This window comes from Canis lupus, chromosome 2 (genome assembly GCF_003254725.2).
Source record: "Canis lupus dingo isolate Sandy chromosome 2, ASM325472v2, whole genome shotgun sequence".
NCBI classification, from domain to species: domain Eukaryota; kingdom Metazoa; phylum Chordata; class Mammalia; order Carnivora; family Canidae; genus Canis; species Canis lupus.
Genome location: NC_064244.1, coordinates 1,462,896 through 2,039,611, shown reverse-complemented (window position 1 = coordinate 2,039,611; position 576,716 = coordinate 1,462,896). Strand labels below are relative to the sequence as shown.

The 576,716-nt window shown below is 40.1% G+C and overlaps 6 protein-coding genes, 4 long non-coding RNA genes and 3 pseudogenes across 60 annotated transcripts in view; 6 read left to right on the top strand and 7 right to left on the bottom strand.

Moving 5' to 3' along the window:
* Nucleotides 1-88,803, bottom strand: part of CUL2 (cullin 2) — a 166,580-nt gene extending 77,777 nt beyond the window's left edge. For 2 of the 12 annotated variants that reach the window (XM_025478462.3, XM_025478471.3), the window contains exons 1-3: nt 88,663-88,803; nt 78,060-78,236; nt 4,125-4,265 (exon numbers count right to left, since the gene is read on the bottom strand). In XM_025478462.3, coding sequence (XP_025334247.1) covers nt 4,125-4,243 — 119 coding nt within the window. In that variant the 5' untranslated portion in view covers nt 4,244-4,265; nt 78,060-78,236; nt 88,663-88,803. Of the gene's footprint in view, nt 1-4,124; nt 4,266-8,149; nt 8,218-18,737; nt 18,839-21,620; nt 21,817-21,874; nt 22,091-22,470; nt 22,792-78,059; nt 78,237-83,066; nt 83,160-88,074; nt 88,614-88,662 lie in introns of those variants that run through there. The other 10 variants (XM_025478463.3, XM_035714050.2, XM_025478466.3 and 7 more) reach the window with 10 other exon arrangements.
* On the top strand, nt 22,680-36,531 carry LOC118354147 (uncharacterized). Its single transcript, XR_007405080.1, has 3 exons — nt 22,680-24,078; nt 29,518-29,683; nt 36,356-36,531. It is a non-coding gene; the product is annotated as an uncharacterized LOC118354147 (long non-coding RNA).
* LOC112678993 (protein SGT1 homolog) lies at nt 65,872-67,072 on the top strand. Its single transcript, XM_035714054.2, has one exon. It carries the CDS (start codon nt 66,502-66,504, stop codon nt 67,036-67,038), a length of 537 nt encoding a protein of 178 aa, XP_035569947.2. The 5' UTR covers nt 65,872-66,501; the 3' UTR covers nt 67,039-67,072.
* Nucleotides 67,221-77,347, top strand: LOC112678992 (axin interactor, dorsalization-associated protein-like; annotated as a pseudogene).
* Nucleotides 88,804-89,524: 721 nt separating the features above from the next.
* On the top strand, nt 89,525-165,404 carry CREM (cAMP responsive element modulator). Of its 29 annotated transcripts, none has more exons than XM_025478437.3 (10): nt 89,525-89,721; nt 102,191-102,291; nt 114,304-114,427; nt 130,519-130,665; nt 134,121-134,218; nt 134,361-134,503; nt 143,000-143,188; nt 154,793-154,828; nt 158,965-159,121; nt 164,654-165,404. In XM_025478437.3, the coding sequence occupies exons 2-10, from the start codon at nt 102,248-102,250 to the stop codon at nt 164,796-164,798; spliced, it is 1,083 nt and encodes a 360-aa protein (XP_025334222.3). In that variant the 5' UTR covers nt 89,525-89,721; nt 102,191-102,247; the 3' UTR covers nt 164,799-165,404. The 29 variants fall into 29 exon arrangements, with proteins under 29 accessions (XP_025334222.3, XP_048955457.1, XP_048955479.1 ...); XM_049099500.1 differs by having other exon boundaries at nt 164,242-165,404; XM_049099522.1 differs by lacking the exon at nt 143,000-143,188 and having other exon boundaries at nt 164,242-165,404.
* Nucleotides 156,415-158,387, bottom strand: LOC118354146 (uncharacterized). The gene is made up of 2 exons (XR_004814159.2): nt 157,985-158,387; nt 156,415-156,643 (listed from the first exon to the last, which is right to left on the bottom strand). It is a non-coding gene; the product is annotated as an uncharacterized LOC118354146 (long non-coding RNA).
* A 2,277-nt stretch (nt 165,405-167,681) lies between the features above and the next one.
* On the bottom strand, nt 167,682-178,048 carry LOC125753382 (uncharacterized). Its single transcript, XR_007405081.1, has 2 exons — nt 177,992-178,048; nt 167,682-167,775 (listed from the first exon to the last, which is right to left on the bottom strand). It is a non-coding gene; the product is annotated as an uncharacterized LOC125753382 (long non-coding RNA).
* A 21,802-nt stretch (nt 178,049-199,850) lies between these two features.
* On the top strand, nt 199,851-535,374 carry CCNY (cyclin Y). Of its 11 annotated transcripts, none has more exons than XM_035714061.2 (13): nt 199,851-199,984; nt 200,330-200,436; nt 235,803-235,836; nt 284,557-284,677; nt 445,647-445,721; nt 462,783-462,817; nt 479,363-479,463; nt 485,556-485,591; nt 489,909-489,966; nt 490,050-490,169; nt 510,117-510,283; nt 528,134-528,296; nt 531,964-535,374. In XM_035714061.2, the coding sequence occupies exons 4-13, from the start codon at nt 284,632-284,634 to the stop codon at nt 532,078-532,080; spliced, it is 918 nt and encodes a 305-aa protein (XP_035569954.1). In that variant the 5' UTR covers nt 199,851-199,984; nt 200,330-200,436; nt 235,803-235,836; nt 284,557-284,631; the 3' UTR covers nt 532,081-535,374. The 11 variants fall into 11 exon arrangements, with proteins under 11 accessions (XP_035569954.1, XP_048955359.1, XP_025334216.1 ...); XM_049099402.1 differs by lacking the exon at nt 235,803-235,836 and adding an exon at nt 234,571-234,604; XM_025478431.3 differs by lacking the exon at nt 235,803-235,836.
* On the bottom strand, nt 295,591-299,399 carry LOC112679001 (uncharacterized). 2 transcript variants are annotated; one of them, XR_007405035.1, is made up of 2 exons: nt 299,260-299,399; nt 295,591-296,511 (listed from the first exon to the last, which is right to left on the bottom strand). It is a non-coding gene; the product is annotated as an uncharacterized LOC112679001 (long non-coding RNA). The 2 variants fall into 2 exon arrangements; XR_003148064.3 differs by lacking the exon at nt 299,260-299,399 and adding an exon at nt 298,493-298,649.
* LOC118354148 (40S ribosomal protein S6-like) lies at nt 312,850-322,690 on the bottom strand. Its single transcript, XM_035714062.2, has one exon. The coding sequence runs from the start codon at nt 322,197-322,199 to the stop codon at nt 321,597-321,599; it is 603 nt and encodes a 200-aa protein (XP_035569955.1). The 5' UTR covers nt 322,200-322,690; the 3' UTR covers nt 312,850-321,596.
* Nucleotides 341,603-342,154, bottom strand: LOC112678980 (EP300-interacting inhibitor of differentiation 1-like; annotated as a pseudogene).
* Nucleotides 535,375-555,749: 20,375 nt separating the features above from the next.
* On the bottom strand, nt 555,750-558,295 carry LOC112678991 (5'(3')-deoxyribonucleotidase, cytosolic type-like; annotated as a pseudogene).
* Nucleotides 558,004-561,104, top strand: GJD4 (gap junction protein delta 4). The gene is made up of 3 exons (XM_049096613.1): nt 558,004-558,357; nt 559,814-560,379; nt 560,637-561,104. The coding sequence occupies exons 1-3, from the start codon at nt 558,294-558,296 to the stop codon at nt 561,102-561,104; spliced, it is 1,098 nt and encodes a 365-aa protein (XP_048952570.1). The 5' UTR covers nt 558,004-558,293.
* The last annotated feature ends 15,612 nt before the right edge of the window (nt 561,105-576,716 follow it).

The following is a 576,716-nucleotide window of genomic DNA, read 5'->3' as shown; positions in this document are numbered from 1 at the left end:
TTCAGAGCAAGAGTCAGAATTATGATTACTAATCAGCTGACCCCAATAGAGTAGGCTGGACTTTCCAGGTGGGCCTAATCCAAACAAATGGGCCTCTTAAAAGCAGATCCCCATCTGCTCCTGGCCCTCTGTGGCTAATTGCAGAAGAGGAAGTCTGACACAGCGCAGAAGAGACTGGCCATGCCACTGCTGGCACTGAAAATGGAACAGAGTCCTAGGCAAAAACTGAGGTGTGACAAAAACTCTCGGAGAGCAGTTCACAGCCAACAGACAGCAAGTAAATGGAGATTTCAGACCTGTGACTGCAATGAACTGAATCCTCCCAAGTAAAAGCAATGAGCTTTGAAGAACCTGAGCAGAGAACCCAGTCACACCACAGACCTCTCATCCACAGAACTGTGAGATAATAAAAGGATATTTAAGTCACTAAATCCGTGGTAATTTGTTATGCATAAAAAAACTGATGTCTTTTACTTACAGTACCTATCAACCAGAATGCCTTGCCATTGTATTTGGATGCCGAACATTTATGAAGGATGAGTGTTAAGAACCCTGCTTATCAAAACAATAAGAGAACTAGCTAAATATTAATGTTATTTATTTCATATGTACAGTATGTTCAACGACATTTAGTTGACAGTAGCTATTCAGTCACTAAATATTTGCTAAATATCGACACATAACAGATACTGGGAATATAGCAATGAACAAAATGGGTAAGAAAATCCCTGCCCTTATGGAGTTTGTATTTAATAAAAAATGTTGTGGACAAGGGTTCCAAAAATTCTGTACTTCTAGATGTTAAACATTTCAACTGAGAGACCAAGCTTCCCGAATGCCCACTACCAGAGTATAGGGAGACTCGACAATTTATTTCAGCATTCTATCCTACGATATCAGTAAGTCATCTTATCCCATCAGTAAGCCATGTCATTCTCAACTGTAAAATGGGGCTAGTAATACATATTTTACAATGTCACTGGTAACAAATTAATCACATACATGATGTTGAAAAAAATTATGACACAGAAATATATACACAGCATGATTCTACTTATATAAAGCCCCAAACACAGAACCAGTGATTGTTAGGGCTGTATACATAAGCAGTTATATGGAAACACTAGGTGCAAAGGTCACAATAGTAGTTCCTCCAATGTAAAGGAGGGGCTTGTAAACTGAGACAGACATGTCACATGGGGAGGGCTGGTGGATCCAGGCTGTGTTCTAGTTCTCCACCTGTGCAGTGATTATGCAGGTGTCTGCTTCATAATTATTTGTCCAATCTCACATGTACATCTTATGAACTTTTCCACATAAGTATCCGTTAACCCTTGAACAACACAGGAGTGAGGGGTGTCAAACCCCCAACAGAAGAAAATCCACTATAACTTTTGACTCTTCCACATCTGAACTACTAATAGCCTACTGCTGACTTTACCTTATCTGAAACATAGTTGATTAACACATATGTATTAGATACTGCATTTACAACAAAGAGAGAGAAAAGACAATCTTATTAAAATTTTCAAGATGAGAAAATACATTTATAGTATGGTATTTATTTATTTAAAAAGGGGGGGAAGCATCTGGGTGGCTATCTGGCTCTTCATTTCAGCTCAGGTCATGATCTCATGGGTCCTGAGACTGAGCCTATGTCAGGCTCCACACTTAGTGGGGAGTCTGCTGGAGATTCTCTCTACTCTCCTCTGTCTCTGTTCCTCCCCTTCCCAGCTCTCTCACTAAATCTCTAAAATAAATCATCCTCCTCCCCAAAAAAACACGTATTAAGTGAATACAAGAAGTTCAAACCTGTGCTGTTTAAGGGTCAACCACATTACATTTCACACACTCCAAAAAAATGCTTTATAAAAGATCAATTAATATCATATATGGTGATACACAATTTGGGGGAGGTTTCTCATTTCCAAAAGATTAAAGTTTTATAGCCTCTGAAATCTCCACCTAAGATATCTGAGGGTCAGAAGTCAACTTCATATTCTTGGGCAAAATAATATAGGGAAAAGGATTTTACTTCAGAACAATTAGTAACACAGTCCTTCATTTTCCAAAATAAAATTTAAAGTAAGAAATTCCATTCTTAATTTTGTTTTTACAGATATTCTCTATTTTAAAGGGAGGAGAAGAAAATTCATGAACAGGTCAAGAATAACTGGACCATCTTAGATGAAGTAAACAATAAACATCTTAGAAGTAACAGTGACTGGGGCAGCCCCAGGTGGCTCAGCGGTTTAGCGCCTCCTTCGGCCCAAGGCCTGATCCTGGAGACCCGGGATCGAGTCCCATGTCAGGCTCCCTGCGTGGAGTCTGCTTCTCCCTCTGCCTGTGTCTCTGCCTCTCTGTCTCTCTGTTTCTCATGAATAAATAAATAAAATATTTAAAAAAAAAAAAAAAAGAAGAAGTAACAGTGACTGAAGCAACACTTTCCAGGGAAGTCAGGTATTTATAAAGAACTTCACTGTCCTTGCATCAACATTCACCTTAATATAAGAATTGAATTAGGCGCTGGGAACAAGTTGAGTCAGTGTTACAAAATCCAAGCTTTTCTACAGAGCATATGCTCACACAATGAGGGCAGCGATTCTTTAGACCCAGAAGACTGCTAGAGGGCAGCACAGTGTTCGGGAAAACTGTATCTCCATACACATTTTGGTTAATACCTTCTCATCTCAATTTCCCTTTCTGGAGAAAGAATCTCTGGTTCCTACAGTATCCACCCAGTCCTCAAGGCTTCTGGCAAGGCCCTGGGGCATTGCCGTGCCATCTGCACCCAGAGACACCCAGGCCTCAACCCTACCCGCCCCCTTCCTTTACCCTGAGATAGGACATGTGTGGTGTTTCCTGTGGTAAAAGACTGAGGCAGTTCAGAAGTCGGCCAGTAAATATGTTCCAACGTACCTACATTGTCCATGCCCACCCAGCCTTAGTCCCTGGCAGACAATGGATAGAGTTGGTGAAACTGCCATCTACGGCTTTGCCCCAGGTACCTGTGGCCAGTGGTTCCTAGAGACCTCTGTAATTTCCCAAATACTAAGAACTGAAGTATTTTATTTTAGTATTTTGGTGGGTTTTTTCTTGGTGCCAGAGTTTATACCCTGAATGCTGGGGTTGCACAGTGTTTTTTACATATAAGTAATATATATATATATATATATATATAAAATATTGCTGCCATGTAGGAATGCAGGACACTGGGGTTCAGATGGTTCTAGAAAAACCACAAATTTGTATTTTCATATAAAATTGCGAATTCAAAATATAGACAACTCAGTGAAAAAACGTATTTCTAGGGACACCTGGGTGGCTCAGCAGTTGAGCATCTGCCTTTGGCCCAGGGCGTAATCCTGGGGATCGAGTCCCACACCAGACTCCCTGCGTGCAGCCTGCTTCTCTCTCTGCCTGTGTCTCTGCCTCTCTCTCTGGGTCTCTTATGAATAAATAAATAAAATCTTAAAAACAAAAACAAAACAAAACAAAAAAACATATTTCTAGCCGCCAAGTCATTAAACTTGCCATTCACTCTCTACCTAGAACATTCTTCCCCCAGATATCTGTATGACTTGCTCCCTTGCTTTGGCCCAGTCTCTGTTCAAATATCACTATCTTCCTCAGAAAGGCCTTACATGACCATCCCATCTAAAAGAGCTGCATACCTAACATACTCCAACCATTCTCCATGCCCTTACCCTGCTTTATTTTTCCCCACAGAGTTTATCACTACTTGTTAGTAGAAGCACTGGCATTAGATTTTTTTAAAAAACCTGTTTGTCTGTTTCCCTTTAGCAGAATGAAGGCAAAGTTAGTTTTATTTACAACTGTATTCCCAAAGCCTCCAGTAGTACCTGACATATACATAAGAATTTTTTACATGAAAGGTTCTCAGACTGTTGACTGACACATATAGGTGATAAACTTGGAAATGTAAACACTGTATGTGAAAGTAGTCACACTGGAATTCTCTTCTATTTATATAGATATAAACCTGTTCTCACTTTCCAACAAGTTTATCAATGTTAGAACATTTGCCAATGTTTGGTAATACAGTCATTGATACAGTATCACTTTCAATACAAGAACATTTATCAATGCCACAGAAAGGATACGAGAAGCGATCATTCCATGTTGCTCTTTCGACGTATTCCAACATGACAACAGCTTTGATTGTCGTTAAAAGTTTGTTCCATGTCTCATCAAAATCTACTACTCTTGGTTTCAAAGACATTGTGCAAGTTTAGTGTTGAAATCTGTTGATTAAAAACAATAATAATGTTAGCATGAATTCTACAAACAAGTTACTTGTTTTTAAAGCAACATATAATGCAACAGCATGACAGACAAAAGGGGTGAACAGAACCTGGCGCATAGTAAAAACACAATAAATACTGGCCACTATCTTTTCATAACTATCCAGACAAGGAATTACATATTTACATTCATTACAAACTCTAGGAAGTGGAAAGCTTTTACTACAAATTACTTATAGATCAAGAGCATTGTTCCAATGATTTAGAAGCCTCACTTAATGTGCTGAAGGAAAAATGCTGGGAACCCATTAGCCAAAAAGCCAACTCCCATCATAAGAAACATGCGAGAGACATTTAATAAAAAGGTTTGGCCTCCAAATCTGTAAATACTCCTTAAACTGGGGAATGAGGTAGTATATGGGGGAATATGAGAAGACACAAGAAAATGAAAAGGTTTATCTTCCCACATTAGTTTAGGTAAACAATTTAGAAAAAATTTACATTTCTATCAAAACAAAGGAGTTGTAGAATGCAAAATCCACATGAACTTAAAGATAATAAATTTATAGATGCCAAAGATAATCAGGGTTGCAGCAGAGAGCTTAGGCTCTCTTAGATTCTGAGTATCCAGTCCCACTTCCCTTAATGAAAGTACAGCTCTAGGATGAAACCTCTGGTTCTGGTGACCTTGACCAGCCTAGAAGAGAGCTAAAAGTTTGCCTAGCACACAAGCTATATTCTAGAAGTTCGCTGGTTTCTGAAACAAAAGGGTCCTTAGGGTAGAGAAACTTGGCTTAAGTGCTAGATTCCAAATGCTTCTCTACATCATATCAGAAAAACAGAATTAAAAGAGAACTCTTTTAAAGTTAAATTTAATTGCAGAAGGGAATACTTTTCTGACAGGTGTTTTAATATCCTCCCCAAAGTTTTCTATAATTACTGGAACTGTGAACCCCAAGCTAGCCTGTAGGCAAGGCCAAATAAGGAGGAAATTCCATCTCTTGTCTCCTACTATGTAGAAAACTGGACTGTACGAAAACAATGGGGAGAAGGCGAAGATGCATAAAGTGAAAAAGGAGACAAGAGGAGGAAAGTGGGTATACACTCTCAGCCACGAACTGGAGGTGGCCCTATGCCCTTCTAACATTTCTGTCCTGAGCAAAAAAGAACTCAGGGAGTCCAAGGAAAACTTCAAGAAAGAAAAGAAAAGGAATCAGAGAGAAGCCAAACAAAATCCAAGGGCACGTGGCACACTCAATCAACAGTCTTTCCTCAATATACTAGAGACTAACCACTGGGCCTTATTTAAACTTCCAGTATTAACTAGAATGGATGAGCAGTAATCTGTGACAGTGAGTAAGTATAAGTGTCTGTGAATGTGTCTCTGTATTTGTGTTGGGAATGTGGGCAGGGGACAAACAGGAAGGAGGGAGAACCTAAAGCTCTAGCTCTACATCACGGAATTAACCTTAACTCCTTTTCCTTATTTACCACATCCTATCCAACTGTGTTCCTGAGTATTTCTTAAGTTCATCCATTTCTATAATATTCATATAGTACTCACTATAATCCAAGCATTCTTGGATTATTCTAAGTGCTTTATATAAATTTACTTAATTCTCAGAACTATCTGATTAGGTGGATCCAACTACTCTCTCCATTTTCCATATAAGAAAACTGAGTCCTAGGATGATTAAGGAACCTGTTTAAGGTCACAGCACTGTTTAATGGTGGCATCAGAAGAATTCCAACCTGTGCTGGATTCCATGTTCTTAATTGCTATATGCAACTATACTGCCTTACTTAGTATCTTTGGTGAATATTAAACACTTGCCAGGCACCATTCTAGCCTCCGAGGATACATTAGTCAATAAATAAAATTCGTGACCTTCGAGGTTAAAATCTCACAACTGGCACTCAAAGGCAAAAATAACCTACTTAAACCAAAAAATTGACCATGTTACTCTTGTACCTCAAGCGTTTGATACTTCCCACTACAGATAGCAGGAAGTTTAAGCTCACTGACAACACGGCATACTAAGCTTCTATGATTTGACCTTATACTAATGCACCTCTCCAGCTTCCTCTTATCATGGGACTCCCATCCTTCACATCTTAATCCAGTAACTTTTTCTCTGCTCAGAGGTCATTGAATTCAACAGGGTGATTCATATACCCAGTCTTTACTCTTTTTTGTTTTCTCTATCTAAAATTCTTCTTTCTCTTCCTCCCTCTTTCTACCCATTTATCAACTCCTACTGATATTATAGCCTTAGTCTAGTATATCTGTCTTTAAAAAACTTTCCAGGGCCTACTTAAACCAGGTGAGTTGCCCTATTTTATACAGCACATGAAAATTCTATACTTACCACTATTAGAGCATTAGCCAACCTGAACTGTAATTATCTGAGTGTTTCTTGAGGATAAGGCTTATTTTATAACTATATACCAAAAAGTTGTCAATGCTTCCTTCACAATAGTATTCTGCCCTTATAAAAATGGTATTATGTCTACTGCTTGTAAATTATTTTAATGGCTACATAGATTGCCTGTTAGCTTTATTCAAGTTTTGACAGAATCACAGTGACACCGACTTCTTTGCTGAGACCGACAGGTTTAAGGTAGAGTAGGTATATGTGCAGTGATAACCCATTTTCAGATTGATAGAAAATATGGAAGGTGAGAAAAATAGCAGCCTAATGAAACATAAGAGAAATTAATGAACCAATATCTGAAAGTATGCTGATATTGTCTCCTCAATTCTCTGTTTGCATAATATAAAGCTCATATAACTAAAAAATTTAAGTTCTTTCATCTTATTTAAATTGTTTACATGGTAATTTATTCATGAGGAATTTATGTAAGAATGATACAGAACAAATAAACAGAACTACATTTCCCAAGCTGTCCAATAACTCATAAAAATAAATGAGTCTTCTTCATCCCTGTGGTTTTATTAGGGACCACATTATGGTCCTATGTCTGACATCCTGCCAAGACCTTATCTATCCTCACTTGGATTATGTCTCACTTAGTATCCTCAAAGTTACCACATTACTACCTTAGCTTTTTCTGAGTTCCCACTCAGGTAATGTTAGAGTTTTTAACACTTAGGCAGTATACAGGTACTGAGTGTTATGAACCCTAAAAACAAATCACAGGCTCTAAATACAAAAATACAGGGATGCCAGGTTGGCTCAGCAGTTAAGCATCTGCCCTCAGGGCGTGATCCTGGAGTCCTGGGATCGAGTCCCATATTGGGCTCCCTGCATGGAGCCTGCTTCTCCCTCTGCCTATGTCTCTGCCTTTCTTTTTCTTTGTGTCTCTCATGAACAAATAAATAAAATCTTTAAAATAAACAAATAAAGTTACCAAAAAAATTCATGAGTCACTACATTTCCAAATAACATTACATCAATATTAATTATAATATCTATAAAATTTTCATTACATTTGAAAACAATTTATAGACTAGATTTTTCTCAGAGGACCATTTCTAAATATGTACAATTATCAATAGTACATTAAATAATTACAAAAGTGATTTACATAGTTTTCATACAAGAAATTCCACTCCTACATATACACCCAAGATAAAACACGGCCACACAAAAACTTGAACACAAATGTTCATAGCAACATTATTCATAAAGGCCAAAAAGCAGAAATTAACTCAAACGTCTATCAACAGATAAATGGATAAATAAAATGCAGTATATATCCACACAATGAATTATTATTCTGCAATATAAGAGAATGAAGTACTGATAGACGTTACAAAATGGATAAATCTCAAAAACACACTAAGTGAATGAAGTTGCTCAAAAAAAGGTCATCTGAGTGCCTTCTATACTATACATGTTATATATTCAAGCATTACTAACCTTCAACCTGCAAGTCAGCAAAATCCAGACTGTAGAAAACTACTGGATAATCAGATTTCCTCAATAAACTATGCACGCATGTAAGAGAGAAGAGAAAAAGAGAGACGGAGAGAGAGACATACAGGGGGAATTTAAGATAGACTAAAAGCACATTAATCAGTTACAATATGACCTTGTTCGGATGCAAGATTTAAGGTCTTCTATATTAAGTTATGATAACCCTGGAACCTTGAACAATGTTGGGATTTTTGATGACCTTAAATAAGTAATTTTTATACTTTTTAAAATGATAATTACAAAATGAGTTTGTTTTTTTTTTAAATGAGAATCCTTATCTATTAGGGTCATATTCCAAAATATTTATGAATGTAATAAAATGCTGAGATATGCTTCAAAATTAATAGCTTGTTTATGAAATAGTAATTGTGTAGGATGAGTGACAAGTACATGTGGGTTTATTACACTATTCATTTTTTTGTATACATTTACAATTTTCCAAAGGAAAAGGGTAAAAATCCTTCTCTTCATCATCATTAATAGTTTCATAAACATGGGATGGCGGAAGTACATAAAAGAAATAAGAAAACTTAAAAAAGAAAAAGATATTAATCTAAGAGATCCAATATGCAAACAATATGCATCCTAAGAAAATCAGAAGAAGAGGTAATTATCAAAAAAAAAAAAAAATTGCCCTACAACTGAAGAACATGAGTTTTCCAATTAAAAAGTCTACACAATACCCAGAATATTTTATTTTAAAAATAAATAGCAGGCACCTCTTTTTGGCATATTAAAACACTGAGGATAAAGAAAAGATTCCAAAGTTTTCAGAAAAGAAGACCAGGTTACAGCAAACTCTAAGTTGGAAAGTCTTTCTTTTTATGTATATTTACACTGGAAGCTGAAAGGTAATATAAAAGCTATGCCTTCAAAATTTTCAGGGAAAATGACTAACCACCTAGAATTCTCTATCAAGAGTGATATCAACTAACTGCCCAAGCAGCCTTTTTTCACAGGAAAATAGAAGGTATATTCCATCAGGAGAGAATGAAACAAAGACTTGGGATCCCAGAAACAGAGGGATCTAACAAAACAGTAACAGGAATTTTCAGAATAGGTATGCAGGGTTTAAAAACAATCTGTCGAGATAAGACACAGAAGACAGAGCTATCCAGGGGAGTTATCCCCAAGAAAATGGGAAAGGAAGAACTAATAGACTGTTTTCAGGTGTCAACAAACTTTTCTTGTAAAGGAATAAATACTTTAGGCTTTGAGAGCCATTCTGTCTGTTACAACTAATTCAATTCTGTCACTGCAGCACAAAAGTAGCCACAGACAAGAAGTAAATGGATGAGCATGGTTGTGTTCCAATAAAACTTTATTTACAAAAAAACAAGGAGAGGGAAGGATTTGGCCTGTGGGCCATATTCTTGCCTGGACTCCCCCAGTACATGATATGTTTGGACAATGCAAGGAGTTAGCAGCTCTGGTGGAGAACTGGGGGATAATTCAGGTAGATTACATTAAAAACCAAGCAAAAGGGCAGCCCCGGTGGCTCAGCGGTTTAGCACTACCTTCAGCCCAGGGTGTGATCCTGGAGACCCGGGATCGAGTCCCAGTCCCATGTCAGACTCCCTGCATGGAGCCTGCTTCTCCCTCTGCCTGTGTCTCTGCCTCTCTCTCTCTCTCTCTCTGTGTGTGTGTCTCTCATGAATAAATAAATGAATAAAATCTTTAAGAACCAAGCAAAAGATTAAGCAAATATTTCCTAGTTATGAAACAAAAAGCCTGAATCCTATAAGAAAAAAGTGATTAAAAATTGGTCTTCATCATAGTTAACAACTTCTGGTCCTAGAACAATGCTGACAAGAAAATAATAAACATACAGTAAAGGTAGTGGATTACTGCTTATACAGCTAATTATAAAGGTTAAAAAGAAGTAGCAAAACTAACTATGATAATTAGTTAAGCAATATACAGAATAAAATAATATAAAACATGACTTCAAAAACTTAGTTTGTGGGGAGTAAAAATGTAGAACTTTAGAACACACTCAATCTTAAGTTGTTATCAACTTAAAACAGTTATAAATATAAATTGTTATATGTAAGGCTCCTGCTAACCAAAAGCAAAACAAAAGATATACAAAGATATAGAAAAAGGAATTTAAGCATACCAGTAAAGAAAGTCATCAAACCACAAAGGGAGAGAGCAAAGAAAGAAAGGAACAAAGAGGAGTACAAAACAGCGAGAGAACAATGAACAAAATGGCAGTAAATGCATCCCTATCAATTCCTTTAGACGTAAATGGACACAACTCTCCAATCAAAACACAGAGTGAGGGATCCCTGGGTGGCGCAGCGGTTTGGCACCTGCCTTTGGCCCAGGGCACGATCCTGGAGACCCGGGATCGAATCCCACGTCAGGCTCCCTGCATGGAGCCTGCTTCTTGCTCTGCCTGTGTCTGTGCCTCTCTCTCTCCCTCTCTGTGACTATCATGAATAAATAAATAAAATCTTTAAAAAAAAAAAAAAAAGACAAAACTACCAAATTATGACTTTATATTTCACTCCTGGCAAAACTTTGGCCATTCTAAAAATTACCAATAATATAACAGTGGCACTTAAATTAATTTCAGGTAAGTCAATATACCATAATTAGTTTTTTAAATGAATTTAGTGGCTTAAAACAGGTTATCTAATTAATATAACTTGAAATAAAATACTTAAGGCCCAATACAAAACATTATTAACTTTGTAGTATTTTCCATTTCCATAGGAAATGTTACTCTACTACACACTAAAAATGCTACTGTCATTTCATATGAAAATAAGCTCCAAGACTACATCTAAAAAATTTCATCTTACTGGTATTCAAATGAGTAAGCCATTAGATAAGCGAAAAGATATCTTTACTGTTTGGATGAGGCATGGGATACAATGCTTTTTGTTGCAGTAAGATTTGATGCACAGAGCTCTAAGTACTCCATAAATGTCACTTCCATCATATGTTTAAAAGAAAAAAAAAAGGACTAAGTAGAGGAAAAACAGTAAAAAGAAATACAGTATTCTCTCATTGATCTCAGCTGGCAAAATGTGTACTGCAGGAAGAAAAACCTTAAGTCTCAAAAAAAAAGGGAGGAGGATGGTGGGGAGTAAAGAATATATTTATGCTGGAATCCCTGGGTGGCTCAGCGGTTTGGCACCTGCCTTTGGCCCGGGGCGTGATCCTGGAGTCCCGGGATCAGGTCCCATGTCGGGCTCCCTGCATGGAGCCTGCTTCTCCCTCTGCCTGTGTCTCTGCCTCTCTCTCTCTGTGTCTTTCATGAATAAATAAATAAATAAAATCTTAAAAAAAAAAAAAACTGAAAAAAAAAAGAATGTATTTATGCTACAGTAAGTTATAGAAGGGAAGTGCTTCTAAAATAAACCCACCTGACCAGAATTAAAGACTTTTCTCAGATTCTCCCAAGTCTGTACAGTCCCAAGTACAGACTGTACTTTTTTTCAAGTTTTCACATCGCTCTTAACAGCATGAAGTTTAATGTCCTTTTTACTTCCTCACTTTTTTTCTTAATAATTTAGGCAAGGAATTTAAGACACCAACCAGCCTTTAAAAGAAAGAAAAGGAAAAAAAGAAAAGAAAAGAAAAGAAAAGAAAAACCATTCTCATATACCTATCTTGAATGCGTTAGAGAACCTCAATTTGTCTAACTCCCTGATAGGTAGGCAAGCTCACACTGGCATGCATACTAGACAAAGCTGTGACCAACCAGCCTTTTCACAAATAATTACAACATATTGAGCACATTTTTCCTAGGTCTGATTTTCTACCCAAACATTAAAAAGAGTTACCTGAATCATCTTGTCCTTGCACTACCCAAAGAATTGCAATATTTGCTATCCTATTCCTTTGAGAGCTAAGTTAAATCACATATATTTTAAAAATCTTGGATTTAAGGGGTGCCTTGGTGGCTCAGATGGTTAAGCGTCTGCCTGCAGCTGAGGTCAATATCCTATAGTCCTGGGATCAAGCCCCAGTCTTCCTCCTCAGTGGGGAGTTTGCTTCTCCCTTTCCTTCTGCCTCTCCCCCTGTTCATGCCCCCCACCCCCTGTTTCATATGAATAAAATCTTTTTTTTTTAAATCTTGGATTTTAATCTTTTCTTTTCTCACAAGTATAGGCTAAGATGCTAAGATTAACAGTAATCTGCTTTATCTAAATTGTTTGTTACAAGTTACATTGCCTTTATGGAGGGAATCACATACTAATCAGTTTCTACTGGTTTATTGGCTATACTAAAATTCAGAGTCCTTGCTTCATCTTTCAATTCTTATCAACTTTATTTATCACTACTTCTCAACTAGTTCTTTTTTCCAGATAAATTAATATACTTGTGAGCTCCTAGATATTAATTTCCACTCAAGTCCTGGCACAGCTATAGAAGACACAGACATGAGACACCTGGGTGGTTTAGCGGTTGAGCATTTGCCTTTGGCTCAGTTCATGATCCTGGAGTCCTGGGATCGAGTTCCACCATCGGGCTCCCCACATGGAGCCTGCTTCTCCCTCTGCCTGTGTCTCTGCCTCTCTCTCTCTCTGTCTCTCATGAATAAATAAATAAAATCTTAAAAAAAAAAAAAAAGACGACACAGGCATGGGAGAATAAGAAAAGGTGATACAGCTATGGCAGATTACACATCAACTTTGCTGACCATTTCCTGTTTAAAATTCCAAAAACAGCATGGACAACAGAATCCCATTTTTTCAGACAAGTGTCCCCTAAGGTAAAGAATAAAGACAATCCAGTGGCACGTGGGTGGCTCAGTTCAGTAGAGCATATGACTTTTTTTTAAAGATCTTATTTATTCATTCGAGACAGAGAGATACAAAGAACAGGAGCAAGGAGGGAGGCAGAGGAAGGAGAAGCAGACTCCCCACTGAGCCAGGAGCCCGATGTGGGGCTGGATCCCAGGACCTGGAGATCATGACCTGAGCAGAAAGCAGAGGTTTAACCATCTGAGCGCCCTGAGCATGTGACTCTTGATGTCAAGGTCAACTCTTGATCTCAGGTCAAGAGTTCAAGCCCCACACCAGGGAGCTAGAGTTTACTTTAAAAAAGAAAAAAAAATGAGAAAGAAAGAGGGGAAGGAAAGAAGGAAGGCAGGAAAATACTGGTCTCAAAAATGAAAAGGTATCAATCAAGAGACTAATATTCTAAATTGGCTCTGTCAAGGACAGTATGATCTTAGGCTAGTTGCTATTTCATTTTCCCCATCAGCATAACATAAAAACAGTATAAAAAAACAGTATATATAAATACATTTCAAGTTTGCTGGGCAATCCTAAATTTACGTGGTTTTATTTTCTACACTTCTCTATAATTGAAATTTTCCATCCAGGCTTTTGAATCTAATGAAGACTGACTGCTGTACCACTGCTGCAATCTTTATGCCTTTACTGTTTCTCATACTTTATTCCCATATTGTCTATCAAAAAGGCTCTCTTTCATTCTATTTTTCTCATAAGCAGTTCATTTTAATGTTCATCTGTTCCAGATAGGAAAAAAATACAATTCCTTTCATCATAATGCCACACAATTTCCTTAATCCTCAATTACCTTCTTTATAACTGCTTTTTTAGCCCTCTAAAATTTAACTTCCAAGCTAGTCAAACATAAAAGTGCCAACATAAAGCTATCTACCGATAATCCACACAAAATACATTGCCCTTACATTATATGTAAAAATTAACTCAAAATGGAAGAAAGATCTATACTTACGATCCAAACAAATAAAAATGGGAAACTGATAGAAGAAAACACAGGGGTAAAAGCTTTGTGACATCAGATTTAGCACTGATTTTTTGGATATGATACCAAAAACACAAACAAAAGAAAACATAGATGATTGGTCTTCATCAAAACTTAACTTTCATGCATCAGAGGACACTATCAAGAGTGAGAAGACAATCCACTGAATGAGAGAAAAACATTTACATTTCACATGTCTAAAGAGTGATTAATATCCAGAGTATATGGGCAGGCCCAGTGGCTTAGCGGTTTAGCACCACCTTTGGCCCAGGGCGTGATCCTGGAGACCCAGGATCAAGTCCCATGTCGGGCTCCCTGCATGGTGCCTGTTTCTCCCTCTGCCTGTGTCTCTGCCTCTCTCTGTGTGTGTCTCATGAATAAATAAATAAAATCTTTAAGAAAAAAAATCCAGAGTATATAAAAAATACCTTAACAACAACACATTTTTAAGTGGGCAAAGATCCTAAATAGACATTTCTCCAAAGATAAATAGCCAACAAGCACATGAAAAGGTGCTCAACATCACAAGTCATTAGGGAAAATGTATTTCCAAACTACAATGAGATAACAATTCACACCCAGTAAGATGTCTATTATCACAACAAGCAAACAAACATAAAATGGAAAATAGCTAATGTTGCTGAGGATGTGGAGAAACTGGAATCCTTGTGTAATGCTGGTGGGAATGTAAATGGTGCAGCCATCATGGAAAACATTTCAGCAGGTCCTCAAAAAACTAAATACAAAATTAATAGAAGAGAGCACCAATTGCTCTTCCTGGTGTATACCCAAAGGAAATGAAAAGCAGGGAATGGGAAAGATACTAGCTCCAACATTCACTACAGCATTATTCCCAGTAGCCAAAAGGTGGACAGAACTCAATGTAGTACACATAAAAGGAATATTAATAATTCATAACAATGGAGTAAATCCTGATACATGGTACAACATGGATGAACCCCCAAAACATATGTCAAATAAGATAAGCCAGACACAAAAGAACAAATACTGTATGATCCTCCTTTTATAAGGTAACAAAGGAGATAAATTCATAAAAGCAAAAAGTAGACTACAGGTTAACAGGTGCTGGCAGGAGAGGCAATGGGGAGTTATTGCTCAATGGTTGCAGTTTCTATCTGGAATAATGAAAAGTTCTGAAATAGAGATGATAGTTGTGAAGACATTTTAAGTACAATTACTGCTAGTGAACTGTACACTTAAAAATGGTTAAAATGGGAAATTCTCTTATGTGTGGTTTACCACAATTTAAAAAAAAATACAAAAAAGGTACTATTCTTCTAAGTGTTTAAAATCCAGATCGTATGGACAACAAGTTCTGATGCAAAGTAAAGTATCTGAATCTCAGTGCAGAATAATCTCTAGAGAATTTTATTTATTTTTTTTTTGTTTTTTTTTTGGTTTTTTTTTGTTTTTTTTTTTCTAGAGAATTTTAAATGTGAGACGCCTGGGTGGCTCAGCTGTTGGGCAACTGTCTTCAGGGTGTGATCCCAGGGACCCAGACTGAGTTCCGCATCAGGCTCCACAGGCAACCTGCTTCTCCTTCTGCCTATGTCTCTGTTCTCTCTCTCTGTTCTCTCTCTCTCTCTCTCTCTCATGAATAAATAAAATCTTTTTTTTTTTTTTTAATTTTATTTATTTATGATAGTCACAGAGAGAGAGAGAGGGGCAGAGATACAGGCAGAGGGAGAAGCAGGCTCCATGCACCGGGAGCCTGATGTGGGATTCGATCCCGGGTCTCCAGGATCGCGCCCTGGGCCAAAGGCAGGCGCCAAACCACTGCGCCACCCAGGGATCCCAAATCTTTTTAAAAAGTTTTTTAATGTAATTAAAACTTAAAACTATGAGACAAAATGTGATTACTTTTGGTTTATACAGACTTTTACCAAATATAAGAAATATTTTAAAAGATAGCTTAACATGTTTAAGGTTCAGGACTATTTGGGGATCTTCTTGCTATATTCATTATTCTGGTAACTTCGTCCTACTTATGTGACTATTAGGACTCTAAGAAAAGTATGCTCTATTTTTCACTGTCGGAAAATATTTAGAAATAAAGGGGGACAGCTAGCATAAACTCTACAGCGTTTGGAATCAGAGCTATCAGTATGAACTCATGGTTTTTAATACATACACATATAAATAAAAAGATGCAGAAATAAACATGGATGCTTGCATATGTGTGGATTAACGTGTATACACATGTATTTCTAGCTCTGTCTGCTGAGAAGGCCTAGGAACAATGACACCTCAGTAGCAATAAACACACATCACATCCAGATCTTGGTTTCTAAATATCATCCTCCAATAGAAGGAACCAAAACTCCTTGGACAAGTGATTGATTCCAGCGTCTCACCAGAGAAACACGAGATGAAACTGGAAAATGTTATCATGCCAGAAAAGAAGAGCTTTCCTAAAGAAAAGAGAATGGGAGCATGTTGAAAAGACAAAGAGCCAACCTGAAGACCGTACCTGGAACAATCTGAGCAGCAAAATAATGACAGCATTAGATTATAAACCATAGAATAAAACAAATATCTGTAACTCAATATTGATATAAACAAATTACTAAATAAATAAGAAAGGACAGTTATTCCTTCCAGAAAAATTCCAATTAATAAATGTAGAAGAATAAATGAGAAAAATAAAATCACTGTCAAGTGAACAACACTGTAATTGTTACAGGCAAGATCTACCAAAGAATACTGAAAACAAGTGGGCAAAGGTTTGAGAACAGGGGTGGTATCTGTACAGTTTCAAAGAATCTCCCCCAAGATATCTTATAATTACAAAGAGAAAAATAGTGACAAGTAGAGAAATTTAACAGACATGACATCCACCACATGAGAATTAACATCATCTTGAATAGGATATACTGACACCCTGTACTCAACATTAGTAATGTTGAGTCCTACACATTACACCCAATATTACTTCTGCAGTATTTCTGACAAAAACGCAGAACTTCAATAAATCAAGAAAATATCAGACAAACCCAAAAGGAGAGACATTCTACAAAATAAATGACCACACACCTGTCACAAGTGTGAAGGTCATGAAAGATGAGAAAAAACTACCACAGATCAGATAAGACTAGGAAGATGAATCCTGAAAGAGAAAAAGGATGTTACTGGAAAAACTGGAGAAATTCAAATAAGGTCTATAGTTAATAGTATTGTACCAATGTTAATTTCCTGGTTGCATAAGTTATTAACACTAGGGAAAGCTGAGTGAAAGGTACCTGGGTACCTGGGTAAAGGTTTCAAAACTTTAAAAAAAAAAATTTTTTTTAAGTATCCTATACATTCTCTCCCTTAACTGAGTTAAAAGTTGAGAAATTCAAGAGGTATTTACATAGGGTAAAGTCAATATTTCATCATTTGAAAGCAAACTTCATTGAAACAAGGCTTAAGTCATTAAGAGATACTTATTATGTATTTACAGGTGCTAGAGATGCTGCCTTCAAGAAACTTACAGCTGGTAAGAGAAACAAAAACGATGAATTGTCAAACTCCTTGATAAAAAATTCTGACACACACAATCGGGCTATAATCCAATGATTAAATAATAAGAGTAACATCATTAATGATATTAAAGGACATAAATGAAAATCATTTAGATAACTAAAATCTTCAAATAGAACATTAACACCTATATATTTACAGAATTTAAGTTAGCTTAACACACTCACTACACATATTTCATGATAGTCTTATACACAGTAGTGTCTAATGCTTCAGAAATTACTATTAATAATTTTTCATCAAAGGTATTTCTCCAACCTAAAAACTAGTTGCTTACTATCTCCAGCAAAACAGAATATCAGAGAATTAAAGATAACAAAAATGACCACAAAAATCAAACTGAACTAAACAATTCTTAAATCAAGAACAATCTCAGAAAGAAACCGGTAGATAAATTTACGTAGCAAGTCACTGGCTGAAGACAGCAAACTGAAAATCAAAATGTCAACCAATATAGAAAGCATTATAAATTCAGTAAAAAATATTCCATCTCCCCTCCTTCAAGTAGATCAATCAACCGAGTTTAATTGCACCCTAAAAAGTTGTAGCAGATGCTAACAATCTTAATACTACTCATTGTCTCAAAACTTTTAAGGATCAAAAGACTTACAGTGTCCTAGTATCTCCAATAAGCCTTCCCAAACACAAACTAGTAACATAGGATGACTCTAAGTATTCTTAAAGATAATAATACAAGGATTATGCTAACATCTGCAATACAATAGAAACATTACTGCTAAGATTCAAACCCAGGCCAAAAGCCAGATCACTCTGAATAGATATTTTGATTAACTGATTCCTGAGCAAAGATTGAATCATAAATCTCAAGTATCAATAGCTAGTCATAAAATCTCCCAACATTCCAAATTTCTGCCTGTTTTTTCTAGATTTAACAATAACCAGTCAAAAGTCTTTATAATATTAAGATTCCAGGACTGATCCTGTCATCAATTTTCTTGAATTTAATTGACAGTATATACATGAAAACACTGCTTTCAATTATAATCAGACATTTTTCCAGTGTATAAAGAGAACAGGCAGATAAGAAAGGTAGAGCACAAAAGAAACAGTGCAAACTTTTCTAAGAAGTCTCACAAAAAGTAACAGCTCTTTAAACAACTCCACATCTGTAAGTCCAAAACTCAGAGAACAGGTATCAACTTAGAAAATGTTGGGCTAAAAAAAAAAAAAAAAAGAAAAAGAAAAAGAAAAAGAAAATGTTGGGCTTACTTACTTAGTAAGAAAGCCCTTACTGCAGGGCTTTATCCACTTCTCTCTACATTCTTTCCTTGGGTGGTATCTTCCCACTTCGTAACTTAAATAGTATTTAATCCTCTAAAAAATACAAGGTGTCAAGGCAGGTGAAGTATGGTACCATTTTTGGTAAAGTCGGGAGAAGAATATGTACATATTTGATTATATGTGCATAAAATATTATCTTTGGAAAGGTATGTAGGAAAACAGGAACGCTGTTCAGCTCCACAAAAACTAGGCATAACAGGAGACAAGAAATAGGGGAGATTTTCACTCTGTACCCCATCATTTTAATTCTTGCATTGTGTGAATGTAGTGTTTATTTAAAACATAAATAAACTAACATATAAGCGCTGATGACTCCCCATCTCTCTCTCTCCTCACTAGAACTGAAGTCCCATGAAGACAGAGATTTTTTTTCCCATTTTTTCACTACTATATCTCCACTGCCAGCTCCATTGCTCGTGCTTGAAAAAAACATTTGTTGAATGAATGACTTCTTAACATCTTCACTAAACTCCAGATTTGTATATTCAGTTGCCTACTTCTCATCTCCACTTGAACATCTAACAGGTCCTACTGTTAACACGTCCGATCCAACCTTATCCCCATATAACATGCTTCCCTCACCACTAGCTCATGTCAACACATAGCATTATCATCCTCCAACAGAAGCCCAAAACCCAGGAGTCACCCCTGCCCCCAACCAACCGCACCCTCAAGCAAGACACAAGTTATACTGTTAGCTCCAAAATATACTTCAAAAATCTTTAACTTGTCTCTAACACGCAGGTCACTACTCTAATTTACCACAGCCTTCTAACTGGTCTCTTTGCTGCTTTTCTCCTCTTATCCCATCTTCCCTGCTGTCAGATTGTAAATCAGCCCAGATCACTTCCAGCTTCACAAAAATTCCAATAGCTTCTCAGTGTACTTTAAGAATAAAAGCCGGGATCCCTGGGTGGCGCAGCGGTTTGGCGCCTGCCTTTGGCCCAGGGCGCGATCCTGGAGACCCGGGATCAAATCCCACGTCGGGCTCCCGGTGCATGGAGCCTGCTTCTCCCTCTGCCTGTGTCTCTGCCTCATTCTCTCTCTCTCTGTGACTATCACAAATAAGTAAAAAAATAAAATAAAATAAAAAGAATAAAAGCCAAGCTCCTTGGACAGTAAGAGCTCACAAGATCTGGTGCCTGGCTAAGACCTAACCTCTTGTCCCCCCACCCCCTGGGGTCCACATGCACTGAACTTCCTTCGGTCTGCTGATCCAACCTTGGTACCACCTCTGGGAATTTCCATGCGCTGTCCCCTCAAACTAGGAACACTCTTCCCTCAGACTTTCAAAGGCTAAATCCTTCTGACTTTTCGCTATCAGGTCAAAGGTCACTTCAGACAGGTCTTCCTGACCACAGCATCTGAAGGAGTCTTCTCAATCACCACAACTTCTCTTTTACCATCTCCATAGCACTAAATGGTTCTCTGAAATTACTTTTATTCCTGATGTATTATGGGTCCCTCCCCCCGCTCCCACCAGAACTGAAACTCCAGGAGGCAGAAACCATTTGTCCTGGATCCCTAATGCACACAGTAATACTGGACATACAAATCAGGTACTTAATATTTAACTGACAAATAAGGCAAAACGGACTCTAACGAATGTCTACAACATTTAACGACAAACCGGTGAGAATAAAAGACGTGGATAAACCATCGTAACTTTCAGAAAACACTGAGAATCACCAGAGGATAGAGAGTGAAGTGAGATTATTTCAGATGCATCTGAACATTCAAATACAAGGAAAAGACATTTTTCACACCCTATATTCATGCACACTGTGGAAATGTTCCCCAAACTTATAAACGGCATCTGAAAAGAAAAAAAGGCAACTCCACAAATACTGTGTACCTCTGTAATTTCACCTGTGACTCTTTCAGAAGGGTCTTCCAAACACCGTATCTGGGTAAGAGGCAAAGTAGAACTACTCTGTCTCAGAAAGGAATGTGAGACCCTGAAGGGTAGGATGTAGCTTTCTGAGTGCTTTTAAATATCTATTAGGTAGTAGTCAAGAACAAAGTGATTATTTCCCATATTTTACTTTGAATACACATATAGGGAAGATTAGAGTTCAAAGATTTTCATGCTGTCAGGTCAAACCGCCTACAGTGAAAGCTAATATTTTCAGACCCTATCTATTCTAGTTATCTCCAATATTTAAACTTCTGCGGTGCCGCCCATGAAGGGTAATAGTAATCCGGGGGGGAAAGGAGGTGACTTAACAGTAACAGCGTCCACGCACGCATCCGTGGGGCTGGGGAACGGCGCGGACCCCGGGCACCACGGCTCTGCGGGGGCTACGGATCGCTTCTCCCCAGACCCCGGTGCTCAGACAAGTCTGGCGCGCCCGGAGGCTACTCCTCCCCACCGCTATCAATCCTCACTGTCTGCGGAAACAAAAGTGAAAACACTCGTTGCCACGCTGTTAAGGAACGGATGCCCCCCCCCCCCCCCCCCCCCGCCACACACACACCCCCAGCACAGAGCTATGTGCCCGTGAGAGCTCGTCAACAGGCCAGGAGTCCGCGCATCCTCACCTTCCCTCCTTCGGGAGAAAATGGGGCCAAAGGAGGGGCGGCCCAGGCCGGCGAGGGAGGCCGGGATCCAGCCCCGGGGTGGCCGCGCACGGGGTCGCGCTCCGGGGAGCCGGGGTCGCTCACGGGGCTCGGTCTTCCCTCGCCGCCCCCTTGCATCCCTTCCCCGTCCCCCCTCGCCCCCAACTCTTCTCCGCCCCGTCCCCACCACCCATTAACCGGGAAGGGAAGTTTCCCGGCGCCTGCAGCCCGGCTCCCCAGCCCTCGGCGGGGTTACCTTCTGCAGAAGCGGGCCGGGGGCAGGGGGCCAGGGGAGGGGAGGCAGCCCGGAGGACGCAAGGACGAGGCACCCAGCGAGGAAGGTGGGCGGCGGCGGCGGCGGCGGCGGCGGCGGCTGTCAGCTCGCGTTCCCCCGCTCACAGCGCTGCCATTACTGTGCGCCGAGGCCGCCTCCCCTGCCGGCCGCCGCCACCCGCCCGGAGAAGCGGGGGTGGGCAGCGCAGCCCGGGAGCCCGCGCGCCGGACGCTCACCTGCCGCCGCCGACACACGGCGAAGCTCCAGGCCGCTGCCGCTCCCGGACGGCACAGGGGCGGCGGCTAGAGGGCCCGGGAGCAGAAGGAGGGCTGGGGACGGGACCCGACAAACAAGCGCTGTCCCGGGCGCCCGGCTTCCCCCCCAACACACACCCTTCGGGCTCCTGCTTCCGCTACCACCGACTCTCCCCCCAGAAGACGGTGGTACCGTCCGCGCTACGGCAAGCGCCGAGGGCCCGCCTTAGTGCGATCGCGAAAGGCCCCGGAAAGCCGGATTCGAAGGGACTCGTCCCTGGGCCCCCGACTGCTGAGCCGACCGCGGTTTGCGGGGCGCAAGAGACTCGGTGCCCGCCAGGTTTGCGCACCACCAGTGATGATATGTCGAGAAGGGTTGTCAACACAAGTCCTTTCCCTGCGAGCTGTTTCAGACCAATGTGGATGTTCTGCGCCCCAGCAGTCTCCTTGCCACACGCTTCCGTGGGCGTTTAAAATCGTCAAAAATGTATTAGCAGAACCCCCCGCCCCCCCCCCCCCCCCGTAGTCCTGATCTCGTGCGTTTCCGTCTGTAGACAAATTCTGAGATAGGGATGTACCTCCAAGGAACTTCTCTCGAGGTCCCGGCCGCTGAGCGCCCACTCCCCAGACCCCAGCGCAGGGGCGAACAGGTGCCGCCGCCCACGGCCGCGGGGCCGCCGTCACTCCTCGCGGCCGCAGCACCTCCGCGGACAAAGCCTGGCTCCGCGCCTTCCTTCGCCGCCGCCCGTAGCCACAAGATCGTGGAGGCTTGTTCTTCAGACCTTTTCCCTTGCGCTCCCTTTCTTGAAACTTTGTGCCAATTCTTCAGGGCCCGTTGGAAATCCTGTCTGCCTCCTGGTCCACAATTGCGATTCCCTGATATTCTCGAATAAACCCATCTTTTGCTGGTAGAATAACGGGCCGTTTGATTCGTAGGGTTAACACAGCTTAGAGACTTGTGCTATTAATAAATGGGACTTTTTGATGTTGCATGATGAGATACGTCGACACATGAGAGATCTACATAACACCGTGAACCAAGATTTTCCAATGACCGACGCAGCCGTTACAGAATCCGGCACGGATTAAAGACCCACTCAAAGCGCCCATTGAACCAAGGCGTAGATGAATACATCAGTGTGTGTCTCTGTGTTGCACACACACAAAAACAAAGTACAAGAGATTCCTTGATATCATTTCAGATTATTCATTGCAAATGACCCTTAAGAAATTACCGCTTATCAAATGTTCTGTAACATCACAGAAGAATATCTACACTTAATGGCAAAGACTATTACATTCTTCTCCTAAGGCCTCCTATTTGCTTCATCTACTTGAATCATAGAGAATGCTTTTATTAAGTCAGATAGTAAAGAGAGATGCAAAAAATGTAAAGCCACGTCGTTCTTCTCACTAAATCTTTTTCTATTTTGGAAATTACAAGTATTTTTCATACAAACATGATGTATGTGAAAGTGTTTGCATTTATTACTTTTTTAAGTTAATAACTAGGTTTTTGAAATTTCTTTTTAAGTCTAACATGGAGTTTACCAAAAAAAAAAAAAAAAGATATCTGATTATTTATTGTATTAATGGAAGTTCTACGTGATGCGCTCTGAGCTACATTTTCCACTATGACCCTTCTATGAATTTATAGCACCTCCGACAGTTCCTTTCCAGCCCTCTTGCTAAACACAGATAGACCAACCAATGGCTGCTAAACAACAAGAAAGATTCCCTTTTTCTGAGACTGTTTTTGTCCAACAATTTATGACACCAGCTGGACTTCTACTACCAAGCCTCTGTAAAAATGTCTTTCTTTCCCCAGAGTAGAACACCCTCTGACACCAACGACATTTTCCTTGATCAAACTTCAGTCAAACTCTCTTCTAAACTCTCTTTTCAATAGGCCTCAACCTTTGGATTGCATGATAATCCTCAACAGTAATACAATTAACATAAAAATTAATATAGTGGGAAATGTTCATAATACTTTTGAATGGACTTGCTTTCTTTTAAGTATATTGGTGAGGAAATTAAAAAGTAATAGCAATTTCCTTTTTATTTTAGAGAACTAAAAAATTCAGAATTTGAGTGATTTGCCAAGATAATTCAACTAGAGAGAAGAGAGTAGAAGACATTACTTCTGACAGAAAAAATATTTCTCAGACCTATCACTGAGATAAGTAAATTGGAGGAATTAATAAATAGATATTACCTTAAGTTAAATTAACAATACAATATAATATTGGGTTTATTAAGTCTATTTTATAAAGTATTTGGGCTTTACATATGATTTCCTTAATTTTATACATTCAGATTCCTTTGTGTTACTGAAAGAATGAAGTTAGTAGTTATACACTGAGACATGAAAAAGAATAAACAACGAAGGGTATAAAATAAATAAATTAATTAATAAGTCTAACATGGTAATTATTGCTAGATATAAACCACATAAACATAAGCTCTTTGAGGTATTTGACCTCCTGAATAATTTTAAAGAGTATGAAGAGGACCAGAGATCAAAAAGTTGAGAACCAATGCCCTAAGTCATGAACTTGCCCTGGTCTTGCCACTTTCCCTTTAAACTTTAGCTAGAGATATGAATTAGCATGAAGGGTGCCAAAAATGAATCACTATAACACCACCTATCTCTAAATTCCAGAGACCTCTCTCATCCCTTTAATGCTTATCCAACCTATATAGTAGGGAAATACATTTTGAAAAAGCTTATAGTATCCAAGCCTTTAAATATTAAATTGAAATTAGTTCTTCCTTTCAGAAAAAAAAAAAGAGATTGTTTCTGGCCAACTCTTCAACTCACTATCTTTACCCTCAAACCTAATCTCAAACCCTAGTTCATCTCTGAATCCTTTCTGTTTTAATTTTTAGCAGAAATTACATATATGACTAAAATAGTGTGTTTGGCTTTGTAAGATATTTGTTCAATTCTTTTATTTTTTCCACAATTTCTAAAGTAATAAATATGTTTTTAAAAGAGAAAGAGAGAGAAAGCAAAAAACCCTACCAATATTGCAGAAATAGATGACCATATTTAAGTTGATAAATATTCCTCAAAATCTTTTCATGAATATAATTAAATGTTTATGCAAATCAGATCATATTATAGATATGCTATTTTGTAGCCAGCTATTTCACTTCAAAATCTTGCTGATTTTGGTCTGAGAACATTAAATAGTTCTTATTAGGCAAAGTAAATTATAAATTAGCATTTAAAGAGAAAAATTAATGAAAAATATTTTAGGTAGAATATCTTAAAATGTCATTACATAAATCAGTGAAAAATTACGTCTATTTCATTTACCACAAGTGAGTGTACATAATTTTCTCTTTCAAAATTTTCCAAGTTCATCTCCTAATCCCCCTGTAACTACCCTTTGAGGAGCCTAACCAGAATTATCTTCTGTCTTTACAAGCTTCCTTTATACACATGAAAACCAAAGAGCCTTTCTTATTCCTGGACATTTATTATTTCAAACAATTTGTCTCATTTTTACATTCTATATATTAAATCTGAATCATCTCTCATTAAATCTTTACTGGGAACTTGCATTTCCTGGTTATATCATTTATTAAACATTTTTCCACCTTTTGTTTTTGGTAAACAAGAAAAAACTGAGATATTGGAGAACAGTTTTCATGTTTGGAGTAGCTGATTAAGGAGCTTCTTTGCACTTACGGGAAGTGCAGGGCTCCATCTTGGAGAAATATCTGACTGTAGGATTGGGGCTGAAAATACATAAAATGAGCCTAGAGCATCTCGTAGACAAGAAAGTAAGGAAGTACTCAAAAATAAAAACATCCACATTGATTGGACTGTGTCAAAGGGCATAAGAGTCAAGTGAAAGAATTTTCAATCGCCAAAGTTAGAACAATTTGAGCAAGAAAATAAAGTATTAGTGGATTATAACACAAAGTACAAAATAAATATCCATGGATTCATACTAATAAAAAATGATAAAGTAATAAATAAGGGAGAAGAAGCAATTTTATTTCATGCAGGAGAATTCCAAATAAATTCCACCTCCAGGAAGAGGAGCATGACTCCCACTTTTTTGGCTGTGCACCATTAAAGTGACTTCCTTCCAAAAAAATTAAAAGAGTAACTTTACAGTAGAGAAACCTGACAAATGTCACATGGTCAGATGATTAAAGTCCAGAGACCTCTCTCATCCATACAATACATTGTACAATACTCATACAATAAGTAACATGATAACTTATTGTTAATACTATGATCAATTGATGTGATGAGAATGGCACCATATCTCTGTGATCTTCCTCCACAAAATGTACAGTTTTCATCTAATCATGAGAAAATCATCCAACAAATTTCATTAAAGGGGCATTCTGCAAGATACCTGACCAGTACTCACCAAAATGATTAAGGTTATCAAAAGCAAGTTAAGTCTGAGAAAACTGTCAGCCAGGAGTAGACATGACCCATGAATGTCATGTAGTATCCTGCATAGGATCCTCTAACAGAAAAATACGTAGGGAAAATCTAAGAAATCAGAATCATATGAATTTTAGTTAATTACAGTGTATCAGAACGGATCTATTCATTGTGATAAACATACCATACGCCATATTAAAATAAGATATTAACAGGGAACACTGGGAGGTGTGGGGAAGAGGGTATATAGGAATTCCCTATTATGTGCTCAATTTCTCTGTAAACCTAAAACTATTCTAAAAAAAAAGTCTATCAATTTTAAAAAAGCTCCTACAACTGTACAATTAAAAAAAAAGTATGGGGATCCCTGGGTGGCGCAGCGGTTTAGCGCCTGCCTTTGGCCCAGGGCACGATCCTGGAGACCCGGGATCGAATCCCACGTCGGGCTCCCTGCATGGAGCCTGCTTCTCCCTCTGCCTGTGTCTCTGCCTCTCTCTCTCTCTCTGTGACTATCATAAATAAAAAAAAAAAAAAAAAAAAAAGTATGATGTCTCTAATCAGAAAAGCTAGGATCCTGTAAGATTTTTGTTTTGTTTTGTTTTAAAGGTTTTACATATTCATTCATGAGAGACACAGAGAGAGAGGCAGAGACTCAGGCAGAGGGAGAAGCAGGCTCCATGCAGGGAGCCTGATGCGGGACTCTATCCCAGGACCCTAGGATTATGACCTGAGCCTAAGGCTGATGCTCAACCGCTGAGCCCCCCAGGTGCCCTATAAGATTTTTCCATATGGGAAGGTCAACCAGATGAACAAGTTATTTTTTTGCCTCTCTTAGACAATTTTGGTTGAAAGCTATTTAAAGAGAAAAGAATAAGTGTTCTCTTTTAATTAAAAAAAAAATGCCTGTAAATCCTTTATATTTTCTTTGCAGTCACATTCAGACAAGTAATTGAACAAGACCAAAGTTGTGTTCAAAGAGAGCTCATTTTAAAGAAATACTCATAATTTCGTGACTTGCAGTAGTACATTTAAGAAGGTGATTTCTCGGGGCACCTGGGTGGCTCAGTGATTGAGCGTCCGCCTTCGGCTCAGGTCATGATCCCGGGGTCCTGGAATTGAGTACCACATCGGGCTCCTTGCAGGGAGCCTGCTTCTCCCTCTGCCTGTGTCTGTGCCTTTCTCTATGTCTCTCATGAATCTTAAAAAAAAAAAAAAAAAAAAGGGGGGGGGTTGGTTTCTCGAGTAATGAATTGCAATAAATAATATGTGATATGTGAAAGGAGAGGTGACATTTCCCTCATCTGTTAGATCATATTAAAAATACATGTGTCACTAAAAGTGGGCAGCCGCGGTGGCGCAGCGGTTTAGCGCCGCCTGCAGGCCAGAGCCTGATCCTGGGGATCTGGAATCGAGTCCCACGTCGGGCTCCCTGCATGGAGCCTGCTTCTCCCTCTGCCTGTGTCTCTGCTCTCTCTCTGTGTCTCAATAAATAAATAAAATCTTAAAAAAAATACATGTGTCACTAAAACATGAATCCTGATCCACCCATATAAGTGTGTAAGCCATCTCATTTGAGGAGAAAGGGATAAAGAAAACAAATCAAATTAAATGTAGCAGGTCTGGAAGCAAGCTAATTTAAAGAAAATGTAGGTGGACTGGGATCCCTGGGTGGCGCAGCGGTCTGGCGCCTGCCTTTGGCCCAGGGCGCGATCCTGGAGACCCGCGATCGAATCCCACGTCGGGCTCCCGGTGCATGGAGCCTGCTTCTCCCTTTGCCTGTGTCTCTGCCTCTCTCTCTCCCTGTGTGACTATCATAAGTAAATAAAAATTTTTAAAAATGTAGATGGACTAAAAGATACAGTCTTCAGGCAACGGAAGGTGGTTGATCAGTAGTGTTAACTTGTGCCAAGTGGGTCCTAAATGCTTTTAAGCATACTCAGCATCAATGTTGGAAATAGGAACTATACAAGATTATGCAACCAGATTTCTAAAATAGAGTATTTAGGTATGGCAAGGTTAAGAGCCTTGGCTGGGTATCCATCTCTTTTCCAATAAATAGCATTCATCAATCGAGTAATCAAAAAAACAAAAATACCCTTATTAACCTATAGTTTCCTTGGCTAGATCTCTGTGGGAAGCAAATAAGACTAACAATATACTAAGAAATGCACAATAGTTTACTATTTACTAAAGCATGGTATAAAAATTATTCATGTATCATGCCAACCTAAAAAGAAGTTACCAACTTCTTGCTTCCAAAAAGATGTGCTTTGGCTAGTAAAAGAGAGAGAGAGAGAGAGAGAGAGAACAGTGAAACATTCATAACATATAGACTTGGAAACCGGCAAATGTGTAAATTTGGTAGATATTTTAACCTATACTATTTATAACAAGTTACTCACTGTATAGCCTGGATCCTCATCACATTTCCTTTATGACTGTCTAGGAAGACAGGAAAGACTAGAGGCATGGCCTCTTTGCACTGTTCAACACTTTGCTTTCTTTTCTTTCTTCTTTTCATTTTCTTTCTTTATTTCTCGTTTTTTAGAGAGAAAGAGCACGGGAGGGGCAGAGGGAGAGGGAGAGAGAGAATCTTAAGCAAGCTCCATGTGCAGCACAGAGCCAGATGTTGGTCCATCTCATGACCCTAAGATCATGACCGGAGCCAAAATCAGAGTCTGATGCTTAACTGGCTGAGCCACCCAGGTGCCCCAACACTTTAATTTCTGATTTTATTTATTTTTATCTTAAATTATCATATAGTAAAATTGACTTGGGGAGGGGTATACAGTTTTTAATAATTTTAACACCTGTAGAGATCTGTGTAGCTACCACACAATTGAAACTCAGAAGAGTTCCATTACCCCCAACAAGCTCTTTTATGCTATTTCTTTCTTTTTTTTTTTTTTTTTAAAGATTTTATTTATTTATTCATGATAGTCACACAGAGAGAGAGAGAGGCAGAGACACAGGCAGAGGGAGAAGCAGGCTCCATGCACCGGGAGCCCGACGTGGGACTCGATCCCGGGTCTCCAGGATCAGCCCCGGGCCAAAGGCAGGCGCCAACCCGCTGCACCACCCAGGGATCCCTTTTATGCTATTTCTTGATATCACTTTGTTTTCTTTCCATATCATCCTGGGTTCTCATCCAAATCCTTTCTTATTTAAGTTTTTCTCTCATCTCTGATTTCTCACCATTTGACTTTAGTAAAGAATATGGTTAAGGACGACACCTATATCTGTGGATGCATACCTGGTCGTAAGAAGAAAGAGGAAGAAGGAATAGGAGAGGAAGCCCTCTGCATAGTGGGAAAGCAGGAAACCTATTCAGAACATGGTTTACAGGCTTCCATCTGGACAGTTCTCATAACCAAGTAAGTCTCAGCTTCCTCACCTATGAAAGTAAGGAGTTGGAGAGCTTAAACTTATGTAAGAGACACAACACCTAGAAGTCAAAATGTTCCTACAGGAATACCATAAAAGAATTCTTTCATAACTTTAACAGTTAATATGTATTTTTATTCTAATTTAAATGTTGCCTTATCTAGATTCTATTTTTTTAAATAGAAAGCACAAATTGTGTAAAAATTTGGAGGAAGAAAAACAGAAAAGTCAAAGATTATGACTACTAGCCTAATGCTTTTTATTAAGACAATTTTTTTTTGCCGTTAGTGATAGAACACTCAAGTCCAGGTAGCAGAAGAATACTAGACTTAGAAGAGTCCCAAGTTAATTTTCAGATTCCACATTTTACAATTCTATGCACAGGCTTTACCTATCGATGTAGGAAAAGAATATATGAATTGTTGAATTCATGAATGAATGAGGAGCAACATTGAAGCTGGCCTGATTATCACTACTACCCCTTGCTACACTACAAAATATGAATATGCCCCTGAGATAAAAGAGTGACATCAATATTACCACATGCAAACACAAAGAGTATAACCAGGGAGCCACTAATAATTGACCAAGGTTAGCATGAGAGTTGAAATGTATTTGCCATTCTTATTTGTATCCGTTTTAGGATTCAAGTGCATGTACTTGATTGATTCCATTATAAATTCAAATCAACAATAAAGTATGAACACCATAAAGAATAAAGCACCTAACAATACATGGTTACTGTCTGGATCAATCAGACAGTTTTTCAATTGCAAATGGCAGAAACAAATATAAGCACAAAAAGAAATGTATTGGCTCATGTAACTGGGAAGGCCAGAGAGCTAGCTGGCATAGCTAGATTCTCTACAGTAGTACTTTTCAAACTTAAATGTCCAAACAAATGGCCCAGAGATCTCATTAAAATACAGGTTCTGTTTCATAAATGTGTTTCATAGAGCTGTTTCTAATAAGCTCCTCACTGATGTTGATACTATTGGACCATGATCACCCTTTGAGTAACAAGCTCCCCAAGAAAAAGGTCTGGAGGAGCACCTGAGTGGCTTCGTCGGTTATGGGTCTTCCTTTTGATTTTGGCTCAGATCGTGATTGGAAGGTCATGAGATCGAGGAGCCCTGTGTTGGGCTCCAGCCCTGTGTTGCTGAATATGGAGCCTGCTTGAAATTCTCCCTCTATCTCTGATTCTCCCCTCCCCACCCCTGGCTCATGCACTCACACATTGTCTCTCAAAAAAAAAAAAAAAAAAAGAAAGAAAAGAAAAAGAAAGAGAAAGGGGCTGGAAAGTCACTAAGAATAAATCTTAGAAGTTCTCATCACAACAAAAAAGAAAAAACATTTTTGTAACTATGTATGGTGAGGGATAATAGACTTATTGAAGTGATCATTATTGTAACATACGAATATAAAAATCATTATGTTGTGCATTATATGTCAATTATACCTCAAAAAATGCAGCAAAAAAAAAAAAAAAAGAAAGAAAAGAAAAGGTGCTGGGCAACCATTTCATATATGCCATGTATTGCCCTCAAGGAGTTTTCAACCCAGTCACTGTTATTGATGTATATGGATGCCATCTAAGTTGGTAAAATATAATAGACAGAATATACATTTTACATTTTTGTATCCACCACTTTTCAAATCTACACTGATTATAACATTCAAAGATCTCTTCATTTATTGGGTGCTATAAGGAAAATTTAAAAAGGGGTATCTAACCCAGTCTCAGAGATCACAGATACAGAGTTATTCAGCAATCACTCCAATTCTCCTCCCTTCACCTTCCTCTTGGCAGCCAGGGATGGCCATGTGACACATTTCTGGCCAATGAGGAGGTAGGCAAAAGTCCCAAGGGAAACATTATCTTTCCTGAATAAAAAAAAAAAAGACAAAGTCTCACAAGAAGCTTTTGTTCTTTGTCCTTTGTTTCTTATCATTTTCTTCCTGCCTGAACTTGGGCACAATGCCTTTGGATGCAGCAGCTGACTAGTGACTTTAAGGACAAAAGGCACACGCTAAGGATGGCAAAGCAAAAAGATAGAAGAATCCCCATCCTTGTCATTACCTTTAAGCAACTATACATCCCATCCCTGTATTTATTATTTTGTGACACAGATAAACCCATTACATCTTTAAATCACTGTTGATTTTCTTTTACTCCCAGCCAAATGTATTTCTAATCAATAAAAATCATTTTCTTATGGAAAAATATATAACCTGAAAGCCAAAAACTATTAACCAGGCAAAGGGAGAAGAACAATATGCTATTTGTGTTTAAATTCATATTCAATTTATTGAAATTGAAATCAACAGCAGAGTTTATCAAGAAGCCTTTAAGCTCAACTTACAAATCTTAGTTCATTTATAAATCAAGTATACTTTGCATTAAAAATTTTAAAATACCTGCCTTCACTTTTTCTTGTTATTAGTGCTCAGTTTATAATTTTGACAGATTAAACTTCTCTAATCTTTCCCAAACATATAAAAGCTTTAGTAAATAATTTCTCTTAAACTTTTTAAACTACCATCACAAATTCAATATATCAAAATTGTTCAAGTGTTTCACACAGGAACCAAAGCAATGCCAACTTTACAGCAGTTAACGGCAAATCTTCGTTAGGACATAAGTACTTTTACAAGCCTCTTCTAAACATACCAGTTTACTAAGTCAGATCCTTACGATTGCATTCTCTTAAATATGTCAAATTAAAACTATATTCCCTCAGTTTTATACATTTTAAAGTACAAAAATAACACAGACAAATTATACAATTACCATAAAACTCATTCCTAAACCAGGCAATATGGACTTAATTTACTTTTACTTTTTCTACATTTCTATGTTTATTTCTACCTCTTCCTGGGCTTGCAAAGTGACTTTTCTCAGCTGAGAACAGCAGTATTGTCAGACTTGCTAAGGTCACCCTGTCTGCGATTAAGAACTGCGTTACAGGTGCAGAGGGGGCTTACAGCCAGAGACCCTGGACTGGGACATGGGTTCAGAATGCTACTTCCAGGATGATTCTGCTTTATTTGCAGTAACACTATAGCCCTTCTTGCTGTCATCATCTACCTGCTTTGGTAACAAGGGATCCCACCCAAGTCCCTGACTTTTAGGTAGGATTTAGAGTAAGTTTAAATTTTGTATAACTTTTATGTGTCTTCTGAGTGTATCTTAAGTTTCAAACTTACCCATTTTCTTATTTCAGTTTGATATACAATTTCACATGACATGATTAAGATAGATTAGATTAACATTCTTATCTGAATTACAATCAGTATTTGCATTGTTGGATTTATGGTTGTTTTTTTTTTTTTAAGATTTATTTATTTATTCATTCAGAGAGAGGGAAGAGAGAGGCAGAGACACAGGCAGAGGGAGAAGCAGGCTCCATGCAGGAAGCCCGATGTGGGACTCGATCCCGGGTCTCCAGGATCACATCCCAGGCTGCAGGCGGCACTAAACCGCTGCACCACCGGGGCTGCCCTGTTGGATTTATGTTTGAAGAGACATTGTGGCTTCTTTATATGTTCCTTAAAGAGCTCATCAACCATCATTTTAAGCTATTTTATTGATACTCTCTTATTAATAAGCTACTCATTTGTTCTTCAATTTTAAGTTTGGACTTTTAAGGTAAAAATTAACATTATAATTTGTATTATTCATCTATGATAAGCACTAAGCAGCAAAACGAACACTAATATAATACTAAACAATAAAACAAGGTGAATGACAAGATTTAATGTTAATATATGCTAACACAGCCATTTTCTTTGTGTGGGAATTTACAACTATCCTTTTGGTACATTGGTTTTTTTGGGGGGGGAGGGCAAGGGTTTGAAGAGGATTTATCTACTTAAATTAATTTAATTAATTTTTCTATCTTTATTGACACTGTGAGTTTAAGGTATACAATGTAATGACTTGCTACATGGAAATATTGTAAAGTGTTTCCCACAATAAGGTTATTAACACATATTTACTTAACATAATAATTGATGTGGGAAACAAAGGCAAAAGGAAATATAAATATTAAATGTCTTTATAATCTGCAGCCCTTTGACAAATACTTGAGATAGGCAGATTATAACACTACCAGGATACTGAGTCTTCTTTAACATATGAAAGTCCTTTTGGAACTTCCTTTACCTTGACTTCTCCCAACCCCAAGGTAAATAATCAATTGCTCCTCACAACCCTGGGGCAGCAGGTGGCAGGAGGCAGCAGTGGCAGCCGCTCTTTGTGCTCACAGGTCCTGTCCCTATGCTTTAATAAAATCCACCATTTTGCACCAAAGACGTCTCAAGAATTCTTTCTCAGCCATCAGCTCTGGATCCCACCAACATCACCATTTCCAAAAACTACATTAGTTATCATTTTGTTTTTGTTGTTATTATAATGAGAACATTAAAACTCTACTCTCGTTGCAATTTCCAAGTACACAACACAGTATTTTTAACTATAGTTACCAGGCCCTACAATACATCCCCAGAACTCACTCATCTTACACCTGGAAGTTTGTCCCTTTTGACCAACATCTCCCCATTTCCCCAATACTCAACCACTGGCACCATTCTACTCTGTTTCTAGTAGTTCAGTGTTCCTAGATTTTACATATAACTAAGATCACACAATATTTGTCTTTAAGGTTATTTCACCTAGCATAATACCCTCAAGGTCCAACCATATTGCCATAATGGGAGGATTTCCTTCCTTCTTGTGGCTGAATAATATTATGTTGTATATATGTACCAAAAAATATTCATCTTTTCATCCATTGGTGCCAGGATTTTTTCTCTTCTCTGAGAATAGCCATTTTAACAGGTGTGACGTGATATTTCATGGTGGTTTTGATTTTCACTTCTCTAATGATTAGTGATATCAAGCACATTTTCATGTATTTATTAGCTATTCTGATCGTCTTCTTTGGGGAAAAAAATGCTTATTCAAGTACTCTGCCCATTTTGTAATTGGATTTTTTCTTTTTTTTTTTTTTTTGCTATTGAGTTGGAGGTTTTTTTTTTTTAAAAGATTTTATTTATTTATTCATGAGAGACACACAGAGAGAGAGGCAGAGACACAGGCAGAAGGAGAAGCAGGCTCCCTGCAGGAAGCCCGATGTGGACCCGATTCCGGGGCTCCAAGAGCCAAAAGCAGACTTTAACCACTGAGCCACCCAGGAGTCCTAAGTTATAGAGGTTCTTTATACATTTTGAATATTAACCCCTTATTATATTTTTTAACCCCTTATTATATAAGTGATCTGCAAATATTTTATCCTGTTCCATAGGATGCCTTTCACTTTGTTTATTGTCTTTTTTGTGATGCAGAAGCTTTTTAGTTTGGTGGAGTCCTATTTGTTCTGTTTTGCTTTTGTTGCTTGTGCTTTTGGTATCATCTACAAAAAAAAAAATCATTGCCAAAATTGATGTTAGGAGCTTATTCATTTATGTTTTCTTCTAGAAGTTTATGGTTTCCAGTTTCAAATTAAGTCCTTTTTTTTTCCTTCAAATTAAGTCCTTAATCCTTTTTGAATTGTTTGTGAGTGCTATAAGACAGAGGTCCACTTAAATTCTTTTGCATGTGGCTATCCAATTTTCCCAGCATCATTTATTAAAGAAACTATCCTTTCCCCACTGTATTCTTGGTTCTCTTATCAAATATTAATTGATTATGTATGCATGGGTTTATTTCTTGGCTCTTGATTCTGTTCCATTGTCTCTCTACCTGTTTCTATGCAAGGCCTATGCTATTTTGATTATTACAGTTTTGTAATGTAGTTTGGAATCAGGAAATGTGATGCCTCCAACTTTGTACTTTCTCAAGACTGCTTTAGTTATACATGGTCTTCTGTGATTCTTCATAGATTTTAGGATTATTTTTTCTATTATTGTAAAAAAAAAAAAGCTCATTGGAATTTTGACAGGTACTTTGAATTTGTAGATGGCTTTGAAAAGTATGGACATTTTATGTCCACAATAGCCAAACTAGGAAGGAAGGAGCCTCGGTGTCCATCGAAAGATGAATGGATAAAGAAGATGTGGTCTATGTATACAATGGAATATTACTCAGCCATTAGAAACGACAAATACCCACCATTTGCTTCTATGTGGATGGAACTGGAGGGTATTATGCTGAGTGAAATAAGTCAATCGGAAAAGGACAAGCATTATATGGTCTCATTCATTTGGGAAATATAAATAATAGTGAAAGGGAATATAAGGGAAGGGAGAAGAAATGTGTGGGAAATGTCAGAAAGGGAGACAGAACAGAAAGACTCCTAACTCTGGGAAACGAACTAGGGGTGGTGGAAGGAGAGGAGGGCTGGGGGTTGGGGTGACTGGGTGATGGGCACTGAGGGGGGCACTTGGCGGGACGAGCACTAGGTGTTATGCTATATGTTGGCAAATTGAACTCCAATAAAAAAAATTTAAATAAAAAAGAAAGAAAAGTATGGACATTTTAAATTAATAACATTAGCTCTTCTGATTGACGAACAGGGAACACTTTTCTGTTAATGTGTCTTCAATGTGTTTCAGGAATGTCTTATAAAGTGTATAGATCTTTCCTTCCTTGATTTATCATTCCCAAGTATTTGGTACTTTTTGATGCTATTGTAAAAGAGATGTGTTTTTTTCTTTTTCAGATAATTCATTATTAATATAAAATGCGACTGGGGCACCTGGGTGGCTCAGGAAGTTGAGCGTCTGACTCTTGGTTCCTGCTCAGGTCCTGATCTCGGGGTTGTAGGATTGGCCTGGTCCAGGTCCACATTCAGCAGGGAGTCTGCCATAGATTCTTTCCCTCTGCCTCTCTTCCTAGTCATGCTCTCTCTCATATAAATAAATCTTTAAAAAAAATGCAACTGATTTTTGCATGTTGATTTTGGTTTGTTTTTAAAGATTTTATTTATTTATTTATTTATTTATTTATTTATTTATTTATTTATGAGAGACATAGAGAGAGAGAGAGAGGCAGAGACACAGGCAGAGGGAGAAGCAGGCTCCATGCAGATAACCCGACGTGGGACTCAATCCTGGGGCTCCAGGATCAGGCCCTGGGCCGAAGTCAGCGCTAAACCGCTGAGCCACCTGGACTGCCCTGCATGTTGATTTTGTATCCTGAAACCTTACTGAGTTCATTTATTAGTTCTAGCAGTTTTTGGTGTAGTTGCTTCAGGATTTTATATACATAAACATATATACACATATATATCACATTGTCAGTTAATAGAGACAATTTTACTGCTTCCTTCCTAATTTGAATGCCTTTTTTCCTTCTTGTCTAATTGCTCTGGTCAGGACTTCTAGTACTATGTTGTAAAGGTGAGAGTGAGAGTGTCTTGTCTCTGATCCTTCAAGAGAAAGCTTCCAATCTTTCACCATTGAGTATGATACAGCTGTGGCTTTGTGATATATGGCACTAAGTTGAAGTACATTCCTTCTATTCCCAATTTGTTGAGAGTTTATCATAATGCATGTTGAATGTTGTCAATTGCTTTTTCTGCATCTACTGAGATGGTCTTGTGATTTTGTCTATTAATGTGGTGTCTCACAATTATTGATTTGTATATGTGGAACCATTTTTGCTCCTCAGAATAAATCCCGTTTGATTATGGTGTATGATCCTTTTAATGTACTATTGAATTCAGCTTGCTAGTATTTTGTTAAGGATTTTTGCCTCTATATTTATCTGGGAAGTTAGCCTGTAATTTCTTTTTCTTGCAGTGTCCTTGTCGGGCTGGCCTCATAAAATGAGATTGAAAGTGTTCCCTTCTCTTCAATTTTTTTGGAAAGAGTTTGAGAAGAACTGATACTAATTCCTCATTGAATGTTTGGTATAATTCACCCACAAGTCATCTGGTCCTGGGATTTTCTTTTTTGGGAGGATATTGATCACTGAATTAATCTTATTTGTTATTGGTCTGTTCTGATTTTCTCTTTTTTTATGATTCAGCCTTGGTAGCTGTAGGTGTCCATGGAGTGGCAAGAGCCAGTTGCAGATACAAATGTAGTTGGTAGGAGCTGAGGCAAGCCACAAGGGCTGGGGCCAACTGTGGGTGCTCTTGTAGCTGTAGGGGTGCTGGCTGTCAACATGTGCTCCCATGGCTGCCAGATCTTACCACAGATGCACGGCAAAGGAGGCCAGTGTTGGGAGTCAGGCTGGATTCATACGGGTATACAACTGGAAGGGCTGGCTAGCAGCAGGTGAGCCTCATTGTACAGGCCAGTGGCAGGAGACAGTACCCACAAGAAGCTGTGGGGGCCCTGGCTGTGGGCATGCACTCCTGTGTCTCCACAGTCTCTCCGCAGGTGTGACAGTGGCAGTGAAGGCCAGCAAAGTGAGTCCAAGTAGGAGCATGCAGGTATGCAGCAGAGGTGGGACAGCTGTAGGTGAGTCCATTAGTGCCAGCCCGTAATAGGAGATAGAATTGAATCCAGACTCACAAACAGCTGTGAGGATCTTGGCTGCCAGCATGCACTTCCTTGGCTGTAGGATCTTACCATGTGCTTGCACACATCAGTGGAGACCAGTGACAGGCATCGGGCCACTGGTGTGCAGTTTATACCTGGAGGGGCTATTCTCATGTGCACACACATTGGTGGGGGGCAGCTGTGGGGGTCTTGGCTGGATTCCTGCATTTGTCAGCTATAGAGGCCTGCACTACAGCAGGCACAGGGTAGGGGGTGGTGTGGGGGTGGGGAGAATGCTTAGGGAGCCAGGGGAAACTCAGGTATCTGGCATCTGGGAATGGGAAAATACCTGTGTGGGGGTGAGGGTGGGGGAGTGGGGATGGAAAAATCTGTAGGAGGTCTGTGGCAACCGTGCTGGTCACTGGTATCTTCAGTGGTGAACCCACTAGAATACCCTGTAGTACTGGTCACTAGGGACTAAGGTCAATCCCACCGAGAGCCTGTTTTGAGTCCTTGTTCCCAGTCATCTCTATACATCTCAGCTTCACCTGTCTCTGCTGGGGTGAAACCAAAGCAGGTCTTTCATGGGTGGTGGGATGGCGGGGTGGGGGGGTGCAGTTTTGGAAGGTTGGGGAAACTGGTTGCTCATCTACTCTCCTTTTCCTAGTGAAGGGGACTATTTCTAGCTTGGGAGTTCCCACTCGGCACTGAGTCATGCCCACTTGGAAAGTGGAATGATGCAGGAAAAATTAAGCTGTTTTTCTTCCTTTTTTGTGCAGTAATTCTCCAGTTCTCTATTCCACAGTGTTTTTAAATGGACTCCATATCTCTCCCAGAGCCATTCTTGGTCATGGATAGCTGTTTTATTGTTGATCTTTAGAGGGTGACAGACTCAAAAGTCTCCTACACTGCCATTTTGGTCTTATACTTTGTTCTTAATGCCTTTCCTTTATTTTTTAAAAAGATTTTATTTATTCATGGTAAGCAATAGTGCATGTATTTTATTTATTCATGAGAGACACAGAAAGAGAGAGGCAGAGACATAGACAGAGAGAGAAGCAGGCTCCCTGCAGGGAGCCCAATGCAGGACTTGATTTCAGGACCCGGGATCATGCCCTGAGCCGAAGGCAGACGCTCAACCGCTGAGCCAGCAAGGTGTCCCAATACTTCTCCTTTAGAGTATCTTTATGCATTCATAGCTTTTTATATATTGAAATTATTCCAATAAAGTATAATTATCATTCTTTGAATGCTCAAGTTATCAAAGTTTGGCCAGAGAGATCTTAGCTGTTCCTATGTCTGTTCATTGATACTGCAGAATTTTGATTCTGGCAATAAGATGTTCTTTGCCCATTTAAAAGTTCCCTGCATGGAGATAAGAAATCAGAAAACTTTATAAGGAATACTGGTTCCCTATAGTAGTGAATAGTATTAGGGACTAAAATTTGAGTATTAGGGATAGATTATTTTAGTCAAACACTGTGGAATACAGGATAACAGCACTGCAAAGGCAGTTCAGTGACAAAACTAGAAACAGTATTTCCCACATGAGAAATACTATGCAGCTGTTAAAAACAATAAGGTGAAAGACTCTTAATGAAGCCATATTCTTGGGAACTAATAGACCCTCCTTCCCCTGCACTTCCAACCCCAGCCTATTTTCTGCCCCCATGCCAAATAGTTCCTGGAATCAAAAGCAGCTGGGTGAGGTGTTAGTCTTTATTGGGAGTGATGACTCATGTGAGGCACTCAGAACTCCCTGGCGAATACCAATATTAGTATGCTAAAAAGAACTACTATTTCAGTAGACTTTTTATCCTGTCTCAGAGGCTAGAAGAACACAGAGGGAATGGGGAAGAGAGAAGCTTCTATCCTAGCAAGGAACTACTAGCTTGCCTGTGCACTGCCACAGGCTAAACATTTTTTCATCTTTTACCTCCTATAGCTTCTGCTCATTAATATACCTAGATAAGCAGACCTAAAGCTCAATGATAAAATATGGAAAAAGAATGGTCATACTATAGCTCCCAGAGGGGGAAAGGCCAGGCAGCATAAGGAATTTTTAATAATGATTAAACCAAAATGCTAGAAAAGACAGATAAAAATCTGAAGATAAAAAAAAATGGACAAACAATAAAAATACTTAAAAGGATTCAAGTACAACACTTAAAAATAATTTTCCAATTAAAAAGTTCAGAAGACCAGGGGTGCCTGGGTGGCTCAGTTGGTTAAAGTCAGACTCTTGATTTTGGCTCAGGTCTTGGTCTCAGGGTTGTGGGATTGAGCTCCATGCCAGGCTCCATGCTAGGTGTGGAATCTGCTTGTTTTTCTCCCTCTGTTCCTCCCCCTGCTCACATGCTCTCCCTTTCTTTCTCTCAAATACATAAATAAATAAACTTTTTATTTTTTTTAAGATTTTATTTATTTATTCATGAGAGACACAGAGAGGGAGAGAGAGGCAGAGACACAGGCAGAGGGAGAAGCAGGCTCCATGCAGGGAGCCTGACGTGGAACTCCATCCCGGGTCTCCAGGATCAGCCCTGGGCTAAAAGTGGCACTAAACCGCTGAGCTACCCAGGCAGCCCTAAATAAATTCTTTTTAAAAGTTCAGCAGACCATTTTAATAATGGTGCTGGAGCAACTGGACATCTACAGCGCCCCCCCCCAAAAAAAGAATCTCAATATAAGTCTCATATCTTATATAAAAAACACAAAAATTAATAACGGACTTAAAACTATGGAACTTTTAGAAAGACATAAAGGATATAGTCTTCAAGATCTAGTTCTAATCAAAGAAGACTTTGACCATGAAAACATGACCTATGAAAAGAAAAAATTGATAAATGGGTTTCATCAAAATTAAAAACTTATTCTGCATAAGATTCTGTGAAGAGGGGGATCCCTGGGTGGCACAGCAGTTTAGCGCCTCCCTTTGGCCCAGGGCGCGATCCTGGAGACCCGGGATCAAGTCCCACGTCGGGCTCCCGGTGCATGGAGCCTGCTTCTCCCTCTGCCTGTGTCTCTGCCTCTGTCTCTCTCTCACTGTGTGCCTATCATGAATAAATAAAATTTAAAAAAAAAATTAAAAAAAAAAAAAGATTGTGTGAAGAGGATGAAAAAAAAAGATTCTGTGAAGAGGATGAAAAGACAAGTAGGATCTTGCATACTATATATCTGACAAGGGTTTTGGTATGGTCTGAATGTTTGTGTCCTCCCAAAATTCATATGTTGAAATTCTAACCCCAAGAAGATGGTATTAGTAGTAGGTGGGGTCATTGGGAGGTGATAAAGACATGAAGTTTCCACCTTCATGACTGGGATTAGTTCCTTGTCAAAAGGCTCTATGGAGGCACCAAGCCCCTTTCACCACGGGAGGATACAATGAGAAATCTGCAACACAAAAGAGGGCCTTCATCTAGATATGCTGGCATCCTGATCTCAGACTTCCAGCCTCCAGAACTGTGAGAGATAAATTTCTCTTATTTATAAGATACCCAGTCTGTGGTACTTCCTTATTGCAGCCTGAATGAACTAAGACAGCACTCATGTCTGGAATACATAAAGAATTCTCAAAACTGAATAGTAGAAAACCAAAAATTCTCAATAGAAAGTAGGCAAAAATATGAAGAAGCATTTCATTGAAGAGGATATACAAATGAAAAATAAAACATGAAGAGTTGTTAAACCTCATTAGCTCTTAGCAAAGTGCAAATTAAAACCACAATGTGCTATCACTATACATCTTTTAGAATTACTAAAATAAAAAATAATGATAATACCAACTGCTAGTGAGAATGCAGAAAAATGATCAATTTTCAAACATCATTGGTTGGAATAAAAAGTGGAATCACTTTTATATCCAATAAATATTTTGGAGGTTTCTTTGAAAACTGAACATACAATGACTCTACAACCTAGCAGTTTCACTTTTGGGCATTTATCTTAGAGAAATAAAGAGTTGAATTCACACAAGAAACCATATATAAATGTTCAAAGAAGCTTTACCTATGGGGCTCCTGGGTGGCTCAGTCAGTTAAGCCTTCACCTTTGGCTCAGGTCATGATCTCAGGGTCCTGGGATCAGGCCCTCGGTCAGACTCCCTATTCAGTAAAGAGCCTGCTTGTCCTTCTTTCTCTGCCTCTCCCCCCAACTCATGCTCGATTGCTCTCTCTCTCTCTCTCTCTCTCTCTCACTCTATCTCAAATAAATTATTTTATTTATTTTTTTAAAGATTTTATCTTTAAAAAATCTTTTAACAAAATAAAAAGAAAAATAAGCTTTATCTGTAATAGCCAAAACCTGTAAATACCCAGATGTCCTTCAGTGGGTGACTGGATTACATGACTTGAAAAACAGAATGAAAAGAAAAATATGAGGAGCAGAGGGCAGAGGGAAGAAATGGATATGGGGGAATGAATATACTCTATGGACCTCATTTTTTGGGGGTAAAAGAGTGTCCTTGATGGGTGAAATAGTGCATATAATTGGCTAAAATAATGGATAAAATAAAGACCAAATTATACAATGATAAAAGGTACAACTTTATATATATAATATTTATATTATACATAGAGTACAAATAATAGACAAGGAGAGATAAATATAAATAACAATGCATACACAACTTCTAGATTTGGACATATCTATTGAATAAAGATAAGTAGCTGCAAAATTAAACAATTTAAAAAGGCTTATGTGATAAAATAACACTTCAGATGTATCTATACAAATAGTCAGGACAAAACTAATAAAATTGGCCTTACTTTGTGTTAAACAATAATTTTTCTTTCAAGATTATTTTGATCACAAGATGAGAGATTACAGGGAAAAATTTTGTTTCAAAGGAAAACCAGGTATTACTTATAGCACATCTTTCCTGTTTATCCCCCTTTGGGGGGGCTTCTGCTTTTCATTGTCTTTGAATATTTTATACTCTCCAATTTGTAAATAACTGAAATACACCATAGACCTGCAATTGATTTCACTTTTTCATCTCTCTTAGATCAGTAGAAAAAAAAATTTCACAAGTCTCAATAAATGCAAAAAGGTTGAAACCATATCATGCATCTTTTCCAACCACAAGAAAAAAATCTAGAAAGACCACGAACACATGGAGGTTAAATAGCATGTTACTAGATAATAAATGGGTCAACCAAGAAATCAATGAGGAAATTTAAAAAAATACATAGAGAGAAATAAAAACAAAAACATAATGGTCAAAAATCTTTGGGATGCAGCAAAAGCCATTCTAGTAGGGAAGATTATAGTTATACAGGCAAACCTCAAGTAGCAAGAAAAATCTCCAATAAACAACCTGACCCATAATGAAAGGAACTATAGAAAGAAGAACAGACAAAACCCAAAACCAGTAGAAGGAAGAAAATAAAGATTAGAGCAGAAATAAATGAACTAGAAAAAGCAATAGAACAAATCAATGAAATCAGGAGCTGGTTCTATGAAAAGATTGACAAAATTGCTAAAACTTTAGAAAGACTCATCCAAACAAAAACAAAAGAAACAAACACAATAAACAAAAGGAGGAAAGAAAAGAAAGGATTCAAATAAAAAGTGAAAGAAGAGAAATAATCACCAACACCACAGAAATACAAAGGATTATAGAGAATATCATGAAAAATTACATGGCAACAAATTGGACAACCTAGAAAAAAATGATAAATTCCTAGAAATATATAACTTTCCAAAACTGGGAAGAAATAGGAAGAGAAAATCTGAACAGACCAAGTAATAGCAATGAATTAGAATTAGTAATCTAAAATGCCCATACTACCCAAAAACAGATTTAATGCAACCCTTATAAAAACACCAATAGCATTTTTCACAGAGCTAGACAAAAGATCCCAAAATTTGTATGGAGTCACAAAACAAAACAAAACAAAACAAACCTTGAATAGCCAAAGCAAACTTGAGAAAGAACAAAGCTGGAGGCATCACAATCCCAGATTTCAAGATATACTACAAAGTTATAGTAATCAAAACAGTATGGTACTGGCACAAAAACAGACACACAGATCAATAGAACAGAGCAAAGAGCCCAGAAGTGAACCCACACTCACATGATCAATTAATCTACAACAAAGGAGGCAAGAATATACAATAGGGAAAAGAGAATCTCTTTAATGAATGGTTTTGGGAAAATCATACAGCTACCTGCAAAAAATGAAACTGGACCACATTCTTTTTTTTTTTTTTTTTTTATGATAGTCACAGAGAGAGAGAGAGAGAGAGGCAGAGACACAGGCAGAGGGAGAAGCAGGCTCCATGCCGGGAGCCCGACATGGGATTCGATCCCGGGTGTCCAGGATCAGGCCCTGGGCCAAAGGCAGGCGCCAAACCGCTGCGCCACCCAGGGATCCCACTGGACCACATTCTTATAGCAAACATAAAACAAACTCAAAATGGATTAAGAAATTAAATGTAACATCTGAAACCACTAAACCCCTAAAAGAAAATATAGGCTTCCCTGAACATCAGTATTAGCAATATGTTTTTGGTTCTGTCTCCTTAGGCAAGGGCAACAAAAGCAAAAATAAACACTTGGGGTTATAGCAAACTAAGCAGCTTTTGCACAGCAAAGTGAATCATTAAAAGATGAAATGGCAACCTACCAAATGCAAGAAGATATTTGCAAATAATATATCTGATAAGAGGTTACTATCCAAAATATATAAATAATTCATATAACTCAACACCAAAAAATTCCAAACAATTCAGTTTTAAAAAACGAGCAGATGACCTAAATAGGTATTCTGCCAAAGAAAACTTATAGATGGCCAACAGACACAGGAATAGGTGCTAAACAACATTAATCATCAGGGAAGTACAAATCACAACCACAATGAAATATCATCTCACACAAGTCAGAATGGCTAGTATCAAAAAGCCATAAAATAGTAAATGTTGGTAAGGATTTAGAGGAGGGAAATCCTCATGTACAGTTGGTGGGAATGTAAATTGGTGCCACCACTATGGAACACAGTGTGGAGATTCCTCAAAATCTCAAAAAATAGATTTATCATATGATCCAGCAATGGGATTTATGCAATGAAAACAAAAACACTTATTCTAAAAATATATGCACCCTATGTTCATTGCAACAGTATTTACAGTAACTAAGACATGGAAGCAACATAAATGTTCATCAATAGATGAATCAATAAAGAAGATGTGATATACATACATACATACACACACACACACACACACACACACACGGAATGCAATATTACTCTGCCATAAAAAAGAATGAAATCTTGCCATTTGCAACAACATGGATGTATCCAGAGTGCATTATGCTAAGTGAAATAACATAGACAAAGGAAGGCAAATATCATATTACTTCACTTGTGGAATCTAACAAACAAAACAGAAACAGTCCCATGGACAATGAACAAACTGGTTGTCAGAGAGGAGCTGGGTGGAGGGATGGGTGAAATGGGTGAGGGGGATTAACAGGTACAACCTGACGGTCATAAAAGAAATAAGTCACAGGGTTGTAAAGTACAGCATGAGGAATTTGATCAGTAATATTACAATAACTTTGTATAATGGCAAATAGTAAGTATAGTCATCATGATGATCATTTCATCATGTAAATAAATATCAAATCACTATGTTATATACCTGAAACTAATGTAGTATATGCCAACCATACTTCAATTTTAAAAAATAAACAAAATAAAAAATAAAGAAACTGAAGAACATACAAGTAAATGGAAAGATATTCTGTGTTCATGGATTGAAAGAATTAATAATTATTGGTAAATGTCCATTCTACCCAAAGCAATCTATAGATTCAACACAAGTTCCTATCAAATTCTAATGGCATTAAAGCCAAATGCCAAAGAAATCTTGAGAAAGAACAAAGTAGAAGACATCATACTTCCTGATTTCGAAGTATTTTATAAAGGTGTGGTAATCGGGGATCCCTGGGTGGCGCAGCGGTTTAGCGCCTGCCTTTGGCCCAGGGCGCGATCCTGGAGACCCAGGATCGAATCCCACGTCGGGCTCCCGGTGCATGGAGCCTGCTTCTCCCTCTGCCTATGTCTCTGCCTCTCTCTCTCTCTCTCTCTCTCTCTCTCTCTCTGTGTGACTATCATAAATAAATAAAAAATAAAATAAAAAAAAAAAAGGTGTGGTAATCAAAATAGTATGGTACTGATGTAAAAACACACAAAGATCGGTGGAACAGTATAGATAGCCCATGCATATATGGCCAATTGATCTTTGACAAGGATACCAAGAATACAAAATGAGGAAAGGATTGTCTTTTAAATAAATAGTGCTGAGAAAACTGGATATTCACATGCAAAAGTATGAAACTGGATCACAAAAATCTACTCAAAATGGATTAAAGACTTAAACTATAAAAGTTTTAGAGTAGTTGGGGGGAAAATCATTGCAATGGTCTTGACAATGATTTTTTTGGATATGACACCAAAAGCACATGCAGGAAAAGCAAAAATAAACAAGTGAGAATACATTAAACTAAAAATCTTCTGCAAATAAAGCAATCAACTAAATGAAAAAGCAGCTATAAAATGTGAGAAAATATTTGCAAACCATATATCAGATAAAGGGTTAATAACCAAAATATATACAGAACATGTACAACTCAGTAGTCAAAAAAAAAAAAAAAATCCAATTAAATGATCAGAGGAGGGACGCCTGGGTGGCTCAGCAGTTTAGCTCCTGCCTTAGGCCCAGGGCATGATCCTGGAGTCCGGGGATGGAGTCCCACATCAGGCTCCCTGCATGGAGCCTGCTTCTCCCTCTGCCTGTGTCTGCCTCTCTCTCTCTCTCTCTCTCTCTCTCTCTCTCTGTGTGTCTCTCATGAATAAATAAATAAAATCTTAAAAAAGAAAAAAAGGTCAGAGGACTTGAATAGCCATTTTTCCAAAGAAGATATACAAATGGCCAACAAGTACATGAAAAGGTCTCATCACTAATCATCAGGGAATAGAAAATTGAAACTACATTGAGATATCACCTCACACCTGTTAGGATGTGCATGACCAAAAATCAGAAAATAACAAGCATTGGTGAGGATGTGGAGGAAAGGAACTACCTGTACACCTTTGGTGGGAATGCAAATTGGAGTAGCCACTAAGGAAAACAGTATGGACACACCACCAAAAATAAACAATTGAGCTACCGCATGATATAGAAATTCCACTTCTGGATATTTATCCAAATGAATTGAAATCAGGATTTTTTTTTTTTTTTGAAATCAGGATTTTGAAGAGAAACTTGCACTCCCACATTTACTACCACATTACTCATAATAGGCAAGGTATGGAAACAATTTAAATGTTCATTAATGGATGAATGGGTAAAGAAAATGTTTTATATACATACAATGGAATATTATTCAGACTCTAAAAAGAAAGAAATCTTGCCATATGTGACAATGTGATAGATTTGGAGGACAGTATGTTAAGTGAAAGAAGTCAGAGAATGACAAGATCTCACTTCTAGTATGTGGAATCTAAAATAGTCAAACTCATAGAAACAGAGACTAGAATGGTGGTTTCCAGGGTCTGTGAGTAGGGAAAACTGGGGACATAAAGGTCAAAGGGTACACAGTTTCATTATGTTGGGCAAATAAGTTATGGAGAGCTGCTATTTAGCATAGTTCTTTAGCTAACAATACTCTATTGTGTACTTAAAATCTGCTAAAAGAATAAATAAAAAAATTTAAAAAAAATAAAAATAAAAAGGGATCCCTGGGTGGCGCAGCGGTTTGGCGCCTGCCTTTGGCCCAGGGCGCGATCCTGGAGACCCGGGATCGAATCCCACGTCGGGCTCCCGGTGCATGGAGCCTGCTTCTCCCTCTGCCTGTGTCTCTGCCTCTCTCTCTCTCTGTAACTATCATAAATAAATAAAAAAATTTAAAAAAAATAAAAATAAAAAAAATAAAAAAAAATCTGCTAAAAGAGTAGTTCTCTTATGTTAAGTGTTCTTTGAATCATCATCATCATCATTTACATCTTCATATCACAAAGGGAGAAAGAGGAAGTTTGCTGAGGCAATGGATACATCAATGACCCTGATGGTGGTGATGGTTTCATGAGTGTATACTTAAAGTCAGACTTGTATACATTAAGTTAAAAGATGTGCAGGTTTTTACATGTCGACCTCAATAAAGTGATTTAAAAGAAAATGAAGATAAATAGCAACAATTTTAAAAAGTCTTTGACATGTGGTGATCCTACATGAGAAGTACACTTTTTTTTTCTTAATCATATTTTAACATATAAAAAATAAAATAATTGAACTAAACTCAATTTAACATTTAGTTAAACATAGAACGTTTATATACACTGGATGTCCATAGACTATAAAAATTGATGTTACTTGACAAAGAAACATTTAGAATGTTTTTATTTTTTAATTTAAATTTTTTTTTAATTTTTAAAAGATTTTATTTATTTGACATAGAGAGAGAGAGAGAGCACAAGCAGGTGGAGCAGGAGAGGAAAAAGCAGGGAGCCCAATGCAGAGCTTGATCCCAGGACCCCAGGACCCCAGGACCCCGGATCATGATCTGAACTGAAGGCAGATGCCCAACCATCTGAGCCACTCAGACACCCCTAGAATGTTTTTTTGAAGTAGAATTTAAAAAAATTATAGGTCATATTTCTGATCATAATTTCCTCAAAATGATTTTCATTCTAAAAATTGTTTAAACCTATTTTCACCATAACTCCTGGAATTGTAATTCTTCCCCCAAACTATAATTATACCTACCCATTCAGTTTATCCTTGCCATCATTTTATTAATGAAAAAATTATGATTAGGCTTCTAAGTTGTTGATGGTGGTCCTAGTGCCATCTATAGAGCTAGAGGATATGAGGAACATTCATACTTTACTATCTTGGCTCTGAGTACCCAAACATGCTCAGTGTAGGTAATATACAATAGGGAAAATATAGTGTCTTCTTGTTATTATTGTTGTTTTAAGATTTATTTATTTTAGAAAGGGGGGAGGGGCAGAGGGAGAGAATCCTCAAGCAGCCTCCCCACCAAGTGTGGGTCCTGCCCTCAATCCTGAGATCATGACCTGAGCCAAAATTAAGAAGTGGAGGCTCAACCAACTGAGCCACCAAGGTGCCCCTCCATCTTTTTCTTAAAGTAGGCTCCATGCCTAGCATGGAGCCCAACACAGGGCTCAAACCCAAAACCCTGAGATCAAGACCTGAGCTGAGATCAAGACTCAGACACTCAACCAACTGAGCCACCCAGGCGCCTCTATAGTCTCTTTCCTTTATTTTTTAAGTTTTTATTAAAATTTCAGTTAGGGGGCACCTAGATGGCTCAATTGGCTAAGCAGCTGCCTTCAACTCAGGTCATAATCTCAGGGTCCTGGATTGAGTTCCATGTCGGGCTCCCTGCTCAGCAAGGAGTCTGCTTCTCCTTCTCCCTCTGCTCTTCTCCCTTTGCTTGTTCTTTCTCTCTCTCTCAAATATATTTTTGAAAAATCTTTAAATTCCAGTTAGTTAACATATAGTGTAGTATTAATTTCAGGTGTAAACTGTAGTGATTCAACACTTCCATACAGCACCCAGCGTTATCACAAGTGCACTCCTTAATCCCTATCTCCTATTTTACCCATCACCACCCACCTCTCTACAGGTAAGAGTCTATTTCTTGGAAGATAGTCTCTAACAAGTGCTAATAAAGAGAAATTCTTTGGATTTACAGATTTCTTTAGGGTATTGCTGAGCTAAATGTACACAGAACAACCTGAAGTTGACAGAGAAAAGACTTCTTTCATGCTTAGCCGTCAACTAGCCAATACTCTGACTCCACAGTTAGTAGGTACTTGAGCAGTATCTCAACAGCAATCTGTCACTTCCAGGCTTAGACTCCTTCTGGGCTTGGGAAACTTTCCTAGTTCACAATTTCCTAATAGGGAGTGTCACAAATTTTTAAAATTCTTCTATAGCTTCCTGTTTCTATTAACTCCAATCCCCACCCTTTTATACACTCTCATTCTAAATTTCTTCTTTCTTCTATTTCCCTGATAAAATTCCCAGTCACACTCTGGGAAATCAAACTCAAATCACCAGCACACACACAAAAAGGTATTTTCATTCCATTCAGAAAAATGTCCCCTTCCAACTTTATTCCAATTTCCCCCATAATGGGCTGAACAACTCCTAAAGCAGGGAAGGAAAATAAGGGGCCATGCTAATTGTTTTCAATGTTAATCTTCCACACCCTGCTACAAAGAACAAAGAAGTATGTGTTAATATATAAAGAAAAAGTATGGTTTCATGTTTTCTAGTTTTGTCATTCAACCCTAGGAGGTAGGCAGGACAAGTATTATTATACCATTTCACAAAAGAGAAAATGGACTAAAAGACTCAACTTCATCAAAGATGAGAATTTTTGGCTTTGAGAATATTAACCCAGAATTTTAAATTCTCTACCTCACTATCTTTCAAAAATCTGTTGCTGGGTCACTACTTCAGCATCAAGAAGAGCATTTGAGGGGATCCCTGGGTGGCGCAGCGGTTTAGCGCTTGCCTTTGGCTCAGGGCTCGATTCTGGAGACCCGGGATGGAATCCCATGTCGGGCTCCCAGTGCATGGAGCCTGCTTCTCCCTCTGCCTATGTCTCTGCATCTCTCTCTCTCTGTGTGTGTGACTATCATAAATAAATAAAAATTAAAAAAAAATAAAGTTCATTTAAAAAAAAAGAAGAAGAGCATTTGAGGATGACTAATTAATTGAGCATGTAATTTGACCTTTTTCTCTAGTAAAGATGAAAGGTATTAAGCCATCAACAGACATTCACCTCATCTCTCTTGGGCTTAAAATTGTAGGAAAGATAGCCTACAGCTATAGGACCATGCTTTCACCATGCAGCTAACTCGTTTATACAAAGGTCAAATTTTGATCTCATTAGTACCATGTCTAGCCATATGTGAGAAAGTGTTTTAAATATTATTTAATATTTAAATATATTAACTTAATCAAAGTCCCTGATTTGATTTTTAGGGTCAATAGTTATCCAGCCATTCTGCAAGTCAGAATGAAGAGTTAAGTGATGGAAGTGTCAACACATTAGATTCATGCCTACTAATTCCCAGTGTAGAACCTTTGAGACCAAGATCTAGACCCCCTCAGCTAAAAGCATGCAGGATCTTTGTACAGCCTGGTCATCACTACTCAGGCTAACACTCTTGTTTCCTCTGGATCAACTCCTACTTCTCCTATAATACCTCGACTCCAAACCAATCTTTGTATAACTCAGTTCTACTCCAATGACAAAAGTGTAATTGGAAGATGTGTAAGTCCAGAACTAGAGCAGCCGCTTTTGCCATTGGTAATAACACAGCTTGTGCTCCACTCATTGCTCTAATTCTGGCACCGCAGAGGGAAACGGTGTCTAATTAGAGAGAGTTTAGTAATAACAGACTACAAGAAACAGAAGATCTGTGTTGTAGCTTTAACATCACACAAGTCATTTAAATTTGTCTTGGTAATAAGAAACTCAAACTAGGTGATTTTCAGTGTTAGTTCCAGCCCAAACTGTTGAAATCCCATAAAATCTAAGTTAAATAATGCTATCTATTAAGGGAAAGAACTAGTTGTAAAATCAGTATGCTAAGCTCGCTAATATTTTTTTCATTCAGTGTCTAATCTGCTTGATCTCTATATATTTTTTTAAATTTATTTATTTATGATAGTCACAGAGAGAGAGAGAGAGAGAGGCAGAGACACAGGCAGAGGGAGAAGCAGGCTCCATGCAGGGAGCCCGATGTGGGATTCGATCCCGGGTCTCCAGGATCGCGCCCTGGGCCAAAGGCAGGCGCCAAACCGCTGCGCCACCCAGGGATCCCATAATCTGCTTGATCTCTATAAATGGTGTAAACTAGACATCAAGGAGACTTCCAGGTGTACCACCCCAATTCTACTTGCCTCAAAATTGATACATGTATCAATGCATGGTTTTCTCCAGCCTGTTTATTTTTATTTTTTTAAAGATTTTATTTTATTGTTTATTCATGAGACACAGAGAGAGAGGGAGAGAGAAAGAGAGAGAGAGAGAGAGAGGCAGAGACACAGGCAGAGGGAGAAGCAGGCTCCATGCAGGGAGCCTGATGTGGGACTCAATCCCGGGACTCCAGGATCATGCCCTGGGCCAAAGGCAGGCACTAAACTGCTGAGCCACCCAGCGATCCCCTCTCTAGCCTGTTTAGACTAATATTGTTCTCATATTCTGTCCCTTATTCATCCTTCCTAACTGTATTTAAAGTGTCACAATGAAATGAAACTTCACCAAATCCAGGACTTGAGAGCTCCTCTTTAAGATAAGAAGAATACAAAATTACAAATAATAGGGATGACTGGGTGGCTCAGAAGTTGAGCATCTGCCTTCATCCCAGGGCGTGATCCTGGAGTCCTGGGATTGAGTTCCACGTTGGGCTCCCTGCATGGAGCCTGCTTCTCTCTCTTCCTGTGTCTCTGCCTCTCTGTGTGTGTCTCTCATGAATAAATAAATAAAATCTTTTAAAAAAAATTACAAATAATAATATTAGGGCCCAGAAGGAGGGCTCTGAAAGGAATTTAAGCTTCATCAACTTTATGGCAAACCAGTTCTGTCTCTAACATTTAGATGAGCTTAAGTACAGCCCACTAGCTGTTAAGAAAACAGTACTGAGACACATACATTTACACACATACACTTCCATGGATGCACAAATCCAGAAGATAGTGCCAGATATTCCTTTACTTTTTTTTTTTTTAAAGTAAACTACACCCAATTTAGGGCTTAAACTCACAATCCCAAGATCAAGAGTCACATACTCTACCAAATAAGCCAGGCTACCACTCCTACTTATTTACTTTTTCCACTAAGTTTCACCCTTTCATTATCTGGTCTTCTTCCCAATTCTCTCCTTCATCTTCACCAACTCAGGCTTTTCTTCTCCGTTTTATTTGGCTTGTCTAAAACCTTGTGATGAGGGAGAATAGACTGCTGGCCCTCTTTTCTGGTTCTCATGTTAAAGATAGGTGAAATTTTAGAAAAGCATAGTAATGTGCAAACACTAGGCAGTTAATAAATCAATGTCAAATTAATTCAATTTATAGGTCAACATAGAATCAAGATTCTTTATATTCAGGCTCCAGAAATTGATTGAAACAAACAGCATGACATTTAGGAAAGATTAAAAGTGATGCCCTGGATTTAGGTTCAAAAAAATTAAATAATTACACACAACAAAGGGAGTATAATTAACGTTAGTCACAAGCTTTAATAAAAACCATGAACCTGGCTCCTGAAGCAGTCTCCTCTAAAAAAAAAAATCTATGAAAAGGTCAAACATCAGCAAGTACCATAAAAAACTTCACCCACAAAAAATGAGATGTTGGCACAGGACAATGTATATGTAGATAGCTATGAAAGATGACATTTATTGAAACAAAGGATTAATGGGTTAGGGAGTTGGAGGCTAAATCAAAATACGTAGATCTACTGTTATCATTAAAACTCCTTTTGGAAAAAAAAACAAAAAACGGAAGATAAATTATGTCTGCATTGCCCTTACCTGGTTTTGAAAACAGAGTGGTTTTAATCTAAAAAGGGGGTATAGACAATGTGTTTGAAAGCAGGGTGAAGGCCAAGATTTAGAGACAAGGGTGGCTTACTCAAGCACTTCTCATAATTGCCAATAAACAGATATGCATTGTCTATCTAGAAAGACACATTTAGAAACTAAGTGGGATCCCTGGGTGGTGCAGCGGTTTAGCACCTGCGTTTGGCCCAGGGCGCGATCCTGGAGACCTGGGATCGAGTACCACGTTGGGCTCCCTGCATGGAGCCTGCTTCTCCCTCTGCCTGTGTCTCTGCCTCTCTCTCTCTCTGTGTGTGACTATCATAAATAAATAAAAATTAAAAAGAAAAACTGCATAACTGTTGTCTAGAGAGAACTAGGGACACAGAAACAGGAGAGAGTCATTACTTCACCCTTTAGTGTGATCTGAATTTTGTCCCAAGGTTATATACTATATACTGAACTTTTTTTTTAATTTATTTTTTTTAATTTTTATTTATTTATGATAGTCACAGAGAGAGAGAGAGGCAGAGACACAGGCAGAGGGAGAAGCAGGCTCCATGCACTGGGAGCCTGATGTGGGATTCGATCCTGGGTCTCCAGGATCGCGCCCTGGGCCAAAGGCAGGCGCCAAACCGCTGCACCACCCAGGGATCCCTATACTGAACATTTTTAATAAAACAGGTAGAAGAATTTGTTCCTACTCTTAATAAGTTTGTTGCTCCTTTTCTGTTGACATATAGTCTCTAAGATTACCTCTTCTTTAGAATTTGTCATAGTCCATTGTAATTTACTTAGGGGAAATGAGGAATTTGTGAGATTTATGTGTTTGGAAAAGAACATGATAGCCTCAGAGTGGAGAACAGATTAAAGGGAGGCCAAAATGGCTGCAGGCTGACCAGGTAAAAGATTATTGCATTTGCCCAACTGAGAACTGACAGCAGTTTGCAACAGGATAGTGGTGGGAAAAACAGGGAGAAATGGAAGGTTTGGGAGCTATTTAGATGGCTTCAATATTGGAATCGAGGAAGAAGAAAGCTATCAAGGATGAATCCTAGTTTCCAGATTTGTGAACGTACTCGTTATCTAGTCTATTGTTGGGCAATAAATTATCCCCAAATCCAGTACTTAAAAGAATAAATATTTATTTTCCACAGATTCTGTGGGTTGGGAATTTCAGGATGGTTTAGCTAAATTGTTCTTATTCAGGGTTTCTCATGAGGTTGCAGTCATGATATTGGCCAGGACTGCAGTCATCTGAGGACTGACTGTAGCTGGAGGATCTGCTTCCAAGCTCACTTGCATTGCTGCTGGCAGAAGGTGTCAATTTCTCAGTGACATTGGGAAGAGGCCTCACTTCCGTGTGGTCTGTGAGGGCCTCTCCAAAGGACTGCCAGAGTCTCCTCATAACATGTTAGTTGTCACTTAGGTGTTCAATGTTTACTGAGCTAATGTTAAAAAAAAAAACATTTCAACCGGGCAGAATTATAAATTTATGTACCCATCCTTTCATTCATTGATTCACTGTATCATTATATCACATCTATGATGTGCCATGTAGTGTTCTAGGTATTGGGCACAGCATTCACAGAGTCTTGGACTCAATTACCTTACATTCTAGTGAGAAGGAAAACTAGGTAAACACATGAAAAGTATAATTAAATCTAGTAATCAATACTCTAAAGACAATTAAACATAATAATAGAATAAGGTGAGAAAGAGGTGATAGCTTAGCTAAGGCAATTAGTAAAGGCCTCTTTGCTGGTGACATTTTAGCTTACCTGGCAAGAAGTGGCCAGTCATACAGTGATGTGCAGAACATGATTTCCAGGCAGAGGCAGCAGCAAGTGAAAAAAAAACTTGAAGATTGGATGAGTTTGGTATGTTTGTGGAATAGAAAGATAGCCAGTATGACCAGAGCATAGTGAGCAAAGAGGAGAGTTTTACAGCATGAAATTGAAAAGTAAGACAAATACCGGATCTTCTAGAACCTTATAAACCATGGTAAAAGGTTAAATTTCATTTTAACCACTTGGGAAGTCACTGGAAGTTTTTAAGCATGGGCAATCTAATCTGGTGATCCAGTTTCCCATATTTCACAAATTCAAATTCACTGGGGTTGAGAGGGATGTTTTCTAGGGCCACCACAACAAAAATACAATAGGTTGAGTTGGCTTAAACAATAGAAATTTATTTCCCCCCAGTTCTGGAGACTGGAATTCATGATCAAGATGCCAGCAGGGTTGTTTCCTCTAAGGGCCATAAAAGAAGGATCAGTTCCAGGCTTCTCTCCTTGGCTTGCAGATAGCTTGCTGTCTCTTCAAATGATCATTCCTCTGTGCACACACATCTGGTATCTCTCCCTCTTGTTATAAGAACACCAGTTGTATTGGTTTAGGACCTCATCTTAATAGCCTGATTTTAATTTACAGAACTTATCTCCAAATACGATTACATATTTTTGGTTGGGACTTCAACATCTGAACTTGAGGGGGACACAATTCAGTCCATAATAGGGAGCAAGAATGAAAACAAAGACACTGGTTAGTATACTATTACAGTGTTTTAGCTAAAGATGCTCAGATTAGGGTTTTTAGCATAGGAAATACTATACTAAGGAATTAATTAAATAATTAGGGAATTATTTTAAAAGTAACCTAAGTGAGTTTGCTACCTCTAACTGAGAGAAAAAGATGATTCAGGAGTTATTACCAGTTGCCTGAGCAACTGAGTTGCCATTTGCTGAGATAAAGAAGACTGGGGAAAGAACAAGTCTGCAGGGAAAACAAGAATTAAGAATTCTATTTTGAACATGTTACATCTGAAATATCTATCAGGCATTTGAATAGAGATGTTAAATAGAAAGCTATACATGTGTGTCCGAACCACAGGAACTAAGGGTATGTTTTGATTCATCTGGGAATCATCAGTGTTTCAGATATCATACTGTTCTCCAAAACTTTATTTTCCAATTCACTTTAAGTGGAGTACAAACAGGTCTAGAAGTTGAGAGTATAGTAGAAGAGGATCCATTCACTCAAATGGACAACAATCTCTGTATGAAAAGGAATCCAAAGGTGTACCTGATCCTTCTACAGATTCTCAACTGAATCCTATTTTCAGCCCCCACTCTATGAAATGCCTGGTACCTACTTGTCCTGAGACTCTTTAAAGTTCTTCACAGTGAATCAAATTCTTCTCATTGGTATTTACCTCTGCAGTCTCTCTTCAGTACTTTCTTTTTAAATTTTTATTTAAATTGTAGCTAGTTACTATAGAGTGAAGCGTTGCTTTCAGGAGTAGAATTTAGTGATTCATCACTTACATATAACACCCAGTGCTGATCACAAGTCCCCTCCTTAACACTCATCACCCATCTAGCTCATCCCCTGCCCTCTTCCCTCTCTCAGCCCTCCATTTGTTTTCTATCATTAAGGGTGTCTTATGATTTTCCTCCCTCTCTTTTTTCCCCCTTCCCCTATGTTCATCTGTTTTGTTTCTTAAATTCCACATATGAGTGACATCCTATGGTATTTGTCTTTCTCTGACTGATTTATTTTGCTTTGCATAATACTCTCTAGCTCCATCCATGTTGCTGCAAATGGCAAGATTTCATTCTTTTTGATGGCTGAGTATATTCCATTGTAGATATATATCACTTCTTTTTTTCTTTGAGAGAGAGAGAGAGAGAGAGAGAGAGCATGAATTAGAGGGGAGGGCCAGAAGTAAGGATAGAGAAAATCTTTTTTTATTTTATTTTATTTATTTATTCATGATAGACATAGACAGAGAGAGAGAGAGTCAGAGACACAGGAGGAGGGAGAAGCAGGCTCCATGCTGGGAGCCCGACGCGGGACTCGATCCCGGGACTCCAGGATCACGACCTGGGCCAAAGGCAGGCGCCAAACCACTGAGCCACCCAGGGATCCCAGGATAGAGAAAATCTTAAACAGACTCTACACTCAGCAAAGAGCCCAACATGAGACTCAATCTCATAATCCTGAGATCATGACCTAAACTGAAATCAAGAGTTGGATTAACTAAGCCACCCAGGCACGCCATCCCACATCTTCTTTTTTTTTTTTTTAACATTTTATTTATTTATTCATGAGAGACACAGAGAAAGAGAAGCAGAGACATACACAGAGGGAGAAGCAGGCTCTTCACAGGGACCCCAATGCAGGACTCGATCCCAGGACCTGGGATCATGCCCTGAGCCAAAGGCAGGCACTCAACCGCTGAGCCACCCAGGTGTCCCCACATCTTCTTTATTCATTCATTAGTCTGTGGACATTTGGGCTCTCTCCATAGTTTGGGTATTGCTGATAACGCTGCTATAAACATCAGTGTGCATGTTCCCTTCAAATCTGTGTTTTTGTATCTTTTGGATAAATACCTAGTAGTATAATTGCTGGGTTCTAGGGTAGTTCTATTTTTAACCTCCACACTGCTTTCCAGTGTGGGTGCACCAGTTTGCATTCCCCTTTCTCCACATCCTTGCCAACATCTGTTTCTTGAGTTGTTAACTTTAGCTATTCTGACAGGTGTGAGGTGGTACCTCATCATGGTTTTGATTTATATTTCCCTGAGGATGAGTGATGTTGAGCATCTTTTTATGTGTCTGTTAGCCATCTGGATGTCTTCTTCTTCCTTTTTTTTTTAAGATTTTATTTATTTATTCATGAGAGACACACACAGAGAGAGAGAGAGAGAGAGAGGCAGAGACATAGGCAGAGAGAGAGGCAGGCTCCCTGCAGGGGATCTCCAGGATCACACCATGGACTGAAGGGGGGGCGCTAAACTGCCGAGCTACCCGGGCTGCCCGGGATGTCTTCTTTAGAAAAATGTCTATCTTATGCATGCCGCTGTCCAGTTTTTCCAACACCATTTGTTGAAGAGATTTTTTTTTTATGATAGTCACAGAGAGAGAGAGAGAGAGAGAGAGAGAGAGAGAGAGGCAGAGACATAGGCAGAGGGAGAAGCAGGCTCCATGCACCGGGAGCCCGACGTGGGACTCGATCCCGGGTCTCCAGGATCGCGCCCTGGGCCAAAGGCAGGCGCTAAACCGCTGCGCCACCCAGGGATCCCAAAGAGACTATTTTTTTTAAAAAGATTTTATGCATTTATTCATGAGACACACACAGAGAGAAAGAGATATAAGCAGAGGGAGAAGTAGACTCCCTCCTGGGAGCCTGATGCAGACTGGATCTCAGGACCCCTGGATCATGATCTGAGCCGAAGGCAGACGGTCAACCACTGAGCCACCCAGGTGTCCCAAGACTGTCTATTTTTCATTGGATATTCTTTCTTGCTTTGTCAAAGGTTAGTTGACCATAGAGTTGAGGGCCCATTTCTGGGTTTTCTATTCTATTCCCTTGTCTATTTCTGTGCCAGTACCACATTGCCTTGATGATCAGTTTTGTAATAGAGCTTAAAGTCCAGAATTGTGATGCCTCCAGTTTGCTTTTCTTTGTCAACATTACTTTGGCTATTCAGGGTCTTTTGTGGTTCCATACAAATTTTAGAATGGTTGTTCTAGCTCTGTGAAAAATGCTGGTGTTATTTTGATAGAGATTGCACTGAATGTGTAGATTGCTTTGGGCAGTATAGACATTTTAACAACGTTTGATCTTCCAATCCATGAGCGTGGAATGTTTTTCCATTTCTTTGTGTCCTCTTCAATTTCTTTCATAAGGGTTCTATAGTTTTCAGAGTACAGGTCTTTTACCACTTTGGTTAGGTTTATTCCTAAGTATCTTATGGTTTTTCTGTATATTGATTTTGTATCCTGAAAGTTTGCTGAATTCGTGTATCAGTTCTAGCAATTTTTTGGTGGAGTCTTTTGGGTTTTCTACATAGAGTATCATGTCATCTGCAAATAGTGAAAGTTTGACTTCCTCCTTGCCAATTTGGATGCTTTTTGTTTTTGTTTTCTGATTGCTGTGTTTAGGATTTCCAGTACTATGTTAAATGACAATGGTGAGGGTGGACATCTCTGTTCCTGACCTTAGAGGAAGTTTTTCCCCATTGAGAATGATATTAGCTGTGGGTCTTCTATATATGGCCTTTATGATGTTGAGGTACATTCCCTCTATCCTTAATTTGCTAGAGTTTTTATCAAGAATGGATGTTCTACTCAGTCAAATGCTTTTTATGCATCTAAGAGGATCAAATGGTTCTTATCCTTTCTTTTATTAATGTGATGTATCATATTGATTTGTGAATACTGAACCTGCAGCCCAAGAATAAATCCCATTTGATTGTGGTGGATAATTCTTTTAATGTATTGTTGGATTCAATTTGCTAGTATCTTGTGAGGATTTTTTGCATCCATGTTCATCAGGGATATTGGCCTGTAATTCTCCTGTTTAGTGGAGTCGTTGTCTGGTTTGGAAAACAAAGTAATAATGCTGGCCTCATAAATTGAGTTTGGAAGTTTTCCTTCCATTTCTATTTCTGGAACACTTTGAGAAAAATCGGTATTAAGTCTTCTTTAAATGTCTGGTAGAATTCTGCTGGGAAGCCATCTGGCCCTGGACTTTTGTTTGTTGAGAGATTTTTGATAACTGATTCAATTTCTTTGCTGGTTATGGGTCTGTTCAAATTTTCCATTTTTTTGTCTTTCACTTTTGGTAGTTTATATGTTTCTAGGAATTTATCCATTTCTTCCAGATTGTTCAATTTGTTAGCATATAGATTTTCATAATGTTCTCTTACAATTGTTTGTATTTTTGTGGTATTGGTTGTGACCTCTTCTCTTTTATTCATGATTTTATTAATTTGAGCCCTTTCTCTTTTCTTTCTGATAAATCTGGTTAGGGTTTTTTTTTTTTTTTAATCTTTATTTATTTACGATAGTCACACAGAGAGAGAGAGAGAGAGGCAGAGACATAGGCAGAGGGAGAAGCAGGCTCCATGCACCGGGAGCCCGACGCGGGACTCAATCCCGGGTCCCCAGGATCTCGCCCTGGGCCAAAGGCAGGCGCCAAACCGCTGCGCCACCCAGGGATCCCTGGCTAGGGTTTTATCAATTTTATTAATTCTTTCAAAGAACTACCATCTAGTTTCACTGATCTATTCTACTGGTTTTTTTTGTTGTTGGTGGTGGTGGTGGTGTTATTGCTGTTTCTATATCATTAATTTCAGCTCTGATTTTTATTATTTCCCTTCTTCTGATGGCTTTAAGCTTTATTTGCTGTTCCTTTTCTCGCACCTTTAAGGGTAAGGTTAGGTCATGTATTTGAGACTTTTCTTGCTTCTTGAGGTAGCCTGTATTCTATGTAATTCCCTCTTATGATAGCTTTTGCTGCATCCCAAAGGTTTTGGACTGTTGTGTTTTCATTTTCATTTGCTTCCATGTATTTTAAATTTTTTCTTTAAGTTTCTGTTAACCCATTCATTCTTTAGTAGGATGTTCTTTAACCCCCATGTGTTCTTTAACCCTCATGTGTTGGTCTTTCCAAATTTTTTTTTCTTGTGGTTGACTTCAAGTTTCATAGCAGTGGTATCTAAAAATATTCATGGTATGATCTCAGTCTTCTTGTACTTGTTGAGGGCTGATTTGTGACCCAGTATGTGATCTATTCTGGAGAATATTCTATGTGCTCTTGAAAGGAATGTGTATTCTGCTGCTCAAGGATGAAATGTTCTGAATATATCTGCTAAATCCATCTGGTCCACTGTGCCATTCAAAGCCATTATTTCCTTTTTGATTTTCTGCTTAGATGATCTGTCCATTGATGTAAGTGGAGTGATAAGTCCCCCACTATTTTTGTATTATTATCAATGAGTTTGTTTATGTTTGTTATTAATTGATTTATGTATTTAGGTCCTCCCAAGCTTGGGGCATAAATATTTACATCATTACATCATCTTGTTGGATAGACCCCTTCATTATGATATACTGCTCTTCTTCATCTCTTGTTATAGTGTTTGGTTTAAAATCTAGGTTGTCTGATAGAAATATGGTTACTCAGCTTTCTTTTGATGTCCATTAGCATGCTAATGCTTCTCCATCCCCTCACTTTCATTCTGCAGGTATCTTTAGGTCTAAAATGAGCCTCTCGGGGATCCCTGGGTGGCTCAGAGGTTTGGCGCCTGCCTTTGGTCCAGGGCGCGATCCTGGAGTCCCAGGATCGAGTCCTGCGTCAGGCTCCCAGCATGGAGCCTGCTTCTTCCTCCTCCTGTTTCTCTCTCTCTCTTTCTCTCTCTCTATCATAAATAAATAAACAAATCTTTAAAAAATAAAATGAGCATACAGATGGGTCTTTTTTTGTATGCAGCATACAGATGGGTCTTTTTTTTTTTTTTTTTTTTAACCATTCAGATACGCTATGTCTTTTGATTGGAGCATTTAGTCTATTTACATTCATGGTAATTATTGGTAGATATGAATTTAGAGCCATTGTATTACCTGTAAAGTTAGCGTTTTTAGAGATTTTCTCTGTTCCTTCCTAGTCTTGGTTGCTTTTGATCTTTCTTTCAAGGCCACTCCCTTTAATTTTCTTGCAGGGCTGGTTTATAAATGCATTCACAAACTCCTTTAGTTTTTATTTGTCTGGGAAACTCTATTCTTCTATTCTGAATGACAGCCTTCCTGGATAAAATATTCTTGGCTGCATATTCTTCCCATTCAGCATGTCGAGTATATCTTGTCACTCCTTTCTGGCTTGTCACTTCTCTGTAGAGGATCTGCTGGGAATCTTATTTGTCTTCCCTTGTAGGTTACGGTTTTCCTTTCCCTTGCTGCTTTCAGCATTCTTTCCTTATCCCTGTATTTTGCAAATTTTACTATATGTCTTGATGTTGGCCTGCTTTTGTTGATTTCAATAGGCATTCTCTGTGCCTCCTAGACTTGGATGCTGTTTCCTTCTCCAGATTACTGACATTTTCAGCTATAATTTGCTCAAATAAACCTTTTGCCCTTTTTCCCTCTCTTCTTGTCCTGGGACTCCTATGATTCAAGGTTATTATACTTTATGGAGTCACTGAGTTCCCTAAGTCTACATTTGTGATCCAATATTGTCTTTCTCTCTCTTTACAGCTTCATTATTTTTCATAATTTTATCTTCTATATCACTTATTCATTCTTCTGATTCTTCCAACCTTGTGGTCATTACATCCAATCAGTTTCTCATCTCTGTTATAGTTTTACAAATTTTGGCCTGACTAGTTTTTAAGTCTTTTATCTCTGTAGTAAGGGACTCCCTGGTGTCTTCTATGATTTTCTTAAGCCCAGCTATTATCCTTATGATTGTTGTCTTAAATTCTGGTTCAGGCATTGCTTATATCTGTTTTGATTAGATCCCTGGCTGTGGCCTCCTCTTGTTTTTAGTTTTGGTGTGAATTCCTCCATCTTGGCATTTTGTCTAGGTCTCTGTCTTCTATGTGTTAGGGAAGCCTGTTATGTTTCCTATGCATGAGAGTAATGGCTATATTAAGAAGAGATCATATACTGTCTAGGGCCTGGCACTTCAAGAAATGTTTCTGGTGTATGCAGTGTGCACTCTTCTGTGAGCTCTTTCCCTCAGGTCAGTACTTTGCAGTTTCTCCTTGCCTGTAGTGGTGAGGTAGTGGGTATTTGGATCTTGCCCAGTGTGTGGTGTGATTTTTTTTTCATTAAGATTTTATTTGAGAGAGAAAGACTAAGTGCATGAATAAGGGGAGGTGCAGAGGGACAAGGACTCCCTGCTGAGCAGGGCACCTCACAAGGGGTTTGATCTCAGGTCCCTGAGATCATGACCTGAGGTGAAGTCTGACCCTTAACCAACTGAGTGACCTAGGCATTTCCTGTGTGGTGAGTTTTAACTAGGTGTTTTAGTTTGCTTGTCCTATTTTCCGTAGAGCTTAAGCTTTGTAGCACTCTTTGGTCAGTAGACTTGGTGCATATGTGGGGTGAAGGGGTTGTGCTGGTCTTCTAGGGGAGGGGCCCACTGCTGCTCTCTCAGGCACACTTGCCCTAGTTCAGAAGCACCTGCAGGGCACAAGAGGGTGGGAATTGGTGTATACTGCTCAAGCTTCCACTGTGGGCTCTGTGCTGCTCACTGAAGTCTATCTGTGCTGATGGGCTTGGGGGGTGGGGTGCTGGGAAATGGTGTCAGTTTGATATCTTGTCCCTGGAGAAGAGACTGCTGTGCTGCTGCTATTTGGGAAGCCCTCCCAGAAAAGCAAATAATCTCCCCTCATTTGTTCCAGGTATCCCTCAGATCTCTGCCCTCACCGTGTCTGTATCCCAGCTGTCTGCCCACCTGGCAGTACAGTGCTACTACGCTGTATCTCAAGTGCAATGGCTCAGTTTCAAAACTCCAAATTTTAGTGACCTGGCATGGCACAGACCCATGCTGATCCTCTGGACGACGGTCTTGCCACGCTGGTGCCGTTTTCTTCCAGAAGGGCAGTCACACAAACATGCAGGGTCTTGGGAATTTATGTTAAAGCACAGCAAAAAGCTGGCTCCCAGTTAGCTGCCTTCAGCAGGTGTCTCTACTCATATGCTAATGAATGGGGCAGCTCAATGGCAGCTGCTGTCTCTTTTGACCCCAGAAAGGCAGTGCCACCTCTCCTAAATGCACTCCCAAAAGGGGAAGTGTCTCTTCCAGTGTGACCCAGGGAGCCTCGGACCAAGCTGTCTGCTCCCATACTTCTGCCCTTTCTCCACAGGAGCACATCTACACCTGCCAGACTCCACCCAGCAACAGTGCAGACTTCAAAAACATTAGTCCTTGAACTCTGGTGCCTGTAAACCTGCAATAATTAGCCCGTCTCATTTTCCCCATCAATGGTTTTGGGGAAGTATTTTTCTTATACTGTTTTTATACTGTTCTTATACTGTTTCTATACTGTTTTTTTTTTCTCTCTCTCTCTCTCTCTTTCTCTCCTCTCTCCCTCCTTTCCATAGCACTGGTGATTTTCTTCTCCCCAAAACCACATATTTGCATCTCCTACCTTTCACAATGTGGCCTCTCTTCTCTGAGTTATACAATTTGTTCTCTCAGTCTTCAGACTGATTTCTCAGGTGTTCAGAATAATTTGATATTCATCTAGCTGTGTTTGGGGGATAAGGCAAGTTTAGGGTCCTCCTACTATGCACTTTTTTTTCCCCCAATGCAACCTTTTAATTCCAAGCAGAGTCCCCCTCCCACAGCATTATCACACACACACACACACACACACACACACACACACACACAGTGGAAAGGGGTACCAGGGCCTGAGCAGGAACAAAAGCCAGACCCCGGCAAAAAATATATATATATAATTATATACACATATGTATCTGTAGAGAAGAGAAGCTGGGAGTGTGATAAGGGAGGGCAGAGAGTTAGGAGAGAAAGCAGCTTGGGGGTGCCCAAATAAATTACATTCTTTAGACAGCATGGTGGGGATGCATGGAAATGGGCAGGACCTGGTGGCCAGGACACAGCCTGGCCTCTTGATCCCATCCAAAGAGAGCCTGAAGGCCTGGGTTCTGCACAGGACCTAGGTGCTTGGAGTCTAGCTGACTTGCCTGGAGGCTGCCGGTGGGCCAGGGTTCTGCAGCATCTCCACTCTAAGCCATGGCTTCTAGGGAAGCCACAGGGCTGGAGCAAGAGGCTTTGAAGCTTAGGGGTCACCAGGAGAGGAGAGGGTGAGCTGGAGGGCAGGGTGGCTTTTTTTTTAATGTATCTAAACATATTAATGTTTATTTTATTTGCAAGAAGTACTCACTAGCAAGACCAGGAACACACACTTAAAACATGGCAACAATAACAAGCAAGATTGACTAGATCTTAACTGGTGCTTTCTAATGTGCTCCTGTCATGCTCTCCAGAAATGTTGACCTTAATCTTTGACTCAGCATGTCAGCATTTCCTGTCTTCCTTTTGACTTGACGTCAGTATATTCCTTTGAGCCAATAATATTATTATGTTGACTATTAAGGTTTAATTTTCCTCTCTACGTTATTTTGTCATCTTTGTCAAAAATCAATAGATGGTACATAAAGATAAAAAGTACAGCATAGGGAAAAGTCGATAATATAGTAATAACATTGTATGCTCTTAAAGATCTTATGGTCTAGAAGACAATTTTTTAATTTTAAGAAAATTTAAAAAACAGAAAAGCACAAAAAATAACTAAAATACAGCTCCCAAATACAACAAATTTTACACGTCATTTGATTTATTTCCAGTCTTTTTATTTCAAGAAATAAAATATTATAAAGTTAACCATCCCTTCCCAAAAGTAACCTTTTGTCATGAATTGGTATAAATCATCATAAGTTGTTCATTTGTGATATTTTCTCACATATGTGTATCTATAATAAGTAGAAATAATTTATGCATATTTTTATTCACAAAGATGGCATTATTTTGTAGTCTTCAATGTTTAACTCACCATTTTGATTCTGAACTGGCGGACCCAGAGCAGGGAGGCAGGAGATCCAACTGGGTCAGAAGCTGGACCGTTTGGAGGTATTTTAAGGACTATTTTCCAATTAGTCATCAAAAACTTGGGATTTGGATCCAAGTCACAACTATATATTTGGGTTTCACCCCCACGGAGTGCTTGTTGCTGGAGCCTTTGGAAATTTTTGTACGAATCATTCAGACTTCGAGGAGCTGTTTCCTGGCTTCACTGTGTATCTTCATGGCATAGAAATCCATAGTGCAGATCCTGATTTCACTGTCTGGATCAAAAAGTGTCAAGAGGCTCAGAATGGATCACAGCCTGAGGTGTCTGATTCTTAAAGGACTCATCAGTCAAAAATCAAGTATGACTGGTATCAAACAGAATCTCAAGTAATCATTACACTTATGATCAAGAATGTTCAGAAGAATAATGTAAATGTGGAATTTTCAGAAAAAGAGTTGTCTGCTTTGGTGAAACTTCCTTCTGGAGAGGATTACAATTTGAAACTGAGACTTCTTCATCCTATAATACCAGAACAGAGCACATTTAAAGTACTTTCGACAAAGATTGAAATTAAAATGAAAAAGACAGAGGCTGTGAGATGGGAAAAGCTAGAGGGGCAAGGAGATGTGCCTAAACCAAAACAGTTCATAGCAGATGTAAAGAACTTATATCCATCGTCATCTCATTATACAAGAAATTGGGATAAATTGGTTGGTGAGATCAAAGAAGAAGAAAAAAATGAGAAGTTGGAGGTAGATGCAGCTTTAAACAAATTATTTCAGCAGATCTATTCAGATGGTTCTGATGAAGTGAAACGTGCCATGAACAAATCATTTATGGAGTCTGGTGGTACAGTTTTGAGTACCAACTGGTCTGATGTAGGTAAAAGGAAAGTTGAAATCAACCCTCCTGATGATATGGACTGGAAAAAGTACTAAATAAATTAATTTGCTATCACTGTAAAAAAAAAAATCCATCATTTAAATCTATGCATTTTTTTTTAAAAGGGTAGAATTAATATTTTATTGTCACTTATAATCAGACGGTGGTTGGGTATACAGTCTTCATACTTGATCTTTCCTTTTTGTAAATAAAAAAAAATTACAAGTTTTCAGCAGCCATGGGCTGGTTATGTTTTCAGAAAATGTAATTAGATTAATTCATTTATGGTGGCTTCAAGTTTTTCCTTATTAGCGCCGGAAAATTCACCCACCTTTTGTCCCTCTGCTTCCTGGGCGCCGGCTCCTCCTCGCGGGCCGAGCTCGGGCGCGCCGAGCGCCGCATCCCGAGCCGCCTGGAGCCGCTGCAGCACCCGGGCCCGCTGCTCCGCCTCGCGCTCCTCGCCGCCGCCCGGAGCCGCCCCCAGGTGACGCTGCTCGCCACCTACTTTCTGGAGCTGCCGCTGCCGGAGGCCGAGGCCGCAGGACGCGAGCTGAGCCTGGCGCACCGCTTGCTGGACGGGGCGGGCTCCGGCCTCGAGCCCCCGCTTTACAGCCCCGCAGAGCTGCGCCCGCTCCAGCCGTGCACCGCCCGCGCCGCGCTCCGAGGCCCCGCGCCCGGCGCCCCCAGCCCGCGCCTCGCTGAGCCCGGAGGCCGCATCAGAAAAGACTGTTCGTGTGTGTCCGTCTCCCACTTCAATAAAAGAGTTAAAAAAAAAAAAAAAAGTTCCACCTCGGCCGGCAGCCACTGCACCGCGTCCCGGAGCTGCGAGTTCTCCTCCAGGAGGAGGAGATTTGATTTGAGCTTTTGAGCTTTTTTGAGATCCAGGAGGAGGAGATTTGATTTGAGCTTTTGAGCTTTTTTGAGATTTTTTTTTATGATAATAAAGCAGCACAGTGTTTTATTTTTACACAATCATCGTTCAGTAAATGCTGTTACGTCGTGAAATATTACACTTCAATCTCCTTTTCAATAGAGAGGTCTTCTAAGGAAATGACCTGGAGCCTTCCACATTTATCAGATGCCTTTTCATTATTCTTTTCCATTTTTGCAATTCTGGATCCAAACTGCATGGCCCGTTTTGGCAGAAGAGCACAGGCTGTTAAGCCAAGTTCCACTGCTGCAAGACGCAAAATCAGTTTTTCACCAATTCCACGGGGTAAAGTCAAGTCTGCCTTTTTCCAAACTGGTAGGGAATTTAGAAAGGAGACGACATTTTCATCCAGGAAAGGAAATCTTGCTTCTTTTCCGTGATTGCCAATAACTCTGTCATCACGACCAAGATTTCTAGACGATATTCGTCCCAGTTCCATCTCAATTTCCTCATTTAATCTATCCAATCTCATTTTTTTCTTTTTTTTTCTGTATCAACCCAAATATTTATTCATAATAAATTTTACTACTTTCACAAGTGAAAGAAGGGGGTACGACCCCTACACCACGAAGGCAAAACACAAAAGCGCAACTAAAAAGGAAATGCTAGACATTTTAATTCATTTGCAGCCTCTCAAATTTAGATTATTAGTTTTGATACTAAAAAGATGCTTTATGGCTTAACATTAGTTGCATTATAGAAATTAAAATATTCCTGCAGACTTTGATGGCATGTATAAATATTTTTTCAAATAAAGTGGTAAAGCCAAAGTAACATATGCTCTTTTATAATTTACTTTAGAACATAGGATACAACTCAGTCTCTACAGAGGAGGATAAAACAAAGTCTTCTAAAGAAAGCTGTTTTGACAAAAAAGATCACTAATGGAAAATTATTTTATCTCTACAGAATCAGGAATATATGTTCTTCCCACAACAGTATCTACTACTGAAAACTAATGAAAAATCTCTTGCAAATCAAAAGATATATTCTGATATATTTTTATATCCATCCTCCAAATTTTAATTTGTTAGGTAGGTACACTCTGGAGAGATAATCTGATGATAGGAAGGTCAAAGCTTGAATTTCTGCCTTCATTTTAGAGTCTGCCATTATTTCCATTTCTTTTCTCCAAAATGGTTGTCAAGTAACATAAGGTCTTTTTAGGACACTGTCAAGTTTCATTTGGTCCCATTTTGTCAGTGGAATTAAAGTATCTCTAGGTATATTTAACCGTTTAATATCAGAAGGGAGGAGACCAAGCCATCTGATAGCTGAAACTGTGAGATTATGAGCTTCAAAAGACATTGCCATAGATCCATACTTATAGATGCACATGATTTCTATGCATAGTTGTCGTCTTAGCTCCAACCCATATTTTGAATCTTACAAAATTTTGCAGAAATCTCATCTGCCAGTTATCTGCTTTACCCAGGATGGAGAGGCTAGAATTGTATTTAGAGGATAAATAATAAATAAATACAATTCTAAAACAAGAAAACCATACAAATATATAAAACAAAAGTTTTCAGACAATGGATAACAGGCAGTGCAGGACTATGATCCCTGAAGAAACGGAAAAAACAAACTGAACCTTACAGTTGAACTAATTTGCCAGTTTCAAGGCTATAGCACAGGGAAGGGCAACCTAGACAGAGTCTAGATCTTTGGCTGAGTTGAAGAGCTAGATACAAGAGTTCAGAGAGGCCAAAGTCCCTAGAATTTGCAGGACAAAGTAGTACAGAAGACAGAACTCTGAGAGATAGGTTGGGACCTGGAAGAGTCTTTGGCTTTGTTTTTGGCTGTGCATGCAGTAAAAGAATATAACTGGGTCCAAGGAAATGACCTATGGAGCAGATTCTAGGAAAAACAAAGTAATTCCTAGACCTTACACAGGACTGGGAATAAAGTATTTATGATTCCATAAGCCAAAGTGGAAAGATCTTATATTACACAGGGCAATCAAATAGAATTCTCAGAAAATTATTGCCTTAATTATGGGATTAAAATCATCCAAGACTAAAGGCTGTTCTTCATCTACCTTGGTAATCTTAAAATATTAAATGGATCCAGTTTCAAGTACTTACCTATCCACTGTTTAAAGAAATTCGACAGAATCCAGCAACCAAGAATGTAAAATTCACAGTATCTGTCATATGATTAAAAATCATGAAACATGCAAAGAAACAAGAGGACATGATCCACAGTAAGGAGAAAAATAGAAAACTCAATCAACAGAAACAAATCTAGAAATAATAGATATGATGAAGCTAGCAGACAAACTATTTAAAACAGACCTTATAGATATAAAATATATATTCACAAAAGTAAAGGAAAACATGGACATGATAAAGAGAGAAAGGAAAAAATATATAAAAGGTCCAAATAGAACTTCTCAAAATGAAAATATACCTGAAATTTAAAAACACACTGTATAGGATTTAAAGCAGACCAGATACTACAGAAGATAACATCAGTGAATTTGAAGAAATAGCAATAGAAACTATAACAGAAGCACAAAGAGAAAACAAAATGAATAGAGCATCAGTTACCTATGGGATAATATGAAATGGTCTACATATGTATAAGTGGAATCTAGAAACAGGCAGGCACCAAAGAAGTTTTAAAGAAAAAATGGCCAAAATATTTTCCAAATTTGATGAAAAACTAAACAGATCCAAGAAGCTCAAAGAATTACAAGCAGAACATATATAAAGAAAAACATTACAAGGCACATCATCATCAAATTGTTGAACATCAATGATAGAACATTTTTTAAAAAGATTTTATTTATTTATTCATGAGAGACATAGAGAGAGGCAGAGACACAGGCAGGGGGAGAAGCAGGCTCCATGCAGGGAGCCTGACGCGGGACTCAATCCCAGGTCTCCAGAATCACACCCTGGGCTGAAGGCAGCACTAAACCGCTGAGCCACCCAGGCTGCCCGAGAGAACATCTTAAAAGCAGACAGAGGAGTGCCTGGGTGGCACAATTTTTAAGTGCCAGAGCCTTGGCTTCAGCTCAGGACATGATCTTGGGGTTGTGGGATTGAGCTCGGAGTGAGATGGAGCCCAGAGTGGGGCTCCATGCTCAGTGAGGAGTCTGCTTAAGTTTCTCTCTCCCTCTCCCCACCACCTCTCTCTCTAAAAAAAAAAAAAAAAAAAAAAAAAAAAAAGCAGCCAGAGAAAGAGAACACATTATATAGAAAGAAAGAATCAAAACATATTTCTCATCAGAAACTATGAAACTCAGGGGGCACTTTGGTGGTTCAGTCGTTAAGCATCTGCCTTTGGCTAAGGTCATGATCCCAGAGTCCTGAAATTGAGTCCTGCATCAGGCTCCCTGCAGGAAGCCTGCTTCTCCCTCTGCCTGTGTCTCTGCCTCTCATGAATAAATAAATAAAATCTTTAAAAAAAAAAACTATGAAAGTGAGAAAAATATGAAGAAGTATCTTTAAAGCATTGGAAAAAAATTATCAATCCAAAAAAATTATGAGAATACCTCATCCATCAAAAATATCTTTCAAAGTTGAAGTCATAATAAAGACTTTTTCAGATAAACAAAAACTAAGGGAGTTTGTCACTGTCACAAACAGGACATTTTTATATAATCCATTAGGTAAAGGAGAAAACAAAAGGGAAATTAGAAAATATCTTGAACTGAATGAAAATGAAAATATATGTAATGACGTGGATGGAACTAGAGGGTTTTATGTTAAATGAAATAAGTCAGTTAGAGAAAGACAAATACATGATTTCACTCATATGTGGAATTTAAGAAACAAAAGAGATGAACATAGGGGAAGGGAAAGAAAAATAAGATAAAAACACAGAGGGAAGCAAACCATAAGAGACTCTTAACTATAGGAAACAAATTGAGGTGAGTAATGGGGTGATGGGCATTAAGGAGGTCACCTGATATAATGAGTACTGGGTGTTATATGCAACTGATGAGTTACTACATTCTACCCCTGAAACTAATAACACACTGTATGTTAACTAAATTGAATTTAAATACAAAAAATTTTAAATGAAAATGTAACGTGTAAAACTTTGTAAGATACTGCTGAAGCAGTACTTAGAGGAAAATTTATGACATTAATCCTTTTACTACAAAACAAAGTCTCAGATAAAGAGGGAAAATTACACCCAAAATAAGGAGAAGAAAACAATAACAAAAATAACAAAAATTAATGAAAACATAAAGAGAAATCAATGAATCCAAATGTCATTTCTTTGTAAAGAGCAAAAAATTGATAAAGAAAAAAGGGAGAAAAATATATATATTTTTTAAATTTACAACAGTCACACACAGAGAGAGAGGCAGAGACACAAGCAGAGGGAGAAGCAGGCTCCATGCACCGGGAGCCCGACGTGGGGATTCGATCCCGGGTCTCCAGGATCGCGCCCTGGGCCAAAGGCAGGCACCAAACCGCTGCGCCACCCAGGGATCCCAAAGAGAGAAAAATAAATATAAAAATTACCAATAGTAAGCTTGGAAGAGAAGCTATCACTATAGATCTTACAGATATTAAAGGATAATTTGGAATATCTTGAACAATTTTATGCTAATACATTTGACAAATTAAATGAAATAGAGAAATTCTTTGTAAGGTAGAAACCGCAAAAAAAAAAAAAAAAAAAAAAAAGAAACCACAAAAACTTAAGAAGTTTCTTCCTTCTTTTTTTTTTTTTTTTTTAAGATTTTTATTTATTTATTCATGAGAGACACAGAGAAAAAGGCAGAGACAGAGGCAGAAGGAGAAGCAGACTCCATGCAGGGAGCCTGATGTACTTGATCCTGGTACTCCAGAATCATGCCCTGAGCCAAAGGCAGACGCTCAACCACTGAGCCACCCAGGCATCCCAAGAAGTTTCTTCTTCTTAAGAAAACTACTTCTTTTTAAGAAAATTATCTTAAGAAGAAATAGATTACCTGGAAAGATCTATATCTAGTTTTTTTCTCTTATAGTCTTTATTTATTCCAGGTTTATTGAGATATAATTGACATATAACTTGTATATATTTGAAGTGTACAATGTGATGACTTGATATATGTATGTATTGAACAATGGTATATTATGGTAAGGTTTAACACATCTATCACTTCACATAGTTACCTTTGTGTGTGTGTAATAAGAATATTTAAGGCTGAGTGAAGTAAGTCAGTCGGAGAAGGACAAACATTATATGTTCTCATTCATTTGGGGAATATAAATAATAGTGAAAGGGAATGTAAGGGAAGGGAGAAGAAATGTGTGGCGAATATCAGAAAGGGAGACAGAACGTAAAGACTGCTAACTCTGGGAAACGAACTAGGGGTGGTAGAAGGGGAGGAGGGCGGGGGGTGGGAGTGAATGGGTGATGGGCACTGGGGGTTATTCTGTATGTTAGTAAATTGAACACCAATAAAAAATAAATTAAAAAAAAAAGAATATTTAAGGTCTACTCTTTTAGAAACGTTCACATATGCAATACAGCATTGCTAACCATAGTTACCATATTGTACATTAAATCCCCAGAACTTACTCATCTTATACCTGGAAGTTTGTACCCTTTGACCATCACACCACCCATTTCTCCTATACCCCCAGCCTCTGGCAACCACCAATCTACTGTTTCCATTCTGATGATCTTTAATTACACAATAATGTATCTGGGTGTGGCTTTTTTCCTTATCCCTTGTTTAGCACTCTTTCAATCCTTTCAATCTGAAACTATTACTTTTTATAATATAGGAATATGATTTGCGAGAATTTTAAAAACAATATATAAAGTGTTTCATATGTGTAGTACTCAGTAAATATTAAATGCTATTAAAAAAATAAATAAATAAATAAATGCTATTATTTGTCTAAGTGCCATGACTGGCCAAATAAATAAGTATTTGGTATTTCTTTCAATATTGCTAGTTCCAGTAGAGTAATGGCATTGTCTTCTTTACTATTGTGTCCCCAGTTCCTAGGAAAATATCAGTACATAATAGGTATTCAATATATATTTCTTGGATAAATATATGGATAAAAGAATTACTATATGGAGAAAATATAAAAATTGTGTACATACAGATTCAGATTGATTACAGGTGATTATATACATATCAGATTTTATTATGTATGTCAAGTAATTTCTAAGTTTTGTTTAACTGAAGATGTCAACTACATATACAATTACAGAGTAGATTTTATTATTTATAACATTGAATATTGAATAACTTATAAATAATTTTTACTGGAATTTTCTACCTCACCATTAGAAGTTGAATTCACTAGGTTTCAGTGTTAGGTTTCTTCTCCCCACATTCTCAAGGGCTGGCAAGCATATACACTGTGTATCTTCTATTGCCATCTCTATGCTAACAACTCCAAATATATATCTTCAACCAGTTTCTCTCTCTCATTCTCTCTCTCACCTCTCTATTGATTTATAAGTCAAATTGTCTACATCAACATTTGCCTATTAATAGGCATTTCAAATGAACATGTCCAAAAATGAACTATACTTACTCCCAAACACAATGCTCCTATAAATTTCCCCTACTTGATGTGACCTCAAACCCATCAAAAACCTATACATTGTCCTCAGATTTCCATCTCACTTTATTTCTCCAATCTATCAATCATAAAATTAATTTTGGTCAATTCACTTATCTGCCTTCCAATGACACCATTCAAAGACAAGTCATCATGATCTGATTCCAGATTTGTGAGACTTCCAAGTGTTTCCCACCTCCAATATGTCCCCTCCAATTCATTCTCACACACAGCACAGTGGTACTCAAAGTTAGATGAACACAAGAAGAATCATCTGAGGAGTTAGGAAATACTAATCCCTGGTTCTCACACATAAATATTGTACCTCAGTTAGTCTTGGACAAGCCCAAGCATCTGTATACTTAAAAGTTACCTAGGGTTGACTTTCAGTTCATTTGGGGATAGAGAGAGCAGGAAGGAGCATTTCTTTCATTGTTACAATAAAAAAGAGGCCAACTAACCTCAAATTTTTGAAGCTGTCAGACAGCTGAGGTCACAGAGCAACGAACTGACCCAAAATCTAAGGAAAGACCAATGTTTACAGGAAGAGAAGAGATATAAGCACTAATTTACTTGAGACAGGCACAACCAGAGACTGGTAAGATAAATATAGCTAAAATAATTGAAGAATTCCTGAAGGCTGAATGGGAGCTGTCAGCACAATATGAAAATCATAGGGCCTGTAGAAATGGACAGTGTCTATACCCTCATATGGGCTCTTTCTCCACAAACCTTACCAGCACTTACCAAAAAAATTCGAAAGAGCCCTCATAAAGTGTCTGGTTTGCAGTCTAGAAAAGGACATCTCACTCTGAGATTCTCCACTATGGAATGAAAGTCTTAATCTTTCATTACAAAGGTCACAAATACTATTGTACTTAGGGTGCTGATGAAAAGTCATTGCAGCCGGGAAGAACAGGGGTAAAGAGCCCTACTCTTGGCAGAGAGGCAGGAGAACTGAGGAGAACACACTCCCAGAAGTTTAGGGATCCATGGATCTTGTTTAAAAACTAAGGTTTAGTCAGAAAAAAAGTGTGACTAACTCCTTTCTCTCTGCCCCTCTCAGCACCTTTCCCCTTCAAGTTAACAAACTTGGAATAAAAAGTAACAGCAAAATACTGCTGGGTGAGTAACTGGAAATGTACAATAAGATACAAAGTGATCTCTGAGACACATAACAAAGTGAAGACCTAAAGTTGAGGGTTGAACAAATATTATTCTGGTAATCCAAACCTGCCTTAACACAAAATATAGCTACAGGAATTTAAAAATTAGACAGCTCAACTCCTATCTAGATTAATCCCCCACCTTTCCTCCAGCTAAAGACCTAGCAGGAAGAGAGGCACCTGTTTCCAGGCATAGAAACTATTCTACCGTCCTATACAAAAAAATTGGTTTTCAGGGGGCACCTGGCCGGCTCAGTTGGTAGGACACATGACTTTTGACCTTGTAAAAATTTGAGGTTGTAAATTTGAGTCCCACACTGGGTGTAGAGATTACTTAAAAACAAAATCTTAAAAAATAATAAAAAATAAAAAATAAAAAAATAAAATAAAATCTTAAAAGAAAAAAATGTGGCTTTCAGCCTGGCCTCACTGGGGTAGGGGTGGGAGGGGACAGGGTGGGCACAGGCAACGTCAGAGGTGACTGGGAGTCTGCTACAGCGCTGGGGTGCCAGTTTTAGGAGAGGCGCTGACTTTGACTCTTGGGGCCAGCTGGTGGAGGCGATAGACAAATATCAGATATTAGCAAGACATCTACAAAAAGAGGCCCACGCTCAACACAATAATTCTGAACTCACAATAGAACAAAACAAAAAAACCATAGGCAGAATTGCAACATGCTTGGAGTAATGAAGTGCAGCTTTACAGTCCACACAGAAGAATTTAAACTGGAGGACCTGAAGCTAGAACCAATCCTAAAGAATATTCTTACATATAATAAAGAATTCCCATTTGACGTTCAGCCTGTTCTTTTAAGAAGAATTTTAGCACCTGGTGAAGAAGAGCATTTGGAACTTGAAGAAGAGGATGGTGTTAGAGCAGAGTCTCCTGATTCCTTTCCCGCTAGAGTTCCCAGCACTTTACTACAAGCTGCAGACAGAACCAGGGATGAGGTCATTCACTATCAGAATTGAGAAAACTGGTCTGAAGGATGCAGAGCGTGCATCGATCCCTATATTACAGTTAGTGTAAATGATCTGAATTGCATAGATTTAACTCCTGTGGCTTCAAGAAAAAAAGATATATAAATTCATTTTAATGTGGACACTGAGTTCCAGAAGCATGTTGAAAAATAAACCAAAGATGTAGCTATCTTCCTTGAATTCAAACACTGCAAGCCAGGGCACCTGGGTGGCTCAGTGGTTGAGCATCTGCCTTCAGCTGGGGTCCTGATTCTGGGGTTCTGGGATAGAGTCCCACATTGGACTCTCCACAGGGAGCCTACTTCTCCCTCTGCCTGTGTCTCTGCCTCTCTCTCTCTCATGAATAAATAAATAAAATCTTAAAAAACAACACTATAAGCCTAAAAGGTTCACCAGCTCCAAGTGCTTTGCTTTCATGGAGATGGATGAAATTAAAGCTGGGCGGATTGTAATACTACTGTATAAGTAACCCACTGACTTTTTTTGTTTTTTAAGATTTTGTTTATTCATGAGAGAGAGATAGAGAGAGAGAGAGAGGCAGAGACAGACAAAGGCAGAGGGAGAAGCAGGCTCCATGCAGGGAGCCCGACGTGGGACTGGATCTCGGGTCTCCAGGATCACACCCTGGGCTGAAGGCGGCACTAAACCGTCAGCCACCCGGGCTGCCCCCCACTGACTTTAAAAGAAAGAAATTGCAGTAATTAACCCAGAAACCAGTTTATCTTCATTGACATCAGACTTTGTATAAGGAATAATCCTGACATGAGTAACCTGGAATGCCTGTGAATTCTCCAATTCAGTAGCAATCATTCTAGCTCTGTGGAGCAAACACCCGCAGGAAAGAGGTAGGCCGCTGGGGTGCCGGCAGGCCAGAGCGAGCCCGGCGAATTCACAGTCTAGCAAGCCACCGACACAAACGACTCCTTTGGATGCTGGCTTCTTGTAGTTTTGAGACATGTTTTTACTTTTTTTTTTTTTTTAATTTTTATTTATTTATGATAGTCACACAGAGAGAGACAGAGAGGCAGAGACATAGGCAGAGGGAGAAGCAGGCTCCATGCACCGGGAGCCCGATGTGGGGATTCGATCCCGGGTCTCCAGGATCGCGCCCTGGGCCAAAGGCAGGCGCCAAACCGCTGCGCCACCCAGGGATCCCTGTTTTTACTTTTATAGTATCTACGCAATTCATAGTCTCTTTTCTAACTTATCCCTATTGCTTCCCTGCTTTCTGCAACAACACTGCTTGGATAGGATGTGCTCGTCGTCTTCAATTAATACAGCAATAAAAATGTGCTAGAGTTTACACATCTGTTCACTTCTGCTCCAATTTGTTTTGGTTTTTTGAGTTAACGCCAGACTTTGAGCTGATGGGGATGGGGAAGTATGAAACTGTTCTGGGAGGAGGAATTTGACTGGAGGTCAGTCTGGAAATTTATAGGCTCTTCCTCAGAGACAGCCTAAACTCACCCTGATCTCACAGTTTTCCTGTTTAGAAATCGAGTGCCTTGTCCAGATCAGTATCCCAGATAGGAATGTTCCCAGGTTGTAGCTGTGATTTTTCCAGATGATCAGATTGTTTTTCTGTAAGAGCACATTTGTAGTCCTGTTGATTAGGATGTTGCATTATTCTCTCTGATAGTGATTCTAGGGGTAAGAACAGAATCATGTTGGAATAATTACAGACTTCTAGATTGGCTTTGTAATATCTTCTAAATTACATAACCTGAATCAGATGCTAATGAGATACTGCAGGAGTAACTGCTGTTTTTCTGACAACCGTTGGAAAACCTTAAAGACTGCATACCTCTTATGGTGGGGAGTATACAAAATCTGGAGCTCCTCGAGTTGTTTCTATATAGGTAGGTATGACTGCCATTTATTTACTATAAAGATATACTGACTTTCACCCATATGGAAATATGCAGGTCATTAGCTTATTATAATTTGCCTATTTACATTACTTTTGACATAATAGGGCATAAATAAAACTTTCAGAGGACACATGAGGTTGATGGATATTTGATACACACATTAGGATCAGGGTGGGCTCTCTGTGGGTTACATGTAGACCCAAATGTTCAACATTCACTGTGTTAAATGACCAATGCTAGTAGGAGGGCAAAGCGGCACCAGCACTTGGCCTGTTTTTAAACTAGTGTAATAACCCTAGTCCTACCGTGCAATGTGTGATTTTTAAAATAAGTAGCCACAATGAGATGTTCTGGCCCTTGCACTTCAAGAAACCTGGTCTTTACTTCTGGTTGTCTGTCTGTTCTGTTAAAGTGGATGTTAAAAACTTGGAGCCTGAAAGAATTCTCAACCAAATTTAGATTTGTGTCTTAATTAGAGAATTTCAAAAATTAATTCAGTCCGCAATAGCTAAAGGGGTGAAGAATTTGCCTTAATAAATTTCCTTGTTGTTCTCTCAACCCTTAGTCTGAGTTGTCAGCCCCCGAATGTCAGCTTCTTGTCAGCAAGAACCACATTCTCTCCAAGTCCTGTAAATGTTCTAAGGTACTTGGCAGTGCTCTGTATCCTGTTGAGTACTCAGTACTTTGATGTTGCTGATGAGACCTAAAAAATAATCCCTTAAAGTACCTACTATAAAAATGTAGTAAAACTGAAAAACAACAACAAAAAAAAAACATACTCCCAAGAGACAAAGCAATCATCAGAGGTAGATTTAAGTATGACACAGATGTTGGAGCTACCTGACAGTGAATTTAAATAACTATGATAAATAAAGTTTCTGATGGAAGGATGTCTGGGTAGCTCAGTTGGTTAAGCATCTGACACTTGATTTCAGCTCAGGTCTTGGTCTCAGGGTCATGAGTTCAAGCCCTGTGTTGGGCTCCATGCTAAGTGTGAACCCTATTTAAAAAGAAAATAAAAGAAAAATAAAGTTTCTGTTAGAAAAGGTGGAAAATATGTAATTTTAGCAAAAAAGAATAGGAAAATGGTACCAAAAAGAACATAGTAACAGACATGAAGAATGCTTCAATATGCTCATAAGTAGACTTGACATAGCTGAAGAAAGAATTAGTGACCCTGAAGATAATCAATAGAGCTTACCCAAAGTGAAACACTAAGAGAAATAAAAGTGAAATAGAACAGAAAATGAAAGAGCTGTGTGATATCAAACATCTGCATAATTGGAACACCTGAAAGAGAAGAGAGTATGACAGCAGAAGAAATATTCAAGCAAAGGATACTTAAGAATTTTCCAAATTCAATGGTAGACACCAAACTAAAGATCCATGAAACCGAGAGAACACTAATCAAGGTAAACACACACAGACATATCCTATTCAAAATGATGAAAACAAAAGACAAACATAGCATCCTGAAGGCAACCACAGGAGAGAGGAGGGAATGACACGAAGACAAAAGGTATGGATTACAGAGGACCTCTTGTTAGAAACCAGGCAAGCCAGAAGACAATGGTGTAATACCTTAAATGCTGAGGAAAAATCAGTCAACCTAGAAATCTATACCCAGCAACAATATCTTTCAAAAGTGAAGGAGAAATAAAGTCTTCTTTAGACAAACAAAAACAGAGAACTCATTGCCATCAGACCTATTCCACAAGAAATGTTAAAGGAAGTTCTTCAAGAGGATAAATAATATTGGATTGAAACTTGGATTTACACAAAGAAATGAAGAATGTTGGATAAATGCAGATAAAATTTATTTTATTTTAATTTCTCTAAAGGATAACTGTTAAAGCAAAACAGTACAAAGTCTCATATGTTTCTTTTTCTTAAAGATTTTATTTATATATTCATGAGACACACACACACTCACACACACACACGGGGGGAGGGGGGCAGAGACACAGGCAGAGGGAGAAGCAGGCTCCATGCAGGGAGCCCGACATGGGACTCCATCCCAGGCCCCCAGGATCACACCCCAGGCTGAAGGTGGCGCTAAACTGCTGGGCCACCGGGGCTGCCCTGAAACTTATTTTAAATTCTTTTCCTCTGGATCCATTAGTTTGATTTTCTCTGTTACAAGCAGTTTCTATGATTGTTTTTCTTTAGTAGTTATATTGCTCCTCAGATGTTTCAGAAGCTTCCCCCTGTGCTCATATTTACTCCTTGGGATCATCAGGATCTGATTCCAGATTTGTCAGACTTCCAAGTGTTTACTAAGTGTTTACTAAGTGTTTACTTGGCTAGAAAGGGAAAGGAAGATAAACCTAGATACTGGTTTGTGCTCCTCCAGATGAGGTTAGGACGAGGGATATGGTGCTTCTAGGGTAGTAATCTGACTCAAGCCTCAAGCATTCACCATTTTCTCCACTTCAGACATCATCTACCTTCAGGGTACCTGAAAGCCCTTCTTCTTCAATCACTGTTACTGGTGGGAGAGTAGAGGAGAAAAGGAGCTCAGGTGCAGGTCAGCCAATCCATACTATACTCATTGTGGTCTGCTCCTGTCTCACAGGACACACTTCCAAATGTCTTTGCTGGTTCTTTTCCTTTCTGTTCACCTCTTAAAAGTTGCTATTTTCTAAAGTTCCTGTACATTCTTGTTTTCTGTAACACTGGACAGACTCTCCCTCACATTTTTATTGCCTATATACAGTGCCTACACAAAGTAACATCCAATGTTTGTTAAACAATATTCTAACTGAGAAATCCAAAGGGCATTCCCAACCACATCCTTCTTCTTGGAGGACTTTAGGGTTCAGTCTCAGCTTCAGAGTACTTGTTTTTATTAGTTTTTTTTTTTTTTTAAGATTTTATTTGAGAGACAGGGTGAGTTGAAAGAGGGGAGCACACATGAGCAGGGAGGAGAGGAAGAGGGAGAAGCAGACTCTGTGCTGAGCAGGGAGCCTGATGTGGGGCTCAATCTCAGGACCCCGAGATCATGACCTGAGCCAAAGGCAGATGCCCAAATGACTGAGCCACCCAGGCACCACTGTTAGTTCAGTTTTTATCTTAAAAAGGAGTTAAACTGCTAAATAAAACTTAAATGCAGAAGAATTCTAAGGTTCCTTCCAACTCTATATTTCTGTGGGTCCCCAGCTTGTGCTCTCTTTCTTTCAAATAAACACATTTTAAAATTTTTTTAAAAAAAGAAGCTTGGAACTTTAACCCCCCCCCCCCCCCCAATCCTCTGGAGGCTGGAGATTGCCTACATGATGCAGCCTCTATAAAATCTCTATAAACTATGGGATTCTGAGAGCTTCCAGGTTGGGAACACATCCATGTGCCAGGATGGTGGCACACCCCAACTCCAAAGGACAGAAGCTCCTGTGCTTGGGATTCTTCTAGACCTAGTATCTTTTCATCTGGCTGTTCATCTGTATCCTTTATAATAGACATGTTAAAAAGAAAACTCTGACCATCTGTAGAGACAGCATGAATATTCAAGCTATTATATTCAGAAAGTCTTTTTATCATCTAAAAAATGTTTCCAAATTCTACATGCTAACAACATAGATTCAGAAATCCCAAGTGAATCTATATACAGCCAGTCTTAGAAATCAGCACTAAATTATAAGTTGTCATGCCTGTGTGTGGGTGACTGGGTTTCCCAATCATAAAAATAGTCTCTATTACTAAAATGCTACATTTCATTTTACGAAAAGACATCCACATGATGGCACTATAACCTACAAAATAAGTGGTTTTCAATTTATGAAGACTAAGAATTTGGTAAATTCTAGTTGGAGTATTTGTTATTGATGAAGCATCCTTAAAAATGAGGCATTTAGGGATCCCTAGGTGGCGCAGCGGTTTGGCGCCTGCATTTGGCCCAGGGCGTGATCCTGGAGACCCGGGATCGAATCCCACGTCGGGTCCCGGTGCATGGAGCCTGCTTCTCCCTCTGCCTGTGTCTCTGCCTCTCTCTCTCTCTCTGTGTGACTATCATAAATAAATAAAAATTAAAAAAAAAATGAGGCATTTAATACATAGACAATATTGATATCATTCCTGTCATGTTTTACAGAGACACACTGGCTAAATCCTTCATTTCAAGGGCATTTTTTCATACGACTCATTTAACAACAGCATCTTAGTTCTCATCTTACTAGGGAACAGTTATCAAACATTCCTAACACATGGCACTGAACTAGATAAGTCAAACAAAAGCAAGCAAACAGGTATTTAGAAGCCTGAGGTGAGCATTCAACTGTTTTGGAAGCTACTTAACACATTCCCCATAATGTCATATCTTCTTAAAGGTTTTTTGTTTTTTTAAGATTTTTATTTATTCATGAGACACAGAGAGAGAGGCAGAGACACAGGCAGAGGGAGAAACAGGCTCCATGCAGTGATCCTGACATGGGACTTGATCCTGGGTCCCCAGGATCACACCCTGGGCTGAAGGGGACGCTAAACCACTGGGCCACGGGGGCTGCCCTTGGCTAGGTCATTTGCCCATTTTACCATCTGAATCAATCTAATCTGGTGCTTTTTATCCAGCTCTTGCTATCTCTTAATATCTGTTTTTAGTTAGACTTACCCTGATTTCTCCTTCTTCAGACAACCACGTGCAGAGCTGAGTTTTGATAGCTGCCATTTAAATGTAGTGGAAATTCATCTTCAGAATTTTGTCCTGACCAAACATTTGTTAAACTCAGCCTCTTGGTCATGGGATAAGCTGTTGTATTTCAATCCAGTAACCTTCTAATCCTCTCATACATTGGGGCTCAATTCTATTTATTATTTATTTATTTATTATTTATTTTGCTCAATTCTTTTATTTTTTTTAAAGATTTATTTATTTATTTATGATAGACATAGAGAGAAAGAGGCAGAGACACAGGAGGAGGGAGAAGTAGGCTCCATGCCGGGAGCACTCGATCCGGGACTCCAGGATGGCGCCCTGGGCCAAAGGCAGGTGCCAAACTGCTGAGCCACCCAGGGATCCCCTGCTCAATTCTTTTAAAGAGTCTTAAATAATAGTCATTGGATTTATTTCCAGGACTAGTTATAAATTTCTTTTTAATAATTTAATTAATAAGGTACTTAGTTCATATGCTCTGAATTATCATTCATGTCTTTGACATGCTGGTGTTCCTCTGACATCTTATTTATATACTTAAAAATATAAAAATAGGGATCCCTGGGTGGCGCAACGGTTTGGCGCCTGCCTTTGGCCCAGGGCGCGATCCTGGAGACCCGGGATCGAATCCCACATCGGGCTCCCGGTGCATGGAGCCTGCTTCTCCCTCTGCCTGTGTCTCTGCCCCTCTCTCTCTCTCCCTCTCTCTCTCTCTCTCTCTGTGACTATCATAAATAAATAAAAAAAAATTAAAAAAATATAAAAATAAAAGAAACACTAACTACTATCATAATTTTATCAAAAAATATTTGGGGACACCTGGGTGGCTCAGTGGTTGAGCGTCTGCCTTCAGCTCAGGTTGTGATCCTGTAGTTCTGGGATCGAGTCCCACATCGGGCTCCCTGCATGGAGCCTGCTTCTCCCTCCGCCTGTCTCAGCCTCTCTCTGTCTCTCATTTATTCAATAAATATAATCTTAAAAAAATATATTCGAATAACAGAACCAAATTGCTACATTAATTCTATCAAATCCTGCAATTTCCAAGGTTGAACAGTGGTCAGTTAATTTAGCCAAGCTTCTTAGCTTTTCAGGCCTTATTGGTTCTGACAATAGCTACAATGTGATCCTATGTGAAAAGAATAAATCTTGGCAGGCAGCTGAATTTCTTGTGAATAAAAACATGTAGGAAACATTTGAAAGTAGGTTTTCATTATATTTTTATGATTTAAAAAATTACACATGAAAGTTTAAAGACTCCAAACAATCTCCTCATTTTAAAGAATTCAGTGGCCTGTTTGTATAAATAAATATTTTAAATATTCTTCTGAGTTCATAGCCATTAGATTTGGAGGTTTAAGTTTATAAAATTAAAAAAAAAAAAAAAAGGACATATACTCACATGCAAAAGGTATTTCTCATGTTGGAAGCTAGGACTATTAACTTTCTAGTAGAATGAAATATTTCTTCCCAAACAGCAAATTGGAGACATCATAAATCAAGTATATGTTACAATGACTTGTTTTACTTTTCTGAAATATTTAAATCGGGAAAACTACAGTTGTTAAAATCCCAAATCCTAAATCTTGAATAGAAAGGACCTGTGTAAACTACTTTCAAGTGAATCCATTTTCTCTCATCTACGGTAAACTGGTAAAGTAGTAGTCATTTAAACAATGCAAAATTCTGAGAACTTGTGGTGTAATAGATGTAGTACAGGATTAAAAGTCACAAAGCCTCGATCCTAGTCCTGATATTACTACTTATTAGCCAAAGCAAGTTTTCTAACTACTTAGTCTCCACTAAAAAAAAAAAAATCTCATTTATCTTTTTGAGAGAGACGCAGAGAAAATGCACAGAGATGGGTGTCCACCAAGTGCAGGGGAGAGAGGGATAGAGGGAGAGGGAGAGAGAATCCTCAAGCTGACTCCTCAATGCAAATGGAGCCTGATGTGGGGCTCGATCTCACCACCCTGAGATCATGACCTGAGCCAAAATCAAGAGTCAGATGCTTAACCAACTGGGCCACCCAGGCATCCCTCCACTTTCTAATTTATAAAACAAAGTGGGTCAATTTAGGTTTTTTTTTTTTTTTTTTCAATTTTTTTTTTTTTTTTTTCAATTTAGGTTTTTAAGACTCTTTCTAGAGCTTTGATTCTGCACAAGTCAATGAAGGAACTTGCCCAAGTCATTCAAAATATTAATTACAGCTAATATCTATTCAGTGCTTACTTTGGGCTAAGTGGGAGTAAAGAAGATAGTATGTAAGCTGGATCTGATAGGATGGAGAAGATTTTAATTGGCAGATACAGAGAACTGGTGAGAAAACGGGCAATTAAGGCAAAAAAGATCGGAAAATGTAAGGTAATTATATATAATAGTAAGTAGTAAGTTTTGGCTGAAGTGCTGCCAAGTAATAATCTTGCAACTCACTGGAGATCTTAAAAGAGGTAGATTTATAGGCCCTTTCTTTGAGGATTCTGACTCAGTAAGTCAACAGGTAGGGCCGATGGCCTGGGTACATCTTTTCAAGCTCTTCATGTGACTCTGATGTGCAGGATGCTTTGAGAACCAGTGTGATACAAAACACAAGAGACTAACATGGAATAGGGCTGTAAACTTAAGTTGGGCCCACATCATGAAAGGTTTTATGCAAAACTAGGATATTTGGACTTAGCCAATTAGATCTAAGTTTTTGCGTTAACTAAAATTTTATGTTTTTAGAATATGTAGTATGTACGTGTAGTAGATTCTTCAAGAGGCCACCAAAGGGAATTCAATCTCCTTTCCACCTTTGACCCCATAAGTCCCACTCCCTCAATCATTCAAGATTTTTTTTTTCATTCAGGACTTTTAATAAGAGAAATCACATCACAAGAGCCATGTATTGGGAAAACGAACCAAATAGAAATACTTAGGATGACCTATAATGGAGGCAAGTTTCTTTCTTTTCAACAGAAGTGAGAATGGTAACTAAGGAGGACAATGTAGAAGACGATCAAGGGCAGAAAACTCAGAACTATCCACATTAGGGAAGCAAAGATGAGTGAAACCAGGAGAGTCAAATGTCATGGAAACTCAGAGAGGAGACACTAAGGTAGGAAAAGAGGTCAAGCAGCATGAAGAGTGAAAAAAAAAAAGTTTCAGATTCTGTAATCAGAAAGAGGTCTTGGGGGGGGGGGGGGGAAAGAGGGCAAATATCAGACAGCCAGGAAGTTAGAAATGAGTAGTAGGTGGTGAGTAAGTGAATATAGTAAGTGTCTTCTCTATTCCTGAGTAGTCTGATAGTGAGATGATGGCAAGAGATGGAACAGGCATATGGGGAAAAATGTAATGTGAATGGGCACCCTAGAGCTGGCAACTCTGTAGCTTTTCTGGTAGGAGAAGCAGTCAACACTTTTCAAGTAGAGGCAGATAGGATACATTTGCAGGGATAGGAGATGGAGCCTAGAGAAAGAGAATAAAGGTACAAGACAGCAGATAATTGACTTAGATCTGGTATGGGAAAGAAATGACACCTATTTTATACCTGGATTTAGAAAGCAAAGGAGGGAGGTGTTCCTCCTGACCCATAATGGAAGGGATGATTTAAGATATTTTGAGGTGAAGGGAGAATATATGGGTGTGACCCACAGCCTGTATTTTCTCAGGAAAGTAGATGTTCTAGCTGTCCCTCTTCTACAGAGCAATATTGCCTAAGTGAGGAGCCCAAAAACCTGGACACTGGACCAATATAAAAATATTCCTCCCCACCACCCTGCTCCATTTCAAGTTATTTAAAATTGTAGTTAGTTAACATATATGGTAAAATTGGTTTCAGGTGTAAAATTTAGTGATTTATCACTTATGTATAACAGTGCTCATCACAAGTGTCCTCCTTAATACCCATCACCCATTTTGGCTAGTTTTTTTTATTGAGCACATACTTTATGGTAGTTACTTTATTTAATCCTTACAACAATGCTAAGAAGTAGGTATATTATTCTTCCCATTTAAAAACTTGTACCTTCCTAATCTGCTCCTTTACCCCTGATTTAAAAATTAAAAATTTAAAGATTTTCTATATCATAGGTAATGAGAAAGTGATAAATCAGTTATTGGCATTTCTAGTCAAACATTTGAAATATTTGCAAGGGATACTTCCTAGAGGCAGGTGATTTTTCTAAGAGCTCAAGCTTATTTTAGAATCCTTCACTATGGATAGGCAGAATAGCTCACTCCCCAGAGATGTCTCCATCCTAATCCCATAACTTGTGAACAGGTTATGTGGCAAAAGGAAATTGTTACAGATAGAATCAAGTTTGCTCATCAGCTAATTTTGATATGGGAAGATTATCCTGGATTATTAGGGTAGGCCCAATATTAAAACAAGGTTTTGGTAAGTAAAAGAGGGAGGTGAGAGACAAAATCATAACGATGGCAGCAAAAGACTCCACCAGCTGTTGCTGGCTTTGAAGATGGAGGAAAAGGAATCAATCAAGGAATGTGGATGGCCTCTAGAAGACGAAAAATGCAAGGAAATGGACTTTTCGCTGGAGCCAACAATCCCTTGATTTTGGCCCAGTGAGATGTGTATTGGACTTGTGGCTGATGGGACTATGAGATCCTGCTGCTCTGTCATGCCCTTTCTCTTCAGACCCCAGGTACTCTCAAGAAAGGGTTGACATTTACATTTTAGTGTATGTTGATTTACCACTTACATCTTAAGTCCTATATCTAATAGACTCTATGTATATGAAGAATGTATACTTTGTTAAATTTAGCAGCAAACAACCAGGGGGAAAGCAATGTTTTGGGGAAGGTGAATGATCACAATTTCAATCACTTGTGGCTAAAAATCTATTCATCCTGCACTGGTCAACCTTGACCATAATGAATAGTAAGATTTGAGTGTTTGATAACCCCTTTTTATTCCCTTCCCTTCTAGTGACCCCTTTTCCCCTGGGCTAAAATGAGCTGTATTACTTACCTAAAAATATTCTGTGCCAGCCTTAACTACACACACAAAAAAGGACTTGGTTGTTTTTTAAATTCAATTTTGTTAACTTGCTAATGTTCCTTATTAAGAAATCGGTACTCACAAGTGGTCGAGATGGGCATTGTCTATGATAACGCAAGGAGGGGCTTCAGAATTCTTACGTCAAAAGGGGGAAGTGAACTTACAGATTTGGGTTCTATCTGCGCCCTATGCATTACAGCTGGAAGCGGTTCAGGCTGGCCAAAATCTGGGACTGCAGAGTTGAGGATTCTCTCCCACTCTGCAGAGTCTAATATTTCACAAAGCTTCCCGTCTCTACCTGCACTACGTTGGCATGTTTTTATTTTTTCTCAGCAACTTATCAGTGGTGTCCTTGACATTGGTTTCCTGCATCTCACACCCCTGAGTACTATAAAGTCGGGCGGTAATCACTGTCTGAATTCGTGTTTTCTGAATGTAAAGCGGCTTGTCTTTAGGCTACGGAGGCTCCCTTTGGGAGGGCTTGCTCAGCCTTGCAGTTGAGGAAGTTCTGAGTATGCAGAAAGGGTTCCCGAGAGAGGGTCGGAACGCTCCCCTTACCGGAGGGCCCTCGCCTTCCACTGGATGGGAAGCAAACTCCGACTTCAGAGGCACGGGGTTTGGCCTGCCACCCAGAGCCTTCCTTCCCGGCGTCGCATCTCCCAGCGGGCCCACCGCTGATTCTGCACACCCCGACGCAGTCACCGGGGAGGCGGAGCAGGCTGGGACCAGGACAGCCAGCTCCCCGAAGTCACGTCCACAGCGCCCCGGGACGGCGGACGCTCCCCGGGTCCGCGCGGGCACGTCAGCTTCGGTGGGGGCAGGGGGCGCGCAGCCGGCAGCCTCGAGAACCAGCGACTCCGACGCGGACGCGCCAACCACTGCCGTTAACTTTGCCGCCAGCGGGACTTCCGGCGCGAGGCGGGGCGGCTGGCGGCTGGCGGCTTCCGGCTTCCAGGACCCGGTCCTCCTCCCGCCGCAGCCCGCCCCTCCTCCCGGCCCCGGTCCCGGTCCCGGCCCCGGCCCCGGTCCCGGTCCCGGTCCCGGACCCCCTCGCCACCCCGAGGCCCCGCCCCCTGCCCGGGTCCCCCTCGCCACCCCGAGGCCCCGCCCCCTGCCCGGTCCCCCTCGCCACCCCGAGGCCCCGCCCCCTGCCCGGTCCCCCTCGCCACCCCGAGGCCCCGCCCCCTGCCCGGTCCCCCTCGCCACCCCGAGGCCCCGCCTCCCGACCACTCAGGCCCCGCCCCCTGGCCCCTCCTTTCCCTCCTCCCCTCCCCCCGTTCCATCTAATTGTTGGATTGTCGGCGCTGCACTCCCGCTGGAGGCCGGCAGGGGGCAGGGTTCGAGCCTGGATTTTCTTCCGCCGGGCGTCCCCGGGGAGGCCGTCGCCGAGAGGGAGAGGGGGAGGGGGGAGGGGAGGGCGGGACGCGAGGACGCGGTTCGGTCGGCTGCTGCGCTACTTTTGGCCCCGGGTCGGCGGGGAGGCTGTGGCTGCCGCATCAGAGCTGACGTGGGGGCGACGCGGGGCCCCGGGGGCGCCGGGCTGCCGGGCTCGCCGTCCCCACCTCCTCCCGCCCGTAAGCAGTGACGACGGCCGCTACGTAAATCCCATCGCGGCGGGTAAGTGGCGCGCCGGGCGGGACCCGGCACCGCGGAGCCGCCGACGGCGCAGGAGGCGGGGGCCGGGAGCGAGGCGGGGGCCGGGAGCGAGGCGGGGGCCGGGAGCCAGGCGGGGGCCGGGGCGGGGCGAGCGGCAGCCGGGGGCGCGGAGAGGGCGGCGGCGGGGAGGGCAGGGGCAGCCCGACACCGCGGCCTCCGGACGGCGGCCCGGCCGCTGAGTCCCCCGCCCCGTCCCCCGCCCCCCGTCCCCCGCCCCCCGTCCCCCGCCGCGTCCCCCGCCCCGTCGCCCTCCGCGTCCCCGCCCGGTCTCCCGCCCGGGGCCCCCCCCGCCTCCCCATCCGCGCGCACCGCTTTCTGAGGCCCCCGCTGTCCCTCCGGGCGGCGCTCGCCCGTCCCCCCGCACTCCTACCGGGCCCGAGGCGGACAGTGTTTGGGGAAAGCCACCCGACCCGGAGGAGAGCGGACCCGGGCACCGAGGACGTCGGTCTCTACCGCCGGCGGCCCGCAGTGCCTGTGTCGGTTCTGCGCGCTCGGGTCCCGTGGGACAGCCTCCGTCCAGTCCCCCGTTCCTTCCCCAAAACCCTGCTTGGGGCCCGCATGCGGGCACCTTTAGTCTCCGGACACTGTGGGTGCGGGCTTGTCAGAGCTGCGGGGAGGGAGCAGGTCCGGGACGGCCGGGGGGCCGCGCTCCTGGGTCCCGCTGCCCCTAGACCCGGGCCTGCTGCCTGCGGGGGGGGGGGGGGGGGGCACATGGTCAGCACAGCCTGGGTCCCGCTGCCCCTAGACCCGGGCCTGCTGCCTGGGGGGGGGGGGGGGCACATGGTCAGCACAGCCTGGGTCCTGCTGCCCCTAGACCCGGGCCTGCTGCCTGGGGGGTGCGGGGGGGGCACATGGTCAGCACAGCCTGGGTCCCGCTGCCCCTAGACCCGGGCCTGCTGCCTGGGGGGGGGGGGGCACATGGTCAGCACAGCCTGGGTCCTGCTGCCCCTAGACCCGGGCCTGCTGCCTGGGGGGTGCGGGGGGGGCACATGGTCAGCACAGCCTGGGTCCCGCTGCCCCTAGACCCGGGCCTGCTGCCTGGGGGGTGCGGGGGGGGCACATGGTCAGCACAGCCCAGGGTCCTGCTGCCCCTAGACCCGAGCCTGCTGCTTGGGGGGGGGGGGGCACATGGTCAGCACAGCCTGGGTCCCGCTGCCCCTAGACCCGGGCCTGCTGCCTGGGGGGGGGGGGGCACATGGTCAGCACAGCCTGGGTCCTGCTGCCCCTAGACCCGGGCCTGCTGCCTGGGGGGTGCGGGGGGGGCACATGGTCAGCACAGCCTGGGTCCTGCTGCCCCTAGACCCGGGCCTGCTGCCTGGGGGGTGCGGGGGGGGCACATGGTCAGCACAGCCTGGGTCCCGCTGCCCCTAGACCCGGGCCTGCTGCCTGGGGGGGGGGGCACATGGTCAGCACAGCCTGGGTCCTGCTGCCCCTAGACCCGGGCCTGCTGCCTGGGGGGTGCGGGGGGGGCACATGGTCAGCACAGCCTGGGTCCCGCTGCCCCTAGACCCGGGCCTGCTGCCTGGGGGGTGCGGGGGGGGCACATGGTCAGCACAGCCCAGGGTCCTGCTGCCCCTAGACCCGAGCCTGCTGCTTGGGGGGGGGGGGGCACATGGTCAGCACAGCCTGGGTCCCGCTGCCCCTAGACCCGGGCCTGCTGCCTGGGGGGTGCGGGGGGGGGGGGCACATGGTCAGCACAGCCTGGGTCCCGCTGCCCCTAGACCCGGGCCTGCTGCCTGGCGGGGGGAGGGGGCACATGGTCAGCACAGCCCAGGGTCCCGCTGCCCCTAGACCCGGGCCTGCTGCCTGGGGGGTGCGGGCGGGGGGGGCACATGGTCAGCACAGCCTGGGTCCCGCTGCCCCTAGACCCGGGCCTGCTGCCTGGGGGGTGCGGGGGGGGGCACATGGTCAGCACAGCCCTGGGTCCCGCTGCCCCTAGACCCGGGCCTGCTGCCTGGCGGGGGGAGGGGGCACATGGTCAGCACAGCCCAGGGTCCCGCTGCCCCTAGACCCGGGCCTGCTGCCTGGGGGGTGCGGGCGGGGGGGGCACATGGTCAGCACAGCCTGGGTCCCGCTGCCCCTAGACCCGGGCCTGCTGCCTGGGGGGTGCGGGGGGGGGCACATGGTCAGCACAGCCCTGGGTCCCGCTGCCCCTAGACCCGGGCCTGCTGCCTGGGGGGTGCGGGGGGGGGGCACATGGTCAGCACAGCCCTGGGTCCCGCTGCCCCTAGACCCGGGCCTGCTGCCTGGGGGGTGCGGGGGGGGGCACATGGTCAGCACAGCCCTGGGTCCCGCTGCCCCTAGACCCGGGCCTGCTGCCTGGGGGGTGCGGGGGGGGCACATGGTCAGCACAGCCTGGGTCCCGCTGCCCCTAGACCCGAGCCCTGACTGTAAGGTCACCGAGACACCTGCACTGCTCAGGTGGGCAGCAGTCAGCTCACCGTCAGTTTCAGCAGCTCTGACTAAAACTGAGAGAGCCTCTCTTAACAGTACCTCTTATCTACTTCACTTCTTAAAATTTCTTCCTTCCAAGCCTGATTTGGGGGGCCGATGAGAATGCAGCCACTTCCTATTAAATAATATACACCTAGATGCCTGGCCATAGAGGTCTGGGATGAAAATTGTACCATACTGTATGCAAGACTCATATTCTCTCTTGATTTTTCCCTTTGGGTACCACATTTTTCTCCTAGTCTTGATCCTGTTTTTGAGTAACAAGCTACTTTGCCCTCATAGTTTTTAAATCTTTGAGTTTTTTTCTTCCAAGGAAGTTAAATTGCAAACAGTATTTTGGCCAATAAAAGCTAAGTATTAAAAAAAATGTTTAAAGAACTGCTTCCTGATCCAGATACAACTTTAGAAAGATATTTAAATGGGTTTGATCCTGAATGAGTGAACACTTAAAGCATTGTCACATTAAGTGTTGGTAATGGCGCAAACATGTTTGGTGTGAATCTCTAAGTAGATCAGGGTAAGCAGGCACTTTCCCAGTGACTCTCTGGTCAACCTGGAATCACTCTGGTGAGTGTGAAGTTGTGATTACACTGATGTTTTGTTTACATATCTTATAAGACTATATGAATAAATTTTTGTTGAATGTATAAACATGGAGGAGCTCTTCAGTCTTTGTGTTTGCTTTGTTGGAAGGCTAATGAAATTTGCTTCTACTGATGAATTCAAGAAACTCCAGACTCTATAGATCACTTCAGTTTTCTTTTTTTTTTTTTAAGATTTTATTTTTTCATTCATGAGAGACACAGAGAGAGAGAGAGAGAGAGAGGCAGAGACACACAGAGGGAGAAGCAGGCTCCATGCAGGGAGCCTGATGTGGGACTTGATCCCAGGACTCCAGGATCATGCCCTGGGCGGAAGGCAGGCGCTAAACCACTGAGCCACCCAGGGATCCTGATCACTTCAGTTTTCTTTCTTTTTTTTTTTTTTTTTTTTTAAAGATTTTATTTATTTATTCATGATAGTCACACAGAGAGAGAGAGAGGCAGAGACACAGGCAGAGGGAGAAGCAGGCTCCATGCAGGGAGCCCGATGTGGGATTCGATCCCGGGTCTCCAGGATCGCGCCCTGGGCCAAAGGCAGACGCCAAACCGCTGCGCCACCCAGGGATCCCTCACTTCAGTTTTCTACTGAGGAAAGTCATTGCATGATTAAAATATGAAATCTCTCTTAGGATTAAGGCACTTATATGAAAAGTAGGGAAGAGTTTCAGGTTAACACACATAAGGAATCCTGACTGAAACTTGACCAGTACAATACATGTATTTCTGATCTTTTTTCCCTAATTTGATATTCTCTGCAAGTTAATATTGGACCAGAAAATTGAGCCAGGTTTATTGTTGATGTAGTAGTCCATTGGAAAGCACTCAAATGTCCTGTTCCATTTAGATAGACTTTTAAAAGTAAAACTGAACAATGCAAACACTTCACAGCTGAACCACTGACATTTTGACATGCGGTCAACATTGGTCATTAAGGAAATAAGCCTGAAATGTCTTCGAATGTCTTTACTGAACTAATGCATTCCATATATAAAAGTCAACTTTGAGAATTATCATACATTAATGCAATTTCAATGTTATCCATACAAATTATAAAAATAAAAATTTCAGGGAAAATGTTTCTTATCCATTGCACATAAGTAGAAATAAATTATTTAAATCATTTCGTTAATTTCCTTTTAAAGAATACTTAGGGCGTTTAAAATCTTTTACCATGAGAACAGTATAATAAAGATCACAATTTGTCAGAGTAAATCCTTTCACTCATGAGCTTTCCTTTTCTGATGCTTTAGAATATACAGTAGAGAATAAGGGAGAATGGAAAGGAAAACTTAAGGATGATACTAGTGAGATTGTATCTTAATACTAATAAAGACAACTTGAGTCTTACTGGTATAATTCCATTACAGCAAAGTTTAAAAATACAGTATCTATGTTTTTTGAACATCTTTTGATTGGCCTTCCCAGGAGTGTCAGAGGAAACTGTTGAGGAAAACATAAGCTAGGAAGTTAAGTGGGAATTTTGCTTGGAAGAGAGGATACTTGCCTCCTAGAAAACCTTACTCGCAGCTCTTTTGTGAGGCTCTTTTGAAGTATCTCAATTCTCCCAAAGTGGGAAGCATCTTCAGGTGTATTTTCCAAACAGTGATACAGCCAGGTCCATTACATATCAAAATCATGTGAAATTCTAACAACGGAGCTGTGTGATTCTGATAATTTGAGAATTTCCCCCAAAACCAGTGTTTGCTTGCTTGCTTGCTTGCTTGCTTGCTTTCTTTCTTTCTTTCTCTTTCTTCTTTCTTTTTCTTTCTTTCTTTCTTTTTCTTTTTTCCTTCCTTTTCTTCTTTCTTTCTTTCTCTTTCTTTCTTTCTCTCTCTTTTCTTTTCTCTTCTCTTCTCTTCTCTTCTCTTCTCTTCTCTTTTCTTTTTTCTTTTCTTTTCTTTTCTTTTCTTTTCTTCTTTTCTTTTTCTTCATGAGACACACAGAGAGAGAGGAGCAGGCTCCGTGCAGGGGACTCCAGGATCACACCCTGGGCAGAAGGCAGACGCTCAACCGCTGAGCTACCCAGGTGTCCCACAAAACCAGTATTTTCAAAGTTATCTTCTTGAAGCTTTTTTTTTTTTTGTAAACACAGCAGACTTAAAATTAGACCCTAACTACAGTTTTGTTTATAATTTCAAATAGCCTCAATTTTTTTCATTGGTAGCACAAAAGTGATGTTTTTTTTTTTTTGTTAAGTAATGTTTTAAAGTGGAATTTATATTCTAGCATTGATATGATAAAAGCTAGTTCAGGTATTGGGGAAACAATCATGCAAAAGACCCATGATACTATATATGGACAGTTGAGATGCTTTCACTTTTTAAAAAATTGATGGAAGTGTTAAAATTAACCTATTGAAGCATGTTTCTGGACTTAGAAAGGTAGCAGTTTTATTAATATACACAAAATAAGACCAATCTAGCTAAGTATAATAATGTTGAAATTCATTTCTCCGAACTTTAGCTAATAAAAGTGTCTTATCTACTCTTTCCCAGATTTACTAGTTAGTAGTCACTTATTGTACTTTGTGTAGATGTGTTTTGAAATGTATAAAATGCAGTAATGAAATAACGATACTGAACAAGAAAACCCTGCAATGACTTCAGTCGAGCAAATAATTCCTACAGAAGATTTTAAATTTTGTTTCCTTCCATGAAGTGGTGGTGGTGGTGGAGAGGATAGTATTTGGAGAGGTGGAGATAGACTATGGTTATTTGAATCTTATTTTTCATTTCCTTCTTACCAGCCAGTTTTGCTATTCATTGACTGTGAAATAGCCAAAAACAGAAGCCAGGTGGGGAATGAATTGAGAAAGAGATGCTGAAATAATTAATCCTTTGGTCTTTTTATAAAGACTTAAGATTTCTTAAATAATAGGTGTCTGAAGCAATTGAATTAGAGTAGCCTTGAATCTGTATTAGAAAGCCACATGATTTTCTGTATGATTCGTGTTTAAAATATTAAAGACATTATTTACACATGTTTCAATTATTTATAAGTACTACTCCTGGCTACTTCTGTTTTTACATAGAAGTGTGAAGAATGTTATTTGAAAGTTATTCTGAGACGCCTGGGTGGCTCAGCAGTTGAATGTTTGCCTTTGGCCCAGGGCACAATCCTGGAGTTCCGGGATCGAGTCCCACATGGAGCTCCCTGCGTGGAGCCTGCTTCTCCCTCTGCCTATGTCTCTGCCTCTCTCTTTGTCTCTCATGAATAAATAAATTAAATCTAAAAAAAAAATCACTATGATTTGTTATTCAACATATCTATCATCTTTAAAAAATTTTTAAAAAAATGTTATTCTAACTTTGTTTCACAATGATTACAAAACTTTAAATGTGGTATAATTTCCTGTCACTGCTATCCCACATTGTTTCTCCTTGTACTCTCATCTCCTTCGCCTAAGATTCATGATAAGCATAGGCTCATCCCTACCAACTTCAGGTATTTGGCTCTTTGAAAATACTTCTCTTTTCTAGCCAGCCCTATCTTCTCTCTACCTTTTGATTGATGTGATTGAAAAGAACAGCTTTATATGCACTTCATATTCTTCTTCCCTTATCTTTCAAGCTTTACTTGCTATTTAAATCAGGATTAACCTATGAAGATCTCCTACTTTCCCAATGAACTACAACTTTGCTTCATCCTGGAACCAGAGAAATGGATACATTTTTCTGTGGTCTCTTTCTCTTCCTGCTTCCAAGAGGGGTGTATCGCCTTTTATTCTATGTTCTTTTCTTTTTGTTTTTACTGTACTAATTGCAGTGTGGGGTATTTTTGTGTTTTTTGTTTTGTTTTGTTTTGTTTTTTCTCCCCTTCCTACAAAAATGATCTCAACGCATAATTTACAATTTCCATTTTTGGGTTCTTAAAAGCAGAGGAAGAACTTAGGTTGTTTTGCAATTGTCTTTATAAAGGACTCCACATATTTGTCATATTTCTCCAACATTTTATAGTTTTTTCCAACTAATATCTAGTTCAAAAGCAGTTTTTAAAAAGCAGTCTGCTGTTATTGTCTTTCCAAAGCATTCAACTTAATTTTCCTAGAAGTAACTCTATCTTTTAAATCTATTTAATGATTTAACATGCTAGTTAACAGAATTCCAAAATTACAACAGTAAGCATAGTTGGCATAATCAAGTTTGGTGATAAATATGATTAACTCTTGCTAATCATCCACTATAGCTGTTAGCAACAGAAGTGCTTGGAAACACTAGAGAATGGTCTTGTAGGCATTAGTTATTCTGTGGGTTTTATAGAAAAATGAGGAGAAAGTTGTTTCCATAAGCTTTTATGTCCTAGTAAAGTTGCCCAAGAAATTTTCTTACAATAATACCTGATTTTTCCAGAAAGTTAAATTGTAGTAGTAATGTAATTAACCACAGCATGGTAGGTGTTCACATTTTGTAAGTGTAAATATAATGATATTTTTCTTTAATCAGCATATTTTAAATACCTGTAATAGAGCTCTATATCAAGGGATATTTGGTAGCAATGAAATTAATTGACTCTGTGTGCCAGAGGGTGATTGGAGCAACACATAGACGAAGAGTAAGGTGAATACCAGATACTGTTTTGGTAATCAAACCTAACATATGATAGGAAATTTTTACCAGTATGATAAATGGCTTTTCTCCAGATTTAGCACAGAAATTCACATATAGGCAAAAGAATTTTGAACTCATTTTTCTCTTGTAGTGTAAGCTCTTATTTGCCTCTAATAAACTAATCTAAGATACACCTTTCCACTCTAAAAGAGAAAGTTTCCTTAGCAGATAGGACTTAAAAAAATAGTTTTATAGAAAACTTGTAGTGTACAGAACATTACATCAGTATACTTTGTGATTTTAGGCTTAAAAATTATAACTTGAGACTGTATCATGAGATATGATGAATTCAAGGGGTATGTTTTAGGCTAAATAGAATATATATTATAATAAGCTCAGTATGAGAACATTTGACATTTAACCATTTGACCTTTGACATTTAATATTAGGACATTTGAGCTCTTAACCATTCAGGTGTTTGTGTATGTGGGAGTAGGGGATCCTTTTTTTTTTTTTTTTTTTTAAGATTTCATTTAGTCAGGATCCCTGGGTGGCTCAGCGATTTAGCGCCTGCCTTCGGACCAGGGCGTGATCCTGGAGGCCCGGGATCGAGTCCCACATCAGGCTCCCTGCGTGGAGCCTGCTTCTCCCTCTGCCTGTGTCTCTGCCTCTCTCTCTCTCTCTCTCTGTGTCTCTCATGAATAAATAAATCTTAAAAAAAAAGATTTTTTTAAATCATGAGAGACAGAGAGGGAGGTAGAGACGTAGGCAGAGGGAGAAGCAGGCTCTCCCTGGGGAGTCCAATGCAGGACTCTATCCTAGGACCCTGGGATCATGCCCTGAGCCAAAGGTAGATGCTCAACCACTGAGCCATCCAGGTGCACTAGAGTGTGAGATCCTAAGTCAATCCTTGTTTATCAAAGAGTAGTATGTTCTAGGACATTAAAACCAGATTTGGGGTGAGATCAATAGTATAAAAAGCAGCTGAATTTTTCAAAATATTCACAGTTCATACTTTAGTAAAATGGGATCTCCTGCTTTTCAAATCAATACGGGGTAATTTTGAACCTGGAAAATTAATATAATGGAAAGGATGATGTACCTTAATTTGCATGCTTCTATAACTAAGTTTTATTAAGCCTCTACCAGGTACCTCAACTTGTAATGCTCAACTATGGCTATTGGAAGATTTTGAGTAAGGAAATAAATAGCATCTTTGGATTTGCATTTTTTTTAAAAAAAAGATTTTATTTATTTATTCATGAGAAACAGAAAGAGAGAGAGGGGGAAGTAGGCTCCCTGTGGGAATCCCAATGCAGGAAGGACTCTATCCCAGGACCCTCAGATCACGACCTGACCCGAAGGTAGAAGCTCAACCACTGCCATCCAGGTGCTCCTGGGTTTGCATTTTGAATAGTGTTGTTATCTAGTGGAGTTAAGAGGGGTTGAGAGGTTTGAGTGAGGTGAAGGTATTACAGGGAGAGACGAATTTCTTTATAGGGAGGCAGTTATTGCTTTAATCATGTCAATCATTTCAGAACTAAAGCAGTGGCAGTGATGATGGGGAAAATGAAGTCAAGAAATGGGAGATGCTATTATTAAGGCTGAGTAAGGTAGTGGTCCTTGCTTATATTCGAAAGAGTTGGACATTTTGTGTTTTTTTTTTTTTTTTTTTTTTTTTATTTATTGGTGTTCAATTTACTAACATACAGAATAACCCCCAGTGCCCGTCACCCATTCACTCCCACCCCCCGCCCTCCTCCCCTTCTACCACCCCTAGTTCGTTTCCCAGAGTTAGCAGTCTTTACGTTCTGTCTCCCTTTCTGATATTTCCCACACATTTCTTCTCCCTTCCCTTATATTCCTTTTCACTATTATCTATATTCCCCAAATGAATGAGAACATATAATGTTTGTCCTTCTCTGACTGACTTACTTCACTCAGCATAATACCCTCCAGTTCCATCCACGTTGAAGCAAATGGTGGGTATTTGTCATTTCTAATAGCTGAGTAATATTCCATTGTATACATAAACCACATCTTCTTTATCCATTCATCTTTCGTTGGACACCGAGGCTCCTTCCACAGTTTGGCTATAGTGGCCATTGCTGCTAGAAACATCGGGGTGCAGGTGTCCCGGCGTTTCATTGCATTTGTATCTTTGGGGTAAATCCCCAACAGTGCAATTGCTGGGTCGTAGGGCAGGTATATTTTTAACTGTTTGAGGAACCTCCACACAGTTTTCCAGAGTGGCTGCACCAGTTCACATTCCCACCAACAGTGTAAGAGTGTTCCCTTTTCTCCGCATCCTCTCCAACATTTGTTGTTTCCTGCCTTGTTAATTTTCCCCATTCTCACTGGTGTGAGGTGGTATCTCATTGTAGTTTTGATTTGTATTTCCCTGATGGCAAGTGATGCAGAGCATTTTCTCATATGCATGTTGGCCATGTCTATGTCTTCCTCTGTGAGATTTCTGTTCATGTCTTTTGCCCATTTCATGATTGGATTGTTTGTTTCTTTGGTGTTGAGTTTAATAAGTTCTTTATAGATCTTGGAAACTAGCCCTTTATCTGATATGTCATTTGCAAATATATTCTCCCATTCTGTAGGTTGTCTTTGAGTTTTTGTTACATTTTCTCCTCACAAAACAATCTTCATTTGACAGGAAAGAATGCTTGGAAAAATTTACAGTTGTCAGGATCATATAGCCAATAAGTGATAGAACTCAGTAATGCCCAGATCAGCTCAGTAATGCCCAGTGCCAGTGTTTTTTATGCCACACACTATTGCTATCACTAGACCACGTTGCTCCTCAGGAATTGAGTAATGAAGGGAGAGGAGGACTCCCAGATGGAGTGGCTGAGTCAGTGTTGATGTCACTCACTGAGATGAGAGTACAGCAAGAGGAGAGATGCAAAGTGAGGGCATTGAGGTTATATTTGAACATTTGGGGCTTGAGGATCTGTGAGCAAATCACTAAGAGATATCTAATAGGCAGATGCATATGGGCTGGAGCTCAAGAGTGAGAAGTCCAGGCTGTAGATGAGATCTGAGACTGACCAAATGAGGATGAGCTAGGGAGCCTGTGTAGGAGGTAGATTTGGGGGATGCGAAACCTGGAAATACCAGTCTCTCAGGAGCAAGCAGAGAAGACTGAGGACGAAGGACTGGATAATTTGGAAGAAAAGCATGAACACAGTGTTCCAAAGAGTTTAATCAGGAAAAATTTGGGGAGAATAGGAAATGCTGTAGGGATATAAGGAAGATAGATTTGGCAAGCAAGCAATCAACCTGTGATGACTTAGAGAATAGTTGGGATGAAATTATTCTTTGATGAGCCTGAATCAGAATCAGTTTTATCTGATGGTCATTATTCTGGTGTGAGACTAGTTATTTTCTCTTCTGACATCTTGTGGCTGTGGTGGCTGGAAGCTGCTACTTTCTTCAATGCTGATTGCCTCTGGCTGTTCCTGGACTTTAGTGAATACCTTTTGCTACTTTTTGAATCCTGGACCATAAGAATGTATTACTCATTCAAAAATTAAAGAAAATTCCAAGAGAAATATAGAAATGAGCATTTACGCCTCTTTTTATGTGGTGTCATAATCATTATTATTCAAATAATATTATGAATATTTTTTGTTTAAATGTCTGTCTCCCTCATGAAATTGTAATCTCCTGAAGAATGGGGACATTTATCTGCCTCTGTGCCTAGCACAAAGAAAGGCCTGACATATCATGGGTGCCAGTCACTGTTTAATAAATAAATGGTCTCTGCCTTGTAGGCTATACAATTTTTATGGAAGATAAGATTCCCAATGTAAAACACCAGTGGAATATAACAGAGTAAGTTTAATCCAAAGGAATGGCACCATCCTTGCTTTTTGTTTATGTTGTAAGTAACCTGGTTCAAATGTCCTACCATCTCTTGTCCATCTGCTGAAAGATGGGGGACAGTTGGTAGCTATAACCATTGTCCTTGTGCCCATGGGCAAACCTCCTGGCTCAGTTTTACAATGACTAGGATGGTATGATACTATTTTAGAGGGGGCCACTTAGGAAAGAGCCCTGAAAACAGCATGTCTGTGGCTAAGCACCACCATTGCTGGCCAAGATGCCTAGAAGATACTCAGGGCTGTGCATATTCGTTCTTTCCACTTCTACAGTAAATTAAGGACTCTTAGTTCCTTTGTCTTTCTCTTTGCCAGTTTTACTTCATTCAGAGTGTCAACTGTATATTTAGATATTAGTAAAAAAAAATGGGGTTTAGTTGCTAGAGTGTATAAAATAGCTTTTTAAGTGGACTACAGGCTATTGGAGAAGATTTTAAAATAAGTATTAATATTTTGTTTGGAGTTAAAATTCTTTGACAAAAGCCAGTTTTGAACGTAAGGTAAATAAAAAATGGTTGGCAAGTTTGTTGCAGTGGAATGAAATTTAAGAAAATGATAAAAAGAAGAAAATGATAAATTCACTCAGTTTATTAAGTGATTATTATTTTAAAATAGAGCTGATACCTTGAGCTTTATGTAGTGTATATTATTCAGATAGCTCTGCTCTATATTCAGTAGGAAATAACCTGATATATAGCACATGATTTACATTTTTTGAATTTTTTTCCCCAGAAGATAAGAAAATCGCAAAGAAGTAAGATTGAAAAAATACAGTTTTCAGCTTTCTAGTTTGTTTTTTCAGTTTTACAGAAATTAGGATATTCTGGGGGGTATTCTTCTGGTGTAGTTTTGAGAGATTTTCTTTTTTTTTTAAAGATTTTATTTTTTTAAATAAAATTTGTGATCTCCCAATTCAATTATAATTTTACTGCAGGATAAATAAAGAAGAAAACGGTGAAGGAACAAAGCATTGATTACAGATGTCTTAATAATGAGCAAATGTAGCAGGAAAAAATATATTAAGACAAATCTAAGGTAGGTGGATATATATTTTTCTGTTCTTTTGAAAGTTCTGCTTAGAGAGTTAAAAGTTAAAATAATGGATAATTGAATGATGTATACATGTAGACATGCATCCATGAATGTATATATGTGTGTGTGTATGTATATAATGCTAATAAAGTATGATAAAATGTACCCAAAGTGTGCAGCCATTCAGTTAAAGTGTTCATTGTCTACCTATACCCTGTTAGGCAGTGGCGGGGGGGAGGGGAGTGGACATTGACATTCAGCTGGTGTCACATACTGGCCTTTTCATTTAGAAAGGAGACCATACATAAGGGTGTGAACAGAGTTTTAGTTTTCTTCCTTCCTTGCCTTTAAGCTGTACTTGTACCTAACATAAAACAGAACAGAGTCCCTACCAATTTTTTACAAAAATCCAGATAGAATTTTTCAAGTTTTCTTTCAACTGCTTTCAGAGACATTCTGGTTTATCAGTTGGATCTAGCTTTTTTTATTTATTCATGAGAGACACGGAGAGAGAGAGGCAGAGATATAGGCAGAGAGAGAAGCAGACTCCATGCAGGGAGCCCAATGTGGGACTTGATCCTGGGACTCCAGGATCATGCCCTGAGACAAAGGCAGATGCTCAACTGCTGAGCCACCCAGCCGTCCCATGGATCTAGCTTTAAAAAGAAAATAAATTTCTCTGACATTCTTTTTACAAATAAAGAATAGAAACAATTAATAATACTTTTTCCTTTTGTAGCTGAATTCTATTTTTAAAATTTTACAAGGGCAAATATCATTGCTTTGAGTGTAGTTTGTCTTTGCAAATGGGAGACAGCTAAAATTTTAGAAGTTTGGTAGTTAGAACACCTTAATTATAACTAAGAAACTGCCTTTGTCTTATTTTTCATTTAGATAGATTTGCTCTGTATTTCCCTTTTTCTTTTTCTCTTGTCTTTTAAGAACACTTTCCTAGATACCAGTGATAGCATTCCTTTAAAATGTTTTTCCTCTTCCCATTTTTCTTCTATTTTTATATGTTCTTGACACATAGGGATTCCTATAAGTTTGATCATTAATTGCCTCAGTATTTCTATAATTGTAAATGTAACTTTTATGAATATATTCCTTTGTGTTCATTTCTTGAAGATATGTAATATGTTGTCTACCTATTGTGCTGTGCTGTACAGACAGTACTATATTGTTGTACTTCAGTATTTTGGGGAATTATTGCACTATAATGTAGATGTTCTATTAAAGTTCTAGAAAATAACAGAGTAAGCAAATACAGTTCTACCCCTCTAAAAGTAGTTCAATCTAGAAGTCTTTGAAAATTATGCTAATAGATGGATCCTATTATTTTAAAACATATACCTTAACATTTTATTAAACTGAATCCTAATATATTCAGGACATTTTGGGGGTAACATTCATTTTTCTATCAAAGAAGAAAATGATTTGCTAGAGAATATAAAGATTTCAGAATATTTAACCTTCATAAGAAAAGAATATTGCTACTACTATCAACCATTTTAAATATGCCTATTTTAGCAATCTTTTTTTTAAGTATTTCTTTTAAGATTTTATTCATTTATTCGTGAGAGACACAGAGAGGGGCAGAGACATAGGCAGAAGGAGAAACAGACTCCCCCGGAGAGCCCGATGTGGGACTCGATTTCCTGTCCTGGAAATCACGCCCTGAGCCAAAGGCAGATGCTCAACCACTGAGCCACCCAGGCATCCCCATTTTAGCAAACTTTATCTGTTTTTTAGATTGTGGAAGTTAATGTTTGCCAGTATTTTGCTTGCTGTTAGTTTATAGTGCTTAATGGACTTTTTGTTTTAGTTTCTTATTGTTTCATCTTAGGTCTTTGTTTTTAAATATTTTATAACTTATGATTACTAATTGGTCTTTCTAATAAGGATTATTGTTTAAGATTAATATATTGCTCAATTAATTTATAGATTATTAACTTTAGTACAACTGTGTTTAACGTTTGATATAGAAAGTGAGATTTGGGGGAAATATTCTTGGATACATTTCTTTGGTTTTGACTATAAAGTATATAGTGAACAATGAAGGATTATAATAGAGAGATACTGTTTGAAAATGCCTACTATGTTGCTTGACCCATGTTGAACATTTAATTCTTAGTTGAATCTTTTCCCCTGAATCCTGCCCTGGCATTAGTTTTTAGTGGGTTTAGGAGACTGTACCAGAGAGCAGTTGGATTTTGATCAGTAGTAGAATAAACAGGCTTGAAAATAATAGGATATATATTTTAAATTGATAGCACTGGCTTTAGTTTTCTGTAGATGATTTTTGCCTTCAAATACATTTATTTCTTATTTTTTAAAAAATATTCTTTCTTTTAAGTCATCTTTGCACCCAATGTGGGGCTGTATCACAAGCCTGAAATCAGGAATTGCATGCTCTACCCACTGAGCCAGCCAGGCACCCCTCAAATAAATTTATTTTAGTATCAAACTTTTAGTGAATGATATATACTGGGCACTATACTAGGCAGTCTAGGAGAATACAAATTAGAGTCTCTACATCCTAGTGTGAAAGACAAAGCCTATCTGGATGAAGAATGTAACAACAATTGCAGCATGATCAAGAGCACATCTGTATTATAAAATGTTGTCTAAACTGGAAAACTCAGGACACGGGCTGTGGAGTCATAATCACAAGACCTCTTGTTCACAGTCTTCATGCTATCTATTATGTGCCCTGTAGAAAGTCATTTAATCTCTCTAAACTTTATTTTCTTTTTATCATTTTAGTGACATCTGACAGTGGCATAGTCTTCCCAAGTAGTTGATTAGTTGGATTATTTAACAATTATGGTAGATTCTGTACTATGCATTAGGAAGACATGAGTTGCTTACACTAGTGTTAGTGCTTTGTGAATGAATGTATTATATGCTAGACAAGTGCTATAATGGAAGTATTGCATAAAATGCTTTGGGACCTCAGAACAGAATAACTAATTCTGCCCAAGGCTATTAGAATAGGCTTTTGAAAGAAGGTGTCCTTCAGCCAGACCTTATAAAAACTGGTAGGAATTTGCCTGTTGGATACAGAAGGGGTGACGGGCAGTTCAGGATGAGAGAAGAACAGATATAAAAGATTAGAACTGGGAGAGTAGGATGTGTATTTCAAAGAAATGCCTAAAATGGAGGCCAGAATGCAGAATTGGAGAAGAATGGAGTGACTGGAAATGGGGACATAAAAGTAAAATGGGTTCACGTTGTGAAAGAGATTGAATGGCAGTTTGGTTTGGTAATTGAGAATACGGACTCTGGAAAAAGAACAGTTCAGAACCTGCCTATGCCACTCAGATCAGATCAGATCAGATTGGTGGCAAGATGAGGTTCATAACCTCGTTATGCCTCCTTTTCATTATCTCTAAAAGAAGAACTATCCTGATCTTATAAAGTTGTAAAGGATTAAAACCAGTAGGCTTTTACCACATGGTAATCAACAGATGATTGTTGTGGTTATGATTATTTTAAGTAGTTTGAATTTTATCCTATACTTAATAGGAAGCTACTGAAGAGTTTTAAGCAGAGAAGTGTTTTAAGCAGAAATGTATGCTTGCAAAAGAGAACTGTTGATATGGATTGAAATAGAGAGATTGAGCAGTGATTGACAAAGGGACTAACTTGTTCTTTAACAGGTGGAGTCATCATACTTGGTAAGGTCACTGTAGGAAATGAAAGAGAGAAGGTCTCAGAGATGATACCCAGGTTATCACTTGATGGATAGTGAAGCCCCATTTCCTGAGAAACTCAGAGCAGGAATATATTTGTGAAAGAAAAAGAGGAGATTAGTTCTGGACCCGTTGCTTTTGAGGTACCAAAGGGCACCTATTTGGAGATGTTAGATGGACATTTGAATATATGATTTTGGAATTCAAGAGAGACCTCTGGGCTAGAGATCTAGATTTTTTTTTTAAGATTTTATTTATTTATTCATGAGAGAGAGAGAGAGAGAGAGAGATAGGCAGAGGGAGAAGCAGGCTGTCTGCAGAAGCCTGATGTGGGACTGGATCCCAGACTCCGAGATCACACCCTGAGTCAAAGGCAGATGCTCAACCACTGAGCTACCCAGGCAGTCCTAGAGATCTAGATTTGAGGGTGATAAGCCTGAAACTGGTGTTCAAAACTAGAGAAATGGATGACAGTACACAAAGGGAGATTTGAGAGCGAGGTGAGAAGGCTAAACAGAGCCTGGAAGACATGCAATGTGAGGATTGACATAGAGTAAGAAAAGGATTAGCAAAGGGGCTTGTGGAGGAGTTGTCAGAGAATCAGGTGAAAGCAGAAAATGCAATATGATGACATCAAGAATGAAGATGTCAACAGTTTTTAATACTATTGCGGGATTTAATACTTAAATACTATTTAAGTCCAGATAGGATTTAAAATAATGTTAGATTTAGTGACAGAGATTGGTTACCTTTGCTAGAGAAGTTGAGTGAAGCAGAAACCAGTTTAGGGTTGTCCAGGAATAGGTGGGGGAGGTAAAGAAATGGAGATACTGTTGGAAATTCAGTAATGTAGTTTAGCAGGGAGAGAAAGAAGAGAAGTTCAGGACAATAGCCAGAAAAGGACTTCTAGTTCAGTGGATTTGTGTGTGTGTTTGAGATTGAAGAGATTTGAAATGGTAAGATTGCTGCCCATTTGAGGTTGAAAACCATGAATTCAGTAGTCTTAATAATACTGTTTTTTTAATTTTATTCAGTATTGTTCATCAGCCTTGGTGAAGGCATAGAGAAGATAGAATAGGCTTATCTGATACTGATATTTACTATGTAGATACAACGGAAAGAGAAGGGACGACAGAATTTAGAATATTGGGAAACCATAATTAAAATGAGAAACCATGGATTCCAAGCTGAATAGGATGGGATATGAAGAAAGTGGAAGCTGATAGAGAAAGTGGTGTGGAGATGTCAGTGTGGTGTGATGGGAATAATCGAGGGTGGGTATAAGTTGGGGGGATAAGATGTAGTCAAGAATGGCATTTCAGAATTAAATATTTCAGAGGTGGAGCAGTTTTGGGCACAGACTAGGTCCAGTATATGACCAGCTAAGCAGATGGCTAAAGTGGAGTAGAGAAAGCCTTGGACTGTGATATCAGGGCTGGGCAGGGGTCCTTTCTTTGAGTGTTGAACATAACAGAATAAAGGAGAGGAAAGCTTTTTTTTTTTTTTTTTAAAGATTTATTTATTTATTTGAGCACACATGCATGAGCAGGGGGATGGATGGGCAGGGAAGAGGAAGGGAGAGAATCTCAAGCAGACTCCCTGCTGAGGGTGGGCCAGTGCAGGGCTCACTCTCACTATCCTGAGATCCTGATGTGAACTGAAATCAAGAGTCAGCTGCTTAACTGACTGAGCCACTCAGGCGCCCTGGAGAGGAAAGCTTCTAAGTCAAGTGCCAAAGTCTTCGGTTTGCATCCCATCCTGAATATGAGTAGAAAATGATTATCAGAGATACCTGGGTGGCTCAGCAGTTGAGCATCTGCCTTTGGCTTAGGGCCTCAGAGCCTCAGGGCATAATCCTGGGGTTCTAGGATCCAGTCCTGCCTTGGGCTCTTGTGGGGAGCCTGCTTTTCCCTCTGCCTGTGTCTCTGCCTCTCTCTGTGTCTCTCATGAATAAATGAAATCTTTTAAAAAATGATTATCACGGGAATGAATATAGGATGGTATACCTGATAACTTTGGGCTCAACGGAACAGGGGTTTTTACAAAGACAGAGGAGGAACAGCTGAGAAATAGTAGTGGGGATCAAAGAGGATACCAGGTCGACATTCTGATTCTGATTAGGTATAGGAAGATAAGCTGCTGCCTATTGAGAGGTCAGGTGGTGGTGGGGAAAGAGGTTGTGATGGGAGTTACACATAGCACATTGCAAGGGCTTGGGAGGAGAATAGGAGTAGAAGTAAGCAACTGAATTATGAGGGGAAAGGAAGCACTAGTTATAAGAGGGACAATGAGGTGAGGGCGGAGCCTTCATCTCTGACAGTGACTGGGGAAACAGGAATATGAGGTGTTAATGGATGTGATTCTGGCATAGGTGAAGGGTCATCATGGTTTAGTCATGGTTTACAGGGAGGCCAAATGTGACTTGTAGTCTTCAGAATGGATGGCAGCAGTCGTGAGGAGTAGCAAGTTGGCAGCTTGGTCCAGTGTTGGGATAGGAGGTTATACTAGATAATGCCACATGTGGCTGGGAGGATGAATGGGAATGGCCTCTGACCTTCCATTTCTGCCTTTCTTTACTAGGAGGCTCAGGGCCTAATGGCATCCTGATTTGTCTGCTACTTAGCTCTGTGGATTTTTGTCACTGATCTGGTACTGACTCGCATGTAGACACATGCTTATAGCTTGTTGCTTTGGTGCTTGAGTGAGTAGTGATGCTCTTGATTAAAGGAAGGAATAGAAGGGAACGGGCAGGTATCTGAAAACTGCAGATTGAGATGCTTCATAGGAGGGGAGTGTGCACAAGTACAGAGTTGGGAATCCTCTGCGTGTAGGATTGAAGAAGCTGGAGTATGTGGATTGAAAAAAAGAAAAGGACAAAGGGTTGGACTCTGGGAAGTATCCAGAAAAAACAGGAGCAATTGAGGCGATTGCCCGACATAATGTGTGTTAAAACACTTTCATGAGTGAAATATTTTGAAATGGTTAATAACTTATGAAGCCTTTTATTATACCTCAAAAAGCGAATCCTCATTTAGGGTGACCTTTTTAAGCATTAGAGTTTGTTTTGATGAAAGTCTTTCAGGATTCTATTATGTGTATCCCTTTTTCCTTAAAGTATACTGAGTATAATTAACCTTGAATTGATGACCCAGGGTAGTTATTAAAAATATCATTATTGAATTTTAACTCATACATTTTTCAATTTCTTGAAAGTCACCTTTCAAGTCAAGTCTTTACTTGAAAAGAATGGCTGACTTTACCCTGTATGGACCTAAATTGCCACAGACTTGGAATTCTTGATCTGCTTGTTAGATTCTGTATTGTTCTTCCTCCATCCCTGCCACTGTCAGCTGTCACTTCTTATATCTAATATATTTAGAAGTGAGATAAATGAGTATTGTATTTGAAGTAAAATTGAATGCATTTAAGTATGGACCAAGAGAGATTCTCTTTGTTTTAGAAGTTTAGTATATGGGCTTTAGGACATTTATTTTGCCTATAAACAGGTAACTTTGGCTTATTGTTCAGTTGTTGACTAAATTCTATGTGGATGTCAACTAGTTGAAATGTTATACAATATAGTTTGACAAAATACACACTAAAGGACCTAGAGTAAAGGAGGCATCTGAGTGGGGTGGATTCCCCCCCCAGCTTTGTTTATTTTTAATTTTTTAAACATTTATTCATTTTAGAAAGAGAGAGAGTGCACAAGTGAGGGGAAGGACAGAGGGAGAAGGAAAGGAGACTCCACGCTCAGTAGAGAGCCTGATGTGCGGATCTATTTCAGGACCCAGAGATCATGACCAGAGCTGAAACCAGAGTCAGGTGCCCAACAGGCCGAGCCACCCAGGCACCCTCTCCCTAGAGCTTTAAAAACTATTCTTTCGTTGGTTCTATCCATTCTAGCCCTCCTTCTGTCAGTTCTGCTTTGCCCCTACTCAATCTAATAGGCTTCCCTAAGCACCTAGATTCTCTACTACAATCAACTATTCTGTTTTCCAACTATCCTTTGTACTTTCCCTCCTCTCACAGTTCTCCTTTCCTCTTCTACCTGGTGAAATTCTTCTCATTGTTCATATGTTTATATGGCCCATCCTCAGGCAGATGTAAACGTTATTTACTATGGTTCCCACAGGATTTTATGCATAACGTCCTTCACACAATTTAAGAAGTTACTTTACATGTGGTCCTTAAGGGTCCACTTGATAGATTTGCCAGTAACCTAAGTCTTTCCTAAATGTTGATATACATCAGAATCTCTTGGATATAAAAAAAAAATTAGATGCCCCAGAAAGTTTGATTCAGTAGATTTGGGGTTGAGCCTGGGAATCTGCTCCCCCACACCACCCCCAAACAAGCACGTTAGTTACTTCTGTTACAGGTTGTCCAAGGAACAATTAATGAATATTCCTTCAGGGCAAGGGCTATAATTTGCCCACCTTTATATTTTCCGGGCCTGTCTAAATAAATATTTCCAAAATGAATAGTTTAGTGGGGAAGGCCTTCTAGCATGTCATGTTTGAGTTGAGACTCAGATTCTTAGCAGAGCCTATAAGAGAACTTTAAAATGTGTAAGAAATAGCATAAGACAACATTTCTCGAGTTGTTTTCAGAACACTACTTTTAGGACATGCACCTTGTGGAAAAAGAGTTTTTGGTGGTCAGATACTCTTAGAAAATGCTGCCTGATGGATCTGCACTGTCCATGTCCTGAAGGTGCACTAGCATATTCAGGCTTCTGAGAAGTTCTGCCACAGAAAAACCTTTTAACCCAGGATATTTAGAACTTTTTCACTAAATGTTCCCCTACTCTCTCTCTTTTTTAGATAATACTTTTTCATAACCTGCAGAGCTAAATGTTCTAAGGCATTCTTTTTGGGAATTGTTCGCATAAGCAAACGTAGAGGCAGAAGAATTGGCAGTTTATGTAGGGTGATCTATACTTACCTAGGCTATGCTGGAAAATAAGAGGGAGAGATAAAGGAATTGGGGAATATTAAGGGAAAGACATTTTTGACATGGTAGACTGTAGATTTTTATCTTTTATAAAAATTGCTCTAAATTGTCATGATTAGTTTAAGTTTTGAAATGATTTTTAATAGTGGGAAATAAGTGCAATATAGGTGGGTTTCAGAATAGAAGGCTTGGATTAAGATAATGACTACTGAAATGCAAAAGAAGGTAGTAAAGTGCAAGACATAGATGAAAAATTTGTAAGATCTGGTAACTAAATCTGGAAAAAAGATTTGGACATTTTAATTCAAAGTTCTTAAGTGGCTTGCATACTTTTTGGCTATATATTTAGACTACTAAAGTGAGAAAAACACATTGTATCATTGGTAGTTGAAAAGGTGTATAATAGCAAGGACTATATAGTTTCTCTAAGTTTTTAATATTTGATTTTGTTTATTTTGTTTGTAGTTTGTATTTCTTTTAGTAGGATAACATTTATTATAATGATTTATCTTCTATATAGAAATAGAAATTGTTAACTTAAACTGAAATCATAGACAAGGGACGCTTGGATGGCTCAGTGGTTTGGCACCTGCCTGTGGCCCAGGCCGTGATCCTGGAGACCCAGGATCGAGTCCCACATTGGGCTCCTTGCATGGAGCCTGCTTCTCTTTCTGCCTATTACTTCTGTTAGAGAAGTTAGTTAGAGAGAGCCTTCTCTGTCACACACACAGAGAGGTCTCTGCCTCTCTCTGTGTGTCTCATGAATGAATAAAGTAAGTCTTAAAAAAAAAAAGAAATCATAGAATTATGACAAAAAAAAATTTTTTTTATTGGTGTTCAATTTACTAACATACAGAATAACCCCCAGTGCCCATCACCCATTCACTCCCACCCCCCGCCCTCCTCCCCTTCCAACACCCCTAGTTCGTTTCCCAGAGTTAGCAGTCTTTACGTTCTGTCTCCCTTTCTGATATTTCCCACACATTTCTTCCCCCTTCCCTTATATTCCCTTTCACTATTATTTATATTCCCCAAATGAATGAGAACATATAATGTTTGTCCTTCTCCGACTGGCTTACTTCACTCAGCATAATACCCTCCAGTTCCATCCACGTTGAAGCAAATGGTGGGTATTTGTCATTTCTAATAGCTGAGGAATATTCCATTGTATACATAAACCACATCTTCTTTATCCATTCATCTTTCGTTGGACACCGAGGCTCCTTCCACAGTTTGGCTATCGTGGCCATTGCTGCTATAAACATCGGGGTGCAGGTGTCCTGGCGTTTCACTGCATCTGTATCTTTGGGGTAAATCCCCAGCAGTGCAATTGCTGGGTCGTAGGGCAGGTCTATTTTTAACTGTTTGAGGAACCTCCACACAGTTTTCCAGAGTGGCTGCACCAGTTCACATTCCCACCAACAGTGTAAGAGGGTTCCCTTTTCTCCACATCCTCTCCAACATTTGTTGTTTCCTGCCTTGTTAATTTTCCCCATTCTCACTGGGGTGAGGTGGTATCTCATTGTGGTTTTGATTTGTATTTCCCTGATGGCAAGTGATGCAGAGCATTTTCTCATGTGCATGTTGGCCATGTCTAGGTCTTCCTCTGTGAGATTTCTCTTCATGTCTTTTGCCCATTTCATGATTGGATTGTTTGTTTCTTTGGTGTTGAGTTTAATAAGTTCTTTATAGATCTTGGAAACTAGCCCTTTATCTGATATGTCATTTGCAAATATCTTCTCCCATTCTGTAGGTTGTCTTTGAGTTTTGTTGACTGTATCCTTTGCTGTGCAAAAGCTTCTTATCTTGATGAAGTCCCAATAGTTCATTTTTGCTTTTGTTTCTTTTGCCTTCGTGGATGTATCTTGCAAGAAGTTACTGTGGCCGAGTTCAAAAAGGGTGTTGCCTGTGTTCTCCTCTAGGATTTTGATGGAATCTTGTCTCACATTTAGATCTTTCATCCATTTTGAGTTTATCTTTGTGTATGGTGCAAGAGAGTGGTCTAGTTTCATTCTTCTGCATGTGGATGTCCAATTTTCCCAGCACCATTTATTGAAGAGACTGTCTTTCTTCCAATGGATAGTCTTTCCTCCTTTATCGAATATTAGTTGCCCATAAAGTTCAGGGTCCACTTCTGGATTCTCTATTCTGTTCCACTGATCTATGTGTCTGTTTTTGTGCCAGTACCACACTGTCTTGATGACCACAGCTTTGTAGTACAACCTGAAATCTGGCATTGTGATGCCCCCAGCTATGGTTTTCTTTTTTAAAATTCCCCTGGCTATTCGGGGTCTTTTCTGATTCCACACAAATCTTAAAATAATTTGTTCTAACTCTCTGAAGAAAGTCCATGGTATTTTGATAGGGATTGCATTAAACGTGTATATTGCCCTGGGTAACATTGACATTTTCACAATATTAATTCTGCCAATCCATGAGCATGGAATATTTTTCCATCTCTTTGTGTCTTCCTCAATTTCTTTCAGAAGTGTTCTATAGTTTTGAGGGTATAGATCCTTTACCTCTTTGGTTAGGTTTATTCCTAGGTATCTTATGCTTTTTGGTGCAGTTGTAAATGGGATTGACTCCTTAATTTCTCTTTCTTCAGTCTCATTGTTAGTGTATAGAAATGCCACTGACTTCTGGGCATTGATTTTGTATCCTGCCACGCTACCGAATTGCTGTATGAGTTCGGGGGCGGCTCCGCGGAGGGGGCTGCACGGCCCCGGGAGCAGCTCGGAGGGGCTCGGGCAGAGGAAGAGGCTCCGTGCGGAGGGGGCTGCGCGGTTCCATGACAAAAATTTTTCTGGAAAAATTAGATTCTCGTCAATGAAATGGGAAATGTCTTATGTCTAAGACATATGGTCAAATCTGCATGATTCAATTTGAGAGGCCTGTTTATCAGAAACTGGTTAGAGCTGGCAAAACTAGACACATCTTTGTATTACATACATTTAACTTAGTCTACGGGGAAATTCTTTCATACTATATATTACCTAGTAGGTATTTTAGGCCTTGAGAGTCATAGAATATTTATACTTCATGTAAAGTAGAAGACCTATTTTTTTTCACTTATTTAAACTGGAGGGCTTAAAATAATTATTAAGGAGACTTTATTATAAGATTAACTAATAAATAAACTAATAAACTAATTCCCATAAAACATTTTGCAGTGCTTTCTTGGTAATGTTCATACCCAGTGAGCAGAGTTAGTTCAGAGAGTTAGGACTCTGCCACTTAACCCATTTCTGGAAAAATAAGGTAGTTTAATTGATGACAGAAATGAATATCAGAAAGCTAGGTAAAAACAGAAAAATCTTTCAGATAGGGCCTTAATACTTCTTCCTTTTTTTTGTCTTTTCAGACAAATGACCATGGACACAATGGAATCTCAGCAGGATGGAAGTGTAACAGATTCTGTGGCAGAGAACGAATCTGCACATATGCAGAACCAGACTGGTCAAAATTCAATCCCTACTTTAACTCAGGTAAATTTAATGTAGGCAATAGGCAGGCACTGATGAAAGTTAAAGTTATCTGGAAATAAGAATTATGTGCAGATTGTTTTCTTGAAGTTGATGTGAAGTTTTCCCTGTTCCCTAGTTATCAGCCATTCTTACTGATTTGATTTCAAAGAGAAGATATGTATCTTAGTTACGTTTACCTTGTAATGGACACTTTGAAATGCTCCCTCTACCACCACTGCTATGCAAAAGGAAAAACAGAAACCTGTCCACGATATGTAATCTTCAAATTATTATTTGAGAATATTGGTAATTCCAAGTTGTTATAGTCTTATATTCTTAGCTGGAAATACTGCAGAAATCTTACTTTGCCCTGTATATAATTTGTTTGATCTTTGCTTTCTTTTTAGTTAGGACTTCAAATCTGTTTCAGTTAGATACCACCAGGATGAGTTAGTGCCTGGTTTTCAGCTCCTAAGGTTTATTTCTGAGCTATCTATAAAAATATGTAATACAAGCAAGTACATTGGTCATCAAATATTTATTGAGTACCTACTGGTTCTAGGCACTATTTAGATTCGTGAGGAGATGTAGTTTCTGGCCTTAAAATATCTTATGGCTTAGTGAGGAGAACAGGTATTTGAATGATAGCTCCAATAGTATAAGAAGTGCCATAAAAGGTTAAGTACAAAATGACTAAATCTTACAGAGGAGGGAGCAGCCAGTGGCTAGAGTACTTTATGGAGGATTTTGCTTTTGAGCTAGACATGTAGAGGGTGAGTAGGAGTTTGCCGCGTGGACAAGGATAGGGAAGCATATTCTAGGCAGGCAAAGAGTGTGTGCAGAGGCACAAAGCCAGAGAGAGCACATGGCATCAGGTAACTACGGGTAGAGGAGCTAACAGGAGCCTAGTGTCTGGGCTGGGAAGTTAAGTTGGTAAATGTGAGCAGAGTTTGTATACATTTGAGGATGTATAGTGTCCTGGATTCTAAATATTCTTGAACACAATGTTCACTGTGTTTAGAACACTACTATTTGTGTGAACTGTGTGGAGGTTGGACTGATCGTCAACCAGCCAGTAGTAGAGACACCTTTTGGGTGGAGTCCTGGGAGTGGGGGATACAGTGTGGTGGTGAGATTTTCACAGCATCTTGAAGGGAAGATAGAAAGGATCCATATGGCTGACTGAAGGTCCAGGGGGAACACCAGGTACATCCTGGATTACCTCAGGCCAGACTGGTTCCTGTGAGGTCTCTTCTTTCCCAATACTGGGCCCCAAGCACCCAGCCTGCTTTTCCTTTCTCCTTCAAGCTCCTAACACCCACTCACTCCTTGGGGGTTTTCTCACAAGTAGTCTGTGGAGCTGCATCTCCCTGGCAACACCCTTCTTTGTTAACCTGGAACATAGGCATACAGACCTTTTGCTATTTAAAAGTGGAGGGCAGCCTTTTTCTTATTAAAAAAAATATATGTTTATTGTAGAAAATTAAAACATCTATTACTATAAAGAAGAAAATAAAAACTGCATAATTTAATCATCGTTAACATTTTGTTGTATATCTTTTATTTAGTCTAATGGTCTTTATGAATAGAATACAATCCCTGTACTTTGTCATAAATTTGCGATCTTCTAGAGTTTTTATCACTATGGTTCTCTAATTCTGCCCTTTGCCAAAGCGAGAATTTTGAAAGCAAATCTTCCTTTTGCCTCCACTGGCAAACAGATAACAGATAACAGATCCCGCCTCACTGACCCTCACATAGCCTCCCCTCCCTGTTCTGGGCCAGCACTGTCGAAACAATAGATCTCCATTGTCTAAAAAGGGTAATTTGCAATTCTGAGGACCTTCAGCCTAGGTGACACCCACCTCTGTGAGCGTCAGTCAGAAGTTGCTAAAGAGTTCTAGTAATGTGAAGTCTGAGAAATAACCTTGGATTTATGGGATTTTTGAATTGGAGTCCAGTGAACAGAAAGCAGGTTTTCGAAGATTAGAGAAGAAATAAGAGGGAGAGGTGGTAGATATTGGAGATAAAGATTCTTCAAGAAGTTTTTCTGTGAAATAATAGAGAAAGATGAGTCTGAGACAAAGGGTTGAGAACAGGGGTGTGGCAAAGTTGAGTGTTTTGAGGAAAATAGTAGGAGAGACACACTTTTAAGAAGGCTGAATCAGATCCAGGAAAAACCTGTGGTTTGCATTTATAATGCTTGCTTTTTTAAAAATCAACTAACCAAATATTGATATTTATTAAATGTGGATAGCAAGTTCATGGACTTGCTGTGGTATTTTATTTTCTGAATATCTTAGGGATCTGATCAAAGAATAAACTATGGTTTTTATCTTTCATATATTAGGAATGTTGAGAAACTAAGAAGTAATCTGTGGCTGATTCACTGATTACTTTGGTTAACTAAGAGTTATCCTCTGTCATGTATGGATCATGAGTTTTTGAAGAATTAGGAGACAATTCTTAGCAAAGTTTTCTTTTTTTTTTTTTATTTTATGATAGGCACACAGTGAGAGAGAGAGAGGCAGAGACACAGGCAGAGGGAGAAGCAGGCTCCATGCACCGGGAGCCTGACGTGGGATTCGATCCCGGGTCTCCAGGATCGCACCCTGGGCCAAAGGCAGGCGCCAAACCGCTGCGCCACCCAGGGATCCCTTAGCAAAGTTTTCTAAACATAATTAATCCTAAACAGCTAGATTCTTGTGATGCCTGAAGCTGTTCATTTGTGAGTACTCTTTATTATTATGTGATACTATATGATAAAAGGATTAGGAAATCAAGTTGAAATCTTTATTAAACCTATAATGTATGCTGAAAGTGGCTAACTCTTCTGAATAATTCATGATTGCTTGTATACTTGCCACTTGTTTCATTTCTTTCTCAAAGAGGTCTTTTTTTTTTTTTTTTAAGATTCTATTTATTTATTCATGAGAGACATAGAGAGAAAGAGAGGCAGAGACACAGGCAGAGAGAGAAGCAGGCTCCACGCAGGTAGCTCGATGTGGGACTCGCTCCCAGGTCTCCAGGGTCATGCCCTGGGCTGAAGGTGGCGATAAACCGCTGAGCCACCTGGGCTGCCCGAGGTCTGTTTTGTACAGAGAGGAATTTATAACACTTAATTTCCTTTTTATATGGTCAAATTATCATTAACTAGTATGGGAACAAAAGCTGTGAACAAAGGATTCAGTCAGTTTGATCCTTTGCATCTGGTCATTTGATAGTAGTACCCTGGCCTTTTTTTTTTTTTTTTTTTTTAATTTATTTATTTGTGAGAGAGACATAGGCAGAGGGAGAAGTAGGCTTCCGGTGGGGAGCCTGATGTGGGACTAGATCCCAGGACCCTGGGATCATGACCTGAGCCGAAGGCAGATGCTCAACCATTGAGCCACCCAGGGTCCCTACCCTGGCCTTTCCAAAGCTCCTGCTATCATAGTTACTCTGAAAATCATCCCATTCAGGAAGATCTGACAACTGAGCTTGGCCTCTGGGTACACCAAGTGTCTAGTTTTTCTGTTTTCTAACTTCCCAGATATAAGTGGAATCTTTCCCTACTACCTGTAGTCAAAAGTAAATAGAAGTCACAGTGGTGATAATGTCAAAGAGCTGAAAGCAGGATTTGCCGTAAACAGATCCTGGGGGTGGCAAATAATTGAGGTTAAATTTGGACTTGACTTTCTTTTTGCCTGAGATATTTTTTATGTTGATTGATTGATTGGTTGATTTTTAAGATTTTTTTTTTTTATTTGAGAGAGAGAGAGCACTAGAGAGAGAGCAAGCACAAATAGGGGTCAAAGGGAGGGGAGAAGCAGGTAGGGATTCTGAAGTGGGGCTCAATCCCAGGACCCTGGAATCAGGACCTAAGCCCAAGGCAGAAGCTTAACTGACTAAGCCTCCCAGTTGATTTATTTTTAATTGAAGCTACTTTCTTATTTGTTAAGTATATGTATTGCTATGTAAGACTAGTTTCCATCTCTTCTGACCCTGAAAAGTTCTTGGTAATAAATTGAAGAGTTTATTTTAGATAACTGAGCCAGGAGGAAACCCTGTCCAAAAGCCAAAATGGTGGAAAGCAAAAGTAATATATATATATATTATATTTTTATATATATTTTATATATAATACCTATATTACTGTATATATAAGTAATTTAAAAATTGCCACATATCCTCTGGAAATAATATAATCTTTAAATGGGTAGTGGGAAGTTAGACTTTCTTTTAAAATAGAAGATTTCAAACATATACAAGGTAGAATAATGTTTATATAGATTTTTATGTATGTATATATAAACTTGATTAATTACTAAGATTTTGTACTTTCATTTATCTTCTTTTTTTTCTTTTTGTTGAAGTATTTTAAGCAGCTCTGCAGATCTCAGACATCATGTCATTTTACTCCTACTTCTGGGTATGCAATTTGTAAAATATCATGGATTTTTTTTATGTAACCAAATGTCAGAGTCATATCTAATAAAATCAAGCATAATTCTTTGCAATGATATACACTTCTTATTCACATTATCCCAGGTATCTCACAAATGTGTAATCAACTCTGAAAGAAGAGTGAGGACACTTTGAACTTTTCTTGTTGCAGGTCTCTTGGGGATTATTAATATCACTATGACAATTTGGGTAGGCGAGGTAATCCATATGCAAGACTAACTTTCTAGAGCTTCATTCCCTATAGCTGCTAATGAGGCCTATGGGCCTGAGTTTGGCCCCTCAACTCTAAGAGCAAAATAACTCTTCTGTGTAAATGACCAGTTCTTAGAGTGTTAGCAAAGATGAAAGGAGCAGACTCACAGAAGTCATAGAGCTTGAAGGAAGCTCTGGAGATCATCAAGGTCAGCACAGTGCCTCAGGACAATTTGTTCTAGTATAAAATTTAACCTTCCTGAGGGCCTGTGTATTTTTGGAACCGAGACTAGGGAGCAGAGAAAACCACTAGGGAATGTTGTTTGAGGATGATACTCTGCTAATCTCCTTTCTTATTCCATGTGTTCTAAATGCAAACAATATGTAAAGAAGCACCTCAGAATAAAGTGGGTCTGGCAAGCAGTGAGGAATTGAAATAGGAATGATTTAACAAAGGATACATTTTAATGTATAACTTGTAAGTTTTCTTTTTCAATCTGGTGGGAAATTGGAATGACATTTCTCATTGCTTTGGCCAGCTGTGCCAAAATTCTATCTTCTTGTCCTGAATAAGACCCAGAAGGCTATGGATGGCTATCAGAAAACAAAACAAAAGCAACATTTGCTCTTGATAATGGGTCAGCAGCATATTAAAGACGGTCTGCATTGTGTTCGGTTGATTTGGTATATTTACTATCAGCTCAGTAAATCTAATTTACACTTAGTGTTCAATTGAATCTTGTTTTTCAACTTTGAAATACTAATTCCCTTACTTGAGGAACTCTTACTGAAGGAGAAAAATGTTCCTCTTAAGATTTTGAGGTAAATATTTTTATTTCGGTATTGACTTCATACTGCTCCTTATTTTTATATAATCCTTCCTCCGGTACTTTTTCATTGCCTTAATCTAATTTTTTAATATAATGTTTTACTTCACTTAGAATTCTCTCTAAAAATGAACAAAAGTTGGAGGAGAAAGTAAAACTAATTTTTTTCAGTAAATGCTAAATCTGTGTTGTATAATGTTCGTTAGTCAACTAATTGAAGAAAATATACTGTTTTGAAATGTAACTTACTCTTGAAGGTAATTCAAGGCTTGAGAGATGTAAGTTAAATGTAATTTGTGAGCTAATAGTAGTGGCCTTTTGTTCAATTTGAACAAGAATTTTTAAAATATCTGTACTCTTATTTTGTAATTTTATATATAATAGCCAGTATATTTCTTTAAAGGTTAGTTTTTGACTTTAGAATGGAGTCTATGATTTCATCCTAGTGATAATACTTTGTGTAAAATTTGATATCTCAAAGATAACTTAAAGCAATCAAATTTCAGAAAAAGATTTTGTTTTTATACTTGTGATAAAAATGCATACAAATTAGTTATAGCGGAGAGATTGTTAGATTTTCTGTCATTTATAATGATTTTTCTCTGAGGTTTGGGCACTTTTGTTTGACATTCCAGGTTCTTCGTAGTTTTAGTAAAACATGGTTTGTCACTAGCAGTAATGGAAAAATAACTGAGTGTAAACATAGTTATTCTTTTTACCCTTTTCTCTATGATTTTCTTTCTTTCTTTCTTTCTTTCTTTCTTTCTTTCTTTCTTTCTTTCTTTCTTTCTTTCTTTCTTTCTTTCAGATTTTATTTTATTCATGAGAGACAGAGAGAGAGAGAGAGAGAGGCAGAGACAACACAGGCAGAGGGTGAAGTAGGCTCCCTGTGCAGGCTCCATGCAGGGAGCCTGACGTGGGACTCGATCCCAGGTCTCCAGGATCAGGCCCTGGGCTGAAGGCAGCGCTAAACCACTGCACCACCAGGGCTGCCCAATAAAATCTTTAAAAAAAAAATCTACTTACTATGCTTAAATAGGCCTCTAGAGGTTACAGAAAAGGAAAGATAATTCATAGTTGTTTTATAAGCAACATTCTGATATGGTGCCATGAACTTATTTTAAATGGTATGTTTTATGCTCCTAAGTTTTTGTACTTTGGATTTCTTTTAGGGATTTTAAAACATTGTAAGAATTTCTTTATGCCATTTTGTTTGGCTCTGAAAATCTAAAATATGATTTATTACTAGATTTTGGATTTCATGTTAAGACCAAATTTAGCAGCTAAATATTTAATATTCATGTTAAGACCATATTTAGCAGCTAAATATTTAGGCTTGCCTGTGTATGAACTCGGACCTTTGGACTAAAACTAAAAAAACTTAAGGATTCAACTTGACCTAGCCATGTTTTGTCACTGATTCAGATTTTGACTTATTTTTATATAAATCCTTGATTCATCTTCCACCACCTGAATTTTGAGGAATACTTTAAAAAGTATTTTAATCTTTCCAAATCAAAGGACTAAAACATGTAAATTGTTTAAACTCTAAATTCTTGACTAAATTATTTAAATGCAACAATAATAAAAATAAGAAAAGTGAATATTGAATATTCAGTATATGCCAGGCACTTGCCTCTGTCCTCTGTAGAAAGGGTACTGTTTTCATTCTCCATAACAGTTGTGGGAAGTAAGGTATAGAGGGACTGAATGAGCAACTTGTCATCAGTCACACAACTAGTAAGAGGCAAGGCCAAAATTAGAACCAAGGTGATCTGGATCTGGCTTTAGATTCCATTATGCACTCTACTCTTTATTACTTGTAATATATAGGGTACTTAGTGTTGAACCAGACCATATGGAGGGCATTACCTTGGCGATTCCATAATAATTAAATATAATAGTAAATATATGTTATATATTGTTACTGTAGAGAACTGTATATGTGCATATGTGTATATTGTGTGTATATGTATCTATACACACACACATAAATAGTACTATGCAGTACATATTATATATGTACTATATACTGTTTTCTTCTTCATTATTCAGTGGCAGATTAAGATAGTTCCATATTTAAATCCCAACTCAGCTTCTGATTTGGGATATGTGAAGAGCATAGAAAATTTAAATTTTATCCATTTTGAAGCATTAGTAATTGTTTCCGTATAACCTCTGGCACCAGTAACCATTCTTATGTATAGAACCATCAGTTTGGGGCCAAGAGTATGAGAGTACCCAGAGCTTTAGAATTTTTTTTTTTCCAGAGCTTTAGAATTATGTTTTATAAGATGATGAAGAAATCAGTCCCATTACCTTTGGCAAGATCAATTTATTGAGTGTTTTCCTGGCAAGAAGCCAGTTAATTATTATATCCACCAAATATGGAACCATAGTTATTAGTATTTTGGGGGGGGTGGTAAAAAAATACATAAAATCTGCAGTCTTAACAAGTTTAAGTGTGCAGTTCAGTGGTGTTAAGGATATTCACATTGCTGTGATCAGATCTCCAGAACATTTTCATCTTGCAAATCTAAAGCTCTACATCCATTACATAAAAACATTATTTTTACCTCTGCCTTCATCCCTGGTAACTACCATTCTACCATCTGTGAACTTAATTACTTTAAGATACTTCAGATAAGTAGTTGCCATCAGCATATGTCTTTTTGTGACTGGCTTGCTTCACTTAGCATAATGTCCTCAAGGTTTATCCATGTCATAGTACGATAGCATTCTTTTCCTTTGTAAGGAAAGAAAAGGCTGAATAATATTCCATTGTATGTACGTACTGTATTTTTATTTATTATTTCTATTTTTTAAGAAGTTTATTTATTTTTAAAGTAATCTTTACATCAAGGTGAGCCTCAAATCCTTGACCCTAAGATTGAGTCACACTTTCTTCTACATGAGCCAACCCTAATATTACTATTTTTAAGGTTTTTTTGGTGGTTTGTTTGTTGATTTTCATTTTTGCCAATTCAATACTCCTTAGGACTTACCAAGTTATTGGTAATAAAGAGTAGAGTGCATAATGGAATCTAAAGAAGAAATAAAATAATTCAAGTGAATCGAAGTTTACTTCATAGACACTCTTTATAGAGGTTTTTGCTCGGAAATAAAGATTAACATGAAGCTTGGCTAGTAAGTGGTTTTAGGCATTCATTTTGTGGTTTCTCGCCTTTGGCATATACATTTCTTATTCATTATTAGAAATTAGCTGTATTATTGTTAAGAGCAGTTTTAATGTTATTGTTTGTTCTTATATCTCCTGGGTAAATACCACTTTGGGCTCAGGATCTCACTGTAGCTTCATTATTACACTTAACTACTTGCATCTGGCTAGTTACTATGACCAGTTTTAGTTTTAGTCTCACTGAAACCAAATATAGGATTGATATTTGAAAGTTTTGGAGTTAAATGAATTCTGACTTCTACAAATGTAATATTCATTTCATAGTACTTTAAAAATATAGTTATGACAAATGAAACATTTCATATTGGTTAGAATATAAAATGATGTTCCAACCGCTACAAATAGGACATTCAAAATACTATATAGATTAGATAGGAAAAACAAATGAGCTAGAGCATTGTTTTTGGTTGTTTTAGGTTTTTTATCTTTTTTTAAAGATTTTATTTATTTATTCATGAGCGAGAGAGAGAGAGAAAGAGAGAGACAGGCAGAGACACAGACAGAGGGAGAAGCAGGCTCCTTGTAGGGAGCCCTGTGGGGACTCGATCCCAGGACCCGAGGATCAGGCCCTGAGCCTAAGGCAGACTCTCAACTGCTGAGCCACCCAGGTGGTCCCCCCAGAATGGCTTTTCAAAGGATAAAGAACCCCTGATTTTAATTTGTGCTCAAAAGATCATCACTGTCTATTGGAAGTATAATCAAAACAGACTGAACGATTAAGAATGATATAATTCTGATATTTGCTTTGCTTTCAAGAGGAGAATTTTTTAAAAGATTTTATTCATTTGAAACAGAATGAGAGTGAGAGAGAGTGCATGCATGCACAATTTGGGGGAAGGATAAAGGGAGAGGAAGAGACAGACTCCCCACTGAGCAGGGAGCCAGACTGAGGCTCCATCCCAGGACCCCTGGGATCATGACCTGAGCTGAAGGCAGACGTTTTAAGGGACTGAGCCACCCAGACCCACCATTTATATTTACAATACCAGAAACAGCGATCCACTTCCCCCTTCTCATTTTATTCAGATTATAGATTTCAGACAGTATTTGTTTATGCTCTACACATACAGGAAGCATGTAAGGCAACAGCATTCCCATGTAGTTCTCTTTAGAATTTTAACATAGTAGATACAAAAATAGGAGTCTTAGCTAGCTAACTCTGTTATCCATAAATATGTTCAACTGAAATTCTCAAGGTAAAATTTAACTTCATGGAATTTTGCAGTCTGTTAGCCCCACTAAAAAAAAAAAAAAAAAAAAAACAGCGAGAAAGACACTAAAATGAGACCAACTCTACATTTTTCATTTTGTGTTGTCTTCATTTAGTGCAATTAAACACAACTTAAAAAAATATATTTTGCATCTTTATTCAAGTATTCACTTTCATTATTCTCCTGTTTTCAAACCTTAAAATATTTGAAATATTGAACACTTTTTTTTCTCACAAAAGAAACAGACTCTTAAGAATCTTAATACACAGAAATCGAGGTAGTTTTCAACTTCTTGCTTAGAGTATTAGTGGACTTTAATTGTAGCCCTTAGAATTAAAATAGGTAAGATACAGATTTTATTTCTCAGGAGCAGAAGTGATAGTGAAATCTGTATATTGTGAATTCACATTTCCCCCCATCCTTTATTAACTGTCTTGAATGCAGGCCCAGTAGCTCTGTGACATTTGCAGCTGTTCTATGACATCATAAACCCCATCTTAAGAGAACCTAGCTACGGATTGGAGGTAGTCTACTAGGTGCTAATCAAGTGCTGTTACAACATTGTGAGGTTTTCCCAGTTACGAGTGTCATTATACGGATTTTTTAATTGCAAAGCCAAGTAAGGCTGTCAATTGCATCATCTTAACTTCAGATCAACTACTGTCTATAGTGGGGTTGTTGGTGGATGTGGTGGCATCAGCATAATCTATGTTTCAGGCATCCTATAGAAGAGGATTATTCAGGGGATCTGGAAGAAAAGGTAAATATGTTTACTATGAGTTCATTCTACACACTTTTAGAGTCTCATAAAATATAAAAATTATGAAATATAAAATATACCCATTTTTATTTTTCTGTTTTTCGAACAGCTGCCTACATGACTATTGGAAGGTGATGAATATGCTGATAGATCTTCCGATGGCCTTTTCCTTCCCTTCATTTAGGCTTTTTATGCAAGCGTTCCCTCCTCTGAGAAGTTTTCCAACAAGTGTATTTTGATTAGCTTCCTTCCAAACTACCCCTGCCTTGTCACTCTCTGATCGCTTACCCTGCTTCATTTTTCTTTAAAGAATTTAATAACACCAAAAATGATGTATTTGTTTTGATCTATTTTCTGTCTCCTGATTTAGGAGAGCAGAAACTTCTCTTGTTCACTGTGATAGCCCTGCTGTTTAGACTGGTCCACACAGCAGGCTCCTGATAAATATTTGTCAAGAGACTAAAAGACTGAGTTAATTCATAAAGATGACCTGTTTCTGTGATACTTTTTTTGCATTTTAAGTCTTGGAATGAATATTTGATGTTTATAAGAAGTGTTTCTCTATTTCTGCCTACAGTATGCATATTTCAGTTCAGATGAACTGAAGTTTGTATCCCTAGTGTCTTTTAGGAAAAACTATTATCTTTTTCCAGAGCTTCTTTAGAATTCTATTTGTACATTATGAATAAAGTAATTATAGTACTCTTAAAAGATTGCTCTTTCTTAGCATTTCTCAGATCTTTGTTTTCTGGTTCTAACGCATCAGTCACATAATTCTCCTTGCTTATTAACATTTCTACCTAGTTGCCCTATCATTGCTTTCAACCTAGCCTACCTAAAACTGAATCTACCACTTTACACAAAACAAAAAAGATGCTTCTTTATTGGCTCACTTTTGGTTTTGGAGCCTCCATGCATGTTCTCGAATCATTGCCAATGTTCCTTCTATGCCATCTGTGTACAATACCCTACTTTAAGGACGCTGTAGATTCTGTTATGGCCCATGGTCAGTATAATAGTATAGTAATACTAAGATGCTTAGGGAGGGAGCCACATGAATTTTTTTTTTAATTAATAACATCAAAGTTTAGCCTGTTAACTTTACCAATACAGCTAAAGACTAGTCACCAGTTTTTGGCAAAACCAGTGAGAATAGAATGTCTGAATATAGAATGTCTCTAGATCTAAGGATTTTTGTTTTTGTTTTAAGGATACATCTGAATTCTCTCCCTAGGGTATGTCATCTGTGCAGGTTCCCAGCCTGTATTTCTGTGGTTTAACAAAAGAGTTGTCTCATGAGCTTTTGTGCTGCCCAGAGTTTGGATATAGAAAAGTTTCATTGTAGTGATAGAATTCCTATAACTTATCTCCAGAATTCTAGGAGTACAGTTTTGTTTTAGTAGCTGCAACTCCCTTTCCATAGCAGGTGTTCTTGACACTAAGCCATTTTGATATGAGTGATCATTTAATAATTTAAAATCTTGAAAATTATACTTCAAAGGTAATTAAAGCAACTTAAAGCATGATTTATATTTATCAAAACCTCACAGATCTTTCTTGAGTTGTTCAATTCTTCAGAATATCTAATGTCTTTAAAGCTGGGGTATTTCCCCACAAAAAGTGAATGTGGCATCTCAATCCACAGGTCCAGTCTATAATACTTGTACTCTTGAGTATAATCCATATTATATTTCACCCAGTCTCTGACAAGCAAACTCTCTATCAAGCTTATTGGATACCGTGGTCTGGCTGTGCTGCTGTGGTGTAGTTGAAAGCACAGCCTGCTTCAGTGCTCAGTTCACACTGTGAGCCAGGGCTACATTGGGATAGAGCAGCAGTTTTCAAAATGTTTAGAGACCCCAGGAAGGACTTTGAGGAGATTTTCAGGAGGTTTGGAAGGACCATGCTGTTTTCATAATAATGCTAAGATTTATTTGTCCTTTTTCTCTGTATTGATATTTACACTGATGGTGTAAAAACAGCAGAAGGGGGGTAAAGCTGTTGGCACCTTAGCATGAATCAAATCTGTAGCGCGCATCAAACTATACCAGTAATCATTGTATTCTTCACTATCATTCACTTGCAGGTAAAAAAATAAAGTCAGTTTCATTTACAATACCCCAGTAAGGTGGTAAATGTTACCAGTTGTAGCAAACCTTGACCCTTGAGTACATTTCAATATTCTGTGTTATGAAATTGGTGTGTTTGCTGAAAACATTTCTGCTGTGTAGCAAAGACTGATGGTGTTCTTGAAGAAAAACACATACTTGTTTGAGTGGTGAAATGGACTAGCTGGGTTTTTCCCCACAGGATATCAGTTTTTTTCAAAACAATGGCCAATAGCCAAACTATGGCTATTCAAACTTGAGTGTTTGGAAAATGTTTTCTTGAAAGCAAACGAAGTGAGCTTGTCACTTAAAGGAAAATGACTGACAGTGTTTATTGTCAATGATAAAATTCAAGCTTTTAAGCAGAAGTTTTGAATTTTGGAAATCCTGTGTCTGCCATTGTGAGCTTGATAGCTTTTCAGTATTTATAGTGTTCTGATAAGATTGCTGTTGATTTTAATGAATGAGGTTTTCTGATAAAGTATCATGAAATATGTCAGCATTTGGGAGATGTGCTTAACTCAGTGAGCCAATATTTTCCAAATAACTACTGCATGATGTTACAGAATCATGCATGGGATCCATTCAAAGTGCAGGGTTGGTCAGCGGATTTTAATATAACTGGTACTTCAGATTCCACATTGTAACTAATCTTTATGAAACAACCACATGTTGAGTTTTGGTGTAGTAACAAACAATAATATCCATGTTTTTTGGGAAGAGCTATTATAATACTCTTCCTTTTCTGATGGTTTATCTGCGTGAGGTCCAAATTTTCTTCATAGATCAACTAAAATAACATATTGCAGCACATTCAGTGTACAAGTAGGTATGAGAATTTAGCTAATTTTAACTAAACCGATGTTAAAAGAGTTTTTAAAAAAGTGAAACATTGGGACGCCTGGGTGGCTCAGCGGTTGTGTCTGCCTTTGGCTCAGGAAGTGATCCTGGAGTTCTGGGATCGAGTCCCACATCGGGCTCCCTTGCAGGGAGCCTGCCTCTGCTTGTGTCTTTGCCTGTGTGTGTCTCATGAATAAATAAATAAAATCTTTTAAAAAATAGAATAAAAAATAAAATAAAGTAAAACATTGATAGTCTGGTCACTAATTTTCTGTTTTTGGAAAATTAATTATTTTTAATAAAATTTGTTTATGTTAGTATAAATAGTGGAATTTTTTTGAGGTATAAAACTTTTTCAGTTTTAATTTCTAATATGGTAAATATTGACACATATAACCAGTGGTATACTGTCTTGTAAGAGCCAACTGCCTGCATCATTTCCCAACTTTGTGTTCAGCGTCATCTGTTGGTAAATTGAAACCTGCCAATAGTTGGAGTTTTTACATTGCAGACATCAGCAAACATTTTAAATCAAGGTTCTCCTTTCCCTAAAACTGTTAAACGTTTAGGGCACCTACTAGATATAAATCAGGTAAACAAAAACTTTGTTTTTTTTTTTAAAGATTTTATTTATTTATTCATGAGAGACACAGAGAGAGATTGAGGCAGAGACATAGGCAGAGGGAGAAGCAGGCTTCCTGCAGGGAGCCTGATGTGGGACTTGATCCCAGGACTCCAGGATCACACCCTGAGCTGAAGGCAGATGCTCAACTGCTGAGCCACCCAGGCATCCCTAAACAAAAACTTTTTGAGTCATCAGTAATTTTTAAGAATGTAAAAGTATCCTGAGAGACTAAAAAAGTTTGAGAATTATTGTGTGGCAAAAGGAGTACCTTTTGGAAGTTGGTCCACAAAGAGGTGGAAGCCTTTTTATTCATATAGGTTTATCTTCTGTGCTGCTTTGTGTGTGTGTGTGTGTGTAGTTTTTTTTTTTTTTTAACTTCTGGTTGTTAAATTTATTGGTTTTACTATGGCATAATCTTTTTCTTTCCTCTAAAATCTAAGGTAGACGATAATACTTGAGGGGCAAGTGTGCTAAAATTACCCTTTGGGCTACATGTTGGGTGTCTCCGCCGTTTTCCGTCTATTATGTAGGCCTGGCTCAAGCTGTGACTTCTACACAAAGCCTGTACTTATTGCTCAGACCCATTCTGATCTTTCTGTTCTGTACTCCCATGACTTTCATGGCCTGTACAATGGAGCAATTTGTTCTATACTTTTTGGTGTGCTTTTGTTTCTTAGGTGTTAATTTTATCAATTCTACTTTCTACCCTAGTGCATCTAGTACAATGCTCATCACATATGCTGTCTTGCATGGGTGAAAGATTTTTACTTTAGATTACCAAAGAAGTTTGCTTTCTAAGGAAATTTATAAATAAATCTTACAATTATTTGTTATAAACCCAATTTTTAATAATTGTTTTAAAGTATAAGTAGATTGGAAATCATTGGTGTTTCTTAGAGTGAGGCCCTATACAGAGGCTTCCTTCAAAGTTTGTTTTAGATCTTTTGGTTCTACTACCATTCATGATAAAAATTGGTAGCTTATTTCATTCCCTAAGTTTTTGACTCTTTTGAGCAAGTCATAATGAATAGTGAAAACAGTAAAATGAGGCAAAATTTCTAAGATTACACTGGCCTATAGGATTAAGTTGTTTACTAATTAGAAAACTTCACAGGAAAAAAAAAAAAAGAAAACTTGGTAGGTTTTGAATCCAGGGGGGTGGAGGTATTGTGTTTTGCTGGTAGGGATCTCTGTTGAAAGTCCTCAGGGGTGCTGGGAGATGGCTTTACTCTCTTTGTGCAAGCTAAGTGATGACTCTGGCCCTTTCTGTAGTTGCTGGAGCTAGTGAGGAGGAACGGTGTAAGGACATGCCAGCTCTAAGGCATGTGCGTTCTCTGGATCAGACACACTAAGGGCATGAGAAGTCCTGGAATTCCTCTGGCCTGTGCCATTTTGTGATTATGGGGACATAAAAGTAACTGTGATTTTTGTTAGTAGAGATAAAGCATTAGCTTGCATCTGGAGTAATACCAGTATATCGCATTTCAAATTTTTCATTTATTAAAAAACAATTCACCATATTTAAGTTCTTTCTCCAATTTCTCTGAGAAAGTTAGGGTAGTTTATACTCTGGCCTAAATAAGGATTCACTGTTAGTGGTCACGAGGTTGTAGTGAGGTAGTTTAACTGCTTTAGAACTTTGTGCTTAGAACATTCTTAGCCACCGAAGCATGGGAACCGAAAGTGAGGAGCATGGGTTCTTTAATATCTATCACATCAGAGAATGACTGTTCCAGGACAGTAACCACCTCCTAATGGTAAGTACCCCAGTGTGCTTGGCATTTCTCAGAAGCAGAAGGAAGGGAAAAAATGGCCACTCATAATAGTGAATGGTATTTCTTTTAAAAAGCAAAAAGAACAGAAAATGATCCAGGCATAATCCTCAATGATGATCATTTTTGCAGGTTTCTGTAGCTGGATCAGGCACCGGAAGAGGCTCCCCAGCTGTAACTCTAGTACAGTTACCTTCGGGCCAAACTGTTCATGTCCAGGGAATAATTCAGACACCACAGCCATCGGTTATTCAGTCACCACAAATACAAACTGTTCAGGTTAGCTTCCTTCCTAGATGATTTGCCTTTGACTTTCTTCAGTGTTTTTTTTTCCTTTTATTAATTCATTTATCATTTTTGTATAGCTTTTATGCTCACGTCTTTTTATTAGAAATTTGGAGGAATTTCCTTTTCCTATGTGAAGTGCATTGTGCCCTGCTAGACACATAGATTTGACTTAAGAGTTGCAGTTTGTTGTTAGCTCTTGATTTATAGGATGAGTAATTGCCAGATGAGTAATTCTTCGAGTTGTTGCACTGTGCACAAATTTAGATTTATTTAGCAAAGCTCTCCAGTGGAGCTTAAAAATATTTTGAGGATTCTCTGAAGATGTTTGATTAACAGAGTAATATAAAGATTACCGTTTTCATGAATACTCACATTAGTAGGTGGGTGGAAATTTAAGTTTATTTTTGTTTAATTCAGTATCTCTAACTTGTAGGAAACATAGGATATCTTTGTCACCTTAGTATTATGCTTCTACATCACTCACCCCTCTCAGATGAAACCTTGGTTTTTGTAGACAGGTTATTGTGACTGTGATCCAGATGTATGTTTTATTATTTATTATTATCAGAGTTGATCACAAGTCCTTAACATTTCTTGAAGCTAAATTTTTTAAGGTTTTTATTTTAATTCCACTTAGTTAACATACTAAGTGTAATATTAGCTTCAGGTGTACAATATAGTGATTCAGTACTTCCATACAGCTCCTGGTGCTCATCACAACAGGTACATTCCTTAGTCCCCATCACCTGTTTCCCCCATTCCGCCACCCACCTCCCCTCTAGTAACCATCAGTTTTTCTCTATAGTTAAGAGGCTGTTTATTGGTTTGTCTCTCTCTCCCTTTTTTCCACTTTGCTTATTTGTTTTGTTTCATAAATTCCACATGAATGAAATAATGTGGTATTTGTCTTTCTCTAACTTATTTAGCTTAGCATTATCATACTCCCTAGCGCCATCCATGTTGTTGCAAATAGCAAAGTTTCATTCCTTTTTATGGTTAAATAATATTCCATTGTACATATATACCGCATCCTCTTTATCCATTTATCACTTGATGGATACTTGGGCTGCTTCCACAATTTGGCTATTGTAAGTAATGCTCCTATAAAATCCTATACAATTTGGCTATTGTAAGTAATGCATGTATCTCTTTGAATTAGTGTTTTTGTATTCTGTGGGTAAATATCTAGTAGTATGATTGCTGGATTGTAGGGTAATCATATTTTCTAGTTTTTGAGGAGCCTCCATACTGTATCCCACAGTAGCTGCATCAGTTTGCATTCCCAGCAACAGTGCACAGGATTCCTTTTTCTCCACATCCTCACCAACATTTATTGTTTCTTCTATTGTTGATTTTAGCCATTCTGATAGGTGTAAGTATGCATTTTTTAAAGCATAGTTTTCTTGATTATTGAATTTATTTGTCCTTTTTGAGGTCAGTTATCCTTTAGATGTTGAAATTATTTGAACATAGTTGATGACACAAAGATCAGTGAGGAAAACATAGGTGTGCACACTTAATCAGTCTTGTCTCTTGCATATATGAGTAAAATTTATTGCAGAATAAGGATAAAGGCTGCAACATGATATTTGAAGTAATAAATCCACATACATTAAAAACTTACTTTGCTGCACAAGTATCTTTTCAAAAGAGTAAGAATCATTCTTAGCATTGTCTCTTTTTTTCCCATAATGACCCTTGATTCCAAGAGTTTCTGACTCTTTCTGACCCTGATTATAAAACAAGAAAGTCAAAAAAAAACAAAAAAACAAAAAACAAGAAAGTCCTTCCACTCTCCTTTTTGAATCATGACTTTTATTGGGGTGCAGATATTTCTGCTCAAGTTTGAACTTGGCTGCTATTGATTAGAAACGACAAATACCCACTATTTGCTTGAACGTGGAGGGATCTGGAGGGTATTGTGCTGAGTGAAATAAGTCAATTGGAAAAGGACAAACATTATATGGTCTCATTCGTTTGGGGAATATAAAAATTGGTGAAAGGGAATAAAGGGAAAGGAGTGAAAATATCAGTGAGGGTGACAAAACATTTCCCACCTAACTCTGGACAAGGGGTAGTGGAAGGGGAAGTGGGCAGGGGGTTGGGGTGACTGGGTGATGGGCACTGAGGGGGGCACTTGGCGGGATGAGCACTGGGTGTTAAGCTATATGTTGGCAAATTGAACTCCAATAAAAAATAATAAAAAAAAGAACTTGGCTGCTATTGAAAGTATTATATTCAGTAGGCTTTTTTTGATTTTGTTAAGTAGGTGATTTAATTATCTTTGTAGAGGTTAAGTGCCAGTGGATCTTGAGTCTTAGAGTTCCCACTTTTTGAACAATGGTCAAGTCACTTTGTGTGCATGAACTTCAACTTTCACATTTCTAAAATGGATAAAATAGTATCCTACCTCACATAAGGGGTTATGAGTATATGAGACGTGTGAAAGTGATCAATGTTTGGTGGCGATATATGATTGCTGATTGCAACATTTTTTCTAAGTTCTATTCATTGGTTCGTGTACTTATGTGTAGGGCGTCCATGACCAGAATGTATGGCCATATTGTGTAAATGAATCTGTATATCAGTGTGCCTTGAGAAATATATATTCCTGCATGCATTGTTGACATTTAAATAAATTCTTTTGATTTTGCCTGAATCAAATTCTCCTGTAATTGTAAAGTTAAGTAAAGTGAGTTTTATAAACTCAGAACCCCTAGGCCCTGAATAATAAAGGCTAAACATACTGAGAGCTCTCATGTTATTGTAGAGATTCATTACTTTCGTTTTCAGACTTTCCTTAAAATCATGTGATTTTTATGTGCTTTGAGAAATGAAATCATGCTTAAAACTCTGATCTTTCTTTTTTCCTTATTTTGACCTTCAAGACTTAACCACATCAAGCCCCCCCTTCCTTCATGTCATATAATTCCTAACTTTAATCAGGCTTATTTACTTGTTTGCTTCTTTGAACCTATCTAATGTCTAGTTTGAAAATGCAGCTCAAGTAAGCAGTGGTATTGTGAAGAGGGCAAGGAGGTCAAGATGCTTTATTCTTCCTTTGTCACTAGCTCACTCCATCCCTAATGGATTTGTAAGAGTAGGTTCAGGGTGGAGATCTTTTCTTCGGTCTTATGTAGCTTTTATGTAATCCTTTCCTGTGAAGCTTCAGTCATTCCAACCACTTTGAGTTGCATCCCTGTAGTATTTATCACCCGAGCCATACCTGCTGTACACTGAAGTGTGTGTGTGTGTGTGTGTGTGTGTGTGTGTGTGCTCCCTCTCCTAAGGCAGATGTGCAGTGTACTAGTGCAGGTTCACTGTGTTGTGGTGCTAGACACTTTCCCAGCCCCGGCTTAGTGCTGCCCAGAGGCCCATAAGCACCGTTTTTTGAATGAAGGAGATCATCTATTTTATGATGCATTTCAGAAACTCTTGTATTATAGGTAGCAACAATTGCAGAGACAGATGAGTCTGCAGAATCAGAAGGTGTAATTGATTCTCGTAAACGTAGAGAAATCCTTTCACGAAGACCCTCTTATAGGTAAGTTATTTAAACTTCCTAATATAATGACACTCCAAAAAGGGAGAATAATTATGTATCAAACCGATTTATCCATTATACTTTCCTGTTTTAAATCTCATTCAAATATCTTGATTATTTCTGTTGTTAAATTATGTTTTAGAAAAATACTGAATGAACTTTCCTCTGATGTGCCTGGTGTTCCCAAGATTGAAGAAGAAAAATCAGAGGAAGAAGGAACGCCACCTAACATCGCTACCATGGCAGTACCGACTAGCATATATCAGACTAGCACGGGGCAATACAGTATGTATGCTGCAATTCGCTATGATACAGTGCTAGCTTTAAGTCTTCTCTAGTTACATTGAAGCAACTTGGGTTTGACATTAAATTGTTCCATTTTAAAATGCATCATAATGTCTACACTGTGTATATTGTAGAATGAAACGTACATGTTAAAGAAGTGAGAGATTTGTACTGACAGCTGCCATATATTTTGAAAAGTAAAAACATTTTTACTGAATATAGAAGAAAAATTTTGGGCAAAAATAAAGGGAGGGTTTGCCTATTTATATGTTTATATTCATGTCGGGTAAAAATTTAAAACTTACTGTTTTTTGTTGTCTTTATAAGATGCATGCGAACCTAAGATATAAATGTCTGTAATTCATTCTTGTTGGCTTTTGTTACCAACAATTACATATTATGCTTACTAATCTAAAAGAGGTACATGATGTTCCCTAAATTATGTTTTAAATGTAATTATGTTTTCATTACTCTGTTAATTTGTGCTGCAGCTTTTTCTAGAAGAGAATGGAAAATGATTTATTTTTTAAAACTACAGCAATTGAACAGATCATTTTATTTGAAATTTTAAACATCAAAAGCTGTAAATAAACAGATACGTTCACATTTAGTCTTGTGCATTTTAATGGGCTGTTAATCTTGTGCTTTTTGCTCTAATTAAAGCACTGACTTTTTTTTCCCCAAATCAAGTACATTTGAAATACATAATATGCTTTAGTAAAAAACAAGAGCTAGGAAGAAAAGCAAAAAGGGGGAAGAAAAGCCAGGAAAAGGACATAAAAAAAGATTTTTTTTAAAAAAAGCTATTTAGGTAATGGAATATGTGTGGTATTAAATACTGTGTTGGTTTAAATATGATGGTAGGATTTTAGATATGTTTTGTTTTCCCTTTATTTTTTTAAAGATTTTATTTATTTATTCATGAAAGACAGAGAGAGGCAGAGACACAGGCAGAGGGAGAAGCAGGCTCCATGCAGGGAGCCTGATGTGGGACTTGATCCTGGGACTCCAGGATCATGCCCTGCACCGAAGGGAGGCACTAAACTGCTGAGCCACCCAGGGATTCCCTTGTTTTCCCTTTAAAAAACAGCAATACCTAGAAAAATCTTGAGTCTTTAAAATGTAGCTGTTAAAGCAAATGAGCTACCCTTTAATATATGGGAAGGTCTTATATAGTCATTAGTTTTTTAGAGTTTTTTATTTTGGTGGTGGTAGATTTGCAGTATTAAACTAATTATCATTTGGCAATTCTGGTTCTTCAGGTAGCTCCTACCATGATACCTAGAAGAATTGGGGTATAATTTGTCCACAGCCTCTATGGGGTGCTGAGTGGACATGTCCAATGTCAGTGTTAGGAAAAGGAAGCAACCCACTGTCTCTGTAAAGAGTTAGACCTTGAGGTTTTCACTGTAATTTTTTTTTTTAATTTTTATTTATTTATGATAGTCACACAGAGAGAGAGAGAGAGAGAGAGAGAGGCAGAGACACAGGCAGAGGGAGAAGCAGGCTCCATGCACCGGGAGCCCGACGTGGGATTCGATCCTGGGTCTCCAGGATCGCGCCCTGGGCCAAAGGCAGGCGCCAAACCGCTGCGCCACCCAGGGTTCCCTCACTGTAATTTTTTAAATTACCTCCCTGATTTATATACCTTTTTGTCCAGCCCAGTGGGAATATATGGTAGGAATTTTAGAACTGTAAATCAGAGTTTGCCAGCTGGAGTGCCCCTGCAGTACAGCACACAGGTACAGGGGTGTGAGCACCTCATGCCCTCACTCCCTGGGGTGGCTGGACAGGGCTTGAGGCTGCTGTGGAAACTCCTGGTTGTTCAGGTCTGGTCTTGAGCAGTGGCTGTACACATACTATCATTATCTATTTGTGACGTGATAGGGAAAAGGTTGGAAATTACTGATGAAATAATGCTGAGACATCTTAAAGTTTGGGGGGGTGATCTAAGATGCTGTCATCTTAAACATTTCTTTGGCATATCCCAATGCAGCTGAGGAATTTATAGAAGTGGTCATCTCTTTACAAGTGATATGGAAGGGGCTGTAGATTGTTAGTTGAAATTTGAAATTGTGAAAACATTGGATTGAGAGAATATTGAAGCTAGAGATGATGTGGGGAAGGCACCAGGCCCTGCCATTCACTAACTGGATCAGAGAGAGAAGCTTCATTTTCCCATCTCAGGGTCTTTGAAATGGGAACAATACTAAAATTGCCAAACTCTGGGGTTAGTGTGAGGATAAAAGTAAATAACAAGGAAAAATAGTAGAAAACAGACATGCTACTTTTGACACAAAACAGAAATGTAAGGCAGTGTCTCATGCGTGAACTTTCCCTCCAGGTAGCAACAAAGCCTTTATTTCATGTGCTCTGAGTGTATACACTTGCAGCGGGGGCCTGGCGGGAGACGTCACTGTGGGCGCAGGTGGTGAGAGCAGAGTCATGAGTTACAGTGGAGAACAGCAAATCGAAAGTTTAGAAGTTAAGTGTTTATCTGTTTGCCACATTAGAGGGACTGTCTCTTGTTGAGGTTTCTTAATTTAGACCCATACAGTATGATCCTGGCAGTTATTAAAAGTTGTGATTATTCTGTATGTGCTGTCTGCAGATAGAAATTGCCATTTGTATTGCTTCATGAAAAGTGATACTGCCTTTGCTAAAAATGCATCTCTTAGGCATTTAGTGATGTTTATGTTGATAACTCTTCGGAAAGGTGAATACTAACATTTAATGTGTTTAAAAGACATTTACTTTCATTGGAGGGTAAATGTATATTTACACATAGACAAGATCCATTTTCATTAATAGTATTTCTTAGTAGGAATAACTTTTTTTTTTTTTTATAAATTTTTTTTTTTTTTTATAAATTTTTTTTTTAATTTTTATTTATTTATGATAGTCACAGAGAGAGAGAGAGAGGCAGAGACACAGGCAGAGGGAGAAGCAGGCTCCATGCACCGGGAGCCTGACATGGGATTCGATCCCGGGTCTCCAGGATCGCGCCCTGGGCCAAAGGCAGGCGCTAAACCACTGCGCCACCCAGGGATCCCTTAGTAGGAATAACTTAATAGATACTAATGCTTTAACATTGTTCCTGGATATCTAGAAAATGAAATAATTGCTGGTGTCCTTTGGTTTTTAAGCCAGAGAAGTTTATTTTACTAGAATTTTTGGAGATTATTCTGGGTTATTTGTATGTACCAAATATACCAAAGAAGTTTATTTTACTAGAATTTCTGGAGATTATTCTGGTACAGTTGCATGTACTTCTCATAACCTTTTACTGTAAAATGTGTTTTTGTAGGTTTTTCTTGCTTCAACTTTTATTTATGGATGACTTTCCCCTAAAACTTCACTTTGTTTTTTTTCCAAAGATGATTATTTTAGATTATTTTTAATTTAATATAATGAGTTAGTTGGAGTTAAAAACAAAAAGAACTATGCGACTTTGTCAAAGTTGAAAAAATAAAATAAAAATGAGTGTATTCAAGCTTTCTCATATATAATCAGATAAATTTTTAATAGTTGAAAGTTAGATATTTGACAGAAGTTGACCTTATTTTTACAATTTATTTTTTTAATCCCAGAAACTAAGAAGTGAAAGTTAGAATAGGCTACTCCCTGGGAGTAGTAAAAGTAACTCTAAATAGAGATTCATTATTGCAACACCAAGTAAGTCAGCTACACTTGCAAAATCTTTACTGGAAGTACAGATCTTAGTGATAGGTTTGTTGTAGGCCAATTAAGTCATTCTGGCCAAAGAAAATCTGTTTTGTTTCAAGAGAATATTTCTGAAAGATAGCAGTTCAGATAATCTCAGATTTAGCAAAGAATGTTACTTGTTGCATAAGAGATTTTAAATCTGCATTAAATGGAAATAAATTTCATAAATATATAGTAAAAGTGACTGAAGAAATTTATATGTTTGCAGTTTCTTAATTCATGAAGTTTTCTCCAAAGACAGTCTTTTTTTTTTATTTTAGTCCCCCACTCTACTATACTTGACCTCTTTCCTTACCAGTTAAGGACTATCATCACCCAAGATTTTTTTTCTAAATGTCCCTTGTCTCTTTGCTTGTTCCTACTTTATTTTACTAGGAAACTTGTTAGAATGAGTCTCTGTTAACTCATCTTTACTGGAATTCTTATACACTAAAGGTAAGTGGATCAATCCAAAATCCACCATTATAAAAAGAGATCTATGTGAACTTTGTGGGCTAAAGAATTCAGAATTCTCAGGAGACTCATATGAATAAACACTGATTCCATTTCTTCATAAAAGGAATTTGCGTGATAGATGTATGCATTCTAAAGTAAATGCGGTCGCACTTATAATTCTTAGTAGTGATTTTGCTTACATTCTCCCAAAATAATTTTCAAAGCAAACACAGAAGGTATTTCCTTAATGTAAATCTGGCTTTTTAATCTTGGTGTTGCTATTCCTGTTACAACAAGAGGCTATTTTAGTCTCTTTTGGTTTTTAAGGCACAGGTACTCACAGGTTCTATTCCACACTCACTTTTTAAATTTATAAATCTGAGAGCTCACTAGCATAAGGTCTGCCGTTCTTTATAAAGTTAATTCAGTGAAGTTTTATTTATGAGGTTTTTTTTTTGCAATTTGGAATAAAGATGGTTTTAATTATAATTAAACATTTCCATGTTTATATGTTTGAATTAGCTCATATATACAGGTTTAGGATTACAAAGATGTTAGTATCAGAGGAAAAGAATCCAGGTGGAATCTTAATTTAAATAAATTCTACTCCTTCCTCATTTGGTCACAAACTCTTTTTTGTTTTTCTTTTTTAGTTTTCCACCCTTAATTATCTTTCTTTTCTTCCTTCTTTGGTGATCATACAAGACTTTAAAATGTTGCCTTTTTAATTAAAAATTTTTTTTACCAAAATTCTTGAATTTTTATCCCACACATAATATTTTCCTTACTGCTTTGATATTAATAGTTTTAGGAGAAAAGTGTTCAATAGCAATGAGTAGAAGTAACAAATTTCTTAAATATGGTTTTGTAAATTAGGAATTGTTAAAGAATTTATTGCCTACACTAGTTGATATGATATCATACTGGTTACTGTGATGTATGGTAAATTGGGGATGGAGAAACCATACTTTGGTTAATACTGATTAGAAACTAAATACCATGACTATATAAGGTTGTATATAGACACAATTGTGTAACCCCTAAAACCAACTTAGTAGAAAATTACTTAGTAAGTTAAGGAATTACAGTCGATCTAGACAAATTCTTAATGTAAGGTTAGTGTGTCCAACATTCACCCTGTGGGTATAGGGTAACCTACATAATTATGGGGTAGAGCTTACCTGAGACTAGAGAAAAATAAGTTAGCTAATGCCCAGAACAACTGGGACAACAGAGCCTAACCTCTACCCACCATTACTATGAGCAGTAACATACTAGCAAGCTTGAATCAATTAATAATGAACATTGAAGTAGAATTTAATTGATTATGTAATCTAGCTGTTCAATTTTCCATTTATTTTATCAAACTAATGTTACTAAGGATTACTTAAAAAAGGAAAATCAGAATGCATTAATCTAAAATAAAAACTTCTGCCTGAGTCCCAATCTGTTTTCCTAGACCAGTATGGACTCATTGTGATCAGCAGTGTGGCCATAGGTGTAAACTTTTATGCTTCAGTTGCATGTGTCAGTCTAAGAAATCATTAATAAAGCCTAAAGTAAAATTAGTAGGAAGTACAAAAGTATTTTATCTTCATTGGTTACTAGTGGCCTTCCTATGGGTCAATCATTTTATTTAAAAATTATTAGCCAGACATGATGTCTGGGATTTGTTTTGAAATATTCCAGACAAAAAAAAAAAAAAAGGTTGGGATGAGTGGGCAGGGAAAAATAGATGACACAAAATTCTTTCTACTTTTATGTTTGCTAACAAATTTTCCTAAGTTTCAAAAACATAATTAGGTAAAACAAAAAATGTGACTAAACTCATTAAGTTAAATTCATCTTAATTTTTCCTACTATTTATCTTGATGTGTTTATTGAATACACAAATTTTTCTATCCTTGAATATTTTGTAACCTGAAAAGTTTCCTCTTTAAATCTTGAATAGACACACACACACACACACACACACAAAAGACCTGATTCTTGTATCCCGAAGCATTGGTAAATCTTGTTTATTGTCAAATGAGAGGTACCATTTTGAATGGGAAGGTCTTCTGTCATTTGATAATGCCAAAATCAAAAGTGCCTTTGGTATAAAAAATAAAAGCTAAGCTAAAGTACAAGACTTATCAGCAGAAATGTTTCCTCTAGGCCTATCGTGTATGTGTGTGTGTGTGTGTGTGTGTGTGTGTGTGTGTGTTTACCTCTGTTTTCCATGTCTAATTATATAATGACCAGAAAATAAAATGATGAGAGGAACAGATTCTTTATATATCAACTTCACAATGTGAAAACAAAGAAGTTTGGTTGGAACTATGAGGAAACATTGAAAAAAATAAAGGGTGAAAAAAAGAAAATATGAAAAGAAAACAAGTAAGGGCCTTTGTTATCCACCTATTTCATATTCTTATCCTCGGCGACAATGACTCTCAACTTAAATTTTTTTTTACTAGTCCCAAAGCTTGTTAATTGTATTGGCATTGAAAATTAAGTTCTCTAATTAGAATTTGAAGCCATACTTTAACTCTTCTAGATTCACAAGTGGATTAAGTTGCTTATGATATAGTCTGCCTTGAAGAAATTCAGCATTTATTGAGTGCCTGCTGTTTGCTAGGCTTTGTGCTTCTTCCACATTGTGGTTACACAGCCTGTGTGTGTTCTTTCTAAAGCACTATTTCTGTAACACCAAACTAATTATCAACTAAACATACATTCAGATATATGATAACATGAAATACAATCATGTCCAATCATGAAGACCTGAGGAAGCAATAGCTCTTCTTTTTCATGCTTCTCTTTTAAGAAAATAGACATAGTTAGGTTTCTTCCAAACCCTTTTGTTATAAAGGTTGAATCCTGAGACCCTTGAAATCTTGTTTTTAAAACATGTACAGAATATGATGCTGTACATGAGCTAAATGAAGAAGGTGATATTACATAAATTTCTCAACCTCAGCACCATTAACATTCTGTAACTGATTCTCAGGTTTCTGTCAATCTTATCCTAATAGTGGCCTGTCAAAGAACAAAGACACAGAGAATGCATCTTGCAGAAATCTTTTTCAAAATGTTAACCCATCTTTCTGTGTTAGGCCCTAGGATCTCAGGTCAAGGAACTAAAGATTTGTTGTTGCTCTTTCTTATAGTTGAGACAGGTTTAAACAATCAGGTGTTCACCTACATGGGTCTTTGCTTGGATACTGTTGAAAAGATACTGTTTACTTACCAGCTAGGTAAACAACAGAACTCATCTGCTAATGCCAAAAATTTTAAAGCTCTTAATCCAGTTCCAAGTAGGAAATATTCAACATACACTTTGACACACTACTGTAACATTCCTGTAAGACATTCATGTTAACTTACAGGTGTTGTGTTATTCTTTTAAAAGCATACCCTTTGGTTTCACTTCATCTGTGGTACTTAAACTAAAACATAGAATGGTAATGTTTATGTTTATGTTATGTTTAAGATAACAGAACTCTTCAAATATTTTAAGCAGTGCTTATTTGTCTATTAGAGTGAAATTTAAAAACAAAACATTTGATCAGTTGTTCTTTGGAAACTTTTGGTTAATATGTTAACTTTTAAACATGACTGGCAAGTGTTCAGAGGAAGTCCACCTCATATTGTTGCCATTAGCTGCAGTTATTCAAGACACTTGGTACAGGTAAATATTGTAGCACAAATTCTTTCAATAGTTGTATTTTAAGATACTTTCCAACTTAACATTTTATATTTCAGGATTCTCCTGATATAGTCAAAATGGTAAATGTTACGGTTTGGCAAACTTAGCATTTACAATCAAAATATATAGTAATATATATTCCATTAACAGCTATTTTGTTTAAAAAAAGCTACTTTGTTTTGATGAGAAATTAGTTAGTTGAATGAAGATATAAATTAATGGTAATTCTGATGCTTGATGGGATTTTACTGACTACTTTTTAAATATTAGAAGAATGCTATTTATCTATAACTAAGGACATCTGAGAGAATGGAGAAAATCAAGAAGCTGGCTTTTCTCCCTGTCTGCATCTCCACTTTTCCTCTTAAATAATTTAGTGGGATGGATACCAGGGAGGAGGCAAAATCTATGGGTTCTATGTATTTCAAATAATTCTGAATAAAAGTTATTTTCAAGTGTTCATGAGCTTTTTCAGTGTTGTCCCATGAAGAAGGATCTCCTTATCAATTCAGCATAGAGAAATAAGGGTAAACTGATCATGAGCAGCATTGGTAATTAATAGACCCACAGTATATTCTTCCAGTATGGGATTATTAAAAATGAATCTTGAAATTCTCTAATATTTCTTTTCTTTTTCTGTTAAGTTGCTATAGCCCAAGGTGGAACAATCCAGATTTCTAACCCAGGATCTGATGGTGTTCAGGGACTACAGGCATTAACAATGACAAATTCAGGAGCTCCTCCACCAGGTGCTACAATTGTACAGTATGCAGCACAATCAGCTGATGGCACACAGCAGTTCTTTGTCCCAGGCAGCCAGGTTGTTGTTCAAGGTATATTTTATTAATCTAATACATTTAGAATACCTGTGCATCACTATATCACACCAGTTAGCGGTGATTTTGTAGTTTTCTGAAATATATAGGAGGCAGATTTGGGAGGGGGCACTTAAAAGCTTGAAGAAGGAATATTTTAGTACATTTGATAACACATTGAATTTTATGGTTTTCGCTTTTCTAGCAAGTTTTATTGGCTCTAAAGAAAAGTTCAATTCAGAGTAGCACGATGGGAAAAAAAGACCTGGATACATGAATGAATTTGTACTAATTCATATTTTTATTACCCGGTCTATGAAGATTTAAATATCCAGTGCATGGTGCACTGAATTGGGGGTTTTCCCCAGATATGACACTCAAGTCTCATTTCTAGACATTTCATGTCAAAACAAATGCTGATTTTTTTTTTCTCTAGACCGTTCTAGTATATTTAAAGTTCAGGTACCCATTCTACTTCATATGGAAGTAGTAAGATAAAACATTTGGGGGTGTAGCCCTAAGCTTTTAGAGTAACCTAAGATTTCCATTAAATTCGAATATATATGATTATTATTTGAATATATATTATTTTAATTTCATTCAGTTTTGCTCATAATAACTATAATATATTTAATACAACTTGCAAAAATCCTATGTTTTCATTTAACTGTATTCTTGGCATTTACTTAGGACGTTTGATGTAGCACTAATTTTAAAGGGAATAATATTCATTCTTTTGGTTTGAAAGTTTTGCAAGTATGGAAAAAAGATTCTGATTAATGAATCTCTTGATAATTAGCTTTACTCTTAGGTATTTGGGGGGTTAATATGGACTGTAATAAAAGTGTATCAGGTACTGAGTGGTACTTCCACTCCATTTATGGAGTAAAAAAAAAATTCATAGTACTTTTCTAATACTTTGTTTTCTTTTAATTGTAAAATGAAAGCCACCTGTTTTATTTCCCCCGATTCTCATGAACCCTCTATGTCTAAATAAATAACGATAAAGACTCATCATTTTTTCTAATTTATCTTTTTTATATGGAAAATCTGTAAACCCGATACTTTAATAAGAAGAGCTTAAAAATGTTTTATGTTTTGTGTAGATAATATACTAATGAGTTTTATACTTATGGGGTTTTAAGAACTCATTTTCTTCTATTAGTCACAAGAATATTTTTCTACAATAACTATATTAGCTAGTTTTACCTAAGATTTTATTTATTTATTCATGAGAGACACACAGAGACAGAGACAGAGACAGAGAGGCAGAGACAGAGGCAGAGGGCAAAGCAGTCTCCATGCAGGGAGCCCGATGTGGGACTCGATCCCAGGTCTCCAGGATCACACCCTGGGCTGAAGGCAGGCACTAAACCACTGAGCCACCCGGGCTGCCCAGTACTCTATTCTGTACTGTTGGTCTCCTTTTCTTTTCTTTTTTTAAAAGATTAATTAATTTATTTTAGAGAGAGAGCAGGAGGGAGGGACAGGAGGGAGGGAAAGACAGTTTTAAGTGGACTCCATGCTGAGCATAGACCCCCAGACAGAGCTTGATCTCATGACCCTGAGGTCACGACCTGAGCTAAACCAAGAGTTGGAACCTTAACTGCCTGTGCCACCCAGGCACCCCTTCTTGGTCTCCTTTTCTTTTTTTTTTTTTTTTTTTTTTTTAATTTTTTATTTATTTATGATAGTCACAGAGAGAGAGAGAGAGAGAGGCAGAGACACAGGCAGAGGGAGAAGCAGGCTCCATGCACTGGGAGCCCGATGTGGGATTCGATCCCGGGTCTCCAGGATCGCGCCCTGGGCCAAAGGCAGGCGCCAAACCGCTGCGCCACCCAGGGATCCTGGTCTCCTTTTCTATATGCCAGTACCATACTGGTTTGTTATCTCACAGGACAAGGTTCCCATTTTTATCTTAAAAAAAAATTATTTTAGTGGTGATTAGGTTATGTGAACCATTATTCTTCAATATGCATTTAGAATAAATTTGAGTTTCTAAATAATAACAATATAATAATAAAACTCATAATAAGGTTGTATTTAATGTATAGAGTAATTTAAGGGAAACTGAAGCCTTTTTAAAAATTGAGATATAATTGACAGATGATAATTATATTAGTTTCAAGTGTACAATGTAATGATGTGACATTTAAGATGCAGTAAGTGATCACCACAATAAGTCAATAATCTAGATAACATTCACTGCACAGTTAAAAATTGCTTTTTTGTGATGAGAACTTTCAAGATTTACTCTTGCAACTTTCAAACAGACAATACATATTATTCACTATAGCCACCATACTGTACATCACATCCCCTAAACTTGTTTATTTCGTAACTGGAAGTTTGTACCTTTTGATCACTACCCATTTTGCATACTCCCTCCATACCAACCCCTTCATGCCCATCTCAGGCAGCCACCAATCTGTCCTCTGTATCTCTGAGTCCTGGGGGTTTTGTTGTTTTGAAGATTCCACTTGTAGGTATGATCATATGGTATTTGTCTTTTCTCTGACTCACTTCACTTAGCATAATGCCCTCAAGTTCCATCCATGTTGTCATAAATGGCAAGATTTCCTTCTTTTTTATGGTATAATAGTAATTCATTGTGTGTTTGTGTGTGCGTGTATACACACTATATTTTCTTTATCCACTTATCATTCATCACTCAGGCTGCTTCCATATCTTGGCTATTGTACATAATGCTGCAATGAACATGGGGATACGTATATCTTTTCCAATTCCTGTTGCTGGTTTTTTGATAAATACACAGTAGTGTGATTGCTGAATCATTGGGTAGTTCTATTTTTAATTTATTGAGGAACCTCCATACTGTTTGCTATAGTGGCCACACCAATTTACATTCCTATGAAGAGTGTACCAGGCAGAGGAAGATCTGATGTTTTCATAATGTTAAATTGACCTGTTCCAAAGCATAAAGTGTCTCATTTTTTAGATCTTATTTTAACTTTTTTTTAACAGTTTAAAATCTTTTCTCCCTGGAAGTCTTTTATATTGTTAAGTTAGTTCCTAAATGCCTGATGGTTTTTGTTGCTATTATCAATGATACATTTTCTAGTCGTTGCTGCTGTGAAGAAATATTACCGACTGTTTAAAAAGGTTTTTATTTATGAATCTTGCCAAACTGAAATTATTTCTAATAATGTGCCCACTCTTTGTGAATCTATCTGTGATGGTACATGAATGTTTATATCAACCACAAGTTAGGTGTTTGTTTCTTCCCTTCCAATCTTGATTCCTTGTGTTTTCTTTTAATCTTTTCCTTTCCTTTTTTCTCTTTTCCTTAAAATAATGATAGTAGGGGTCCCAATTCTCTGTTACTCACTTTCTATCACCTTCCATCCTGTCATTTTATTTCATTCAAAGATCACAGCGATTCTTTGCAAGTTCTCTGTCCTTATCTCGATTGATCCCTCAGCAGTATTTAACACTGTGAACCTCTGCTTCCTTCACTTCCCATAGTGATACTCTATTCTCATTGGATTTTTCTTCTCTCTCCTATATCTCTTCCAGTCTCCTTGATTGGTCTAATCCTCTCTGATCATGTCTTCAGTGTTAGCTGGTGTTCGTCAATATTGGGTCCTGGGCCTTCTTCCATCTGACTGAGCACTTTCTCCCGGATGACCTCATTCCTGCCCATGGCATCAGTGCACTGTCACCATGCCCCTGACTCCAGCTGGCTACTTACAGGTCCCATGCTCATGGCTCTTTTTTTTTCTGTTTTCTTTTTTTTTTTTTAAGATTTCATTTATTTATTCATGAAAGACACAGAGAGAGAAAGGCAGAGGTATAGGCAGAGGGAGAAGCAGGCTCCAGGCAGGGAGCCTGATGTGGGACTCGATCCTGAGACCACGGATCACGCCCTGAGCCAGGGGCAGGTGCTCAACCACTGAGCCACCCAGGCATCCCTCATGCCCACCTCACTTCTCCTTTTTACCCTATTTCAGTAATGGAGTCCTGTCCAACCTGTTGCTTCAGGCTAGAAACCTGTGTGTCATCCCTTCCTCCACTCAGATAAACCACTCATCCTTCCATTCCTCTCCACTTCTCTTGTCCCAGCCCTTCTTCCAGCTTCCATCTCCTCTACCCTGAAGCTGGTAGTTGTGGAGAAGTTTCCTGATCTTCCTAATCATGCCAGAGGTGGTAGATCCCTTCTTGGTCCAGTTTTTTGAGAATGGTACCTGAAAAGTTCAGGCTCCCTTTCTTCATCCCTCCCAGTGATTCTGGGAGCTACTAATATTTCTTAAAAACAAATGTCTCTGCCTCCAACGTTTTCTTTTTTCCAGTATACTCTCAATTCTGCAGTTCAGAGTGGTATTTCTAAAATTAAAATCTAATCATGTCAGCCTCCTGTTGAATTATTCAGTGAATTCCTGTTATTTGTTACACAAAGTCCAAAATCTTTAACGTGGCCCAAATCTCTGCTTAATCTAGGCCTTGCCTCCTTTACTAGACTTCTCCCTCTCAACTTCTCTCTCTTTTGTGATGCAGCTCTGTGCTGGATTTCTTCATTTCCTGTGATATGCCATGCCCTCTCTTCCTTTCTAGGGCCTCACACTTAGCCATTTGCTTGACAGGAACAGTTATGCCAGTCATTTGTAATATTCATGCTTCCTCTTACATAGTACTTCCTCTAAGAAGCCTTCTCTGATCCTGCAGATCTGGTTTGGATAGCCTACTGTATGTATCTCCTGAGCGCATGTGTAACATGCATAGGCAATAACTTCCGTTTGGATTGGGGATCCTTAGTATCTAGCACAGTCCCTGGCATATGACAAATGTTTAATAAAGCCATTTCTTAAATGAAAGTGAAATGTTCTTCTTCTATGAAAATGTCATTAGTTCTGTGTGCTGGTTGACTGAGTTTATCTGGTCTTTGGAATATATTAAAACTTTTACTAATAGCAGTAGTCGAACAAATAACCAACTTCCCTCTTTCCTTTCCTTTCTCTACCCTTTTTTCACACTAATATTTATTGAACACCTAAGTGCCGATTTAAAACCAATTTGAACTTTCTGAAATTGGTAATAAAATGGACTAGTACTCCTGGACCCAAACCCTTGGGTGTGGCTGGAAGAGGAGTCTGTCATGGAGCCTCTGTTGGGGATTGATGTGTTCGGTTCATCTCCAAATATTCTTACTTGGCCCATTGTCTTCATGTGTTCTGGAGAAGCACATCGACATTATCCACGTAGGGTTAGGGTGACGAAAATGGGCTTTATCAGCCCACTGGTCAAGATAAAAGGCTTCCGTGCCATGTCACTTAATGTTGTGCACTAGATAAGCAAATCATTTCTTTTCCCAGACTGTTATCCTGTTGAACGTGAGCTCATTTATTTTTTTAATCTAACCTTGCCACTGTTAAATTTCCTATACTGATCTAGCTCTTCATGCACTCAACCATCATTAAGTGACCCAGATAACATTTGACATTTAAAAAATTTACGAGTAGTAATTGTGACTTATTTATTAATCTTTTGAAAAATCCCCAAATTCTTTTCAAAGGATTTTAATTTAGTAAAATAATGCATTAGACTGAGACTCATGAAATTGCTGTTTTTGTGGGCCAAAGAGGTCAAATAGCAAATTCCCGTGGTTCAAACTAATATTTATGGAAGAATGCTATGTTCTTGCTACCTTTGGCACAGTGAATTTTTTAAATGTCAGTTTTTATTTCTTCCAAGTGAAATTAGCAAATTCTATGTCACCTTGGGAACAGCTGGATTTTATGGTGCTGCAGCAAATAGTTCAGCAAATAAAACTGTGTTAAGTGAACAAAGGTGGCTGGGTGTTTCTTTCTTGATGAATTTAGAAGTGTCTAAGAAATACATTTCTGTGTATTTCACAATGTTTTTCTGGGCTAACTGTCAGGGTTTTTTTGTTGTTTTAGTCCCCATGTATTTTTTTTCCTCTGATGAGTTATAAAAAATAGTTTATGCCCCCTTTGTTTTTCTAGAAACCTTGGACAAAATAATAATAAAGAAATCAGTTGCTCCATAAAAAACAATTTTAGAACTTAATGCTAAGAAGACATTTATGCCAGAGCCCATCTCAACAAATTCTAGGTAAAATGAGAAACAAGAACATTAATGTGGTTTATTACAGGAAGGGTTTTTATAGGGCTTCGGTTTCATTGAGCTCCTCTGTGACAAAGCAAATTGATGGCCGTGATAGGCTAGTGATGTCATTGTGATGTCAGTTACTCCTACTTATCCTGCACATGCTGGCTAGTTTGGAACACTGTATGTCAACCTGTGATAGGAAAGACAGGACAGTTCTGTATGCAGAAACCCATCATGGCTGTAACCGGAGATGAAACAGGTAAGAATTTTAAAGAGAGATTTACATTAATTCTGAAAATTTTATTTTTTAGTTTAGAAACATTTAGGGACCTCGGAGTGTTTCAAAAAGTATTAATTTTCTAGTAGCTGAGGAGTAAGAAGTTTCTTTTGAAATCTATCTGTACGTCTTCAGCACACTCCAGGAGGGCATCTTAGTGTAGGTGCTTTTCTGCTCGGTGGCCTATCGCTCATTGCTTATCCTGTCTCTCTCAGCTCTGCTTCACTAAACTAAGCGGTCACTGCATCTGCAACTTGTTGCAAGTCCCAAGCAGCTACAGGTTGAACATAACACCCTGTTCAACTTGTAGAAAATTAAGCTTCCGATTGCATGTTGTGTACGAAGGCGCTCGGCTCGGAGACCCGAGAGGCCGGCCCAGCGTGTCGGGGCGCTGGCGTGCCTCCTGTTCTCTTTCCTCCCGTACTCACATGGTCGGTAGCTCAGCTAACCGAGTTCAAAGGGCTGACGTCACCTCATTTCCTGGAACCGCGTTCGGCAGGGAAGTGGGAAAGTTAAACTCCAGGCGAGCTGCACATTGACGTCAGCTCCGAGTCCTGCTGTGATTTAGTCAGTTCCTTATGCTCCGCCGAGGGCGCTGACAGAGTTGGTCGTTAACTAGCTCGCCGCCGCCCCCGTCTGCACGCCTGCTGGCCCCGGGCAGCCCGCGGTTCTCCTAAGCCTTCCGGGAACGTTTCTCCGCAGGTAAGTGCGGGCTGGCTAGCGGGAGCGCTCGGCACACCTGTAACGCCTGGGTGTGCGGGACCCCGCGGCCCTGGCGCGCCTGCGCCTGCGCCTGCGTCTGCGCCTGCGCCTGCGCGGGCAGGTGGGCAGGTGCGCAGGTACGCAGGTGGAGCCCAGCCCCAGCCCCCGCCCCCGCCCCCGTCCCCGTCCCCGTCCCCGTCCCCGTCCCCGTCCCCCGCCTCGCCGCCGCCGCTCGCGCCCCGGGACCCCTGGGCTCTGCGGTGCGCACCCTGGTCGCGCTCGGGGTGCCCTCTGGCGCCCGGCCGGGGAAGTGCTGGCCTCAGAGCTGTCACCCCCCACCCCCACCCCACCCCACCCCACCCCCACCTCCACACCTCCACACCTCCACACCTCCACGTCCCAGGCTCAATTCTTGACCTCTGTCATCAGTGCCCCTTCAGTGCTTTGGTTTTCTTAATTAGGTAACGATTCTGACCTAGTTGCCAACGGCCTGTAGACGGTTGCCTTGTTTTTTTCTGTGGTGTCTAATTTCTAACCAGTTCTGGAGTTGCAGATTGTAAACAGCTTCACCACAGTTTAACTTCTCAGTTAGTTGGGCTAAACCGTTGTCCTACGTGGGAACATTCCACTGATTTGAGCAACTAAAACCAGCATTAAAGCTTTTTGAAAATTATCTCAAACCAGTTTCAGTGAAATTTTAGAGAAACTATAGATTGCAAAAACTCTTAAATGACACGTTTATTGTAAGATACGGATGAACTTAATCTCAAATACTGCATGTCATATAATTGTAGAAGCAAGAGGTATTTGGTGCATGTGTTTCTTTGCTAAAAATTATTAGTTGACTTGTATCTTTATTTACCCACTCTTTAATTCCAAATCTCGCGTCTAATCATAAGAGAAAATTATAACAGAAGATAAAAGATTTGAAAATACACGCTATATTTAAAGATGAAAGCTTAAGGTAAAACTTTGCGTATATTTTTAACCATTGCTTGTAAATGAACATTTTTATACATTCATGTGTACAGAACAAACCTATGCCATCCTTGAAGAGTTGTTTTTTTTTACAGTTTTACCCATAATGCTAATACATGAGTTTCTTCCAAATTAAAATTTTACAAATACTAAAACTAAAAAAAATCTCAAACATTTTCACAAGATCTTATTGTGCTTTGGAAATCATTATTTTTAGAAATCGAATCAGTTTTCACAGAGCCAATTCTGTTTTGAAATGCTGTTTAAAAATGAAAAACACATTTTTTTTTTGAGGAACCCAAAGAGAAAAAAAAGGGGGGGACTTTTTTTTTTAAGGAATAGTAGAGCAGCTTTAGGGACCCACCTTTAGGTTCTCATTTCTGGGCTGCCTGTGTAGATTGGTGAACCAAGTAGACTGCTCTAGACCTAAATCTTTGGCTTACACATTTGATCATGGCCCACATTTTACGTAATGATGCAGTAGACTCTGTGTGTGTGTGTGTGTGTGTGTGTGTGTGTGTACAAAAAACAATTTTAAAAATAATGTTTATCTTGAGGCGCCTGGGTGGCTCAGTCAGTTAAGCATCTGACTCTTGATCTCAGCTCAGGTCTTGATCTGAGGGTCATGAGTTCAAGCCCCGTGATGTTTTGTTTGTTTGTTTGTTTTTTAAGTGCTTATCTTTACATATAGTAGAGATGTAATGTACTTTTCTATTTTTTCTATGACTCATGAAATTGATTTTATGACCCACTAATGGTCAAATGGTCAAACTTAGAGTTTGAAAAACTTGTCTAGACCAAAATCAGGCTCCTAATAATGATTGGTGTGGGAAAAGTTTTTAGGAGTATTTATTTATAGGATCATGGAATAAAATGTAAAAAGTGAATACCTATAGTTTATAGAATTGTATTATGAGACTTTAGAGTATAGTTAAATTTTTGTTAGAAATAATTTTGGACTTTATTCATAAGCTGATTAAGAGCCTCACTCCATATCTTTTAGTCTCTGAGTCTAAAAAACTCTAATATGTTGTATTCAGCCTGGATTTCTGAACTATTAAACATTACAACTTATTCAAATTTGGAAAATAGTATCTTAGTTAATGTTTGATACACGACAGTAAGGATACATTTCACCTTGTGAAAAGAGGGCACTTGAAAAGATTATTGTTGGAGAATTTTCACATAAAAGAAAAGTTTGGATCAGGTGTAACAGCTTCTTAACATTGCTAGAAAAGCAAAGTATAATCATGTTGGAAGTGAAAGTCATTTACCTTAAGTTTTAATAAAACTCCAAATCTGTATGGAAGGTTTACTGAAATTTCCGTTGTGCTATGTTCCCACTATTTTTGAAAAAAATTTCAGTGAAATATTTTTTGGTTCTATTTGTCTATGAATATATTGCCCAATAAAATAATTATGATACTTTGTATTTATGTAAGCTTTAGAATAAAAAAATCGCAGGGTTACAATATAAATACAAATACAAATGTGGTCAGTGGTATCAAAAAAGGATCAAATGGTGAGAGAAGTACATGAAGCAGGTGATAGAGGTTAAAGTTCCAGGTGGGCCTTTCTGAGGAAACTGTATTTAAATACCCAAGGGGAGGGATCCCTGGGTGGCGCAGCGGTTTGGCGCCTGCCTTTGGCCCAGGGCGCGATCCTGGAGACCCAGGATCGAATCCCACATCAGGCTCCCGGTGCATGGAGCCTGCTTCTCCCTCTGCCTGTGTCTCTGCCTCTCTCTCTCTCTCTCTCTGTGACTATCATAAATAAGTAAAAATTAAAAAAAAAAAAAAATTTAAAAAAAAAAAAATAAATAAATAAATACCCAAGGGGAGAAGCACTTTCCAACTATTTTTTCTGATGCACTTAAAGCAAATAATATTATATTCGTCTTTCATATAACAGCGTGGGTCAGAGTGGTAAATAACTCTTCCAAGCTTACAAAGCTAATGAGTGGTGAACCAGTTTGGATCTTCAGACTTCAAGAAAAGACCTTGTCTGATTCTGTTCACACACCATATCACATTGCTCCTCAAAATTCACCTGGTAAATTCATGCTAATGTTAGATGAGTTACCACAGCATACTACATGCTACTTAGAAAACATAGAAAATAAAGTTAGCATCATTTCAAGTAGTCAAAATGGATTTTTTCCCAGAGTGTTTATTATTACTTTCATGGAACAAGAGTATATATTTGCTATTATCTAGAACTTTGAATTTCAATATTTATAATTTCTCATCTTTTATGCCAACTTTCTTTTGACTCTTAAGATTTTCACTTAAACAACTCAGGAAGTTCCCTTAGATGTAACTTAAAAATATGTAACGACTTCGTTTTTTGTGGTCTGTGTGTTATTGTAACAAATTCAGAAATGTTCGGTGCTTTATAGTCATGCTTATGTAGGGTTTCTTTTTCCTGGAAAAAGTAGAGCGTAGAAAAGGGAAAGGTTTTGACAGTGTGAGACACCAAGCAAGCACAAAGCTGATTTTGGGCATAAGGTGCCCCAGTAGCAGTGGAAGGGTGGGAGAGAACCAAAAAAGAAAAGTAATGATGTCAGTAGCTTCTTGGAGCTAGGGAAAAGAAACCCCTGCTTACCAGTACAACTTCAAAGTTAGCTCTGTTGCTTGTACTTAGGTATATTCGTGGTAAGGGACACCTAGTGAAATGACATCTGAAGGTAGGAGCTCCATATATAAAAATGTTTTTATTTGGTTACATGCTCAGTACTATAGAGATCTCAATTAGTAGATAAATAAACAACAAAACACCCACTATTTGAGATGTGGATAAGTTGTTCCACTTCGAAAGCTACTAAGATAGGCATTTGGCTGAGTTTCTTATTTCTTTTTTTTTTTTTAATTTTTAAAATTTATTTATGATAGTCACAGAGAGAGAGAGAGAGGCAGAGACACAGGCAGAGGGAGAAGCAGGCTCCATGCACCGGGAGCCCGACGTGGGACTCGATCCCGGGTCTCCAGGATCTCGCCCTGGGCCAAAGGCAGGCACCAAACCGCTGTGCCACCCAGGGATCCCCTCTTATTTCTTTTTTCATTAGGAAGAAACAAACCTCTTTGATTTGTGAGGCTTTTCAGTGAGTTCTCTCATTACCAGTCTGATGAGACTGTATCGTTTGGTTGCTGGTGATTCTCCACCTTTGAGGTTCTATCCTAAATTATTATAAACCCTGAAAATTCAGGACATTTTATGTTATCTTTTAATAATTTATTCTCTAATGGAATATAATATACTATAAATTTTAAAAGTTTTTATAGCATATTTTTAACAAAATAAACAATAAGAGCCATACATTTCAATCATTCTATTACCCATGTTTGTTAGAAGGGAAAGTCCAGGGGAATATATATTTGTGGATGTTACGTGCCTTTTAACTAATATACAGTATAAGCATAATTTGGAACATTGTCTTTCAGAACTTAAGGAAGGGAAGAGGAAGGGAACTAACATTTGCTGAATGCCTACCATGTGCCAGGCACTGTGCTAGACACTTTGACATACATTACAGGGTTTATTGTGAGTATTAAATGAGATAATGTATCCCCATTTTACAGATGAGGAAACTGAACTTGCCCCAAGTCACATGGCTGGTAAGTGGCAGAGCTGGACTAGAATCCAGACTCCAAATCCCATGCTTTTTCTACTGTACTGTGTTTAAAACTTGTGAAGAGAGGTATGAAGTTTAATGACCAGAATTGAGAGTTCTAGGAATTTTCTTTTTCCATGAAATATTTGATGCTAAACCTAAAAAAAATTTTCATGTCAGGAGGTAGATGATGGGAAATACACTATAATTAGAACTCATCTGCTTCTCAAATGCCAGGCGAGATGACTAGTATCTAAGGGAAGATTAGTAAATAACACCAGTTTGAATAAATACATAGCATCTTGTAAGGGCTTCCCATGTCTTGGTGTTAGAGATTTAAAGACTTAGCTATAATAATAGCTAATAATAGTCTTATAATAATAATAATTCTGCTTATTTTAAACATTCAAATGACAGTGGGCTTGGGCAAAATCCTGGGAAGTTCAAAATTTTCTTCATGGTGTACCTGTAAACCCACCGAGCACTCATCTTATGCCAAATACTGTGCTAGGTTATAGGGGTACCAAGCTAAAAAAAGACACCCTTGACTTGTCTTTAAAGTTTTTGGTGCCTTAGAACAAAATTAGTATCTACGTATCTTTTTCTTATTATCTTTCTTCAGTCACAAGATTGCAGCCCCACTGGAGGCTCATTTATTTTTAGAAATAACATATACAGTGAAATTCTAGAATAAATAATGTGGACACACATTTAGTAGTTAGATGGAACAGGAACTGGCCTTTATAGGCGTACAGGATAAGAATATGTCATCAAAGACTATAAGGTGGTTCTTTGAACTATGATCCTAGGTATCAAGTCTGCTTTAAATTGCCCCTGAATTCACAATATTTGAAACTGAAGCTAACTAAGATAAAAACTTTCTTATCACTTCTTTCAACAACAAAACTTTTTGATGCTTGGATTTTCTCAAAACAAGAGATTCTCTTTGCCCGTATCTTTTTAGTGTATTTACTAATAAGATCATACTTGAATATATGAAATTTATCCATTGACATTTACTCTGTGACCACTAAAGGTGTACATTCACACAGATTCCTTAGGAGATTACAGAAATGTATGTTAGTTCCTACTAATTAGTACTAATTCATATTTCTGTCTTGAACTAATGACCTGCAATCCAATTTTTGTTGAAGGAGATAAATACATAGTATGTCTGAAATATTACAATAAAACCCAATTTATTACCTAACACCCCAGAACTGATATATATCCAAATATTTCAGCCCCTTCCACGATAGCCTTTTAAAATGATATCTTTTTCCTGAGCTATTGCTCAGAATGTTTTAAGAATACTTGTTCTGAATTGCTTTTATTCTTCATGTTGCCAAATTTGGTCCTGTGAGGGTGGTTTCAGCTGAAACCTTTTGGAAACCGGCAAAAGTTTAGAACCATTTCTGGTTGTAAGTCCAATGGATGAACTTTAGTTTTCATCTGTGAAGTTTGCCTGCCCCCCTTTTCTCCTTTTTTAAAAAAGAGTGGATACTCTTAAACTAACTTCTACATGTCCTCTGAGCATTCAGCTCTAACTATAGTACAGAACATAGCCGATGTGCACAAAAGGAGAGAGTATAATGAACTCCTCTATTAGTTTTATTGCACTTTTCTGTGACCAGCATTTGCAAAAGAACAACCCTAGACCAAGGTATGCATCCATGCTGCCTGCAAATGTCCACACAGTGACACATAAACTTCTTATAAACTTCTCATTCGTCACTGGCTATTGTTCCAGTTTTAGAAAGCCTGTGTCGCCTCCAGCTGTCCCATTGTTTCAACCTTTATGATCCCGTAACCTTCTTCCCTGGATGTGGGTAAAGAGAGAAGAGAGAACTATGTTATTCTGTGCTCCATTCTATCTCCTCTGACAATACGATTAAAATATAAAAAATCTTTAGTGGGTTAACAGTTTAAAACTTTTAAAAGTTTTATTCTTAAATATTTCAAAGCCGTAAGATTTCCTATGACATATAATGAATAACTATGTATACAGTATTTTAAATGGTCACAAAAACAAATTTAGGGTTTTTCCCAAGTTCATTATTGATAGAGATTTTGCTGGTGATCATTATATTTATCACAGTTACTATTAATCACCATTGTTTGAAAAATCATATATATATAAAGGAAGGAGCAGTGCAACTTTATAAGTGGTATTTTTGTTAATCTTATGAAGACTTTTCAGGTGCTCTTCCCCCAAAGCCATATTTTAAAAATTTAAAACATTTTTTTCACCTAATTCTTAAGCTCTAAGGGGGAAAAAACCCTGGCATTTACCCAAAAAGGAGCACATAGATCAGTTTTTTATTAACCTTTTAAACTGGTTGGCTATTTTCAGTTGTAATATTTTATGTAAGTGAAAAAAAGTCTTTGTGTCCCCTTTGGGTAAAATTTCAGCTCTTAATGGTTATAATGCATTTTAATGAAATATGGAAGTGATGTGTTTTATATTTTGATTGGCATTGGTTCAGACCAATTTTTGTAGGGTTTGATAACTTTAAAAAAATTTTTTTTTTTAAATTCATAAAAGACACACAGAGAGAGGCAGAGACACAGGCAGAGGGAGAAGCAGGCTCCATGAAGGGAGCCTGATGTGGGACTTGATCCCAGGACCCTGTGATCACGCCCTGGGCCAAAGGCAGATGCTTGAACACTGAGCCACCCTGGCACCCTGGATTTGATAACTTTTGTAAAACCTATTTCTTGCATATAACTTTGAGATAGCATGAATTTTGTAATATCTTGGGGTGTCGGATTAACTCTGGACCATACATTCTCAAAGTTGAAACAGTGATGGTAGAAGCATATTTCATCACTTAAATCCATCTGTCTTTTCTAGGAAGCTATGTTTATTGCAGTAGAAAGGCAAATGTTGAGTATAAATTATGAAATGGGGGACTTTTAGTATTCAGTCTAAATACTAAGTAAATATTAAGTCTGTCGTTTAACTATGAATATACTTTAATTAGAAAAGTTTTTTAATTGAATACTTAGAATGTATTATTATCTCAAGAAACCTACAAGAGGCAGAAATTATCATCCCCCAGATAAACTAGACTTAAGTAGAGCTTTGCTTCTTTGTTTTTTTATTTTGTTTTGGTTTTTAAACTGAAAATACAGCGAGGTAGTATTTCCCTTCCAATACCTCAGTCATCTTCTGGTAGAAGGACTTGTATTTAACGACATCCAGCAACTGTCTCAGGCATGATAATAGGGTACAGGAAAATCTCTTCATCTGGAATATTCAGAGAATGGAAATGTTCTGCTTTTTTTTTTTTAAGATTATATTTATTTATTCATGAGAGATACAGAGAGAGAGGCAGAGACACAGGCAGAGGGAGAATCAGGCTCCATTCAGGGAGCCTGATGTAGAACTTGATCCCGGGACTCCAGGATCATGTCCTGGGTCAAAGGCAGGCGCTCAACCTCTGAGCCACCCGGGCATCCTGGAAATGTTCTGCTTAATTAAAATTTTTGCAGTAGTATGTTAGAGCCAGCTCCCACTGACATGCTAGAGTGATTATTAAATTTTCAGGGTTTTTGTGAGCTGATTGTAAAAAAGAGCCATTATTAAAAATTAAGTATATATAAAGAAATACATATATATTTAACAAGTTATGTTAAAACCAATAAATACTCAAAACTCATCACTTCTCATAATTTTATCTATGCTCTTGAGGTTATTTACCTCTCTTTTATCTGTATGGTGTACTACTTACCATGTATGTCTCCCCATCTCCATATTCTGTGAGGTCACACTGGTAGCTTGAAATTGGCCATGGTGAAAGTATTTACATCATGTGAATTCACAAACAGATCAGGGCTTTTTTCCCCCAGAGAGCAGTTGAAAAGCCTCCCTAATTTAGCCTTTGATAAAAACCTTTCTAAAATGCATTGGGGCATTTTTCTACCTTAACAGTAATAGAGCATGCTGAATATTATTGTTCAAAATGCTGAAGATCTTAGATACCTAAAACTTAAATGCTCAGAATAATCACCTTACACATCAGCAAGGTCACTTCTTATGACATGTAAAAAGAAGTGTGTTATTTCCACATCAATTTTATATAAAAGATCAAGTTGTGAATTGTTTATATAAACTTGTCGCATTTTGTTTCATTGCAGCCGCCACTGGTGACATGCCAACTTACCAGATCCGAGCTCCTACTACTGCATTGCCACAGGGAGTAGTGATGGCTGCCTCGCCAGGAAGTTTGCACAGTCCCCAGCAACTAGCTGAAGAAGCAACACGCAAACGAGAGCTGAGGCTAATGAAAAACAGGTAGGATGTTTCACTGGAAACCAGTAACCGCTTATTGGACACATAACTTATTGCTGTGGGGCTTTTTTAAAAAATCGCTTTTCCCAAGCCATTTCTCCCAAGTTACATGTTCTGTGGCATTTTGGGGTTTGTGCTCTGCATGTAATGGTAATTAGATTGTCTTGTCATCAGACTCCCTATCCCTGAAACCATTTCATCAGAGGAGGCGCTTCCCTATGTGTTGTAAGGGTAATGTCTAAAAGATATTAATTTTTTTAATGATTATGGAAGAGCTTTATTACAAATAAAGATTTATTTTTTACTTGGTATTTACTTTGTGAAGTAAGTGATAAGTTTAATTTTTTAGTGTCTTTATAAGCAAAATGAATTTAACTGTGAGTTAAGAATTTCTAAGTCTTGTAGGGGCACCTGGCTGGCTTAGTCAGTAAAGCATGCAACTCTTGATCTTGGATTCAATGGGGTAGAGTTTACTTAAGTTTAAATAAGTAAGAATTTTCTAAGCCTGTTGTATGTAGTTTGTTTTTATCTATTTTGTGACTTTTTCTATATTATACTGAAATACATACATATTAATTCTGATAAATTTTAGTCAAGTGCAAATACAAAGCAACAGAAAGAAATAAAATTACTTAGAGCCCCATAACTTAGAGATACCTAATACTATAGCATATGTACTTTCAGTTCATACTCTGTCATTTTCTAACTTATTCTTGTGCCATGTTTCTGTCATTTTATTTTTTAAACAGGAATATGTAATAAAAATGGCATTTTCCAAAATTATTTAGTTTGATATGTAATACTATTTTTTGGTTTAGTTTTTATGATGGAAAATGGTGCAAATTAATCTGATTTTCAAAATGAGTAGAATAGCCTAAGAATTTTCCCAATTGTCTGGTCACCTTATTTTTAAATGTTAAATCATGCCCTCATTGTAAGAAAACAAAACATTTCATTTTTTAAAAAATATTTTATTTATTTATTCATGATAGACAGAGAGAGAGAGAAAGAGGCAGAGACACAGGCAGAGGGAGAAGCAGGCTCCATGCCGGGAGCCCGACGTGGGACTCGATCCTGGAACCCAGGATCGCGCCCTGGGCCAAAGGCAGGCGCTAAAACGCTGAGCCGCTGAGCCACCCAGGGATCCCCGAAAACAAAACATTTCAGATGGGATCATGTGCTCATCTCTGACCAGAACCACATGATGGTGGTTTGTTTAGCATTAGCAGGCTACTTAATCTAGAAATTGTGGCCTCTGAGCTACTACAATTCAGAGATAAGTGCTGACATCATAATTGTCCTTTGTAATTGAATGTGAACCAGGAGCAGCTATATTCACTTTACTAATAGTCCTTCAATTGTCACAGTTTGATATATTATTATAGGACTCTTTAAGTTGGCTTCAGTTCCCAAGCATTGTAGTTATCACAGATCACTAGATAGAGTTTTGTGCCCTGGAAAATGCAACAGATGACCAGAAATAGGATCATTGAGATATACGCATCTCTATCGGTGGTGGTTCTCCATTAACTAAGTCATGCTGGGTTCATCTTTTTCATTGTCAGCATTTTACTCAGAAATCCTGAAGGGGTTGGTGCCTCAGTGGCTCAGTTGGTTGGACGACTGCCTCCAGCTCAGTCATAATCTCGGGGTCCTGGGATCAAGTCACATGTTGGGCTCCCTGCTCAGTGGAGAGTCTGCTTCACTCTCTGCCCCTCCTCCAGCTTGTATTCTCTCTCTCATTCAAATAAATAAATAAAATCTTAAATAAATAAAAAAAAATTCTGAAGGGTCTGAATGGGTGGAGCTCACATAGTATCATACGTTATTATATGAAAGTCTTGCTATCAAAGATCTCTAACTTAGATCTGATGGAGGAATATGGAAATTTAAAAACTGTCCTTTTCAGAGATTTCAGGAAACTTTGAAAATAATTCCTTCTATGGTCCCGGAATGTACGTTATGAAGTTCAGTTTAGAAATATAAAGTGTGGCAATAATGCAAACTGTAAAAGTGTTCATTGATGTCTTATTTTCCTAAAGAAAATAAAAAAGAAAGACCTAGAAAGTAGTGTTCTTATTTCCCTTTTGTCTTTATTCTTTACCTTTATTTTTAGATTAAAAAATATTGTCAGTAGACTTACAAAATGAAATAGATGAAATATTAGGCAATGGGTTCCCCTAAACATGCCCTACAACTACCTGCACATACATAAAAAATTTCCCTGATGAAAACAATCATGAAATTTTAGGTTAAAAAAATTAACTAATAACAGCTATTGGATAACATCTGCGTTTGGGCTGTAAATAATCCAGGGAAATAGAGCCTTCACCTTGTAGACATTATTTTGATCTTATGTGGCTGGTCCAGGGTATGTGCAGCCAGAACAAAGGCTCAGCAGTGTCATCAGGGATCCAGGCTCTCCTCCCTGCTCTGTCACCTTCAACATGTGACATTTGTTCTAAGGATTACCACATGGCTGCCACATCTCTAGGCGGAAAGAAAGGAGGAGGGCCAGAGCCAAAACTGAGCCCAGCTGAGTCTAGCCCTTCTGGAAACTTCTCTTGGAAGACCCTCGAAGCATCTTTTAACCCACATTTCCTTGGCTAGAAATAGCTAATAGAATCCCTAGTTGCAAGGGATTCTGAGGGATTTTACCTTTCCCGACCTCAATTTCAGAGCAAGATGAGGGAAGAGCAGATGATAAATAGCTAATAAGTGGCTCAGTTGAGCAAGTACCATATGCAGGTTTTAAGTGCTTTGTTTCTACTGTTTCTTTAACTCTTCCCATTACATTCGCATGAGATGAGGTCTGGATATTCTCCTTACTTTCCAGATGAGGGACTGAAGTTCCAAGAGGTTAAATAATAAGTTGGTTAAGATCACGCAGCCCACACTGGACAGAACCTGGATGTACAATCAGGTGGTCTTTCTTCCAGAGCCTGCCCACTGTGCTACATCAGAGTCACTCAAATAGACCCCAGAGTAAGCTTCAGATTGAATTTCATGGAAAGTATATAGGTTATACTTATTAACACAAAAGACCTCTCATACATTCCCTTTTTATTCTCTGGCTGGCATTTATGATAGATCTGATAGATATTTCTCCCAGTCCAGCAACAGTTTATATTTCTTTATAGTTTCTTTATAGCCTTGTCAACATTTCCTCTCTATCGTGTGTTTCCTCTCCATGCTGAGGATATATCCAGACACATGCAAGGCCTGAAAACTGAGCTATTAATAGAAGAAACAGGTGTTTTCCATAGCTGGGAAGTACTTAAGAATGTACCATCTACTGGTGTGATCATTTAAAGTTTTGGCTTGGAACTTTGGTAACGTGCCCATTCCCACATGGGATGTGAGTTATGATATTTACAATAAATAGTACACCTTGGTATAGAAAATAAAAAGATAAATATCCCACAGCACTGCTATCAGATATGTAAAATTTCATTTGATAGTAACTTGTTTTGTAAAATTATTATCTTTCTTCCAGATCTAGAATTTAGTAAGATTCAATCTTGAAAACCTTGGTATTCAATCATGAAAACCTAGGTATTTTAGCTAATAACTAAATGTATTTTAGTTCCTTTGTAGAAGATTGGCAAATTTATGAGCGTGCTTGGATTTATTCTCAACATTTCCCTATGCATAATTTAGATTAAATCAACCTGTATTTATCAGATTCTGTTCACTTTTTACATCTTTTAATTTTTTTGTTAACTAGTTGAGAAGTCTGAGAACTTTGTGAGTTCACAGGGCGAGTGCATTGTTCTTGGCTAGGAAGTAGGGGTTGATCTTTTCCTGCAGTTCACTGGGATTTCTAGGTCTTTTTTTCTGCTGACACTTGGTCCCATGTAGAAAAAAAACAGATAACCAGTTGTTAGTCAACTATCCTAAAAATAAAACAGAATTGGCCAAGTCTGTTGTGCACATCACTCTTGGTTCATAATTGCAGCAGTGCAAGCTGGCATTATAGTTACTGGCATTTAGACGTCCAACATGACTCTTGTTAATATATGTTTATCTCTTTCAATGTAGGCTTTTTTGATATGAAGCATACCCCAAAGGCAGTTATTTTCAACTGACTCCTCCAAAAGAACACTGTTATCAGAGGGTATATTCTATAGAGGAGTTAAATGATGTAGTTGCTCCCCCTCCCATCCTGAAAAAAAAAGGAGAAAGAGAAAAATGTTGGCTGTATTTATCATTTTTTGGTGGGGTTATGCGTAAAATGACTGACTCATCTCATCTGTGTATTTGTGTTTGTTGCTTCAGCCACTCTGTTCCTTCCTCTGGGCACATCTACAGTGCTTTAAAGATCCATATAGTGGGTAGTAAATGCACGTGATTGGAAAAGTCTTGAAATATACTGTTGAGTTATGTAGTAGCTTCCTTGCCAAAGTTTTAATTGTGGTGTTCTCACTTCATGTGTTTAAATTATCCAAATAATATCGGGTGTTGTGTTCTGTACCCTCCCTTCTTCCTTTCCTTAATTTTCAGAATCAGAGTCCATTTCATTTTGGTTTTTGAAAATGTGTGTGTGACTTGCTGACTGTTGTCTTTATCCAGGTTGTTTTCTAGCCAATAAGCTGCTCCTTGCAGTTGTAGTTGAGTTTATTTGTTTTACTGAGATTCAGTCTTGAAGAAACAAAATCTCCAATATGGACATTTCAAGTTTCTGAGGATTGATTTTTCTAACATTTTTGACCAAATAAAGTTAACTCATTGTGATGGAATATGTGGCCTTTTGTGGACAAAGATAAGTAAGAGAATTGAAAGGATCTGTAAATGTTTTTGTAGAAATTCCACTTGGGGATGTGGTCCTATTGTTTTAGGTGACTAAAAACCATTCTGGTCACTGTTACCATGGAATGTGTGCCCTAAGAAAACACCCATTTACAACGAAGGATGGACACATTGATCATGCTCTCAAGTCTTTCCTGTTGTTCTAAACTAATTTTACAAAAGGCATGTGCTTGCTTACGTTTGTTGTGTGGCTTTGTACAAACCTTCCCTGGCATTGATTGGCTGTTGAGTTTGGGGGGCAGAAGTTCATTTGAGCCAGTCTGGGCTGTGCTGAGAGGGTGTTCCTATAGTCATTTGCCTTGTATTGGTTCCAGGGAAGCTGCCCGGGAGTGTCGCAGGAAGAAGAAAGAATATGTCAAATGTCTTGAAAATCGTGTGGCTGTGCTTGAAAACCAAAACAAGACTCTCATTGAGGAACTCAAAGCCCTCAAAGATCTTTATTGCCATAAAGCAGAGTAACTGTCTTTGACTTGGACCTTGTTTACTGTGAACTCTAATCAAGGCAGGAGATGCAGCAATTCTACTAATTGCCATGTGGACTTGTGGAAGGGACACTTGTGACCCTTGAGAATCCAGTGTGGCTTAGTGTTTGACATTGAATTGGGTATGCTGTTCCAAGATTTGGAATGCAGCCATGATCAGATTTACCAAGCTTACTTCAGTCTGCTTGTCAATAGCACGCAAAAAAAATGTTTTGTTTGCCCTCTTGCTTCTACTTTTTTTCAGGGAAGCTGCTAAAGAATGTCGACGTCGAAAGAAAGAATATGTAAAATGTCTGGAGAGTCGAGTTGCAGTGCTGGAAGTTCAGAACAAGAAGCTCATAGAGGAACTCGAAACTTTGAAAGACATTTGCTCTCCTAAAACAGATTAGTAGAAATATTTAACTATGAACTGATTACAACATGTACAGTTGCTTCTGAAGGCAATACAATATTATAGCCAGCAAGAATTATGGCTTTTTTCCTTTGTATCATTCACCGTATTCTCTAACCTCTGACATTCCTAAAATGCCTCACTGTAGTTAACTCTTAGCTATAACTTCGATTTTTTTAAAAGAGACAAGCTGTAAAAAAAAAAAAAAAAAAAAGTATGTAACAAATTCTTAAAATGCAATATTTGTAAGACTTGTTCCAGTGCCACATATTTGCAGTACCCAACCTCTGTGTCATGAATAGTGTCCTATGCAATAAAATTTTTTGCGGGTCTTTAAAAATCATTTTAGGAAAGGATGATCAAAGATAATGCACCCAGCAGTACAATAAAAGCAAACCACAAAAAAATACCTCGGGAAAGAATTGAAAGAAAGAATTGAAAGAATCTAGTGACATGCCTATATGAAAATAAGAGCCTATAAATGAATTTATGGCATTTGCAGATTTTTATATTAGTTGCTTTGTAAAAAAAAAATATTGTATTGCTGTCCTTGAATGCCATAGTTGAAGAGAGTTTTTAATAGAACCATGCTGGTTACACTTTATAGTGTTTGGTGCTCATTTAACTATCTGAACATTTACTACGGTTTTTACTGTATTGTGTAATATAAAAGATCTTACAGAAGTTCTTAGTGTTGGTCTGAATGAATGAACCTAATGAAAGTTACAAGAAATTTTTAATATCTGGAATGTGTTAAAAGTTAAAATTGTTTAAAAAAAAAAAAGTTAAAATTGTAATCGCATACCTTCAAGGGTATATGAGCCAATTTCTACACTGGGTTATGCTCTCTGTGAATGCTCCTTCCACCATCCCATCAGAGGGATGGCCCCAGAGCTGTTACATAGAAGAGCAGCTACCAGAGATTCAGGTCATGTGATGCTGGAGTAGGCCTTTCTGCAGATGGCCCCCTATTTTGCGTTTCAGCTAATGGCTGCCGTAGGAGTTTTAAAGTAACAACCCAAGATTTTATTTTCCGTTTGAAGACAGCTTGAAGTCTACATGAGATCAAAGATTTTTATGTCAGCACATTCAGATGAAGTCCATTACATTGAGCCAGCAATGTTCTTACTGGCATTTACTTTTTGTTCTGTTTGCATAATAAAAAGCTCTAAAAGTATAAGCCCAAAGCCCTAATCATAAGATGCTCCTGTCATCCTCATTCACTCCAGAGACATTTGTTAAATGCCTGCTGTGTGCTGCACCCCGCCGGGTCCTCTAACTTCTGATTTGTTAAGGGTGCGCCCCAGCTCCTGCTTTGGTCCGTAGAAGCCAGTCAGTGCGTTAAGGAGGTCACCAGTGTGCTGCCTCACTGCAGTGCCTCCCCGTCGTCATTCTTTCCCTAAACTGTAACCCCCAGAAGGCAGGCCAGGCCATTTTGGGCTTCCTTCAGAAAGACTTACCTTCCTTCAGAGTCTGGGCTCTGAATTTCTTTTATCTCAATTATTGCCTTTTCTCCTACAGAGAAGTAAGATGAAGAAAGAGGACAAGAAAAAAAGGAAAATCCCATGTTTCAGGTGAAGGAAGACAATGCTTTCTGCTCAGTGTAAATCAGGCGTGTTCTCGGCGTGGTAGACGCGGAGAGGGGGGACACAAGGATGAGTGGACAAGATGTGTGGCAGAGACAGGAGATGCCATATGTTAGAGCCAGGGACAGATGTAGGCAGGGATGAAATAAGATACTGTTGTTGGAGGGGGCAGATCTAGAACAGGGCCCCAAAGTGACCCAGTACTGGGGAGGAGGGTATTCCCACCGGGAGGAGACAGACTGCTCTCTGCTCGAGGAGCTTGAATTTAGGAGATGAATTTAGGAGAATGTTAGGACTGACTCGAGCCTTTAGTCTGGAGAGTGAGTGGGTGTGCCACGTTAGTGTGTGTGCGTGATTTCAGAGGAAGGGGGCTGCATCCGACGACTTGGGGCTTCAAAAAGCAGAGGTCTCCCCACTCCCCAGTGGTTTAAACAGTAAGGAGGTTTCATTCCCTCACAAAACCAGAAGCTGGGAGGTAGGAAAAACCAGGGTTGCTTCATTCAGCCACGGAACGAGGGCATCAGGACCAGATTCGGCCTAGGCGGGTGCCCCAGCCCCGACGGCGCAGCGGTGCGGGCCCCAGGCGGGAGCAGCCGGCTGCGGGGAAGGCCTGCACGCAGGCCCGGCAGCAGCTACATGATCACCGCCAGGAGAGAGGAACTGCAGCTCTGGATTGCTCGCGAAGATTCCCCTCCCCCCGCCCCTCCCCTGCCCCGGGCGGGGAGGGTCTCGGGCTCCTGTGCACCATCAGGCATCAGTGTGCGGTGTGGGAGGCTGGCGTGTGGGCGCTGATGGTGTGTGCAGGGAGGGCGCCGACCCGCAACTCGGGGAGCTGGTGGGATGGGGGCTTGAGCTCTCCCAGGGGTGTGGGAGCTTTTCATTCTCGCTCCTCTAATTTGTCCCTGACACCAAAACTAGCTACTAAAGATAGCACGGTTTGCTAGCTGTCCCTTCAGCCTTAGAGGCTGCCTGCACCCCGCTGCCAGCCCGCAGCCCCGCCCCCCCCTCCCGGGCACTGCACCACTGGATCTGCAGGTGTCCTGCAGGACGACGAGCTGTCATTGCATTCGCGGCTTTTCTTTTCTCCTAAAATTTTCAGAATCTGGACTTTGGGATGTAGAAATTACTGATCCTGAATCGTGGGATTATGCCACCTTGTCAGATCTAACTAGGTAGTTCACGCTGTTAAAACATTTGGAATGGGAGAATAAAGGAAATGAACTTCTGCCATGTATTTAAATGTGTTTGAGAGCCAGGCTTGCCCAAAACAGGACCTTTCTCATCAGCAGCCACACTTCTCAGTTTTCTCCAGAGATTCTTTTTTTTTTTTTTCTCCAGAGATTCTTAATGTCCACTACAGTGGACAGTTTGCTGAGTGCCTAAAGTACACTGTAGAAAAAAAAAAAAAGACTCGTGAAACCAACACACTGTTGTTTTAGTCTGGAACCAATAATAATAAGTAGTTTGGACCTGTATGGGACAAGAAAAGCTGCTGCCAGTTGGCTAGCCATGATGCACTGACTTTCTTCTATCGTGTGTCCCAAGGTCTTCAGGAACTTAGATGTGGCTCATCTTTTCTAGGGTCATCCTAAAGGCACAGGCCTGATTCTGAACTACTCGAGCATGGTATATTTCAATATTTATGCTTTGTGTATAGCTTATTTCTATATATGTCCATCTTACCATAGCTACATTTCATATTTATACATTTTAGAATTACAATGTATTTTTAGGGCAAAGTTTTTTTTTTTAATTTTTATTTATTTATGATAGAGAGAGAGAGAGAGAGAGGCAGAGACACACAGGCAGAGGGAGAAGCAGGCTCCATGCCCCGGGAGCCCAACGTGGGATTCGATCCCGGGTCTCCAGGATCGCGCCCTGGGCCAAAGGCAGGCGCCAAACCGCTGCGCCACCCAGGGATCCCAGGGCAAAGTATTTTTAACACAGTATTGTTTATCTTTAAAGATCCATTTTGCCATGCAGTACTATGTGGTAGCTTACTTATAATGAGATTTACGATTTCTTTTCAGGGGGGTGCCTTAATGGCTCAGTTGGTTAAGCATCTGCCTTTGGCTCAGGTCATGATCCCAGGGTCCAGGGATGGAGCCTCGAGTCTGACTCACTGCTCAGCAGGGGAGTCTGCTTCTCCCTCTCTCTCTCTCTCTCTCTCTCTGCCCCTCCCCCAGCTTGTGTGCGGTCTCTCTCTCTCTTTCAGGTGGATAAATAAAATCTTTTTTTTTAAACAAGATATTTCTGGGATGCCTTGGTGGCTTAGTGGCTGAGTGTCTGCCTTCAGCTCAGGGCATGATCCCAGGGTCCTGGGATTGAGTCCCGGCATTGGGCTCCTTGTGGGGAGCCTGCTTCTCCCTCTGCCTATGTCTCTGCCTCTTTCTCTTTCTCTCTGTCTCTCATGAATAAATAAAATCTTTTTTAAAAAATTTCTTTTCAGGACCATCTTCTTTACAGACTCACACATAATTCCATCAGGGATGGGAAGTGATAAGTAAAAGGAGAAAATTAACTTTGTTATATCTTTGTTATACTAAATTGTACTTGCTCAAATAAAATGCCCTCATTATTTCGAAGCCAGTCTTAATTTCCTTTTTTTAAAAAAATTTTATTTATTTGTTCATGAGACACACACAGAGAGAGAGAGAGAGAGAGAGAAAGGCAGAGGGAGAAGCAGGCTCCGCGCAGGGAGCCCGACGTGGGACTTGATCCCGGGTCTCCAGGACCACACCCTGGGCTGAAGGTGGCGCTAAACCGCTGAGCCACGTAGGCTGCCCGAAGCCAGTCTTAATTTTCAAAAGGATGCTAAGTTCTTTCAAATTTCTTTATTAGAAAAATATTTTGGGGGCACCGGGGTGGCTCAGCAGTTGAGTGTCTGCCTTTGACTCAAGTCGTGATCCTGGGGTCCTGGGATTGAGTCCTGCGTCAGGCTCCCTCTGACCATGTCTCTGCTTCTCTCTCTGTGTCTTATAAATAAATAAATAAAATCCTTAAAAAAAAAAGAATAGAAAAACATTTGGGAAAACAGCATGAAAAAAGCTGAGCTAGCATGGGTTATTTGGACTACACACATACACAAAACACTTTATTTGGTCTCTCTCAATTCCTGTCTTTGCCTTACTTGGACAGTAGAATCAGAGAGTCAGAAACCCCTGCTCTAAATCTACAGTAGTAATTCCTTTGGTTCTTTTGTGCAGAAGCCAGTCAAAACCTGAATAATCCTAAACCTTTCTCTCTCAGCTCCCAGGGCTTCTGCATGTACCCTTCGTGCGAGGGCATGACAGAGCCATGGGCACTCAGACATTCCAACCAGCACGTGAGGCTGGACTTCCAGTTCCCCAGCTCTCATGAGGGGGAGGTATAAACTTTTTTTATGTTACAAACTGTCTTTTTACTTTTCAAAAATTAGCATGTTAGAAATATTTTTTTAAAAGAAAAAAATTTTTTTGATATAGGTAACACATACTTGATGTTCAAAATTCAAAAGATACAAAGACATATAGTGAAAAGTCAGTTTTCTGTCCCTGACTCAAAGCCACATCCTGGGAAGGCAGCCACTGCTACCAGTTTCGTTTTGTGAAAGAGATACCTTTAATTCACTGATCATGCCACTGGTTTCTTTACATTATTGTCCCATTTTCAGAGTTGTGTGATCTGGACTTTCTGGAAAGAGTTATAGGGAATCAGCATATATCCTTCAAGTCAACAAGTGAAGTTGCATTAGTAAGTATAAGTCTGGAAGGAGACTTCATGGACTTTCTCCAGTTGCTTGCTGAGGTCTATGGATGCTGTAACCATGCAGTTGTCATCAAAACTAATTGCCGCCATTTACTGCGTGCTTAGTCTATGCCAGGCAGCAAACAATGTGCTGTATATAGCTTATCACATTTAATTCTCATAACCCAACAAGTGTTGGTGCTTTTATTATCATTCCCAGTTGGCCGATGAAGAAACAGGCTTGGAGACAAGGTCAAGTAGCTTGCCCAAGATCACATGGCTGGTAGAGCTCAGGACCAAGAGCAGAACCTGGCAAGGGGCACAATGCCTCTGTCTCTGACCTAACCTCAACCAAAGGGGAAGGGACGAGAGAAGTGCATGTTGGTCAAGCAGGTGGTGTGGCCTGCTGAAAGACCATTCTATGGCTCCAAGTAATTAGATCTAGGAATAGCCAAACCTGTCCTCTTCTGATGAGCAGAAGCATGTATTAGTTTCTCTCTGGTTTCTAAAATCTCTGATGCTAATCAGGAGGAAATGACTGGTTTAAGGACTAACTGTTGGCAAAATCAAAGTTATGCTTGTACACATTGAAGTAAATCTTCAAGGTAAAAGAAATCTTGAGGGGATCCCTGGGTGGCGCAGCAGTTTAGCGCCTGCCTTTGGCCCAGGGCGCGATCCTGGAGACCCGGGATCGAATCCCACGTCAGGCTCCCGGTGCATGGAGCCTGCTTCTCCCTCTGCCTGTGTCTCTGCCTCTCCTTCTGCTTGTGTCTCTGCCTCTCTCTCTCTGTGTGTGACTATCATAAATAAATAAAAATTAAAAAAAAAAAAAATCTTGAAAGTATATAGTTGACCCTTGAACAACATAGGTTTGAACTGCATGGGCCCACTTATAGACAGATTTTTTACAGTATGGTACTGTAAATGTATTCTCTCATGATTTTTTAAATTTTTTTCTCATGATTTTAACTTTTTCTCAGCTTAGTTTAAGAATACAGTATATAATATATAAAATACATATTAATTGACATTAAGGCTTCTGGTCAACAGGCTATTAAAGTTTTGGGAGACTGAAGAGGGTTATATATGGATTTTCAACTGGGGAGGGGGTTGTCTGTACCCCAACCCTTGGGTTATTCAAGGATTCACTATAATTTACCCACTGTAATTTGCCCCTGATTATACAAGTACACAGTTACTTGCAAAAAGAATGAGCTATTTGATACAGGAATTTTATAAATTGCTTCAGGTCATATTTTCAGTAAGTAAGTGATTTTTAAAAGGATCAGTTTGCAGTAAAATTGCTTATTTTGCTTTAATTGCTTCTAACTAGTTATATTAGGGGATTAGAACAATGGAAAATGAGACCAAGGTCAAAGAGTCTTGCCCTCTCCCCTCCATCCCCGACCCCTCCCAGCTAGCTGCAGTGTCATTGAGTTGTGGCCATAGATAGCATTTTAATTCTTATCTTAAACCTGTTATCAGGCTGTGGGGCTCAGAAGGATCAGAGAGGCATGATCATATCACTAGAAGTTATTGACAATACTGAGGAAAATCCATCTTTCATTCACTGTGGGAGAGCAACGACATTTTCAAGTTAAAAAATATATATAGTATATCCTGTTGCTTAGTAGATGCCAAGATCAGCATTTGTTATCTGAGGTTGAAAGATAAAAAAAAAAGTAGTTGGAGATTAAGACACTGATGATATTTGGCAATTGCTGAGAGGTTAGGTTAGTGACATTAACAATATGCCTTTGAATGACTTAAATTCAGAGACTTTTGCTGTAATACATGAAATTATGAATAGTAACAGAATGTTAGACATTCCAAATTTTAGAACATTAATCCATTTCAATATGAATTTGTTTTAAGATCAATACACACACAAGAAGTTTTTAAAAATACACATGCATACATGCTACTTTCGTCAGCCAGAATTCTTAATATCCTTTAACTTACCTAACCAGTCAGTATTTTATTACCTAACCAGTATTTTATTTAAAATAAAAATACCTCTGATGCCACAAATGTCTCAGCTTTTAGGCAGTGTAATTTTGTTTTTTCAGGCATGTATAGATCTGTATTATTTGCATGGTTTCATTTATCCTTTTATTCAGATGTCTGAATTGATACTACCCAGCTGGATTTTGTTGGCGCTTAGATCCTGAAGGGTAGACCACAAATCTCTTTTATCAAGGGTACATAACATGCCTGACCCATTAATCTTTCTAGTCAAGAGACATGACTTACGTCATTGAATGCCTAGTTGCTCCTGCTCCAGAAATACTTATAGGATCATGCAGTCTGGGGCAGGGGGTGGGGGTGGGGGTCTCTTGCAGAGCAGTGCTTGTAACCGGAGCTCCTAGTGTAATGGCAGAGAGTAAAGAAGACTGGTTGCCATGGAGCTTTGCAGAGCAGCTAGGAGACCCCTCCATGGCTGGGCTGTTGTAGGCATCATTCACCAAAGCACAGTAGGAGTCCGTGTGTCGTTTTCAGTCCTAACGCATTTTCACCAGTACTAATTACTTGAATATTTCTCCCAAAGCATTTATCATCCCAAACATCATTGTCTCATGACTTATTTTATAGCGCTTGAATCAAGCAGTCATTATCTGTTTGTTTGTTTGTTTGTTTTTTCAAATCCATCCTGATTAAAAAGAACTACAGAAACAACAAAACAACAGAAAACCCTCGATGTTACAGATAATATAAAGTGCAGAATGAATAATGGATGTGGGTTTTAATCAAGGGCCTAGGGCTTCTAGCCACAAAATCTGTTTCTAGACCCAACTCTTCCATTCACTTCCTTAATCACTTTGGCCACATCACGTAACCTCAGTTTCCTCTACTTAGACCTTGACATTTGGTGATGCTGTGAAGAAAACAGATCTTCAAATTTCTGAGAAAAGTTAATGTAAGTAACATTTCCTCAGGCTCTATTTTTTTCTTATCCCTGTGAGCAGTTACTGGATTCCTGGTTCTCAAATCATTAATCCAAAAAATTGTCATTTGGATTGCTTTAAATATTAACCAGAATTCAAAAGCAAAAATCCCTTAGACTGAAAAATTGATCTCATAATGAAGACAGGTCACCCATTTGATTTGGGAAACCTAACCTAATTTGCGTTAAAATTTTGACACATGAAAACTTTATTTGGACAAATGTTATTTTACTTGTAAATATGCTCCAAATATGACTGAGAGGAAATTTCTGGCTCACAAGTTCCCTCCACCCTTCTTAATCATAACAGGGCTGTACTGCATAAGAGGAAGCATCACCAGTGCAGACATGGTTGTGGTTTTCATTGTGTATTACAAGGTTTGCCTTCCTATAATCCAATGCATTTTATGTTTCCAAAAGAACAAAAGAGGAAATGAGAGAGACTATATTCCTTTCAAAAGATATTTTCATGTTACCCAGTTACTTGAAAAGTTCACTGGTTAATTTGTCTAACTTTCAGGGACTTAGATCAAAATTTTTTTCTATTTATTTGAGACAGGGAGGGAGAGAGCTCAGGCAACTGGGGTGTGGGGCAAAGGGAGAGAGAAAAAATCTCAAGCAGACCCTCCTGAGCATGGAGCTCAACGAGGGTAGGGTTCCATCTCACCACCCTGAGATCATAACCTAAGCCAAAATCAAGAGTCTGACATTTCAGTCTACTGAGCCACCCAGGTGCTCCATAGATCAAAAATTTTAAAATCAGGGGCTCCTGGGTGGCTCAGACAGCTGAGTGTCTGCCTTCAGCTCAGGTCATGATCCCGGGGTCTTGGGATCGAGTCCTAGCTGGGCTCCCTGCTCAGCAGGCAGTCTACTTTCCCTCTCGTCTGCCCCTGCTCCCCCACTCATGCTCTATATCTCTCCTTCAAAATAAGTAAACAAAATATTTTAAAAACAAATTTTTAAAGATCGTACTTTAAAATGTAGTTTTAAAAATGTAAAATAAAATAGTCATAAAGATAAAAGTTTATATAATACTTTTACTAGAATGTATAAGTAATCCAAAACTAGTTTTAAATGATTTTAATATTTTCAGTAAGAAAGAATTTCTAGTTGCTTATTAAAAACCATGGTGGTGTGAGATTAGTGTTATTTATTGTCTATACCATGGATAAAATGATTGGATAACTTCAATCATTGTAGATCTGCTTAAATCAATATTTGAAAATGTTTCCTTATTCTTGAAGGCTAACTCTGGTGTTTCATAACTTCAGGCACCTGAGAGCCAGAACAAAGGTATTTCTGTAGTGAAAGACAGCTACATCTGGCAGTTGCTGGCATCCTCCTTGGAAAATTAAGTTTATGGAAAAACCATTCATTGCTGACTTTGCTGACATTCTGTGGCCATAGGAAGCATTGCAACTAACTTGTGTGTAACTTTACCGAGGTGTAATTTACATGCCATAAAACTCACTTTTTTTTTTTTTTTTTTTTTTTTTTAGATTTTTTATTTATTTATTCATGAGAAACAGAGAGAGGCAGAGACACAGGCAGAGGGCGAAGCAGGCTCCATGCAGGGAGCCCGATGTGGGGACTCGATCCGGGTCTCCAGGATCAGGTCCTGGGCTGAAGGCGGCGCTGAACAGCTGAGCCACCCGGGCTGCCCACAACCTGGTTAATTAGCTAAAAATCATTGAACTGTATACTTAAAATACGTGAATTTGGGCAGCCCGGGTGGCTCAGCGGTGTAGCGCCGCCTTCAGTCCAGGGCGTGATCCCGGGGACCCGGAATCGAGTCCCACGTCGCGGTCTCTGTGTGGAGCCTGCTTCTCCCTCTGCCTGTGTCTCTGCCTCTCTGTGTCTCTATGAATAAATAAATAAAATCTTTAAAAAATAATAATTAATCAGGTTGTGCAATCATCACCATTATCCGATTTGGAACATTTCTGCACTCCAATAAAATTGTGTCCATTTATAGTCAACTAATCTGGTTTTATTGGGTTGCTGTGATACAAAAATGGTTAAGTATGTTTTGTAACTTGAAATGTCTTGAAATTTCATAACTATAAAAGAATTCTATTCTTGAAGTTTTTGACTTTTATATTTCTTTAGAAAGCATGTAGGTTTATAAGACACACTGAGAAAAAAAGTCAACTATTACATCTTTGACCCCCAGGTAACATCATTCTCAATGGGGACAAACGGAGCTTTCCCCTAAAGTCAGGAACAGGGCACAGATGTCCACGCTCACCACTGTTGTTCAACATGGTACTGGAAATCCTAGCCTCAGCAGACAACAAAAAGAAAGAAAAGGCAGCCAATTGGGCAATGAAGAAGTCAAACTTTCACTATTCACAAACATGATCCTCTATGTAGAAAACCTGAAGGACTCCACCAAAAAACTACTAGAACTGATACACGAATTCAGCAAAGTTGCAGGATATAAAATCAATGTACAGAAATTTGCTGCATTTCTATACACTAATAATGAAGGAGTAGAAAGAGAAATTAAGAGGTCCATCCCATTTCAACTGCACCAAAAACTGTAAGATACCTAGGAATAAACCTAACCAAAGTGGTAAAAGACCTGTACTCTGAAAACTATAGAACCCTTATGAAAGAAATTGAAGAGGACACAAAGAAATGGAAAAACATTCCACGCTCATGGAAGATCAAACGTTGTTAAAATGTCTATACTGCCCAAAGCAATCTACACATTCAGTGCAATCTCTATCAAAATAACACCAGCATTTTTCACAGAGCTAGAACAGCAATTCTAAAATTTGTATGGAACCACAAAAGACCCTGAATAGCCAAAGTAATGTTGACAAAGAAAAGCAAACTGGAGGCATCACAATTCTGGACTTTAAGCTCTATTACAAAACTGATCATCAAGGCAATGTGGTACTGGCACAGAAATAGACAAGGGAATAGAATAGAAAACCCAGAAATGGGCCCTCAACTCTATGGTCAACTAACCTTTGACAAAGCAGGAAAGAATATCCAATGAAAAATAGACAGTCTTGGGACACAGGCTCAGTGGTTGACCTGACCTGAAAGTCAGGGCGTGATCTTGGGGTCTTGGGATCAAGTCCCACATCGGCTCCTTGTGGGGAGCCTGCTTCTCCCTCTGCCTATGTAGGTCTCTCATGAATAAATAAAATCTTTAAAAAAATAGTCTCTTCAACAAATGGTGTTGGAAAAACTGGACAGTGACATGCAGAAGAATGAAACTGGACCACTTTCCTACACCATACACACACAAAAAAATTCCAAATGGATGAAACACCTAAATGTAAGACAGGCAACCATCAAAATCCTAGAGGAGAACACAGGCAGCAACCTCTTTGACCTCGGCTGCAGCCACTTCTTACTAGACATGTCTCTGGAGGCAAGGGAAACAAGCAAAAAGGAACTATTGCAATTTCATCAAGCTAAAAACTTCTGCAGAGGGAAGGAAACAATCAACAAAACTAAAAGACAACCTACAGAATAGGAGGAGATATTTGCGAATGACACATCTGATAAAGGGTTAGTATTCAAAATATATAAAGAACTTATAGGGCAGCCCCGGTGGCGCAGCGGTTTAGCGCCGCCTGCAGCCTGGGGTGTGATCCTGGAGACCTGGAATCGAGTCCCACATTGGGCTCCCTGCAGGGAGCCTGCTTCTACCTCTGCCTGTGTCTCTGCCTCCCTGCCTGCCTCTCTCTCTCTCTGCCTCTGAATAAATAAAAAATAAAAATAAATAAAAAAAGAACTTATAAAGCAACACCCAAGAATCAAATAATGCAATTTAAAAATGGCAGAAGACACGAATAGACATTTTTTGAAAGAAGACATACAGATGGCTAAGAGACACATGAAAAGATGCTCAAAATCACTCATCCTCAGGGAAATATAAATAAAAACCATGATGAAATATCACCTCACAATTCAAGAAACAACAGATGTGTTGGTGAGGATGCAGAGAAAGGGGAACCCTCTTACACTGTTGGTGGGAATGCAAACTGGTACAGCCACTCTGGAAAACAGTGTGGAGGTTCCTCAAGAAGTTGAAAATAGAGCTACCCTACGACCCAGCAATTGCACCACATGGGACTTATCCAAAGGATACGAAAATGCTGACTTGAAGGGGCACATGCACACCAATGTTTACAGCAGCGTTATCAACAATAGCCAAATTATGGAAAGAGCCCAAATATCTATCAACTGGTGAATGGATGGTGGTATAAAAAAAAAAAGAAGAGGTGGTATATATATGTATGTATACACACATACATACACACATACACACAATGGAATATTACTCAGCCATCAAAAAGAATGAAATCTTGCCATTTACAAAAATGTATATGGAACTAGAGGGTATTATGCTAAGTGAAATAAGTCAGAGAAAGACAAATACCATAGGATTTTACTCATATGTGGAATTTAAGAAACAAAACAGATGAATATAGGCGAAGGGAAGGAAAAATAAGATAAAAACAGGGAGCAAATAATAAAAGACTCCTAATCTAGAGAACAACAGAGTTGCTGGAGGGGAAGGGAGTGGGGGAATGGGCTAGATGGGTGATGGGCATTAAGGAAGGCACTTGTTGGGATGAGCACTGGGTTTATAAGTAAATGATGAATTACTAAATATTACTCCTGCAACTAATATGTTAACTTGAATTTAAATAATAATTTAAAAACTATTACATCTTTGTTTGAGTACATTTCACAGAATCAGGTACTTAGGAATGAAGGCTATAAGGCTATACTCCAGAAATGAAAGGATCCATCATTATTAAGCCTATTAGGGGATTAAAGATACATTTTTTAAAAGTGTTATGATTTTACTGATATCATAGTTGCCACTCAAGGATTTGCTTATAATTGAAGGCTTATCTAAATCAAAGGACCTTATACCTATATGGGGATCAAAGGGGGAAACATCACCTCTGTTTCTGCAAAGCTTATTTGTTACTTCTGTTGAGCTGGTTCTGAGAAGCTTGGTTTCTATCAATAGAACATTAAACTAAAAATCCATCAACAACCATTGTTCCTTCATCCTCTCACCCCACAATGGACTCTGAAGTACCTTAACAAATTTAAAGTTTAAAAAAAGGAGATGAAACAGAATAGGTATTGGTACTTAAGGCAAAACCTTCACTGCTGAAATTATATAAATATTTTTATGGAGATATGTTGTCCCTTATTTGAATAATTGCTAATCCGGTGCTTAATTCATATTTTTGATGATGACAATTTAGAATAAAGGGGGAAAGAATATAAGGCAGCATATGGTTGTATTGAGTTTCATTCTATAAGTTCCTTGTACACTAGAAATTATGTGTGTGTTAATAGCAGTAATACTATGTAAATTTGAGACTCTCGGAACTGGCAGTGACTCCTCTGGACATAGGACAAGTACCTAAAGAGGTACCTACATTACTTATGCCCAGCTGTAGTAGTCTAAGAGGAAACTTCCAAACTCACCTGACAGGGGCAGTAGCCAAGACACATTGTGTGTTTGCCAACCAAGTTTGTCACTGGGCCTGTGTTTTATCAGTGGTTACAAGGAGAATCACCACATTCCAGTTACAACACTGACAGGTTATTGTGTGAGCTTCAAGACATATTTATAGATGGCCTGATTAACCATCTGTGGATACACTGTTTTATGTACTTCTGATGTCTTCTGTAAAGGGTGTAGAATGGGCAGCCTAGACCTTTGTGCACCTGGAAATCCCTCTAGGTTTCCAGGATGGTTTCTGAGCAGTTGCCCTGCCCTATTTGGAAAAGGATCTTCCAAAAGGAATACTGTGAGTGTGTTTGCATTCCTGACTAAGCATGCCTGAATTTAAAGATCCCCTTAACTCAACCCCTGACCTGCAGACTGGAGACTGAGGAGCTGTCTTTGATGTGAAATATCTGGAAGAGCAGAAAAAAACCGATGTGTGGCCCTTCCTTAGCCCCCTAGACATTTGCTAACTGCCTGAGATGACACAGAGATCACTTCTAGTGATTAGCACATCATTTAGATCTGATTGTTAAAGCATAAGGAAATTATTTTTCTATTTAATTTTCTTTCTAAATTTAAAATCACACCTTACCTGTTTCTCCTAGAAACTTATAAAGTGCTGCAGGCCCTCTAGTCATCGAACACAGTACCCAAATGGTTAAATAATGTATGGTGCAATTGAGGGTATTAAATACTATCACAATGTTAAAAATACATAAGAATTATGCCTACCAACAAGGAATGCTTTCTAAGACATCAGAAAAGCAAGGATTATAGCACAGTACAAAAGTATGATCTCAGTAGTTTTACAAAAGTCACACACACACACACACACTTACACACACAATGTATATAAATTTATAGAGTGGTGTGGACTTGACTTCTTTTAGGTGCTCTGAAAGGCCCTCCACTGCAAAGCAACTAGGTCCCCCCACACTCTCCAAGGGCCACCCCCTGAAAAAAAAATGCAAGCTAGCTTGGAGCAGGTGGCATCCTGAAGGGGTGAGCTTGCCTTGGGTTGGTGGAGGCCCACAGCAGTGTTGCTGCTGGGAATTTCTCCTTGGCTGGGAAGGGTAGGGGAGCTGGGCTTGGGTTCTGGAGCCAGACAGGCAGTAAGTAGAGTTCAATTAGGAAAGCAAAGCATCTCTAGAGGAAAGTTTCCTAATTTAGACCTGGAGGACTCAAGGATCAATGATCCCACAAAGCTGACCAAAACACAGGAAAAGACAAGCCACTGCAAGGGCAGCAGCAACGTTCACACCTCCAGGGCTGCAGGGATGGGTTTTACATCAGTGAGGAAAGGAGGCACACTTCACAAAGGGTGCTGGGTAGTTGGTTATTCACATGGGGAGAAACACAATGTCTACATATCTGTAGGACTAATACTTGAATGTGAGGAGAACAATCAGAAAAACATTTAAGAGCATAGCTCCTTGACTTGGAGTAGTGAATGCTTCCTTAAACAAGACACAAATAGACTAACCAGAAAAGAGAAGATTGATACATTTGACATTAAAATTAAGAATTTTTTTAAAAGTAGGCTCCACCCTGGGTGTGGAGCCCAATGTGGGGCTTGAACTCACAACACTGAGATCAAGACCTAAGCTAAGATCAGGAGTTAGACACTTGACTCACTGAGCCATGCAGGTACTCCAAGAATATCTATTTTAAGTGAAATCAAAAATACAAATGGGAGGGACACCTGGGTGGCTTAGTGGTTAAGCATCTGCCTTTGACTCAGGGCCTGATCCCAGGGTTGGAGATCAAATCCCACATCAGGCTCAGCCTGCTTCTTCCTCTGCCTGTGTCTCTGCCTCTCTCTCCATCTCTCATGAATAAATAAATAAAATCTTTAAAAAAAATACAAATGGGGTTTGTAATATATGCAATTTAGAGTAATATCCAAATATATAAATAATTCCTATATATCAAAGTTAATCAAAGAAAAATGAATAAGATGGAAGTATTTTATAGAAGAAACAAATATAAGCCATTAAATACATGAAAAGCTGTTTTACCTTAATAGTGATAAAGAAAATATAACATCATGAAATGTCATTTTGTAAATATTAGATTGGTAAATTAAGAAGTATGGCCACACAGGATGTTAAAGATGATACAAGAGACTACCCTCTCTGATGATAACAGAGTAACAGGAACCAGATTTACCCTCCCAACTTTACATAACTGGAAAAAAAAAAGGATATGACAAAACTTTGGTTTTCAGCAGCACAGGATAAGACCCCTGAAGGAGGGGAAATAATTGAGGTGAGCTCTGCAATGCCCAGGTATACTGTCTGGAAAGTGCTTCCAAGGCCACTGTGCAGGGAGGAGAAGCAAACAGAGCCCAGCTATCTCCCCAGGTTGACACAGACTGTGTCAAGGTGAGGCCAAGGTCACCAACGTTCACAGAGGACAGGTGCACAGAGAGATGCCCCCAGGCCTGAAGAGTTTCCATCTCAAGTCTTCACACTGACACCAGGCCTGAGGAAAGAACCATAGAAAAGCCAGGCAGAGTAGTTAAAGGAGTTCACACAGAGCCAGCCAGGCATGGTCTGTGTTTCCAATGGCCAAAGTGGAAAACACTCGTTTTCATGGCACAGCAGGGAGAGTTACTCAGAAAAATACTGCCTTAGTGAGTGAGATTGGAAGCAATCTTCCCCAGTCAGGTCACTCAGCTTGGTCAAGATCCTGATTGCAGCTTTGTAAGAGACTAAGTTAGAGAACCTAGCTAAACCAGGGCTGAATCTTGATCCAAAGAAACTGTGACATTACAAATGTTATTTTAAACCACTAAGTTTTGGGACTATTTGTTATGCAGCAATAGGTAACTAATATACCCACTTGCCAGAACTGCTCCAGCAAGCTGTGCAACTGAATATCCAATTTTCCAACAACAGAGACCAATACTGTGTCCTAGTTGGCACCATCCCCTGGGAAGATCAACCAGCTACTAGGAGACAATTTGACTACATGGGATCCCCTTGCATGTTGGAAGGGATACAGATACATTCTGATAGGAATAGACACAGTCCACATGTTCATTTACCTTCCCTATTTGGAGAGCCCCAGCCCCACTAGCCCAGGCCTTATAGAATATTTCACTGTCCTGAAATGCCTCATAACATCACTGCAGCTCCAGAGACCCATTTTATAGCAAGATAAGAGAAAGAATATACCCCATGACCATAAGATCCCCTGGTCGAATAATAATACCTAAAAGCAGCTGACCTGTAGGTTATCAGAACAGGCTGTTAAGGGCACCGCTGAAGCACTTGCTTCAGGGCAATACTTAAAAAGAATGAGGTGCCACCCTCCAGGACGCAGTCCACAGTTTAAATATAAAGACCTTTACACAGTTCTGTGTACTCAATAGGAACAATACACCAGCCTGGGGATTAAGAGGCCCACCTGCATCATTCCCAGGGACCCACTCAAGAAGGAATTAATGTTTTTCACCTCAAGTATGGGCTCTGCAGTTCTAAAAGTCCTGGATCCCAGGAGTATACTTTTATTAGGAGAAGTACCAGCTGGTACTCAGGCTCCCTGTGTCAAGGGACCTAATAACAGGAAGAGGGGTCACCCTCCCAGCAACACAGGCTGACAGTGATCACCAGGAAAAGAAACACACACTTCTGATCCATGCTGGAGATAGAGAAGAATATGTTTGGCACCCAGGTGGTTGATTTGGGTACCTCTTAAGAATAAATGAACAAATGCAGCAATCTCAGCCTAGAAGGAGATAATGATCAAGGCTCAGTCACCATCCCATGAGGCCAGTAGGCATGCTAGCTGAGGAATGGAGGGATCTAGGATGGACAGTGGAGGAAAGAGATGAGGAATATTGATTATAGCCCCAAGACCAGCTATTGTGGTAGAGGCTATGGTTTGTCTCACTAACTGCCCCCAGGAAGAAGCCCTTCAGAATCTCAAAGCAGTTGCTCCTATAATGTATGTGAATCTGACCAGCTCCAGGGGTAAACTGTGGTGAATACTACGGCACACCACTCACCTCCCCCTTCAATGAAGGGTTTGAATCCTTAGAGGCAGGGAGTTTCATCACTAGACAACCTTCATCTCAGCCCCTTCTGGGACTGCTACAGCTGAAAGAGCTCTTTGACTCAAAGTCATGGTAGTCCACACACAGCGACTAACCAGTGTGGTCCAATCAGGACAATAATGCATCATCAGTCTAGCTCCAGAGCTCCCCATGGGGTCAAATAGGACTATCATTTGACCAGCACAGCAACTCAATTTCTCTTTCTGCCCAATTTGTTTTTTCCCCACCTTTCCATGGGTGTTGGTCCCCAGAGCATCCTCACCAAGCCTTCTGGATGTTAAGGCCATCTGAGAGTCAGCTTCCCAGGGAGCCCAATCTCTGGCAGCAAATTTGTGCCAATAAATGTCAAAGCTTAGACAAGTCAGGCCATTCTGAGAAAGTTTTAAGCTTCCAAACTACTCAAAAGAGAAAACTTTAGAGGCACCTGGGTGGCTCAGTGGTTGAGCATCTGCCTTCGGCTCAGGTCGTGATCCTGGGGTCTTGGGATGGAGTCCCACATCAGACTCCCCACAGGGGGCCTGCTTCTCCCTCTGCCTATGTCTCTGCCTCTTTCTGTGTGTCTCTCATGAATGAATAAATAAAATATTTAAAAAGAGAGTAAAAACATTAATTATATAACCATTAAAAATAATTTTAAAAATAACACCAGATTCATTCAGCTTTATAGGGAAGTGGTATCCAATTTCAAGGTACAGACTCCTAGCTTAGAAAATTTTTTAGGAGGACGCCTGGATGGCTCAGCAGTTGAGCGTCTGCCTTTGGTTCAGGGCCTGATCCTATGGTCCCCGGATTGAGCTCCATATTGGGCTCCCCGTGGGGAGTCTGCTTCTCCCTCTGCCTGTGTCTCTGCCTCTCTCTCTGTGTGTGTCTCTTATGAATAAGTAGGTAAAATCTTAAAAGAAAAAAATTTTTTTTACAGAAAATAGAAAAAGACACCGCTGCAATGTATTTTAAAATAGTTAAACTAACGAGATTAGTCTAACATTGGTATTAAAATGAGGAAAGTCCAGTAAATGAAGAAAATGTATAAGCTAATTCTTTTTTTTTTTTTTTTAAGATTTTATTTATTCATGAGAGACACACAGAGAGAGGCAGAGACACAGAGGGAGAAGCAGGCTCCACGCAGGGAGCCCAATGCAGGACTCGATCCCAGGACTCCAGGATCACACCCTGGGCTGAAGGTGGCGCTAAACCACTGAGCCACCAGGGCTGCCCTCAATGCCCTTTCTTAATTTAAAAAGAAAATAGGGGCACCTGGCTGGCTCAGTCAGTAGAGCTCTTGATCTTGTGGTTCTGAGTTCAAGGCCCACAGTGTGTGTGGGGCATACTTAAAAAAATAAATAAAAAACTTAAAAAAAATAAGAATAAGGAACTACTAAAACTTGACAAAGTACTAAGAGGAACCAGCATGTAAGTAAAAAGGTAGAAGCATTATTCAGCTTTGTATTGTAATGAAGTACCCTGCTAATGCAAGAAGACAAGGAAAAAAAAGGTATAAAAAGAAAAAGAACAGGAATAACCATTATTTACAGAGAAAAATGTCTATGTATGAAATTCAAGAGAATCTACAGATAAAATTTTAGAAATGAAAGAAATTCAGTAAGGTGCTAAGTACAAGGTAAATAAATTAAAATTCAATAAATCCTACATACCTACAAAAAAGCAAGTAGAAACTGTGATAATAAAAAAATCCTATTTACAATAGCAAAAATGTATATATAGTACCTAGAAATAAATATAACAAAAAGTTGTACAATTTTGCAGCAAAATTATATGTCTTTACTAAAGAGTACAAAAGAATATTTATGAATGGGAAATCTCAGTATTCTAAAAGATGTTAATTCTCATATCGATCTATAAATTCAATGCTATTCCAGTCCACATCCTAGCAGAGTGTCTTCTTTCACAAAAATTGGCAAATTGATCTAAAACTAAGAGTAAGTTACAAAATTTCAATGTGGTTGATGAATAATCGCTTCTCCCCAAATGCCAGATCTCAATGCCTGGTAGCTGTGAATATGTTACCTTATACAGCAAAAAAACTTTGCAGATGTGATTAAGGATCTTGAGATGGAGAAATTATCCTGGATTATCTGGGTAGGCCCAAACACAAGAGTCCTTATGAGAAGAAAGTGGGAGAGTCAGAGAGAGAAAAAGTCATATGACCACAGAAGCAGAGAGAGAAGAGGGTGGGCAGAGAGAAAGAGAGAGAGAGAGAGAGAGATTGAAAGATGTTTCTGTGCTGACCTTGAATTCAGAGAAAGGAGTCAAGGAATGCAGATGACTTCTAGAAGCTGAAAAAGTCAAGGAAAGGGATTCTTCCCTAGAGACTTCAAAAGGAACATAGCCTGGTGACACTTTGATTTTATACTTCTGATTTCCAGAACTGTAAGAGAATAAATGTGTGTTGTTTTTAGCCACTAAATTTGTGGCAATTTGTTATAAGAGCATCAGGAAAATAATACAGAAAAACAGTCCAAATAATTTTGAAGAAGAATAAAGAGGGAGCCTTTTAAGTATCAAGACTTTATATACAGCTATTGGGGTTGAAAATCATGTGAAACTTACATAGAGATGGACTGATATAGCAGTGAAACAGCTATAAACCATCCTTGAGTACTTGGTACACCTGGAGGTGGTATTACAAACCAGTGAGGAAAAGAATGGGCTAAGTAAGTGGTGCTAGATTTTGCATGAATGATATCTACATGTACCAAAAGGATCCATGTTGACAACATGTCTCCCAAAAAGGAAAACTGGAAATTATTTTAAGCATTATGACACTATTTGTATAAATTTACACACATAAAACCACCCTAAATAGTTAAAAGTGCAATTACAAGATGACAAGGACAAGGACAACACAGGCATGGGAGGATAGGCCTGAACATGAACATAGTGGCTACATCTGGGGAATGGTGAGCCTAGGGTGTGCCTATAATGATCTATGTCTTATACATTTTTTAAACAAATGTTTTTTCTGAGAATTAGGTACACAGATATGATATTTTCTCTTTGAAATATTTCATCAGTTTAGAACTTTTTTACATACCTCATCAACTATGATTGAATTATTGTAGCAGAAATGGCCACCCATTTACCAAATACCATACCTCTTTGTTCTTAGTAATAGATGCCTCCACCCCTCTTTTTAGCTAGCCATATTGCATCTTGAAAAGAAAACTACATTTCTTCATTTCCCATATGTTCAGAGACATGGCTGAGTGACTAAGTTCCAGGTAAGGAAATATGTGGAAATACGTGTGGGACTTCATGGAAGCTCTTTAACAGAAGCCAGTTCAGTAAAAAGGAACCTCCTTTTAGCCCCCTTGCTGCTCCCTGGCTTGCTGACACCCTGCCAGGATCCAAAGAAGACTTGGACCTTGAGGTGACCTTGTTGATGGGTCATATCCTGAGGATGGAGGATAGAAACATAGTCAAGGACTTGAGATTGGCTTCTTCTATGTGGAGCCATCATACTGGCCCTGAAGGGTCTACCTGTGTCGGGATTTTTTATATGAGAGAATAAGCTCTCGTGCTTAGGCCACTTTCTTGAGGTTTCTGTTATACCCAGAAGGCAACTCAACTGATAGAGCCACCATGTTGCTCTATTGCTGTGGTCTAAGCAGACCATTACTGTGATGTTAATGATTCAATTTAAATTTGATCCCATTAATTTTAATTGTATGTATGTATGTATTTTTTAAGTAAAGTCTACATGCAAGGTGGGGCTTGAACTCATGACCCCAAGATCAAGAGTTTTATACCCTACCAACTGAGCTAGCCAGGTACTCTATAATTAATTTGAATTTTAGTTGGTAATGTTTATTCACAAGATTAAAGATTACAGATTCCATCAGCACCCATGAAATAATAAAGTAAGCATTTTGTATTTTATCTATGGTTTTTAATTGCTAAGTAAAAAAACCCCACAGAATATAATAACTTCTATAGACAAAATACCCCAAAATAATATTTCTTGCTTGAAAGATTGTTAAAAACACATAATTTTGTAGCTTCTATTTTAAGGCAGAACATTTGTCTTTCATTTATAGCTGGCACCATAATTCTTTTGAGAGAAAATAACGATTTCTCCTGGGAAAATACATGTATGTGTTTTGGGTAAAAGCTGATTCTGAGAGCCAGCTCTGGGTTTGAAGAAGGTGCAAACTATCATGCATTAAAAAGGGGAGAATTTTGCAGGTCCAGGGTTCAGTTTTTGCAGGGCATGGGGGTTGGAGAATAGGAAGCATTCATGTGTGATAAAGCGCCCCCCACACCCCAGGATCCCGTATTTTCCCAACTTACAAACATTTGCTCACTCTCCTCTGTGTGTGTGTGTGTAACTCTATGGTAGTATACATTCAAGGCAGCGATAGCATGAACAGTTGCAGAAACAAGGGACTGCAGCTGATATCTTGCTCACTTTTGGGGGTTCTTCATGTTATCCTCTGACAGTGAGTGCAGCTGGGAATAAACTACCCTCGAATGTAGTCATAAGTTCCTCATTGGTGGCTGTCAAACCAACCTGCTTTGGTGCCAGAGATTGGGAAAGAACTATAGACCAATCTTGGTTTTTAATATGGAAACCAAAATCTTGAATAAACTATTTGCAAATATAATTTAACAATACTTTCACATGATATTTATTTATTTGAGAGAGAGAGAAAGCAGGAGGGAGAGGGAGAGAGAGAATCCTGAACCCACTCCCTGCTGAGCATAGAGCTGGATACTGGGCTCCATGCCATAACCCTGAGATCATGACCTGAGCTGAAATCAATAGTCAGATGCTTAACTGACTGAGCCACCCAGGAGCTCCTAATTTAACAGCACTTTTAAAGAATAATATGGATCAGCTAGGTGGAGTTCATTTCAGGAATGCAAAAAATGATTCAATATTAAGAAATATATGGATATAATTCATATATGTATTAAAGAGAAAAAACATTATTTCCATGAATGCCAAAAAATATTACTACTTTCAGCATCCTTTTCTTTTTTTTTTTTTTTTTTTTTTTGAGGTCAGCATCCTTTTCTGATTTTAAAAACTATAGAAGGGTTAATTTGCTCTTTTACATGTGATTTTGAATATGTGTATGTCAAACAAAGTACCAGTTAACATCATATTTGATACTGAAACTACAGATCATTTATTGAAAACAAACAACAGATGAAACTGACCAGGCATGCACTGTGATTCTTCCTTTAACCCTTCTTCCCTCATTAGATCTTGTGTTATTTCACTTTGTCTTCTATTTTCCCCAATCCCTGTTCATTGCTGCACTCGCCGTGGGCGAGTTTGCTCAGCAAACAAGATGGTGATTGGAAGGCAGAGTAGATAACTTATACCTGGGATCCTCCTATGTATCTTTCTCACCTGCCTCTTTTTTGTTGGGAATATTAGGGTTATTTTTATGGGATTTTCCCCCTCACCTTCTTTCTTCCTATACTGCTTCTGAAAGTACCAGTATAAATTAGAAACATCTAAACCCTGCTCAATCAATAGGATAGTGGGAATCTTCTGCCTTTCTCTCTCTCTTTTTTTAAAAGATTTAACTTATTTATTCATGAGACACACACACAAACACACACACAGAGAGAGAAAGAGAGAGAGAGAGGCAGAGACACAGATCAGAGGGAGAAGCAGGCTTCCTGCAAGGAGCCCAATGTGGGACTCAATCCCGGACTCCGGGATCACACCCTGAGACAAATGCAGATGCTCAAGAACTGAGCCACCCAGGCATCCCTGTCTTTCTCTCTCTTTTTTTTTTTATGGGAATTGGTTATTTCTTCATTAAAATTTTATTTTAATAGGTCTCAAAATTCTGTGACATATTTTTGGTCAAGTTGTTTCCATGAAAAAGTACTGATTTTAAAAACTAATTACTTAAACCTGCCACATACACACAAACAACAAATGGTCCACAAAACATTCTCTTTCCTTCTGAAGGTTTTATCATTCATTGTTGTCATTAACCAGTGCTTTTTACTATCAAACATAAATGGCCAATTAACAAAACCATTCTGAGAGTGTTTACCATGGATTAAGCCTGGGGTGGCAGGTATTGGGTATAATATTCATTTAACCTTCTGAGCTTTCTGGGCAGACTTGGTGACCTTGCCAGCTCTAGTTGCCTTCTTGTCTACTGCTTTGATGACACCCACAACAGCCATCTGTCTCATGTCATGAATGGCAAAATGGCCCAAAGAAGGATAGTCAGAGAAACTCTCAACACATGTAGGCTTGTCAGGACCATATCAATGATGGCAATATCACCAGATTTCAAGAAATTGTGATCGTCTTCCAGCTTTTTTCCAAAACAATAGTCAATTTTCTCCTTCAGCTCAGCAAACTTGCAAGCAATGTGAGTTGTGTGACAATCCAGCACAGGTGCATATTCAGCACCGATTTGGCCTGGATGGTTTCATTTGATCCATGAAGCCAGCTGTTTCCATTGGTGAGTCACATTTGCTGTGATGTGACCCATATTGCCACAACAAATATCTTTAACAGATACGTTCTTGACATTGAAGCCCACATTGTCCCCAGGAAGAATCTCACTCAAAGCTTGATGGGGCATTTCAACAGACTTTACTTCAGTTGTAACATTGACTGGAGCAAAGATGACCACCATGCTAGGTTTAAGAACACCAGTCTCCGCTTAGCCCACAGGGACAGTACCAATATCACCAATTTTATAGACACTCTGGAGAGGCAGACACAAGAGCTTGTTAGTTGGATGAGTTAGTGGCAGAATGTAATTCAGGATTTCAGGCAGTGTAGTTTCACTGGAGTTGCATCGTTATGGGTGACTTTCTATCCCTAGAACCAAGGCATAGAACCCTTGGCTCAAGCATGTTGTCACCATTCCAACCAGAAATTGGCACAAACGCTACTGTTGGAGTTGTAGCCAATTTTCTTAATGTAGGTGCTGACATCCTTAATGATGTTTTTTGTATCTCTTCTGGCTGTAGGGTGGCTCAGTAGAATCCATTTTGTTAACAACAATAATTAGTTTTTTTACACCCAGTGTGTAAGCCAGAAGGGCATGCTCACAGGTCTGCCCATTTTTGGAGATATCTGCTTCAAATTCACCAACACCAGCGGCAACAACCAGGACAGCAGAGAAAGCCTGAGATGTGCCTATAATCATATTTTTGATGAAGTGTTTGTGTCCTGGAATCAACGATGGTCACATAATACTTGCTGGACCCAAGTGCTCCATACATAATTTAAAAAGAGAAATTGGTAACTTTCATAGGAGAGTGATGTCATATTTGGATTAAGATCCTATTCTAGGGATGCCTGGGTGGCTCAGTGGTTGAGCATCTGCCTTTGGCTCAGGGTGTGATCCCAGGGTCCTAGGATCGAGTCCCACATTGGGCTCCTCAAGGGGAGCCTGCTTCTCCCTCTGCCTATGCCTCAGCCTCTCTCTGTGTGTCTCTCATGAATAAATAAATAAAATATTTTTTAAAAAGACCCTATTCTATCTATAAAATGGGGATACCCAGAGCTTGCAGTATCAGGTTGGCTATGAGCCTGGCTATCAGCATGTGTGGAAGCTCTTATTTAGGTCAGAAGATACCAGAAACTGGGTATGTTACTGGGGAATGGAGGACAGGAACGAGACAGAGGCTTATTTGTCCATCTTTGGAACTTGCCACAAAATGTTGCAACAACGGGAGCCTCAGAGGCAGAGAAGCAAAAGAAATTTGAGAATGAATTTATGGAGTCACATCTTCAGTGGTGGATTGAGTAAGATTTAGAGCTGTCAACCCACTGGCTCCTGTATCAGAATGCCTGGAAACATTCATATGGAGACTCAAGGGTAAAGAGTGTTGTCAGGATTCATATGTCAGATTTCTAAACACACACTGACAAAAGGAGAAAGATCTCTGCATATGTGCTAAACCAAAGAGACTTGTGCCATAAACACAGGGCAGATGGGCAGCTACTGGAAGCAGTCTGTGAAATTGGGCTCTGTTGAACAAGTTCCCAGGAAAGCAGAGCACTACTGAGGAAATAGAGGCCTTGATTCTGTTAGGAAAGCTAAAATCAAGAGGAGGAGAGGGAAGAAACAGCCTTAAGAGTCTTGTGGGACCAAGATCTGGTAGTAGAATGGTCAGATATGGGCAGTGTGGAATGGAAGCAGGCATAACCCAGGATGCTAAATTCTTGACCACAAACTTCTAAAGAGTAAGGACAGGCCTGTCTCACTGCTGAGCAGAAGAGCCCTTAGAGCAAGTCCAAGGCCATGATCAAGACTATGCCCCACTTTTTCTCTAGTGTGGGGCCTTAAGTCATGGTTAGGGTTGTGATGACTAACAGGCCTTAGTAGGTCACAGTTGTTAGGAAAATTCATGGCTTTGGGGAATCATTGAATAAATGTCTATCCTTGCATTGGCTGGAAAGAGGATGGAAGATTTTATATATATATATATATATATATATATATATAAAATCTATCTATATATATGCTGAAAGTGCATATATACATATACATATGTAATATATATATGATACTGTCCTTGTGGTAAAGTCCTTACTTTAGTCATGCAGATATTGAGGAGGTAAAAGGTATTTGAACCAAAAAAGATCTCTTTGGCACCTTAGTCTTCTCCACCCCCCCCAACCCCCCGACCCCCGTCTTCTCTCTCTCTCTTTACCCTCCTCACCTGCCATGACCAGGGACTCAGGCCTCAGGGAATGTGGTTAGGGGGGAGGGATTTATGCTGAACCAGGAACACAATCCCTATGTGAAGTAGAGAACATAATTTCAAGATACTGTAAGGGAACAAAAATTCTTTTTCCTACACTCTCCTAGGTTCTTTGGGGCCCTATAAACTGGGCTGACAAAAGACAAGTCAGCAAAAGAAAACCAAGCAGAAGTTTATTAGCATGTGCACCATCCTTACCCCTGGAACACTCAGAGATGAGTCACTCACAGGGGTGGTTAGAACCTGGCCTTAGGTAGCATCATAGCATCACAGCAAGGGAACACTAACGTGTTAGAGAAGCAACAAGACAAAGGAAAAGAACCTTGAGTCACTAGGGATCCCAATTGTGGGAAGGCACAATATGGAAAACCTAAAGGTAAATAAAAGTTTGTTAGTCAAGAGTGTTATGTAGATTTCTCTAGTGCTGTCTCCAGGCTGATTAAGGTCTAAAGTTGTCTCTAGTGATTAATTTTGGTCCTTACTAGTATAGAGGGGAGGAGGATAGAGAGCTTCTTTGTAAATGTATGTCCTGCTTTTAGGCAAAGAGGGAGAGGGCAGAGAGCTTCTCTTGTATTTTTCTTCTCAGTTGTCTTCCCCTCAAAATTATCATTATGTGAAAGTGGCATATTTTGGGGTGGCATGTTCTGACACCCTATAATACCTAATACCTTGACCATTTCCCATAATCCAGTATGACTGCTCCATTTCTTTTGAATGCCAAGAAGACAATAAAAATCTAAATTTTAACAATTTCAAATTCACCTTTTGTCTCACATACTATGAATTTTGTGTTGGGCTTAAGATTTAATCTATTTTAGGAGAAAAAAAATGTTACTACTTGAAAGGAAAAGATATAACATGTGAATAATAGGTATTAGAAAAAAACAAAAATCCCAAGCAGATGTCTCTGTTTTTCCTTTGCACACCTCCCTGTAGGCACAGCACAGGTGAGAATACTCAGTGAGGTGCCACCAAGATTTCAATGTCTCCCACAGTTATTTCTCCCTCCACAAGGGATGAGCACAGATGTAATTTCAAAGAAAAATTCAAGTGTGTTTTCCTGATGAATTTTCATAAAAAGTAAGCAGATTTCTTTCTATAGTTATTGTGCCTAGATTAGTGCCCAACTAAGAAGACGCTTAATGGACTATCTGATTAAAGAACAATTTCATGAAAATGATCACTAGTTTTATGCCAATTCATAGATACAATGTAATGTTATCAATTTTTTTTTAAATAGCTCCAGAAAAATATAGCAAATTACTTAAGTAAAAGCCTGATATTGCCCCATGGAATGATAGAACATTAGACCTGATTAATTACAACATCCGTTGTATGAATTAATCTACCATGAAGAATTAACGAGAATGCTCTTCCAGAAGAACATCAAGGAAAGAAAAGATGAATAACCTGATTTACAAAAACAGGCAGTGGGCATGATTTGACCTACAGGCTCATTTTGCCAATCCCTGCACTAGAGCTAAGATGTTGTTTACATTTTTAAATGACTCAAAAAAGTTAAAGGAGTAATAAGTCACAATATGTGAAGGTCATATGAAATTCAAATTTCAGTGTCCATAAACAAAGTTTTTTGGAGCTTGGTCATGCCTGTTCATCTGTGTGCTGTCCGTGGCTGCTTTTGCTGTACAAAAAGCAGTGTTGAGTAGCTGTGACAGAGACTGCATGGCCTACAAGGCCTGGAACATCTACTATCTGGTTCTAGCTGAGTATGTGAGTTAAAACTCAGGTCCCTACTTAGGAGTAATGTCACCTTGGACAAGTCACTCTAGGCCTCAATTGCTTGTCTGTAAATATGAAGGCCAACACTGGGGTCCAATTGGGGAGGATTCAGTAAGAGGGGGAGATCTGGGAACTCTCACATAGATGAATACCCATTGGATCATTCCCCCTTGTCATGTTAAAATAAAGATATCTTGGGATCCTTGGAGCTTAAAATCAAGTGTCCTCCAATGAGACCTCTGACCTGATTCCTTTTGGGAACCTAGGAAGCCCAAGAATGAGAAAGTGAGAATAAGCCATGGGAAAATGGAAAAATTAAGAGTTTGGAGTGGGAAGTTTTGATTCTAAGAATCCTTGTTTGTCTAATGAGATGTGAAACATTATACAAATATACAGAGTTGCCAGACTAATGTATTTGGAGCATACTTATACTAAAAACTCATTTGTTATTTATCTAAAATCTAAATTTTACTGGGTACACTGAATTTTTATTTGCTAAATCTGTCAACTCTATATACAAACCTTAGTAATTTTTCAAAAAAATGACTAAATATAATGTTTGCTAAGAAATACATTCTATTAGTCTATCATTTTCCCCAAAACCTTTCTATGAAAAAATTACTCTGCTTTGTGTTAATAAAAAGGGGCCAAGAATGTGTGATTTTAGAACCTACTAAAATGTGCAAACCGACAGCTAGAGGGAGCCAAATGGATAAAGAAACAGAAATGACACCCCATATCCTAGACTGATGAGTCCTCCTGCACAGATTCAGAAGGAGCTCTATGTGAGAATTAGTCACTTTTCTGAAAGGTATATATTTTTTATTTTTGTGAACTAACATAATTAACACATTCAATGTCGAAAAAGGTAACAATAAACAGGTTTCAACAAAAAGATCCTTTTTCCATTTGTTCCTGGGTGGAAATGGGGGAGCAGTGGGAAGTAGAGCACAGACTGACATGAAATATATGAATTCCAAAGCCTAAGACTGATTCTGTAATGCAGTTAACATTATAAACTAGAATCTGGGACACCTGGGTGACTCAGTGGTTGAGCATCTGCCATTGGCTCAGGGTGTGATCCTGGGATTCTGGGATCGAGTCCCACATCAGGCTCCTTGCAAGGAGCCTCCCTCTGCCTATGTCTCTGCCTCTTTCTGTGTTTCTCATGAATAAATAAATAAAATATTAAAAAATAAATAAACCAGAATCTAATCTGAGAGATGATTTAGTGAGCCTGAAACAGCACAAAATCTCTCCTTTCAGCCCAGGAGATGTCATCTTCCCCAATAGTTCTCTCACTAGAGGGGAAATCTTAGCACACATTTGTCTTGTCAGACCTAAAAAAGAAGGGATTTTTCTGTTTTCTCTTTCCTTTTCAAGGGATCCCCTTATGCTCTGGTTTAAAATAAAATCGTTATACTTTTAAATTTTTCAAATGATCATCCATTGTTAAAAATTATGAGCTTGTAACAATTTATGAGTCAGCCAGATTTGCCTCTTGAGACACAAAGAGTATTTAGAATTTATAAAATGTTTTCTCTTTGAAAACTTGCTTTGCAAGCCTGTGATCTTCAAAATTCTTAAAAGCAAAGACTAGACTGCAAAAAGTATGTAATATTTCCCTTTGCCTTTCTGCCATAAGAACAATAGTCCTACCTGAGGCAAATGAATGCTGCCAACAGAATAGAGAGAGGTCATTCATCTGGAGGTACAAGGAGAAAAGCACATCAGGTATTTTAAAGGTAATATTACAGTGATTATTCAGCACCAAAGTCAACTCAGCTTTATCAAGAATTTTCTTACACCTGATGTTTACCCAATAGTTACTCAGATACAAGCAAACAGAAATAGTTCCTAAGTTCTTGCACATATATTCTCAAGTAGGATGTACAAATGTCCCTATTATTTGGAGGTCATCCAACTGTCCACAAACATTAGAACAAATGGAAAATATTTCTCAATGCCTGAAGTAAGTACAGTAGAAGATTAACTAGGAATCTAAATGGAAAAATTTTTCTAAAAGAATTTTTCAAATGATCATTGAATGTTAAAAATTATGCCACTGAAATAATGAAAGAACTCTTGATCTGGGGCAGGTGTATGGCAATCATGCCATCTGTGGGATGACTGGTTAATGTCAGGCAACCCTGGGGAGAGCTGGGAACCAGGTGATGGTCAGTACAGCCATCTTCCTAGTTACCTAGGAGCTGGAAAAATTATGTCTTGGGAGTCATTAACTGTTTTAAAAGATTGACTAAGAATTTGCAGGTATATAGTAAACACCTGTGGAAATAAACAAAGACCAACAAAATGAGAAAAGCAAAAGCTATTTATTGTGAGCTTGCTATGTAGTAAGGGAGACAGCCACAGTCCCTTGTGTTTTGGCGGGAACTCAAAAGGCAGGCAGAGGAGTGGGAAAGCTTTATAAAGTGCACTAAGAGGAGGCTTCAAGAATGCTCCATTGGAGGCATTGGCAGGCGCAGCTGCAGGGAGGCTAACTAGAAGCAGGGCATCCTCAGTGACTAGTTATGTGTGCACATTTGGCTTTCTCTGGTGGGTCCTGAATTGGAAGCAGGGACAAAATTTAGGGAAGCTGTCAGTTATTAATCAAGTTCTGGCCACTTTAGGCTGATTGTTATAGAAGTTATTGTTTAGCTTCCTGCATTGCCACTAGTGATAGCAATCTTGTTCCTTGTAAGTCTGATTTATGGCAGGCTGGCTTCCTGTGTTGTTTATTGTAGATAAGAGGTTGGTTTCCTGGGCAGGTTGCTGCAGGTTGTGAGTCAAAGTTTTATTTTCATACGTGGTCTCACCACTGCCCATTTGTATATTCAGTCTCTCATATCCCTTTCCTTAATCTATATAATGGAAAGAAAAACTAAGCAAACACACCCAGAAGGTGTTGATGATAGGTCAGTTTTACCATTTTAATCATTATGCTCTTTTAGAATTAAGATATTTAAACTTCAGATATACTCTTCATCCAAATAGGTCAGGGTGCAGATCTTACAGAGAAACAATTTATGTTTTAAAAAACCAATGTCCTAAAATTATGCACTTTATTAGGTAGACTGCAAAGGCATACATACTATTAGGTACCATACAATAGAATATAAGCTCCACAAAGGACAAAACTCTGTTTTGTTCAGCACTTTTTCCCTGGCACCAAGAACAGGGTCTGATACATAATAAGCACAAAAGAAACATATATTGAATGAATTGATGCATGTTTCTAAGTCTTTTATAAATTTTATTTTTAATTGTGGTAAAATACACATAAATTTGCCATTTTAACCATTTTCAAGTATACAGTTGAATAATGTTGAGTATACTCCAACTGCTGTGCAACCAATCTCTAGAACTCTTTTCATCTTGCAAAACTAAAACTCTGATCCATTAAACAACGTTGTGCTTCTGCTCAACTCCTCCTGTCTCTATGAATTTGACCACTCTAGGTACCTCACATAAGTGGAGTTACACAGTGTTCGTCTTTCGAGATTGGCTTATTTTGCTTAGCATAGTGTCCCCAAGGTTCATCCATACTGTACATGTGACAGGAGTTCCTTCCTTTTTTAAAAACCTCTTTCTTACCCTCCACACACCCCCCCCAAAGTAGGAAGAATATAAGCTGAAAACAATGAACTCATAACAGTGTCCTTGCTTCTCTTATTTCATTCATTTCCAGCATTTGGAAAGGGGTACTCACCATAAGCTTCATTTTTTCTCATCTGTAAAATGAAATAATAATATATGCACATGGGCACTGATCTAGCTCTCATGCTTGATGCAAAGCAGTCCTCTCCCCTGATCCTCCTCTTGAGCTGGTTTTCTCCTCACTCCTTCTCTCCCTACTCAATTCCTTTCTCTCCTTTTTGACCCTTCTGGGACCTAAAAGAAGGGGGAACAGAGAAAAGCCATGACATGGGATTACAGAGGCCTTTACTGCAGGGCAGTATAGAGGGTGGGTGAGGGGTGGGTCTTCACATGCACAGGTCAAGGCCTAGGTGAAAATGATCACTGTGCCCAGGACAATGGAGTATTCTGGGGGTGGGGGAGTTCTGATTTTTAAAGGTTTAATAATATTCCATCATATAGGATATACTACATTTTGCTATCCATTCGCTTGTCAGTGGACCCTCCTACCTTTTGGCTATCCTGAATTGTCCTGCTATGAGTGTGGGTATACAAATATCTGAGAGCCTCTTTTCAATTCTTTTGGGTATATATTGAGAAGTGGAATTGCTGAAATATATGGTAAGTCTATTTCTATTTGAGAGGGGAAAGCACAATAGTACTTTCTATAGCAACTGCACCATTTTACATTCCCACCAATGGTGCACAAGCATGTTTCTAACTCAAGTTTGGATATCTAGTTTGTTGCTCTGGAGCAGATTAGAAGAAATAAATTAGAAGGAATCAGCAGGTAAATAATCACATGAAGTATCATTTGGCAATCTAATGTTGAGTGACAAGAATTCTAAGAAACAAACTTAGTACTGGATAATTACAATATTCAGTAACGGGTACTCTTAATGATGCTCTCGAGCTATAATTAAAAAGTCAAATTATGTTTGATTTCCATTATATAAGCAGCGACATATATTTTAGAAATATAGCCATCGATAATCTAATTATGTAGGTATTGAAGAGTTTAATTTTATTATTTCAAAAACTAGGAGTTCCATCAAAAATGGTGAAATGTTTTGAAAGATTGGTCGTTAAGGAGGTAATTTTCATTTATCCAGAAATTTCACTTACATGGAATGGAGCCCTTCCCTGTCATGCCACATTAATAGGGTGTTACTATTTCCATATATAATAATCATACAGATGCCTTTCCAAATATGAATCATGATGTATTAAGTACAAATAGTAAGCTAAAACAACATTTTCAGTTAATGGTGACTGTGTGATTGCAAAATGTTTATTGATTAAGAAAAGAGGGAATCCATTTAGCTGGGAACAATCTTGGGGAGATGAATATTAAGATATGTAGAACACTTGAGGGCTGATAGTAGAGTTTTCAGGATACTCTAGGATTCCTGAAGTTCTATCCTTTCTCCTCTTATCTCATCTTTCTCCAATCCAAATTTACAAACCAAACTATTGAAGGATGACAAGCCTAACAATTTTTTAAATTTATTTTTTATTGGTGTTCAATTTACTAACATACAGAATAACCCCCAGTGCCCGTCACCCATTCACTCCCACCCCCCGCCCTCCTCCCCTTCTACCACCCCTAGTTCGTTTCCCAGAGTTAGCAGTCTTTACGTTCTGTCTCCCTTTCTGATATTTCCCACACATTTCTTCTCCCTTCCCTTATTTTCCCTTTCACTATTATTTATATTCCCCAAATGAATGAGAACATATAATGTTTGTCCTTCTCCGACTGACTTACTTCACTCAGCATAATACCCTCCAGTTCCATCCACGTTGAAGCAAATGGTGGGTATTTGTCATTTCTAATAGCTGAGGAATATTCCATTGTATACATAAACCACATCTTCTTTATCCATTCATCTTTCGTTGGACACCGAGGCTCCTTCCACAGTTTGGCTATCGTGGCCATTGCTGCTATAAACATCGGGGTGCAGGTGTCCCGGCGTTTCATTGCATCTGTATCTTTGGGGTAAATCCCCAACAGTGCAATTGCTGGGTCGTAGGGCAGGTCTATTTTTAACTGTTTGAGGAACCTCCACACAGTTTTCCAGAGTGGCTGCACCAGTTCACATTCCCACCAACAGTGTAAGAGGCTTCCCTTTTCTCCGCATCCTCTCCAACATTTGTTGTTTCCTGCCTTGTTAATTTGCCCCATTCTCACTGGTGTGAGGTGGGATCTCATTGTGGTTTTGATTTGTATTTCCCTGATGGCAAGTGATGCAGAGCATTTTCTCATGTGCGTGTTGGCCATGTCTATGTCTTCCTCTGTGTGATTTCTCTTCATGTCTTTTGCCCATTTCATGATTGGATTGTTTGTTTCTTTGGTGTTGAGTTTAAGAAGTTCTTTATAGATCTTGGAAACTAGCCCTTTATCTGATACGTCATTTGCAAATATCTTCTCCCATTCTGTAGGTTGTCTTTTAGTTTTGTTGACTGTATCCTTTGCTGTGCAAAAGCTTCTTATCTTGATGAAGTCCCAATAGTTCATTTTTGCTTTTGTTTCTTTTGCCTTCGTGGATGTATCTTGCAAGAAGTTACTATGGCCGAGTTCAAAAAGGGTGTTGCCTGTGTTCTTCTCTAGGATTTTGATGGAATCTTGTCTCACATTTAGATCTTTCATCCATTTTGAGTTTATCTTTGTGTATGGTGCAAGAGAGTGGTCTAGTTTCATTCTTCTGCATGTGGATGTCCAATTTTCCCAGCACCATTTATTGAAGAGACTGTCTTTCTTCCAATGGATAGTCTTTCCTCCTTTATCGAATATTAGTTGAACAATTTTTTTAAAGATTTATTTATTCATTCATGAGAGACACAGACTGAGAGAGAGAGAGAGAGGCAGAGACACAGGCAGAGGGAGAAGCAGGCTCCCTGCAGGGAGCCGGATGTGGGACTCGATCCTAGATCCCGGGATCACGACCTAAGCCAAAGGCAGGTGCCCAACCGCTGAGCCATCGAGGCGTCCCACGTCTAACATTTAATTACCACTTTGGGGTGCATATAATGAATTGTCTCCTGTACAGAATGCCAGGAATCTGAAAGAAACTAGGAGGTGACATATGCCCTGAGGGGGGTCATGACATAGTTATGACACACAAGGGGCATTATTACAATGTGTGAGGGGCCGCACATGGGAGGAATGGGTCAGGGAGACATGTGCTCCATCCCAATCAAGAGCCACTGCCACCACCCAATTGATAGCTGACTGGCTGACAGGCTTGTCCAGAGGCAGCGGGACAGAGGCATGGCGGTGAGCACTGTGTGGAGACAGGCCAGAGGTTGCTAGGAAGGATGGGTGATCTAGGAGTCAAGCGTAATGTTTGTCAGAAAGGTTGCTGGTGGTTCACCAACAGAAACTGGAGCCAGGGAGATAAGCAAGATTAAGGAGCCCAAAGAGATCTGAATAGAAGGTATTGAAACTGAGAATAACCAAGTAACTAACAGGTAAAATGTCAGGGAGTTGTTGCAGTATGTGTGGGGAATCTCACAAACACTGAGGCTAGAATTTCATCTATTGAATTGGGAGAAAGCTGCTGTCGTTCTGTTTCCTACACAACGTGGTTCCTGTGTAAAGTAGGGTGCATTGTTATTCCAGGTTCACGGGTGAGGAAACTGGGTGGTGAACCCAAGCCCCTCCATTATATTAACATCAGAAGCTGAGCTAGCCCTGGAATTCACTGCTCTGGAGCTTTGTGCTACCAGGTGAGCCTTGATCCTGTAATTTTCCAGGGCTAAGAATCTCTTCTTTCCTAGAAAAAGCTTTTGTTTCCAATAAATATGCTATGTTTTAATGGCAGTGGGTGTGGGGACAGGGTAACTTGCACAAGCATATCCAGTAAAATTCCTCAGCAGTGTTGGCTTAGGAAGTGGCCTGAATTTAGGTAACATGGTTGTTTAAAGTCTTATTTAGAGACGCTAGGTTTCTGATGCCTTACATTGAGACTTCTATTCAGTAGTACAGATTCTGTATTAACCAGTAAGTATGTGCTGGACTAATGATTTTTATCCAAAATGAAGGTATTTGTCTTTTTTAAGGCAGTGAAGCAAGGGCTTTTTCATGTATGTTTGAACCTTTAGTGCCGATTTCAGAAGATCACTAAAATTTAAGACTATTAAGATTGTTGTTTAAAGCTTTTTAAAAAATAACTAGATGGGTAAAATATAAATCTTGGTCACATTTTATTTTTTACTTGTAAGTTCCTTTATTTGGTAGTTGAATCTTAAAACCTGAGTTACTTCTAATTAGTTACAAACAAAATAGCTCAAGGCACCTGCTGTATCCTAGAACGTTCTACAATCAGGTATAGTTTAGGATTTGTACTAATGATTAATAAGATGCCAAGCTGGAATGGGCTAATCCCTTTTCTTATCTCACCTCTTAAGGTAGAGAGTTCTAGTAGAAAAAAATAAAATATATCTGGGAGGATTATATGGGTTTTCACCTATGTTCATATCTACAACCTGACAGAAAGTTGCTCTGGCATCAGGGAAGTTTAAGACAGAGTTTCTCAAAATCAAGTATTTAACTGAATCCTTTTATTTTTTATTTTAATAAATTTATTTTTTATTGGTGTTCAATTTGTCAACATACAGAATAACACCCAATGCTCATCCCATCAAGTGCCCACCTCAGTGCCCATCACCCAGTCACCCCCACCCCCCCGCCCACCTCCCCTTCCACCACCCCTAGTTCGTTTCCCAGAGTTAGGAGTCTTTATGTTCTGTCTCCCTTTCTGATATTTCCCACTTATTTTTTCTCCTTTCCCCTTTATTTCCTTTCACTATTTTTATATTCCCCAAATGAATGAGACCATATAATTTTTGTCCTTCTCCGATTGACTTACTTCACTCAGCATAATACCCTCCAGTTCCATCCACGTTGAAGCAAATGGTGGGTATTTGTCGTTTCTAATGGCTGAGGAATATTCCATTGTATACATAAGCCACATCTTCTTTATCCATTCATCTTTCGATGGACACCGAGGCTCATTCCACAGTTTGGCTATCGTGGCCATTGCTGCTATAAACATCGGGGTGCAGGTGTCCCGGCGTTTCATTGCATCTGTATCTTTGGGGTAAATCCCCAGCAGTGCAATTGCTGGGTGTAGGGCAGGTCTATTTTTAACTCTTTGAGGAACCTCCACACAGTTTTCCAGAGTGGCTGCACCTGTTCATAACTGGATCATTTAAAAAAAAAAAAAGTGAATCTCAGAATTGTGACTTAAGCTTATTTTTTATAATGTTACATATAAGAACAAATATGATATTAAATATAAACTATTTATGAGGGGATGCCTGGGTGGCTTAGTGGTCAAGCATCTGTCTTTGGCTCAGGGTGTGATCCTTGGGTCCCGGGATCAAATTCCACATCAGGCTCCCTGCATGGTGCCTGCTTCGCCCTCTTCCTGTGTCTCTGCCTCTCTCTCTTTGTGTCTCTTATGAATAAATAAATAAAATCTTAAAAAAATAAACTATTTATGAGGATAAATTTTATTGGCATCTGAAGCCAAAGCAAGATATACAAATGAAATACAAACAAAACTATAAAACTAATAAAAATTCAAATTAGCAACACTGATGCAAGACAGCTGCTGTTGTTTACTGAAACTAAATTGTACGTGTTAAGTTTATAGCAGAAAGATGTTGCTTCAGGTCCAATTCTATTTTTAATTAAAGTAACATGACTACAAATAAGGCTTTGTTTGCTAACTCAGAATAATTACACTTCATACTTAACAAAACTTTCTAGCAAGTGATCCTAACGTGGTCTCCCTCCGTCTTTCACATATCCACAGCCCTCTAGATCAGGGGCTTTCTTTCTTTCATAAAAGGCCAGATATTAAATCCTTTAGGCTTTATAGACCAAGAGGCAAAATTGAGAAATACTTAAATATTGAGAAATTTCTTACATATTAAGAAAATGTCTCATCACACGAATGGGTACTGCTGAATAGTGATGTCAATCATAAGCATGTGATTTTAATAGAGAATATTAATTACTCGTGCCATTTATAGAATTCTATTATATTCTTTCCTTGATACGTGTCTCTCAGCATGTTGTTGTAGATTAATTAGGTCAATTAACAGTTAAGTGGAAGCTCCTCAATTGCACAATTAGATGGATTTTGAAATATGGGACTTTTCCTTTACATGTGGAGTGAGGTCCCCAAAATACTGCTGGAACTGTAGGTTGAGCTTGGAAAATATATTTTCTGCAAATTTGTTTGGGATGGAGATTTCACTTCTCATTTTAATTTTTGACAACATAGGAAGTAAGTACAGCAGCTTGATATTAATTAAGTCATTTTGATGATATTAACCTGTCATCAAAATGACTACTGCAATGTAAGTTTTGTATATCAGCTCAGCTTTGCCTTGTAGCTTTAGGCTCAATTTGTTAAGAAACATCAAAAACTAATTTCCAAAGTCATTCAGAGTTAAAGAACAGTGATTGAAGAGGGTCTTTGTTCAGAGAAATTTCAATCTTGACTCTGCACTGAAAATAATCTCAATAAAATTTCCTCACTGCTAAACCGTCAGACTGCTAGGTGATAGAGCAAGTAGAGGTTTGCTTCTACTTATGACAAATTTATGGGACTGAAGATTATTAAGTCCATGAGAGTGGAAGTTTACTGTTGACACTACCAATTCAAAAACACATGATATCAAATATGTTCCTCAGAAGTACCTGCTGATAAATAGTACAATGAATACAATGAAGTCTTTAAACATCTTACATTTTCAAAAGCAGTAAGTTCATCCAACTAAGCCCTTTTCTTTTCCATGTACATTTTTATCACCATCAGTAGTAGCACATCTTAGCAGATTCCACTTCAGGTTGTACTGGATTTTGTGTTTTCTCACTGTTTTTGAAAATATTCTCAATTATAATTGTTTCATGTGGACCATTTATAGAGATGAAGCTCAGTGACTTAAGATCTGGCATTGACTCTTTGAATAAACAACAATTGAACAGTATGTTGGTTTATCAAAGACAAGAAAGACCACTTGAAATCATTTGGCTTCTTTTTAAATTGACTATTGATATTGCTTCCAGTGTCCTCAACTCTTTGAGTAACTTTTTACTCAAAGACTACTTAAGACTATTAACTTCTTACTCATAAGTTAATAGTTAATAGTCTTAAACCAGTTTATTTTCTCTGGACATATTTGTTTGCCTTGGAATCATATGATTTAATTAACACCATTGGTAAATGCTTGCTTTATCTAACAAATGAGCTATTTGGAAACTTCTTTGGTTTGCAGCTTCATTTCAAAAAATTTTGTGAAAAAAAATATAATGAAGTATTCTTCTTATACTTCCTACTTTTTCTGACGTGCTTTCCTGTGAGTTGGGAAAATTGTTATGATTGCTTAGTCCAGTAATATTGACAGAGACTGTATTTTTAGCACAGATATAGTACCACTTCATAATAAACACAGCTCCTTGCTACCCAATTTGATGATAAAATAATCCACACTGCACTGTCTTAAAAGTGTAGTATTTGAGGTTAACTTTTCTCTCCATTTTTTGTCTTGACATTCACTGGTCATAAAAAAAATTATAAAATGTTATATTACAGCAATATGCATGGCACTCAAAATACTGTTGAATTAAAGCTGTGTCAGTGTGTTTTGAGGTGGGCTGAGCAGTCTGCAAGCAGTAGAGTACTACATACAGTTTCTGTCACAACTACTGTCATAGAAGTATACAATGTGTAAAAAAATGAGTATGGCCATGTTTTAATAAAGCTTTATTTATGGACACTGAAAAGAATTTCATCATGTTCACATGACAAGATATTATTCTTCTGATTTTTTTTTTTTTTTGCGAACATTTAGAAATGTGAAAACCACTCTTTGCTTGAGGACCACACAAAAACTGGCAACATGTGGGATTTGGCCCACAGACTATAGTTTACCCACTACTGCCCTAGATTTAAACTCAGGCCTATTTATTTATAAAGATTTTATTTATTTATTCATGAGAGACACAGAGAGAGAGGCAGAGACAGGCAGAGGGAGAATCAGGCTTCATGTAGGAAGCCCGATGTGGGACTCAATACCAGAACTCTGGGATCATGCCCTGAGCCTAAGGCAGACACTGAGCCAACCAGGCCTCCCAAACACAGTCCTTTTTAAAAATTATGACTTTAACTTCTGTTATCCCTCCCTGGATGGAGTTGTATTTTCAGCCTAATTCTTCAAAGTAGGAAAAAATGTGGTCTTCTAGGCATTTCAAGCATTACCAACCAGCGTGGTTTTGAAAAGGAGATCCTGAGATATCACACTGCTATGGAAAGTCACTTGCTCTTCTCACTCTGAGGACTGTCTTCCACTAATGTCTCAGAAAGAAACCAAAGCCAGAGAGGGGGCAGGCATCAGAGAAAGCACAATCTCTATGTCAGAACCGAGAATTTGATTCAGTTTGTCCTTCGTCTATTTCCACTTCCAATGCCTTTTTCTGTTCTTTTCTAGAGCCACCTGTCCCCAAAGCACCTCTCACCCCCTAGCAGTATCATGTTACTTGATTATTCTTATCACAACCAAAGCAAATGAATAACTAATTTGTGCTATCTCTTCTCAGAATCTGTTTAAGACTTCAGAGGAAAGAGAATCTTGAATCATGGGTTTCATTTTAGGTCAAAGCACAGAGCAAGTCTTACATGTAAGAGTCTACCTCCTGCAACACTGACCCTTCTGCCATAGCCCCATTCCAGGGTGGACTGAAACCATTCCATCATTTCCACTGGACCCTCCTCTCTTGGAATTGTAGTAATATGTCAAGTGGAGGACCCAGTCAGGGACTGGGTTGAGAAAGCATCCAGTTGACAAACCCTAAGATGGATGCTTTTCCTAAGATAAAGGTTCTGAACACTGGCTATGCATGAGGACTACCTACAAAACTTTAGAAAAATGTGCCTGAGCCCCACCTGAGCATGATCAGATGGTTTTCCAGGGTTTAGAATCACTGCCCAGTTCTCATTTCCCCGCAGGGCCTATCACCGGGACATAATTTCCCTCTACTACATTCAAATCCTGACTAAAGGCTAATTGAAGGAATCCCTTTTAGGATCCCTGAATTACCTTAGAATCTACCAGTTATATTTAAATTTGGGGGGAATTTCTGAAAGGCTTGGTGTGTTACATAATGAATAGTATGAGCATCACACCAAGCATGCATCACCAAAAAAGCATTTTTACTTTCTTAAAGTGGTTGTTGACAGAAGACTTAGGTCTCTAAATGTAAGAAAGCTGACGATATGCTTGAGAACCGTCCACAATGAAAATCTTAACAATTCAAGGACTAGATATATATTGCGAGTATTAGTAGACTGGAGATATGTGGTAATGAAGAAAATAGTGTGAAGAAATAATTTGGGGCTTATTATGTACTAACCTATTCGTTTTCTTGACAAAAGGGGAAAAGTTAGATAAATGAAGAATAAAGTTGGTCGATTAGGGTTTCTACAATACTTTTGTTTGGAGATCCTTGGGTTATTTCTATTGTCATTTATTGAACTTAAGTTTACAGTTTTTACGTTTAAATTATTTATTTCTTTGGAGGCATTTTGCCTCTAGTGACTCCCATGTGTACTGGATCTTCATCTTGTACAGCCAAAGTTGAGAACCAATGGAATAGAAAGGACAATGGCAGAGGACTCAAGGTATTTCTCCCACACCTGGCTTTAAATGAGGGTTTTAAGATGTACAAAGGTATCATGTTACTAAAGTGGGACCAGTGGTTGTGTTGTTACCTTATTTTCCTAGTGGTTAAGGAAAATGTGGGGCTTTTCGGGATGTGGTGCCCTAAAGCATACAGTTTACAAGAATTAGGAGTACAGAATAAGTCTTGATAGAGGAGGATAATGCAACTCAGTAGCATGTCGTTGGTATGATGACTTCTTCCCTTCACTGTGAGGAACATACCTGCAAGCCACCTGCAGGAAAGGCTATGAGTCATACTGCTGAAGGCAGCCCTCTTCACATTCTACAAGTGCAATTATTTTTTAAAAATCTAAATAACATAAGCCATCCTTGGGTAAATATGGAGAAGAAAAGATGACAGAAGAGGATTTACATTACCTTCAGATAATTTCTTAAGTGAGAAATTTAGCATACTTTTCTTGGTTACTTTGTGGAAGGACTCTATGTATTAAGTTGATTTGAAACTCTCATGCATGGACACAAGCACACATATTTCTCCTATTTGTAACCCATATAAAAAGGATCCTCTTGTGTAGAACTAATGATATTTTTTAGTGACAAATAGAACAAAATGGAACAAGAGCCCTAATAGATACTTACTCATAGATATTCCCTACAGCAGGTAGTGGGTGGGAAATTACTGGCAGCAGGATAGGTTTCATTTGGGATTCTTGTTTTCTACTTTTGGTTTAGCAAGTATTTGTTGATTTGATTTGAATGGAATTTATTCTAATTTCTAAGGCTTACCTTGAAAGATGACATACTGTGAGTAACAACAGCATATAAAACAGCCTTTTCCAGAAGAAGCTGACTCCAGCCTCACTCTAGAACTTTCGTGTCAAACATTGGAAAGCTTTTCCTTGTGTGGGTTCTGCTTACATATTCAAAGTCTCCCAGTTTAGCTAGTTCTACAGCTGCCAAATGAGGAATGGACTAGATAGCCCATGTGGAAGGCAGCTATTACCTTGTGCATAGCAGACAGCACTCACTTCTGTTGGAGTAAACAGCCCATGGTCCAGTTTCTCCAGGCAGTGGAAGACAAGAGTGGGTTTGGTCTGAGTTCAGTGGGAAGCCATGGGAGAGGCTCCTTTGAAGATGAAAGGAAGATGATGGGATTCCTGCTCTCATTTGTGAGAGAAAAAGAGTCAAAGTATTGATTCCCAGAATTAAGACCTAAGAAACTCATGAAAAAAAGCCAATTCAGGCATGACTATTGCCTTTTGTCTACCTTGTAAGTTCCTGATTGAGCTGAACAATGTCAGGTAAATACCTGGGTGGCAGAATAAAGTAATTGATTTACAAACGAGAATGTGATAGGTTAACACATAGCTGAAAAAGTGAGAGAACCTGAGAATGTAACTGAGTAACAATATTTGGCATATAAAAGAAGTCAGGCCTGGTTTATATGAGGTCAGGCCCATGGTCCTCAGTAGGCTACTCATTACATTTGATTCAGTTAAGTCTGGAAAGATGTGAGGTGTGTCTGAACTCTCTGTTTGAACATCCAGAAGGGAGTACTAAAGGCGAAAACACAGTTTGAAGAGATTGTACAAGCATGAGAATCAGAATCAGATATGATGGAAATGTTGGAAGTTATCAGACCAAGAATTCTTTTAAACTTTGATTAATATGCTAAGGCAAAGGTAGACAACAGGCAAGATCAGATAGATAATGTAAGCAGAGATATGGAAATTCTTTTTGTTTTCTTTAAGATTTTATTTTTGAGTGGTCTCCACATCCAACGTGGGGTTTGAACTCACAACCCCAAGATCAAGGGTCACATGCTCCACCCACTGAGCCAGCCAGGCATTCTGAGAGATGGAAATTCTGAGAAAGATAAAAAATGCTAGACATGAAAAATACTGTAACAGCAAATTTAAAAATGCCCTTGATGGACTCATTAGTAGACTGGGAATAGCTATAGAAAGAATTTCTAAGGATATAACAATAGAAACTCCCCAAATTGAAAAGTAAAGAGAAAACAGACTGAAAAAAATTCAGAGCAGAACATCCAAGAACTGTGGCACAATTACAAAAGATGTAGCATACTTACAACAAGATCATCAGAAGGAAGAGGAAAAGACAAAGGAAGAGTAGCAATATCTGATGCAATAATGACAGAAATTTCCCCCCAAATTAATATCAGACAATGCACCACCAACCCAGGAGCTCACGGAACCAAGCGAGATAAATGCTAAGGAAACACAACAACAACAAAAAATCCCAACAGGCATATCATAGTCAAAGTACAGAAAATCAAAGATAAAGAATCTTGAAAAAAGTCACAGGAAAAATACACCTTACTTAAAAAGGAGTGAAGATGAGCATTATATATGACTTCTCCCTAGAAACCATGCAAGCAAGAAGGGAGCTGAGTGAGATTATTAAATTGTAGAGGGGAAAAAATCATCAACCAAGAATTCTGTACTCTGTGAAAATATCTTTCAAAAGTGAAAGAGAAATAAAGATTTCTCAGGTGAAAAAAAATTGAAGAAATTTGTTGCCAGTAGACCTGAATTGCTAGAATTGTTAAAAGAGGTTTTTCAGAGAGAAAGGAAGTGAAATAGATTGGAATCTTAGATCTGCATAAAGGAGTACTGGAAAATGTTTAAATGAAGGTAATATAAAAGTTTGTTTTCCTTTCTTTTAAAAAAAAAATATATTTATTTAAGTAATCTCTGTACCCAGTATGGGGCTTGAACTCAAAACTCCAAGATTTAGAGTCACCTGTTCTTTCGACTGAACCAGCCAGGCACCCCTAAGAAATATTTTTCTTATTCTTAATGGATCTAACAGTTAACAATTTGTTTATAATAATAAGAGCAACAGTGTATACCTATACAGCTAGGCATATATGTATATATATATATTTTTTTTTTTTTTAATTTTTGAGTGATCTCCACATCCAACATGGGGTTTGAACTCACAACCCCAAGATCAAGGGTCACATGCTCCACCCATGTATATTTATTTATACATATATATTTATACAGTTTATATAAATAAAGTTATGTGTATATATATGTATGCTCTTGAATAAGTGAAATAAATGACAGCAATAACATGAGCAATGAGAGGGAAGAGTTAGGAATATTTTGTTATTCCTAATATATACCTAATAATACCTAATACCTAAAATATTTGTTATTATTAGGTATTGGTTCCACCTGTCAGTTGGTATAGTGTTATATGAAAGTAAATTTAGATTAGTTTTAATGTGTATTGCAAAGTCTATGGTAATCACTTTAAAAAAGTTTGTGGTAGTCACTTTAGAAAGTATAATTTAAAAAAAAGAAAGTATAATTGACACCATCAAAATAAGCTTTTGCATAGCAAAGGAAACCATCAACAAAATGAAGAGGGAACTTAATGGGAGATATTTGCAAATGATGTATCTGATAAGGGATTACTATTCAAAATATACGAAGAACTTAGACAATTCAACACACACACAATCAATTAAAATTGGGCAGAGGACTTGAATAGACATTTTTCCAAAGAAGACATACAGATGGCCAACAGATACATAAAAAGATGCTCAGCATCACTCATCATCAGGGAAATGCATATCAAAACCACAGTGAGCTATCACCTCACACCAGTCAGAATGGCTAGCCTCAAAAAGACAAGAAATAACAAGTATTGGTGAGGATGTGGGATAAAGGGAACCTACCTGTAATGTTAATGGGAATGTAAATTGGAGCAAACGCTGTGGAAAACATTATGGAAGTTCCTCAAGAAAATTAAAAAGAGAAATGCCATGCAATCTAGCAATTCCACTACTGGGTAAATGAAAACACTAGTTTAGAAAGACACGCACCATAGGTTCCTTGCAGCATTCTTTACAATATCTACTGTGGAAGCAACCTGTGTCCATTGATAGAGGGATAGATAAAGAAGATGTGGTATGTGCGTATATATGTGTGTGTGTTTGTATGTATAGTGGAATATTATTCAGCCATAAAAAAGACCTCTTTACATCATGGATGGGCCTAGGGGCAGACAGAGAAAGACAAGTACCATATGGTTTTATTTATACGGTGAATCCAAAAACACCAAGCAAACAGAGAGCAGAAGCAGACCTATAAATATAAAGAACAAACTGACGGTTGGCAGAGGAGTGGGGAGTAGGGAAATGGGCAAAATGGGTTAGAGGGAGTGGGAATCACAGGCTTCCCGTTATGGCAGGAAGGAGTCCTGGGGGTGGAAGCTGCAGCATCGGGTGTGGAGTCAACGGCATTGTAATAGCCTTGTAGGCGACAAACGCAGCTGTATTCATGAGAAGCGTAGCATAACGTAGAGTCGTGAGATCACTGTTTCACGTGTGAAACCAATGTCACGTTGTCAATTAGACTTCGATTTTAAAAGAGCATAACTGATACGCTAAGAAGAGACAATGGGGTCATATACTCCGTTAAAGCCACGACAGGGAGAGCCGAGACCGGGACGCGAACCCCGCCCCGCCCCGCCCCGCGCCTGGGGCGATTTCTTCCCGGCTCCGACCGCTTTGCCCGCCGCACGTGAGCAACCTGGTCTGTTACAGACCAACCAGCCGGTGGTGGCTGCCGTGACGACCTCCGTGGTGGCGTTCCTGCCCCTTCCAGATCCTTGGGGCACTGTCGCGGTGCTCGGGTGCGCAGCGCCAGGCCCGCGGCGCGGGCGGAGCAGCCGCATCCCACGGCGCGCGTCCTCGTCCCGGGGCGTGTTGGCTATAGCTGCCGCCTCATATCCGTGTTTGCGGGAGTCGCGGTCTTTGTGTTTGGCATCACTCTTCCTTTGTTGCTGATGCTCATCCACGGGTCGTTGAGACTTCGGAATCTCCGGAACGAACTGGAGAATAAAATGGAGGGGATAGGCTCGAAGAGGACCCCCATGGGCATTGTCCTAGATGCCCCAGAACAGCAGGAAGAAACTGTCAGCAAATTCGCTGACTATATCAGCAAAGTGAAGAAATAAATACAGCTGACCTGCTGAGAGGACTGCGGCACACATCAGGGTGCAGTCTGCCCCTATCCAGACCTACTTCCCATACGTGTTCTTGAAATAGGAGGTGCCGGTACCATCCACCTATCTGTGGCAGCATGCATATGTAGGTCAACTGTTAACATGACCGATGCTCCAGAGAGAGGCCCTCAGAGACTGCAAGAAACTACCCTCCTCTTACGCCTGAAGTTTCAAGTGTGTTTATGCAAACTGATAAGAAGTGGATCACACTTATTTCTTTAGAGAAATAAAGAGAAAGAATTTTGCATTGTACAGCAACAGTACTGTTAACTTGTGGGCAAAAACTAATTGTAAAGTATCAAGGCAATATGAGTAAATGAAAAAAAAAACTGTTAAAGTGGATGTCATGCATTAGCCTGTTTTAATCCCCCCAAGCCTCCAGCACCCTCCAAAAATATTTCCTGGGACCCAAATATGTGCGGTCTAAACTATTTTAGTGTTTTTATTATTCTTTTAAAATCGAAGACGATCTGTCTCACTTTGCTGCCTGTTGGACATGCAGTGGAAACTGGATAAACCGGTTTTTATTTTGTTTACAAATATAAAGATAGCTGTTGAGGAGAATATTTTGTCAAATTTTGGTGAAATTTTGAAATGCTAGTAATGCCTTTTCACTAGCAGGTATTTGTTGCAACCTAACTATCATCCTTTATGGAGGTTATAGATACATGCCCTATAGTATTCTTGACGGTCTTGTTTTAAAAAAAGCAACAACAAAAAAATAAAACATGAGTTCTGTTTATATTGCTTATTTTTTGTTGTTATGACAGAAAGGTGTCCAAGATAATTATGTTTCCTATATTGTTTTTCAGTTTAGTTTTTAACTGGAACATTTAGAAAGAAGAAAATCAATGTACATTGTCTTGATTCCTTAGGGGCACAAAAAGCACAATAATGGCTGATCCTTTGAAACCTGAATGGCACCTGCAGATGACCAAGCAAAAAGACTTATGAAAATGCGAATCATCAAAGGCTTCTGCGCTTCATAAAAATTTTAGATAGCAGTTGTTACAACTGTATGTTTTTATAGATAGGCATTAGAATCAAGATAGCATGAGTTTATATATCCTGTTACTTTCTTCCTTTTATTTCTCATGTATTTAGAAATAGATCATACAAAAATGTTTTGCTTGCCAATTGAGTGATTTCATAGCTGAACAGAAAACATTTGGGTTTCCCTAACACTGAATTATGAAGACAACTGGAGCAGTACTTACTGAAGAGACTGCGTGCGTCCTAAAAGAAGCAGCAACAGCATATGCTGCTCCTGGTTTTTCTTGCATTTTCACTTTTCAGCCAACCTGCAGCCTCCATCTCTAGCACAGTGATATCACCACGACTTGATAGACATGGTCTAGAGTTTGTACCCTTACCCAAATATGGAGAATAAAATTTATGGAAGATTAAAAAATAATAATAATAAATGAATAAATAAATAAAACCACAAAAGGCAAAAAAATGTCAAAAACAGAAATAAGAGCAAAGAACAACAATAGAAAACAGTAGCAAATATGGTAAATATTAATATAACCAAATCAGCAATCACTTTAAACATCAATGGTTTAAATAGACCAATTAAAAGACAGACTGTTAGAGTGGATCAAAAGCAAGAAATGAGAAGTGGATAGATCCAGCTGGCATAAAATCAATAAAGACATAGTTGAACTCAATAATACCATTAACTGCATATAACTGACATCTATAGACTCCTTCATTCCACAATATCATATTGCACATTCTTCTCAAGATCATATGGAACATTCGTCAAGATAGACTGCATTCTGGGCTGTAAACCACATCTCAACAGGTTTAAAAGAATGGAAATCACGGGTAGCCTGGGTGGCTCAGCAGTTTAGCACTGCCTTTGGCCCAGGGCCTGATCCTGGAGACCCGGGATCGAGTCCTGCATCAGGCTCCCTGCATGGAGCCCACTTCACCCTCTGCCTGTGTCTCTGCCTCTCTCTCTCTATGTGTCTCTCATGAATAAATAAATAAAATCTTAAAAAAAAAAAAAAAGAATAGAAATCGTACAATGTGTGCTCTCAGACCACAATGGGATTAAATTAGAAATCCATAACAGAAAGATAGCTGGAAAATCCCAAAAATACTCAGCAATTTTTAAACAACACATTTCTAAGCCCATGCCATTAGGGAATTGCAAATTAAAACAACAATGACATCACACACACCTATTACAATGTCCAAATTCCAAAAGACTAACAATCCCAAATACTGTGAGGATGTGGGACAACAGTTGCAGCCACTTTGAAAGATAGTTTGGTAAAACTAAACATACTTTTACCATTTGATCTAGCAACCATGCCCTTTGGTATTTACTCAGAGGAATTGAAAACTTGTTCACACAAAAACCTGCATGCAGATATTTATAGCACCTTTATTTATAAACCACCCAAACCTGGAAGCCACCAAGATGTCCTGCAGTAGGTAAATTGATAAATAAACTGTGGTACATCCAGACCATGGAGTATTATTTGGTGCTAAAAAAGAAATGAGCTATCAAACCATGAAAAGACATGGAGGAAACTTAAGTGCATATTACTAAGTGAAAGAAGCCAATTTGAAAAGATTACATACATTAGTCAAGACATTCTGGAAAAGGCAAAGCTATAGATATGATAAACACATCAGTAGTTGCCAGAGGTTGGGTGGGGAGGAAGGAAGAATTCCCAGAGCACAGGGCAGTGAAACCATTCTGTATATTACAAAAGTGGATTCCTATAATTATATAATTGTCAAAATCCATAGAGTGCAGAAAACCAAGAATGAACCCTAATATAATCTATGGATTGGGGTAATGATGTGTTAATGTAGGCTCACCGATTGTAACACTGTAGCAGGATGTTGATGGGAGGGAGGTTGTATATGTATGGGGGTACAGAATATCTGGGAGCTGTATACTTGCTGTTCAATCTTGCTGCAAAACAAAGATTGCTCTAAAAATAGTTTATTAATTAAAAATGTTTATATACTATTAAATGTACAGATCTTAAGTGTACAATTCAATTAGCTCTGATTAATGTCTACACCTATGTAGTCACTAAGCCAAATCACAATATATAGAACACTTCCATCACCCCAGGAAGTTTTCCTGTACCCATTCCCTTAGGCAATTATTGTTCTGATTTCGATCAACTTATATTGGCTTAACTCAGTCTTGAAGTCCTTTTGAAAGGAATCATACAGTATGTACTCTTTTCTGTCTGCCTTCTTCCACTTAGCATAAGATTTTTGGGATTCATCCATAGTTTTAAAAGTATCCATAGTTCATTTTTTAAATTATTGAGTAGTATTGCATTATGTGACTATATTAATTTGTCTATTCATACTTCTTTTGATGGAAATTTGGGTTGTGTCAAGTTTCTGCTTTATATATGATGCAATTATGATATTCTTGTCTAAGACTTTGTGTAGACACATAATTTCATTTCCCTTGGGTCATGGGATAGTTTCATAAAAACTGCCAAACTGTTTTCTAAAGTGGTTTCATTTTTTTAAAGATTTTATTTATTTATTCATGAGAGACACAGAGAGAGAGAGAGACAGAGAGACAGAGACACAGGCAGAGGGAGAAGCAGGTTCCATGCAGGGAACCTGATGCAGAACTTGATCCCAAGACTCAATCCCGGGACTCCAGGATCATACCCCAGGCCAAAGGCAGGAGCTAAACTGCTGAGTCACCCAGGGATACCCCCACCGTTTTTTGTTTTTGTTTTTTTTTTTTAATCCAAAGTGGTTTCCATCTTACACTTCAACCAGAAAGTATGAGATCTCCAGTTGCTCCATATTCTCATTGACATTAGTGTTGTCAGTGTTTTCAGTTTTAGCAATTGAAGTGGGCGTAAAATGGTATCTTAGTGTGGTTTTACTTTACATTTCCCTGGTCACTTTCTTATTACTCAGTCATATATCTCCCTTTGTGAAATACCTGTACTTTTTCTGACCATTTAAAAAAGTTTTTGGTTGTTTACCCCTTATCACTGATTTGTAGAAGTTATTTATATTTACTTATCCTTTCTGTCTTTCTCTATGCCTATCCTCTAACAGAGGGACTTTTAACGTAATTTTGAGGATTGGCAAGTTCAAAACTTGTAGAGCAGGTTAGCAAGCTATAAACTCAAGCAGGATTTCTATGTTATGGTCTTGAAGCAGAGTTTGTTCTTTTCCTGGAATCTTCCTTTCTTTTTTGCTCTTAAAGTTTTTAACTGATTAGGTATGGCCCACCCACATCCTTTAGAGAAATCTGCTTTACTTAAAATCAACTGATTATAAACATTAATGATATCTACAAAATTTTCACAGCAACGTGTAGTCTTAGTGTTTGGCCAAACAACTGGGCACCATAACCTACCCAAGCTCACAGATAAACTCCACAGTGCCTTTGTAAAGTCAATTGACCATATATGTGTAGATCTATTTCTGGACTCTATTCTGTTTCATTGAATTATTTTTCTGTTATTTTGCTTAATCATGCTATCTTGATTTTTGCAGCTTCATAGTAAATGAAGGTAGTATAATGAGGTAGTTCAATGAGGTAGTATAATCCTTCAATTTTGTTCTTTTTTCAAGATTTTTGGCCATTTTAGAGCTTTTGCTTTTGCACAGAAATTTTAGAATCAAATTTCAATTACTACAAAAACCCTACTGGGATTTTGATTTGCATTGGGTTGCAATACAAAAATAAAGTTTTTCTCCCTTATTCTGTTATATAGAGATTACATTGATTTTCAAATGCTAAGCCAATCTTGCATTCCTGGAATAAACCCTTAGTCATGATATGTTACTAATTTTCACTTCAATTAGTAATTACTGGTAAGGATTATTGCCTCTATCTCTGTATAATCTATAATTTTCTTTTCTTGTCATATCTTATAAGATTTTCTGGACTGAGTCTATTCTGACAGAATTTGTGTATGATTGTCATTTTTTCCCCCTTAACTATTTAATAGAATTCACCAAGACTATTTGGTCTAGAGTTTTCTTTATGGGAAAATTACTGACTACCAAATTCCATTTACTTAGTATATACAAATGTTCAGGTTGTCTTCTTTTTGGTAAATTGTGTTTTTCTGCTTCACCTAAATCATTGAATTTATATTTTTCCCTATTTTTCATGATCAGTTCTTGCTAGAGGTTTGTCAATCTGTTTAAACGTGTTAAAGGAATCAACTTTTAGCCACATTAATTTTCCCTATTTATTTGCTTTTCATTTCATTGATTTCTGATTTTTATTTCCTTCCTTCTATCTACGTTGGGTGTAATTTGCTCTTCTTTTCCTAAGAAGCCTCTTATGTTGCAACCTTAGATCACTGATTTTTTAAACATTCTTTTCTTTTTCTATTTCATTGTACTTAAGTATTTTAAAGTATTGGCTTCCCTCCAGGGAAGTACTGTTTCAGTTGAATCCCATAAAATTTAATACATTATATTTTCATTAGCAATATTTTCTAACTTCTTTGGTTTTATTCTTTTACTTGTGAGTTATTTAAAAGAGTATTGTTTCCTTTTCAAATATTTGGAGCTTTATATCTTAGTTTTACTGAATTCTAATTTGATTTTCTTGTTATAGAATATATGCTGTAATATTTCCCTCTTTTGAAACTTAGTAAGACTCACTCTATGGCTCATTATGTGTCTACTTTTGTGAATGCTCTATTGTACTTAGAAAGAATTATACCCTTGTAGTTGTTGTATACAGTGTTCTATATGTCTTATTTGGTTGAAAGTTTGTCCAAATCTTCTTTCTCCTGTATTAATTTTTCCCTTCCTTTTGAAAAGCCTAAATTTAGATCTGTAGATACGATGATTTATTAATTTATAGTCACATACACATATACACTTCATAGCTGCCCATCCCACAAAGACCTTTATGCTAGGGAAACTCATCTAAGAATCACACCCCTGTGAAGCCATGAAGGCAACGCAACATCAACTGGTTTTTTTTTTTTTTTTTTTTTTTTTTTATTTATGATAGTGACAGAGAGAGAGAGAGAGGCAGAGGGAGAAGCAGGCTCCATGCACTGGGAGCCCGACGTGGGATTTGATCCCGGGTCTCCAGGATCACGCCCTGGGCCAAAGGCAGGCGCCAAACCGCTGCGCCACCCAGGGATCCCCGACATTAACTGGTTTTGAAGATCACTCCTCAGTTCATAGTTCCTCACAACTCCCTTCAACCTACTTTCCATTACAGCCTAGAACTTTTGCTTTTGAAATCCAGAAAAATTATTTTAATAATCCAATAAATTATTAATGAAGCTATGCCTTCTCTAACTGATAACAAACTGTTAAAGTGGAGTATCAATATCAATACAGACATTACAGCTGAAGCTGTCATGCATAGAACAACAGATCTGGTCTGAAGGAAGGCTGAGAAAATTCAAGCTGAATGTCAAGAGGAAGCAGTTTTCTAGCATAAAGTCACACATGAATGCGTAGGCAATAGCTAAGCATTCCTTTGATTTTTTATTAGATTGGTTGGCTCTACCCTACCAAAAACAGGACCTTAAATAAGTGAGACCCCAGAAATTGGGTTTAATGGAATTGGTCCAAGGTAGGGGTCTCTTCTTAGTATAGGTCTCATACATACCAAAAAATAAGAAGGAAGCTTAAGGAAGACAAGGTGGTGCTAAAGATGTTTCCTTTCTCATGAGTCTGACTAGGTAGCTTTTCTATGAGCAGTGTCAACATCTCATGGGAACTTTCTAGAAATGAACATTTTAACTCCATGCCAGATTTCTTGATTCCAATTCTAGAGAAAGACAGCAATCTGCAGTTTTGCCAAGCCCTACGGGTGACCATGATGTGCACTGAAGTTCGAGAACCACAGGGATAAGGCCAGTCCTATGGGGATGCTGAGAGGTCATTGCACGGGTGATTTGTACAACTGCCACCACCGAAACCTGTACAATTCCCTTATGCTTCTTCTGTAATTACTTGTGGATCTGGTCTCCTCCATTGCATATCTACACACTAAAGAAACTATAAAAAGTTAAATTTACTTCTTCATAAGATAATTTTCCACTTATATTAGAGCAATATTCCACTTCTAATAATAGAAGGAGCTCAATAAATAGTTGTTTAATGAATGAATGATGAGTGCCTTAAGGCACCTACAGTCAAGCATGCTGAACCAAGAAAAAAGCATAAAATAAGCAGATATTTCTAAGAAAAGTGTTAGTTTTTATTTTTTTCTCTGTATCAGTTTATATTTTCCCCTGGTAGTGCCAAATGAATAAAATTAGCATTTTCACTCCCCTAGAAGTGCATGGTTATCTTGCTCTATGTGAGTAGAAAACAGGCTGGTAATAAAGCCAACATAGAATGAGCCACTGAAGAAAATATTTCCTCCCAGAAATGCATTTATGCAATTAAAATGCATTCAAATAAACACCTCCTAGCCACCTAGCATGTACAGTCATTTATACTGTTACTTTTTATTTCTCAGGATTCTCAGATGTGTGGTTCTGTGATTGGCATGGTGAAAATGACCCACAGGCTATTACCAAGCTAATAAAGAATAATTTCCTAGAAGAGTAATGAAGATAAGCATGGTTTTCAGTATCAACACTCTCAATGGAGCTTTATCTGGGATAACTTTCATTATTGCTTCTTTAAAGAAACAGCTTTTTTTTTTTTTTTTAAGAAACAGCTTTTTGAGCTATAATTCATATACCACAAAACCCACCCTTTTAAAATATACAATTCAATGGGGTTTTTTTTTTTTTTGTGTATTTACTAATTTGTGCCACCATCACCACAATCTAATTTTACATTAATTTTCACATTCTATCTCCCATAACATACAAAAATGTTATACCGATTAGCACTTATTCTCCATTGCTCTTTCCAACCCCTAACCCTTGGCAACTAATTATCTATTTTCTATTCTATAGATTTGCTTGGTGTGAATGTGTGTGTGTGTATATACAATTGTTTTTTAATTTGTTCTCTAGGTAGTGATGGTTAGTTAATACCTACTGGGAGTTAGTTGTATGTCAGTCATTATTTTGAGCACTTAATACATATTAGTTCATTTAAATCTCAAACAAATCCTATGAGATGGGTGCACAGGCTAGCAATCCTGGATCTGCCAATGTGGTAGAAAGATGACAAATGGCCCACACCGCAACTCCCCATGTCAGTGTCCAGGAAATCCACAGGCAGTCTTCCCTGGCTGGGTTAAAGGCTTAATGCCTCAAGGCTTCTTAGACCCTGTGGTAGGAGCAGATTAGTATCACAACTTGTGTGTCCCTTGACATGGTGAGATTCCTATCAGTTGACCTGCTGGATGCTCTCCCATCTCCACAGCCTGTGTTTACAGAGCCTCTGCTGCATCTGGCCAGTCCCCTGTCCTCTCACAGTCTCCGGAGTTGAAGCTTCCCACTCAGCCACCTTTGTCTGGCTCTCCAGCTCACTCCCGACCTCCTGAGAGGAGGGGACTTCCAATCCACTTGCCCCGGACGCCTGCGTGTCGTGTCTCTGAGTCTCTCGGTGACGCTCTGCTCCCCGGCCTGTCCCATCTTACTCCCTGGCCTGCACCTTCACCTCCCTGCCCCTTTCACCTTCTGTGGCACTTAGAGGCACGATCCCAGCCCCGGTGGGAAACACACCCCACCTGCATCCAGGCAACTGAATGTGGATGCAGAAAAATACAAACCTAAGCTGACCTACAATTGCGACATTGTCCCAGCGGCGCGCGTTTCGGGCAGCTCCCAGGGCCACGGGGAGCAGCTGTTGGCCTGCGCGTTCTGGCCCGCGCTCCCCTAAGCGCACCTTCCGCTCTGCTCCGGCCCAGGTCCCCAAGGCCGCCTCACCGCCTCCTCAGCAGCCCAGCTATCGTGCGGGCTCGCTCTGGCCTGGCCTGGGCCCCGCCCCACCTGAGTGCACCCGGGTCCTCCAGGGAAGCTCACCTTGTCCCCCTGGTCCCCTCCCCGCAGCCGTGTGACCAGGGCGTTTGTCAGACAGCGCTCACAGGAGCGGCTCTGACTCAGTGCTATGGATGTCCTACGTTAGATGGATCAGCTCTCACAGGACCAGGTGCCTGAGGGGCTTCCTTATTTGAAGTGGTAAAAGCTTTGCTTTGGGACCTCAGAGGCCTACCTCGGGCTTCTCCTGCCAGGCTTGCCATAAACTCCCACAGCATCTTCTCCCAGCACAGACCCCTCTAGTAGATGTGCTCTGCGGGTTCAGAGCTCACCCCATAGCCGGCTCTCACTGCGGGGCCCTTTCTTGCCCTGGGCTCCATCCGGCAGCCTTCCGTGTCATCGGCTAAATGGGATACGGCAATATTCCCAAGGGTGGAATATGCCATCTCCAGGCCCTCAAGAGGCTTGCCAGGCTCTGCACTTTGTCTCAGCATTGGGATATTCCAGCGTGTGCCAACTCTCTGGACCCCTGAACAGGTGTCTGATGGAGCAGGTTCCTAAACCTCCACAGACTTACCTCCCACCCTCTTGTCTGCAGCTGTCTTACCAAGGCCTCCAAGTTACTTGCTATCCTCCTTCCTCTGGTCTGATTAGCACCGTGCCATCCATATGATGGAGCAATGTCTTACTCTGTAGAATGCCCAAATCCCTTTCTGCTATAATGTGATGGCTGGCAGGGAAGCTAACATTGTACCGGGCAAAGACTGAGATGTATATGGTTTCCTGTTCATGTGAATGTTTACTGCTTATAATCCTTCTTTTTGATAGGGTTGGAAAAGAACCCATTTGCCAGACAGGTGGTCATATATGTGTGTGCCAGAAGTTGGGTTAATGTGCTCTAGCAGAGATGCCCCATCCAACACAGCAGCTGCCATTGAGGCTACTACTTGGTTAAGGCTGCCACAGTCCCTTGTCATCTGCCATGATTCACCTGACTTTTGGTAGGGGTCAGGTAGATGAATTAAATGGGGATATGACAGAGACCACTAGCCCTTCATTCTTTAAGCTTTGAGAGTGGCCTTGATTTCAAGGTATTATTTTTGACTTGGTGTCTTTCCTGAGGAAGGAAGGAGTTGCAGAGATTTCCATCTGGCCTACCCACTGCAATAACTTTTATCTCATGTTTGAGGAATCTGCCAACTGAAAAAGTATGCTCAGTTTTATTACTAATTTGGAATTGCAGAAATGACTGATGCGTAGGTCAACTCACTGTGAGCTGGACCTGGACCCACTTACTCTGTGATCCCATCCACTCCAAGTTTTGCAGAGAAGGTATGGTGGTGTTTTGGATAGACCCTGTCCTATCTTTCTTTTCAAAATCCCCCAATGGCTTCTCATCTCACTCGAAGAAAAATCCAAATTCTTATCATGGCTCACAAGGTGTTCCATGATCTGGCTCCTGACTAGCCCTCTTATCTTGTACTACTTTCTATCCAATCACACTGGCTTCCCTGCACCTAGAAATGTCTATCAAAGAGTAGAGGCACTTCAAATGGTTGTAGAAAAATGAGGGCAGCCCCGGTGGCTCAGCAGTTTAGCGCTGCCTTCTGTCCGGGGTGGGATCCTGGAGTCCCGGGATCGAGTCCCATGTTGGGTTCCCTGCATGGAGCCTGCTTCTCCCTCTGCCTGTGTCTCTGCCTCTCTCTCTCATAATGAATAAATAAAATCTTTTAAAAAATGATTAGATGGTTTGGGCAGAAGCTAGGTTATGGTGATTGAGTAAATGTGAGGTGAGAAATGGAAAAACATTTTATAGACTTTGGCTATGAAGAAGAGGCAAGAGACTTGGCATTTGGAGGTGGAGGGGGAGAGGGCTAGAGATAGGAGTGTTGTTTTTTTTAAAGATAGAATCCCTGTGTGTTTAAATAATGACAGTAGCAGGAAAGGTGTAGCCTAAATATCTAGAATATTCCAAATAAATGACCAATTATTAAGTGGTGGTTTGAAGCAAAGGGAAGAAGGAGCTGGACCACCTGAGTAAGTTTCCTACCTGAGCCAGTTGAATTGCTATAGACTGGATGGGTATGCTCAAGAGAAATCATTTTGAACAAAACCCATATTCTGAGAAAAGAAATAGGCATTTGCCATGACTTCTCTCCATTTCACCATCTTTTCCTGCACATTTTTTCTTTACTCTGGCTGCTGCTACTTTGGTATTACAGAAATGAGAGTGAAAGTAAAGTGAATTCACATTTTTTTGAACACCTATTATATTCCAGGGCACTGTGTTTAAGGAAATAAAGGTATGGGAAAGAATGCTGTAAACTACTCTGTGACAGAGAGGATAAGACAGGAGAGAGGAAAGTAGGAGATGGAGGGCGGGAGAAGGAAAATCCAGAGTAGGTTGTACCAACACAGAAATGCATGAATTAAAGCAATCACCAAAAAGGAGGCTCACTCTGTGCACATTTTCTATCCTTTGGCCTCCTGACATCAAGTGTTTGCTGCATATTGAAAATGGGGATGTGATAGTGTGTGTCACTGCATGTTGTGAACTCTCAATGAAGAAGAGGCTATTGGCGTGTTGTTAGGATCCATAAATTGTAAACTGCTGCTTAACAGAAAATGAAAGCAAGAGATAAATCTACTGGTGCTCAAACATAGTACACCTGAGAGAGTTCTAGCTTGTAATTACATGCTATAATGCATTCCCTTGTTGTACTTCTTTAAGTGTCAAAATGTACTGTACACTAAGTGAACTTCACCTGGGTTTTGCTGTCTGACTGGGATCATTTAGGTAAAGTTCTGTAGTCTGAAGCCTTAATGAAGGCAATGGATTCTCTTGAAGCCCAAACTGGCTTTTGATTCATGTAATTTTAGGAACTCTGCTGGTGAACATACTTCTGAATAATACTAGTTTACTCTAATTGATGATACTAGATGATAAAATCTATTCTCTACTTAAGTGAATAAAGCAGCAGTAGACCCTAACATCTTTCAGGTTTATAATTCAGTGCATAGAGGATGAGATAGAAGTAGGTAGAAAAACTAATAATTTATTGTACACACTAGAAAAAGTATTAGTTAAGGACAGTTATTTTGACTTGAGAAAGCCAATGGTGGAGAAACTATGTGCAGGGCTGAGGACAGCACTGACAGCAGGTTATGGATGCAAAGAAGGCTCCATCTTCAAGGGAAGATGTTCTGTTCCATAAAGGATTTTTTTAAATAGTTTTTTTCTTTTTAGATTAATTATTTTAGAGAGCTCGTGTGCACATATGTGCACATGCAATGGGGGAGGGAGCAAAGGAAGGGGGAGAAATATCCTCAGGCAGACTCCCTACTGAGTGCAGAGCCCCAGGAAGGCCTCACGCCCCTGAGATCATGACCTAAGCTGAAAGCAAGAGGTGGATGCTTAGGCGACTGAGCCACCCAGGCACCTCTTAAAAAAAATAGCTTTATTAAAAAAATAAATAAATAAAAATAAAAAAAATAAAAAAATAGCTTTATTGAAATATGCTTTACATACAATAAACTACATATTTAAAGTCTATAATCTGGTAACTTTTGATATATATATTCATCTGTAAAACCATCAATGTAATCATGAAAATAAATATATCCACTATCCCCAAAGTTTCCTTATGCCCCTTCCTCCTGCTCTCCTCCAGTTTATGTTCATAGAATTGTTTATAGTGTTTCCTTATTACCTTATTAATGGCTGCAGAATCTTTAATCATATCTCCTCTTTCAGTTCTGATATTGGTAATTTGTGTCTTGTCTCTTGCCAGTCTTTCTAGAGGTTTATCAGTTTCATTGATCTTTTCGGATCCCTCTTTTCCCGTTTTCAATTTTGATTATTTTTTTTTTCTCCCATCTTTGTTTCCTTCTTTCTACTGGTGGTAGGTTTATTTTGCTCTTCTTTTCTAGTTTCTTGAAGTGGAAGCTTAGGCTATGATTTGAGACTTTTATTCTTTTCTAATATAAGTGTTTAATGCTATAAATTTCCCTCCAATCACTGCTTTAGGTGCATCCCCCAAATTTTACTGTGTTCTAGTTTCAACTTTAATGTTGCTGGGGACTTCCACTTTGACTTATGAGTGACCTAGAAGTGTGTTAATTTCCAAGCATCTGGAGATTTTCCTCTTTCTCTTATTTAGTTCTAGCTTAATTTGATTAAGTTTAGAGAACATAGCTTATATGATTTTAATTCTTTCAAATTTGTTCAAGTTTGTCTATGGTTCAACTGGTCTATCTTGGTGAATATTATCCATGTACTGGAAAAGAATGCATATTCTGCTGTTATTTCTGAAATGTCCTGTAAATATCAGGTCAATTTTTTTGATAGTGTTGCTCAGTTCTTCTAGATCCTTGTCCCAACTATGAGTTCCATTACAGAGAGAAGTGTTGAAGTCTTCTACTATAACTGTGGATTCATCTCTGTCTCACTTTGTTCCAGTCAGCTCTTGCTTCATGTATATTGCAGTTCTGTTGTCAGGTGCACACACATGTAGGATCGTCATGTCTTCTTGGTGAATTGAACATTTTATTTTGTGCAATGTCCCTCCTTATCCCTGACACCTAGGTGGCTCAGTGGTTGAGCATGTGCCTTCAGCTCAGGGCACGATCCTGGGTTTCTGGGATCAAGTGCCGCACGGCTCCCCACAGGGAGCCTGCTTCTCCCTCTGCCTATGTGTCTCTCATGAATAAATAGTTTTTTAAATTTTTTAAAAAGATATTATTTATTTATTCATGAGAGACACAGAGAGAGAGAGAGAGAGATGCGGAGACACAGGCAGAGGGAGAAACAGGCTCCATGCAGGGAGCCGGATGTGGGACTCCATCCTGGGTCTCCAGGATCATGCCCTGGGCTGAAGGCAGCACCAAACCGCTGAGCCACCTGGGCTGCCCAATAATTTTTTTTTTAAAAGAAAGTCTACTTTGATGTTAATCTAACCATTCCAGGTTTCCTTTAATGTTTTTATCCTCTTACTTTTAATTTATCTATATCATTATGTTTGCAATGAGCTTCTAATGAGCTCAAAAGGCTACTCATAGTACCATGTTCTGACTTTGTGGTTCTAAATGAAACTTTCTTGTTGATTTTTATTTTAAAGCTTTTGTGTACTAAATTCCAACAAAATTTATCCAGCTTTAAGTCAATATGTCAATTATCATAGTGTCATTCAGAAGTTCCCATTTCCAGGCAAATACACATAAAAGAAGTAATTTCTGTATTGTTTATAGAAATGTTAATATCTTAGACATAACAAACTTAATTTCTTATATGTAAGTGCTTAATTACACCTTTCTCTTTAGATCTAAATGACTTCATGAGACATTGAAGGTGAAGGTAGGACCCGTTCCTCTGTTATGTTTTTTTTCAGACCACAGGAGAAAAAGCAGGGAGATTTTGAAAGTTGTCCTTTTTCCATCAAATAAGGTAACCTCTCAGCCACGTCTGGCAGTTAAAAAATTTTGGAAGTGGACAGAATATCTTTTTTTAAAGAAATTTAAGACAATGTTTTCTATTTAGAATTTGAAAGGATTTACTCTTAGCCAAGGCTGAAACTCAAAGGTTAGAATCACTTCAAAGGATCAAAGCATTCATGATTATAAAAATGGTTTTACAAAAAAAAAAAAAAAAAAGGTTTTACTATAAGTTGTCAAAAGAGATGCATGCCTTTTCAAAAAGAGAGTAGCTTTAAAATTATTTGGGGATCTATTATTACTCTATTTTAATAATTAAAACATTTTAATGTTCTTTAAGTAGTACACACATTTATTTTTTAAAAGAAACATTTTGAGGTTAATTTACATATAACAAAGTGCACTCATTTAAAGTATATTGTATGATAAATTTTGACAAGTAAACACATACGTGTAATGTCCACCTAAATCAAGATATAAAACATTTCCATCACTCCAAAAAGTTAATACATCATTGGCAATCAGTCCCCACCATGTGTGTACCCAAGCAAACACTGATCTGTTTTCCGACAGTATCAGATTAACTTTGCCAGTTCTAAAACTGCATACAAATGTGGCAGCCCTGGTAGCTCAGTGGTTTAGCGCCGCCTTCAGCCCAGGGTGTGATCCTGGAGACCCAGGATCAAGTCCCATGTTGGGCTCCCTGCATGGAGCCTGCTTCTCCCTCTGCCTGTGTCTCTGCCTCATTATTCTCATCAATAAATAAATAAAATCTTTTAAAAAATAAAAAAAAATAAAACTTCATGCAAATGGAACCATTTAGTGTGTACTCTTTTTTGAATAGTTTCTTTCATTTGGCATAATATTTGAGGGATTTGCCCATATTGCTGAGTGTTCCAGTAGTTCATTCTTTTTTGTTGCTGACATATATTCTATTTTGTGAATATACCACAATTTGATCATATTTTTCATTTTTTGATGAACTTTTGGGTTGTTTCTAGGTGTTAAATATTATGAGTAAAATTGATATGAATATTCATGTGAAAGTGTGTGGATGTGTTTTCACTTCTCTTGGGTAAATACCTACAATTGGTATTTGATTGCTGGGCCTTATGGTAAACACATTTTTTACTCTATAAGAAATATTAAACTATTTCCAAAATGAATGTATTATTTACATGCCACCATCAATATTATAAGGATTGCACTTGCTACATATAAGTTACTGAGAGTTGGTATTGGTAGTCTTTTTAAAAATTTAGCTATTCTAGTGAGTGGGTAGTGAATCTTCTTATGGTTTTGATTTCAATTTTCCTGATGACTGGACATTGAGCATCCTTTCATGTGCTTATGATTCATTTCTAGATTTTCTATTAGATTTCTTTTAGATTTTTTTATTTGGGTTGTTTTGAGTTAAAAAAAGTTTTTCTATATATTCAGGTAATGAATCATCTGTCAGATATATGTATTATGAATATTTTTTTGTAGTCTGTGGCTTGCCTTTTTATTTCTTTAATACTATCTTTTGATGGGGAGAAGTTTTAAATTCTGGTAAAGTCCATATAAAATTTCTTTATGGTTTGTGCTTTTTGTGTCCTTTAAGAAGTCTTCGCTTATCTGAAGATTGCAAAGATTTTCTCCAAAGTTGCTCCTAGAAGTTTTATAGTTTTAGTTCTTACATTTAGGTATATAAGCCATTCTGAGTTAAATTTTGTGTGTGGAGTGAGAAGTTCAAGGGTTTTGTTTTGTTTTCATAAGAATATCCAGTTGTGTCAGCTACTTTGCAAACTTTGTGAAAAATTAAATAACTTTGCAAACTTTATGGAAAATCAATTGACAAAATCAAATATCCACCAATGCATAAATATATTTCTGGATTTTTCCTCATTTTCTTGATTTTTTAAATTTTTATTTTTTAAGGATTTTATTTATATATTTGATAGAGAGAGAGCACACACACAAGAGAGCACAAGCAAGGGGAATGGCAGAAGCAGACTCCTCACTGAGTAGGGAGCCCCAATGCATGGCTCTCTCCCAGGACCCCAGGCAGGATCATGACCTGAACTGAAGGCAGACGCTTAACCAACTGAGCCACCCAGGAGGTCCTTCACTTTCCTGATTATTGTAGCTTTATAGTAAGTCTTTTTTTTTTTTTTAATTTTTATTTATTTATGATAGTCACAGAGAGAGAGAGGCAGAGTGTACACAGGCAGAGGGAGAAGCAGGCTCCATGCACCGGGAGCCTGACATGGGATTTGATCCCGGGTCTCCAGGATCGCGCCCTGGGCCAAAGGCAGGCGCCAAACCGCTGCACCACCCAGGGATCCCTATAGTAAGTCTTAAAATCAGGCAGTGTAAGACCTCCAACTTTGTCCTTCTTCCAAACTATTTTAACTACTTTAGGTCCTTTGGATTTCAATATAAATTTTAGAATCAGCTTTTCAATTTCAAAAATCCTTCTGGAACTGTGATAGAGATTGCACGAAATCTATGGATTAAGGTGCTATTTTCCAACCCATGAACATAGATACCTCTTCATTACTGAGGTCTTTTAAATTTTTGCTCAGAAATGTTCGAGTTTTCAAAGGAAAAAAATGTTTTCACTGTATAGATCTTGCACATATGATGTTAAATTTATCCCTATTTCATTTTGCATATTATTATAAATGATGTTAATATTAATTTTCTAATTATTTGTTGCTTGTATGTAAAAATATAATAGGCTTTTTCTATATTGACCTTGTATCAGGTGATCTTGTTTATATAACTTATTAGCCCTATAAGCCTTTTTGTACATTCCTTAGGATTGCCTTCATACACAAATATGTCCCTGTAAATAAAGATAGTTTTACTTCTTTCTTTTTAACTTTTGAGCCTTTCTTTTTCTTACTTTTACACTAGAGAGGCCCTCTAGAAAAATGGAGAAGTGGTGAAGGTAAATGTCCACTTTATTGTCAGTCTTAGGGTGAAAGCATTTGGTAGCTTCACCATTAGGTAGGTTTTATTTTAGGCTTTTTTGGGTTTTAGTTGTTGCTGGTTTTTTGTTTGTTGTAGATGTCTTTTATCAGGTCAAAAAAAAATTCTTTGAATTACTTGTTGATTAAGAACGTGGCTTTGTTTTTTTATACCATAAAATCGTGTTAAATTTGCTTTGCTTTTCATGTATTGAGAAAATCATATTTTTCTCTTCTATTATGCTAATGTGGTGAATTTCATTGACTCTTTAATAGATTTTTTTTGCATAATGTCTCTATTGAGATATATTTCACATACCATATAATTTATTCATTTAAAGTGAATGATTCAATGGTCTTTAGTATGTTCTCAGAGTTGTACACATATCACCACAATCAATTTTAGAACATTTCAACACTTCAAAAAGAAACCCTCATCTATAATTAGTCACTTCACATTTACTCTCTACTCTTCCAGCCAGGGACACACAATAATCCACTTTTTTTTCTGTATAGATTTGGCAATTCTGGACATTTCATGTAAATGTGTGGTCTTTTGAAACTGGCTTCTTTTACTTATACTAAAGTTTTTAAGATTTACCCAAGAAGGTGCATTAGTACTTCATTTATTTGTATGGCCCAGTAATATTCCATTATATAGCTAGACCACATTTTATTTAATCATTTATCAGTTGTTGGTGTTGTTGCCACTTTCGTCTCTTAGGAACAATGCTACTATAGTATTTGTGCACAAATTATTGTATATGTAGGTTTTCATTTCTCTTAGGTGTATATTAGGAGTAAACTGCTGGGCCATGCAGTTTGATCTTGAAGACTACTTGGCTGCTTCTCAAAGAGGCTGTACCGTTTTACATTCTCAATGGTAGTGTGGGGAAGGGTCCAATTTCTCTACATTTACACCATCTTTGTTATTATCTTTAGCGTTGTAGCTATCTTACTGGGTGTGAGGTGGCATCTCATTGTGGTTTTGATTTGCATTTCCCTAATAGCTGATATAAGTGCTTTATCAGATATATAACTTGCAAATTTTCTTCATTTTGTGAATTGTCTTTTCAGTTTCTTGATGATATCCTTTGAAACACAAGAGTTTTAGTTTATTTTTAATTTTTTGAAGGATGAGAGTTTTTAATTTTTATAATGTTCAATTTATTTTTTCTTTTGTTGTCCATACTTACAGTGTCGTATCTTCCAGAACCCATTGCCTAATTTAAAATTATGAAGACTTACTCCTGTTTTTTCCTTTAAGAGTTTTATACTTACAGCTCTTACACTTACGTCTTTGATTTATTCGTGGTTAGTTTTTGTACATGGTATGAGATAGGGGATCCAATGTATATTCTTTTGCATGTGACTTTTGGTTGTCCCAGCACACTTTGTTAAAAAGACTATACTTTTCCTCACTGAATTGTTGTGGACCCATAGTCAAAAATCAATTCCTTGTAAATGTGAAGGTTTATTTATGGACTTTCAATGTGGGTCATTATGTCAGAACCACACGGTCTTGACTACTTAGCTTTCTAATAAGTTTTGAGTTGGGAAGTGTGTGCTCTTTAAATTTGTTCTTGTTTTTCAAGATTGTTTCAGCTATCTGGGTCCTTTAAATTTCCATATGAATTTTAGCATCACCTTGCCAATTTCTGCAAAGAAATCAGCTGGAATTATAGTAAATACATTGAATCTATAGATTAATTTGTGAGTAATGCCATCTTAACAATATTAAGTCTTTTAATCCATGTATGTGGGTTATTTTCCATCTATTTAGATCATCTTTAATTTTTCAACAATGTTTTATGATTTTTAAAGTATAAGTTTTACATTTCTCTTATTAAAATTTATTCCTCAGTATTTTATTTCTTTGCATGCTACTGTAAATGGAATTACTTTCTTAGTTTCATTTTCAGATTAGTCATCAGAAATGTATATACATACAGTTGAGTTTTGCATATTGATCTTGTATCCTGCCATCTTGCTGAACTCATTTACTAGTTTTAATTTTTTTTAGTGAGTTTTTTTAGAATTTCTACATAAAAATAATTTCATCCGCTAACAGAGATCATTTTACTGTCTTCCCAATCTGGATGCCTTTTTTAAAAATTTATTTATGATAGTCACACAGAGAGAGAGAGAGAGAGGCAAAGACGTAGGCAGAGGGAGAAGCAGGGTCCATGCTGCTTCGACGTGGGATTCGATCCCGAGTCTCCAGGATTGCGCCCTGGGCCAAAGGCAGGCGCCAAACCGCTGCGCCACCCAGGGATCCCCTGGATGCCTTTTATATCTTTATTTTGGGTAATTGCCATGACTAGAACCTCCAGTACAATATTGAGTAGAAGTGGTAAAAGGAGATATTTTTGTCTTATTCCTGATCTTAAAGTGAAAGTATTTAATCTCTTACCATTAAATATGAAGCTAGCTGTGCATTTTTTGGAGATGCTATTTATTAGGTTAAAGAAGTTCCCTTTGGGTAACCCGGGTGGCTCAGCGATTAAGCACTGCCTTCGACCCAGGGCATGATCCTGGAGACCTGGGATTGAGTCCTACATCCGGCTCCCTGAATGGAGCCTGCTTCTCCCTCTGCCTGTGTCTCTGCCTCTCTCTCTCTCTCTCTCTCTCTCTGTGTCTTGTGGGACCCAGGAAATTTAACAAAATCTCCTACCCCTGGACAAGCAGAGCAGGACTGACTCTATTTTGGGCTACACCCGCCTTGTGCTGACCTGCTTATTACTTAGGGCACTGCCCCGCCCTAGTCAAAGACCAGGACATCCAGCTTCCAAAAACAAACAAACAAACAAACAAAACAAAACAAAACAAAAGGCCAGGGCACACCCTAATGGAAATCCGGCTCAGTGGACCAGCATGACTGTGCAACTTTCTGCGTATCCCATTGGCCACCGGCCCCTATAAAGTTGCTAAGGCTCTTAGTCTCAGCGTCCAAGTCCCTGCTCCGCTGTGTCGGGTACACTTGGACCCAGGCTCAAGCTTGTAAATAAACCCTCGTGTGTTTGCATCGGTGTCGGCTCCTTGGTGGTTTCTCGGATTCGCGATCTTGGGCACAACAGTCTCTCATGAATAAATAAATAAAATCTTAAAAAAAAAAAAAAAAAAAAGAAGTTCCCTTCTATTTCTTGTTTAAGTGTTTTGTTTTTTTTTTTAATTTTTAAATTTTCCCAAATGCTTTTTCTACATCTATTGAGATGATTATGTGGTTTTTGCCCTTAATTGTATGATATGTATTACATTAAGTGATTTTAAGATGTGAAGCCACCTTTGCATTTCTGGGATAAATTCCACTTGATGATGGTGCTTAATTCTTTTAAAATGTTTGTTTCAATTTGCTAGTGTTTTGTTGTAGAATTTTGCATCTATTTTCAGAAAAGATATTGGTCTTCAGTTTTCTTTTCTCATGAGGTCTTTTTCCGGTTTTGGCCTCAGTGTAATGGCGTGATAAAATGATTTGGAAAGTGTTTTATCCTCTTTTATTTTTTTGGAAAAGCCTGGGAAGAATTGGTATTTTTTTAGATTTTATTTCAATTCAAGCTAGTTAACATATAGCATATTATTAGCTCCAGGGGTAGAATTTAGTGATTCATCACTTGCATATAACACCCTGTGCCCATGGCAACAAGCGCCCTCCTCAATGCCCATCACCCATTTACCCCAGCCCCTCACCCACCTCCCTTCCAGCGACCCTCAGTTTGTTTCCTATGTTCAAGAGTCTCTTATGGTTTATCTCCCTCTCTGTTTTTACCTTATTTTATCCCCCCCCCTTCCCCTATGTTCATCAGTTTTGTTTCTTCAATTCCACATACGAGTGAAGTCATATGGTATTTGTCTTTCTCTGACTTATTTCACTTAGCATGATATCCTCTAGTTCCATCCATGTCGTTGCAAATGGCAAAATTTATTTCTTTTTTTGGATGGCTAAATAATATTCCACTGTGTATAAATAAAAAAATATATATATATGTATATAAAGAGAATTAGTACTAATCCTTATTTAAATGTTTGATAGAATTCATCAGTGAAGATATCTATGTCTGGTATATTTATTGTGGTAGTTTTCTAATTATATTCAATTTCTTTATTTATTACAGGTCTATTCAAGTTTTCTATTTCTTCTTGATTCAATTTCAGTATCTCTTTTAAGCATTTGTCTATTTCTTCTACATTATTTATTGGCATACAGTTATTCATAGTATTCCTTATAATCTTTTAAAATTTCTGTCTGCAGTATTGCTCCTCCTTTCATTTTTTATTATGTAAATCTGAGCCTTTTTCCTTCTTTTTGCTTTTTGTGTGGTCAGACTAGCTAAACATTTGTCAATTTTGTTTTCTTTTCTTTTTTTTTTTCAATTTTGTTTTCTTTTCAAAGAACCAAATCAGTCTTTTAAATTTTTCTGTGTTGTCTTTCTATTTTCCATTTTGCTTATCCATGCTTTAATCTTTATTATTTCCTTCCTTTTGTTTGCTTTAGGTTTAGTTTGCTTTTGTTCCCACTGTCTTCAAGCGGAAGTTAGCGATTTAAGATATTTTTCTTTTTAAATTTGTTGTTTATTTCCCTCCAAATACCGTTTTAGTTGCATTACATAAGTTTTGGTAAATTTTCTTCATTTTGACTCATCTCAAAGTGTTTTATTATCTTCCTTGTGATTTCTATTTTGATTCATTAGTTATTTGGGAATATATTGTTCTATTTCTACATGTTTGTGAGTCCCCAATTTCTTTTTGTTATTGATTTCCCTTTTTCACTCTATTATGGTTGTAGAACGTCCTTTATATAATTTAAAATAAAAAATCATTGATACTTGTTTATATTCTGGCAATGATCTATCTTGGTGAATGGACTTGAGAGATTCTGCTATTGTTTGGTCTATAAAGGTCTTTTAAGTATAGTTGGTTCATAAATATTGAAATCTCTATTTCCTTGTTTATCTTCTTTCTAGTTCTGTTATTGAAAGGAGAGTATTAAAGTCTCTATTATTGTCAAATTGTCTATATTCCCCTTCAATTCTGTCAGCTTTTGCATTTTGGTGGCTCTGTTGTTAAGTACATATATGTTTATAATTGTTGTATATTCCTGATAGGTTGAGTCTTTTATCATTACAAAATGTTCCTCTTAATTTCTAATCTATTTTAGCCTCTCCTGCTTTCTTATGATTGCTGTTTTATAATATATCTTTCTTCCACCCTTTTACTTCAATCTATTTGTATCTTTGAATATACGATGTATCTCTGGGAGCACCTGGGCAGTTCAGTTGGTTAAGTGTCCAACTTTTGATTTAGGTTCAGATCACAATATCAGGGTTGTGAGATAGAGTCCTGCATCAGGCTCTACACTGGCTGTGGAGCCTGCTAAAGATCCTCTCTCTCTCTACCTCTGCCCCTCCAACCCCATGTGCTTTCTCTCTCTCAAAAATAAATAAAATCAATCAATCAATCAATCAATCAATCAATCTCTGGTGACAATATATAGTTGAATTTTCCCCCCAGTCTGACAGTTTTGGCTATTTTATTGATTGATGATATACTCACGTTTAATTTATATGGATACAATTGAAATTACATATACTACTTTATATTTTGTTTTTTATGTCTCATCATTTTTGTTCCTCTGTTCTTCCTTTACTATCTCTTTGTTTGTTTCTCTAGGGTTTACCAAATACATCTTAACTTATTAGAACCTACTTTAGACTTATATTCACTTAATTCCAGTGAGATATAGATATGACTATAGCTCTATTCCCTTTTTCCTTTTTGGTGCTGTTATTGTATATATCAAATCTATATATGTTACACATCCAATAATATAATGCTACAATTATTACTTTGTGTACTTTTAGGTCTATTAAAGGAGCTGAGAAAAGAAAAAAGCAAGTATGTATTTATAGACTTTGATATATTAACTTTAATATTTACAATTTCTGGTTCACTTCATTGCTCCTACAGATTTGAGTTGCCATCTGATATCATTTCCTTACTCCAATACAGCTTTTATCCCATATACCTTCTTTTTTTTTTGCTATTATGGGCAAATATATTTCTATATGTTATGGGTTTATTTTTTTTTTTTTTTTTTTTTTTTTTTTTTAATTTTTATTTATTTACTTATGATAGTCACAGAGAGAGAGAGAGAGAGGCAGAGACACAGGCAGAGGGAGAAGCAGGCTCCATGCATCGGGAGCCTGATATGGGATTCGATCCCGTGTCTCCAGGATCACGCCCTGGGCCAAAGGCAGGCGCCAAACCGCTGCGCCACCCAGGGATCCCTCTGTTGTTAAGTACATATATGTTTATAATTGTTGTATATTCCTGATAGGTTGAGTCTTTTATCATTACAAAATGTTCCTCTTAATTTCTAATCTATTTTAGCCTCTCCTGCTTTCTTATGATTGCTGTTTTATAATATATCTTTCTTCCACCCTTTTACTTCAATCTATTTGTATCTTTGAATATACGATGTATCTCTGGGAGCACCTGGGCAGTTCAGTTGGTTAAGTGTCCAACTTTTGATTTAGGTTCAGATCACAATATCAGGGTTGTGAGATAGAGTCCTGCATCAGGCTCTACACTGGCTGTGGAGCCTGCTAAAGATCCTCTCTCTCTCTACCTCTGCCCCTCCAACCCCATGTGCTTTCTCTCTCTCAAAAATAAATAAAATCAATCAATCAATCAATCAATCAATCAATCTCTGGTGACAATATATAGTTGAATTTTCCCCCCAGTCTGACAGTTTTGGCTATTTTATTGATTGATGATATACTCACGTTTAATTTATATGGATACAATTGAAATTACATATACTACTTTATATTTTGTTTTTTATGTCTCATCATTTTTGTTCCTCTGTTCTTCCTTTACTATCTCTTTGTTTGTTTCTCTAGGGTTTACCAAATACATCTTAACTTATTAGAACCTACTTTAGACTTATATTCACTTAATTCCAGTGAGATATAGATATGACTATAGCTCTATTCCCTTTTTCCTTTTTGGTGCTGTTATTGTATATATCAAATCTATATATGTTACACATCCAATAATATAATGCTACAATTATTACTTTGTGTACTTTTAGGTCTATTAAAGGAGCTGAGAAAAGAAAAAAGCAAGTATGTATTTATAGACTTTGATATATTAACTTTAATATTTACAATTTCTGGTTCACTTCATTGCTCCTACAGATTTGAGTTGCCATCTGATATCATTTCCTTACTCCAATACAGCTTTTATCCCATATACCTTCTTTTTTTTTTGCTATTATGGGCAAATATATTTCTATATGTTATGGGTTTAATAATATGTTATATACGTATTATTCATATAATAGCTATTTAATCAGTTAAGAGAAGAAAAGCACAGAAATATATATATTTATACTGTCTTTCATAATTACATAATTACCTTTTTTAGTACTCTTGTCTTGTTATGTGGATATGAAGTGCTGTCTTGTGTCACTTGCATTTAGCCTGAAGAAGTTTCCTTACTAACTTAGTATTTATTATAAGGCAGCTCTGCAAGCAGTTTTTCATTTACCTGTAAATGTCTTTATTTCACCTTCATTTTAAAAATTGTTTTTCTGGGTAGAAGATTTTTGATTGGGGGCACCTGGGTGGTTCAGTGGTTGAGTCTCTGCCTTTGGCTCAGATCATGATCCTGGGGGTCCTGGGATCAAGTCTCACATTTGACTCCACACAGGGAGCCTGCTTCTCCCTCTGCCTATGTCTCTCATGAATAAATAAATAAAATCTTAAAAAAAAAAAAAGATTTTTGGTTGGATTTGTTTTTCTTTCAATACTTGTAATGTGTTATCCCACTACCTTCTGGTCTCCATTATTTCTGAAAAAAAAAATTGTTAATCTTATTAGAGTACCCTTGTAAGTGACGAGTCATTTAACTCTTGCTGCTTTAGAAATTTTCTCCTTGTCTTTGGCTTTCAGCATTTTTCCTATGATGTTTCCAGATGTGAAACATCCTGCGTTTATTTGAGTTCTTTGAGCTTCTTAGGTGTGCAAGTTTTTTAAAAATCAAATTTGGGGTGTTTTCACGTCATCATTTTGTCTAGTTTTTTCCCTGCTCCTTTCCCCTCTCCTTCTGGTACTTCCCTTACTTAATGGTATCCCACAAGAAAGGGCAACCCTCTTGCCCTGTTGGTGGGGTTGAATCTGGTGAAGCCACTTCCGAAAAGAGTATGGAGTTTCCTCAAAAAGCTAAAAATAGAATTACCCTATGATCCAGCAATCACACTATTAAGTATTTACCCAAAGAATGCAAAAACACAAATTTAAAGAGATACATGCACTTCTATGTTTACAGCAGCATTATCTACAATAGCCAAATTATGGAAACAGTCCAAGTATCCACCAATTGATGGATGAATAAAGAAGATGTGGTCTATATACAGTAGAATATTAGCCATAAAAAGAATGAAATCTTGCCATTTGCAATGACATGGAAGAGCTAGAGAGTATTATGCTAAGTGAAATAAGTCTGTTGGGGGAAGACAAATACCACATCTTCTTTATCTACTTATATGTGTAATTTAAGAAACAAAACAAATGAGCAAAGGGTGGGGAGAGAAAGTGTCAAACTGAGAAACAGATTCTTAAGTATAGAGAAAAAGCTAATAGTTCCCAGAAGGGAGATGGCTGGGAAGATGGCGGAAATAGGTGATGGGGGATTAAGGAATGCACTTATGATAAACAGCAGGTGCTGTATGGAAGTGTTGAATCACTGTATTGTACACCTGAAACTAATATTATACTATATGGTAACTAACTGGAATTTAAACTAAAACTTAAAAAAAAGGGGGTATCCTACATTTCTCTGTTCATTATTCTTCATTCTATTTTCTTTCTATTCCTTGGACCTCATAATATATCTTCCTATCTTCAAGTTCATTAATTATTTCTTCTGCCACTTTAAATCTACTATTGAGTTCCTCTAGTCATTTTTCATTTGATTATTGTAATTTTCAACTCTAAAATTTCCATTTGTTTTTAAAAATAATTTCCTTATCTTTATAGACATTTTCTATTTGGTGTGACATTGTCATCATAGCTTCCTTGTTAAGCTGTCTACTTCATTTGATATTACACACAACTGTTAGTCTTCACTAACTGCTAGCTGATGATGCTCTGTTGTTCTACACAATGTCCAAAGGAGGTAGAAGGCCATAGCTCAAGTGCCACAGAGTCATGCTGTTCTTACAGAGATTTAATAGATTTTTAAAGAAGAGTGTTTCTTTATTTGATATTTTCCCTTAGGACAATTACAATTTTTGCCAGTTATGGTGTTTCACTGGGAACAGGTGCATGGAGCTCTTCATGTCACCATTCCAGAAGCATTTTTTGCTTTTTTTTTTTTCTTTTGAGAGAGAGAGAGGAAGAGTGAGCATGACCCAAGGGGAGAGGGGCAGAGGGAGAGACTCTCAAACAGGCTGCATGCTCAGGCAGATCCAGATGCAGGGCTCTATCTCAGGATCCTGAGATTATGACCTGAGCAGAAATCAAGAGTCAGATGCTTAATTAACTGAGCTACCTTAGGTGCCCCTTTGCTTTGTTTTTTAATTCTAGAGAGGATACTTTTATTTTTATAATATATAAAAAGTATATAAGTAGATCTAAATTTTAACACATAACATTAATGGTAATAATCCTGGGTATGGAATTGAGTGGTTTATTTTATTTTATTTTTTTAAATTTTTAAAATTTATTTATGATAGTCACACAGAGAGAGAGAGGCAGAGACATAGGCAGAGGGAGAAGCAGACTCCATGCACCGGGAGCCGGACGTGGGACTCGATTCCGGGTCTCCAGGATCGCGCCCTGGGCCAAAGGCAGGCGCTAAACCGCTGCGCCACCCAGGGATCCCCTGAGTGGTTTATTTTAATGAGATTTACTGAAGTGTAATTAAACTAAAATATGTGCATCCATTTTAGGTGAACCTTTCAATGAGCTTGACAAATACAACCACAGCATATTTAAGATATAGAACATTTCTATCATCACCATATTTAAGATAAAGATCATTTCTCTAATCTGTCCTTTTTCAATAATCTCAACCCCAACTATGTCTTCTAGAATTTTACTGAAATATACTTTTATGTTTGGCCTCTTTCATTCAGGATGTTTCTGAGATTTATCAATGTTGCTGCATGTAGTAAAGTTTATTTCTTTTTATTGTTGAGTAGTATTACACTGTTTCCTCATAGCATAATTTGTTTATCCAGTTGTCTGTTGATGAACATTTGGGTTATTTCCAGTTTTTGAAAATTATCAAGAAAGTTGCTAAGAATATTTATGTACAAGTTCTATATAGACATATATTTACATTTTTCTTGAATAAATAAGTAGAATTGCTTATATTTTGGCTTTATACTTTTGACATTTGTTTTCAAAGTGATTGTAACATTTTACATTCCTACCAGCAATGTATGGAGGAGTTCTAGTTGTTCTACAACTCACCAGCATTTGTTACTGTCAGTCTTTCAAATTTTAGCCATTCAAGTTGCTGCAGTGATATTGTATTTTCAATTCTTGTTTCTCTGACGACTAATAAAGCTTGGTACCTTTTCATGCGCTTGACTGATTTTTAAAAATTGTGATAAAATACACAAAGCATAAAATTTACCATCTTAACCATTTTTATGTGTACAGTTCAGTTGGCATTTTAGTACAACCATATTGTTGTACAATCATCTACATCCATCTACAGAAAGCTTCTCATTTTGCAAAATTGAAACTCTGTACCTATTAAATAACAATTTCTGATCTTCCTCTCCCCCAAGATCCTGGCAATTATTGTTCCACTTTCCATCTCTGAATTTTATGACTCTAGGTTACTCATATAAGTGGACTCATACAGTATTTGTCCTTTTGTGACTGGCTAATGTCATGTAATACAATGTCCTCAAGGTTCATCCATGTTGAAGCATGTGTTAGAACTCTTTTTTTTTTAATTTATTTTTATTTATTTACTTGTGAGAGAAGAGAGAAAAATAACATTAGTGGGGAGTGGGGAGAAGCAGACTCCCTGCAGAGCAGCAGGCCTGATGTGGGGCTCATTCCCAGGACCCTGAGATCATGATCTGAGCTGAAGGCAGATTTTTAACTGATGGAGCCCCCCAGGTGCCCCCAGAATCCCTTTTCCTTTTTATACCTGAATAATATTTCATAGTATTTATACACTACCATATTTTGTACCACATTTTGTTTATCCATTCATTTGTTGATGGATCTTTAGGTTGTTTCCACATTTGGCTCATGTGAATAATGCAGAATAACAAGGGTGCAAAATATGTGTTTTGGTCTCTGCTTTCAATTCTTTGGGGATATAAACCCTGAAGTGGAATTGGTGGATTATATGGTTATTGTGTCATTTATTTTTTAAAGAACTGTTTACATAGTGGCTGTACAAAATAGTACATACTTATATTTTAATATAAAATAATATTCTCATCAATAGTGCACAAGGGTTCTAATTTTTCCACATCCTCATCAACACTTGGTTGGGTATTTTTTGTTTGTTTGTAATAATAGCCATCATAATGGATGTGAGATGACATCTTATTGTGGTTTTGATTTGCATTTCCCTAATGATTAGTGATGTTGAGCATCTTTTCATGTGTTTTTGGGTATTTGCAAATCTTTTTGAGAGTAACACCTTCTCATGTGGTATATGTATACAAAGGAATATTACCCAGCCATTAGAAACGACAAATACCCACCATTTGCTTCGACATGGATGGAACTGGAGTGTATTATGCTGAGTGAAATAAGTCAATCGGAGAAGGACAAACATTATATGGTCTTACTCATTTGGGTAATATAAAAAATAGTGAAAGGGAATAAAGGGGAAAGGAGAAAAATTGAGTGGGAAATATCAGAAAGGGAGACAGAACATGAGAGACTCCTAACTCTGGGAAAAGAACAAGGGGTGGTAGAAAGGGAGGTGGGGTGGGGTGGGGTGACTGGGTGATGGGCACTGAGGGGGGCACTTGATGGGATGAGCACTGGGTGTTTTTCTATATGTTGGCAAATTGAACACCAATAAAAAATAAAATAAATGAATAAATAAATAAATAAATAAATAAATAAAATTTAAAAAAGAGAGTAACATCTTCTCAAGTCCTTTGCCCATTTTCAAAATCATTCCTTTTTTTTCAACTGTTGGAATTCTTTATATATATATATATATATATATATATATATATATATATATATAAAATATTAACCCCTTACTAGATGTATTATTTACATATATTTTCTCCTATTCTGTGGGTTGCATTTTCACTCTGTCGATCATGTTCTTTGATGCATAAAAGTTTTTAATTTTGATGTAGTTCAATTTATCTATTTTTAATTTTGTTGTCTGCGCTTTTTAGTGTCATATCCAAGAAATTACTGCCCTTGATTCACTTTGAATTAAATTTTGTATATGGTATAAGGTAAGCATCCAACTTCATTCTTTTGCATGTAAAAGTGTTTGGGTTAAATTGGTGTTTCTTCCTCAAATGTTTGATTGAATTTTATAATAAAGCCACCTGAACCTGAATTCTTTGTGGAAATTTGAAATTAAGGATTCTATTTCTTCAGAAGATAGGAACGTTCAGATTTTTATTTCTTTCTGTGTTAATTTGGTAATCTCTATCTTTCATGGAATTGTCTAGTCTATCATAAGTACTATCTGAATTGTTAAATATACTAATATATTATTAATATTTCTTATTTTATTTCTGGAGAATCTGTGATGGTGCTGCTTCCTTAATTCTTGGTATTAACAGTTTACTTTCTAATTCATTTTTTTGACTAATCTAGCTAGAGGTTTACCAATTTTTTTTCAATTAGCAATAATCGATAAACCTCATTGGCTATGATATTGCCACTGCACAAAGCTCCACTTTTTTTTTTATATATATATATTTTTTATTTATGATAGTCACAGAGAGAGAGAGAGAGAGAGGCAGAGACATAGGCAGAGGGAGAAGCAGGCTCCATGCACCGGGAGCCCGATGTGGGATTCGATCCCGGGTCTCCAGGATCACGCCCTGGGCCAAAGGCAGGCGCTAAACCGCTGCACCACCCAGGGATCCCCTCCACTTTTTTTTTTTTTTAAGATTTTATTTATTTATTCATGAGAGAAACAGAGAGGCAGAGACATAGGCAGAGGGAGAAGCAGGGTCCCTTTGGGGAGCCCAATGTGGGACTTGATCCCAAGACCCCAGGATCACGACCTGAGCCAAAGGCCAACCTCAATCACTGAGCCACCCAGGTGCCCCAAGGTTTACCAAACTTATTGATCTTTTCAAAGAAGTGGTTCTTTTGATTGATTTTCTCTATTTTTGTCTGGTTTTGGCTTCATTAATTTCCAATATAATCTTTATTGTTTCTTCCTTCTATTTTTCTAAGATGGGATCTAAGGTAATTGATTTTAGGTCTTCTTAATTATTTATGTATTTGTCGTTGAAAAATATTTTTAAAATGTATTTTAGAAAGAGAGAGATTGTGAGTGAACAGGAGGAGGAACAGAGTGGGAGGGAATGAGAATTTGAAGCAGACTCCACATTGAGCAAAGAGCCTGACTTCAGGCTCAAACACAACTGCAAGATCATGACCTGAGCTGAAACTGAGAGTCCAGCACTTACCACCCACTTGCCCCTTGATCTTCTTTTTTAATATAAATACCTAATGCTTTTTTTCTCTAAAGCATAACTTTAGCTAAGTACATCCCACAGATTTTGTAGAAATATTTTCTCATTGTTCTTACAATTTCTTTTTTGACTATGGTTTATTTAATTTCCAAATATTTTGTGCTTTATAGTTATCTTTAGTTATTGATTTCTAACTAAATTGCATTTTGTAAGGGCTCTATGTGATTTCTATCCTGTTGAGTTTATGGAGACTACTTTTATGGCTCAGCATATGACAAATGTCCCATTGGCACTGATAACACTGCAAAGTCTGCCATTGCTGGGTGAAGTGTTCTTTAAAAGATAATTAGATCCACTTATGTGAAAGGATTATTCAAGTTTTCTATATTCATATCTGTTTTTCGATCTGCTATTTCTATTAATTATGGAGGTGCTGAAATATCCAACTCTAATTGTGGATTTGTCTTTTTCATTTTTGTCAGTTTTTTCCTCAGATATTTTGGGGTGTTTTTTTTTTTTGTCTGTTTTTTATTTTTCTGTTTATTTCAAGTTTTTATTTAAATTCTAGTTAGTTAGCGTATACAAAATTGATTTCAGGTGTAGACTTTAGTGATTCATCACTTTGCATATAACACACAGTACTCATGACAAGTGTCCTCCTTAATACTCATCACCCATTTAGCCCCTCCCCCAGCCACCACCCTCAACACAATTCTCAGTTTGTTTTCTACAGTTAAGAGTCTCTTAGAAAAAAAAAAAAAAAAAGAGTCTCTTAGGATTTGTTTCCCTCTCTCTTTTCTTTCTTCTCATATGTTCATCTGTTTTATTCCTTAAATTCCACATATGAGTGAAATCATACAGCGTTTGTCTTCCTTTGATTGACTTATTTTGCTTAGCATAACCCTCTAGCTCCATCTCTGTCATTGTAAATGGCAAGAGTTCATTCTTTTTTTTTTTCAAAGATTTTTTATTTATTTATTCATGAGAGACACAGAGAGATAAAGAGGCAGAGGCACAGGCAGAGGGAGAAGCAAGCTCCATGCAAGGAGCCGGATATGGAACTTGATCCCAGGTCTCCAGGATCATGCCCTGGGCTGAAGGCAGTGCTAAACCACTGAGCCACCGGGGCTGCCCAAGTTCATTCTTTTTAATGGCTGAGTAATATATACCACCTCTTCTGTATCCATTCATCAGTCGATGGACATTTGGGCTCTTTTCTATAGACTATTTGGCTATTGTTGATAATGCTGATATAAACATCAAGGTGCATATGCCCCTTCAAAACTGTGTTTTTTGTATCCTGTGAGTAAATACTTAGTGGTTATAATTGCTGAATTGTAGGGTAGTTGTATTTTTAACTTTTTGAAGAAACTCCATACTGTTTTCTAGAGTGGCTACAATAGTTTGCATTCCCACCAACAGTGTAACAGGGCTCCTCTTTCTCTGTATCCTTGCCAACATTTGTTGTTTCCTGTGTTATTAGTTTTAGCCATTCTGACAGGTGTGAGGTGGTATCTCTGTGGCTTTGATTTGTATTTCCTTGATATGAGTGATGTTGAGCATCTTTTTAAAAAGATTTATTTATTTATTAGAGAGAAAGAGAGCATGGAGAAGAGGGGCAGAGGGAGAGGGAGAGAGAGAGAGAATCTCAAGCAGACTCCCCGTTGAGCACAGAGCCCAATGCAGGGCTTGATCTCACAACCCAGAGCTCATGACCTGAGTTGAAATCAAGAGTCTCATGATTAACCAACTGAGCCACCCAGACATCCCAGTGATGTTAGCATCTTTTCTTTTCTTTTTAAAATTTAAATTCAATTAAAATTTAAATTTCATATAGTGTATCATTGGTTTTAGAGGTAGAGTTCAATAATTCATCAGTTGCATATAACACCCAGTGCTCATCACCTCACATACTCTCCTTAATTCCCATCACTCAGTTATCCCATTCCCCCACCCACCTCTGCTCCAGCCACCCTCAGTTTTTTATAGTTAAGAGTTTCTCATGATTTTTTTCTCTCCCTGATTTTTTTCTCTCCCTTTTTCTTTCCATTCAGTTATCCCCCCTTTCCTCTATGATCCTCTGCCCTGTTTTTATATTCCACACATCACATCTACACTCTTTCCATAGTTTGGATATTGTGGACATTTGAGGCATCTTTTCATGTGTCTGTTATGCATTCTGTGTCTTCTTTGGAAAAATGTCTGTTCATGTCTTCTACCCGTTTCTTAACTGGATTATTTATTTTTTGGGTGTTGAGTTTGATAAGTTCTTTATAGATTTTGGATATTAACCCTTTATCAGATAAGTCATTTGCAAATATCTTCTTTCATCCTGTAGGTTGTCTTTAGTTTTGTTGGTTTTTTCCTTCACTGTGCAGAAACTTTTATTTTGACAAAGTCCCAATAATCCATTTTTGCTTTTATTTCTCTTGCCTCCAGTGGCATGTCCAGTAAGAAGGTGCTGCAGCAGAGGTCAAGGAGGTTGCTGTCTGTGTTTCCTCTAGGATTTTGGTTGTTTCTATCTCACATTTAGGTCTTTCATCCATTTTAAATTTATTTTTGTGTATGGTGTAAGAAAGTGGTTGAGTTTCATTCTTCTGCATGTTGTTGTCCAGTTTTCTCAACACCATTTGTTGTCATTTTTCCATTGGATATTATTTCCTGATTTGTCAAAGAAAGATTAGTTGATCATATAGTTGTGGGTCCATTTCTAGGTTCTCTATTCGGTTCCATTGATCTATATGTATGTTTTTGTGCCGATACCATACTGTCCTGGTGACTACAGTTTTGTAACATAGCCTGAAGATGGGAATTGTGATGCCTCTAGTTTTGCTTTTCTTTTTTAAGATCATGTTGGCTATTTGGGATCTTTTGTGGTTCCATACAAATTTTAAGATTGCTTATTCTAGCTCTGTGAAGAGTGCTGGTGGTATTTTGATAGGGATTGCATTGAATGTGTAGATTGCTTTGGGTAGTATAGACATTTTAACAATATTTGATCTTCCAATCCATGAGCATGGGAAGTTTTTCCATTTCTTTGTGCCATCTTCAATTTATTTCATAAGCATTCTATAGTTTTCAGCATGCAGATCTTTTATGCTTAGGCTTTTTCCTAGGTACCTTATGGTTTTGATGCAACTGTAAATTGGATTGATTCCTTAATTTCTCTTTCAGTTGCTTCATTTTTGGTGTATAGAAATGCTATCTCTGGGTGGCTCAGCGGTTTAGCCCCTGCCTTTGGCCTAGGGTGTGATCCTGGAGTCCCGGGATCGAGTCCCGGCATAGGGCTCCCAGCATGGAGCCTGCTTCTCCCTTTGCCTGTGTCTCTGCCTCTCTCTCTCTTTCTCTATGTCTATAATAAATAAATCTTTTTTTTTTTAAGAAATGCAACGGATTTCTATACATTGATTTTATATCCTGTGACTGCTTAATTTGTGTATCAGTTCTAGCAATTTTTGGGTGGAATCTTTCAGGTTTTCTACGTAGAGTATCATGTCATCCACAAATAGTGAAAGCTGCTTGATTTCTTTCTTACCAATTTGGATGCCTTTTATTTCTTTCTGTTGTCTGATTGCTGAGGCTAGGACTCCTAGTACTATGTTAAATAACAATGGTGAAAGTGGATATCTCTGTCTTCTTCTTGACTTTAAAGGAAAAGCTCTCAGTTCTTCCTACTGAAGATGGTATTAGCTGTGGTGTTTTCAAGTATAGCCTTTATGATGTGAGGTACGTTCCCCCATCCTTACTTTGTTGAGAGTTTTTATCAAGAATGGACTCTGTAGGGGATCCCCAGGTGGCTCAGTGGTTTAGTGCCTGGCTTCAGCCCAGGACGTGATCTTGGAGTCCCAGGATCGAGTCTCATGTCGGGCTCCCTGCATGGAGCCTGCTTCTCCCTCTGCCTGTGAATCTGCCTCTCTCTCTCTCTCTCTCTCTGTCTCTCATGAATAAATAAAGTCTTTTAAACAAATTTTTTTAAATCTTTTTAATCATTTTGTTGGATAACTAGGTTTTTTTAATATTTTATTTATTCATGAGAGACACATGAATGAGTTTGGAAGTTTTCATTTCTATTTTTTGGAAACAGTTTGAGAAGAATAAATATTAACTCTTCTTTAAATGCATGGTAGAATTCCCCTGGGAAACCATTTGGCCCTAGACTTCTGTTTGTGAAGACATTTTTGATTAATTAAGTTCTCTGCTGGCTAGGGTTTGTTCAAATTTTCTATTTCTTCCTGTTTCAGTTTGGTAGTTTGTGTGTTTCTAGAAGTTTATCCATTTCTTCCAGATTGCCCAGTTTGTTGGCATATAGTTTTTCATAATATTCTCTTATTATTGTATTTCTGTCATGTTGGTTGTGTTCTCTCTTCTTTCCTTCGTGATTTTATTTATTTAGATCCTTATGCTTTTCTTTTTGATAAGTCTGGTGAGGGGTTTATCAATTTTACTAATTCTTTCAAAGAAATAGCTCTTAGTTTCCTTGATCTATTTTACTGCTTTTGTTTGTTTCTATATCATTTATTTCTGCTCTAATCCTTATTTCTCTTCTTCTGCAGGCTTTAGCCTTTATTTGCTTTTCTTTTGCTAGCTCCTTTAGATGTAAGGTTAGGTTGTGTACTTGAGACAGTTCTCACTTCTTGAGGTAGGCCTGTATTGCTATATACTTCCCTTTTATGACCACCTTTGGTGCATCCAAAGGATTTGGGCGGCCATGTTTTCATTTTCATTTGCTTCAATGTATTTTTTCATTCCTTCTTTAATTTCCTGGTTAACTCCTTCCTTCTTTGGTAAGATGTTCTTTAACCCCCATGTATTTGTCATGTTTCCAAATTTTTTCTTATGGTTGATATCAAGTTTCATAGTATTGTGGTCTGAAAACATGCATGGTGTGATCTCAGTCTTCTTGTACTTGTTAAGGCCTGATTTGTGACCCAGTATTATATGATCTATTTTGGAGAATGTTCTATGTATACTTGAAACGAATGTGTATTCTGTTGCTTTAGGATGAAATGTTGTGTATATATCTGCTAAATCCATCTGGTCCAGTGTGTCATTCAAAGCCATTGTTTCCTTACTGATTTCTGCTTAGATGATGTGTCCATTGCTATAAGTGGGGTGATAAGTCCCTACTATTATTGTACTATTATCAATAAGTTATTTTATGTTTGTTATTAATAATTTTATATATTTGGCTGCTCCCAAGTTAGGGGCATAAATATTTATCATTGTTAGATTTTCTTGTTGGATAGACTGCTTTATTTTGATTTAATGTCCTTCTTCATCACATGTTACAGTCTTTGGTTTAAAATCTAATTTGAAAAAAGAAAAAAAAACTAATTTGTCAGGATACCTGGGTGGCTTAGTGGTTGAGCATCTGCCTTTGGCTCAGGTTGTGAACCCAGAGACCTGGGATCGAGTCCCACATCAGGCTTCCTGCATGGACCCTGCTTCTCCCTCTGCCTATGTCTCTGCCTCTCCCTCTCTCTGTATCTCTTATGAATAAATAAATAAAATCTTTTTAAAAAATCTAATTTGCCTGATAAAAGTATAGTTATTGGGCTTTTTTTGATGTCTATTTGCATGTTAAATGGCTTTCCATCACCTTTTTCAATCTGCAGGTGTCTTTAGGTCTAAAATGAGTCTCTTTAGGCAGCATATAGATAGGTCTTTTCTCTTTTTTTTTATCCATTCTGATACCCTATGTCTTTTGATTGGCACATTTAGTCCATTTATATTTAGAGTGATTATTGATAGATATGAATTTAGTGACAGCGGATTATTACCTGTAAAGTTGGTGTTTCTGGAGATTTTCTCTGTTCCTTTCTAGTCTTTGTCACTTTTGGTCTTTCCCACTCAAAGAATGCCATTTAATATTTCTTGCAGAGCTGGTTTAGTGGTCTTGAACTCCTTCAGTTTTTGCTTGTCTGGGAAACTCTTTGCCTATCCTTCTATTCTGAATGACAGCCTGGCTGGACTAAGTATTCTTGACTTCATATTTTTTTCCATTGAGCACATTGAATATATCATGCCACTTTCTTCTGGGATGCTAAGTTTCTGTGGATAGATGTGCTGTGAACCTAATTTGTCTTCCCTTACTGGTTAAGAACTTTTTCTCTCTTGCTGCTTTCAATATTCTTTACTTGTCTGTGTATTTGTAAATCTTGGTATGTCTTGGTGCTGGCCAGTTTTAGTTGATTTTTTTTTAAATTTTTTAAAAATTATTTATTTATGATAGTCACAGAGAGAGAGAGAGAGAGAGAGGCAGAGACACAGGCAGAGGGAGAAGCAGGCTCCATGCACCGGGAGCCCGACATGGGATTCGATCCCCGGTCTCTAGGATCGCGCCCTGGGCCAAAGGCAGGCACTAAACCGCTGCACCACCCAGGGATCCCCAGTTTTTGTTGATTTTGATGGCAGTTCTCTGTGCTTCCTGGATTTCAATGTCTGTTTCCTTCCCCATATTAGGGAAGCTTTCAGCTATACTTTGCTTAAATAAACCTTCTCCCCACTTTTTCCTCTCTTCTTTTTCTGGGACTCTTATGATACAAATGTTATTACAATTTATGGAGTCACTGAGTTCCCTAAATCTATATTTGTGATCCAACATTTGTCTTTCCTTCTTCTATTCAGCTTCCTTATTTCCCATAATTTTATCTTCTATATCACTGATTCATTCCTCTGCTTCTTCCATCCTTGTTGTCAATACAGCCAGTCAGTTTTGCACCTTGGCTACAGCATTTTTTATTTCATTATGACTAGTTTTTAGGTATTTTATCTCTGTAGTAAGGGTCTCTCTGGTTTCTTTTATGCTTTTCTCAAGACCAGCTACATCTTTATGGTTGTTGTTTTAAGTTCTGGTTAAAGCATTATTTGTATCTGTTTTGATTAGATCCCTGGCTGTGATCTCTTCTTGTTCTTTCTTTTGGGGTGAATTCCTCCATCTTGGCATTTTTTTCTAGGTTTGTGTTAGGGAAGCCTGTTATGTTTCCTACTCCTGAGCATAATGGCTATATTAAGAATAGGTCACGTACTTTTCAGGGCCTGGTGCTTCAGGAAGTTTTTTTTGGTGTATGCTGTATGCACTCTACTGTTGTGTTTTGGCTACTTTCCCTCAGATCCATCCTCTCAGAGTTTCTCTTTGCCTGCAGTGGGGCAGTGTTTGGACCTAGTCCAGTGTGTGGCAAGTTTTAACTGAGTGTGTTTTGCTCTGCTTGTTAGAAAAGGCTAGATCATATTTGCACTAAAGCTGAAGGTTTGTAGCACTCTATGATCCGACTTGGTGCATATGGAGGGTTTGTGCTGGTCTTCTGGGGGAAGGGCCTGCTGCACTCATTCTCAGGGAAACTTACCCTAGTGGAGATGCATCTGCAGGTCACAGTGGGGGCTTGGTGTAAATGGCACGAGTCTCCACTGAGGGCACTCTTTTGTTCACTGAAGTATGTCTGTGCTGATGGGGGAATGGGGCAGGGTCACCCACTCTCTTGTCTCCAAAGAGGAGAATTCATGCTCACTACTGTTCAGGGAGCCCTCACAGAAAACTGAATAATCTCTCTTCTTGTGTCTCTGGCCCTGTCACAACCCTGCTTTCACCCTGTGTCTGAGCCATCACTCTGCCTACCTCAGGCACACCAGCTTGGTTTCAACACTCTGAGTTTTAGGGACCTGGCAGGGCACAGACCCCCACTAATCCTCTCAGGGAGAGTGTCACTGCACTGGGGCTCATGCTGGTTTTTCCCAGAAAAGCAATCCCATGACTCTGCTGGGGCTTGGCGTTTATGGCAAAACATAGCAAAACGTGCTTCCAGGTTAGCTGCCTTCAGCAGGTGCCTCTGGAGCTATGCTAATTAAGGGGCCACTCAATGGTGCCCCATTGTCTCTTTTGTCCTTTTCTCAACTGCATTCCAAGAAGGGAAACTGTCTTTCCCTGTGCACACCACAGTATCTTCAGACCATGTTGCCCATTCTGGGGCCTCTGTCTTCATTCCCCAAAGAAGCATTGTTAAGCTTGCCAGGCTCAAGCCCAGCAATGGAGCAGACTTCTAAAACTTCAGACTATGAGCTCCACGGCTTATAAAAACTTGCAATAATCAGCCCCTTTTCCTAGTCAATGGTTTTGGACAAGAGTTTTTCTTGTGGAATCCTTTATGTGCTGCTCCCCACCTCCCCACCCCAGCATGTCTCTCTTGGTGATCAGGGTTCCCTATCCTCCACAGCACCTGTAATTCTTTTCTCCCCTAAATCAACTCTCTGCAGCTCCTACCTTCCACGATGTGGCGTTTTTTCTTCCTTTAGATGTGCAATTTGTTCCCTCAGTCCTCAGATGGATTTCTTGGGTGTCAGAATGATTTAATATTTCTCTAGCTGTGTATGGGGGGGACAAGGTAAGTATAAGGTCCCCCTACTATTCCCTACTTCATGTATTTTGAAGCAGTTGGGTGTATTCACATTTAGGACTGTCATTTTCTCTTAGTAACTTGCCATTTTATTATTATGAAACATCCCTCTTTATCTCTGGGAGTAGTCCTTGTTCTAAAGTCTACTTTGTCCAATATGAAGATAGTCATTCCACTTTTCTTATGTTTCATGTTTACATGGTATGTATTTTTCTGTACTTTTACATTTATCCTTCCTGTATGTTTATTTATAAAGATTTTATTTATTTATGTGAGAGAGAGAGAGAGAGAGTGTGTGTGTGTGCTTCAATGGGGGGAGGGACAGAGGGAGAAGAAAAGGGAGAAGCAGACTCCCTGCTGAGGGGCAGCCCAGCCTGAGGCTGTATCCCAGGACCTGAGCAGAGGTGAGATGCATTTTTATTTTTTAGATTTTATTTATTTATTCATGAGAGATACACAGAGAGGCAGAGACATAGGCAGAGGGAGAAGCAGGATCCACACAGCCCAATGTAGTACTCAGTCCCAGGTCTCCAGGTTCACAACCTGAGCTGAAGGCAGATGCTCTACTGCTGAGCCACCTGAGCATCCCTAGAAGTCAGACACTTAACCAACTGAGCCACCCAGGCACCCCCTGTGTCTATATATTTAAAGTGAATTTCTTGTGGAAAGCCATATAGTAAGACTTGACTTTATTAGCCAATTGGACAATCTCTGACTTTTAATGAGAATATTTAATCCCTATGCATTACATGTAATTATTGACATGGCTAGGTTTAAATCTACTGTTTTGCTCTTTGTTTTCTATTTGTCCCATGTACTTTCTTTTTCCTTCTTTTCCTATCTTTTGGATTATTTTTTCGTACTCCATTTTATGTCCTCCATTGAATAATGTATTATACTATTTCATTTTTTAGTGATATAAAGCTTATGATAGACATCTTTAATTATTAGTGTACCTTCAAATGGTATTATGCCACTTCTACAATAATGTAAAATTTTCACCAGTATGTAGTAGATCCTTGAACAGCATGGTGGTAGGGGCACTGACTCCCCTCACAATGCAGTAAAAAATCTGAATATAACTTTTATTTTAAAAAAGATTTTATTTACTTATGCATGAGACACACACAAAGAAAGGCAGAGACATAGAGGGAGAAGCAAACTCCCTGCAGGAACCCCAATGTGGGACTCGACCCTGGACCCTCAGCATACCCTGAGCTGAAGGCAGACACTCAACCACTGAGCCACCCGTGCATCCCTGAATATAACTTTTAACTCTCAAAACGTAACTACTAATAGCCTACAGTTGACTGGGAGACTTACCAATAACATAAACAGTCGATTAACACATATTTTGTATGTTATATGTGTGATATACTATATTCTTACTATAAAGTAAGCTAGAGAAAAGAAAATATTAATAAAAATATAAGGAAGAGAAAATTCATTTACAGTACTGTATTATATTTATCAAAAATAAATCCATGTGTGTAAGTGCAGCCATGCAGTTCAAACCCATGTTGTTAAAGGGTCAGTTGTATTTCCAAGGTCTCTCTGCTCTGTCTGGCCTGAACTTGAATAACTCACATCTGTGAGCTATGAGGGTTCATTTTATTTTATTTTAATTAATTAATTAATTTTAAAGATTTTATTTATTTATTCATGAGAGACCCACAGAGAGAGGCAGAGACACAGGCAGAAGGAGAAGCAGACTCCCTTCGGGGAGCCTGATGTGGGACTCGATCCAGGACCAGGATCACACCTTGAGCAAAAGGCAGACGCTCAACCCCTGAGCCACCCGGCATCCCAATGGGGGTTCATTTTAGAGCTCCCTTGCTAATGTTTTCTGCCTGGCCTCATGGAGTCTCACTCTATGCATTAACCAAAGACGCAAGGAGGAGCCTCTTCAGATTTCTAGCTCTTGTTCTGCCTAGCTTACTGATTTCTGGTACTATGCCCTGCAAATTCCAGCTGCCTCAGCCTTCATAACTCTGATCACTCTTTCCTCAATTTAGCAAAATGCCATGCTTTCCTAGAATCAGCCTTCCCTGCATCACAATCTGAAAAGTAGTTCCAGAAAGAAAAACTGGGACTTGCTTTCACTTCTCTCAGTGCTTACAGTATGGCTTCCTTTGTTACTCACGGTCTGAAAACAATTGTTTTATGTATCTTCTCTGGTGTCTGTTTATTCTAGAGGATAAATCTAGTACCAGTTACTGCTTCATGGCCAGAAGCTACTGTTGCCCCTTTGGTTATATTTGTATTTCTTGTAACTTTAGTTTTGCATTTGTCTATATAGTCTATTTTTTAGATGATCTATTTTTTATCATCACATATGGTTCTTTGAAATCTGTTTATTTCTTTCTACTACTTAGTAATTACTCAGCGGGTAAAATGTGCTTGCAGATATAGTGCTTGAAAGCATTTTTAGGCTAAATATGAGGTTTTTTCAGACTAGTGGTATATGATCTATTATTTATTCAAGCTAGTTTTCACTTCATTTTTATAGCATTTAGTGTATAGAATTTCATTGGTCAGCTCCTAAACAGAATAAAAACGTGACTTAAAGAATAGAAAAATCACAATCTCAGAGTGACTTAGGTATTCAAGAGAAGTTTTACAGTCCTGTTTCTTGTTGTGAGAAAGAACTAGATTTATGCAACCAGTGAGCTAAGCCTTTCTTAAGAATTTACAATAAAAAAGAACATGATTCATGTATGTTCTCTTCATAACTGGGCAGTTCCAATATGTCTAGCCTAATTTATCCTCTTATAATCTAAGCTTATCTTCTCTTTTCCTATCCTTACTGGAGACTAAGATTAAATAGACTTCATTTGCCCAAGTTTCATATTATTGATAAAGCAATCATATTTTTTATATAGCAGTGAGAACCACCAAATACCTCTTTGGGGCTTTATATATAAAAAAATATTTCTTGGTCCCTGCTGGCAACAATAAGATCCTATTCTTATTGATAAAGGTCAGTTTATATGATTCTCTCTGAGTAGTTGACTCATAGTGACTCCCTGGTTTTCTTACCTCAGTGAATTCCAATATTTGTAAAATTAAAAGTAACTACCATTTTGGTAAAAAGAACTAGACTAATATACCATATAAATACCTAAATATATTTAAAATCAGTATAATTAAAACAATGTGGTACTGAGGCAGCAATAGATTGATAGATTAATGGAAGAGAATAGAGTTTAGAAATAGACTCATATATAAGAATTTAGTATATGTTAAAATTAGTATTTCAAATCAATGAAGGAATTATTATTCTTATTTTTAAAGATTTTATTTATTTATTCATGAAAGACACAGAGAGAGAGAAAGAGAGAGAGAGAGAGGCAGAGACACAGGCAGAGGGAGAAGCAGGCTCCATGCAGGGAGCCTGAGGTGAGACTGAGTTCTGGGACTCCAGGATCATGCCCTGAGCTGAAGGCAGACGCTAAACCTCTGAGCTACCCAAGGATTCCCGGAAGGAATTATTTAATAATTTGTGTTAAGACAACATGATAATCATATGGGGAAAAATTGCATTCTTATTTCATAATACTTACAAAAATAGAGTCCATAAGGATTAGAGTGTGTGTGTATGAATGAGCTGATGCATAAAAATGTCTGAAAAGATCTACACCAAGCTCTTCACAGTGATTATTTTTAAGGGGAATGATTAGAAGGGACTTTTACTTTCTTCTTTATCCAGATCTATTTATATCATTACAATTTTTTTTACAATTAGTATATATTACAGATATAATCAGAAAAGTTTTTTTTTTTTTGAACAGCCCTTTTTTTAAGATTTTATTTATTTATTTATTCATGAGAGACAGAGAGAGGCAGAGACACAGGCAGAAAGAGAAGCTGGCTCTACGCAGGGAGCCCGACGTGGGACTCGATCCTGGGTCTCCAGGATCACACCCTGGCTGAAGGCAGACACTTAACCGCTGAGCCACCCAGGCTGCCCTGTTTTGTTTTGTTTTGTTTTGTTTTTTTGAGAGGAAAAGACATAGGCAAAGGGAGAAGAAGCAGGATCCATGCAGGGAGCCTGATGTGGGACTCGATCCTGATCCCAGGAATCCAGGATCATGCCCTGAGCCAAAGGCAGACGCCCAACCGCTGAGCCACAGACGTGTCCCATCAGAAAAGTTTTTCATTTTGAAATAGGAGGTCATAATGAATGGATATTGCCCATGGAAACATGATGAAGTAACAATTGCTACCATTTATTGAGTGTTAATTATGTGCTAGCCCATTCTATAACTGACTTAAGGGCCCACCATAACCCCATGAGACAGGTCCCACTTTGATCCTCCTTAAAAAGTATTGAGGCAGGAATAGATTGATAGACTGGTGGTAAGGCAATTGGAGGGAGGATGGCTTAGAGAGGTCACATAGCTAGTAAGTGGCAGGATCAGGATTCAAACTCTGACAATTTGGCCTCAGAGCTAAGGTCTTGATTACAACACTACATTAACTTTCAGAAATATTGTTGCCTGAACACAGGCATAATATCCCCCGTTTAACACACTTATGGCCACAATGCTTAGACATGATGGAAGCCCAACTATGAATACAGATTGAAATGTAAATATGTTTTCATCAACACTAGAAAAATAGAAAAAGATGTGTGTGGGGGGGGTTATAAAGACTTTCCTGGAAATATCCTATCATGGAATCATTTATGTCCTCCCCGGGAAAATGAAGGTAAAATGAAACCTTCTCTTCCAGGTAGTATATGGCAAAATGTAATCATTTTGCAGATTCTTAGCTGCCAGAACTTTTATGCATTGAATGTCTCTTCTCATTTCTTGAGCACCTGAGATATGCGAGCCTGACATAAAAAGTCCTCTTTTGTCCAGAAGCAAGTTTTCATTGCTATCCTATCAAAACGGGTTAATACTTTGACATGTTAATATTTGAACATCAAGAACAAAGCTGTCAATCTGAGACAAACAATTTGCAGACACCCAAGGGCATTTCAGGATGAACAATTTATGGTTGACAAATTCAATCTAGATCATAGCCATTGACAATGACATTAATTTCTCAATCAGCAGTAAGAGCAGAGTGACCATGCACACTGACAGATAATCAAGTCTGCGAAGAAACTGCATTTTGAGAAGTTCAAGTATAAATGCTTCCTATTTTTTTTAAGAAAAATTTTTTTAAAGATTTTATTTATTTATTCATGAGAGACACACAGAGAGAGAGAGACAGAGACACAGGCAGAGAGAGAAGCAGGCTCCATGCTGGCAGCCTGACGTGGGACTCGATCCTGCGTCTCCAGGATCACACCTTAGGCCAAAGGCGGCGCTAAACCACTGAGCCACCTGGGCTGCCCGGTATTTATGCTTCTTCTTCTTCTTCTTTTTTTAATGCTTAACTATTTTTTAAAAATTTTTATTTATGATAGAGAGAGAGAGAGAGAGAGAGGCAGAGACACAGGCAGAGGGAGAAGCAGGCTCCATGCACCGGGAACCCGACGAGGGAATCCCGGGTCTCCAGGATCGCGCCCTGGGCTAAAGGCAGGCGCCAAACCGCTGAGCCACCCAGGGATCCCAGTATTTATGCTTCTTATAGGTACTGTGTATTTATTCAGTATAACCAAAAGAGTAATTTATTAGGAATTAAAGAGACAAGGGAGAAAGAGAAAATAAAAACCATGAGCTTCTATTGTACTATAGTCCCCTCCCATATAACAAATGCATATTGGATTTACATATATTTTGATCAATCGAGGTTTAGTGATACAGGTTTAAATATATTGATCTCAATTCCCAAAGTGTTAGTTGATTTGTGCTGTCCTACTGCTGCAATGCACCTACCTTTAACCCTTGCTGGCTGCCTACAAGGCAGGAAGGAGTGGAGAAAGCTTAGTGCACAGTCACCCCTCACTGAGAAATCCAAATGTTGTGCCCCAATCATGAGTATCCTATCTTTGCAAAAGAGAGCCATGAGTAGGGTTTGTGAGGGGAATAGTGGAAGGCAAGCTCCCATTGCTTTCTACGTGGCACTCATGATCTGCCTGGGATGAGAGTTGATAAGGAGCAGAAGACACCATTTCTGTTACTACTGAATATGTTGTCAGTGATCTGTCTCCAGCATCAGAGGGCACCAACCTCTCAATCTTCTGGTATCTTTGCAGTTTCTGCACATGATAGTTCATCAGATATTTATTTAGTTATGGTTAAAAGTTGTATGTTGGAAGTTGTTGAAAATAAGGCTGAGGAGGTTGATATCTTTAAGTTAATAAGTAAGGATCCACTGCAGATTCTTGAGAAGTTTTTTTTTTTTTTCTTTCAATGTTTTGGCTAGATTATTGCAGGGTTTCTCAGCCTTGGTACTATGGGCATTTGGGGTGATATAATTTTTGTTGTTGTTGGGGCCTACCCTGTGCATTGTGGAATGTTTAGCAAAATCCCTGGCATCTACCCACTAGGTACTAGTAGCACCCCATAGGTGCAACCACCAAAAATGTCTCCAAACATTGCCAAATATCTCCTGGGGTTGCAAAATTGCCCAGTTGAAAACCACTGGGCTGTTAAGGGGAGTTAGTGAGGTTAGCAGCTGAAGATCAGATGCTCCGATCAGAAGAAGGGGAGCCAAAAAAGGAGGTGGATGGAAGATAATTAATTCAAATGTAATTTGATCTAAGGGTAGTGACTCGTTACTGGTGTTATTTTTTTTTCGTCACTGGTGTTATTATAACTATATGTAGTATTTTGGAGCTTACTAAAGAAGTGTTGTGTGGTACTGAACTAAAAATCTAAGGAACAATTCATGAGGCAGTCGCTTTTGTCTCTTCTGGAAAAATATGAAACCTTACATTGCTTGAAGAAAACTGCAGCCAGAGCTGTCAGGGAAAGGTTATGGCCAGTTGTTCTTTTGCTTGAATAAATTTATCCTTTATGTAACTGAAAATACCAAAAGTAAAACATGTACCTTTTAATGCAAATTGTTATTTTATGTTTATAAAGCTTTCAGTTTATTGTGCTAGAGAAAATGTTGCTGCAGGTTATGCTGTAATTCTCTCCTGCTAAGATGTATATTATAAAAATCTGTGCTGTTACCCTTTGAAATGTGAAGCAATCCTCCTTAAAGTGTGGTGGATGTTATCAAATCAGTTTCAGGAGAGGCTTGCAGGGAGCAGGAACATGAAATACGTATTAGGTAAAAAACAAGTTGGTTCTGAAAAAATTTGTGTTTATTTCCAGTGACAGGAGCTAATAGTAAGTTAGCTAATGTTGCAGCATCTGGTGTCATACTATTTTAACAGAGCTTCTGTTTACTAGTTAAGCAAGGCAGAAATTAGGTGAGGTTTAGGCTGCCTATGATTTGCTACCATGCTTTATTTTCTTAATCTTTATTTTCTGCTCCTTTAAGATCTAAAGAATAGTCATTCTATCTTCCTTTATTTGAGTATTGATAACTGGGATATGTGGATGCTTCTAGGAAATGTCTATTTTCAAAAGATATTTGCTTGGTGGCCTTCACACTGACGACAGCAAAATTCCCTTATTGGGATCCAGCTCTTGATACACGATCTTTAGAAGTAATGACCTTTGGGACAATGATGCCAATCTGACCCCTTATAAAAGTCCACAGAAATGCTTGGGATCATTTACACTGTTTCATTTCTACCATAAAACTGGTTGATACAAGGTGCATGAAATCCACTCCTTTTTTTTTCAAAGTGAGTTTCTAGTGTCATAAAACATTTTGTGTTAAGTTTGTACTTTAAATTCTTGTTTTATATGCCATCTTGAATTTGTCATCAGGTGCAGTGTGAATGTCGGCACCAAGCACTGTGCTTCCTTATGCAATATTTCATTCTCTCAGGACTGTTCCGGTGGAGGAGAGGTCTCTCCAGTGGGCCATTACTGCCATCAGTCTCTGTTCTGGTGTTCCAGCAGTCTCTTCCCTGGCTTTCATTCCATTCAGTCCTTGTGCTCGCTTTGGCAGCCCATATATCATTCCATTCATCCAGTGCCTCAAATAGAACTCTTAGGTGTCCCTTCTTTTCTGACCGTTACTCCCATTACTTCTGCTATATGCCCTCACTTCCTTTCTCCCTTTTCTTCTTTTCTTTTCTTCCTTCATTTCTTAGTCTGTTTCAGCTGCTGAAATAAAATACTAGTAGGCTGAGTTTATTTATTTCTCAGAGTGCTGTAGGCTGTAAGTCCAAGTTCAGGATGCCAGCATGGGGGTGGTGTGAGATTTCATGTTGTGTCCTCACACGGTGGAAGAGGCAAGGGAGCTCTTTTGGGCCCTCTTATAAAGGCATTAATACTATTCCTGAGGTCTCCATCTTCATAACCTAATTACCTCCTGGCCCCACTGCATAATATCATCACTTTGGGCATTAAGATTTAACATATTAATTTGGAAGGGGACACAACATTTCTAGCGTAGCCATTTCCTACATGATATAACAACCTTCAGATAGCAAAGTACCCTATAGCAGTAATCTTGGCTTTTGTGTGAATTCTGATTCCTTTTAGGATGTTCTTTAAGGGAGAGTTTAGCCTTCAGCGGCCAGAAAGGTGGCAGTTCTGCTAACTCAAGTAGTTTTTTGGCTTTTATTCCTCTCAAATAATTTTTTAAAAAGTAACCTTAGAGGTTACTAATGTGGGGCTCAAACTCATGACCCCAAGATCAAGAGACATAGTTCTACCAACTGAGCCACCCAGGTGTCTCTTCCTCTCAAATAGTTTTAAAGTAACATGTCTGCTACAAGAGAACTTGTACCAAATCCTGAGTACTCTTATGCCTATGCCAGTGGGTAGGGAGCAGCAGACTGTAGCACAGATGGTCCTAGGGCCAGACTGTAGAGTTTCAGCTCTGCTGCTCACTAGTATCCTCAATTTGTGGCTTCCATTCCCTGATTCCTAACACAGGGATGTCATCATCAGGTTGTCATAAGGGCTAAGTGAGTTTATCAATGTAAAGTGCTAGCCCATAGTTCACACTTGATGAATGTCAGGTGTAATAACATCACCATCCTTGTCCTCAAAGACCTTGGAAACTAGTTACGGAGATGGGACAACAGACATGAAATAGTTACAGAAAACAGACTATCATAAAGTTTTACATTTGGGGTAAATGTCATGGGAGTTAAAAGAAGAATGAAATGTTTTAGGGTCTATGGTTGGGCAATGTTAATGGAGGCTAAAGGTTGTTTAGGCCAACATACATCTGGTGTTTATCCGTCCTATTACTCAGTCACCCAACTAAAGGTTCACCACATGACATTCACTTTGCTATTCATGTTTGTTACCCCCAAAAGAGTCCCTGTGCTGGGTGCTGGGCTAAATAACCCTTCCATTTGTTGGGCCATTGAATCCTCTCAACAACCCTGGAATTAGGTGGCAATATCACCATTTCACATCTGAAGACACAGAAGTTCAGAGATGTTAGTTTCTCTAAGATGACAGTAATAAACAGCAGAGCTGAGTCTGGAGCACAGGTCATCTGATGGCAGAGCACGTGAAAGAGGGGTATGTAAGGTGCAAAAGGCTGACAGAATAGGTGCAGAGAGGAAGAAACCAATGAGGCCAACACCCCAGTGGGAACAGAACATCTATTGGGTGTCAGAGATAAAATGGGATTGCTATGAGCGGTCTCCTTAGAAAGACACCACAGGACACGCAAAGGAACTTGGACTTGACTTGGTGGCAGTAGGAAGTTACTGGCCCCCGAGCCCTGCAGAAAGTGACGTCATGAAACAAGTTATTATTGAATTTAGCCTGGCTCCAGCCTAATGAGCTAGTGAAAGATTAGAAGGGCAAATTTTGGCTTGAGAAGGCAGCCAGGCAAAAGGAAGTAGGAGAGATGCAGGTGTGAGCTGACCTGGGCCCAGTTCGGGGTGTGCCAACGAGAACAAAGAAATCCATGGGACTCTTTAGAGGCAGACTGCCAGGTCTCCATACCAGCTTGGATGAGGATGAGAAATGAGAAAGAGAGGATCAGAGTGTTCCAGAATTTCTTGCCCTAGCAGTTCTGAAGATAGTGACGTTTCTGACAAGGCAATGAAAATCAGGAAGCTGTGTAGAGAAGGTTTCATTTTGTTTTATGCATATTGAGCTTGAGGCGGCCTGTGGGAATCCTGTGAACATTTGGACAAATAGAGACTGGAGTATGCATGAGAGGTCAAGGCTGGAGACAAAAATCTGAGAATCAGCCATGTGAAGAAAAAAGGACATACCTCCAAGGCAATGATAATGTACCAGGTTAGGTGCCAAAAACAAGAAGAGGCTGCCAAGGGAAAAAGAGTGATTGGTTTGGATAGTTACAGGAAAGTCAGGAAAATAGAAGAAATAATAGCATCCTGTATTAGATCAGAAGGTGATCACTTGGGCCATTTGAGGAAGTAAGCCATGGGCTCAGTAGACCCTGGGGGTGGATGCCGCACAGGAAGAAGCAGGTAGGGGAGGAACGGAGTGAGTGAGCAGAGGTGATAGAGACTCTACAGACTGACAGGAAGAGAGGTTTAGGATAGGTCTACCCCAGAAGGGGGACATGGGGCCAAAGGAAGGTTGTCTTTGTTTCATTGTATAATCAAATGGCATAGCCCTGCTGGTCAGGGGCAGGGTCCCTGCTCAACAGAGGTCTGTGTATCCCTTTATCTCCCACTCCCCTCGTGCTCTCTCTCTTGCTCATTCTCCCTCTCAAATACAATCTTTAAAAAAAATTAAATGGCGTGGGTATGTTGGAAGGCACGTGAATGGCTGTGGACAGAGAGAATTTCACAACTCTAGGATTATAAAACAGATAGGTATAACAGGAAAAAAAGAACTCTGGGGAGGGAATTGTTTGCAGCTTTCTTAAATGGCAATGGAACAGTTCAGACCATGTCTCACTCAAACAGAAGTGGAACTTTTTCATAAGCTTTATTGCAGTGCCCTCCAAGATGTTTTTGGATTGTTTACATCTGGTAGTACAATTTTTTTGAGCATTCAGTCCAATATGTGTATATTCAATCTTCAATTATATATATGTACTACTATATATATATATATATATATATATATATATACACACACACACTAATATCTCAAGGTACATCATTCACTAGGGTGAGTTCACTATTAAAAATAGTGGACATAATTCTATAATTTAAATGTTGTTTTGATAATTTAGAATTATTTTGGGGTGACTTCCTGTTAGAATTGATTATATTGTCATTGTTTTTACTTTGTACTTGGTTGGGGGTTTGTTTAGTAAAGTTATGTAACTTAATCCATACTAAGTGGGGCCTTGGAAACTTCCCATCTATACAAACTAATGCATGTGGACCCCACACCCCCTTCAGAGCACCACACATCCCATTCCTGACCCATGATGTTTGATGTAGGACTATGTGAGTGTACCAGGGTCAGTCTATATAGTAAACATTCATAAAGCCTAATTCTCCCATCTCTCCCTCCTTCCTTGCTACAAAATGAACATCCATAGATGCTCTAATATTTTCTTTTACCTCCCAATAAATCATCTCACCTGGGGTATGTGCCGCTACCCCTGCCTTGGAGAACACAACTTTAGAAAGTAAAAAATGGAAGAAATGGGAGAATAATTTTTATCATTATTCCACTATAGCACTTCCTTTTTCTTTATTGTAGGTTTTATGCCTTGGATTGGGAATCAGGTACTTGGGTCTTAACTTTCTCTTTACTTCCAACTTGTCTACTATGCTCTAGGGTAAGCTCCTTTATTCTCCTGATGCCTCGATTTCCTAATCCACAGAGTATGCTTTCCTTAAATGGCTGCACAAGTTCTTCAGGACTAATGTGTATGAAAGTGTTATCAAAACTAGAAAATGCCAAATGCATGTTTATGATAACTGTCTTCCCAATCTCATCTCTAGAACATACAGATTCCACATGGTACACCTCTTTTCCCCCCCAAATTCTTTACAATATAGTGAATCCTTCAATCATTAAGGATTTCTTTTTATTATTTCCATTCACTGAAGGTAGTATTATGCCTCTTGTTAGCTAGCAGCGCTTACAGATTCCTTTCTGGTATCTTTGCAGACGCAACTGCCACTTCTCTGAAAGCCCTTCTTTTTTCAGGCTATTTTACAAAAAAACTTTGTTTTTATTGTCAACAAAGTCTCAAGCCAACACTTACTGCCTATTTAAGGGGCAAGTGTCTCCAGATGGTTCACCTTAGTATGGACCCTGCCAGGCACATCCAAGGCCCAATCTACACACCACTCATACAATTCGGATCAGAGAAAGATACCACACAACTTACTTTGCTTACATTGCCAAAGTAAGACAAAACAATTGTTTAAAACAATTTTTTGTATAGGGAGCTGGAATCATTTTGAATAATTTTTTTCTGATTATTAAACATTCATGGTAGAAAATTTAGAAAAGAGATAAATAGAAAAAAAATAAAAATGACCTATAATCCCAGCCTCTTTGAACATTTTAGTGTAGATTTCTCCCTTCTTTTTTTAAATTTTTATTTATTTTTATTTTTATCTTTTTAAAGTTTCTCCCTCCTAATAAGAATAGAATCACACTGCTCAGTAATATTATTTTTAAATATGTAATAACATTCAGTGATATTTTATTATTCTTTTCTGATATGATTTTTTAAAAAGGTGTTAAAGAGATGTTAAAAAGATTTGAGAGAGAAAGCAGACACAAACAGAGGGCTAGGGCAGAGGGAGAGGGAAAAGGAGACTCCCATTGAACAGGGAACCTGACTCAGAGCTTCATCCCAAAACCCCAAGGTTATGACCTGAGCTTAAGGCAGGTGCTGAATCAACTGGGCCATCCAGACACCCCTCTTATATGATTTTTAATGGTACATTACATTCCATTAGATGGATCATAACTTAACAATAGGCTATTATTGAAACATGGAGATATTTTGCCTGCAGAGTTGCAGAGCTGGCCAATGAATTGCGGTGGGAGGTGAGAGACACAGAGTATGTTTCCGCTGAGCACATGCTCCAAAAAAGATAACTAAGGTGAACTTTTCACTCATTTCCTTGATGGTAGAACTTCGCCACATGTTCATCACTGCAATGTATATCTTATAAAACTCTAAAAACATATCAATGATTATTCTTTTGGATGAATTCACAGAAATGGAAATTGGGGATTAACTGGTTTATAATTTTCCAAGGCTTTGATGAGTATTTATTGCAAAACTATCATTCAGAAAGTTTGAACCTATTTTCTGGAGTAATATAAAAGACTGTTTCCTCATTGTTATTGCCAAAAGTTTTAGCTTTTTTAAAACATATTTTTGAGTGGGAATAGTTCTGACTCTTTATGTTTACTGAATTAAGTTGTCCTTTGGACATCTTGCCAAAAAAGTTGTTGGTTTCTGAGCTTCTCTTAGATGACTGTGAAACTGTTTTAGTTTCTTATTTGTTTTTAAGGCAATAACTACAGCAATAAGGAATGAAAGCAGAACATACCAAGAGAGTGTATTACAATCACAATTGAATACTAGGATGTGTTGCTAAAGCATTCTGATAGGCAAGAATTCAATAATCGAGGTATCAGAGGATGTCTTACATGACAAAGTTACAAGGTTTATCTGAAGACAAACCATGCCAATTCTCTGATTCTTTCGTAATAGATTATGAGGTAATTCCTAGATTTTAGGGAAATAGCTTCTTGATGTTTGAATAGAATTTAATCTCTATATGACGAGCTCCCACCCACCACGATTCTGGCTGCTAATATATTGTATTTGGTACCACAAGTCAGGTTTGCCATGGCACTCTAGTGACTCAAAATCTGTTAACAGTAACAAATTAATATTTGACATATTGCAGTACTATCATTTCTGTTTCTGTGGGCTGATTTGTGTCCTTATCTCCTCCATAACAGCTACCTATGTGCAAATATTGGCTTCATCAATTGAAAACTGGGTAGCAGATTGGAATTTAGTCCTGTATCTAGTAATCAAGAAGGTATATATATATATATATACTTTACCTAAGAGAGAAAAAAATCAGTTTCACTATATCTGACTTTATTTTTGTTACACGAAATTTAGAGGCTTGTATAGAAAAGAAATGATTCTCTTATTTTTGAAGTGTTGGGTAGATGCTTTATGCTACTATATTGTAAAATAAAATGTGAAAGAAGTTTAATCACAATGTAATTTTCTTGCAGTTCTGACTATATGTTTCCCTTTGGTAATAACAAAAAAACATGGATTTGCTTTTTAGTTTTATTCAGGAATCTGTTGATATACTGATCACTCAGCAGCAATGTAGTAATGCAAGTGCTAGAATAATAATGACAACCTAGTAAATTCCCATTTAACTAGAGATGTTGGGAAGTGCTGTTTTTTGAATTCATTGAATATTTTGACTAATCAATTATTGAAGTGGTGTTTGCCAAATTTAGCTGCCTGCCTTGTATTGTACTCTGTTAGGTTGGGGGGCAGTATAGAGGAAAGGTGGTAGAAAGAAATATAAGAAATGATCCCTCCATTCAGGAGCTAACAAGCCAGTTAAGTAGACATCTTCACATACATAAAACTGGGAATAATACAGAAGAGTGCCCAGTTGCTAAGTGATGAGGTAGAAAATAAATATGACTATAGGGGGATCCCTGGGTGGCGCAGCGGTTTGGCGCCTGCCTTTGGCCCAGGGCGCGATCCTGGAGACCCGGGATTGAATCCCACGTCGGGCTCCCGGTGCATGGACCCTGCTTCTCCCTCTGCCTGTGTCTCTGCCTCTCTCTCTCTCTCTGTGTGACTATCATAAATAAAAAAAAATAAAAAATAAAAAAATACATTAAAAATATATGTAACTATAGGATTTTGGATAAAAAGGAAGGGCAATAAAGCACTGGAGCAGCAAGGAAAGCTTCATGGAGGAGGTGGCCTGGGACTGGTAGCATAGGCAGCATTTATGCAGGAACTGAGGTGGAAAAGGGATTCTATGTAAGTGAACAGACTGGAAATTATGAGTAGGCTTAGGGTGTGGTTTGCTGAGATGACCAAATGAAGAAAAAAGGAAGGTGATTAGGAAAGGTTGGTGGCTAGAGAAACTCAAGTTATGGTAAAAGATCATCCTGAGGAGTCCAAGGCACTATGTTCAAAAATATGACAAACTAGCCTTGGGACTGTTGGGTCTGAATTCCTAAGTGTGTGCTGGGTGGTCTAGTCTTGGGACACAGCACCAAGTAGAGTACAGGAGGCAAGTAAGTCTTTAAGTAATCTGGCTGCATTAAAGTTTAATGCATAGCTTATGGGGTACAAGACCAATTCTAGGGTAGTGCTATCCATTGGAAAATGAGTATAAGTCACATATATAATTTAAAATTTTCTGGTAGCCACATTTTAAAAAAAGGAAAAAGAAACAGGTTAGATTACTTTTTATATTTTATTTAACCCAACATATCCAAAATATTATCATTTCAATATGTAATTAAGATAAAAAATATTCATCAAGTATTTTACAGTTTTTTGGTCCTAACTCTTTGAAACTATAAAATGTATTTTATAGTTGTAGCATATCTCAGTTGGACTGATCACACTGCAAGTACTAGTAGCCACATGTAACTAGTGGCTACCATATTGAACAATATAGTTCTAGAGTTGAGGGCCCTAATCAAGGATGTAATTAAGAGTTAGAACTAGTGTATTTATGCAGGAAAAGTGGGGAAATCAAACCATAGTCTGGATTCAATCAAAGCTCGTTATGAGGGAAAGGGGAGGAGGGGGAAAGGTAGAATTAATGGAACAGATGTTTTACCTAGAGGGTTCCACAACTTCTCAAAGCTGATACTCAAGTCAAAGGGCTCCATTCCAAGCTTTCTCAAATAATCATAATCATGCAGATAACCAGAGGTGGAAATCAGGGACAGGTCTGGGTTCATGGGAGGGCTACCAAGAGGAGACAGAAGACAGTTCAGAGGATAAGGGTGAAGAAATGACCTTCTCTGCAATAAGGGTCTGCTCTAGGGTATGAAGGGGAGGAAATTAAGATTGTTTGGGTAGGTAGTAAAAGGAAAGACCATAATTGAGACTTAGAGTTTCTCTTGAAGGTATAGATGAGGTAAGGATATAGACTTGGGAGGCATACTGAGCCTAACCATGAGGTAGGACCTCACCATGTAGGAAAACTCCACTATGTAGACTACACCACTGCAGAGATCTTACCATGAGGTAGAACTCACCATAGGGGAAGACCTTACAAAGTGGGAGGACCACTATCATAAAACAAAACTTTCTCATGTGCAAGGACTCCACCATGAAATAGGACCTCACCATATGGAAGGAATCTACCATAAGACAAGAGTCCACCATATGGAAGAACACTCTTCGTGTGATAGAAACTCTCCATGTGGGAGGAGCCATGACATAAAAAGACAAACCACAGAAGGTGGGAAAATATTTGCAAATGATATATCTGATAAAAGACTTGTTTCTAGAATATGTAGAGAACTCCTATAACTTCAATAACGTAAGTAACTCAGCCTTATTTTTATTTTTTAAAATATTTTTAAAAAGTTATTTATTCACGAGAGGCACAGAGAAAGAGAGAGGCAGAGACATAGGCAGTGGGAGAAGCAGGCTCCATGCAGGGAGCCTGATGTAGGACTCCATCCCAGGACTCCAGGATCATGCCCTGAGACAAAGGCAGATGCTCAACCGCTGAGACACCCAGGCATCCCAATAACTCAGTCTCAAAAGTAGGCAAAGGGGGACTCCTGGGTGGCTCAGCAGTTGAGCATCTGCCTTTACCTGATGATTTATATGACATGTCTAGAATAGACAAGTCCATAGACACATTAAGTAGATTAGTGGTTGACTAGGCCTGGAAGGCGTTAGGGGAGAGTAGGAATGGTGAATGATTGCTAATGCATACAAGGGCTCCTTTGGGAATGTGTAAAAGTTCTAAAATTAGATTATGTTGATAGTTGTGCAAGTTTGTAAATATATTAAAAACCACTGAACTGTAGAGCTGAATGTTATGGTTTATAAATTATAAACACCTTAAACAGTTGAACTTTATGGTTTATAAATTAGATCTTACTACAGTGGCTAAAAAATGAACCAAGCTGGGACACCTGGGTGGCTCAGTGGTTGAGCATCTGCCTTCCGCCCAGGGAGTGATCGTGGGGCTCCGGGTTCGAGTCCCACATCAGGCTCCCTGCATGGAGCCTGCTTCTCTCTCTGCCTATGTCTCTGCCTCTCTCTTTCTCTGTGCCTCTCATGAATAATTAAAATCTTTAAAAAAGTATATAAATTAAAAAAATGAACCAAGCTTCAGGGCCCTGTGGGATAATATCAAGTGGTTTCTTTTTTTTTTTTTTTTTAAGATTTTATTTATTTATTCATCAGAGACAGAAAATGAATCACCAAAGAAACAAAGGGCCCTGGGATCACCAAAGCAGGACATCAAACAAAGAAACAAGGGCCCTGGGATCCCTGGGTGGCTCAGTGGTTAAGTGCCTGCCTTTGGCCCGGGGCATGATCCTGGAGACCCGGGATCATGTCCCATGTTGGGCTCCCTGCATGGAGCCTGCTTCTCCCTCTGCCTCTCTCTATCTCTCTCTCATGAATAAATACATAAAATCTTAAAAAAAAAAAAAACACTTGATATTATCCCACAGGGCCCTGAAGCTTGGTTCATTTTTTTAATTTATATACTTTTTTAAAAGACTTTATTTATTCATGAGAGGCACAGAGAAAGAGAGAGGCAGAGAGAGAAACAGGCTTGAATGGTACACTGGACCAAATAGATTTCACAGGTATACACAGAACATTCCATCTGAATGCAACTGAATACACATTCTTCTCAAGTGCACATGGAACTTTCTCCAGAATAGACCACATACTGGGACACAAATCAGGTCTCAACTGATGCCAAAAGATTGGGATTGCCCCCTGCATATTTTTAGACCACAATGCTTTGAAACTAGAACTCAATCACAAGAAGAAATTTGGAAGAAACTCAAACACATTGAGGTTAAAAAGCATCCTACTAAAAGATAAATGGGTCAATCAGGAAATTAGAGAAGAAGTAAAAAGATTCATGGAAACTAATGAAAATGAAAATACAACTGTTCAAAATCTTTGGGATACAGCAAAAGCCGTCCTAAGAGGGAACTACATCCCAATACAAGACTCCTTCAAAAAATTGGAAAAAACTCTAATACACAAGCTAACCTCACATTTAAAGGAATTGGAGAAAGCAAATAAAGCTTAAACCAAGCAGAAGAGAGATAATAAAGATTCAAGCAGAACTCAATGAAATAGAGACAGAAGAACTGTAGAACAGATAAACAAAACCAGGAGCTGGTTCTTTGAAAGAATTAATAATATAGCTAAACCCCTAGCCAGCCTTATCAAAAAGAAAAAAGGGGCAGCCTGGGTGGCTCGGCGCCACCTTCAGCCTAGGGCCTGATCCTGAAGACCCAGGATTGATCCCACGTCAGGCTCCCTATATGGAGCTTGCTTCTCCCTCTGCCTATGTCTCTGCCTCTCTCTCTCTCTCTCTCTCTCTCTCTCTCTCTCTCTGTGTGTCTCTCACAAATATATAAAGAAAATCTTTAAAAAAAAGAAAAGAAAAGAAAAAAGAAAAGAAAGAAGAGAAAAGAAAAAAGACTCAAATTAATAAAATCACAAATGAAAGAGGAGAGATCACAACCAATACCAAGGAAATACAATTTTAAAAATGTATTATGAGCAACTATTAGTCCAATAACCAGTGAGGAAATTGAAGCAGTCATCACAAACCTCCCAAGACACAAAAGTCCAGGGCCAGATGGCTTCTCAGGGGGAATTCTACCAAACATTTAAAGAAGAAATAATACCTATTCTACTAAAGCTGTTTCGAAGGATAGGAACGGAAGGAATATGTCCAAACTCGTTTTATGAGGCTAGCATTAACTTGATCCTCAAACCAGACGAAGACCCAACCAAAAAGGAGAATTATAGGCCAATATCCCTGATGAACACAGATGCAAAAATTCTCAACAAGATACTAGCCAATAGGATCCAACAGTACATTAAGAGGATTATTCACCATGACCAAGTGGGATTTATCCCTGGGATGCAAGGGTGGTTCAATGCTCATAAAACAATCAACATGATAGATCATATCGACAAGAGAAAAAACAAGAACCATATAATCCTTTTAACAGATGCAGAGAAAGCATTTGACAAAATACAGCATCCATTCCTGATCAAAATCCTTCGGAATGTAGGGATAGAGGGAACATTCCTCAGCATCTTAAAAGCCACTTCTGAAAAGCCCATGGTGAATATCATTCTCAATGGGGAAAAACTGGGAGCCTTTCCCCTAAGACCAGGAACATGACAGGGATGTCCACTCTCACCACTGCTATTCAACATAGTACTAGTACTAGAAGTCCTAGCCTCAGCAATCAGACAACAAAAGAAAGAAAAGGCATTCAAATTGGCAAAGAAGAAGCCAAACTCTCCCTCTTTGTAGATGACATGATACTGTATATAGAAAACCCAAAAGACTCCGCCCCAAGACTGCTAGAACTCATACAACAATTCAGCAATGTGGCAGGATACAAAATCAATGCCCAGAAATCAATGGCATTTATGTACACTAACAATGAGATTGAAGAGAAATTAAGGAATCAATCCCATCTACAAGTGCACCACAAACCCTAAGATATCTATGGATAAATCTAACCAAAGAGGTAAAGGATCTATACCTTAAAAACTACAGGATACTTCTGAAAGAAATGGAGGAAGATATAAAGAAATGGAAAAACATTCCATGCTCATGGATTGGAAGAATAAATATTGTGAAAATGTCTATGCTATCCAGGGCAATTTACACGTTTAATGCAATTCCTATCAAAATACCATGGACTTTCTTCACAGAGTTGGAACAAATAATCTTAAGATTTGCATAGAAAAAAAAAAAGATTTGCATAGAATCAGAAAAGACCCCAAATAGCCAGAGGAATGTTGAAAAAGAAAACCAATGTTGGGGGCATCACAATGCTGGATTACAAACTATATTACAAAGCTGAGATCATCAAGACAGTGTGGTACTGGCACAAAAACAGACACATAGATCAATGGAACAGAATAGAGAACCCAGAAATGGGGCCTCAACTCTATGGACAACTAATATTCAACAAAGCAGGAAAGAATATCCACTGGAAAAAAAAAAAAAAAAACAGTCTCTTCAATTAATGATGTTGGGAAAATTGGACAGCCACATGCAGAAGAATGAAATTAAACCACTCTCTTACACCATACACAAAGATAAACTCAAAATAGTTGAAAGATCTAAATGTGAGACAAGATTCCATCAAAATCCTAGAGGAGGACACAGGCAACACCCTTTTGGAACTTGGCCACAGCAACTTCTTGCAGGATACATCTATGAAGGCAAGGGAAACAAAAGAAAAGATAAACTATTGGGATTTAATCATGATAAGAAGCTTCTCACAGCCAAAGACACAGTCACAAAACTAAAAGACAAACCAACAGAATGGGAGAAGATATTGGCAAATGACATATCAGATAAAGGGCTAGTATCCAATATCTATAAAGAACCTATCAGATTCAACACCCAAGAAACAAAGAATCCAATCACAAAATGGGCAGAAGACATGAACAAACATTTCTCCAAAGAAGACCTACAAATGGCCAACAAGCACATGAGAAAATGCTGTGCATCACTTGCCATCAGGGAAATACAAATCAAAACCACAATGAGATATACCTCACACCCTAAGAATGGCTAAAATTAAAAAGACAGGAAACAACATATGATGGGGAGAATGTGGAGAAAGGGGAACCCTCCTGCACTGTTGATGGGAATGCAAACTGATGCAGCCACTCTGGAAAACAGTTTGGAGGTTCCTCAAGAAGCTAAAAATAAGAGCTACCCTATGACCTAGCAATTGCACTACTGGGGATTTACCCCAAAGATGCTGATGTAGTGAAACGCTCAGGACACCTCACCTGCACCCAATGTTCATAGCAGCAAAGTCCACAATAGCCAAGCTGTGGAAAGAGCCATAATGTCCTTCGACAGATGAATGGATAAAGAAGATGTGGTCTATATACACAATGGAATATTACTCAGCCACCAGAAAGGATGAACACCCACCATTTGCTTTGACATGGATGGAACTGGAGGGTATTATGCTGAGTGAAGTAAGTCAATCAGAGAAGGACAATCATCATATGGTTTCACTGATATGTGAATATAAGAAATAGTGAAAGGAATTATAAGGGAAAGGAGAGAAACTGTGTGGGAAAAATTAGAGAGGGAGACAAACCATGAGAGACTCCTAACTCTGGGAAACAAACAAAGGGTTGCAGAAGGGGGTGGGGGTGGGGGATGGGATAACTGGGTGACAGGCACTGAGGAGGGCACTTGATGGGATGAGCACTGGAAGTTATACTATATGTTGGCAAATTGAATTTAAATTTTAAAAATGTGAAAAAAAAGCCAATAGAGTTCAAACAAACAAACAAAAAAATGTTAAAGGAAGTTCTTTAAGCAAAAGGAAAATGCTATCTGATGGAAACCTTGGACTTACACAAAGGAATGAAGAGCACCAGAAATGCTCTATATGTGGATAAGTATAAAATAATTTTTATATTAACTTATTAATTTCTTTAAATGGTAACTGAGCAAAGAAAAAACAAAACAGTACAATGTGTTAGGATGTTCATAACACTTGTGGAAATAAAATGTATGACAAGGGCTCAAAATACAAGAGGGAAAATTATAAGCATAATGTTGTAAGAATCTTACATATCTTATCCGAGATATAGTATAACATTTCAATGTAGATTGAATAAGTTAAAGAACGATATTGTAAATCTTAGAGCAACCATTAATAATTAGGACAAAGGGAAATAGCTTATAAACTAATAGTGGAAATAAAATGGACTTCTAAAAAAAACAACCCAAAAGAAGGTAGGAAAAGAAACAGGAACAATGCAGATTTGGAAACTCATCAAAAAGACATAACAATCCTAAAGTTGTATGCACCCAAAACAGAGCTTCAGAATATATAAAGGGAAAAGTGATAGAAGTGCAAATGGAAACAGAAAAATGAATAGCTGGAGACTTTAATTCCCTCTCTTAGTGTTTGACAGATTAAATAGACAGAAAATCAGTAATGATATAGGTGATTTTGACAATCCTATTGAACAACTGGGTCTAATTTATATTTACAGTATGCTTCACTCAACAATAGTAAAACACATTTGTTTTCAAGTGCACATGAAACATTTGCTAAGATAGATCCAAATGCTGGGTCATACAACATGCTTCATCATATTTAAATGGATTGAAATAATTACAGATTGCATGTTCTGAAAAAATGGAATTATCTGAAATTGTTTAGAAAATCCCCAAATATTTTAAAACTAAACAAATAAAATATTTAAATTAAATAGCCCAAGGGTAGAGGAAGAAATCACGAATTAGAAAATATTTTGACCTGAATGAAAATTTGTAGAAGAAAATGTATAATTTTTCTTGGAAAATGTATAATTTTAAATGTTCAATTATTAAAGAAGGAAGTGCTAAAATCAATGTATGCATCTGCATTAAGAAGCCAGAAACAGAAGAGCAAATTAAATCAAAGTAAAGAGAACTAAAGAATAAAGAAGTTAAAAGTGATGATATAGGAAACCAAATAATAGTAACATAGAATAGGAAATTATATATTAGAAAATCCATAGAGCCCAATAAAATCTCTTTGGAAAATGACAAAATTGATAAACTTCTAGTGAGACCAGGTATAGGAGACTGGTGGGATTGGTGGGAGATAAGAAAAAATTAACATCAGTAGAGAAAAAAGGACATTATTATGGATCTTGCAACCATTAAAAAAAAATAAAGGAATATTACAACTATGCAAATAAATATAACAACACAGATGGAGAGGACAGATTCTTTGAAAGTCATAGATTAACAACAGTCACTCAAGAAAAAAATAGAAAATCTGAGTAGCCCTATTATGTACTAAAGAGATTTAATTATTAATTAAAAGCTTCTCACAAAGAAAACTCCAGGCCCAGACGGATTCACTGTAAATTCTACCAAACATTTAAGGAAGAAATAATACCAATTGTATATAAACTCATTCCAAAAATAGAACATTTCTCCACTTTTATTTTCTTTGAGGACAGACTATAAAGTACAAGCAAAGAAAAGTAGTAACTGATACACTTCATTGAACATGGATACAAAAATTCATTTTTTTTGTATACAAAAATTCCTAATGAATTTTAGCAAACTGAATCTAGCAATATATATAAAGGATAATGCATTATCACCAACTGAGATTTTTTCCCCCATAATGCAAGGTTTTATATATATATTAAATATATATTAATATATTAATATATAAAATATTTATTTATATATTATTTATAGTATATATATATTAAAGATTTATTTGTTTGAGAGAGAGAGAGAGAGTGAAGGGAGTACATGCATGAGCAGGGTGAGGGGTAGAGGGCTAGAGGGAGAGATCTTTTTTTTAAATTTTTTTTTTATTTTATTTTTTTAATTTATTTATGATAGGCACACAGTGAGAGAGGCAGAGACATAGGCAGAGGGAGAAGCAGGCTCCATGCACTGGGAGCCCGACGTGGGATTCGATCCCAGGTCTCCAGGATCACGCCCTGGGCCAGGCGCTAAACCGCTGCGCCACCCAGGGATCCCTAGAGGGAGAGATCTTAAGCAGGCTCCATGCCAGTGCAGAGTCTGATGCAGGGCTCCATCTCATGACCCAGCAATCATGATTTGAACTGAAATAGGAGTCGACGCTTAACTTACTGAGCCATCCAGGTGCCCCGAGATTGCTTTAATATTTATTTATTTTTTATTTTTTTATTTTTTAAATTTATTTTTTATTGGTGTTCAATTTACTAACATACAGAATAACCCCCAGTGCCCGTCACCCATTCACTCCCACCCCCCGCCCTCCTCCCCTTCTACCACCCCTAGTTCGTTTCCCAGAGTTAGCAGTCTTTACGTTCTGTCTCCCTTTCTGATATTTCCCACACATTTCTTCTCCCTTCCCTTATATTCCCTTTCACTATTATTTATATTCTCCAAATGAATGAGAACATATAATGTTTGTCCTTCTCCGATTGACTTATTTCACTCAGCATAATACCCGCCAGTTCCATCCACGTTGAAGCAAATGGTATTTGTCATTTCTAATAGCTGAGTAATATTCCATTGTATACATAAACCACATCTTCTTTATCCATTCATCTTTCGTTGGACACCGAGGCTCCTTCCACAGTTTGGCTATCGTGGCCATTGCTGCTATAAACATCAGGGTGCAGGTGTCCCGGCGTTTCATTGCATCTGTATCTTTGGGGTAAATCCCCAACAGTGCAATTGCTGGGTCGTAGGGCAGGTCTATTTTTAACTGTTTGAGGAACCTCCACACAGTTTTCCAGAGTGGCTGCACCAGTTCACATTCCCACCAACAGTGTAAGAGGGTTCCCTTTTCTCCGCATCCTCTCCAACATTTGTGGTTTCCTGCCTTGTTAATTTGCCCCATTCTCACTGGTGTGAGGTGGGATCTCCTTGTGGTTTTGATTTGTATTTCCCTGATGGCAAGTGATGCAGAGCATTTTCTCATATGTATGTTGGCCATGTCTATGTCTTCCTCTGTGAGATTTCTCTTCATGTCTTTTGCCCATTTCATGATTGGATTATTTGTTTCTTTGGTGTTGAGTTTAATAAGTTCTTTATAGATCTGGAAACTAGCCTTTATCTGATACGTCATTTGCAAATATCTTCTCCCATTCTGTAGGTTGTCTTTGAGTTTTGTTGACTGTATCCTTTGCTGTGCAAAAGCTTCTTATCTTGATGAAGTCCCAATAGTTCATTTTTGCTTTTGTTTCTTTTGCCTTCGTGGATGTATCTTGCAAGAAGTTACTGTGGCCGAGTTCAAAAAGGGTGTTGCCTGTGTTCTTCTCTAGGATTTTGATGGAATCTTGTCTCACATTTAGATCTTTCATCCATTTTGAGTTTATCTTTGTGTATGGTGAGAGGGAGTGGTCTAGTTTCATTCTTCTGCATGTGGATGTCCAATTTTTCCAGCACCATTTATTGAAGAGACTGTCTTTCTTCCAATGGATAGTCTTTCCTCCTTTGTCGAATATTAGTTGACCATAAAGTTGAGGGTCCACTTCTGGGTTCTCTATTCTGTTCCACTGATCTATGTGTCTGTTTTTGTGCCAGTACCACACTGTCTTGATGACCACAGCTTTGTAGTACAACCTGAAATCTGGCATTGTGATGCCCCCAGATATGGTTTTCTTTTTTAAAATTCCCCTGGCTATTCGGGGTCTTTTCTGATTCCACACAAATCTTAAAATAATTTGTTCTAACTCTCTGAAGAAAGTCCATGGTATTTTGATAGGGATTGCATTAAACGTGTATATTGCCCTGGGTTACATTGACATTTTCACAATATTAATTCTGCCAATCCATGAGCATGGAATATTTTTCCATCTCTTTGTGTCTTCCTCAATTTCTTTCAGAAGTGTTCTATAGTTTTAGGGTATGGATCCTTTACCTCTTTGGTTAGGTTTATTCCTAGGTATTTTATGCTTTTGGGTGCAATTGTAAATGGGATTGACTCCTTAATTTCTCTTTCTTCAGTCTCATTGTTAGTGTATAGAAATGCCACTGATTTCTGGGCATTGATTTTGTATCCTGCCACGCTACCGAATTGCTGTATGAGTTCTAGCAATCTTGGGGTGGAGACTTTTGGGTTTTCTATGTAGAGTATCATGTCATCGGCAAAGAGGGAGAGTTTGACTTCTTCTTTGCCAATTTGAATGCCTTTAATGTCTTTTTGTTGTCTGATTGCTGAGGCTAGGACTTCCAGTACTATGTTGAATAGCAGTGGTGAGAGTGGACATCCCTGTCTTGTTCCTGATCTTAGGGGAAAGGCTCCCAGTGCTTCCCCATTGAGAATGATATTTGCTGTGGGCTTTTCATAGATGGCTTTTAAGATGTTGAGGAATGTTCCCTCTATCCCTACACTCTGAAGAGTTTTGATCAGGAATGGATGCTCTATTTTGTCAAATGCTTTCTCTGCATCTAATGAGAGGATCATATGGTTCTTGGTTTTTCTCTTGCTGATATGATGAATCACATTGATTGTTTTACGGGTGTTGAACCAGCCTTGTGTCCTGGGGATAAATCCTACTTGGTCATGGTGAATAATTTTCTTAATGTACTATTGGATCCTATTGGCCAGTATCTTGTTGAGAATTTTTGCATCCATGTTCATCAGGGATATTGGTCTGTAATTCTCCTTTTTGGTGGGGTCTTTGTCTGGTTTTGGAATTAAGGTGATGCTGGCCTCATAGAATGAATTTGGAAGTACTCCATCTCTTTCTATCTTTCCAAACAGCTTTAGGAGAATAGGTATGGTTTCTTCTTTAAACGTTTGATAAAATTCTCCTGGGAAGCCATCTGGCCCTGGACTCTTGTGTCTTGGGAGGTTTTTGATGACTGCTTCAATTTCCTCCCTGGTTATTGGCCTGTTAATGTTTTCTATTTCTTCCTGTTCCAGTTTTGGTAGTTTGTGGCTTTCCAGGAATGCGTCCATTTCTTTTAGATTGCCTAATTTATTGGCGTATAGCTGTTCATAATATGTTTTTAAAATCGTTTGTATTTCCTTGGTGTTGGTAGTGATCTCTCCTTTCTCATTCATGATTTTATTAATTTGAGTCTTCTCTCTCTTCTTTTTAATAAGGCTGGCTAATGGTTTATCTATCTTAATTCTTTCAAAGAACCAACTCCTGGTTCTGTTGATCTGTTCCACAGTTCTTCTGGTCTCGATTTCGTTGAGTTCTGCTCGAATCTTTATTAACTCCCTTCTTCTCCTGGGTGTAGGATCTATTTGCTGTTTTTTCTCTAGCTCCTTTAGGTGTAAGGTTAGCTTTTGTATTTGAGTTCTTTCCAGTTTTTGAATGGATGCTTGTATGCGATGTATTTCCCCCTTAGGACTGCTTTTGCTGCATCCCAAAGATTTTGAACGGTTGTATCTTCATTCTCATTAGTTTCCATGAATCTTTTTAATTCTTCCTTAATTTCCTGGTTGACCCTTTCATCTTTTAGCAGGATGGTCCTTAACCTCCACGTGTTTGAGGTCCTTCCAAACTTCTTGTTGTGATTCAGTTCTAATTTCAAGGCATTATGGTCTGAGAATATGCAGGGGACAATCCCAATCTTTTGGTATCGGTTCAGACCCGATTTGTGACCCAATATGTGGTCTATTCTGGAGAAAGTTCCATGTGCACTTGAGAAGAATGTGTATTCAGTTGAGTTTGGATGTAAAGTTCTATAGATATCTGTGAAATCCATCTGGTCCAGTGTATCATTTAAAGCTCTCGTTTCTTTGGAGATGTTGTGCTTAGAAGACCTATTGAGTATAGAAAGAGCTAGATTGAATTCACCAAGTATAAGTGTATTATTATCTAAGTATTTCTTCACTTTGGTTAATAATTGATTTATATATTTGGCAGCTCCCACATTCGGGGCATATATAACGAGGATTGTTAAGTCCTCTTGTTGGATAGATCCTTTAAGTATGATATAGTGTCCCTCTTCATCTCTCACTACAGTCTTCGGGGTAAATTTTAGTTTATCTGATATAAGGATGGCTACCCCTGCTTTCTTTTGAGGACCATTCGAATGGTAAATGGTTCTCCAACCTTTTATTTTCAGGCTGTAGGTGTCCTTCTGTCTGAAATGAGTCTCTTGTAGACAGCAAATAGATGGGTCCTGCTTTTTTATCCACTCTGAAACCCTGCGCCTTTTGATGGGGTCATTAAGCCCGTTCACATTCAGAGTTACTATTGAGAGATACGAGTTTAGTGTCATCATGATATCTATTCAGTCCTTGTTTTTGTGGAATGTTCCACTGAACTTCTTCTTAAAGGGGAATTTTAAGAGTCCCCCTTAAAATTTCTTGCAGAGCTGGTTTGGAGGTCACATATTCTTTCAGTTACTGCCTGTCTTGGAAGCTCTTTATCTCTCCTTCCATTTTGAATGAGAGCCTTGCTGGATAAAGTATTCTTGGTTGCATGTTCTTCTCATTTAGGACCCTGAATATATCCTGCCAGCCCTTTCTGGCCTGCCAGGTCTCTGTGGAGAGGTCTGCTGTTACCCTAATACTCCTCCCCATAAAAGTCAGGGATTTCTTGTCTCTTGCTGCTTTAAGGATCTTCTCTTTATCTCTGGAATTTGCAAGCTTCACTATTACATGTCGAGGTGTTGGAACGGTTTTTATTGATTTTAGGGGGGGATCTCTCTATTTCCTGGATCTGAATGCCTGTTTCCCTTCCCAGATTAGGAAAGTTTTCAGCTAGAATTTGTTCAAATACATATTCTGGCCCTCTGTCCCTTTCGGCGCCCTCGGGAACACCAATTAAACGTAACTTTTTCTTCCTCAGGCTGTCGTTTATTTCCCTTAATCTATCTTCATGGTCTTTTAATTGTCTCTTTTTTCCTCAGTTTCCCTCTTTGCCATCAACTTGTCTTCTATGTCACTCACTCGTTCTTCCACCTCGTTAACCCTCGTCGTTAGGACTCTAGTTTGGATTGCATCTCATTCAATTGATTTTTAATTTCTGCCTGATTAGCTCTAAATTCTGCAGTCATGAAGTCTCTTGAGTCCTTTATGCTTTTTTCTAGAGCCACCAGTAGCTGTATAATAGTGCTTCTGAGTTGGCTTTCTGACACTGAATTGTAATCCAGATTTTGTAACTCTGTGGGAGAGAGGACTGTTTCTGATTCTTTGTTTTGAGGTGAGGTTTTCCTTCTAGTCATTTTGCTCAGTGCAGAGTGGCCAGAAGCAAGTTGTATTGGGAAAAGGAGAAAAAGAGAGGAGAGAAAGAAGGAAAGAAAAGAGAAAGAGAAAAAAAAGGAAGAAAAAAACGACAAAAAAGAAGAAAAAGAGAAAGAAAATGAAAGAAAGGAGAAAAAAGGGGGGTGGGGGAAGGAAACAAATCAAAAAGCAAAACAAAACAAAACAAAACAACAACAACAAAAAAAGAACCACGGGGGAATATCCTCTGATTCTGTGTACTTTAAGTCCCTTGACTTCCCCTGGAAGTTGTCCGTCCAGCTGGTCTTCTGGGGGAGGGGCCTGTTGTGCTGATTTTCAGGTGTTAGCACTTGGGGGAGCTGCTCTGCCCCAGCCTGGTGCAGGGCTCAGGGGGGGTTGTTTACCCCGTGAGGCCGCAGGAGGAACAGCCCCAGTGGCGGGGCAGCTCTGGAAACCTGGAGTCAGCCCCCGCAGTATCTCCAGAGCTCTCCGTCTGCAGGGCCTGGAGGCTCCGGGGCGGGGCCGCTGATCTGCTCAGCTGGGGCAGGAGCGTCCTCGCTGTCCTGGGCCCTCCTGGCCTCTGCCTGTCCCGGGGGGAGGCGGGATCCTGGGCTGTGTCCCGGCGCCCTGTGCTCCGGGGCCTGCGCTGGTGGATTCGCGCTCCCGCCCCGCAGCCCCCTCCGCGGAGCCGCCCCCGAGCCCCCCCGAGCTGCTCCCGCCCCGCAGCCCCCTCCGCGGAGCCGCCGCCCGAGCCCCTCCGAGCTGCTCCGGGTCCCGCCCGCGCTGCAGCCCTTAGGGAGCTCGGCGCACTCTCCCGGGGCGCAGGTGTCTGTTACTGTCCCCGGGAGCCCGAGGGCATCCCCGCCCTCCTGGGTCCTGCTCCACCTCCCTGCGAGCCCCTTTCCCCCGGGAAGGTCGGTGCAGCTCCTGCTCCTCCGGGACGGGGCTCTCCTGTCCTGGGGACACTCGCCCCGGCCTCAGCCCGGCTCCTCGCCGGGCCCCTCCCCCTTGGAGGCCTTTGTTTATTTCTTTTTTCCCGTCTTCTTACCTTGATAGAAGCGCAAACTCTTCTCACTGTAGCATTCCAGGTGTACTCTCTTTAATTCTCAGGCCGAATTCCTAGATTTTCAGGATAATATGAAGGTCTTCTAGGTAATTTGGTGGAGACAGGTGATTTGGAGACCCTACTCTTCTGCAATCTTGCCCCTCCTCCCCTGCTTTAATATTTAAAAAAAAACTCAATGTAACCACCACATTTACAGAATAAAGGAGAAAATCATATGATCCCCTTATGAGATACATAAAAATGTTTAATAAAATTCAACATCCATTCATACTACAAAAAAACTCTTAACAAAGCAAACTAGAAATGGAAAGGAACTTCTTCAACCTAATAAAGAGTATCTGAAAAACCTTTAGCTAACATCATCTGCTGGGTGAATGCTTTCTCCAGGATTTAAAATAAAGCTAGGATATTTGCTGTCAAGCTTTTGATTAACATTATCCTGAAGGTCTTAGCCAGTATAATAAATTTAAAAAGATAAAAAGAATACAGGAAAAAAAGTAAAATTTCCTTTTTTGCAGATGACATGATTGTATATGTAGAAAAATTTAATTAATCACAAAGCCAAATAGAATAAGTGAATTTAGCACACGTAAGACTAATATACAGAAATCTAGTCTTTTGACACTAGCAGAGGGTAGTTGGAAGTTGAAATAATATACCATTTACTATCAAAAATATGAACTACCTAAGGATAAATTTAACACAATATGTGCAAGGCCTTTACAACTAAAAAAACAGACTACAAAAATTGCTGAACAAAAGTAAAGAAGATCTAAATAAATGGAGAAATGCAACAGGTTTGTAAACTGAAAACTAAATATTGTGATGTCAATTTTCCCTCAGTTGTACATAGCTCAGTGCAATCCCAATAAAAATCCCAGCAGACAATTTTACAGCTTATTCTAAAATTTTTTATTAAAAACAGAGGATCTAAAATAGCCAATTTTAAAAAGGAATACTTAAACGATCAGATTTCAAGATGGACTACAAAGTTATATTACTATAGGATAGACATATGGATCAATAGAACACAATAGATCCTGGAACAGGATCTATATATGGTTATATAATTTTTGTCACAGGGGCCACAGTAATTCAAAGGGGGAAAAGAGAGCCTTTTCAACAAATGGTGCAGGAACAACTGGATATCCACATGAGAAAAAAATGAACCTTGATCTTTACCAAACTTCATATATAAAATTAACATCCAACTGAAATGGATCATTTACCTAAGCTTAATAAGTGAAATTTAAATTTTCTAGAAGAAAGCATAGAAGAAAATCTATATGAACTGGAGGTAGTAGGAGATTTCTTAGGGCACAAACAACGAGAGCTATAAACTATTGATATTGAGCTATCAATAAATTAGACTTCTACTGAGTTAAAACTTATGCCCTTAAAGGAAAATGCTAAAAAAAAAAGAAAAAAAAAGGAAAACACAAGCCACCCACTGGAAGAAAATATTCACAAAACACGTATCTGATAAAGGAGTTGTATCTAGAATATATAAAGAACTACTACAACTCAGTAAAATAGATAACCCAATTAATTTGGGCAAAAAACTTGAAAAGATATATTAGTAGCCAATATATTAACAGACATACAAAAACATGTCCACATCATAGTCATCAGGGAACTGCAAAGTAAAACCATAGTGAGGGGCACCTAGGTGGCTCAGTCAGTTAAGCGTCCAACTCTAGATCTCAGCTCAGGTCTTGATCTCAGGGTCGTGAGTTCAAGCCCTGTGTTGGGCTCCATGCTTGGCATGGAGCCTATTTATAAAAAAAAAAAAAAAAAAAAAAGAGTAAAACCATAGTGACTTACTGCTACATACTTATTAGAATGGTGACAATTTAAAAGAATGATTACAGTAAATATTTAGAAGTGTGGAGCAATTACAAGTCTCATACATTGTTGGTGGGAATGTAAAATAGTACCAGTACTTTGGAAAAGTCTGGTTATTTCTTATAAAGTTAAACATACACTGGGACACCTGGGTGGTTCAGTGGTTGAGCATCTGACTGCAGCTCAGGGTGTGATCCAGGAGTCCCGGGATCGAGTCCCAAATTGGGCTTCCTGCATGGAGCCTGCTTCTCTCTCTCTGCCTATGTCTCTGCCTCTCTCTCTGTGTCTTTCATGAATGAATAAATTAAAAAAACCAAAAACCAAAAACCAAAAAAAAACCATACACTTACCATACAACCCAGAAGTCTAACTTCTACATTTTTGCCCAAGAGAAAACAAAGTATGTATTCACACAAAGACCTGTATGAGAATGTTCATAATGACTTTATTTGTAATAGACAAAAATGAAAAACAACCTAAATGTCCATCAATATTTGTTGTATATAAACTATGTATGTGGTATATCCATACATAGGAAACTTAGCCATAAACACAACTAGTCATAAATTTGATTAGTCATATATGCAACAACACATTCGAATCTTTTTTTTTTTTTTAATTTTTATTTATTTATGATAGTCACAGAGAGAGAGAGAGAGGCAGAGACACAGGCAGAGGGAGAAGCAGGCTCCATGCACCTGGAGCCCGATGTGGGATTCGATCCCGGGTCTCCAGGATCGCGCCCTGGGCCAAAGGCAGGCGCTAAACTGCTGCGCCACCCAGGGATCCCCTGAATCTTTTTTTTTTAACAACACATTTGAATCTTAAAAGAAGCCTTACACAAGGACATTTTTTTTCTTTTCTTTTTTTTTATTGGTGTTCAATTTACCAACATACAGAATAACCCCCAGTGCCCGTCACCCAATCACTCCCACCCCCCCGCCCTCCTCCCCTTCTACCACCCCTAGTTCGTTTCCCAGAGTTAGCAGTCTTTACGTTCTGTCTCCCTTTCTGATATTTCCCACACATTTCTTCTCCCTTCCCTTATATTCCCTTTCACTATTATTTATATTCCCCACATGAATGAGAACATATAATGTTTGTCCTTCTCCGACTGACTTACTTCACTCAGCACACAAGGACATTATACATACAGTATGATTATGGTTTCATGAAACCTTAGAAAAGACAAATCAATCCATAGTAACAGAGAACAGATGACAGGTTGTGTGGGGGTCTGGAGTACTGACCTAGATTTTGGGAATTTGGTGGGTAATAAAAATGTTCTGTATCTTGTGGTGGTAGTTATGCCTGTATATTAAAATTCTTAAAACTCATTTAGATGTTTTGACAGTTAAAATAGTATTTAGGGATCCCTGGGTGGCTTAGCAGTTTAGTGCCTGCCTTCGGCCCAGGGCCTGATCCTGGAGACCCGGGAGCAAGTCCCTTATCAGGCTCCCTGCATGGAGCCTGCTTCTCCCTCTGCCTGTGTCTCTGACTCTCTCTCTCTCTCTGTGTGTCTCTCATGAATGAATAAATAAAATCCTAAAAAAAAAAATAATGTTGAGTATATACAAGTGAGCACAAGTAACTGTTATTCAGAGAATTATACTTATAATAAGATATTCTGTATAAAGACCATTGTTAAATGTAGCCCAATGTTTCATTTCTAAAAAAATTCCTTACTAGACTTTTGGAGTTTTTTCTGAACAAATATGAGTCTCCCATTTAGCCTCCAAAGGCCACCAAAACCTGAAATGAGGGCTCCCTCTTAGCACTTAGGGCAGTTACTAGGCATATTGCTTATCTGGCAGTTTAAATCTCCCATGTTTGTACTCTCTCCAACTGGTTCCTCAGCTCCCTGAGATCACAGTAGCTAGCCAAGTAGTTGGTGTGATTTTGCTGTATTAATTGAATCAAGGGATTTATTCAACTACTTTGTTGTATAGGGCTTTTGTTACAAATCAAAATAAAAATAAGCTCAATTCTTCATAATTCCGTAGAAATGTTGCAGGTATTCAGATTAGTGTTGATCAATCACGCTGTTTAACTTACAGAGCTCAGCTGCTGGAATTTTCTTGAGAGTGGATGATGTAGAGGAGAAAGAATTCGCAGAGGAGCAGGAGACCTGGATGCCAGAGTGGACAGTCACGAGGCTGGGTCTGGTTTACAAAGCAGGTACTGTGAGCCTCTCATCACCTCATTTAGACATGTGCTAGGGGCCTCTTTCTGAGTGGAGACTTCCTAAAGGGATTGAGCTTCTTTGCTGGGTTTGAAGGTTTTATGTTTTCACTCTTCCTTGGTTTATCAAATATAATTAATATTTGTTATCTTTCTAGTTTAGACATTTGTCAAATACTTTTTTTTTTCTTTTAAAGGCTTTATTTATTCATGAGACAGAGAGAGAGAGAGAGAGAGAGAGAGAGAGACATAGGCAGAGGGAGAAGCGGGCTCCCTCTGGGGAGCCTGATTCGGGACTTGATCCCAGGATCATGCCCTGAGCCAAAGGCAGATGCTCAACCACTGAGCCACCCAGGTGTCCCAGTCAAATATATTCTAATGGTGAAGACAATGGTTGCATTTTGGAGATTTGTCTTTTAAAATGTTTTAATTATTAAATAGTACAGATAGATTCCCTAGTACATACATAGTACACACAGAGTTCCCTCTACTCTGTTAGAGTACAGCCCTGGGGTGAGGGGGTGGGGTGGGGCAGTGAGGGGGCATGACCCTCAAAGACAGAAACTGTGACTGGACAGAAGATAGCTTAGCTTAAGTAGCAGCATAGCTAATATAATTTTAATAAGTAAATAAAATAGTTTCAGTGTCCAAAGGCAAGAAACTGTAACAATTGATGCCTGTTGGTCTAAGAGCTAGAATTCTATACAGAATGCCAGATTTCCAGGTTGCACTTTCCTGCGTGTCTCTTGATCCATTTGTCTCCTGACCTTATGCCATGGATGAGATGTCCTCCAGCTTGGATTCCATTCTATTCATGTGCATGGATTCTACTTTACAATCCTTGCTTGTCTTAGTTGGCAATGGTCTTAGACAAAGACTAGCAAGAGAAGAAAAACATTTAAAGAGAAAGGATTCAGTGAGGAAATGCATTACTGCTTTTGGAAAAGATACAGATTTAAAGTAAAAAAAAAAAAAAACAGAGCAAAATAAAAAGCAACTCAGTTTTGATTTTACTTGTTATCATTGTTCATACATTCTATTTATGAATATCCCTAAACATGCACCTTTACATGTATATTCAGAGAGATATATAATTTTTCATGAATAGGATCAAAGGACACATTCACATATGTAATCTGCTTTTCCTTGACAATATTTCATGGCTTTCTATAATAAGTATAGGTGTATACACCTTTATTTTTATGACTTCATAGATTCTGTTGTCTGTAGCAGAATTTATTTAACTTAGTCATTGCTGGGCAGCCCCATGGCCTGGCGGTTTAGCGTTGCCTTCAGCCTGGGGCGGGGCGTGATCCTGGAGTCCCAAGATCTGGTCCCGCATGGGGCTCCCTGCATGGAGCCTGCTTCTCTCTCTGCCTGTGTCTCTGCCTCTCTCTGTGTCTTTCATGAATAAATAAATAAAATCTTAAAAAAACAAAAAAAAGAAACAATAACTAGTCATTGCTTCAAGGGCATTTAGGTTGCAGTTTTTCAATTCACTATTATAAGTTAAATGGAAATAATTAGCATTTTATCCAAATAACTTAGCATCTACAAATGTTAATATTCCTTTCAAGTATTTTTTAAATTAGTTCTACAGGCTTATGAGTGGAGAAAACAAGAGTGAAAGTGTTTTTTATTTCCTGAGAAGGAAAGCCTTTCTCTATTCCATTCACAATATTACCATGTGTACCATTAGGTTGTGGGAGATGGGGAACCTAAATCTTGTTCCTCTCTTCTGTTTAGCACTTTATATACAGATGTGTTGCAGAGCAAGGTTGTGACCTATACATTCTGGGAGCAGGTTAAGGTAGTGGCAATCTCATGTCCTAGTCTTCTCTGCACAGGTTTTACTGTTTTTCACCTGATCCACTGTAACTTGGTGTGCCCCCCTCCCCATGTTTTCCTCTGAGTACCCCCAGGCCCTCCCCACAGCGGTTCCTGGCTGAGCCCCTCCCAGAATGGGTCTTGTTCTCTCATGGCTTTTTCTCTAGCCCCTCAGAGTTTTATGAATGAAGATACAGCCCTGTGTTGTACCATTCTTTTTGTGTCTTGAGAAGTGATCTTTCTGGCTAATCAGATACACTAACTGGTATTGTGCTATTAGAGAACAGTAACATTGGGACGCCTGGGTAGCTCAGTGGTTAAGCGTCTGCCTTCAACTCAGGGCATGATCCTGGGATCCGGGATTGAGTCCTGCTTTTGGCTCCCTGCGAGGAGCCTGCCTCTCCCTCTGCCTCTCTGTCTCTCATGAATAAATAAATCTTAAAAAAAAAAAAAAAACAGTAACATTCTAATGTGTGAATATTCCAAGGATCACTTATCAAAAAGTAAAATGAGATTTTTAAGGCCTTAGTCCTAAGGGAGGCTAACTGGGAATTTCAAGCATCCTGTTAGGCAGTTGAGGGCATTATCACCAAGCAAAGGGGGACTTTGCATCCTCAGGCCACTACTGAAGGAAGTGCCTGCTTTGAACAGCTTTTCTCAAGCCCAGTATCATAGCAAGAAGTCTTTAGAAGTATGGAACTGATCTCGTTTTCAAATAGAAGACCCCAATCCTTGGGGCTGATGACAAAAAGTATAGATATGGAGCCGGGATAAAGGTACAGATCTTCACTTCTTTGTATCACTCATTTTTTTAAAAAGATTTTATTTATTTATTCATGAGGGGGGTGGGTGGGCAGAGACATAGGCAGACGGAGAAGCAGGCTCCATCTAAGCAGGGAGCCTGAGGTGGGTCTCAATTCAAAGGCGTGCTAAACTGCTGAGCCACCGTGCTGCCCTCACTGTTTTTCTTGGCATTTACCATACAATGACTGTTTGACAGTCATTAAAACTTAGCATCATATACTGTGAAAAGGTAAAGTCCCCAGGAAATGCAGAAGGATAATAACTAAGCAACAGGAAGAAGCTTCTATGAGGTTTTTAACAGTCACGTGGTCATTTTGCAGGCACTTGAAGGTCTGGGGGTAAGGTGATATTACCATGAGGAAGCACTGCAGGTAATAGCAACTGTAAGTTCACCTGCTGGACAGAAAGAAAAATAGAAATAACACGATACACGGAAGCAATTTAGGACTTGGAAAAACAACATGCTGAACAATTGTGAGGGCTGGATTTAGAAAACAGCTAATTGTATTGCAGCTTCCCTTTGTTAGGTATGCAAAACTGTTGTGGTCCATCACAGGAAGCTACAATTGAGACAATCAATTACTGCTTCTGGAGATTTACCTGACAGTACCTTGATGCCTGTCAGGTGTTACTGTTCTCAGAAGTGGAGTGTTTCTTAGGCATTAGTGTTCATAACAGTGGGGCTAGAAAAAATATACAAGTTCTGTTTTCCACTTCAGAGTTTATTTGGAGAAATGTAGGTAAAAGATAACATGTATTAATAAAATAAAACCTGTGATATAGATATGTATAAATCTCAGAGGCAATGGAAACTCATCCAATTACAGATCATAGAATGCTCAGAAGTTCCTTTCTGAGCTTGGAATTTCAGTAAGGAAACAATTATTTGTTAGATGGTTATGAACTCTAAAATACTATATGGCAACACTTAAGAGATTTTAAGCTGTTCCTCTCTGGTCAAAATGACTCAGACTAATTAACTGTTTTTATGTAAATAAGCAGATGTAAAAAAAGATCAGTATATAAAAATGCACACCTCGGAACTATTTTTTATTATACTGAAACAAATGAAATGTCCAATAATTGTGAAGTGTTAAATAAATTATGGCACATCTATATATTTTGCAGTCATGGTATTTTTTTTCAAGGATTTATTTCTTGTAGAGAGAGTGCATGAGTGGGGGGAGGGGCACAGAGAGAGGGAAAGAGAATCTCAAGTAGTATTCATTCACACTGAGCGTGGAGCCCAAAGTGCAGCTCGATCCCAGCATCCTGAAATCATGACCTGAGCTGAAACCAAGAGTAGGACACTTAACTGACTGTGATATCCAGGCGCTCTCAGTCTTGATAATTTTTTAAAAATGTTAACTGGTTTGGGAAAGTACCTTATAGGCACTGTAGAAAAAAATGGAAGCTATCAAATTTTATATATAGTACGATCACATTATTATACAAGAAAAAATATGGGAAATGATCAAATGGTCGAAGGAAATCCTGCCTCCCTTAATAAAGGGAAAAATATTAACAAAATACTGAATGAGGGCTAATACCTCTGACTTTAGAATAAATCCAGTGATATTTTCTGAGCCTTGCACATAAACTCAACAATGTTCTCAAAGGCTCTTTTAGCTTCTAAGCTCTTTTTTTCTTTAGTTTAATTATAATAATAAAAAAAATCTGTTACAGGCCTGCTATCTGCAACTGGGCAGATTTCCAGGCCCACATAAATACATTTCTAGAGTAATGTGGGAAATTCTGGAACCAGAATGACTGTTTGAAAGCCCTCCTGCAGAAACTAATCTTAAGAAGTGTTTTGAAGCTAACAATATATCTTTTTCTTTTGAAAATAAGTGTTACTTTTTCCTTTTAAATAGTTTTTGGTCTGAAGCTAAACTAGATAATGAATTGTTATTTTCTTTCAGATGCTATGAAAAGCATAAGAATGTGTACCTCCTAATGGAAAGAATCAGTAACATTTGTGCAGTGAATAATAACTGGCAAATTTATTTATTTATTTATTTTTTTAATTTTTATTTATTTATGATAGTCACAGAGAGAGAGAGAGAGAGAGAGAGGCAGAGACACAGGCAGAGGGAGAAGCAGGCTCCATGCACCAGGACCCCGACGTGGGATTCGATCCCGGGGCTCCAGGATCGCGCCCTGGGCCAAAGGCAGGCACCAAACCGCTGCGCCACCCAGGGATCCCATAACTGGCAAATTTAGATAGGATTTCTCAACCTTGGCACTACTGCCATTTTGTGTTGTGTATTTCTTGTGGGGGCTATCCTGTGCACTATAGGATATTTAGCAGCATCTCTGGCTCCTAGCCACTAGTAGGAGCATTCCTTCCCCTGTGGTGGCAATAAAACATGTCTCCAGACATGGGCAATCTCCTTCTTCACTGACTCGGACAAATTGGCAAAATTTGTCAACTGAACGAATGTGGCTTTTGAGTATGTATGCACCGCATGCATGCATATACACACACATGAATGCACCCACATACTGCATATTAGCTTTTTTCTTCTGGAATTGGGTGCTTTCAGGCTTAAAAAAACGTGAAGCATGACAATCTAAACTCTGGGATTCTAACTTTTCTTTTTGAAGTAAACAAATTAATGAATGCTTTCTCTCTAACGTTTCTAATACAGTCAGAGCTAGGTTCGGAAAAGCACAACTCTATTTCATAAGGGCTGTATTCCTGGTTAACTAATTCGCAAGAAGGCATAAAAGGTAATAAACACTTCATTGCTTATAGATCTCTATGAACCTCAAAAGCTTCACAATGCAAGATATATTTCCTCAAATATTTCAACATATAATGAAAGACAATTATCAGTGAAGACTTTTCTACTGTTGTCACTAACAGTAGTGTTCCTTCCCCCTTCAGTCTGTCTTCCTGCTGAGAATAAAGAATAGAGAGAAGCATGGGGATTAACAGGGGAGGAAGCATGTTCAGGTACTTGCCTAGCCTCTTACTCAGGTAACAAATAGTCCTTGAGTATGTCCTACATGCCAGGCACTGGGGCAAAATGCTACAAAGAACAATCAGGGAAGCAAACAGGGGTGCCCTTTCAGAGTGTAGTTTAGTAGGCAAGATAAAACAAAATTAATGCATAAAAATAACAAGTAGATAACAAGAGATGAGTGATTTTAGATAAAACCTATATGAATTTATGATCTCCAGCAGAGGGGCTGAGAAAAAACAGTGCTTGTGCCAGGCCTTGAAGGCTGATGATTAAAAACAGGTGGAGCTGGGCATCAGAGGAAGGGTGTTCAGGTGATGGGGTCACACAAAGTGGGACAGGAATGGCAGGCCTGATAGTGAATTGTTAGCAGTTCTAATTGGCTGGAGAAAAGGCAGGGGAGTTGAATGCCAGGCAGAGTGGAGTTTTTATTCTACAGGCTGTGAGAGGCTATTGACAAATCCTTTTTTTTTTTTTTTTTTTAAAGATTTTATTTATTTGAGAAACAGAGAGAGGCAGAGGCATAGGCAGAGGGAGAAGCAGGCTCCATGCAGGGAGCCTGACGCGGGACTCGATCCCTGGTCCCCAGGATCACGCCCTGGGCTGAAGGCGGCGCTAAACCACTGAGCCACCTGGGCTGCCCACTATTGACAAATCTTAAGGAGAAGGACAGGATTGCCCACTTCAGTAGGATCTACCTGGCTGCTCCTGGGGACCCAGGGCTATTTAAAGGTTGAGGTATAGCTGTGGAATATTTGGAGTTCCTAGGAGGTTAAGAATTAAGTAGAGACAATAAGTGAACACAATTCATCGACTATCCTTATTTTACTTTTATTTTATTTTATTTATTTATTTATTTTTTTAATATATATATGATAGTCACAGAGAGAGAGAGAGAGAGGCAGAGACACAGGCAGAGGGAGAAGCAGGCTCCATGCACCGGGAGCCCGACGTGGGATTCGATCCCGGGTCTCCAGGATCGCGCCCTGGGCCAAAGGCAGGCGCCAAACCGCTGTGCCACCCAGGGATCCCTCGTATTTTACTTTTAAAATGCTGCTGGGGAAATGCCTGGGTGGCTCCAGTGGTTGAGCGTCTGCCTTTGGCTCAGGTCGTGATGCCAGGGTCCTGGGATCGAGTCCCACATTGGGCTCCTTGTGGGGAGCCTGTTCTTCCTCTGCCTATGTCTCTGTCTCTCTGTGTCTCTCATGAATAAATAGAAATTAAAAAAAAAATGTTGCTGGGTTTTGTCATGTTGGGAACAGGGTCGGAAATGAGGCCAGTCAATAACATAAAAGTTATTTCAAAGTGCCTGGCTCATGGGAGACATCCAATAAATTCCCCACCAATGCCCCTAATGCCAACCATATTAGACTAGAAAGACTTCTTGTGTGTGTTTGGAAGAATACAAGGTGGCAGAAACCAACTTTTTAACCTTTTTCCAAATAGTCAATGGTAGGAGTCATGAAGAGAGGTCCAGGAAAACAACAACGACAACAAAAAACCTTTTTAGCAGGAAACAATTTCCTGGGTCAGGTGGATATTCAGCATATATACCATGGTATGTTGATTGAGTTTCCTGCTCACAGGAACCTTTGGTTCTAATTCTGGGAATACCAAAGGAGTGCTATATTAAAATAATGCATCAGGCATTTACTTCTTTTCATTTCTATGGGGATTATCTGTCCTTTGGAGGAATAACTTCTTTTTGCAACAAACTCCTACCTTGACTCTAGAGCCTGTCTACTGCATTTTCCCATTCCAACCTGGCTTTTACTATGTGAAGCCAAGTATATAAGATGACCGCACAGTTCTAGGTCAGAGTCCCCATTATCTGGAAGCTAATCAGTGAAAATTGCTGACACAGAGACATAACACTCTATTAAAGGATAATATTAAACCCTTGCCAAATTAGGATCAGATTTGGCTGCATATTACTTAGGAATTTAAAATAATAGTGACCTACACAACATAGTTTATTTCTTTCATGTAAAATAAGCATATAGGGACATATCCTGGCTTTCATCCTCAAAGTCAGCTGGTATTCCAAAGTGCAGAATTCCAGCTATCATGTCCACATTCCAAGAAGCAGAGAAGAGGAGATACCTTCAGAGAGCTTTCCCGTAAAATTCCACTCATATTATCATTGGCCAAACTTAGTTGCATGGCCAGCTGTTAATGTCGAGGTGGGCATACTGCTGGTTCTCACAAAATGCAGGGGTCCATAAAAAGGAAGATGAGGACACTGGGTAGAAAATAGCCTTTCACAGTCTGGCCCTGTGAGATGCTGGGATTCGCCTTATCAAAAGTATATTCTAGTTCTGAGACCGCCCATACTTTTACTATTTCTATTTTTGGTGAGCATGGAGGGATGAAGTAAGTAGGTAGAGCTTGGCAATGACAAGAGAGAGATTAGACTTCTTAGGCTGGTTAGCCTGGGGACAGATGAATCAGTTTCCAAGTGGGCCTTTGCCCAGAAACCCAGAGACTATGGCTGTCCCTGGCTTTATTATTTGTTCCATAAACAAAGGTTTTACTCATGGATAGGAAATATGTATGTGGCACAAGTACTATCTCCTCCTTCTTTCCTTATGGCAGCATTTTTCCCTGTTGGCTGGAATGACCTCAGAATCCTGCTTAACACATTGTTCCTGGCAGTTACTCTAGTCCAAGGGACTTGTTTAAAAATTCCTATCCATCTTTAATTGCCTGTGGAAATTTTCATTCTGCCAATCTCCGGGTTTTATTCATAAGAATAAATCTTCCATAGTGGAATGTTAGATGCATCCACAGGCAAGAATCGTTTTTAGTTACAGGTTGCAGTTTCGGAGGTCTTCAGATTTTACCACTAGGTGACTATGATCATATTCTACACCTGATCTTTGGACTGTTTACCATATCAGATAATGAGGGGTGAGAATGAAATCTTATCCATTTTTGTATCCCTAAGGTGCCAGGCTCAGTACACTTTGAATAATTCTTTTTAAAGATTTTATTTATTCATGAGACACAGAGAGAGAGAGAGAAAGAGAGAGACAGAGAGAGAGAGAGAGGAAGAGACACAGGCAGAGGGAGAAGCAGGCTCCCTGCAAGGAGCCCAATGTGGGACTTAATCCTGGACCCCGGGATCACGCCCTCAGCCGAAGGCAGATGCTCATCCACTGAGCCACCCAGGCATCCCAAGAAATGTTTTATCAATAAGTGAATCACTTACACTGGTCAAGGTCAAGTGGCTATCAAAGTAAATACCTCCTCAAGAGCAGGTCACACAGAGGACTGCCCACCTTCAAGTACTAGATGGAGGCCTTTATCTGGAGGGGAGGTCACTGGAGAGTGAGGGTGACGGGGGAGCGCTGGTGGTACAACAGACAGAATCTTGGTTTTTTCATACCTGCCTTACAAATGTTAAGTAACACAAGAAACTGGTTACCAGGTGATAAGGAAAGGGCAGATATACTCTGAGAAGGTTTTTTTTTCCCCCCAAGACTATTTTTCTTCTTTTGACCAAAAGTCCAGGCCCTGGTTAACTTGGCTCTGTATTTTCTGTATTCTAGGGGGTGATTCAGGGCATTATGCAAATGACTGATTCATATTTCAGGGATATAAATGGGACTGAAGTAAGACTATAATCATGAACTGATTCAATTAAGATAGCTTATTCTCAATAGTTTATTTCTTATAAGTAGATCTTATAGGTTAATACTAATATTGATCATGTTTTAAATATTGTGGTTGCACTGAAATTAAAAAAAGAAAAAAGCTACCACTGCTAAAAAAAAAAAACCAAAATTGGAGAGCAATGACTTAGGTAGTTCACCCAAGTTCCATACTGACCTCTTCATAATGATCAAAATCTTTTTTTTTTTAATATTTTTTTTTTTTAATTTTTATTTATTTATGATAGTCACAGAGAGAGAGAGGCAGAGACACAGGCAGAGGGAGAAGCAGGCTCCATGCACCGGAAGCCCGATGTGGGATTCGATCCCGGGTCTCCAGGATCGCGCCCTGGGCCAAAGGCAGGCGCCAAACCGCTGCGCCACCCAGGGATCCCATGATCAAAATCTTAAATAGTGATTACAGAGAAAGATGAAGGAAAAAAAATATACAAATTATTCTTTCTGCTTAAAGAGCAGAGTGGGTTACAAGTATATACAGGTTGATGTTTTCTCAAAAGGCTGAATGATTTGAGGATGGGTTCTTGGGTTGTAGTGCTCACCCTCCCTCTCCTCCTCTGGCTTCAATCCTGGGCTAGATTTACTTTACTGAGGAAGTGTTCTTGCATTTAGATTCCTAAGTGATGCAATGTTAAAGGTACTGTGGCTAAATGCACATGTTATTTCTGCATATGCTTCTCTTCAACCTTCTTGCCCGTCTATTTACTCTGGTTAAGAGGGAGGCCCACAGAAATAATGATCCCTTTTCTTCTTCAAGTCTAGAACTAGTCCTAAGCAGTCACTGCTAGCTTCCTTCAGAGAGAATAAAAAAGGAGAAGTAAAACTAGAGTCTCTTTTCCAGAATCTCTTCCACTCATAACTTTTGCAGATTTCTTCTCTCATTATTCTAACCCATTTCTTTGCTCGCTTCTTGCTCAGTGATACTTGGACATGGGGGCAGGAGGTATTGGGGTAGATATAGCTGAGAGGGGAACTTACGGACTTTGCAGTTAGAACCAAGGTTCATATACCCACTCAGGCCTTTTCTCAGTACTCTGATCTTAGGTTTAATTATCAGAATTAAAGTGTCTTTATTTGTAAAATGTGGGAAACAGCATAGGCTTAGATGTAAAAAATACTTATTACGGAATATGACTCTCAGCAGGTGTTCAATAAATGATATATTTCATTAGTGTCTTGGAATTGCTTTGCTTCTGCAACCTCTCCAAAGCGTCACTGTGTTTCAAAGGCGAGGTATCTTTGCCTGGAGCAGTCTGAAGTGCGCATGTGTGTGGGCCAAGGGGAAGGGCAAAAGGGGGTGGCACTCAGGTGAGTCACTGATAAGGCTTTAATAGTAGTCCTGGGCCTATACACTAAAAGTCAAGACTTCTGAGTAAGTCCAACAGGGAACACAGCAGGAATGTGGAAGAGGGGATGAGGACGGTGGGGGATGGAAAAGCCCTTGTAGACCAATGGCCATCCACACCTTGGCAAGTCTGTGGCTACCCTGACCCCTGGTCCTGTCTTCCTTCGCCTCGAGATGCTCTTTTTTGTTAACACTGCCCAGTGACCCGCCAGCACAGGAAGCTTGCAAACAGCTACTCTGCCTTTCCTCTTAAACCTTTCAAACCATTTCATTAATAAAACATTATAAATTCCACAATTAAATGAAAATTATTTAATATGCCTGAGTGGATATGCCATACACTTATGGTTCAGTATCTGGGTGTTTATAGTGCCCCAATTACAAACCAGCAATCAGAACAGACAATATGATAACCCCCGTCCCAATTTTCATCCATCTTATCCGCACGCTGTAGCCCCGGAAATGTGAATATTCACATTCAGTGACTTGCAGTTATGTCCCTATAACTTTCCTGGGAAGCAAGATCAGAACCACCTTAATAAGGAGCATTATTTTGTCTTGTTGATATCTACCCACCTTTTCAGGGCTGCAATTCTTTGGAACTCCCTTTCTCATCTTGTCAACATCAGTACTTTGCTGCCATTTATTTTCCAAGGACATCCGCCACTTATTGCAACAAATGGCATTAATCCACTGGAGAGCATGAGGCTCTTTTGATTATTGGCTGATAAATGTATAAACATGACTGCATGGCAGAGAGAGTACAGGTTGTAAAAAGGGCTAGATATCAAGAATTAAACGAAATACGTGTTTATAAAGCCTCAGGTAAGAAGTCCACACGTTGCTGATGATGTATTAGTTTCCGCAATCCTTTTCTTCCCTTTCAGTGCTTGCATCTATCACTGACTTGTACTGGGACCCTGGGCAAATCGAGGCGCTTCATCTTTTTGGGCTTCAAGTATCCCCAGATATAAATGAAGAGGGTTGCACCGTATTTTTTGTGTTCACAGCCATTTTTTCCCCTGAGTCTCTCCTGACTTGCTCACTGACTATTTGGAAAGAATGGGAAGATTATTTCTGCACCCTGAGGAGGTCTTTGTGGGGTGCTGGGAGGGCATGGAGCCCGCCAACCGTGGGCCAGGCACGTCCCATCGCGTCCCTTGATCTCCGCTCACACGCTCAGGCTACGCTGGTCTCCGCAAGACGCCCTCAGCAGCCCTGGAAAGTGCAGGACAGCGCCCGTTAGCGGTCCCGGTCCGCACGTTAACTTCCCACTGCGGCTACTTCGACAGGAGTGTGGCCCGGGAACCCCCAAGATCTACCCCACCCTCTAAAACAAGGTCAGAACTCAAAGTAGACGCGAGAAATCCCAAATCAGGGTCCCGTTTCCTTTTAAATGCTTAAAACAAAACAGGCCAAACAAGACAACCCCTTTCCCGCCGGTGTGCGAGACAGCCTTCGCGGCCCCAGCCCCTCCCTACCGCGGCCCGCCGCCCGCCGCCCGCCGCCCGCCGCCCGCAGCCCGGCTCCGTCCCCCGCCCCACCCCCTCGCGGCGCTCCGGCGCACCCCTCCCCCTCCCCTCCCCCACTGCGCCCCCAGCCCCTCCTCCGGCTCCGTCCTCGCCCCGCCCCCCCGCGGCACCCCGGCGCACCCCTCCCCCTCCCCTCCCCCACTGCGCCCCCAGCCCCTCCTCCGGCTCCGTCCCCGCCCCGCCCCCGCGGCACCCCGGCGCACCCCTCCCCTCCCCCACTGCGCCCCCAGCCCCTCCTCCGGCTCCGTCCTCGCCCCGCCCCCCCCCGCGGCACCCCGGCGCACCCCTCCCCTCCCCTCCCCCACTGCGCCCCCAGCCCCTCCTCCGGCTCCGTCCTCGCCCCGCCCCCCCCGCGGCACCCCGGCGCACCCCTCCCCTCCCCCACTGCGCCCCCAGCCCCTCCTCCGGCTCCGTCCCCGCCCCGCCCCCGCGGCACCCCGGCGCACCCCTCCCCTCCCCCCACTGCGCCCCCAGCCCCTCCTCCGGCTCCGTCCTCGCCCCGCCCCCCCCCGCGGCACCCCGGCGCACCCCTCCCCTCCCCTCCCCCACTGCGCCCCCAGCTCCTCCTCCGGCTCCGTCCTCGCCCCGCCCCCCCCCGCGGCACCCCGGCGCACCCCTCCCCTCCCCTCCCCCACTGCGCCCCCAGCCCCTCCTCCGGCTCCGTCCTCGCCCCGCCCCGCCCCGCGGCACCCCGGCGCACCCCTCCCCTCCCCTCCCCCACTGCGCCCCCAGCCCCTCCTCCGGCTCCGTCCTCGCCCGCCCCCCCCCCCCGCGGCACCCCGGCGCACCCCTCCCCTCCCCTCCCCCACTGCGCCCCCAGCCCCTCCTCCGGCTCCGTCCTCGCCCCGCCCCCCCCCCCCCGCGGCACCCCGGCGCACCCCTCCCCTCCCCTCCCCCACTGCGCCCCCAGCCCCTCCTCCGGCTCCGTCCTCGCCCCGCCCCCCCCCCCCGCGGCACCCCGGCGCACCCCTCCCCTCCCCTCCCCCACTGCGCCCCCAGCCCCTCCTCCGGCTCCGTCCTCGCCCCGCCCCCCCCCCCCGCGGCACCCCGGCGCACCCCTCCCCTCCCCTCCCCCACTGCGCCCCCAGCTCCTCCTCCGGCTCCGTCCTCGCCCCGCCCCCCCCCCGCGGCACCCCGGCGCACCCCTCCCCTCCCCTCCCCCACTGCGCCCCCAGCCCCTCCTCCGGCTCCGTCCTCGCCCCGCCCCGCCCCGCGGCACCCCGGCGCACCCCTCCCCTCCCCTCCCCCACTGCGCCCCCAGCCCCTCCTCCGGCTCCGTCCTCGCCCCGCCCCCCCCCCCCGCGGCACCCCGGCGCACCCCTCCCCTCCCCTCCCCCACTGCGCCCCCAGCCCCTCCTCCGGCTCCGTCCTCGCCCCGCCCCCCCCCCCGCGGCACCCCGGCGCACCCCTCCCCTCCCCTCCCCCACTGCGCCCCCAGCCCCTCCTCCGGCTCCGTCCTCGCCCCGCCCCCCCCCCCCCGCGGCACCCCGGCGCACCCCTCCCCTCCCCTCCCCCACTGCGCCCCCAGCCCCTCCTCCGGCTCCGTCCCCCCTATCCGCGGCCCCCGGGGACCCGGCCGGGCCCAGGGCGGCGCAGGCCCGCCCCGCACTTCGGGTCCCCGGGGAGGGCTCGGGGGAGGTGGAGGACGCCGAGAGCGGAGCTCCCACCGGCTGGGTCTGCGGCCCCCGCGCCCGCCTGCCCGAGGGCGGCCCCGACCCCTGCTCCGTACTCGGCGCGCCGCCTCCCTCGGCCGCCCATCCGCTTCCAGGGCAGAGGGAAGAGGCGGCGACCGGGCGGGGCGGGGCGGGCGCCGTAGGGGGCGGGGGCGGGCATCCTCGCTCGCCGCGCGGGGCTCCCCGGCTCCCGGCTCCCGGCTCCCCGGCTCCCCGCGCCCCGCCCGAGGGCCGCACCGACGCCCGCCCGCCGGCCCTTCCGCCCTCACGAACTCGCGTCTCCCTCGCTTGAACCGGAAGCTGTTCGTGGGCCGCCGCCGCCGCCGCCGGAGACCCGGGCGCCGACCGGGAAGCGCGGGGGGTGAGGCGGCCTGCGCGGCGCCGCCCGCCATGGCCGCGGCGGGGTGAGCCGGGCTCGGCGGCCGCAGTCGCGCGGACCCGAGCGCTCCTCCGCCGCGGACAGGCCCGCGGGACTTGGGCGGGCGCGCAGCGAGGCAGGGGGGAGCCGGGAGCCGCCCGCTCGTCGCCGCCGCCGCCGCCGCCGCCGCCCATGGCGAGGACCCGCCGCCGCCGCCGCCGCTGCTGACCCGGGGGCCGGCCGCCGCTTCCGCCCCCTCCCGCGGCGGCGGGCGGGCCTCCCCTCCTCGCGCCCGCCGCCCGCCGCCCGCCGCCCGCGCCCCGCGCCCCGCGCCCCGCGCCGGGGGACCGGGAGGAAGGCGAGAGCCGCAGGAGCCGGGGCCGCCGAAGATGGGGAACACTACCTCGTGCTGCGTGTCGTCCAGCCCCAAGCTCCGCAGGAATGCCCACTCCCGGCTGGAGTCCTACCGGCCCGACGCGGACCTGAGCCGCGAGGACACGGGCTGCAACCTGCAGCACATCAGCGACCGGGAGAACATCGACGGTGAGCCTCGCCAGCGCCGCGCCTCTGCCTGCGCCCCGGAGTCCGCAGGGCAGGACCGGGTCTTCGCCCCCGGGCCCCCCGGCCCCCCGGCCCCCCCCGGCCCCCGAGACCCCGAGGCCCCGAGGCCCGAGGCCCCGAGCGGGCGGCTCGGGAGTAGCGCGGGGCGGGGGGCGCAGGTGGAGAGGCGGCGCGAGCTGGCCGCGCTCCAGCCGAGAGCGGCGGTGCTGGGCTGGGGGCGGCCCGAGAGCCTGCGGGCCCCGCACGCCGAGTTCTTCTCGTTCGTCCTTTGGGAGGCGGAAGGACTGGATGATGTTTGGCGGAAATGAGTGAATCCCTTTTCGGAATCAGTCTCTACCTAGAGTGGGGAGAACAGGGTTGGCGTGTATCGGCTTCCCCCGGAAACTTACAGATTGACCCCATTGGGCAGCTCCTTATTTCCGTTAAAAACTTAATTTTTTTTTTTTTTTTTTTTTTTTTTTTTGTAGCGGGGAGGTATGTGCAGGATTGGAGTGAAATAGAGTCACCTGAATACTTAAAACACACACACAGCAAACTCAATTATTATCAGAATGGTTTGGAGACAGCTTTGGGTTGTCACCCGGTTTTTGCTTGGCGCAGAATGACTGTCCTATGGATTTCTGATTGAGCTGAGTGATGTTCGGACTAGTGTTTGTAAGGGAAGATAAGGGGCTGATCACTGCACCTGGTAATGTGTATTTATATTATTGGTTCCACAGTATCTTCCTTAGTACTAATTTATCCTTAAGCTACCTGGCTTATCATGGATAGGTAGTTTATGCATCATGCTTGAATTTACATAATTTTCAACTTAAAATGTGAACTTGGAAGTATATTCTCATGCAACGTGATTTTCTTGTTTTAACCCCCAAATCTTCATACAGTTGGTGTAGTTCAACTAAGATGAAAAATTTCTTGTGTGAATGAATTGACACAACTCTATTACAAGTCAGCTTTAGGATGGAGAATTCCCTCTAGTCTGGAAAACCAAATTTAAACTCTGCTAAAGGAAAGAATTTTCTCATTGTTTGGCCTCTTAATTTTTTCTAAAGAGTTATGTCATCTCTGCAGGACAGCAACTTTATTAAAGGAGTACTGTATCTTAAAGGCACTAATGTAACATCTGGTTTATAGTAGGCACTTAGTAAATTAGGGTTCCGTGTGATATTTCTGGTGTAGTTATAATAGATTTCCATTATCTTAACCTACTCTTTAGATGTCTTTGAACTACAGTTATACTTTAATGCATTTAAAGTCGTCTAGAAGGGTATTAAAGTCTGGACTGTCTTGATTATTGGTATGGTCCAAGCAGTTGAAAGAAATGTGTGGTATATAGTAAAGGTTTTAATAAGTATTATATTTTAAAGGAATGAATGAATACAGGAGTTTATTATAGAAAGCCATTACCGAGTCTTATACAACGCTGACAGGCAAAAACATTTGGAAATAATTTCTCCATGCTGTGCACTAATATTGGGAGGAAGCTTTATGTTTTAAATACAAATTTAAAAAATACAAAAGGAAGATGTACATTTCTTAGAGCCAAGCTGCATGCTATTACTGACTATAGTAAGGAAATGAGAGGAAAAAAAGTAATTATAACCAGGTATTTGGCACTACGTCTTAAAGGATTTTTTTTTTTTAATTTTTATTTATTTATGATAGTCACACACAGAGAGAGAGAGAGAGGCAGAGACATAGGCAGAGGGAGAAGCAGGCTCCATGCACCGGGAGCCCGATGTGGGATTCGATCCCGGGTCTCCAGGATCGCACCCTGGGCCAAAGGCAGGCGCCAAACCGCTGCGCCACCCAGGGATCCCCTGGCACTACGTCTTAGAAGGATTTTGCTAGACAAAAAGAGAATAGTATTGTGTGTTCTTTCATTTGAAAGAAATCTAAGATTTGGTCTCAAGTAGTTTTGAGAAAACTTCAGAGGACCACCAAATCTGGTTTTGGAATTTCAGGATAGTTTAAGACACTCTCGCACATGTTAAAAAGATTTCTAATCTAGGCTTGTACTGTCCTCTTGCTCCAGAACTTAGTTCATATGATGATGTTAGTTTATTTATTTATTTTTAAAAAAAGATTTTATTTGTTTATTCATGAGAATACACAGAGAGGAGAGAGAGAGAGAGAGAGAGAGAGAGAGAGAGAGAGAGGCAGAGACACAGGCAGAGGGAGAAGCAGGCTCCATGCAGGGAGCTCGACTCAGAACTCGATCCCGGGTCTCCAGGATCACGCCCTGGGCTGAAGGCGCCGCTAAACTGCTGAGCCACCCGGGCTGCCCTGATGATGTTAGTTTAAACCGAAATACTAATTCACATTTATTTATTTATCTACTCATTCATTCATGGGAGACAGAGAGAGGCAGAGACATAGGCAGAGGGAGAAGCAGGCTCCCTGCATGGAACCCAATGTGGGACTCCATCCCAGGACCCTGCCATCATGCCCGAGCCAAAGGCAGACGCTCAACCATTGAGCCACACAGGCATCCCCTAATCTACTATTTAAACGATATTTTCTCTGCCAAATTCAATAAATAATACTTATAGGATTTACCTATATATGTTTCTCAACATTGGTTTCAATTACACCAGAAATCTAGGACTGGGCCTTGGTGTTAGTATGTTTAAAGCTCTCCAGGTAATTCGAAGATATAGGTAGGATTGAGAATCCCTGGCTGGATAAGTCTGTTGTTCAGGGACATTTTCCATAGAAATTCATTCAGTATCAAGCTGGGAGAAGAGAACAGATTTAAGTTAAATAGCATATAGAAATAGCATATAGGTATAGATTTTAACTTCTGAATTATATTGATAGATGATTAGTAAACATTTAAAAACTACTACTGAAGCATTCTTTATTCTAGTATATAACACCTGAAGTGCTCAAGTACCATCTTTATTCCTAAAGACATCTCAGACAGATAGAATTGAAGATTCAGAGGAGTTCATGGGGCTTCTGTGATAGGTCAGTTTCTTAAAATCACAGAGGCATAAGGTTTGAATTTATGTTTTCCCTGCTCAAAACACAATGGGTAATATTTGTCCTATAGTGTTTCAGTGACTGAGTCAGGGCAGTTAGGGCAGTTAGGTTTCTATGACACCTACCAGCAACTTGTCCTGTCTTTGTACTCAAAGTACAAAGTACTTTGTGGTGTTAGGTAATTCATGTTTTTGGAAATGTATATGGGACTCATCAACTAACTCCCTAGGTATTTCTTATAAAATTATTCTGGGATTGAGAAATAACAAAAAGACTTAACGACAGTGGTAGTAATGCTTGCAGCCCTTAGATATTGTTTACTTTGTGCCAGATGCTGCTCTGCTTGTTAGTATTCACAATAACCCTAGGATAATATTGTCCTTTCTTTAAGACAAAAAGTGAGGCAGAGAGAGGAGAAATGACTTGCCCAAAGTCATATGGTCAGTAATTGACACATAGAAACTTCCCATTGTTGCTTGATTAGCTATCAAACATTAATTAGTCCTGGGGTTGCTTTCTAGGGTAAAGTGTGTGTCCTTGCAGTCTTAGCCACAGTTTCTCTGAAAAGAAACATCTATCTTCAATAGACTGGTCTTCCCCGATTAGATTATTTCTAGGGGATCCCTGGGTGGCGCAGCGGTTTGGCGCCTGCCTTTGGCCCAGGGCGCGATCCTGGAGACCCGGGATCGAGTCCCACATCGGGCTCCCGGTGCATGGAGCCTGCTCCTCCCTCTGCCTGTGTCTCTGCCTCTCTCTCTCTCTCTCTGTGTGACTATCATAAATAAAAAAAAAAAAAAAAAAAAAGATTATTTCTGTAGGAGGAGAGACAAAGGGGTGGACTTAAAGAGAATTTAAGATTAATTGAGACTAAGTGAATCAGGAGAGAATGCCTGTAACATCTAGTTTGTCTCAAAATAATTGCCGGCAATTTCATCCTGTGTAGATCAGCTGTTCTCTCTGACAACCCAGTTTCTCCATCATCCTGTATCCAATCTGCTAGGAAAGAATGGCTCTCAACCTTCAAAATACATCCAGAATCTAACCACTTAAACCTCTCCTGCTGCTCATCTGAGCTAAGCCACCTAACTGATCTCCCTGCTTCTACCTTTGCCCACTACAGTCCGTTCTCAGCATAGCAGCCATGGAGAGATCCTTTTAAAAACTTTTAACATGTGACTCCTCTGCTGTAAAACTGCAGTGACTCCTTATTTCATACCAAGTAAAAGCTTTACAATGGACTTTTACCATGGATGGAGTCATTACAATGGACTTCAGAGCTCTGTGTGAGCTGCCTGCTTTCTTCACTCAACTCGTTAGCTCACTCTAGGTACACTGGCATCTATCCTTCAGTGCTGTTCCTTGAATACACCTGACATGCTGTCACCCCAAGGACTTTGTTCTGTCCCTTTGCCTGGAATATTTTTCTTTGTTTCCTCTTGTCTAACTCTCTTGACTGCTTACAGTCTTGGTTCATGCCTCCTTCTTTTCAGTGAGGCCTTCCTCACCACCTCCTTTAACATCTCTCCTATTACCTCATCAGCAGTTCTAGTATACGTTCTCTGAAGTACTGTTTCTTTCTTAGAAATCATCTGTAATATACATTGTAAGTATATACATATATAATAACTATTTTTATCTACTACTATGTAAATTTCAATAGAACATTTTTGTTTGCTGTTGTAACCTAAGTGCCTTTTACCCTGAAGACGCTCTGTATTTGAATGAATGAGTGAAGCCAACAACTTAAGGATGTTGGAGTCAAAGTACCATCATGTGTATTTATTGCATGAGAAAAGCAGGAGGGAAGTAGAGAAAGACCAAGACTTGTAATAATGAAAGTAGAGTGGATATGAAACTTTTTGGTTTTGTTTGTGTTTTAACCTGGGAGGTAGCAGGTAGGGTGAAATCCTGAAAATGAAGTTTAAAGGTTATAAAGCATAACAAAAGAAAAAAAAAAAAACTAACCTGAAATAAACCATGGCTAATGGTAGTCTGTTTAACAATGTGATATATTTAGTTTTTTTTTTCCTTATCTGTTCAGATGAATGGCTTTAGCTGTGGCCTTACATCCTTAAAGATCAAAATGAGGCCAAAATGCTTTATAGACCAAAAAGTACTAATAAACATATGCAATGTTTATGCATATGCATAAATATGCATACACATATGCATATTGCAACATAGGTAATTTAGCCACTCTTGGTGATTTTCTTTATTAAATGTGAAACGTTCTAGGATATACAGCAATTAGTGTTTTAACTTCCTATAGTCAGAGAAACTAGAAGCCTAAGGGGCTTATCCTAGGTCTGGGAAGGGTAGCTAGAAAAAAATGCACTCACTGTTACAAGAGTTGGGGGAGAAAGAAGCAATTTATAATCTAAGCACGTTATTTTATTAGCTTAAATGACTGATCTTGGTTTCTTTGGGTATATGCAGCCTCATCTCTTTGGATTTCTTCTTGTGTCTCAGACCCACTGACCATTTCCAGCCTGATGGGCAAAACTCTATCTGTGGATTTTCATTCCATACTAAGATATATTAGCTGCACTGCCTGCAAGATTTGTGGAGACACTCTGACTGAGCATGGACTGACATGTATTAGGCAGATTGGAGAGGTGCATGTTAAAGGTTTGCAGAGGGGACCATTCTCCAAAGCACTGATGAGGAATCCACAACCTTTACTTAGTTATTTTCCTTTCTAGTTTAGTCTCGGAGTCATTTACTCTCCCCCTCATTTTACAGATAAGTAAACTGAATCTTGGAGAGGTACAGTTTCCTGCCCAGTTCATGCAGAGCATGGACAAGGGTAGTAGAATTTACTGTGTGCTAACTTTGGCCCAAGTGCTATGCTAATTACTTGACCTGTGTTATCTCTTTTAATCTTTATATCATTCTTCCTATTTTACAGGGGAGAAAATTGAGACTGAATGGTTAAGAAATTTGCTCACGGTCTCATAGCTAGTTAGTGTCAGGGTTAGGATTCAATCTGCTATTACTTGCGAGAGCTCCACATCTCAACGGCCCTGTAACAGCTAGTTAGGGAATGACCTGGGTCTAGAAACTGACCCCTGTCCTTGTGCCTGGCCCGTGTCCACTTTGCTTTAAAACATTCATTCATCGTCTGTATGCTTTGAGCTAGCAATACTTTGTGATTAGGATTTTTACTTTTCTGCCTGCTTTTTGAAAGAGGCAAAGATTAAATAATTTTGTAGAATGGTAGATTTTCTCACCCTTTTCTACAAAGTGGAGTGTCTTTATTATCTTAAGGAGATAAATTACTTTCACATTTCTGGCTGAAGTTAACACAAACATTGAATTCATTCCTATCTAGGAAGGGGTAGAACCAAAAGGAAAGAAATAACAAGGTGTAAGACATGTGAGTGGCATTGAAATTCTGTTTTAGTCACACCAGGTCAGGGATGTAGCTCCAAGTATGTCATATTGGGCTTACTTTCAGGAAGCAGCATTTGGTATTTTTCACAAGAGTGCTCTTGATGATATCATGCTTGTCATACTTCAAAGGATGAATCCTTTCATGAGTCAACATATAGGCAGCAGGGGTGAGTCCATAGTAGTTGATATCATGCATTCAGTATCATTTTCAGCTTGTAGTTGGAAGGAAGGAGAGAGTTCATGTTCCCTGCCACATTTTGCATCATCTTGGAACATTGAGTAGTTTGTTGCTGGGAGTCTTGGTCAGAAACCGTTTCTTCTCTGTGCTCTGAGACTCAACATTGTTCTGCCCTGTGTCTCCTGAAGAATGAGGTAGGGCTCAATAAGGATAAATCCAGGACAGGGTCTTCTTAGAATGTGCCTCTGGCTCTGTGAAGTGTGTAGAGGACAAAGAGCAGGAGCCCAATAACCAGGAGACACATGTCCCAGACATGGCTCTGCCTTTACTATGGGACCTCCATCTTGCTGAGCCTCACTTTCCTCGCTGCTTGAGAAGAATGTGCTTAAAATTACTGCTTAGCCTTATACCCTGAGGTACCTAACATAAAAAACAAAATGAGGTTAAAATGCTTAATAAACCAGAAAGTACTCGATGAATGTATGTTATTATGAACACAGTACTCATGTTGATGTTCTTGCATGAAATATTGTGTTCCAAGATCTGCAGCAACTGTGTTTGAACTTTCCATAAGCAGAGAAACTAGAAGCCTGAGGGGCTCATCCTAACAAAGACATCAGTGTAGTGAGTGTTCATAAGATGGTGCCAGAAGGATAACTGGAATTTTAAAGTGGGTAGGATGAGGTTATATAGAGCTGTATGACCTTGAATGGGAAGCTTGCTGGCAGTAGAAGTTGGAATAGGAATACGACTCTTTCAAACATTTACTGGTCTTCTGGGTTGCATCTCTTCAGAGTCACACCATGGCGTCATATAGTGAGCAGTGGTACTCCTGGAGGGAATGGAGCCCACCCAGCTGGTCCGCTGACTGTGTCATGGGAAGGAAGTTCCTAGGAATGGTAATATGTATCCTTAAGTGAAGGCTGAAGGAAGGGTGCTTTTTTTTTTTTTTTTTTTTTAATTCTTCAGAGAAGGTTTTAAGGCATAAATTTATTGTATTAAAATACTGCTTTAAGTAAAGGGGAATTCATGCACTGAAAAATGAGCTCAAATAGCCCAAAACAGGTTATTGGCTGTTTGTAGCCATTTCTTTCCAGAAAGTCTAGCTAGATTCACAATTGCAGAGAGCTCTAACCCACTTTTCCTTTCCTTTTCTTGGGTCATTTATGCTGTTTGTAGTTGTTTTCTATGGCTCTTTTACTTCTTCTAGTGCCTCTTTTTGCTGTCTGCCTCTTGGAGGAAAGGGATATTTCAAAGCTTCAATTGAGGGTTGACACACAAATTGACAGATACTTCAGATCAACAAGATTTTGCCTGGAAAGTCTTGGTGAATTTGAGAAAAGAGATCATCTCAGGGGTTGGTTAGCTACAGACTACTACACTCTGGACATCTCTGTTACCTTGCCAGGAAGGTTGCTTTAAAATACTGGATTGGAAAACCTTGAAGTCTTTTTTTCTTCACCTTTGTCAGAATATTGACATTTTATATATTAGTTTTGATTTTGTCAAGAACTTTTATTTTTTTATTTTTTATTTTAAGGAACTTTTATTTTTGATTTGTTTTTTTAGTATGGCCAAAAAATTGAACATAGGAAGTAATAAAAGAGTTCTAAAATGTTTGGACGAGGGGAGGAGGGCGGGGGGTGGGAGTGAATGCGTGACGGGCACTGGGGGTTATTCTGTATGTTAGTAAATTGAACACCAATAAAAAATAAATTAAAAAAAATAAAATGTTTGGACGATGCTAACATTTCTGGGCTAAGTGTCTACTTTCCCATAGTTATACTACTTTGATAAAAAATTATTGTTAAGTTGGTTAACAATAATCTATAGCCACATTACCTACTACATATAATTTTAATTCCTGGGTCATCACTTTGTGATCTTTACTCCCTACTTGGGATATAGCGGGGCTTCATTGGGTATGATAATTGTGGGTTCCATGCTCAGCATAGCTTTACTAGCATCTGTAGACATGTCAGCTGGCTTTTGGCACTGAGAAAAGTACAGCTGGAGTACACTAAAGATAATTGTTAGCAACTGCAATTGCATCCTTGCCAGTTTGCTTTGTGAGCCTTGTAGAAAATCTTAGTTGGATGATGAAATGCAAGTCACTTCTATTTTGGACACCTCTGATTATAGACCTTCTGGCTTTAAGGAGGAAGTATAGGAAATACCCTGCATGAGAGTTCATATGTAATATAGCTGTGTGTTGCAAGCCCGTGGATGTGTTTAAAACATTTTATAAACAGATTCTTTCCTGTGAATGGTTGCTTCTGTTCTTGGTGGGCAAAAGGGAAAAAGAAGTTATTAAAAGTATTTTGATTATATTTGGTAAACTCTTTGTTTCACTGCAAATTTACCATTAATCAGAGGAATTAGTGCATGCATGGATGGGTTAAAACATCTGTTTTTTGTCTCTCAAGAAAAGATTTCACTCAAAATTTAGTATTCTGTCCATTAATGAATTTACAGTTTTTAAGGATATTAATTGAATACATCTATTCCATTAAGTGTAATCATAATTATCCTTTATCTCTGGCTTTTAGGTATGGATCCAGACTTTTTTTTTTTTAATAAATTTTTATTTATTTATGATAGAGAGAGAGAGAGAGAGAGAGAGAGAGGCAGAGACACAGGCAGAGGGAGAAGCAGGCTCCATGCACCGGGAGCCCGACGTGGGATTCGATCCCGGGTCTCCAGGATCGTGCCCTGGGCCAAAGGCAGGCACCAAACCGCTGTGCCACCCAGGGATCCCTGGATCCAGACTTTGTATAGTTGCTTAAAAGAGTAGGTTTTAGGGCTTCTGTGTACCTAGTCAAAGTCCAGGTTGAGAAATGAAGTTGTGATGCCATGTTTAATTCAGTTTCAAAAATTTCAAACTTACAAATTCATCAGAGATTACTTTATTTACAGTGAGGATTACTTTTGGAAGTTTATATGGGTAATTTTATTTTCCCACAGCCTCCAGCTATGTGTAAGTGATGGACTGTTATTTTAATGTGTAGTTTTGCTTGAAAAGCATGGGTAAACAGGGTTTATATAGCATTAGAGATCACCTTCTGCCTCCTGAAAACTAAAGTTGATGTTACTGAAGAGATACAGATCGTTTATTCACTTTAACTTGAGCATATATTTGATCCTTTTCTATATAAAATAAATCTAATGTCTGATTTTTTTTCCATTTCTTTGATTTTGTAGGAAGTGCAGAGGAAGCCTAGCAAAGCCGGTATTCAAATGTGTGACTTTTAAGTATTAACCACTTAGGGATAAATTTAAGAGATGGGAAACATATTCTTGCTTTGCAAACCATTTGCTTCAGTGGAAGATGGTTTTTTTCTGACAGGCCATGTATCTTAAGCACCATGCAAGCTCTTTGAGCACGCTTGGCTGTTTGTAGAGCAGTAGGAGGGTTACTTGGTAACTCAAGTTAGGAAGCTGTTGGCAGCCTCTGGGTGTTGGAAGTGAAGTATATGAGCAGAGGAGGTGGGGAGGAACTGTGGCAGCATCGTTAAGATGGGACCCAGGTGCAAGACAGCACAGCATGCCTTGTAATAGCCTAGCAAGGCCCTGAGACGTAAGAAATAGGCATCAGAAGTGGATTGGTTGCTTTTATATTGGGTGATGTTTGGGTGCCTCTGCATCGTTGAGAATGATTTGAGATGGATAGTAAGCATGGCAGTGACTTTCAGAATTGAGAGAGATGTTCTGCTGGGAGAGGAATTCTGACATGAAACCAGAAAACTTGATATCCAGACAATATTTTCTTCTTTCATTTAACTAATAAGTATTTTTGAGAGAACATTTGTTGAGTTTTTTGAAAATGAAATTTATTACTGTGCCTGGGTATTTATAAGACAACACTGTGATAGGACTAGAAGGAAAGAATGAAAGGAATTGTGGGAAGGAGTGTTTGTTTGGCTGAAGTGAAAATTTGAAAGCAAGGGGCTCATGTCAGTAGGTAAGTGTGACATTAGTCTGCTAGATGGCAGCCAGCTACCTCCACGTAGGCATGGCTTAATGCAGCCTTGTCCTTGCCCCCCAGTCTCCATTGTTCTCAGATTAGATCTGTGTATTCACTTTGGGCATGGAATGTTGATAGTTCAAGGCATCAGATGAATGCTTTTCCCTTTTCTGTCTGTATCTGGCTCTAATGAACATGATTCGAAATATGGTGTCAAACTGTAGTATTGATGTCCAGTAGAGAAGGACAGTCTATAAATTGCCTATATAATTTTTAGTTTTTTAATCCTCACAGTAACATTCATAAATGGGTTTTATCTTGTTTAGTCATATTTACGTGTGAAAGTATGTTCACTGAGCCTAGCTTCTTAGTGTAAAATTCAGGAACCCTTTCAGTAAAGCAGGAGTTCTTAAGCTATATCAGAGTTTCTCAACCTTGGCATTGATATTTTGGACAGGATAATTCTTTGTTGGTGGTGAGGGCTGTCCTGTCCATTGTAAGATATTTAGCAGCATCACTGCATTTACTCAGTAGATGCTGGTAGCATCTTCCTATCCCCAGTCGTGACACCAAACATGTCTCCTTGCATTGCCAAATATAATTTCCCTAAGGAGGCAACTCTCCTTCTACTTCTCCTGAGAACCATTGAATTCAAGGTGAAAAGGAAACAGTAAAGCAACTTCGAAATGGTTTGCTGTGTCCCTGGCTTTGACACATTCAGGCAGGGGGTGGGGATGGGGTGGGTGTAGAACTTCATAGACTCTATGCTGCACAGCTCCAAGGGGTGATCTGGACTTGATGTGATCTATGCTCTGCCCTCTTCCCCCAGCTTTGCAAAGGGTTGCATTGTTCATTTGAACTCATTAGAACTAGCATCCTGTTCTAAGATGGACAGGAAAGACATTGCTTGCAAATCTAACAATGGCTGGTTAGGATAGCTTTCTGTGTGTACCAGAAGGTGTGTAAATTCTTTACTTGAATTCAAAAATGAATTTAAAAAATCACTTAATTTTCTTCCTTTATGATTTCTCTTCTTTTCTTTTCTTCTTCCTCTAGTTTCTCTTTCTCTTTCTTTTTAGTGTAATACACAAAAAGGTATGGTAAATTTTTCTTCTTTTAGCCAACAGTTTTTATTTTTTACTCAGTTTTAAAAATCAGCTAGTTCTGTGTGTGGGTTTTCATATTTTATAGTACTAACAGTAGACTTTCCTTTTGAGAATCTGTTTTGATGAGGAATATAAAAATGGAATGCCTGTTAGAAGCTGTAATTCTTTGATCTGACTGTGTTTTCTGCAGTAGCTTTGGCTGGGTTTGACAAATGTTCAGTACAATTTAGTATTTTTGTGGACCTTTTGAAATTTCAACCAACAGCTTGACGACGTGGCCTCCTGAGGTGAACAGAATGGGTGTTTGATTCAGCTGTCTGATACTTAAGAACATCTTAGAAACCTTTGGGGGAAAAAACCTCTTGGTTGCATCTGTGTTGCATTGTTATACTTTTAAGGAAACATATTTAGGGAGGTACCTATTTCAATTATTTGATTTCAGGAGTCACTTTCTTTACCTGAGGACACTTCTGCTGGAATAAGGAAATGGTGGTATTGGCTTCTTGAAATAGAGGTTGAAGATTCAACTCTTGATTTGTAGCTTATCTAGAGGAAAAATGCTCCAAAAAATGTGGTGGTGCTGTATTCCTGACAGACATTTCCTCTAAAAATATTTGAACTCAAAATGTCAGTCCCTTAGATATAAAAGTGTAAAGATACAAACGGAAGTGACTTGAAAAATTTTTTTTTAAAAAAGATTTTGTTTATTAGAGAGAGAGAGCATGCATAAGTGGTGGGCAGAAGGAGAAGCAGACTCCCCACTGAGCAGGGATCCCAGTGCGGGACTCCATCCCAGGACCCCCAGGATCAGGACCTGAGCTGAAGGCAGACGCTCAACCAACCGACTGAGCCATCCAGGCACCCCTGGAAGTGATTCATGAAGTTGAAGATATTTTCCAAAAGCCTGAGGTTTGAAAATGTATAGTCAAGCCCTTCTGTGTCCATATAGCACATATTATTTGTTAGGAAACGTTATCATTATAAAAGTACAGCTATTCATTTAGAGAGGTGGTTTTCAGCACCCTTGTTAGAAAACACAGAGGGAAACTGGGTTGCTGGAGCCATTAGTCTGAGATTGAAAAGGCTCCTGGGGGCAGCCCCGGTGGCGCAGCGGTTTAGCGCCGCCTGCAGCCCAGGGTGTGATCCTGGAGACCCGGGGTCGAGTCCCACATCAGGCTCCTTGCATGGAGCCTGCTTCTCCCTCTGCCTGTGTCTCTGCCTCTCTCTCTCTCGCATAAATAAATAAATAAATCTTTAAAAAAATAAAATATTTATAAAAAAAAAAAAAAAGAAAAGGCTCCTGGGAGAATGATGGGAAGACCAAGTCCTCGGTGCTGTGACTATTTCTGGGGCTGTCATGTCAGTGTCTGCAGAACCATTTAGTAGCATTATTGGGAGTCATAAGAAGGAACCGCTTCTAGTTCATTTGGCACACCTGGAAGGGATATGGAAGATAAACTCATTAGATCATATTAAGCCATGCAGAAACAGCTAGACCTTGGTTATATTCTCTCTTTTCTTTTTGTATTCTCCAAAGTGACATTAGGTATTGTTTTAAGGGTGAATCTAAAGTTTGAGCAACCCTAGTGTATATGCCTGTTGCTGTGAAATGAAGTCTCTCAGGGAAGGTCTAGCCTTACCCAAGTTAAATGTATTGAGTTCTTTCATTTGGTTTTCAAATGCAAATGTATACAAAGCCTGTTTGCACGAAATGAAAATAGGACAAAACATATTTTGTACTACTTACATAAGGGCTCTTAGCATGGGGACCAGGGGCATAAATCTGCAACAGAAAATTATGGTTATAGAATATTTAAGATATTTTCATTTTAAGCATATAAAAGCATTGGAACAAGATGAACAAAAATGCTTCTTGTTAGGTGCCTTTAGAGGACCTCTTTTGGTGAACGGGTAACTAGCTCATTATTAAGGTATTGTGAGTAAAGGGGTATTTATAATGAATGGAAATTATATTCTCTTAATAAAGACCAATGCTGCTTTTAATGTCTTTAGCTTAACAGTTTTTGGAGCCATTTCTCATTGTACAGTTTGGTGTTTCAGTTTAGCCAGCTTGTGATGGGAATGATCACAGAGATCTAAGTTAGCTGTGTTGTTTGTTTCTGACTGTCTAAATAATTCATCTTATTTTCAGTACTGTTATAAGATGCTTGGTATATAATGTTTTGGCCTTTATTTCACTTTTTTTATTCCATTTTTTTATCTAGAATACTTGTCTCTTGCTGTTGATTTTTTATTTGAAAATAACTGTTAATCCTGATGGTGGGATCAATGTGTGAGGTGGCTGAAAACTGAGCACAAAATTATTATTACTATTTTTTTCCCAGAGTCCAGAAGTGGTGACAGGTTTTCATTTGGATTTCTCGCTGTAGATAAAGAGATTGTATTAAGCAGAATGCTATTACTGTAAGGGCCTAGGCAAGCAGAGAAGTTACAGGAATTCCTTTCCTTTTATTTATTTTTTATTTTTTATTTTTTTTCCTTTCCTTTTAAATTAACATTTTAGTAAGTGGTAAACCCCTTATGTGGAAATGATTCTAGAATGTGTTCTCTTCAACCACAGAGAAGATGTTGGAGAGAAAATGGAATTCAGTAGGCAAGTCTTGGCTGAGAGATGCTTATTTTCTAACACTTTAGGGGGGAATTTGGTGCCTGCAATGAGGCTCAGAGTCATGGCTACTGTGGTCAGTCCCATAGGTATGCTGGCTCTGCAGAGGGGCCATTTTTAAGAAGTGTGAGAATTTGATTGCCTCCCACCCCCGCAGGAGTTTAAGGTTCAGTTCTTCATTTGGTCAACAAACAAAAAGTTCCTCCAAGTACTAAGTTCCATGTTCCCCACTGGATGCTGGGAATGCAAGATCAATATAACTTGGACCTTGCCCTTAAGGTCCTAATAATCTTTTAAGGGGAGACAGATATGCAAATGGATGATTGCAGTATACAGAGATAGAAGGGAAGCCAGAGTGATTACCTCTGTCCTGGTTGATGAGGAGATGTGGTCAGAGAAGGCTATGGCAAGGGCAAGAGGGATGGGAGTGGGGAAGAGGCAGGAAGTGTGCTGCAGGCAGAAGGAAACTGTTTTTGAAAGGTGCCAGGGTGGATTGGCACATAGGTTAATTCTGAAGTCAGTAAGGAATGTGGAACTTGTTGGTGGCTTAATTCCCAAACATCTTATGTAATGAATTATGCACATTAAGAAGACATTGATTCTAAAAGATTTCATAGTTGATGGATGTGGAGACCAGTTTTGTGTATTTTGCATACATTCTGGATTTTGTAAAATGATTACTCAAAGGTATAATGTGGGAGAGAGAATAGATGTTTTCAGACCTGTGAAAGCAGTATATTGCTTTTGTTGAGTATGAGAAAATAGCCTTTATAGAATCCTAGAACATTCATACAATCAAGTACCATAGAGATCCTCACTTTACAGATACAGCAGTTGTGCTAAGAGGGATTGCTCCTTAGCATCACACAACTAGTGACAACGTGGTAGCTGCCTCCCCTCAGAGCAAGTGTTGTGAAAGAAAGCATGAGAGACCTGCAAGATAGAAGACACAGCTGTTTTATGATCCAAGTTTGGAAGTAATATTCCATCATTGCTTGCTTGTTAGAATTAAATCCCTAAAATCCAACCTACATTCAAGGGAATGGTGTTACACAAGAATGTGAATACCTAGAGATACTTTAGGGACTGTATTGGAGGCTCCTTACCACAAGCATTAATTAAAACTTCTTTTGGTTGTAGCAGAAGTCCCCTAAAACTGATTTGGGTGAGGAACCGGGGAGGGAAGTATTATTGGAAGTGTATGAGAATATTTTTATAGAAGGCAATGGCGCAGAACATACCTGAGTCTTACTTGGAATTGGGAGTTAGATAGCTTGTAGGAACTGAGGCAGCTATTTCTTTCAATATTTTACTTTTAAATTCTCTTGTCAGTTTTAATTGATCTTATCTTTCTCTATGTTTATTTATTTTTCTGTGAATCTTTATTATAAAATAGCTTCTTTTCTTCCTCTATACACGGTAGCAAATGGCTACCTCAATGTCTTCAATTCTAGGTCTGCAAAAGACTGACTAGAAGCTCTGTTCCGATTTCCTAAGAGAAAGGATTGAGTTCACTTAAATTAGTTGATAGGATGGCTCCCCCTGTGAAAGGTGTCCAGTCATCTATGACATGGTGAAGGTCAAGGTTGAGTATGGACAGGAAGACTCATCTATGACATGGTCAAGGTCAAGGTTGAGTATGGACAGGAAGACTTACCATTGTTTGTTGTGGGGAATGAATACAAGGGGTGAGGTTGGAGAGGATAGTAAATGGTTGGGGGAAGCCCAGTGAAGGACAGAAGTAATTTTCTCATATTTTGTTTTTATTTTTTATTTTTTTTATTTTTATTTTTTTAAATTAATTAATTTATTTATGATAGTCACAGAGAGAGAGGCGCAGAGACACAGGCAGAGGGAGAAGCAGGCTCCATGCACCGGGATCCCGATGTGGGATTCGATCCCGGGTCTCCAGGATCACGCCCTGGGCCAAAGGCAGGCGCCAAACCGCTGCGCCACCCAGGGATCCCTCATATTTTGTTTTTAAAATACATGTTTTGGTTTTCCTAAGACATTCCCAATATACTCCCAAAATAGTAGACCTAAGATGAATTAATTTAGGTAAAACTCCGCGGGGAGTTCATTTTTGACAAGACCAACCTTAGCAGAAAAACATGATTGTTTATATTAAGAAATTAACAGAAATGTTTTTGAGACTTTTGTTAACTCGAAAGCTAGAAGATCAGTAAGTTTTGAATAAAATTACAATTTATTTCTCTTTCTTTTTGAACTTGCCCCTTATAAATTTCAGATTTATCTATTTTTTTACAAAACATTCTAATACTGTGAACATCTGTCAACTTTCCTATCTTAGATTTTTTTTTTTAGCAGTTTATGTAACTTGAAATTAGCATTTTCTCTTCTGTTCTAAAACTGCCCATTTAGTGTCTTCACATAAACCATGCTTTAAATCAATCTAATTGATTTAAATAAATTATAAAGAAGCAAAGATTTTTATTGACATTTTTGCATATTTACTTCCATAGCATTTAAAAATAGTACATACTTTGACATAGCTGTAAAATATATTTTTTTAAAGATTTTATTTATTTATTCATGAGAGACACACAGAGAGAAAGAAGCAGAGACACAGGCAGGGGGAGAAGCAGGCCCCATGCAGGGAGCCCAACATGGGACTCGATCCCTGGTCTCCAGGACCAAAGGCGGTGCTAAACCGCTGAGCCATCCGGGCTGCCCAGCTGTAAAATATTTTGTATTATGAAGATAGACACCGAAGGCCTTTCCTGGGAGTAATTTTCTTTTTGCTTTGTAGATTAATCAGGAGATTAGTTTTGAGTTTTGTCCTTAGAGTTTGATTTGAGCCGTCCAGTAGTAGCAGCAATTAAAGCAGATTAAGTATGTGGTAAATGCTAACCTTTATATATGTTAAAGCATTGTTTTGTTGATTAAAAGTTGAGACTGACATAGTTGTCTGGGAATTGCTGTGTGGTAGATAGCTCTCTTAACAGCTCTCAGAAGTCTCTGAGTGGGGAAGCTGGTGGTATATATGAATGGGGGAAGCAAGGCAAGTGCCACTGGGGCAGGGCGGATGTGGAGACCAGAAGAGTGATTCTGGTTATGGCAGGGTCCACTTAACTTGGGTTCAGTAAGGTTTGCTGGGTGGTGCTGCTCTGGAAAAATCTACTCCAATTATTTATCCTAATGTATTACTCACATAATACACCATTATTGTAGATTTAGATTTGGTAATAGTGCTGCTATTTCCTGTTAGAATCTGGTAGAGGAAAAAAGACTCTGTATTGCAGTTGCAGGAATCTCTGGGAAGATGGAGCAAGTTCTCTGGCTTATTATTATTAATTGCTTCTTTTGCTTTACTCTCTTCAGGCTGTTCTTTCTTCTAATCCTGTCTCTTTCCCCTTAACAGATGTGGAGTTGATCATGTCACTGCCCTGCGTAAAAACCTACTTTGGCTCCTATTGTAGTTAGAGTAAAGCACAAACTCCTCCTCATGGCTCACAGTCCTTATTCTGTCCCTGCTTGCCACATAAATCTCCTTTCTCATATAGCGACTCCAGCCACAAGGACTTACTTGATGTTTGTCACACTACCAAGCTTGTCCTGGTCCAAGGTTTGTGCACTTGTTATAGCTTCTACTTTGCAAGATCTTCCCAAAGAAAACTACCTTGTTGGCTCTTGGGCAACCTGTGTCACCTCCTCGGGGGTCTATCCCTAGAAACACAATTCAGGGAAAGGAACTCTCATCACTGTGGCAGTTCTATCATTTTCTTACCTCACTTTGTTTGCCTATTTGTTGTCTGTCTCCCCCAGAATATAAACTCATGAGGATAGGGACAGTGTGTGTCTTGCCCATCATAATATTCCCATTATCTAGAACAGTCCTTGACACATAGTAGTTGCTCAGTAAATATTTGAACAACTAGAGATACTGCATTCATTTTACAGCTAGTAAACATTTCTTTTTGTTTTACAACCTTGGCATTTTTAAAGGGCACAGGCCAGTTATTTTGTAAAATATCACTCAATTTGGGTTTGTCTGATGTTTTTTCTTGATTAGGTTCAGGTTGTATATACATTTTTGGCAGGAATACCACAGAAGTGATACATGAAGAGGCACATGCCGTTTGTCTCATCATTGGTGATGTTTTTTTGTTTGGTTGAGGAGTGGTACCATTCAGGTTTCTTCAGTGTAATGTAGCTTTAATTAATAATAATAAGTAATTTGTGGGGAGATTGAGACTATGTAAGTATTCTATTTCTTATCAAGCTTTCACTCATTAGTTGTAATGTCCATTAATAATTTTTTAGTTCCTTCTCTGTTTTTTGGTAGGCAGTGTAAGGAAGAGCTCTTCCTTCTCCCCATTGTATAAAAATCAGTATGGAGTCATGGATTCTTATTTGGTGAGTTGTAATCTCTTCTTATTTTTTATTGCTGGACTTGTCCCAGCACCAGATTTGGTGGTGGGAGCCTCTTTAAACTGGTTCCTTTCCAAACTATATTCCTTAGATATGTCCTAATTGTTCCTGAGCACTTCCTTAGTTTCTGGCAGGATTTTTGCTTTGTAGAAATCATTTTTCTCTTGGTGTGGGAAAAAAAATTTTCTTCCCTCTTAAAAAATATGGATGTAATGTTTTCCTTATAGAATATCACATAGTATCAGTAGCAAATCATGATTCCTGAAAATGTGACCTTAAATACATCTCTCTTTTTTTAAACTGTCATGATTTTGCTTGTTGTTTCTATGAAATCAAAGAGTAGCACCTTATCTGCTTGTAGCTCAGGGACTAAATGACATGTGGTCAGCAATACTTACTGAGTACTGCCAATGCATAATGCTATCTATCTGGAGCTGATAAAATTATATAGGAAAGTAGAAGAGAGCATGTCTCTGCTTTATTTTTCTTTTTTTCTTTAAAGATTTTGTTTATTCATGAGAGACAGAGAGAGAGAGGCAGAGACACAGGCAGAGGGAGAAGCAGGCTTCCTGCAGGGTGCCTGGTACAGGACTCCATCCCAGGACCCCGGGATCACGTCTTGAGCCAAAGGCAGATGCTCAACCACTGAGCCACCCAGGCGCCCCTGTATCTGCTCTTAAGGATGGGTTTAGTGCAGGAAGGTAAGGCTACATACCGCACATAAGAACAAGTGAAATTGAGAAGGTGAATTTTAACAACTGTCTGCTTTATCCCGCTTACATGTAAAGATTACCATTTGGTTTGTAGCAGTAGTCTCAAGAACTTGGTGCCATTTGTGACTACTTCTTGTTGAACTCACACCTGTAAGACAAGGCAAGGCCAAGGCCTGACCAATTTTATCAGTAAAGAAAAAACAAATTACTTTTAGATTTAGGTGGTTGATTACCTACAAACAGAAAAAAGAATAAGTGAAAGGTGCCAGCTTCCTGTAATCTTTTTCCAACATACCAAGCAGGGTGATGCTGAAGTAAGAGGGGCCAGTGTATTGGCATGTGTCATGGGATACACTACTGCCAGGAAGCCAAGTCTAGATTGCAGCTAAGTGGGTTTATATTTTGGAACTCTATTTGGTGCGGAGTGGAGGAATGTACAGAGAGCCCCATACTTCACCAGAACCCAGGAGGCAGTGAGAACCCGTCTCATGGCAGCCACCAGAGAGACAGGGAGGCTAATCTGAATGTTGCCTCCCTGCCCTGTTCAGTGTTGCAATCTTAACACTAGTATTGGAATGTGGGGCTTTTGGGAGGACCTTAAGTTCTGAGGATGGTGCCCTCAGGATTGGGATTAGTACCTTATAATAAAAGAGACTCCAAAGAGATCCTTAGCCACTTCTACCACGTGAGGACACAGAAGTCTGCAACCCAGAAAAGGGCCCTCACCCAACCATGCTGGCACCCTGATCTTCGACTTCTACCTTCCAGAACTGTTAGACATAAATATCTGTTGTTTGTAAGCTATCCACTTGTGATATTTTGTTAATAGCAGTATAGATGGACTAAGACAACCTCTTAGTGGCTCCTTAGACCCCCCCCCCCCCCCCCCCCCCCCCCCCCCCCCCGTGATACAGGAGGATCGTAAGATATTCCTCCAAGTCATATCAACTGTGGTTCAGATCTTGTCTACATGGACTATTTGGATAAATGCAGGGTGTCTGGGGCACCATGGCAGAGCATTCTTCTGTACCTCTTTCATTTTGTGATGTGATTGATAACTCCACACAAAATAGTTGTATTGCCTCTAATTGTCCTTCAGGCTATTGTATTTCGCATTGTCCTGTCCCACCTGTATAGAGGTCTATTCTGTAATAAGCTATTATGTGAATGTGTATAAGGTTGTTCTGAGAGCCTTTGTTCTGTCTACTCTGTTCTTCACATCTAATCTAAATTCATGGATGTTGGAGTGCCTGGGTGGCTCAGTCGGTTAAGGTTTGCCTTCATTTCAGGTCCCGATCTCAGGGTCCTGGGATCCAGCTCCACATTGGGCTCCCTGCTCGGTGGGGAACTTGCCTCTTCATCTCCTCTGCCTGCCACTCCTCCTGCTTATGCTCTCTGTCAAATAAATAAAATCTTAAAAAAAAATTATAGATGCCATTTGCTTGAAAATCCTAGGTTAGGCTATCCATGATATATACAGAGTCACTGGATTTCTGCAAACGTTGTCATTTTAAACAACTGTGTGTGTGTTTTTAATTGTGGCAAAGTTATACATAACCGTAAAACCATTTTTCAGTGTATAGTTCAGAGCCATTTAGGTACATTGACATTGTTGTACAGGCATCAGCACTGTCATTCCCCAGAACTTTCTCATTTTCCTAAACTGAAACTCTGTACTTACTAAATAATAATTCCATCTCCGTCTTCTTCCCCTGGCTACCTTTTTGCTTTCTGTCTTTCTGCCTGACTGCTCCCAGTATCTCATATATGTACCCCCATATACAATACCTGTCTTTTATGATTGGATTATTTCACTTAGCATAATGTCAGGGTATAGCATCTATCAGAATTTCATTCCTTTTTAAGGCGGAATAATATTCCATTATATGTATATATCACATTTTGTGTACTCATCTGTTGATGGACATTTGGATTCCTTCCATCTTTTAACTATCATGAGTAATGTTTCTGCAGATGTGGCTGTATAAACGTCTGCTTGGATCCTTGCTTTTAATTCTTTTGGGTATATATCCAGAAATGGAGTTGCTGGAAGGATCTGTGTTTTGATACTTAATTTTTGGTGAATCTGTGTTACCATTTAAGCTTAAATGTGATATGGATAAGATTGATCCAGAAGCTGAACTGTCAAATTGTATTTACCTTTATGAGACCAAAATGAATGATTTTGTTTTTATTTTTTTATTTTTATTTTTTATTTTTTTTTTTAAATTTATTTATGATAGTCACAGAGAGAGAGAGAGAGAGAGAGAGAGAGAGAGAGAGGCAGAGACTTAGGCAGAGGGAGAAGCAGGCTCCATGCACCGGGAGCCTGACGTGGGATTCGATCCCGGGTCTCCAGGATCGCGCCCTGGGCCAAAGGCAGGCGCCAAACCGCTGCGCCACCCAGGGATCCCTGATTCTGTTTTTAAAGACAATATTTGTTATTTCCTTGATTACAGAAGCAGCATATTCACTGTAGAAAATTTAGAGAAGCCTATAGAAAAATATTACCTATAATCCCACCATGCAGAGCAATGCTTTTTTAAAAGTATTTTACACTATTACTTTATATTAATATGAACAAAACACCCTAATGATATGTGTAGATACATTTATTTATTTATTTATTTATTTATTTATTTGGTGTCTGATCTTATTTATTTTGTCACTCTTAGAAAATCTCATTTTTGACTGGACTCAGAGGTAGAAGCTCTCAGAGAGGACAGCCTCCGTCTCTTGGTAATCTGTTCGTGGCGTTTTTCTTTGGCCTCCTTCATTCTCTTGGCCAAAAGTTTAGCATATTCTGCAGTCTCTTCCTTATTTTACTTAGTATGCTGTTTCTTCAAAGCAATACGCCGACGTTTGTGTTGGAGGACACGTGGAGTAACAAGACGCTGAATCTTGGGTGCTTTGGTTCTAGGTTTCTTACCTTCTTTGTTTAGGGGCTTTCTAACAACATACTGGTGGACATCGTTTTCTTTTGACAGATTCAAAAGATTTCGGATTCTGCTGGCTCTTTTGGGCCCCAGGCGACGAGGCACAGCAGTATCAGTGAGTCCAGGAATATCCTTCTCCCCTTTTTTTACAATAACCAAATTGAGAACACTGAGATTGGCATCCACAATGCAACCCCGAACAGATTTGCGCTTCCTCTCTCCCGTCCTCCTGGGTCCGTAGCAGGAATGCCCCTTACTCAGCAGCAGGCAGACACGGCCATGGGTCAAGACACCCTGCTTCATGGGGGAGCCTTGTTTGTCATTGCCACCACTGATTCGCGCCACGTAACCCTTCCATTCCTTGCCCAGAGCATCGGCAGCAACTTCTGTGGCCATAGGCTTCTCATAAAAGGTACGCAGTTTGCGCTCATCATCCACTTCAATGAGTTTCTGGCAGCCAGTAGCTGGGAAGGAGATGTTCAGCTTCATCCTGAAGCGGCCTACCCTACATGTATCTGTTAAAAAATTAAAAAAAAAAAATACAGGTTTATGGGTCAGAAAGCAAGTTTATGTGGTGGGAGATTACTAAAATACAGGTATTTTTCATCTGTTTATTCACTGGTTCATATCTCTCAAATACATTTATTTTGTATACATAGACTTAGATGTGTATTCCTTTCAATTTGGGGTCATGGAGGATGTGGGGGCGATCTGGCTGTGACATCTGTCACTCCATTGACCACCATAGTTGATTTGACTGAGCTGGCTGGCTAGGTTGGTGTCCCCTTCCCTCCTTACTGCTCTTTGTGCATCCCTCCTGAAGCTATCCTTGGCTGAAGAGGGCCACCTTCCCTGATAGAGGAGGACTATTCTGTCAAGGGTATAGGAGTAGCTGCACTCCCCTGCTAGAACCTCCAAACAAGCCTTTGAATTGGAGTAATGCTATAACTATGACCTCCTAATTTTCTTTTTCTCTTACTATAAAATAATAATTCTAATAATTCAAAATAATCTAACGTAAATTAACATTACTATAGGTTGTACTTTTTATTTTATTATTTTTATTTTTAAAAGATTTTATTTATTTATTCATGAGAGATACAGAGACACAGGCAGAGGGAGGAGCAGGCCCCATGCAGGGAGCCCTACGTGGGACTCGATCCCAGGTCTCCAGGATCACACCCCAGGCTAAAGGTGGCGTTAAACCACTAAGCCACCAGGGCTGCCCCAGGTTGTACTTTTTAAAAGATTTTTGTTATTTATTAGAGGGAGAGGGAGAGAGAGAGAGAGAGAGAGAGCGTGCGCACAAGCAGGGGAGGGGCAGAGGGAAAGGGTGGAAGCAGACTCTGCTGAACAGGGAGCCCAACGGAGGTCTCAATCCCAAAACCCAGAGCTGAAGGCAGACACTTAACCTACTGAGCCACCCAGTTGCTGCAAGTATATCAGTTCTGTAACTTATTTAGATTGCTCATGACAATACTAATTATGGTAGCATTGAATCTAAGAATTTAGATTTTTGTCCTTTAGGTTTTTCTTTCTTTTTAAAAACCTCTTAAATAATAATATATTCTTATGTCTTTGGAGGCATTTCCTTAGGAAGCATTTCTAAAGGTCAATTTTTTTGAGGCAAAGGAATAAAACTTGACAAGTAGTAGGTAGGAATTAAAAAAAAACCTGCTTGTTATTTTTCAGGTATATGTGGGTAATTTGCAATGTAGGTTTGAGAATTGTCAGTTTGCTTACTGAAATCTTCATTGATTAATTAAGAAATAATATTGAACATATACTGAGGACCATAATAGTTTATTAAATACACAAGTTATTACAAAGATACATGAGATATGGCCTCTGATTCTAGGTCACTAAATTTGAATAGGTCGTGAAATTCTAATTGTGAAAGATGAGAAGTATACATGTTATCGTTTAAGGCACTGTATCATAAGTACTGCATTAGTTATAAAAGTAGATGCTAAAATCAAACCAAAAAGAATGTGCTGTAAGATATCAAATGTGGCAGAGATACCTTTTGCCTCATGTGATCTAAGATAGCTTCATGGAAGAATGGGTTGGGCTGGGTCTTTTGGGTGGGTGGTTCTTGTGAAAATGTAATACATTTCAGATAGATGGGGAATAACAATAGGAAAGGCCTAGAGGTGGGGAAACTACAGGATTTATTTGGGTCATGGTGAATGGAGTCAGTTCAGAAGAGGGGAAGAATAGTCTGGACAAGTCTTGGGCCTGTCACAGCCTAACGAGTTCATGTGTAGGGTCCTGAATGCCAAGTTAGGGAGTGTCAGGTTTTTTGGATAGTAGGCTCACTTGATCAAAGTGGCCCTAGGAAGGTTAATATGTTGGAGACATGAGAACTAGATGGGAATGGGAAAAGATCGGAAACAGTAAAGATCAGTGGCATTGGTTCACTGAGAAAGTCTGAGTGTGGGATAGTTGGATTGGAAAGGAAGTTATCCATAGAAGCCATCCTGCTGCTGCCATACTCCCCTCCCCCCACTCTGACATTGCAAATGTGCTAAGAGTCAGAGCACAGACTTTACAAAAAAGTCTTTGTATTCCCCACCCACCTGATACTGAGTAGTTATGAAATCGTCGTTGAAAGAAATGAATGAAGCAGCAATATAATTTTGTGCCTAATGGTGTAAGAGAAAAAGGAAGGAGTCAGAGTTGACCCTGCATCTTTGGGGACTGGTTGAATGCTGTTTTAGTGAGGGGAGGTTGGAGAAGTAAGGAGGAAGAATTGGCTTTGAAAAGGGAGAAGGTGAAATTTTTGAGTTTAGGCAGGCTTATTCAGTCTTTTTCAGTGGTAAGTGATAAACAGGTTTTCTAAAATTCATCTTATAGACTTGCTGTTAATAAAATTTTCTAATCCAGGCAATGTGGAAAGATCTGAATGTTCTCATCCCCAGGTTGGTGTCAAAGAGATGATGGGAGGATCCAGATTTATAACTAGTTTCCTTGATGAGAGATGTATGTTAACAGTGCTTTTGTGGTTTGAGATTTTTGATCTCTTATCTCATATGACTTCTGGTCTTTTAGCCCTTTCACCCAATATTCCCCATCCTTCTGAAGAAGAGAACAGGCATGCAGGGGTGAGATTGAAGTACTCACATTTAACAATTTTTTTTTTTTTGAATTCTTGTCTTTAGGTTATTCAAGCTGCCATTGTTCTACATAACACCAAAATGGAAAGTTGACTAAATTTTCCATTGTATTTGTCTCTCATGCAATGAGATATACCAATTTTTGACCACCAGACATATGTTTTTAAATTGGTTAAAAATGTTATGTGTTTAACTAATTTAAAAATATTTTGTGATAGAAGAGTCAGATCATTAGGATAATCTTTGAATTCATATTCATAGTAGTGTAAAATATTAAAGATGATTTTCTAAACCGTTTTGAATTTTTTAATTTAAAAATTTGTAAGCAATCTGTTCTTTTATTTAAGAATAAAGTACTGCAAAAAAAGAATAAAGTACTGCATCAATTACACAAATGATCTACAATAAATAAAGTATTTTTTTTAAATAACAAAACCGATGTAACATAATGTCACAGTTAAGTAGTTAAAAGGTTAAAATATTTGCCCAAGGTCATTCTAATGATGAGTGAAATGGAAAAACCGAGATGTGAGACTAGCTCTGTGTGACTCAAGGCAAATTATTTGATCCCATAGTAAGGTTGTGGGAAATCTTGCAGCCCCTAATTTACTATTCTGTAAATTACAGAGAATAGCTACCTAGAGATGTTGATAGACACAAGAATAGACTTTGACTCATGCATGGCAGGTTCTCAGTGATTTGTAGCTATGATGATGCTGTTGATGGGGTGGTGATTAGTATCATGGGTATCTAATAACAAATCTATAACAAATTATCTTGTCCATTTGACTTCAATATACCATTCTTTTTGAAATATCCTGTTTTTAATGGGCTTATAAAATATCCACTGATTTTTTCTTCTTTAGCTGTTATGCTATTTTTTGCTTTCCCTGCTTCATTACCACACACATTTTGCTGGCTTGTGGACTGCCTATGATACCAGATTAATGTCCAGTTACTGCCTTCTCATTAGGACTCGGACAGTTCTGGCTGCAGATACCTATAAATTTATATTATACCTTTATTTTCTAAGTTTTCATATAAAAAGTTTTCAATTCTTATGTGAAAGCTCTAATATAAATGTTACTTACATTAGTGTGCTTATTAGGCAATTTATTTCTGTGAATTTTGTTTTTGTACTTCATTTTCTCTAGTTACCATTTTTATGTTTTTCCAAAAATATGGGTTCTTTAGAGATTAGCCTATTAACGCTGTCATGTAATTATTACATTTTGAAGAAAAGATCTTTGGGGTGCCTTGGGTGGCTCAGTCTGCTAAGCATCTGGGTTTGGCCCAGATTATGATCTCAGAGTCCTGGGATGGAGCACCGTGCCTGGCTCCCAGTGCTTTGGGGAGTCTGCTTCTCTCTCTCCCTCCACCCCTCCCCCATACTTGTGTGCGCACATGAACACTCTCTTTCAAATAAATAAATAAAATCTTAAAAAAAACCCATCTTCTTTTACAACTTGAGGTCTTTAATCAAGGCAAAGGCTGCATAAATCTGAGAAATGGTACTTTTTTTTTTTTTTTTTTTTTTTTTAGGTTTTATTTATTGAGAGAGAGAGGCAGACACAAACAGGGAGAAGCATGCTCCATGCAGGGACTTGATCCCGGTCTCCAGGATCACACCCTGGGCTGCAGGTGGGGGACTAAACCGCTGCACCACCCGGGCTGCCCCTGACGAATGGTTCTGACAATTAGGGCCTTGTTGAAATGTGGAATTTTTTTTTTTTTTTTTTAGTGTTTAGAGAAGGAGAGAGAACACACACAGGGATGGGGAGGGGCAGAGAGAGAGAGAGAGAGGACCCTACACAGGGCTCAATCTCAAAACCCTGAGATCATAACCTGAACTGAAATCAAGAGTTGGATGCTTAACTGACTGAGCCATCTAGGTGCCCTGAAATGTGGAAATTTTTTATTGTGAGTTCACTTAGTGCTGGTATAAGTCCAAGTACACTATATATATGCTTTTGAGATTAGCCATTTAGGATATGTTTAACAGTCAACTTAAATGTATTTTGCATCATACTGAAATTTGGACATTAATGCTTTAGAAGGTGGAAAATTCTAAATACAGGTGAAAGGTTTTTATCACTAGGCTTCGTATTTAAGAGTCAGTTCTATCTCACACTTACCTCGTAATGTTTATTGAGCTGGTGAGGTTTATGGAGTATAAATAAAGATAGATTATCTTTCCTGGAGGACATTGTTGATCTTCTCTGGAGGACTTTTGAAATTAAAAGCTACAAGAGTAATGTAAATTTGATACTTAGCTAGAAAAGAAAAAAACTATATTTACACATTTATTTTTAACTGTCCTCATGATATAGACATGGGTAGAATAAGTGGTTGGCTATTTTACTGCAGCGTTAATATCTTAAGGTCAAAAGAAAACCTAGATTTATTTCTTCTGTGCTTAACAAATAAGGATACATTTCTGTGCTTCCTACTACCAATTGAATAAATTATAAACTCCACAAATTAAAAGTCACAGAAGAATAAATAACCAGAGCTGAAATGGTCTCTGGTTTTTATGTTGTTACTGTCAGGATTACCTGCCATCAGGTTACCTATTGCAAGTTGAGATGTTTTTGGTTAACTTCCCTTGGTTCTGAATTGTCAGTTCTCTTTTGCCCCCATTAATCATTGATAGAAATTTCCAGTTAGGTGTAGTATTAGATAAAAGGAAAATAATTATTAATCTAAATAAAATCTTTAGCTAGTTATATTAGTTTGAAGATTATACCCTGCCTATATAAGGTATTAACCATAGGAGAAGCTGAGTAAAGGATATAATATTGGAACTCTGAAATTTTATAAATTCTTCTGTAATCTGAAAATTCTTTCAAAAGAAGTTAAAAATGAGTAAGCTGTTTTTATCAGCTATTGCATTATTAGTGTATCACAAAACCAGATAAAAGACATTTATTTATCTGTTGTAGGGAATGGGAATAGATTCTCTTTTTAGATGGTTGAATTCCTTGTTCATGTTCATTGACCTGAAAAATTAAGAGTTGATGTATCTCAGGAGGATGGAGATGCTGTGTTAGAGTGTGTTTAGTAAATGCATACTTGTTCTTTCTCATCTTCTGTATCCATATGTGTAGAAATATGCAAAGATACCAGTTTGTGTACATACGTGCACTAAGTGCATCTAAGTGAGGTCACTGGCTTTCTAAAATATATATTACACATATATTTACACATATATTTTCTTGATGGGATGGCAGCAATGATTTACTTTTTGAGAATAAATTAGAGTCTTTTATTTTGCAAAAAGCAGCACGTGATTTGGGGCTTCATGTACAAGTTGAGTGATCAAATGCTTTAATGCTGATTTAGATCTAAATTTAAGAAATGAGGTTTTGTTTATTTTTGAAATTCCCAGTAACAGTACAGAAGTCTTTTTGTACCATGTACATATCACTGGACTAAGGTTAACATTTGTATGTTTCCACCTCAAAAATGCATTTGTATGCATTTCAGTTAGATGCATATTTCATGTTTAAGTTACTGGTGACATCTCTATTAACAGATGGGAGTTTGAGGATTTTCAGCAGTTGCTGTATATATATAGGCCCTGCTATGGTTAGTGGAGGCTTGGGCTGCATTTCCTTCCATTCTTTCTTCCTGGAGCCTACTCCTTTCTCTTGTTGTAGGACCTGCCCTCTAGTAGAATTTCTGTGATGAGGAAAGTGTTCCATATGGGCCATCTAATATGGTAGCCACCAGCCTGTGTGGCTTTTGAGCACTGGAAATATGGGTAGTGTGACTGAGGCACTGAATTTTAAGTTTTATTTAATTTTAGAGAATCTAAATGTAGCCATGTATGGCTAGCGGCTGTTGTTGGATAGCACAGGTCTAGGGCTGACATTGCTAGTTTCTTGAGTGGTGTACTTTGAATAGCAGTTTCAGTGTGATGGAAGGGGTATGGACAGAGATCTTCATAGGGTAACTGAATTGTCCAGTGTTCGATATAAAATCTCCACTAAAAGGGTTTTAACTGACTTGCTGTGGAAATAGTGTTACTTGTTTCCTTGCCTGTGGGGTACCTTGGGGGAGAGGTACCTTTAGGGTACCATTACAAAACTTCCATCTTTTTCATTTTAACTTTTCCATATCAATAAGCATACTTCTGTCTCATCATTTTTAGACTCTGTTATCTAGTTATCCTTTTTTATATTACATACAATTTTTATATTACATAAAATTCTTAGAAGACTAATCACATACATTTTGGGGCCACATCTTTGCTTTGTTCCTTAGGAAATTCTTAGGATTAGAATTTCTAACTCAGAGGATAGGTAGCTATTTAGATTTTTGTTTTGTTTAATGTACACTGCCAAAGTGCTCCCTGTTGCCATTGCTCCCACCTTCCCCACAGGGTTTGCCTCTGAATTGGCATTTGGGAAAGGTGGTTCATCCTCTTTCACATTTTTGGTTAGGATGCTCTTTTATCTTACTTTTGAGAAAGGTCTCAAGTTCAGAGGCTTCTCGAAAGAAAGTGGCCTATGTTATTTTTTATTTATCTGTATTTTTAAAGAGTTTCTTTTTTTAGAGCAGTTGCAGGTTCACAGCAAAATTGAGAAGAAAGTACAGAGATTTCTGATATTCCCTGCTCCCCTTTCCATGCATAGCCTCCCCCATTATCAAATCCTCCACCAGAGTGGTGTATTTGTTACAGTTGGTGAGCCCACACTGACACATCATAATCACATACTTTATCTTAGAGTCCACTCTTGGTGTTCTGTATTTTATGACTTGGGACAAATGTACAATGACACGTATCCATCCTTACCATATTATAGTACAGAATATTTCACTGCCCTAACACCCTCTCTGCACCTTCTGTTTGTTCTTTCCTTCCATCCCACTTCTTGGCAGCCCCTCATTTTATTACTGTCTCCATAATTTGGCCTTTTCTAGAATGTTACATAGTTGGAATCCCACAGTATGTAGCCTTTTTAGATTGGTTTTGAAGGGAAGGAAAAATTCCTTTCTATCTGTTAAGGTCTTCCAGCTGGGCTAAGAGCTAAATTTACACAAGACAGATTAACAGGAGAAATAACCAGAGTTTTATTACATGTGCACAGAGGCACAATAATGAAATTGAGACCCAAAGAAATGACCGAGGCAATTTTTATACTTTTCAGACAAAGAAGACAATAAATCTGCAAGGAATTGACAGGACAAAGAAAACAATGTTGGGAATGTCAATTAGTAAGGAATTCTAAGCAGAATTTGGGCAGGGGTAGTAAATTAGTAAAAAGTAACAAGGGTTGTTTGCACAGCATTCTGGGCTCTAAATGTCCCATCCCTGGTGATAAGGATGTCTCTTTAGCTCCTAGTACAAGGAGGGTAGCTTTTCCATGGGAGATTTAGTGCCTGCTTTTAGGGGACAGAAGAGGGTTGGAATATTCTTAGGTAGGATGTCTGTTAAGTACCTTTTATTCTGAGTAATCAGTATGCCAAAGTGGTACATTTTGGAGTAAGCCTGCCCTTGGCCTGTCATGTAGTAATATGCATTTAAAGATTCCTCCATGTCTTTTCATGGCTGATAGTTCCTTTCTTTTGAGTGCTAAATAATATTCCATCTCCTGAATGTATCACTATTTATCCATTCACTTGCTGAAGGACATCTTGGTTACTTCCAGGGTTTGGTAATTATGAATAAAAAGTGCTGTATACATCTGCAAGTAAGTGTTTGTGTGAAGGTAAGTCTTCACCTCCTTAGAGTAAATACTAAGAAGAGGGCTTGCAGGATTGGATGGTAAGAATATCTTAAGTTCTGTAGGAAACCACCAAATTGTCTTCCAAAGTAGCTGTCTTCCAGAGTATCATTTTGCATTCCCACTGTTCTGTTAATAATGAGAGTCCCTGTTCCACAGCCTGGCCAGCATTTTGTGGTATTAATGTTTGTATTTTGGTCATTTTATTAGGTAGTGGTAGTGTGTAGTGGTGGTATCTCATTGTTGTTTTAATTTGCATTTCCCGGATGATGTATTATGTAGCACATCATTACATATGCTTATTTACTTGCATTATTTTAAGTACTAATTTTAAAATTGTGGCAGAAGTGAACCTATACTAAAGCAGCCTGGGACAGTGCCTGATTACTAGCAGGGAGATGAAATCCTCAAACTTTAGAATGGATAATGAAAAGATCTTTTCTTTTAATAAGTACTGAATATAGAAAATGTAGGGCTGTATATGGATGGGAATAACCACTTGCTCATTAAAGAATAGAGAATTTATGTGGGAAATAAGATTCACAGTGAAAAGTTACAAAATCATTATTTTATAAAAAGCTGGAAGAGGCAAATGGATTAACATGTTTGAATTCACCTGGCGCTGTGCCATGCTTCATGCTCATTACTGAGTCTGATATAGCTGTAGAGGAATGTCAAAGGTACTTTTGGATAGTGTTGTGTGATCATTGCAGGCCACGAGACCCACTTTGGAGGAGGAAAACCATGGGTGCAATCAGAAGGAGGAGGAGGGCTCAAGCTGAACCTAGATGGAAAATGATGAATTTGATCAATTCATCAAATTGATGAAATGAGCTTTCCAGACATGGAGGGTATTATGAATAAGGCTTGCTTCACAATTCTGTGAGGGCAGAGGCCAAGTCCTTTCTGTTTACCACTATAGCCCAGAGTCTAGCATAGTGCTAGTACTATTCGATGCTCAACAATAAGTAATGGAGTAAGTGATAAGCAGTTGGTGCCCAGTAATTATTTTTCGAATACCGTGAATTTGAAGCAAGCGTTTCAGAGAGTAATTCTGGCACTGTAAAAGGTTCATATGGGAGTGAAGAGGGAATACTGAAGAAGTCGTCTGAGGCCGTGTGGAAAGCCAGGGAATTTGAACTTTATTCTTAGGCAGTGAGGAATGTTTTTTTGCAGCAGGAGAGTGATGTTGATGATTGAGTTGGAGTTTTTAGTAGGTTATATTGGAGAGGGAGTTAAAAAAGGAGGGAAATTAGAATTCCTGTCTGGAGACAGGAATATTTCTCAGTATCATTGGCTGTTCTTAGCTTCAAACTTATTGAAAGGAAGACCCAGGGGTCACAAGCTGGATCTCTTCAGTCAGATTTCAGGTTAGAATCTCTGCTCTACCATGTGTTAGCTGTGAGAACTTGGGCCTCTTACTTAATTTGCTTAATTTGCTTCAGCCTCAGCTTCCTTTTCTGTAAAATGAGGATACAAATATCTAACTCATGGAATTGTTTTAGGGATAAAAATAAAAGTAAAGACAAAGTATTTGGTACAAAGGAAGCACTTAGTAAATACTAGTTAATAATAATGATAAGTGAGAGTCATTTCTTATGAGATAACAGGAGCTTAAATCTCATGGATTTTACAGAGTAAAACAAACACAATGTAGGACAGTTTAGACATGTCTGGAATGCAGTTCTGAGAGAGGTTGGCTTCCCAAAGGTGGCCTCTTCTGGAGAAGTCACATGCTGTTTGCCAGAGCGCATCTTCTGTCTTAAGCAGTATAGTTGGGAAGTGGGCATGGTTGTCAGGGCACACTTATATAAATGGACATTTTCACAGCTCTGCCATTTAAATATCATTTTCGTAAACCAGAAAAAGGCAAATCTCAATTACTAGAAGTTAAAAATTCCGTTGAACAAAACCTACTTTTAGGGGACCTCTAATTTTTCCCAGTCCACATACAGCCCCCCAATACCCTTTTTAAAACTTTAGAGTATAGATGCTGGTTTAAAATGCTTAGTTGCTACTTAGAGGGTGCCGTTTGTTTATCTTTGTATCAATATGAGGAAGTGGGTAAAATCATGGGGAGAGTGATTTAGGTGCACATTCTAAAGGAACTCTTATAAGTACAGATGGATAGAGTCTGGAATTGATCACAGATGAGGCTGTGATCCTTTTGCCTAGAGGTCATTATGACAAAGATGAGAACTGCTGATTTGGGAAGGCAGTCCTGTAGTGGAAAAATACCTAACCAGGAACTGGGAGACCTGGTACAGTGTTCACTCAGTCTTTAGCTGCATGACCTTGGGCAAGTCTTGTATATTTTCTGGGGTTCAAGTTTCTATCCTCCTGTCTAGCACTGATTTGTAGAAACTACTGCAAAAAATGGAAAATCATAGTCTTTTCCTTATTTGCAGAAAAGAGCTTTTAAAATTGAATTGCTACGCTATTATTCTGTTTTGCTTATATGAAATTGTCTTGAGTTTTTTTCCTTTTCTCTGCTACCAGGTGTTCACTTATCTGTACTTGTTATTTTCATAGATATGATAGGCTGGGGTACTCATTTTATACTCTTTTCAACTGTCATAGGCATATCTCTGCCATTCCCAGGTGTGTGGTAGAACAGCCTCATATCCTCATTTTATGATGTTTTCAGAGTGCTCCTCCGAGGTGGAGCTGAGTGATGCCTTGGAGCACTGACTGCTCCACAAATTGGCCCTGTGGGTGGGGACAGGCTTCCTACAGGCATGGGAAGTGCCCTTTTAAGTTGGTATTAAAGAAGACTTTGATGGAGAATCATAGATTTTAGATCCTCAGAGGGGCCTCAGAGATCATCTTACTGGACTCTCTTTAATCAAGGCTCAGTTATCTGAGGTCATAAGGCTGGGCTCAATGAGCAGATCTCCAGACTGCAAACTGGTGTGCTTTCCACTACTAAGTTCTGAGATCTTATTGCTGTTTATATTCAGAAATCATTCAGTGTTCTACTTTTCTGGTGTACAGGATGGAGTAGTGGTAGCCTGCCTGTTATCTTGAGGAACTTACTGGTGATCTGACATCATGGAAATCTGTCCTGTTTGCTTTGTGGAAGTAATCCAGTGCTAAACATACAAAAAGCTAATAAATTATCAGGCAGAAATGGCTTTGCGGGGTATTGTGGACAAGATTAGTAAAGAGTATATTAAGTACTGGTGACTGTGGGTGATGCCTTCCATGTGGGTATCAGTGGGATAGAGGGACAAAGCAGGGAAAATGAGCCTTGACAGAGATCCTGCTTGTGACCTTGAACTCAGCAGCTCCGTTTTTAATCCTTCCGGAAGCATCGGCCAAATTATTAAGGGTATACATGGCTTGGTGTTAGAGGTAGGTTTGTTGTTAATCACATTTGCAAAGCCGAGGGTAAAAGGCTCGACAGAGTTTAGGAAAGCTGTGGTCTCTGGCAAGACTTAAACAGAACTGTATCAATAATCACTGAAAACTTGGGATTCCTGCTTTCAGAAAACACAGAAGAAATCAATTGTTTATAGGAAAGAATTATGAAAATATAAATTAAGAGAATGAGTTGTTGGCTTATGCTTTTGAGAAAACTGCTCTATTGGGCTTTCCCTTGTTGAGTTTATTTTGCCTAAGATTTCCATAGGATTTTTATTACTGTGCTGAGCTGAAGGTATATAAACATTTGCAACTGAAATGTGTTCCTGAAATTAAGTGTACTAATGTACAATTGAGTATTTTTCTGCTTCTGCACATTATCACATACGTATTTCATAAGTTGGACCTCAGAGAAGTCAATATTTTTATTAGATTAGAGGTGACCAAATACCTTAGAAACTGCATTTGAATTCTGACCTGTGTAACTTTAAATTTTGCAGACCACTTTTAAGAACATTTTTTAAAAGATTTTATTTATTTATTCATGAGACACACACACACACACACACACACACACACACACACACACACACACACAGGCAGAGACACAGGCAGAGGGAGAAGCAGGCTCCATGCAGGGAGCCCGACATGGGACTCGATCCTGGGACTTCAGGATCACGCCGTCCCGGGCCGAAGGCAGGTGCTGAACTGCTGAGCCACCCAGAGATCCCTAAGAACATTTTTAAGTGTGACCTGTACACTTATACCATCAGAGTTACCTAAAAATACAGATTTCTAAATTCAGAATTTATAGGCTTGGGACTGGGAAACATGTATTTTCAGTAAATTGTGCAGATGATTTGCTCTTTGTCTTATAGCTCATTCAAGCCTCACAGATCAATCCCAGGATTTCACAGGTGAGGGTATAGAGAGGAAGTGAGTTACCCCACATATTCTTTTGGGATTTATATTTGCTGTGTGCCTGGAAGTGGGCTAAGTATGAAGCCTAAATTGAACACTGTAATTATAAATTTAGCTAATTATAGACCTTGGATGGTAATGATTCAGTCTTCTGCTCTGTTTTTATTACTGTGCAGTTATTCTAGAGACTTGGCCAGGTAATGTGAAGTACTTCCTACTTTCCCTTTTAACTCTCTTCTTCGTTAGATTTACTATTTCCTATCTAATCCTGGGTAGAAACCCTTTTCATTTTTGATTATCTCATTAGCTTATTTTACGTACTGTTTTATGAAGTTTTAGAAAAGAGGCTGGATTTCTTTTCCCTTCTTGCCTACTTGCCCTATGTGTTCCTTCAAAACAGGGACTGTATGTGGGTGATGGTGGTGGTACCACTCCCCACCCCTGTGAAAGGGACACAGAAGGAAGGTGATACCTGTTAGGGACTGGCTGATTGATGAGAGGGGACCTGGACAGCGAATGTTTCTTTGTTCATTCAACTTGGACTCTCAAGAACCTCCCCTTCCTATTTCCACTATTGTTATATTAGTTCCTGTTTTTATTTTCCAAGGCTTGACTCAGTCGTCTTCCTTGCCTCTGTTTCTGCTTTTAAATCCATCCTTCACCATCCTGCCAGGCTAACTTTCTGCAGACATTACTTTGAACAAGTCATTTCCCTCCTCAGTGACCTTCACTAACCCTCACTGGCATGAGATGACCTCCACAAACTGCCTTTCTACAGGTCCTATCCTGCCTTTTTCAAACTGAGTCTGTACCAGTCATGAAAAACACCTGTTTTTCCTTCCCACAGTTTGAAGTGTGGGACTAAGCTTAGGGAGGATCAGGACTGGCAGAGATGTAATTATTCCTATGGCACTGGCCCTGGGCCTTGGGAATTTAGTCCCCAGGTTTGGAAGGCCAGTGGAGGAATGAGAGACAGAAAAGGACTGTCAGTTAGGATAGGAACCAGGAGAAGCAGCAACAAAAGTCAAAGGAAGAAAGAACTTCAAGATGAAGAGTATGATAAACAGTATTGAGTGTTTTAGGTAAGTTGGTGAAGGCTGAGTAAATCCCACTGCATTCAGTATGCTATTAATGGTACTGTGGTGTGTTTCTTAAAGACTTAAATGGAAACAGAAGCTAAACTGCTGCATTAAAGTCAACAAAGGATGCAGCAATGAGGACAGATCACTCATTGGTGAGATTTGAAAGTGACAATGTGTTTTTATTTCCCAAATGGCAGATGCTTATGTGTTTTGAAGGCTCAGGGGATGGAGCCAGTATTTCCCTGATGATGAGTGATGTTGAACATCTTTTCATGTGTCTTTTAGCCATCTGGAAGTCTTCTTTGGAAAAGTGTGTATTCATGACTTCTGCCCATTTCTGAAGTGGGTTGTTTTTTTGGGTGTTGAGTTTAATCAGTTATTTGTAGATCTTGGATATTAGCCCTTTATCAGATATGTCATTCGCAAACACCTTCTCCCATTCTGTAGGCGGCCTTTTAGTTTTGTTGATTGTTTCCTTTGCTATACAGAAGCTTTTTGTCTTGGTGTCTTGGTACCAGTAGTTCATTTTTGCATTTGTTTCCCTTGCCTGTGGTGACGTGTCTAGTAAGAAGTAGCTATGGTCTGTGTCAAAGAGGTTGCTGCCTGTGTTCTCTTTTAGGATTTTGATGGTTTCTTATCTCATATTAAGGTTTTCCATTCATTTTGAATTTATTTTTGTGTATGATGTAAAAAGTGGTCCAGTTTCATTCTTCTGCATGTTACTGTCCAGTTTTCCCAACACCTTTTGTTGAAGAACCTTTCTTTTTTTCTTTGGATATTCTTTCCTGCTTTGTCTTAAGATTAGTTGACCATACAGTTGTGAGTCCATTTCTGGGTTCTCTATTCTGTTCCCTGATCTATGTGTCTGTTTTTGTGCCAGTACCATATTGTCTTGATGACCAAAGCTTTGTAATATAGTTTGAAATCCAGAATCATGATACCTCCAGTTTTGTTTTTCTTTCTCAGGATTGCTTTGGCTATTTGAGGTCTTTTGTGGTTCCATACAAATTTTAGGATTGCTTATTCTAGCTCTGTGAAAAGTGCTCGTGGTATTTTGATAGGGGTTGCATTAAATGTGTAAATTGCTTTGGGTAGTATAGATATTTAAAAAATATTCATTTAATTTATTTTTAAGATTTTATTGGGGATTCCTGGGTGGCTCAGCAGTTTGGCCCCTGCCTTCAGCCCAGGACGTGATCCCGGAGTCCCGGGATTGAGTCCTGCGTCGGGCTCCCTGCATGGAGCCTGCTTCTCCCTCTGCCTGTGTCTCTGCCTCTCTCTCTCTGTGTCTCTCATGAATAAATAAATAAAATCTTAAAAAAAATATTTATTTTTTTACATGTAAATCTTAGGGTTTTTTTTTTTTTTGAAGAGATTTTTATTTATTTGACAGGAGAGAGAGTGAGCAGAAGCTGGAGGAGTGGCAGGCAGAGGGAGGGAGAGGGAGAAGCAGGCTGAGCAGGGAGCCCAATGTGGGGGTTGATCCCAGGACTCTGGGATCACCAAGCTGAAGGCAGATGCCCAACTGCCCAGATACCCAGGTGTCCCAAGATTTATTTATTTATTTATTTATTTATTTACTTACTTACTTACTTACTTACGATGAGATGAGCATGTGAGAGAGCGCATGAGCAGGGGGTAGAGGGAGAAGCAGGCTCCCGCTGAGCTGGGAGCCTAACATGGGGCTCTACCAGGACTCTGCGATCATGACTTGAGCCAAAAGCAGATACTTAACCGAATGAGCCATCCAGGCACCCTAAGATTTATTTATTTTAGAGAGAGAGTGTGAGCGAGCATGTGTGGGCCTGTGGGGGGAGGGGCAGAGGGGCAGAGGGACAGACTCAAGCAGGCTCCCTGCTGATTGTGGAACCTGACCTGGGGCTGAATCCCATGACCCATGTGATAATGACCTGGGCTGAAACCAAGAGTCAGACACTTAACCAATTGGGCCACACAGGCACCCCAGTAGTAATAGATATTTTAACCATTTTTGTTCTTTAAATCCATGAGCATGGAATACTTTTCCATTTCTTTGTATCCTCTTCAATTTCTTTCATAAGCGTTCTATAGTTCTAAGTGTACAGATCTTTTACTTCTTCACCATTGTCTTTTTTCTGATCTTGGAGGAAAACCTTTCACTATTGAATATAATATTAGCCGTGGGATTGGGAGTATTTTTCTTAGTCTTTTTTACATAATGTGGATATTCTTTGATACTGTAACAAAAATTGACAGGTGGTAGTTTATTAAAGATTAGTTACAGTGTGGAATCTGAAACCATTTGTTCTGTTACATTAAAATTTATTAATCTAGTTTGTACTCAAAGTGGATATTTTACCCATGCAAGATTTTTTTTTTTTTTAAGATTTTATTTATTTATTCATGAGAGACAGAGAGGCAGAGATACAGGCAGAGGGAGAAGCAGGCTCCATGTAGGGAGCCTGATGCGGGACTCGATCCCGGGACTCCAGGATCATGCCCTGGGCTGAAGGCAGGTGCTAAACTGCTGAGCCACCCAGGGTTCCCCCATGCAAGATTTTCTAACACCATGCTTGGATCATTTAGAAAATATTAGCTTATTAAGTTAGGCAGATCTTCTTAATGTTGACATATTTAATCTATCTGTTTATCTAAAATTATATTTGATTCATCACTGATATCATCAGAAAAATCTTAATATTGGGAAGTTTTAAGGTTGTGATGGCAGATAAGAGTTTTCAAGAATTCTGAGTTTTGGAGAAAGCTCAGGCCTTAAGCATTTGAAATAATTTAAAGGCTTCCTTTGTCAAATATTTTCTCAAAAATTAACAGGTACACAAGCCTGAATTGGCATGGTTTATCATTTGTTCTTTCAGGTTAGAATGTGAAAGAAGTGGCTAGGTTAGCTTACAACCCAAATAATTGCTTAGGTGCTTTTCTTCAAGGTGACCATTGAAATACTTGCCATTTCATAATATTCATCTAGAATATTAAAAAGATAATCACTCAGGGCTAGAAAAATAATCTTTACTGCTTCATTAAGGGCATTCTTAAGTGAAACTGACCTTTTTTTTCTTCCCTTGTGAGTGCGTGATGTGAAGAATTAGAATAACTACTGGTACAGTTTGGTGTCACTATCTGGCTTTGTGTAAAGGTGTCAGCAGATTTACTCCCCCTGGCATTTACACCAATACTGCAGCCATCGACATAGTGAAAAGGAAAAAAAAAGTCTTAGTATTGCAATGCAAATAGTTTTGACCTTGCAGAACCCCTGAACGTTTCTTGGGGACCTTTAGGGATCCAGAGACCACATTTTGAGAACTGCTGGACTAGCACATAATAGATGTTAAATATATATATCCAACTGATATTATTGTCTTGTATTATTTATGTTTGTTGTCTTTGATCCATGCTCTTCTCTTTCATCCCTAGTACTGGACATAGTGTCCCAGGGGGGATATGGGCATTGATAAATATGAGATTAATACATGAACTCCTGTGGGCTAGGATTGGAAGGAGGGCATGTTGAATAGCTACCTGTTGTGCTGGATGCTAAGGTGCAAGAGAGGCTGCTTTATTGAATGTATAGATCACCAGTTGGTGATTTCTTGATAACTTTGATATTGAAGGACATGAAGTAACTGAAGAATTTACATATTTGACTTCTGGCTGTTTTCCTACCTGCAAGGGTTTTTTCCTTAGAGATTTTATTTATTTCAGAGTGCAAGAGAGCAGGGGTGGGGAAGGAGTGAGGGAGGAGTTAAAGGGAGATGGACAAGCTTCTGTGCTGAACGCAGAGCCTGATGTGGGGCTCCTATGACCCTTAGATCATGAGCTGAACCAAAATCTAAGAGTCAGTGCTTAACTGACTGAGCCACCCAAGCAGCCCCTGTCAGGAGTTCTTGTGAGTGATGTTTGAGCTTATGAAGATGTCTGAGGCAGACAGAGTGCAGTTTCCAACCGTCAGCTCTTTCCAAGAGTTGGCTCCCCTGTCCATTTGGATGAGTAGACGGAATGCAGATGCTAGCGCAGTACAGGTCCTGGCTGATTTCTGTACAGTGTTGCAGTGGAGCAGCTGAGAGGGGAGGAGGTTGAGTAGCGTTGGCCTGAACATAGCATGTGCCTTAGCTGGGACAGGTTTCACCTGGGTCCATTTTACATTAAGACCTGGGGATTCCTGGGTGGCTCAGCGGTTAAGTGCCTGCCTTCAGCCCAGGGCATGATCCTGGAGACCCAGGATCAAATCACATGTCAGGCTCACTGCATGGAGCCTGCTTCTCCCTCTGCCTATGTCTCTGCCTCTCTCTCTCTCTCTCTCTCTCATGAATAAATAAATAAAATCTTAAAAAAAAAAAAAAAAAAAAGACCTGACTTCTGAGAAGGTCAGAAGCTCTTGAAACAGTGTTTTTTCTTTATTTGTTGACAAAATGTTCCTGAGTACTCTTTTAAGTTACCTTAAAGAGTTGGAAGGGTTCCCCCCCCCCTCCCGAACAAGAAATTTTATTATCCCAAATGCTGGTGCATAACCAATGACAAGCTTTATTAGAGGAGGAGACAGAGGGAAACTTCAGATACTGAGGTGGATTTCTGGGCAAGTTTTAAAACTTTAATTGTTCAGTCCTTTTACTTGACATTTTCACTTTAACAGTTTTTATATTATGAAATTCAACCAAAGTCCTTCACCTGTAAGTTAAATGAAAAACAGAGAGCAAGTAAAACAACTTCTCTAGTATGTAAGAGTATCAGAAATAGTTTGTTCTTTCACATATATTTCAATGTCTAACTTTGAAACTACGGACGTCTTAATTTTTGAATTTTAAAAATGATAAGACAAATTTTCTTGAATTATAGATCATAGTAGCTTTATAAATGATCAAGATACACATACAAACAAAATTTCAGATGCTCTTGAAAACATATTTTGAGATATATCACACATGATATATATTTCTTCTTGGGTTTATCTTTTTGGGATAGTGAAGAATACCCAATTTATTTTACACTAAAGATTTAGCCTTTGAACACTGGCTTGGACAGACCACAAAGTGGAACTGTCAGAGTTCTCTTAGTAGGCTTTCAGTCCAAATGATTCAGACATTTGGTGTCCTAAATTGGATATTACTACTTTTTCTCATATAATTGGTATCAGTGGGGTTCTTGTACTGGCAGTTTGGCTTGTTTATAACTTATTCTTGCAAAACCATTCCTTATAGCGAAATATGAAAGGTATTGTCCCCAATGCAAGGAAAATAATTGGGATCAGTAACAAAGTCTTAAGCCGCAGGTGTTTCAGGAACATTCTTGAAAACAGATTTCCACAGTCCTAATATGTTTCTTCTTCATTCTTTTTCATAACTGTGCAGTCACTGCCCTATTCTGTTCTGCACAACAACAAAATTTTCTTTTTCTTTTTCTTTTTTTTTAAAGATTTTATTTATTTATTCATGAGAATGCACAGGGAGGAGAGAGAGACAGAGGCAGAGGGAGAAGCAGGCTTCATGCAGGGAGCCTGACGTGGGACTCAATCCAGGGTCTCCAGGATCACACCCTGGGCTGCAGGCGGCACTAAGCCGCTGAGCCACCAGGGCCGCCCCCAAAATTTTCTTTGAAGATCAACTTTTTTCCTTGGCACCGTTACTATCTATCTGGAATGAGCCCATAAGATAGTAGAATGTTGCATCCTCGAGTAGCTTCCTCCTCTTTTAACAGCATTTAATTACTCTGTCAATAATCTCATCACAGCTGAGTTCTTTGGTTAGACGATTGACAACCATAAGTGAAAAAAGCTCTTCGATAAAAGCCAACTGATCAAACGGGGTCTTCTCATAATGCATTTGAAACCCGCCATCTAGGGCTGCTTCTCTTGCTCTGGATGTTCTCAGAAACATCTTGTTGGCTTCTTCCAGGACCGCTGATACTCTGTAGCCGGCACCACTTAGTTGCTCCTCTTCCAGATAATCATAGTCATCCTCGCTCTTGAAGTCAGGGCTGGCGAGCTGGCCTGGCTGCTCCCCAGGGCGGTGAGCAAGGCCTCTGTCCCCCTGCGGCTCCACCATTGGCAGGGCCGCCTCCTCCTCCATTGGGCCTTCCTTCTCCAGCTGTGGCTGGGCCCTGTGGCGGGAGGGGTTTGGGGATGGCTCCCGGCTACCGCCACCTACCTCCATCTACGGAAGGTCACCCTCGCTGGGCATCACATCCATCTGCAGGTCATTGCTCTCTTCATACATCTCGGACAGCTCGTTCATTTCCGACATTGTATTAGCGGCCCAAACTCTCTTGGCAGGGTTTTTGTGTATACTTCATCCCAACCATGCTATTTGGATAACTAACCTGGAGGTGACTGTTGTCGTATTGAGATTTTTCAAAATGGACATCTACTTGGCTTTTGAGCTTTTCCTTACTACAGATCTTGTTTTAAGTGGAGGACGTTGCTTTCCTTTGTAAGTAGATTCTCTGTGATGTGACTAAAGTAACTCTCTTCTTCCAAAGGGCTTAGGGGTTGGAAGGGGACCTTAGATGTTGGCCTTGGTGGCTCTGATAAGATATGTGATCTTCAGTGTTTTACTGTATAAATGAAGAGATTTTGTCTGGTGTTAATCCATATGCTAACCTAGGAACCTAACTTCCTAGAAGGGCTTGCTTGGAGTCCTCTCTGGTTGCTTCTTTTTTTTTTTTTTTTAATTTTTTAAAAAAATTTTTATTTATTTATGATAGTCACAGAGAGAGAGAGAGGCAGAGACACAGTCAGAGGGAGAAGCAGGCTCCATGCACCGGGAGCCCTACGTGGGATTCGATCCCGGGTCTCCAGGATCGCGCCCTGGGCCAAGGATAGGCGCTAAATCGTTGCACCACCCAGGGATCCCTCTGGTTGCTTCTTATGCTAAGTTGTGTATGTGTTGTGAGAGAGACTTATTAGGAGGGTTTTTTGGTTTTTGTTTTAGTGAACTTGTAGCTCCCTATGAAAGCCTTTGGAGAGAGACAGAAGGGAACCTGGAGGAAACTGGAAGAGCAGAGCTGGGTGCTGGGCAGAGAGCTGGAATGCAGGATGTATTGAGACAGATGGGCTCCCACTTCAGGAAACTATGGTATGTGTAGGCATTGATTGTCAGTGTGATGTCCTACATCCTGACCCTTTGGGTCCCACCATGATCATACTAGTTAGACAAGGAGATGATCTTACTATACTTGTTTTATAGGTGTGGAAAATGAGATTCAGAAATGTTAATCTAAAGGCATGTGGTTAGTCAGTGGTGGAATGGGTACCAGTCCTCAGGCCTCCTGCTTCCTAGTAGATGCTTGCTTGTTTTAATTAGACACTGGAGGAGTTGGTGTGCTAAGTGGCTACCTTAGAGCAGACTTGAAGTCAGGAGTATCAGGAGTATCAGTATCATTTATTTGAGGGAAATGTTGTTGCCACTCTGCAGAGGTCAGAGCGACCCTACCCAGAATTTGGTTCATGTGTCGAAAAACTGATAAGGCCACCTGCATACCAGGAGAGGCTGAGAAAACTCCCACTCACAAAATGAATCTTAGGAGCACGGGGCAGGTGTTGAGTAGGTCGAGAGTGTTGTCTGAGGGCAGGGAAAAGAGATTGTGTAGAGAAGATGAGCTTGGCTGAAGTCTTCCTTGCCTGCCTGGGCTTGGGTGGTTTGAAATTCCTGCTTGTGTCAAAGGAGGGGGCCCTTGCCAGCTTGTCCATAAGTGGGGCAGAAAGGGAAGCAGGGAGGGCTAGGTCTTAAAAACCGTCAGCAGTCAAACATCAGAAGTGGAGCCAGACTGTATTATAGGCAAAGACATCTTTCTCCAGGGACCCAGCAACTAGCAGTTTGATTCTAGGGGAGTGATTGAGTGAGCAGCTGGAAGGACTTTTGGATTTAGCTATGACTATAACTGCATGATCTCAGCTCTGTGTATCCTGTAACTGCACATTTCCTCTCCCATAATAAAGTTAGGCATTTTAGCTGATTTAGAGTGTTAGACTATTGGGAACAAAGTGTAGTGTGTGGGAAAAGAAGAGAAAGTGGTATAGAAAGGCCACAAATGCAGGGATATTGCTTTCTTTTTCTGAGAGCTCTTTCTTGCTGGTCTCTGTCTCCATCCCAGCCCTGTTTTACCTGGGAGGTTGTTAGGAAGTGAGTAAATCTGGGCCAGCAGTCGGTGGAGCCAACTGTCAGAGAATTTGAAACCTCCTTTCACCATACAGGAAGGGGAGCAGTTATACTGTCCCAACAAAGCAGGTTACACAGCACACGAATTAGTAGATTGAGGAGGACTGCTTTGTGATAGTACTTTTTGAACTCAGAAAACTCTTTTATTGGTAGGTTACACATGGAAAGGTGTGTTTTAGAAGCCAATAGGCCATGAATTTAACAGCCTACTATATAGTTAAATGTTTGTAATATTGAGGAATTATAATATTAAATGATGTCAAAACATCTGTTAAAATTTGCTTTTACTTTTTCATTGCTTTAGTGGAAAGGAAGGTGCTGCTTTGAGGGTAATTTGGAGGTAGAGAAGAGAGGTTGTGATTTGTCTTTTTCAGAAGGTGACTTCACTGGGGTCATTCAGAAACGGATCATGACTCTTACAATGTTTTCTCAAATGAAATTATATCATTTTCCAAGGTACTGGAATCACCCCGCCCCCGTTTTTGGTCCATCTGAACTATTTCTACTGTCTTTAAAATTTTATATATTGTATGTTGTGTGCATGCAAATAGACATTCCATTCCAGCTTGGTGGAAAGTGTACTTGTCTGGTCGTGTTTTTCCTGGTTTATACTAGATCTCTAAGTTTTGCTGACATTTCACTCATTCATTTGAATAGTCAGGAAATAGAGTTAATTATGAATGCCCATTCTTCCATCTTTTGAATGTAAAATTCCCCCAGAAAGCCTTAGAATCATTAGTGGTATGAATTCATTCAACTTATATAACATTTTTTGGGTATGTGCCTCCCTCAGGATCAATTCTCACCATTGTGCCTTTTACTGGTCTCTCCTCTGCAAAGAATAGAAAGATTCAAAAAAAAAAAAAAAAAAGAGAAAGAAAGAAAGATTCAGGTTATTTCCTAGGCCAGACACCAGTCTTAGATCCTTGGGGCTTAGATCTGGAAGTGCTCATCCCATCTTGGTTTGTGCTTTGTAATGAATGCTTGGAATTAGTCTGACATCCAGTCATTGAACATTTATGTGTAAGGCATTGGTTATGCAGTGATCACTCTGAGAGATGATTGGTAGTCTGAATTTATTTCTGGAATGTCTTGCCTTGCTCCTGATTTGCACCTAGGAATTGAGCCCTCTTTCCAGTCTGGTATATATAATTGGATTTTAAAGTCCAAGGAGACCTTATTTGAGGTCTTTATTTCTCTGGTGTTTTATATATAGGCATACTTTGTTTTACTGCTCTTGCTGTATTATACTTCACAAATAACCGTGTGTGTGTGTGTGTGTGTGTGTGTGCGCGCGCGCGCGCGCGCGGGGGTGGGGGGTTGTTTCTGGTTTTGTTTTACATATGGAAGGTTTATGGCATTCGTGTATTGAGCAGGTCAATTGGTACCTTTTTTCCAACAGCATTTGCTCACATTGTGTCACATTTTGATACTGCTTGCAGTATTTTAGACATTTTCATTATTGTTATATTTGAATTGCTGCAATCTCATTATAAAATTTTATTATTTTTTAAAAAAGTTTTTATTTGTTTATTCATAAGAGACACACAGAGAGAGGCAGAGACATAGGTAGAGGGGAGAAGTAGGCTCCCTATGGGGAGTCTGATGCGGAACTCAATCCTAGGACTCTGGGATCATGACCTGAGCTGAAGGCAGACACTCAGCCACTGAGCCAGCCACCCTGGTGTCCCTCGACTCCAGTTTTGTTTGTTTGTTTTTCTAGACTCCAGTTTTGAAGGAAGTTCTGCTCTGGATCAAATGCTATCAAACAGAATGGCATGCTTGAAAGAAATCATTTGTGAAAGGAAGAGTCAAGAGTGGCAAATTCCATTGTGTTTTTTTTTAAGAAATTGTTTCTTATTTAAGAGAGGGCACCCAGCTTTTTAATAGCCATCACTCTGAGCAGTCGGCAGCCATCAACATTGAGACAAGACCTTCTACCAGCAAAGTGTTTGCAATTTGCTGAAAGCTCTGGTGATGGTTAGCATTTTTTAGCAATATTTTAAAATTAAGATACATACAGTGTTATTGCACACTTAATAGACTATAGGACAGTGTAAACATAACTTTTAGTTTTCTTTTTTTAAATTTTATTTTTAAATATTTAAAAAAGATTTTTTTTAAAAATTTTTATTTATTTATGATAGTCACACAGAGAGAGAGAGAGAAAGAGAGAGGCAGAGACATAGGCAGAGGGAGAAGCAGGCTCCATGCACCGGGAGCCCGATGTGGGACTCGATCCCGGGTCTCCAGGATCGCGCCCTGGGCCAAAGGCAGGCGCTAAACCGCTGCACCACCCAGGGATCCCAAAAGATTTTATTTATTTATTTGAGAGAGAACTTGCCCATGAGAGAGCGCAGGTGGGGGAGGGGCAGAGGGATTGGGAATCTGAAGCTGACTCCCCGTGGAGCCCAAAGTGGAGGGAGCTTAGTCCAACTGCAAGATCATGACCTGAGCCTAAACCAAGAGTTGGATGCTTAACCAAATGAGCCACCCAAGCACCCCATTTTTTTTTTTAATTTTAAACATAACTATTATATACATTGGGAAGCCAAAAAATTAATTTGATTTGCTTTATTGTAATGCTCTGGAGTTGAACCCACAATATCTCCGAGGTATGCCTCTATGAAGAACATTAAGATAATAACTAAGTTCAGACATTTTGAAAAATTAAAAAAAACACAAAATTAAAGGTAATAGTGTAATGATCCCTATAAATTCATCACCTAGATTCACTAATTTCAAGATACTGCCCAGGTGCAGCTAACTCTTCTGTATAGAGCACTTAACTGTGCTTTCCTTTTATTACCTTCAACAGCCCCATAGGGCAGATAGTATTATATCTCCATTTTGAAGATATGAAAGTTGAAAGGCCCAGAAAGATTAAGTAACTTACCCAGGGTTACACAGAAGCCAGCATTCAAAGCCTGTTTCCTAACTCTGAATTGCCTGAAGAAGTTTCATGGCTTGTCTGACATACGTGGTAAGCTGGAATTGGACTTGAGATAGGACCGGGAGATCTATTTCATCATTTCCTTTATGATGATTTTCTTGTGATTTTTTTTCTTTCCATTAGTCTTTTGTAGCCAACTGCTTTTGGACTTGAAGCTTTTGAGTACCATTTTAACCATGTTAAACAGACTGTATTGTCCCAAGGATTGGGTGGTGATAAGGAATGCATTATTTGTAGAGGATTTAATAACAATAAAAACCATCCAAAAAGTTTGTCTGCAAAGTCAAACAGTCCAGAATTGCTTCTGCAGTTCTAAATAGTCAGTTGTAACATACTCCTTGTCTAAAATCTTTTGTTGGTGAGTATTCTAAATAATTGCTATGGTAACTTGAGTTTTAATAATATATATGTAAGCTTCAAATGAGCACTTTTTGATTATCCTTTGATAGATACTATATACTATATAGAACTCGAATCAGAGACTCTTAATTATACAGTTGGCCCCCAACACTGGGTACCCAGGTACATGCATTCATTTTCAGAGATTTTTAAGAGTTTAAAATTGTTCAAGCTTGCCTCAGACTTTTTTTTTTGTGCATTTAACCCCTGTGGTTGCTGCATTTTTCTGGGTTTAAACAATAGATTTGAAGTAAACAATGATAGTATTATTGAGGTTTAATAACCTCAATATTATTGATCACTTGGAGTTTTTGTTTCTGCTTAAAAATTAAAACAGTGACACAGTGCAAACCTCAAGGTATAATATTTTTGTTTAGTTAAGTGCCAATTTTAGTTCATACAGTAAATATTTTGCTATGTTTGCATAATATGTGTTGAAATTTGTCATTTTTAAATTTTGGTTTAATTTTTTTTTTTTGACTAGTTTAATTTTTTAAAATATTTTATTGGGAGAGAGAACACAAGAGCACAAGCAGGGGGAGTGGCAGATGGAGAGGGAGAAGCATGCTCTGCTGAGCAGAGCTTGATGTAGGGCTCAATCTCAGGACCCTGAGATCATGACCTGAGCTGAAGGCAGATGCTTAATTGACTGAACTACCCAGGCGCCCTGTGAATTTTATCATTTTAAAATTGATTGTTTTGTGGCACCTGGGTGGCTCAGTTGGTTAAACATTTGACATTGGTTCAGGTCATGATCTCAGGGTCCTGGGATGGAGCCCTGTGTGGGGCTCTGTGCTCAGGGGGTAGTCTGCTTGACCTTCTCCCCCTCCCTCTGCTTGTGCTGTTTCTTAAATAGGTAAATAAAATCTTTCAAAAAATGTTTTAATACTAAAGAACAAATCAAAATATACATAACTATTATGGAAAATAATTTTTTCATATGAAGAAAGTGTTAAAAAATGATCTTTCCCAGGTGTTGAATTAACTAAGTATGCCATTGTTGGCAGAATGCTTTTTCTATGATTCATTTTTAAGAGAACAGATTGAGGGCAGCCCGGGTGCCTCAGCGGTTTAGCGCCGCCTTCAGCCCAGGGTGTGATCCTGGGGACCCATGATTGAGTCCCGTATAGGGCTCCCTGCATGGAGCCTGCTTCTCCCTCTGCCTGTGTCTCTGCTTCTCTCTCTCTCTCTCTCTCTCTGTGTCTCTCATGAATAAATAAATAAAATCTTAAAAAAAAAAAAGAAAAAACAGATTGAGACTCTTTCATACTTCGAACTGGAGCCTTTGGCAGGATAGGAAGAAAGACACAGGCAGTACTTCTCTTGAGCTGTTACTTTGTGCCAGAAATTGCTGGCACTTGGTTACCTTTATCTCACTGTGTCACCTGATGAGCTTCTCTCAGGCCTTTCTTCAGTGTAGACTGACTGTGAGATGGAGCATTGAGAGTGCCAGCAGGGCCTGCTGGGTTTCTCAGTTTGGGAGCTTGTGGAGGAGGAAGGCTGCAGAGGGCAGAGCATGCAGAGGCGGAGTAGCAGCTACTGGGGGAGGCCGGCGGGCCGAGACACTAGTGGTGAGACTTCTGGCTCCTACTTTTGGTTCCTAACCAGTTTTGCCCACATTTGGCGAGGTCAGGAGACATTTTTAGTTGAATAACTGGAGGGGAGGTACTACTAGCATCTAATGGGTAAAAGCAGGGATGCTGCTAAACATCCTATGGTGCACAGGATAGGCTGCCTACCTCTCCGACAGTTTTCCTGCACCAAATGTCAACAGTGCTGAGAGTGAAACTCTCACTTAGGGCAAACTTAAACTTCCTTAGCCTGCTTCCTAGTGTCCTCAAAATGGGCAAGATAATTGTATTTTTCTGCTAAGTTTTTGTGAAAAAACCAGGCACCCCAGTAGACAAAAAGTTTTTAAAACCCAATTGTACTTTGCAACATTAGAACCATCCAATGTAAGATTTGGATGTGTGCTCAGTAAGTGAGAATAGTGGGAGATAATACATTTAAGAGCTCAGTTATTATTGTAATGATTATGATGGACTTAGAAGAAACCCAAAGGATGAAAAAACTGCTGTCGTATTTTCAAGACCAGTACAGGTATTATGCTCTTTACCTCCTCAGGACTCTACGTGGATAATAATGCTTAGAATAGTGACCTTGAATCAAGGAATTGGCTTAGAAACATTTTAAACAAAAAATAGTGTTTCTGACCAAGTGCTAGTTTGTCAGTATTTTTGACTGCTCTGATTTAAGTTAACCGAGATATTCATTTTAAATTTCATGACGTGTCCCTTGAAGATTTTGATCAAGAAATAGGGTAGAGCTTAGGAATCTTCAGTTTTAACAGTAACCCTAGTGATTTTTAAGATTGAGTATGGGAAACAGTCCTTTTGAAAGGTTGGAAAAAAAGGTTCCTTTGTCAAATAACTTTGGGAAACTCTGCCTTAGAGTAAAGCAGATTTCTTTCATAAAGCACTTTGCTAAATGTTTAACATGATAAATAATATGCATTACGAGGTGTGGGAGTAAGAATATATATCAACATTTCCCAAACTTATTTACATATGGAATCCTCTTTGTTTTAAGCACATGGCAGTATGATGTTCCGCAGACAACGCTTTCAGAAACAGTGAATTATAACAACACACTCTTAACAAATTCTAGTTAAAGGGGAGGTTTCCTGTTAGTGTTTTAGGAGGATAGCTACTTGGCTTTGTAATGTCCTGGAAAATAAGCAGATGAGAGTACTGACCCTGCAGTGGAGAGTGACATTGATGCAGATCATGGCTCACTGGAGTAGAACTTGAACATATATTGATTCCATCTGGGTCTGCATATTTAGGCACTGACATGCCTCCAGGCCAGTCCTGTGCATAGACTTGGCCTAGGGCATTCTCAGCTTGGGTTTGTGGAAGAGTTTTCCATAGCAGACACTTCTGTGAACGTGTGATGGCAGTCTGCCCTCTGACAATTTCGTTAGTTCCTTATGTAATGCCTTGGGAGGGCTATCTAATTCCTCCCCTAGATGTACACCCATGTTTGACTCAGAAGTTCCTGCCAGTGCTTGGATGACGGATGAATTCCTTTTCAGCTGCTACTTCAGCTAAGGGCAGTCATCTCTAGGAACTCACATTAGTGGACAAAATCTAATCCAGGGACCTTTGTTCCCAACATATGGATTGAGCTCACCATATATATTACAGTGCTTGTGGCATCAAGATAGAGCAGAGACCCAGGACTGTAACAGTCGTTGACTTGGTGGAAATTGATGGCTCATAATCTGGTTGCTTACGTCTTTTATTATTGTAATTTGAAAGTATTAAATCTGAGTTATACAAATATATGAAATTAAGATTTAGAATATTATAGATAAAACATACAGGTATAGTTTATAACTTTTAATTGCTATACAGTATTCAAGTGTAGCTTTATACCCTATTTTATCTAGCTATTCTATTTTTTTCTAACTCATTAATACAATGTATTGTCTGTCTCTCAAAGCCAATGCAAATATAGATGCCATGAACATTTTGTCATGTTTCTTTGCATGTTTTTGCAGAATGGATACCAAGAACTGGAAGTATTAGGTCAAAGAGATTTCACATATTTGTAAGATGTCTAAACTTCAGATTAACGCATTCTTATTACTTAATGCTTTTTAACCCTGATTGGCACACGGTGATTAACCAAGAATAGGGAAATGGGAGTAATTGGCTTCCCTGCCCCCTGCAGGCAGAACAGGGGTCTGTTGTCTGCAGAAGATTTAAAAACAGTAAAGCTGACTAAAAGTCAGACTTTTTTTTTTTTTTTTTAAACTGCCATGTGCCTGCTATTACAAACAATGTTGATGATATCTCTTCCCTCACCAAATCTTTTGTTGGTCTAGATTCCAGATATTGCCACAGTAAACATGGAGGCTTTTTTTTACTTTAATAAACATTCTGTTTTACATGGAAGTTGTACATTTGGCTCCATATATGTTTGTGTAGCTGTACCCATTAGTTGTGAAAGAAGTTCATAATGATTTGTAATCTTGAACTCACTTTGGGCATAATGTATGTCTCCAACCAGTGTGAGCTAAACAGTGGATTGAAATAAACACTGCTAGCATGGTGATTGTAATTCTGTCATTCTTTGAAACCATTGGAATGTTTCTTTGTATTTATTATCTAAAATAGTGAAACAACTTGAGGTGTAGCAAACTTTAGTTCATGCATGAAATATTTTGTCAACAGTTTTCCAAAGTGGAATATATACTCCCATCAGCAAAGCTTGAGAATTTCAGTTGTTCCCCATCCTTAGGTACACTGGATATTACTTTTTAAACATGTGAAAATTAGTTTCACTGTGCTCCTCCTAATAGTAGACAAAAGTTTTTTTTTTTTTTTTTTTGAAGATTTATTTAGTTATTTTAGAGAGAGAGAGAAAGCATCTGAGAGAATCCCAAACACACTCCCTGCTGAGCAGGGAGCCCCATGCAGTGCTTGATCTCATAACCCTTAGATCTTGACTTGAGCTGAAATCAAGAGTCAGTCACTGAACCCACTGAACCAACCAGGCACCCCAGTAGACAAAAAGTTTTTAAAACCCAATTGTACTTTGCAACATTAGAACCATCCAATGTAAGATTTGGATGTGTGCTCAGTAAGTGAGAAAATTGTGTTCCTCTCCTTCTAAGAATAAGTGTTTAGGTATTTTAATTGAAAGTGACAAGTTGAGCTACCTGAAAGAAAAGAGGTTAGCACTACACTGTCAATTTCCGTGAACATTAAGACAGGTGAGTTCTAAACATTATTATGCATTTGTACTAGTGTTCCTCTTGATTTAAGTCTTTTGCTCCTTTGTTTGTTTATATATTTGTTCCAACAATCTGATTAAAATGAGAAGTAGAGGAACAGGATGTGGTTGTGCTTTGGACCTCCAGATGTATAATTCCATTAGCTTGAATTCAGAATTTGTGTCATGTGATCTTGGGATGCTTAACTTGGTATTGGCTGGCTGACAAATTATCCATCACATTCATATTAGCCATACAATTTGTGATTTCTTCTGTTATCTTTGCATTACGGCAGTTTATGGGGCCGTAAGATCCTTACCTTCTCTTAATCTTGGTATTAGAGAAAAGGTAGGACTGGGCTGGAAAGGGATCCCTATTAAAGCACATTAACTTTTACCATCTTGTGGGCCTCTCCTAGGAGAGCATTGTGCAGCTCTTTTAGTGTGTCTGGAGGCTGGAGGAGCTTCTGTAAGAAAACATAAGATAAGAATGGCTGATAGTGATTGTTGGGAGTACCAGGGGAGAGTAGAAATGAAGGGGAAGCTGCTGTAACCAAGAGAACAGTGTGACCCTAAGCTGCAACAAGACTGTTTGCTTAGTGTGGGACAAGGATGGTGGAAAGGGAATGGCTTAAGTTATTAGTCTGTTGATCAGATATGCAAAGTAGGATGTCAGGTGGTAATCCTGAGAAGAGATGAGCAAATAAAGAAAAGAAATCAAGGAAAGGGAGGAGGGAAGTATACATATACACATATTTCTAAAAGCGATTGTATACATTTAGTTCGTTACTTAAAAACTTACTGTGGGCAACTTTTCTAAGTTCAGAAAAGGAGACAAAATTTTGGATTTAGTGTCAGAATAAATTTAGTAGTTAATGTATAGCATGTAGAAGAATTGAGCTTTGTCCTCCTAAGTGAACTCACCATTCCACAAGATGATATTTAAAGCCTCAGATAGTTGATAGACTGTGAACACAGCTGTAGAATTCCATATGCAAGCCTGACTTTCCTGAAAATAACCAAATTAGGTGTGGCCCTTCCTCTCTGGCCTCAGTCCTGCTGAGATTGTGCTCCCTGGAGTCATCTCAAGTGAGCAAACAAATACTGGGCTGGTATCCAGGGGAAGCCGCCCCCTTTGCTTTTTCATGCTCCTTTAGTGTTTCAGAATGGGGCCTGGCAGGTAACTTCACAGCTATTTTTGACTCCTCTGGAGAGCAATTCCAGAGGAATAGACTTTCTCTGGCTCCAGACCAGTGTTTGGAAAATGATTCTGCAGTTTTTCCTGGTATTACATTTAAATGTTGTGCTCCATAGTAGGCTATATTTATGGAGTCTCGGTTGACTGTCTAATAGCAGGCATTTTGGAAAGCGTACGTGGGCATTCGTATACATGCCACGTAAGTGTTCAGTGGCAGTACTGGGAGGATAGTTGTGGCCTTGTATTTGGTGAGTAGTTTGTCTCCCAAATCACAGCTCTTTTGGCTGGTGAGTATCTAAAGGATGTTTTAGGGACAGTTACTGGAGACTTTTTATTTTATTTATTTATTTATTCAAAAATTTATTTATTTATTTATTTATTTATTTATTTATTTATTTATTTATTTATTTATTTATGATAGACACACAGAGAGAGAGAGAGGCAGAGACACAGGCAGAGGGAGAAGCAGGCTCCATGCTGGGAGCCCGATGCGGGACTCAATCCCGGGACTCCAGGATCCCGCCCTGGGCCAAAGGCAGGTGCCAAACCGCTGAGCCACCCAGGGATCCCCGACTTTTTATAACATAATGAATGTGTACAACTTGGCATTTGCATTTCTGGATGGAGCTTTAAGGTTTAGTGGCCTTTCTCTTCTTGCTGAGCATGGATGATGAAGTGTTGGTTAAGAATGAGTGATCTCTTTTTGGGTATAAATAATTATATTTCCCAACTGTAGGACTGTTGATTAATTTTCTATTGTTGCCATAACAAATGACTACATACTTTAAAACAATAAAGCTTATTGCTTTGTTTATTGCTTTAAAACAATAGATATGTATTATCCTGCAGTTCTCTACCTCTGAAGTCTGACATGGATATCAGTAGGCTAAAGTCAAGGAGTTGGTAGTTCTTCATGGACTATATCTCTTTAGGGAGATAAAAAGAGGACTAGAAAGGGAGAGAGAGGAGAGGGAGGGAGAGGGAAGGAGACTGGAGAGGAGGCAGAGGGAGAGAGGAAGGGACAGGGAGAAGGAGGGAGGGAAGGACAAGGGGGGCGAGGGAGGGGGAATGAAAGGGAGGGACAGGGAAGGAGGCTGGGGGGGGAGGGAGAAGAAGGAGGAGGAGGACAAGAGAAAGAAGAAGAAAAGGGGTACGGAGAAGAATCAGTCCCCTCCTCTATGTTTAGGGCCAGCAACAGGGCATCTTTGAACTTTGCTTCTGTCATCACATCTCTCTCCTTTTCTGCCTCCTCTCTCCACTTTTAAGTGGATGATATTGGGCCCACCAGGTAATGCAGGCTAATTTCCTTGTTTTAAAGTCAGTGGATTAGTAACCTTAATTCCATATGCAATTTTAATTCCTTTTTGTCATGTAAGGTAACATTTACAAGTTTGGGGATTAGGATATGGACATATTTGGGGCCATTATTCTGCCTACCACAGGTTTTTCTGTGTTTATGTAGTACCCCGATCTGTTCCAGGTTATATGGAAGTTATCAAAATTTGAGTCCTACCTTTCACAAACTTCTCAAAATCAGGCACTGTGTTTATTTCATCTTTGAATTCCCAGCATTACCATAGCACCTGGTGCACATGTGGGGTGCTCACTAAGTAAATATTCAGACAAAAGTATTTCAGCTCCCTGATTTTATTTATGAACAAACTTTTGAGAGCTAGAGAATTGTGACTTTTATAGCAAAGTAGTGAGAATTCAAAAACCCTTTTATCTCTTGACTTCCATAAAGCCATTAAATGCCAGGCTCAGAAAACCTGTGTGTGCACTAAGAATGCATTATTGTTATCATCTCTTATAAAGGCATCATCTGATACTGGTCATGACTGTGAAACCAGATGAACAAAATGAATTAACACTGTGTATCTGAAGGCTGCTCTCCTCTAAACAGAGAATATCACTTAGTAATAAATCTGCTCAGCATTTAGTAAATGGAAAGTGAGGAAAATCTCATACTAAGCATTCATTGACTTGCATAAGGATTATGCTTCCAAACTGTGAGAACTATCAAATTGTTTCTATAAAATATAGTATATAAATTAAATCAGTGTAAGAGCATAATTTGATCTTACTTTATGGCTGAATATAGATAAATATTTGTTCGTTAATTTTGAATTCCTCTAAATGCCTTTTTTGTTATCTTTCAATTATTAATTAGTAAGAGGTGAACCTAGAATAGAGAAACACCCCAAAAAACTTATCCAGGATGCCTGGTGAGCCAACAGACAGTGTCTTCACCACAAGGGCAAGAATGTGGAGAAAATGTATATTATTTTGGCAGACTGACACACATATTCAAGTGGTTTTAAAATAGAGTTGCACACCTGTTGCATTTGTTTTGGTATTTGAAATTCTTTATATCAAAGCTAGCCCTAATGAAAACAACAGGTTTTCTAAAATTTTTATATATGCTGCTTAGAGGATATCCCTACACCTTTCGTTTGGACATGTGCCAAAGGCTCACAGGTGTCAACTAGTAAAAGGGCTTCCTTACCTTTGTCTTACTTCAGGGTCTTAACACACGTCCTCACACACATCCTAACACAGGTCCTAACACACATCCAGGACAGACCTCTTCTTCCACTGGCGTTTCCAGCCCAACATGCCTACTAAATATATCTCAGGGCCTTTGTAGTTGGGCAGTATGGCATCAGGCGATGGTTTTTAAACTATTGTTTATTTTTTGAAATGTTGAAACTCCTATTTTTTAAAAAATGACATCTTATATTGACACTCAGAATGCATAAAATGGATTACAGTGAACTGCTCCTGTTGATACTGAATGGGAACCTTCCTGCTGAGGGCCTTGGCCTGAGGCCAAGTACCTACTACTGATCCCTCTGGTAAACAGAGAGCCCAGCTGAAAAATTCCTAGCAGAGTGAGAAGAGCGCAGACTCCATCATCACTTCCTATATGTGTGGCTTTGGGCAAGTCACACCCTAGTTTTCAGTTTTGTCATCTTTAAAATAGGAATAATAATAATACTTACCAAGTGATTGCAAGGATTAGATGAGATAAATATGCATGTAAACAGCCTGGGATCTAGTAGATCATCAATACATGATCGCCTCAGAAGTTGATTCTTCTCTGTACCCCCTTTCTTCTTTCTCTTGTCCTCTTTCCTTTTCCTCCCTCTCTCCCCCCCAGCCTCCTTCCCTGTCCCTCCCTTTCATTCCCCCTCCCTCCCCCCTTGTCCTTCCCTGTCCCTCCTTCTCCTTGTCCCTTCCCCCCCTCCCCCCTCCCCCTCCCCCCTCCCCCTCTCTCTCTCCCTCTCCCTCTCCAGTTTCCTTCCCTCTCCCTTTCCTCTCTCTCCCTTTTTAGTTCTCTTTTTATCTGCCAGCCCTTCATTGCCAATTAGTACTGGCCCCACTTTCTCTGTGACCATATCATTGCCTGTTCCTAGTCACATGAATCTCAGCCTTCTCTAAATTTCTGTAACATTTATTTTCGAGATGACATTTTCTGTGTTAATAGAAATAATACATATTTGTTACAGAAAATTTAGAAAAAATATATAAACCTAGAATTAAATAACCATAAGATCTTTTAAGACAGGAGCTCTCTTATTAACAGCTCAGGAAACAATAGATATTGGTGAGGTTGCAGAGAAAGGGGAATCCTCTGGCACTATTGGTGGGAATGCAAACTGGTGCAGCCACTCTGGAAAATGGTGTGGAGGTTCCTCAGAAAGTTAAAAATAGAGCTGCCCTATGATCCAGCAATTGCACTACTAAGTATTTATCCAAAGAGTACAAACATAGTGACTTGAAGGGGCACATGCACCTCAATGTTTATAGCAGCATTATCAACAATAGCCAAATTATGGAAAAGAGCCCAAATGTCCATCAACAGATGAATGGATAAAGAAGATGTGATACATATATAATATGGAATATTACTCAGCCATCAGAAAGGACAAAATCTTGCCATTTGCAACAATGTGGATGGAACTAGGGGGTATCATGCTAAGTGAAATAAGTCAGAGAAAGACAAATACTGTATGATTTCACTCATGTGTGGAATTTGAGAAATAAAAGAGATGAACGAACATAGGGGAAGGGAAGAAAAAATAAGAGGAAAACAGGCAGGGGGACCAACCATAAGAGACTCTTCATTGTAGGGAACAAACAGGGTTGCTGGAGGTGAGGTAGGGGCATGGGGTAACTGGGTGATGGGCATTAAGGAGGGCACATTTAAATAGTGAGCACTGGGTGTTATATGCAACTGATGAATCACTGAATTCTACCTCTGAAGCTTATACAGTATATGTTAATTAAATTGAATTTAAATAAAATGATAAAAACCCCAGTTCTCTCTATTCTTTTTTTCTCTTCCTGATTTGTTAATGTAATTGGAAGCACCCTCTTAATCATGCTTTCTTTTAGATTATTCCTATTAGTTTTAAGTCTGTAGTGTTTTATTGGCTAATTTGCTTTCTGGTAAAGAAGCAGAAGGTTTTTCTCATGGACATAAAGACCAAGGGAAGGCACTTTCCTAGGTGCTGTGAAGGATGCAGAGTGGTCCAAGGCAGGATTCCTGCCCTCAGGGAGCATACAACTCAGATGGGGCTAAATGGATTAAAAAATAATCTGTGGACTCATAATGATGAGGAGGTCAGGTCTAACTGGCGAGGACCTGGGAAGGCTCCACAGGCATCGGAATTAGGTCTTGAAGTGAATTAGGAGTTCATTAGATGTCCAAGGTGGCACATTTTGGTGGAGAAACAGGTAGAGGAGAGGCGAGGGGGCAGGACAGTCCAAGGTGTGTTTATGTGGCCACTTTGGTGGAAGGGCATGTTCTCCTAGGATAGAGGAAAAGGTAAGGGAGACGTCAAATCCCAGGCTGATTCTGCAGAGCTGTGGAGCACCGTAGAGCTGCGAGGAGCAGTGAGATGCCCAGGTGACAGGTGTGCTGGGGAGAGTGCGGGACAGAGAGACCAGGAAGACTTGGGTTGTGGGCACTATAGAACCCAGCCCAGGTGTGTGGAGCTCAGTGTCATCTCTCTCCTGTTGTAATAGTCTTGACATCTATCACAGTTGTCCTGAATAAAGTCTTCCTGGTTTTAAGAAGTGTCAGAATAATTTTTTTTTTAATTTAACATAGGCCCAGTAGAAAGGTGCTTTAATAAATATATGACAAATTGAATTGACTTGAGGGAATGATCAAATAGCAGTATTTTCTTCCTTGCTGTCCTGAGTTTTTTTACTGTCTTTGTCATGAGTGGTGTCCTGTGCCTTTGATCCATTCAGAGAGAAATCATGGTTTTGTTCTTTGGGGAGGCAGGTCTGTGAGTTGGTGTGAATTGGCATTATTTGGTATCTTGGCCCCTGCTTTTCCTTTTTTGTTAGTTCATGTACCTTCCACTTCACTATGCCTGCTTCATAGGGATACCTCCCTTGCTCACAGATTGTTTTGGGAGAATTTATATAAATGGTGGTATTGAGCTGAAGGCCTCAGACAGCTAGTTTTTGCTTCCCTGATGTTTTTCTTAACACTTTTCTCTTAAATGGTTCTCAAGCCATTCTTACTGAAGAGGGAGCTGACTAGGTGAGCTAAGGCTTTAGAGCTTATTTTCATTTATTAAACTTCTAGGCTGTTTTCTCCATTTTCTGAGTGTGTGGTAAAGGCTTCATTTGGTAAGTAAAGTCAGTAGAAAAAGGGTGTATGTTGACATACAAGAAAGCAGTGTGTACTGAGGCAGGAGTATGACTGGGTGAGCAGAATGAGTGAGTTGAGCCTTTTTTTTTTGGATAAAACTTTGTTTCAGTAAACCTGTTACTTACTTGGCTTTCTAGTGCTCAGCCCAACTTGAGTGTCAGCTCCTTTCATCAGTGATGAGTAGTAGGTGCCTCTTCTGCCTTCTCTGAGAGATAAGAAGTGTGACCAGAAATGCCCTTCAGAGCCGTGCTGGTCTTGGACTCTGTCTTAAAGACCCATCTGGGAGTTTTCTGATTTCTCTGATTTAAACTTTTAGTTTATTTCTTTCACTCTGAGAAACCTGGATGGGAGTGGTTTATAAAGATAGGTTAATGCTGAGAATGCTGAAAAATAAGGAGTTCCCCAAACTGCCTTTAGTAAATTAGCATTAGCATTTTTGTGGGTCTCTAAAAGAATTTCACGCTGTGAAAACCCTAATAAGTATGATTTAAATTGTTTAATAAAAACATTCATTTGATTGCAGATTTGCTAAAAAAGAAAAAAAAAATAATTGGAACAGGGATGGGGGGTGGAGGGGTGGCATGGGCCGCAGGGCCTTGAAAGGTTGGTTGGTTTAAGAATCAAATCTTTTTTTTTTTTTAATTTAAGATTTTATTTATTTATTTATGAAGACACAGAGAGAGAGGCAGAAACCCTAGGATCATGCCCTGAGCCAAAGGCAAGACGCTCAACCACTGAGCCACCCAGGCATCCCAAGAATCAAATCTTAAGATGAAATATATGGATCACTTTGCCACATGCTGCAGTCACTGTGGTCAGTTCTTAGTGAGATTTATCATTTTGGTGTGCTCTTATGCAGACTCTGTTAATATTTGAAATGTCATGACTTCTTGTGCCTATTAATCCAGGTTTTTTGTTTTTGTTTTTAAGGCAAGTTTCTCATTTCTGACTTACAGGAAACAAAATTTGGAGTTCTAAATCGAAGTTATGATAATACTGTTACATTAATATTTTTTCCTTAAATATATTATCTCTTAATGTAGAAAGTAAGCAAAAAGTAAAATTACAAATTATTGTTAGAATCATGCTGACTTTCATAGTTGGTGTTTATTTACCTTTATTGGAATCTTTGTTTCTTCATACCGCTCTGAGTTAACTGTCCTTTCATTTCACCCTGCAGGACTCCCTTGAACATTCTTTGCGGGCAACATCTAGTGGTCATGAACTTCCTCCACCTTTGTTTATCTGGGAGTATCTTAATTTCTCCTTCACTTTTGAAGGACAGTTTTGCTGGCTATGGGATTCTTGGTTGATAGTTTTTTCTTTTATTTATTTATTTTTAATTTAGTATTATTTTGTTTAGTTTTTTCTTTTAGTACTATGAATGGATTAGACCACTGTCTTCTGGTCTCCAAAATTTCTGAGGAGAAATCTTCTATTAATCTTACTGTGGAACTTTTATAGGCTTGTTTCTCTTTTGCCACTTTCAGTATTCTTTCTTTGAAAGTTTGATTGTGTGTCAGTTCATCTTTCAGGAGTCTTTTGAGCTTCTTGGGTGTTTATTTTCATGTCTGTCATCAAATTTGGGAACTTTTCAGACATTGTTTTTCAGATAATCTCTTTGTCCCTTTCTCTTTTTTCTGGGATTCCTGTGATGCGTATTTAGTCTACTTGGAGTTTCATGAGACCCTTAGTCTCTTTTCTTTAATCTTTTTCTTCTGTTCCCCAGCCTGGATAATTTCCATTGTTCTATCATTTAGTTCATTGATTCTTCTTCTGCTTGCTCAGATCTGCCTTTGAATCCCTCTAGTGAATTTTTTATTTTAGATATTATATATTTCAGCTCCAGAATTTTTTATATAAAGATTTCTATATCAGTATTTCTGTTTTGTTCACATATCATTTTCTTGACTTTCTCACCTCTTTCTTTAGTTCTTTGAGAGTGTTTTAAAGTCTTTGTCTTGTATATCTGCCATCATTTCTTTTCAGGAATCATTTCTGTTGAAATTTTTTTCCCTTTGAATGGATCATATTTTACAGTTTCTTTGTATGTCTTGTGATTTTTTTTTTGTTGTTATTGTTTTTATTGTTTTTGTTTGTGTTTTGATTGTTGTAGGCTTTCTCTGTGCCAAGGATATGTTTTAGGTCTTTTCTGAGCCTTTCCTTGGGTATGTGCAATCACTTTCTAATTTTCCTTGTGTATATAATGGTTTTAAAAAAATGTTCTAGTCTTTTAACATCTGGGTCTCCAAAGGGGAAAGAATGAAAAATAAAGGAGTCGGCCAGCTCTTTAAGTACCCTGGAAGTCAGTTCAACCCAGAAAGGGAGGGGCTTGCAACAACAGTCGCCAGCCTCTTTGTTGGACTCTGTGATCAGAAGCTACAATCTACATACAGTAAGAGCACAGATCCCTGATATTTGGAGGACAAGGTACTCTTTGCCCACCTTGGCTGCCAAAGCTATATGCAAGCTGCTGCGGACATAGGGGGGTGGGTTTCTACTGTTGTGCTAAAAGCTGCAGTTTACTCTCTGGGTCTTACCTGGAAGTTGCAAGTCTTCAGTGGACTCCAGAGTTCTAAAATAGTTCTGTCAGACAGACTCTGCCACTACACCTAGGGGAACCAGATTGCTGGTGCTTCCTACTCTGTTGTCTTCCCAAAGTCCTACTCAAGGACTTTTTCTTCTGAAACCTCTTGCTCATGCCCACTTGTTTCTTTTTTTCTCTGCCCCCTATTTTTTCTCCCTCTCTAAAATAGGAATTACGAATTTAAGAGTGAAGAAATAAGATATGTAATGAGGCAGCATCATTTCCTTTAACAAAGTAATGGTGGTTCTCTGTTTTATCCTCTTTTCTTTATTAATCTGCTTCCTTAAAAGTGACCCAGACTAGTGACTCCTGCATTATTCTCCCTGAAGTCTTGTTTATTGGGGTACAGTAATAGGGAAAAAATATTTTCACCAGAAAGTGATAGGTGTAGTGCTGGCTTTCTGAGCTCTGTTTTGTGTGCCTGCATGTCTGGCTGTGTGTCACTTTTAATTCTTACAAGTGGTTCTTTTTTTTTTTTGGATTGAAAGGAAAAAAACCTCTTACCCTCATATTCTATTGTTTCTGAAAGAAGGCTCCATTTAGGGCTTAGGGCTCTTTGGAGAGGCAGAACTTTCATCCTTTAGGGAGTTTCAAAGCTGTTCTCAGGTAGCCAGTGTGTGAGTGTCATGGGGTTGGCACCTCAGAGAGGATTCTGGTCTCCCTCAGCACGTGTGTTGCTATGTGACAGTACAATTGGTTCTTTCTGTGTCTCCCTTCTTTTGTAAGCCATGATCTCCCAGAAGGGCTAGGATCTCTATAAACTTTTTCATATCCCTTGTCCCCTAGCACAGTGTTTTACACAGTGTTTAGCAAGTGTTCAGTAAGTAGTGTACATAGCAATGAACTTTTCATTTTTATGAAAGTTAGACCCATCTCTCTCTCTTCATAAGAGACATAGGCAGAGGGAGAAGCATGCTCTCCACAAGGAGCCCGATGTGGGACTCGATCCCAGACCCCGGGATTAGGCCCTGAGCCAAAGGTAGATGCTCAACTGTTGAGCCACCCAGGTGTCCTGGCCCATCTTTTTCTTATCTTTGGTAAGGATCAGGGGAATCGTGGAATACGGAAACCTGGAATTTAGAAAGCTGTAATTATTCTGAAAGCTTCCTTTTGATTAGTAGTTTCATTCTCACTCCTTCCCAAACCACTTATCAGAGAGGCTGACTGGTGTTTCACCTCTCTTTTTTGCCTCACTCCTTCCTAGCTGAAGCATGAGAAAGGGCAGGCTGCCAAGAGGAGGCGGGTGGAGGGGAAAGCAGGCCTGGATAATCCCTGAATTGGATAATTAGCTCTTCTGCTTGGTCCTGAGTAATTGAATGTTACCATCTCTTGTGGTACTGCTAATGAGCCGTGGTGCCTTCGTGTTTCCACTGACTCTCTAAGGAACAGTTTCTAACCATTCTGGAGGTGGGGGCAGCACTCCAGCTTTGCTCTATAGGGTGGATGTGGGGGGAGCTCAAGGTAGTTCAAATTGGTAGAGGAGGCACTTACATGAGAAAAGAAGATTCCTGCTGAGCCTGCTTCATCCCCTACCTGCAGCTATAGGAGTGGTTGCTGAGGTTTTCCAGTATTTTTGGGTGGGGAGTTGAGTCACCCCTGGAGTCCTCTGCTGGGTTTTTCCCCACAAAGCTCACCAGGTAGAAATCTGTACATCTGCTCTAGCCGACTCATCCAGTGTTGTTTTTCTTCTTGGCAATAAATGGTCATTTGCAAGATTCCTTTAAAGCTCTGTGTTTCTAGGACTCTCAGTTTTGAAGGGTTATAATCTTAGCTCCTATTTGGTACGGAAAATTTGGGAGCATTAGAGTCAGATCAGTTTTCTGCCTACTACAGTTCCAGTGTTGGGGTTAATGGGCGGTTATTCAAAGTACTGCCTATTACAAAGGTGTCCCAGGGAACTGTTTGACCTCCACACTTCATAACACAGCCCTGTTCCTGCCCAGAGCTAGCATCCCTCTGTCATTGCTGTGTGAATTCTTAAGGAAAATAAACAGGGCAGAAAAACTTGAGGATAGTGGGAACTCGTATTCTGAAGAAAAGGGGAGTTTTCCTGGTACCTGGGCCTATGTGCAGGCAGCAGTGATGTTTCTGGTAGCTTCCTCCCATCAGATCTCTTTACTTTATTGCCTGAATTCTGCCTGCTGAGTTCAGTAAGTTTTATTATTATTTAGATATAAATATTATACCTTTGGGATGCTAAGGAGTATCGCTTATTTTCTCCAACCTTCAGGGGTGGGGGTTAGTTTGTAACTGGCCACTTAGCTGTGACATCTCTAAACTAAAGAAAAGTTTTGATTGGTGGTGGTAGAGGTTAGGGGCATGGAGATAATTAGGGCTGGGAATACTTTGGAGACTAGGACATGCATTTGATAATGGGCACCATTTGATTTTTTGGCCCTGAATTGAGGCGGCTTGAGTCCTAGAAGGTGAGGGGAGAGGCACAGAGTTGGTAGTGGGAGGGAATCAAAGTATACTCTTGGGGTCAACCTTGTATGCAGGGCACCAGAAGAGCCCTTTTCCCAGACTGAAGACTGAGAACTCTGGCTAGAAGTAGTGATGGTGGCAGTGCCTGAGTTGTGACTGAACAATTCCAGTAGATTCCTTATTTATGAAGAGATCCCAAAAACTCCCTCAGTAAGGTGTTGGCTATCTCCTTTCCTGCCCACCTACTCATACGTGTCCTTTCTTTCAGCTCTTCATGTTGATCCACATGTGAGGTGGAGGATGCTCTGGAGAGTGATGTTATTGTCAGATATCAGGAGTATGGAAGGGGCTGGCCAGCTTTCTATGGAAATGTATCTTGAGTTCCAAACAAATGTTGTAGGCCGGTGAGGTTTCTCCATTTTTTCAATTTCACATTTTATAAAGTTCCTGCTTTAGGGTGTATAGCTGTGTCTGCTTGATATTAAGGCAACTAAATGCATCTTGAAAGTTGGGGTCATTTTGAATATCCTTCCCTAATGTGTTCAGATCATAGCCCCCTACCACGCTGTGAATCCCATGTCTGGCTGCTGATGCTCAGCTTGACTGACTGCCCAGGGTTCCTTTTCTATCCTCAGGCATGCTTGCCCATACTCAGGGACACTTGCTCGTGTTCAGAGATGCTTGCTCATGCTCAGGATTTTTTTCCATGCTCAGGTGTGCTTGTCTATGCTCAGGGTTGTTTACACATGTTCACAGATGCTTACCTATGCTGAGGACTTTTTTCCATGCCCAGAGATGCTTGGCCATGGTTAGGGTTCCTTCAGGTTCTGGTGCCTTGTGCTTCTCTGCTCTCCTTTCCTGGAAGCCTCCTGCCCCTCCACTGATTTTGGGTGCTGGAATATTGGAAGTGGTGAGAAGATGGTGACATGACCTCAGATCCCAGCCTGCCTGCCATATGGTCAACACAGGAAGAATACTTATTAGATTAAATTCAAGGATGAGCATCTTCCTGCAAAGGAAAACACAGGCTATTTTTTGGTTTGTTTTCCTCAATTAAAAAGGAGTTATATCTTTTCTACAATAGATTTATTTATTTTTATAGGCAGAGTTTTGACAGGGAAATATGTAATTGGATTTCCCCTTAGCTAATCCCAATGATATGCTCCCTTTAATGCCACACTGGGGGAAAAATACTATAATTGTTATATTGAGAACCTAGAAAGAGCTTTCTTCTACAGGATGGGGACAATTGGGCTGAATACAGGATCAGCCTCTAAACTGGTACTGGAGGCTACATGCCTCTATTGAAATGGAAGGCCAGGCTTATTATTGTTCTCCTGTTTTTAGGGGTACTCAGAAGACATGGAGCTGGAGTCCTACTGAAGCCTTTTGGACATGCCAATCTCTCTTTCCTGGTTTGAGCCACGTGGCTAGCCTTTCTTTATATTTGGATTCCCTTCCAGCGATATATATTTGATGTGGGCAGTTTTATAGAAGGAGCCTGGTGAATTCTGTGAAATACTAAAAATTTTTCCTTGTAATTTGGTGAGTAGGCCTTCCATTTGAAATCTCATGGTACAGTGCTGGGGGTTTTGTTCACCTTCTAGAAGGGGAAGCTGTACAATTAAACTCCTTCTCATCCTCTACCCCTAACTTGGGGAATGAATGTTCAGGGCATTTCAATTGGTCCCTTTGGATTAGCCATTTCACAAAAAGAGAAGATACTTTGCATCATGGTCTGGAGCCTTGTAGTTGCAGACTTGATTGGATTACTTGAAATAACTCTTGTGCTTGGTTAAGACCATGCTTTGTTGAGAATGCATATTTCTGTCCTTAAAAATTATGAGTTTTTCCTTGAACATCTCTCTGTTATCCCTCAACTAAAAAAAACTATCAGTAGATCTTTCCAAAGTTATCTACTATTTGTTAGATAATTGGGATTAGGAATATAAATGTGCAATATGTACTTAACAGTATATTCAGTGGAGAGAATTCAAGTACATGAAAACAAGGGAGTCTTTGTCTTTTCCATCCCCCAGTTCTATAACTTGGTCATCCTTCTTCCACTTTCTTTTCTGGAGTCTTTTAAAGCTTTGGGAATGGAATGGTTAATGTTGTAAGTTGGGTTGTGAACAGTTGCTGTGGCAACCTTAGCATGAATTTCCAGACTATTGTGTTTATCTGTTTAATAGTAAGCATATGGTGGCATTAGTCTATTATTTTATTTTATTTTATTTATTTATTTATTTATTTTTTATTTATTTATTTTTTATTTATTTATTTTTTTATGATAGTCACAGAGAGAGAGAGAGAGGCAGAGACATAGGCAGAGGGAGAAGCAGGCTCCATGCACCGGGAGCCTGATGTGGGATTCGATCCCGGGTCTCCAGGATCGCGCCCTGGGCCAAAGGCAGGCGCCAAACCGCTGCGCCACCCAGGGATCCCTAGTCTATTATTTTAATGTGCACTTTATTTCTTTGGCGGGAAGAAGATGATAGAGAAGAGAGGCTTTTGAATGTGTGCTTTATGGAACATTGAAATACAGTGTGGAGCACGTGGCAGAGGTGCAGCCTACATGGCAGTTATGTTTGGCTGTGTCCACCACTAGCAGTTCCTTTTTTGGTGGAATTTTTTTTTTTTTTTAAGATTTTATTTGTTTACTCATGGTAGTTACACAGAGAGAGACAGAGAGGCAGAGACACAGGCAGAGGGAGAAGCAGGCTCCATGCAGGGAGCCTGACGTGGGATTCGATCCCAGGTCTCCAGGATCGCGCCCCGGGCCAAAGGCAGGCGCCAAACCGCTGCGCCACCCAGGGATCCCTTTGGTGGAATTTTATACTGCGTGCCCTGTGCATCCTTGATTCCTTCTCAGGCTTAATAAGAGTAGAACTTACGGAGGCATAGAGGCGAGTGCAGAGTTCTATGTGAAAGGATATTTGCTCATCTGAGGAGAGGAGGCTGCAGATGTTCTCTTGTGATCATGCTATTTATCTGTCTAGTTAAATGTTCATTGCTTGGGAGGTAATATTGACAGGACCACAACACACATTTTCCTTTTTGCTCTGTTATTTCCAAATTACATGAGTATCTGTCAGTCTTTGCCTTCAACAGCTATCCTTGAACAGAATCAATTCTAAATTTCCCAAAGTATTTTTGGAGGGTGAGTAGGGAGTGGCTAATTTCAAGCAAAGGAATATTCCTTTCTCATTCTGACGTTTTTTTTTTTTTTTAAGATAGATAGATTTATTTATTTATTTATTTATTTATTTATTTATGATAGACATAGAGAGAGGCAGAGACACAGGCAGAGGGAGAAGCAGGCTCCATGCCGGCAGCCCGACAGGGGACTCGATCCCGGGACCCCAGGATGGCGTCCTGGGCCAAAGGCAGGCGCCAAACCACTGAGCCACCCAGGGATCCCCTGAGGTTTTTTTTTTTTTTTTTTAATCAAAATTAGTGGTATAGTGGATTGAGGGAAATTTATTTTCACAAGAGAAAGGGAACAAAATATTTCCAGCTTTACTCCAGGATGTTGGAGGTAGAATGAACAAAGGCTTAGAGAAACTGACATTAGAAATTGTTTAAAACAAATCAACAAACAATATTGTCTCATTATTTTTCCTTCCATCACCCTGCTTAATTATTGTTCTTGTTTTCTGATTATGGAGAAAAGTAAAAATAAAGTCTTTGTCTTTTACCTTGATCTAGGCACAAAGATGAAGGAGAACAGGTTTCCTCTAGTTAATACCTTATTATTAGGTAAACAGACGACATTTAGAAGGCCATGTGTTCCCCGTGAGACTGTGTAGTGCAGTGGGGGGCTAACTGACCCCAGTACCAGGCGGAGCTGGGATGCCTTGGAGCCAGCTGCCTTCACCAAGAAGGCCCGTGCCTGTGAGAGGATCCCAGCTGAATACCGAGGAGCCTGCCTGGGGCTGGGGCCGGGCGGTAACTACTGCGGCTCCAGCGCGGCTCCAGCGCGGCTCCAGCGGCTCCGCCGGCAGCCCATGCGCCGGGAGAGCCTGCCTGCAGACAGGTGCCGGGCTTGGCTGAGGCAGCTCAGGCCACTGCTGGCTGCGGGGGCCACCCACCCAGGAGCTCGAGTAGCTGTGGGGTAACTGCGGGAGCTGGGAAGGAACAGTGGTGAACAGAAAAAAGGGCTGGTGTCCTGCTTCCTGGAGGCTGGGCCAGAGTGGCAAGAAGATGGGGGAGCAGAAGAAAAATATAAATCTAAAGTGAAAAAAGAAATTGTCTTAAGTTAATGTACAGATGTTCCTAGGGAAAAAAGTGCAGGGAGTGCTTCAAAGAACTCACATTAAAGTAAAATAACATTTAAATATAGAGATAGAAATATTCTATCTGTATGTTAAAAAGTTGTCTGTGATTTTTATACACAACTTAGATGGTACAGAAGAGCAAAGTGAGAAAAAAAATCAACCTTGTTTTATCCCCTTAGATGGAGGAAACCTCAGAGGTGCATGGGAAGCTCTGACTTTTCAGAACAATGTCAAAGCCCACACTAAACTGAGACTTAGAAACGAAACAGTGAAACAGAATCTTTTATTTTGAACAGGACCAAGAAAGAGACATGCTCATGAGTGATATAGGTGGATTTAAGGTGGCTCAATTGGTTAAATGTCAGCCTTCAGCTCAGGTCATGATTTCAGGATCCTAGAATGGAGCTCCAGCTCAAGCCTTGAGGCTCACTGCTCAGCAGGGAGTCTGCTTCTCCCTCTGCTCCTCCCCTGACTCATTCTCTATCTCACTCTTTCTCTCAAATAAACAAACAGAATCTTAAAAAAAAAAAAAGCCAAACAACTTGATTCTTTCCAGCTTTCATCCCTGCTGTAGTTGTATACCAGCCTCACAGTTTGAGACCCCAGATAGAGGGACAGTTATTAAGAGAGATTTTAAAAAGTTCTGTCTCAGAGTCTAAGGGAACTACTACAACATGTAATCACAGAAGCAGTATGGATAACTTTTGGGAAATCATCAACAGTGGAAAAGAAGTATTATAAGATACAGCAAATAATGTCTTTTTTTTTTCCATAAGAAGGAGAAAAGACAGCCTCTCTGCACTCTGGACTGGTGAATTGACTTTATTATTTTTACTTAGTTTTGCTAGAGAGGCTGAATAAATAGTTAATGGCTATTTACAAATAAGAGCTAACTAAGAGTAGGCCTAAGTTCAAACAGGAGAAATTCAGCACAAGGATATCATAATTTTTGAGAGAGTTGCTGGACAGGACAGTCAAGGAAATGCCCTAGAGCTCTGATTCAGCTTGAGCTGCATCTGAACAACAGTGGCACAGTAGATCTGGGACGAAGCCAAAGACTTTGCATTTTTAAAAAGTTCCAGGTTACACTGATGCTGCTGGTCTGGAGAACACTGCTCATTATGTTTACTGTTGGTGGATTGGGGGCAGGGCTTAAAACTTTTGGAAAATATAGAAGAGCATGTTGGTTGGAGGTATTAATGGTGGTGAGTGGAGGGTAAGGGGCCTCTTACAGATTGAAAAGCATGTGCAACTTTGTGGTCACCATTTTACCTTGCACAGATTTCTTTAGTGTTTTGTTAGAGTGCTCCAATCTAGTATGTCAAATATGAAGCATCAAAAAATTGGCGGGGTGGGGTGGCTAGTTAATAGTGTTGAATGGCAGAGTGTGGCTTTAAATGATCTTGGTACATTGGAATGTAGGACCAGTAAAAAGTAATGTTTAGCAGTGATACATGTAAAATACCTATAGTTAGAAGTATAAATACAGGAGACTTGAAAACATAGGATTGAGGCTTGGGGATTTGGGTTGACCACAATATTGTTTAAAACAAGATTATGGTGAACTATATCTTTTCCATCTTATAGCCTGTTTGTGCTGCTAGGCTAAACTGGGAAAGAAAAGAAAAAGCCAAGATAAATTTTGTGTTCTACTAAGGGATTTCTTCCATGGCCAGGCCATAACTATCAGGCCATTTGTTACAATTCTAGCACCACATTTTAAGATTTTGACAAAATTGAGAGTGTGTTTTGAGGAACGAGACCAAGATATTTAAAAGGGTATTGACAGAGATTACCTAAAATGGTTGGAGGAATGTGTCATGCTGAAGCCTTGAGTCTATTTAAGACATCACATAATAGTTTTCTGCAAATATGAAGATGTTACATGTGTTTTATGAAACATGGGTAAGAGTAGGTCCAAGGTTGAAAAAAATAGGAGGATATATATTTGGCATCAATATGAAGAAATTTTTTTTTAATTTTTATTTATTTATGATAGTCACAGAGAGAGAGAGAGAGGCAGAGACACAGGCAGAGAGAGAAGCAGGCTCCATGCACCGTGAGCCTGACGTGGGATTTGATCCCGGGTCTCCAGGATCGCGCCCTGGGCCAGAGGCAGGCGCCAAACCGCTGCACCACCCAGGGATCCCTGAAGAAATATTTTTAAATGATGCAATGTTCTTTAAAAAGTAGTGAGCTCTCCCTAAATGTGTGTTTAAGCTGAAGTTTGAGGAGTATCTGGAATGTTCTAGAAAATCTGGGTGGCTTTGTTGGGTTGACCACACCAGGATCTTACTGAATTATTATCACTACCTTTATTTCTTGTTCGTATCATGAGAGGTGCAGGTGAGCTGTGCACTGGCTTAATTATCTATTATCAGGACCCGGATTGAAGAAGCAGCTTATTTGGGACATGCAGTTTTCATGAGGAGGACAGGAGTATAGGAGAATCTGAGCCAAAGCATGCAGTTGTGTTCACAGCTTCTATGGGTATAGAGAAAACATCATGTTTGCCAAGAGTGTCACATGGCCAAAGTCAATGAGGTTGAGAAGTGAACTTCCAGCAGTTGCAAGGATATGGTCTATGACAGGGGATAGTGGGTATGAGGGGGGTGGGAGTTATAACCCTGTTACAGGAGGGAGAATATAGTGGAAAACAATCTAGTTTACCATACATGGAGATTCAGCTACCTTAATATTTATTGATTGCCTACAAAAAAATCAGATATCATGCTAACACAGGGAGGATTCAGAGATCAATAGAAATAGTTCCTTGAGGAGAAATAGTTCCTTGAGGAGTTCCTTCCTCTAGAAGGGCAGAAGGGGATAAAATCAAATAAATTACTATGCAATTTAATAAGTACAAAAATAGCTGTATGTTTCTAAAGTATAGAAGCAGCAGAGATGAGGGACTGATGGGGGTGGTGGGTGGGGGTGGGGGGGCAGGGAATAAAAGAGAAGCCTTCCCAGAGGAAAGGACAACTAGCCTGGATTTTGAAGATGGAATTAAGAATTTGCTAGGTAGGCAAGAGGATGGGGGCCAGATTGTGGATTAGGAATAGCAGATGTGAATCAGAGGCATACACAGTGGGTTGCTTCATGGAAGTGAAGACTTGTTCATTGCTGTATCTTTTGTATCTAGAACAGTGCCTATTGAATGATCCATCTGTTAAATCTTTTGGTATTGTGTTAGAGGGGTATGGAGGGAGGCACAAGAGAGGCAGACACCAAGAGGTGATTTTTATGCTGTTTTTCATATGATTCTTAGGGGTTAGATTAGAAGAGGTCAATATTGGAGTCAAGATGAGTTGCAGGAGAGAAGTGGTGAAAGTCTGCAGGAGGTTAGGAAAGGATGAGGTAGATTCAAGGGCTATTTTAGGGAGTAAAATTGGTAGGACTCAGTGGGTGGTTGAAGGAAGTGGGGAGAAGGTAAAGGGAAAGGAGTCTAGTATGAATTCAGTGGTTGGATGTTGGTGCTAAAATCACCAAGGTTAGGAATGCAGGAGGAGAAAGAGCAAAATTAAGATTGAACTAGAATAAGATTAATTTTGGGTTTATGTTTAAAGTTTGAGGTGATTATCAGACATTCAGATGAAGATGTCTGGCAGGCCGCTGGATATATATGGTTCTGCTCTGAAAAGATATATTTGAGCTTATTAGCAAGAAAGTGGCACTTACACCATAAAAATAAACGAGATTGCTCTCAGGTGTGAAGTTTAAAGAGAAGAGTGTCCTCAGAAGGTTGAGGACCTATATAGTGTGTATGACATGGGCAGAGGAAGAAGCTGTTTGAAGGAGATTTAGGGGGAATGTTCTCATAGGTGGTAGGAGAACCCAGGAAGTGATGTCTTATGTAGAGGAGAGGATTAAGCAAGCAGGGAGTGGTTAACTGTCAAATGGCCAGAACAGGCTAAGGCTGAGCACATGGACTGTTACCATTGGAGCTTGAAGGAGTTTAGGAAGGTGAAAAAAAACTACTCCTGTGACACTTAAATGGAAGAGGAGGTAGAAATTTGGAGGATTTACTTTTCAGAACTTGACTGAGAATTGATGGGTAGATGTAATGAGTTACACTATGTAGCAGACATGTAGCTCTCTCCCTGTCTTCCGTAAAGGAGAGGGGCAGAGCCAGTGGAAGTTGGACTTGACCTCTCCAGCTCCCTTCTGCTGCTGAGCTTCTGTCAAAGAATGGAACTTCTAGCCCAAGGGTTTGTAGTCTTTTTAATCTGTCCCTGCTGTTTAGTTTTCTGATTCTGTATAACAAATATCATCCATTTAGCGGCTTAAACACACATTTATAAAAATAACAAATAAGCTTATTATAACGGTTTCTGTGTGTCATTAGTCTGGGCATGTCTGGGTCCTGTGCTTCATGGTCTTTCACGAGCTGCAGTCCAGGTGACTGCCACGGCTGGGCTCTCCTCTGGACGTGTAATGGGGAAAGGATGTGCTTCCAGGTGTACTCACAGAACTTGGATGTTGGAAGGATTCAGTTCCTTGCTGGCTGCTGGCTGGAGGCTGGCCTCATTTCTTTCCTGTGTGATCTTCTCTACCATGGTAGCTTACCTCATCAAACCCACCAAGACAGAATGAGGGTCTGCCAGCAAGATTGAAGTCCCTGCCTCCTGCAAACTTATCACAGAAGTGACATCACCATTGCCATATCCTGTGGATTAGGAACAACTCACAGGCCTCACCCACATTCAGGAAAGGGAATTATACAAGGGAATGAATGCTAGGAGGTGGGAATCATTGGGCAGATGAGGAACCTAGAGACTGCCTGCCATAGAATAGAACTCCAGGATATATCTCTTATTCTTAGGACTTTTGCAGCATGCCCTCAAGCAGCTTGAGGTCCATGGTTGAAGGTAGTGATTTACTTGATGCCAGCAGACATTTTCATACAGGAGATGAAATGTGATCTGAACTTTGAAGCAGTAGCTTCAGAATTTCCGTGTATAAGAGGGGCTTAGGGATAGAGTAGTAGTCTGATTAGCAGGGGTTACATACAAGCACAGTTTATTTGGGGTAGTTTGGGAGGTAGTGTTAAAGCCTTCTCAAGCCACACCTTGAGACTGACACTGCCCTGAAGAATGCAGAGATTTTGGCTAGCCAAGAAGGGATGAGGAACCAGGATTAAACTGGTCATTCCAGGCAGAGAGAACAGCAAGAATTGGGCCTTGACAGGGCATGGTGTATTTTGGGGAGAAGGTAAGCAGTTTTATGAAGATGAATCATAAAGTCCATAGAAGGTCATGGAGAAGAGTGCAGATGGAAGGGAAGTTTGGAAAGTTGTATGCCTTCAGAGGAATTGGAACTTGGTCCTATAGGCAGACGGGGGACTTTAAACTGGAAGAATGGTATAATTTAGATCTGTGTTTGAGAACAACTTATCTCCGGCTGCAGCAGGAGAATGATAGAGGGATGGGAAGGTGCTTCTGCCCTTCAGGTCTGTCTCATTGGGTGTTGGAAGGAGACAGGAAGGGGTGCTAGCAGTCCCAGGAACCAGTCCTGCTCATTCATGTCTATGTCTCCTGCTTTTTTGCTTTTTTCCTCCCGTACTATTTAAAGAACAGCTTTACACATCATGTTAGCACCTGATTTTCAAAAGGGAGGGAAATTGGCATCCATGGTAGGTAGTGACACTAGTGAGTGCTGTCAATCAGCAACTTGTGATGTGACTTGGAAACTTAGGATAGCTGGGGGTGTGTGTGTGTTGTTGGGCTAGGATTTGTGTGGGTGTTACCTCTATCCTTGACTGCCCACCATTTACTTTGATGAAGCAGACATTTTTGGGTTTCTGTAGATTGCGATATTCATCTAGGTGACATAGTACTCTATTTGGTTCCTATTCCTTTCACCATTGACTCACAACATTTACTTCCCAGTGGTGTTACGAATTACCATGGAGGTCCCATGGATCTCTGGAGATCATTCATTATCCGTAAGAATGGGGGATGCTTTTGATTGAGAAGAAATTGGAATTATATTTTTGAGAAGAATCACAAAATAAGTCATAAATTTGGAAAAGCATGATACTAGGTACCTAGAATTATCTCCTGAATTTCCAAGTTAGATTGTATTAAATTTACCTGAGAAAATGGTAGTGAAGGTACCACAGAATAAGAGCAAGATTCCTTATTGCTTCCGGTCTTTTTTATTATACAAAACTACATGTCAGTGATTTATTTGATTGTTGTTAATAGATGGTTGGAATGGGAACCGGTTGGAAGGATGGACTTGAACCACCTGCTTACGTGGCCTAGAGATCACTCCAACCATGACTGCTTTAGCTTCTGGAAACACTATAATCTCGTTCAGACAGGTGGCAGTGGGATCAAACTCTAGCCCAGAGGAAACCAGGGAAGAAAGAGTCCAGCTTAAGCACAACAGGAAGGAAATTCAAGTCTGGGAACATTCTCAAGCCTCTTACATTAGTCATAATCAGTAATGATGATTTTACAAATCAGCAACCCTCCAGTCTCAGGATTTTGTAACAACAAAAGTTTATTTCTTGCTTACCCAAAATCATACATGCTGTCGAGGTGACCCTTTTCATCTTCTCCAGGGTCATGTCAGTAGAAGGAGAGAGGTGGAAGAGGTATATGTAACTGCCTTAGTTTGGAAGTGAGAAACATCACGTTTCCTTACAGCTTATGAGCCTGAACCTATTATTTGGCCCCAGCTCATTGTAAGGGTGCCAGGGAAATGTGAGACACATGAAACACTGATCTTCGCTAGACTTCTGGACTGCTTTGACCTCTCCTAAAAGCTCTTCTGTCAAGAAGGTATGTTAGAATTGGTCACCTTGATGGACTGTAATACAGGTGTTTTCCTGATGCAGTGCCTTTCAGGGGCAGTAGGAAGGGCTGATCCTATAGCGGGCTCTGGGCTCTGGCATCAGAATCTGAATTCTTGATCCACCACATCCTGCGTGAGCAAATTATTAAGCTATTCTGCCTCAATTTCTTTATTGGTAAAATAGGGTCACTAATAGGACAGTTGTAAGTATAAAATGATTCTTAAATGACTAAAGTTTAGAATACTGCCGTACTTATCATCACTGTTAGCCTTAAGAGTAAGTCCTTTTTAATCCTGTGTCAGCAAGATCATTGTCCATTTGCATGTGTGTATGTTAGGAGCTAATAAGTTATCCTCATGTATGTTTATGGTTTTATCTATAGAGGAAAGAAATGTTGATGCTGGTTAGTTTCAATTAAAATATTTGAGCATGTTCATCTTAATTAAGGGAAAGGTTAAAACCCAATTCCTCAGAATGCATTTGTAAACACTGGATGCTTTATTTTTTCATTTAAAATTTAAAAATATTTAATTTATTTATTCATGAGAGACAGGCAGAAATACGGCAGAGGGAGAAGTAGGCTCCCTGCAGGGAGCCCGATGCGCGACTTGATCCCAGGATCCCGGATCACAACTTGAGCTGAAGGCAGATGCTCACCCACTGAGCCACCCAGGCATCTCAATACTGGATGCTTTAGAGAGGTTTTGGTTGTGCATGGTTTTAATCCTCTGGTGTGCCTTCTGTGGCTTCTCTTAGGTATTCGAGGGAATTAAATCTGCATCTTTTAATTGTGCTAATTTCTTTTAACTTAGGTACCCCAGTAATAATGAACAAGGCAGCTCTCAGAACTGATTTCACTGTGCTCCAGAGAATTCTGCATTACATTAAGGATCTCTCAACATATCACTGTATTGACAGGGCTGGGAGAGTGACAAGCAAGCCATTAGGAATAGTTGACCTCTCCGGCAATCTGTGCTCTTTTCTCATCAGCAGTTTCCAAGGAAGCCTTCAGCAAGATGTGTGACATTCAGCTGATAGCATTTGCAGTCAGTCTAAAAAAGCTCTAAACCCATGGCCTTTTAGAGTGTGTCTCCTTTAGGAAAACTCATTAGTAAAGCTTGAGGCTGAGGCTGTTAGGTATAAAGTGGATTTTGTGCTATAAGGTAGAAACTGAATCATATAGCTTCAATTTTAGTGAAGGGCTGAGAATTTATGTACTGGAGAGCTAAGTAAGTGCCCTCTTTCATATCAGGGTTTGCAAACATTAATGGCTAGGAGCAATAACAGGTAGGAAACTTTCTTCTGTGGCCTGGGTGGAGTGTTTAATGAGCTTGTCTCACAACCAACACATACCTGTATCTGCCTGCAGTTGGGATGGTGAAATGGAAGGGCTTGGAAACCCTTCTTTCTAGATCACTGCATCTTTTCAAGGAAAGCTACTGTGCCACCAAGCTCTCTCTGCCTAGGAGGGAGAAACTGCAGAGAACACGACAGAAACATGCCCTGTTTGAACCTGCAGAGGAACTAGCCAACCAGTTTCCACATACCAAGCTCGAGAGCCATGTACCATGGACAGAATTTATATAAGGTAACTCTTGTTTGCAAGACATCGTGTTCTCAGGTGTGGTGTCACAGTTGTACATAAAATGATAAATGGGTTAAGTTATAACTGAGCAGATGCTATTGGAACTCAGAGAAGAGAGGGTACAAGAATGAGAGACATGCAGGGGGACAATGGAAGGTAGAGACAAATGTGGCATTTGTGAGTAGGGGTAAGTGGGGGGTGAGTAGGGCTCTGATATGAATCCTGGCCCTATTGCTTAATTACAGGAGATCAGATGGAGGCAGTTTACTTGCTTGTGCTCAGTTTTCTCCTCTATGGAATGGGGATCATAATAGTAATTACAGCATATAGTAATTATGAGTTAATGGATGTAAAGTACTTAGGATGCTATCTTGACATACTGTGAGTACTCAGTTGTATTAGCTCTATTGTTTAGGATCTCTTGGAGAAAAATTAGTAAAACGCAGGTTGAGGTTTATTGTGAAGCATCTCTAATGTGATGTGATGCTAAGGAATTTGGATTTAATCCTGTAAGCCTTAAAAATGTTATGTAAAGAGGTGGCACAAAGAAAGCATTTTAAAGATATGGGAACATCAGCAGAGTGGTCTAGGATGGGTCTGAGGTGGAAGAAGACTTGCAGCAGGAAGACTGAGAATCTCTTGGAATAACTAACACAAGTGTGTACCAGCGCGTTGGACCTTTCCCTTTCTTTGCAGTATGGAGATGTGTAATTAGTGGTTGAGAGAATAATGGGGGAGAGAATTTAGAGACTCTCCCAGACTAGACCTCCATAGACATGCCATTCACTTTAGTTTCATCCCTGTTAATTCTTTGAATTGATTTTGAGCTTTATTTCATAAAATACTTAAAGAGTATGTATGATAAAATTACAAGAAAAAGAAATATGGCCATCATATTTCATTAAGCACAGTTCAGATTTGGTCCAGCAAATGATTTCTTCCTTATCCAATTTTATTTTTCTCTATCTGAAAAGTTTTGGTGACTCCTGTTCTCAATTTTCTGTTGTTCTTAATTGGGGTCCTATGCCTGTGCTTGCTTGATTTTTTTTTTTTCCTGTGCTGTCTCTCTTTTTCAGATAAAATACTGGAAATATCATGTCTCTGAATTCCAGAAATTTTCATTTAAATCACTTTGCTTCCTACAGAGATCTGCATCATGAATTAATTTTTGTTGATAAGCAGAAGTGTATGATTCCTGTCCTTCGTGCAAAAAGAGTGCTTGGTAACATTCTAGAATTGTTGCCCTGTGTGCCGGGAGCCAAGTTGTGGAATCTGGTCCTAAAGGTCCTAATGAACAAGCTAGAGCTAGTTGGGGAAAGTAGGTCCTCCTGGATATTCTGGGTCTTTATCACTGATCTTCTCTTGTTTCTTGAGAAGGTGTGAAGCTGCTGTGATGGTATTTTTATGCCTCTGACTTGGCACCAGTAGCTTTTAGGTAAATGGATTTGAGGTCCAAAAAAAGGTGAAAGTGGCCAGAGTGTGATTTGAATGATATAAAACTCACACCTCTCTGGGGGTTCTGGAGAGTGAATGTGGGATCCAGGGTCACATTATCCAGTCCCTGATAATTGAATCATGAAGAAGAAGCACTGTCTTACCTCAAAATCTCATTTGAAAATGTAAACAGGGAAGCCCCGGTGGCGCAGCGGTTTAGCGTCACCTGCAGCCTGGGGTGTGATCCTGGAGACCCTGGATCGAGTCCCACATCAGGCTTCCTGTATGGAGTCTGCTTTTCTCTCTGCCTGTGTCTCTGCCTGTGTTTCTGCCTCTCTCTCTGTGTGTGTCTCTATGAATAAATAAACAAAATCTTTAAAAAAAAATGTAAACAGTCTCACCTAAAAAATAAGAACTGAATGCTAAGTAAACTTAAAAAAAAAAGCTCTCAAACTGTAAAAAACAGATGCTTTCTTTTGGCAGTTTTGCTTGTCAAACCTAAGCTGAATGTGAGTGGTGGCTAACTCTTAACCATTAATTTGGTGTCTAGATGGAAATGAGTCTGAATTCTCATTTCAAAATCTTATGTTAATTTCTGCCTTTGGCTGGCTAGGTGAAAAAAGTGTCATTGTGTAGTAATTCAGAATCATACTGTGTAGCATTTTAGGCCAAATGTGAGCCTGTCATGGCCACATGTAAATTTGCATATTTTCTTTTATTTCATTTATTTCACAGCCAGCTGAATTGATAGGATTGTCATCTGACTGAGATCAGCCTGCGTGCCCTCATGCTGATGCCTCCTCTGCTTTGGTGCTGGATCTTGGATGCGGGATAAAGTCCAGAGGACTCAGCTAAGGCCACAAGGATTCAGCCACACAGGTGTCCTGTAGGCCACCTGTGGAAAAGCCCGCCCATGTGCTTTTCCTTTCTAAGGCCAAATGTAAAAAGGAGAGGATATTTCTTCTTTAGGATGGCATTCCTGCTTTGTGGACTTTTTGTGAAGTTATTCTCTCCATACTGTAGGGTAGATCATCATTAACACAACATGGTGTTTCATGCTGCTCTCTCACTTTAATTGAGGTAAATCTCGACTCTCATCTTCCAGTACTCAGCTTGATGCAGGTTTACCACACTGGTATCCTGTCATATCTAGGCGTCTCTTTCCTTTGTTATTTTAGACTCCTTTGCCATGAACAATCCAGAACTTGCTAGTCTACCTTCATTTTCTCTTCTCCAGTCTAAGGCCAAGTGATTTTCTTTTGATGCCCTTTGGTATTTACAAGAGTCAGATGGTTTTTGTCAGGGATTCAATTTCATACCCTCTTGGCTTGTTGTCAAAACTGCCAGTTGCTAGTGAGTTTGCCTACCTGGACTCCGTTAACCTGGAGTCTGGGGTGAACTTTTACCCTAGTTAGGAGCAATTCCCTCCCTGTTGTCCTGAGCTTAGTCACTCATTTTTATTCAGAGTATCATTTCTTACAGCTCACCCTGTTTGTTTTTTATAACTTCTCTTCTGATTTATTTCCTGGCTCATATAGTAGCCTGTTGGGTTTGAATCAAGTCATTCTGCATTCTCTTCTATTTTTGCTATTAATATTTACTATTATTAGTAGTAGTACAGGAGTTAGTATAGGCCAGACATTGTTCTCAATCTTGGGTGAATTGTAACTCCATCCTCATAAAAATCTTATGAGGGTGAGTACTCCTGTTATCCCTGTCTGGCAGATGGGGTGACAGGTACAGAGAGGGTAAGTGACTGCTCCAAGTCATCAGGTTACTAAGTAGGGGAACCAGGGTGTGCACTTAGACAACCTGGCTCTGGAGCCTGTTGTCTTAAACACTGCTCTATATCACTTGCTAGTTCTTGGTACCTCTACTCTCTGGAATATTTTTTTTCTTTTCTTTTTTCTTTTCTTTCCATTTAGAGTGGTGGCTGCCAGGATGGGTTAGTCCATTCATATGGATTTTAGTCACAATTTTATACAGGGAGTTGTGTTTGGGAAAAAACATTGGGCTTAGAATTAGATCTGGGTCCTGGCTTCAACATTTGCCTAATTGTGTGACTTTGGGCAAGCTTCTTTAACCTCTCTTACCTCAGTTTCCTTATCTTACAGTATGACCTAACTCATTAGCATTTGAGAGAACTAAATATGAGTATGTACCAAGGTGCTTTGCATATCTGAGATGTTCAGAAAATGGTAGTTATTATGCCTATTCTTAAAAATGTTGAGAACTTACAAATCTTTTTTAAAGATTTTATTTATTGAGAGATACAGAGAGAGAGAGAGAGAGAGAGAGACAGAGAGAGAGATAGAGAGAGGCAGAGACACAGGCACAGGGAGAAGCAGGCTCCATGCAGGGAGCCCAATGTGGGACTCGATCCCCGGTCTCCAGGATCAGGCCCTGGGCTGAAGGCGGCGCTAAACCGCTGAGCCACCCGGGCTGCCCAGAAATATCTATTTTTAAAAATATTTTATTTATTTGAGAGAGCATGCACCCATGGGTGGGAGGAGGGCAGAGGGAGAGGGAGAAGCAGACTCCCTACTGAGCAGTCCCCATGCCATGGGGCTTGGTCTCAGCACCCTGAGATCATGACCTGAGCTGAAGTTAGATGCATAACCCCGCCTGAGATACCTAGGCACCCCTAGAAATACCTATTTTATATTCACATTTAATCAGTCAATTCTGGTTTATAATGGATGGGATCAAAGAAAGAGGTTTCTCTTAATTTTCATACAGTTTGGGAGAAAGGGAAGACTTATTTATTATTGTCACTTAAATGCTGAAGGGATAGGAGAAAGTTTTTTGCCACTTAAATGAAGATGAAATACTTTTAACATCTAGTTAAGTATAAAGTTATCTATGTTTTGCACATTTTCCCCTGTTTATCTTTAAAAAATATTGACTCATTTAGTAGTCTAGCTATAGTGAAGGTCCTTATAAATGTTTTCTTTGCTTTCAGTAAATTGCAGTCTTTTAAACTGATTTCAAATTTTATTAGGTGGTATTAAGCCATCCACAGTTACTGCCTTAACGGGGCTGAAAAATCACTTAATTTTTGAGTCACTGTTCTGGGTATGCTTTGTATGCTGAACTTTCTACCTCTCCACCTCGCTCAGTCTCTTAAAATAAGATGACTGACCCTCTTTGGGTAGCATTTTGTCTGTTTGATATTTGCCTTTAATTTGTTTTGACTCTACAGATAGTTGTTTTCTTTTTTTCTCTTCATTTATTTAATAGTTTTCTACTGAAAAGCTTTTTTGGGGGAAGGTGTATAATGAGGGTGTGGTGTGTGTTATAAGCAGCAGGTTATTTTGGTAAACTGAGAATTAACACTTTATTAAAGAATGTTTTTTTCTCTGAGTTTGTTGAATGGTAGCAGATGTCTGAGTTTTGTTTTAATGACTGAGTCCTTTGGAGAACTGTGCAAAGGTGGCTTTTGTGCAAGAACTTTGGCCTGCCTTAATTCCTGGGGTTACTTGCCATAGCCAGGTTAGGTAAATGATTACAAGTAGCAGAACACAGCCCTTTGAAAATTCTCAAATTTGCTTTTAAGAGTTCCAGTAATGCTGCACTTATCCAAAGGTCACTTTTTCAGTTACCTAATAGAAATCATAGAGTAGAACATGAGAGCTAGAGATGAGCCAGCCATTCAGGTGACCTCTGAGTTGACCCTTCAGTGTGGCAGTGAGGAAACTGAGGCCAACGGAGGGAATCCCTATGCCAGTGATATGGTGGCAGAGCCAGAGAAGGCAAGAGCCTGGCTCTGTAGTCAGATGCCTTGGGCTGCCTGCACATGCAAGCGCAGCTCCCTAAAGGGTCTGGGGATTTGGGAAAGTTGCTTAGACTCAGGGCCTTGTTTCATCATTTGCCCAAAGTGAATAATAATTCTACCTGTGCTGTGCTTTGTGGTTTCTGGAGTGTTTTCTCATTCAATATCTCATTTGATGCTCACAGAATCTCTCAGGGAGATACGCCTTTTATTACTGAGTGCTGGGGGGATCCCTGGGTGGCTCAGCGGTTTAGCGCCTGCCTTTGGCCCAGAGCGTGATCCAAGAGTCCTGGGATCGAGTCCTGTGTCGGGCTCCTGGCATGGAGCCTGCTCTCCCTCTGCCTGTGTCTCTGCCTTTCTCTCCTCTCTGTGTCTATCATGAATAGATAAATAAAATCTTAAAACAACAACAACAACAACTTATTACTGAGTGCTGGCTCAGGGTCACCCAGCTTTTACATGGCAGGACCAGCACCTTGTCTTGTAACATAGGAGTGCAGCTGAGAACCAAGGTATTGTGTCCCAAAATATTCCCTCCAAAGTAGGCACATAAGGATTACAAAATTCATGCTTTAAAACTCGTGCATTGTGTGATTTTAGATAGTTCCTTTCCTGAGAGCAGATTTGCCTTTAGTTACAATTCTAGAGAAATGCCTAGTCTACATTGTTCTTCAGCTATACCAGCATGGAAAGTGAAAGGAAAAATGTCAGATACAGTATTGTTATAAAAACAAACAGAACCATGATTTCTGCCACTGATATCCTCTTCCTGCCCCAGTAGACTGGCTGGGACATGAGCATGAGTCTCTGGGTTTCTTTCTGGTTCTGAAGGGGTCCTTCAGGTGTAGCTATGGAAATCCCACTTCCCACCCCTGCACATCTGCAGTCATGCCTGCATGCACAGGGAGGTGGGCCCCATGCCTGTGCTGCAGAGATTGCCAGGCTGATGGGAGAGGGTCTCCTTCCAAATAGGATTGGCTTTGGGATGCAGTTCCCATAGCAACGGTGCCACAACCCACTTAATTGACTTGTTTTTTATTATTTTCTTCTGTTTGGCCAGGAACCTTGGATAGGCCTAAAGATTATTGCATTGGTGTTGTATTAGATTAAAAATTGTTCTGTAAATTCGTATAACCTGATTGGAAGGCAACTGGAAGATATATGTTTTAATTTATTCATGCCTTTTCACCTAGAGATTTCCATGTAAAAGAATGTATCCTAGAAACAGTTGTTATATGTTTGCAAAGATCTAGGGAGTTTATCAAAGCATAGTTTATAAAAAGCTCTTTATTGGAGCTTGGTTGAATAAGTTATGATATATTCCTAGAATGGGATATTATACAAGGCCTAATTGAGCTTTGTACGTACTACTCTGAAAAGGTACCTCAAATAATTAAGAAGGGCTCACTGAAGAATCGTAGGGAAAGAGTAATCCAATGTTGGTTTGTAACATCATATAGAGTGAGAGGGGAGTGAGAAACCATTGAGGAAGAAAGGAATGAGGAAGAAAAATGTGTTCTATTAGTTCAGAGGAGGGGTGGAGGGAGTGTAACATTATTGAAGAGGACTTTCCACTTTATAAACTTCTCTGTGTTGTGTAAATGTTTAAATAGTTTTATTTGTTGCTTTTGCATTCAGAAAAACTGAAGACAAAACCAACAGATTATCGTCAGTAACTCAGCCAATGCCATGACCAGTCTTGGTTCTCTGGGAGGGCACATTCTCTTTTATGCTGCTGAGAGGTTCCAGAAGGGGACTGCAATTTCTGGCTGTCTCTTGGGGAGACTCTTAGCCCTGCTGTCAGCCAATAGCACCAAGAAGTCCGATGGGCATTCTCACATTAGAGCCTTCATTCAGTGAAAACCCTGGCTGCTCTCTGCCTTGCACTGCACCAATACACACTCACCATGGACACCCACACCCATTCTTGCATACTCACCCTCCTCTCCACTTGCAGTCCCCAGGATACCTGTGGGATGAGTAGCGCTTTAGGCCTTAGCTCTGAGACCTCTACAAACATGTCGTGTTGTCTGGTTGCCCAGCTGGCAACAAGTTCCTGGGAAGGCCTGATAATGAAGAAGGAGACAGAAAAAGTATAGAAATATAAACCAAGGTCTCAAAAAAACCCATCCTAATTCAAACTCCATTCAGCGTTGGTGCAAATAGCCCAGTGAGCCTCACTGTATGAACATGGAGTCGCTGAGGTTTATGATAACTTTGGACAGGCATCAAGAACAGGCAAAATACTGTTTAAAACACTCTGTTCAGGATGGCAGAATTGTGTGCAATAATACGTTTTAAAACATTCTCTTAGAATTTCTTTAATAGTGTGATACATTAAAGTGTCAGTTATCTGGAAAATTTCTGAGGTGGAACCAGTGGTTCCACTGACTTCAAAGCCAAAATCCATCTTCTTGGAACTCTGTCTCCAAAATAAAATGCTAACTTGAAGCCAAAAATCTTTCTGGAAACTCCTCCACCCTGGAGCAATATCCTGAATTGTCAATTCTGCATAAGCCAGCACTCTGACAGAAAGGACTTCAGAAGAGACTTCACAATTTTTTTCTGAGGAAGGAGCCAAATTTCCACCCACCTATGTATCACAATAGGCTTTGTGGTTCCTTTGTTATTATTAGATTGATTTATGAAGAGGAGAAGCCAGTGCCTCTGGCGCTTCCTGTCTTGGCCTAGACAGATAGAACCACAATCATAGAGACATCGATGCTCTCTTCAAGGTGTATTTGTGTCTTATGCAGAGCAGAAATAAGATTTTTAAAAAAGTATTTGGTAACTTTAAATTAGTGGATTAATTCAACAAGCCCTATTCACAAATTTATTAAGCATTAGTGAAAAATCCACTGCGTAAGCTGAAGCAGTAGGGCATGCTACAAGGAATCAATTTTGTCGTGGGACTTAATTGGTCCCTGACTGGACTGAGGCATTATAATATTGGCATGGAGAACCGTGGGTGTCAGGATTATGGCCTCTGTTGGGTCTCTCATAGTAGTGACTAGATAAGGTGCTTGACCTGGAGGCCAACCCCAGTGCAGGGGTCTTAAATCTGGCTGCCCACTGGAATCCCCTGAGTGACTGACAGTCCTCCAGGCCCAGGTCTCTTCCCAGACCGAGGCATCAGCATTTTTTAAACTTCCCAAGTGAGTCTGTTGTGCTGCCAGGATTGAGTGTTCCTGCAGTCCAGATGCATTGGTGAATATTTGATCTTGTATAGAGAAGAGCTCTCTGATGGATGAGGAGGAACAGTGTTTAATTCCCATTCTTGCCTTCCTGTCCTCATGTCCATTTGAAGAAATAAGCTTACCTTCTTCTTGATAAATCACACATGTAATATCGTAAATTAAGAATGGTATGAAAGAGAACAGAAGGCTTAGGTTGAAAATGTAAAATGAGATGGAAATGAGGCTTAATATAATTTTAGAGAGACCTTAAGGGCCTGTTCTGACTTTGGCTCTCAGTTTTGTAGCAGCCAGTGCCGAAGGAAAGCCTCCAGTGATTCCCAGGCTTTGTTCCCTCTGCTCTTCCCTGGGGTATTTGGGCTGGGTACAGTGCTGTGCTAGGGCGTTTGTGTTTTCACATTGTGTGTGTACACATATGCACATACCTGTGGTTTGAACGAGGCTCAGTACCCCTTGTGATTCATTGGAATAATTCCTGCATGAAGTAGAACAGCTGGAACACATTAAATATCAACATTGACGAAACTGTGCCACACTGGATAAAGATTCATAAATAGAGAGTGGACAAGAGTATATGCTATAAGTATCTATTTATATGAAACGGACAAATCAGTTTATACTGACAATTCCAGTTTAATGCGACAGAGGCAGATCAGGGCTTTCTTGGAGGCAGGATGAGGCAGGTGCATTGATTGAGAACGGTACAAGGGTATTTGTTGGGGTTATAAAAAAAATATTTTCTATCTTGATGTGGGTACGGTTAATTATCAATAAACTACATAAATAAAGCTTATTTTTTCAAGTTTTTATTTAAATTCCAGCTAGTTAACATACAGTATAATATTAGGTTCAGGTGTGGAATTTAGTGGTTCATCACTTACATACATTACCTGCTGCTTGTCAGAATCAAGTGCCCTCCTTAATCGCCATCTTCTGTTTCACCCATCCCCCACTCACCTCTCTTCTGGTAACCCTCAGTTTATTCTCAAAAGTTAAGGGTCTGCTTCCTGGTTTACCTCTTTTTTGTTCCCCTTTGGTTCATTTCTTCTGTTTCTTGAATTCTACATATGAATGAAATCATATGGTATTTAGTTTTCTCTGACTTATTTTGATAAAGCTTATTTTAAAACAGTGAACAGAGAAAGTAGACAAGTGTGCTGGTGTTGCTGTGTACCTGGTGTTTGTATCTCATGAGCATTTTTCCAGGGACGGGCATAGTTATTTTCTCAGTGCTTAAAAAACTTGTTTCTTAAACACATGTTGTAGTTTCTCATCTACACTGGCAAGGGTGCAATCAGTAAAGTTAATTCCAAAAAACTTCCAAAATAAATTGCATTACTCGTTGAAGCTCCCCCCACCCTTTTCTTTGATGTGTATGATTGAATGTGGTTATGTCTGGGATTTACTCCATGATGGAATAGAATCTCAGAATAAATACATCGTGCTAGCTCATAGTATGACCAGGGCCTGCCTCTAGCATGGAAAAATTAAGCTAAAGATGTTACTTTTTATTCTCTTAAAGTATTATTTTTCAAATTCATAATGAGCTCTTTTTTTCTTTTTTTTTTTCCCTAAATCTTTCTGGCTTTGTTTTCTTGCCTTCTTTCTTTTTTTATTTAAATTCAGTTAGCCAACATATAATACATCATTAGTTTCAGATGTAGTGTTCAATAATTTATCAGTGCTCATTACCTCACATGCCCTTCCTATGCCCATCACCCAGTTACCCCATCACCCCCACCTACCCTCCAGCAATCCTCAGTTTGTTTCCCAGAGTTAAGAGGCTCTCATGGTTTGTCTCCCTCTGATTTCTTCCCATTGTTTTCCCTCCCTTCCCCTATGATCCTCTGAGCTGTTTCTTATATTCTACATGAGAATGAATCCATAGGATAATTGTCTTTCTCTGATTGATTTCACTCAGCATACTACTCTACAATTCTATCCACGTCAATGTAAATGTTAGGTATTCATCCTTTCTGATGGCTGAGTAATACTACATTGTGTATATACACCACATCTTATTTATCCATTCATCTGTCCATGGACATCTCCACTCTTTTCACAGTTTGGCTATTGTGGACATTGCTGCTATGAACATTAGGGTACAGGTGCTCCTTCAGATCACTACATCAGTATCTTTGGGGTAAATAAAATCCCCAGTAGTGCAATTGCTGGGTCGTATGGTAGCTCTATTTTTAACTTCTTGAGGAACCTCCACACTGTTTTCCAGAGTGGCTGTACCAGTTCACTGTGGGACCCAGGAAATTTAACAAAAATCCCCTACCCCTGGACAAGCAGAGCAGGACTGACTCCATTTTGTGCTGCACCTGCCTGTGCTGACCTGCTTATTGCTTAGGGCACTGCCCCACCCTAGTCAAGCCCAGGGCACACCCTAATTGGAAATCGGCTCAGTGATAGGCCAGTTCAAATGGATACTTTAGGGTAAAATGTAATTCAGTCGGCCCCCTGCGTGTGGACCGATATGACTGTGCAACTTTCTGCGTATCCCATTGGCCACTGGCCCCTATAAAGCTGCTACGCCTCTTGGACTCGGGGTCCAAGTCCCAAGTCTCTGCTCGGCTGTGTCGGGTATACTTGGACCCAAGCTTGAGCTCGTAAATAAACCCTCGTATGTTTGCATCGGTGTCGGCTCCTTGGTGGTTTCTCGGATTCGCAATTGGGCACAACATTCACATTCCCACCAACAGTGTAAGAGGGTTCCCCTTTCTCCACATCCTCTCCAACATTTGTTTCCTTTCTTGTTAATTTTAGCCATTCTCACTGGTGTGAAGTGGTATCTCATTGTGGATTTGATTTGTGTTTCCCTGATGCAAATGATGCGGAGCATTTTTTCATGTGTCTGTGGCCAGTTGTATGTCTTCTTTGGAGAAATGTCTGTTCATGTCTTCTGCCTGTCAGGTTTGGTCTGGTTGGTAGTGAAATGAAATAGAGCGGCCAGGCGAAGGTGGGTGGAGGCAAGCTGTGAATGGAGACACTCTCGGGGAGGTTCCGTGGCCCGCAGGGGTGAGACCGGGCAGGGGTGAGACCGGGGAGTCTCGGGCTGGGGAAGTGGCGCGAGGCCATAATACGGCAGGCTTTTATAGGAAAGGGTAGGGTGGTGTCAGTGTAGGGCGATAGCTGCTTATGTCCATATATATGTGGTAGCGGTTAGAGAAGGTACGGTTTTTGTTTCCTGCACAGGTCCTGTTTCTCCACGATGACGTGTCCTTGGGTGGTCCGCTGGTGTCGGGAAAGTCTGGACGCAAGGGCAGCGAGATGGAGGATCCGCCGCTGTTTTGTTGGTGCCTCCCGTTCGTTCCCTTGACCCCGCTGGCCCAACACTGCCCATTTCTTGACTGGATTCTTTGTTTCTTGGGTGTTGAGTTTGATAAGTTCTTTACTAGCCCTTTATCTCTCTACCTCTTGGACTTGAAAGCCTGTTTCCTTCCCCAGATTAGGGAAGGTCTCAGCTACAATTTGCTCAAATATACCTTCTTACCCCCCCCCCCCCTTTTTTTCTTCTCTCTGGGGGACCGAAATAATTCCAGTATTGTTTTATGGCATCACTGATTTCTCAAAGCCTCCCATCTTGGTCCATTAGTTGTTTTCCTCTCTTTTCCTCCCTTCCTTCCTTTCCATCAACTTGTCTTCTATGTCACTTACTCTCTCTTCTGCCTCATTAACGCTGGCTGTTAGCATCTAATTTAGACTGCATCTCATTTAGAGCATTTTTAATTTCAGCCTGATTAGATTTCATTTCTGCACTAGGATTCTCTAGTGTCTTTTATGCTTTTTTTTGAGTCCAGATAGTTACTTTATAATTGTTATCTTGAATTCCAGCTCTGACATCTTACTTATATCCATATCAGTTAAATTTGTGGCAGAGGGTATTATCTCTGGTTCTTTCTTTTGTTGTGAATTTCTCCTCCTAGTCATTTTGCCCAGACAGGGATGGATGAACAAGTGAACAAAATAAAAAATATCAACCCTGACTCAAGCGAAATACACACTAGACAAATCTGAAGAGGTCAGAAACCTAAAAAAGAAAAAAAGAGGGGTGGGAAGAGAATATAATTGTCCAGGTGGACAAAACAGGGTAATCCACTTGGTCCTGAGTGTATTTTGGTCTGTGTATTAGAAGACCCTGAATCTCAAAATTGTAAAGAAAGCAAAACTTAATATATATATATATACAAAAATAAAATTGAATACAATGAAAGGAAGCCAAAAATGAAGAATATATCTATAAAATGTAAATGTAAAAAATGAAAGTTAAAAAGAGACTTAAAGAGCTGATAAAATAGTTGAAAAAAAAAAAGGAAAATTTTAACTGAAATATAAGTGAATCATGAGAAGGAAACCTCGAGTTTTTTATACTGTTTTCCCCTAACCCTGTGCTCCCCCGCCTTCCACCTGGTTTCTGGGTGGGGCCTGCTGCCCTGGATCTCAGGTGTCTGTGTCTAGGTGGCAGTGGACCGCCCCTTGCCTGGGGCTTGACACAGTAGGAGCTGTTCCTGGTCTTTCTCTTTGGCTTTCTGCACCTCTTGAGAGGATGAGATGTGGTCTTGGGATCTGCAGCCTTGGAATTGCAGGATGCAGATCCTCACTTTGTGGGGCCACACCCTGTGGACTCCTGCAGTGCACCAGCACCATCCTCCCTGAGGGAAGGAGGGGGGTCGCTAGTTTCTGTCCTTTGAGGGGACCCCCGAGGAGAGCGATCCTCCTGTCGCCCGAGCACCCGGTACCCGTGATGTCCCTCTTGGGAAAGGGTGGGGAGGCAGATAGCTGCTGCTTTTGTGCCCTTTGCAAGGCTCCTGGCTCAAAGAGCTGGTGCCAAATTCTGCAGTGCTTCAGTTTATGGTGAATGGAGCTGAGAACCCCCTTCCCCAGCTTGCAGACTGCATGGAGTTCCCTGCCCCAATGCTTGGGAGCTGTGCGGGCTCAGGCACCCCCGTTCTCTTAGCCTGGAGATCCTGAGACCATACTGTCCTACTTAAGGTTTCTGCCCCCTTCACCCCGGAGCACCTTTCAGACAGAGACAGCTCTCAGTGGAGCAGATTTCTATAGGTTCTGATTTTGTGCTGCAAGACTGTTTCCCCCATCCCCCCAGCTGTTTATCTTCCCATATATCCCCTCCCTTTCACTTCTCCTCACTCCTACCTTGTCAAAAGTGGTCGCTTTTCTATTTATATAGTTCCAGCCATTCTTTTCTTACATCTCAGGTTGAATTCATAGGTGTTCAGAATGATTTGATAGTTATCTAGCTGAAATCCAGTGGACCAGATGAACCCTTGATTGTTGGCTGTAGTTTGGCAGAAGCATCATAATGTTATCCAAAGGATCTATTGAGAAGAGATAACAGAGGCAGTGTGATCCAGAACATAAATGTAGAGACAGACAGACGTGCTGAGTGCCAGCCCTACCACTTACCAGTGGTAACCTCTAGCAAGTTAGATATCCTCTCTAACCCTCAGCTTCTTCATTTTAAAGTGAGTATGATAATAGACTAGAAGCCTTGTGATAAGGATTAACTGAGATAATGCATGTAAAACCTTTGGTGTTATGCCTGGTACATAATAAGTGTTTCTATGTTTGTAAAATGTATTTATTGGTACACATACCTACTCTATATAAATATACAAATTTATATATATATATATATGTGTGTGTGTGTGTGTGTATATATACATATAAATTTATTGTGACCCACAGAGACACATACATAAATAAATAATATAGATCACAAGGAAGTTGGAACTAGCTTCTAAGATTTGCCAACAATCTGGTATAATGTCAGCTGGAACCTATCACAGGTCTTGGTAAGATAGGCTGAAATCAAGTCTCAAATTCTATCCCTTATTGGGATTTAGGGAAAAGCAAACCAAGTGCTAACAGTTGCCAACTGTTGAGAGGAACTTTGCACCACATGCTGTGTCCTGGACCATAGCCCCCACCAGACCTGGCAGCGGTTCTTGCTAGGAGCCACTTAGCCAAGACATCTAAATTTACCTTCCTTTTGGTAAAATACCTGTTATTACCCAGTGATGAAGGTAGGGGAAAGTTTATTGGCACATAAATTGGACTACTACTCTTGATTGATTCATTTTGTCCAATTATATGTTATTCTTTTATTCGTTAAATAGCTATTATGTACTTACTGTAAAGCAAGCATTGGGGTAAAATGTTGAACAAAAACATGTTGTCACTGTTCTGCTGTTTATAATCAGGTGGGATAGAAGGGCATCAGTAAGATAAAACTACCATGATGAATGCTGGGTGCATTCCTTGAGAGCCTAGAACAAAGAGAACCTGACATCACCTGGGGCTCAGGGAAGATTTTGCTGAAGACCTGATGGCTGAGCTGAGATCTGAAGGATGGGTTATAGTATGGTGGTGTGGTGTGTATTGAGTAGAGGGGAAAGCATGTGAATTGTCATCTAGGCACTGCTGGAAACCACTCTGGGTAGAACAAAAGAGTGAGAGAGAGAGAGTGATGTACGGTGAGTCCTGAAGAGGCAGGCAGATTATGCAAGGTCTTGTAGGCTATATTAATGCTTTTGGAATTTATAGTAAGAGAAATGAGAAGCCATTGAAGGTGTTCAAGCAAGAGAGGGAGGGAGAGATGGATGGAGGGCTGAAGAGAGATGCATACAAGACAGATAGACATAGTCAGAATTGGCTGGCGGCTATGGAGAATAGATTAGAAAGATCTAATATGTATGTATTATGTATTATGTATTATGTATGTATGTATTATGTATGTATTGTATGAATATGTAAAGATGTATAGGTGAGAGATAATGGCAATGAAGAGAGAATTTTGTTTGAGAATTAGGTGGTAACATTGACAGTATGTGCCAGATGTGGGGTGAGAGAACTGTATTCTGAATTGCAACTGCATTGTAGCTCCATGGACTTGAGCAAACAGTGGAGAGTTCAAGTTGGGAGTACAAGGATGTATTGAGTATGAATTACTACCTTTGAGACCTCCAAATGGACGTGTGCAGTATGCAATTAGACCAATGGTCTTGAGCTTAGAGGAGAGGTCTAGGACCAAGGCATGATTCTGAGCTATCTTGGACAAGTGAGCCTCCGGAAGGAGAGGGTCTAGGGGCTGAGTCAGGAAGTGGCCTTCAGGGATGGGCCTTAATGGCTGAGAAAAGGAGGAGGCTGAGTCTGAGGGAGCCTGAAAAGGAGTGGCTAGGTAGGCTGGAAGAAAACCTGGGGAGAGGATTGGAATGGTGAGCACACACAAACCTGTGCAATTAGCCACGGGTTAGCAACAGCCACCGGGAGACCTGTTGGCAGCAAGATGAGAGCTAGAGTGGAGTGGGTTGAGGAGTGAGGAGAAGGGAAGAAAATGGAGACATCATGTCTAGCGACTTTGTCAAGAGATTTGGTTGGTAGCTATAGGTGGGGTTGGGGTAGAGATATTGATAGGAAAGTTTCTTCTCCTCCCTTTAAACAGGAGACTTGAACATGTTTAAATATGGATGAGGAGATTAAATGTCAATGCAGGAAAGAGAAGGGTAATTTATACTGTTAAGGTTTCTAAGAATAGAAGAAGGGCTAGAAACTGGTATAAGGAAGGGATTAGGTTCAACTGGGCTATTATAATAACCAATGCAATCTTGGTGTATTGGTGACTTTTTTTTAATTTTTAATTTTTTAAAATTTATTTATGATAGTTACAGAGAGAGAGAGGCAGAGACACAGGCAGAGGGAGAAGCAGGCTTCATGCACCGGGAGCCCGACGTGGGATTTGATCCCGGGTCTCCAGGATCGCGCCCTGGGCCAAAGGCAGGCGCCAAACCGCTGCGCCACCCAGGGATCCCTTGGTGACTTTTTATAGATAAATTCTGATCCAGTTTTTCGATTTGATAGTGTTTCAGGACACATTTCCATTTCCTTGAGGGCAGAGGCTCCTATCTCCCTCAGTACTTAAGGACCCTATAGTAACTCAAAACTAGTATTTACATGATTGATAATGTGCCAAGAGAGTTACGTGGTATTTTTTTTACCCCTTCAGGTAAGAGAGAATTTTATAAAAATTAATGTAGTGGTGATTTCATTACCAAAAAGTTAAGTAACTGTATCATGTATCTTTAGATTTATATGGAATGACTTGGGTATTTTAGAAATTTATACAGCAAAACAAAATAACCCATAAGTGAATATTTTCTTTCAGGAAGTACTTTATATTATCTTCCAACTAGCATCTAAGAATGTTCCAGTACTAAATGTGCTTAAATTAAAGTAATTTTTATATGGATACAGAACTCAACTTTATATTAATAAGAAAGAATGAAAGGAAATAATGTAAAATGTTGACAAAATGAAGGGATTTTGGATTTTTATTTTTCCTACATTTTCTAACATTCTGCAATGAACATATGATACTTTTAAAATGAAGAAAATAGGCAATAAAAGCCAGCTTAAAAATTTTGTATATTATTCCACACACTGTTGTAATTATTTAAAAGGAAAATAAAAGTACTGGATTAAAGTTTACCAAAATATTTACAGGATTTTTTTCTAAGTTGTACTATGAATGATGGTGGTGTTGCTCTAGATTTTTGCTTTCCGTTTTTTGCTCAATATTTATTTTTATAATGGATAATATGTTTGATAAAAGTGAAAATATAGAAAAACACATTTCAGAGAGATGAACATCTTCTAAGAATCTTTCAGTGATAAACCTATGTATTTTAATGTGCCGGGTGGTGAAGATGTCATGATTGTCAATATAATTTTTAAGATTTCTTAAATACTCTGGTTGTGTATGTTTGGTTTATAATAGAACTTTAGAAAAATCTAAACAAATTTTTGAAATCCTGTATCATGGCATGTTAGGAGGTATTCAATGTCTTGTGTGGGTGTGTTCTAGATTCCAGAGAAGGAATTTTTAGATACTCTGGCTGTGTGTTTAGTTTCTTTTCTGAGTCTGGCCAATAATGATTTCTGAAAGGAATTATTTTGTGTGGTAGAACATGTGTCTTATTCTTAAGACATACTGAATTATGTTTTATCTTCTCCATGGTTTATCTTCTGTTTTCTTGTAAAATGCCAATTTTGGAGCCAAGTTAAAGGGTTCTTTGTCTTAGCAAAGCATGATTTCATTTCATAGTGATAGTTTGGTGCCAGTGACTTAGGCAGTAAGTTATAGAAGACAAACTGCTTCCTCCACACATAATGGTTTCCTTGAAGAGAGTGTGAGAGTGAAACAGTAGACAGACATAAATATAAAGGGAGTTTCATTCCCAGAGTACAGTTATATTGATGAAACCCCTTGCTGTGGATCTTAAGAATTTGGATCCTTATTGTTGAATGATGGTGAAAACGTCACATTTTTCATTTTCTAGCACTTGATTTACTTGACACCAGTTTCCTTATTTTAAAAATCACTAAGCATGAACTAGTGACATGTAATACTGAAAATCATTCACTGAAAATAGCCTATCCATATGTACCGTGAGTAAAATGTCAGGTGTTTTGGAGCATTAATGGAATTAATTTTGTAGTCATTGTATATGTAGCTTTCTGACCATGGTAATGTGTCTGCCAGAGCATATTAACCATTCAGATGTGTCTGGAGGCATAATGGTGTCCATCATTTACATTTAAAAAATTATCATCTGATGAACTTTAGTTTTTAAAAAGATAGTGTAAGTCTGCATTTTTGTTCAAATATTAGTGCATAAGAGATTGCATGTTTCTGAAATTGAATTTTACTACAGAATGATAACGTATTTTATTGATTCTTTTGTTGTTTGTGAATGGTAATTAATGCAGATGGGAAAAACCAGGTTCATGACATGTGAAAAGAATTGACCACATATTAACAAAATCCTTTTAAAAACTAAGTCTTTATTGTAGCTGTTTCTCAATTTCCATATTTACTTTGACAATTTAGTTTTCACATGGAATTAGTTTTTCAGGATCCTGTTTACTGAGTAAGCTTTAGGGAATTTTGTACCTACCCCAGGGCAGCAAAGTACTTGCTAGGCCCTTACTCAGGGCAAAGCACAAGTACTTTGTTTTTAATCTAAACATTTGAGGAGCATCCACACTGTTTAATTGTAGTAATTTTTCCCTGTTTTGTTTGTTTTGATGGCATTTTTTTCATGCATACACGAAAAGTGTATTTCTAGTCCCCTTCCTAACAGAATCACACCACCAAGTGCTAATGATCTTACCAGCCTGGGTAGTGAGGGGTATGTGTATATCATATCTGTTGGCCTGTCTGCATCTTAAACTGACCTGTACTGTTCATAAACTCTTTGAGAGCAAGTTTGGGACTCAGTGGCATGTCTTCAGAGCCAGTCTATTGTCCTGCACATAGTAAGCACTCTGTAAATGCTAGGTGAAGCAAAATGCAACCATTAAATGCAATCCAGTTCTGGCTCCCCCCATGAGTTTTCATCCAGGACTGAAGTGAAAAAAATAACATAAACGAAGTGAGATTGGCAAGAAGTGTAGTATAATGGGAGTTGAAGGTAGAAGCTGTTAACTGTGTTTTGTTTTTCTTTCTAATCTTAGGGTTGATGCCACAACTGGTTAATAGTTTGCAGTAAAAATCAGCCTGGGTATTTTGAAACACAGAACTTGAAATGACAAAAGAGATGAAATCTCCAGCTCTAGTTTCTCTTCTAAAGTTATTTAAATTCACTAAACAAGTGTTGCTTGGGAGGGAAGAGGCTCATGTTCTTCGTTTTCATTTTTACTGAGAGACACCATATCTTGCGTCTTCGGTTCTTCGAGTACCTCCCCTCCTGAGCTCAGAGATTACTAAAGTAGTTTCAGGGCTGAAACACATCTAGACCTCTCTCCCTTTTTTTCAGTCAAAATCATGATAGTTAATTTGTTAAAATTAAATAGTTAATTTTAGTTAACTAGTTAAAATATTCATTTTAATGAACATGTGTGACTGTCTTGGAGGGGAGTATAATTTACCACAAGGGCCTTTGGAGTAGTAGAGTTGAGGATTGGTTAAATGTACTAAGGAATTACCACCTCCTCTCCCAACTACTGCATTCCTGGATCTTGACTTTTCTTAGTCACAAAGAACAAGGGTCTTGGACAGTTGCCCTTTTTCACCATACCCTAGAGGCAGCACTGCATGGAAGTGCCTTTAAGCTTTTCTAACGTGTTGAGTTCACCTATGATGTAGATCTGCAGGAGATTAAAATGATTAATAAGTTGTGGGTCAAGTGACGGAGGTTTGAATATTTGGTCTGCCAGTTTCTAGCTTTGAGACACTGGGGCAATTATTTAAATCTCTCCATGCCTCAGTATCTTCATCTGTAAAATAGTATTATCTCACTGTGCTATCTGAAGATTAAATATGCACATAAAAACAATTAGCTCAGTGCCAAGTATGTAAGAAGTGCTCAATGAATGCTATACAACTTGTTCATTACTCTTACACTGAGTATGTTATATTCTAGCTGTTTCAGATACGTAGCTCAGCAGCTCTCAAAATCTGGTCTTTGGCCCTTTCAAGGGGGATAGTTCATGAGGTCAGAAATGATTTCAAAATAATATCAATAAATATTTGCATTTTTCACTGTATTGACGTTGTGCTAATAGTACGCGGCACTGGTGGGTAAAACTGTTGGCTCATTAACAAGCATTAAAGCAGTGGCAGCACCTATGTGATTATTGTTGCAAACTAAACTAGTTTTTTTTTTTTCCCCCATGGAACACCATTTTTAGTTGAAAGAACAGTTGACTAAAGTTATTCAGGTGGATATTTTCCTGAAAATAAATAAAATGACTTGGTCCCTTCAAGGAAAACATCTGCAGTACTTGTTGCCAGTAATAAGGTTCATGTTTTCATGCAAAAATTAGAATTTTGGAAAACTTGTATCTGTTACCTGAGGTTTAACAGTTTTCTGTTACTTAAAGACATTTCTGATGAGATGGAGTTAGTAATAATGTGGGTCCCTCCCTCCCTCCCTCCCTTCCTTCCTCCCTTCCTTCCTTCCGACTTCATTTAATTTTGGAGTGTGTGAATGGAGTGGGGCAGAGGCAGAGGGAGAGAATTCTCAAGGAGATGCCACACTAAGCATGGAGACTGACTGGTTTGATCTCACAACCCCGAGATCCTGTCCTGAGCCCAAACTAAGAGTCGGACACTTAACCAGCTGAGCCACCCAGGTGCCCATGATGTGATTTTTTAGGAAAAAAAAAAAAAAAAAGAATAATGAAATATGTCAGCAGTTACAAGATCTATACAACTGAGGGAATAAATATTTTTCAAATGGCCGATGAAATGTTAGAGAATCTTGCTTGAATAAAATATTCATTCAAAGTACAAGATAGACCAATGGATTTTCATATAACAGAATTCAAAAGATTCATTGACATGGTTGCAGATTCCATATTTGCTGCTAACCTTTTAGGAAACTTTTATTTGGCAGGGTATCAAAGAAGAATGTAATATCTGAAAAGGCTATTAAAATACTCCTCCCTTTTCCAACCTCATATATGTATGAGGCCAGATTTTCTATATATACTTCAAACAAAGCAACATACTGCTACAGATTGAATGGTGAAGTGAATAGGGAAAACTGCCCTCTCTTAAGCCAGACATGAAAGAGATTTGCAAAAATGTAAAATAACATCACTCTTATCAACTTTTGCTTTGAGAAATATAGCTATTTTTTTGTGGAAATAGTTTTAAAGCTTTTTTTTTTTTGTAGAAAGTTTTAAAACTTTTATTTCTTATTTAAAATGAATAAAATGTATTAAAATTTCTCAATTTTAATTTCCAGTATGATAAATATCAAGAGAAGTAATTCACATAAACCACAGCTATTTGAGGTCTTCAATAATTTTTAAGAGTTATAAAGAGATCTTAAGACCAAAGAGCTTAAAAATAATTGATGTAGGGTCCTTCTTGGCTGTTTGACATTAGGCAAATTATTTAAACTCTTAACTTCCATTTGCAGATCTTTAAAATAGGAAGAAAATGGGGTTGCTATGAGTGTGGAGATAATCTCTTTTAAGGCATCTAGCTCAGTTCCTAGTATTTAGTAACTTCAATAAATTGATAGCTCCATCTGCTGTTACTTTTACTGGGGTCATTTCAACCATGTTGTAATAAGCTCTCTTTATGTGTCTGTGTATTAGAGATAAATATGCAGACTCATTCTGTTATTGCTGGGACAGGTGTTTAAAAAATGCCTGCTAAACAAGCGAAGCGGAAAATTCTTAGTATCTTTGAAATAATCCTTGATTATTCAGGAGCTAGCTTTAATTATTTGACTTACAGCTTAATAGTTATGGGCTTCATCAGTAGCAGTTTTAGCATAAAATTAAAGAACAGGTTTGTAACAGATAAGACTTTGTATGCTCCCTTGTCTTGTTCCTGGCTGTCACACATGAACTCTATGACTTTAGTGAAGTCCATGCCTCTCAGTCTGATCATTTAAAAAAAAAAAAAGTGGTGAGATGCTGAAATCTTACCATAGAATTTCAAGTTCAAGTCGTAGTGGATTTCATAGTAGTTTTTTTTTCCTTAAAGGCAAAGGTGAAGGGAAGGAGGGGGGAAAAGAAAGAGGGAGATATGGATGATTTTGTGACTGAAAAAATGAAGCCATCACATAGATAAGTTAGGAGATAACCATTTGGACTACACAGGAGTTTTGCACTTTTAAGAATAGGTTGGTGCATAATAGCAACTTCAATGCAGAGTATTAACGCTCAAGAGAGAAGCAGTTAAGTGAAAATTAGAGTTTAAAGAGTAACTGTTGTTTAACGGCCTGTCAGAAGTGAAGGGTAATGATTGATATTTTAACCCAGTTTAAGAAGAAAAAAGATTCCTTTGTTCATACCTCTATCACTGGCATAACAATATAAAGGAGCATAATTTTATGCAGTAGATGCATTTCCAAAAAAGTTATGTATGTAGAAGTTTTAAAAAATTTAGTATTTAAATGAATCTTTGATTATTTGGATAAACCTTTCTGATGAATGTGTTTATATACCAAGCCAGTTAATTGCAGAGAAGTAGGATTATATAATTTGTTATAGCTTTTTTCCTGTCCTGTCTTTGATCTTGTAAGTAAGATTGCTCACATTTAGGAGTTCTCTCCCTCTGGCCCCCTTCTGTAAGCATGCAAGGAGAGAGAGAAACAGTTCTCGAGGTTGTAGTTTCAACCCGTCATTTATCTAACCTTTGAATTCTCCCTAATTGAGCTGACAGATGCTTTAGAAACGAGTTCTGTATTTAAAAATAGGCTAAGCTGCATGGAGCCTGCTTCTCTCTCTGCCTGTGTCTCTGCCTCTCTCTCTCTCTGTGTCTCTCATGAATAAATAAATAAAATCTTTAAAAAAAATTGACTAAGCTGTCATTCTTTAGAGTTTTGACATGTGTTCTTATCGCAAAATCTGATGAAGCCATGTTCCTTTTGTTGGGGAAGGAGAAGCATTCGAAGCATGTAGTCCATACTCAGACTTAGGAGCTCCGCAGGCTGGTTAGCCCCTTGGCTCTACCATGCACAGAGTGTTGGTCCTTATGTTGAGTTAATTAGCTTCACATTATGATCCTCTGTTTCCACGTCTGTAAAGTGGAGAAAGTACTATCTACACCGTGGGGTTGCTGGCATCTGGGTGTGTATGGTATTTAACACAGAGTCTGGGAAAAATCATGGTGCATTTTCTTCTGTTGAGGATTGACACATCACATGCTGTGGATAGAATGTCAGTGTGGCGAAACTTCTTGGTAGATCAGTGATTTAAATACTCGAGTCATATGGCATCATTTGAGTGATTGATACTGCTTGTCTGACAGTAGGGGAGAAGGATTAGATTTAAGTCAGAAGAGCTGGGTTGGAATTCGGCCTCCATTGCTTGCTGAGGTTTACTGTGGTTGGATATTTTTGTTTTGCTCAGCCTTGGTGTACTTATCATGAGTGAGAATACCAATAGCTACCTCAGAAGACTGTTGGAGTGACGAAATGAGAAAGAACCTAAGAGTGCTTGTTGTATAATAGCCCTAATAAAGAGGAATTCTCTAAATTTTGTAAATAAATCATTGACATTTCTGACAGCTTACCTTTGACTGAAACTTGGAATTTTAGGCAGTCCTTCCTGTAATTTTCATATCACTAAAGAATAACTGAACAGACTATCTTGCACAATGGGCATAAGAAGATGATACATATTTTTGTTTTTTATAATGTATATTTTTAAAGCTTTTACTTATTTATTTTAGAAAGAGAATGCATATGTACACATAACCAGGGGGAAGGTCAGAGGAAAAGGGAGAGAAGCAGACTCCCTGCGGAGTGCAGAGCCCAACATGGAACCCCACAACCTTGAGATCATGACTTGAGCCAAAATCAGCTGAGTCACCCAGGGGCCCCTAGTTTTATGATGTTTTAAGTACTTCCTTACCTTCCTTCCTTCCTTACTGATCATGAGATGATCAGTCATCTCATGAAGATAATCTGTTCCTTCCAGTGGAAGCTTTAGATCACAAAATGAAAATTTCTTTAATATGGAAACAAAAACAAATTCATATTTTGGGTTTTATAAATTTAATTATCCTTAAGTTTAGAAATTGAAATGTTTTCTCAAAGGAACTTTTCAGTTCTTCCTGTTGGTTAAGAAAGATCCAATGACAGAGCATGAAAGACAAAACAAATATTTTAATTACATAGTATAAGAAAGGACAAGAACCCCAATACAATATTCCTGGTATCTCAATATTCTGGTTTCTTCTTCACCATGTAGAAGTTTAGAACTGGAAGGTAACCCTAAGAGAACATCTAGTTTAATCCTCTTATTTCACAACTGAGAAAACTGGCACGCAGAAGGGGTCACAGCTAGTTAGTGGCAGAACGGAGAGATGTGACCTCAGCCTCTGGAGTCTCACTTGAGTGTGTTCTGTTTAGGTGGAGGATATTCTGGCAGCTCATTGTGTTCATTTGCTTATCATTTTTATCAGTGGCTTTTTTTTGGTCCTAAAGTACCTGAAATGTGGTAAAACATTATTAAATCTTTTTAGTGGTACTAATGTGCTAGTACCATGAATACCTTGGTCTTAGCACCTGGATGAAGGTTCACTTTGGCACAGAGACATGAAGATAGCTTCTCTTTAAGATAATGTTAACTAAAATGCAACCTCCCATCATACTCCTCCCCTTTCTGTTGTAAGACCTTTTGAATGAAATAAAATATTATTCTCTTTACTTTTTTCTCAGCTCTTAAATTTATTTTTTTGCCTCTGTATTTTTTATGTCATTAATAAAAAGTTTTTTGGTTTCTTTTTAACCTTTACTACCATAAGGAAATCTCATATCAATGTAATTATCTGACAGGTTTTTCGGAAATAGTAAAACATATCTGTTGTCAAAGAAGAGAAGTGAAAAAAAAAAAAAAGAGAAGTGAAGAATAATGTTCTCTGTCCCAAAGTAGAATGATTAAGCGAATATGTTAACTGTTAGGAATAAAAAGAAACACAGATTTTCTAGTGTATGATATACATACTCTCTGAGCTCTGCTGTCTTCAGAAATAGTAGTTTTTGAAAGTGATGCCTTTTACTGTACAAATTTGACTGGTATTGGCAGTATTTCCTTGACAGTAAATTTTAGCTCTGCAAAGTGTCATCAATCATATTCACACTCTTGTAAGTGACAGAGGAAAGGGAGAAGGCTGCTTGTGAATTTTTTTTGAGCTGGAGAATAAACTTGTGTTAATTCATTCTCTTCAGAGTATTTTAAGTGACATGAAGCATGAAGGAAGGTGCAGCCCAAGTTGATAATGTGAGTCTGACGTGAGCTCTCACTATGAGTTTGGGGTTTTTCCCCACAAAGGCCAGTCTAGAAAAGGTTGGCCCAGTGCCATGTGTTACTATGTTGTTTCCCTCTGTCTGAATAGGGGATTTGGGCATAACAGGTTCAAGGAAAAAGCAATGGCTGTGTAATTTTTCTACCCTCATGAATTAGTTATGACTCCCACGGCCCTTGTTGAAGGCCCAGCTGGGCAGACTATTGAGTAGTGTGTCCACAATGTGGCAGGAGACTGGCTGTTGCCTGGAGAGTTTTATCCTGTCTTCTTATTGGTGTAATTAAAATTACTCATGTGAGTGTTCAATTTTAGGGACTTGCACTATTCGGCAAATGGTTTTTTAAAAAGTCATCAAAGACAAATTGATTTATTTTCAACTTTAATTTCCTATATTTATATTTTGTCCTGATGTCACCCTTTGTCAAATATTTTTTTTTCTCAAGTTGAAGAGCGAGAATCCCCTTTCTGCTTATGAAGTATTACATTCTAATCCCAGGGATGCTTTGAATTAAACCAATACATAGCTGTCTTTGAGTAATTCTTTTTTTTTTTAAGATTTTATTTATTTATTCATGAGAGACAGAGGGAGAGAGGGAGAGGGAGAGACACAGGCAGAGGGAGAAGCAGGCTCCATGCAGGGAGACCGACATGACATGGGACTTGATCCCGGGTCTCCAGGATCACGGCCTGGACGCAAGGTGGCGCTAAACTGCTGAGCCACCCAGGGATCCCTGTCTTTGAGTAATTCTTCCTGGTTCCATCTTTATATCACAGTTCTGAGAATGTTCTTTTTATCCAAACCTAGCAAATTTACTGCTCTCAACTATGGCTCCAAACTTGGGGGTAGATAGTTAACTGTTATCTCATTTATTCCCCCCCCCCCTTTTCTTCACTGTGTGCCCCTTACTCTTCCATTTTTGCCTTTTAATGTGTTATCTTCTGTGTTCTCCCCACCTAAATATCAAATTTAGAAGATAAATGAGCAAAATTCTGTACCTGAAGTGCCACAGGGTGGTGGGCTGGTAAAGGAGAGATGAGGGAGAGGAGGTGAAGGGGGAAACCCAGATCCCCTGCTTCACAATCAATTTTCATGTCAGTTTTCATGTCTCAGGGATGGAGAGGGCACTGTTGAAGGCATGGCAATGGAGAATGATGGTTGGAAACAAATATTACAAGAGTAGGAGTCAGAAGTGTCATGACCCCATCCCTGCCAGGGCACTCAGCAGTTGCAGGACGCTTAGATACAATGCTTATCTCCCTGATAATTTGTTTCCTCATTTGTAAAATAATGAGAATAACTATCCACTCTGCCTATTCACAGGCTTATTGTGAAGATGAAATAAGATAGAATGTGTGCACAAAGGCGTCTTATAAAGGGTTAAGCCCAGTGTACAGAATAAGCCTGTCATACCCTCGGGAAGCAGTGTAGCCTAGTGGGTCTCAGACTGGGCTGTATTGTAGGCCATATGGCCCGCGTGCGTGGAGGACTGGTTCTGCCTGAGGGTAAGTGATGGTAAAGATGAGTTTTATACTAAAGAAATCACATACACATTGTATTTATAGAATGCAACATTTGTCTTTAAAGATAATAGGACATGGTCAAGCTGCGTTACATCTCTGTGCCCTTCCCAAGTTATTGTTTACTTACTATTGTTCAATTAAAGTATTTCAGTATCAGAACTGTTGGCAAAAGCTTTTGTATTTAGGAGTATGTGGACTTGTACTCAGATGCCCTTCCCAACCTCCCTGGGCCTCATCTTCCTCATCTACACTATGGGTATCAAATAGTGGCTTTGGGTGAGGACTGAGTGAGATAGTATCTGGCACACAGTGGTCATGAAGATGTTTAAATTCCTTTCCCTATTACTATGGTTATGATGAGGATATATAGTTCTCTTGGAGCTCTGAAGCAGAAAGTTCATTTTAGGTGGAGGTGGTCAGCAGAAGTTTAAAAAAAGTGAGGGAGACATATATACTCTGGATGGTGGGCCTCTCGTCTTTTCAGGTAGACAGAGAAATGCAGAGATGGGAACTAGAGAGGGGCAGCCCAGCAACCCAGCTGGAGAGTGGGCATGTAGGATTGGGGAGGGCAGCAGTGGGACAGAAGCCTGACATGTTTTGTGTAGGGTCAAGAGGACGGCCTTGAATGTGGGGTCAGGAGTTTGGACACTGTCTTTTGGAGAAGACAGGGCTCTTGAAAGGTATGTCTGGTGGTGGGATACAGTGCTTGCAAAGTAACTGTTTCCAAGATAAGGTAATTCTCAACGCGTCTCCCTGTTCTTCAACATGTATCTAAGAAGGTTGTCTTGAGGGCATAGCATCTGAAGAGACTGGTATTCTCCTTGCCTCCCTTTTGTCAGAACCCAGCTCAGGCATCACTCAGCTCTTGCTTCTGACTCTCAGTTCATGGTGGCCTTGTCAGTGCTGGGGGTTCCACTGCTGCCTTCTGTCATTTTGCCTCCCAGCCTGGCTGGAGAGTCTCCCAATTGGTCAGCAGTGGGAAGACTGTCAGGGAATCCAACTTCACCTGGACATGTAGCAGAGCAGCCCAGGCCCCATCTCAGCTTGAGCCTTGCTCCAAGGAGAGATCTATTGTGAGGATTGTGATGTTGCTGAGATTTTACAACTGCATCAGTTTTGATGTTTGTCTATTTGATGCAAATGGAATTTTCAGAAAGCTTAAAATGAGTTTTTTAAAGTTTTTTTTCCCCCATTTCTTATCAGTGGCCTGGTTTACAGATTCAGAATTTAAAGTGCCGATTTTTTTTTAAAGATTTTATTTATTTATTCATAGAGACACAGAGAAAGAGAGAGAGGCAGAGACACAGGCAGAGGGAGAAGCAGGCACCATGCAGGGAGCCCTATGTGGGACTCCATCCGGGTCTCCAGGATCACACCCTGGGCTGCAGGTGGCGCTAAACCGCTGCGCCACTGGGGCTGCCCTAAAGAGCCGATTTTAAAAGCATTATATTTGGTGTGACTTGATGGAACTGGGTTTGAACTGCCAAAATACATGAGGGTCTTATGTCCTACTTGCCCGGTGTCTTTAGGCAAAAACATATTTTTCCATAGGTATGGCCTTAGACTCAGCACTTACAGCAAGCTTTTCAGTTCAATTATAATTTGACTATTAAAAATATTCTGTTAAATGAAGCTGAGTACAAATGTAGCAAGAATTTGCTTGGCAATTCGAGGGTTTATAAAATCAGTAGCTGTGTTTAAATAAATATACAGGGCGAGCCCACTACCAGCCTAGAACCTAGGACCTGAGCCAAAGACAGATGCTCAACCATTGAGCTACCTAGGTGCCCCAAGAAGTTTTAAAATTAGATAATAAAATAGAAAGGAATTAAAATAGGAAATGGAGAAAATTGTCCCCTTTCCCCCCAGTGTCCTCTGCTCCCTAGATGTAAGTTCTCTGTCTGGAAGCAAGCCCTCTCATGCAGCTCCTGTGCAGCTCTCCAAAGGCAGTCTTTGCATTTATAGACATGCTGATATGAATGTACATTTATTTTCACACAAATGATAGTATAACACACACTGCTGTGTTGTGCTACTTACTTCTGATGAGAAATCTGCAATTTGTTTTTGTTTTTCCTTTATAGGTGGGTGCTATTTTTCTCTGGCACCATTTTCTTTGTCTTTAGTTTTTAGAAGTTAAATTATGGATGTGAATTTCTTTGATTTATTCTGTTTGAGAGTCACTCAGCTCAAGTCTGTAGGTTTATATTTCTTGACAAATTTGGGAACTTCTTCGCCATTACTTTTTCAAGAACTTTTCAAGTTGTATTCTCTATCTCCTTTTGAGATTTCAATGATACCAATGTTAGACCTTTGTAACAAGTTCCTATTGGCTCAACTTGCTTTTTACTTTGTTTTTTTATAATTCCTGTTTGCCCATTTTTCCCTGCTGTTGAGGTTAGATAATTTCATTTGTTCATTTGTTCATTTGTTCTTTTTTTTTTTTTTCTCCCAGTTCACTGATTCTTTCCTCAGTTTCCTCCATTCTGGTATTGAGCCCATCCACTGAGCTTTTTATTTGGCCATTGTATTTTTCAGCTCTAAATTTTCTATTTGGTTGTTCTTTATATTGTCTGTATCTTTGCTGAGAGTCCATTTTTCTCTGCTGCAGCTTTCTATTTTTTGCATTGCTTCAAGTGTGTTTATAACTGCTCAGTTCAAGTTTACACTTGAATTTGATCATGGATGCTTTAAAATTTTGTTAGGTAATCCTAATTCTAATAATTTAGAGATAGTGTCATCTTAGTGTTGGCATATATTGATTTTTTTTTTTCATTCGAATTGAGATCTTCCAGGCTCTTGGTATGATAAGTGATATTTTGATTGAGACCTGGTTTTCTTATCATGCAGTGAGACCCCTGCCTCTTTACTAAACCTCCTGCTGTAGCTGTCTTATGCCATTGCACTGACAGGAGATAGGAGGGGCACTGACTGCCTTGTCACTCTCTGATACAAGTAGAAGTTCAAGTTCTGTTGAAGACTAAAGTGTTTGGAGCGGGGGACTCTTTATTATCCTGAAGGAGGGTGTTATTACTGGCCAGTGTGGGATGAAGGCCCAGCTTCTCTGACCCTTACTCTGGTGGGAGTATTGGGCACCTTGTCAGCCACCTCTTGAAGATCAGCATCTCTCTCTTAACCTTTGTTGTTATGAGTAGAGTCAGGGCCACAGTCTTTTCCGTGGTATTTGTCTGGAGTAGAGTGGTTATTGTCTAAGTCTCGTGTCTTGCTAGGTGGTTCGCTTTGTGTGCTTTTAGTTAGAGAGAACAGGCTTTTTTTGGTCTGCATTTGTTCATTTTGTCAGTTGCCTTCTTCAGCTCCAAGTCTGAGCTATATGAGGTAAAAAAAAAAAAAAAAAAAAAGTTCACAGAACTCACCACTCTGGTGTTCCTCTGGTCCTGATATTCATAGCTAGTCTGCCTTGTTCTCTCCACTTTTCAGAGTCATCTTCTGTTTTATAACGTCCAGGGATTTGGTTGTGTGTAGCAGAGAAATAGGGGAAAATACACCCATTTCATCTTCCAGGGAGTGGAAGTGGTTTATACAGTTTATACAGTTTGATTTTGATAGATAGTTCCAAATTGCCTACCACAGAAGTTTACATTTTCCACCATCAATATACTAAAGGGCCTCGATCAATTTGGGAATTTTTAAAAGTAAAAAGTTCTGAGGTGTCCACATCCCATGACTTGTCTAATTTGGTTGTAATACCCTGGTGGGAGAATTTGAGAGAGGTTCTCCGAATGGTCTTTTGTGACCAGGAAAGACCTGAATCACCTTTTGGATGTCCTTATTTGACTTTCCATTGTCCTGAGGTTCCTACATTCCCAACCTTCTCTCCTTAACTAGAAGCAGGAAGAAGAGGAAATCCACCAGGGACAGATAAAGGTGCTTGCTGAGTACAACCTGTGAGTAGCATGCTACTCTCCCTTCTCCATCAAGACATAGTCTTTCCCAGGGTGCCTGGGTGGCTCAGTTGGTTAAGCGTCTGATTTCTGCTCAGGTCATGATCTCAGGGTCCTGGGATCAAGCCCTGTGATGGACTCCTAGCTCTGCCGAGGGTCTGCTTCTCCCTCTCCCTCTGCCCCTCTCCCCCACTTGTTCTCACTTGCTCACGTGAGCTCTCTCTCTCTCAAATAAATATACTTTTTTTTTTTTTAAGAGAGAATGTTATCTGAATTTCTTTAAAGAACTGTTTAAAATAATCCTGTGGGATTTCCTTATTCTCATTAGATAGATACTCAGAATTCAGAGGTTTGACAATGCCAAGGGCTACTACCCTCACATCTCTGCAGAGATAATACCATAATAATTAGTCTTTGGCAAGCATTCCCACCTATAACTGAACTGTAAGCTCATCACTTTGTGGCAGCATATTATATATGTGCATTAGCAATAGGAAAAGTGTGTGTGGAGGTCGGTGGGGGTGAAGGGTTGGAAAACCAATGCTTAACTCCTTTACCTTGCCACTAAAGGTGGTTGTAGAACAGAATTACAAAATCTAGATCTCTATGTTAGTAGCCACAGATCCAGTTTTGCCAAGAAAGGAAAAGAAAGAGTGAGCTAGCATTGAAACAAATGATTATCTGTCTTTAACTTGGAAAATGGCACAGATGGTATTCTAAGCTCTAGCAACAAATATAGAAATTAACTATGAAGGACAGGCGGTCTGGCAGTAGAGGCTTAATAAGATGTAGTGGAAGTTTTAGAAAGACAGTGATGTAGTCATTGCCCTTTATTTTTATAGCTACTTAGAAATAATGAGAAATGTCATATTTATTGGCATAATTGGAGAATGACATGAAGTACATACATGTGACTTTTCCTAAGAATTGAAGTTTACCACTTTGAATGCTTTTAATTTTATCTATACTTGATGGAAATCTTTCTAAAGTGATGTAGTCCAAAGAACAGTAAAGTCCTTGGGAAAGCACTTAATTTTTTGGCTTCAGTTTGTCCATTGGTAAAGTGAGTTGGACCCAATGATCTCTAAAGTGCATTCTGGTTCTGAAAGTAATAAGCACATAGGGCACCTATGATGGGCTTTGTTGTTTTCTAATACAGAGTCTTTTATACAGGATTCAGCTTCTTCTTGATGATTCATCAGTCATTTAATTGTATTGAAATAGTGACTGTCAGCCTTGATTGAAATGTATGAAAATATTTGCTCTAACCCTCAACTGGCCTGAACGGTTATACTTCTAAAATCATTGCTTTGAAAAATTATATTTGTTTCTGTTTATAGTAAGAATAAATGTTAACCATGGAATTTGAAAACTGAATATAAATACAAAGAGGAAAACACATATTCATTCTGAATTTGTGAATCTCTCAGAACATTACTTTTAATGTTTTGTTGATTTCCTTCCAGTTTATTTTTTCTAAGATGTTTCTTTACATTGCTGAATTTACATTATATTTATGGAGTTTTCCTCCCCCCCCACCATGCCTTCTTATACACATTTTGTACTCACATTAAAATGTGAACCAACAGACTTGGTTCAAACCTCAGTTTCCCCATCATTATGATTGGTGTCATCACATTTCACCTCTGTAAGCTTGTTTCCCCATCATTATGATTGGTGACATCACATTTCACTTATGTAAGCATCAGTTTCCATTTGTAAAATGGGGATAAAAGTACCTACTTTATAGGGTTGCTTTAACTAGCTGCGTTAGGATTTTATTAACTTCTGCAGAATGCAAAACACATCAACACATACCCTATCTGTGTGGTTACAACTGTGTGCATAGGAAAGACAAACGGTAGGGAATGAGGAGAAAAAGTGTTCTCATATGAGCAAAATACGTGAATTATTTTTCAAGTATATATTTGGGTTATGTAAATGCTTTTCAGACACTTTCAAGTGTTTAAAGTTTTTTGAGATAATTAGCATTAGAGGGTAAGGGACTCTTGAATAAATGATTTATCCCTGTATTTCTTCATACATGGATAAAAAGGATGAAATAGTATTGCCTTAAAAAAAGTTTTCAGAAGGCTAAACACAATTATTTTCCATTTCTTGTGTTTTTTCTTATAAGAATGAATATTAATCTTGCTTACTTTCTGCTTAGAAGAGAGCGGCTGTGGAAGGAAGTTACTGGAGGGAGAGAGCATGGGATGGTCTCTGCCTACCTTTCCCTGTACATCTCATAGACATTAGTTTACTGTAGACATTCTTCTTTTGCTGGGGAATGACATCTATACTCCCTGTCCTCCTTGTATCCAGATGGTTCCCAGTGCTCAGCATTGGCCTTTTTCCTTAGCTCTAGGCCAGCGGTCATTGGACTTTCCCTAGAAGGCCTGCATGATCTCTGTCTCACCTGTTCAGTTCTGCCACCATACTGCAGAAGGCATTGTGACAAGATGTAAATCAGCAGGACTGGCTGAGTTTCAGTAAAACTCTACTCAAAACAATAACTGGGGCAGGATTTGTACACCCCCGCCCTGGACCCTTCCTCTGCCTCCTCCAGATGATTCTTTCCTAGATGTCCTGGAATAAACTTTAAGGTTTCTGACTGCAGCTACCCCAGTGTTCTAGACCCTGCCTTATAGCATCTAGGTTTTGAACAGTTGCACCCTGGAACATCTCCAGTAGTGGCAACCATCTATAGGAAGGAAACAAAAAAGACCTCAAGAAAGAAAGGACCTCCAGCTTCTGGAAACAGAGACCCTGGGTAGCAGAAATGATGAAGTTTAAAGCAGATTCCAAAGTAGAATGACCCATAATTGAGCACACTAGGGTTCCAGTCCCTTGTCATTTTGATTTCCGATAAACATTGCATACGTTTGTCAATAACACTTGTTAATTATGCTATTAGAGAAACTGTCTAACTTACAAATTCAGTTGAAATATGACTAGGTTTTCATGTAGCATCACTATTTTATGACCTCTCTTTTTACATACAATTTTGATTTATTTTGCATTCCCATGAAATTGTTTAAGGATGGCTGCTCTTACTTCTATTATATAGCACTGGGACTGAGGCATTGAGGTATTGAGAAACGGTGTGACTTTTCTACAGCCAAGAGAATTACGATTGCCAATCCAGAGTTCATTCTATATTCTTATAGCAGAACCTCCCCGACAAGACCCCATTTGCTGGAAATAGGAAGGTGAGGTGTTTTAGGGAGTTAGAATAAGATGAGTAGTATGCATATAGATTATTTACTTGAGGCCAGGCCTGTAATAGAAACTCAGACGATAAATGTTTATGACAGAAGGGGAATTGTCCTCTTTTACCCCTTGTCTTTATTAGAGAAAGGGATATGTTAAAATTAATACTGACTTAAATTGCTTGAAATGTAAAATTTTTGAAAATGTCAGTTTTATAGAAGTTTTCCTCATACTAAAGGGACAAAATCTAGTAGTAGACATTTAATATAGAAACTTAATTCTGATTTCCAAGTGCTACAATTATAAAATAGCCTGCGCAAAAATACACTCCATAAAATCTCATTGGTTGCAAGATGGGCTTTTGTTCTTCCAGTCTCTCTCTCTGCATGACATTTCCCTGTAGGGAACGTTGTGGTCTGAGGGTGGGGATGGGGGGATTCTGCCGCCTGACAGGTATTTTGGCGTCTTCCTTCTGAATACAGCCTATTTTACCATGTTGCAGAATGGAGCCGTTGTAAGTGGAGAACAAGTTGGCTTTTAAACTATTGTTAGCAAAGAAGCAGAAAGTCTTTTTTGAAATTACTTTCACTCTGGCAGGGACATTGACAGGAAGAATAAGAGCTTTTCCAGATGTTATGTGCTGGTGGCCTTAGAAAGTGACACAAGGCTTCTTTTCCTGTGTATCTGCATTGTGTGCGGTTTTCTTAATTTCAGTGCTCCATTAATATGCCTTTATCTCAGAAATTGGACTTTTAAATGGGAAAAAGTAGTAGGTTATCGTAAACTTGATGAGTTAATAATGGTGTACCTCATTGTAAAGTGTAGATGTTTTTACTAAACTTAATTCAATTAATGAAACTTTTTACTTTTGACTCATTTTAAGATAAAAGAAAATGTGTGTTTCTGGAAAATAAACCTGGGATTAGAATATAAGATGATCATACTTAAAAAAGTACCTAATGTTATAAAAGAATATATAAAAGGAGAAGTTTTCGTTTATAGTTTGAGATAGAAAATCTATAAAATGGTGAAGTAGAGGAATGACATTTTAAGAATAGTTTAAAAGTCTAGTGAAGCAATAGTGAATGTGGGCATAACCTATGGAATAAATATGTTAGCTTACATGATTAACAATACTTTTCTGTGCTCCTTATGTGTAGGGTCATGAGCTGGGCTTGGGCCTTTGCAAACCTTGAAGACAGGGCAAAATGTAGAGAAAGAAGTGCCGTCTGAGGTCTCTGAGTAAAGGCACTAGATAAGAGTTGGGTTTAGAAAAAAAAAAAAAAGAGTTGGGTTTAGGCAGAAGAGAAGACAGGTGGACCCTACAAAAGAGAGGAAAGAAGACTTCCCAGGCTACAGGAATAGTGTGAATAAACCTGAAGTGAAAATTAGTCTAGGATAGGGCAGATGATGCTGCCTGAAGCCATGACCATCATTTGACATCATTTACATCTAGTCTTTGAATGCTTTTACTCTGCAGTGCAGAGGTGAGTAGTTGCTTTGGAGATTGTGTGTCTCACAAAGTCTAAAATATCTATGATCTAAACCTTTATGGACTAAGTTTGCTGACCACTTAGGGGTGGTTCATGAACAAGTACATCAGTTTGGTGGAAGTGAAAGATGTAAATATACACATAATAGAAATAAAAAAGTGACAAATTATTGGTAACCTTGAATGTTGAACTTTGAAGCAGTGCGAGTCTTTAAAGGGACATAAAATTAATTTAGTTTATATGCATCGGGCTCATAGTATTTGGGGAGAGAGATGGCTTTATAATGAAAAGATTTTGAAATAATGTGACCAGAGACATCTGTAAATGGCTTGGATAGGATGTTCTTTGATGGGAGTTAGGAAGGTCTACTTCTAGGACTTGACATTTGAACAGTATTTTTTTGAGAGAGAGAGAGAGAGAATGAGAGAGTATATATGGAGTAAGAGCAAAGGGAAGAGGGAGAGAGAGAATTTTTTTTAGATTAATTGATTAATTAATTACAGGCAGAGAGAGAGACAGACAGGCAGGCTGAGACACACACAGGCAGAGAGGGAGGAGAAGCAGGCTCCATGCGGGGAGCCCAACGTGAGACTCGATCCCGGGTCTCCAGGATCACACTCTGGGCTGAAGGTGGCACTAAACCGCTGATCCACCTAGGCTGCCTAGAGAAAGAGAGAATCTTAAGGAGGCTCCATACCCAGCATGGAGCCCCATATGGGGCTCCATCTCACAACCCTGAGATCATGACCTGAGCCAAAATCAAGAGTTGGATGCTCAATTGACTGAGCCACCCAGGTGCCCCTTGAGCATAATTTTAAAAGACAAAGAGAAGTTTGCCAATAGGACCAGGATTTTCTAGCTAAGGGAAACCATTTGAAGTACAGAGATATGAAACAGCATGATGCTTTTGGGAACAGAAGACATTGTCATGTTTGGAACATATGGGATATGAGTAATGAAGCTGGGGGGGCCACAGGAAGGAATGTCAGCCCCACTGATGATGGGTGGTAAGAACTGGAAGAACTGTGGGAGGGGGCCAGTAGCTTTGTGTTACTTTTCTCCATTTCATATGCTTTTATTTTATAGTTTTTTACATATTAGGTTAGATTTGTATTTTTAAAAGATAATCCTGATAAAGCAGTGTGGAGAATGGATTGGGAATGGAGGAGGAGAAGAGGTGAGTTAGGAATATATTGCAGTTGTCCACATGATAGACGATGAGGACTTAAGGTAGTGGAAGTAGAGAGACAGATAAGTGAGGACCATCTAAATATAGTTAAACGGGAGAATTGACTGGATTTGGATATGTGAGGGACAAGGGAATGGAAGAAATCTGGGAAATGTTTAGATTTGTGCTTTGGACAAGAAGATCACCAGCGGTGCCATTTTAACTCAGTTTGTGGTTTTGAAATAGTGCATTTTGGCACCGGATTAGTTCATGCGTATGGGATAGTAAATGCAACTGTTCATGGGTGATTGGCAGTATAGGTCTGGATATCAGAGAAGTATGCCTTAAAAGGCAAAAGTTGGCAGGTATTGTAAATAAGTAGTTGCAGTTGAAGAAGGAAGTAACTACCCAATGAGAGCATTTAGAGCAAGAAATGAAACCCAGGTAGAGCGGGGAGGGATGTCAGATTCCAGGAGACATGTTGCTCCATCTCCACTCCTACTTCCTATTCTCTACCCACTGCTGCAGGCTTTGCCTAAACCATCACTACTCATTCTCATTCCCGCTGAACCTCTGGAATCCTCAAGAGCCTTCTCAAGGCAGTGCATGAGGAATTAACAAAAGTTGGAGCAAGATATGAGGATCAGGGGAAGAAAATTGCATGGCGACACCGACCAGGAGTTAAATCCGCATCCCTATCAGAAAAGATGGAGTACACCTAGAGCTGAAATTTGTTGGCAGATTTGGGAACTAGGAAGTCATTGATGACTGGTGAGAACAGTTTCACTTGAGAGGAGACAGAAGCCATGTTTTGAAGCTACTTTGGAGCAGAGAGTAGGAGGTGACAGACTACTTTTCATAGAAGCTTGATTAGGAAAGGAGGTAGGGTGGAAGCGAGAGGGAAGAAAAGATGGAGTGTGTGTGGGAGATAGTTAATCTCTTAAATAACGTTTCTTCTGTGTAGCAAACTTGGTGGATACATGTTCTTTATGTTTTATTTGTAAGCAATTTCAAACTTAAAGTTGGACTAGAAGGACTAATTTCACCTGTAGTCACTGGTGGTTAAGATTTTGCCACATTTGCTTTATTATTCTTTTTCCTCATACATACTGCTTTTTTTGCCCTGAACAATTTGAGAATCAGTTGCAGACAGTTGAAGCTTTTACTCATAAATATTTCATGTTTTATAGATTGATTTAGCACTCTTTACTCTCATCAGAAAAGATCTTTGGAAAGCTCTATAAAAGAAAATAATCAGAAAGTCCCCTCGACCTCCTGAAATACTTTGTGGTTATTTGTCTCATGGGAGAAAATTTGGGACTTGGACTATACTATAATGTTTTTTTAGATATCAGTCTGTTGGTTGGTAGCTGATCAGCAGAAAAAATGGAGGGAAATGATGGCTATTTGGACCACTTGAAATAAATGTGGCTGTAATCACATAGTCTGATAAGGAAGTAACAGGCAAGAAAGAAATAATGCTTTTAACCAGTGTTTGATTCCACAGTGCAAAACTCTGTTATTTATTAATAGCCTGAGAAGTGAGATAAGAGATCACTGAGGTTCAAAAGTTCTGTTCAAAATACTTAACATGTCAAATAAATCCCCAGAGTGTTATTTCTGATTTAGGCACTGGACAAATATGCTCAATGGAAAAATTTGGAGTTTCCTCCCTTAAATATAGAACATTTTAGTTAATTGAAATAGTACTTAATTGTCCTAAGTTAACTGACCTTCAGAACACAGTAGTGTGCAAGAAGTTAGTCCTGTCTTTTCTCTGCTTTTAGTAAAGGCATGGTAGTATATAGTTGCCATATATAATGTATATTTTGAACATAAAACACATGAACAGGAATTAAAATATTACCATGTCAAGTTGTCTTTCACATGTGGCTTCCCTTCATTGCCAGGGTCTTTGTTGGTGGAGAGCAGTGGTCCATTTGTATCTGACACCAACTTGCTGGACCCAGGAGAGACTGAGACTGACCGTGGTTTACTGGTGAAAACATGATAAACCAGAGAGAGATTTTTATTTATACTTAAAAGCAGGTGGTAGGAAACATCACTCTGGTCTTTGAGATGCTGATGACTATCATCATCATCATCTCAGTCACTTAAGGATTGTTAGCCACACTGTTTCCTAAGAAAAATATGGCAGAATTGAAAATAATGTAAATAAAATCTTAATTTCTAAGGTTTTCAGAGCTTTGAGGTGTTTAGTTACTGTGTCATTTTGGTAGCTTGAAAGATTTATAAATAATAACCCAAATATAGCGTTTCTGTTGTCATGCCACAAGTAATGAGCATGTGTGGCACTTTGGGGTAGTTTTTGGGCTTCATGGGATTTCTGTTCACTGGTTTGCTTAATCTACTTTACAAAGGTTGGCTTTTTTTGTGCTTGGTCTGTAACTTGACTGGAAAATGTGGCTGTAATGACCAATAGATTAATAAGGAAATAAGAGGCAAGAAACAAATGATACACTTTTAACCAAAATGTGTAGGATTATCCCCGGATTTCCTTTGATAAAAGTGTCTGTGTGCGGCACTTGGCTGCTCATGGTATACCTACTTGCCCACGTTCTGCTCCCAGAAAGGCTACTTGTTCCAAGCCTCTACTCCTTTGCTCAGCTCGCTGCCAGCCTGTTGCCACTTTCCTCTAGCTCGTGAAGGAGCACCTTTGCCACCAGGGGAATCCAGTGAACCGCCTGAGTTGGAATGTGTCCTTCATCACTTACTAGCTGTGTGACTTGGGCAAGCTCTTTAATTTCTCCATGTTTGTATCCTTATTGGTAAAATGAGGATAATAATATTCTTAAATGATTTGTACTAAGTAATAAATAAGTTAATATACTTAAAGTTCTTAGGACAGTGCCTGACTCATAACAACCTTAGATATTATTAAGGTAATATTTATATAAAGTGGCATTATTATTATGTTAATTCTTATGTAAGGTGACATTTGAGCAGAGACCTGAGAGCTGTGAGGGAATGAGTCATGTGGCTATCTGGGGGAAAAGCCTTCCTGGGCATAGTGGATATGTGCCTGCTGGATTTGAGGAGCAGTAAGGTGGCCCATGTGATGAGAGCAGAAGGAGCAGGGGGGACCCTTGAGAGCTGTGGTTGAAGAAGCAGGAGGGGCACATCATGTCTCACCTTGGGGCCATTGTGAGGACTTCCTCGGTGGTATTCTGAGGTGGGTACCATCTCAGGCTTTGAGTAGACATGCTCCAAAATAGGTTTTGACAGGATTCCTCTGGCTGCTGTGAAGGAGTCAAGGGCAGAAACATGAGACCAGGGAGTAGTAAGGAGTGGTTACACATCCTGGTTATAGCTGATAGGATTTGCTAATGTATTAGATGTATGGCTGTGGGAAATAGGAGTGGAACATGAGTCCAGGTCTGAGTCTCTTGAGGAGTGGAGCTGTCATTTGGTGAGCTGAGAAAGACAGGAAAGGAAGTAGGTTTTGAACTTGTTGATTTGATTGATGTAGTAGGTTGTCAAGGAGGTTGTAGAATGGTCAATGGGGGAATTCAGGGGAGACATAAATGCAGGGGACAGCATGTGGAAGTCATTGCATGTTGGGGCTATTTACAGTCTTGTGACTAAGGTCACCAAGCAGGCTGAGTGTAGGTGGAAAGGAAAAGGCCTGAGGTGTGAGGATGAAGTCCTGAGTCCTGGAGAGGGGAGATAAAGAAGATTGAGGAGGGAGAATGAAAAGGAGCTGACAGTGTGGTAGTAGAAGCTGAGAGAGAGGGGTGCGGCGGTCAGTCTTGGGAAGGAGCATCGTGTGTGTCTCAGGAAGCAGAGAGTAGAGGTGTTTGAGGGACAGAGGCAGGTGGGTGGGCAGAGTGGAGGCAGGAGCAGGTATAGTGCTTCTCCTGGCTGTGTCTTCTCAGCTGGATGGGCAGCAAGTTAAGAGTGAGGTGGGTGGTGGGGGCTTGAAGAGAAGGGGTATTAAAGACTACGTGAATAGAGAGGGGCTGCTTAGCAACACCAAGGGCCCACTGGAGGATTGTCAGGAATTAAAAGTGGGACCAGTCATATGACTGTGCATGTTTCTCCAGCTGGTGACAGCCACTGGGGTAGATATGGAGGGGGTGAAGAGTTGGATTTAGCATAGTATGGGGTTTACCAAGAGAATTCTGTAGTGGGATGGAGGAGTGGTGACAAATAAGAATGCCAGGGAACCACCACTATATTGATGACTCATGAACTCTGAGTTGGATAAAGAGGGAAATGAGGACATAGAAAGGATAAAGTAGCAAAAAGGTAGTAGAATCAGCATTGATGAGTTGAAGAATTGATTGGAATTGGGGTTGACATATCAGAGGGAGTGAGCTGGGATGGTAGGGGATGATGGTAGGAGGGGACTGCTTGGCTTTGGGATCAGGGAGTGTTGTTATAGGTGACTACAGGATGTGTGACTGTGGGAACAGGAGGCTAGGTTAGGGCAAGAGTGTCGTCATGGAAGTAGAGGGCAGAAAGTGGTAAGATCACTTCCCTTGATTTTTACCATGGGAAAGACAGTGATGAGGAGCAGGGCCTGGAGGGAAAAGGAGTCATGGTATAAATGTGGCAGTGAGGTTTGACAGAAAAATGCCAGATTATGTAGGGAAGTGGTGTCCTCAGAGCAGGGAGGTGCCCAGAACACTCAGTGTGGAGGATATAGAGTATTGTGCCGAGGATGACTGTAAGTTTCAGAAGGAAGGGTTTTGGGCTTGGAGGATGACATCAGAGGTTGTGGACAGAGTGGGGATGTTAAGGAACACCCTGGGAGTTGTAGGTTTCTTGAGTTGACCAAGATAAGTAGAGATAAAGGGATTATTATTTTTTTAAAAGATTTTATTAATTTATTCATGAGAGACACAGAGAGAGAGACAGAGACATAGGCAGAGGGAGAAGCAGGCTTCCCTGTAGGGAGCCCAATGCGGGACCTGACCCCAGGACCCCGGGATCACGCCCTGAGCCAAAGGCAGATGCTCAACCACTGAGCCACCCAGGTGTCCCTACAGGGATTATTCTGTGAAAGATTTCTGTGGTGTATTAGGAAGGATATTTTGTCAGGATTCCATCGTTCTAGGGCTGCGTTTTTATATTCTGAATGTTTGAGATGAGGTGAGGTACTCAAGGGATTGGTGATAATAGTGGTAGGTTTTTGGTTTTTTACATTTTGTATGTCAGTATTTCTTAAGATGTGGTAGATTTTTTTAAAACTTTTTTTACTTAATTTTTTTAAAGATTTTATTTATTCATGAGACACACACACACACACACACACAACACACACACACACACAGAGGCAGGACACAGGCAGAGGGAGAAAGGCTGTCCGCAGGAGCCTAATGTGGGACTCCGTTCCCAGACCCTGGGATCATGCCCCGAGTCAAAGGCGGATGCTCAACCGCTGTGCCACCCAGGCATCCCATTTTTTACTTAATTTTTAAATTTTGTATCTGTCCTCTGTTTTGGAGAATGGCACTATTAAATGCAAGGGGTCAAATTTCTCATCTTTAGCAGATTGTGTTGCTAAAGGGAGCCTACTACTATGATAGAGCTGTGGGCTGGGAGCCAGGGGATCTGCATTGTTAGTCACCACTTATCTGAGACCTTGGAGTGATTGCTTTCTCTGGGAATCTCTTCCTTTGTTTAAAGAAGGTAAGTTGGGGGGTTAGAGGGGTTCTACTATAAATAACTTGTTTGTTTATTAGAGAGGGAGCAGAGTGGAGAAAGAATCTTTTTTTTAAAGATTTTATTTATTTATTCATGACAGACACAGAGAGAAAGAGGCAGAGACACAGGCAGAGGGAGAAACAGGCTCCATGCAGGAAGCCTGACATGGGACTCGATCCCAGGTCTCCAGGGCCGAAGGCGGCGCTAAACCGCTAGGGTACCAGGGCTGCCCCTGGAGAAAGAATCTTAAAAGCAGGCTGCACTCTCAGCACAGAGTCCGATGAGGGCTCCATCTCACAATCCTAACTAAGGTCATGACCTGAGCTGAAATCAAGAGTCAGATGCTTAACTGAGTCACTCAGGTGCCCCTACTATAAAATCTTTTGATTTTAGAATTAAAACCTTCCATTCATTTATTAAATTTATTAAAAATACTTCCTGCAATTATTTCCAATTTCTTTGTTTTTTAAGTCTATTCATTGCATGTTTATACACCAAATAAATTATATATATATATATATATCACAAATTAGTATTTTAAAAAAGAGTTTATGCAGAATAAACATGTATTTCCCAGCATAGGGTGTACTATGGATAAAGATAAGAACTTCAAGAAGACTGTAGTGTGAGTGTATTAGCATGTGTGTTTTATAAATTGTGAAGTAATCTTCTTCCTTTATTTCTCCTTCCCTATACAAAAATTAATTAGAAGCAGAGAGGTGGAAAGAAGAAACATGGTTTGTTTCATCACAGATTGATCAGCTGCTTGGGTGTAGTTGTCTTGCTTGGTGTAGGCTCAGAGCTGGCTGTTTTCTTAGCTTTTTGTGTGCGTACTTGGGAAACTGTAAATGTTACCAAGTGCCTCAGACTCAGAATGAGTTGGTAATTTTCCATTTCTTCTTAAAGTAACTGGAAAATTAGTGATTAACACAGATTCTTTTGGTATCAGAGTACAGCCAGGCTGAAGGCATGCTGAACAAGTGAAATCAGGGTAATTTTCCAAATAAGTTTTGTTTGATTTGGTTCCTCCCTTTTTGGCCTTTCATGAGGAGTAATTCTATATGATACTCAACTTGAGGTGATTAGACTTGAGAAGTGAAATTTAATATTATAGGTTGAGCACGGACACACTAAGGAGCTTCCTGATGCCAGTCCCTCCTAGTTCTTGGGTCGGCCTGGACTTGACCTGTTACCTGGGGGCAAGCTTGGAGCTCTTGTCCCCCAAGAACAATGCAGCTCTGTGAGATTACTGACTGCTTGGGGAGTTGCTGACTCCCCCTGGGGAAAGGCCTGGGCAGTGCACATCTTTTCTTTCCTGCTCTCATCCCAAGCCAGCAGCAGACATTGCCTGTAGCAGAACTTGCATGTGTCCCATGGTGACTTGGATGTTATGTAAGCAGCATTGGACCTAACAGTGTTAATCTTTTTCTTTCATAATTTTATTTCAACTTGGTCTTATAGTGCAATATTTAATAAGACACTGTCCTCCTCCTTCTTTTAGTAGTTCAAATAGTAATGTATGCCAGGATCTGGGTAATACTTTATTAGTTTAATAATTTTTTTCTGTGTTCCTACATGAATGAATGAATATGGGCGCAAGTGAAAGACTAGGGTAGAGCTTGTCCTGTTGAGTGTCAGCGAACAGATGGTTAATAATGATTGTAAATATTGGAGATGTAACTGTTTGCAATGATGTTGAAACATCCTCCTATAACAGTTTGTACTTCATTCCACATTTGGAACTCAAGTGATTATTAGTTTGTCCTATGATTTTTGTTCATCTCTGAGTATACATTTAGGTTAAATGCTGCAGACATGATTAATGAACTATGAATTTCTTCCCTTCCGTTCAGATATCAGAGTAGCTCTTCTGTTCACATCAGACTAGTAATAATATTGGGGTTGGTCTGCCTTAAACCAGGCATAACCCTGCTTATCTTACATTGAAACAATATTTCTATTCAGAGGTGAATACATTTTAACCTTTACTTGTTTAATTTTTAATGTTTGTCTTCCCATTTCATGGTATACAGTTCTTACTGACCCTTTCCTTTTCCATCTAAGCAGCTGCTGACATTTCTGCTATTTTAAAATAAATTTCTTTTGCTTTGAGGTTGGAAATTTAATGGTAAAATTCAAAAACTCTGTGGCATTGGTATACTTAAAAAGGAAAATTTGGGGGATCCCTGGGGGGTTATATCATCCTCTCCGTTTTGAATGTGCAGTATGTCCCCAAAATTGAAAAATACAGAAAAGTTAAAAGAAAGAAAAAGTCCTTACAGCTTGCCTTATACAAAGAGACCTGTGAATATTTGTGTGCAGTTTCTTCTAGTATCTTAAAAAGCTGAATTTGGTTAAATTAAAATCGATACTGCTAAAACAACAAAATCAACCCCCCAACCTGTGTAACATGTAAGTGTGGTGATACTGCATATACATTTTGTATCCTTTTCACTTAGCATGATAAATACAAGTATTTCCCCAATTAGAAATGTATTGATTTTTTTATAAAAATTTATTACTATTTTTAATAGCTACAAAGTTTTCCATATAGCAAATTTGCTACCTATTCAGTCCCTTATTACTGAACATTTAGGCCATTTCCTGTTTTCCTTTTCCTATTATAAATAATACAGTAATAAACGTCTTTGAGCCTGGAGATTTCTCTGAACATCAGTTCATCTCAGTAGGGTAGAAACCCAGGAGTGGAATTAATGACCTAACACTGAAAGTTGCAGATGCAATCTACAAAATTACTATTTGAAAAGGTACATGATACTAGTATTTGAGTTAGCAAAAGCTACTTACTGGATGTCTAAACTGAGCAGCATTTGATAGCTTATTTTGGATTCTTTTTACTTACTTTCTTTTCTCAAGTGACTAGACCCTTTAAAAGATTTTAATCAGTACATGAAAGAAAATCTGGTATATTTAAGGCTTATTGCAGTTGGGCTTGCTCTCTGTCTGGTAATAACCATATTGATGTTTTACTGATAACACTTATGGTTTTCCAGGTTTTTGACTGTGACCCATAGTAAGAAAACACATTTTATCATCTGAATCCAAATCTGTATTTTATTCATAAACACACCTGAAACAATATTTACCCTTATATACTCTATTTACCTTATGCACTTTATATTATGTTCTGAACTTTTCTGTTCTATTTTATTTTTAAAAAAATATGATTCATGCTCTTCTAAATTGATACCATATCCTCTTAAAGGTTCCAACTTGGAGTTTGAAAAACATTGTATTATACTGTATAACAGGTACATATTCAGTGAAGCACTTTTTTTTTTTCGTTTGGACTGCCTTTTTCTTTTTTTTGTGTTAAACAGCTTTAATTTGCCTTTTTCTTTTCTTTCTTTCTTTTTTTTTTTAAGAATTATTTACTTATTTATTCAGAGAGAGAGAGACAGAAAGGCAGAGAGAGACACGGGCAGAGGGAGAGGCAGGCTCCATGCAGGGAGCCCAACGTGGGACTCGATCCTGGGTCTTCAGGATCACACCCCGGGCTGCAGGCAGCACTAAACCGCTGTGCCACCGGGGCTGCCCTGGACTGCCTTTTTCTGTCTGTGGGTAGGAATCCTGGCAATATCTGAGACACAAGACACAAGATACATTAAAGTATCTTACACAAGGGCACATAGCTAATGTGGTCAGACTGGGACATGACCAGCTCCAAGTGACTCCCAGATCCAGGGTCTTAGCACAAGCTTTACAGTCCAGCAGTCTGGAGCCCTTAGAGCACAGAAGCCATTCCAGCTTACATCGTGTAACCAAGGGAGGACCATATGACATCTGTAGGAAAGACTGGTTAAGTACAGGTTTACTGAAAAGCTGTTTGTCTTTATTTTTTTATTTTTATTTTTTTTTTAAAGATTTTATTTATTGATTGATGAGAGACACAGAGAGAGAGAGAAAGAGGCAGAGAGAGAAGCAGGCTCCATGCAGGGAGCCCGACGCGGGACTCGATCCCGGGTCTCCAGGTTCACGCCCCTGGCTGAAGGTGGCGCTAAACCTCTGAGCCACCGGGGCTGCCCATGTTTGTCTTTAATGGACTGTGAAACCCACCCAAGAACTGTAGCACAACAAGCAGAAGTAAACTGAGGCATAACACAACACTTCATTCTGAGGTTTGCTCCTTGAAAAACTGGGCAAACCGGGTGTTGAATGGTGGAGAATTAGAATCAGAAACCAAGGTTTTGGTCAGTGGCGGAAGTTCTTTATAATGGCCCTAAGGAAGGATTGGTTGAAAATGCAAGTCTGACTGCTTCTCCTGGTCCTTTACAACCCCACTGGCTTCCCTTTGCTCTTTGGCTTTAACTGTCCAGCAGATGCTGAGTGAGTATATCTTGAGGAGGTGGTGTGTGCACAGTGCTGGTCTCATTTCTGAAGTGTCTTTTATGCCCAGATACGGAGTGCTGTCCCTGGCCATAGCCTTAGTTCTGGCTTTCTTTTTTCTTTTTCTTTTTTTAAGGATTTTATTTATTTATTCATGAGAGACACACAGAGAGGCAGAGACATAGGCAGAGGGAGAAGCAAGCGCCCTATCGGGAGCCCGATGCGGGATTCGATCCCAGGACCCTGGGACCATAACCTGAACCAAAGGCAGACACTCAACCAGGTGCCCCCAGGTGCCTCCGTCCGGCTTTCTTGTTGAATAGTCCTCACCAAAATAGGTCTGCTGGGATGAGTAAGGCCAGTGAGCACTTTGTAGAGGAGGCTGACAGTAACTCACAAAAACCCTGAGTGCTTTAACTTCTTGAAGGATGTTGTGGATGACCAGCTGGGAATGGCATGGGGGAAGGGACATTTTACCTAGAGGGTTTTCAGAAGTGTCTGATGTTACTGAAAACTTTCTCTGAATGAAATGTACCTTTGAGTTGGATACAGTAACCATAGAATGGTTAGATTTTAATGAACTCTCTTGGACACTATAATTATGAAGGGTCAGGCCATCACTGAAATCAGCACTAATCACTGGTAACATTTTTCTCTCCTTAAAGGGCAAGTTCATTTTATCATGGAAACAAGTAACATTTCCTATTTTCAACATAGTCACATTGATGAACTGAAATTGAAAGAAAGTAGAAATATATTAATTGATCTTGGATTTTTTGGAATGCTGAGAAAAATATGCCTTAAAAATCAAACTTCATCAAACCTGGCAGATTGCAGTAGGAAAAAAATTGAATAAATACGGATGTTTCTCCTTCTCTGACAGAGAATCTGAGGCCCCACTTAAACTTCCATCAAAAATTTGGAAGAGAATGATCTGCATAGGATTGCTGTTAACCTAAGTGAGGCTTGGCATGCCTGGGGTACCTCTGAATCTCAGCTCCTTTACAGCTCATTTACTGGCCTTTGGAGCTCGGGCAAGTGCGAAATGCATCGTTGACATCTCCTGACCCCCTCAGTAGCATGCCTAGGGCTCTGCAAGCTCTAACATGTGTCCTTTCACTGAGTTGTAAGAAGGAGCTGGGACTAGTGATGAGCCATAGCTTTTAGCATATTTGATTGAACACTGTTTACATATTTGATTGAACTCACAGGAAATGTGAGTGGCCCTTTAAAGGCCTTGGTAAAATCTGGCTTTGTTTTTCTTTTATAGTCATGCTGACTTAAAATAGCAGACTCTAGGTCCTTCACTGTAACAGCCCAGTGTGTCTTCCTTTCATATTTACCCCATGTCTCAATGTCCCAGATTTTGCAGAAGAGTAACAATTGCACTGGTGTATGTATAATTGCATTCACATATGTTCAAGATGATAAAGTTGATTTCACCATTCACTAGATAATTATGGAGAGAGAATTTGCACATTCTCGTCCTCTCTGTGTCTGTTTCTCTCTCAGTGCAACCTGGAGCCTGATGTGGCAGCCGTGCTTGAGCACTCAGATGGAACAAATAAAGAATTAGGACTGAGCTTCTATTGTGCTAGGCTAATTGCCTTACTATTGATTCAGCTTTAGAAATGAAATAGATTGTTTAAACATTTTTGTTTTTGTGATTGTTTTAATTCAGGTTTTATTAAACTGGGCAGCACATCTTTGAAGCCAGGATTCTGAGGCACATCTATTTGGATCTTCCAATGTAGCTTTTCTGAATGCAAATCTTGTCCATCTGGCTGCCTATTATCCATCCGTCTGAAGCTCAGCAGACTTGATTAAATTCAGAACAGCTCTGCCTTGGTAGTGGCATCTCAAATTTTATCATTAGTTGCGCATCACATTTCCTTGTGTCTGAGATGACCCTCAGAAGGCACAGTATTCCTTTATTTTCCTCAGAATCAGGCTGTTTGAAAGGCAGGTTATAGTTATAGCTTGAGTTAGTAAGCAAATTCTTTTTCTTTTTAAAATGTAAGTTCTATATTAGATCTGAAAGTGGGTAAAACACTGATGATTTTTTTTCATTTGCAGATGTGATGAATTTGACTGCCAGGAATCATAGAAGTGCTGTAGAGTGACATATAGGGACTTAAAACATAATCTTCAGATTCTGTGGGATATAAATGGCTGTAAAAAGATATTGAATTGTTCTGCTTTCTCTGTCATCTGAATCCATTAGTGAGCCAGTTCTTTATTCTCCCTCTCTGAAAATTCTCCTAGGGGAAACACCAGAGAATTTAGTGTAGCTGTCTGACCAGGGTTTCTCCACCATGCTTGTCCTAAATTATGTATTCTGTTTTTTCATTTTTTAAGTGATACTCTTTTATAGTCTTATTTACTTGGTTTATCTAGTTTATTACTTTCAGATAATCTGATTATATAGGCATACTTTTAGTTTTAAGAGTTTTCTCCATTTGCTTTGGATGTTACTCCTAATTAAGGATCTTTGATTGTGACTGCCTTGCTTCAGTCTGGTGTATGTCAGTATTTTCTTTTCTCATCTCGTGACGTCCAGGAGCTCTTGGTTGTTTTTCCCACAGGTTTCCAATGCATGTACTCCCTACCTGTTCTTTCTTGCTAGATAGACAGAATTCAGCCCTGGGAGGCTGTGCCCCTTAGTGCCTTTAGTTTCTGCTGGCAGATGATGTACCTTGCTAGAAATAAGTAGTAATGAGATCGCAAAACAGATCTATATTCATCTTTATATTGAATCCTGCACATTTATTTTACTGTAGTCCAAATTCAGGCTTTATTTTTTAATTTAGATCTTCTAGGGAAATCATAATGCAAAAATAGAGTTGAATCTTCTCTAAAATTTTTTCACCTGTTATTTTTACTGTTTTATTTTTTCATTCCCCCCCCCCCTTTTTTTGATGGGGGTAGATCGAAAACAGGACATGGTGTGTGTGTGTGTGTGTGTGTGTATGTTCTTCATTTAAAAAACAATTGGAAGTTGTACCTTCTCTACAAGATAAAAGTAATGTGTAGTGTTTTCTAATAGGGTAGTTTCTGTACGCTTACCCTGGACTTCCATACAGGAAGTGGGCTTTTTGGGGGGCTGTCAGTATGCTGAAGGACCCTAGCCAGCACTTCTCAGAGTTGTTGATCCTGGCGGGCTACATACCTATAACTTGCTTAGATAAAATAGCACTCTCTTCTCTCTTTTAAGGTTGAAAAGGATCGACTTTCTCCTGCTGACACAGATCATTGGAATTTTCTTTCCTGATTTTATTAATTCCAGCTTATAAGGAGTCTATAATATAATAAAGATTTTGAACTGTAGATATTAATTATGGAAGAGGAATTCTCATTAATTACTCATGCATTTTTTCCTCATTCAGCAAATTTGTGGAATGCTTATTCTGTGTTAGGTGCTCGAGGCATCAGTGATTGTGATTCCACAGTGAACAAGACAGAATGTCCCTTCCCTCAGAGATGCCATTGTAGTAAGCAGGGAGGGGTGAAGGCAGATGATGTACAAAGTCCCATAATCTTATCTTCCCTGTCTCTTGTCTCAGCTGTCTAGAATGCCGGGGCCATGCGGGGGAGTGGGGCCAAAAAAGCCAATCCTAAAGTCTGTGTGCTGAAATTTTAAATCTAGGTTCCCCAAGCCTGGCTGTGTGTCTTACTCACAAGGGGTTTCCACTTTCATGGAATCAGTGCCCTGGGTGTGAGGGGGTACCACTTCCCTGGGCTCTTTCCCTAGATGGGCCCCTCATGCTGCTTCTGTGCATTCAGTCCTAAACAAGCAAAATAGCTTTCTTTCTCAGTCCTTAGTCGATTAAAGGCAGAAAATGGAAAGGCAAGAGTGCTGACCCACACACAGGGAGGGAGAAGACAGAAAAGTCAAACCTGAGAAGCAGAAACTCCTTCAAATGCCTGAGGACCTCAAGGCGGAGCCACAGAAGAGAACAAACTCTATTTAGCACACACAGGCAAGTCCATCATATTTTGTAAACAAGTTTTATTTTGTAAAAGTTTTGATTTAGGAGAGAGTAAAATTAGATGGGATTTGCTCAGATGGAGTTCCTTAGTTGACTCCAAACACATTGTGAGGGAGAGCTGAGAGAGGTTTCCTTGGGCTTAGAGGTCTTAGCAGAGAGGGCCATGGAATCTCCTCCAGAGGTGGGAAGGAATGCAGTGGACGGTGTCTTCTGAGGCATCAGGACACTGAGCAAGGCAGGTCCCCATTGTCTAGAATTTGTGGGAAGGCCTATGGTAGAAGAGTCAGTGTTTTGTTGGAGTGACTCCCAGTCTAATAGAGGGGCTAGGAGATTGGTGCTGTGCCCTTTCTGGCTCCTACCCCAGCTCAACCCATCCTGCTGTTATGACTGGCCTGGAAGCCGAGGATGAGGGAATTACTCATCAGTAATTGCTCATCAATATAGCAGGGAATTACTATACTCATTACTTAATCAGACATGTACTGGGTGAGCATCTACTTACAGTTCACATTGTATTGCAGATTGTAGCAGGGAGATTTCACACCAGGTCTAATAAGTGTAGTTAATTGCTCTCCCAGTTCCTGGCTGATCAGAAAAAATTAAAAAAAAGATTACTAGCTGAGCTGAATACATTGATACAGCATGAAACAACATCTGACAGACAGCTTGCAAATGAATACACAAAAGCTCTAAAGACTTTTGCCCCAGTGGCCTTTGGTCCACTGTTGTATGGTTGTGGAACAATAGGGGACATTAATATAGAATATTTGGATGTCAGAGGTGGCTTCATGGGTCCGAGGTAGCATGGTGTTATGGAAAAGAATGACCTTTGTCTTCAGTCAGATCTCCCTATTCCCCCAGGCCTAGAATCTGCCCGCTACTTGTAGCTGTGTGAACTTGGGGGATTTTCTTTAACTTCTCTAAACCTCATTAAAAAAAAAAAAATATGGTGAGGATAATTTTTAACAACTTTCAGGGTTATGGTAGAGAATTGGTTTCCTGGAGGTGAAATGCCTTGGTATGGTGCCTGGAATACTTAGCAGGCACTGCCTACTAAGCTATTACTATAAATATGAAGAGGAAAAGGAGAATACTTGTAGCAGAAGCTCAGAGGAAATAATCGATGTGAAATATGTTTGTGGAACATATTTATTTTATCTGCTCCATTACTTGAAGTTTTCTTTTTCTTTTCTTTTCTTTTTTTTTTTTTTACTTGAAGTTTTCTAAAGTCTCATGAATATGACATCGCAGTAATATGACATGGTATAGTATTGTAAGACTCCTTACTCAGTTACTGCCTCATTTTAGCAGGTGAGGTTCAGTTGGCTTATTTGTTATGTAATCATTTATTGAGTATACATGATAGAGAAGGCTCTGTGCTAAGCACCATATGGTGTATTATGAGAGGGAGCTCATGTGTGGAGGGTGGGCTCAGACATCCAGGTACCATAAACTACAGAAGGAATATAGGGGGTGGGGAGCAGGATAGCGCTGACTGTGGATTGAGTAGACTGAAGCACTGACTCAGGAGGACATGGATGCTCCTGAAGCCTTCTGGTTATGGAGACAAAGGGAGAAGATATGAAGGATGATACTTTTTTAGATTCTGTTCTTGAGGTTTGGTTGATGGTTGACAGTCAAGAAGAACTTTCTTTAGGACCATCCTTTGTTGATAAGAATTTGATCCAAAGATCTCTTGCTGCCCTGTTTCTTGTGCTGTATATTCTGTGGAGAGTATGGGCTTTCAGTGGTTTGTGTTTGAAAGTAGAAAATATGTCTAATTTATTACTTGGATATCTCAACATCACTAACTTTATTTGCCTCAGTGTTATTCAATGTAGCCTCCTTCTAAAATGTGGGAATAAATTTTGTTGTGGACTGAATTTTCTTATGCTTTTTTGTTTTTAGCCCCCGCACACTCTACTCCCCTACACACTCTCACTTTACACACAACTAAGTTGCTGTACACGCACTGTAAGTTGCTCTACAGTGTATCCCCCTGCCCCAACCCCTATTTAAGGCACTTGCTTGAACGATGGTCAGACTCTAAGGAATGTGGAGTACTGGAGTTTAACTAACTCTAAAAAACAAGTCATTACAACTTAGCCATAAGCCTCCAAAAGTAGATTGGATAGGAATTTTTATGATGGCTTACTAGTATTACCATAAAGTAAAACTGCTATTTTTACTAAAATAACAATATCACCCTTTTATATCCAAAGAAACAGTATTTTCCAAGTGGTCATGTTAAGTGGAGCTTTTGGTATGCCTCCTTTGGAATAGCGTTTGTCCTACTCTACCAGCAACAGAAGGATCTTGGTCTCGTGACTGGGTGGTTTCTCCTTTGCTTTTCCCCCCATATTTCCACACCTTAAGATCTGCATTTAGCTTCTCTTCATCCCTACCTTGCTCCTTTGCTTTTGTAATTGGGGCTTTCTAAGAATCCCTGAAAACCATGAGGTGCTGAAACTGGGAACCAAGGTGAGCCTCATTCCTAACCTAACAGGACACAGATTAGCTTTCAGAAATGCAGAGGGTAAGGTCCCTTTCTGCCATAACTTCTGTTGCATGCTGCATTTGGCACACTTATATCAGCTGCTCTTTATGGCAGCTCCTCAGGGTGTACGTGTGTGGGGGGGTCTTTTTGGAATAGAGAGATGGTGATGGATGGAAAAGTCACCTCCCAGCCCAGGTCAGAAGTACCAGCCATTCCCCTTACATCAGCAACTTAGCAGTGTTTTGTGTGCTTTTGTCAGGAGGACCTTTTTACCAGGTATTGTTCACTGCTTTGCTGAGGAGAAGGCAGAAGAAGAGAAGAAGTAGTATTTTTGGCATTCCTTGGGATTGTTTTGTGTAATCAGCAATACTATGCCTCAATTAGGGATATTTGGGGAATTGGGTACAAAAAAAGCCAATTCTGCTGGTAAGGTGGGGGGATTTCTGTACTTTGAATGCAGTTTGTTTTTTAGCAGATGGAGGCTCTTGATCTTCATGACTTCTAAGTGACTTCTTTTACTAGAGGAATTCAAGCTAGGATTTTGCATTATGGAATCTTATAGAAGGAAGAACCAATGATTTTTTGATAAGAGGATTCTAAAGAGACATGAGCTAGTGGAGGGTAATAAATAATGAAACCATGGCATCATCAAGTTTAGAAAAGAAGAATCATTAAAACTAAGAGATTACAATTTGAAACAAATGACATCATTTATAAGACCTAGGGAAGTATGTCAAACAGAACTTTTAACAAGATTTATTAAAATAGTTAAAAAAAAACTGATTAAATTTGGTAGTACATCCTTGGAGTGAAAAAGGCAAGAACAAAACAAAACAAAACCCCCAAACTCTCCTTTAGGAATTTATGCATATAAGCAAATGATAAACATTTTCACAGCTTAAAATTTCTACCATCATTTGCTGTAAAATAAGCAATTGTAAGCCTAATTTGGGCAGTAAATTCATGCTGTTGACTTCTTGTGCAGTCATTGACAAACTGCATCATGGAAGGTTGGGAGTTATCCACTAGCCATCATTGAAGGCTTCAAAGTCAATGGTAGGCAGAGGAGGTTCAGAAAACTGCTGCCTAGGCTGAGTGTGCCTCTATTATGCTGGATGGTAACAGGTTATCTTGTTTAAACTAGAGGAAATGGAGTTGGGAAATGGGGGAACTGAGCAGTTGAAGGCATTTAGCATGGCTGTTAGTGTTTGGGCTTTAACTGGGACTATTATTTTCCCACAGGTAGGTTAAACCCAGTAGATGTGCTGCTGGGTCTTCCCTCCTCCTTCCCTTCTCCATGCCTAATCTCTGTGCATGGATCCATTACCAAATTATTGGGTCCCTCTGTAATATCTCCCAAATCCATCCACTTCTCTTAACCACCTTCCTTCCCACATGAATTATGGCCACAGCCTCTTTTCTTGTATCCTGTCCTCCAGTCTGGTCTTCCTTAGTTCATTTTTTTCCGTTGTGCAGCCATGGTCATTTTTTGTAAGTGTGTGATTTGATCATGTCACATCACTCCTTCAGTAGCTTCCTGGTGTCCTGCAGTAAAATCCTAACTATTCCAAGAACTCTTTCTCACCCACTTCGTCCTTTACTCTTTAAATATTTTAAGTGTGTCTTAAAGGTGTGCTTTTTAAAAACAAATCGAAACAAAACAAAAAACTTTGTGTCTTTGATACACAAGTTTTTCTACATTTAATACCCTTATTCTTGTTCCATGTAGGGTAACTAACTGCCTTCTTGGAAGCCTCAGCAGTCTTATTGGTTCTCCCCTAGCACTTGCCCCTAGCAAAACACTGAGCTCACTCTATCTGCCTTCCACTCTAGTGGGCCACAGGGTTATTCACCAGTGTATTTCTTACACACAGTGCCTACATCAAATTGATTCTCAATAAACAATTGCTGATTATTGAATTAAGTAATGATAAGGGAGTTAAATGTCTCTTTCCTGGCTTTCAGAGTGTCATTTTGGACATTTTTTAATTGTCTACAGTAGCAGATTTGATCAATGTTGCCCATATGTAAAAGACTAATTATTTGCCTGGTGTTAAAATATAAGTGATCCCAGTGGTATTTTTCCTCTTTCAGTGATAGTGCTAAATCATGCCTCTCATGAGAGGGCGGTTGCTAGGAGATTCTTTCTCTTTGAATTAATCTACATTTGAGTTAATGGTTGGTCCTTCCAAATTTTTCTTTTCTTTCTTTCAGTTCTTCAGAAGATCTGTTTCACCTGATCATTATTTTATGTTACTTCCAATATTCAGTTAATTATTGTTGAACATTTGGACTTGGAACACGTGGTCCTTATCCTAAGATGGTACTGATTCCGTGCGACCCCTACATGAGTCCATGAATACCGTTGGCTTTCACCTCCATTGCCTCTGATCATCACAGGACCCAGTGAAGCTGTCAGTTATCATCTGTATTTCATGGAGACTTGGAGAAGTCACATGGCTAAGTGGCTAAGCAGAAACCAGAATTTAGTCTTTTAGCTTTCAATTGCATCTTTCTTTAATCTTGTTGTCTGCTGGACTTTAAACACTGCAGTATATATTTAACAATCTGATGCCAGGAAAGACTAAGTATTGTTTAATAAATTTATCTGATGCATGATTTTTCTGGTTCTCCTTTTTTTTGAATTTAAACTTGTCCCTTCACCTTCAAATTTTTTCCAATGAATATCTTTCTAAACACAGATACCAGCAGCCAAATTTGTGTTTTTGAACACCATCAGTGGCTTGTCCTTCTTTCTTCACAGGAAAAATGCAGCTTCTTCCTCTGGCATTCATTTTTTTTTTTTTTTTCCTCTGGCATTCATAGTCTTCTGCAGTTCGGCCTGAATCCATCTTTCTTGCTTTTCTTTCCTTTGGTTTTTCTTTCTCAACTCTCCAGGCTTTCCATGTATGTCTCCTGGCTATCCCCTAATAAGTTTTTTTCTGTCCAGTGTGTGCCTTGGCCCATCTTCTTCGTTCTGGCTGAAATGCATCCCTCTTTGAGCAGCCTTCTCCGAATAAAATTCTGTCAGGTCCACTGAAATCTCATTTGTTCTAGGGAGTCCTCTCTGTTCTATCAGATGGGAAGATGGGAACATGCTTGGAGCACTTCCCATCAGCATTACTCATATGATCCTTTTTGCATTCTGAATTGCTTAAGGATTTGTGGAACTAAGTATATGTGTGTATATGTGTTGGAGGATAGAAGCTCCTTCATGGGGGGGGGGACTATTCTGGAATATCTTTATATTAATACATACATCTGATTCATTACCTTGGTGGCATCTAAAAGATATCTGAACTCATCATTGACCTTTTATACAGTCAGCACACTTTTGGGGTATTATGCATTCAGACCAACAGCTATGGAGATAGAAGAAAAACATCGCTAGAACACAGGCATATAACAAGTTTGGTTGGTGTGGAGAAGGACAAGTGAGCAAGCCTAGATGAGTCAAGAAATCTCCCAGGGACCATGAGCCTTGGCCAGATGTGAGGTGGGGGCAGGAATGGACAGGTGGGCTGACCTAGAGAGGGTTTTTTCCTGGTAGAGGGGTTGGTCTGGTCAAGCCCCTGAAAACAAAGGATATTAGGTTATGTGTGTGGGGAAAACAAAGTATAGCGGTATAAAGCAAAGAAAAGTGGGAAACCAGGCCAGCCAGTTGTATGGCACTGGCCAGGTATACAGAGGAGTGATGACCCAACATGTAAGTCAGTGAGAGCTTATTCCTGTTTTCTAAGTGGAGGGTTATATGCAAATAACAGTACTGTGTTGAACAAAATATTCTTGGATGTGTTAGTTTGTACCTGCACTTCCACGAAATCTAATATGGAAGTGAGCATGTAGTAGCACTGTTTTTAGTGCTCTTAGTGCCCCCACTCCCTCCCCCTCCCATTAATGATTAGCTTAACCTGTTTTATGTTCTTCCTTGCCTGACCTCTAGTGGATGTAGTAGTAATCAGCGAAATGCCCAAAGGAGAGTAATGTTAGGATGAAGCTAGTAAAGTACCCTGGAAAAGCCACTGCCCAAATTTAAGTTTTTAAGTGGAAGAGATTAGTTTGTAATATGAACATGACCAGAGTGATAATATTTAAACTTTCAAACACTTGGGTTGATAATTCTGTGAGCAGGAACCTTGTCTGATGTTTAGTGCTATATCCCCAGCTCAGATGTACCAAGGGGTCTGATACAGGATAGGTGTGATGCCAAATAAGGATGTGTATGCATGTGAATAATTGTATGCGACTCTGAGTGTGTGTGTGTGTGTGTGCACACACAGAACATCTATACATATATATTTATTTTAGTTCTTTTTATAAAATATTACAATTTTATGTATAAGATCTTATAATTTTCTGTTAAATTTAATGATAATTTTTTTGTAACTTAGTAAATTGAACCTTTTTAATATTATCGTTACACTGTTTATTGCTCTAGGCCACAGTGTTTCTCAGTGAATGCCCTGTTGGCATTGTGTGGCATAGTTCCTCATTGTGTGGGACTGTGGTAATAGACAAGTAGCTGCTGTTTATCATTGTGACAGCCAAAATTGTCCCCATACATTTCTCAACACCCTAGGGTAAAGGAGATGGTGCTGTTCCTCTAGTTGAAAGGTATTCTAAGGTAAACTATTACTATTACTATTACTAAGGTAATCGAATGAAAATAATTCCTATATCTTAATTTTTATGTAATGCCAATAGACTTGTAAAGCTCTTTGTATTTTCTAAGTTGAGGATTATATGCAAATAACAACAGTTCTGTTTCTTTCCAATCCAGTAAATTCTCTTTATGTTGTTTTTTTTCTTATCCCATTCCATACAATGTTGAAGGTAGGTAGATTCCAGCTTTATTCCTGACCTAAGGAGAATGTACCTGATGTTTCACCATTTAAGTATGAGGATTGCTGTAGGTTTTGGGCACATAGCCTTTATTAAGATGCCTTTTATCAGATTAAAGGGATTTGCTATGAGTCTTTTTTATCTTCAAGGGTTATGGAGTGCAGAGCCACTATTAGTTGGATTTTTTCATTCTATACATTCTTAATTCTTTATCTCTCAGTGCTTCATTCTAAGTGATTTCCTAAGATATGTTTTTCAGGGTATGAGTTCTGTGCTCAGATGAGTCTAATCTGCTATTTAACCCATCTATTCAATTTCAGATTTCAAGGACTGTGTTTTTAATTTCTAGAATATATGTGTTCACATGTATAATACATTCATTATGTATATATGAACATACATACGGACTTGAGTTTTTTCCAAAATGTTCTTTCTTCTCTTATGTTTTTATTTCTTTATGTGTTTACTTAATATATATAATTGTGCACATATTTATTTTATGATGTCTATCCAATTGTTCTCTTATCCCAAGTTCTTGAAAGCCTAATCTTGCTGTTTGTCATGTCTTCTGACTCTTGCTTGTAATGGGTTGTTTCCTTCTATGTCTTGCCACTTTGGATGGTGAGCCTATCTTTAGAGGACAGTCTGGTGCAGCTCTGGGAGGCAGGCTTCTTCAGAGCAGTTTACAGTGAATTCTGTCAGGGATTCAGGTATATCACTGACATGCGACCAGTTTGGTATAAATGTGTCTAGGGATTTCCTGAACTATATTTGTAGAGTAGAACTCAAAAACCACATTGGAGACACACCAATGATTACCAGTTAGTGGGGGATTGGGATCCTTTTCCTTTCTTATCCTGGACTCCTTTTTCATCTGCGTTCATTTTTTTTTTCCACTTTAGTTTTTGTTGAGACCATAGCCCATATATGTAAAAGCAGCAATTCCAACTTCTGTCCACTCTAAGGGCTTATATCTAACCTGTAGGATATTAAAGTAAGGTGACTTCCAACCAAAGCACTTTTTTTTTTTTAGTTTTTTTTTTTTTTTTCAATTTTCACTTATTTATGATAGAGAGAGAGAGAGAGGCAGAGACACAGGCAGAGGGATAAGCAGGCTCCATGCACCGGGATGCCCGATGTGGGATTCGATCCCGGGTCTCCAGGATCGCGCCCTGGGCCAAAGGCAGGCGCCAAACCGCTGCGCCACCCAGGGATCCCCAACCAAAGCACTTTTAAGTAAAGGAGGTTAGATTAGTAATTCTGCCAGGATGATAGATGAGACCTCAGACCCAGCTCTTACTGCTGGATAGCCCATCCTTGCTGGAAGACCTCAGTTTTCTCTCTAGTTAGGGCTTCAGGTCATTTCCTTGACTTCTTGACACACTCTCATAGGCATTTACAAGGATGTCTTATATTTTATCTCACATTCCTGAGTGCTTGCAGTGCGGGAGCTTTTAGTTTATCCAAGCTGCCATATTGGCACAAGATCTGTCTGTAGTCTCAACATTAGGATCTCTCTGTCTCCTTTGGTTCATCCTAAAATAGAACATTAGTGGGCAGCCCCGGGTTTAGTGCCACCTTCAGTCCAGGGTATGATCCTGGAGTCCCAGGATCAAGTCCCACGTTGGGCTTCCTGCGTGGAGCCTGTTTCTCCCTCTGCCTGTGTCTCTGCCTCTCTCTCTCTCTCTCTCTCTCTCTCTGTCTCTCATGAATAAATAAATTTTAAAAATCTTTAAAAAATAGAATATTAGACAGAGACAGTGGAGAGGCTAGAGAAGGGTTTAGGGAAGGAGGGAAGGAGTGGGGGAAAGAGGAAAAGAGTGAGTGGAAGAGAGTGAGAGACAGGTTGGAAAGAGGTAGATGGATAGATAGGTTGATGGAGGGAAGGAGAGGTTGGAAAGAGGTAGATGGATAGATAGGTTGATGGAGGGAAGGAGAGGATGCAAATGAGAGAGACGTGTGTGTGCAGAGAGATGCAGACACAGACTCAGACCTAGAGACCCAGCATACATAGATGTGTGGACCCAGATATCAGTGCTCACAAAGCCACATGCATGGACTACCCTTGGGGATGCAGGCAGCTAAAAGTAGAGTGAAAATAGAATCACCAAATCTAAGTGTGTGAGAATAATTGCAAGAATAAACTCCAAATTAGAAGAATAAATTCAAAATCAGTGGGATTAGAAAACGGCTTTAAAATTAACTGGAAGTTTGGTACCAGCAGCCTGCTGCCGCAGCAGCAGTGATTATTATAAATTGGTCTTCAACTGCTGGGATAAGGCCTGCCTGGTGGCAACACATAGAGCAAACCAGTGGAGGGGAGTGGTGGAGGAGTGGGAAGGATGGTCTCGATTTTGGTCTCATTGGGCTAATGAAAATGGGGGAATAATTACTGATTTTTAGGCAGTAGGACCATGGTAATTTAAAAAAAAAAAAAAAAAAAGGAAACCAAACTGATTTAAAATTAACAGACTTTGTTTTCGTCATTGCCTTGAAGATCATAGCCAGATATAGAAATGTGTCTACCTAAAGGTGAAATTAAAAGTTTGAGATTTTGATCGTGTCAGATATTTGTCTAAAAACAAGAAACAGTGATCAACCTGCAGCTGGCAGTGCAGAGAAAAGAGGTAGAAGGTGGAAGTTTCTGTCTGTTTTGTGCAAATGTCTTTTGTGTCTCCTCTTCTATCTATATTAGACCCATTACGTTATAGGCCTTGATGCACTTTTCTGTTTTTCTAGCTTTCCAGACCATATTCCTGCTTATCCGTGGCATTATTTTATAACACTGTTGCTGGTTTAAAAAGCCAAGATGAGCAATTGTGGATCCCTGATACTGTGACATCTGTGGAAAGAACAGAAGAAAATTAGGTTACATGACATTGGAGAATATTGCTGAATCAAACTGGTTGGCAGGCATGCTGTTTGATTCTTTTCAGTTTTGAATAAAAGGATCCCGTCATAACCTGTACTCAGCTCAAATGGGACTCAAAGCCGTGTGACTGAATATCTTTGTAATTAACCTGAAGGTGGGGCAGGAGAATCTTAGAATGTCTGTTCTGTTAATATTTTAATTTGACTTATGTCTTAATATCATCATGATCATTATGATAAAGAAGCAGTTAATAGTTGAAAACTCTGTTTCCCAAGATTTAGGCTGAAGTCAATGCTAGGGATTCCATAACATTTCTTAAAACTGCCTTTTCTCTCTAAAGAATCACTCCATTAGAGGCTACTTCATCTTGTCATTATGGATTATCTTATCCTTTTTTATAAGAGGTAGGAGAATCTGTATTAGGAATTTGAAACACTGAAGTTATAAACATCCGTTTCCAACCAGGACTCCTTAGAGAACAGATATTGTATAATGATGGTTTAGCATCATTTTTAGTGTCTTTAAATTTAATATACATCTTTGGAGAGTTTTGTGTCTTTAGCACTGAGTTAGATGCTATGGAATAAAGTTTTTTAATACCCTAAAATTTTAGTAGCCATTCTATATGGGGTATCTATTTGACAGAAATTATACTTATTGCTTTATTTATTTATTTATTTTTAAAAGATTATTTACTTATTCATGAGGGAGAGAGAGAGAGAGGCAGGCAGAGACACAGGCAGAGGGAGAAGCAGGCTCCATGCAGGGAGCCTGACATGGGACTCGATCCCGGGACTCCAGGATCACGCCCTGGGCCCAAGGCAGGCGCTAAACTGCTGAGCCACCCAGGGATCCCCTACTCATTGCTTTATATGAATAACTTTTTTTAAAAAAAGATTTTATTTATTTATTCATGAGAGACAAAGAGAGGCAGAGACACAGGCAGAGGGAGAAGCAGGCTTCCCACTGAGAGCCCGATGTGGGACTTGATCCAGGGACCCCGGGGTCACACCCTGGGCCGAAGACAGATGCTCGCTCAGCCACTGAGCCACCTGGGCGTCCCTATATGAATATCTTTTAATCTTCGTGGCAGTCCTCTAAGTTAGGAGTTTTTTGCCCACTTTGTAGAAGAAAATGAAACCTAGAATAGTATAGCAATTTGCCCAAGGCCATAGAGTTAGCAGAGGTATATGCAAATCTAGATCTTTTACATTATAAAAGATGTTTTTCTGCTTCACAATTTGAGCCTCTCTTTGGGGGAATGAATGACTCCTAGAATCCAGGATAGTTGACTTCTAGCTTTCTTAATGTGGGTTATAGAATTTGTAGTATTCTTAATGGCTTTTTATTCTTTTTGTTTTCTCCACTGGTACTTCACACCTTAAAATTAGAAGGATGATCTAGTGCAGAAACTTGATCTATTTTGTTCCCTTCTGTATCTTGTATCCTCAATATGTAGAACTCAGCAGTACCTGAATTCCACTTAGAAGATGCTCACTTTAGTTGAATGAATGAATGAAAACCATGGCAGGTTGGACTGGCCTTGATAAACACCCACAATATTCATTCATTCTTTCTTTCCCTCGACCTCTACTCCTTACCTTGCTCAAGAGCACAGGTCTTCCCTCTCTGCCTCCCTCCTTCTCTCTAAATCAATCAATCAATCAATCTTTATTTTTGTTCAAATATTTTACTTATTTATTCATGAGAGACACAGAGAGAGAGGCAGAGACATAGGCAGAGGGAGAAGCAGGCTTCATGCAAGAAACCTGATGTGGGACTCGATCTGGGGACTTCAGGATCACACACACTGAGCCAAAGGCAGACACTTAACCACTGAACCACCCAGGGGTCCCTCAATCAAAATTTAAAAAGACAAAAAAAAGAAAAAAAAAAGAAAGAAAAATATCACCGAGCCGAACTGAAATCACTACACTCTTCCAAATGTGTTCCAACTCACTGTTCACATTTGGGGTATCATTTTTCCTGACTTTCTGCAATATGGGGATTTTTTTTCTTTATGGCTAAAGGAGCAATTTTGTCATGTTTGACTTCATAGTGTAATTTTGAGTGATATGGCAGGTTTACTTTCCTTGGCTTATGAGAATGCTGCCTTTTCCCATTTTTTGTTCCTGAACAGTTGGTGTTCCCTTGCCAAAGTGCATATTGTAATTGCCGTATTTCTCGTCAAGACCTGGAGTTGCTCTTTTAAACCTGTATGTAAGAAACACTGGGCAGTTCCTTGTACCTTTGTATTCTGCTGTTGTACATATTTAAATCAGTGCTGGTAAACTGGGTCCTGTGGTTGGCCCACCTTCACATTAACAGGTAAGAGAAATCTGGCCTTCAGACTTGTCCCATGCAAAGTTAGCCCACTGGCCTACACCTGGCAAAAGTTTTATTATTCTCCATGCTATGGTTATGGAATGTGGATCTGGGTTAGGATTGGAAGAAATGCAAATCAGCATGTCGTTAAATACTTTTTTCTGAGTAATGCACTGGCAGCTTGTGCAAGTGTTGAGAAGGTAGTAACATCTGGCCGTGCTTGCAGATAAAAATGAGCTGATTCTCTCTGTTTTTCTTAGCAGTGCTATATGTACTCTTGCATCTAGAAGCAGAGATTTCCTTGATTTTTCTTTGTGTAGAAACTTCCTAGTTATCTCATCCAAGATCTAGGTCCTAAAATTTTAATTCCAGGGAGAACTTAAAGATTGTGTGAACCCAGCTTTCAAGGCTTCTGGATTTTCCTCTGTGCCAGCTTTTGCCTCCTTAAAGACTTAAGTCCTTGTAGGGCAATCAGGATCTGAGGCAAGGTCTGGCCTAGGTAAGAGTAGTAAGGAAAACTCTGGTCTCCAGATTTCAGGTGGAGACCAGAGTTTTGGTTAAAGTTCTATGATTACACAGCCAGACCCTCAACCTCTGTCAGCTTCACTTGCCTTATCTGCAAGTATCATGTCAATTCCTGATCGTGAAGATTCTTCTGAACTCTACATGACTTCCTCTGTGTCTCTGAACTGGGTAGGGATGATAATTGACCTGCCACTCATGCAAGAAACCACCTCTGACATAAGTGAGTGTTAATATTCAGACCTGGAATTATGACTTGGCCATAAAGGAAACATGATAATCTCTTCCTGTATCAGACTTGGTAGGGATGGTATGAAACATGATTCCTGCTCCTTGGGCTCTGCGTGGAAGGAGAAGCAGTCATCCTCCCCTGTGGCCCTGTTCTGTTTAAACCAGGAAATGTCGTGTACATGCATAGTGGCTGCTGGCAGGACGAAGGCACCTCCACTCAGGAGTCCCTCACAGCATGGTGTCTTTTATCATGAGTTCCTACAGCACGTGGCCAGAGCTTGTGGGGAGACACATCTTGGTGGCTGTGTGCCCCTGACTTGTGGGGAGGGGATGCGATAGCCACATCCAAGAGACCGCAGTGCATCTCCTGGAAACACCAGCGCCTGCTGGGGAAATAACAGCCCACCTACTTAGAGGATCATGAAGGCCTAAATCATTTTTCACAAGTAGTTTTAAAACACAGATGTTTGAAATTTCATAAGTTAACAGAAAATATGCTCAATGCAGGAAATGTAGAAAACATGGAAAAGAAAAAAGTCTCCCTTGCATTATTCAAAGGTAACCAAATATTAGTGTATATATGCTATATCTATGCATAGTCCCTCCAAAAATATCACCTGCTTTCTGCACCTAATGACATATGGTACTGCTATTTCCTTGTGAATCAAATATTCTTCACGTTTTTTGTTTTTAAATTATGTATAGTTGACATGTTACATTAGTTTCAGGTGTACAATGTAGTGATTCAACGATTCTATACATTATGCTGTGCTCACCATGATTAGTGCAGTTCACATGATTATTTTATGGTGGCATAGCATTCCAGTATCTAGGCACACTATTATTTACTATAACAAATGCCCTATTATTGGCAGCCCTTTCAGAATCTGAATGTCTCCATTCTTAGCCGTTTCTAGGGTTTGTGACCATTTTAGCATAGAATCTTATCTCCAGGGATTGTCCTCCAGATCTTTTTTTTTTAATTTAAATTCAAGTGATTAATAGATACTGCATATTCGTTTCAGAGATGAGTTCAGTGATTCATCAGTCTTATATAATATTCAGTGCTCTTAACATCGTGTGTCCTCCTTTTTTTTTTTTTTTTAAAGATTTTATTTATTTATTCATGAGAGACACAGAAAGAGAGAGAGGCAGAGACACAGGCAGAGGGAGAAGCAGGCTCCCTGTGGTGAGCCCAATGTGGGACTCAATCCCAGGACCCCGGGATCACAACCTGAGCCAAAGGCAGATAGATGCTCAACTACTGAGCCACCCAGGTGCCCATAATGTGTCCTCCTTAAGGTCCATCACTCAGTTACCCCATCCCTCCACCCCTCTCTCCCCTCCAGCAGCCCATTTGTTTCCTATGATTAAGAGTCTCTGATAGTTTGTCTACCTCTCTGATTCCATCTTGTTTTATTTTTTTCTATCTTCCCCTATGGTCCTCTGTTTTGTTTCTTAAATTCCACATTTGCTTAAGATTCTATGATATTGTCTTTCTCTAATTGATTTATTTCACTCAGCATAATACCCTCTAGGTCCATCCATGTCATTGCAAATGATAAGATTTCAATTTTTTGATGGCTGAGTAGTATTCCATTTATTCCATTTTGTATCTATATACAGATATGTATACCACCTCTTCTTTGTCCATTCATCTGTTGATGGACATCTGGATTCTTTCCACAGTTTGGCTATTGTGGACATTGCTGCTATGAACATTACAGTGCAGGTGCTCCTTCAGATCACTACATTTGTATCTTTGGGGTAAATAACTAGTAGTGCCATTGCTGTGTCATAGGGTAGCTCTATTTTCAACTTTTTTTGAGGAACCTCCACTGTTTTCCCCAGTGGCTACACCAGTTTGCATTCCCACCAACAGTGTAAGAGGGTTCCTCTTTCTCTGCATCCTCACCAGCATCTGTGGTTTCCTGTCTTGTTAATTTTAGCCATTCTGACTGGTGGCAGGTAATATGTTACTGTAGTTTTGATTTGTATTTCCCTGATGTTGAGTGATGTTGAGCATTTTTTTCATGTATCTGTTGGCCGTGTGTAGGTCTTCTTCTTTCAGGACATTCTTAAACTTAAAAGCAGTAGGATCTCAATTCCCTAAGAAGTGGCAGTCTTGTGTTATCTTGGCTCCACTATTGGCTTGAAGCAGAAAATCTTTACACTTTTTGCTTGTGGTATTTTACAAACCCCTAATGATAATTTTGATAATAAACTGAGTCCAAGAAAACTGCTCTGCATAAGGGGGCCTGCCTATGTATTTTTCAAATGTCTAGATTAAAATCTCACTAGACAGTCTTCCACCCATCCCACTCCCTCAAAGAAACCCCCCAAAACTGGTCCAAAATGGAGATTAAGGGAACAAACCAAGAAATCGCAGTGCTGACACTGTCCAAGGCTAGGGGATTGAGTTTGTTGCTCTCCCACCAACATGGAATACCGCAGGCACCTTGTTTTTACAGTCAGTACTTCTGTGGGGAATTAAGGTTTTGGAAATTAACAGCATCCTTCATGGTTGGGACTACATATATGCCCTCAGTTTTCATATGCTGGAGTTCTCAAAAAAAAAAATTGGATAGCACATTGGTTGTTTGACCTTTTTGTAACAAAATCCTACTTGAGCAGGAAACCCCCTCACTAAGGACTCATTTTCACCAGATTTATGGCCTCATTTTATCTAGTTCAAATTGAAGCAAGTCTGAGAAGTTGTCTTTTTTCCTTTTCCTCTTCCATAGCCTTTAGGTATGAAACTGCTACACTTTAGATATAATTTTAATAGCTGTCACAGGAGGAGGACCAGATAATTGAAACAGCATTACAGATTCAGTATGCATTAATTAGGAACCCAGTGTAAGGTCAGGAGCTATATAGTCCAGTAAGCCATTGGTTGATGTAGGGAAGATGCCTCACTTCAAAGGATTGCTGAGGGGAGACTTTTTACACTTTTTGCTTGTGGTATTTTACAAACCCCTAATGATAATTTTGATAATAAACTGAGTCCAAGAAAACTGCTCTGCATAAGGGGGCCTGCCTATGTATTTTTGAGCAGGAAATAAAATAAATGGTTTGGTGTTGCTTCCCATGTGTATATGGACATCCTTTTTCCCTTTTATTTTTGACTTGACTAGCTATGAAAACTGAGGGTAGTTGCAATCCATTTTTGTTGGTGTCTTTGCAAATTTATTGAAATAATTGTATTAATTATTAATAAATTAATTGAATAAATAAATACTAACTACTCAAAATAGTTTTCTTTTTTTATAATAAATTTATTTTTTATTGGTGTTCAATTTGCCAACATATAGAATAACACCCAGTGCTTATCCTGTCGAGTGCCCCCTCAGTGCCCGTCACCCATTCACCCCCACCCCCTGCCCTCCTCCCCTTCCACCACCCCTAGTTCGTTTCCCAGAGTTAGGAGTCTTTATGTTCTGTCTCCCTTTCTGATATTTCCTACCCATTTCCTCTCCTTTCCCTTCTATTCCCTTTCACTATTATTTATATTGCCCAAATGAATGAGAACATATAATGTTTGTCCTTCTCCGATTGACTCATTTCACTCAGCATATAATACCCTCCAGTTCCATCCACGTTGAAGCAAATGGTGGGTATTCGTGGTTTCTAATGGCTGAGGAATATTCCATTGTATACATAAACCACATCTTCTTTATCCATTCATCTTTCGATGGACACTGAGGCTCCTTCCACAGTTTGGCTATTGTGGACATTGCTGCTAGAAACATCGGGGTGCAGGTGTCCCGGCTTTTCATTGCATCTGTATCTTTGGGGTAAATCCCCAACAGTGCAATTGCTGGGTTGTAGGGCAGGTCTATTTTTAACTCTCAAAATAGTTTTCATTCTGATGCTGGAAACTGATTTGAAGACCATTCTGACTTTCTAGTCATTTTGATTTTCTCTCTCCCTTCCCAAACTTAATTCTTTTGTTTTCCCTAAATATTCTTTCCCAATGGAATCTTTTTTTTTTTTTAAGCTGGAAAAACTCTTCTATGATGGGATTCTAAATTGTTTATACTCTACTGATAAGCTTCAAGCCCTTGGAGATTGTTCTGAGGCAGGGATTACAAAACCAAATGCACATAGGGGTAGGAAGGTCTGAAAGTGAGGAGCATACCTGAGGAGTGTCAGGGAGCTGGAGGGGTGACCACTGGAGATTGGAATCCTAGGTCCCACTGGGAGGGGTCGGCAGCTGCTGCATTCCAGCCCCTTGTGACCACTGGGTGGGAGCCCAGTATTGCCAAATGATCTGATTTCTTAAGAGAAGCTGTAAATACAGACATTTTTCTTTGTGGTTTATGTTTGAAATATAAAAATCATAATATGTTGGTTCAGACTTTAAGCAAATATATGGACCAAACAAACTATATCCCTGGCCCTGGATTATGCCCACAGATGGCCAATCTGTGGCCTTTGCTTTGAAGATAAAGTTTTGCCTTTTTAGAAAATAACAGTCTTAATCAAACAGTTTGTAGTTGCTCATTTGGCTGAGATATTCTATTTCATTCACCTTCAACAAGGAATATTACTCACATAACTGTAGATTTTAGATGAGTCAGTTGTAGCACATAATTCTCCTTGAGTATTACAACTCTGTCTTGCTATTTTGTAGTATCCTCAGGTTTGTAGTATCCAGAGCAGACTTTTAAAAAGAAAATGGGAGTTTTAGGCCAACAGATCTCCCACCAAGAGTCTAATTTTTATGTGTTACTTTCTCAAATTTCTAAATAACAGTGTTCTCGTTGAACTTAGAAGAATATATTAACATAATAACTCTAGGTTTTTAACCAGAATCCTTGGATATATTAGCAATTTAAAAAAACTGAAAATAGGGATCCCTGGGTGGCGCAGCTGTTTGGCACCTGCCTTTGGCCCAGGGCGTGATCCCGGAGACCGGGGATCGAATCCCACATCGGGCTCCCGGTGCATGGAGCCTGCTTCTCCCTCTGCCTGTGTCTCTGCCTCCCTCTCTCTCTCTCTGTAACTACCATAAATAAATAAAAATTAAAAAAAAAAAAACTGAAAATAATCTTGACTCCTCTTCGTTACCAAATGGATATTTATGTATACTCTTTTTCTTTTTTTAAAGATTTGAACATGGAATTCAATCCTTCAGACCATCCTCGGGCCAGCACAATATTCCTCAGTAAATCTCAGACGGACGGTAGGTTACTAATTTGTGTTTCTTAGAACAAAACCAAAGGCTCATGTTGGTAACCCAAGTCTTGATTTTCCACTGCATGTGATTCTTAAGGTAAAAGTAGAATCCTCTTTAGCAACCCCCCTGTATATTGTTTGATGATGTTCTCTTTGGGTTTCTTCTTTTTGTATGTAGTAAGTTATGTTTTTAGAATTTCCATTTTGAAGCAACTATCCTCATTTTGCTAATCAGCTACATTGTTTCTACATATACTTTAGTAGTAGCAGTTTTTACAGGAGAGTCAGACATTTTCCTCTAAGAATTGATATTTGCATAAATCTCTAAAGATCAGAAGTGTTTGGTTTTTTAGACATTATAGTTGACAGTTTGTAAAAGAAAGCAAAATATAATCCTTACATCAAATCATATCAAATCCCTGTTATCTCAATTTGCCATTTGAGAGCTGAATTAAACCTATAATTGTTTCTTTTTGCCAAACTTTACTACCCAGCTTAATCTGCAGTCTTCATGGTTTGTCCCAGATGTGTGGAATTTCTGTTAAGGGTTTTTCACTCTTTTCAGCCCTAGGTTATCTCACTGTTCTGGCCCCTGGCTACAAAAGACAGATAAAAGTTATACAATATAGTGAACATGAACCTTCTCAGTTGGCTTCCTGTGAAAGAGTAGCCAGAGAAATTTGTTGAATGACCGTGTAATGACTGGGATATTACATTACAATGCTGGAGTCCTGTGTGACTCAATCCCTGTTTTTGGCAAATAACTAAATTCTAATTAAGAGAAAATCCTAAATTGACGAGAAAATAATCAAACATTTGTAAGGCAGAGAGTTCATTTATAAGAACGGATAACTTTTCAGTAATGGTTAGGGGACACTTTTGACATGGCGGAATGCTAAAGTGATACTGGTGATCTTTACTTAAGCTAGTGACTTGATCTGAAAGAATTTGGTACTTTTATAAAACAATCAGTGTTTCTACGCATAAGAAGAAATCATCCTCAGCATCAAATACCTGTGAAATAAGTTTTTAATATATTGGGTTAAAAACAAAAGAGGGTATTTATTTCTTGGCCTGGTAAAGTGGGAAGCCATTGGGAGGGGTAGGCTATTGCAAGGGAAGAACAATGACGGTTGGGGGAGGAGGGTTTGGGACAGTGAGAATCTAAAACAATTTTGTGCCTGTAATGATGCAAGGTTGGCATACTTTCAGGTTTGGTTCCTGTTTCCTGTGGCTTCAGCGTACAGACCAGTATCATTCAGGAAATTTTCTAACTAGAATCAAATGGAATTGCAAAGAGCTTCTTAAGTAGATGTCATGTACCTTGATTGTCATGGTAAAATGAAACTCAGCAATTTTCCAAATGCTAACAGAAGTATGGCTCCAGAAATGAGTTAGAGAAATGTATCTCCTCCCTTCTTCACCTTTAATGCAGATTTTATTCCCTCTTCCCCTTCTGGAACATCAGGTGCTTCAATTTCTTCTTAAATGCTGGATCTTTCCATTCAACATAGGAAATACAAGAAAAGGAAAAATGAGCAGCAGCTTCTCCCTGAGGTTTCCTCTCTACTCCGTTTAGTGAAATCTTCTATACCACCTCTGCTTCTCTGTCCATTCACTTTTCCACTGGGCATCTTCCCACCACTGCCATTCTGAGGAGCGGTGTTGTAAGGTTTGCTTCTGTTAGCTATTGACCTCCTAGGCGGCATTTGTTGCCCTGACTTTTCCTTGCTACTTAAAACTCCTTTGGCTTTTTATATTCAGATAAGCCAATTTGCTGAAAACAAGACCCTCCAATGAACCAATTGCTTTATAAATAATTAAAAAGTAGGTTTTAAAAATAGGTAAACTTGATAACTTTTTTTTTTTTTTAATTTGGTAACTTTAGTGAGTTAATTCTTTGGTAAATTGATTATCCATCAGGGAACTATTTGGGGACTTGGTCCTGAGAAACCCTCCCTTTTCTTAAGATCTTTCTCAGGCATCTTTAACCAAGTTCTTCTCTGTTCATCCCTTTACTGTTGGTATTTTACAGGGTTCTGTGCTTTATCCTCTTCTGGGTTTGCACACAGTTCATCGTGATGTCTATTTCTTTTTTTTTTTTTTTAAGATTTTATTTATTTGTTCATGAGACACACATATGGGGGGGGGGGGGGGCAGGCAGAGACACAGGCAGAGGGAGAAGCAGGCTCCATGCAGGGAGCCTGATGTGGGACTCAATCCCGGGACTCCAGGATCATGCCCTGGGCTGAAGGCAGGCGCTAAACTGCTGAGCCACCCAGGGATCCCCATGATGTCCATTTCAACTATAATCTCTAGCCAGATTTTTCTCTGCAGTGTTCACATCCCTTATGTCCATCTGCCTGCTGGACGTTTTGATATCTTTGTGTAACTCAGCATGTCCCAACCAGACCTCAGGAGCACAGTTAACACCCTGCATTTCCCGCTCTACCCAGGTCTCCAAGCCAGGGGAGGCCTTGAATTTTCCTAGATTCCTCCCTCTCCCCAGTCTCACATTCTGGCAGTAGTGCTGGAGCTGACTCACACTGACTCGCAGGAGCTGACTGCACATTTCTATCCAGTTCTAAGTTCAGTGACACCATCTAGGAGTCTGAAAAAAGCCAGGAAGGGAACTTTTACCCCATAGAAATTGACAAATGCTACAAATCAGGGCATTTTTTAAAGGCAGATGTTAAACATTTACTAGCCCGCCATTACAGCCAAGTGATTGAAGGTATATTACTTTTTCCCTCATAAATGTCCCTTGAACCTGACAATCTCTTCCATTCCCATTGTGCCCCTTCATTGAGGCTCCCTGTTTTCTCAGTTGGAGGCTGCAGCACATGTGGCTCACCTGTGGCCTTACCTTTCCAGTCTGATGGCTCTACATCGCCAGGTGAAAACACTTCCTGTAGTTCAGATGTGATTATGTCACTTGTTTGATTAAACTTATTTAATGGCTTCCTTGTTGCCTTAGAGTTAAATTTCAGATGCCTTAGTATGATCATAGACAAGGCCCTTCATAATCCTTCCTCTGCCTTACTTCTCATTTCACTGTCTTCCATTGCGTCTCCATGCTTCAGCCCTGTGGAATCCCTTGCATTTCCCCACTGGTGTGCCACGTGGCCTCCTGTGCTTTGCATTTACCTGGATTTCCTTTCAGTCTTCTACAGCTCATTTCTTCAATCTCCAAGCCTCCTCCCTGAAGGTGCCTGCTGCCTCTCAGGCTGGGGGTTACGTGGGCCTTTAGTGAGCTCCCCCTGTAATATGTGAAATCTTTCTTCCTAGTCTGAACCATATTGTGGTATTTAAAACTATTTTCTTGTCTGTGTTGCCAGCTAGCTCCTAGAGGGAAAGTGATAATAGATCTCAGTATGCCCTGTGCCTTGCTCTGCCTGGTACAGAGAATATGTTCAACTTTGGTGATTGAAAGAAGGAAAAAAAATAACAAAGCCACCAGACATTTTTGATTTGTGATCATTCTTTACTTGTACAAACTTACATTTTCATTACAAGACCCGAAAACTTCTAAGAGTATTAGAGCAATAAAAAATTATGGGCTCCACGTACACCAATTTATTTTTTATTGGAAGAAATGTTATAACCTGAGATTTTAGAACACACAGCACCTTTTAGATTCCTTTCTTTTGAGTCTGGTGATCTCCCCTCTCTTCTTCAGATTGATGTACTCCTTTATTTGTACTAGGTTTGTGGGTAGGAGGCTTTTGTCAGGGTGATGGCAGTTATGTTAGGGTAGCTCCTGCCAGGGATCACAGCCAGGTGTTCTTTTACCTTTGCAGCTCTCTGCTCTGCAGACCCACCATCCTCTTTCCTTCTCCAGTACTCGATGGTCTGATGAACGTGCTCTATCTGCCATGCTCCCCAACAGCCAACTGTTCATTATTCTGCTCTAGGTGGTACTTGTATTAAGTCATTTGGAGTTAAATTAGAATCTATTAAGTTCCTTTTCCCTCTGATATCAAAGAGATTTAGGCTGGCCTTGGATCCTTTCTTTGTTGAGAAGGAGACTGGAAACTTTACCATAACAGAATGATAATGGAGTGCTTGCCTAATTAGATCTCCGCCAGCTGGCTGAAGTTAGGGATATTCTGTTCAAGCCAGACTGACTGCTCTCTCAGTTTCTTCTTCACACAAATGGTATGTCATTGCAGAATTTCTTTGTGTGAGAGCCACTCAACAAAGAAGGGACCATGAGTTCCTTTAGGGAGTGGGTGGGGTCCTGAGGAGGTGCCAGGTGAGAGAGAGATTAGTTAGCTTGGCCTCCCTTGGCTTTTCATGCTATCATTTTGGCTTGTGGGGAAGAATTATAGTTCTTAGTGGTTTTTCCTTTTCTAAACTATTTTAATTCATTGTTTTCTTTCTTTCTTTCTTTCTTTCTTTCTTTCTTTCTTTCTTTCTTTTCTTTCTTTTTCTTTCTTTCTTTCTTTTCTTTCTTTCTTTGTTTCTTTCTTTCTTTCTTTCTTTCTTTCGATTTTATTTATTTATTCATGAGAGACACAGAGAGAGGAGAGAGGGAGAGAGAGGCAGAGACACAGGCAGAGGGAGAAGCAGGCTCCATGCAGGGAGCTTGACATGGGACTCGATCCCAAATCTCGAGGATCAGGCCCTGGGCTGAAGGTGGTGCTAAACCGCTGAGCCACCTGGGTTGCCCTAATTCATTGTTTTCAAAGACACAAAAACCTATTCTTGAGTATTAGAAGAAAGCAGTCAAACCACATCTTTTTAAATTTTAACTAGTATGGTTGTCTTAAAGAAGAATTTGGACAAAAATAAGAACTTTTGTGTATGTGTTTGTGTGTATGTGTAATCTTTGAGTTTAAGAGTTCTTGAAATAATTAAAGGAATAAAAACCACTGTCTCTTGAGTGACCTAAAGCCAAAGTAGAAGTGTTAAAATTCAAAAATAAAGCTATGAGCCATGGTTTTCTTTGCACATTCTTTCAGAAATAATGAAACTGAAAAAAATGTTTTGTGGCCTTCCTTTGTTCAGGGTCATGTTTTTGTTCCTGGGCAATGTTGAACTTCTCTATCACAAGGGGACCAACCTTTTTGTGCTCCTTTTATCTGGCATTTAGAAGCAGCTGACCCCTGTGCCTTTCCAGGAATCAGTTCCATCTGAGTGTTCCCATGACCTTTCTGTCATCCTCCTTCCTACATATCCCCAGTTCTCTTTGTCATCCTCATATGCGCTATGCTCTGCTGTGCCCTTTTCTCCACCTCCCTGTCTGTCACTCTGCGTTTCTCCTACAGCTTACCAAGTTCCATAGGGAATATTTTTGCTGTTAGATATTGAAGAATCCATAGGACCTCAAAGCTCTTACACCAATGAGTTTTTTTCTTTGCTTACATACTATGGAAAATAATTTTGAAAAACTATGAACTCCTTCGAATATTTTTATGTTGACTATAAAAATTTTTCATCCTACCAAAGGATTTAATTTTGATGTATTTTAAAGATGGACTTTTTAAAATAAAAACTATCCCTCTTTAAAAAATATGTTTCAAATAAAATCGCAGTACCTTAGTGATTTGGTAATCCACCATAAATCATTTAAAAATGTATGAACAAAAGAAATGTATGAACAACTCATTTTTAACAGTTAAAAGTTTCATATGATTTCTTTTTTGTCTTGAAGTTGTATTTCCATGTCATTTTATCCATCGAATTTTATCCTAATATATTTCTTAGTCATTTATCACACTGTCATACTGCCATTTTATGAAAGTATGGATCTAAGTTTAATTTTTATTTCTCACAATTATAAATCTCTAAATACTAAAAGTAAGTTCTGGATTGATGTATCGTTATTTTCCTTAGCTCTTAGTTGATCAAAACAACACAAACGTATTAAGATTGTAATGAATAATTATTAAACAGAAAAGTGAAATAATTTTTAGGAAAAAATGTTTGATGAGATGTATCTGTGGATGAATATTACATATTATTGGAGTGAAGTGCTAGTCATCATCAAAGTGTTTTTATAGATGTAAGTGCTGAGGAACTTTGCTCATATAGATATACACATGGGAATAGAAGGAGATTTGTTGTAGTAATATCACTAAATTCTATTTCATCTGATTCATATGTCAAAAAATCTCCAAGGGATTTATTATCATCCAAAATAATTCCTTAACACTCAGCTACAATTCTGTCTTGTTCTCCTTTAGCTTTGTTGACAGAAAGGAATTGGAATCTATTGATTTGCAAAAGAGTTTCTCACCCAGTTAGAGGAGCTTCTCACTTCTGCAGTTTCTGGGAAGTACACCAGAAAGACTTTACCTAACATGTAAATGACTTTTAAATATATCTGCTGTTAAAGAACAACATTTCCATTTGGGGGCACTGGGTTTAACCTGATACACTCCAGGAGCGTTGAGAAAATAAATTTATGATTCATTTCAGAACATCTTGCCTGATTCCTTTGACCCCATTGCAGTCTGTATATCCCTCATGAAAAGGAGTGGTCTTCACTTTATTGTTATGATTTATTCATGTCTTTCTCACATTTACATCTCTGTGCCATGTACAGTGAGTAGCTCATAGAAGGGACTCTAATATATGTTGAGTGAAAGATTTCCCACCTGTCCCTTTCCTCTGAACTAATGTTTTTAGCTTCTCTTTGGATTAAAATATATTTTTGTCAAAATGTTATATGTCTTTCATATGACCTCATTGGCAAAGCTATGCATCATTGTCAAACCAGTCAGTCTAATCAGACTTATTCTCTGTCAGAAATGGTCTGATTCCATTTCTTTTCAGTTCATGTCCCATGTCAGTGTACATGCCTCTGATCTTCACTTGATTTGATCATGATAAATGGCCAGACAGGTAGGATGAAGTGTGTGCCTTGCTAGCAGTCTGCTACACCTTCATGCTCATCCCTGTGCTCTCCCCTGGGTCTCTCCCTCAGAGCCTGCATCTTTGGCATAGTCTAAGCACTGAAGAGGCATGGTGCTGATTAGAAACTGTCATCCCTGTGTGATATCTGTAGATTGAGAGCCAGAAGTCTTCACTGTCCCTTAGAAATGTCGCAGGACAGAGCAGATTCCATGCTGTGCTGCAGGTAACAGAACCTGGATTAAAGGCAGCAGCCTCAGCCCTGACGTCTGTTTAGTCCCCTGGCAGAGGTCTTCCATATCAGGTTGGTGTACATCCAGGGGTGGGTTGCCATGCCTTTTTCTGAGAAGTGGGAGAAAGGTAACTGTGAGAAGGAAGTAGGGACGGAGCCCCTGCCTCACACATCAGCTGTGTTCAAGAGTTCTTTAAACACCTAGTTTTAAGACCGCTGTCCAAGTCCAGCCCTGAATTGTCCTTTGACAAGAGCATTTTGGGGAAAGAATGATGAAAACTAGGATTGTGTTATCTGATTTTTTCCTTCTGGTCTGGGGAGGTACATGTGCGAGAAATACCAGAAGTCTAGAGCAGTGAAAGGTCGATCCATATGTAGGAGGCTGTGATTATCTTTAGCCTGTGGCCAGCCACTTCTTGAGGGGTGTTTGGTCTTTGGACTCCAGTTTGGCAGCGAGGGCTCTGGGACTGACCTTAGGCTCTTGAGTACCATTAGTTAGCTTTATAGTGATGTGACCTCCTAGGTTGTAATTTCCAGTAAATTGGCAATGATCCTAACAGTCACGTTAGTAGATTGTTGTCATGAGGCAATAGGAAGATGTGTTGAACTTACAGTAAGCATTCAGCATGTCTCTGCTCTTGTACCTGTGAAGCACTGACACTTGGGACTCCCTAGAGCCATTCTATCCCAGGACCTCAAGCAGGGAGAAGCCATCCCTTTTCCTGGCACTGTAATTATGTGATCCAGATGTGTGTTTCCCACTGCCTGAGAGACATTCCATGTGGTGGTTCCACAAATCCCCCAGGATTCTCATGTCTAAATTGGAAGTCATCTTTTTCCTCTCCTGCCTGCTTTTCTTCCTGTTTTGTTTTTTTTTTGTTTGTTTGTTTTTTGTTTTTAAAGAATAAACCCACTGTCAGTCTGGGTCCCCAGCCAGCAGCCCAAGAGTCCTGTGATCAATGTCTTATATTCCATCTATCCCCTGTATACTTGGTATTTCTTCCTCCAGTGTCATGACTCACCACTCATATTCCTGCACTTGACCTGTGACCATTAGCCCTTTCCTGCTTTCAACTCCTTTCTCACCTTTCCTCCACTTTGCTGCCAGAAGGAGCATTCTGAAACACAGGTCCACTAGGGCTCCTCTTGCTCAAACCATCCTCCTCCATCAGTTTCTGCTCATCCACAAGGGATAGTGATACCTCGGTGTGGCATGCAGCCATTCCTTTGAGCCCTTTCTGCCTTTCCTGCCGAGCCCCCTCTGCTTCCTGCTGTGTGCTCCCACACTTCTGAGCTGCTCCCAGTGCTGAAGGCCAGTCCCTGTGGCCTGTCACACTGTAGCTGATGCACCATCCTGGTCCTCAGCACCCTTCCCTCTAGCACATGCCGGTCTAAAGTCTGCCTCTTAGATGGTGCTTCCCCAGATTTCCCACATTCCACCATTCTGACAGACATTTCCCAACTGTAACATCTCTGAAATCAGAACAGGCAATGGCTTCTCAAAATTTAATTGACAGCATTTTTTTCCTTCCTTAGTGGCAAATAAAATAAAGGTGTACCGTAAAATTAGTGGCATTAAATTCAGTGCAGTTTGTGTATTCCTCTCTTGTGGAGCTGATTTTTTAATGATTTGTATATAAAGAGATTGTATATAAAGAGGTTGTTATATCCACTAAATTCCATGTTGCTTTAAGAGAGGGACTTTGTTTTCCTCATTTTGCATTCTCTGTAACAAGCACAGAGGCTAGCACATCTTAGAAACTTAAAATGGATTGAATGAATAAAGTAATGAAAGAGTGAAGGCAGGGGGTCACTGCTGGGCAGATGTGCTAGGGCATTGGGACAGTCGCCCTGACAGAATGGCTCTCTAGTGTATATGGCAGCATCACTTTCTTTTACCTTTCCTAACTTCATTAAAAAGGGGCAGGCCTGTTATTTGAGGACCGGGGAATGTGGGTTTTCAGGCCCAGGCAGCATATTAGGACTTCCCAGGTCTGAACTTGACACGACCATCCCACCCTCAGGACAGCTTTCCTGTCTCTATAGTCATCTGTTGTGCTGCACAAGGTGGTGCGATGCCAGCATGCTAAGCCCTGTCAGTTACGTGGACAACGGAAGTCTTTTTGGGCTTTGTGGCCCACTTTTCTTGGAAGCATTGCCTTGCTCCATTGTCTGATCTCTTGTGCCTTCCAGTCTGGAGAAAGTTGCTTGCACAGGACACACGCCACTGAAACCAAATTACACCCCAGGATATCAGTTTTTCTTTAGCATGCCTTGCACTTTTTCGTCTCTCCTGGCCTCTGCTTTCCCCAGCTTCAGTAGTCAGAAAATGGCTCAGTGAGCAGAGACCTGGAGCCGAGGCAAGGGGTGGTCATTCATCCCAGGGGGATAGAGCTTTATACCCTCTCTACCACAGCTATGTCCTGCTGCTTGCCAGTGCCCTCAGGTTTGTTAGTTGGTAGTGATAAACTCTTACTTTCTATAACCTCTTTTGACTCTCCTTTTTAAACTGTGAGGTTCTCCAGTCTCCCTTCATTTAGTACAGGCTAATCCTTTCTGTACTTTTCAGAGCTTCTCATGTTTACAGCCTACCTTACATGATTGATGTTTCTGGTCAGCTCCTCTGCGACATCTGGAAGGCAACTGAATCACCTTGATAAGTCTGAGTCATTCACCACATAAGAACAACTAATATCTTGGAAAGATTTCCTAAGACAGTCTTGTAGTAAAGCACAGCCTTCTGGAATCAACCTGCTGGAGCCATAAGCTTACATCCATTACTGTTTGTATGATCCTGTACACCTGATCCCTATGGTTTTCCTGAACCACAGTAAAATAGAGTTAGTGTCTCCTCATGACATTGTCAGGAAGACCAACTACACAGTCTGTCAGAGCTCTGAGCACAGAATCCAAGACCACATAGGCTCTCAGTAAGTGCAGTCCTTATTCTGAAGTATAGGTATGCATTTGCTCACTTGGATTGAGTTTCTTCCCTGACCTTGGTCTCTGCAATCTTAGGATGTCTTAGGACTGCAGCAGTTCACACTGAACCTAGGTCTGACCAGGAGAAGTGATGACTACCAGTGGAAGAAGAAAGGGTGGTCTCTGGGCTCTGCTGTGCCCAAACCATCTTTTTCTGTCCATGTTTCTGATATAAATAGATCAACCGTCACATTTAAGAGTTGCTTCCAGACACCTTGGAAGCAAATCAGGAAGAAGTCAGATCTGAAATTGTTGTAACCAACATTTGATAGCAGCTCTTTAGAAAAGTAGAGAGTACCTTGAATCTCATCTTAAAAAATCAAGTGATACCTTGGCACCATGTGCCAGAATAGATTTCTAGTAGGTCAAGTAGGTGTAGGTTAACTGTAATGAATATAATTATAAATATCTAGAAAGAGTATGAGTAAGTATGAATCTCAGAATGGGAAAGGGGGGCATGTAAGCTTTAAGCTTATATAAACTTGTGGGAGAAATTGCCAAAAAATGAAAACTTGTGTCAAAATACATCCTAAAAATTAAATCATCAAATGGGAAAGATATTGCAATACGTATGGCAAAGGGTTAATCCCCATATTTATTAAAGAATTGTTATACAGCCAATGACAGTGCTAACATACCAACAGAAAAATGGAGAGCATTTCTCTTTGTGTGCTTGCATATGTGCACATGTATATATTTGCACATGTTTATATGTAAATATATTGAAATGCAAAAATGCACATAATACATCTGGGTAAGTACATATAGAGAAAAGACTCATTTTGAGAGGATACACACTAACATACTAAGTTATCTATGGGTTGTTGGATTATATGTTTTTTCTTGATGTTTCTCTGTATTTTCCTAACCTAAATTCTATTTGTATCTTTTTCTTTGTACTGCTCAGTGTTTTCTGATTTTTTTTAATAATCATGCATTTCTTTAATATCAGCAGAATTCTAAAAGAATCCACTTTATTAAGGTTTCTGTGCTTCTGAGTAAATCCTTTGACCCTACATATTCTCCAAGGTAAACAGAAAACATCCAAAGTTAGTTGGCAGTTTTTTAGATGTACGCTTGATCTTTGAATGGTTTTCTCCATATGCCTATACATGCTTCTGACACCTGTTCTGTCCTCTGGAATCTTCTGCTTTCATGACTGCTCTGCCCTAGACATCTTTGCAGTTTTTCTTATCTTTTCATTTTTGTTGCTTTGCTTATTTAGATTTCACTTTGAAGGTACAGAATTGTCCCCTTCCTCTCTGCCCAAGTTTAGAACTAAATACAGGTTCAGGACAATTCCGAGAGGGCTGGAGTTCTCCGCAGAAGCGGGCCTGTGGTGCGGGAGAGTAACTTTATTGTGTAGCGATCTCATCAGGACACCCAGTACAGGGCCCATAGGTGTGGAGTGGATGTGTTCCACGCTGTACAAATCTGTGTCCCAGTCACTGGTGTCCAAAACTTTCATCCCTGTAAAGCTATGAGTTTAGAAAGGCTGTCACCTCAGGATATCTTTGCATTTCCCTTCGAGCTGTGTTCCCTAATGCGACTCAATGGCTGTATTTTGAATTAAGTGAGTGATTGAATTCACTGAATTATTGAAAACTTTGGAGATTGTGTAATAATCTCAAACTTATAAGAAAAATTAATATGAACTTATGATTGTTTAAAGCCTGATCTGTGCTCACCCACAGGAAAAAAAAGAAAGGAAAAGGAAACCTTTTCTTTTGAACCAGATTTTAGTGGTCCCAACTGGCTCTGCTATCCCAGCAATCACCTTTACATCTCAAAACAAAGTTCTGTAATTCTTTACATTGTCGTCAAGGCCTCCCACCTGCCAGTCCTTCACAGCCAGTGTAATTAACAAGCTAGGTAGTTTTTCTTTGTGGAACAGTTTAACTTTGTTCATACTGGATCCTAATGATCTGTTGTCAGATTTCATGCAGGTTTCAGGCAGCAGGGACACTGCCCTGTGGAGGGAGGGTCATGCAGAGGAAGGAGTCTGGGAAAGCCAGCAAGCCATCCTCTACCTTCCCCCTGCTAGTCACTCTCTGTCTGTGCCTGCACAGGCTGCTTGTTTCATATTTTCAAAGGAAGGATGTTGGATTATCTATTTTAGGACTTATTTAGTTCTCACATTTTGTGTCAAATAGTAGCTGACATTTGCCATTGGAAGATCTGTTTTAGAGGTGGGACAGTGGAAACCATAATTTTTTAAATGTTTGTCTGTAAAAGAGGTTAGCTGAAATTGCATTTAGATTGTTAATCAGTCCTCTATAATTAGGCACTAGGTTTTTTGAAAGAAAGTTGTTTTTAGAAAGTTGTACTTTTAAAAGTAAAGAAATTTTGCTTCTGTGACATTGTGACAAGGGAATGTCCATGTAGCAACCTAAGTGAAGTTCTGGTTATCGCAGATGGCAAACACTGCCATTTTCTCATTTTATCTGGAGAACACGTAATGCCAACAGTAGTATTTTTGTTAATGTTAGATGGCTTATTTTTAAAGCATCAAATATATTTTCTATTTAAGTCATTATGGATTTATTTTAATAGTTAATTAAAAATTTCGTTAACAAACCATCGTGGATGGGATCAAAGGGAAAGAGCTATTCCTTTTCCAGGAAAGTGAGATGTATGATCCACATCAATTTGTTGCCTGTTTTCCCAGGAAAGCAAAATATGACTATTAGTCCCTCAGTTATATAGGAACTCTAAAAACTCTGGAGAATTTTGGTTGAATGTGTTATTAGTAAGCAAAAATATTCAGGTTTTAAAATGATTAAAGCTAATGTCAGAAATGAATTGGCATATTGCTACTACCATTACATAAAATAAAATGACTAAAAGCTGTTTGAATTTCAGAACTGATTACTGGTCTCAGTAGTTTCAAATTTATTTTAAAGACAGATTTAAATTTAAGCAGTATAATTCATCGTTTTTGGTGGTACAAGTGTAAGAATTTCCACTTATTGTTTTTTCTCCTGTGGTAGTGTCTTGATCGTATTCCTACTAGCTTAGGGGAAAAGGAATAATTAATTGTAAGGGCGCCAGGGTACCTGAGAAACCTTACAGGTCATGGGAAATAAGGACTAAAAGCCATCTAAAGGACTAAAAGCACCTACCATCTCCTTATCACCCTCCTGCCCTCCATTCGTTTCTGCATGGCAGGTGTGTTGGAGATCCTCAGAGTGATCCTCTCTACTCCCTGCCCAGTTCTGGTGATTCAGTAGGGGTCATAGCCCTCAAAAAATACTCACATTCATGGCTATGGCTAATTACAAAGAACATATGCAAAGCAAAATCAGTATAAGGAAAAGGTACATGGGCGAAGTCCAGAAAATACTATAGGCTTCCAAGAGTACTCTCCAGGTAGAGTCACACAGGATGTGCTAGGTTTCCCCAGTGACAACCTGTAACATGTGCCAGCCAGGAAAGCTCCTTAGAGACCCAGTGCCCAGGATTTTTATTGAGGACTGGTTAAGTAGGCAGCCTCTGCCCAGTATGTACAAAAATTCTAGACTCCCAGGAGGAAAGCAGGTATTTAGCATAAACCGTATTGTTTGCACAATGTAAGCACAATGAGCCACTTTTTATCAGCTAGGGAATGGTAGGAAACCCTTCCTAAATCCATATTCTCAGACACCAGCTTAGGGTTTCCCTTGCAAACAGGCCATTTCAGGGATGCACAGTCAGACCTTCTGTGTTAATTCTTTTAACATCTCCAGATTCCTAGGAGAGAGAATTAGCTCAGTTAGGAATGGATATATACCTAGATCCAGGCAGTTATGGTCAGGCCACCTGATACAAGCATGGATATTGGCAACTATTTTTATTTGAGAAGGGACTGGCGGTTGGTTTTGGGATTCAGGAGACACTCCACAAGGAAGTCAGTTACAGGGATATATGAACAGAAAAGCCTTTCAGATACTATGCAGACTTGATTTTGGAAAGGCCCTCTTAGGAGTGGATTACAGAATAATACAGAATACAAAATAATCCCATGAACCCAGATTTCAGATCAGATTCAGCAGGTCCAGTTGCTCTGAGTGAAATAGGGTAAGGCATAGGTATTCATTTGTTTAAAAACAGTGAGTGCCTAAGATATTCTATAATAGATTTGGGTACTTTATCCTTAGGTATTTTATAATGGTCTTAGTGAATTTTGTTTTTCACTCTTCTAATTGGAACCAGTTGGGCTTCATGATTCTTCCCTGAGACTTATTTTTGTAGATGTACAAGAATAGTATATACTTTTATACAGTATTCCTATTTGTTTGGGGTGGTTTTTTGTTTTTTGTTATATAAACTTTATTGTTAAAACTTTCCACGCATACTATTGAAGATTCTGATTCTGATTTTTAGCCCTCTCTCCTTTTTCTGAATAATGCTTAATTTTTTCAACAGTGCCCATATATAAGAAGCTCTACTAAATAATATTAGCCAACAACAACAACAACAAAAGAAGCTCTAATATTCCTTGAGGCATGGATATCTTTTATCTTTTGGAGGCTAGGTGATACAGGGCATTAAAGTGCCCTTGGAGGCAGTTGCCATAATTGGGAGATATACACCCTCTGCACAAACCTATTTCTGGGAGACCCTAGGAAGAACTAAATGTCACCTATGAAATTTGCTAGAAACTTTGTCAAGTCTACTACCTGTGCAGAAAGTGTTTCCAGATCCCTTCAGCCAATGGAAAAACCACCATAGAAATGTCATCAGACCCCTATGTGGTAGAACAACCTTGAATAGATACATAATTTAGTATCAAATTGATTTAAGCAAAACATGCACATGTACACACACTGCAGAGAATACACCCAGGCATACAAAGTAATATGCCAGTTACAAACACAGTGCTTCCTACCAGAGCCTCATTTTTCTACTGTTGTGGTTCATGTGTGAATGATGCTTATTTGGAATTAGGTCAAAAAAAATCATGCAGCCTCCACACTGTGAATAGCAGACATGATCTGCTGCTGTTGTATATGCTCTTGAGTTCCCGGGGTGCTGGTTTGGCCACTGGCATGGCCAGGGTGCCTCACATTCTGTGTGCAGTGCATGCCAGTGGCCTGCAGATGAATCCATCTGATGGCCACGTGTAAGTACCTTCTCTCAGCATGATCCTCAAGTTGGTTTTTGCTTTGTATTTCAAGCATCTTTGAGATAGGAAGAGGGACAGCCTTCATGCCACAGATGACAGGACTTCTAAGGAAAAGCAAAATGTTTCCTTGTGAATTGAAGAACAGAATGTAAACATAGGAAAGCATTTCCCAAGCCCCCTCCGGCAGATCAGCTGCAGGGCTTTGGAAAACTAGTGATTCCGTGTGGGACCCAGGAAATTTAACAAAATCCCCTACCCCTGGACAAGCAGAGCAGGACTGACTCTATTTTGAGCTGCACCCGGCTTGTGCTGACCTGCTTATTACTTAGGGCACTGCCCTGCCCTAGTCAAGCCTAGGACATGCCCTAATCGGAAATCCGGCTCAGTGATACTGCCCCGCCCTAGTCAAAGACCAGGGCAGGGATCCCCGGGTGGCTCAGCGGTTTGGCGCTTGCCTTGGCCCAGGGCACGATCTTGGAGTCCCGGGATCGAGTCCCACGTTGGGCTCCCGGTATGGAGCCTGCTTCTCCCTCTGCCTCTCTTTCTCTCTCTCTGTGTCTATCATAAATAAATAAATAAATAAATAAGAAAGAAAGAAAGAAAGAAAGAGAAAGAAAGAAAGAAAGAAAGAAAGAAAGAAAGAAAGAAAGAAAGAAAGAAAGAAAGAAAAGAAAAGAAAAGAAAAGAAAGAAAAGAAAGAAAGGCCAGGGCACACCCTAACTGGAAATCCGGCTCAGTGGACCAGCATGACTGTGCAACTTTCTGCGTATCCCATTGGCCACCGGCCCCTATAAAGTTGCTAAGGCTCTTAGTCTCAGCGTCCAAGTCCCTGCTCCGCTGTGTCGGGTACACTTGGACCCAGGCTCGAGCTTGTAAATAAACCCTCGTGTGTTTGCATCGGTGTCGGCTCCTTGGTTTCCCGGATTCGTGATCTTGGGCACAACATTCTGCACTTGGGTCATGGACTGACTACCAAGAAAAAAAAATTTCCTCCTCAGATGAACTGGATTTGTATGCAGTTTGTATGAGGTAGCATTTTGGATTCCCAGGAACCAAAGATGTCATCCCCTTGAAGGAAACCTGGTCTTCATCTCCTCTGTAGTGCCCTACTCAATAAATATGCCGGGTGACTAATATGTACCCTCAAAAGTAAGTCTTTAGGAAAAAAGAGGCAAAACTCAGTGCTCCTAGGTTATTTTAATAATCCTCTGGTTTCACTGACACCCTTCTACATCTTTGGGGCTAAGGACTTGGGAAACGCTAAGGTCTGATGTAGGGAAGGCTGAGCCATGATGCACAGACAGTAGGAGGAGAAATGCTCTTTTAGACAGGGCAGTATTTTTTATTGTGGATTTTACCAGCCTTACCGAAGGAGAGGATACTGCCTGGTTTTATTCATTAGCACCCAGCACTCAGCGCAGTTGGTTTCCATGATAAATAACACTTCTGATGTACATTATCTTTCCTGTGTCTTAATGCTGTTGCATGTATTATTATTATTATTATTATATATTTCACCCAAATTGTGTGGATCTTTATAGGTTTGGTTGAGTTAGAAATAAATAGTCTTATTACTGGTTAATCATCCTAAATTAATGGAAGCATCAAGTTTTATGAAATTACTAATTAATTTAGTTATTGGAAAGCTATTACTACGTAGCTAATCGTAGCTGCAGTTGCCATACTTTAACTGGGTATATATTTTGCTCTGTTAGCCAAGTTCAGATCTGCATTTGTGCAGGTCACATAGTCTTACATATGGTAATTGAGCACCTGGGTATGTTGGTTGGTGGAAGGATGGGACTGTGACACAAGAGGCCTAGTCCTCAGCAGTCTGCAAGGGGTTAGCATGCAGGCATGTAACATTTCTGTCGCATCTTTTGTTTTCACAGTGAGAGAAAAACGCAAGAGTCTCTTCATTAACCATGTAAGTGAAGTTGTCTCCTTGTGTTCTTCATAATGACTATACTGTGTAAAGAGCTTAAATAACCATGTCTGGAGTAGGTGCAAAGGGTTCATGTATTTTGTCAGTACGTGGAAGAATGTGAAGAATGTTGTGATGTACATATGCTCAGTTTGGTTTGTAATTGGGCAAGTATGGCTTGGTATTTCCACTGTCCAAAGTGTTTTTCCAGAAGCCCCAAACTGCTGTTGTTCACGGGAAGGTATGTATGAACAATACCATAGCACACACTACACAGGTCCAAATGAAAGTCACTTCTGTTAAATTTCTAATTCTTTCCTTCTTCTACTACCCCCCACCCCGCCACCGCCATTACCATTTTTCTCCCTGTAATTCACTTCTGTTTGAATAAACACATAATTGTTTCCATGAGGCTATTGTCTCCACATATTCTTTCCTCTCCTTAATAGGTATTTAGAGGTCCAGCAGAGTCCCTTTGTTCTTAGAGTTCCTGCAGAAAGAATAAACTGGATAATACTTTAGTTTTAAAAGGATTTAAAAAGTTCAGCTCTAGTCTTTTGGCCAGTTCTGAGCAATATCTCCATCCCCTGCTGGCTAGGCATGAAGTGTCTCTTTGAGGTACTTTGTTCTTCCTGGAGGGGCAGATGCCACTGGCTGGCTCCAGTCTCTGCTCTGTCTGCCCTCCCACTAACACCTCTCCACCCTGGAACACCCCAACCTCTACCCCTCAGGAATGTGGAGACCTGCCACTTTCCTCTCCTTCTAAATATATGCCTCTTTATGTAGGAAAGAAAACTGTCTCCATGAGGTATGGAATGATGAAGTAGGTGAATTACCAAAAGAAGCATGCTATAAATTCTCATATTGAAAAGAATAATGATGTATTTGACCTTACAAGGACTTTCTCAGAATTTCTAAACTGTTTGCATATAAGTTTTTGTGGATTTTGAAGTACTTGGCACTGAAGCTGTGTTAAAGAGACTTCTAGCTATAATACTGCCTTCCCTGCCCGTTGGAGATCTGGACAAAATGCAGTTGAAAAATTCATAAGCCAGGCCCAAGCTCTCAAAGGGGCTCCATGGTTCACCCTTGGGAGATTGATAATTCCTTCTTAGGCAAGTCAGTATAGATATACCTGTACAGTGTCGGAAGGGTCAGAGAGAGGGTCTGTAATTTTTATTGGATTCTTAAAGCATTTGCGACCTCTTCCCTGGCCTTCTCAAATTTTGAAGCATCAATGTGTAAAGTCTCTGTGAAATTAAAATTTATGTCACAAGAAAAACATAAGCATTATTTAAAAAAAAAAACAGTATATACCTAGACATAGAAGTTTGAGTGATTTGAACTAATTTTATAAATCCTTATCTTTCATTTCTTTGCCTGCTTGATGCTCTGGGGTAGGTGCTTTCTGACTCATTAGCAAATCTGACAAGGAACTTGCAAAGAAGAGATGAGCTGAAACTGCAGACAAGCTGCCTTTCTTGGTCATTGCAGCTCTATTATAAAGGTGTTTTGAAGAAAGAGGAGGGTAGGAGTTAGCCCATGCCACCCTTTTCTGATTGTGGCTAATGAGACAGAGATGTGCTGTCATAGTGCTGACCTGCAGATCTGTTTGGATATTTCTCCAACTTAACCTCACACTTTGTGTTGATACAGTCCTGGGTACACACTGGGTAAATATCTCTTGTACCCAGAATATGGATTAGAATGGTAGGCTATGTATTGTAAGCCAGCTCAGCCCTCAGCCTTCAGACCTCTGTAAAACATCTCATCTCCTGATACAAAGAGTGAAATTACACAGCTGTTGACATCTGCTCTAATGTACTTCCTATATAAATCTCTGTGCTGTCTTACATAACAGATGACTGTGTAACAGTATTACCCTCTAGTTTGTGAATAGACCTAGTTGTAAAGTAGCATATTGGTTTTGCATGTGCTGAGAAAAGCCATTGGAATGCGCCATTCCAACCGACTGGAATATAATTGGAGTGAAGTTACTGCAGATTCAAATTAGGCCAATAAACCATCTGTGTTCAGGTTCTTAGACACCTGGGTGTTATAAGTTAGAACACTAGACAAAGGATGAATTGTCATCATCAGTAGTCTGTTGATTACCATGTTTGTGTCTGGGTCTGTTCTAATTGGTTTAACCTATTTAGTAACCATGCTAGGTAGGTACTATTTATCAGTTCTCACTTGGACAGAGGTTGTTAAGCTTTTTTATCTAAAGTTAGAGATGATATTTATAATTAAATTTTTATAGGATAGTTTCTAGAACTCATTTCTGAATACTGGCCCTAACAAAAATTTGTAATCTAATTTGTTGTTGAACTGTGGAATGATGGTTATTCTTTGCCCTTGCTTATAAAACCTCTTTTTTAGTGGCTTTATTTTGAGGGGTGCTGTTTCTTTAATTTCTCCATCATGTTCTGAAAAACCTAATCAGTACATGTTGCTAAGAAAATCTACAAGAGACTAGCTACTATTTAAGAAAAATGAAAGCAGTGGCTCTAGGTAAGCCATTTTAGAATGTAAGTGTGGTCAACTCTACCCCTGGATAATGTCTGTGGGGGAAATAGCTTGTACTAGATGGAAGAGAATTAGACTTTTCTGGCTCCCAGCTAGTAACACCTTGGCAAGTGACAGGAGTAGACTTTGGGAACATTAACAGGGAAAGGATCAGTTGAGAATGAAACACCACCCAGGCTGGAAGAGAGATGGGCCTTTATTTAATTGGCCCAGACGAGCCAAGACATTCATAAAGGATTAAGTAAAAAGAGGCTGCCTCTAAAAGAATTATCATAGATTTTAAAGCTTGAAACCATTTGAGGATAAACCTCAAATCTCTTTGGTTATTTTGATAGTTAAGTCAGGGTGAATTATGAAGATTCATATTCAACTAATCATCTTTCTATGTTTTAAAGTAATTAGTATTAATAGTTATAGGAAAATGTAATACATTATGAATGACATTTAGGTTTTTAAAAGAGGGCTGGGTAAAGAGCTTTGTTTAAAGTTTCTACTTCATTCAACATTTACTAAAGTTTCGGCTTTACTTTTTGTTTAAGGTTAGTTATTTCAATGAATCTTTTAATTAGAATGTGTAGATCTCTCTTTATAAATTGTGAGTGGCACATTGCAGGCGTCCAGTCTAGAATCACCCTTGAAACTTAGGGAAAATTCATGCCTTTTACTTTGTGCTAATATTTCTATGACATCCTCTTGTCACTTGGTAACAGCATACCTAAAGTGATTTGATCATTCTAAGAAGTTTTAAAAAAAAAGGTATTAAAAAAGAATGAATCAGAAGTTGAATGGCTGGCCTACCTTACACTCATGGAAAACAATGATAGTATTTGTCTTAATAATGAGACAGGTGATAGTTCTAGAAACTTTGTGAGAGAATAAAGTAACTATAGGATGTTACTTATCAGTTAAGCAGTAGTCACACTGTTAGCTGGACTTAGAGCCAAAAGGATTTTGCTCAAGCCCTAGACCTGCCACCTGATAATTTGGGGACTTTGAAGAAGTCTGAAAGTCTCAGTTCTCCTGTCTCATAGAATGGGACATAATTATTGGCCTACCTGACTCAAATGATATAATGGAAAAGAAGGTGATTTGCAAACTAATTATAACACCATATGCATATGTTGATGTTATTATTTTTATTGCCTATTGGAATACAGATAAATTCTGTTTAATTTTCCAAGTTCAGCACCAAAACTAATGAAAGTCTTTCTGGTATTTTGAGTATGAATATAGTGTTTTCATAATTGCTAGGATCAGAATGGAATAATTCTTTCCAATTTTGTTTGGGAATACTGCTGTGTAGAGAGTTCATAGTCGTCCTAACTAGTTAAATTCTTTTTCTTTTTAATAATAAATTTATTTTTTATTGGTGTTCAATTTGCCAACATACAGAATAACACCCAGTGCTCATCCTGTCAAGTGCCCCCCCTCAGTGCCCGTCACCCATTCACCCCCACCCCCCGCCCTCCTCCCCTTCCACCCCACCCCTAGTTTGTTTCCCAGAGTTAGGAGTCTTTATGTTCTGTCTCCCTTTCTGATATTTCCCACACATTTCTTCTCTCTTCCCTTCTATTCCCTTTCACTATTATTTATATTCCCCAAATGAATGAGAACATATAATGTTTGTCCTTCTCCAATTGACTCATTTCACTCAGCATAATACCCTCCAGTTCCATCCACGTTGAAGCAAATGGTGGGTATTTGTCATTTCTAATGGCTGAGTAATATTCCATTGTATACATAGACCACATCTTCTTTATCCATTGATCTTTCGATGGACACCGAGGCTCCTTCCACAGTTTGGCTATTGTGGCCATTGCTGCTATAAACATCGGGGTGCAGGTGTCCCTGCATTTCATTGCATCTGAATCTTTGGGGTAAATCCCCAGCAGTGCAATTGCTGGGTGTAGGGCAGGTCTATTTTTAACTCTTTGAGGAACCTCCACACAGTTTTCCAGAGTGGCTGCACCAGTTCACATTCCCACCAATAGTGTAAGAGGGTTCCCTTTTCTCTGCATCCTCTCCAACATTTGTGGTTTCCTGCCTTGTTAATTTTCCCCATTCTCACTGGTGTGAGGTGGTATCTCATTGTGGTTTTGATTTGTATTTCTCTGATGGCAAGTGATTCAGAGCATTTTCTCATGTGCATGTTGGCCATGTCTATGTCTTCCTCTGTGAGATTTCTCTTCATGTCTTTTGCCCATTTCATGATTGGATTGTTTGTTTCTTTGGTGTTGAGTTTAATAAGTTCTTTATAGATCTTGGAAACTAGCCCTTTATCTGATACGTCATTTGCAAATATCTTCTCCCATTCTGTAGGTTGTCTTTTAGTTTTGTTGACTGTATCCTTTGCTGTGCAAAAGCTTCTTATCTTGATGAAGTCCCAATAGTTCATTTTTGCTTTTGTTTCTTTTGCCTTCGTGGGATGTATCTTGCAAGAAGTTACTGAGTTCCAAAAGGCTGTTGCCTGTGTTCTCCTCTAGGATTTTGATGGAATCTTGTCTCACATTTAGATCTTTCATCCATTTTGAGTTTATCTTTGTGTATGGTGCAAGGGAGTTGGTCTAGTTTCATTCTTCTGCATGTGGATGTCCAATTTTCCCAGCACCATTTATTGAAGAGGCTGTCTTTCTTCCAGTGGATAGTCTTTCCTCCTTTATTGAATATTAGTTGACCATAAAGTTGAGGGTCCAAACTAGTTAAATTCTGAATTGATTTCTGCCTTCCAGCTTTGAATGAGATAGGGGTATATTCCTTCTAAAACAATGTTTATTCTGTTATATTCCTATATCTCTTAAGCCATAAGAAGTCAAAGAATGAAGTGAGTTTGATCCAGGAACTGAAATTTAAAAAATTCTAAACTTTGCTTTGCCTCTCTGGGAAATTTGCTCTTAATAGAATACAAATTTAAGAAATGCTATGTTAGCATCAATACAATATGCTTGGACAGTGTGAAAGAAGCCTCCCTAAGATTTTAATCTCAGTAAGATTTTTAAAAGTCCAGGAAGACCAAAGGATCCACCTCATATTTTGGAATAACTTCACATTTATAGGAAGGTTGTAGTGATACAAAATTATAGGATTTTCACAGCTCACTAAGGGAATCTTAGATACTTTGATTCTCACATCCTCATAATACTTGACACAGGATATTGAAATAGGGGACATGCTTTGTTTCCTCTCAGTTTTGTTTTGTTTTGTTTTGTTTTAGAGTATCTAGAAATGATAATGGTGTATACGTTGATAATGTTGATACAGATGAGAGTCTGTAAGACATCAGGTCTTTGAGGGCCTTGGTTATGTCTCTAGAACACTTTCGCTTGTCCTGTTTCTCTCCTGTTTCCACCACACTCATCCTTCCCCTTCATTCTGTCACTCATCAGGTGGCACAAATAAAGTGACGCTTGTGAAATGTAATAATAGTCTGTACAAATACAAGATAGCTGACAGGTGGAATTGCTTCCCTGATGCCTCCGTAAGTCATTTTGAAAACTGCAGTTTCTTTGATGAGCCATACAAGTGAAGGGGTCACTGAACCAGTGTTAGGATTTGTCCTAGAGAATTCATGGCATGTTGTCAGGGGGCATTGCTGAGTTTGAAACCATGATCTTTTGTATGCGCTGTTAGGATCTTATCTGTAGACGGCACAAATTCTTGACCACGGTTTCCTGGTTTTCATTGCTTAGACACTGCTGGATGGGTGAAAAGAGCTGTTCTTAGATGCCCTCAACCTGTGACTTCCCAGGTCCTTTGTTGTCATTTTCTAGGGGTAGAGGATTCACTACTGTTGCTTATGTGAGCTGGACAGGTACCCTTTTTACTGTGTCATCTTATTTTTCACTTCTCACTCTCTTGACCTCAGTTTCAACTTTAGCATCTTGCTTAGGGATTTCTGGAGTAGAGAAAGCAAAGGAAAAACAGGAGGTCTGAGAAGGAGCAAGAACTTTGCAAGAAAAGCTCTTTAGAAAGCAAACTCTCTACCCCTTGCCCTTTGAGCAGAGGTTCCCACCCTGTTCTTTTACTTTATAGAAATATTTTTACACATATGTATATTATATAAAGTTTTATGTGTTACATGTGTTAGGTAGTTATAGAGAAGCATGTGTAACTTTTACATGTATATATGTATATATTTAACTTTTTTGAAAGATTTCAAACTTCTAGAAGTTGTAATAATAATAGTACAAAAAATTCCCATATACCTTTTATCCAGATTCTACTCATCCTCTGATCATTATCCTATATATTTTCTCTGAATTGTTTGGGAATTACCTGCATCACTCCCTTTAAAGTACAGTATTAAATATTTTACTGTGTATTTCCTAAGAACAAGGGTATTCTCTGTGTAACTACAATATTGTTATCAAAATCAGGGATTAAACATTGGTACAGTTCTTTTTAATTGTCTATAATGCAGCTGTGTTAAAGTGGCCTCATCATGTCCTGTGTAGCCTGTTTTCCTCTGGTACTGCTCTCAATCCAGGATCACACATGACACTTAGTTGGTGTGCCCCTCAGTGCCCTTTAATCTGGAGAGATCCTCAGCCTTTCCGTGTATTTCATGACACTAACATTGTTGAAGAATACAGGGCTAGGTGTTTTTTGTTTGGTTTTTAAAAGATTTATTCATTGGGATGGGGGCAGAGGGAGAAAATCTTCTAGCAGACTCCCCACTCGGCATGGAGCCCAATGCAGGGCTTGATCTCACAGCCATGGGATCATGACCTAAGCTGAAACCAAGAGTCAGATGCTTAACTGACTGAGCCACCCAGGCACCCCATTTTTTTTTTAACAGAATGTTTCCTGTTTTGGATTTGTCTGAAGGAACTGGGAGAACATTTACAGCCTGAATGGAATGCTCCTTGCGCTGCTTTGTGTTTCAAATCTGGAGACAGGATATTCTTCTGACTTCATTGGCAATGTTGATTTTGATCACCCTGCAAGGTGCCGTCCAAATTCTCTACCCCGTATTTTAAAAGCTTTTCCCCTGCCAACTAATAAGCAGTCTATGGACTATGCAAACAAATATCCTGCATCTTACCTCCAACCCCAGATTTAGCATCTATTGATCATTCTTGCTTAAACCAATATTTATATTTTGAATACAGAATGCTAACTTCCCAGCCCTTTGGCAGTCATCATTCTGCCCTCAGGGTAAACCCTTTCTTCCCATCCACCCATCCTACCATCCATCCATCTTTAGTATGGACTTCTGGATTTCTGTTTTATCAGTGATTTATAGCTGTTCCTGTGCTTAATTGTTTTGATACTCACATTTCCCTAGATTTGTCTAATGGCAGTCTTTTCAAACTGGCTCTGTGTTCTTGTGGTATGCCTCTCTGTCTCTGTCTCTCTTTCTCTCTTTCTTTTTTAGCACTCTCTTGCTTTTTAGCATAGTAGGATATTACAGGCTCACCTTGTACCTCCCTAGGTCAGCCCTGGAATCAGCCATTTCTCTGATTTTTTTTCTTTTTCAGTGACAAGCAGTAGTAGAAACCCAGACCTAGAGTTCAGGTGTACTCATCGCTGCTGGGGTGTCAGTTCAGTGCTCCTAGCTGGCCCATTCAGCAAACATAACTAGTAAATTAATAACTAGAAATTGTTAATTTGTACTGATACAGTAAAAATTCCAGTTCTAGTCTATCCCATCAGGTTTTTTCTTAGTTTTGGTTTTTAACTATTTTTATTTTAAAAAATAGCTTTGTTGGGATCCCTGGGTGGCGCAGCGGTTTGGCGCCTGCCTTTGGCCCAGGGCGTGATCCTGGAGACCCGGGATCGAATCCCACGTCGGGCTCCCGGTGCATGGAGCCTGCTTCTCCCTCTGCCTGTGTCTCTGCCCCTCTCTCTCTGTGTGACTATCATGAATAAATAAATAAAATCTTAAAAAAAAAATAGCTTTGTTGAGATAGTTTACATATCATAAAATTCACCTTTTTAAAGTATACAACTTAATGGTTTTTAGTATAGTCATGGAGTTGTGCAGCTATTACCACAGTCAATTTTAGAACGTACTCATTACCCCAAAAAGAAATCTTGTGTTCATTAACAGTCACTCTGTGTTCTGTGTTCTTCATCACCACCACCACCACCACCACCCCCCACTCCTGGCAGCTACTACTCTGCTTGCTGCCTCTATAGATTTGTCTCTTTTGGACATTTCATCTAATCCTACAATATAGCCTTTTATGATGGACTTCTTTCACTTAGCATGTTTTCAGGGTGCATCCATACTGTAGTGTATTCCTTTTTATGGCAAAAACTATTATTATTATGGAAAATACTATTTCATCATCTAGCTTGGCCATATTTTATTTATCTATTCGTCAGTTGATAGACATTTGGGTTGTTCCACCTTTTGACTGTTAGGAATAATGCTGCTATGAACATTCTTGTACAAGTTTTTGTGTAGTGATATATTTTCATTTCTCTTGGGCATATACCTAGGAGTAGAATTACTGGAATATACAGTCATTCTGTATTTAGCATTTTGAGGAATTGCCAAAATGTTTTCCAAAGTAGCTGGTCTTTGGCTATTAATAATGCATCTTCAGTCCAATGAATTCAGTTTTAAACTCTCATCAACAATAAGCTACTTGTGTCTTCAAATCACAACTCTTATTTTTTCTTTTCTTCCTTTTTATTTTTTAAACTTTTACCAAAAGAAGAAATGATCTTCTGGAACCAGAAACGTTTTACCTATATAACTATGACTGCATTCATTGAGAATTTTGAAGGGATATTGCTTAAGAACAAGATGGTGTAGCAAGAATACTTTATTAGGAGTCAGGTGGCCAGAATTCTTATTGTTCTGAAAAATCTCCACTTTGTGATGCCTGGTTCCTGGTGACTTGATCAAGTGCTTTGATTCTGTCACCCTTAAAGAGAAGTGCTGTTGGCTTACTTTCTGGAACTACCCGCAGGATCATTATGAATGGCAGTGGAGATGATGTATTTGGACCTTTGAACATTTGTATTGTGCATATTTGAGCTTCTGTGACAGTTTCCTAATTAGAAGAGGGAGCTCAAAGAAAGTAGGAAAGAAACTTGAGTTTCTTACATTCTGAGGCAGGTTTAACCTATTTTTGAGTCTTTCTGTAGATTAAAAAATTTAAAGCCTACATTGAATAAGCGTCCACCCTACTTTACCCTCAGGATTCTGGAATTTGCTCATTTCCCGCCCCACTCTATCCCAAAAAATATAGCCTGGACTGTATATGCCATCGCATTTAAGAAATGTAGTAATGGAGGGACATCTGGGTGGCTCAGTGGTTGAGCGTCTGCCTTGAGCTTAGGTTGTGATCCTGGAGTCCTGGAATCAGGTCCTGCATCAGGCTCCCTGCATGGAGCCTGCTTCTCCCTCTGCCTGTGTCTCTGCCTCTCTGTGTGTCTCTCATGAATAAATAAAAGAAAATCTCTTTAAAAAATTAACTAATGGAAACATGTTATTTGGAAAGTGAACTGTTTCTTCTGTAGCTGCAGAAAGAGCTGAGGCATAAACCCTGTGCTAGTTGCTGTACCAGAAGCCTCCTCAGGGGGTGGAAGGCCCAGGGCAGCACCGCACACCCTCAGTGCTACCAGGAAAACCTCTCCACCTCACATAATGCCAGGCCTAAAAGATTATATTTCTGGATTTTGCCTCACAACCAGAAATTTAATGAGAAAAAGTACTTCTCGATGTAGAGTTGGTGCACTGAGCCGTAATAAAATCAACATTAGACCTGGGATTGAAGTGTATTAATGAATGTAATTATTTTGTAGTGACAGCATGCATGATTCACAGAGCAAGATTTGACCTCAGTCTTGGCATTTGCCCAGTTTATGTTCTTGAAATCCAGTGTTGGTTTATTTTCTACTTTCATAAATTGATGATTTTGTCCTCCTTTGTTCTTAATTCCATGGATATTTGCTTTTTCTTTTAGTTCTTTAGTCTTTCAGAACTTATAGTCTTTCCCTGCTATAACAAATTGATCCTGCAAAAAGCTGTTCAGTCTCCCTTTTTCTTCCCATGGAATATTAGTTTGTTAATATCGTGAAATCAAAGATGAGGTATCTTTCGTTTGTTTTGTTCTTTTGTCATTTTGTCTGAGGCCTGTGGTGGTATTGGAGGATGCTGGTGGAGCTCTTCTCTCTCATAGCTCTGCTCTGAGCTTGAATGCTTCTGCTTTCATAGGTAAGTGCCCTCAGTTTGTAATGGACTTGGGACCTGCACAGAATCTCTGTATTGGCTATGTGACTTGGGCAAAGATACTTTCTTAATCTATTGAGGGAACTACCACACTTGCCTTCATGGTTTCGTGAGACTGCATACCATGAGTGTTCAGGTGGTGGCAGGTGCTGGCAGTAGGCAACCCAGCCTCTTTTTCCTCCTCTCCTGTGCTCTTTCCACATGTATTTTATACAAATCAGACTTTTAGCTAATGCTTAATAAAGAAATACTTGTACAAATTTCATTTCTCTGTGCTCTGGGAAACTATCCCTCTCCATGCAGATCAGCATGATTTGCTCTCCTTGGGATCCAAAAAAAAAAAAAAGGGGGGTGGGGTGGGGAACTTTCGTTTTTGGAGATTTTATCTTTTTTTTTTTCAAACTTTTACAACTTTTTTCCTCTACTAATATTACCTCATATTTTCTAATGTTTAATTTTTATTTGATACTAACAAACCCTAAGAAATAGTAGGTCAGTTTTGTCCAACCACTGAAAATGGGAAGTTAAAGCACAGAGATTAGGTGTTTAAGTGACTTAATAATATTCGTTGAACATGTCCATGTGCTCAGCACTCCCAAGTGTTATCTTGGGCTAGCGCTCACAGCATCACAATGAGGGGTGGGTCAACTCTCCATATTTTACAGATGAAGACACTGAAGTTTGGGGAGGTAAAGCATTATGGGAACCTTATAATTTATTGCCCAAACCAGGACACTATTAAGTGTGAAAAGGGATGCTGGTATTGGTTATTCAAGGACAAGCCAGGGCTTGTTATCATCCTATGTAACTAACTTGCCCGAGGTTACACAGCTGATCAGTGGCAGAACTATATGCTGAACTCTATTACTTCAAACTTCAGCCATAATCTTGTTTCACCTGAACTGGAGTGTCTCATTCACATGAACTGGTTCCTAGCAGGACCACAAGAGAACCAGGACTTTGGGTCCTGTGCTCATGTCATTGTTATTTCTCTGTCCAATGGCAAGGGCCAGGAGCTTCTGTTTGCCAGGTTGTTAATACATGGCACTCTCCTTGCTGTTGGTAGGAAGACATGAACTTTGGAGTCAGACAAATGTGTTCACAAATGTGAACTCTGGTGTCTTAGATTTGACCTCAGAAATAGTACTTAATTTCTCTGACCTCCTTGACTTATCTGCAAAATGAGAATTCTGGAGGGTTTTGTGAGCTGTAAGTGAACACATATAAAATATCCAGAATGCTGTTGGCTTTTTTTTGGTGACCGTTAAATAAAATTTGTTACTGGCATCATGTCAGCATTTAATTATGTCAAAGTGTAGTGTATGTGGAAGGAAGAAGGGAGTGGTGACCTGGGGAGATAAAGAGCTGATGAGTGTCCCGGCCCTGCAGTGGAGAACCTCTGAATCATTTAAGCGGGGTGGGGGGGGGGGGGGTAATTTGATTGGCTTTGTAAGAAGATCACAGCATCAGAGAAAGACTGGTTTGGAGAGGAATGAGCCTAGGCTTTTATAGTAATACAGTGAGAAGTGATGGAGGCCATTCATTTACCAGTTAGTGGCTGGAGGGATGTAGAGGAAAATACTTTTGAAATGTGTTTAGCAGGTAGGTTCAATAGTACTTGATGCAAGGAGAGCAAAGGAAAGACACAATATTCAAGAATATTTTGTGGATTTTTTTGTTTTAAGCCATTATAATTGAATGGAAGAAGAGATTAGTGTGCCGTTTGAGGTGCCTATGAGGAACATTTAGGTGGAGAGCTTGGAAGAGAGATGGGGCCAAAGAGGAGAGATTTGGGATTCAAAGGAGAGCAGAAGGATGTTGAGCTAATGGGTCCCCAGGAGGACTGCGTACAGGGAGAAGAAAAGACTGTCACCTTCCAGGGAGTACTGAGAAGTTCAGTCCACAAACAGGGACTGAGTAGTCAGAGAGAGGGAGACTAGGAGAGAGCTAGGAATGGAAAGGACTCATCACAGTAGCTTGGAGTTCTCTGTGAATGGGTGTATTGAATGTGAAGGGTGAGCCGACTTCTAGAAAATGTGAAGAAGCGGAGTCATTTACTAGCCCTGGCCTGGAGAATGTTAGATCTTCCCCTGGAGTGAGGGAAGCAGTACTCCAGGTACGTTCCTTTGACAAGGAGGAAGCAGCAGTAAGGCGAGTGGTTGCTACCTGATGGTCTATGGGTTCTCTGCAATGCATGCTGCCCAGGGAAGGTCAGAGTGATCTGAGAAGGCAGGGGGTTCAAGTAGTTGGGAGAAGGATTTCTGGTCATTTGGAGGGTCCAGTGACAAGTCTTATCCCTGTACCCTCATTTCTCTTTGTCCTGCACTTGGATTGCGTGTGTGTGTGCGGTTGTGTGTATGTGTGGTTGTGTGTGTGTATCTACATGTCTTTGTATCTGACAGACATCTAATTGAAATTACAGGAAGGGATAATCTTGGTATTTGGGACACATGATAATTCCTCCATGAAAGCGTCTTAAATGTACAGTCCAACAGTTGTGTGTTAATGGATCTGGGTGTAAATAATAGGTTATTTTATACTGTAGGCATCACGTGAATAGGTGGACTTGATGACGTTCACTCAGTTCTAAAGTTTTATTCCACATATTTATTACTTAATTTGTAAAATATACACATTTCAAAGATAAAAACTTTTATTTTCTTAAAATATTTTGAATAATAGTTTAGAGCATTTATTTCCTTAAAATCCATCATTGGACTTCTCATTAATTGGACTGTTCTCTGCTCCCTGTCCAAGCCATTCATGGTTGACATTTACCAAGACTACTGTCTGTCTAAGCCAGTGCACCTGTCCTTTTCCAGTCAGATACTATCCTAGGTGTATTTTGTTCTGTATACTTCTCATATGTAAAACAGACATTAGCATAAAAAGTATTCCTATCACCTTTTTTACATGTTTAGTATACTTTTTATTTTACAAGTACTGTTAGAATGCTTCCCTTGTGCTGGCACTGCTAGCACCCTTAATGAATCTTAACTCATCTGCTCCTCATGTGACCCTATCATCTCTGTGGCAGACAGGGAGGTGACGTGCAGATAGGGAGGCTGAGTAACTTGCCCAGCTCTTAGTCATGGCTGAATCCGCTTCACACCTGCAACACCATCTTCCTCACTACTGTTACCAGTGCATCAGATGGCCATGTCATGTTCTTCTTCTTCTTTTTTTTTTTTTTTTTTTTGGCCATGTTTTTTATGCAGAAACACTGAAACCTAACTGGGAGGTTTTAGCTTTGCCAGACACACACATGTACAAGCCTCTGGACTTTCTAGAACCATGGGACAACTAAATCAATGTACTATTATGTTATGTAGTCTTAAAACTGGCATACCATGTGCTTATTCAAAATATTGAACAAATGAGAACATGCTTTTCTGTGAATGTGCGTGCATGTGTCTCTGATGCTTCAGAGGCAGGGCCAGAGTTTCAAGCTGTCTGTGTTGCAGGACACACATTGGTGCCTGTTGAGAGGTGTTGGGGCCTGGGCTGGCTCTCCCTTCCCTCTGCTACATGGAACCATTCAAAACAGAAACCAAAGCAGGAGAGCAACCCTGGAATCAAGAGCTTTTCTGCTACAGGATTCTGATTATTTGAGCCTTTTTAGTGATGTAGATTTCAGATCCAGAGAAGTTTACATTCTCTGAATCTTGTAGTTCTGACATTAAACAAGTGACTTAACACCCAAATACTGTGTTTTAGAGTGATGCACTCTGTGACTAAAAATCTGTATAACTTAATACCAAGGATTTGTATTTTGTTTAGAACCTGTTGTATAATATGAAAGCTTAGTTGGTGTTCCCTTGGCAAATTGAGGGCTTTGGCACACCAGCCCTGAGTGCTGGGAGGCTGCCACCCTTCTAATAACCCTCTGACCCTTAGGGATTGTGTGTGCCCAGGGTACACGTATGTAGCTGTGGGCTCACGGAGGGAGTTCCTTAGACTGTGAAGGGATGTAGATTATGTTCACTTGTGTGTGTTCCTCATCTCCTTTCCTGGACTCCCATGCCCATGTTTTCTTAGGTTTAGTTCCCATCACATTTCAATCCTGAGAAATTTGTATCAGAGGGAATAATTGAAACCACACAAAATAGAAGTGAATTAGAATTGTCATCTAGCTGCATTGTTGGGATTATACCATGTCTCTAAAAATTCATTAACACATCAGTTAATTACTGAATTTTTGTGTTAAATATAGTGTCTATTGAGATTTTGTTTGTAGTAGATTTTGCACCCATGGAGAAACTTTCATTAAGACCTTCAAAAGCTTGCCACCTGAATTAATAGCTATCTTATGTTTTGAGTTTTAGTGTTTTGTGTGACATATATGATTGCTAGAAGAGCTGAAGAAAAGAAAAAAATATTTGTAGTGCCTTTGGATTGTCTTAATGAGAATGTTGTGATTGATTTGATAGATGTGAAAATGCCATCTAAAATTGACATTCAAATTATAACTTGAACTTTGCAAGTTTTCTTTGTGCCCTTTCCTTACACAGGCACAGAACAGTGCGAGCTTAAGAAGGAAAGCCCAAGAACTGAATTTCCTGACTTTGGTTATTTCCTTCTGACCCACATGCTATTTATAAACCAGTGCTAGGGAGGATTAGAATGTTTCAGTAGTGCGGTGCCCTCTACCCATGATCTAAGGAACTGGGTACTTAAAATAGTGACTTACTTTTTTATTTAGTTTTGAAGGGAGATTCTGTTTATTAACATCCTTTTTGTATTTGTCAGGCTACTGCCTGTTTTCATAACTTAATTTAGAGGAAACCTTTTTAAACAAGTATATTTTAAAGTGTGGAATGGGGGCATTTGGTCTCTGACTATTTAAGGCTTTCTTTACATTAGTAAAGTGTAAACACTAAGGATTTTGTTGCAAGTGCGCAGTTGAGGCAGGCAATTTTATTAGCCCTAAAGAGATCATTTGGATTGGTCGCTGAAAATGCCACTTAGATGGTCAACATAGCACCAGGTAAATGGAAGCTTGTTTGGGTGATTTTATTTTATTTTTTTTCCCCTAACTTGCTTTTGAATAAGAATTATCTGGAGCAATGTCTACTAATCATATCGCCCACATATTGCCAAAAATCTACTTAGTGTCATCAGTGCATGATATAAATTCTGTATTCTTTACCAGTACCTTTCAAAAGTAGTTCTCAGTTCTCAGGTGCCTCAGAGAGCTCAACATTTATACATTTGTGAAAGAACCAGTCATAAGATGGAGCAGGCACTACCTGAAGGTCATCCAGGGATTGTATTTTCAAAATTATCAGATAGTCTTCCTCTTTAAAATGTATTTTGCCCCTAGCAAAGCAATACTTTTGTCTTTATAACTTCGCCTCCTGAAATTCAAGCTGATTAACCAGGAGATATAAATTTACATTGGCTGCATTTTCCATGGCCTCCAAATCAGCTGTACCTCAGGGATAGGGAGAATGGGTACAGTTGTCTCTTACCTTCATTTTGATGCATAAAACCAAGATGCTGCCTTAATAAGGGGCTTTCACTGGTGTAACAAGGAGTGTACTTCTTGTTTCACACAGGCCCCAGGCTGGGTGATTTGTGTGGACTCTGCAAGGAGAGTGCTGTTCTCCCAGGGAAGGAGGTTTGGGACTAGCAGTGCTGGTGACTTGTACATGTAGGAGGGATTTCATTGTATGAAGAAAGTGTGTTTGTACTGTTCTTGCAGGTAGTATTAAAATTTCTTGTGTAAGACATTTTTCCTCTGTGGTCTGATCCCAAGTTTAAGGGGATGGTGTTTCTTGGAAGAATTTTGAGTCCCATTTAATTGTTATTGTCTTATTGCCCTTGTTTTCTAGCATCCTCCAGGACAAATAGCGAGGAAATACAGCTCCTGCTCCACTATTTTCCTAGATGATAGCACAGTCAGTCAACCAAACCTCAAGTATACAATTAAATGGTGGGTATACACATTTTTGCCTAACTGAATGCTTTTTCTGTTCCTTAACCTGACAGCTAACTGGTTGGTTGTGGGGTCTGGGTGGTAAGATTGGGCTGGAGGAGGCCATTGACAATTGAGGAAATCTCTTTAAAATGTGATTTTGGTTTAAATGTGAAGTGTTCAAATATTTGTGCACATTACCATTTACATAAAACGCCAAATCTAAAAATTATTTTAAACGTAGATGAAAACATTATTTGATTTCTATGCATATTTTCTACCTTCCCACTTTTTATTAAAGCCATCCTAGAATTACTCTACTATTATTTTACCTTTGAAATAAGGCAGGGCTTCTGTGGTCCCATTTAAGACGCAGGGCTACAGTAGGAAGCAGGCCTGACAGTGAAAATGTGTTTGCCCAGAATCAGGAGATCTGAGCTCTGATCTTGGCTCTCTCAACAACAGGAAAGGTTTGGGGTAAGACCCTTCTCTTTGGAACTTTGTTTTAAAGTGGGGTTTACAGGCAGAAGAGGGGTCTTTGGATAAAATCCTTTCCTTTTTGGGCTTTAGTTTCCTTAATTTAAAATGGAAGGTAGGAGAGAAGAAACACTTTTTTTTTTGAAATGTTCCCATTAGCATTGTGATAATAATGGCCTTTGACAGAGATCACAGAAAACGTGATGTGCTATATGTGTTCAAGAAATTACACATTTAACAGCAGTCTAAGTTCGTGTATGATGTCCGTGTTTAAATTTCTAAATAGGAAATATTCTTTCATTTCAGTGGGCCATGTTTTCAGGCTTAGAAGCCCTCTTCTGAGTATGACCATATGTGACAATAAATCACAGTCTTGGTCAGGCAGCAGGGACTGGATCAGTCTTCTGTGGACAGCATCCACTCCTGGACAGCATCCACTCCCAGGGCGAGATGGAAGATGGCCCACTTGAGGGAAGCTGCCTTCTCTCCTGAACAGTTGCACGTTTTCTAAGATCTAAATAGAAATGTGGCTTCTTCCCTTATTATTGTGGCATTTAAGGGCTTGATAAATGACAAGGGGACATAGACCCAGACAGTCCATGTTTAGAGCTCAGAAGAGGTTTGCATGTTATTGCTCCACATAACCTTGACTGAGCCACTTCCTGCCTTTGGGCCATAGTTTACTGCCACAAAATAGGAAGTACAGTACCTCTTGGAAGTATTTCCTAGAGTAAATCATTAGTAATTGTGGAGAGGAGTGGAAAGCCCTGAAGATATATATACCATGCAGCTGTTGACATCTGCACAAGTTCCAGAGACCCCAGAATGAAAGCTGCTAACTTCTCTTTAATCCTGGGATCCTCTTCAGCAGGAAGGGAGGCCAAGTGGAGCAGAGGGCACCTTCGCTTTCAGGGCCAGCCAGAGCTCTTGGGATTTACAAATGGATCCGACTCAGTCGCTCAACACTTCACCCTTGGATAACTTAAAATTGCCACTGGTTGTGACATAGACATTTAGGAGCCTGATGGGAAAACTGGTTAACACTTTGATATTTCAGTGTCACCTAAGTTTATAAATGTGCTGCTGTGCAAATCATTGGTTCCAAGCCCTGGCTACACCCTGAGTCCTCTGGTTGCTGGAAGGCATGCTGATGTTTGATGTCCTGCCCTACAGATCTGGTGTCTGGATTTTTGACACCCTCCCTAGGAGAGTCTAGTAGGCAGCCAAGGGTGACAACTCCTGGTGTAAGTTGACACTTGCTCTCCCCTTCCCCATCAGAGTTCATGTGAAACTTTTAAATTATAGGTTAATACATGGAGGAAAAAGCTGAAAAGCTGGCCCAGTTAACGAGTAGACTATTGAAACAAAACATTCAGTGTAGATACTATGACTTACCTGATCTGAAAGACACTTTCTTTGTGCTACCTGAAATTCCTTCAGTCAGTGGTTCATTTATTTTAAGAAGTGCCTTCTTTTTAAAAATGTGTATTTTGAGCCTGGTAGCAGGGTAGACCCTAACTAAAGTAGTACCATCAGAATCCTTCCCTGTAAATGCCTGTATCTCACACTTGGCTGGGTTATAATCAAGGAGCCAAGGAGTAAGGAACATTTCAAGATGTTAGCAGGCTGAGTGAGCTTTAGCCAGGGTCTATGATGGTGTAAGGGGAAGGGGATACTCGGAAGAAGCTAAATCCGGGTGCCCTTCTGTTCTTAAGTTGTGCTAAAACTTATCCTCTGCCTATCAAAAGGAAACTCCTGGTCTCCTTTTTTGCTTTTTCTGCTTTCCCTAAATCCAAGCCCTTTTCTTGGTCCTCTCCCCCAAGACATTAAAAATACCAAAACCATGAATATTCTTGAGCTTCACTGTGGACATGGTGAGTATCTGTGGGCTGAACTTGCTTCCTGAAAACAAGTATAAATCCCTGTTTCTTCAAGAAAATCCTCTGAATTCTAAACATCGATTTCTAACCAAATTTTTAAAAGAAAACCCTTCTGTAAATTGTGGGTTGCCAAAATGAACAAACATATTTACAAATTCTAGTTGAGGAATGCATGGAGGGTTGAGTGCTATTCTAACAGTAAATGAAAAGTTTTAAGTATAACAAGTTTGGGCATTCTGTGCTCATTCTTTTCATGGGCAAAATTTCTTTTTTGAGAACTTGATTTTCCCATCTTTCCCCTAAATGCCAACAGCTGTGGTATGAATTTAGCATTTGCAAACCAACCCCCCATGCCTCTGCAGCTTATCTCCATTCCCCCTATCCAAGATTCTGTGACAGGCATAGGAATGAGATTAGAGAACAGGGTGGAGGGCCAGGGGTAGCCCCATTCACACTGTTGACTAAATTGCCATGGTCCTTGGGCCCTGAGTGTTGGAGAGCAGCTGCTTTACCCACCTGCCTCCAAACCTCTGGTTCAGCTTCTCTGTGTTGCCAGAACACACCACCTCTTGGTCTTCAAAGGTTTGAGGATTTGTTGCATGCTTTGCTAGGTTGGCTCTAGCTAAGAGGTCACATAGAGGGCCAGCAGTCACAAGTCTGTTTTGTTTTCTTCGTCAAGAAAACATTTCTTTATTCCCAGCTATGTGGCAAAAGCAGTTGAGCAAACCCTTTATTCCAAATGTACTTCTGGTTTGACTCCAGCCCATCTTTGGTACGATCTCACCATTTTCTGAGGACGTAGCAGAATTGACTAGGCCTCTGAAGCCCAAAGTGTGGGACTGGTTTCCACTGACTGCTCTTTGCCCTGAGCAGTCACTTCTTTCAAGATAACCAACTAAACTGGCCGTGGAGCTACGCTATATGTGAATTCTGAGCTTTGTTTTCTTACTTCTTGGGATATAGCCTTGAGTGGAAATTGTCCTACATTGTGGCTCTATTTTTCCTGAAGGTTAAGGCCATGATAATGTCCAACCTTGCTTTTGGCTCAGGAGATTCAGAAGATAGTGACTTTGGGGCCCTCAAGATTTTCACTCAATTTGCAGAAGCAAAGCACCTCTTGGGATGGAATTATAATTGTTATAATTATTATATAATAACCATAATAATGACTTTTGTTTTAGAACTTTCACTTTTATATATTTCGTTTGGTTATAAAAACGGTTCTCTAATATAGGTTGAATAGTCCTAATTTTATAGATGAGGAAATGTAGGTTCAGAGGTGATTGAATTCTAATAAATGAAGGAGGTGGGTTTTTTTTGTTTTGCTTTAGTTATTAGATCTTATATATTTATTTGAGAGAGAGAGCGTGACAGAGAGAGTGAGCACAAATGTGGTGAGAGGAAGAGGGAGAAGCAGACTCCCTGCTGAGCAGGGAGCCCAGTGTGGGACTTGATCCCAGAACCCTGGGATCCTGACCTGAGCTGAAGGCAGATGCGTAACCAACTGAGCTACTCAGGTGCTCCTAGGAGCCAGGTTTTAGACCCAGGTTGTTCTGACTCCCAGCCCAGAGATATTTTTCGTGTGTCATGCTCTCTCACAAAGAAGGCAAGAACCATCTTCTTTCTCAGTCCAAGTGACTAAGCTAGTTACTACACCAAACACAGTCATGAAACATCAATTTAAATCTGACATTAGAATAGAAAACAGTCATCACAGCATGCCTGTTAAATGAATTAAACAAACCTCTATACCAGTCAGAGATCCTGGTATCCAGTGTCTGAACCTGAATTTTTCTCATTTAAGAAATAGAGTTGATAGCCTGCTTTCTTTCTTCACAGGACTGTTAATGTATGCTTGAAGATAGTATTATTATTTTTTAATTCTGAAGACCTTTTACTCCAGTTATAATTCCTTCACCTTAGACGCTCTTGAAGATGTTAGGAGGAGAAGAACATATTGCCATTGCTCGTGAAGATGTTTAACACTTAGCTGAAATCATATAATGAATAGGTCTAGAGACAAGAGATTTCTTGTATTGTCATAGGAAGTCATAGGCGAGCCTCTGAGCTCTTTGGAATCCAGCGCTAAGTAAGCTGAAATGTTTAGGACTGAGCCCTCTACCTGGATGTTGATGCCAGGATGGCAGTTTCTGTGCTCTGAGTACCCAGAAAACAATCTGATACAGCGAAATAAGTAATAGTCTTAGAAGCTTAAAAAATACATTTTGTTCTCTTCAATAAATTTTAAAGTGAAACAAAAATAGTGGATTGATTTAGACAGTTTACAGAAGAGGAAATTTAAAAAGTATTATTGGCCAGTTAACATGAATAACCCTGCCAACTTGATAGGTGATCATAGGAACTCACCTGAGTTGAAACAAGTACTTAATTTACGTCTCCGATTGGAGGACATTTTTTCGGAATATTTAAGGTAAATGTCAGCAAAGGGTGAGGTTGCAACAGACTGATGGGGAAGAACACTGGCACACTTCTACAAAATAGTTGCCAGTGTATCTGGGGAGCCTTACAATTATTAATGACTTTAATTAATACAGAAAATATTCTGTAATTGTTTTCTTATAGAAATAATATAGTCCCAGGTTGCACAAATCTTTATCCATGAGGATATCAATATGGTGTTAATTATAATTGCAAAATATTAGAAACAAGTGTTCAGTAGCAGGGGATTAGGTAATTATTCAGCAACTCTAGAGTGGAATATAATCAGCCATTTGAAATCATGGTTTTAAAGCATATTTTAGTGGTAAGATAAAAGTAATACACAAACCTATTTACACATAAAATTTATCAATAGGAATAGATATTTATATATCTCAAAAATAGTAGTCATCTTTGGGCAAAGGGTTTACTTTTAAATTTTTATTTGTTTGTTTGTTTATTTAGATTTTGTTTGTTTATTCATGAGAGACACACACAGAGAGAGGCAGAGACACAGGCAGAGGGAGAAGTAGGCTCCATGCAGGGAGCCCGACGCAGGGCTCGATCCCGGGTTTCCAGGATCATGCCCTGAGCCGTAGGTGGCGCTAAACTGCTGAGCCACCTGGGCTGCCCAGCGTTTACTTTTTTTTTTTTTTTTTTGCGTTTACTTTTTTTAATATACTTACTGTATTTTCCAAAAGTTCTACAATATGAATATAATGCATTTTTTTAAAGTCAGAAAAACATTATTTGAGAAAAAGTATTCAGGTGAGGGGAGTGTCTTCATTAAATTCAGATCTTTTAAAATGTAAAATAAAATTTTAACTACGAGTTACAGTTCAACAAGTGTATGAATAAGGTAAGTGGATTGCCGAGAGGTTATTGATTTAAGAGAAAAAAATAGCAAACCACTGTAGGTGATGCTCACATTTTTCTGGTAGTTATAAATAAGCCACAGTTTTTTCTAGACTAGGAGGTACTAAGTTGGAAATTTCCAATGATGTTTGATTTGCACTACCTGTTTCACGTAGTGCCTGTATTTTACAAGTGAAGAAAGCTTAAAATTTTGAGTAGAAAGAGAATTTGTTTCTAAATACTTCTTGAAATTTTGGTATTTCTGGAAAAGATTTAATGATTGCTGGGATTGAGTACAAGATTGACTTGCTATGAAGAATACTTGATCAGTATTCTGAATTAAATGGGTTCAGGTGGATTATTTGACTTTTACTTAAGTTTAAATATTTACGGTCAGATGATATAACATGTTGAATATGCATGCTTACAAAACGTTGAACTCTGCATTTTATTTTACAGTGTAGCTCTCGCAATATATTACCACATCAAAAACAGGTATGTGGATGATTAATTTTGTGCTAAAAATGTTACGCGTTATTTCCTGTTATGTTTTTCCTGTTTTTTTCCTATTATGTTCTAGTTGCTTCAGTCTTTGTACTCTTTACTCATGTTATCATGGAATTTCTAGAGTTTGTGTAATTTATGAGAACTTGCCAGGTAAGTCCTGAACTGCTTCTCAAGCAGAGGAAACCAAATGGGTATTTGTATTTGAAGTCCGCAAAACAGAACAAATCTTTTTTTTTTTAATTCTTTTGTATATTTTTTAATTGGAGTTCAATTTGTCAACCTATAGCATAACACCCAGTGCTCATCCTGTCAAGTGCCCCCCTCAGTGCCTATCACCCAGTTACCCCAACCCCCTACCCACCTCTCTTTCCACCACCCCTTAAAACAAATCTTCTTGATAATGCTCAGCTTCCTTTTCACTTTTGATTTTCTTTTTTTTTAAGATTTTATTTATTTATTCATGAGCAACCCAGAGAGAAGTAGAGTCTTACGCAGAGGGAGAAGCAGGCTCCATACAGGAAGCCCGATGTGGGACTCAATCCTGGGATCACACCCTATGCCAAAGGCAGACTCTCAACCACTGAGCCACTCAGGCACCTCGATGATTTTCTGTATAATTTGCTTAAACAGTCTTTCTTTTATAAAATATTATTTTAAAATTTTACTGTGTGTAACGTCAACATGAGAAAAAATGTTTATAGTTTTAAGTTAGTAGAAGAAATTTTGGTGTAAATTTAGACATAAACTCCTGTAGAAATAGACTTCTGTCTGATATAAGTGTGTTTAGAGACAAACTTAGTTAATTTAAGAAGTCAATTGAAACGGAATCATGGAAAAATCACTTTAAAAATTTGCCTCAAACATTTTATTTCAACATAAATGTTTAAAAGTACATTCATTGCCGATTTTTTATGCATCGAACTTTTGCTTTGAACATTAGGCACTGATTAGAGTACTAAAGTGACTTTATTTTATAAGCCACCCCTGTAATTCATCCTTTCCACATATATATAGTTTTTTTTATTAATCAATAGAAAACAAAAGACATTTACAAAATAATCTGAGTGTAGAATCTTTCGGGTTTTGACCATACATAATCTATAGCAAATTTATTGTTGGTGATAACCTTTTATTGGCTCTTTGCAAAGCATTCCTTCTTTATTTTCATAAGAACAAAGCCACTCATTGTAGTCAAATTTCATTGATTAATGTGACATTTTCATATGTTATATAACAATAAATATGAACCAGTTCTGGGAATAAGCACAGCCACCTCTTGGTTAGCATGGATCTCAATGGGTGGGGGCTACATCACCTTTAGTCTGTTTACCAAAGGGGCAGTTGGAGAATTGTGGTAGGTCAGCAAAGGGGAACTTCTGATGAACAGTGTTATGAGAAAACACAAACACCTGGAAAGGTATTCTCTGTAATGACCTTTTTCTGCATTGTAATTGTGATTCATAGTTCATTGTGGGGTTTGAGAATTTAGATTTAAGAATTTAGAAAATGTAGCATTGTGGAACTTTGAACCTTGACCAGAATAGTGTATCAGTGAAAGTGCAAATTTTTGTCTTGCTGCCCATTTCTCAGATAACAGTTCAAACTTTTAAAAATTTAAGTCTTAAATAACAACGTAATACCATTAGTGAAACTCAGATGTTCTTTCAGACCAATTTTGCATTAGCATCTCTAAGTGATTTCTCAGTTCTTAGACTGCAGTGGATCTCAAAGTTATTTTGTAGCCATAACTGGTAATAATAAGAGCCAGCTTTATTAAGCACTGACTACCCTGATCAGCTATTTATATGCATTATCTCATTTATTTTTAAAAACAGTACCATGAGGTGATACGTTATCTTTATTTTAGAGGTAAAGAAACTGAGGCACAGGGATATTAAATAATTTGCCTAAGATAGCACAGCTAATGAACTGGGGAATTGAGGATTGAACCCAAACAATATACTGAGACTTTTAATCATATAATCTAGTGGGTTAATGGTGATAAATTGACCAAAAGTTAGTGAGAAGAAGTGGAGAACATCCAACTAAAAAAGCAAGTGTTTAGAAACAAGCATGATAAATCCACAGATTATAACCTGAAGATCTTTGGGAAGAAGTGGCATGACCCTGTAGATTTTCTTCTCAATCAGTCATACTGGCCTCACTTCTGGAGCTGGTGATAGATACAGTAGCTTGATAGAGAGGCTGCTACTCAGCTGGGATACATAGCTAGCCAGCTTGCTTGCTTGCTCGCTTGCTTGCTTGCTTTCAAGGGCTTGCACAGGGGTGGGGGTGTTGGGGAGAGAGAGAGAGAGAATTTGAAGCAGGCTCCATACCCAGTGCAGAGCCTGACATGGGGCTTGATCTCACAATCCTGAGATCATGACCTGAGCCAAACTTGAGAGTTGGACGCTTGACTAACTGAGCCACCTTGGTGCCTCTGGGATACATAGCTTTCTTTCCTTTTATTATATTTTAAATATTTGTGTATTTATTTGAGGGAGAGAGAAAACTAGTGGGAGGGGCAGGAGAAGGAGAGAGAATCTCAAGCAAACTCCATGCTGAGTGTGGAGCCCAAAGTGGGGCTCGATCCCAGGACCCTGACATCATGATCTGAGCTGAAACCAAGAGTAGGATGCTTAACTAACTGTGCCACCCAGGTGCCCTGGGATACATAGCTTTCAATGAAAGTGAAAGGAAAATTCATTTCTCAGAGGAGTCAGTTTTCTTCCAGAGTCATTTTAGCTTAAATTCTTAATCCTCATTTTATATTTTTCATCCTGTTTTTATTTTTAAACTTACTTCTGGTGAGTATTTCTCTAGAATGCTGAATGGCTTTTAAGGGTCTGTTATTCATCAGGAATATTGATCAGGGCTGAACTGCCCAAGAAAATGGGGTGCAGGGCCAGGTTTTGTCTTTTACACAGCACCTCGAATATCTTGCAGAGGTTGTTAGTGAGATGAGAACCAACTGGTTCTTCATAACCAGGTCATTATAAAAGGAAGTGTAACTGAGTGCACCCAGAAGGAGCTTTGTTTTCAGACCCTGTTATCAGGTCCTGCCTAGTCCTTTCTTTTACTACAGCTCATCTAAAGCTTTATTGGCTGTATTCCCATAGGCTAGTGAAAATGAACACAGGTATGAATGCCCAAAGCTTTAAAAATAATTCCTGTTGTATAAATAGAGTAATAAAAACTTAGCTGTTCAATTAAGCTTTTTTTTCTTTTTTTTAAAAAGATTTATTTATTTTTTTATTCATGATAGACATATATATAGAGAGAGGCAGAGATACAGGCAGAGGGAGAAACAGGCTCCATGCCAGGAGCCCGAAGCGGGACTCGATCCTGGGACTCCAGGATCGTGCCCTGGGCCAAAGGCAGGCGCTAAACCGCTGAGCCACCCAAGGATCCCCTTAAGCTCTTTTTTCTATATTATTTTTATGCAGGCAGTAAATTTATAGAGCAGAAATTGTGGTGTTTACTATGAAAGGTATATGTTAGGGACAGGTCTATACCCTTCTGATATTCACAAGCCTAATAGACTTTGGAAGCACAGACTATGGAATTTATATGCTGTTACCAAAGCACCAGTTTCCAAATTTGGTTTTTAAAGAACCATTTTTAGGCAGAAGTCAAATGACATAAAACAGATGAAAGCAGAGCTTTGCTGGTGAAGTGTGCAGTTCGTCTCTGTAGAGCCCAACCAAACTCAAGGTACTGTCACCACGTTAAATGACATTTTCTGGCCTAGTAGCAACCAACCATTCTTTTATAGGTTTATGGGTTACTGAGTTAAGCTTTTCTACACATCATCTCTTGTTTTTCAATATAAAATTGTGAAACTCTTAATTAACAAAGTGTTTAAGTTGTATGTTCTGAAAACTCCAAATTACTTTCTAGAACATCCTGAATGTTCATTTTTATCAAACTTCTTTCCATTCAACTACTGTATAGGGATGGTTTAAGTATATCCATCCACCTTTGCTGAGAAGCAAAATGTTTAAAGAAGTTTGTCACTTGCTTAGATTTGGTTCATTTGAATACTCAGAAAATGAAAATCTCAGTATTTTTGCTTAGGTTAATTCAACTAAATGTGGTTTATAACCTTTGTTTCATAGACTGTTCAGACAAAAATGGTTAAATATTATACATAAGAAAATTACTTGTGGATAACCAATAGCATCTCCTACATTTAACATTGACTTTAGTTTCTTGAAATATGTCAAATCAAAATATATTTTTATCTTATTTTGAATGGCATTCTTGCAGAAAGTAAACTCTATTGTCTCTTATTTTCCCCACCAGGGACCCAGATGGAAGGATGCTCTTAGATATTTTTGATGAAAACCTTCACCCTCTTTCGGTAATCTCCTCCTGATGTTGTTTAATTATTTCTCTTTTGTTTTTATTGGGTGGCCAGTCATCTGAAACTCTTTCCTTCCCCAGAAATCCGAAGTGCCACCAGATTATGACAAACACAACCCCGAGCAGAAACAGATTTACCGGTTTGTTCGGACACTGTTCAGTGCTGCTCAGCTGACAGCTGAATGTGCCATTGTCACCCTGGTGAGTGCCTTCATGATGACTGCAGCGATTCTGTAGTTCGCTGGCAGAGATGGTAAGCAGAGAGTCTTACCAGCTACCTTAGGGAAACTACATCTTCGCCTTCAAGGTTGTCTTTGTTGTTGTTGTTGTTGTTTTGGAAGAATACATAATGGATCCCCCAAAAGAGGGTGTGAAGTCCATTCCACAGTCCCCACTGAAAGTCAGTTATAAAATCACATTCAAAAACAATAAATGTCCAGGTTTCCTGTTGTTGATTCTGTGCAAAGATTTTAATGACATTAATAAGATCCGATGGACACATATATCCTTTGTGAATACCTGTATAGGAAGACGTGCTGTGTATTACTGCCTTCTCTTTTGTGATTTTTGTGTCAGTAATGTGTAAGATATTCACACACAATGTGGACATATCTGCACTTTAATACTCAGATAAGATATAAAAATTTATAATCTTACTTAGATTCTTAAAATTTTAGAGACTATTTAGGTCAGATCTCATTTGGGAAATAGATTAACGTGGAACCCATTCTCACCTTTTATTGTGTGCACTTAGATAACTTAGCTCTGCCTGTGAGTAAGCCATCCCACAGGGAGATCCGAAAGCCATTCCTGTTGCTTCTGAAAAGAGATTATTGTCTACTAGAAAGTTTACAGGCCACCCAAGGACCCCTTGTATCTCTGCCACACTAAGAGCTTTGTGCCCTTCAGCTAATTCAACAGTAAACCTGTTTGTTTATTCATTCATTGGTTCATCCGTTTGTGTGTTCACTCTTTCTCTCACTGACTTGCTGTCTAATGGGTAAAACAGACATTCAGCAAGTAATCATTGGGTGATTTGGAATGATTCTAGATTCTTCTGTCCTATTTGAGAAGTGTATTTATTGCTTGGCTTTCAAGTTCTTACAAAAACACGCAGCAGGGATGCAGGGTTGAAATTGTTGTAAAGGGAAATGGCAATAAAGAGAAAAGAAGGGTAAGAAAACCAGATGACCACATGAGATTAGTACTAACCTTCATGCCATGAAGAAAGATTTATTTTGAAACTGCTACAGATGGAACACGGGGATTTTTTTAACTCTAATTCCTAAGAAAATTATGACCTGATTGTGACCTGATAAGAGTTACTAGCATGAAGAGGTTAGTGTCCTGTGGAGGACAAGGGCTGAGATTTTAATCCCTGCCACTTCCCCAGCTTTAGCCGAGATATTAAGAGAACATCTGAGGTGCATTCCATTTCCAAGGGTGACAGGGAGCCTTGGTTGGTTCATGTCTTTGGAGTGCTGTAGGAGTGGTGCATTTTTGTCAGTAGCTATGGAAACCTTCACTTGACGTGTTCAATAAACTGGTGACTTCACAGGAGATGAGCTTGTATTGGGGTCGTGGTATTTACAACCTAATGAGAGATGAGCAGCTTCGGAGTCCCACGTAGTAGGTACATTACTGCAGACCACTTCTGGCTGCTGCGGCTTGTGGTGGCTGAGAGCCCTTTCTATGATCATTCTGCCCTTCTCTGTGCCGCTTCAGATCAGAAGCAGCCATTCAGAACAAGTTCAGTCTAGAGTTGACAGAGAAGCATTAATCACTACCTTTCTCCAGGGAATTGTCTGGTGTCTTGGCATGCTGCCCAGATTGAAGCTGGGGGCGGACAGCAGTTAGCTCTGGCCCTGTTGCCCACAAGGAACAAAACTGCAGCCTGCCTGTGGTAAGAGCTTCCAGGACCTTCAAATACCCAGAACCTACTTTACTCAAAGCAAATATTTCACAGCTTAATTACCTTTGTTTTAAAAGAGTAACAACCTAATATCACTAGATGTATTTTTTTAGCCTTGCAGAATATTCTGAAAGTTCTGCCATTGATATTGACACATGAGGAAATTTAAAAAAGGATGAAGTAACTGAAATTGCACCTTGCTGAATTCTGATAAGTTTTTGCTTATGGGCATTGTATAATATTCCCAACAACAGCTGTGGAAAGTGGGGGTTGGGTGGAAGACCATGGTCTCCAGCTGCCCCTCTGTACGGCCTGTCCTTTCTCTCAGGAGTTACTGGGTTAACCTTAGAGCCATGAGCAGACAGCCTTTTCAGTCCCACGTTTGGTACTTGGATAACAAAATATAGCTCCCTGTCTACGCCAGGGATTTTCATCATAAGGATGAGAAACCTACACTAAGAATAAGAAGCCAAGGCAGGAGATTGATTGGGAGGTTGCAGAGTCCCATGGATCCCTGTCCTCTGCGGCAGGGTCCTCTCCCCCGACCCCCCACTGCCCCCTTCTCTGGGGCTGCCTTTTCTTGTCTCTATTCCCTTTGGGTTTGCAGCATTAAATTTCAGGCTGGCTTCTGGTCAGGTGGACGTGGCAGGGAAGTAGCTGTCCTAACCTTGGCGCTCTATCACTGTGTAAGTCCCAACACTGGCTAATTCAACCTCTTGTGTTTAGGTCAGATTTTGGAGAGGAGATGAATTTCGATTGGCTTCATCAGTGATTGGTCCAGTTCCTTTGGGTCAGATGTTTGCCCTTGGAACAGTCAGTTCTTACCCAGAGGTGATAGGACAGAAGGGCCCAGGCTCTGTCCCCAGCCATTGTTTTCCTCACTCTGCTAAACACCTCCAGCAGTTCCTCCAGCAGTTCTGTGTTCCCTGAGGAAGACAGAAAGAAGGCCTTTATGTGACCTCTAATAGGATTGGGCCACCTCTCATCTCAACTGAGCCGCCACCACTCTCCCATCTGGGCCTCTTGGTCTTTCCTGCACATACCGGTACCTGCCTTGGGACTTGAGCACTTGACACCATTGCCAGGAATCCTCTTTCCCAGATAGCATGTGCCACGACCCTGCCTTCCTTTAAGTCTTCACTCAAAGGGTCCGTTCGAGGGGCCATACTTTGAATTGTAACCTCCCTTCTCCCCCATGTTCCCTTCTCATCATTTCCTGTTTTTTCTTCATAGCACTTGTCACCAATTAACATTCTTTAGGCTTTAGTCATTTATCTTATTTTGTTTATAAGTTCCATGATTAAGAGGTCTTTAAAATCTTTTTGTCTTTCTTACTCACTGAGATATGACCAGCATCTGGAACACAGCAGGTACCTAATGAATACTAAATGTCAGAGTAAGTGTAGTAATAGCTACCTGCTGCTGAAGCAATAAAAGTGGTGTTGGTGCACCTCACACTTTGATACCTAGGGAGCATTTGGGAGCTATTTGCTGTAGTTACCCCTTATCCCAGGGTTTGGTAACTTGGAACTCCTGTTCTGCTGTTTCACTGCTTAAGTTATTAAGGTAAGCTTTCTGAGGGGAGGATGGCCAAGTCTGTAGTTTGGGGACACTGCTCAGCCACTCCCCTGAGTGTTGCTTACAAGGTTGGCCCCCTCTGGAGGGCTGTAGTGATGTGATGGACTGGAGAGGAGGTCAGTAGCTGATGGGGAGGAAGCAGGCATAAAGAGGGGGAGTTGGGAAGAATGGGGGTGGCACCTACTGCAAATAACCAGACAGAGGAGATGTAGTAGTACCTTTTTATTAATTCCTTATTTTTTGTAGCTTTATTAAAATGTAGTCTAACTTACCATAAAATCCACTTAGAGCACTTCAGTGGTTCTCTGTATCTTGTGCAACAACCATCACCATAACCTAATATTTCAGAATATTCTCATCCCCCCATAAAGAAACCCTTCACCCTTTAGCCGCCACTCCCCATCCCCAGTCCCACCCTAGGCCCATGTAACCCCACTAATCTATTCTCTTTCTTAAGGGACTTGCCTGTTCAAGAAGTAGAATGGATCCATATAATATGTGGTCTTTTGTAACTCGCTTTTCACTTACCGTAATGCTTTCAGACATTATCCATTTTGTAACTTGTAGAGTATTTCATTCTTTTTTGTTGCCAAATAATATTCTAGTTTCTTTATTCAAATTCATCAGTTGATGGACATATGAATGTCTCTTTTTTAGTTATTATGAATAATGCTGCTGTGAACATTTGTGTACATGTTTTTGAATAGGCATATATTTTCATTTCTCTTGCTGTATACCTAGGAGTGGAATTGCTAGGTCATATGGTAACTCTTAAATTTTTTGAGGAACAGTCTGTTTTCCAGCATGGTTGCACCATTTTTTATTCCCATTGGCAATTCCCTAATAGGACGGTTCCAATTTCTCCATATTACATTCTTGTCAGCACTTTTTGTTGTCTGTTTTGATTCTAGCCAATTCTAGTGGGTATAAAGTGTTATCTCATTATAGTTTGGGTTGGTATTTCCCTAAAGATTAATAATGTTGACCATCTTTTCATGTGTTTACTGGCTGTTTGTATATCTTCTTTGGAGAAATGTCTCTTCAAATTCTTTGATCCTCCCCCCCTTTTTAAAGATTTTATTTATTTATTCATTAGAGACACAGAGAGGCAGAGACACAAGCAGAGGGAAAATCAGGCTCCCTGCAGGGAGCCCGATGCAGGACTCGATCCCAGGACCCTGGGATCATGACCTGAGCTAAAGGCAGACACTCAACCACTGAGCCACCCAGGCATCCCTCTAATTTTAGACCTTACGTTTAGGTATGTGACCCATTTTGAACTCATTTTTGTGAAATAGGGGACCAAGTTTATTTATTTATTTATTTATTTATTTATTTGCATGGGATATCTGGTTCCTGCAGTGCCATTTGTTGAAGAGACTGTCCTTTACTCATTGAATTGTTTTGGAACTTTTGTCAAAATCAGTTGACCGTAAATGTGCAAGATTATTTCTGGACTTTCAGTTTTATTCTGTTGATCTGTATTTCTTTATACCCACACCACACTGTCTTGATTACCATAGCTTTGTAGTTGAAATCAGAAAGTATAACTCTAGGGGCACCTGGGCAGCTCAGTCAGTTAAGTGTCCGACTCTTGATTTTGGCTCAGGTCATGATCTCAGGGTCTTGAGGTTGGGCTCTGTGCCAGTTGAGAAGCCAACTTAAGATTCTCTCTCTCTCTCTCTCTTCCTCTGCCCTCCCCCTACTCTCTCTCTCTCTCTTTCTCGAAAGAGAAGGAAGGAACGAACGAACGATGACTCTCCCAACTATGTTCTTCTCTTTAAGATCTTTTTGACTATTCTATGACCCTTAAATTTTCAGTTTTAAAATTAGCTTGTTTCCGCAAAAACAAACAAGCAGAAACAAAATCAGCTAGGATTTTGATGGGGACTACATTGAATATGTAGATCAATTTGGGGAGTATGTCAGTCTTAACACTAGTAAGTCTTCTAATCTGGAATATGGGATATCTTTCCTTTTAGATTTTCTTCAGTTTCTTTCAGCAGCTTTATAGTTTTCAGGGCACACGTCTTGCACTTCTTTGCTAAATTTATTCCTAGGCTTTTCATTCTGTTTCATGCAATAGTATGTAGAATTATTTTCTTCATTTTCATTTTCATATTGTTTATTGCTAGTGTATAGAAATACAATTTATTTTATTTGGATTCCTTTCTCATTGCTGAACTCATTTTAGTTTTTATAATATTTACTAGATTCTTTGAATTTTATATATGCAGGATCCTGTCATCTGCAATAGGTATAGTTTTACTTCTTCCTTTCTAAGTTGGATGCTTTTTACTGGTTTTTCTGGCATATTTGCCTTGGCTAGACCTTTAGTGCAGTTGAGTAGAAGTGTGAGAGTGTACATCCTTGTCTTGTTCATGATCTTATAGGGAAAGCTTTCGGGATTTTTCTGTTAAATATAATGTTAATTGTGGGTTTTTCATAGATGCCTTTTGTCAAGTTGAGGAAATTCCCTTCTATTCTTAATTTGTGGAGTTTTTTTTTTTTTTTTTTCCCTTAAAAGAGTTTTGGATTCTGTCAAATGCTTTTTCAGCATATGTTCAGATTGATCATGTGATTATTTTTCCTTTATTTTATCAATATGTTAAAATCAACCTTGCATTCCTGGGGATAAATTATTATACTTTTTTAAAAAGATTTTATTTTTTTGAGAGAGAGAGAGAGGACATGTGCACACGAGTGGGGGTGGGGAGAGGCAGAGGAAGGGAGAAGTTTGACATGGCAGTTTATCCCAGGACCCTGTGATCATGACCTGAGCTGAAGGTAGATGCTTAACCAACTGAGCCACCCAGACGTGCCTCCCTCACCCCCCCCCCCCCCGCTGATAAATTATCCCACATGGTTGTTGTATATAATTATTGTTATGTGTTGCTGGATTGGATTTACTAGTATTTTGTTCAGAATTTTTGCGTTATATTTGTAGGGGATATTGTTCTTTAATTTTCTTGTGGTCTCTTTTGGAATCAGCATAATACTGATCTCATAATTAGGAAGTATTCTTTCTATTTTTCTGAAGAGTTTGAAGATTGGTATTAATTCTTAAATGTTTGGTAGAATTCACTACTAAAGTCATCTTGGTTAGGATTTTTCTTTGTTGGAAGTTGTTTTTTTTTTGTTGTTGTTGTTGGAAGTTTTTATATTACAAATTCAATCTCTTTCCTTATAGGTATATTCCAATTATCTATTTCTTTTTCAATTAGTGTCTTTTAGGAATTTGTCCATTGCATCTAAATTATCCAATTTGTTGATAACAGTTGTTTGTAGTATTCCCTTACAATTTTTAAAAATTTCTGTAAAGTCCATTGTAATGCCTCCTTTTGTTTCTGCTTCTGCTGATTTTAGTCTTCTTTACTTTTTTCTTGGTCTGGCAAAAGGTTTATCAATTTTAGTGATCTTTCTAAAGAACCAAAATTTAGTTTTACTGATTTTCTACTTTTCTATTCTTTATTTCATTTATTTCCATTGTAATCTTTATTAATTCCTTCCTGCTGCTTGCTTTACGTTAGTTTGCGCCTTTTTTTTTTTTTTTTTTTTTTTTGGTCTGGTTACTTGTGGATATTGTTTAGAAAAATCAATTGTATATTGTTTCACTTGGTAGAGAATTAAAATACACAAGTGGGACTCAAGAAGTTATAGCTTAAGGTGGAAGGTTAGGTTATTGATTTGAGATTGTCCTTTTTTAATGTAGGAATTTAATAAATTTCCCTCTAAGCTTCGACTATTTTGCATAAATTTTGGCATGTTGTGTTTTCATTTTTATAGATATATTTTCTTGAGTAAGCTTTTAATTTTAGATGTACAGAAAAATTGTGAAGATAGTATAGAATTCCTATGTACCTCACACCCAGTTTTTTACTAATATCTATAAAATTACATAACATCTATGATGTTATTAGCCTCTTGTATTTGAATGATATATTTGTCATAATTAAAGACCTGATACTGAGACATTAACTAAAGTTCACGGTTTATTTAGATTTCCTTAGTTTTTCCCATTGTCCTTTTTCTTTCTCAGGATCCCGTCCAGGATACATTACATTTAGTTGGCATGTCTCCTTAGGTTCCTCTTGTCTGTAATTGTTTCTCAGACGTTCCTTGTTCTTTTTTTTTTTTTTTTTAAGTTTTATTTAATTCCAGTTAGTTAATTTATAGTGTTGTTATGTTAGTTTCAGTTGTACAATATAGTGATTGAACAATTCCATACATCAGGCCTGTGTTCATTACAAGTGCACACCCTAATCTCTATCACCTATTTAACCCATCCCCATGCCACCCTCCCCTCTGGTAACCATCCGTTTGTTCTCTATAATTAGAGTCTGTTTCTTGGTTTGTCTCTCTCTCTTTTTTTTCCCCTTTCCTTGTTTGTTAAATTGCACATGTGAGTGAAATCATACTGTTATTTGCCTTTCTCTGACTTATCGCTTAGCATTATACTCCCAGGCTCCATCCATGTTGTTGCAAATGGCAAGATTTCATTCCTTTTTAATGGCTGAATAATATTCATGTGTGTGTGTGTGTGTGTGTACCACATCTTTATCCATTCATCAGTCGTTGGACATGTTGGCTGCCTCCATAATTTGGCTATTGTAAATAATGCTGCAGTAAACATTGAGGTGCATGTATCCCTTTGAATTAGTGTTTTTGTGTTCTTTGTTAAATACCCAATAGTGTGATGGCAGGATCATACAGAATACTTCCATTTTTAACTTTTTGAGGAACCTCCTTACTATTTTCTGCACTGGCTGTACCAGTCTACATTCCCACCAAGAGTGCGTGAGTATTCTTTTTTCTTCAGGTCCTCGCCAACACCTGTTGTGTCTTGTATTGTGTCAGATTTTAACCATTCTGACAGGTTTAAAGTGGTGCCTCATTGTGGTTTTGATTTTTATTTCCCTGATGGTAGGTGATGATGAGCATCTTTTCTTTTCTTTTTTTTTTTTTTTTAAAGATTTTTATTTATTTATTCATGAGAGACACAGAGAGAGAGAGAGAGTCAGAGACACAGGCAGAGGGAGAAGCAGGCTCCATGCAGGAAGCCTAACATGGGACTCGATCCCGGGTCTCCAGGATCAGGCCTTGGGCTGACAGCAGCACTAAACCACTGAGCCACCCGGGCTGCCCTCTGAACAACTTTCCATGTGTCTGTTGGCACCTCTATGTCTGACATTGGGGAGATGTCTGTTCATGTCTTTTGGCCATTTTTTAATTGGAATTTTTTTTTTGGTATTGAGTTTTCTGAGCTCTTTATATATTTTGGATACTAACTGTTTATCAGATATGCCATTTGCATGTATTTTCTCCCATTGTATAGGTTGTCCTTTACTTTTGTTGATTGTTTCTCTTGCTTTGCAGAGCTTTTTATTTTGACATAATCCCAAGAGTTTATTTTTGCTTCTGTTTTCCTTGCCTTAGAAGGCATATCTAAAACAAAAAAATTGGTATGCCTGACATCAAGAAGTTACTATCTATATTGTCTTGTAGGGTTTTTTTTGTTTCAGATCTCACATTTAGGTCTTTAATCCATTTTGAATTTACTTTTGTCTATGGTGTAAGAGAGTGGTCCAGTGTCATTCTCTTGAACATAGCTGTCCAGTTTTCCCAGCACCATTTGTTGAGGAGACGGTCTTTTTTCCTTTGGATATTCTTTCCTTTGTTGAAGATTAATTGACTATAAAATTATGGGTTTATTTCTGGGTTTTCTGTTCTGTTCTATTGAATCTATGTATCTATTTTCTGCCGTACTGTTTACTGATCACAGCTTTGTACTATAGCTTGAAGTCTGGAACTGTGATGCTTCCACCTTTTCTTTTCTTTTTCAAGATTACATTGGCTATTTGGTGTCTTTTGTGCTTCCATACAAGAATCTAGGATTGTTTGTTCTAGCTCTGTGAAAAATGCAATTAGTATTTTGATAGGGATTGCATTAAATATATAAATAACTTTGGGTAGTATAGGCATTAAAAAAATTTTTTTTATTTATTTATTCATGAGAGACACAGAGAGAAGCAGAGACAGAGGCAGAGGGAGAAACAGGCTCCCTGCAGGGAGCCTGATGTGGGATCGGTCCCAGGACCCCGGGATCATGACCTGAGCCAAAGGCAGATACTCAACCACTGAGCCACCCAGGCTTCCCTGGGTAGTATAGGCATTTTAACGATATTTATTCTTCCCACCCATGAGTGTGGAATGTCTTTCCATTTCTTGGTGTTGTCTTCATTTTCTTTCATTAGTGTTTTATAGTTTTCAGAATATAGGTCTTTTACCTTTTTGATTAGGCTTATTCCTAGGTACCTTATTATTTGTGGTACAGTTTTAAATGGGATTTTTTTTCTGCTGCTTCCTTATTGGTGTATAGAAATGTAACAGATTCTGTACATTGATTTTGTACTCTGAGTTTACTAAATTTGTTTATCAGTTCTAGCATTTTTTAGTTTCAGATTTTCTGTATAATATCATGTATCATCTGCAAATACTGAAAGTTTTACTTCTTCCTTACTGATTTGGATGCCTTTTATTTCTTTTTGTTGTCTGATTGCTGTGTCCAGGACTTCCAATGCTATATAAAATAAATGGGAGAATGTACATCGCATCTTGTTCCTGACCTTAGGGGAAAAACTGAGGATGATGTTAGCTGTGGGTTTTTCATATAGGGCCTTTATTATGTTGAGGTATGTTTCCTCTAAACCTACTTTATTGAGTATTTTTATCATGAATGGATGTTATGCTTTGTCAAATGCCTTCTCTGTGTCTGTTGAAATGATTATATGATTTTTATCCTTTCTTTTGTTGATGTAATGTATCACATTGATTGATTTACATATATTGAACTACCGTTGCATCCCAAATTCTGCTTGATTGTGGCGAATGATTTTTTAAATGCATTATTGGATTTAGTTTGCTAATATTTGGTGAGGATTTATCTGTGCTCATCAGAGATATCGACCTATAGTTCTCCTTTTTTGTGTTGTCTTTAATAATGTTTATTTGAGAGTTTTCTTGTTTCTTGAGGTAGGCCTGTATTACTACAAATTTCCCTCTTTCCTCTTTTGCTGCATCCCAAATACTTTGGACCATTGTGTTTTCAAATTCATTTGTTTTCATGTATTTTTTTATTTCCTTTTTTATTTCTTGATTGACCCATTCATTGTTTGGTGGAATGTTATTTAACCCCCATGTGTTTGTGTGTTATTTCCAGATTTTTTTCTTGTTGTTGATTTCTAGTTTCATAGCATGTGGTAAGAAAAAAATGCATGTTTTTAATTTGTTGAGACCTGATTTGTGGCTTAATGTATGACCTATTCAGGAGAATGTTTCATATGTACTTGAAAAGAATGTGTATTCTGCTTTTAGGGTGGAATGTTCTGAATATAACTGTTGGATCCATCTGGTCCAGTGTGTCATTCAAAGCCAACTCTTTCCTTAGTGATTTTTTTGTTTGGATGATTTACCAATTGCTGTTAACTGAGGTATTAAAGTCCCCTACTATTATTGTATTACTGTTGATTATTTCCTTTATGTTTGTTATTAGCTGCTTTATGTATTTGAGTGTTCCCATATATGGTGCATAAATGTTTACAATTGTTATATTTTCTTGTTGGATTTTTTCCCTTTATAATTATATAGTGTCCTTCTTTGTCTCTTGTTACAGTCTTTGTTTTAAAGTCCATTTTGTCCTGTATGAGTACTACTATCCCAGCTTTCTTTTCACTTCCATTTGCATGGTAAATAATTTTCCATCTCTTCACTTTGAATCTTCATGTGTGTTTAGGTCTGAAATGAGTTTCCTATATCTCATGATATCTTAATCATATCTTTTGATTGGAGTGTTTAGGTCATTTACATTCAAAGTAATTATTGATGGGTATGTACTTATAGCCCTTTTCTTGTTTTATGGTTGTTTTTGCAGTTCTTCTCTATTCCTTCTCATTCTCTTTGCTCACATTTTGTTGGCTTTCTTTAGTGATATACTTGGATTCCTTTCTTTTTATTTTTTTGCATGTCTTTGAATTTTGATTTTTGGTTACCATTAGATTTGTATATAACATCTTCTGCCTATAGCAGTCTATATAAAATTGATCATTACTTAAGTTTGAAACCCATTCTTTACTCCTCTCCTTGTTATGTTTTAGGTATCTGGTATCATAATTTACTTCCTTTTATTCTGTTAATCCCTTGACTGAGTTTTATAGATACACCTAATTTTACTGCTTCTTGTGATTCCTACTTTTTTTTTTTTTTTTAACTTTTGCTTATGGTCTGTCTTTTCTACTCAATGAATCCCCTTTAACATTTCTTATAGGGCTATTTAGTAGTCATGAATTCCTTTAACTTTTGTTTGTCTAGGAAACTTTTTATCCTTCCTATTCTGAATGATTGTCTTGCTAGATAGAGTATTCTAGTCTGCAGGTTGTTTCCTTTCAGCACTTTGAATATATCATGCCACTCTCTTCTGGCCTGCAGTTTCTGCTGAGAAATCTGCTGATAGGCAGATTATGGGGTTTCCCTTGTATGTAACAGCCTTCTTTTCTGTTGCTGCTTTTCTTTCTTTCTTTCTTTCTTTCTTTCTTTCTTTCTTTCTTTCTTTCTTTCTTTCTTTTTTTTTTTTTTTTTTTAAGATTTTATTCATTTATTCATGAGACCCAGAGAGAAAGAGAGAGAGAGAGGCAGAGACACAGGCAGAGGGAGAAGCAGGCTCCATGCCGGGAGCCCGACACTCCAGGATTATGCCCTGAGCCAAAGGCAGACGCTCAACTGCTGAGCCACCCAGGGATCCCTCTCTTGCTGCTTTTCACATTCTCTTTATCATCACTTTCTGCCATCTTAATTACTATGTGTCTTAATGTGGATCTCTTTGGGTTGATTTTGCTGGGGGCTCTCTTTGCTTCTTGTATTTGGATTTCTTTTTACTTCCCCAGATTCAGAAGTTTTCAGCTTTATTGCTTAAATTAATTTTCTGCCTTCTTTTCTCTCTCTTCTCCTTGTGGGATCACTATAATGCAGATGTTATTATGTCTGATGTTGTCCCTGCATTCCCAATATCTATTTTCATTTTTTATTATTTTTTTCTCTCCTATTCAGCTCGATTGCTTTCCATTACTCTGTCCTCCTGATGCTGATCAGTTCTGCTTTCTCTCATCTACTCTTCTTCTAATGTATTTTTAGTTTCAGATATTGGGTCTGATTAAACCATCTCTGATTGGTTCTTTTTTATGTTTTCTATCTCTTTGTTGAGGGTCTCATTGAAGTCCTATACCCTTTTCTCAAGCCCAGTGAGTATCTTTATGACCATTACTTTGAATTCTCTACCATGGGATCCCTGGGTGGCGCAGCGGTTTGGCGCCTGCCTTTGGCCCAGGGCGTGATCCTGGAGACCCGGGATCGAATCCCACGTCGGGCTCCCGGTGCATGGAGCCTGCTTCTCCCTCTGCCTATGTCTCTGCCTCTCTCTCTCACTGTGTGCCTATCATAAATAAAAAAAAAAATTAAAAACAAAAAAAAGAAAAAGAAAAAAAAATGAATTCTCTACCATGCATATTATCTCTGTTTTGTTTAAGTCTCTTCCTGTGTTTTTTTTTTTTTTTTTCCAGTTCTTTGATTTGGAGCATATTTGTCTGTCTCCTCATTTTGTCGCTCTGTGTCTATTTCTGTGTCACCTATGTCTCCTGCTCTTGAAAGCAGTGTTCTTATGAAGAAGAGGTCCTGTAGTGCCCTGCAGTGCATTGTCCCCTGTTCCCCATAATCTTGTGCTTCACTGATGTCCTGTGTGTGTTGTGTGTATCCTGTTGTGGTGAGCCACTTTTGCTATCAGTCCGGTCATCTGCCGTGGTTCACTTTGCCTGTTTGGGGAAGATTTGGTCCCTGTGTGGACCAGTCTGGGACTACCTTGGGCTTGAGTTGAGTCAGCCCAGGCATTTGTCAGAGAGGTCGTAGCACCAGTGGCAGATGCTTTCCCTGTTTGGTCCTCTGAGAAGTGTTCATGGGAGGTGGCAGGGCTACAATCAGGACCAGATGTCTACCCTTAGTCCACTGCTGGGACTACAGATGGACTGGTGTGTGAGGCCATCTTCCCCTGTCCCTGGGGTAGGAGTCACTTTGGGGTTGTGCTTGTCCCTGTTGGGGCTTTTTGCACACTGCCAGACTTGTAGCACCACATTGGATGGGCCCTGGCCAAAAACACATCAAAGGAAACAAGACCACAGGACAATGCGGGTGCAGGTGGACAATGTTATTAGCAAGGTTTGTGCCAGTCCACTAAGGTAGGGGACCTTAGCCATGGAGTCAGGCTTGCTAGGTTGGAGGGGGCAGATCTGCAGAAGCACCTAGGGCCAGAATGCACAGTGATAGCAAGGTTGCTTGGGCCTCCCATGGGAGGGTACCTGGAGCAGATGCCTGACTGGAAGGAGCATGTCTACAGGAGAATGTGGGAGTATGGGGCCTTCTGTTACTTTAGGTGGAAAATGCTTGCACTGTGCCGGTTCCTGTAGGTGTCCTTGTGTTCAGGCTAGGGGGCAGGGGAGGGAAATGGCCCCTGCCAGCTTCTTTGTTCCTGGAGAAGTCTCCCAAGAGTTTTTGCACCTCTGGACACACTTGAGGTTAGTAAGCAAATCTTCCTCCAGGCGTTTTTCAAACTGCTGTTTCTAATGCTGTATCTCTCCGAGGCTGTTTATTGTGCTGTCTGTTCAAGGGCAGGGACTGTTTCCTTTCACCCTTCCTACTATCCCAGAGCTGAGGCCACTGATTTTTAAAATTCCACATGTTAAGCACCACTGGTTGTAAGAACTTGCAAAATTTGGCCTTTCTGGTTTTCAAAGCCCAGTGTTGCTGGGATTTGTCTTCCCCATGGGGGTTCCCCCTGCAGGTTCCCTGGTGTGAGAGTCTGTTTTGTCCCCTCTATATATGTCCACATGTCCCTGTGAGTCCATTTGGCTCCCAGCCACGTCTGTGCCTTTGCTTTCCTCTTCAGTGTGGTTCTTCTCTACATATAGCTGGAGAGGATTCGTTCTACGAGTCTTCAGGTTGTTTTCTGGGTTATTTAACTGATACGGGTATTACCTAGTATCCACAGGAGGAGGTGAGCTTCGGGTCCTCCCAACACCACCATCTTCCCCAGAAGTCTTAGGTTAACTCTTTAAAAAATTGGATTGGAATAATTTCAGTATCATTAAGATTTTGATATATATCCTTGATTCCACGAGTTTGCATTTTATTCCTCCCCCATGACTTGGAACAGTTTTGTTACATGTAGTCGGATGAATGCTCACTGTAATTGCTCACTAACCTGTAGTTTCTAGAGACTCCTTAGGATAGTCCTTCTCATGAATTTAAATTTGGAAATTTAATTGAGCAAGAATGTCCTATTAGCAATGAATGGTCTAGGAATATTGTTTAGGAAAAATCAATTATTATTTTACTTGGTGGAGAATTAAAATATCCAACTGGGAGTTTACTAAAGAAATTGCAGCTGACCCTTGGCTATGTCCTTACTCACAAGTTCAGCAAGTTCATGCTATTAAGTGGAGCTTATTATGAATGCCTCATCTCCCAGTGTAACAGCTGCCTTCCCTTGGTAATTGAGTGTATTATAATATCTAATTCCTTTAGTTAGCCTGTGGATTATCAGACATGGAATGATACTTTTGGGTACTTTTTTAGTATTAAATATTATCTTAAATATCATCAAACATACTTATTAATGTCTATCAACTATGGTATAAAGTAAGAAAGAAGAAAATTGAGTGGCCACCCGTTTGCACTGAGCCAGTGAGAATCTATTTCAGTGGGGAGCTTGGAGAGATTTGCATACCTTATCAGTATAAAGGAAGTCGTCAGGTAAACATTGTTTCACAATGTTTGTCTCATGCTTTGTCTCATGCTTTAAAAATCTGGAGGCTTAGTTAGGTCCAATCTTAGTTTTCTGCTCTTAGTTCAGTTTATTATATATTTTGTGATTCATTTTTTATTTTTATTTTTTTTTTTTTAGTATAGTTGACACACAGTGTTATATTTGTTTTATGTGTACAACATAGTGATTTGACAAGTTTATATTAATGCTGTGCTTACCTCAGGTATGCCTCTTCTTGATGAAGAACAAGAAGAGTTAGTTGTCAACCTTTGTAAAATGCACAGTCTGGGGTCCCAAGGATGGAGTCTAGCTGAAATTCCATTTGACCTAGCTTGGATCTATACCTGAAGAATTACAATTTTCACACAGATGAAAGTCATGATCTAAAACATTAGCTCATTCTTTTTGCTCATTTAATATAATAAATGCCATTAAAAACTAAGATCTTCAAAAACTGAAAAGATCACTGAGCTCTAGTGCGTGACCTACTTTTTTTTTTTTTTTTTTTACCACAACCAAATGCTGTTATGTTACTCTTCAGTGAGAGATTTGGAAATTCCCACAAAGGTCCATATAATGCAGTTAGAATGCCATGCTGTGTGACTTCCTGTGGCTTATTTGAAGATCTTTTTGACTTTTTGCAGTTGGCACAGCAGAGTGGACTCTGTCCTCCTCTGAACTTCATCATTTACCACTACACGTGTCTCGTGAACCAAGGACTCAGTTTTACCTTTAAATCCATTCTACCTTCATAAACGTACTTCCTTTTTCTAAATACCATTATTTGTGGTCATTTTCTTACCTAAATCCCTTAACACTAACATGTACCCTCCTGTTGCTGTATTTCAGAGCCAGAGCTCTTAGGTAGATGCTGCTGCTTATTTGTTCTGCAAGATGATGTGTCCATTACTGAAGCAGTCTGAGGTCCCACCCTTTCTTAGCATTGTGCTAAATGCTGGGCACACAAGTGGGAATGAAATGGGTCTTTGTCCTCAGGGAACTTATGGTTCACTAGGTGGAGAGACTGATGAGGCAGCTACATATATTATACTGAGAAAAGCACAGCAAGGGGGTATGTGGAAGGGTCACGCAAACTAATATGGGGGTACATACATCAAGTAGACTTGCCCTGTAATGGTATCCTGTTTCATTACTTCCAGTATATGTAGGACTAGACTTGTTGGCTATTTTGTCTTTGGAATTTGAAATATGTTAGTAATTTCTTCTCATGATTTTGCCTTTTAGTGTAGTACCCCTGATGCATTCTGAGGAAGAGCTGGTATCTGAGATTAGCCATAAGAATCTAGGTTTTTAAGAGTTAAAAAATTGCTTTTTCATTAATAAAGCACTAAAAGCAGAATAACCTTTCTAAGCAAAAGAATTGTTATTCATCTGTTTACTCAGCAAACATTTGAGTGCCAACCACCCTCTCTCCTCATCTTGGAAAAGCCCCTATTTCAGTGGGAGAAGCAGACAAAAATCTGAGCCTTCTCTTCAAACTTCCCTGGGTGTTTATCATCCACCTGTTTACACAGTTGGCTGGTGCAGACTGGCAAAAGAAGCCCTAAGGGAGCTTCTGCTGCTTTGGAGGGAGTAACTCTCCTCTGCTTGTGCTTTAGGGATCAAGAGAACCATGGAAGGCTATAGGAAGGAGCTGCTAGCTGATGATCTGACTTTTCTTTTTTCTTTTTCTTTTTTAATAATTTATTTATTTGAGAGGGGCATATAGAGGGACGGGGAGAGGATCTCAAGCAGACCCTATGCTGAGCACAGATCCGGATGTGGGACTTGATCTCACAACTCTGAGGTCATAACCTGAACTGAAACCATGAGTTAGATGCTTAAGTGACAGCCACATGGGCGCTTCTGGTCTTTTACTTTGTCTCTCTCTCTCTCTCTCTCTTTTTTTTTTTTAAGATTTTAAAAATTTATTCATGAAAGACACAGAGAGAGAAAGAGGCAGAGACACAGGCAGAGGGAGAAGCAGGCTCCATGCAGGGAGCCCAGTGTGGGACTTGATCCTGGGTCTTCAGGATCAGCCCTGGGCCGAAGGTGGCGCTAAACTGCCAAGCCACCCGGGCTGCCCTGGTCTGACTTTTCTAATGGACCTCGAGTTTTGCTTCCATTGAGGATCATTTCTTCCTCATTCCCTCCCTTCCTCTCTTTTTCCTCCCTCCTCGTTCTTCCTTTCTCCCCCTTCCTCTTTCTCTCCCTCCTAAGTACCTCACCCCTGTGGCCTCCCTGCCCCTCTCTACCCACACAGTCACTGCCTGAAGTGTTTTCACATCTTTATTTTTTTACTCTGAAAGAGACTACTTCAGTTTCCTTCTTATATGCCCTGTATGCTACTGTAAGCCTAATTCAGGCACTTAGAAACACCTTGGTTTGCCTTGTAGCTTCCTCTCCAGAGTACTGCACATACATCTTAAGAGCAGAACATACCAGATTTTATTCCTCCCTCTCCTTGTTGCCCCTTTACCCTCTCTCCACATGTTAAAACAGGAGGGGCTCTTAAGGCTCCAGGCCTGACCCCTTCTTTTCTCTCTCCCTACACTGTTTCCCCAGGTCATGGGATCCATACCTAATCCTGTTTATGCGCCGAAGACACTCATTTCTATCTCAGTGCTGCTTTCTTCCGAGCTTCACAAGGGTGTGTGCCCTGCCCACATGGGTAGCGTCAGGCATAAAGCGTCCACCTGTGACTGTCTTTCCCAGCCTCTTCCCTCCACCAATGCTCCCCGTGTCAGAAGCATTGCCTATCCAGGGCACGAGCTGGAAGCCTCCAGACTCCTACAGCAGCCCACCTTCTTAGTTATTCAGATCGCTGGACTCTGTGAAGCTGATAGGACTGTGAGTGTCTCCTGTCATGTCCCCAGTTTAGAAACCAATCTTCCTTAGCCTGACTGCTCCAGAGTCTCCTCTTTCCATCACTTGCGCTCGTTTCCAGCCCATTGTCCTCTGTGCAGCCAGAGCAGTGAGTGCCGCCCTCCTGTGAGTCCGGTGACTGGCACAGTGCCTGGCATGTAATGAGTACCCTGTATTAACACAGTAATTCATGGATTAAGTTCAGGTGTTTAACACCACTTCTCATTTATCTGTTCTCATCTTGTGGCCTCTGTGTTATATAATTATTAGTCTGCTTCTGGCATTATCCTGTTATTTGGTCTCATTTTCCACCTTCAGCTGAAATTATTTCCATTTAAAAATGGTTTATCAGGGATCCCTGGGTGGCGCAGCGGTTTGGCGCCTGCCTTTGGCCCAGGGCGCGATCCTGGAGACCCGGGATCGAATCCCACATCAGGCTCCCGGTGCATGGAGCCTGCTTCTCCCTCTGCCTATGTCTCTGCCTCTCTCTCTCTCTCTCTGTGACTATCATAAATAAATAAAAATTTAAAAAAAAAATTAAAAAAAAAAAGGTTTATCAAATAAAAACCACAGTGAGATATCTACTTCACACCCATTAGGATGACTATTATTAAAAAAAAAAAAGAAAAGAAAATAACAGGTATTGGCAAGAATATGAAAAAATTGGAACCCCTTTGTGTTGCCAATGGAAGTGTAAGTGACCAAAGTACTTTGGAAAAACAGTATGGTGGTTCCTCAGAGAATTATACAGAATTATCATATGATCCAGCAGTTCTTCTGTGTGCATACCCAAAATAATTAAAAGCAGAAACTCAAACAGGTATTTGTACATCAGTGTTCATGGCAGCAACATTATTCATAATAACCAAAAGGAGGAAACAACTCAAATATCCATCGATTTAAAGATGGATAAACAAAATGTGGTATATGTATGTAATGGATTATCATTCAGCCTTAAAAAGGAAAGAAACTTTGACAGATGCTACAGTCTTGGATGAACTTTGAGGACATGCTAAGTGAAAAAAAGCTAGAACAAAAAGACAAATATTGAATGATTCCTAGAATAGTCACATTCATAGAGACGAAGTAGAATGGTTGTTGCCAAAGGCTGGGGGGGAAGGGGAGCGGGGAATTGTTTAGTGGGTAGAGAGTTTAGTTCAGGATGATAAGGAAGCTCTGGGGATAGAGATACAGGTGGTGATTTTTCAACAGTGCACTTAAAATGGTTAACTGCTAAGTCTTTTATATGCTTTACCACAGTAATAAAAAATAGGGGGGATTCCTGGGTGGCTCAGCAGTTTGGCGCCTACCTTTGGCCCATGGCGCGATCCTAGAGTCCCGGGATCGAGTCCCGCGTCGGGCTCCCAACATGGAGCCTGCTTCTCCCTCCTCCTGTGTCTCTGCCTCTCTCTCTCTCTCTCTCTCTCTCTCTGTGTGTGTCTATCACGAATAAATAAATAAATCTGTAAAAAAAAAAATAAGCAGGCATTCTTTGTTTTTTTAAAGAAAAATAGGTTTATCAAGGCTGCATGTAAATCTACAATTGCCTCAAAATAAAAGGTTTACCAGATAGAAAAAAAAATAAGCTTGTTCCTTTGACACCACTATTTGTTGAAATTTGTATTGTTGTATGTTGAGTCTGTATTGATATGGCAGAGTGAGAAATTAACCTATGGTGCCTGGAATTTGTTCCTGCCTCAGAGCCTTTTACAATCCAGCTACCTCCATACTGTTCAAGGACAGAGTGTGTCCACTCTCCATTTGACTAGCTGAGCCCTTTGACTTTTTAGAAATAGATATAATCAGATGATAAATCCCTGTTTAAAGGCTGGTAAAATGGAGTCAAGCAGCTTTCGAATCTATGTATGCTAGCATGTAGGACAAAACAACTCAAGTCTTTAGCCCTGGCATTTTCATGTCTTCCCAGGTATACCTTGAAAGACTTTTGACGTATGCAGAGATAGATATCTGTCCAGCCAATTGGAAGCGGATTGTTCTAGGGGCGATCCTGCTGGCCTCCAAGGTTTGGGATGACCAGGCTGTGTGGAATGTGGACTACTGCCAGATCCTGAAAGACATCACGGTGGAGGACATGTGAGTGTGTGTGTGTTGGGGTGGGAGAGTGGGGCACCACTTGAGAAGGAACCACATCCCCCTCTGCATGGTCTGTATGGTAAAGAGGGAATTAATTTGCCTAAATGTCTCTTGTGAGTGGGCACAGCAAGGACATAGTTGTGGAATATTACATGCAAAAATTTGCTCTGCTCTTCATTGTGGATCATGAACAGGTACTGGTTACACTTTTTGATTTTGTGAAACTAGTTACTGAAACTATGTTATAGGCAAACATTCCTTTAATCACAAAGGTGTAGATTAATGCTGTCACCAGTCTGTGATGGTTTTTATTCTGGCTCTGTATCTTACTGCAGACTTGTAACAATGTCCCACACCCGTCTTTTATGGGCAGCAGCATACCCCAAAAGCAAAAGAGCTAAACTATTATGTTTCTGTTTAGTTTCAGGGAGAATTTGCAAGTTCAGTTGCTTCAAATAAGCATTCTGTCCTTGGGGCCTTTCATGTGTTTCATTAGGGCTACATGTACACCCCCAAGCTTGTCTCCAAGCCCCAGCTCAGGGAAAGTGTCATAAGCTTCAGGGGTAAGGGGTGTCCACCCCCATAGCTCTCAGATGGTTCAGTCCCTATACTTAGGTGAGGATTGTTAACAGGAGACCTTCAGGCCTATTGTCTGGGATCTCTGGAGTCTAGAAATACAGGAAATAGGTTTAGGTTTAGAGCCTCTCAGAAGAGAAAGGAGCTATTTTAGAAAACAATCAGGACTAAACTATTTACAGTTCCTTACAGTTTTCAGGTACTTCTGACATTATTCTTGCTGAAATGTTCTAATACTGTTTGTTCAGCTTCCTTGAGGAAGCTTCAGGCTGGAAGAGGTTCCCAGTTGAGTCCCAGTCTGTCTCCATGTCCCTAGATGCAGTAGTCCTGGGGATATGGGATCTTGACGGTGGCTGCACAGGCTGCTATTGGGAGGGGTGTCATGTGGGCACATTAGTTCTGGGTTCCTTACCAGCCTAAGACCCTCCTTGTCTCTGGTTACTGATTTGAATGGCACTCCATTTTTGTGGTACCCCATGAAACACACTTGTTTGTGTTCTTAGGTCTTTTGTTGCAGAGCCTATTTCTACTGTAGCCCTATAAAACTCCTTCCTGTGTCTATAGCTCTTTATTATAAAAAGTAAGACAAGTGTAAATAAGTTTTTGATAGTAAGAAAAATTAGAGTCTTGATTATATTTCAAGGTGAAAACAGCTACTAAAATAATCTCATTCAGACCACAGAGGAGGGAGCAACGTGGTAAGAAGTGCTGACTTGTGTTCCTTTATTGGGGGTTACCCTGTCAGCTCCTTGATGTCATTTGACACAGTTATGTGCCGCAGGAATGACATCATGGTTGCACTTTCTTGTGTCGATGATGGATGTATGTATGTTGGGGAGGAAAATTTTCCCTTTTCCCCCTCTTAGGTTCCTTAGTCTAATAATTCAAATTGACGTAAGACAGACAAACAAAAGAAAAACAAATTAATTGTGGATGTATGGAAGACCCATAAAAATATGAAACTCAAAGGCACTCAGATAGGGGAGGCTTATATGCCATCCTGAACTAAGGCTTGGGATAGGAGCCTAGGGCTTCAAAGGGGAAGAAGGCAGCTCACAGGAAGATAAAAAAGAACAGAAGCTTGGTAATCAGATGTTTCCCTCTCCCCCCAATGCAGTTTTTCATTTTAGGTTGGTGAGCCTCACTCAGTATAGGTGGGTCAGCAGCCTGCCTTTCTCTCCTAGAGCAGAGGAGTGGGAAAGGAGCAGCCAACACGAGAACCTATGTATGTGATGTGTCCTCGGGCAAGTCAGTTTTAACAATGAGAAATGAAAGATATAGCTCTAGAAATCTGTTTCCTCATGCTGTTGTGTTTTTAGGCATAGTTGGAGAAAACTGTAGTGTATTGTAAGGGAATATGTATGCCAGTGTGAAGCCCAGTGCCCCGCTGAGCACTGCAGCAGACACTCAGTGTGACAGGCCCAGTTGTGTTGAAGCTTAAGCCTCAGGGCCTCAGGATGTATCTGTATTTGGAGATAAGGTCGTTAAAGAGGTAACTAATTTAAAGCAGGGTCGTGAGGGTGGGCCCTAATCCAACATGGCTGAGTCAGACAACAGAGGCGGAAGCACAGCCATGTGAGAACACAGAGAGGCTGCAGAAGAAACCAACGGTGCTGGCACCTCCACCTTGGACTTCCAGCCTCCAGAACTGTGAGAAAGTAACTTTATGTTGTTTAAGCCCCCAGTCTGTGGTATTTTATTATGGCAGCCCTAGTAGACTGATTCAGATTTTGATAATGGCAAGTAAGATGCTGCTGTGATAATTACCTAAAGATGTGGAAGCGGCATTGAAACTGGGTGATGGGTAGAGGCTACAAGAGTTTTGAGGCACATATTAGAAAAACTTTAGATTACCTTGAAGAGAGGGTTGTAGAAATATGGTTGTGAAAGATGATTCTGATGAGGACTCAGAAGAGAGTCATCTTAGAGATAGACATTTATTACCACAAACAGATGTCGCTAGAATTAGGGCTGTTAAAGGTGCTTCTGGAGTGAGGTATCAGAAATGAGGAACCAGCCATTGGACCCTGGACTAAGGCAATACTCGTTATACAGTGGCAAAGAACTTGGCCAAATTGTGTTCTACTGTTTTGTAAGGTAGGATATTCAAAAATGAACTTGAATGTTTAGTGGAGGAGATTTCTAAGCAGAATGTTAAAGATGCTGCCTGGTTTCTCCTTGCTGCTTATAATAAAATCTAAAGAGAGGGAAATTGAAGTAGGAATTGTTAAGCAAGAAGGGACCAGAGGTTGAAGATTTGGAAGATCTCAAGTTTTCTAACCGCTGCCTATCCGTATTGCAAAAAATGAGAAAGCATGTTCTGGAGAGAACAGTAAGGGTGTGACTGGACAGCGTTTGCTAAAGAGGTTACAAGTGTGGCCCGACGATCCAGCCAGTCATCCCAGCAAAAATGTTGCCAGTTTAAACTGAAAGGGACAGAGATAGGACAAAATGAAGGAAGGCTGTCAGACTTCTAGGATTCTACAGAAGAGCTGTCCTGCTGTCATATGTTATCCTTCAAAAGGGAAAATGACTCTGAAGGCAGTTTGGAAATTGGCAGGGCTGCCTTTGCCACCACAGACACAGCAGGTACAGGTCTGTGGGGACTGAGGCTTCCTTCTCCTTGACTAGGATGTGTGGCTACTGCCCATGGCTAAGGGGGCCCAGAGGCAGGGCCGCCATCTTAGGGCCGGATGATAGAGTATCAGCCAAAGATTATTCTCAAGACAAAATCTAATGCATTCGCCCTGCTAGATTTTGGATTTGCTTGAAACCCAAGACCCCTTTCTACTTTTAGATTTCTCCCTTTTGTAATGGGAATATCTATGCCTGTGTGACCATGGTACTTTGGAAGCAGATAACTTCTCTGGTTTCACGGTTCACACCAGGAGAGGAATTTTGCCTCAGGATGAATCATACCTCTAGTCTCACGTACCTGATTTCGATGAGATTTAGATGAGAGTTTTGGACTTGGAGTTGATGCTGGAATGGGTTTTTGGGCTGTTGGGATGGGGTGAATGTATTCTGCATGTGGGGTGGATGTGAATTTGGGGGGCTAGAAGATAGTGTCAGGGACTGAGTACCATCTCCCTCAAATGCATATTGTGAGGTCCTAATCTCTAGTACTTCAACATGTCACCATATTTGGAAATAAGGTGCTTAAAAGAAGTAATTAAGTCAAAATGAGGTCATGAGAATGGGCCTTAATCCAACATGATATGTCCTATAAGAAGAGATTAGGTAACGGGCAGCAGAGAGAAGGACAATCTTGTGGCATTTTGTTATAGCAGCCTTAGCAAACTCAGACATCCAGTAAATTTTATTGAAAGAAGGAATGAGATCCAGTGTGTTCAAGAAGCCATTCAGGTGGTTGTATTGCTGAACCAAGCTTGTGGAGAGATAGGGGCTTTAAATTATTTTGTAGCATCTATACAAAATCATAGATTTACTGTTGGAATAAATATTGGACTGCTTCAGTGAATATCATTCTCAGTGTGGAAAAACTGAGAGCCTTTCCCCTAAGATCAGGAACGCAACAGGGATATCCACTTTCACCATTTTGTGAGGCTAGAAGTCTTAGAAGTCTTAGAAATAAAAGGCATTCAAATTGGCAAAAAAGAAGTCAAATTCACCCTCTTCACAAATGACGTGATACTGTACGTAGAAAACCCGAAAAACTCCACCCCCAGACTGCTAGAACTCATACAGCAATTCAGCAATGTGGCAGGATACAAAATCAATGCCCAGAAATCAGCTGCATTTCTGTACACTAACAATGAGACTGAAGAAAGAGAAATTAAGGCGTCAATCCCATTTACAATTGCACCCAAAAGCATAAGATGCCTAGGAATAAACCTAACCGAAGAGGTAAAGGATCTATACCCTAAAAACTATAGAACACTTCTGAGAGAAATTGAGGAAGACACAAAGAGATGGAAAAATATTCCATGCTCATGGATTGGCAGAATTAATATTGTGAAAACGTCAGTGTTACCTAGGGCAATGTACACGTTTAATGCAATCCCTATCAAAATACCATGGACTTTCTTCACAGAGTTGGAATAAGTAATCTTAAGATTTATATGGAATCACAAAAGACCTGGAATAGCCAGGAAAATATTGGAAAAAGAAAACCAAAGCTGGGGCATCCCAGTGTCTGACTTTAAGCTGTATTACAAAGCTGTGATCGTCAAGACAGTGTGGTACTGGCACAAAAACACACATAGATCAATGGAACAGAATACAGAACCCAGAAATGGGCCCTCAACTCTATCGTCAACTAATATTCGGCAAAACAGGAAAGAATATCCACTGGAAAAAGGACAATCTCTTCAATAAATGGTGTGGCAAAACTGGACAGCCACGTGCAGAAGAATGAAACTGAGCCATTCTCTTGTACCATACACAAAGATAAACTCAAAATGGATGAAAGATCTAAATGTGAGACAGGAATCCAACAAAGTCCCAGAGGAGAACACAGGCAACACCCTTTTCAACTTGGCCACAGCAACTTCTTCCAAGATACATCCATGAAGGCAAGGGAAAGAAAATAAAAAATGAACTATTGGGACTTAATCAAGGTAAAAAGCTTCTGCACAGCAAAGAACCAGTCAACAAAACTAAAAGACAACCTACAGAACGGGGAGAAGATATTTGCAAATGACATAGCAGCTAAAGAGCTAGTATCCAAGATCTATAAAGAACTTATTAAACGCAACAGCAAAGAAACAATCCAATCATGAAATGGGCAAAAGATGTGAATAGAAATTTCACCAAAGAAGACATAGACATGGCCAACAAGCACATGAGAAAATGCTCCACATCACTTGCCATCAGGGACATACAAATCAAAACCACAATGAGATACCACCTCACACCAGTGAGAATGGGGAAAATTAACAAGGCAGGAGATCCTGCCACAAATGTTGGAGAGGATGCGGAGAGTAAAGGGAACCCTCTTGCACTGTTGGTGGGAATGTGAACTGGTACAGCCACTCTGGAAAACTGTGTGGAGGTTCCTCAGAGTTAAAAATAGACCTGCCCTACGACCCAGCAATTGCACTGCTGGGGATTTATCACAAAGATACAGATGCAGTGAAATGCTGGAACACCTGCACCCCGATGTTTCTAGCAGCAATGTCCACAATAGCCAAACTGTGGAAGGATCCTTGGTGTTCATCAAAGGATGAATGGATAAAGAAGATGTGGTATATACAATGGAATATTCCTCGGCCATTAGAAACGATGAATACCCACCATTTGTTTCAACATGGATGGAACTGGAGGGTATTATGCTGAGTGAAGTAAGTCAATTGGAGAAGGACAATCATATGGTTTCACTCATACATGGACTATAAAAAATAGTGGAGGGAAATAAAGGGGAAAGGGCAGAAAATGAGTGGGATAAATCAGAGAAGGTGACAAAACATGAGAGACTCCTAACTCTGAGAAATGAACAAGGGGTAGCAGAAGGAGAGGTGGGTGGGGGGATGGGGTGACTTGGGTGACAGGCACTGAGGGGGGCACTTGGCGGGATGAGCACTGGTGTTAATACTATATGTTGGCAAATCGAACTCCAATTAAAGAATATACAAAAAAAAAAAAAAAAAAAAGCAGTAGTTCCCATATGTGAGTATGCATCCAATCACATGGAGGGCTTGCTAAGACACATATTGCTGAGCCCACCCCAGTCTCCAGTTCAGCAGGTCTGGGGTGGGCCAGAGAATGTGACTTTCTAACAATCTCCCATGGGATGCTAATGCTTCTGGCCCCAGCCCAAACTTCTAGAACCACTGACCTCCAGAGACTGATCAGTTAAGGAGCCACACAGGTATTACGATCCATTTGGCCAACCCACTTATAGTTTGATGGAAATGAATGATGGGTAGCCAAAATAAATTTTAAAACTTCTATTTGGAGAACTTCCCCATGTCAATTATCTTTTAGATCAGGTTCATTTCTTGACAGTTAGTACCTAGAGGGAGAAAAGGTCTCAGCGATGGATCTACTTGTTGAGCACTGGTCCTAGGTCAGGCATGCAGGTTTAGCATCACCTTCCCCATGAAACACCCTGTGCTCCCAAACACACTACATAGCCCTCTATCACCCTCCACTGTAAGTGTCCCCTTCAATCAGTCTCCCCTACTTGTCTCCTCACAGCTGGAAACTGCGACACCTGGCCCCTATCACAGTACCTGACATACACTTAGTCGCTGAAGAATTACCCTGATTGAATGGAGAAGACCAGCTCAACTTGGCTGGAGAGATTGAGGAAGGCTTCTTATAGAAGTCAGAGATGAGCTGAGTTTAGAACTGTAGAGCTCTGGTGGGGAGGAATGAGGGTTGGGGCAGGGTATTTCTGGCAGGATCCCTGTCACCATCTCCTGTGAGTGAGTCTGAAGGCTGATGAACCCTGTCCCAGGTGCCAGGCCTCACCTAGACCCCACCTCCACTGACCCTACTGAACATGGAGCCTCTTGGATCTGGCCCCACATGTAGGAACCTGAATATTTTGTAGCCTCAAACTAACATAGCACCATCCTATCCCCTCTGTGGACCTGAGTCTTGGTCTGCTTCTGGTGGGTCACTTCACTAAGTCATCAGACACTGAGAGGACTCTGTCCTAATCTCATCCTGCTGTGAAAACGGGACAGGAGCGTGGAGGTGGCGGGGAAGGCAGGCCAGGATTTGAGCAAGAGGGAGTGGCTTTATTATTACTTTTTTATATATATAAATTTATTTTTTATTGGTGTTCAATTTGCCAGCATATAGAATAACACTCAGTGCTCATCCCGTCATGTGCCCACCTCAGTGCCCATCACCCAGTCACCCCCACCCCCTGCCCACCTCCCCTTCCACCACCCCTAGTTCATTTCCCAGAGTTAGGAGTCTTCATGTTCTGTCTCCCTTTCTGATATTTCCCACACATTTCTTCTCCATTCCCTTCTATTCCCTTTCACTATTATTTATATTCCCCAAATGAATGAGAACATATAATGTTTGTCCTTCTCCAGTTGACTTATTTCACTCAGCATAACACCCTCCAGTTCCATCCACGTCGAAGCAAATGGTGGGTATTTGTCATTTCTAATGGCTGAGGAATATTCCATTGTATACATAAACCACATCTTCTTTATCCATTCATCTTTCGTTGGACACCGAGGCTCCTTCCACAGTTTGGCTATTGTGGACATTGCTGCTAGAAACATCGGGGTGCAGGTGTCCCAGCGTTTCATTGCATCTGTATCTTTGGGGTAAATCCCCAGCAGTGCAATTGCTGGGTCGTAGGGCAGGTCTATTTTTAACTCTGAGGAACCTCCACACAGTTTTCCAGAGTGGCTGCACCAATTCACATTCCCACCAACAGTGCAGGAGGGTTCCCCTTTCTCCACATCCTCTCCAACATTTGGTGTTTCCTGCCTTGTTAATTTTCCCCATTCTCACTGGTGTGAGGTGGTATCTCATTGTGGATTTGATTTGTATGTCCCTGATGGCCAGTGATGCAGAGCATTTTCTCATGTGCGTGTTGGCCATGTCTATGTCTTCCTCTGTGTGATTTCTGTTCATGTCTTTTGCCCATTTCATGATTGGATTGTTTGTTTCTTTGGTGTTGAGTTTAATAAGTTCTTTATAGATCTGGAAACCAGCCCTTTATCTGATATGCCATTTGCAAATATCTTCTCCCATTCTGTAGGTTGTCTTTTAGTTTTGTTGACTGTATCCTTTGCTGTGCAAAAGCTTCTTATCTTGATGAAGTCACAATAGTTCATTTTTGCTTTTGTTTCTTTTGCCTTCGTGGATGTATCTTGCAAGAAGTTACTGTGGCCGAGTTCAAAAAGGGTGTTGCCTGTGTTCTCCTCTAGGATTTTGATGGAATCTTGCCTCACATTTAGATCTTTCATCCATTTTGAGTTTATCTTTGTGTATAGTGCAAGAGAGTGGTCTAGTTTCATTCTTCTGCATGTGGATGTCCAATTTTCCCAGCACCATTTACTGTCTTTTTTCCAGTGGATAGTCTTTCCTCCTTTGTCAAATATTAGTTGACCATAAAGTTCAGGGTCCACTTCTGGGTTCTCTATTCTGTTCCATTGATCTATGTGTCTGTTTTTGTGCCAGTACCACACTGTCTTGATGACCACAGCTTTGTAGTACAACCTGAAATCTGGCATTGTGATGCCCCCAGCTATGGATTTCTTTTTTAAAATTCCCCTGGCTATTTGGGGTCTTTTCTGATTCCACACAAATCTTAAAATAATTTGTTCGAACTCTTTGAAGGAAGTCCATGGTATTTTGATAGGGATTGCATTAAACGTGTAAATTGCCCTGGGTAACATTGAGGGGGTGGCTTTAGAAAGACAAAGTACTGAGCCATTGAGAGTTGCTATAAAAGATTTGTGGTCCTCAGATGGGAAGACTGAGAAGTCACATTCAGGTCTCCTCATCAGAGAAACAGCATAACTTGCTGTTTCCAAACAGTCTAGTGAAAGGAGATGAGCTCCAAATGTGCATATTGTGCTAAACGTTATTCTTAAAAAACTCTTAGATGACTTAAATTCTTAAAAGACTCTTAAAATGACTCTAAACTACTGACTTATTTGGGATAATTTTTACTGTAAATACTTTTATTTATGCCTCCTTTAAATGAGACTTAACAAGAGATCATCCTGTGAAATACTGGACTTCAGCTAAGATTTTATAAAACAAGAGTGTCAAAAATACTGTTAAGGCCTCAAGTGCCAAAACAAATGTGCTAGGAGTCCTCCCGGGGGCAGACTGCCTTCTGGTGGCCAGAGGTGCCACCACAGTCTTACTCTCCTAATGCTCAGAAAACCTTGCTGTTTTGATAGAGTGAGTCTGTTAATCCTGTCCCAAAGGGCATCTAGATACCTTTTGTTGAGGGTAAACACTCTGACTTAAGTCAAGAGGAATCTGTTTTTGAACAAGGTGGCATTTTCCCCAAAGTTCCTTGGAGAAAACAAACAGCCTTTCTTACCTTTTTTTTTTTTTTTTAAGCTCTGAGGAAAATACGGACTTCAGAGCTGATGTGCTCTCTAATTAAGGAAAGATTTAGCGAATAAAATAACTCCCAAAATCTGAGTTTCCAAACCACAGTAATACATCTTACGGGGACACGTGACAGCTTGGTGCATGATAAATTATAAGAAATACTAACAGTGATGCTTGATGGATTTACTGCCCTCAAGTGAATAATCATGAGAAAATTGTTCTGATTAAAGTTTTATAAGAAATAAACTCAGGTCAATAAATAAAACATATATTCAGAAATATGAATATTAGATCAAAATTGTAAAGAAACCCAACTAAATTAGCACAATTCAGCAACTTGTGAAGGGGCATCTAAAACGGAGTAAACATTTATCATCTATCTGCTTTTCTAGAAAAACTGGTTCACTTTAAGAACCAGCCACCGACAGTCCTACTTCTGGGTATACACGCAAAAGAAGGGAAAGCAGGGGCTCACGGAGACATCTGAACACCCATGCTCACAGCAGCATCATTCGCAACAGACAAGCAGCAGTAGTGCAAGTGTCCAAGTGTGTATCTATGGGTGGGTGGAGAAACAGAGTATGTACATGGACTGGAAGGACGGAAATTCTGCTATGTGCTACTACACAGATGAACTGAGGACACTATACTAAGTGCAATCAGTTACTCACAGAAAGACGAAAATTGTGTGATTCCACCTAGACGAGGCCTCCAGAGTAGTGAAATTCATAGCCACAAAGCAGAATGATGGCTGCCAGGGGCTGAGGGAGGACTTGGGGACTGATTATTTAATAGATGCACAGTTTCTGGTTGGTGATGGTGGCACAGCAATGGGCATGTACTTAATGCCACAGAACTGTACACTTAAAAGTGGTTAAAGTAGTAAATTTTCTGCCAGGCACCCTCTACCCATGGAGGGTCTGAGGTCTCTGCTGTGTCTCTATCTATTACGCAGCACTGAGACAAGTCTCTTGGCTTCTCCATATTTGAGATTTGTTTACATATAAAACAACTCTTAGAAGGTCATTGAAAAACAAAAACAAGCCAACTCCGAAGTGTAATTATTTTAACAGCATTTCTGCCTATCAAAGTTTATCATCCCCTTTCCCATCATTAGGCGACAGTGTGACCACTTCTGTTGGCAAGACAGAAAGTGACGAAGACTGGTCTATAGCCCTGTCCTGCCCACAGCGTCGGTCTGAATCTAAAATCTGACTGACGCTGGTGGCCATGAGTGCTCCATCCACAAGTTTCAGTGACACTTGTCTTAAAAGGTTCTTCAACCTACTTTCCCAGCCATTTGTCCACAGGGTCAGCCACCCTCCCAGAACCCCACTGTCTAAAGGTGGAAGGGACTCCAAGTCAGGTTCCTGACTGTTGGATGATTCTTTAGCTGGAGATGAACCTGGGCTCAGAAATGTCACGAAGGTCACACTGGGATGTTAGTACGTAGGCAAGGCCGAAGAGAAGGCTGCAGAGGGGGATGGAAGGACACCTGGAAACACCACAAAATAGGACATAAAGTTTTCCATCTGAAACTTGGGAATCCTCTTGCTGCTAAGGAGCTCCAAAGAGTGGTTCAGGTACAACCTGACACAGTCTGCCAGGAAAGGAACACTAGCTAAGGACAGGAGATTAGCACAGTGCTCAGTGCAGAGCTCTGAGCGTCCCGTGATACCCCACACTGCTCCTCCCTAGAGAGGGGAACCCAGGAGCCACTGTTTCCCCCAACCTTTTCCCAGGGTTTTATTGGAAAAGACTGAAATCAAGAACTCATTTTTTAAAAAATATTTTAAATTCAACTTGCCAACATATAGTATAATACACAGTGCTCATCCCATCAAGTGCCCTCCTCAGTACCCATCACCCAGTTACCCCATCCCCCACCCACCTCCCCTTCAGCAACCCTTTGTTTCTCAGAGTTAGGAGTATCTCATAGTTTGTCACCTTCTCTAATTTTTCCCAATCGGTTCCCCTTTTTTCCCTTATGGTCCCTTTCACTATTTCTTATTTTCCACATATGAGTGAGACCATATAATGTTTGTCCTTCTCCAATTGATTTACTTCACTCAGTACAATTCTCTCCAGTTCCATCCATGTTGAAGCAAATGGTGGGTATTCATCGTTTCTAATGGCTGAGTAATATTCCATTGTATATGCCACATCTTCTTTATCCATTCATCCTTTGATGAACACCAAGGATCCTTCCACAGTTTGGCTATTGTGGACATTGCTGCTAGAAACATCGGGGTGCAGGTGTTCCAGCATTTCACTGCATCTGTATCTTTGTGATAAATCCCCAGCAGTGCAATTGCTGGGTCGTAGGGCAGGTCTATTTTTAACTCTGAGGAACCTCCACACAGTTTTCCAGAGTGGCTGCACCAATTCACATTCCCACCAACAGTGTAAGAGGGTTCCCCTTTCTCCACATCCTCTCCAACATTTGGTGTTTCCTGCCTTGTTAATTTTCCCCATTCTCACTGGTGTGAGGTGGATTCTCATTGTGGTTTTGATTTGTATGTCCCTGATGGCAAGTGATGCGGAGTATTTTCTCATGTGCTCATTGGCCATGTCTATGTCTTCTTTGGTGAAATTTCTATTCACATCTTTTGCCCATTTCATGATTGGATTGATTCTTTGCTGTTGCGTTTAATAAGTTCTTTATAGATCTTGGATACTAGCTCTTTAGCTGCTATGTCATTTGCAAATATCTTCTCCCCGTTCTGTAGGTTGTCTTTTAGTTTTGTTGACTGTTTCTTTCGCTGTGCAGAAGCTTTTTATCTTGATGAAGTCCCAACAGTTTATTTTTAAATTTTCTTTCCCTTGCCTTCATGGATGTATCTTGGAAGAAGTTGCTGTGGCCAAGTTGAAAAGGGTGTTGCCTGTGTTCTCCTCTAGGATTTTGTTGGATTCCTGTCTCACATTTAGATCTTTCATCCATTTTGAGTTTATCTTTGTGTATAAGAGAATGGTCCAGTTTCATTTTTCAGCACGTGGCTGTCCAGTTTTGCCGCACCATTTATTGAAGAGACTGTCCTTTTTCCAGTGGATATCCTTCCCTGCTTTGCCGAATATTAGTTGACCATAGAGTTGAGGGCCCATTTCTGGGTTCTCTCTTCTATTCCACTGATCTATGTGTCTGTTTTTGTGCCAGTACCACACTGTCTTAATGACCACAGCTTTGTAGTATAACTTGAAATCCAGCATTGTGATGCCCCCAGCTTTGGTTTTCTTTTTCAATATTCCCCTGGCTATTTGGGGTCTTTTCTGATTCCACACAAATCTTAAGATTACTTGTTCCAATGCTGTGAAGAAAGTCCATGGTATTTCAATAGGGATTGCATTGAACATGTAAATTGCCTTGAGTAGCATTGACATTTTCACAATATTTATTCTTCCAGTCCATGAGCATGGAATGTTCTTCCATCTCTTTGTGTCTTCCTCAATTTCTTTCAGAAGTGTTCTGTAGTTTTTAGGGTATAGATCCTTTACCGCTTTGGTTAGGTTTATCCCTAGGTATCTTATGCTTTTGGGTGCAATTGTAAATGGGATTGACTCCTTAATTTTTCTTCAGTCTCATTGTTAGTGTACAGAAATGCCACTGACTTCTGGGCATTGATTTTGTATCCTGCCACGCTACCAAATTGCTGTATGAGTTCTAGCAATCTTGGGGTGGAGGCTTTTGGGTTTTCTATGTAGAGTATCATGTCATCTGTGAAGAGGGACTTCTTCTTTGCCAATTTGAATGCCTTTTATTTCTTTTTTTTTTTTTTTTTTTTAATTTATGATAGTCACACGCAGAGAGAGAGAGAGAGAGAGGCAGAGACATAGGCAGAGGGAGAAGCAGGCTCCATGCACCGGGACCCGACGTGTGATTCGATCCCGGGTCTCCAGGATTGCGCCCTGGGCCAAAGGCAGGTGCCAAACCGCTGCGCCACCCTGGGTTCCCCTTTTATTTCTCTTTGTTGCTTTATTGCTGAGGCTAGGATTTCTATTACTATGTTGAAGAGCAGTGGTGAGAGTGGACATCCCTGTCATGTTCCTGATCTTAGGGGAAAGGCTGTCAGTGCTTCCCCATTGAGAATGATATTTACTGTGGGCTTTTCGTAGATGACTTTTAAAATGCTGAGGAATGTTCCCTCTATCCTTACCCTCTGAAGTTTTGATCAGGAATGGATGTTGTATTTTGTCAAATGCTTTCTCTGCATCTATTGAGAGGATCATATGGTTCTTGTTTTTTCTCATATTGATATGATCTATCATGTTGATTGCTTTACAAGTGTTGAACCAGCCTTGCATCCCAGGGATAAATCCCACTTGGTCATGGTGAATAATAATCTTCTTCTTTTTTTTTTTTTTTGAATAATCTTCTTAAGGTACAGTTGGATCCTATTGGCTAGTATCTTGTTGAGAATTTTTGCATCTGTGTTCATCAGGGATATTGGATATTCTCCTATTTAGTGGGGTCTTTGTCTGGTTTTGGAATTAAGATGATGCTGGCCTCACAAAAGGAGTTTGGAAATATTCCATCCCTTTCTAACTTTCGGAACAGCTTTAGTAGAATAGGAATTGTTTCTTCTTCAAACGTTGATAGAATTCCCCTGGGAAGCCATCTGACCCTGGACTTTTGTGTCTTGGGAGGTTTTTGATGACTGCTTCAATTTCCTCCCTGGTTATTGGCCTGTTCAGGTTCTCTATTTCTTCCTGTTCCAGGTTTGGTAGTTTGTGGTTTTCCAGAAATGTGTCCATCTCTTCTAGATTGCCTAATTTGTTGGTGTATAGCTGCTCATAATATGTTTTTAAAATTGTATTTCCTTGGTATTGGTTGTGATCTCTCCTTTTTCATTCGTGATTTTATTAATTTGAGTCTTTTTTCTTTTTAATAAGGCTGGCTAATGGTTTGTCTATCTCATGAATGTTTTTAATTCTTCTCTAATTTCCTGGTTGACCCTTTCATCTTTTAGCAGTATACTCCTTAACCTCCACGTGTTTGAGTTTCTTCCAAATGTCTTCTTGTGATTGAGTTCAAGTTTCAAAGCATTATGGTCTGAAAATATGCAGGGGACAATCCCAAACTTTTGATATCATTTGAGGCCTGATTTGTGACCCAGTATGTGGTCTATTCTGGATAAAGTTCCATGTGCACTTGAGAAGAATGTGTATTCAGTTGCGTTTGGATGTAAAGTTCTGTAGATATCTGTGAAATCCATCTGGTCCAGTGTATCACTTAAAGCTCTTGTTTCTTTGGAGATGTTGTGCTTAGAACATCTGTCATTTGCAGAAAGTGCCATGTTGAAGTCTCCCAGTATTAGTGTATTATTTACAAGGATGTCTTTACTTTGGTTATTAATTGATATACTCGGCAGCTCCCACATTAGGGGCATAAATATTCATGATTGTTAAGTCCTCTTGTTGGATAGATCCTTTAAGTATGATACAGTGTCCCTCTTCATCTCTTACTACAGTCTTTGGGATAAACTTTAATGTATCTGATATGAGGGTGGCTACCCCTGCTTTCTTTTGAGGACCATTTGAATGATAAATGGTTCTCAGACCTTTCATTTTCAGGCTGTAGGTGTCCTTAGGTCTCAAATGAGTCTCTTGTAGACAGCAAATAGATGGGTCCTGCTTTTTTATCCAGTCTGAAACCCTGCACCTTTTGATGGGGTCATTTAGCCCATTCACATTCAGTGTTACTATGGAAAGATAAATTTAGTGTCATCATGATACCTATTCAGTCCCTGTTTTTGTGGATTATTTCCTTGGACTTCCTCTTTCTTTTACAGAGTCCCCCTTAATATTTCTTGCAGAGCTGGTTTGGTGGTCACATATTCTTTCAGTTACTGCCTATCTTGGAAGCTCTTTATCTCTCCTTCGATTCTGAATGAGAGCCTTGTTGGATAAAGTATTCTTGGCTGCATGTTCTTCTCATTGAGGACCCTGACTATATCCTGCCAGCCCTTTCTGACCTGCCAGGTCTCTGTGGAGAGGTCTGCTGTTAATCTAATACTTTTCCCCATATAAGTTAGGGATCTCTTGTCTCTTGCTGCTTTAAGGATTTTCTCTTTATCTTTGCAATTTGCAAGTTTCACTATTAAATGTCGGGTGTTGAATGGTTTTTACTGACTTAGTGGGGGATCTCTCTATCTCCTGGATCAGAATGACTATTTCCCTACCCAAAAAAGTTCTCAGCTATGATTTGTTCAAATATGCTTTCTGGCCCTCTGTCCCTCTTGGCGCCCTCTGGAATCCCAATTAAACGTAGATTTTTCCTTCTGAGGCTATCATTTATTTCCCTTAACCTTTCCTCATGGTCTTTTAAATGTTTTTCTCTTTTTTCCTCAGCTTCCTTCTTTACCATCAACTTGTCTTCTATGTCACTCACTCGTTCTTCTACCTCATTAACCCTCATCGTTAGGACCTCCAGTTTGGATTGCATGTCATTTAATTGATTTTTAATTTCGGCCTGATTAGATCTAAATTCTGCAGTCATGGAGTCTCTTGAATCCTTTATGCTTTTTTTCCAGAGCCACCAGTAGCTTCATAATTGTACTTCTGAATTGGCTTTCTGACATTGAATTGTAATCCAGATTCTGTAACTCTGTGCCAGAGAGTGCTGGTTCTGATTGTTTCTTTCGTGGTGAGTTCTTTCTAGTCAATTTGCTCAGTGCGGAGTGACTAAAAACGAGTTATACTGGAAAAAGGAAGAAAAAGAAGAAAAAGAAAAGAAAACAAAGGAGGGGTATAGTCTGGTTCGATATACTGTAGATCCCTCGACTTCCCCTGGAGCTTTCCAGCGCTGCTCGGTCAGGAACTCGCTCTTCCCTGTCCTTCCAGCTGGTCTCCTGGGGGAGGGGCCTGCTGTGCGGATTCTCAGGTGTGTGCACCTGGAGGGGCTGCCCCGCCCCCTGCCAGGTGCACGGCTCAGTGTGAGCTGTTTATCCTGTGAGGCCCCTGCTCCCTGTGGCCCCACTTCATCCCAGGCACAAGGTGGCACAGGAGGAACAAGCCTGGCGGCGGCCAGCTCTCCAGCCCTGGAGTCAGCTTCCCGCAGTGGCTCCCGCGGCTCCCGGTCCCCCCTGGCCTAGACGCTCCTGGAGGGCGGTGGGTGGAGGCGCCAATCTGCACAGCTTGGGGGCGCCGGGCAGCAGGAGCGTCCCGGTCCTCGCTGTCCCGTGCCCTCCCCACCTCCTCCCGTTCCAGGGGGCGCGCAGGATCGCTGGCTCTGTCCCCCAGCGCCCCGGGCCCCGGGGCCCGCGCCGCGGGAATCGCTCCCCGGGCCGCGGCGCCCGAAGGCACAGGGCGCAGCCCCCTGGGTCCGGAGCCGCCGCCCGAGCCGAGCTGCTCCCCGGGCCCCGCCAGGCGCGCCCCCGCCCTTCCCCGAGACCGGCCCGCGGCGCGTGGTGCTCTCGCCGGGCTGGAGGCTCCGCGGCTGCCCCTCCCGGGACCCTGCCCGGGACCCTGCCGAGCGGGTGCGTGAAGTTCCCGCTTCTCCGGGCCTGGGCTGCCCTGTCCCGAGGCTTTCGCCCCCCCCATGCACCCCCCCTTCCTACCTTGCTAGAAGCGAGAACCCTTCTCTCTGTAGCATTCTGGCTGTTCTCCCTTTAAATCTCAGGTCGAATTAGTAAGTGTTCCAGATGATTTGAAAATTACCTAGGTAGGTCGGTGGGGCCGCATGAGTTGAGGACCCTACTCCTCCGCCATCTTCGAAAATCCACCTGCTGTCCTTCTTCAGAGTTGGTAGGTTCCCTTTTTTGTGAGTCCAGGGCTGCGATTCGTTCTCTCCGTCCTGCTTTGCCTAAGGAAGGCCCTACAGCAGTTCCTCTGCTCTTCTTCCAGGAGGTAGCAAAGGGCTCTTGAGGAAAAGACAGGCCTCTACGTCTAACAGAGGCTTTTCCCCTGGGTTCCTATGTGGACTTCTCACCAGACTCCACTTGACAGTTGTTGACTGCTTCATCTGTCTCACGTCTGATGGTTCATGCTGAGCTTTGTAGCCAGAGCCTGCTGTGTGTGTTGGGTCTCACCCCGAAGCACTGCCAGGTGATCATCCCAATTAATCAGGCTTCATCCTTCTGGGCACTTGATCATTCAGCTTTTAACACCAATTTGGTGGTTAAACTGCAACTCTGGGGTCCAATCAGGCAATTAATTAGATAGCTTTCCTCCCTGGAGGTTGCAATTTTCTGGAGTCTGGTCTCTAGCAGCTTGCCTTAGCAGGGCACGGAGCCTGATACCGCAGCTAAACATGTGCTATTTTTGTCTTTGCAGGAATGAACTAGAGCGGCAGTTTCTGGAACTGCTCCAGTTCAACATCAATGTTCCTTCCAGTGTTTATGCCAAGTATTATTTTGATCTTCGTTCTCTGGCAGAAGCAAACAACCTGAGCTTTCCCTTGGAGCCCCTGAGCAGGGAGAGGGCTCACAAGCTTGAGGTAAGATGCTTTAACATCCCAGTTTGTGATGTGCTATTGCAGGAGCGTCATGTAGCGTGTCCTGGAGGTGTGAGGTCACAATGCCAATTCCTCCCACTGCATGTTGTTGTAAAATAAGACAGGCTGCCTTGGATTTAGAGTTAGTCGATTCATTTAGTGGATTTATAATTCATACAATCATATTTTAATAACCTTCTTAATATGTTTTTATTTAGTGTGCATCGATTCTATTAAAATCTTAAAAAAAGAGACCTGTTTTTTAAAAAATAAGCTTATACAAAATAGTATTTCTCAACATGCACTTTTATAAGGAAAAAAGATACCAGATGAGCCTAATGACTGGAAATCCCAAAGGGTTATATTCTGCTTTTTATTTTTTTATGTTTTTCAAAATCTTTTCTCCACAGTCCAGTTAGAGCTGGGGCCAGCCCCATTGGTTTTGGTCTGGATTTAGGGCCTTCACTGTTAAGGTGTGTAACTTTCGTGTTCATGACTTGCATATATATAGCTCAGTGTCATATCTGCACCTAGCTCTTCCTGTTTGACTGTTGTTGACTGGATAAAAAGTAGTGGGGTGACAAGGAGGATCACTCCTGAAACCCCTTCCTCCAGAGCAGGAGTGCTAAGGCCCTTTGTACCTCTACCGTTACCACGGTTGTGGTCTCATCCCATAGACCCTTTGATCAAAGCAGTAGATGGTACAGTCATGTCCTGAGCTTGGTGCGACCCAAGAGGTCTGTGCTGTCTTATTGTCCAATCTGAGTGACATGGTATCCCCTTATTCAGTACAGGGTCAAGATGGCTAGAGTGGTGGTCTGATAGGGTTAGTAGCTATGAATCAAACAACGTCTAGAGGTAGAGGGAAAGAGATTATTATGGATTGCAAGCTTAAGAAAGCCAAAATTTTAAATAAAATTGTAAAAAATAAGTAACATGCTAATCCCAAGAAGAAATTTAGTAAAACTGTGGAATAGACTGGATTATTGAGCCCTGTTTAAAATAACCCCGTGAGGTTTTCAGAACTCAGCCGCTCTGCTGTAATTGTGTGCTGGCCATTAGGAAGCAGCTGCTCATTTAAGTCTCCCAGTTCTCTTGAGCAAGAAGTGGAAAACCCTTCCACTGAAGGATGTGCTCCTAGGCGGGTGTTGTCAGACTTTCTTGAGCACACACATGAAATTTGACTGTGTGTTCGATTTCTCCGTGGCTGGGCCCCCTGTTTCAGCCTGAGCAGCAGGCTCTGGTAGCCCTGGTGCCCAGTGGTTCCTCTGGTGCCAAGCTGAGGAGCGCGCAGCTCCTGGCAGCATCTGCAGACCTGCAAGGAGGCAGGTCTATGGTTCTCTGAGGAAGGGTGTCTAGGGGTACAGCTCAGCCGAGTTGTGGGCACACAGGCTGGCTGAGCTGGGGATCATTGGTGTTTGCTGTCAGCTCCGGCAGGTTACCCGAGTGGGACCAGGGAGTGCTTGTTGGCTCCACAGGCTCGCTGGGTAGAGGAAGACCGTAGTCCTGACATAACCATTCTCTCTTCCCCTGAGAGTCGGAGCTTTCTGAGATGCAGACCCTTCTTCTGTAGGGCCAGACAGAAGCACTGTCTGCAAGAGCAGCTCGCACTTCTCTGAAGTAATTTCTAAGAAATGGGATTTCCTTATTTTCCAGACCCCAGCGTCTCCATTAGTCTATTTGGTTAGCAAGTTTGAACCCCATCATGGAGGCAAGGAGGGTGAGACACATTAGAAGTGGCTATTACCTGAAGTTCTGTATGTTCCCAGATATGCCACCAGATGGCCAAGTAGGTGTGTGTGGGTCACAGGGTAGAGTATGGAGCCAGGCAGGTGCACGGTATCTTTTCATTAGCCTGGTTATTTCTCCTTGAAATCAAGTCACATCTCTGTATGCATGCCGAAGGTGGGATTAAAGCTAAGAGTTTGCATAATCCCTACTAAGGTAGTGCATTACTAACTCAATGTAATATTACACTCAGACCGTGTACTGTTTATAAGCTGAGAAACGACAGTTATCTCAACAAGTTTAAGTAAATGAAAATAACTTACTTTAAAAAGTCATTGCTCTAATGTCTGTAAAGAATGTGATTTTTCTCTTAAAGTATGTCACCTGGATCATGTGTATGAAACGTATTTCACACAAGGGATGCCCAGTGCTGTAGCCTGTCTCCTGCCCTCATTCACCTGTCCTTTGGAGCTCCTATCTCTCCTCTAGTGCCCCTTCCCTGCTGCCCCTGGAGTTGTTGTGTAAAGTGCAGTTGTAGGTTTTGGAAAATGAATGCGAACCGGTACCAGTGCCCTATTTTTCCAGTACTTTGGCCTTGCCCTGATATGTGCGTGCCTCTGTTATGTGCAATCTTAATTGGTACTTACACATCCATTCGACACATACTTACACATATTTGCTCCGTGTCCTCTGATACCAGGCCCTGGTTACCAGGCGCTATCATGAACAAAATTGATAGACTTTGCCCTTCTGGAGTAAACATGGTACATAAACTGGCTCATATGTTAGAAGGTGAGTAAAAAAGAAGCAATAGGGTAGGGGTTGCTGTCATCAGGAGCCTCACTGAGTAGGCTTTGGTGGCATGAGGACTCTTGCAGAAACTTCCGGCTGAGGGAAGGAGCTGCTTCAGAACCCACAGTGGGAGCCAGCTCAGGTGATAGGGGCCAGAGGAGGGGAGGCCCAGAGCAGAGTGGGTGAGGGGAGAGGAAAGTATGGGGAAAGAGATCACAGAGTGAGCTCAAGGTGAAGCAGAGAGAGCAGCTGGAAGGATGACTGTCATCATCCCCATGAGAGCCATGGTGATGTCATCAGGTCCGCCACTTTTGTATCTTTGTCCCTGATGGTGACTTCATGGCAGGTGGGTACCGTATCTGTTTCCCTAGCCCCTGCCTCACCCCTGGCCTATTGCTTGAATTGTGTACAAGTTAGAAGACTTCCTTTTTGTATCATCATGAGTAAAGTCAGCCACACCCCTGGGTCATTTTGACAGAAGGCTAGGGCATTTGGAGTGAGTGAGCTGGCTCAGCATCTGTCATCACGTGCTCCCAACCTGCACCCAGCAGCAGCCCCGAAAGAGCCATGGCTGGGCTCTGAGCCCCGAGGAAGGCCGAGCCTTGCTCCTGGCTGAGGCCCTCCCACCAGAGTCTCTCTGTCTTTAGTCGAGACTGTGAGGACATGTGGATGGTCCCCATGTTCCCTCTGCTACATTTCCTGCCCAGTTTCGTTCTTCACTAGACTTCTACCTGCTGTGACTTGGTCTCACATAATTGCTGCCAAGTGATGTTCTGAGCACTCTCTATAGCACAGAGCCCTGGGGCATGACGATAGCCATGCCGGGTGGGTGCTGTTCACCCCGTGTGCAGACAAGGGTGCGGGACTCGATGGAGACATAGGCCCGGCTTGTGGCCCTGAGCGGCTCACCAGCCTTGAACCTGGGTCTGGCTGAGCCCAGGCAACACTCTATAGTCGTCTCCCATTTTGAGGTGATTTTCTCAGTCAGCACAGGGAGATGGGGCCTGTGTCTGTAAGCCCCCCTGTGAGGGCACAGGACTGGGCCGCATGTGAACTCCGAGCAGTGCTGTCCGTGGGGTCCCCAGCAGTGAGGGAGGGAGGGTGCCTGCAGGATGGTCCTGACCTGAACTGTCTCTCTTCTGCCCCTTAGGCCATCTCTCGCCTCTGCGAGGACAAGTACAAGGACCTGCGTAGACCCATGAGGAAGCGGTCAGCGAGTGCTGACAATCTGACTCTGCCGAGGTGGTCCCCGGCCATCATCTCCTAACCATGGGGAGGGGGGGCCTGCTGGAGGCCACACCATCCCTCAGTTTCTCCTCTAGTGTGAGAAGACAGACTTGGGGTGGTTTTGGTTTTGTTTTCCTTTCCTTTTCTTTTTAAATTGAAATTGATAGCTTTGTCAGGCTACCTTGATGACCGTCTCCACGCTGTGTGGCCCTCACACAACTAGGCCTCGAGGGAAGCAACATCAGTGTTCCGGAGACCCCGTTCCATGCCTTTCCCCATCATCATTAACAGCACTCCCTCGTGGAGGAAAGACTCTCATCCTGGAGAAGGAAACAAAGGGAAAGGGAAGTCGTGTAGAGGCAGGGAAAAGGTGAAATGGCTTGGCCATTTCTTATGTCCCCATCTGGTCGATAGATGAGTATGATGGAGAGACACAACCATAGGTAACAAAGTCGGATGTGCATTAAAGACAAGAGTCCTGCGTTTATCCACCTCCGTTTGGATCAGTATGTTCTGTAAGACTTCTTGCATTCCTTCTAGCTGCTTTTTTGGGATTTGGGGGATTTTGTTTGTTTTTATTGTTTTGGTTTTGGTCCCACAGAGCAGAGAATATAGTTTGTACCCACCATGGCACAGACATCCAAATAAATAGTACTGGTCATTTCTCTGTGCACTATTCCTGCGAGCTGTCTTCTGAGCTTTCTTCCTTACAAGTGGGATGCGCTTGTTATATTTCTGTACACCTTGATTTTATATAGTTTTTCTTCAACGGTGGCAAAATTAACTTGACTGTAGTACTGAACCAAAAGTATCCCTTTCTGTCCTTATTTCTCACCCCAAGAAAATTCTAGATCATATGGGTGCTTGTGTCTTCCAATTTTCTCGCAGTTGGTTTTTTTTTTTTTTTTTTCCTCTGACCTGAAATTGTAGTTCTAAATCAATCAGATTCTATGGGCTGAAGGAACAGTATGCCACGGAGCGTGTCCTCTGGTAGAAGTTTTCCTCCAGTGCTAGGTGTTTGCCTTTGGTTACTGAGCAGGAGCCGCCTCTCTCTGTATCCCCAGCCCAGTTCACTCCTCTATGTCCGTGTCCATTGTTGCAAGCAATATTCTTCTCAACTTTTATATGTTTACTTTAAATCAAAGTTAGTCTATTTGTATAAAAATTTTTAAAAATCTAAAATTAAAAAAAAAAAAAAACCAAGGGGGGTGGGTTATTCCAGTGGAAAATCATTGAAGGACAAAATGTTACTATTGACTGAGGTATTTTTCACAGGATGATTGAATAAAAAACTCAACTTGCGTTTTCATTGTGGGTGTTTAGAGAAATTACACAAAATTCAAACTGTGAAGGTTTATGCCTCATTAATTAGAACTGTACTTCTTCATTTTCTGACTCTCCTAATTTCCTGATGGGCTAGATGAGAATCTTCTATATCAAGTAAAATAAAAGGGTTAATGATAGAATATCAGAGTAAATTTGGTATCAAGTCTAAGAATCTGAATCAGTGAAGCATAGAGTGCTCTGGGTTTTTGCATATTTTCTTGGGTCACAATGACAGGCTTCTAAGTTTTTTCCCTTTTCAAGCCTCTGCAAGGGAAATGGCAGCAGATACTCTGTGTTTCATCTTCCTGCTATGTGAATGTGGAAAACTTTGAAATCTTATTAGTCTTGGGTCCCCTAAAGTCATACGCCTCAAACATGCCTGCTTCTGATGAAACGTACTTCGGAGATAGAAGGGGCTCAAAAAGTTTAAATCCCAAGATCCCTGGGCCAGAAGTGCAATGCTAGTTAGATTTCAATGAAATTTGTATCGTGTAAACAATTGTTTGGACCAGAAATATCATCAGGTTCTTTCTGGCCTAAACTTTCAAAAGCAAACACGCAGAATCTGAAAAGTTAATTATCTTTCCATTATAATGGTGTGATATACTCTGTATGGGTACCAAAATGAGCTTCTCTCTTCAAGTAAGAGTTGGATTTAGAACTTTAAATAGAGATCTAAAAATGTAGAAAATATTTTATATTCCCTAATCTATATAGCTTAAAAAGGGACATATTTTCTTAGCTGAATATGAATACCTCTCAAGCATAAATTAGTTCCTCTCATGTAAAGTATCTTATTTTACCAATCCATTTCAGGAAAGAGGTTCTGCTGCCTTTAAAGCAGAAAGCTTATTTTTATCCCTTTTATTTGAATGAGAGAGATTTGAAAATTGAATTATGTAAATACTTCAATGCATCTGCTATTATTTTGTGGAGTTTATTAAACTACTTTAAAAAATTGTATAGTCTATTTATTGTATGTATGTACATACAGTCTGATAACTTAAAACTTAACGTGGATTCTGTAAAACCTTGACTCAGTCTTGTTTAGACTATTGAATATTGTTTTAACCTTGTGCACTGGACTCTACCTCTGTATAGGAAGATTTTCCATACTCATTAATAAGTATTGATCTGTATTAATTGGTTATGTTTCTTGCACTAAGGATTTTTAAAATTTTGCTGTAAGTGTAGATTTTAGTTTTACTTTTGCAGTATGAATCACTTGACACATAGGTATATACTTTAGGTTTACTTTATTTTTCTACATGATGATGAAGACTTAAATTTTGTTCTCTGGTTTGTTCTAAGTTTGCCAAAAAGAAACCCCAACAATACCCAGTACAGTACCTATTGGTTAATCACAGTGACTGTAATTTGTTTCAAGGTGATTCAATGCCCTACAGTTAAAGCCGGATTGCTATTTAGGATGACATTGTCTTAGTGTAGTTTTTGAAAGGACGGTTCTCATCATTAATGGAGGATGAAGAAAACCACACATTTTGTTGACTTTAATTTTAGATTTGACTTAAACAACAATTAAATCATTGGGAGAATAAGTATATATCCCAATAATTTTTTTTTATTTGTTTTACCTTTTTTTTTTTTAAACTGGGAAAAGGGAAAGAAGTCAGGGATTTAAAACCAAATTAGAGGGCAAGGTGGGAGATCCTACCAAGATCCGAGATGTGCGCCTATGCCTTAATGCACTAGGTGAGGCTGGTGTCAGAGCCTCCTACCCATCATCTGGCTCCTCTCCTGGGCTGGCTCTCCCGAGCTCCTTCTCGGTCTTTGGCGGGGGCATCTCCATCTTGAGGTTGATCCTTAGCCAAGCTGCAAAGCAGAATTTTGGGAGTGAGTGATTTTGATCCTTTCCGGCTGCTTTTGGTAACCTCTCACCTGGGGCCATATTTTACAGCTTTGAATTTTTTAAACAATAAAATATAATTCCTGGTTCATTGTAGGTACTTAATAAGTGTTAAATAAATAAATAAATACATAGAACAAATAGTGCCTTCCTGCTGCATTTTTTTGAATATTATATTGAGATAAAATTCAACAGGTTTTATGGATGTTGTGTGTGAACGTATTATTATTCTTGGGAGTCTTGAGCAGTTCAAAAAAGCATTGAACACTTCTTAGAAACCTCTTATTGAGATGTTACAAGACAGAAACCTATCAGAGCTTGTCATCTTTATATTGATGCCCTATATTATTTTAATGACTTTATCCCCTTTGGCTTCATTGGAGTCAACATCTCAAGACTGTGTTGGGTGGATCTTAGAAACATGGACCATCTTTGGAAAGGCCAACCAGAGAAAGCCCATATCCTTGTTGAAAAAGATGAGAAATAGGAGACATGCCCTCAGGCTGAAACTGGAAAAGGATATTTGAGATTTATTTTTTAAACTATATAGATTGTGAGGAAAATGCTATATAGAACTTCATTAAGATCATGATTTGCTGTTACTGAATGCAGAGTCTTTATCTAAAAACAAATTACTCCCCCACCCCACCCCCAGCCTCAGGACAGTGAGGGAATTGTAGAAGTGTGCTTTGTAGTCACAAAACGGGTGATGGATTGTGGACCTGACCAGTTCAGCTGACTTCCTTTCCAGTTTTCCTGTTTGATTTTCTTACGTTTGTATGTGTGAAGCTGCTAAAGGAATACTGAGCCACTTTCCGTTAGAAGCTTCAAGAGTTCAGTGGTCAGCATTGACATGGTCTGCTTTTATTCATCTCTCAATTGAACATGTTTAGAGGGTGCTGTGTGTCTACGTTGCCACACGCACTCAGGTGAAGATTTATTCTGGCTCCTGTGCTGTCTGTTGTAATCGTAGAAGGCCTTCTGGAAGAACCTGTGACCATAAGAAATTAGTTCAGAAGTATCTGAATGGTGTTTAGATTTTACAGATCTCTATAAGCTTTCCTGTGTCTTTTAGTGGATGATTTAGGTTGAGGTCTTTAAGAACTTTGCTTATATAAATAAATTACTTCAAATGCAGGGTTAAAGAGTGGCATTCAAGACTAATCCTGTGCCCTTCATTGATTAGACCTGGAAAAAAAAACAAGTAGCACATTCGTGAGATAGGGTTCTCAGTATACGATGACTAGGACGAATCATCCCTTCCTGGGTCAGTCATTTTGACTGCAGACGATCTGCTCAGAAGTTGAGTCAGAAGTACCAAGCACCTGTCTACAGGTATTGTACACGGTGGGAATCCACCAGGATGACAGAAACAGGTCCCTGCCCACATGAAGCTGAATTGATTTGGTCTGGATCAAATGATATGACAATAAAATAGACACACATTCATCCTGTTATGAGCATGAAGCAGAATATCTAAACCGGTCTCCGGTAACAGACGTGCTTTCTGGAATGTCATTTCTTCCTGCAGACATTCATGGAGTTCCACAATCATTTAATGTCACATGTTAATGTTTTTTGAGGACCTTAAAGCTAGTGTGATGGCTACCAAGAAAATGGAGAGAAACCACTGGAAAACAATGAGAATTTAGTAGGATGGTGGTTAGAAGATCAGAAGCTTAAGAAGGTGGTTAGAAGGTCCAAAAGGTATGTGATAGTTTACCAAATCACCGGCAGTAACCAGTTAGAGAATATGGTGGAAAAGAGGTGCCCCTCCAAAACTATCAAATTACAACCTATCCAAGAACAAAAATAGGATGCCCAGTAGCTTCAGCATCTAGCATAGTTTAATTCATCAAATCCTCATCACAGTTTCAGGGCAACTGCTGTTGTTCCCAGATGCAGATGCTTAGGCTTACAGAAGAGGAAACCTTGCTCTGGGCACACGGTCAGACTTGTAGAGCCAGAAAGCCTGACTCCAGAGCTCATTTTTAACTAGCCTGTTATATGGCTTTTCACTGTCCTCATTAGGGAAGAAAACCTGTCAAGAAACATGCTATGGTTACCTCCCCCAGATTCATGCCAGTCCAAAACCTGCAAATGTGACCTTATTGGGAAATGGGGTCATTGCAGATGTAATCAATTAAGATGAAGTCATGCTGGATTAGGATGGGTCATCAATCCAATGACTGGTGACCTTCTAAAGAGGGAGATTTGGAGAACGACCTAGGGAGACGCAGGAACAATATCCTGTGATCACGGAGGCAGAGGACGGAGCAAACAGCTGTAAGCAAGGAATGACCGGGTTTGCCAGCAGGCTGGAAGGGGCGGGGAAGGGGTCGGCAGAGAGAACACGGCCCTGCTGCCTCCCTGAGACTCCTGCCCTCCGGAACTGAGGGGACCAAGCTGTTGGTGCTGCGGTCCAGCCAGCAGGTGGCAATGTGGCGGCCTCTCTAGGAGCCGAGCGCGTGTGCGGTTCCCAAACAGAGCACTGGGGGCGCCCGGGCGGCTCGGTCCCTGGGTGTTGGCCGTGGGCGGGGGCCATGACCCCGGGGTCTTGGGATGGGCCCCGCTCGGGCTCCCTGCTCAGGGCGGCCTGCCTCTCCCTCTCCTCCGCTCCGCCCCTGCGTGTGCTCCCCGGTGTGCTCTTTCTCTGTAAAATGACTACATGAACATCTTCTTTAAAAAGAAAACGCCGAACTTCACAGGCAGGCGTCAAAAAGGCCGTGCAGCCTCGGTGTCGTCGCACGCGCAGGCCGGTTCCAGACCAGGTCTCGTCTCCCCTGTGGTTGCCTCCTGCCGCCCCCTTGGGCGGGTGCGCTGGGCACACGGGGCTGACTCGGACCCCCTTCCCCATGTGCCCCAGGAACTGGCGCCGCTCGCTGAGGACCCGTGCCCAAGGCCACCTGCCAAGAGGCCTGCCGTGACCCCGCCACTGCCCCGCGCTCCTCTCCGTCGGCTTCTCTGCGGGGCTCCGGGGGCCTGTGGGTGCCCGCGCTGGCCCGGGCCTCGCCCCTGGAGGAGGCAGGAGGGCGGCGGAGCCGAGCTCGCGTGCGGGGCGGCTCGGGAGCGCGTGCTCACTGCCCCCCCAGCCCCGTGTCCCTCGGTGGGAGCGGGGCGGGCCCCCTGGGAGGCCCCGTGGGCGCCGGGGGCCTCGGGTCCCTCGGGTCCCGGGCCGCTCCGCCGCAGCCGCCTCGGGGCCGCCGGGGCCAGCGCAGGGGGTGCGGCCCGCCGGCCCGACCCCGCCGCGAAGCGCCGGCGCGAAGGGCTCTCAGCCCCAGGGCAGTGGCCGCGCGACCGGCGGCGCTTCCCGGGGGCGCGGGCGGGGGCCACGGTGCCGCCTTGCCGGGGTGTGCCGGGCGGCCCGGGAGGCCCGCGGGGGCGGGGAGCGCCTGCCCACACGCCGGTGCCCCGCGGCCGCAGCTACCCCGGCGGCGGGACCCGGACCCTGGGCGCCAGCGCGCGGCCGCCGTCCGCAGAGACGAGGACCAGAGCGCTTCTCCCGGCCTTGCGGAAGGCCTCGCTTCCAGCCCCAAGGGCCCTGGCGTCCAGCGGCCGCGGGCGCACACGGAGCCATTGGGAAAGGACGGGACTCGGACGGCGCGGCCAAGCAGGGCCCCGCGGTCCGCCCCTGACCCGCCTGGTCCGGCTGCTCCGTGGGTCTCCCCGGGACTCGGCCAACACCCGGCCCGGACGCCCTGCGGCGCGGCTCTCCGCGGCCCCCGGGGCGGTGTGTGCCCACGCGTGCCCTTCGGGGCCCGGGCCGCGCTCACAGCCTCGGTGCCCACCTCCCACCTCCCACCTCCCACCTCCCGCCTCCCACCTCGCCGGACCCAGCGGGGGAGGGAAGGTCAGTGCGCGGAGTCTGATCTGGACGACCGGGGCTGCCGGGGGCGCGGGGACCCCTGGCCGGGGCGGCCCTACTCGAGCTGCGGCCATCCCGAGCCACGGCACCTGCCAGCGTCACCCACGCCGCGCACCCGCCTTGAAAGAGCCACCGGCTCCGCCGCGGCTCCTCCGGTCTTTCCGGCAAAGGTGTCCCCGCCCCGCGGCGGGGAGGCGCGCACCGGCCACTCCAGGGCACAGGGGCTGCGGCACCGGCCGAGGGCGAGACCGGCTTCCCTCACAGGCCGCTGTCCCCGGAAGTCACCTGCGCCCACCTCCTCACCGACGGGCCTCTGCACCGTGGCCCGAGGCCCTGCGGAAGAACGCGGGAGCCGGGAAGGTTCCCGACGCTGCTTTGGCCCCGCGCAACGCCCCCCCCGCCCCCCCCCGGCACCATCTTCACTGCGCACACTTGGCCGAGAGGAGGATGAGGGGCACCAGCACCGCGCACGTCCGGATGCCAGAGCTGCCCTCTCACGGGGAGCCCCCGGCCGCCCGCAAGGCCAGCCCCGCCCGGGAACCCGGGGGCATGAGGCCGCAGGGCCCCGGACCTGCTCAAGCGGGAGAAATCACGCAGGCCCGCCCTTCCCCCTCTTAGCAATTCCTGCAACACCACGAGGGAAACCCAAGGGTCTGAGAAACAAGGGTAAGAATCACTTTTCACATTGGTTTGTGAATTCCCTGATTACCCTATGAAGTGGTATCATTCCCCCGACTTTCCAGCTGAGAAAGTTTAAGTGAAGACAATTAACTTGAGGATGGCTGAGCAAGGATTTGAACTCTCGCCAACCTGACTCTTCACCAGTCCATTGTTAAAAAGTTAGCCAGGAAGAAGAACAAGCTTCATGTGATTTCTTGGACTTTCAGATTCTGTTCATTTTGCTTCCCTAGAAATCCTGGTGACATTAACAACAGAGATGCATCAAGGAAATAGAGCTTTGAAAAGTCTCGTAAGAAGAAATCCACTGCTTGAAAAGAATCGAGCAAATAGAAAAGAGTTCTCCCAGTAGTAAATGGTCTATTTGTTAAAGAGCCTCCTACTGAATACCAATGAAAACACCCTCCCACCCGTCACCCCCTTAGGTGTTCAGCTTATTAATCCACAGCGTGGCCTTCCCTCACTACCTTCATGCTCTAACAAATGGGGCTTTGAAAAGCCCACTGGTAGTACTAGACCCAGAATTTTGTTGTTTTTTTTTTAATAATAAATTTATTTTTTATTGGTGTTCAATTTGCCAACATACAGAATAACACCCAGTGCTCATCCCGTCGAGTGCCCCCCTCAGTGCCCGTCACCCAGTCACCCCCACCCCCCGCCCTCCTCCCCTTCCACCACCCCTAGTTCGTTTCCCAGAGTCAGGAGTCTTTATGTTCTGTCTCCCTTTCTGATATTTCCCACACATTTCTTCTCCCTTCCTTTCTATTCCCTTTCACTATTATTTATATTCCCCAAATGAATGAGAACATATAATGTTTGTCCTTCTCCGATTGACTTACTTCACTCAGCATAATACCCTCCAGTTCCACCCACGTTGAAGCAAATGGTGGGTATTTGTCGTTTCTAATGGCTGAGGAATATTCCATTGGATACATAAACCACATCTTCTTTATCCATTCATCTTTCGATGGACACCGAGGCTCCTTCCACAGTTTGGCTATTGTGGACATTGTAGACCCAGCATTCTGAGCGTGAAATTGGACACTTGTGGGTGCTTGAGGTTTTTTAGCTCCAATTACATATTTTATCTTTTCACTCATTGGTCAGTAGCAGAAATGCTCAGCAAAGCAGACTCAAACCCTACACTTTGTTGTTTCCACAAGAAGACCTTTGCTTTTGCAAATTGCTTGACTTACTGCTTTTCAAAATAAGCTCTAAGGACACTGCTACAATGGAAAACTTTAATACTAACAAGGCAAGACAGTCTCTAAATCCTCCCCATGACTATTTTCATCTCCCTAGGCCTGTTCTCTGTTTACAGAGAATGCAGATTTGCCCTGCAGCCAATGTATGTTCATGGAACACAATTAGCCTAACTGGGAGCAGCGTCAGACTCATCGGCTGCTTTCCCTCATCAGGGTCTATGGCTTTTTTGCCACTTCCCCTGAATCTCACTGATCAGATCTCTTGGAGCCAAATACTGGAGAAATCTGAATGTCCCTCGCTATTGAAATATCTGATTTTGTGACTAGATATTTTCAGATACTTGTGTAATCTTGTTGTGTCTGTTAACCTACTATAAGAAAGAATCTTGGTGTTCATAGGACACTTGTTAGAATAAACACGTTTGGTGTTCATAGGACACTTGTTAGAATAAACACGTTTGGTGTTCATAGGACACTTGTTAGAATAAACACGTTCTACTCTGAAGGCCTCAGATCAAAGAGTTGTCAGCTTTGGATGAATTGGGTTGACAGCTTGATGCTCCTGTGGAAATGTGTGGCAATCAGGGACAACCTGTTCGCAGAAAAGTATCCTGAAATAACTGGAACAACTGGGCATAACACGGTTTTTCAGCATTGCAGCTCATTTATTTGGAGTCCCAGCCCAAGCCCAGGGCTGGCTGCTCTGGTCTTGAGGGCAGTGAGAGTTTCTGGAAAGGCACAGATAAGGGCTAGATGCAGAGGTGCCAGCTTTATGAGAGCTGCCTCATTGACAAACATTGACTCCCTGTTGATTCAAGAGGTCTTAATGCTCACATCCCTCTGGTTTTGCTTGAAGGAAGTCATGCATGCCACACTTACTGCCACCCACTGAGCATTATTCCTCAGCAAGCCCCAGAAGGCCTGGCTGGCATCTGAAGACTAGATAGCCCCAGCTTCCCACTGATGGTTGTAGCAGAAAAAGTGTTTGCAAAAGGGCTGATGAGAGGCAAACAACCTCATTCCCTTTGGCAAAGGAAGCTTGAACAAGTAGCATGGGTGCAAATGGGTAGCTGCATGCGGAGAGGGAGGATGGAGGAGGATGAAGGGAGGATTTTAGGAGCAGGTGGCAGCAGGAGTCAAAGTTAGGGGAAGGACATTGTGGGGGAGGTAGGGGGGATGCTTCCTACTCCTGTCTCTGCAGAGAGCCCAACCTTAATATATCAAAAGAGAAGTCTCACTGTGCATCTGCAAAAAGGGAAGTTGCTTCGGTGGAACGTGTGATATGGCTGATAAAGATGGATCCATGTTGAGAAATGAAGGAAATGCTTCCAATGAGCAGGCCATTCACCAGTCAGCCTTCTGCTTGAGACTTTCTGAGGCTTGCCTCCAGCCCAGGACAGGCTCACATCCAACTTCACAGGTCTTCCTGCATGACTGAGACTCTTTGTCTCTCTCCTGACCCGTGGTCCTTCCCAGATGGTGCCCATCTCGGTGAATGGCAGCCCCATCTGTCCAGTTGCCCAGGCTGGAGACTCTTTCCCTCAGAGACCCCCCCAGCCCAGCCCATATGTCATCTGGGAGTGGAGGCCAGAAGAAAAGGTGAGGTGTGGAGAGCTCTGACCAAATGTACAGGGAGAGAGAGGGTGCTCCGTGGACATTCTATATTAGAAGAGCATCCGAAGATTTAGAGACTTGGCTTTGAAGCAGCTTGCAGTTAAGCAGGAGTTATTTATTTGTTCTTTGTGCACAGTCATTCAAAAATAGCCCCTACATAAGCTCTTAGGCACCACAGGAACAGAGGAGGCATTTACCCTTAAGCTGGGTGTGTGTTTGGTGGTGGCAGCAAAGTCACCCAGTACCCGGAACAGGCTGAAACCAGCTGGGGAGAGGACAGAGGTCCTGTAGCTTCCCTCAGCACATTGCCACAGGCCCCTTCGCTGCGCTCTTTCTGGCCTGTGCCCCAGGACATCAGATGTGAGTCTCCAGAGTTAGGCTTCTGGGGTCCCCTGCAGTAGTGTTTGAGTTGCACACATTTTCCCATTATAGGCCTCTATGGTTTCACTGGATAGTAGGGAAAAAACCCACTTAGAGTTTGAGTGACTCCTCTATTATGTACGTGTGTGTGCTCTGTGGTTAAATGGGAAGACTGCAGTTCTGGAAGATTCAGAACTCTGACCCTAAATTCTTATGGAAACTTGGACAAATTCCTTTACCTTTTGTACCAGTTTGCAAGAGCTACCAGCGTGAAGTACCACGGGCTGGGTGGCTAACACAACAGAAATCAATTTTGTCACAGTGTTGGAGGCTAGAAAAACCAGGTTGAAGTATAGGTAGAGTTGATTTCTTCTAAGGCCTAGCTCCTTGGCCTGTGGATGGCCGCCTTCTCTCTATTGTCCTCTGGTCTTTCTCTGTGTTCCTGCATTCCAGGTCTAACCTCCTCTTAAGGACACTGGGTGGATGGAGTAAGGCCTATCCCAATGGCCTCACTAACATAACTCCTCTTTAAAGGTTCTGCCTCCAAATTCAGTCACAATCTGAGGTATTGGGGATTAGGACTTCAACATATGAACTTTGGGGAAACACAATTCGATGCATAACAATTTTATAACTTTACTTTTACTCTTTGATATCTGAAGAACTCCTTCGGACGAGCCAATGACATCTGAAGCCTTTTCTCGCTCTACCAGTGCTGCCTGGGAGTGTGTGCTTCTCTCTCTCATGAGACTGTAAATACTCAGATGGCACGAGTCATGTTGTCTTCCCCATCTGAGGATAACACCCGTCCCCTTCCATCTACTGTCAGTTGCTGGTGCTGTCATTGCCAAAGTCATCTGAACTGGCCCCCTGTGGAACTTGGACTTTAGAATGGCAGTCAACAAATAGAGAGCACTCATAAGAGGACTGAGCCCAGCCACACTGCTGCCTCTGTGTACTCTGGCCCCTCAACAGCACAAATACCATTTTTAATTAGGGCTCTACATATTGCAGACACCTTAAGAGCATCATTGAAGGGAGAGACAGGCATACCTCTGCTCTCTTTAAATCCTTGTTGTGAGAATGTGAATTGGGAAATGTGCTCCAACCCCACGTCTGCTAATAGTCCCTTCTTTAGTTTAGAATCAATGAATGCCACCTCCTTCTGAGCTATCCTCACTTATAGTAGAGTGGTGGACCAAGCAGGAAAACAGCAAACTATCATGTGAATGGTCAAAAAAATTCTTGCTTGAAATCATCCTTGAGGGGAAGGTTTTTCTCCTTTCAGCAACAAGTAGAGGAAGCATCCACATAGCTAATGCCAGAAACTCATGCACATACTCTCCTTGGGCACTTAAATTGCTCCTAGTAGCCATTTTAATACAGCTGTACTTTGAGACATCTTTTCACATCTTCAGTGTCTGGTCTTCTTGGTGTTCCAATGTAACAAAAAAGAGGGAGTAAGAGGAAACAGCTAGTTTTACATTGTGGTTGTCCTTGAAAAATGATAGAAATACTCCTAGGAAATCCCCTGCAATTCCCAGCCCATTCAGTCCATTGCTGAGGATTTTTGTTAAATAGGAAAATTTTTTCCCACTGAGCCAAAAAACAAAACAACAACATCAACAACAAAAGCACATTTAATTTCCAGCCATTTGTCTTTTGTCAGAAAAAAATACCTTTAGCTTTAATAACTCTGGCAACTATGGCAACAGTATGGGCTTTGTTTCTAAAGAGCTAAGCCTGCAATACAAGTAATAAATTAAAAATACAAGTAAGAAGTAAGAACTCAACACCTGTTGCCTTTTAGAATGGATTATTTACTGATGCCATAGACTACACATAGCAAGCCATTTTGCTGTGGAAGCTGAAAGGAGCTAAAGCGTGTTAGCTGTGTTATCTGGCACAGCTAGAATATTTATTCATTGACATCTCCAGCACTCAATACCCACCTTTACTTCATTGCCAAAATCTATTGTCTTCATTGAATAACTTTTAAAAGTATTCTTAAGTTAAAATATTCTATCATTATCACTTTTCATTGTCTTATTATAAGGATTTATCTTAAATATTTCCTTCCTTGCAAAAGGAAGAAAATGCAATGAATAAAAACAAATATTTTGACCAATTTTTCTAAACTGTGCCTCCACGTTCACAGCACCCCTGGCTTTAGGCAGAAGTGTTTTCTTCTGAAAAACTTAATGTGTGGAAATTTAAAATTCTTGTTCTTTTCCTTATCCGTTCTTCTTTTAGTGATGCTCTCTCTTCCTTCCTTCCTTTGCTTATCCTCCTCTTCCACTCTCTTACTTTGTTTTTTAAAGATTTTATTTATCTATTCATGAGAGACACAGAGAGAGAGAGAATGAGAGAGAGAGAGGCAGAGACACAGGCAGAGGGAGAAGCAGGTTCCATGCAGGGAGCCTGAGGTGGGACTCGATCCCAGGTCTCCAGGATCAGGCCTTGGATTGAAGGTGGCATTAAACCGCTGGGCCACTCGGCCTGCCCTACTCTCTTACTTTTCATTTTTGTTTCTTTTTTTTTTTTTTTTTCATTTTTGTTTCTTAATGGTACTCAGTCTGCTCCATACATGATGATAGCCATGTTTACCTGTCATTTTCATGGCCTGGTTAGGAGACTTCAGATCCAGTTACTTGCAGAATCCTGGCAGCAAGTGCACATCTCCATATAGCAAGGATCAATTAAAGATTAATGGGAGAAAAATATTGTTATTTCTCTATATCCCCAGAATAAAGGGAAATTGGGGTCAAGGTTGACACAGATCATTAAGCAGGGTTTCTGTCCATAGTCATAACAGAATAAATGATATTGGACTAGACCTCCTACTGTAAATAACTAAAAAGTATGTATGAAATATGTGAAGCAAAAGTTTTTAGTTATTTAAAATAGGCAGCAAAGGACTGCAATCCCTGATTTTAGGAGGGGAAATGAAGTAAATCCTACAATTGTTTCAGCTTTTTATCTGGAGGCAGTTTTTGGGCTGTACCCAGGGAAAACCCAAGCAGGGCATGGAGGTCTCACTGAGTTGAAAACACAGAGACTAGAGTTTGGGAAGACTGACACAATCAGAGAGAGTAGGATAAGATACAAGAGAAAAGGGAGCTATAGAGAACTCCAGGATGTAATAGAGGTTCCTTTGAGTCTTTGGCTGAAAATGAAGATGCAAATGCATAGAGCAAAGCTTTATATGGTCAGGAAATAGAAGTCCTAATCTGAACAATTCCTAGGCCTCATATAGACTAGGGAGACAGATTCTGGCCCGCCAAAGTGAAGCTAGCTTGTTAAATAACTGGAAGATTCAATGAAGACTTTAGAAATGTAATACTGTCTTAAGGGCCAAACTAGATCCACTAGAACAGAGCTTAAAATAAGCTTCAGGAAGATCAAGCTAATAATCAAACAACTTAACTGCCTGTCAAATCAATTCAATACTTTTTGAAGGGAAAGAAAACCCAGCATTCAACAATGTAACACACGCAATGTCCAGCATTCAATAAAAATAACTAGACATTACAAAACAGGAAAATGTGACCCACAAAGAGAAGAAAAATGAGTCAATATGTATAGACCCAGAAATAATAGGTTCAGATTATAGAATTAGCAGACAAGGACTATAAGATCAATTATTCTAAATAAACTCAAGAATTTAAAAGAAAACAAAAGTAATGAGGAAAATGACTATATTAACATCAGAAAAATACTTCAGGACAAGGAACATTACTAGAGATCAAGAGGGACATTTCATAATGAGAAAAGGGTCAATTAATAAGATGTAAAAATCTTAATAGGTATGCACCTGATAAAAAAAATAACTTCAAATCACATAAACTCATCAATCAGGAAATAGCATCTATAGCTGCAGTTTTAAATTAGAAAGGGAAATACTACATGGCTATTTGCAAGGTCATCTTTACTACCATATATCCTGGGGCATTATTGGGGGGAACAGAAGAACAGTTTGACAGATTTGGCTTCGACTTCAGGGAGCTTACAATAAGGTTGAAATACAAAACACACACACACACACACACACACACACACAGCAATTAAAAGATTAAAAGATATGTCTCATGCATTTTTTCTTAAGATTCTGCCTTTCAATTTTTGTATCAAATGTATCATTAGCTCTTGTTGGCTATTATATATCTTTAGGTATTAGTTCTTGGTCTTACAAACATTGTAGTAGCTATTTAGTCATCCCTGCTATGCCCAAGTGGCTATTTGACCCTTCCTTCCAAGTTCAGCTAGAACTCTCAGAATTGGGAACCTGGTAGAGGATCATTGTTAATATTACTTAAGACCAGAGATCTACTTTAGAATCCCAATAAATCTTTCAACAAGCTGTTGCAGGCCCCTTACCTGCTTTCCACCCTTTGGAAGCAAGCAGTGAGCCCTCAGTGCACTCACATTAGGAGAATACTTCTGAAAAATAGATTAGTTCTCAGGGTGATTCACACTCATTATAGTTAATTAAACCGGTCCCACCTGTGGAAGGAGCCACTCCTTGGGAAAAATCATTCTTAAAAATCCACTTTACACACACAATTTAATCTTTTAAAATTCAGTCAGATTTCCCAAGAAAACTTCCTCGAGGTAGTGTTGGGATTAGAATGGATTATTCCTAAAAGAACTTTTCCATGAATCCAAACTCAGCTAGCAGGAAGAGTTCTTTATTGCCTTTTAATTAATGATTGAACTTATTTATGCCACTTCTTTCCAAGAAAGATCAAAGTAGCTCACCAACAAACCTGTTATAGATCTTAGCTGGTTCCAGAAAGGAACTTCCCAAAAGATAAGTCTCATCTAGTGTTGCCTGGGAATGAGAGCTTCTCTATGAAGCTTTCCCTAGGTTTTCTGGTTGCTCCCATCTCTTTGTAATATGGAAAGACTATGGACTTTGTTTTTTTGTTTTGTTTTGTTTTGTTTTTTTTTTTTATGATAGTCACACACACAGAGAGAGAGAGAGAGAGAGAGGCAGAGACACAGGCAGAGGGAGAAGCAGGCTCCATGCACCGGGAGCCCGACGTGGGATTCGATCCCCGGTCTCCAGGACCGCGCCCTGGGCCAAAGGCAGGCGCTAAACCGCTGCACCACCCAGGGATCCCCGACTATGAACTTTGGAATCAAATAAATTGAGAAAGAATCCCAGCTTTGCCACTATAACTTGTGTGATCGTAGGCAGTCATGAAACATTATGGAGCCTTATTTTCTTCATCTATAATGTGGCTGTGTACATGCACACTACAAATACTAGTTCTCTTCTTAATGCTCATCTTATACCTCTATCACAGGCCTTATCATTCATTACTCTTCAAGACCATGTTTTAGACCTTCTGGAATCTGGAAAGTTGGTCACCATTCTTACATTTAGAATTGTACTTGTCTGCCTCCCCCTCCTTGATGAAAAGGGCTGTGTCTTATTCCCCTATGTCCTTATCTGGACAAGTGTCTGGCATAGAGTTGATGGTATTATTATTTTTGAATGAAACCCTCACTCTTCTTCAGAGGCACTCGATAAGCACTAAATTAGAGAAGAAAAAAACAAAACAAATTTTTAAAACTCCTCTGGGTTTCTCTTACAGCTCACTCACAGCTGAGGACATAGTGCTCTTATAGGGGTACAGAGTGAAGAGGTTTGATGTCAGGCCCTGGGTTCAAGTTCCTGTTCTTCCACCTATTAGTTGGATAAACTTGAGCCATCAAATAAAGGAATATGTGAATCAAAAACACAATGAGATATCACCTCATGCTTTTAGGATGGCTAAACTCAACAACACAAGAAACAACAGGTGTTGACAAGGATGTGAAGAAAGGGGAACCCTTTTACAGTGTTGGTGGGAATGCAAACTGGTGCAGCCTTCTGGAGAACAATACGGAGGTTCATCAAAAAGTCAAAAATAGAAAAAATAGAACTACCCTGGTAGCAATTGCACTACTAGGTATTTATCTCAAGGATACAAAAGTACTAATTAGAAAAGGTACATGCACCCCAATGTTTATAGTAGCTTTATTTACAACAGCCAAATTATGGAAAAGGCCCAGATGTGCATCAACTGATGAATGGATACAGAAGTTGTGGTCTATCTACAATGGAATATCACTCAGCCATATAAAAAAGAATGAAGTCTTATCATTTACAACAATGTGAAGGGAGCTAGAGAGTATTATGCTAAGCGAAGTCAGAGAAAGACAAACACTATATGATTTCACTCATACATGGAATTAAAGAAACAAAACAAATGAGCAAAGGGGGAAAAGGAAACAGAGACAAACCAAGAAAAAGACTCTTAACTGTAGAGAACAAACTGATGGTTACCAAAGGGGAGGTGGGGGGGCTGTTATGTAGGTGATGGGAATTAAGGCGTGCACTTGCTGTGATGAGCACCAGGAGCATGGGAGCGCTGAATCACTGTACTGCACACTTGAAACTAATATTACACTGTATTTTAACTAATTGGAATTTAAATTAAAACTTTAAAAAGATAAATTAAATAAAGGAATGTGTATACACTGGCCAGGTCAGGCCTGGCTCATGGGAAGGACACAGCATTTTTTTTTTTTTTTCTCTGAGCTGTCCCCTACTCTTAAGCAAATCATACTCTTAGATATAAAAGTGATACTCTTGATAGTTGATGCTGCCTGATCCAACTCTGCATTATTACCCAGTCACTCTATTTTCAACTCTTGTCCATTTTCCTCACACTTAATTTTTCTGCTTTGTTGTTTGTCTTTGCTTTCATATGGAAATAGAGCTTCGTTATTGCAGGGCTAGTTTCCGCAGAGGTCCTTGCTGTACCAACTGCATTACGGCAAATGAAATAGATACTCCCTACCTTCCTTTCATTTTGTTCCTTAAGAGAAAACTCAAGTTAAAAAGATTGCTTGAGGAGATCCCCTGTCTCTCAGATTGCTGATGGGCAGGGTGGGATATTGGCTCTGAGACAAATGAGCTGTCGCCAGCTCTTTGAGACACCACTGTCTAGGGCTTCTGAATATATCCTTCATTTGTAACAAACAGGCTAATCACTCATTGCAAATCAAAGAGGTTGTGAATAGTTGGAGAGTTAGCATTTAACAGTTGTGAGTTTTAAAATAGATCAAATTCTTTCATTCCCTCTTCTAGTATTTCATGGTAGAGAACAGGCACAGAGAAACATGGGGGCGGGGGGAATGAACTGGTTCATTCTTTATTCATTTAACACTGAGCTCACATAATGTAGCAGCCACCCAGTGTCTTCCTCCCTTCCATCCATGTGGAAAAGTTGGGACAAAATGGTTGATGACAAATGTCTAATTCCCAGGAGGGTTGAGTCAGGAAGTGTTCAAAGTGCCTCTGGTGTGCTGTGACTGCCCTGTCCATTGAGCAAAGGGAAAGAACTCCTCTAGCTGGTTCACAAAAGGGCCATGCCTTTATGAAAAAAATAAATAAATAATGAGGCAAAAGCCATAGGAGAGACAAGAAAAAGTGACCTTAATTCTAGTTACCATTTAATGAATGCATGCACTGTGCCAGACTATTTACATGCTGTATCTTGTTTAATTCTCTTAACAACCTGAGAGGTAGGTGCTACTATGATCCCTGTTTTGCAGCTGAGGAAATAAGACCCAGACTAAGTGGTGAGTCTAAGACTCAAATCCACATTTTCCCACTGTATTCTTACTACTCTTGATTGCTAAGTTGAACTGATGCTCAGCTGAGAAGCAATGAGCATAAAGGAAGCTCACAAGTCAGTAAGGAGAACCTGATTCTGGTTGTGATCTTGAGGGGGCTGAGGTGGTAAGGCAGACCGGCTGGGCAGGAGCATACACAATCGATACTACCCAGTGTTGCATGTCATGAGCATAAACACAAAATGCTACATAAGAACGAATGAGGACACCTAACCTGGTCTTGGACAAAGGAGAAGGAAGTCTCTGGAAGCCAGCCACAGAGAGGGTAAGGTGCCCTATATATAGGAAACAGCTGTGGCAGGTCTCAGAGGCGACACAGGTCATGGGAACTGCAAGAAATTCAGGTCTTTTGGTGAGCACAAGGCAGGGCTAGGGAGAGGAGAGGCCAGGTCTCACAGGGGCCGGGGAGCTCTGCTTGACTTCATCCTGGAAGCGATGGGGATACCCTAAAGAGCACTGAGCAGTGAAATTTTTTTTTAAGTGTTTAAAGTAAATTGAATGCTGCAATTTTGCCTTGGGTGAGGTGGGTATTGGTGTCATTCACTTAGAGAACACAGGAAAAAGTGCGGTGTGTTAGGACATGTGAGTTTGAGGTATAAGCTCTGCAGGTGATGTCCAGAATTGAGCTGAACTCACAGTTTCTTATTTTCCCATATAATGCAATTCTGAAAATTCTCACCAAATGAAATATGTGAGAGACCAGTATCATCTGTTTCTGGAGAGCTTTAAAGAAGAAAAATCTGTGTTTATGATGCAATTGTGATTTTTTTTCTTTCCTTTCTAGACTGAACACAGAGCGTAAATCTAATTAGCTCTTTGTTGAGGCCAAAGATTTGCCCCTTTGGGTCTCATCAGTGACTCCTTATCTATGGCTCAACTCTGTGAGGTCAATGAGATCTTTGTTTCGGGTTGCTAATAGTATCACTTTTATTTTCCAATTTTCTGCTACCTTTTCCAAAATAACAAAGGCAAATCATGAAATCAGGGAGGAATTTGGTGACTGCCTCATAATTTGCCCTCAGATCCTAGCTAAGAGACTAGATTCTTCCAGGAGGTCTTCTCTAATGCGCCTGTGAGCCAGGTATTCCTTCCAGTGTTCCCACAAAGCAGCACCCCATACTTTCCTTCTGCTGTATCTCTCACACTTTACTGCCACTGATCATTTACTGCATTTAAAAATTATCTTTCTGCCACAGGCAGGAGCCCAATGAAAAACCATTAGCTTTTTCTTAATTGCTTTCCCAAAACTTGACAGAGTTGTTAGTGGGTGCTCAATATATTTGAAATGAGTGAATCCTCAACTCCATGAAGTAGGTATTATCGTCTCCTTTTTGAACATAACAAAGTAAGCAAGTTCAGATAATTAGATATTTACTCAAGGCCAAACACTGGTAAGTGCTTAGAACCAGGACTGCATCTAGTCCTCCTAACCTCAAAGTCTGTGCCATCTCTCTGACTGTTTTTAACTAATTTGGCTCTACCTGAAAACAATGCCGCCAGTGAAAGGAACAGGCATATGTGTGGCAAGTGAGGACTCTGTTGGACACCTGCGGTGGCCATGAGAAGAAACATCGTGGATAGCTGGAAATAATTTGACTATGTGCCTGGTCCCTGCTCTCTGTTGTGTGGCTCTCCTGCTTCAACCTGTGACTGAGATGTTAAATGATGTTACTGAGAGGTTGCACCAGGTAATATGGCCCATATGCATGCCCTGTAAAGGATTCTGGGACATTTAGTAACTCTCAAAATGTGCTCTGTAGTGTAAGCCCAGGAAGGGTAGAAAGGAGAATAGGAATTAACCAGGAAAGGCTTGTGGATCAGGATATCCAATGTGGCTCCCTCCTTCACCTGCTTCAGTCTTTGTTCAAATGTGTTCTTCTTTAGGAGGCTGTGCTGGCCACTCCTCTAAACCTTGACACCCTCAACTTCCTTCTCAGCTTTATTCTTCTCCTTAGTATTTGTATTAGTATTAGTAATTAGTATTAGTATTAGTATTCCATGGTCATTTATCACCATGGAATTAATAATTTATTCTGCCGAAGATATTTATCTTGTTTATTGTCGGTTCTTTCCTAGAATGTAAGTTCAATGAGGGCAGAGGGCAGAAATTTCCATCTGTTTCATTCTCTGCCATTTCCTCAATGCCTAGAACAGTGCCTGAGACATCATAGGTGCTCAGTCAGTAATTATTGACTTAACTATGTTCATCACACTATCAACAATATTTTGAAAAGCATCTCTAAGTCAGAGGGCATTGATTGATAGTAACAGTAATGAGGAGAAGGCTGACTCCTTTTTGTCATCACAGTGTCTTAGTCCATTTGGGCTGGTATAACAAAGTACCATAGACTAGGTAGCTTATAAACAATAGAAAGTTTTTCCTCACAGTTTTGGAGGCTGGAGGTCTAAGATCAAGGCTCTGATAGATTTGCTGTCTACTTAGGGAAAGCTTCGGACTCAGAGAAGGCCTTTTTTTTTTTTTTTTTTTTTTTTTTTCCTGTGTCCCACTCTTAATACCATCATCTTGGGGGTTAGGATTTCAACATATGAATTTTGGGGAAACACACATATTTAAACCATAGCACGCACGAAGGGTATTTTGTTATACTTCCCAAGACCTGTAAACATAAAGCAAGCTTATGGACATTTTCATTTTCTTCACAAAGAAAATCTGTCCTCAAGCTTTTTCCCCCCTTTGTGCCTCTCTGCTTATAAGAACCAGCCTAAGTGTCTCAAAAACAAATTCCACAGGACACTGTCAATGCTGTCTTGGTAGAGAGAAGACATCTGCCTCGGTTTTTAAAAGCCATACCTTGAGTTGAACTGGAGTTGAAAATATTATCTAAGAATGACAGCTCTGAGACCATAGGGGCAAAAAACTCCTCAGCAGAAGAAAATTTCCACCTTGTACCTGTTCTCTTGGATCTCTTGTTGCCTAGGTTGTTTATTTTTAGCTGTAAGTCTAGTGTAGGGGAGTGTGTGGTAGAAGGTCTGCACAGAGCTGGTCACCCTAAATTACCTATGCTCATATTGCCAGTAAGTGGTTATAATCACTTTTGTTACTGGATTTACATGTGCACATGGAATGCGATTGCTGGCATGATCAGTCTGTTGTGTTGGTGCTAAACCTTTGCTTTCTACCCAGTCCTGAAAAAGTCATTTAAATCCTGAGAATAATGAAAACCTTCATTTCCCAAATTAGATAATCTATTCCTTAAATACAGGCGCACACACACACACACACACAGCCAAACAAAACAGATGCCATCATTTCCAAACCCTCCAGAAGCTAAATTCTATTTCCCTAGGAGCCATTTGCCATTTTGAACCTGGGAGGAAAAATACCCTTCTCCAGCCAGGATTCTGGACTAGCTCTAAGGGCCCTGGGGCACCCATTGTTGCAAGACCCCTACCTTCAGTGGCACCTGGTTCTTGGGGTGATAAGAATAAGAATGAATGGTTTGAGCATATCATTGGCACTAGATGCTGTTCTCTGTGCTTTAGGTATTCTCTCATTTGTTCTTCACAGTCATTCCAGGGTAGGGGTTACATAATGTGCTTTTACAGTGAGGAGACTAAGGAAAGTAACTTCCCAAGGTCACATGGTCAAGAAACTAGAATTTTAACTCAGGCCATCAGACTCCAGAACTTGATGACTGTTTAGAGCCTTGATGACTGTCACCCTTATTTTCACATAGACTATATTCCAAATGTTTCTTTTTAGAGGCATACTCCTTTATTCAAGGGGGTGTTTCCTGGCCAAAAACATAAAAAATAATGAAGACAGGAGGGGAGGTGTTCTGCCTGAAGTCGGAATGGGAGTGGGTGGGGACTTGATCCTTCCCTCCACTATTATAACTCTACTCTCCCTGGGGCTCCTAGAGCTGCATTGGTCTTCTGAATCTACCCTTCATCAGCCTCAGCTCCTCTTCCCTCTAATAGGTCCCTATCATATCCATTATTCTTGGATTCTGTGTATGCAAATTTGCCTAATTGCTACAATTTTTTTTGTAAACCCAGTATCAGTACCTGTGGGCTGTCATAGTATTCGTGGACATGCTCAGAGCACTGAAGAGTTTGTTACCCAGCACCCATGTTCCCAGCAAGGGTGGAACATGGTGACAGGCTGCCTTCTTGTTTCAGTAACTGTAAACAAGCTTTTTTAAACAGCTGATTGTGCTGTTTAAAATGCCCCCAAAACATAGTGCTGACATGCTAATGTTCCCTAGTGCAAGAAGCCTGTCATGTGCCTCATAGAGAAAACACATGTTAGTTGAGCTTCGTTCAGGCATGAGTTACAGTGCTCCAGTCTGTGAGCTCAATGTTAACGAGCCAACTATATTAAATATAGGTTTAAAAACATACATGTTAAATAAGGTATCTTTTAACAGATGCACACATAACACAAGGTTATGTACTGATTAATTGACTAGAATGTTGTGATCAGACCAACTCCCTATTTCTGCTGAGTCCCTAGCAATCTCTAGGGACTGAATCTCTAATTCAGTGTTTGTGGCAACAACTACCATGAATAATGAGAAATGACTGTAGTTATTTATTAAGAGCCTCTTATAGGCCAAATAATGTGCTAGAACCTCATTTAAATTAATGCTAATTCTCCACAACTCTGACAACAAGGTATCATCTCTGATTTATAGACAGTAAAACTCAGGCCTAAATAATTTGGCAATGTCATTAAGCTAGAGGGAGGTAAGTGAAGGCTGGATAGCATATGGCTCTGTTGTTCTCTTTCCTTTTTGCTCAGTTCATTTGACAAATGAACAAATCCCAGGTTGGCATCTTGTGGAATTCAACCATATCCATGTCCCTGACTCCTGGATTTCTTTTCCATCGAGTTGAACACAGTACTCCCCCAAAGCTGCTCTCTGCTCTAGAGTTACACAAACAGAAACCTCCCTATTGATTCTGGGATAATTTCTTTTGAGCCAAAGTGTTTCATTAAAAGGGTTCCCGAGTGAGTTTCCCACCATGTTTCCTTGCCAGCCATCTTGTGAGGTTCTGGTGGCTGGCTTGCGAGAACGGGGGTTACTGTGTCTCCCTGCTCCACAGTACTGGAGGCCACCTCCATGACACTGCCCTGTCGTTCAGCTCTGCTGGGGTTCCCTGCTGGCTTGCCTTCCTTTCCTTGCCCCTTGCTTGCTGTCTGTGATCTTCATCCAATTGTCACTCCAGGAGAGCAGCTGTCTTCTTGAGCAGGGCAGGGCCAGGTGCTAGGTGTGGCAGCAGGTAAATAAGATGTGCTCCCAGCTTGGGGTCTCCTCTTGGCTTCCAGTGGTGTCCTTGTCATTAATGAGCAGGTAATTTGTCCCTCATCAGGATATCATCCTCTACAGACTGAGGCCTGATTCTCCATCTGGTAGTACTTCTCACCCATACAGTATTCATCAGAGGGCTGCTACAGATGAAGACCTCAGTGTCCTGCATGTTGTTTATCTCCCACTTGGCTTCCAAGGCTCCAGAGATAGGCTCCAGGTCTAGGAAAAAGTCTTGAGCTTCATACACACTGGCCACTTTGTCTGCTGGGTCTAGCCATAGGGCTCAGTACTGCTCTTAGGGGAGGAATCCAAGGCACATTTCCACTGCCACCTGAGGCTCTCCTGGGAAGCTGCAGCAGACACCTTGCAGGAGGCTGGCCCCACCAGAGGCCGGCATGCTGTCCATGTCCATCAGCAGCCACACAAGCCATGGGTGTCAGGCCTGGGAGGCTGGGGAGGCTGGGATTGGTGGCTGGGGTAATTTTATAGAGAGCCACATGTTTGATGCTCCAGGCACATCCTCCTCTTTTGTCCACATCTTGCTTCTGGCAGCCACTGGGATTTAAATTTCCAGGCTGAGCAAAAATATCTTTTAGCAGGGAAAACAGCAAAAAATGGAGTGGTGTGAGCTTTGAGAAGCAAGAGCAACACAGATAAGGGTGGAGAGAGAACAGGCAGCATTACCTGTTCAGCAGATTCTGTGGGAACAAAGGGATAGACCAAGGGTGGGAACCTAGAGGAGTAGACCCTGAGATGCGCATGTAATTCTTTTTATTTTTAAATCATTTTCATGTCTATGATCTAATTTTGCATATCACAGCCACTCTGAGTACAAAAGAACATGTTTTTTTTTTTTTTTTCTACTTTACTGATGAGAAAACTGAGGCAATGAAAAGCTGTAACAATTTACTCAAGGTCACAAAATTCTATTTTATTCCACATTCAGAATAGGTTATTTGTATCACACAGCAAAATTCAGAAATTGCTTTCCTGGCATTTCAAATTTTAAACCAATATCATAAACAGTCTATTAGGAAGGAAAGATGATATTTTTCTTTATTTTATACTTGAACCATATAGCTATTTCAATATTTTTTTACTTAACCACAATTTCTCTAAATTTCATTGTTCATGTTGAAGGATTTGACTAAAATATAGCAAAACTACTGTGCCTTTCACGGGGGTCAAAATGTTTTCTGTGGATGGAAACGTGTCATGTGAATAAAGATGAAAGCAGCTTTGTTGTACTCCTCTTCTGGGAATCTTTTTAGGGATATTATAGTCAAGAATAGATCAGAAATGAAGAAAAAATGGGAATAAAAGAATAGCTTTCATGGAAAATTGAAATCATTCCTTTTAAAGTTCACAATTTCCACCGTGATGATAGATCCCCAGCCTTGCAGGATGGGTTATTCCTAGATATAAAGGTGACAGCCACGAGAGGATTTTGATGCAACTGTGATTGATGTCAGCAGGTCCAGACTGTGATACTTTATTACAAATTTAATGGACATTTATTAAGCCGATTCAATGGGAGCAGCCCTGGGCTAGATGGGGCTGGGAGAAATGAAAGGAAGATGCAGTCTGTGAAGGTTATGGGGGCCTTAGGGATTGAAATTCCACTGATTTGAGTTGTTGCACACTCACTCCATGCTAGGTGCTCTCAACATCACCATTTGTGTCTGCCTCCCGCAACCCCTCAGTGGAACTAAAAAGCTCTTGTCACTCAAACGGACAGGAAGTAGCTAGAGAATAGTGGAGTCACAGCCTAAAGTTGGGACACGTGTCTAAGATGCAGATCTATGCTTTTATCCAGGGTACAGGAATTCCGAATGAGAGCCAGACCCTTGCAGTTCAGTGTTATGATTGCTTATGCTTCATAGAGAAGACAAAACATGAACTTTCAGTGCTTCTTTAATAAGTGAGGTGGTTGTAGAAATATTTGCAAGGAGGAAACACCTTTTTAGTAGAGCAGTTTCCTTGGCTAACAGGACTTTTCCTTCCTTGGGTTAAACGTAGTTGCTTCTATTATATCCCGAAGCATCTGCTCTCCCGGTACAGACATGTGAGCACTGCCAGGGCCTGGAATGTCCCAAGTGGGTAAGAATAGCCCACAATGAGAGATGACTCCCGCTGTCTTCTGGTCACTGCAGTTGTCGAGAATGCTTTGCCTCGGAGTCAACGGCTCAAGGCTGGCTCAACTCGGAGTCAGAGACAGAAAAACTGACCTCCCATTCCTGGGCTGGAAGCTTTCCCTTTACATCTGCAGCTGTCACCTTTAAGTCTTTTGTAGCAAAGACACATTTATTCCCGAAAAGGTTTTTCCACCTTCCGAAGTCTCCAGAAGCCTTGAGTCCGTGACGCTCCGGCAGCATGGAACGCTTGGACCTGCTGGGGTTCCTTCTCATCACCTTCAACTGCAACGTGACCATTGTGGGTGAGTATAGGAAACAGCTGCAAAGCTCTTGTGTTTTCGTTTTCATCACTTTGCCTGGCCTGTTTGCTGCTGGAAGAAAGAGAAGCTGTGTGCTCAAGCTTTCTTGTAATCACTCCCCAGTTCCACCATCATTTAAGGAAGTCTTGGATGTGAGTGTTCTCCTCTGGGGCCTGTTCTCACTGACATTCAGGTGCTAAGCCTAAAGACTGAAGCAAGGGCAAAGAGTAACTGAGTAACTTCTTTTCTGGCTGCCTGATCAGGAGAAGGAATAATACAGTAAAACTTAAAGAGAAATTAATGCATCGATTACAGTTCCTTCTTTTCCATCATTTCCTTGAAGCTTAATTTGTAAAGATTGGTCCTTTCTCTTGTGCACTTTAAGCCAAAGCCAAATTTTAGTTTATTATTTTTTTTTAAAGAGAGTAATAAATATTTCTGAGTTTGATGCAGACATGTCAAATTTTTGGAGAGATATAGGTGTCCTAGAAAAAAGACTTGAGAAAAATGTTAAAATACACCTACGAAGTAGCTATTTTTCTTACCCGTCATTTTGTAGAATTCAAACAAAATCAACCTGGCCTTACAAGTTTGAGTCAATGACTTGATCACATAATGCTATTTTTTGAGTTTAACTACTTTCCTTTATAATAGAGTTTTGTTGTTCTACTGTCAGGTGATATTTTCTGTACCTTGTCACAAAACAAAATATTTGCAGATTAATTTAGCCGAGCCTTAGATGTGTTCCAAGAGTTAACTTTTGACATTAAAATAGGACTTTGACGTTATTTTGATTTCCTAGGTCGGTCTCATTTATTCACGATAAATTGAGGAAAAGAGGAGCCTCATTATTTCATAATAACTGTAATACAGGAAAAGGAATTCCGAATCATTGAAAAATCTGAAAAGTTGAATGTCGTTAAGGAAATTTAATTTCAAGGACCACAAAGCAACAATTCAGTAAAGATCCTGCCGACAAAAATAAAGACTGACCTATAATTAGCAGCTTGTATTTAAAGCTAGACGCAGTCACACACATGTGTGAGCATTCCTTGGAAAGCGTATTGTCTGCAAAGGGCGAGATCTTATTTCCATCATTAATTTGCTCAGCTCAACCTTCCTTCTAGAACTTTCAGTCCAGGACTGAACTAGTGGAGCCAGATCCAACGTCTTCAGTCTCTAACGGTTCCGTAAATCTGTCCATCTCAAGGCGTCTCGCCAACAACCAGTGCGGCGCGGAGCCCGACACCTCGGAAGGGCTGCGTAATTCTGGGCCCACGAGCTCACTAGCTAGGCCGTGGCGGGGACCGAGACGCGTGCGGGCTGACCTCTGGGGCCCCGTCCCGTCCCGTCCCGTCCAGTCCCGTCCCCCCCCCCCCCCCAGATACTTAAAACCTGCAGCGGGGCGGGCGTGTGATTGTACGCTGGTGACGGTGGCCTCCTGCCTCCCCCTTTCTAGGGAAGATCTGGCTCATCTTCGCGATCCTGCTGCGGATGGTGGTGCTGCTGTCGGCGGGCGCCCCGGTGTACCAGGACGAGCAGGAGCGCTTCGTGTGCAACACGCTGCAGCCGGGATGCGCCAACGTGTGCTACGACGCTTTCTCCCCGGTGTCGCAGCTGCGGTTCTGGCTGCTGCAGAGCCTGGCCGCCCTCCTCCCCTCCGCGCTCTTCTGCGCCTACGTGCTGCACCGGGGCGCCGCGCTGGCCGCCCGCGGGCTGGGGCTCGGCGGCCGGGACGCCGGGGGCCCGCGCGACCTGCCGGTGCCGGACTTGTCCCGCGGCTACGTGGTCCACCTGTCGCTGCGCGTGCTGACCGAAGCGGCTTTCGGCGCCTCGCACTACCTGCTCTTCGGGCTCGCGGTCCCAGCCAGGGTCCCGTGCGCGCAGCCGCCCTGCAGCGGCGTGGTGGACTGCTACGTGTCCCGGCCCACCGAGAAGGCCCTGCTGGCGCTGCTCATGGGCGCGGCCAGCGCGCTCTCGCTGCTGCTCAGCGCCGCCGACCTCCTGTGCAGCGTGCGCGGCAGGGCGCGCGGGCGCCGGGGGTCCCCCCCGCGGCCCCCCCCGCGGGCCCCCGGCCGCCCGCCCTCCCGGACCCGGGGCTCCCCGCAGGCGCGAGCCGGGGCTGCGGGCGGGGGCGGGGGCGGGCCGGCCGAGGCGGGGTGCGCGGGGGGGCCCGACGCCGACGCCGACCGCGGGGCTGCGACCCGGGCCTGCGACCCGCCGGCCGCCGGTGGCCTGGAGCCGGGCGGCGGGCTGCACGGACGCGCCCCACGCGAGCCCAGGGGGCAGCGGCCCCCCGACCCGCTGCCCGGCGCCCGGCGCGCAAAGTCGGAGTGGGTGTGAGGACCGCGTGGACGCGGGCGCCCGGAGACGCCGACGCGCTGGGGCCGGGCGCGCGGGGCGACCCCACGGAGCGGCCCTGGGAGCAGCGGCCGGGAGCAGTGGCGCTGGGGGCGCGCGACCCGTCGGACACAGACCTGGCCCAGAGGGCTTCCCCGGACGACCCTGTGCTTTGGGCACGGCGGCCGGGAGCCCGGAGACTGCGAGGACGCCCCGCGGGCCCCGGACCTGGGGTGCGCCGTGCGGCGTCCGCGGGGCCCGGGGGCGAGTCGCCACGGGGGGCTTTGGCCTGGGGGTGCCCTCCCGCGTGTCGTCAGTGGAGGGGCGCCCGCTTCACCCCGCCCCTGCCCCTCATGAAGTCGATGGTGACTGAGTTGTCGCGTCACACCGCGCACCTCACAGCGTCGTAGGAGAAATGGCACACGCAGGGAACACGCTGCCGGGCTACCAGGGGCCTGGGGGGCTGTGACCTCGAGTTTGCGGCAGGTGCGAGGTGCTGGCACACGGCACAGGTGCCCGCCCTGCTCCCGGGGGCTTGCTGAGCGCTGTCCTCACTGAGCGGGGGCAGCACGTTTTTGGTTGTTTCTTGCTTTTGATTTGAAGTGTCGTGGACACGGAGCGCGCATTCGTGCCGCTGATGAGTGGGCTAGAGCGGTTGCAAGCTTCCTAGTCCAGGTTTGGTCTGTGGCCCTTAGACGCGGTGGGTGAGGGTTGCCCTGAGGAGGTTTGTGTTCCAGGGGAGCGGGGGACAAGCACTATTACTGCTGGGCCTCACGGTCTGCGTCGACACTAGAATCGGAAAACGTCCTCGCGTCCGGCGATGAGCCAAAGCACCTCCCCTCACTTCTCAGCTGCTCTGCTTTTGGTCTAGGAGCTGCGCAAGTTAGAGGTGACTATGTGAGAGATTGAAGGTTGCCTTTAACTGCCACACGGATGGGTACAGTGTAGCTGAAAGAGCCACGTCGGGACAGGACAAACCCGCTTGTCTTATCAAGAAAGGAGGAAGGGCCCTCTGGGTATACTTCCAGGATTGGTGAATAGCCTCTGGCCTCCAAACACAAAATGGTTAAGGATGAGGAGTCGCCCTTCACTCCTGCAAGTGAAAAAAAGTAAACTGATGGCCACTATTAACTGTTCTAAAGAAGACTTGGACAATTAAATATCTGCCAGGATGGACGGTAACATCCTGCTTTATATGTCTACAGGATGTCAAAGCAATTGGTTAAAACTTAAATAATCCAAAATCGGTTTAAAAATATTTGAATGAATATTCCTATTTTTAACATGTGCAGTAAATCTTTCTTGCTCCCCAATTCATTGAAAACTGTGAGCCATTCTGCAAACCTGAGATCAATGTCTGGCACAGAGCAAGTGCTCAATAAATGTGATTTTTGAGCCTGACAGTCCTAAAGTATTCGAGGGCAAATTTGGTTCTTGTCCCTTGCAGCATGCAATTCTGGTGGCCCTCCCAAGGTTGGATATAATCTTAGAGATATAAGAATTGTCTAGCGCTTCATTACTACTTAAAAATAAGTTCCACGGGTCTCTCAATCCCCCAGTATCAGCCTTGACGATACCGAGTGGTGAAATCGACTCAACATGTGTGGTGGTGTGTGCCCATGCGGGGTACCCGGACAAAAACTGGGAAGGAAAGGTGACAAGGACTGGGCCAGGGGTTCCCCCTTGGCTGTGTCCCCAGAGAGAACTGGGTAGGGCATGTCTGTGTTCCTTCTCCTGCTGGAGTTTGCAAGCAAGTGCGATTGTATTTGGGTGGTGCTGGGAAGAGCTGCTTTTGCTTCTCTGCTGATGTCCAAAATCCTATGATCAGAGGACGAGAGCCTTGGGGGTTCATGTTTAGAATACTGTTTAGAGCAATGGTGTCCAGAGAGAAGGGGAGAGGTAAGGAGCCAAGGGTAGGACATCTGGTTCTCATCCCATGTCACCATCACCTGGCAGATCACTTCATCCTCTGGGCCTCAGTCTCCTTCTCTGAGTGAAGAGGAAACTAGACTAGATGATTCCTTAGTGCTCTACAATTTAGAAATTTGGCAACGCCATGTACCATGTACAGCTGTCTTTTTAACATTAATAGGGGTGAATTTATTAGGCCCTTCCTCTCTGCTGCCTAAACACGGCTTCTGAGAAGATGAAAATGGTAAGAAAAGGACAGGACTAGTCTCAGAGGAGGGGAAGCTAAGCAAGGATGTTAGCTTGGGGCGCCTGGGGGCTCAGTCTGTTAAGTATCTGCCTTCAGCTTATCTCCTGATCTCAGGGTCTTGGGATCAAGCCCCACATGGGTCTGCCTGCTTAGCAAGGAGCCTGCTTCTCCCTCTCCCTCAGCCCCTCTCCCTGCCCCTCCCCCTGCTTGTCCTCTGTCTCTTCTTTCTCTTTCTGAAATATATAGAATCTTAAAAAAAAAAAAAAAAAAAAAAAAGGACATTAGCTCAGGTTTTTGGATGTACCGGGGCTAGAGAGAAGAATAAGGAGGTTACAAGCCTGAGTAGAACTGGCTGAATTGGGCCTGGAGCAAAATCCCTGCAACTCTGGGACTGTCTTTTTTTTTTTTTTTTTTTTGAGAATATTAAATCGTTTATTGATTACACATGATAATGGACGATACACAAGCTTTAATCCCATCTATAATTTTATCTGATACCATCATTCAATTTAGATATATTGCATAGGATGTGCCAACAATCATAATAACTAAATAAACTCCAGGACTTTGCTTGGGGGACCCTTTTAACGGTGAACTCCAGGTCACAACACATTAACTGTCAGTTCAACCACACCAGGGTTGGTGGAGACAATGGCTTCTGTGCCCAAGCAGGTTGCAAATAAATTTCGAGTGGAACCTGGCATCACCCTGAGGGAATTCTAACTTCACACTGTTGGGGTAGTTTACCAGGATGGCTTCAGGGTAGACTAACTTTCCACAGCACATTTTAAAAGAGACACATTTATTCAGCGTCATGATCAGACTATTACCTTTAGCAATCAACAGCACGGGTGCAAGAAAAAATCTACATTGAAACCCTTTGTCGGAATGCTTTACACTTTCCACAGAGCAGAAACCAAAATCACCTGTTATACAGTTGGTCACAAATACAGTCCTCGAGGTTTTTGCCCATACACGTGAGTATTGCCTAAAACAGGTCTCTTTGTAGCCGCTGGGCCCCGCACTGTGCTTGGCCGAGGTCACAGATCTGTAGCCTGTAGCTTCCTGCCCCTTCTCGGGCTCTCCTCGCCCGCTGAGCTTTGTTTCCCGGCAGCATTGAAGACCTTCTGCCACCGCCGTGGCTGCTGCTGCTGCTGCTGGAACCGCCACAGCCACCTTGGTCTCGTGGTTTGGCAGAGTCTTGGCCTCCAGCACCGCAGGGGCCGGAGCTTCCTCCGTTCGTGGCCCCAAATCGGAGGATTGATGGTTGTAATGGCCAAGACCGTCACAGCTCCCGCCGCCTCCGAAGTGGCTCCCGTCCTTACGAATCCGTGCGGGCCATCCCCGCGGCCTCTCCGCCACCGCCCCGGCCGCCGCCGAAGCCACCTGGACGCCGGCGCTCCCTCCGCGGCCGGAGTCGTCGCTCCGCCGGCACCAGCTCCGCGGGCAGCGCCGAGGGTCCCGTGGACCGGCTCCAGCCGTCCCTGGCTCCCGAGGGCTTTCCTCGCCTCGCAGCCCTGGCCCTTCGCGGCGCAGGCCCTGGCACGTCCGAGGGACATCTGGTCCGCAGAGCCGCGGTCGCCAAGGCCGCAAAAGCAGGACCTCCCTTCTGCCGCTGCCCGGTCGCTCGCGTCCCGACCCCTCCGTTTCCCCTCCTGTTCCGGACGATCCCTGAGCTGAGGTTCCCCAGGGTCTTCGAGGCCTGAGAAGCCCCCGGAGGCGGCGCCTGGCGGCGGCCGTCGGGCTCCCCGGGCCCAGGTCCCCGGCGCCCGCCCGGCCCCGCGGCCCCGGGAGCGCTGGGCGTTGGGCTCTCCCGCCCGCAGCGCGCGCCGCCCCCGAGCTCAGGCGGCTCCTCGGGCTCCCCTCGGTCGCGGTCGCGGTCGCGGTCGCGGTCGCGGTCGCGGTCGCGGCGGAGCTCACGGCTCGGGTGAGGAGCCCCGCAGCGGCGGCGCGGGGAGGGGGACCGCGACCTGCCTGCTGGGGCGCGGCCGGCGCGGGGAGGACCCCGCCACCCCACCTGTCTTGGGACTGTCCTCTTCCTCTTCCTGTTCTTAATAAAATAATTTTTACCGGTGTTCAATTTGCCGACATACAGAATAACACCCAGTGCTCATCGCGTCGGTGCCCCCCAGTGCCGCCACCCAGTCACCCTCACATCCCACCCAGGTGGTTTCCCAGGGTTAGGAGCGGCTTCTCAATTGCCATCGTTTTAAATAAGAAAGGCTCTTGGTTTAAGCGTCTGTGGGTCCGTGGGTGCGCCTGCGCCTGCGCCTGCGGTAGTGGAGCTCTTTACTGGCCCCACAGTAAGAAAGACTCCTTAGATACTGTCTGATTTTCCAGGAACCTGAATTCAGGAATCTTGCCAAGTCAGGGCGCAGGTGATTTTCTGGCAGTGACAGGAGCCCACAGGTAGCATCCCAACTCCCGATGGACACCTGCTGCAGCTGGCTGGCTGCTGAGACAAACACCAAGGACAGATCATGATGACCAATGAGATTACGCTCGTGCTTAGTCAAGAAAAGTATTATTTACAGAATTAATAAATGTGACTTTTTTTTTCTAGGATGCTGCAATCTATTGTGAGAACCTAGTATGAATTTTCTGAGTGTACATTTGGTTTTGGGCATGAAATGGGGAGGAGGGTGGTGTCTTGCAGATGAGGAGAGGGGACAGCTAGGTTTCTTGGGCCCAGACTTGCCAAGGGTCTCCTACAACAGGGGTCAGCTGCAGAGCCTATAAATCCTACCGGCTGCATTTCAGTTGTGCTGTAAGACAAATGTTTCCTAGAAACCAAACAGATGTCGCCCCCTGACCATTTGAAATGTATGTATATATGTTTTTTCTTTGTTCTGTCAATCACAGAACAAATCTGTTCCTCTGGGAACTTTCTCTCTGCGTTGTGACCTGAGAGAGTCAGTGGCAGACAATAGAGCCCAAAGAAGTGACTAAATTGTCAGAGAAGCTGAACTTGGATGAAATAAGTTCATGGAGAATTCAGGAAATTAAAAGTCAAAAACTAGATTTATTAAGAAGAGTTTCCTCCCTTGCCAGGCAGGCAGAGTAGAGACATGACGCATTAGAACACGGAGTGATTATAAATAGTTGCCTGCCTGGCCGTGACTTGATTGGCCCTTCATTTCCTAGGCCAACTTAAAGCTGAGAGACTCCCCAGGCTGTCGCCTGTGTGTCACTGGTCTGGGTCCTCTCCTCCCCCTCCCCCTCCCTCTAGGGGCTCTTTTGGTTCCTTAAGAAGCCCCTGGGACTGTTTTATCGATAGACCGAGACACAAGGTTTCCAGTCGATGGAGCTATGTTGATGAACATTTGTTGAGTATCACCTCCGTACCTAGCACTTCATCTCTTGCTTCTGTTTCTTTCTATGAAGCTAAAAAACAAAACAAAACAAAACAAAAAACCCTTATCATCTTACAGGTCAGCAAGTGGGTGGGAAAGTTTTAGCAAAATGTCATTATTTCAGTCCCACTGTTCAAACAACACTTCCAATTCCTGTCACCAGTCATTTTCTCAATGCTGACATTGTGGACTTTTTTTGGAAGCTCCAATGAGAGGGAGTGGATGTGGAAGCCCCTGAGAGGGACAGACTGTGTGTCACAGGAAGTACTTCCCTGGGCTGTGAACCCAGGGGTCCACACTCCATGGATCATGCTGGATAGGTCTCTCCAGGAATTTGTGATGATAGAATATTTGCATGAGGAGAAAGATGTCCACAGACTTCTGAATGTTCCTAACCTTCTTCCCACAGTCTTCCTTACCAGTGGAGGCCTCTCTTGGACCATCTTTAGAATGTAATATTTATGAACACAAAAATGTGAATTTATTTCTGGTGGCACCCCTTGGCCATTTCCATGCTTTTCTGTGTTTGCTTCTAGCTGCCCAGAAAAAGCAGGACCTAGGAACTCTTAGCAGCAGATCTGGGAATTGTATTAGGTTACTTTGGGCATGAGACATTTGGCATAATGAGGAAATTGTGGACAATCTGGCCTCATGAGAAGGAGATGATTTAAAAAGAGAGTGAGTTGTCCTCTTGGGGTTAAGTTGCAGTCCCTTATTTCTAATTAAATTCCTTTATTTTGCCCACCAGTGTCAGATTGTCCCTTACCCCGGATTTTCACGTGACCAGGCTACTAACTGCAAATGTTGAGTTTGAGATGTAGATTCATAATAAAAGATTACAGTGGAGAACTGTAGAACTGTAGGTGGTAGAACTGGGTGCATATGGCAAACCCTATGGTGTGACCCCTCAGGAAGGTGTGTGGTGGGTGCCAACAGAATGCAAATATTCTTTCTTCACATAAGATTCCTCAGCTGTGTACTAAACAGCTACAAAAAAAACTCCTTCTGGTTTTAAGTTGTCAAATAAGGAATCTGCAAAGGCCTGTGAGGTTTCTCCCCTTGGTTTAGGAATTTTATGTTTAAGAATTTCTTTTTCTCCTTTTCTCGTGCTTTAGAAAGTTGAAGTGGTTTTGATCTCAGAAATAGTACTTGAGAGGCAATTTAAATGCCCATACATTGGTCTTCCTCACCTGGGATATTTGATCCAAATAAAGCCTTCGGCATTATTAAAGTTTATGCTGAGCATACCCAGTGCCATTTCCTCCAGAAATGAAAATTCAGTAATTTTATAGAGGTGGTGTGTGAGATTAGCCATTAGAAGGAAATAAAATCTTATGCTAGAGCAAGTTCATCAAATTTGGTTGTATGCCCACAATTCTTCAGGAAGAAGTAAAGAGGATGGTTAAGGATTGTACTCCAGGGACGAGGAAAGTTTTCTGTTCTTTCAGTACCTAAGTGCTCTGAAAGCCATTACTCTTCTCTGTGTGTCTTTATTTCCTCATTTATAAAAGAAGGGCCACCTTTCTATTCCAGAGAAGTGATATTTGTCAGAGTGTGAATTAAAGAGTTTTTACCTTCTTTGAAGATGAATGGAAATATTGCAGATTACTCATTATGTCTGGGTGTTTATTGAGCATCTTTTATATGCCTGGTATTTGTGCAAGGCATGGGATGAGTCAGAAGAGAAAGATAAGGAAAGATCATCCTTGCATTTGAGAGTCTCTTCCAATGAGACAATTGGGGAATACATGAGGGCAATATATTCTCAATAATTCAATTTCATGGTTCAGACTTGAATATTTCACCATAAAAATATCCATTTTTTAATAAGTAAATTACCATTTTGCCAAACAGCAAAACCTCTTGCATAAAGTTAAGGAATTGGGCCCCCTCCATTACTCAGCTGGGTGGGGGGGGGCGGCGGGAAAGGCCCATCCTTCTTCATCTTCCTGAGGCCCTCGGCTCCCTCCGGATGCCTCTCCTTTGGGCACCTGTTTCTTCATTAGTGGCCCTATCTGACCACAGCTCCTAATTCCAGATAAGCTGCATTTCACATGCCCCCACCCCAGGAGGCCTCCTGAGCCCCTTCCTCTCAGCCCCAACCTCAGCATCATGGAATCTTCCATTTGTCAGGGACCTTAGTGACTCCAGTAAACAACTCATTTTATGCCTGGGAAGATAAAGGTCCAGGAAGGTGAGGTGATTCATTTAAGACTACCTGGTCAGTTAGTGGGCAACCCTTCTCTCTCCTAGCTGGTTTTAGCTCCTTTTATTGCTTCAGGATGCCTTCTTAAAGGTAGGCACATAGAAGGGGTTATTGTTCACAAAGCGTAATGTTCACAACAGTGTAAAATTTCTAGGAGTGTTAACAAATTAACAGAGGGGTCAGGGACACTTTAACAGTGGTACTTGAGACAATATGAGGGCCCTACAGTAGATCTATAGAATAGAGTGAAATTGGTGTTTGATTACAAGTTAGATCAAACATTTCTTGAAGTTAAAAGAATTATAATGGAAATATAAGGACACAAGTTTTGAAATAATGCCCTTATCCTTTTCCCACAATGCAATATCATGATCTGCTTGTGTTCTTAGCTTCTTAGGTTTTAAAATGTATATTTTTATACAATCCTAACTATTAGACTAGTTTTAGCCACATTCTTACTAGTATTTGGGATGCTGCCATAATTTCATGGGTTAAATGTAAAATGCTAGCCTTGAAAATGCCATTTCCCTTTTATTCTTTGTCTAGAACTTAGATGACCTCCCTCCAGGTAGATGGGCTGTCTGAGCTCTCCCCACTAAGTCTGTCAGTGAAGTTGCTCAGTGGGCATGTAACTGAATCGCAGTAATGCATGTGATCATATTTTAGTAATTAACCAGTCATTAAAATAGTTATATATAAAAGATTTTAAATTCAGTAAGATTTACAAATTGGGCCAACTTTTAAAGGAACTTGGTCAGCTTGTGTTGAAATGCCTTCCAGGTTATAGCTACTTAAATCATGATTTTTGTTTTCCATGCTTGAGAAAATTGCCTCTCTGGAATAGATTTCAGTTTAGAATAAACTAAAAAAACTCAGTTCTATCTTTCCCAGCCAATGCCTCCTAGGTGCCCTGATTAAGAGCTGGTCTTGGCATGTTTCCTGGCTTCTCTACCTGGTGTACTTTATTTCAGCTCGGGAGCCCCCAGACCTTATCTACACCCTGGGAACTGGGATGCTAGGAAGGATTTGTCTACAGGAGACAGATGTTTAAGAGGCGGCATCTATGTGGCTTTATTACTGGTTGGATTGGGGGAATAAAGAAGAGGAGGAGCCCCTGATTTGGTTTTACTTGGTTGCACTTCCCAAGAGGAATTCCTGGTGGAGAAGATGAATGCTCACAGTTTCTGGTTTAGAAGTGGCAAGGTTGGGATCCCTGGGTGGCTCGGCGATTTAGCGCCTGCCTTCCACTCAGGGTGTGATCCTGGAGTCCCTGGATCGAGTCCCACATCAGGCTCCCTGCGTGGAGCCTGCTTCTCCCTCTGCCTGTGTCTCTGCCTCTCTCTTTCTCTGTGTGTCTTTCATGAATAAATAAATAAAATATTAAAAAAAAAAAAAAAAGAAGAAGTGGCAAGGTTGAGTTGTCTGTGGAGCATTTGGGAGGAGATACCTAGAGGGAAGTTGGATTTACTGGACCAAAGCTCAAAAAGCAGTATGACAAGAGATGGATTTGGGAATACTGCTAGTAAATCCTTGGACATTCTTGCCCACAGACTCTACCCTCTGCTTCAGGGCAACCCACACTACCTCAGTGATCCTAATGGACAGGAAAAGTGAATGGTGTCAGCAAGGCTCTCAAGATTCTTCCAATCACTACTAAGGGAGTGAATCTCTTGTTTTCCCATTTGGGAAGCAGACCCTCTAGCAAAGCAGCCCTGATTTATTTACTTTGAGCAGTGACTGGGTCAGAGCTCCAGAAGTCCTCAAATATCCGTGTTTGAGTTTAAAACCCTCAACTCTTTCCTTCTGTGTTTCTCCTTCGCCCTAAACCTGAAAGGATGGATGGTCTTTACCACGCCCCAGGCAGACTCACAGCCCTGCCTCCTCCCCTGGCTGAAGTGGCCCCGATTCTCTACCCCTGTGTATTGCTACGTCATTGCAAGCGGGGAGCGTTCAGGTGTCTACACTACCTTATTTGGCAGAGCAGAGAGTACTTGTTTATTTTATAGGCATGAGTTAGTGTTAAACTCATTTTTTGAACCCGTTCTAAAACTGTTTTTTCCATTTTTTGTTCTTGTTAAATTGTCTTTCTCGATTAAATTTACCCTTTTCTTTGAAATACTAAATTTCAACATGCTAATCTATTTTATTGCCAACACACAAATGGACAAGATGCACCCAGGGCAGTGTGTAAGTTGCAGGGAAGAGGAGATGGTCAGGCCTGAGGGGGCTACTTGGTAGCTGGTCTTTATGGAGAAAACGGCCCTGCCCAGATTGGTGCCATTATACATTCAAGGGCTCCAGTAGGGCCTTTAGCACTATTCCCCCAAATCCGTGTTTTCCTACTCAGCTTGCTTTCCTATGCTTCCCAAAAACCATTTAAAACTTTTCTTCTCTCCTCATATTTTTGCCTCTTGCTGTATGGAGAAGTCATCCCATGGGACTTCACACTGCCCACAACTCTTTACTCTGTCTCCAGACTTCTTGTTTGCATAGCTGTATCTCTCACTGCATTCTAGCACTGAATAAGGACTTATGTGTGTCAGGCAGTGTTTTGTACTCCCTATGGATTTCTAACTTAACATGTCATTACCCTCCACAACACAGGTAGGATATGATAGTGGTATTCAATGTACAGATGAAGAAGCTGTGGTTAGGGAAATTTCTAGAAGGCCCAAGTTTCCCACTGTAGCCCTAACATATGGTATAGTGTCTGGGACAGGGTAGGTGTTCAACAATTTTAAAAATGAACTTTAACATAAAGCAGATGGGGCAAAGGCAGCATATAGGGAAGGTTTGAAGACATAGGATAGAGAAGGAATCAGTAACCGAATAGCTATTTGAGTTGATAGGTGATCAGACAAAGAGTGCAGGTGAGAGGATTGGCTTTGAGCAGAAGGGAGAAATCTTTAGAGACCAGAGGCAAAGGGCAAAGGTGGGAACAAGTAAGGATTTTCACCGGAGGGTAAGGGGGTTTCCATAGGCCCAGTGTGTTTGGAGAGAGAATGGAGGCACTAAGGATGTGGCTTGAGAAGAGGATTTAAGTCTGGAAGAGCCACTATAGGGAATAGGGAGGAAGCTGACCAAGGACACATGAAAGAAGTCACCTAGTGCCTATGCCTGGACAAAGAGGGCATTTTTGAGTGTCTGCTGCATGTCAAGAGCACAGGTCATGTCATTTGATCTTCTCAGTAGCCCTGTGAATACTGTGTTGTATATAAGGAAACTGAGGCTCACTTTCTAAAAGTCACACAGCAGTGGAGGAAACTGAGGTAGGAATTTAAACCTGACTCCAAAAACGTGTGCTCCTTTCTTGCACCCTACTGCTTCTTGTAAACTCTTGGCTCATTGTGAAGAAAAGCTGTAGTCAACTCTTGGCCAGATCAAGGATTTTTAATCACTCCCATTCTGGGCCAGGAACAGAAAGGACGCTTATGGTTGTGGAAGGACTACCTTGCCAACTGCTGATTTTTAATCAAAAGAGGATTTCTCAGCTGCTTGATTAATCCATTCAATGTATCTCTCTAATCAGGTATGTAGAAGTTTGTTTGCACTTGATTTTTTTTTTAAGATTTATTTATTTATTTATTCATGAGAGACACGGAGACAGAGAGAGGGAGGCAGAGACGCAGGCAGAGGGAGAAGCAGGCTCCATGCAGGGAGCCCGACGTGGGACTTGATCCTGGGCTGAAGGCGGCGCCAAACCCTGCGCCACTGGGGCTGCCCTGATTTTTTTTTTTTTTAAATCAGATACCCAACATGTGTAGAATCAGTCTACTTTGGGTGCGAGTAATTCAGCCATGTCTTTTTTCCACAACTTAAATTTCAAAGGTTATATAAAACATTTAAAAATTCACTTTTCCGTCTAGCTGGTCTTCTGGGGGAGGGGCCTGTTGTGCTGATTTTCAGGTGTTAGCACTTGGGGGAGCTGCTCTGCCCCCTGCCTGGTGCAGGAGAAATAACTCAAAGAATTTAGAATTAAACTAAGTAATCACAAGTGAGCAAGACTCAATAAAGAAGCCACTTATGTATTATCTATTTCAGAGGACCAATAAAAGAGTAACATTTGAAAAAAATAAAATAAAATAAAATAAATAAAAATTCACTTTTCATAAAGTGAATCCAACCAGTCTTTAAAACACGGGTATGAAATGTTATTTCTATAACCCTTACAATTTTTTTTTTTTTCTAGATGAGTGGGGCCCACCTATGGCTGATTTCTGAAATTACCCATCAAAGTAACTCAACCCTTCAGTTAAATATTCAAGCTTAGATACCTTTTAAAATCCAAATGCCTTGGGAGGAAAGGCTCCCTATGTGTGGGTCAATTGCACTGGTGAGCATGACAGAACAGAGAAATGACTGAGATAGGAGGAAGAAGAGGAAGAAGATAAAATGAGGGAGGGCCTGGATTTCTAGAGGATAGAGAGAAGTTGTTGGCACCAAAGAGGGAAGAGGGAGAAAAGGAGGAGGGATTGGAGTCACAGAGACCAGAGGTACCAAGAGGTAGAGAAGGAAGCCTGGCAGAGAGTATCAGGACATGTAGCTCTTTGTACTTGGGGGGATCAAGGGCAAGCACCAGGACCAGAGGGCAAGATGCAGAATTCAAGGGCCTGAGTTTGAGTTTGAAATCAGAATGTGGCTGGGATAGGGTGAAGATGGAGCATGGTAGCTTTGAGCAATTGGGGAAGTGGAGGAATGGTGGCTTTCCTTTGTGTATATGTAGATCAAAGAGGTCTAAAGGGCTTAACTGATATGTGAATAACTCCCTATCTCTAATTGAGACCATCATAGGTCCACAAAAGATTCCTTTGAATCAATCAGAAGTAAAGGAGTGTATGTATATTTTTTGTGGTAGGATGGAGGGAGTGCTAGAAAACTCTGCCCAGGTATAACTTCCCAATGGAACTTGTCAGTAACCCTCGATGTATTTCTAACACCTATGGTTCCTAATAAGTTGTTACTCATTTAGGTACTATTGGATCAGAAAGCATAATTTCTATACATTTTTTTATGTCTCAGAGAAATTCTGGTATGGACAGGGTGTGTACTTTGTTTTATATTCCTTTACTTGGACTCTTATTGGCTTTGGTTACTTAAAAGACTAATAATAAATTTCATTGTAAATAAGAGGATGCAGGATAGAACTTTGTACCATGGAAGTTATCAAAGAGGAGGATGTTGAACAAGAGCTCATGGGACCCCGAAGACACATCTTGCCTACTTTTCAAATTAATTGGTCCCTTTCCCAAGCATAGCAGGGTGCCTCCAGATAGGTTCTGGCTCAATGAGGGGATATTAGGAGAGATTTAGAGGCAAAATACATAGGTCTGGAGCATCACATAGAATAAGGTATAGAATGGCATCTAAATTGTTTCAGTAAAGTCTTGATTATGCTAGGGAAATTACACTGCTGATAATCCACATGGAATTAACACTTTTTGTTGTTAAGTTGACACTTCTCATACAAGTTAATGAACAGCTCACAGTAAAACTAAATCATAACTTTAGGGCCTAGAGAAGAGTTATCGACTCACATAAGGCCCACCCTTACGTTATTGAACTTGGAAACACCTGTGTTAGTCTTGCACTAATCCTTCTAGAGTTGGCGCAATACGATTGTGTTGGAAAGTCATGGAATTCACCACATTTATCCTTTAATTAGACAAAACTTGGATTTAAAAGCTTCTGTGTGATTTGGAAAAATTCAATCTTTGGTCTCAGACTGCTAAATCCTTTGAGAATTTTGAAGTGCAAATATACAAATCATAATACAGTGTTAGGTTGTTAATCTTAAGAGTATGTGAGTCATTTTAAACCTAGAGTATTTTGTACTTAGTCATTTCCTGCGTATGAAATCTAACTTTCCAGCATAAAAATTATGAAGTGTAAAGTTTTCCAGTGTATGGAAGTACAAGTCTAAAACATGGCAACTGTGCATAGATGTAATATTGCTGTGACTGCAGCATTTTGTAACTCTGATTTAAATGTTTCCTTTTGTTTTGCTTCATCCGAACTTTTCTTCTCATAAAAATTTCTTCTCTATTCTTTCTTGCTTCTTAATTTTTCTTGCTATTTAGTTTTAGTAACCTGATTTTCTCCATGGTCAGTTTCACATGAAGAAAGTATCTACAGCTAAATATGGTGCAGAAAAATCCCCTCCCATACCATAGCAGTTAGTGGAGACCATATAATTCTCAGCTTTCAAAAAATACATGTGGAATGAATGGATTTTTAGAACAGCATAAATTTAAAAAATGAAATAAATTATTTTGAGTGGGTAAGCCCTGATACTTAACCATAATAATAACATACTGGAAGTCACAAAGGTCTCATTGAGGAGTATATCTTGAATTTCCTTCTATGTTTTTATAAATAGAGAATTGAAATATATGATTTTTGTCTCAATCATATCATTTGTTTCTCAGAATTAGGTGAGAAGGCTAGAGCAACAGTGTAATAATACCTCAAGGAAAAAAAAAAGAAAAAAAGAATGGCAGGGCAATACTATTATCCTCATTCATGGATAAGGGAAATCAAGTCCAGAAAAATTAACAAGATTATAAGCTAATTAAAAATTAGGGTAAGAACATGGAAATTCTGATCATAGTCTATTTTTTTAAATTTTACTTCACTACTTTCAGTTAAGGCAGACTTAACTATGGTGAAGAGAAAGATGACATGTGAATATATAAGTGTGGGGGAGCTGTGGCAGTCATTAGTGACATTCAATAAATATTTCCAGTTTTTCTTTTCCTGGGCACATGATAGGTTTACTTCCCCATGCCCCTTGGGGTACCATATAGCCATATGACTTGCTTTGTTTAATGACACATGTAGACATGACACATGTTACTCCCAGGCAGAAATTAAGAATCAGTTGATATATTCCCTCCCAACATAGGCCAGGATAATGGAAGCACATGCCAGGATTAAAACTTTTACCAACCTGGATCTCTGAGGACCTAAGGTGAAGAGAATCCCTTTGCTGACACATAATGGACATTTGTAAGTGACATTTTTTTTTGTTGTTTGTTGTGGTAAGCCATTGAGATTTTGGAGTTGTTATTGTAGCAAAGCCTAACTTATTTTGATTGATACAGGAATTAAGAACATAAATGGATAAAGAATGCATGGAACAATGGCTAAATGGGTAGATGGATGGTAGATGAATAAATAGATGGGTCAACTTAATAACAGGTGACTGGGGGAGGTCCAAGAGATAAACCTCTTCTCTTTGTACCAATATCCTAAATGCTCTGATTCAAATAAAGTGCAAACCACTGGATTATAGAAGGGTATTTTTATAAATCAGGACACATTCATTTTTAAAAAATTTTTATTTATTTATGATAGTCACAGAGAGAGAGAGAGAGAGAGAGGCAGAGACACAGGCAGAGGGAGAAGCAGGCTCCATGCACCGGGAGCCCGACGTGGGATTCAATCCCGGGACTCCAGGATCGCGCCCTGGGCCAAAGGCAGGCGCTAAACAGCTGCGCCACCCAGGGATCCCCTCAGGACACATTCATATGTTCATTTTCACAAGCAAAGTATCTATAGTTATATACTGTCCTTCTAGTCACAGTATGGTAGGCAGAAAAATGGTTCCCCAAAAGTATCCATGCCCTACTCTCTGTAATTTGTGAATATGTTATCTTAAGTGGCAAAGGAACTTTGTAAATATAATCAAATTAGGATCTTGATGTGGAATTATCTCTTATTCTGGATTATCTGAGTCAGCTCAATGTAATCACAAGGATCCTTATAAATAAAACAGGGAGGCAGACAAGTCAGAGAAGAAGGTGTGACATCAGAAGCAGAGGTTGGAGGGGCGCCTGGATGGCTCAATTGGTTGAGCATCTGCCTTCCATTCAGGTCATGAATCCCAGGTTCTGGGATGGAGCCCTGCATCTGGCTCCCAGCTTCTCCTTCTCCCTCTGCCCCTTCCCCCACATGTGTTCTCTCTCTCTCTCTCTTGCAGGCGTGCGCATGCATGCTCATGCTCTTTCTCTCTCTCAAATGAATAAATAAAAATCTTAAAAAAAAAAAAAAAGCAGCATACATTGGAGTGATGAAATTGTTGGAAGGGGTCATGAACCAGGGGAGGCAGGTGGCTTTTAGGATCTGGAAAAGGCAAGAAAACAGATTCTTCACTAGAGCCTCCAGAAAGAATGTAGCTCTGCTGGCACCACGATCTTAGCCCAGGAAGGCCCATTTTGGACTTCTGGCCTCCAGAACTATAAGATAATACATCTGTGTTGTTTTATGCTATGAAGTTTGTGGTGATTTGTCAGAGCAGCAATAAGAA

What these genes read in the sequence shown, in the direction of transcription:
- LOC118354148 (XM_035714062.2), bottom strand. Translation starts at nt 322,199, where the DNA reads ATGAAGCTGAACATCTCCTTCCCAGCTACTGGCTGCCAGAAACTCATT.
- LOC112678993 (XM_035714054.2), top strand. Translation starts at nt 66,502, where the DNA reads ATGATCAAGAATGTTCAGAAGAATAATGTAAATGTGGAATTTTCAGAA.
- CCNY (XM_025478436.3), top strand. Translation starts at nt 299,246, where the DNA reads ATGGGGAACACTACCTCGTGCTGCGTGTCGTCCAGCCCCAAGCTCCGC. An exon ending in AATGTGCCATTGTCACCCTG is followed by an intron (nt 490,170 to 510,116) that starts GTGAGTGCCTTC and finishes ATGTCTTCCCAG; the next exon opens with GTATACCTTGAAAGACTTTT. An exon ending in AGAGGGCTCACAAGCTTGAG is followed by an intron (nt 528,297 to 531,963) that starts GTAAGATGCTTT and finishes TCTGCCCCTTAG; the next exon opens with GCCATCTCTCGCCTCTGCGA.
- GJD4 (XM_049096613.1), top strand. Translation starts at nt 558,294, where the DNA reads ATGGAACGCTTGGACCTGCTGGGGTTCCTTCTCATCACCTTCAACTGC. An exon ending in CTGCAACGTGACCATTGTGG is followed by an intron (nt 558,358 to 559,813) that starts GTGAGTATAGGA and finishes CCCCCTTTCTAG; the next exon opens with GGAAGATCTGGCTCATCTTC. An exon ending in TGTGCAGCGTGCGCGGCAGG is followed by an intron (nt 560,380 to 560,636) that starts GCGCGCGGGCGC and finishes ACGCGAGCCCAG; the next exon opens with GGGGCAGCGGCCCCCCGACC.
- CREM (XM_025478437.3), top strand. Translation starts at nt 102,248, where the DNA reads ATGAGCAAATGTAGCAGGAAAAAATATATTAAGACAAATCTAAG. An exon ending in CACAAATACAAACTGTTCAG is followed by an intron (nt 130,666 to 134,120) that starts GTTAGCTTCCTT and finishes CTTGTATTATAG; the next exon opens with GTAGCAACAATTGCAGAGAC. An exon ending in TGCCCCAAGTCACATGGCTG is followed by an intron (nt 154,829 to 158,964) that starts GTAAGTGGCAGA and finishes GTTTCATTGCAG; the next exon opens with CCGCCACTGGTGACATGCCA.